General features: G+C 39.5%; 3 protein-coding genes across 4 annotated transcripts; 1 reads left to right on the top strand and 2 right to left on the bottom strand.

The window, feature by feature from the left end:
* The first annotated feature begins 21,496 nt into the window (after nucleotides 1-21,496).
* Nucleotides 21,497-33,390, top strand: LOC142089185 (cytochrome P450 3A21-like). Of its 2 annotated transcripts, none has more exons than XM_075165336.1 (13): nucleotides 21,497-21,644; nucleotides 24,328-24,421; nucleotides 24,850-24,902; nucleotides 26,035-26,134; nucleotides 26,733-26,846; nucleotides 27,128-27,216; nucleotides 28,243-28,391; nucleotides 29,418-29,545; nucleotides 30,220-30,304; nucleotides 30,714-30,874; nucleotides 31,320-31,546; nucleotides 32,379-32,541; nucleotides 32,734-32,812. In XM_075165336.1, the coding sequence occupies exons 1-13, from the start codon at nucleotides 21,574-21,576 to the stop codon at nucleotides 32,773-32,775; spliced, it is 1,476 nt and encodes a 491-aa protein (XP_075021437.1). In that variant the 5' UTR covers nucleotides 21,497-21,573; the 3' UTR covers nucleotides 32,776-32,812. The 2 variants fall into 2 exon arrangements, with proteins under 2 accessions (XP_075021437.1, XP_075021435.1); XM_075165334.1 differs by having other exon boundaries at nucleotides 21,500-21,644; nucleotides 32,760-33,390.
* Nucleotides 33,391-59,420: 26,030 nt separating this feature from the next.
* On the bottom strand, nucleotides 59,421-72,948 carry LOC142089184 (cytochrome P450 3A29-like). Its single transcript, XM_075165333.1, has 13 exons — nucleotides 72,780-72,948; nucleotides 71,673-71,766; nucleotides 70,497-70,549; nucleotides 69,059-69,158; nucleotides 68,537-68,650; nucleotides 67,872-67,960; nucleotides 67,049-67,197; nucleotides 66,413-66,540; nucleotides 65,992-66,076; nucleotides 64,837-64,997; nucleotides 64,391-64,617; nucleotides 62,756-62,918; nucleotides 59,421-60,598 (listed from the first exon to the last, which is right to left on the bottom strand). The coding sequence occupies exons 1-13, from the start codon at nucleotides 72,848-72,850 to the stop codon at nucleotides 60,503-60,505; spliced, it is 1,530 nt and encodes a 509-aa protein (XP_075021434.1). The 5' UTR covers nucleotides 72,851-72,948; the 3' UTR covers nucleotides 59,421-60,502.
* Nucleotides 72,949-81,303: 8,355 nt separating this feature from the next.
* Nucleotides 81,304-500,729, bottom strand: SDK1 (sidekick cell adhesion molecule 1). The gene is made up of 45 exons (XM_075165332.1): nucleotides 500,234-500,729; nucleotides 380,023-380,182; nucleotides 374,229-374,335; nucleotides 369,961-370,108; nucleotides 300,388-300,521; nucleotides 242,581-242,692; nucleotides 239,986-240,176; nucleotides 231,322-231,405; nucleotides 225,105-225,299; nucleotides 223,773-223,889; nucleotides 223,346-223,513; nucleotides 221,183-221,285; nucleotides 219,894-220,070; nucleotides 211,098-211,234; nucleotides 204,242-204,389; nucleotides 203,242-203,382; nucleotides 199,531-199,712; nucleotides 191,432-191,547; nucleotides 188,201-188,393; nucleotides 184,848-184,946; nucleotides 179,726-179,917; nucleotides 177,831-177,952; nucleotides 169,536-169,645; nucleotides 166,959-167,109; nucleotides 164,806-165,043; nucleotides 158,859-158,974; nucleotides 158,415-158,604; nucleotides 156,329-156,427; nucleotides 147,934-148,128; nucleotides 143,675-143,876; nucleotides 141,565-141,668; nucleotides 139,783-139,853; nucleotides 134,801-134,936; nucleotides 132,842-132,901; nucleotides 130,736-130,837; nucleotides 115,506-115,621; nucleotides 113,886-114,072; nucleotides 112,946-113,083; nucleotides 109,082-109,243; nucleotides 107,747-107,872; nucleotides 99,423-99,587; nucleotides 96,710-96,847; nucleotides 94,649-94,769; nucleotides 94,300-94,429; nucleotides 81,304-87,555 (listed from the first exon to the last, which is right to left on the bottom strand). The coding sequence occupies exons 1-45, from the start codon at nucleotides 500,703-500,705 to the stop codon at nucleotides 87,283-87,285; spliced, it is 6,828 nt and encodes a 2,275-aa protein (XP_075021433.1). The 5' UTR covers nucleotides 500,706-500,729; the 3' UTR covers nucleotides 81,304-87,282.
* Nucleotides 500,730-529,977: the final 29,248 nt, after the last annotated feature.

The following is a 529,977-nucleotide window of genomic DNA, read 5'->3' as shown; positions in this document are numbered from 1 at the left end:
ATTTAAACAAAAAACACAGGACCTGCATGTTTGCTGTCCCAAACCTTATCTCATGATTCACACCTATGATGATACATCTATCATAGAATCATAGAATCATAGAATCATTAAGGTTGGAAAAGACCTCTAAGATCATCGAGTCCAACCGTCAACCCAACACACCATGTCCACTAAACCATGTCCCTAAGCGCCTCATCCACGCGTCTTTTAAATACCCCCAGGGATGGGGACTCCACCACTTCCCTGGGCAGCCTGTTCCAAGGCCTGATCACTCTTTCAGTAATGAAATTTCTCCTAACGTCCAATCTAAACCTCCCTTGGTGCGACTTGAGGCCATTTCCTCTTGTCCTATCGCTGTTACTTGGCAGAAGAGACCAACCCCCACCTCGCTACAACCTCCTTTCAGGTAGTTGTAGAGCGCGATGAGGTCTCCCCTCAGCCTCCTCTTCTCCAGGCTGAACACCCCCAGTTCCCTCAGCTGCTCCCCATCAGACTTGTGCTCCAGACCCTTCACCAGCTTCGCTGCCCTTCTCTGGACACGCTCCAGCACCTCCATGTCCTTCTTGTCGTGAGGGGCCCAAAACTGAACACGGTGTTCGAGGTGCGGCCTCACCAGTGCCGAGTACAGGGGCACGATCACCTCCCTGCTCCTGCTGGCCACACTATTTCTGATACAGGCCAGGATGCCGTTGGCCTTCTTGGCCACCTGAGCACACTGCCGGCTCAATCATGATATACAGGCAGTGTCACGTGCTGCCAAAACCACAGCGGTCACACCTGATCCCGACTTCCTTCCTATATTTTCACAAGCAGAAACCACACAGGGAAGGTCAGGGCAATCTGGAATGAGATCCATAACCCACGGCAGGTTACGTCTGTAAACGGCCTCCTTGCTACATCACCTGTCTGTCGTGAACATCTGCTCCAGCTGCCTGGACCCCGCATTATCCCGGGAATCGGGGACAGCTGCGTTCAAGTGCGCCTTCAACAAATTCCCCCTCTAGAAATGGACAACCTCCTTTTCTCTTTTAACCAGCTATCGCCTATTACCCTGCTGGTGAAGAGCTGGAAGTTTTCTTTCCAAAGGGAAACCCCCCCGCTGGGCCAAGCCATGCCAGGAAAAAGGGAAAAGGTCTGGATTCAGTCTTTCTTGCCCTGCTCAGCCCTCCCATCTCGGAGCATCCCAGGGATGCGTGTACATGCTGGACACACTGACGGATGGGTTAGACCTAGAGGAAAGATGTGGTGGCTGGTCTTCATGTGGCTTTGTTTTTTCTCAAATAAGGGGCAGGGGACCGAGGGCAGAGGCGAAGAGTACAGTGCCCCGACACAGACCCAACCAAGGTGTCCAGGGACCCACATGGGAACAGCCCCGGACTTCAGCCGCTGCGTAGCATCCCAGTAGAGGAAATTTGAAGTCGCTGTGACCTGTTCTTGGGTTTGGCTGTCTATGGGTTATCCTTGAAGGAGGGACTAGCAAAGGCACTTGTAAACCAGATTTGCTTTCAGTGGGTCCTGAGCATCCTTTGGGATCACTGGAGCGTCTCAGCTGGGAGCAGATGCTGGGGGAGGGACTCTCCTGCAGATGTCCTGCTGTTTTGCAGACACCTCTAAATCACTGAGCAAACCTAACCTTTTATTGTATTTCCAGCACTAAACCTGCTTCCCAGTACAACGCTGGATTAAACGTGGAACTTTTTCCTTTTCCCATTCTGCACTCCCCTTTCCAGTTGGTTGCATTCGTTAGATATGTTAGTGTGATAAGGGCATTTGCTGTAAGTGCTGGAAAACCCTGGATTTACAATCATCATGCGTCACTTTAATGGCACACTGTCAATTTTAGAAAAACATCTGCTATAAACAGTTTTACTTACTTACATTACTAATAACACCATACAGTATTAAAAGTGAAATGATTTTAAAAATCCAATTTACTTGTCCTTCAGCTTGGCCAGTGAAAAATCAATGAAGTGGGTCTCACTTTTCTTTAGAGTAATTTTCACTTACCAGTTCCCTCATGGTAATGCGCTTGCTTTACAGGCAGGAAGGGACATGTTCACCTCCGTAGAAAAAATAAACTGTGCACCCTGGAAATTGAAAATAATAAAAAACCTCCAAAAACAGGGAGAGAGAAATAAGAAGGCATGAAAACATGTCTATTGATTTTTTTTATAAATACATGTTTTACAGAAACGAAACAGTTGCTGAATTCAACCAAAGGTCATTCTTCACCAACAAAATAATAATCATGTAAGAGTTTAATGGTTGAATCAAATTCAGTTTATGTTAGCAAGAGATTACTGTTATGGAGTAATCTTTGATGAAATTAAGGGTGTTATTTTTCTTTTTAAAGGTAGGATTTAAAAACCCTAACCATTAGAAGTAACTTATAGAAACTTTGGGTCTTAGACAAAGTCTGTATAAGCCCAACTAAAAGATAAAACCAGGAACTCTGTAACCTTCAGAAACATTGACTCTAACCCCAAGGGCTCATTTATTCCTGGGTTACGCGTTTGTTTAGAAAACCAAGGGAATGTGACTTGAAATAGATTTATGCATTTTGGTACCTTTATTTTCCATATGGCTCAGAGCGGACAGTAATTTGGTGGATGTCATCTCCCACCGGCCTCCTCCCACCCGCCCGCCGCTCCGCCGGCAGACCTGTCCCCATCCCGTCCCCGCTCAGCATCTGATCCTCGCCGGCGTGCAGAGGTGCGAACCAGCCACCCAGGCGGGACCCTGCGGTCGGCAGCGCCGCGGCCCAGCCGGCATGGTTTTTACCGTGGGTGTCCCATGCAGGTCGTGCCAGCTTAGTGCATCACCTCGACGAGTGCAGACCTGGGGTCTGCTGCCGCAGGACCTGAGAGCCCACAACTCTGAACCCACTGATTTTGGGGAGCTGTGCATGTGCCAAGGGCCTTGCCAGGGTGGACCAGCCCAGGCAGTGGGGGACCAGGGGTCGCGGCTCCCCCCGGGCTCTCCAAGCCGTGCTGGAGCCCACGGTCCCTTCAGCCCATTTAATTCCCAGCATCAGTCACCCTTGGGGTGCGACCCCGGGCGACGGAGGCAGGCTTCCCTGGAGCTACCCAACATCAGGATGGCAACAGCTGGTTGTGCCAAATCCTTTCTGTCGCATTCAGCCAGAAGGTGCTGTCCCTCATCCTTTCTTTCCATTAGATGTTTGCTCAGAAACCTGGCCGCCGGCAGCCGGTTCCTTTCGGAGGTGCCTGTTCGGAGCCTCGGCACATTCACAGGTACACGGTGGTGTTGCTACAGTCGGCTGATGGCACAGAGACCTCCCCTGGCAGCGCGCTGGCTCTCGGGCTATGATGCAAGACCTTCTTGCTAAATGCCCGTCATGATAATTTGGTATTTTATTTTTTTTCCCTGTATCTTGGCTGTAATAAATTGGAATGATGCTATCTCAGGCTTCCTCTGTGCTTCTCCTGGAGCTTCTAGCTAAAATTCAGCATTAGCAAAATGTGCCTCTGGAATAGGCCTCATAAAATATTGTTAGGATTGCTAGGCAACCCGGCGGCATGTTGGGAGCTGAAAGGAGCCTAAGTGGGCGTAGCAAGCCTGACTGGAGTCTCGGATGAAAAAGAGAGGGTATTCTTTGTGTCTCTGTGCTAGCAACACTTTGCTTTTGATTTTCTTTTGGAAAGAGGTTGAGATACACCGCTTCCATGCACACAAAGGTACATGGCTATGTAATTGTTGGTGCGGTGGCCTCTAACCTCAGATTAATCAGCTAGATGAGAAATGCACCTCTCCAGGGCTTTTCAATAGCAATAAAAGTAAAATGAAGTTTTTATGGTCATGAAAATACCCATATTCCAGCTGCTTGCATCTTCCAAGGGCTCCTTTTGCGAGAAAGAGGGGCCGTGTTCAATAATAACTTGTTTTATGTGGCCACCAAGGCATTGCCTCAACCCCTTCTGCACGCTGCAGCGGTACTTAATGCAAACCGACTCTGGAAGGAAGGGAAACAAATAAAAAGCATACAATTTATTGGCAGGGTCTAACACGAGTAATCGGCTATTTGCAGATACATGCACAAGAATAAAAAGAAAATGGAACTGGGCTTGCAAGAACAAGGGGACGAATTACTGTAGGTGTAAACAGGGGAGGTTTACTGCTGATTTCGTTAGCTAAGATGCTAAAGTGAGTTTCTGGTTTACCCCTTCCTGCCTCCAGCTCAAAAGCAGGAGATGCTGCCCTTTCGTGAGGGCACATGAATCCGCATCTCGTCCCTCCAGGATCATCTTGGCTTGCCCAAAGGGCTTTAGCCAAGCAAGCTCCAGCCCTTCCCTGGGCAAGTCTCCTGCTTTGCTTCCGCCCCAAGCCAAGCCTCCAGCAGGCAGCCCCATGCCGTACGCTTTCCTTAGTGGAAAACCTGAAAAAATACCCACGCTTTGGTGGCAAACACAACACCCACGTGCTGAAGCTGCCCTTGCGACTCCGGCTTTTGCTCCGGCCATCCAGCATTGCTAAAGGCAAATCCGGACGGCAGGTCCCACGGGAGGTGGATGTGCCTCCATCGAGACAAGCTGTCTGTGCCAGAGGCTGGCTTTCCAGCCAAGCTGAGTGTGCAATTTGTTTTCCAGTGCTTGATTTAGCATATAGTTTTCTGTTAAAACAGCTAATGGCCAAGCTAACGCATCCATCTCCACAGAGCCTGTCCGGCTCCTCCGCGCGAAGGGCTGCTCCCACCAAATCCTTTCCAGAGGTCACAAATGGCTCCCCCTCAATCTCCAGTGCTCTTGGGTGTCTGAAATCCCTCATTCAGACACTGGCAAAGCCCACCCCACTTTCCTCCCGTACCAACACAGGGCTTCCTCTGCTCCATATTCAGACTGGGAGTAGTTACTCACGCAAGATATTTCATCGGCGCAAATGGGGGTCACTGGTAATTAATGGTGAGAGCAAGAGCTGGTGATTTTGGCCTACCCTTTGTCAATGAAAGCATTTCCCAAGCGTCCAACACTCCTAGATATTCCTCTATGATACAGAAAGGAACTGTAATAAGCTAGATATGCATTTCCCAAGACCATTAATGAATGTTACCACGAGGCTGTTTGTTGTTGGGATCAGACATCCCGCACAACCTTCCTGTTGGAAGCTGCTCTTGAGTTTGATCTTGAAAAACAAAGAACTGGTGGGAACAAACCTCGGATTTCCGCAGTATTACAAGGTTTCTTAGGTAACTACATATGGTATGTATATGATGTAACTACAACTTTTATTTCTCATGTCCCTTTCTAGCTAGATTTAGGTCAGGAAAGCTGCCTGAGAGGAATTTATCCATTCCAAGTTGTGAACTGGCTGTGCTATTTTTCTGCTCTGTTGGCATCGCAGGTCTCATGATATGTATTTCAATGCCAAATAGCCCAGGCCAAAGCACTTGGCACTGCCGTGCCCCTCCTGCCAAAGGTGCTGGTGGGCCCCGAGGAGCACAGGGGATTTCTCCTGATTTAGGGCTCCCCAGCTCCCGCGACCTCCCTCTCCTTCCCCAATTTCACAGGTCAATTTTGGAGGCGCGTGAAATTGGGCGAAACCTGGGCTTTCTCTTAGTTTTCTCAGCAAAGCTCCCTCTTCAGACTGCGCCAGAGATGAGCTGGTCCTCAGCATTATTTTAGCAGTTATTTTAATAAAGAATGTGGCAACTGGAAGTGTAAGAGGGATGGGAGCCAGGCACCTTAAGAAATGATAATTGAAGACTTGGAGCAGTGCTAAGAGTTAACAAAGGGACGTTTAATCCAATTCTCAGCTTCTATTTTAGGATCCTTTTAACTTTCCAAATCAAAAAAAAAGGAAGAGGGGAGGGGAAAAAAAAAATCTCCATCACAGCGCAATTTCTTAAGCTTGTTTGCAGCCCAAAGGTGAATTTTTGTGCGTGTGAGGAGTTTGAAGAAAATCCATTCAGCTGTTTCGGAGGTTTCAGAGCATGAAAGCAACATCTGGTTTAAAAAATCAAAAATAAAAGAAATTCCCTTTGCTCCTCAGAGTCAAAATGGATTTTGGTTTCACGCCTCTGATTTAGTATGTCTTGAGCTGTCCCCTGAAGAAAGCTGGCCATTTCTGCATTGATTTGGAGGGGATGAAATTGTGTTGCAACCCCCCAAAAAATAGGGATGCCCAGACAGGAGGGCAGGTGGGACTCACACCCCAAGCTCTTCCACTCCCAGTCCAACACAACATGGGCCATGGTCCCTAAATTGCCAATTTAATTCATTGCACTAAGGTTTTTCACAGCCTGCTGCCTCAGTTGGGGTTGGTTTTTTTTTGGCTTCTGGTTTGATTTTTGCAATGCTGTTTTGCTATGCGCAGCGCTGCGCTATAGGTGGCAGTGCAGGATGGAAGTTGCAGACCCCTTCGCTCTTTAATAACAGCTCTGGGCTGCGAGGGCTCCTGCAGCTTGTCCGGGTGGAGGAGGCCAACCTCAGACCGCTACTTTCTGCAGATCTGCCTGCAAATCTCACTCAGATTTTTACCTGGTTATTAATAACAACACAAATGTGATCCCCAGAATTTAAAGTAGGCAAAAGTGACACGGAAGCTCTCTGTGAGTTAACTGCTCCTTCTGAGAAAACACACAAATGCTCAAAATCCGCTGGCAAATTTGGCCATGATGTTGCAACACGGGAATATTTTGCGTTTCAAAGGGAGCGGGCAGTTGATTGCTCTGTATGTTTCTCAGTGCAAGATCACATCTATGAAAAGGCTCTGCTCATGCTGGAGTTCTGCTGCTGTAAATGAAAGCGTGCACATTCTCAGTGTCCCATCGGTATTTATAAGGACACTAAAATCTACCCAAATTTAACCATTTGCAGCAAATTTTTGCTCATTTTGTTCCCCCTTTTATACAATTTCCTGGAGTTCTGGGACTAAAAGTAAGAAAAGAAGCAAAACCCCACTCAGTTCTGCAATAGGAGATGCAAAGCTGGCAGGAATAGGGATGCTACCAAAGAGATCATGACGGGAAGTGAAGAATATCATAAACAATTACAGCAAGATGCTTTTGAAAAATCCCTCCAGGTACCCAGCTGCATCTGTTGATGCTTAAACACCTTCAGAAATCTGGCCACCAGCCCACTGCTCAAGATGTTAAAAAAAAAATCAGAGAAGAGTAAAAGGCATAAGAAAGACAAATTCCTCTTGCCATTGGCAAGACGAAAGGAAAACCCCAATTTTTTTAATGAGTGGGGTGGAGAAAACTGCAAACAATGAATGCCATGACAGTTGTCCTTCTCTTCCTTCAGAAAATGGATCTGGGTCGGGATTAGGTACCTGCAGACTTTTTTGTTTCACCTTCAATGCACGGTCCGACGAAGAGCTCCCCTCCACCTGCACTGTCCCGGGGCTGGATGGATGAAGCCTCTCTGACAAGGAGATATGCAGCACTTTTCTCTTACAGGATTTTAATGTGATCTTACACATCAAGAGGATTCAAATGACAAGAATGAATGGCAGTAGCAAACCTCATGGCTTGATATTCTGATGAAATGATGCCCTGGCACATCCATCACACTGTTCTGCTGTCAAGAGAACTCCCAACTCTGGAAGATGAGTGTGTTTTTCTTTTACAGTGTTAAAAAAAAAAGCAGGGGGTGGAAAAAAAGCATCTGTCCTCAAGTCTAACTACTACATAAATATAACTTTGAGATAAGACACAGCCAGATACGCAGGATCTATGGTTCGGCTCCAAACAGGGAGGGCACACTGCGCCCAGCTCCATCTGAAGGCGTGTGCGTGGGGTGAAGCCCGCACTGCGTGCAAGCGCAGACCTGGGTCTTTGCAGAGCGCAGCAGGCGAGACAAGCAGAAAGACTGAAGGAAGATTCATTTCTTGCCAGCGGCATATGTAGACTTCTTGTGCCAATCCCTGTACATTCACCTTGGAGAAGCAGATGTGGACATGAGTGAGAGGGAGCAAGGTGTAAGTTTGAGCGTGCAGGGAAGCACCACAGTAAGGATATTTGCTAAGCACGGGGCTGGGGAGATGCGGGGATGCAGATGCTGATGTTGCCCAGGCAACACTCACTTTTGCAAGGTGCCCCTTTGTCTCTCCTGATTTTTAAGTATGGTGTCTCGCTCTAAAATGCAGATTCTCCAAGCTGTAAATAAGACTTATTATGTCTTAATGCTCTTTCCCCGTATCTTTTCAGAGCTTGTTACCGGCAGCACTGCTTGTGGCTAGGTAACGCAGGAAATTAAGGGTGGGAGAGGAGATCCCTGGGGAGAAGCACAGGTGAGATGTGGTGCCTGGGGCAGCGGGTGCAGGACACCCTGAGCTGCATTGCCCACCCTGCTGAGCAAACACACCAGCTGAGAGCAGGATTTAGGGTAAGGACGAGCCTTTACAAAAAGCCTTGAGTTTATCCTTCATAAAATCTTTATTCCAACTTCCAGAGCCCCTGATAAAGTTGCGTACTGTGTTGCTGCTATTGCTCTGCGCTAACTGCAAGGCTTCATATCGAGAGCGTAAGGTTTAGTGCTGCACTTCACGGGTTACATTTGTGTGCAATAACCAACGTTTGCCCTCTCCAGGCTGCTTTGAAACTTCAGGGTTGATGTGTCCCAGGAAGCATTGGGGACAGTCAGTGTTTTCCCACTGTGTCTCATTTCCCAGGACGTAGCACCATGGTTCGCACTAATTATGAAACACTGATCCCATTATTATGGAGCAAAATTACCAAGTGCTGGAAAGAGCACAACAAAAACCAGCGGAGTGGTAAACTCGAAATGAGGTGGAAGTAATATCTGCTGCGTACAGGAGGCCCAGATTTGCTAATTGGACATTGCTGCCATCAGTAAGGTGGAGTGAGGAAAGGAAGACATGGCGAGTGGGATGAAATTACCCTTCCTGCTGAAGGGGCAGGCAGGAGATATATGGGATAAATAGTCTCCCTCTGCACCTCCCAGCCAGAAAATGGGATTTGAATGCAGTGAGAGAGGAATCACAGCAAACGAGACCTCTGCTCCGAGCGTGGAGGTGGCACGGGAGGAGGCAGGGAAGAAGCAAGCACGGTGGAGACGTATTTGCATTTGAAGGAGTGGAGAAGGAGGAATGCAGAGCAAAGGCACGAGCTGTACTGCCTTGTGTAAAGCCCCGAAATGTCCTTTTCACCCCGGCCCAGGCTGCCATGGTCCCTATGAGTTCAACAGCCCTTGCAGGCAACGTGACCTGCCCCGAGCCTGGGGCAGAGCAGGCAGCAGCCAACTCGTTTTTGCTATTACGTACAGTTGGTCGCCCTATTTTGCTGCCTTCCCTTTGATGCAACGAGCCTGTGGGGAATAAAGCTCAGTGGGAGATTGCTTACGTGGTTTCTAACCCATTAGTTTCTTTTATTGGCTGTTGCCTCAATAAAAAAAAAAAAAAGAAAGAAGAAAAAAAGTAGTTCAAGGTGTGAAGAATTCACATGGCAGGAAAATATATAAAATGTTATTGGCTCTGTCCCCCTTGGCTCCAACCTCAATCATCTCACCACGCTGTGCATTTATCCTTCTATTATTATACATAATGACAGGGAAATTTTAGCTAGTCCTATGCAAAAAGCCAGCCTGCTCCTCTCCCCTTCCCAACGAGAACCATCCTGGCTCACATCACTTGGCATCTGATTTCAGCCTAGCAGGGTCTTTCAATACCAATAAACATCTTGTTTTCATGGGAAGAGCTGTTTCAGCTACATTCTTTCCCATCTTTTGTGAGCATCCAAGGCTCCGTGTAAAACTTTTTATTGATCACATAAATAGCAGCTCTGCTTCCCTACAGGCTCCGACTTCACAAAGTGTTTTGATATCTGGAGAATGAAACGTTCAATAGAAAACTAATTCCTTTGGCTTCCCGGGACTGTGAACCCAGGGCTGCTGGTTTCTCCTCTCTTTGGCAGAGTGTGGTCCGGGGAGGAGAGCCGGGGAGCAGGGAGATGAATTTTTGCCTTGTCCCGGCTGTGCTTGAGGCGGTTTATACATGGGCACACAGCTAGTCTGCGACAAAGGCAGAAGTGAAGCCGCTATGCAAAGAGTTGAGAGGCAATCATTAAAGATTTAATTGGTCTGAAGGCTTCCTGAAATACTAAGGAGAGACCTAAACCACACAACTTTGAGCAGGAAGCCTCCCAAGCTGAAAAACACGGGTGGCTTCGCTGCTTATGGACACCACCCATCAGTGTGGTGGGCAGTCATTTGCACTGCCATTGTGCTAAGAAATTCTCCGGGGACAGGTTGCCCCGGCCCCACCGGCGAGAAGCAGCTCCCTTCGTTCCTGGAGAAGCTGCCCCGAGCCACCACGTCTCACGAGCACGGACCAAGCCCTCTCCCTGCAGCTGTGTTTCTCCAAGGCACTGCTGAAACATGACAAAGGACCGCCGTGAATTCCCTGGCCTGAAACCTAGACGGGTTCCTTCCCATCCATGTCCTGGCTGTCAGACCTGTTGCACCGTCACCTTCTGTGCAAATCAGTGAAAGCAAACACAAAACCTCTTCAACTGCAGCCATGCAGAGCTGGCGGGGAAGAAGATTAATGGGAGCTACCGGGGAGCCTCATCAGTCCTTGTTCAGGAATCAGAAATCCCAATCGAAACCTGCCGTGACTCATAGCTATGTGCTGGCACAAATTCGACCTCGTTTGGATAACGAAGGGCAGATCCTGTTCTGAGCTGTGTTATAAAACCTTTGTGACTGTGTGTTTATCACAGCGGGCTAAAGGGGTGCTACCAACTTTGCTGACCTTGCTGCTTGCAGATGGCAGTGCGTGACAGCCCTGGAGCTGACGGGGCTGTGGCAGTGGCTTTTGGAAGAGACACGATGGCAGAGGCAACGCCTGAACCCCTCTGCAGCTGGAGGGTCCCAGCCCAGCCCGCCAGCCTGGTGCTGAGCCACCAACAGATGCCCCAAATCAGCACAGCCTTTGGGTAAAATAAAGCTGCCTTCCTCTGTCCGAAGGTCTGTCCGGCGGTGACAGCAACGGAGGGCACAAGGGGAGCCGTGGTGACTTCCCCGTGAGATGGATGGGAGAAGGCATCCTTCGCAGGTATAAAGTCTCCCCTCATCTCAAATGCTACACTCTCAATTAATGACAGCGATTTGAATAGCAGCAATTACTTGAGACCCACATGCCTTAGGAGAAGGGAAGATTTGAGGTATCTGTGTTCAGCTCTTGGGGCCAAAGAATGGACTCATCTCTATCTCTCAAGGTGCTACCAGGTCTTCTGTGGGGACCTACTGTTAAACTGTCCTTGTCTGTGGAGAAAAAGATACAGAAGAATCTGCAGGCTGGAATTTGGTGGCCCAGCCAAAATCCAACGCCTGTTTCACCTCAAGTACCTGATCCTGAGTACTCAGACAGCTGCTTTTCAAAGTCTCACCTACAGCAGGTGATGATGGTGGGTTACGGGTTTTTTGTTTTGTTTTGCATTAGTAATTTTTGAGATTTTCAATAGTTTTTTTAATAGGAAAATCCACTTGCAAACGTAAAGGCGAAGCCTGTTTCCACACCTATGTTTTCCCTTCCCTGCTTCTCATACAACTTTATTTGTAGGCTGGTGATTGTTGTGGTTTAACCCCAGCCGGCAACTCAGCCCCACCCAGCCGCTCGCTCACTCCCCCCGTGGGATGGGGGAGGAATCGGAAGGGTAAAAGTGAGAAAACTCGTGGGTTGAGATAAGACAGTTTAACAGGTAAAGCAAAAGCCGTGCACACAAGCAAAGCAAACCAAGGAATTCATTCACTCCGTCCCACCGGCAGGCAGGTGTTCAGCCATCCCCAGGAAAGCAGGGCTCCATCACGCGTAACCGTTACTTGGGAAGACAAACGCCATCACTCTGAATGTCCCCCCTTCCTTCTTCTTCCCCCAGCTTTACATACTGAGCATGACGTCATATGGTATGGAATATCCCTTTGGTCAGCTGGGGTCAGCTGTCCCAGCCGTGTCCCCTCCCAGCTCCTTGTGCACCCCCAGCCTGCTCGCTGGTGGGGTGGGGTGAGGAGCAGAAAAGGCCTTGACTGTGTGTAAGCCCTGCTCAGCAGGAACGAAACATCCCTGGGTTATCAACGCTGTTTTCAGCACAAATCCAAAACAGCCCCACACCAGCTACTGTGAAGAAAATTAACTCTATCCCAGCCAACACCAGCACAGTGATAATGAGAACTCCACTGCTATTGATTTTTTTAAAAACATATATAACTTTGAAACGCTGTAGATATTGCATGGGCTTTGGAACAAGATGAGAAGAAGAGGTAATCACATTCGCAGCCTCTGCAGCCCTTTAATTAATTTGGACAGCAAACTCTAGCTGTAGTCCTAGAACAGACTGACTACCTCTCCTGAATATTCTCATTTTCTACAGAAATGTATAGATACTCGAGGTAAATCAGCACCCCACAGGGATCTAACTCCTGACACAATATTTTTATAACAGACAGGAGAATTGATGTGGCCCTGCTTCTTTGAGACCAACTGCTGCACAGCTCTGTGGAATGGGCTGGAAAACAGAGAAATATTGGCTTAACTTCTGCTAAAATAGCGAACGGTCTCCCTTTCTCGGTACAACCTTAAGGTGGAGCAAAACAGTTAAGCTGTAAGAACATACCGCAGAGGGAGAATAATAGAAATCAGAAGACGGGAGGGTTATGGTCCAGCTTCCCAGTGACCTGATTTAGGGCAAAATCTTTTATTCTGGAAGAGCTCATCCCTGCGTGTCGGTCCTGGGGTTTGCATGAGATACTGGGGCCCCAAATCCCTGCTTCGTCTCCTGGCGATGGCGCAGGGAGGACGAGGGGGTCGAGCCAAGCCGGTGCCCTGAGCTGCAGTCTGCAACCTTCCTCCTCACCCTTAGCTCCGGTGAAATCAATGGGATTAAATGAGCACAAATGAGACAGGAGCTGGCTCCTTTGCTGCTGTGGTAAGTCAGCGTGGAAGCTGGCCTCGATACATCTATCTAAAGCTCTGTATTGAATCTCAGCTGACAGCTCCGATAATGATAACAGATATGGCCAAAGCTGCTTCGTATTTTCTTTGGAGGAGGCCAGGTTCCTCCTCTCCACTCGCAGACAGGCTAACCGCGCTGCTGGCTCTTGTCTCTCAGGCGTTTGAGGATTCGATAAGCAAACCCTGCTCCTCACGCTGCCAAAGCCCAAAGGGACGACAAAGGATGACCTAGCTACCCCGCACAGTTAACCCAAGCCCTTACTGGGATTTTTGCAGGAATCCCTCTGGATTCAGAGCCTCACTAGCACCCAGGGGCATCCCAGGCTTCACCTTTAATTTAATCTGAAACTTCCCTGGCTTGGTGTAACAAGAGAAGCGGTACCACTGGGCTGCCACAAATGCATCCCACGAACCTCTTCTCAGGAGGAGGCTGCTGCTGCAGATCCAGCCAGCTCCCAGCCCGCAGAGCCAAGGACAGGAGTGCCAAGGACACGGTGTGGGCATGGCTATATCGGAACATGCAAAGCCAGGCTAAGCTAACCCAAAGTTCAGTAACATAAAGTCAAGCCACATCAACATGAAAGGCCTCAATAAAAAAAAAAAAAAAATCATGCAGGAAAGTTAAAGTATCTAGACTTCATTACGGCATTATCCATGCACACGTGCTGAAAATCTCTTCTGACACTTGGCCCCTGCAGCCAGCCACGCCAAGTTAACTATGCCCGAGCACCGCAGCCCCGGCGGTGGGGTTTAGCAAGGCTCAGGTTTTACCCATCTGGCAGCCCCTCCTGAGCTCGGCTCCGCCGGGGATGTATCACTAAACAAGCTGGGTCAGGTAGCAATAGAGTAGCTGAGGGATGTTCATAAAATCAAGGGAGATGAACCCTAAAGGAGAGGGCATCCTATGTGTTTGGGGAGCTAAGTCAGCAGGGAATAAATTGGGCTGCCTGCAATAAGTGATGCTTCAGGGAGGCATAAAGCAGGGAAGCGGCCGGGGCACGCGCGGCCATCCCTGCGCAGGGTCTCCGGCATGTTCTGTCTTCCCTGTGTTTATGCTGGTGACTGCGAGCTCTCCAGAGCATCATCAGGTTTTATGGCGTGTATGCATTATTAGTGCTTCACAAGTAAATAATGTCATATTTCACTGTTTATTGCTGAAAATGCACAGTAAAAGGCTAAAGCCTGAAAAGTGCAGAAAATAATTTATGTGGGAGGAATGAATTTCCCATCATGTCAAACCACTGCCAGAATTTATCACAGTGCCCTTCAATTCGGGTCTCTGTCCAACATTTTAAAGGTCTGTCTTTGTCACACATATAGGCTTGGGGAAGCTGAAGGTTATTGGGAAGAGTAGGAATTGCTGGTGGTGCTGGAGTGAGAGAGAGGAAAGTGTATGGTGGGGGCTTCAAAGGGCCCTTCCCTCAGTTAACACGGAAAATTAACAGTACGGTGGCCACCAGGAACCATCCTGGCGAAGGGATGAAATGGCAGGAGGTTCAACATCAGCTCTGAGAGCTGCTGAACTTCACGTTATTTCTGCAATTCTTCTTGAAATGCATAAGTAGCACAGAGGTGGGTGAGGGCTGCCAGCTGAACTGTTTGTAATGACCAGTATCTCTTAATTAGGGTCTGATTCTCACTCTTCAGTCAGGTACTTAGCACTGGTAAATCAGTTAATGGATGTAAGGATTTCTCTGGTGTATAAGGATTAAAGGATGAGGCCGTGAAACTTCAGAAAAAGGTTTTGAAACCGCTTTCCGTACCGCTGCTTTTTCCTTGAGAACCTGCTGTGCCGCTGGGCAGGAGCTTCAACCTAAGCGAATAATTGTGGTTTAGAGCTCCTATTTCTGTCCTTGCCATTTATACGTGTCTTGTCAGACTTGCACCTGAATTCACCTCCGAGGCATCGGTACCAGCCAGCTTGGAACCGCAGCCGGAGGTGGTGAAGGCACCGCAGCTCTCCGGTGAGAGCACGCCGAGCTATTTTCCAAAATACACTTCTCTCTAAATTAAAAGAGCAGCAGGAGCAGCCTACAAAGCTGGGGGCAGTGCGAGCATCCTCGCTGTGGAGATAAGCTCTCTGCTCCTCAAAGTACCTGCAAGATTTGGGGCTGGAGATGCCCTCACCGGCCAAGCCAAGCATTTCTAAATACAGCCAAGGTGCCTCCCGCCAGGGAGGAGGGGCTGGTATTGATAGGTCAAAAGCTAGAGGGGCACAAAATTGCATAAAACCACAGAAGGCTCAAATAAAAGCCCCCTGGTTTGGAGAAACTAGACATCTAGTTTCTCGGGACTGGTGGAAATCTTTCTGGTAGGATCCATCCTCTCCCACTCCTCCATTAGGGATTTCCAGGCTCAGCCATTTGAAATATCGTCACATAGACTAGTAACTGGTTAAATATTCAACAAGGTAAACTGCAAAATGGGCAACTGAGAGATGTTTTTGCATGTGGACCTGAGATCAGAACTTGTGACATCCCAAAGGACTTATTTGCACGAGCTCCCAAGTTCAGATAAGCCAATTCCAGGGACTCTTTGACCCAGAGTTCCATGCTACTGGGTACTTAAAACTCATTTGACCTCTTAGGCTCATTTCCAACCTGCAATAGAGATGACACAACTTCTTTTTTTACTTTTTTTTTTTTACTGCATAACTACCTTACCACGAATGCATACTAAAAAGGACTTATCACAACCGCCTGTGTAGCTGAGTTGACCTAAATGCCCATGTATTTTGCTCATGTAAGATAATTTTAGGGACTGGTTCTCAAAATAATCCCATTTACTTTTAACAAAAAAAAGGTCTGACTTAAAGCTGAAACTTCAAACCCCGAGGAAATGCTACTTAGAAAACAGAAGAGAGAAAGAATATATCAGGATGTACTGACATGTGATATGAAAAATAACCTCGAGATAGTCTTTTTCTAGCATTACAGGTGGCTGGGAGCAGATCAGGTAGCTGACCAGAGGGAGTGGGGAAGAGGGAGCAGCAATTTGGAAACACTCACATTTAGGCGAAATGCATTTAAAAAAAAAAAACTTTGTTATGGTGTACAGCCCTTTCCATGAATCTCCGTGCACGACAGCCCTGACATCGGCCACTTTTGCACATCTTCATCAGAGGTGGCCTCATCTATCCCACCAAAGTCCACCAAAGACCAATGAAGAAAGCAAACCCCCCCCGGTCAGATGATGGAAAGGCAAGTGATCTGTGGTCTAAAAGCACACTGAGAAAGGATTCTGCTTTCTTTTATCACAAGTACTTAAGTCTCATGATCCTTACTAACATAACTACAACCACAGTGGAGCTGAACCTGCTGAGATACAGTCAGAGCAGGTCACCCTGTGGAAAGCTGCAGCGGTGGCAGGGACAACGACTGAAGACATTACGTTATTCCTGCTTTAAGCACAATCTCATGCAGTGCTTTGCATAACAAAATCCGTATACTCCGGATGAACAACTTCATTTGTCACCTTTTAAAGATCCATCGCTCTGAATGAGTCAAGTGCGCTGACTTCACCGGACTGTGACACACCAACGTAGAAGTCTGCTCGAGCAATGACGTGCGCAGACACTTCTTGGAATGACTTTGCCAAAATCATGGCGTAACAAAGCGGCGCTCGCCCGCAGCTGCCCCATCAAGGTATCCTCCCTATAATATCCAGGAAAGAACATGATCTTACACCTTGTATTGGAAATACATCTCTTCTAGTTTGCACTTGTCCAGGATTGTTGTTGCTGCTCCCTTGTGGGATGTAACCTCGTCATTCATTGCACCGCAGGTAAGAAGTCACGTGCAGAGCTAGCAGGATACTTCATTTTTTCTTAACTCATATTATAAGATTAAAGTGAGAGAACCTCAAACACACATTTGTATTGGATTGGGCAGAATAATGCAGTGCGCAGTTAATTAGCTATCCAGACCTCATATAGCATCTGTAACTGTTATTTATTAGAATGAAAAGAAATATAATGATATATTGTAAAGATTATGAAGGAAGATTGGTATGTATCAGGGTTATTACTTTAACTGAAAAAACCATCAGAAAAATGTCCTAGTTTCTGTCTAGTTCCAAAGCTCAGTATATGGAACAAAACATCCAGGGGAATTAATTACTTTTTTGTTGAGTTTTTTTGTGAGCTTTTTAAATCCCAAGGAGATCTATGTGCAGGAGGGTATCAGTCATCTATACACAGAACTACATTAAGTATCATTAGAGACCCCTCCAAATACATTGATTTTTTATCCAGCAGCAGTGTATCAATATTTTAACCACTGACAACAAAATGTAGCCTTCATTATGAAGTATTTTCCTCTGGGTAACTAAACCACTGTGTATCAGGGAAAATAAATAGTTGCCTCCCCACATCTTCTGCCTATGCAGAAAGTGAACTCCTCACATCGCTCTGGCAGAAGAGTGTTGGTAAGAAATTTAATGTATTGCTTCCTCCTCCCACCAGCAGCTCTCTTATCCAGCCCCATTTTGCATTATCTGAACTTTTTTTCTTTCTTCAACCCCACGATGGGAAGACTCCTGAGCTTTCCAGGCCAGGACTGTGCTCATTTCCAGCCTAGCAGTTATTTGTGGCTGGGTTATACACATTTGTCCCTGCGCCAACATCATAATTTGATTAAATAGCTCTTCTACCTGGCATTTATCTCATAGCAACCAGCTTCCAGCCCAGCTATCATTTAGCTAGACTAAACAAACGAAGTTTTTTGGGGGCATGTCTCCAAGGGGGCAAGAAGTGCCACTGATATGTTGGACCCCCCCTAATTGGACCCCAGTGAGCTGGTATGTTCAAGCACTGGGCTGCTCCAAGACGGGCACAGAAACAAGCTTCCGTCCCAGAAGCACTTATGGGCAGAACATGTAATAGTATACCTTGAACTACAAAGTCATTGGGGTTTTTTCCTCCACCTCCTACCTGGTTGGTTTATTCCGAGCATCATTTTTAATGTAGCTGTTCAGCCAGTTGGGTATAAAGTCCGTTCCCGCAAGTCTCTTGGCACACAGCTGGCTGATAGTATTAGCAGCGTTGACTTGAAAAGGAAGCTAAGCACAGCCTACCCTACAGGCCTTGAGATCTTCCACTGGTTTGTTTCATTAATTTGCCCTCTTGAAAAAGAGAGCCTTAATTATAAGCTTCTTTTTGTTTATATTTCTACTTACGTTAAACTAAAGGAATGCATTTCGTTCAGCCCAAGGTAATTTTGCTCCTAACTGTTCTTCTAGAATATCTTCAATTAATATCAACACCGAAGCTAAACCAGTTCCACCGCTTGCCAGTTTGGTGTTTCTCCTGTGCAGAAATCTGCCATCTCCCATACAGAAATTATCTGAGCTCTGCATGATTAGTAGCATTTTTTATGATCTATATCTAGAGAGTTTAAAGTACTCCATAACGATACAACTCCCCAGCAATATTTATATCCCAAGTAGCACTGCAGAGTCTCTACCGCAACCAGTCCAGCCCTGGGATCTAAAACAAATTCCCCGAAGTGTCTCAGGAGAACCTCTTTCATGATCATACTCAAAAGTGAGTTAGACCTAAAGATTCAGGCTTATCCAGCCTGGCCCTCCTTATGCCCGTGCAGTCCTTTTCATCGCGAACACAAAGTGTTACCCACTGTGGCTTTTTTTTTTTTGCCAATAGCTCTTTCTCTTCTGAACTGCTCTTTCTTCTCCACAGCCGTGCCCCAGTCATAATTGCTATTCCGCGGTGTTTTTCTTACCCTACATCATTTGGTTTCACAGCTTGTGGAAGAAATACGTGTTCTTCCATTTTACTGCCCAGCCCCCAGTCATTATTATACCAGAAATCCCCCCTGCTCGTCACACCTTGTTCACAACCTGGATTAGGAGCCCTCCTTTCATTACACTGCAAATAACAATGCGGTGTTATTTTGCTTTCCTGAAAGCCATTAATCTGAGCTACTTAGGGGCATTAGAAATGGAAAAGCAGCTCAGTTCTCTTCTGAATTTGCTGCAAACTTTGACTTTTTAAACCTGTTACCCTCAGCTTGTGGCTGTCCTGGAAGCACGGTGGCAACATGGGAGTTACCATACGGTGCAGCAGCCTAAACGACGAGGGTGAGCGCTGCATATCCACCGTGCACTGCACATCGTGTGTGACATTGTCACCCATGAATGAGACTACCTGTCTCACTAGCAGGGGGTTCCCACAGGTATAATTGCACCTCCACCTGGGCTTGCACCTTCTCACGCCCTTGAGCAGTGTGCCTCTGCTCCCGACGCCTGGGAAGGTGTGCTCACCAAAACCTGTGATGGGATGCAGTGCACAAAATGTCCAGGAGAAGCAGAGGATGGGCCTAGAAGCCCGTGGTGGTACGGAATAAGACACATCTAAAGGACGTGGATAGGATGAAGGGAAAATCATGATGGCTCGGTGCAGCTGCATCCAGGTGGGCAGAGACCTCAGGTGGGAAGGGAGAGGGTAGGCTGGGGCTTGACCATGCGGTTCTCTTCCTTTCCACCATTTCTGTGAGGTGTGGTTCAGCCTTGGCTGAAGATGATGCCAAAAAGCTGATGTTTCTCCTCCCTCCCGGAGATGGAGGGCAGGAGGAGAAGTCTTCCCTGGGCTCCCCTCTGAAGGTGCCCAAGCCACCTCTCAAAAATGACCTCCCGGCTGGCTTGCCGTACCTCCTGGCAGTTTAGGGGGCACCACAGCCTAGAGTTGGAGGTTTACAGTTTTAATATAGAGCAAGCTAGGACATAAACCCAGCTCTGGGCTGGACTTAAATGTGATGTGAAAATCGATCATTCGTTCCTGGGTCATTGACTTTCCTCTGGCATGGATTAATCACATGAGGTGGTTTTTTTTTGTTTATCTATCAGCTTTCTCAAGGGGATGGTGGGTTTTTGTTTGTTTGAAGTCAATAGGCACAGTGCATTTGGCAGAGGTCTTAAGACCACAATGCAAAACCAGCAACAAAACTTTGCACCTATCTGTTTTTTTACTAGTTTTTCCAGAGACTGTTCTTACCCTTAAAAATGACCCAAACAGGACAAGGATTGAGGCTTATTTTTACTGGGGATGGAGAGCCCTACAGCAATCCTTTTTCATGAATAAACTGTATTAACCTGTTTCCCAACACGATGAGTCAGAAACATTTGGTGTCCAGTAAATTCAGGTTTCAAGGCTGTGTCAAAATGTGCAAAGGGGAACCCTGGAAAAACAATCACTGCTGTGACAAGCTCCTGAATGGGAAAGCACCTATTTAATCACATGCTCTTTCAACATCTCTGAATCAAGCAAGGTAGGACCCGTCACGGGCTTCCATAACTATGTCATGAACTTGCCTGTTCATGTCAAACTGAAGAAGACTGTGTTTATTACAAAATAATCTGCAACTGAGTTGACTCTGAAGGTCAGAGCAAAGGCCAGGCAAAGGTGAAATGAGATACAAATGCTGCTGAGGTAAGCCAGATGATGACTCTCAGAATGTCTTGTATCACCACGCAGACTGACATCCACTTATCAGTCAACCCAGCATCAATCACAGCAACATCCTCAGAGACACGAGGCATTTGATGTGCCAAATATTTGTAACACCCAGTTATTTGCACCCAGTGCAGTCAGTAGACTCCCTTTTGAAGACGGCAGCTCTGCCAATAGGAAGGGAATTGCTCGTTTTAGAGTTCTGAATGAAGCCCTAAAGATGCTGTAGTGCAAACCATATAGCCTCCTGCTCTAACATTATGGCCACTGACAAACGCCATCCAAAGAGCCTAGCTTTCTCCACCATCGTAATCTTCTCTTAGCACGTCCATACCTCTAGGATGCTATCGCTTTTCTGCACCATCTTTACAGGAGAACCAGTACAGAATTTGTGTTTTCCCTTTGCTTGTGTCTTTTTGCCAGCTGCTGCAGAAGGGCGGGTGCTGTTTTTATTCGTGAGCCATGAGCTGCTGTTTTAGAAATGATGGTACTTTAACTGCTTCCAGTTGTGGAATGACAGTATTGCTCTTACAAAATGCCTGGCCACAAGCCAGCAAACAAGGTGGACTTCTAACGCCTTTATAGGGGGCAAATTCTCGCCTTTGTTAGAAGCTGGTTCTGAGCCACCACAGACAGAAGCAGGCAGCGCTTGCTCTTCACAACACAGAAAGAAAAATATTTTAAACAAAATCTTAAATTTTGCCAAAGTTAATTCAGCTGCCAGAAAAGGTCGTGTCATACGATATACAAACAACCTTTTCACTTCTCTTTCCGTTTTGTAAACCAACTCTGACACCTGCTTTGGGATTTACCTTTTCATTGTAACTTGGTTTTATTTATTTTGGTGTAGGAGCCCAGGAGCATTACTCAATAAGAAGTCAGTTATTACTTACTATTACAACAGAGAAACTAGCTGAAATGCCTGACAACGTATGTATTAAATAATTTGAACCTTAGACAGTTCAGCCAGGCATTTATCTATCCCATGAATCATGTTTTTCAGATCAGCGTACTTTGCTACCATTGCCTTCCACTCCTCCTCCTTCATGACAGAAGGACAACCCCTAAGTCATATGATTGGACGCAAAAGTTTGCACACTGTGAAACGCTCCTATTCCCCACAGACCTGGGACAAACACATCAAGACATAACGCAAAGCCAGCCAGAGAAGAACCAAAATGAATCTTCTTCCCACCTTCTCTATGGAGACGTGGGCCCTTTTGCTTATTTTCGTAGCCCTCCTGGTAGTGTGAGTAAAATATTCTTTGTTGGTTCTTTGCTCATGCCATTTTCCTGTTCATGCCATTGTAGATTTTCATGCAACTAGTCTGCTGAACAGCAAATAGGTAGGTGTGATTTCCAGCCTCTAACGAAGCTCTGGGAAGTAGCAGAGGAGTCTAAAGACCATACAGATGTGGAATCTTTCTCCAAGGCTTGGAGTGTTCCCGTCACTGTTACGACCTTGCTGCTAAGCATCAAAGCAATAATCAAATAATAATGGTGCCAGGCATTCGTAACCAGCAGGGTACTGGCTTCAGTGAGGACCGTGATCCGTTCGGTTATTTTCCACATACAGGGTAAGGAAGGCTGTGTCTCCTGACCGAGGTTGCCCTGTGGAGGGGAGCAGGCAGTAGATGACCCTACTGCACGACCTGCAAAGGTGGAGAGCAGCAGAAAGGCACCAAAAAAAGAGCATTCGTAGGATCAGTTCTTGCTCTTCCTGACTCCTTCTGTAGTGCTCAGGTAAGATGCTCCATGCACGGGCACCTGGACCAGGAGGGACACTTTGCAGAAGTTAGATTTGCCACACGCCTGCAGGGACAGCATCCCATGCCCGTCCCCGCAGCCCAGCCTTGCTGGGGGAAGAAATGAAGCCCAGAGCAAGGTCAGCTCTCTGCTCTTGGCTTTCCAGACAGACTCCATCAGGCAGAAGTGTACCCTGCTGCTTCAGAGGAGCCAGGCTAGTGAGAAAATGCTTTTGTCTGCTTTACTGATGCTGTTCGGCGCTGCAACGTAGCAGGGCTGGCTGAAAACCCCCTTCTGCTGGGACATACAGTGTCTCCACTGGCAGCCCCTGCCAACAAGGCTGGACTGACAAACTTTGTAGGGTTGACAAGCCCTTAGGCAGAGACAGCATGTTGCTAGCCGTAAACCTTAATGATTAATGTGGTGCACACGAGCACAATCCATTTGTCTGCCCTGGCAATGCTCCAACCATGGCAGTTCAGTAAGCTCTGAAACTTTTAGCCCTGTTTTTCAAACCCTTTCCTGTGATTCGGATCACTCAAAAGCCTGTTTGGGGCAGACTCTTCAAAAAAAAAAAAAAAACAAACCCAAAAAACCCCACCAAACAAAAACCCACCCTCATTATTGACCCAAACCCTTATATCTCAGTAACTCTGTGGCCATCTAAGATTGCTGGTTATCAGACTCCCACCTTCTGCAGCCACTTGCAATTTTGTTGTGGCAAAAGGGATGAAGCCCAGATCTTTGTGCTCTGATATCTGAGCTAAAACAGAAATTTCACTGCCCGTTAGCAGAGGGAGGTTGTTCAGATGCTTCTTGTCCCTCTGGGGCAACACTATCCAGTTCACACATGAAGGAATATCAGGCTTTTCTGGTTCACATCCATGGTAAGAAGAAGTAATGGTTATTCTTTGGCTTTACACTGAATGGTCCTTCTCAGCCTGCAGAAAACCATGTCACGTTTTAGTTGTAAGAGCGTTAGACTGCGTTTTCCTGGCCATGTTTCAAATGGATTAAGCCTAGCCTATGTTCCTATAGTGTTTCTGGGCTTTGTAACCAGCCCAGCCTGGCGTTTCCTCCCGCAGCCCCGGCTGCCCAGAAACATTTTGTACCTAGTACTGAATTAACCTTTGACAGAAAAGGTTGACAAACTGAGCTCTGTGAAACCTTTCTGCACCTGGAAAACACCCCGTTCCCTGCTTTTTGCCTGCTCTGTTCAGTCCATAAGATAAGGTCCGCTTTTGTGCTCTGGCAAAGCCCATGCTGGGGGGACTGATCTCATTTGGGGTCCCCCAGATGTAGAAAAGTATTACTAATTACAAGGGAAACCCCCCTAAGTCTCAGCCTAGACTCTGGCTTTTCAGGAAAGCATCCCCAAGATGCTGGCTGAGCGACTGCTGCCCCGTGGCCCAAAGGGGATCTCTGATAACATCCCTCTGCCAAACCTTTGCAGCTTTACATCCCTTCTGCAATGAACCGCTCGCTTGGGAAGCTGCAGCTACTAACTAAAAACAAATATTTTGAGGAGCTCTTTCAACACAGCCAAAGACAAGCTTCAAAGGGCTGCAGCCCAGGCCCTTGTTGAGAAACAGAAGGCCCCGAGGTAGAAGTAATAACTTTACAGCTGCCAAAAAGGGTGCTTCAGAGGAAAGAAATCTGCAAAGCTGTCAATAAAATCTAAAGAGAAAGCCACCGCGACAAGACTTCCTGACGCACCACTGAGCAACGCCGGGCTAAGGGGAGGGAGAACAATAAATGAAATTAAAGTGCAGCTTGACAAAAGCCCTGTTTGGGACATCACTTCTGGCACTGCTTTGATTTCTCTTCAATAAAAACATGTAGGCTTGATGTTCCTTCTTCCAGCTCCCTTTTCTGCCTTTGCTTTGGTTGACTTTTGCTAAAGGCTTTAAGGTCCTGTTTCCACCAGAGCACCTATGCCTTTAGGAGACAGCTGCTTTTACATCTAAGTGATCTCTCTGAAGCTCTGTGTGGCAGCAGTGAGCCCTACCATGTTTATTAAGTAGTTTTTACAGGACAATTTTCTTTTGGGCCACTTTTTTCCAGCTCCTGGATCAACCTCCTCTACTTAGAGCCAAAGGAACGTTGCTGCAGTCTTCAGGTTTAGGAGAGCTCGCAGCTCCGATGCCACGGTGATGTAGGACTCTCTTGTCTTTTCTGTCCTACAGATATGGGACCTGGCCATTTGGTTTGTTCAAGAAGTTGGGTATTCCCGGGCCAAGACCTCTGCCTTTCCTTGGGACGTGCCTGGAATATCGCAAAGTGAGTGACTGATGCCTTCCTTGCTCCAGAAATATCCGCCTTTGCTCGTACAGCTGTAGCTAAACAGATACAGGGCGATGATAAGTTATCTCCAAATGCCAAGCTCCGCTCTAACGCACAGGTTGTGCAAAGGCCAGCGCGGGATAAGGGCTCAGTAACACAGACCATGGGGCCCTGCCTTTACAGCATCTCCAAACAAGCACTCGTGGGTGGCTGATTTACAGCTGCCCTTTGCCGGCATCCTGGCAAACAGCTCATTCACAAGCATGATGTACATTTATGCTGTCCTTCATGATGTTTTTGGAGAGGAGGAGAACTCAGAAGGCAGCTCTGAGCATCAGTTTACAGATATTCCTCCCAACCTGTCATCTCCAACATCAACCCCGCCGCTGCATCCTCTCAGATCATTTTAAAATTGCTTTCCACAGGGTTTCTTGAAGTTTGACAATGAATGTTTCCAGAAGTATGGGAAAGTCTGGGGGTGAGTATGAAGTACTGATCTCTTCTTAAGGTAAAACTAGAATCCATACAAAGGGGAGAAAAAATTCATTAGGAAAGCTCTCTTTTCTCTACCTGCAGCCCTGACGGTCCCAGCACGATAAGTACAGCAATGACAGGGTCGGTTTGGTGGTGGCTTACATTAAAGCCTGATGACTGCAGGGCTGTGCCGCTGTCATGCTATGTGGCAATCGCTTTGACCTATACTATGAAAGCTGTTTTAAAGCTGATAACAAAAGGCCCTCACCTGCTCCGAAGAAAATCAGCAGCACAACTACTGTTTACTTAAGGGACAATCTGGAACCAGGAGGTCGAGTTCCTCTGGTTTACCAACAGCAGAGGATTGTGAGTGACTCCCAATACTGAGTGAAGATCCAAAGTCTGCCAACTGCCTCCTGCTGCTGATCCTTACCTGCTGCGGAGGGAGCTAGTGCAGCTATCGCCGCTCTGCTCTGGACACCTCCTATGGCTTTTATCGCTGCTGTTATAAATTGGGCTACAAACTTGCATATCCTCTATAATGCATCCATTGGTCCCTATAGCAACTTTAAAAAATGGAGTCTGGAAAAGATATCGTTACATAAATGGGGAGAATGCATAAATCTGCTTAATCTACATCTGTTCAAGGAAAGCATTCGGAACTGGCAGCTTAAAAAGACAAAAACAAGGATTGAGTTTCATCTCTAAGGATCTTTCAGTGCTGTCAGCCCAAGTCTCCAGACACCCAATTCAAGAGCCTGAAAGGGGTCGAACAAGTTTCCTTCTAATACTGTAATGTGTTTAAGTGCCTGGAAAAACACAGAGAGTCAGGGGAGAAAGTGAAGACACTTGCTTCATTTCGTATCTGGTCCTTTGAGGGACTGAGCCCTGCTCATTTCCCAGTGAATTTGGAAGGTGTTTAGCCCCCTTTATCGTTTACAAAACCAGATGGGAAAAGGCCTGGGAGTCCTTTTCCATCTCTACTTTCTACGTTTCTGTACTTCGGCATCTATAGAACAGCAAGGCTGGTGATGGAGGAGCATTTGTTTAACATATTTCGTTTCATAGGCATCAGTCAAGCCTTGCACTTCAACTACCTGGGGTTGTTTATTTGTCTTCTCTTCTCCCCCCGCCAGGATTTACGATGGCAGGCAGCCTGTGGTGGCTGTCATGGACCCCCAGATCATTAAATGTGTGCTGGTTAAAGAGTGTTACTCCACCTTTACCAACCGGAGGGTAAAAGCAGAAGCATTGTGATGTACCACAGAGTCCAAAAATCGAAGTACAGGAGGAGACAAGCATGTAGCAGGGTTCCCATAGGGGATGAGCGACTGCACTATAGGGATTACTGTAAATGGCCACTATATGTCACTGTTCCCCTGCCTTATAGTCTGGGGACTGCATACCCAGGCTGGCAGAGGAAGCCGTTTGCCTGCATATCAGACAAATTCTGCTCTCACACCTATGTATACATATGGATGAATTTGAGTCTGTGAGAGCACGCAGGAACCTGTAAGGGTCCAGCTAGCACGTGTGCCACAGCTGGGAGGCAGGCTCTGGGTGGCACGGCTAGGTGTGGGTACACGCATAGGGGCGTTGGGCTTGTTGGGTTACTTGTTCTGGGTATGGAAATGGCATCTCACAGCTGGTTTACTGCAGGAAAGGGGATTATTTAGGTATGCGTGTCTTGAGAGAGGCTGTTCGCAAGGCCTTCGCCTGCTGCCAGTAGTAATGCCCCTGAATAGCCTGGGCAGAGACTTGCATGCTACATCCCCATCCTTGCAAGGAAGCCCCTCTCTTTTCTGGGGTTAACCCCTTGCCTTTTCCTCTCTAGCGTTTAGATATAGTAGGGGAGCTGAAAAACGCTGTCTCGCTAGCCGAAGACGAACATTGGAAAAGGATTCGTACTGTGCTCTCTCCAACCTTCACCAGTGGGAAACTAAAGGAGGTAAAACACAGAGGACCAGGTACAAACTAAATCAGAAAGTCAGTAGACAGTGTTTTCAGGCTGAGATTGTCACAGGGGTCCGATTTCTTTAGTCAGAGCCTGGCAACTAAGCTGGCCTGTTTAATTTATGCCTAATTTAAAACAAAAAAGTCTTAAAATAAAACCTTAACAGAAAGATCTTATTTGTAAATATTCATGAAACTCCCTGTAGTCTTCATAAGCCTGTCTTAAAGGAGTAAAATGTACTATACTTAAGTGATCATCTCTGGTTTGTGTTAAAGATGTTCCCTATAATGAAGCACTATGGGGAAGTTTTGGTGAAAAATGTTCAAAAGCGAGTGGAAAAGGACAACGCTCTATCTCTAAAGGAGTAAGTAGCTGCTAGAACAGCAGGCTAAGCAGCAAACCTTGTTAGCAAGTGCTGCGGTTCATTCATTACTGGCAACACAGATCACTTGCTGGGTAAACCAGACCTCCGAAATGAGGAACAGGGCTAGCTGAAAGCCTGGCTGGAAATTTGAAAGGGAAAATTTAAGCTGGGATGTTAGTGAAACTTCCTAGAGGCAGAGACCCAGAGAGAAGTCTTCTAAAGGGAATTAAACAGGGAGAAAAATGCTCCAGCACAGCTTTGTGAGTCCACAGATCCAAGATAACCCCAAATCCACCAGGAAAACCCATTTTTCCCTGCATATACTCAGGACCTCTATGCACCATCTTCTTATACCGCAGGACACTGGAGTTGCTGGCCTCTCTGCCCCACACACAGCACTGTGGGATGCTCGTCCATCACTTGCCCCATTGCTGAGGGGAGTGGGAAGGGAGGCTATAGTGTGGCCCCGGGTGTGTCGTCCTCATCTGTGCCCTCCACATGGGCTCTGGAACAAAACCTCTGTATTTCACCCCCAATTTCAAAGCACAGATGCAGAAGGGGCAGCTGCACACCAGCAGTCACACACCAGCAAAGCTCTGCCCTACCAAAAACCCCATAAGGAGAGGGCTTGGACAGTTTGTAATATTATAGGGCTGTGCTGGGTTGAACAAGCCCATTTTCATGGCATGTTCGAAGCAAGGTCTGTTACCACCCCTCCCCAAGAAGCTAACATGCTCGAGAGCCACGTGCTGTCCTTGCACTAACCCCTTCACGTAGCTACATGCTGTTTTAAAATCCTCAGAAAAGCTGTCCGATTTCAAAACCCATGCAGGCTTGAAACCAAAGCTCTCTAAAAATCTATCCCTTTCGCTATAAGTGCTTTTCAGTTACCATATATCGAATTTCCTTTTCAAAACCAGGGCAGGAGGTCTTACGATAATTTGAATATCACATAGGCATTAGGAAAAAACATATCCACTCGGTCCAAATATTTAACCACAGTCTATCTTTTCCGTCTTTCCTCAGCATCTTTGGAAGCTACAGTATGGATGTCGTCACCAGCACTTCGTTTGGTGTGAACATCGACTCCATGAACAACCCCGAAGACCCCTTTGTCAGAGAGATGGAGAAGGCGTTGAAGATTGACTTGTTCCACCCGATCTTCTTCTTGACATGTAAATGACTTTTTTGCTGAAAACTTCATTCTGGTGTCAGAGTACTACTGAAGCGTGACTTCAGCAAGTGTGTCAGAGACTCGTGCATCCTATACATTAGCCAATCAACTATTGCTTAGATAACTTCACTAGCTAGGATGGAAGTCCTAATGGCTCTTGTCTCATCGTTTCCTCATTGTTGGCTTCATGTTAAAACTCTGGGAAGGAGATGGGTAAAAACTTCCTCTACCTTTTGCACCAACAATGCAAGAAACATGAGCATCCCAGCCAATATCCAAGTGCTGGAAAATGGCTCGGGGGTTGAAAACCAAGTTCAGCTGTGAGGCCTGAGGAGCATAGTGCTATCTGAAATGCATTGCCTGGAAGAGAGGGCTGAGTGGGGACTGTAATTAGATGCAATTTCCCAGCAGTGCAATAGCTTACAGTGATGGTGGTGGAGATGGACCTTAAATCACTTGCAACCTTAAAATCAAGATTAGGTACCTTGCTAAAACACAGGGAAAGTTGTGATCTGTGCATAGAGGACGTTCTGGTGCTGTAGATTTTAGGAATCTATACACAAGCTCAAGATCCAGTTTCTATAATCAAAGAAAAGCTCTGAAGGGGACTTGAAAATGTTTGCATGAGCATAGCGTGGCAGTGAATAGCTCAGCCTGAAAAAAGAATTCAGAATTTGCAGTATTTCTCTTCTGAGCCACATTCCTGTCATAGTGCTGTACAATGCACAGAAGTAACCTGTCCCTAGAAAAAGAAGGTGGCATATGCTTTGGTCATCTCAAAGCAAAGATTACACCCAGCTCAGTTGTGCCCAGTTGACAGGAACTTGGGAGAGGGTTACATCAAGACAAACTATCCCAAGAAAGAGAGAGGGAAAAAGGCAAAGCCCAGGCTTTGCCCAGGTAAAGAAATCAAGAGAGGAAATAATTTCTCACTAACGTCATTACTTCCTCAGTAGCATCCATAGCTATCTTATATGAGGTGGAGTTTGTTTACAGTGTGCGATTTTATTCTCCATTTGTTTTTCAGATGTATGTCCATTCATTGTTCCTCTTCTTGTCAAGATGAATGAAAGCTTCGGCCACAATGAGACTCTAGAGTTCTTCAAGAAATCCATCTCCAAAATTAAGCAGGATCGTGAAAAGGACACTCACAAGGTAAGCAAGCATGAATTTGCTAGCAATTGTGGCAGAAAAGACACTTAAGTGAAACATAATTAGGGTGATGATATCAAAGGTGAAGCCAAAGTACAATGACTCAACAAAACCCTGAATCTACTTAAGTGTAAACACTTGATTTTAATACTGCCAGAAAAGCCTCACCTCACCAGTCCTGGCAGAGAAGCAAGTGGACTTTGTACATCCATGATCTGAAGCTAAATCCAGATAAAGGCTCAGCAGAATTGCACTAAGCTTGGGTTTGCAAAACTTGTAATAAGTCAACAAAGTAAGAGACTCCCTGAAGAAGATTAGGCTGAGGATAAGAGAGAGCAGAGTAAGCAGCACAAGAGCAGCAATATCACCTTTCAGGGTTGCACCTTCCCCTCTCACTTTTCAAAAATGGAAGCTGCTTCCTGGCAAAATTCTTCCTTTTAGAGTTTGAATCCCTTTCCTGAAATTCACTCCAACACTGCTCTCCCACCCAATGGCTTCATGAAAAGGACAGATAGGTTTCCAAAATGAAATGCAGGTGGTGTGTTTCACAACAAGGAAGTCATGTGCATTTTGGGGACACTTCCAGTTTATGAATTGTGCTTAGGCTATGAAATCTACTCATCTGAGCCCCCCCGAGGGACCTGTCACCAAAGAAATTCTCCTGCTTTTCTTCTCAGGGCAGAGTAGATTTTCTGCAGCTGATGATTGAATCCCAGAACTCAACCAGTCACGGGAGCAATGAAGCAAATCACTCAAATAAAGGTAACAACATCCAAATATTCAATATTCATCACGGGAACAGAGGCTGTGGGAGCGAGGAGAATATGGGGAGCTGTTTCCCAGACAAAGGCTAAAAGGGTCACCACCATCACCACTGACCAGCTCCAGGCAGAAGTCTCTGTCCCTTGTTGCCAGCACTGGGGCTAAGGGGAATCCCTCAGGTCCTTTGCCAGGGATTAGGACTGCTGTGTCAATCATTTATACCTGGGAGATCATCTGGCTCCTCTATCAAATGACTTTTTCCAGACAGATGGCAGAGTAGCTATAAATGTGTTATCAGAAAACAACCACAACAAACCTGCCTCAACCCCACCCATTGCTACTTGTTCCTTGCTGAGACCACCAGCCAACACCAGTTTTGCTCATCTCCCCACATCCTCTCTCCTCACAGCCCTGACCGACTCAGAGATCCTGTCGCAAGCATTCATATTTATTTTTGCTGGCTATGAGTCCACCAGCAACACGCTTTGTTTCCTGGCATATGAACTGGCCACGCATCCCGACGTGCAGCAAAAACTGCTGGAGGAAATCAACACCATTTTACCCAACAAGGTAAGGGGACCTTGAGTGATGGTGAAGTCCCTCTGACCCTGCTGTCCTCCTTGTGCAGTCAAGACAATGAGAAATCTTTAGCTCCTAAACACCCTCCTCCTGGATCTTCCAACAGCTCTAAAGACACACACACACTGAGACAACTCAGCCCTGTAGCGATTTTATTTTGGCAGCTGAAACCTTACGGGCCACCCCATCACACCAACCTTTTTGCCATACTCCACACCCATACACAAGCGGATGTGGATTTCCAGGCATTTCCATCACTCAGGGATGGAAAATAAAACCAATTATACAATTTCTACCTTGCATTTTGTCCTTCAGTGAGTCTGAGTCATAAGTTGGGGCAGGAGGGGTTGGGGATGCTCTGGTCTCAGCAGTCGTTTTGGGACAATCCTGTCCTCATGCCAACATACCTGGTCACTTTTCTCCTGTCGTCCTATAGGCTCCTCTCACATATGAAGCAATGATGCAATTGGAATATCTTGACATGGTAGTGAATGAAACTCTTCGTCTCTTCCCCCTTGGAGGACGGCTTGAGAGAGCCTGCAAGAAAGACATAGAAATAAATGGAGTGACCATTCCCAAAGGAAGCGTTGTTATGATCCCATCCTATATCCTGCACCACAACCCTGAGTACTGGCCAAACCCAGAAGAGTTCAGACCAGAAAGGTACAAAAAGCACAGTGAAAGGGAAGAAATATCATGCTGCTTTTTCCTCACATAGTAATTAAGTATTAATCTCTGATTAGCTTCCTAATGGTGTTCTTCCTATCTTGTTACAAACAATACCGATGAGAAATTGCAGGCTCATGGGAATGTCATTTTAAGAAGAAAATGAGCTTTGCACTTAAAGCAGGGTTTCAAACAACGTAATCTCGTTGGGAGAATAACACTGATATCTCCAACATCTTGTACACAGCTTTTAGGCTTGCTGACAGAGTGGGTAGATGTGAGTTTTTTGTAATTGCTAGCCATCTTTCTGCATAATCTTCATTGCTGAACCTCTTGCCATCACACAGGCTTTGCTACACAATATACCAGGGTTGATCCTTCTGGAGTTGCCTTTCCTCTTTGTTTTCAAGGAAGTGATAACTTTTCCCTAGTTGGTTATTTTTATAATTGGTACCAACTTCTCATTCCCAGCAAGACTGAAGCCATAGGCTGCTCCTAACAGACAACCCCTGGTTTCTCTCTCACTAAATATAACAGATACGAAATATCAGTCATTTTGGGAGCGTGTGTAGATTTTCATATTGCTCCTATTTTCTTCTACTCTGGATGGACAGAATTAAACTAAATGCTGAAGTGGGATCCCACCCCATCCTGGATGAGGGCTCCGATGCAGCACTCGATTGCTGGGGTATGCTGAGGTACCTTAGCAAAAAACCGAACAAGTCTCTGTAGGGCACCAGCAAGAGATCTCTGGATAAGTAGTACAGATATGTAGCTTTTTGGGTTTTTGCTGCCTTCATTTTTTTTCCCCAACCATGTCATTATCCAGGTTCAGTAAGGAAAACAAAGAGGCTATAGACCCATATACGTACCTGCCCTTTGGAGCTGGTCCCAGGAACTGCATTGCGATGCGGTTTGCTCTCCTGATTCTGAAAGTTGCCATCACCATCCTGTTACAACATTTCACCTTCCAGACCTGCAAAGAAACTCAGGTGAGGAGCCCATTACGTTTTGAAACTCGCACGCGAAGAGCCAGGTGCCTGGATTCTCACCGTGGGTGCTAACACCAGATGCTTTGCACTTTCAGGGGAGGTGCACTTCGGGCACTACAGATCAAGTTATGTCCAAACCGTGGCCAAGTTTCTTTCATTTAATCTCTACTTATTTAATTTGTCTATCTCCAGGTGTGTTTTTCCTCTTATTGTTGCAGATCCCTCTCAAGCTGAGTCCACGGTCTATCTTAAGACCAGAGAAACAAATTATTCTGAAGTTCGTCCCCCGGACCAACACCGCACCTGCAGAGGCATAAAACCCAGCCGCGTCTGCAACAATTCTCCAGCGCCTAATGAGTGCTGTGCTAACAAAGGCATCACACATCGCAGGAAATCTCTCCTACACGTACAGACACAGAAGAGCAGCGCCAGTTAATTCTGGAAGCAATTACTACATATTTACTAATAAACATAGCTGTCAGAAATGTAATGTGGATCACTGGGCAGTGACAATACACGGTCCCCTTAATTTTGATTGCAGAAAACAAGAAATAAATCCAAATGAGAAGCTGATCATCCACTTACTTCTAAGGGGACTTCTCCATCTGGAGAGAAGGAATTACTATCGCATCCAAGAGAAACAAGGTGTGATGGAAATTCAAATCGCCAGACCTTGCTGGGCAGGGACGGGTGACGTTCTTCTTGGTGTATTGATGCTTGAAATTTCATGTGTTATAATTGAGACGACTGGTGTGAGACTACATCCTAGTTACCAAACCTCTCTTGTGCCATGTGTTAATTAAACTAAAGTGTGTACAAATACTGTCATTAAAAATGTTTGAGAGCTGCTCTGTGTTGTGTATAGCGGCTGATCACTTCCTATTTAAAAACCGTATTCAGCCTCAACCCTTGAAATTATCCATGTACATTGCTTTCCACTTAATTTAATGAATCTGATCCTTCATTTAATGCGATCAAACCCTTCCATTTGTACAGTATTTTACAAACACTGCAACTGCCACCTCTTAGTTTGATTAAGAGGTTGCCTTCAGTTCAGCACTGGCCAACCCTTTTCCGTGCTGGAGCGACAGAGGACAGATTGCAGAGAGCAGCTCGCAGGAGGTGGTGACAGCACTGCAGGAGGGCCACTGCTCCTGGAGAAATTACCTGGACACAGCTCATAGCCGAGCCTTGCCTCCCAGAGCCATGGACGGGGTTTACACATTGCCCATGGTGCGATGTTAGCCTGCTGCGAGCTGCTTTGCTCTTGAACTGCTCCAGAGCAGCTACAGCTTGGACCCTGTGGGCTGGTCCTGCCTTAGCGTGGCCAAAGGACTTATGCCATCCCTGACCATAGAAACAGGGAATATCAAAAAGCAGGTGGGAGGTTCTCCTGGATCTGAAACCTCACACGCCAGTTAACCCCAGTATATTGTGCTGGTCCTGACACCTACAAACCAAGAAGGATGCTAGTAAAATGGGAAAGGTTTTTAGAAGAGCTGCAAACCAGATCAAGTCACCCCTTAACTTTCTCCCGGCATCCTTCACTCCAAGGCAATATTTTCCAAATCATGGTCTATAATTTTCTCCCGTGGCCACATGCTTTTCTCTTTAGTCTAGCAGACGAAACTGCAACATGACCCAAATGCTACAATCCAACATAGTACAAATTTATTTGAGGATTCATGTCCATTCTTTAACAACAAGAGCAATGAAGGGGTTTGGGAGCGGCCAGCCAACAATGCAGTGCATTCCTGATCACTGGAAATCCCCAAATCAAAGCTGTCCATTTTTCAGGAAAATACAGCAACATCCGCCAGGCTCTAATTCAAGAGTAAGCAGCTTGTGCCGTCCCAAAAGGCAGATAAAACAATTATAGTGCTCCCTTCTGATTCATCATCTGTGAGAAATTGTTTGGGTTTTGCTATGTACACAGCAAGGCATCGTTAGGAGCGCTGCCAGTGGGGCCCTTCCTCGGTTTAAACTGTTGTCATCTTTTACCAGGGGTTAAAAACCACCAGTGGAAGAGCCGGGCCTGTCTTACTGCCGTAATGCTGAACAGCTCTGATGGGGAGAGTGCAATGCCTCTGCATGGACAGACTAGTTAAAAAATGCATTTTCCGTGTAGAAAAATAGTGCTCGGCAAAACCAACGCCAGATTCAAGGAAAGGGGAAGAAAGGGGAAGCCATCATGAAAGCAGCAAGTCACTTACATGCCAAACAGCTGCTTTGAAGTAAAGAAAAGTCATTTTGGTATCTCATGAACAAAATCAACCACCGTTGCATGGTGCTCAGAACCAGAAAGGGTTAATCCAGCCCTACCCCAAGACAGGCAGTCCCTGCCCAGCACGTGGCACCTCTGGGAATGAAGTCATTAACGTAACTGTACAGATCATTCTTCCAAATGTGAAGAATGTGACTAATTCTCTGGCTTCAGCCAATTATGACCTGCCAGGACTATCATAACAGCCCATAAATAGTGTGTAACAAAATCATGGTAATGAGTCTTCTAGAAGAAAATTGGATCCTCTGTGTCTTAACTCCATAAAATTACTTTGCTTATAAGGGCTGCCTCCATCATTCCCAGCACTTTCCACTGCTTTGTGGGCCCTCCCTCAGAAATGGATGTGACTTGGCCAGGAATCTGCTGGTCCTAGTAGCTGTGCATTCATCAGATTTGTTTTCACTGGTTTGGCTGTTTCCTCTTTAAACCAGACATATCACTGCTTAACTGGACTTTCAACTGTTTTCTCTGATAAAACATATTTACTTTATCTAGACCTTGCTGATTCCTTTAACTGTTTCAACACATCCTTGGCAGGCCTGGGACATCGTATTGTCCCAAGAGAGCTGGGTCTTTGTCACAGGAAAGAGCTTCCAAACACAGTATAAGGTAGAAGTTAATTTTGGGGACACTTCTGTTTCACTTCCTCCACTAAATCCTTCCAAACCCTCAGTAAGAAGGAAAAAAGAATGAAGAAAATCAATGTTACATCAGTATTTAAAAAAAATATGCTTTTCTCAAAGATTTTACAACCGTGTCTCATCAGAGAAGTTATTGTCGAATCACTGTACAAGCGTAACAGACCCATACCCTGGTAACACACCAGCACCACTCAGGAAGACTTCTATAAGTATGCAGAAATATATTCCCCTTAATACAGAAAGGCTTGCTGGGAACTTTCCAAAGGAGATATATACCCCCTGATACGAGAACTGTTATTGTATCAGTCCTGATGAAAGACAAAGATGGTTATAAGTGGGGAGATTTGTTTTCTGTTTCTCAGTTAACTATAGCAGAGTAACCATCGACGTTACAGTAACTTGCCCAAATGATGTAATACTTCCAGTTGATTGCAGTGATCAAATGGATTTTATGAAAAACAGGTTTCCTGCTTGCAGCACAGAAATATTTCATGTGCTTCACCAAGTCAGTTATTAGGTGTTTCAATACCAGACTGAGCCCTGACAGATAGAAGAATGGTCTGACTATTACCAAACTAAGTGTCCCTAAAGTATTGAAGTCTTTTGCAATTCCGCCTTGCCTTTAAAGTGAAAAATGAAACATTTTCAGGCATATTTCACCCAAAAGGAAGAATAGGCAGCGTTGCTCCTTTTACCTTACCCTCTGCTGAGGCACAGTTTCTCTATCGATACTCGGGCATCAGAAGGTGCACAAATGAAAAAGCCAGCGTGCAGAATTTGTTTAGTTCTCACAGTCCCTCCCTCCTCTCTCCACCTCCCTATTAGAAGTAACAAACCAAAGTGGGGAATTGCCAGGGTATGACAGATAGCTTGGAAATGTGGAAAACCTGTAGCTGCATTTATGCACTGACATCACCTTTATCTGCTGCAATGGAGAGAATTAGGCATATCGAATCGCTCACCATACAGATACGGAATTTTGAAAACACTTACTATTGCACAAATGTTGACAGGATATTTTATTTACTGCATCATTAAAGGTTAAAGAGACTCATTCTCCAGAGGATTCATTTTTCCAACCCTTAATATCAATTAAAGCTAATTTCAGCTCTACCCTAATGATTAAAATAAAATACGGAAAAAGCTTTAACTGAGCATTTCTGTTCATTACTTCAATTCTCTTGTATTGCTAGGGCACTTTACAGGTACTGATGCAGCTTTATATCACCCATGACACAGTTCATTTTCCCCTCAGAGCTTTTTTTGTTACTGAACACTTGAAAGTGTTGCAAAGATGCACAAAATACCTTGGATGATATGGATCAAAGTTTTTATTTAACCAGTTCATAGTTGATGATCAGTGATTTTCTCTATGGCCTTTCCTACATGGCTGGGTAGGATGTCTAGATACGAATTTATTTTGTTACATGGCCTACAGCTTCCATATCATATATATAATGTATAAGTGTACTTTGATATATTTGTGTAGCCAGAAGTTTGCAAATGGAGTGGGGAGGACAATATACTGTTCAAGGGAAAATAAAAAACCTTGCCTGTCACTTATGAACTGAAGCCAGTCCAGTACAGCTGGGTGCATTTACCCATCTTTGCTTGGCAAAACACTAGTTCCATCAACACACCATAGAGTGCCCAGAAAAATAAGTTATAGTCCATCCCCTGGACTATATCAAGGCTTTGCGCAGCCCAGCTGAGAAGGCACAGGTGCCACACCGCAGCTCGCCATCCTGGGGCTGTCCAGCTGGTTTTGCACTGGAATCGTAGGTAATAGGACTGGAAAATACTTTTGGAAAATAGACCACACAGACCAACTGCCAGCATGGCGAGCAGCGTCTTGCACTAACTTGCCCCGAGCTTGTCTAACCTTTTCAGAACTTGTCTACTTCTATCCTAATTTTAGGGTATTTATTGTTAACAAACACTAATCCGAGATCGATCTGTATCCAAAGGTCACAGCAAAAGCCAGAGGGAAGGTGAGGAGCAATACAGATGCTCCTAAGAAGGTCAGCTGCTGCCACTCAGGCTGCTCTCTGGTGGTAACCACACATCAGTCAGCCCACCAGCAGCCTCAGCAACATCCATGGAAGCGAGCAGATGCCTGATGCTCCCAATAATTATAACAGACTCCAGTAGAAATCAGCAGGATGTAGAAGTGGGGGACATTCATTTGCAGACTCCCCTTGCCAAGAAATGACGCGTTTCCCATGCTGGCTGTTGTACTCATGTCCTGTCACGATAGGCCCAGGACTCCACTGAGCATCTTCTCAGACAGGTCACTGAACCCACCACTCTTGTTTTTCCTCATCTTTTCAAGACTGCAGGTGGCTTTCTGCTTCCCCCTCCTGAATGTTCATGTTTAGCTTTCAATGACTGGAATTCATTTGGCTGGGAGTAAGTGAAACAGCTCTCTTAAGTGGAAGAGCTACCTAATAAAGTTTTAATGGAAGATATTATTTCTGTTCTTTATATTACATTAAAAGCCAGTCAGGAAATGAAAGCCCAGGAGGGTGAGGCGTGTTGGAAACACTCAGCAAGATAGTCTTTTCTTCAGGGAATTCAGTCTAAATGTTGCTCTAAGAAACAGAACGTGCAGCAAACACAGACAGCTTGTGCTATCACAGCCTTAGCAAGCATGTGTAGATACCTATATACACACATAGGTCTGCATAAATAGACACACACAAAGGGCAGAGGGGTATCCATTTTGTCTTTGGAGAGACTCTCCAACGCCAGGTCTGATATCCACCTGGGGAATGTCTGGAGTGAGCAGCTTAGTACCTAGATCATGGCATAGTGCATCTACCTGCCCCGCACCACCAAGGTGTACAACTGCTCTTTACCAGCAACATTTAAATACCAAAAGCACTGCCGTCTTCGGGGTTTTTTGGTGTGACTTAAATAGAATTGGTCAGTTTGGGATCTTCACTAACTCGCCACCTGAATTTAAGAAACCTTCTCACCACCAGTTCCTAGCTGTTATTTTCTTGCTGTGCTAAACTTCTGTGCAACAACAGCAAGAGCAGTTACAGAAGTCTGTTTTCAGTAGCAATAACAGAACTGAGCAGTTCTCAGCCTCCCCTTGGAGGGGCAGTGACATTCAAGCACATATCAGGAAAGACAATTAAAATGGGTCAAAAGAGTAGTATAAATTTTTGAAACATTGGCCTTTGAGTTTAAAAAGTCGACCTTTCAAGTTTTGGTTGGCTGGGAGGGATCACATTTAGTTATTGATGTTTAAGATGGTTTTGTACCAACTTAAAAATAAAAGAATACTATTTTTCTAAGATGGAAATCAGAGATTTACACTGTCAGCAACACTGAGAACTATGAAGTGCTAACAGTTCAGAATCTCCCCTCCAGGTAAAGTATCCAAGTACTTTCAGTCCTTGGATCTGGGCTATTGCAGATCTCATCCCTACACATACCTGTCCCTAACCCAGGTTAGGGTTAGCAAACCCTGAAGGGATGGCTCTCAACACATCCAGGCCGAGCTTGGGTGCCAACACTGTCCTCAGGTCCTGTCCCAGGACCTCCCGTAGACCTCAGGGCATCAGATGGATGAACACTATACAGATATTCATAAATGACTTTCACCAGTCTCAGTGTTCATCAGCACTTAGGTTTATATGGAGAATGTCATTGAGAAGTAAAATCATCCCCGTAGAAGTCCACTGTCCTCTTTAGTGTCCAGTGCAAGAGGTCTTTTGCTACTATTTCTCTTACAAAGGTTTGACCTGAAGTGGTGATGGGTGACAAAGATTCAGGCCCTGGAAGTTAGTAACTTACCCTCAGTAAGTTTGCAGATGACACCAAGTTGGGCGGGAGTGTTGATCTGCTGGAGGGTAGGAAGGCTCTGCAGAGGGACCTGGACAGGCTGGATCGATGGGCCGAGGCCAACTGTATGAGGTTCAACAAGGCCAAGTGCTGGGTCCTGCACTTGGGTCACAACAACCCCAGGCAACGCTACAGGCTTGGGGAAGAGTGGCTGGAAAGCTGCCCAGAGGAAAAGGACCTGGGGGTGTTGGTCAACAGCCGGCTGAACATGAGCCGGCAGTGTGCCCAGGTGGCCAAGAAGGCCGACGGCATCCTGGCCTGTATCAGAAATAGTGTGGCCAGCAGGAGCAGGGAGGTGATCGTGCCCCTGTACTCGGCACTGGTGAGGCCAGACCTCGAACACCGTGTTCAGTTTTGGGCCCCTCACGACAAGAAGGACATGGAGGTGCTGGAGCGTGTCCAGAGAAGGGCAACGAAGCTGGTGAAGGGCCTGGAGCACAAGTCTGATGGGGAGCGGCTGAGGGAACTGAGGTTGTTTAGCCTGGAGAAGAGGAGGCTGAGGGGAGACCTCATCGTGCTCTACAACTACCTGAAAGGAGGTTGTAGTGAGGTGGGGGTCGGTCCCATTTCCCAAGTAACAAGCGATAGGATGAGAGCAAATGGCCTCAAGTTCTGCCAGGGGATGTTTAGATTGGATGTTGGGAAAAATTTCTTCACTGAAAGGGTTGTCAAGCCTTGGAACAGGCTGCCCAGGGAAGTAGTAGAGTCACCATCCCCGGAGGTATTTAGAAGAGGTGTAGATGTGGTGCTTAGGGACATGGTTTAGTGGTGGACTTGGCAGCGCTAGGTTAACGGTTGGACTCGATGATCTTAAAGGTCTTTTCCAACCTAAATGATTCTATGGTGCTATAATCACCACACCAGGTCAAACATATTCAAAAGCTGTTTTAAACCAGCAAAAGGCAAACTTCAAAATGCCAGAACATAAATCTTCATAGGGAGCCAGCAGGCCCCGAGGTGGAAGCAGTGAAGTTACTGCAACAAGAACACAGTGCTTCAAAAGACAGAAATCTGCAATGGTGTCCAACAAGAAGCCATCCCAGGGAAGTGGTCAGACCCATGCTGTGCTAACCCAGCTCTAAGGACAGCAAGAACAATAAGAAATTAAAATGCACAGTCACAAAACTCAGTGCACAACAACTTCTGGCACCAGTTTGGTTTGTTTATTATAAAGCCACGTCAGCTTTGTGTTGGGTTTTCTGTCTTCTCTCTGCTTGCTGGCAGCAGCTCTAGAGAAGATCTTTGGCATTTTGCTAAAAGTTTCAGATATTGGTTTCCTTTGCAGCACCTGCTCCTATGCAAGATGATAGAAGCTACCTCCAGGCTCCCTCCCTGAATATATGCTGCAGCTGCCCAGCTTATTTGCCACATTTACTTAATAATCACCAAAATGCTTGGGGTTTAAACCTTGTTGCCTCTGCCCATCTCTGTATTGGCTCCCAGGTAGACTTTGAGATCCAGCAACCAGCCCTGCTGGGCTGTTTGGCCCCAGGGGAATTTTCCCATTCTCTAATTCACCACAAGCGAGGAAAATAAACCCATCGATCAGCCTCTCCTTTCTTCACTCCTCATGTTCATATCCAAAAGACCAATGCAGGAAAGAACATCAGGCCAAACGGCACTCGGCTGAACACGCGTCTGAGTGCGACCCACACGTGCCTCTGTCCCAGGGCAGTAATTGCCCAGGCAGACTAATCTCCAAAGTCCTAAGCTTTTTCTGACAAATAGCTGCTGAAATTGTTGTCCATTTGAGTATTCATCTTTCATTTGTAATTTCATTTTAAATCCATTTCTGCAGGGTTTGCTGGACTTCAACCAAAATTGCTTTCAGAAATATGGGGAATCTGAGGGTGACTATTTTTCCCAGGCAAGCCTTATCTCACCGCAGCCTCTAAAGCACAGCTGACCATCTAAGTCAGAGGGTGTGATCCCTGGGAAGGGTCCGTCAGAAGAAGCAATCTTAAAAGCACATTATGTACTCGTTAACCTGGCCTGCCAGGTGAGAACCGCAAGTAGTTCACATTTGATGGCTTCCACTGAAAATCAGTAATAAAAAAAATCTGGGTTTGAGATAAGTGAGATCCAAAAGAATTTATAACTCAGGTGGTTTCTCGGTTAACATTTTGTGGAAGAGGGTGTGCACAGCCACCGCTGTGCCGAGACGCAGGGAAGAGGGACAGCAAGGCAGGGAGCAGCAGCTAAGCCGGCTAGAAAGGATCTGCAGCTTCAAACACATCGCAAGCAGTAGGTGGGCTTTTTGACTGAGGAGAAAATTCATTAACTTGATGTCAAAGATTGCATAGAATTTAACGAAATCCTTAAGTAAAAGATGCTAAGCGTTTCTTAGGCCTCCTGGATCTTTCCTTGAAGATCTGCAAAGAAATGTGAAGGAACTGCTCCACTTTTAGTACCATGCTGTGAGATTAGATGCCATCCTGCTATACATTCTTTTTTACAGCCCACTTTCTATTTTTATTCCTGTTCTACTGTGGAAGTGTTTGCTAATAATGTATGAGAGGATGCTTTGTCATGAAAAAACCTTGTATCATTTATCTGTTTCTGAAAAGAAATTCTCAGTACAAATCTAATAAGGAAAAAAAAATCCTATGCTAGCTCCTGTTGGAGGAAAGGGATTGATTTATGGAGAGAGATGAAAAGCACTAAGTATGTATTGCTTGGCAAAATGAGGAATTGTAGAGAACTGTCTTTATGCATTTGAAGGGTGTAAACATCAAAGAGGCAGAGGAGTTATTTAGAGCATTAGGAGGAGGCACATCTAGGAGACAAGAGTTGAAATTAAATGAACATCGTTAACTTAAAAATCATACTTCTGCCTGCAAATCTATTTCCTGGTATTATTACTTGTAGCACTCTGATGAGTATAAATGAAGCTTATAGAAGAAAATATCTAATCTATTTTTCGTATCTGATCAGCAGACCTTACTGTAAAGTTTATAAAGCCCAGATCCTGCAGCTATTCCTGAAAATTTGGGAGAAGAGCATCCTTTAAGTCCCCCCCCCCTTTCTATTGCCAACAAGGGTTGATCAGTACGATGGGTTACTTCCCCCCTCCCCATGGCTGTCTGGGATCTGACTCACTGAAGCTCTGTGGGTGTAACAGCTCTTACCCCAGTGGATGGATAGGTTCCCAATCATTAATAACCCTCCAGGGAAACAATAGCAGCCTTGCTCACGCCCCGCAGGAAACCCATGCATGGTCCTTCAGGATGCCCACACTTATCTGCCTGGGATTCAGTTAATTGCCCACTGTCCCGAGCGAAAGCATCAGGGGGAGGAAAAAGCTCTGTAGGAAATAAGTATCTTTGATCTCATCGAGGCTTTGGACGACACTCCAAAAAGCTGCTGAACATCGTGCGGCCCGACGGCGTACAGAGATCTCAGGGACAAAGTTTTGCTCTCCGTTAAGTCAGGCTTAAGTCAGTGAGCTGCCTGTGCCCATCTGCGGGAGCGGGACGGCAGCAGAGCCGTGCTGGGCTCGGGCTCGGCTGGGCCCTCCGCCGCTGCGGAAGCGCAGAGCGCGCCGGCACCGCGGGGGTCTGCGCATCCATATGTATGTGCTTGGATAATTGGAAATGTCATGCAGCTGGAGGCTCGCAGCCGAAAAATATCATTTGGTTACATACCTCCCTTCTGATTCCTACCAGACAGCCCGGGATAGTAAGACCTGCCCCTCTCTATGCCTTCATTTCTCGAGAAGCGTTTTACAGCCGACCGATGCTGACGGTGACAGGGGAGGAGAGCAAGGGAGGACTCTGCGCTCTCCGCCTCCCCAGAGAAATCCTCAGATTCTTCCAGAATTACAGATTCCTTTTACGTTATTTTTTTCTCCCCAGATTTTCAGTCTAAGGGGGATACTGGACTCTGCTTTCGCATTAACCGTGAAAAAGAAGTAGAGAAGAGGCTTTCTGTGCTCCCTCGCTACCTTCGCCAGCAAGTAAACAGGTAAAACCCAGGGGAACAGAGGCAACTAAATTGCTAAATCAGAGCACAGAGGCCATGCAGGCTGCGACTTTCCAAACGGCCCGATCCCTTCAGTCAGAAACCAATTCATCATTAAACACAGTATTTCATGTGTGTAAATAAAAAAGGAGGGAAAATGATTGCAATAAGCTTCCGATAATAGCCAAGATTCACAACTAAATGTGTGATATTTTAACAGAAAGCATATATTAATGTATAATAATGTGATGCCTGTGAATGACAAGCTCTGATTTATATTCCTGCTGTTTCCAGCCCTAAAGCATCATAAGAACATTGCAATGAAAAATGTTCAGAAGTAAATAGGAAAGGACAAACCTCTGTATGGAAGAAGGGAATTACAACTGCTTCCCATGCCCCTGCCGGGGGGCACCAGGGTCCCGCACTTGTTCGCATCCAAAAAAAAATCAGATCCTAAAGGAATCAGGTTTCTGATGTAGTCACAGCTCTGTGCAAAGCCTGTGGAAAGGAGCTGTGGTGCTCAGGCACGGGGCTGTGGCTGGGAAGGGGACACAGATGGCTGGGCAGGGCTGTCCCCATCCTTCCCTGGGCACCACCACGAGCACCCCGCTCCCCCTCTGCAACCCTTGCAGCAAGCTCACTTACAGGGCACGTGTCACAAAACCACCAGTTTTAATCCCTAAGCAAAGCAAGGTCTTACCATCCTGGTGTTAGGTGGAAAGGCCCCCTTCTTCAGATGGGTGATGGGGGTCCATGGGCAGGTGGGCTCATGGCTGTGCTTGCACTGGAGATCTGCGCTCCTCTAGCTGAGCTCAGGGAGAGAGCTACTGGTGCCAGGCTGAGCTTAAATGGGCTCTGGGCCCATGGGTGGAGATGGAGAGCACAGGTGAGGCTGGTCAGGGACATTAAGACCTGTCAGTGCCTGGGCAGGTTCATGCTCTGCACAAGGCTCTGAAACTCTGCCCATGCTGAGGGTGCAGGAGATCCTCTTCCATCCTCAGCAGGAGGAAACCTCTGCCGGACAATTTAGGGCTTACCTAGTTGAGGTTTGAGTGTCTCCAAGCCTGGTGCATAGGTAGGGAGCAGAAGATTATAAAAGCCCATTTCAGGCCTTAAACGCTTAATCTTTGTTATCTTTCCTACCCTTTTTTCCCCAGTGTGTTTGGATCTGACAGCCTGGATGTGACACTAGTACTTCAGAATGGGCACCGAGAAAAGGAGCAACCCTGGCAACCCCTTTGGCAGGGTAAGGAGTAATTAACTAGTTAATTTTGAAGTTTTTTTTTCCTTTTTTGTCTTAGCAGCAAGAGGAAAAATATTTTTAAATAATACTTCAGCTATCAGGTGGCTGGGTCGGACTTTTGATGATCAAATTCTGTGATCATCCATATCCAGGCTTCTCTTGCTGCTCACATTTAGCTGGGGAAGGGATCAGCTTCAGGAGTCAGCAGAGTGGAATCAGTGCATGTAAGATCAAAATCAGGTCCATCTAATAGATAGCAGGTAGGAAAGACCATATCAGAGCAGCGGTTTGGCAGCCGCTCCTACAGCATAGGATGTGAGAGATGTAGGAAAATTCAAGATGGTCAAACAAAGGGAAGGAGACCATCCAACACACCGAGTATTTCCATGCTGGGCTTCCTCCGTCCCTTCACCTCCCCTTAACATGAATACAACATTTTCACTGCAGGCTTTCATAAACTGTGGCAATAACTGGAGCAGAACGGTAGTAACCCCGACGAGGCCCAGTGCGTAGCTGCATTGCCCGCGGGAGAGCTGAAGAAGAAACCAGCCTGCTGCGCGTTTCCTGATGCCGCAGGCTACCGCAGAAGATGTACCATGCCAGGGCATGTGGCTTTGTAAGTGAGAGATGAGTCCATTTATTTCAGGAGTGAATTTGGCCTGGGGCTGGTTCTATTTAGAATAAAGTTGGACCCAGTGACCTGTGGAAAGCACTTGTTCAGCACCTGGTTCAGTTAAAAGCCCAATTTGCAAACAGTAAAATCTACCAACCAGAGCACGTTCAAACGCTGTCAGAGTTTACTGTTGAGGTTAGGATTTTCCTGTCTCTTAATGAAATGGACTTTTGTTCTCAGGGCATCGTATCCATTTCACAACGCATTTCACTGTCTTCTAGATGTACGTCCTTTCCTTAGTCATTCCCTCAAAAAGGTGAATGTGAACGTCCTCCCCAAAATCTCTGAAGCTCTTCTTGTGGTCAGTTATTAAAGCAAAGTCACAAGAAAGATGCTCAGAGATGAGGAGATCACAGCAGAGCAAGGAAAGTCTGGGTGTGGAAGCACCCGGCAGAGAAGAAGAGCTGGAAGAAGGCGTGAAAGACTGTCTTGTGCTGCTGGTCCCTGTGCTAGCAGGTCATGGAGATCACAGCACATCACTTGCAGGGCACCCAGACCAAAAAACCCACAGTACACACTAAAACACAGCCAAAACAAAGAGCAGACTGATGAATGAAGCCATTACAGGTGAGATGGGACAGAGACACAAAGCAGAGGAGTTGAAGTGTTGCTTAATGACTCATGTGGGGGTGTAGGAGAGAATGGAGAGACAAAACATCCCAATCACTGTCAGCTCCTAATGGGTACAAAATGCTCATCTGAAACCCAGCAGAAGGTCGCTGGCCCCAGGAGAGCGCAAGGAGGACCCAGCAGCCAGCACCCCTTGTCCTCCGCATCACCACAACTAACCCTGAACCACCTACACGCACACCTTGGTGCTTGTGAGACGTGGGGCTGTCGGTGAGCGAAAGCAGGTTCATTTTACAAGTTCCCCTTCCTCCACTGCACTGTCTTGAGCTGAGGTTGCCACGTTACCTGGGCCCTGCTGCAGCATGAATTGCTACCCAGGAAACGTATGATGGGGATTTTGGAAAGTCACTCATCTCTGTTGATCTCCCCACCTCTGTTGACTGTGCAATTGTGGGTTGGGGAATGTGTGGTAGGACTGTCCAGGATGACTTTGCTCTCCAACAGCTACGCTCAGAGATCCTCGCAGGAATCAGTCTGCAGCACTGCTGTGGGTGGCTGCTGCCTTTCTCTGCCCAGGGGTAAATTTCTTGCGGTTGACAATAAACGCTACGGGCTGAAACATGAGTCAGGAAAGTAAGAAGCTGGGTTGTCATCTAAAGGCAGCATCACAAAAGTATTCATCATCACCAGGCTCCTGGAAGGAGGGCAGCAGATCTGCAATTGTTCACCCAACTTAAGTGCAGAGGGACTATACCTTTGCAATGTGTATATACTTTTGCATGAGAAATTCTTATAAGAGGAGTAATTATAGAAGAACGTGCCTCCTAACTAAAAGAAAAGAAAAGAAATAAGCACATATGACACCACCTGAGGTACATCAATCAGAGCAGACCCGTGAAGAATTACAGGCTGGATAAACACTTCATAGGAGCTGCCAGCTATTTATCTAAATTGCATTTCTCAGCACTGTTGAGAAACGCTCCCCCTTCTTTTAAAGGACAGATGAAAGCGGGACTCCTGTGATGTCTCTTCCCCTCACCCCTTCTCACACCCCCCCATCCATCTGGGAACTGATCTCTGCTTTGGGAGCCCAGCAGCTGCCTAGTCACCAACCCACCTAACACCAGTCAGCCTCTTCCCTCAGGACCGAATCTACTGGTCTGGTAATATTCTGGCCTCTGCTTTGGCAACAATGGGCTAATTTGAGATCCAAACACAACTGTTTGCCTTTTTAACCCTATTCCAGTCTTGCCCTGGATTTATATTGCTTGGGGGGTGGGAGGATATGGGGAATACGCTCTCCTCATCGTTCTCTTCATCGGGTAGCAGAGCTGTGCTGCATTCACCCATCCCTTAGACCAAGAATGTTTCACCAACTGATTTAATTACATGAAGCTTATGCAGGAGTTACAGAAGGATTATCTGGGTTTTATCATGGTTATTATAGAAAATGATTATATTGTTACTATTACAGAGTTACAAAAAGTAAAGAGGAATCACAGGAAACTTGGCAAGAGCTCATTAGCAGTGTGGTGCAGTCTGCAGGAGCTAATTAAAAATGCCTATACCTCATAATAACCATTTATCTCATCACAGCCTCCTTTCCCTACGTCTCTTTCTCTGGATAGAGTGAGAGGGAACGATCTCTTCTCGCTGGTGAATGTGTATACAGCACCACATACTGAGTACAGCGTAATACAAATGGTTTTGTTCTGGGATATGAAGCCACCAGCTCTGTTCTTGCCTGCCTGAGCTGTGGGCTGACTGTCCTTGCCTTGTACACAAGGCCACATTAGATGCTCAGAGATCTCCTAGAGTCACTGCAAGAAGTATCTCAGCCAACCATGCCAGGCTGAACGTGAGAAGATGGAGACTGGAACCCTGGAGGAGATGCTGGTTGGGAGACAGGAAAACAGTATTAAAACAATATAATAACACAAGCATTTACATTTACTGTGCTCAACGTCTTACAGAAGTCGCTGGTACCTCTGGCGTCTCTGTTTCCAGCAACACACTGGTCTGAATCTTACTAGGAGGGCAGGATTTTCTCAGACAACATCTCTATCTCTTCTGTAGGATTGCTCCTTCTGCATGTTTTCAAAGCAAACAAACAAAAAAAAGACACAGCTTCCAGTTAATCTGTATTATCTGGAAAGATGAAATCAAGGTAAAATTCAGTTGGTCGACAGGGGTGTGAACGCTGACAGGAGCTGGATCGGAACAGGCGAACACTAGCTGTAGTATTGCCCGACAGTTATTTCTCACACTCGTGACGCCTGGATGCAGATGGAGTCTTGAGATGACATTTGATGAACTTGTTTTCTTTTGGAGTTTGAATTGAAGGGGTCTGTAAGAAAAGCAGAGAAATAAATCCCAAAAGCCGTGGTGGTTATGATACCATTTTCTGTTCTGCTTTGTGATACTGGCCAGCGTGGAGGAGACCAGAGCCAAGAGGCATAGCCAGCCTGCCTCACTCTCCAGGGGATGGAGGGTACTTACATTTCTTAATCCATCCCAAAATATCAGTCTCTTGGAAACAAACTCTTTGTCATGTTTAATCTTTGCACACATTTTCGGTAAAGCAGATGGAGTGGATGCTGAATAATGAAATCCTCGAGCCCGCTCCAGCTGAAGTCAGATGTAAAATCAACCTCAGCAGCGCTGAGATTATGCTTCTTGTGACAACAAGGACCAAGTCTGAAGTCCATCGGCCTCCAATGCAACCCAGCTGATCCTCAGTCCTCCAAGACACCGCTCCTCTGTGCAAGAGTTTACAATCTCTTGGCCAACTAAAGGCTCTCCCCCTTCCCAGCCATCTCTTTGACACCAGCTGACTATGGTTTTACTGTGTTTCTTTGACCAGATAGACTTCATGTCCATAACCTCAGGCAGAACTCAGAACTATTTTGCCCCAAACCATATTTTTTTAATTGTTCCATCCTAAGGAGAACCTCTGTTAACTCTCCTATTATTACTATTACTATTACTATTACTATTACTATTACTATTACTATTACTATTACTATTACTATCACTATTACTATCACTATTACTATCACTATTACTATCACTATTACTATCACTATTACTATTACTATTATTATTAATGCATATGAACACAGAAGATCAGACAAGTAGTGCCTGCTCTTAACCAGCATATACAGCCTGGCCTCCTTGGCAACTGGGAACACTTTTTCTCAAAACCAATCGATTACACCTCACCACTATGCCTGTTGGGCAGGCCTGTCTGACACTCAGAAAAGAAAACCGTGTACTGAAAATCCTGGCACTTCCCCCACAAATGTCACCCTCCTTTTGCAAACAATGCTAGAAAAATCAGGATTTTGTTCCTGCAAGTTCTGCGCGCTTTCCCCTTTTCCGCTTTCCCTGCCAAGCTTCCTCCTGACATGCGTTCCCTGCCTGAAACTGCGCTGTATCGGCCGCTCTCCCAGCCATCCTCTGCTTTCACAGGCAGTTTCAACCGCCCACAGCAGCCCCGCTGCTGCCCCCGATGGGGAAATCTCTTTTTGCAACAGCACCCATCGGTAAAGGTCTTGGTGGATGAAGCAACCCATGACTCACTTCCATGGCTTTTCCAGGAGATGCTGGAGACAGAGGCGAGAGATTGAACTTAACTGAGATTTCCCAACACGGAGAAGAGTGGAAGAGCTGTTATATTGTTTGGGTGGCCAACCATGAGTCATTTCTAAACCTAACTCATGCCTTTCTCCCCCTGAAATCAGATAATCTATTAAACCAAAGCAAAACAAAAATTCCTGGTGAAATCAAGGCCGGTCAGCCCTCCTGAAATGAGGACAGTTATGAGGAGCAGGAACTTACCTCCCCTTTGAGTTTAACTGTCCTCGTACCTGGGACAGACTGAGAAAAGGGGCTGGAGAGCGAGTATGCCGCATCAGTCCCCATCCTCTGAGAACGGCCCTGGGAACCAAAGAGGGATGTGATGCTGCCAAATCTCTCCTGAAAAAAAACAACCCCGAAAGACTGATGAGAAATCTAAATTTTCTTGTGGTAAATGACTAAAACAGAAATTAAACGAACTACATAAATTGTTCTAGAATTAGCAGAGATTAACACAGTGGTATAAGCTGTAATACAGGCTAAGAAAGGCAACAGTGTAATCTTCAGGATTTTACGTGTATTCCGTGCATGTAGCATGAGCTATCTTGACGTACACATACAGTGGGAATCAGCTGAAAGGAAGAAAGAGCACCGAGCGGCGAGAAATTAGGAGGCAGAAAAGCGGGAGGGGGGTTAATCAGCACTAGCGCTGCGTTCAGTCACTGGGTTCCCTATAGAAATTAAATGGCTTGACTCATACCGCGTCGCCCGTTACCAATGCATGCCATTGCTTTCATTCCTCACTTTCCCGGGCAGACGGCAGCCGTGTCCTTGTGCTGCAGCGCAAAGGGGTTAATTTGCTCTCACTCCCCATCTCTTTAAATATAACTCATAAATTTGACTGTTTGCTTGTTTTTATTACAATAGCTGTCGCTCTTCTGGAGAAAATACACCTCGCACCGATACACTGCGGTTTGCCAAAATGAAGCTTAAGCCTCCTTCAGCAAATGTAACGGTCACAGGTTTTAAACCTTACGATGAGGGCAATAAGCTATTATTGGCCACAGCATAAAAGCAAAATACAACCCAGAGCCTGCAGCTCCAAAATATGGGTTTAACATCACAAACATATATATGTATGTAATCCTTTGTATATCTGCCATATATACATATGTACATACGCATGGTACTTGCATACATATAAATATGTATACATACATACATATACGTATAGTTCAAGTGGCCACAAACGATATCTAAGAAAAACAAGTCTCTGGTTTTCATTACCACCTGGGCTCATTACTTCTTTCACTGGAGTAATGAATAAAGTAACAATTCTCCCTAAAAGCTGTGCTGCGTATTTCACTGCTTGAGCACCAGCCTGGCACATCAACGGAGCGCTGGGACGGGCACTAGGAGTGGTTAGAGCCAGGTATAAGAGCTGAACTTTCCTCTCTACCCCAAATTAAGAAGAAACCCAGCAGTTTTAGGAGATTTACATTTATTTTTGTGCTGTAAGCCAGACCAAATTGGAGCTGGGGTGAGGTTGCAAGCATCTGGAGCTCTTCACGAAGCCAGCGCTCAGCACGAGTTGGAAACTTGGCCTTGTGTCCCTGAATAAGCCAAAAATAGTTTGTCCATGGGGACTAACTGACCTCCGCGCTCCCTTCCTAACTCTGTGTATTTTATCTGATGGGCTTCAAGGGATTTCCTCTGATTATTGCAAATGCCTCTGGAGATACATTCAAAAGGATCCTGAATGCTTGTAAAACCTCCCCCTGTGAAGTCAGCCCGCGGAGAAACCTCACGGAGGAGATGTAAATCTTGGGAGGTTTTATAGCAGCTCCTCCAACATCTGTAATTCCTGTATCAGCAAACACTTTACACGTTGCTCTGGGAGCGGGATGGAGAGAAGGGAGAGTTATTTCAGCAAGCAGCTACTTAATATCTACAGTTCTACATGACAGCCAAAAAAATGTAATCCCAAATAGCTTTCCTAATTCGGACTGTATTGAAAAGTGTATATATATATAAAGTAACAGCATTTCACTCACACGGTCATTTTCCACTGGCTGGTCATGGATAAACTCTCAATCACATCCAGAGCCTGCTGTGCTACCACGAGTACTGGAATAGTTAAATAGTTAAATATTTGTGCTGGGTCTATTCTGGTGGTTTTTCTTCCTAAAAAGAGGAAAATGATTGCCCCATTCTGGATGCAAAGGAGGCGTCTGGGTTCAGAGCAGAGCTGCACAAGGAGTTTTGCTGGGTGGTAACAGAGGCAGCAGAATGTGGATGAAAAATGAGGGAGCGGGAAGAGGGTTTTGGGGCACATTGGTATTTTGATAGCATATCTAATTTTGGCCAGAATAAAAACTCAGACTGCTTTGGTTGCAGCAAGATGATGGGTTTGTAGCCCATCCTACAAAACCCAAATGTGTTTTGTATAAAGCGTGCCATAGCAATGAGAGGAATCAATACAGAGATGCCTCTGTGTGTGCGTGTTTTATATTAAGACTTAGTTGATGACTTCTCGTCATTTGAAAGAAATGTTCAGCCTCAGTGCTTGAAATTATCCAGCTGCAGCGTTTTCTGCTCAATCCAATCTCCAGTTAATTTGATCCTTCATTTGTCTTGAACAAAGCCACCTAATAAAAACATTTGTATTACAAATGATACACTTGATCAATGGGATTGCTTTAGGCAAGTATTTGATAATTTGAGCACTAGCTATAAAAAGTTCTCATTTAATCAATGTAGCTGGCCAAAATCTGGAGTGAAAGCCCCAAACCTGTACATCACTAAACAAGGCAGACTATAATTAAATATCAGGTTATTTAGATGTTCTTTCCAACATTATTGTTAGAACTGGCTAGTGTAATCTCTGTGATATTAGCCCTACTTATTTTTGGTAGCACGATTAGTTATTCAGTTCACTCAGAGTGACAAGAATGGAATGAATCAAAACAAAAAGCTTGCTGGGCAGGGAACTATTAATTTTCTTTCAATCCCGTAATTCCTTTGGTCAAATCAATGAGACAGATAAATACGCAGATGGAAAAAGCCAATGAACATACAGATGAACGGTATCCAGGTCCCACGCAGGTCAGTAGATGACATTAGACCCTTTGCAGGGGCTGGGAAGTGGCCCTCGAGAGGGTTCAGGTCTGCTGCATTTCTGAGATGGCTTTTCAAACGTATGAGAGCTTCAAGGTCAGGGGCTGCTCTGCTATGGGTGGTATGTTCTGCCCCCCAGGCTTGGCTCTGAGTAGGAAACCTTATCCCTTGGCAGCCAAAGTGGATTTCTGCTTTATTGCATCTGCTGCTATCCCTGGACGCTTTGAGAAGCAATCATGGTGCTTGGAATTTTAGCCTGTGTTTATTTTCATTAAAGGTGGTATTAATCAGCATTTTCCTCTGGTCTCCACAGACAGCTCAGGGATGCTCTTGGAAAGTAAAGACAAATTCCAGGTCAGGAATCCTGCTGTCTGCTATTATTATATGTGAAAAGTGAAATCATTCCTCTCTCTGCTCAGATTTGTGCATGAACACACTGAAAAACTTCTGGTAGCTCCAGCATCCCTCCTGCACCCTGATGAAAGAGCTTTATTTTGATATGGCTACCAGCAGATGTATTATCAAAAAAATTCAGAAGGTCTAAAACATGTTCAAATGTATATCAGGCTATTTTATTTTGTTTCTCTAACCCTTTTAAATCAGCATTTTTAGGACTTTGTTTAAAATGGAAGACCAGGAAGCAGCGCGGTGAGGACTCTCTCCTGTCACATCGTGCGCCGAGTTGTACAACACAACAGCCTCAAATCTCTTTCAATCCATCACTTATTCCCCTCTAGAAACTTTTTTTTGTTTGCCGTATTGTCTTTGACTGTTATTTATTTACTTGGTTAGTTGACTTCAAGGGACATTTCTCCTGGCTGGATAAAGACATTTTACAAACAAATGCATGGAAACATTTTTGATAACGCTGCAGAAACAGCCAGCGCGCTGGGTCCCCGTGGGCAGGTAATGCTTTGTGTCGTTCAGCAGCCACCGCTCTGCTCGATTAAGGAGCAGTATTTTTCACAGCCGGCACGGCTGCTACAACAACCGGCCCCAAGCAGCGGTGAGGACCAAAGCGGGATGAATTAAAGGGCTGCTCGAGGTTCCACAGGGCTTTAAGGACTCCCCTGGGGAGGATAAAGAAGAATTAGAAAGGGCTTTTATTGACGAGGATATGTTGCTTGTGCTTTGATATGCGCACAAAGGAGCATAATTGTAAGTATGGGGAGGAAGGTTCTCCGTGGCTGAAACTATCATTTGTACCCTGTGGAGAGTTAAAAAACCCCTCAGCTAAGACCTTGGATAGACACTCTACCTCTTGTAGAGTTTTACAAGCCGCCCCAAAAGGCCCAAATATGGGTTACTAAATAGGCAGAAAATATTTATAAAGCAGCAATAGATAACAAATATTTCCCCCACCCGTTTTCAAAGAGCTCCACGTCTCCCGCAGCACCCCGAGACTCTGAGAGGGGAGGAAAGATGCACATCACCATCAGCAAAATGTGTCCTGCAAAAAAACCACCTTTGGGTGAGCCTGCAGCTGCCAAAGGGGCGGCGGACGTGGCGTAGGCATCCGCTCAGCATCTGGAGAGGAGAGCATCTGCTTCGAGACACCCCGACGTTTACTTTGACTGAGAAATTGTAGCTCTAGCTGTAATACTTCACGAGCGAGACATATCAAGTGAATGGAATCCACACAAATGAGGTTGTTAGCATAACCGAATACACTCTTTATTCCTTCAAGAATGAAAAATATGAGTAATTCCCTGGCAAGGCCCAATTACAGCCTGCCAGCACTAGCACATGGGTTATATCTATTATGAAATAATAAGAGCACATTAATAAGATTCCCAGAATGAACATTAGACAGCAAATCTCCCAACTGCATACAACTGGTCTAACTATTCAGGCTGTCTCCTGCCTGCACAGCTCAACACTCGCCAGGTCTTTCCTGTCATCTTCAGTGGGAAAAGTTCAGGTCTACCAGCTTTTAAGCAAGAGACTCCAAGTGGAAAATGGGGCAAGAGCTCTGGGAGTGCTGAGAAACACCGGGTAGCTGCTGTCTTTTAAGGAGTTTCAGTATCAGACATAAATGTGAGAGCTACGGCAATCATACTGCTCATGAAATGTTACTGTAGATACAGAGTGATACCGGCAGCTGTATATTGGGTCGTTAACCTGAGTGCACAAGCACGGCTCCGACACGTGCCTCTCGCTCCGAAAGTGGCTGAATAATCCTCTTTTTGCCCATTTCCATGCGTCCTGAGGCTCACGAACCTGCATGCACGCACAGCATCCGGACCTGTTTCATGGGGGTATCAGCACAAGCCCGTGGTCTTTCAGATGAAGATTGCCCCCCTTCCTGAGATAGCTGTGGAGGGAAGCTTAGGGGGAAAAAAGAGACAGAAAGACATACGTATAGTTAAGCGTAACATCGCAGGTTGCTCAGAAGCCTGGTGGGACAGGAGGCAGCTGTGATCTCTATCACTGTAATTTAGCAAGATGCGTTTCAGACACTGGCAAGGAGCATCCAGCTCTCCAGACCAAGGGCACGTTGATACCAGCAGTCAGATACTGCAAGTTTGGCAGGCGGCTAAATTGGCTCCACAGCCTCACCGGCCCTTCTTGGGGAAGGGAAGATGCCGAGTCTCAGCACAGAGGGCTGTAATGAGGATTAATAAGGCGTGTGAAGATGCTCTGTAATTGTCCGGCTGGCTGTTTCCTTTGCACCTTATGTTATCATTTATGCTTATGCAAAGTGGCTGTAAAATGCTCCAGGTCTGATTCAATGTAACTCCACAGACTCTTCGTGCAGGTGTAAATTGCTCTGTGACGTTCAGGGCAATGTCTAAAATGCAAACTAATCTGACCGTCTCTGTTCTCTTCTTTTTTCCTGTAAAATCTTCTGCAGCCAATTGAACATTTGAATGCCCAATAAGCTGCAAAATATCAGATATTTCATGCACAAACTTACTCCCCAGAAACAGAATTTGCAGTGCACCCAAGGAGGAGCTGCATCAAGATGCTGCGGCTGGGCTGCCAGCACTGTGGTCCTGTGGGCTGGCCGCTGCCCACAGCCGTAAGACCAAGCAGAGGAACATTCACATCATAAACCTCGGGGGCTGGTGCACAGTGACGGCCAGTCTGAACCCAGGAGAAGCCATGAAAAATGAGGTAACAACATAATTTTGGAGGGAATGGGCAAAAAACAATGCCCGACCTTGCCCAGACATAGGAAAAAAACAACTGCAAACCTATGGCAGCTGTAAAATGAGCCTGAACTAAAACTTATGAGCTGATATTACAGGGAATGACCCTTAAGAGGTGGAAGGCTTTGATAGACGCGCTCCTACAGGTAGCTTCAATCCCTGGCAGCTGCAAGGCTTCAGTAATGAATGTCAGACTGCTGGCCAGCTGCGAGGGGAATAAACATCTATTTGCCTTCAGTGGAAGTGCCATCAGTTTGACGCATGACATTCAAATGATATGAACTTTGAAAGAGTGGTTAAATGACTGCTGTTTGACTTGAAACCTTGCACCCACCGGAGCAGTATCGCAGCCGTTTACCTTAGCTCTGTGGGGGATTGAATCACTGGGCTTAAGAATGAAAGATCAAAGTGTTTCTACAAATTCAGTCCAGGGTATGTCGTGTGTCCAGCCGATAGCGTACGTGTGCCTGGGTGATCAGAACGGGTCCTCCCGTTAAGGCGATGTTGTCATGTCCTTTGACGCTGCAGATGACTGCTGCCGGCACAGGCGGGACTGAGGAGCCACAGAGGTGTCTCTGTGCGACAGGCAGGCGGGGAGAGGGTGGGGGGGACAAACTCTGGGGCCGTGGGATGGAATGGGGTGAAAAAGAGGGGGTATCTCCACCTGGTCCCATCCCGCGGTCCAGCACCCCTTCTCTTAGCATCCCCCACCTCCTCCTCGCTGGTGGGCTCCTCTTCGAGGCTCTTCTGCATTTTGCCTTGCATGACGCCAGCCCAGCCTGCGTCGTGTCCATCACCAGCTCGTTTTTGAGTTGTCCAAGAATCAAGCACTGCAAAGAATTTACCTCTCTATTTTAGGACACCTTGTTATGCACTTGTTACATTAGCCTGTCAGCTTAATACCAGTCATAACACTTATAACCTACCTGCTGAAGCGCTTTTGCTTGCAGACCTCACACTAAAACAACAGCTCAGGACCAAAGCTACTGCAGGAAAAAATCACTGCTTCCTGACCTTTGGACAGACTCTGTGGGCTGATTATTCCATCGATTTTAACCGAATCGAGCATTCAATAAGGGTGTCTGGAGGCCTGTCTCTCTTCAGCTGTGGGTCCAGTACAGCACCAGCAGCAATAATATGGACAACCTCTATGCAAGCCTGGGTCAGGGTCAGGAAATCTCCAAGCATTTTGCAAATTGTGGCAGGCATGACCACTCTACCCGGGACCGGCTCGGGGACCTCCCACTCGCCAGCTCGCACAGCGATGGGAGAGGACCGAGAGCCAGCGAAGCACTCGAGCACGTTAAGCCTGGCAGCGATACCACTTCACTGAGTGAGCACCATGTTAAGTGCAAGTGGGTGCTCTCGCTTGAAACAAGCCTGAATAATTGAAGCACGAGCGAATGGGGCCAGATTTGAATGATGCAACTTGATGGCGGACTATCCTTACAGAAGGAGCTGTTGCTAAGCTGAAGCTCTGTTTGCATTAGGAAGCGGTGCTGTGCTATAGGAGGGGGATACGTAGAGCAAAGGAGTTGATGTTGAGGGCCCTATATTCATCCTGGATGCTTTTTTAGGGGATGTAGAGGACTTGGTTCAAGCTGTCACCAGCTGGAGCACGTTAGATGAGCTCCTGAAGCACTTCTGCTTTAGTGTCATCCAAAAGCAAACCCATTTGCTTACTCTGTGACCTTGCTGTGATCTGAACCAAAGCACGCCATAAGGTGGATGCACGCCAAAGCTCACAATTGCCTAGCTGTAAATAATTAAAAAAAAAAAATTTTACGTGCGGGTAAACTGAGGCATGCAGCTGTTGAAGAGCACAGCTCTATTTCCCTCTAGCTACCGGGGAGTGGTGCATGCTCATCACCTCTGGAAATCGGACCAGAAAGCGTTCACACTCAACAACTCCCAAATAGCTGCTCAGTCTGGAGTAAAGCCAAGAAACAGCGTCCTGTGTGCTGAGCCTGCTGGAAAACTCACTGTACCCGAGTGATTCCCCACTGCAAGGTGTCCCCCAGCCGCTCCACAAAGCCAAAATCTGATGGCAAACCTCCCTCTAAGACAAGGTGTGCACTTAACGCTCTTAAGCAGGACCAAGCGCAGTGAAATGAAGATGAGATCTGGCACGCCTCAGCATCGTTTTGTCCCTTGCCGGTATCCCGCCCAGGTGCCGGGAGATAGAGCAGGGCTGTGCGCTCGCCGGTCGGTCTCTCCGCGGGTACGTCGGCGCTGCCAGTCGCAGCAGCCTGCTCGCCCGCTTCGTGGGCGCGGGGTGCCAGCAGCTGAAGATGCCTTTGAATAGAGATGAGAGAGGCTGAAATCCTTTGACACCTGCAGGTGAACTGTACATTACCAAAATGTTAAGCGGCTTTGTGAGAGAGATTATCCTGAAGGATGTTTTCTGTAGTGTTGACATTTGCGTGTGAGGTGTGGAGCGAGAAGGCAAAACCTTTCCCTCGCTGCCACCGGGCAAGCTACGGCTTCGCTCCAGTACAGTTATTAATTAATCACTGACCTGTGACACTGTGTGTGACTTTGTCACCCTCATCTTCTTGGTCACCTCTCAAGGCAGAGACCTGAGGATTTTCCATGCCCCTTTTTGTGAACCTCTGTGACGGCGCAGGCACTTTTCGGCTGTTTGTTCTCCGGGGCTCTGACGGCTTCTATATTTTGTCGTTCTCCCCTGAGATGTGCCATCACAGTCAAACACGGTGCCATGGCTTTAAAAAAGGGGACAGTAACAGCTGAAAGTGAAGACGAATTGTCGCTTTTGTACATTGGTGGCAGAAGGGAGCTGCGGTGCTGCAGGTTTCGAAGGCAGAAGGGGAAGCCGTGGCTGCCCGAGCTGCTGGGAATTTTCTGACTCTCTCACCCAGCTCATCGGTGACTCTCTAGAGAAGCAGCCTTACTCTTCCCCTTACACTTCCAGGCAAGGGTGTCTTTCACTGGGGAATTTAATCTGCTGCAGAAAGGTGGTTATGTCTCTTTTGGGGTTTTGTACTCTATTCCTCAAAAATATAGAAAGAAAATATAAAAAGGATATATAATAATATATATCCAACTATCTATCTAAGAATATAAAAGAAATATAAAACCTGCTGTCTAGTGACTAAAGTTCCTCAGCCTGATTTTGCAATGGAAAACGCCTCACACCATCAATGGCTCTGCTCAGCCATTTATTTTGGACTGGGATATCTCAAACGCCGCATCTCCAGAAGCAGTTCTTACTACTGATGATACACATGGCGTAATGCCTTGGATTCATTCAGGATGTAATGAGTTTTCATCCTCCGGGAATGCAAGCAGCATTCTACATGGTAGTGGCTGGGTTAGATATATATGCACATGCAAGTATTTCACCCAGCGCTGATATTTGACAGCTTGGAAGCAGAAGACGTCCTCCTGTGGAAGGGTAGACTGATGCAGGTGCATGAGGAGAGAGCATGGAGAGCACTTTGAACCTGCATGAGGTCAGCTGGTTGCAGCATGGAGCAGATGCTGGAATCAAACCTCTCTGCTTTCACAGGGAGACAAATGTTGGCTGAGACTGGCAAAACTGCACCCTCAGTAATTTGTGGTGCTACGAGGTGACAGTGGAAGAATGAACGGCAAAAGAGGACTTCTATCTCCACTCTGTGGCACTGATTTTTGAGGCAGAGGGATTCCTTTGAGAATCCCACCAAAGAAGTGAGGCAGCCCAGCTAGGAGAGGTGATGAGACCGCATCGTTGTTTGGCCAATGGCTTCTGAGACCTACAGGTGGATTCACTTGTGTATAGAGGAAAGAACAGAATCAGAGACTGGCATCAGTTGGTTACAGAAGAGGTAAGCGAGCTTTTTATTGCAGTTAGCCCTCCAGTAGCAGTTTTTGGAGGAATACTATGAAATGTGAGCATATAGGTCTTCTAGAAGTTACAAAAATTACAAAGTCTAGCAAGACTTTCAGCTCTCAGTAGCCAAAGGCAAAACCTTTCTTCCAGACTAGGGTTCTCCAGGACATCTGAAGGCTCTCAGTGCTGCACCCTGCATCATTATTAATTCAGTTGGTCTTACATATTAATTAAGTTGGTCTTACAATGGTCTAATATAAATCAGAGACTAAAAGACATCGTGACAGCAGTATAGATGGTGCCTGTGTTGACAATCCCTTCTACGGGAGATGGCTGCACGCCCGTGGTACAATAAGCAGTCAGGAAACACATGCGGGGCACTTCTCTCCCACTCTGCAAATCTCTGGTCCTTAGGGGTAACTGCTTGTCTCTGGGCCCTCCAGTTAACTCATCTGCAATCTGAATCACGCAAAAGCCATCTAAAATCATACGAAAATCTAAATAAATCAGCATCAGAAAATTTGCCGCAGGCGTTCTTTCCTGCAGGGATGTGACCATTTTAACACTTGTCAGGGTCATAGCACACAGCTGAGGAAATAGCCCTGGACAACTCTGAATTCCCACTAGAATAAAACCAGAAGACATACAGAGTCACCCAGCAGGCAGTAGGAACAGGAGCAATGGAAGCATTACTTAACTACGTGCAATTTGCTCTCCCAATCTTGATTTAAATTACACTGCCAGGAGAGACTGACAGTGTCTGGAATCAAATTGCTTAGAAAAGTACCCCTCCAGCGGGAGAGAAAAAAATGCCCAAATAACTTGAGTGCAAATGGTCTTGCAAAATGCCTATTGTGATGGGGGACAGCGGGATCTGGGGCTCGTGTTCATTAGGATAATGCTCATGTAATTATGCTGGGTCAAACCCCTAATGTCCTGTTGTGAAATGGGGGGTCACACCACTGACATTTCTACAGCGCACACATCAACCTGGGTCTCCTCTCAAGAGTTAGAGGAGGCACCATCAAACAATAGTCTCTGATCTGTTCCTGCTTCCTTCACTTCTCCAGATCAGCTTGGGCTCTGGGGACCATCTTCAGGACGATGGGCTTCTTCGGTTGCATGAAACCTTTTGTGTCCAGAACTAGCGGGATCTTGAGTAGGAGGAAAAAAAAACCACAATAGCCATGTAAGCCGGGAAAAAGAACAGTCATGACACCGACAGGGCCCCTACAGCCCACGTACATCTCAGCCACCCCTTGTTTTCAATCCATTTCCTAACTTACAGGTGTACTTATAGCAGGACTACCACTATTGCTCATGCAAAACAGCTTCGAGCTGGGGTTTAATAGCCCTCAGCTCTTGAATAAACTGGCTTTATTATAAAGTTGTTATAAACTGTGAATTCTGGCTTTCACATGGCGTGGTGGGAAGAGCTCGGTGCACTGATCAACAGGCTGCACGTGGAGGGAAAAGCAGCCAAAATCCATTCAGGGAGCTGCAGCTATGGAGGGGCACGTAGTGCCATTTTGTTTAATGCTGAAGTGTGTCAGTGCTAAGGGGAGCTAGAACGTAATGGGAGCTGGAGGAGCAATAAGCTCTCCGGGAAGAACGAAACTAAGATTGCTGCTCAGACTGAATACCAAAGAAAAAGCATCCTCACACAGAAAAGCGATGGGCTCCCTTGGGGTAGGCTGGAAATCATTTACAGCGGGTGTTGGAGGGAGTCATCTTGCAGGGGAGGGAAGAGTGTTTTACCAAATCTCCTCCATCAATTCAACGCTGCTTGTACCCCAGCTCTCCTTCTCCCCATCAGGACAAAGGTGATGCACCCCCAGCCCAACAAGCTACATTAAAATCCCCATATGCCAGTAAGCTTTGTTTCAGGAAATTTAAGCAATGTGGCTCGGAGCCCAGTGTGCCATCAGTGGAGGAGTGAGAGGAGGCTGCAGCTTCCATATACATATTTCAAAGGGATGTTCCGGCATGAATTTTTCCCTCCCGCTCTGATCTGATGTACATGACATCTTCTGTAGAAAAAAGGGCCGAAAGAGCCCCATAAACCTATGGGCAGCAATAATACAATACATATTTAACTTGTCTCCTTTTAATTAAAGGCAGTTATAAAAAGAATCAATTTTATGGATTGCAGAGGACTAGAAAAATGTCATTAGACTTGGGGGAGGGTGGATAGGTCACTGCATTGTTAATGGACTATTACAGTCTTTCACCTCCAGGTTACTAGTTGAGTTGCAATCTGAATCTGCAGAGATTCCAGCCAAGCACCCGTGCCAAGTAATAATTTAATAAGGATTTTTCTGTTTCTTACAACAAATGTCCTTTGAATACACTTGCTGCCCCCTCTGCTCTGATTTCCCAAGCTCGCCTCGTGAACGAAATGTATTAATGGCAGAGCCTTTTGCAGCAGGCAGTGCAGAAAGCCGGGTCGGGGCTGGAAGCTAACACCAACCATAGTGCTACCTGCCTCTGAGTCACAGGGAGTTGCCATGTTTTCAGGAGGACTTGCTTGACATATCATTCCCAACAGCCATCGCATTTACTTTATGTCAAACAGCCCCGTCTTGCAGGGCCTGTCCCATCAGTACCACATGCAGTATTCGCTGGGATCCCGGGCAAAACCAAAACCTGGTGGGATCCTGCACAGCCTCAAAGGGGGAGAGGGTCGCCAATTCAAATTTAGCTCAGATTGCGCTTGCTTGAGAATTGTTACCCTTTAGAGACTGCTTGGTGACCCGTAAGAGATGGATTTTGGTGTCTCGGGACTTCTCACAGAGAATAGCCAGGTTTGTGTTGCAAAGCGCAGCTTTGGGTGGGCTGGGGGGATATTCCCTTTCTGCCCTCTGGAGCAGGGTCTTCCTAAGCCGGGTCAAGGCAGACCGACGCTGCACCGTGGGGGAGCGAGCACCCACAACTTAGGTGCACCCAAAGAAAGGCAGAGAACTTCAGGGATTTCAGCCTGACATATTCCACCAACATTAAATTTGCTCTGTAGAGGCTTAAAAAAATGTATCAGTAACTTGTGGTGAACCATTTAAATTAACTGAGAAGATTTAAATTCCCATATGCCTCTCTAACCCACAGTGAAATCTTCCTCCCTGATCTCTGTGTGCGGTGGTAAAACCCAAGTCTGCAGGCAAGGTTCGGTGGTCTCTGAACTCCTCCGGGAAGAGAGGTATTTAACGTGCATGTGAGACAGTTCCCTGTTTGTCCTGAGATGTAGGCAAAAGAGAGTGTGCAGGACCATCTCAGTGGCCCTAAAGGCCAGATAATAAAACACATCATATCCTCACCGGAGTGTCTTTGCAGGTTCTGAATGAGAAGTTTTGCAACAGGGCGACCACAGCCACTTTCACCATGAGGAGAGCAAACCTCATTCCTATGCAGTTCCTGGGGCCAGCCCCAAATGGCAGGAAGGTGTAGGGGTCAATAGACTCTTTGCTCTCTTTACTGAACCTGATTACAACAACAAAAAAGAAGTTAGAAAAAGCTACTGTTCCAGGAAATGTCAGCTTTCAGATCGGAAGTGATAAGAGGTCTGGGAAGGCAAAAGCTTTTTGTGTTTCTGTACGTATTAGAAGAACCCAGCTAAGTCCCTTATTTCTGTCTCAATAGATACCTTATGCCTCTGCTTTTCTCCTGCTGCTTGGAGCTGGCTGTGCATCTCCAGGTGTATCAGGTGAACAGGGAACACCTGAAATACGCTGATGGATTTCATAACTACTCTTTTCTCAGAACTCCCTCTCAGCTCAAAAACTGAACCCAGATTTCAAACCCTAAACCACACAGGTCTACGGCTTCATGTCTTCCCTTTAGATCAAAGGACTGAGCAAACACAAAGACGTTCTCCCCCTGCGTGACTAAAGGGAGGGTTGCTTTTGAGACATGCCAGCCATTCCTCTCCTCATCATGAAAAACAGGGAAGAACAATCAGCTTCACACAGAAATTTACCACTGAGCATTTTCAGTCATACTTCTTAGCGATCAGTTAGTTTTCATGTCAGAAAGCTTTTCATTCCCGGTCATGAGGTCCAGGTACAAACCTCAGCCATGCTAAGTCAGCAGTGAAGTATCTCACTACTGAGACACCAGCACGTCCCTCTGATGAACTCCCAGAAAGGCAAGTGATCCCTAAAGAGCTCCTGTCCAGCTACCCGTGCCCGGTTTGTCAACTGGAGTAAAGATGCAGCTACTGGAGCCACTGGTGTAACATGCCCATTGCCAGAGTACTCCCATTTGGGTGGTTCCTTCTGCATTCAACACAAGGTGACCATAGGGGTCCATAGGTGATTTCAGCAGCACCCATCTCCATCCCTAACTTCTGCCTGACACTGCTACCATGTTTTGTCCCAAAGGTCACCACATCCCCACACTGGAGTTAGCTTCCAGGGGCATTTCAACTCCTGGTGCAAGGGCACAGAGCTGGTCCTGCTCTCTTTGGACCAGCCCTCAACACCTTCCTGGTGACCTGAATACTAGCAGGCCCAGGGTCTCCCAGGTCTGCCCTGGGCTATTGCCTCCTTTCACAGGGTCTGACAGAGACTCCTAAGCAAGGATTGTTTCATAACTTGAGTTGAAAAATTAAGTTTTATTTCCTACCCGTCTTTGCCCTTCCACTGCTGATTTGCACGGCATCGTGCCAGTCACCCAATGGCTCTTGTTTTAATATCTGGCCATAAACCCCTCAGTGTTACAGCTGCTGGGAGCTGCTCTCACTGTCGCTCCCTTCAATGCAGTTAATTAAATTCCATGCACAGTTTATGGATGTAGATCATAAAACTCCCCTCACGGTAATGCTGGGACTAGATGTCAGACAATGATAAATGCCTAATTTAAATGTTATAATCATGCATTCCCCACTTTTGCTGCCATTTCCACTCCCAGGGCTGAAGTTGAGTGTGTAGCTATTCCCCCCGCCTGGCCCTCACCTCTCAGGCCTGAACTCCTCTGGCTCCGGCCAGTACGCCGGGTCACGATGCAGCACGTAGGCTGGAATCATAACCGTCATACCCTTTGGAATAGTCACACCGTTGAGCTCCACCGTCTTCTTGCAGACCCTCTCAATCCGGCCCCCAGGGGGGAAGAGCCGGAGGGATTCGTTCACCACCATATCGAGGTACTCCATCTGTGTGATGGCTTTGTACGTGGGAGTAGCCTGGGGAGGGGAATCAGGATGGCTACAAATATGGGACTTCAACCCCCCCCCCAAAACCCCGCCAATGCTTCCCCTTTAGGCATCAGAGACGAGAGGAGGGGAAATCTCAGTGCCAGCACCTCCTCCATTCTGTTTCGTTTCCAACCTGGCTTTTGGCTCAGGGTCTTCAAGGCAGGGTCTAGGTGGGAACAACCCCAGCACCCTCCCATCCTCCTTTACCTTGTTGGGCAGGTTTACATCAATCTCTTCCTGAAGTCGCTGCTGCACGTCAGGGTGGGTGGCCAGGTTATATGATAAGTAGCTGAGAGTGGAGCTGGAGGTCTCATAGCCACCAAAGACAAAGATAAGAGCCTGAGCCAGAATCTCCTCATCACTTAATGCTGAAAGAGGCATAAAAGCACATGCAAGAAGTTGAACCCTACAGTGATTAACCCATGGGAATTCAGGATCCCACTCGTCAATCTAGGTAACGCTATTCATAACTACTTAAGAGCTGGTAAAGGAAACATCTAGCCAACATCGACTGGCAACCTCTGGTACCACAAAGGGGTGGGTCTGGCATCGTTGTGCAGCCAGAAAACTGCTGTCAAGATCAGCAGCGTTATGTTGCTGCCTTTAAGAGCACAATCAAGGTACGTGCAGCCTGAGCCTGATTTAGAAAGTCTCTGTTGTCTTCTGGGACCATGCTCCTGGGCTAAAAAAAATAGGGGCACATGCCAGGAAAAGTAAGAGATGAAGAGATGTCCAGCACCTCCTCTAAGCCATGAGGTGAGCCTTGTGCTGCTGAGGGATTAGTAGCCCTGAGCATAGTGTGGCAGTGGTAATAAGGACAATACAGGACTTAACGCTGGTACTGCCGTAGTGTCCAAGCGCTGGCAGGGTGCAGCCTGCAGCGCAGGGCACTGTACAAATGACCTCTCCTGGCACCTCAAAAGTTTACAAGCATCCCACCTTGGCTGAGGTTGATGGACTGGGACTATGCCTTGGCTCAGCCATTATTTTCTAAATCTAACACTTTACCTAGGATGAGGAACAGAGACGAGCTCACAGGTGAGCAAGGTACGTGCAGCATATGTGCTTTGTGTGCTTTATGAAATACAGCCAACATCGCTGGCCTTCAGAGAAGATAAAATATGAAATGGGAGTAAGGAGATATTCACTCTGTTTGCTCTTTGTTGCACAAACAGACCTCAGGATTTATCCCAAAAAATGGGATATAATAAAATATGGCTGATATGTGATAAGCATCATTACAGGCCCCACTACTGAGACCTTGAAGGATTAATGACTAAAATCCTCTCCTACTTCCTTCCTTTAACCACGTGAGGAACTACCATGCTTTCTGCTGAGAGGAGGACAGATCTCAAGACATACATTTGTACGAGTTGGTCTCAGCAGACTTGGAGCTGTCATGTAAGCTCTGCGAGTCAACCATGAGTTGCAGGAAATCAACCCGGTCCTGGGGAGAAACAGAGGCAGTCAGAGAAGATATGGGTGGGGAGGAGGCAAACCTTCTCCAGCACAAGCTCCTTGATGAGACATCTGCAGCCCCACCAGCAGGCTCATGGCTTCAGTGCACTTTGAGGTTCAAACTGGAAACCCTCTATGAACACAGATACATTCTCCGCGTGGAAGCCCAGGCGGGGCATGCTTCTGGCCCTCCCCAGGTTTGATGAGGTGGGAGCTGTTATGGAGAGTAGGCAATACACCACAGCTTCTGAAGAAGCCACCAGGTCCCTCCTGCACTCAGAAGGACAGCACAGTGAAGAGAAGGGGCCACCTGGGCTGGACTCACCGTGCTGCTGCCCTTTTCTCGTTCCTTCTTCATTTTTATGAAGACACCATTGAAGAAGTCCATGACCTTTGAGGGAAACAGGGTCACATTCATCTTTTTCAGCACTGGAGTAATGAAGGGGAACGCCACTAAAAAGAGAGAAAAGAACAATATATTTTAGCTCGAAGGGGCCCAAGAGACTAAAAATTGACACAAAGCATAGAAAGGAGAGGGGCAAATCTGGATCGTGACCCAAAGAATTGTTTTTCGTTGCCTTCAGCTCTTTTTTTACCTAACAGGCCTCGGCTGGCATGCAATAGCACTTGAGCACCTCCTGGCTCTACATCACTATGTGGCGACAATGCCACACTAAGCGCAGCTCTCTGATAGAGAAGCTCTCCATCGTGTCTCTGCGAACAAGGTCTCTGCCTGTAGGAGGATGCTGCAAAGACCCACATGGGCTATACATATCTTGACTGTGGTTTCCCTGTGGAAATATTTCTACAGACCTGCTAGGGTGAATCTAATCCTGCAAAGTGCTGAGCACCTCCTGTATGGCAAAGAGGACTCAGAGCTGCTAAGGAAACTATCAGGAAATGCAGGTGGTCACCACCTCTGACGTCGATTCAGGGCTGTATGGGATGAGGTGTGTCATACCTAAAGCTATGAACACGGGGTTTAGGAAACTGAATTTGAGAAATTGCTTAATGTTGGTGACAAAGGGGTCTTTGGGGTTGTTGATGGAGTCAATATTCACACTGAAAGAAGTGCTGGTCACCACATCCATGCTGTAGGCTCCAAAAATGCTAGATAGAGAAGAAGAGAGAGTAAATGGGATGAACTCAACCAGAGTAATAAATAAGAATCATAAAATCATTAAGGTTGGAAAAGACCTCTAAGATCATCGAGTCCAACCATCAACTCAACACCACCATGCCCATCTAGGAACAATCCTTGTGAGAGGAAATCTCTTTTAATCAAGGACTCAGTGCAGAGCCCTAACATGGTAGGTCCTGTCCTGATTTGGGAGTAACTGGCATTATATTTTCCCAAGTTTCCCCAGTTGCATTCACCCCCCAATTTTTCTCAGTGTCAAAAACCTAGGCTGTAGTTGGAAAGCACTGAACTGTGCTCCGGGATAACAAAGGTGGTATTCTGATTTCCATCTGTAAAAGAGCTGATTGTAAAAACGACATCCAAAAATAACACATCTTGCCGGGCTTCTGGAACGGGCCCTACTCCTTCCTCAAAATGCATCCCCACTAAAATGAAACAGGGAACAGAGCATAGCTACCCCATTTGAGCAGAGCAGAGCACAGCAGGCCCACCACTGAGGAGCATACCGTGCCCATGACCACTATGGAGTTTGCCTCCATAGTTGACAAGGGATCTATGCTGCAGCATGGAAAAGGCTCTCCAAAACAGCCCCTTCCCCACATGAATACAAACTCTTTCCTGTCAGCCCCACACAGTTACTCACTCTTTCATGGCCACGAACTCATCATTAGCCACTTTCTTCTCAATGTTTTTCACTAATTTTTCACCATAGTGATTAATGATAGGGAACATCTGAAATGCAACCAAAGCAGAAGGCACTGTTGACTCTTTCACCTCCACCAAACAAGGCTGGGCAATTCTGCATTGCCATCTGTGACTTGCCAAGGCTTGTGGAGGAAGGGCAGGCATGGGGAAGGGATCATTTCCAGGCCACAGACATTGCTTTCTCTCATCTTAATAACCAGTCCACAGAGCTCATTTGACTATGATTGAACAAAGTTCTTCTCCCAAAATCCACAGGCAGCTAAGCCTCCACTCCAGCTGGGAGTGAATATAGCTCCCGAGTGCATGGAAAATGGGAACCCATGGTCTGAGTGATGCACTTAGCAAGAAAAAAATACAGGTCATAGGGCCAACAGCCTCGGCTTGCAATACCTTCTGTGCATCTCATCCCCCATGCCCTTCTCCTGACTCCCTCCCCATGATGGTATCCACCGTGTTGCTGAACTGCACCCAACAACTCAGGTGCTAATGGACGTGGCCTTGACAAATGGGGTGACTTCCCCGTTTGAGGGGAAGGTCTGTACTCAGAAATGGCCCAGTCCTCCTCCAGCTATTGATGCAAAGTACCAGTGGCCTCTGCTTTACCTCCTTCAGCTTCCCGCTGGTGAAGGTTGGAGACAGCACAGTGCGAATCCTTTTCCACTTCTCATCTTCAGCTATGCTGACGGCCGAATCCAGAATCCCATTCAGACCGAAGTTCTGCACAGGGGGACACGGTTATACATGGAGGTGGGTGAAGGTTTCCAGCCCCCTTCCACATAACAGCAATGCCAAAAAAAACCCCCACCGTGAAGTGTTTACTCGGCCCCTGAAGTCATATCAGCTCTACCTCAACCAGCAAACAACAGAAATGGAAAGAAAAGGGTAAGAGTCATAAATGACATCAGTCCTAGGGTACATCCAGGCTGATGTCCCAATGTCCCAGCCAGAGTGGCCTCTACACCTCCCTGGTTTCATTGCTGGTACCATCAATAAACTGAGGCACAAACAGAGAGCAACTACTTGCTGAAGGGCTCAGAGACGGAGAACAGAAACTAAGAAGAAACACTTTCTTTCTTGCTCCATGCACTCTGTACTGGAGAGGAAAGCACGGGACTAGATACCTACCCGGCGATTGGTAAAAATGGTATAGCACTCTTTCACCAGGACGTTTTTGATGAGGATGGGGTCCAAAATGGCCAGCACAGGCTGCCTGCCGTCAAACAACCTAAGCCAAGAGAACCCCACAGTCAAGCCATCGCTCACGGTCGGTTGGAGCAAAAGCAGCCTGCCTTCTCTGTGGCCAGAGCCACCACACGGGCTGCGGGAGCCCAGAGCGTTCGGGCCAGCTGAGTCCCCTCTGACAAAACAGCCAAAGGGATGAGCCTGAAACTGTTTTATTAGGTAGTAAAACAGGAGAAAGGGAAGGAAAGTGCCAAGCACAGACAGCATGAGCATTTCTAGCGATCGTCTGTGGTATTAAAAAGTTACCAAAGCAGTGTGGGTTTAGATAAAAGGCAGCTTTTGCCACGACATTGATCCCCTGCACTTGAGCTGTCTGAGCTCTGTTTCTGCAACTGGAGTCAATCAATCACACCGAATAGCCTACCTGTGGGGGAAAGAGGCAATGCGTGCCCTACGAGGCAATGAGAGGGGAAAAACTTGTCTGTCTCCTCCATTTTCCAATCAACAGAGACAGAAAAACTTAAAAGCCATGGGGTGGGCTAAAGGGCAGGGAGCCTTGGGCCACGGCCGAGGGAAGCGGCCGTCTTCAAGAGGCTTAAGAACATTTAATCTTTCAAAAAAATGTGCTAGGTTTCATGAAGCCTCCTAGGATTTTTTTGTGCAACAATTTTACTTCAGTTTGAGAGGTTCCCAGGAGAAGCATGATAAGAGGCCCCTGCACAAAACCAGCGCTGTGCAGGGAGCGGGGAGGCAGGTTGAAAGGTAGCTCGTGCCCCGGCTCTGGGAGAAGCAGGGAGCAAGATGAAAAACATCTGCGGCAGCCTCCAGCTTGCTTTCTGCTCAAGACAGACAGAAGAGCAGCTTCAAAGGCATGAAGCTCTGTTTGACACCAAGCAGTGGAGTTTTCTGGGCAGGCTGCGTGGTTGGGAAATGATTGGTGCATTCCCTCACTAATGCATCTGGAGCGAAGAGATAAAGATTTATCCGGGCTGGTTTGGCGGCTGTTGGAAGATGAGGGGAGCTCTCTCTGTGGTGCAAGCTTCCCTGGCCCCGAGGTCATAACACTGCTGTTTCGTTTTTAATGCTCCCAAACAGGAAAAGAAAAAAAAAATTATTTCCAAAGCTTATGCAAACAAATGACCCCCCCAAACTGGCTGCCGTCATCCCAGCCCTGCACCGTACTGAAATCCCAGCAGGAGAGAAGCCTTGGAGAGATGGCCGGGGATTTTCCCAGTGGTGAACCTGGATTTTCCCCATGATCCAAGCTGTCACTGCTGGAATTACAGTGCTGAGACATGGTGGCAACGTACCTTTCCCCATTCTATTTTGGGGTCACGGAGCACCCCAAACAGGCAGTTTTGTTCTGCAGAAAGAAACTCACCCCCAGATTTTGCCATACTTTTCAAAGCACATCTGATCAAAATTCAGGACCCCCTGCGAGAGAAGAAAGGAGAAACAAACAGTTTGCCAGCGAAGAGGGATCAAAGCAGCTCACAGCTGGCAGTGCTGGGCATCCCCCAGACCCAGCGCAGCAGCAGAGGTCGGGGGGTGCATGGTAGCTCTTAAGAGTCACGTAGATACTTAGGGGACATTTGCACTGGAGGGAAAAAAGAAAGCAGAGAGAGGAAAAAAAAGCACTTTCAACTTCCACTAGCCAACCCGAGCTAAAAATGTAATGAAGATAACGTACGACAGGGTACACAATTTTAGCGTGAGCAGAGTTAGCAGGCAGAACTAGATCCCAGGGTGTCCTTTCATCTTCAGCTCAACGAGTTAGAGCTGCTACTGCCTTGTCCTCATGAGATCTTCCGCTGCAGTTTCTGAACTGGAGTGATGATGGCTTTTTTGTTTTGCTTTGTTTCCATTAAGGTTTTAACTGATGTTACATGTAAGGATGAAACTTATGGGCCACATAACACTCACCATGCATCACCTAAACCGTTAGTAAGAGACCACATGCACGCTGTAAGCCCAGCAAACACAAGCTAAAACACCTCTTTCGTTGAAGCTAATACATTTTGTTCTGCATTTGCAGTCAGTTACCTGGGACCAGCCACTACCTAGTTGTTTGGTAAGGTTTGGTAACTTGGTCATATTTGAGTTTTATTCAGAAATCTATTCACCCGGCTTAGTCTCAGGCTGGCCCAACAGCAAGTGGCTGGATGGGGCATTGCTGGGGCTAATTCAGCCTTTTCATGGGGATGTCAGAAAGCACAAAGAAACATGCAGTCCTTAGAAATTAGCAGTCTTAGGCATCTCCCCAATTTTTTTTTTTCTTTGTTTCCAACAGAACTTCAGCTGCTGGGGAGCAGGTAGAAATCCAGGAAAAAATTAGTAACTTAAATTACAAAGTAGTTGAAAAACACAGCGCGCTTCATTCAGGTCAACCTGACTCAAAAAGTAATTTTTGTGTTCTCTGTGTGTCCAATCTGAAAGCATCAGTTCCATCCAGCTGAATCAAGGGCAGAGGAAAGAGATGCCCAAAGGATGGGAAAACCAGCACCAGCTACAAGTGAGAGTCTAAAGCAGCCACGGAGCAGCAGCTGCCGGTACTCACGTGCCGGTACTCCAGGAAAGTTCCCAAAAATGGCAGAGGCCGTGGCCCGGGAATGCCCAGCTTCTTGAAGGCTTGGAAGGGCCATATCCCATAGCTGTCAAGCAAAGAGCATGTGAGATGCATTTATGCAACGAAAAGAGAAGGTTCTTTGTCCTGAGCATGGTGAACAGCTTAAATAGTCAGTTCCTGCCACCCAGAGAAAACTGAAATTATGGACCAGCGGCAGCAGACCTGCTGAGGACACTCTCTTCCTGCAATGAATGCAGGATCACTTGGGGTACAAGATAATTTGGGGTACATTTTGATACAAGGCAAGGGCTGAAAGGAGCTGTAGCCCAGCCTAGGCAAACATGGCATACCTGGCCACCTCAGGTCTTTATTCAGGGGCCTCATTTAGTTTTCCAGATCAGAGATCTGTGACTCAGGTGGCTGAAGAGAGGTCTCAGAGGGATTAAGTTCTCAAGCTGAGACCTGTCCTTGTGTTTGTCTTTGCAAAGACCTACTGCGATGCTCGGGAGGTAGAGCCACAGCAGCACAGCAGCTGAGCAGGGACATAAATTATAACAGCAAAATTAAGTTTTTGCCTGTATAGCTCACTACAGCTCCCCTGAGTGACATAAGCAAAAGGGCAATTTTGCCAACATAACTATTTAAACAGGGGCTTCTGCTGGAAAAAGCACATGGGCAGACACAGACATCACCCACTGCCCCGCTCCCAGAGCCCAGCCCAGCCGGGGACACCCTGTCCCCGTTGCAGCCAACCAGAGCTTGCTGCAGTTAAAAACACTGAAGTTTCTTCTCCTTTTGGATCTGCTGAGAAAAGCAAAAAAATCAAGAAGTTTCTTTTTATTTCCCTCCCCGCCCAGCCAAGCTTCCTCCTTCCCTTCCAGCTGGCACGGGGAGCGCACAGGGAGCCCCGCAGCCCCCCTTTATCAGCCCTTGCCTCTGCCTTGAAGGTAGCACAGGAAGACCGAGGATGAGGTTTTTTCAACACTAAATCACGTAGTTGGGCACTTCATACCGAGGGTGATGGCCCCAGCCCCTCCCCAGCTGCAGGCACAGGCTTCTCCTCCTCCCCCTCACCCTGGGGGACCAGCCTCTACTTACAGGACGAGGAGGCTAAGGAAAACGATGAGGAGCAGCCAAGTGACAAAAGAAAAGTTTGGCAGGAGGTCCATCGTGTCTCCCAGCCTGCCCTGAGAGCACCCGTCTCCTGCGGAGCTGAAGCCGCAGCCTTGGTTTATGAATTCTTTTTTCCTGGCCTTTAGCCGCAGCCACGCTCACATGACGGCATAGGAGGAGTTGTCTTGTTTGCTCCCTTGCTCAAACTTTAACCCTTGGGCAGGTTTCTCCCTGGACTGGGATGTCAATAAAATGCCCAGCTCCACATGTCTTGAGATTGAAAACTGCTGAAAAGACAGTTTTTACAAGGGGAAAAGGTAGCAAAGGGCATCAACTTCCTTAACCCCTTCCACCTGCCTCTCGCCCGAAAGCCGAGGTTCACGTGGGGCTGAGGGGGGGCCCCCGGCTGTTCCCACAGCAGCAGCGATGCTGAACCAGACTTGCTCCCCCTTATCCTGTCCAGTCTGGCTTTTGCTGGCTTCATCGCTTTTATTGAGGGGTATAATTGGGAGGGTCAAGGAACTGCTACTGTCCCCCCCCCTCCCCAGTTCCTGGGGGGTTTCTGGCTGGGCAGATGAACCTTGTGCCTCTTCCTCCCATCCCTATTTATCTTGTCCTCCTATCCTTATAGGGTCCAGGAGGGAAGGGACTGGAGGAGAAAGAACTGCTGGGAAACACTTGCCCAGGGCTGAAAGGGCTCCGTTATCCTCAGGCAGAGCCTTCTGGACCTCAGTAGGGAGAAGGATATGGTCCTGTGGCGGCACAACCTGTGCTCGCACCTGAGCCGATGGGAGTTCTGCTGCCTGACATCCCACTGCACGGATCGGTGGCTTTGCTGACTTGCCTGCCTGTGGCTCAAGCCCCAGGAAGCCACCGGGACATGGGCATGTGGGCAGGAGGCATTGAGGACCGAGCAATCCCCTGGCACAGTGAGCACCGCCTCTCGCGAGAAGGTCAGCCAGGGCCAACGCTCCCCAGCCGCGGCGTTCAGGGATGGGTTCCCATTTCCCTTTTGCCCCGGACTTTCCGTTTGCTCTCAGGCGCGGGGTTGCACAAGATGACTTCTGTTGTTTGGCTTTAGGCAGCTCAGTGTCCCCCCCAGACACACACACAGGACCGGCTGCTTTCTACCGGAGAAACAGGGAAAATGCATTACGCGTACGGGCAGACTGTGCAGTGGAGCCTCCGGCCAGTTTAGCTACAGCGTATGCAAACTCCCCGTGCTGGTGGGTGGCTGTGGGGATGGGTCAGGACATGGTCTCCTTTGTCCCCATCACACCGGGAAGGGCTATGAGACTCCTCCTCTGTGCAGTCCAGCGCGGTCCCCTTCCCCGTGTCCCCTGAGCCCACCTGTAGACCCGCATGGCCGAGGGGAGAGGAGACCCAGCCGAGGACCCCACGTGCTCCCCTGCACCAGGCATCGCTCTTCTGCCTTTGGCACACTCAGCCTTGAAGAAACCCAAGCGCTTCTGCAATTATCTGCTAGTCAGTGCAGGCAGATTGCGTGTGGCCGTGCCCACAGGTCAGCGGCATTTTTTGCCTCTGCCCAAACATTTATTGCAGTGGGTGCCAAGCTGCCGGTGGGTCCATGGGTCACCTCCACACCCACGTGGAAGAGCTGAGTGGCAGCGCTGCCGTTTTTGGTAGGACGACGTCTCAGACATCCCCAGCTTTGCATGGCTGTGATGTGCTCGATGATTCACATAATCAGTGGCTGACAGTAATCAATTAACTGGTTTATGGAGGTGCATGCCTGATTCCTGCTTCCCCAGGCTGCTCTGAAGAGCTGAACCCTGGCAGCATGCTGCGGCAGGAGCCTTATTCTCCATTTTATGGGGTCCCCCCCTCATCAGACACCTTGAAGCAACCATACCCTGGGAGTTATCCTTTATCGTTGCGTCCAAAGGCCGGTTCTCCCCCTCACAGGGTCCCATACCAGAAGGACATCAAGAACTGTGATGAAAGGCAGGAGGAGAAACCAGGTGCTGGGGCAGCAGCTCCCCGGCTGGGATTAGCTGCGTTTCTTCCCTCGCACAAACCCTTTGGTTTTCCAACAGCCTCTGCTAACAGCCGGTGTGATTTCTCAGCAGGAAGCGGGTTTGTGGTTCAGTATTTTCTCCTCTCTCAGACAGAAACTGAGGCAAAGCCGGACTTCAGAGGACAACGAGGATGTTAGCTACCCCCAAAAAAAGCAAATAAACTGTGCAGCAACTTCACATGCAAGGAAATTGCTCGTTTGTTCAAAATAGGTTTGAGTAGGAGCAATCTACTGCTGTAGAGGTGGCACTTTAAGGAGAAGACAAGATGCAGAGCCTCATCAAACCCATGGTGCTCTGTCACGCACCCATTTCACATCAGGAACACTTCTCTCTCCGGCAGCAACACGCTCTGCTAATCTTCCCGTGACCCTACAGGGACGAAGGCTCCGGAGGGGAAACCCGTAGGGCTGGTGGCGGGGATGTCACTGCGCAGGGCTCCCGCAGCCGGGCTCTGCAGCATCCCCGACGAGAGCCACATCCGTGGGGTACGCAGGTGGCTGGTGAACTTCTGCAAACTCCTTATTTACCTGATTTTTGTTTTGGTCTGTTTTTGCAGGTCTCTCGGAGTGCTGTTGTCTCCCTGGCTCCACAGATTTGAGAAAATCATAGTTGATAAAAATTCCACCTCCCAACCAAAATTGCCACCGCAAGTCAGAGCTGCAGGTGGGGCGATCCTGAACACTCACCATGGCGTAATTTTGTACAAAATGAAGGTATCAAAGCGATGCTTTTATACTTACACAGCCCTTTGGACCAAATGCAATGATAGAGTGTGTACTTACTGAGGCTATTTTTTTTTAACGTGAATATCACTGAAGTGGCACCCAGGAGGGATAAAGCAGAGGGGAAGGCTCTCCAGATCATTTTTCCTGGCAACATTTAAAGGGTTTTAGCTTTGTGGGCAAGCAAACCACACATCAATGCTGCAGGTGAGGCTGCCGCAGCATCCCAGCACCTTGTCTAAGAGAAAGGAAGAAAGTTGCCCAAGTTTGGGCTGGGGTCCCTCACAGCTCTCATCTGTCCAAGGCTGGTGACACAGGAAAAAAATCCTGCGGTACTGAAAGGGGGAGCGACGGGTGCTCCCCACCGCGCTCGTGCAGCAGATGTGCTAAAACGAATGGAAAATAACAGCAGCAGCAGCAGACCGTGAGTTGACATCAATGCTTCTTCTAATTTCACCTGTTTCACAAAATTGTCACTTTTTTCCCTCCCTCTCCCATTTCAGATAATAACTTATTTAATAAGAAATGTCTCTGAGAGCACTGTTAACCCCATTGCTAAGAGGCACATCAACAGCCAGAGGCCTCTTCAGTGCGCCGGGCTATGGGCACTGTTATGTGCGAGAAGACAGAGATGGTTCACAGCCCTAGAGATGTTTCCAGGCTTAATTATCTGTACCTGTGAGGACCCAGAGTGGTCCAAACGGAACCTCCTCCTCCGGGTCATGAGCAGACGTGGCCTCAGCCCCTCTGACATCGCCCGTCGTGCTGACACCAACACGGGGCTGTTGCTTTCCCCATTAATAAGAAAACCCGAGGACCCTAAGGAGGCTTGCGGGAGCCCTGGTGATGTGCACAGTGCTATAAAAAGACAATATATTCTTATACTGGAGAGGAGGAGTGGCTCAGCGTGACCCCTGCTTCCCCCACGGCAGGATCTTCCGTAGTGGTCCTGGACACCACCGAAGCCATGGCCCCACATGCCTCCCACGCTCGTCCGCTGGCCACCACGTGGTCCCTCGCACTGCGGTGGCTCCTGGCGTGTTTGCTCCTGCCACACCGCCCCAGAAACAATCCTGCTTCAATATTAACTCGCACGCTATCTACCACTCCTCGTCGCAGCAGCGGCAGGGTGCTTGGCTTTCACGCAGGGGATACTTTCCCTGTGTTTGTGCTACTGTCACCCCGGAGCACAGCACCCTTCCACCGCGGCCAGCACCCTGCACTCCTCTCCTCTACGCCGAGAGGGGACAGGTGGCCAAGCAAAGTAGATACGTGGGGACTCAAAAGCTGACGGTCACCATGGTTAATACAAATAGAAGGTGATCTGAGCTGTGATATCTGGCTGCAGTCACTGGTAGTGTCCTAGCTGTAAAAATGGGACAATACATCTTAGAGCAACCAGGGAAACGACGACTGAATTGATGGGGCATAGAAAATGCTGTTAAACCTCATGCAGAACTCCAGAGGAGCAGGGTTGACAACGAAAACCCCTTCTGTTTTAAACGCCCCCCCCCGCCCCGAGAGGTAGAGGTACAAAAACTATTAAACTACAAAGTCTTCCCTGGAGGAGAGATGATTTTACCACTGTCTGGTTGGCGGGACTGAAAGAGGCCAAGGGGAGAGAAGTCCTGCATGGACACAGACCACCAGGTAGAAGACCACCCCCAGGAGACACGTGTTCTGCAGCATCTCAAGCTTTTTCTTTAGCGGCTGTATTGTAGACCCAAAGGTTTTCCTTTCCTCCACATGCTATGGAAAAAATCACGTTGTAACACACAACAGTTTTCTAATGGACATAGCAAAATATCAGCTTTGTTAAAAAACAGACTTTTATTCACTGATTGCCCCATCTTTAACAATTCTCTTCTTATGTTCCTCTCATCCCACACATGGGATCACGAGCTGGCTCTTCCTTACAAACCTTGCTCTCCAACGAGCCTCTTGAAAGGACTAAATGGGAAAGCACCAGATGTACGACTTCCTTGCAGAGCTCCAGCAGCCGGGGAATGACCGAGGGCTGGCACCGGTTTCTGCCTTCCTTCTCACCGGGCCCGAAACCACGCAGCGCTTCATGCCTGGGTATTTCTGAGACCTCTGCAGAGCAAAACCACCACGTTGCTCCTTTCATCCAGCAACACTGCTGAATGCTCCTGAAGCGTCGACAGCTGAAACCCATCTCCCTTTCACTCCTCTATAATTTCCGAGCAAGGACGGAAAATTATAAGCCACAGCCAGCGTTACAGAATAAAACCAATTACAGAAAGCACGGAGGGGCAGCGCTGTGCGCGCTCGGACACCAGCTCCTCCAAGGACAGCCTCTCCTTTGCCTGCCTCACATTGTGCCAGAGGAGAACTTCTCTGTCTTTTCAGACCTCCCAGCTGGTAGCTCGGGCTCACTGGATGAAGCAGCCAGCGCTTTCGAGAAAGTGAAGTGGCATTGCCACATCTGCAATGACCTCAATTTCTGCCGAGCCACTTCCAAATCAGTAATCAAGCCACAGGAAAAAAAACAAAAATCATGACACCGCCCTGAAGACATCAGCTCTAAACAGGCGACATACAGCCCTTTCCACCACGATCCCCGTCCCTCCAAACCCACCCTATCTCACGAGGACACATGTTAAAAGCAGCCCAGTGGGTGGAATGCATTTTAGAGCCAAGATCTCTGCTGGGCCAGACCCGGCGCTCAGAGCGGCATCGCTGCCCAAGGGCAGAGTTTGGCCCATCGCTTCTGTCGCCGGCAGCACCGGTGCCTGGGCTGTGGTTCTTTTTTCCGGGGCCCATCCTGCACATGAACTAAGGGCAGGGGTGAAGCTGTTTGGCTTGTGATTCATTCAGATTGCGGGCTCCCTGTCCGCGGGTGCTGGATGCGAGCCACCCCGAGCACGTCCGGGCACAGTCCCCTCCAAGAAACCCAGCAGGTATGGCTGGAGGCTTCTCACTCAACCTCGCTGGGAGGATTTTCTATAGCAACTAACGCCAGGCTTTTGGCTGGTTGGATTAACCCTTACTTGCTTCATGAAACGGGCTTCATTGAAAATGAGCACCTTTTTCTCACCTCTAACTTCTTCTGTGGTGCGGAGACAGCTATGGATCAATGAAAGCGTCTTCATCGATCACCCTGGATGGTTTTTGCTGGATGGAGGGTTGAAATGGTGAATCCTTCCTCTGCCAGTCCTTTCCACGGTGGGCGGTAAAACGTTTCCTAACTTCCATCGAGTTACGTGACCTTTAATCCCAGAGGATACAGTCTCCCAGCAGATTAAGTCACAGTCTCATAAATCAGTCTGGAAATTTGCCCTGCTTCATCCCAAATTTTCCACAGTTCAGCTTCTCCGATGACTCCGATTGCCCTGCTCCTCCCCGCCCCCCACCTCCGGGGTGTTTAGACCAATCAGATGCACTTGTGCGTACATAAAAAATAACCCAAAACTGAAAAAAAAAAGTTTGTATTTACAAGTTGAGTCTTGTACTGTTGGAATTAGACTCTAATTAGGTCAGTCATGTTCCCCTGGTAGGGTATGAGCGATAGTGCTGGAAAACAGACCATTTATAGAGACCCAAAAATAACTCATCCTGCTGTTTTGAAAGACAGACGAGTTTTCTTCGCCCTGCGCTGAGGACATTTGCAGTCGAGGCCACTTGGGCACACTGATACCAGTCACATCAGCTGGGACTTGGTCCCACAGGCAAAGCTAGCCTGTGCCTCAGTTTCCCCCTACCAGAAGAGGGGTATTAATCCTTTCCAATTTGACAGGGCTGTGGTGAGGTCACCTGTGTTCGTAAGGCGTTTCATCACTCTTGGCATGAGGCCCCAGGCTATGTTACACATGCTTATTTTCAGACTTGCCTTTTAGCCTTTGTGCGCTAAACAAACAGTGCAGATAAGTGCAAGCATTTGCACGAACTCAGATTATCAAGGATCAGGGTGAAGAACAAGCCCATGGCTTCGCCTCCCCGTGCACTGTTGCCTTGTTAGGGTGCAGACCCGAACCAGATCAGCACGAACGGTGCACTAAACCCCCTGGAAGTTGCATCGTGCTGGGAAGTACCTTTGAATGACATCGTGGGCGTTGGCCACTTCCTCCTCTGACGCATTATCGTCACCGTCACGCACCGATAATTTGCAGTTTTACTCGTTTCTCCGTATCTAGGTGCAGATTCTCCGACTGCAAGTAACTTCACCGGTTTCAGCGCCGCTGAGAAATTTGCCTTGTAAAACTTCGCAGACTTCACACATCAGACTCATCTGATTTAGGATTATCCTAACTCGTTAACGAACGGTGATGAACGTGCCCATTGCCTACCTAATGAAGGTCTCTACCGGCCTGGGAAGTCAGTGGCCACGATGCCTTGGCTTAGAGGCACGTGCCCTGCATTTCCAAGGAAACAAGAGAGCAAAGCAAAAGGCCTCCTTTTCTTGGGGCACAGTGGAAATGAATGAAAACCCCACAAAAACGTGTGTTCAGATAAAGTTCCTTTTGATTTTGTGGGAAAAGCAGGTTTGAAATGAAAATAATTAGCAAGGCAAGGGGGGAGGGGAGGACCCTAAGAGGCAGGCGTAAAAAAAATGAAAATAAAAGGAGCGAGGAGAAAAATAAATAACCCTGGAGCAAAAACGCAGAGGGAAAAAGAGGAGACAAATGAGACAAATAGCAGGAAAAGGGTCAGTAATGAAAGCCCAGATTACTCGGTTCAGTCAAGCCATTGCTTGTGCCGTTCAGGGCAGGGCGGGAAGCCAATCTGTTTTCTCCGGTATTGTTTAGGCTACAAACGCCTGGCAGATTTCCCACCCACTCCCGTGTTTATGTCCATGCTCCACTCCTAACCATAAAAACACATGCGGAGGAAACGTGTCCTGAGAAGAGCGAGGGCTGGAAGCGGGAGGATGATACACTTCGGAGCCGAGTCACCTCAAAAAAAGCATTTCTGCGTCTCACGGCAATTTTGCAGAATAATGTCTCCTTCACAGAATTCTACGCTGTGAGGATTTTCATCTTCAAAATGGGTACATTGATACCTCTGGGTTATTACAAGCTACCAGCCGCAGAGGGCTGCCTGTATTTATACAACACTGCATTATTTATAATATCCCTTTCAGGAGCAGGAGAATATGAGTTCTTTCCTTAGCAGTCTGACTTTTTTCCCTACCCCTCTCCCACTTGGAAAACATTGATTTCTCACCCTCATTTCTCCCACCAGAGCTGTAGTTTACTTCTCTAGGCCAGATGCTCAGCTGAGAAAAAGCACCAACAGCCACCCTGGAATAACAGAGCTGCCCTGATTTCCACCTGGGATCTGCTCCGACCTCCCCAACGTCAGCACGTTTGTGGGAACCGATTAACAAGGCTGCAGGGGAGGACAAATATTATTTGCGGGGAGACGAAGGCGTTCAGAATGGTGGCCCCGTGGGTTTCCATTTCTGAATGGGTTTCGACTCTCCCGTATTAAGGATCTGGAGGAAGTTTATCACCACAAAATAACAAAATATTTAAGGCTGATCAAATTTTGGGTGGAAACTATTTGAGAATGTCATTTTAGCTGAAAAGCAGCGGGGGATTATAAGATTTTACAATCCAGAACTAACAGCGAGGAATTTCAGCCTCTGTTATGTTTTCACCGTCCTGAGCTGTTAACTCACGAGCATGCTGGCAAGGCACCCAGAAACTTCTTCAAGCCAAAAATAACAAAAGAGGCTGGAAAATATTTTTTCCCCTCCCCAAAATAAATGTACCAAGGACACACATGTCTCAAAAAGGGTTCTTTTAATTAGAAGCAAGTTTGCAAAAGAAGAAGTAACTTTCTCATATAAAATAGTGGAGTGGTGAAGGTGAGGCTAACAAGAGGTGTGGAACAAAAATCCAGGGCAAATCCCCAAGGAGACACTGAAGTAAAAGCAACGATCCGATAACCGTGGTACACCAAAGAGTAACTCAAACGCAGCTGTGTAAGGTGGTCCTACCCCTACGCTGACGGCAGATACCAAACCAGAGGACGGACTCCATTCCAAGCGTGGCAAAGTGACCAGCTACAAACTCACCATAACACCACGTCCTTGCAGCTTTCTGCTACCCGAAAGCTCCCACTGCACCGTTACGGATCCCAGCACTGCCCAGGAGCTTAACGACATCAAGGGGGGAGCGCTGGTGGCACTTGCCAGGTGCCCCACCTGCAGAACACCACCACGTCGCGTTAGCAGAAAGGTTTCATTCCCAGATCTAGAGAATTGGACATAAATGGGAAAACACTTCGATATAAAGCTCTGTAACCCCATTCCAGTCTCTATATCCAGCGATTCAAGCCCCAAGAAAGTGCACAGTGATCCAACAGCATCAAAATAAGGAATTTCCTGCCAAGTCTTGAGGCTCCAGGGCCATTTAAAATGGGCAGGTGGCAGCTTTGAGAAGATAAAATTCTGAGTCAGAGCCTGAATCTCAAGTCCCAATGGTATTTCAGTCCTTGTTCAAACATATCTCGCCTGTCCCACGTGTCACGTGTGTGCTTATCGGTTGTGGCTGTCTACTACCGGGGGCAGCAAACTTTACACCTTCACAAAGTGCAAGCCTTATTTGTCTAGGAGGGCTGGGGGTGGAGATGTGGAGGAGAAGAAACGGGATACAGAAATACAAAGAACTGAAGGGACTTGTCAGGTGGAGCCATTTAAGGCCCACACCCAGCCCAACATGTTCAGTCTTGGGGTGAATGTGCTCCTAATTCAAGGGTGGCTTTCCGTAAGGAGGTTTCAATGGATATTGTACAACCACATTGTCATGCATGTGGCTTTGTGTGAACACCACAGGAACATACCTCTCCCCACGTGACCTCTAGTAACGCCATGATGATGTATAGATTCCACACATGCCGGCAAAAACAACCTAAGAAATGTGATTGAACTAGCAGGAACTCCAGGTTGAATGAAGCTGGTTTGCAGTACAACCTGCCCACCTAGCAACTGTTCTGTGGTGGCTTTTCCTCTCCAAATATAACCCCTCATTGCATGTGCCCTTCTGGCGGCTATTGATAAAGGAGATCACAAAAGATAGGAGGTCTTGGGATCATATTCAGTCTTACATGTCACAGGTTTCTAGGACTTCAAGATTTCTAATGGCCCTGCCAAAGGTCATCTTTCTTGTGGGGGCTTTTTTATGGGGTTTTTTTTTGAAGTTTCCCGATAAATTCCTTTTCTAAAAGGATTTTTCTGAAACAAGTTGCCCTGCTTATCTGAAAACAGCAAGTGGGAGAAGACATCAGTGCTCTGTTGTATAAACAGCGCTCTCTCCTCCCTTTTTGGAGAGCAGATAGGATAATCTTTGGATGACCCAGTGGATTTCTTGAGGGAAGCAATGACAAGGATAATAAATGTATCCCCATGTCAAGACAGACTTGGATGTTTATTCTAAACAACTGCTACAGCAGCTTCTGGCAGAGACCTGGGTATAAGCAGGAAAAATGAGATCTTGGCCCATCTGCAAAGCGTCCCTGGCTTTAACACTCAAAATGAAGAGGAAAAAAAAAATCCTTTTGGGTAATGGATTAGTTTCTTTTTCTGTATTTTTTTTTTGTATTTTTTTTTGTATATTTTTTCTGTATTCTTTTTTTCCTTCTCTCCAGTAATGCCAACTGCTTCCAAAAGTGGGATTGCTGGCCACAGTGTGATTCCTTTAGTAAATGCTGATGAAACCCTTTGCTCTCTGTGCCCTCGCTTCTCCCTGCCCTCCCACGAAGGGGTTTCACACGGGTGACTCCCAGGGTGGGGAAAAAGAGACTGTCACCGATGAAGGTAAAACAGTGCCCTCTCCTGTCCCGTCTCACTGCTGCCGCTCGCACCCGACCTGCACTGGTCGTGCACCAGCACCAGAGCATTAAAAGATGGGAATGGAAAACACTCCAACCCACGGGTGGGGGACACACCATGTGTGATACGGACTTTTGGGGGATAAAATGCTCCACTTAGAGTGGACTGGAACAGTACAGCTCCTTCTCTCGCGTGCACTTTTGCACGTGATTTATGATAGGGACAACCCGAGGTTCGGAGCCGTTGGGAGTGCTGGGAGCATCGCTGACGGTGGTGGCTGGTGTCATCTCAGCCCTGGGAGGGGGATGGAGACCTGGGCACTTTTTTCCCTGCTGGAAATTGGATATTTCCATGGCTATTGCATGAAAAATGAGCTCCTATTAAACTGTTCCCTGAAATGTCTCCCTTGGTCATTTCATGAAGTTGTTTTTATTTTTTAGTAACAGCCACCAAGAGACCTGAGAAACATGGGAAAGTAAATAAATAAATACAAATAAAATATCCTAAGAAGGCATTTTAAATATAACCCTTCATTTTTCAAGACTGTTCTAAACAGGAAGATGGAAACAGAAATGGATTTGATGGGTGAAGTTATTGTAACATGACAACTACTGTTTAAAAGTCGTATTTCAAGGCTGTGATTCCAAAGATTACAGCTATGAAAGAGAGCTTTCTTGCCAATTGATGGAGTGTTTCCTTCCCGATAGAACAATTTACCTGATATCTGAGGTAAATAAAACCTACCCATTAATCGTATTTTACAAGTACAGCATGCTAACAAGGCGGCACAGGCATCATGCATGTAGCTACACAGGACCCTGGGCAGCAGAGCACATATCCTGTGCTCCTCTTAGGGGTGAGCAGGACAGCGCGCTTCCACGCTCTGCCATTGCCTAAGTAAAAAAAACCTACATGTAAGAAAAGCCAATTCTTAAACAAAACAAAACCGAGAGTGACAATAACGTGGACTGGAATGGAACAGAAATACCCTTGTTTGGATCAACAGGTCCTAAAGGAATCACACCTAACCTGTTATTTTGGCAGCAGTCAGAAGAAAAGGGCCATACAGCCAACTCAGCAGGCCCTCAGCAAGCTCAGGCTTTTTAGTTGCAGATGGCTCTGAGAAAAAAGGAAGAGTCTCTTCTCCTTGCTTTGTATAGATCGTGCTGCTCCCCATGTTGTCCTTCAGTGGAGCAGTGGCCACAGAGTCCATTTCCTTTATTCCCCGTGGTTTCCTTGCTTTTTTGCTCAACGTGGTATCGGGTCAGCTCCGGGGCGTAACTGCACCTTACACCAATTCAGATCTAGCAATATTCAGGAGATACGGAGCTACTCGCACTACGCTTTCCTTTGGAGCAAGTTCTTCGGTGTTGGATCTGCTTTCTACTAATCTACATCCCTAAGTCCTTAGTGGTCCTTGAAAGGCTCCTCCTGTAGCACTCCCTCTCATACCTGTTGGATAAGCGCCATTAAAATTCCAACAGCAATTGCATTGCTGTGTCACATGTATATAAAGCAAGGTGTTTAAAATACGTAATCTGATGCAGGAAGTAACAAAGGAGAAAGAAAACAAATCAGAAAGTCACGTAGATAATTTTGTCTAAGAAACAAAAAACTCAGACTGCAAACAAATTTTTGTCAGTTCAGTAATTAAAGCAAAGTCCATATGGCTTAAGAGAACAGTCAAAGTGCACAGAAGGCAGTGGGTTTTTCGTTTGCTTTGCATTCCTCTTCACAGTAAGCTCCACGTCATCCTCTTTGGAGCCCCTTCTCCATCCCACACACATCCTATCCAGGTGCAGAGAGGGGGATGGCTCACAGGGTTTTGGCTCAAGCCCGCGCCTTTGCACATCCCTTGCTATCTAATGAGCTGTGAATCATTATCCCAAACTCAAAAGCCCTTAAACACACCCACTGAAGTTTTTGGTTTTGAACTTTTTCTTTCTGGAGCCTTTGGACAGGAACAGCAATCCAGTGCCAAAGCTATCCAGAATCTGTATGCACCAAGACCAGCAGTGCTCAGAGGCAGTGCCAAAGAGTAAAGGCAGTTCTGAGATCGTTTGCCCTGTCCAAGAAGAAAGGTGACAGCAGGGCTGAGCTTGCCCTTGGACCTCACCGGTTCAGGTGCGGTGCCACCAGGCTACTTCTAAGAGGCCCCCGTGGGCAAGAACAGGCAGCCCCCAACCAGGCTGGTTTCAACAATCTGCCTTGAAGACACCACCACCCAGTGCCACAGCTGTCCCACACATCTCCAGAGAGGACAGGGAGAATTTGCAATAAGAACAGTGCCCACACGTGCCCCGACGGGACGTTAGCAAGCAGCAGGATACCAATTTTCCTGGCTCACCTACATCCACCTGGGAGGAAACGCCAGACACTGGAGTGGTAAGGATTTGCCTACTTCCAAATTCATCTTTCAAACTCTTGCAGTAAAAAGTCTGGTGATCCAGGACTGTTGCTAAGTTCAAGGGCTGGACTTAGGTTCTTTAAACCCCTGACAACATCCTTGTGAGCAAACAACTTGCTGCTAAACATGACAGACTCGGGAAAAGGATAGAAAAGAAGAAAACAAAAAGGGAGCTATACAAAAGGATGAAAAATAAACTAAAAATCCCCTCTCTTCTTTCCGAAGGCTTCAAGTGCACAAAGCAGCCTATAAAAGTGCACAAAGTAATTCGTGACCCTAATGCTTGAAAAACCTGGTTAGCTTTATTTGGAGACACTTTGTTGCTTCTCCCAGATATGAAGCTGAAGAATCAATAAAAGGCACCTGTGGAGACCAAAACTCACCCAGTCTGTGTGACATGTCTTTTTACTAAAAAAATAAAGTCAAACTCAGCTACCGTGTACTTTTTTACAGACCAGTAAGCAGCACTGCAGAGCCTGGGCGAGAGGACGCTCAACTTCTATTGACAGGGCAGGATAACTTTGATGATCAAAAACCTCATCAATTAGTAGACTCTCTAGCTTGTCACTGCAATCTTAATTGAAAGATTCCTCTGGCTTGCTGGGTTGTGTCCTTTGACTTTTAAATAAATGACCGATTCAAATGGCACATGCAGTCCAGGAGGGAGGATTAGAGCCACACCAAAAATAAACTGACCTTGCATCTGAATTCTTCCCACTTGCTTCACCCACTGCTGCCTACAGTGCTCTTTTGAGCCATCTCCTCTTCTAAAGGCTTTGGAGTTGGAATATTTAAAGAATGCAGCAGGTCCCATTTGAACAAGAAAGAAAAGCAGGTCAGTAATTCAGTATAAATACACCAGTAGTGAGCCTAGAGCGGACAGAGTGACACATCTGAGCCTAAGTTGATCAGCCAGTGCTCCTAATGTGGGGAGCAGCAATGAGGAGAGAGGAGGTGTATGCTTTTCACATAAAAATTTGTCCCTTTTCTATATTTTCCCACTTGACCTTGATGAGAGGGAAAAATTTAAAAAAAAAAAAAAAAAAAAAAGTAGAGAAACAAGAAGAAAAAGGAGCCTGGGAGGTTTTATGTTTTCTCTTCAAATCACATCACGAAGTCACTCATTGCATCTAGGGAATTCACCTCCTTGTTTGGGAACAGGGGGCAGGAGGAGGGGAGAGAAAGAAAGAGGGAAGAGAAGGGCACGGGAGCTGCTTCCTGAAGCAGCGTTACAAAAAGCGGTTAAAAAACCCCTACTATTCACAAGTGGTTAAAATCATCACTTTTCAGTATTCCTTTTTTTTTTTTTTTTTTTAACAAAGGTTCAGCTAGTTCAGCTCCATATTTTTAGAGTTGATTGTCTTCAGAAAAAAAAAACAACCCAGCCTCATTCGTGTTCCCATCCGTTTCTACCCTGATAGAGAAGTTACCCACAGTTCACCGCACCGGTCACGCACACACACAGTCACTGCGACGGGTCCCTCCGAGTGCCGCCGGCGGTTCGGCTGCGTCCTCCAGCCCCGTCTCAGACGAAGGAGGAGAACCCTGTCACTGGAGTCCGGGAGCCGGGCGCAGGCTGTCCCGTTGGGGTGTACACCCCTCCTGAGCTCTGTGTCGTGATGACAGTCTGGAAATAGGGTTCTGCCTCGCTGGCGGCACACTCCTCGTATCTGTAGGATGCCGGGTGCTTCACCCCTTTCTGCTGCCGCTTCCATGAGTTGTAGTACGTGGGGTCACTCATGTAATGGTTCACAAAGGAGTGCTTTGGCAACTCGTCTTCATAATCCGAGTCAGTGGCCTGGAGCATGAGGGGGAAAAAAAAAAAAAAATCAGCCATTAGCATCTATGATTTAGCCTGTTCCACCCTAAAAGAAATTAGAGACAAGTTTAATATCACCAGCTGACAAGAGCTGTAATTTTAGGGTAGGATGGTTTGTAGTCCAAGTGTAATATATGCTGGTCTGTAGAACAGCGCTGGGCTCTGGTTTAGCCAGGCTTTGCTGCTAGAGGGAGAGTCCCCCGACGAATGCTGGCAATAAGAGATGCAGAGAAATCCCTTCTCATTCACTGCAGAACGCTGCGGCGGGAGCTGGGAGTTCCTATTTTGACACAAGATGCAGGGAAGTGTAGAGACGTCATAGGAAAACCAACAGCTTTCAATCCCATAATCAAGAAGATTGCAATTACAATTGAGAATCCCCCTCCTGATGCAAGGACAGAAAGACGTCTCCACGCAGACACACTGAAGTTAGCCAGACGGGCTGCTCTTTGCGCTGGTCAGACCAGGCCACCTGCGTACTGCTCTGGAGTTGGCTTGCAAGCCCCGTTAAGTATTGAAAATTAGTTATATTACTGAAAGGGAATTAAGCAAAATAGCATTTTTTTTCAGGCAAACAACTCTCTCTGTATGTTCCAGCTGATTATTGGCGGTACAACAAGGCACACAACCAGCGGCGACAGAAGAAAGACAGCGCAAAATCTGGAAAAGAAGAACTGCCAGGCAGGAGGGGTTGCTTTCTTGGGATGGCTCAGGCACAGCCCTGTGCTCAGAGCAGATCTTACCCCTTGAAACATTTATGCACAGTGTCTGGATAGCTTCAAAGCTCAAATCAATATCGAGCAGGAGCTCTACTGAGATGTAACCAGCTAAGCTTTGTGCATCTGCCCCTCCTCTGAAGTACTGCTGCTGTGATACAGCTGGAGGAATCACAGAGGGCTCGTACATCTCCTCCGAGTACAGAGACCACGGCAAAGCCTTGGCCACGGTATCCAAGCGCACATTTTCCTTCTGTTTGCACTAATGTTCCCACCAATAACAGCCACATCCCATACAGCACGCAAACATTTACCCAGTCATTTCCATATCTCATGCCTTCTCTTAAAATCTCTGGTTCGAGCACGCTAAAGCTTTTATTCCTTTTTATTCCCCCTGATAATCTGCATTGCCGATTCTAAAGGCAATTAAATATCAAAGTAGTAGCTGCCTAAGACATAGGAGAGAGATGGGTAAGTGTAGCTTGTAACTGTTAGTTGCTGCAATTAGTTTCAAAAGGTTGGTATCGTTCTGATCTATGACACCACACAGCAAACACTCATCCTTCTTGATCCTGTCTGCCACACAACTAGTCTCTCCTCCTCTAAAGCTCCTTTTTAATGGTCTCTGAAGAACAATCCTCAAATGCCTTGCGAACCATCGTTTGAAAAGGGCACCGCATCCATCATCCCACTTCTCCGCTTAGATAGCTGCTTCGATGCTATTTCATGCCCATTTTCCCGCACAGAGGGTGATGGACAGGGCTGAGAAATTTTTCCCAGAGTTTTCCAAAAGTCTGAGCAAAATTACAGCTTTGCAAAATTTCCCTTCCACTGTTAACCATGCTTTGGCTCTTTCAGAACTATATACTGTTTGATTATTTTAAGAATGCAAAGCTTCAGGTGCCTTGACACGTAATTAATATTACAACAAAACCCTACTAGCATTTAATAATTATTCCAGAAGGAACTCAGCAAGTCTATCTCCCAGAAAAATGCTCCTTTGCACCAGCTGCCAACCTCGGGAAGCCAACAGCCGACTCCCTCCAAAGACCTTCCTGAAACAGGTGGGGTTTGCGGCATGCCTGGAATATCCCCATTTTGGGACCGCTTCACAGCCAGTGGGTGCAGAGAGCAGCTCCAGAGTCTTGGCACCGCTGCAGGGAACATCCTGCCAGCACTGCCCTGTCTATTTTTGTAAGGGGCTCCAACGAGAGTGCCTCTGACGACCGCAGATGCGGCAGCATGGCAGGGCACGGCAGCGGGCAGCAGTAGCTCAGGCAGGCTGGTCCTCAGCTGCAGAAGCAACCGACGTTACCTGCAGACCAAAAGATCCCCAAACAGGTTTCCTCTGTTCTTATCAAGAATTAAGGTGTTGCACTTTGCACCAGCCTACATCTCCAAACATTCTGCTGCAGCTCCGTCATCTAACGTTAAGGTAAAAAGTGCCTGGGAAGCTGGGAGATGATGTGGGCATCCAGAAGAAAAGCCTCCACATCCTGAGCAGAGGCAGGTGGTTATGGATCACTCACCAGACGCAGCACCTGAAGGTGTGAACTCCTCTAGCCATCATGGATGAGCTCCCTCCCTCAAAGGCACGATGCTACCACAGCCCTTGCTGTGCCTTCCGACTCCTTGCCCAACCACCATCACTCTTACGCACTTGGACACGCTCAGCCACCCCCCAAAGAAACAAGCCCTGCTGAAAAGATGGATCACAGCCGAGTTGAAGTGTCATAACCATAAGGAGAAAAAAACCCACAAACTTCTAGCGGCTCCTTACTGGTCTTCCTGATGTCCTCACAGACATCTATAAACATAAAGACAACTAAAAGGCTGGAAGCTCTAAGAAGAAATGCTGAGAAGAAGCTGTATCCAGAAGACAGACACATGACTTGATAGGTATAATAATACTGATGCAGCCACTTGATTTCTGTCCCTCGCTAGCAGACAAATACTCACCCACAAAACTAATATGATTTCTGTACCTAAGCCAAGTTCTTTCGAGGTTGCCAGAAGTCAACATAATAAAGAGGAGAAATACTGGGAACACTTTTAGATGGGCTGCTGCCATTTGAAATACAGTGTCACTTGGACTTGCCATGAACAGAAACAGGTAATTAAAACAGTACCACCTGCTGATAATCTGTCTATTAATTAGTCCATTATACCAACTGAAAGAGAACACTAATTTGGTGTAAATAAGGCCAGTGCCTTTCAGAAGTGACTTTCATGAAACATATATAGCTGCACTAACTTCAACCTTTCACCATCATTAGCACTGATGCTGGAAAGGATAACTTACTTGTCAGTGTCGATACAACGTGTTTGCTTTGTATTTCCTTCAGAACAGGCAGGAACTGACTATTCTGTCCATTTTCTAGAGCATCTTCTAGGGTCTGCTCTGAACAAGGTACTAATAACCACGCTCACCAGCAAGGGATTCCCTAAACTGCCGTCCCACATCCCTCTCTGCCCTGATGAAGATCAAGGAGTAGCAAGATAAACCTGTTTTGCATGACAATACAGACAGCTTATACCAGAGGATTACTTTTTAGTGGGTTTAAAACTGTTGAGTAAATAGAAATGCTGCAGGGCTTTTTACTTTGTTTTCGGTTTTCTCCCTTCCATGCGACGGTGGCTTTGTTACCTTGGAAACCTCCATAGGCTGGGGCGTGATTGGGTGTGCGGTGACATTACAGATTGTCAACCAAAGGTGCATGGATGCCTATGAACCAACAAATACAGAAAACGAGATGCTATTTAAGTATTTTATTGATAGCACAAAATGCACAGGTGCTGTTCAGAGGCAAGTCAGCGACCAGAATTGGCTAGCTTAGTCAATGGGAAATTTGAAAATAGTTCCAATTATCTTTTTTTTCTAACGTGATTGCATAAGAAACAACCTTATGAGATTATTTCTAAAAATGTAGATGGCAGCAGTTTCTTTTGGTTGACATGAAATGAATATGCTGTAGAAGAGACAAGGTAATCTAGCATGCAAAAAGATTTCTCCGGACACGGGAACCTTTCCTTATTTAATGTATCACCTGCAGCTGGTTTCCACATGGTGCCCAACTTGTCAAAATCATTGAAGAACTTTATTGGAAACAAATTAAACCATATTCCCTATTAAGTGTTAAGTGAAAATTTATAATCTCTTCCTACAGAGTTGAGAAAGCAAAAGTCAGTCAGACTGCAGCGAGCAGCTGGGAAGACCAGAGCATCGCCAGCATTCAGCACTGACTGATAACGTGCGCAATCTGTGAGAATATTCTCTCCCGAAAACAGTTTTTGGGAGACCACAAGGACATGTGAGAACAAACAAACACACACCCACCGCCCTCTCCTCCCCTCCTGTAAAACTGCTCTTCCACGGCTGGATGACATGGCAGGTATGTCATCAAACTTCTGCACGTGGGGAACACCAAATTTCTTCAGATTAGCTGTGCAGAGCCTCATCCACTTGACTCATTATCTAAAAGCCTGTTATTATTAATCATTTAGAAATTACACTCTTAGCACTCTCTTGCTCCATACCTGCCAATTAAACTACTTTAACCTCATTAATGGTACTGGTGCTTGGCTTTCATGGCATGGAGTAAGTTAACCACTTGATTTATGAATATTAAGACTACTGCTTGGTCTGCTTGATTTTCGTTGTTTCTCTCTTGCTCTCCTCATCAGGAGGCGGCTCGGAGGAAGGCTCCCAGGCCGCTGTGTTGTAAGTGCAGTCAGTCAGCCTGAGAGTTTCTCGCAGACTTCTTCATGTTCAGTAAACCCCATGAGACTTGAAGCCAGTGAGCTTCCTTCCTTTCCATATAAAATTTTGACACCTCAGGCGACAGTGGTAAGCCTAAGCAGCAACAACATGACACACAGGTTGAAAGCAAAAGCACAGTTTTTGGCCCTGCCTGCCCTTACGTGCATTGTGTGAAGTGGAATTTGAGATCCATGCAAAGATGTATTAGAGGAAAACAGCTTCAGGACCCCCTTTTGCTGCAGAGGACCAAACCTGTGTAGAGCTCTTAAATAAAAAGATATCTTTAACTCCTCATATAACAGGAAATATTTCTGCCTGCTAAGAGAGATGGAAATTCGGAGAGTCTCGGAAAACAGAGCTTGTCTGTTAAGATCTCCTTTGAGAATAGAAACAAAAAGAACAGAAAAGACAAACAGGAAGAGCTAATAGGTACAGGAATACTTGAAAAGAGAGTGGTCAAACATCTATACCCACCTCTGCCCCAACCCACCCTCACCTCCTGTCTGTAGCAGCCAATGTAAACAGCATTTTCAGGCTGATCAAAAGGCAGCATGTCCTATTGCTACCTCTACTGGGAGCGTATTAACATTTCATGCCTAAAAGCACTCCCCACTACAAAAAAACCCAAGCATCAAAGACATTATATGGAAGGGCTGCATATCTAAGCCCCAAGGAAAAATAGGACGCACGTTTTGTTCACATACTCACGTGCACACACAGATTCACAAAAACACTAGAATCTCAACTGAGACCTTCAGGCCTGACTGCAATATCCAGTAAATAAATAATACTAATAATAGCCTGAGAAAAAAAAAAAACCAAAAATCACTTTCTTCTATGTTGTACAAACAGTGCATACAGAAGGCAGTAATGACACCCTGCAAGTAGACTTTTGCGCATTACCAGGAAATACCACATGGGGCATTGAAATTAATGTCAAAAGGTGCCAGCGCTAAATTCATGATCATGCTCAGCAAACTCTTTTAATGACAGGTTTAATGCTGGGTTGTTACAGTGACGTGACCAAAGCACTACGGGTTTAATCTGGAGGGTAACGCTTGTGCATCGCACAGAGAGCAGCTTGAGCTACACCGAGGAAAGCTGCCCGCATGACGGGTCGGCCACAGGGCAGCACAAAGCAGCAGGCTGTCCGTGGTAATTAACAGGAGGTGAGAGCTAGGTAGCCAGGAAAAGCAGCTGTAGCTGCAGGTGCAGAAAAGCTACAGATGAAAACTGTCATCTTCTTTCACTACTTGCTGCTCTTGATTTATTCTTGCTAGAAGGGTCAGGTTTGCAGCGGTTTGGCCCACTGCTCGCTTCTTGAGCTGTCAGTTCAGATTTGTCAGCCGACATCACGATTTTAGAGACAGATTTACCTTTCTGGATATCCCTTGAAGTCTGTCTATTCACCCCTGGCCACTGCTGGACTTTTACAGACCACAAGCACTTTCTTTCTTCTTAAAGGGGACATAAGACACAAGATGGAGCACTGCCAGGTGGATAATGCTGGCATACACCCACCTTCCTTGGAGAACAGAATCTAAAGGCAACCCGAGCAGAAGGCTTCTCGTGAGTTAGACTAAGGCTGCAGGCGGGGGTGTTCAGAAACCTGAATGCTGGGCTCTCACAGGCATGGCCATGTGCTCCCTGGCAGGTTACTCATCCCCTCTGTAACAGAGGCAGCAGTTAGCACCACTCAAGACCACTCTTCCGAATCTTGGTGTTCGCCGTAGCTGTCTAAAAAAGGCACTCTGAAAACTTCAAACCACATCCTATACTTCAGTCAGTGCAACAGTCCAAAGTGTGTCCCACCTTCAAACCTCATCCAGAGGGTAGCTGCAGCCAGCTGGTTATTTTGCAGCATATATACATTTTCCCAAAAGCGCTCCGAGTTTGCAGCCCACAGGTGGAAGGGGATGTGCAGCCCCTTCCAGAGAGGTCAGCACACACTGGCTGACTGATCGCACTTGTCTTTCTACATAACCGTGGAAAACTGTGAATATCTGCCAAGGCCAGGTCTGGAACCTGCCCTGGCTGGATCCCGCTTGTCATTCTTTCCTTTGACATTTTAATTTTAAGATGTGATGCGAACAGCCTAGTGAATTGGACATTTTAAAGTCCCCAAGACAGACAAACCATGACAACACAGTATGGGATTGGGACTTCAAAGACTTGCCAGGACTCCGCAGGGAAATGAATGTCTGCAGTGACTGGGCAACATTTGGCAAGGCAAAGGGAAACCCTTACCTCTGACTCCGACACTTCTAAGGGCTTCTCGTTGAGGCCCAAGCCCTCGGTCAGCACAGCTCCGTTGTACTTGTTGCAGATATCCTCATCAGAGTAGTGCAGCCCCCCTGGGCTTGGGCGAGGAGGAGACCTAGGAAACGTGAAGGGTGAATGTATGGGATGTTGTCATTTCTCTGAAATGACACAATCAAATCATGCTTAGAAGCCACAATCACAGCCTGGAACAGTGACTTGGGCATTGAAGTCCTCCCTAGATCCTCCAGACAAGAGTCTCTCTTTGCCTGTTTAACAGTTGCTTGAAGCTAGATAAAAAGCCATTTCCAAGAGCATGGTGTTCCCAGCTTCTTACCTGGTTCCATTCTTCTTTGAGAAGGTGCTCTTGATGTTCAGGTGTCTGCTGTTGAGCTCCAGAGCAGTGAAGCCTCCGTTATCCAGGGTGACTGACTCTTCCACATTGGAGATGGTTTTACCTGGAGCCAGGCAATGAAAGATTCAGCTGAAACAAAGGCACTTTTCCCCCAAATACAACTGTAAGAGCTGACTTTTCCTTCTGTGTATTTTATGGTATCATTAATTATTTGAAAATCGCAAATGAGAACAAACAGAGTGAAGGAGATGAGCTTAGCAGGAGTGTGAATGGGCAGAAGGAGCCAAAAGAGGGGAAAGAAGGAGGCATGGATGGATGAATTTCATTCAGATGTAAGCATCTAAAATAGCACAGATGAACTGTGCTCCAAAAGTGCTTATTCTTGTCTTTTGACTATAAATAGAAACCAGGTGACTAATTCAGGTGGCCACTGAAGATGTCTTAAATCAGGTGCTGTGAATCCCGTTCATGCTGACTGAAGCAAAGCAAGAGAAAGTAAAACTACGAAAGGCAGAAAAAGAGCAAAAGGAGGGAAAAAAAAAAGGCAGGAAAGAAAGCAAGAGAAAGGGTAAGTGGATAGCAAATGGGAAAAAGATGTCAGAGCTGTAATGAGCATAAGATATAGATGTGAGAAATCACTGGACAATGTAAGGCAGGGAAAAGGACAGGGGAGTGAACGAAGAGGGAAAATACAGCAAAGTGTATTATTTCTTGTGATCAAATATAGCAAGAGCTTATTCTCTCCCATGCTCATTCTTTGTAATCCCCAAAGGTGTGAGCTCAGCTCGTGTCCCAGGGAGAAGGACCGGTTGCATATGGCCACTTCGCAGCAGTCAGGTGCTTTATCTTCAGCTTCAATTTCAGTGCTACGTTAAGACTCGGTGTGAACACTGATACCTGACAGTACAGGTCAGACCTGTCTTTTCGTGTCTGCCCTGCAAACACAGACCAAAACTAAGAAGATGAGAGATTTCCTATGAGCTATGCATACAAATATGTAATAGTATTAACTTGGTAAAATGCCATGGTATTCATACATCCTATATCTCATGGGACTGATTTTCTAACACTTGTTAGAAGTGAATTATAAAGAAAGAAAAGATCTTTGCTTTGGGACTGAATTACTAAATACTGCCTGGAAGACTCCTTCATTACATTAATGCCTAAGAACGGGTAGTGCAAAGACTCATCCACCTGATCCTACTCATTAATGTGCCTTTTTTGGCACCTCCTGGCATCAGAGAAATTTCTTGCTGGAGGTCGAGAAGGCTATCAGAGAAATGTACGTGTGAACAGCCCTTCCAGGACTTCATCGTGTGAGGAGAAGAAAAGGTAAAAACAATATTCAGAGCCCAAGAACTAAGTGCTTTGAAAGGGGACTATTTTAACATTCCTAGTTATAGAGCAGGTAGCTTCTGTTTCCTTTCAGAAAGGAGACTGGTAAAAATCGTAACTAAAGGAAAGTTCAAAGCTTGATGCTCATTGTGCGTTTAAGTCTAACAGGCCCAGATAACCAAGACACCTCCTAGCTGCTTGGCCCCCAGCCCAGCAACTGCAGCTTGGCTTAGAGAATGAATGTGAGATGCAGGGCACTCTATTTAATACAAAGGAGTTGTGACATAGTCCTCACACATACGGACCTAGAATATTTGCATTGGATACAGCCACGGAAAAGCAGAACCTTTCTCCTTCTCCCCATCTATCAGGGAATGATTACATTCCCTTTTTTGTGGTCTTCTGCCAAACATTTGACCCAGACTCCTTGGCTTTTGCTACAGTCCCTGGGACTTCCAGATGCTGTCCTATCCAAGCCCGTGGCTGTTTAGCATCCAAAATCTGATAAGATCAGGCACTCTTTGCCCACTATGGCTATGGGCAAAAGCCACTTCTACCAAACCAGACAGCAGAAAGACCCGAGTCTTCTGCCAAACAAAATACCTATAAAGAGAGTCCACACTGATTAAATCAGGGGTTCAAAGGGAAGACATTTCTAATTCCTACAGCTCTTGAGAGTGTGTGTACAGCATGGAGCCGAAGTCTTACCTGTGCTGCAGTTCTTGTACTTCTTGCTCTGGCCATGTAGGACCAATACAAACACCACCAGGAGGATGAGGATCAGACTTGAGAGAGCCATCACCAGCAGAAACCACCACTCCTCATAGAAAGGGGCTTCTGTTTGTGCTGAAAGAGCAAAAAAACAAATAGCAATTCTTCTTTATGCTCCTTCAAAATTTTCTCTTCTTCCCCGCAGTGAACGATGCATCTGTAATAGTGTTCAGGGGAGAGAGGCGTTCAAAGGAGATAACATCGCCTACTCTGCAGTCAGACTTTCAAGGGGCTTGCTGACACTTCCAAGATGGCAAACAGAACCGGAGCATATCACAGTTCCAATGTCTCCGCAAGCATCTTTCACACACCCAGAGCAGCACTCCAGAATTCCTTAGCTAAGAAGTTATCACCAAGTGAAGAGAGGGAGGTTTCTTCCCACAGCTCCGCACACCTTGACTACTGCGGTATGCTTAGTACTCCCCGGGTCAAAGGAACCACTAATATATCCATCATGACCCATGATTATTCCACTTTTTAAGAGGCTTGCCCTGCCAAAATGCTGCTCAGTTGGTCTTTGAAAAATACAGCTAGTGCCAGGGAACAAAGTACACTTGGTTCGGTGTCTTTCGGTACCTCCATTAACTCCAACTTCCAACATTCACTGCTACTCTATACCGTTTCCCCATCAGCTTAGCCAAGCCTGATGTGCAGCACATGGGTATCAATTCAGTTCCCTGGATTTTGTGCAATCTCAAGTAATTTCACCCCATTTGACCTCAATTGGAGACGCAAAATGGTACTAACTTCCCCTTTCTAGAGTTATCTTGGTTCAAAGTAATAAGTATTGTTATTTTCTTGCGGTGATATTCTTTTTGTCAGATTCCCTCAGCTTTATGAAAAAATGCTACTGCTGGAGCACAAGCCAGCAGTTGTATATAATTTCCCTGTAGTCCATAAGGTAAAAGAACACCTGGTAGGAACGGGCGATGCCAGGAGACCAACTTCAACCCCTCGCTATCACTGAACCCAGGTGCTCTCTTCCCAACTGTCCTGAGCCCCGGATCTAAACACAAGTCTGGTGTAAGCCTGATGAGATGAGCTCAAATTTGTTCCAGATCACTGGGTATTCTGCAGCAGTGAAAAGCAGCCACGATCTTTCTTTGGTGGGAGGCCAGTCCAGGCCAATAAAGTTCTCAAGGCAAACTGCACAAGCCATGCTGGGCTGAGCAGATTCAGTGCAATTTATATCTCCCTGCACTAGCTGAAGTGGCCAGCCTAAAAAGCTTTATACTTTTATGACTGTGAATCTCAACGGAAACCTTTTACTTTCATGCAGCGATTTAAGATGAACACTGAAGCATCAAAAGGAGGTGAATTAAATAGTTCTGTTCAAGTGGAGAACTTACAAACAAGCGGTTTATTTATAAAAAGCATCACAAGGAGCTGCATACCCAGCTTCAGAGGAGTAACGTCTTCCAGGAAAGGAAAGACTGACATGATTCCTGAGCCTTTACATTGGGTTATAGCCTCTGTGAAACCACAGATAGGAAAAACACTGACTCTTGGTGTTTGAAGTGGGTTGTCTACGCGCTTGTCCTGAAGGAGAAAAGCAAGGGTAGCACTCTCACTGAAATCCATAGGCAGCTCTCACAGGCTAAGTGGTTAATTGTGTAAGGACAAATGCAGCCGTGATAGCGATAGCAGCATTTGCTACTCTTGCCTGCTGGGTAACTGTTGAATGGTGTTTATGCTTTTCAGAAAGAGATAAAAGCCACTCCAGATACTGGAGCATTGCCAGGTTCTCAGGACTCTCCAGAATTTTGAATCACAAAGCCACTTTATCAGGTTCTTTTATTCCTCTTGTCTGTCTTTGCTGACACAGCAAAGATGAAACATGTCGCTCAAAGGCAACCTGGAGCACAGCTGCCTCTGCAAGGGCAAGAGGAGACCTGAGCACAGCTTTCACGAGGGCAAGCTCTCCCACTTCACAACAGGCCATTGCACTCGAGCTGCCCAGACGTGGCAAGCTGAATGGAATCTGCTTTTCGAGGTATTGAAGTTCCTTCAGAAAACCGGAGTGCCAGGCTGCTCAAAGGGATTTTGGAAGCACGTTTAGGCCATAGCCCTGTTTACTGGGAACAAGCACAAGAGAGCAGGGAGGGTGGGAAGAGCCCGCGAGCATCACAACGAGTGTTCTGATGAAGGGGGACTGGAGGCATCACAGCATACTGGAACTGCCAGCGCAGAGGATATCAGGAATAATTTTGTCAAACTACACTTTTATATTTTTGAGAGCTAAATACAAAATAACACAGAAAATGTTTATCAGAGAACCCTGGGAAAAAAAGAAGGAAGCAGAGTAAACAAAACACCAGACTAGGAAAGGAGAAAAAGCAAACAAATTGCAGACTGTGTAAATTAGTCTTAGGGCAAGAGATCTCTCATATAAACACTCATGAAATTCCTGAGAAGGTTCTTTGTCAAACTTAAAAATGGCACGCACACACGTTCCCTCTTGAGAGTAAAGCATACTGTAATAACAAGCCTTGATTCACCACTATATTACTTTGCTTTTATCCTAAAACAAAACTGCCCTTGATTATTTATTGCAACTAGAGAATCTGGGTTGGTTTTTTTTTCCCCCTCTTCCCCCCCAAGCCCAAGCAATTCCATTGGAAAAGATATTAACAAAAAAATCTATGATTACCTGATACCGCCACAGAGGGAACACTTGGTTCTCCATAGCCAAATTCATTGACAGCGACCACCCGAAATTCATAGGTCACACCCTGTTTGAGTTTGTCCAGGCCGACTGTGTAGGAGGTAGCACTGCGAGGGATGTCCTTCACAAACATATCCCACAGTCCTTCATCTAGGAAAGCAGCAAGGAGAGAAATGGCATGAGCTGTGTGACTTGGCACCTCCTTCTGCTCGTTGAAAAAAAATGGTCATTAATTATCATAGAATCATAGAATCATTAAGGCTGGAAAAGACCTTAAAAAAATTGCGTGCTTCAACCGCAGGCAGTGGACGTGCGTACCTGAACGCTGCTCAGTGATACACAGAAATGTCAGAATGCCCTGCAAGACCCCATCTATAAAGGCATTTATTCATGATGGGGTCTTATAACAGCTCAGATGGAAGAGGTCTCCTCTCAAATCTGCAGCAGCACCCACAGTCACCCGAGCTGCTAGAGCAGCTGCCAGCCGCCTGGGTCCCTCCTGACCAGGGAAGGTCCCCGCAGCAGCATGCCTGTTCTTTGACAGAGCAAGGAAACCCAAAGCCACCTGCTACCTCAGCGAGTCCTAATCGCACAGGTTTTGCCCGCTTTTTCCATTGCAAAACTGACTTCGCTATCGAAGAGCGTAGGCTAGGCTTTGCAAACTAGTGTAAGATTTGGGGCTCGGTGGGAAGTACTGTGGCCTTGCATGAACTGGTGCCTGGTGAACTGGTGTCACTGGAGTGCTGCTTGCTTTACAATATCAACAGCGATATGTCCTTCGCATGTGCTGGCCCACAGCGTGGCACAGAAGCGCAGAGCAAGACAGCCGGCACTGCGCTTCTGTGCCATGCGTTTTTAAACAGGAATGAGTTTTTGCGTGTATTATAAACCTCTCAAAGTTGTTAGAAACACAATGCCATTCTGACGAGAGTGTTTCAGCAGGGTAATCTCGGTTCTCAACAGCCATACTGACATTGATCCTGATGCGCATCCTGACCAGGCACCGTTCTGGTCCCCGATCTGTGCCCGTAATCTTATATTCACTTGACTACAATGGAAAGAACTTTCAACAAGATGGATGCTGTTACCAGTAAGAACAAAACCAACTATAATTAAAAATGTCAGTCAATAATTTTGAGTGCAGGAATCAAACATTAATCTAAACGGACTGCCTTTCAGTAACAACTGGTGCCCAGCGCTTTCGCTGACAAAACGGAGTTACTGTCTCCGCGTGGGGCCAAACTCTCAGCTAGCCTGAGCCAGCGTAGCTCTTATAGATCTGACCTCACAAGCATCCCATTGGGCTTTTACTTTCAGTTATCAAAGCTGTTCGAGCAACGTCTATTTTTCTCTGCATGTCCCACAGCAATGGGAGTACGATGATAACCTCTGCATAGATACGATTCCAGCACAGGAGCTGCCTGCTTTGAAAAAAGTCCTCTGCACTGTGAGATTCGAGCAGCAGCATGACTTCTGTAGCTTGAGGTGTTATCAAGGTAACAATAAAGCAGGAGCCAGCAGCACTACCCTCGGCGACTTGTTCCGCTGCTGCAATGTAAGGCAGGAATCTGTTCTCATTTGCTTTGCGTTTACCTGAGTATAAACTAATTGGAGTCACTGCAGTGATTCCAGAATTGTGCTGGTGTAACGGAGCAAAATTTGGCCCTTAGCCTACTTCTGTGCAACAGGGAATAGCAGCAAAGATGGATTGATTAACACTGCAGGTGCATTTCCATGTGAATGTTTTAGCTTTGGCATCAGTAAATATTGGCTCAGTAATTTGTACCGTGCTGCACGTCTAGCAACACACACAATGACTAACAACCCCCAAACTACATCTTTTCTGATCATTAGGATTGGCAGTCTCAGTGGATGCAAAAAGCAGGCTGAAATGTATTGTTCCAGCTACATTCGAGAAATACCAAAGAACAATAAAAATAGGTAATTTTTCTGTCATGCTTAAAATTCAGACCAATACATTATTCACCAGCATGATCAGAGTATAATGAAGTTATCATAATGTCCCATTGTTATGTATTAGCTGGATATTACAATGGCTATAAAACAAGAGATAAAATATTGACTTCCCTTTTACAGGGCAATAGAAGGCAAGATTATTTCTACCACGTAAAGTTACAATGTAATAAAAAGGGAGCTTGGGATTTAGTTTCTCTGAAGAGGGCGGAGTGAGCGATGCATTTTCAAAGTTAGATTGTTGCAACCACCAATACTAGGAAGATGCATCTCAGACTATAAAATATTGCCATAATTGCTAGAATTGCCTGAGCTTTCATAAACACATTTGTAAACAGCGATAAGAGAATTTGAGCCCATTGTGAATTGTCTGAAAAGCAATTTGTTTGCATTGAAAGCCACTTAAATGGGGGAAGAAAAGGCAACAATAAAAACGAATGCTCAACACTCATAGCAACAAACACAACTCTTCACACATGCACTTTCTTACTCATTTTCTCAAACCTATCAGGGTGCACAGTGCAGAATATCCGACGGACCAAGGAGTGTAAATTTAACCACTCTGTAAAGCTTGCAATAAGTTGGGAAAACTACCCTTGAGAAGTCAACGTTGCATTTCTACACCTCTGTCCCCTTGGCTATGGTGGCGATGGTGTGGGGCAGCAAAGGCTGCTGGTGGATGTTTCTTCAGAGGGTTTCGTGTCTCGCAGGGACTCAGAGGTGCTCCGGCTGATGGCCGTATCTTCTCTGGACCATCCCCCTTTGATTCTTTGAAACAATCTTTGCCCAAACTTTTTTCCTGGGGTAGGAAACAGGTCTTGGCCAAGATGGGACCCAGTGTGTGATCCTCGGGATCCCAGAGAGGTGCTGATGCAGCTACCGTGGTCAGAAATCTGCAGGGTGGCAGCCTGGAAAGGGGGACATCCTTATGTCTGCCCCACTGCTGACCCCAAGCAAATGCTATGCACGGTATAGTTGGTGGCTTCCCAAGCCCTGGCCCACAAGGGTTTTAATTCCAGAGCCTCAATTAATTTATCTTCTCTCCACCTGGAATATTCAGGCCCTTCTTTGCAGACAGAGATGGCAATCAGATATATCCAAACTAAAAAAGCATTTTCTCTCAGTGGTGAACTTTAAGATTAAGTATTGAACACATACTTCTGAATTCATTCACTGCATCTCTTCCTCCATCCCTCAAAACTAGGTTTGCTCTAAATGTTAGAAGTTCAGCTAAAAGGGAATTCATTAGAAGGTCACCTGTGAGAGCAAAGATTGGCCTTTAAGTTCAGTAGAAGATCATTACTACGCTGTACACAGTATTTTCCACTCAGTTTAGGCAGGAAAGATGCACATGCCGTGGTTGGGATATCAACTGGGTATTAACTCACAGAAACCACCGAGAAAAGCAACATTTACAACACCGGACTCCTGCAAAGAGGTGCAAGGCTCAGCCAGCCCCCGTCGCTGTCCTGGGAGAGGCAGCCCGGCCGGCAGCGGGGATGCACTCGCACTGCTCGCAAATGCTTTTCCTTCAGTAACATCTGCCCCTTTCTTCATTTCACATTGCCTTTCACTGGGCACTCGGCCTCTTAAAAAAGGCCTAAATGTGTGACGGAAAAGGGAGGGCTCCTCAAAAAAAAAAATTTTTTCTTTGCTTCTTGTTTCTGTCAATGCTTCACCAGACCCTGCCCCAGCCTTATTTCCTGCTGACGTGAGATTTGATCTTCATCTCCTGGCCTTGACTCCTCCATCCAATTTGGGAGCGAGGCACGTGCATGGGGAGAAGATCTGAATGGCAGGGGAAGGTGAAACCACCTCCGACCTAACACGATGCCCAGCCTGCCCCGGCCGCCCTCCCGGGCCAGGCGCCGGCCATCCTGCGTCGGCGAGGAGCAGCACCGCAGGTTGCAGCCACACACAGCACCCACAGGCCAGCCTGGCTTCACAGGCAATTAATCGGGGTCTCCACGCTGAGTAAAACTGTCAGTCAGTAACGAAGGCTCCCGGCTCTAACTCAGACCACTAACAAACAGCCGCTGTGCTGCGGCCGGGGAGATGGAAAGCTGTCAGTTATTCAGGTCTTAAACTCCTCTTGGAGTAAGAGGAGAGCCGTGCCGTAAAGCTTTCTCCTAATTACACATTAGGAGGTTTATGAGGGGAGAAGCAGCTGAGAGTTAAGGACCGGCTGAACGCGGGTAGTGTTCCTCCTACAGAGGACAAAATTAAAATGTGGATGTATTTGTCAGAGGCAAAGGCCTGGATTATCATGCAAACCAGTGGAAGGACAAGAATGGGAAGTGAAGGCTGACAAACTGTCAGCCTCGGCATGTCGTTCGCAAGCAGAAGCGAACCAAAGGCCCCATGGCAGATGCCGGCAATGCAGCTGCACCCTTCACTTTGAATTTACGGACTTCTGCTGGTTTGTGTCCATGTTTGACACTGCACTCCCTCCTTTGTTTAAAAATAAATAGAAAAGGAAGAAAACATAAAAACATTACTCAAGACACCAGCAAGGAAACTAAAGTGAGATTTGCCCTCGGGGTGTGGGAAGTGAAAACTAGCGTTTCTGGGAAGGACAATCCCCACTCCAAGTAGACGGATTCTTCCCCAAAATGCCTGCTGCCTTCACGGAACTGATCATCGGGGGGAGCAAAAGAAAACACTTTCCTGACTTACCTACGTCCTCATGATTTGTGGCTGATCTGAGGTTTAACTGGCCTGTTCATGCCAGTCAGAGTGCTAGAAATGTTATTATTGGAAGCATGTTAAGATGCAGTTCTCTCCCACTGGGCTTAAGTCATCCCCTGCTTGGGAAACGCAAACAAACAAAACCCAAAACACATCATGGGGAGAGGAAGCAGAAGAGGAAATCTATATCGGCTTGTCCTGGGTCGGAGGCCTTTCCTGAGGCGACACAAGCCCTGAAGCACATTGACCGAACACCTCCATGGCTGCCCGGCAGCTCCAGATGACTGCAGGAGGCAAATACGGGCACGGAGGTGTCAGGCTTGGCAGTTCGGATCCACTTGCACTCCCGGCAGCGTGGATCCCTAGGGCGTTATGCAAAAACACCTGATTTGTAGATAGGGGATAATTGGGAAGGCAAGTCTGCGTGCGACTGCTTGGTACTTTACCTGCCTGCCGTTAAAGCACAGTCCAGAGAGAGCAGCCTTGGATATGGCATGGGGTTGGGAAAAGAGGGGTGAAACCAGCTTCCCCACTCCCTTCAGCAGCACTGGGAACCTTAACATTGTTGTGCCATTTCTGTCTGTTCCTCTGTACGTAAAAACTGAGGACACGATCTAATACCCATTCCTTAGCCAGCCTAGTTGATGTCTAGGGAGTGCTTACGATGGCAGTGACAGAGGCTGCTTAATTGCATTTCTTCTGATGCACAAGGAGCTAAACCGGAATCCATTTCTCTGGGGACAGAGAAGTTGAAGGAAAAGAAAAACTCTTCTGTTTCTGTAATGTCTTCCTCTAGCACAGATCACTCTGGAAAAAATATTGGTTCGCCTGCTCCGTCCCCGTGTCTGAGTATATTCAAAATGCAGAGGAGGTAGTCAGCCTGGTCACCTTCCATAAATCCGGGAGAGAAACGGGGAGATCAAATGAACAATCTCAGCTGCCTGCTGCCACCGCTGCTAAAGCCAGCAGGGCAGCCGGAGCCCTGGGAGACACAGCAGGGCACTGAAAAATTCAAAGGGAAGTGACAAAAGGGGGTAGGGTTTGCCATTTCTGACAGAAAGCCACCCTCCTACTCTGATGGAAGAGTCTTGGCAGGGAGCTACAGCAGGGAAAATGAGATGATACAGCATTTAACGTTTGGGGTAATGAGGCCTGTAATAGATGACACTTGAGATGTGAAACACTAAGGTAGTGGTATTGCATTTAAATATTGGCAACAAGCTAAAGCTTTTCATCTGTCTGTTCGATACCCCTTTTTTGATCTCACAGGGATGAATGTACCTTTTCCTTCCTTGATTTTATGTGAAGGGCACGAGTCAACTGCTCTTCTCTCGGACAACTCCTTAAAAACAAAGGTTGCTCCAATCCACGCTCTACTACCCATACGAATCAATGTGCAGAAGCAAATTCTTAGAATTATATTAAAACACAAGCTGCTCTGAATGACCAGCCCTGACAGGAGGAATTAGTTCCCTGCTTTTGTTAAGCTCGTAGTTCAGATTTCAAACTCCTCCATGCAGAGATGAGGAAGAAAAGCGGAGCAGAAAGGAAGCCGACGCTTGGGTGAAATAAGCAAAGGTTCCAATTAGGCTGCCTCCTCTCTGGATCGCATTTCACGCTTCCTACAGCTGCAACCAGAACGAAGGATGAGAATCCAGCATACAAATGCCTAGTTCATTTGCTACAGCAGCATGAATAGGATTAAAATAATCTGAAGAGGAATTAAATGCCTCAACAGTCAGGTTGCAAGAGCAGGAGAATGAGACCTCTTCTGTGCGTTTCCAGGATCAGTGGAGCGGGGCCAGCAGAAGTGACCCAGGGTTAATGCAGCTCAGACCTGCCTTGGAGGGACTATTTTCTTCCTACTCAAAAAGACTGGGCCACAAATCCTACATCCTTAGCCATGAACTGTAAAATGTTCGTTCACGTCCAGCGGTGAGACAAGCCCAGGAACATCGGATGAGTTTGCAATGTCACCACTCGCACAAGTTGATTTTCCAGCTTGCAGACAATCTGTACATGGGCTGCAGGTTTCCCTCTAAAACCCTCTTACTCAAAAAACCCTCTCTGGGAGACTTAAGCTGGTAAGTCAACTTCAATGAACAGTTCCAGTTTAACTTGCTATCTAAACAATGCTGTTCAAATAAGACAGGATATTTTCTACCTATGAAGAAATAAGGGCAGAAATCAATAAGTTGATGTAAGGGAAATAAAAGCACACCTCTAATTAAAAAAACCCCTTGACTTCTCTGGGAAACCCCAGCGCTTTGAGATGGTACACATTTTCCTTCACTTTGTTTTGAAAACAATTGGCAAGTAAATGACAGAAATTAAGAAAAAAATTTAGGGTCACAGCAAAGCCTCACCTACAGAGCAAATTCTATCAGATGCAATCATGGAAATTTGCATCTTCAGTGATGACCACAGAAATGCAGGCAATGATTTTGTTACTGGTCTCATTAAAGGTAATTAAAATAATTGGTTTTAAATGCAACCTTACATCCAAGACACATACAAGAAACACAGTTAGGACCCTTTATGTAATCAAACAGATAAGCATTCATTTAATCAATATATAATCAAGCAAGGGGCAAGCACCTAGAAGTGAAAAAGGAAAGAACAAGCAGCCAACATGGATATGTCAAGTATAAATTGTGTCTAATTTCCTTCTGTGACAGGGTAGCAGACCTTGTCAATAGAGGAGAAAGAGCAGACATCATCTATCCTGACTTCAGCAAAGCTTTTGACATCGTGACATTCAAACATGGCCTACGTGAAACAAGTGTCTGGTAGATGCATCACCGGCTGCAAAACTGTACTTGGCAAATGGTTATCAACATTCACTGTCAGAGTGGAGGGAAATCATCAAGTGAGATTACACAGGGGTCTGGCAGCATTCACTGGTTTTTGTTAATGACTTCGTTACTGGAAAGTGTGCGCTTATTGAATTTGCAAGGGGTAGCAAGCTGGGAGAGGCTGTGAACAGGCTGGAGCATACGCCTACTTTTAAAATGACAGTGTCCAACTGGGGAAATATTCTGGAAAAAGCAGAGAGCAGCTTCAGTAAGATGCAAATCCCAGAAGCAAAAGAGCTCTGCGAAAGCACCAAGAAAAACTGTGGTGATGGGAGGAGGATTCCTTTCTCCCTCCCAGTGCCCTCCCTGCAGAACAAATGGGGAAAGAGATGCATACGTGGTGCTAAAGTCCTGGCCCTGTTATTAACAGTAAAATAGTAATTATCTGCTGTGTTCTGCTGCAGAGGAGAACAGATTTCTATCTGTGGTCCTCAAAATACAGTTTGCAAGTACTTATTGGTCCTTGCGCATGAAAGATGCTGTAAGCATTTAACTGAGTTTTAATTATTAACTATATTAGCTCATCAGTTGGATGATTTACCAGTGATTTAGTACAGTGAAAGCCAGAGCACTCAGGGCAATTTTCTGTGACTGCTCCTAAACAGGAGAAAATCTGCTGAACGACATAATAAACCAGCAACGGTTTAATACTGGTTGGCGATAGCGTTCTCTCACAAAATCCCATTACCTTACTGGGATGACAAACGACCTCTCCACCGCAGGATGGGTTTCAGCATGGACTGAAGGAAGGGAACTCATGACATCAAGCTTCCCATGTTTCCCATGGCTTACCTGAGGGCCGTGCCTCTATAATGTACCCAGTTGTGGGTTTTTCTCCTGAATCTCCCTCAGTCCATTGTAGCGTCAGCCCAGAAGCAGATTTTGTCACCAGAATTTCCTGAGGGGAGCCGGGAGACCCTGAAGAATGAAATGAGAATAGCAAATGGTGGTATCACAGACAGACTGCAGTATTCTTCATTTTTTCTACTGATATAGGGGAAAAAAATTACCTAGAAGTATTGATCAACATATAGGCAACATAAACCAGCTCAATGGGCTATTGACCTAAATTTTTCACTAGTTCTAGTGCCAGCAGTTACATATCAATGGCTGGGGTTCTTGGTGTTAAGAAGGAAAGAGAAAAAACGCTCTCATTTTAACCATTATTATATCTGCAGCGTTTGCACATTGTCACTGCTATTTCTGACTTCAGAGGTGAAACCAGCCTCCGAGTTTCAGGGAGCGGTTCGTGGGGACAGCCGCCTGCCCGTTCGCTTGGGAAGATGCCACGGCCATGCTAGAGAGAATTCCTGCTTTATACTGTCTGTGGTGGGGCATGAGAGTTAGATGGTGGATCCACAGTGCTGCTGTCCCAGATAACGGGTACGGAGGGTACCGTGATAAAATGAAAGCTTGCTGGCACCCAGAAGGGTGGAACTGCCAGTTGTGGCTCTGATGGAGGGAGCAAATATTTCCCTAGGCTGGGAAAAAAGCAAAAATCAGAAATGTGACCATTTCATTGATGTTCTGTGATTTACTGGACAGGCTTGTATCATTGGAGTGCATTTGCCTTGTTAGATTATCTTGTTATTTATCAAAATCACTGATCAAATAAGAAAACAAACTCTTCTGGTACACACATTGAACCAAGCTGGTGTTCAGCCTGTACCTCCTCTTGATGTATCAGGAAATTCGCAGACCTATCCCCCTGGATAAGCCAAAGTGTCAGGAGAGAATAATTGTAAATTCTTTCTGGCTTTACATCCAGGAACCTCTGCTGGTTTCGGCAGAGTTATTCCAGTTCTGACTCCACCGCAGAGCAGTACAGTCAGAATTATGCACCGCGCTGTCAGGCTGCAGCTTTGAAATCCCTGGCTGGCCCATTTGTGTTATGATTTATTCACGCTGTTTTGTTTATTCACATCAGACTTCTAGATTTCAGGAAAAAAGGAAACATGTTTTTCATGGGCAGTTACGAAACCCACTGAATCATGTCCTGAGCTCCTGTGATTCAACTTTTCCTTGGTTTAGAAATTCACGTTAAGCCCTGAGTGCACCATTCCCCGCTGTTGGACCGTGTTTGTGTAACTGATCTGACTTGCGACATGGTTTTACGGTTCCACTTACCTTCTGCCGGCCCAGCTGTGACGTTGGCTTGCAGTTCAGGTCCATAGGCGATGGTTCGGGCTTGCACTCTGAATAAGTAAGTCACGCCCTTGGTGAGATCTCGGACCTTCAACCAGCGTTGCCAGTTCCCTTTAATGTCGACGGTCACCACCTTACTCACCCCTGGAACAGCCATGCAGATAAAAAAATAAGAGAAGGTTGCAATGCAAAAAAAGAAATCAAGTGGAGCTTATTACATCTAGATGGCAAGTAAAATTATCTAACAGTTTGCTAAGAAAGTATTTCTTACAATTAGAAGGAGTTTAAGTAGTGATAATAGCCAATTTTCAGCACTGATAAGTATAATTAGAGTTTAAGCTTGATAAGTGGGTACTGACAAGAAAAAAACCTTACAACACAACTGGGAAATTACCAAGAGACTACACGCAACTTCACTAATTACTCTGGGAAGAAAGGAGGAGGTAAAGGAAGAGGACTGCATGTTGCAGATTGCTTCCTAAGCAAGCGTTTCTCCACTGCTTCTTTGCCAAGTAACCTGCAACATTGCCTGGAGGAGGGAACAAGGGCCAGGTTCTTTCCTTTCATCTTGTCCTGTCCTTTCCACCATTACCAAGCGAATGCAGAATGAAGGATGTATATCTCACAGGTAATTTGCGGGTGTAAATACCACTGCAAGAGTGGGTGCAATCAAAGCACTCTTAGCTTGGACAAGGCTGAAGTCATGACTTGTGTTTCACTCTTCTCACTCTCTAAGAATTTTTCTTACACGGAAGAATTAATAGCAGTGCTGTTTCCTTCATCAATGTTCATAGCCAGTTTCACGTTTAGGTTCTCAATGCTACACAAAGGGCAGAGCGGCAATGAGTGCTCTGAAAACAAAAAATCTCGTTTTCATTAAAATTTTCTGAAAGTAAGTCAATGGAAAGAATTTGATTTATAAAACATTTTACAGAACACAAAGTTGAGTTTACAGAGTCCTTCTGGCATTTTTCTGGTTCTGTAGAAGTACCTAACTGTGCTGGTGTTGGCTGGGATAGAGTTAATTTTCTTCACAGTAGCTGGTGTGGGGCTGTTTTGGATTTGTGCTGGAAACAGCGTTGATAACCCAGGGATGTTTCGTTCCTGCTGAGCAGGGCTTACACACAGTCAAGGCCTTTTCTGCTCCTCACCCCACCCCACCAGCGAGCAGGCTGGGGGTGCACAAGGAGCTGGGAGGGGACACGGCTGGGACAGCTGACCCCAGCTGACCAAAGGGATATTCCATACCATATTCCATACCATACGACGTCATGCTCAGTATGTAAAGCTGGGGGAGGAAGGAGGAAGGGGGGACATTCGGAGTGATGGTGTTTGTCTTCCCAAGTAACGGTTACGCGTGATGGAGCCCTGCTTTCCTGGGGATGGCTGAACACCTGCCTGCCGGTGGGAAGGATGAATGAATTCCTTGGTTTGCTTTGCTTGTGTGCACGGCTTTTGCTTTACCTGTTCTTTATCTCAGCCCACGAGTTTTCTCACTTTTACTCTTCCGATTCTCTCCCCCATCCCACGGGGGGAGTGAGCGAGCGGCTGGGTGGGGCTGGGTTGCCGGCTGGGGTTAAACCACAACAATAACACATTTCAAGCCAAGAAGATAGGAAGCAGAAAAATGTTTTTCCCATTAGAGAAGGCAGCTTGCTAGTTTGTCTTTCCATAAAAATGCAGAAGGAAGATTTTTTTCAATCCAGATGCTTATTTTATGCAAATCAAGATGCTTCTTTCAGTTTTTATCAGTTAAATAAAGAATAACGTCCAAGTGGTTTCTGTTCAAAGTTTTCTCCCTGATACAATTTATAACTCGGGGAATCTTTCCTTGGTTAACGAGCAAGCAGTAAAAGTGCTCCCTCCTTCCCTAGGTGTACTACTTCATTTCTCCAAGACGAGTCAGGAAGCATTTGTCCTGAAGTTATGTTCCAAAAAAAAGGAACTGTTAAAAAAGGCTCCAGGGCAATTTTGTTATCTATTTTTGTGTAAAACATAACACTGTAAACAAACAATAAAAGGTCAAACAGTGAGAAGACTGTGCTAAAGAATAGATCGCTGTTAGAAAGTTTTGCAAAATACACAGGTTTGAAATGGTGGCTTGTGAGTGGGAAGGCAGGAGGGGTCACAACGGCGAGGATGCTCAGCCGAAAATCGCGAATGGGTGAAAAGTCAAAAGATGCAGGAAAAAAGCTCCAGGGGGTCTGGTCCATCCATATCGTTGTGTTGTAGTGCTGGCACGGAGGAACGCGAGACCTGGGGCTGGAAGGATCCTCTGGGATTGTGGGGTCTGGCAGCTGCCAGCCCCGCAAGCCTCGCTGCCTGCATTCAGCACCGTTACGTGCTCCATCTTCAAATGAGTTTGGCTTTACCTTGTTCTCTAAATAAAGGAGCGTGGCTTTTCTATCGGAGGAAAATGATGGCATCGAGGGAGGGATTACTTACCACGGTGGGAGAATAAATATGTTTGCTGAGAGAAAAATGCTGGGACAAGAGCAAATGGGTAGGAACTGGAAAATAAATGTAGGCAAAAATTTAGAATTTGAGGAAAAGCCCTCCATAACCTCCCTGCTCACATCAGAAATCTTCTACAAGGGAAGGAGAGACAAACTGGAGTTAGAGATAGCACAGGCAGAGATGAGGAAGAGAAGAAAAGAAAACAAAGATTCTGAGGATGTTAAGTCAAATGCGCGCAGAGAAAACATGATCTGACACTTCCATATTTTCAGGGGAAAAAATGTATTCTTAAACCTTGTGTAGGAATGAATAAAAGGCAGGAAATGCCCAAACAGCCGAACCTCCTGCATACCCTGTGCACATTTCTTGGTCAGAATTAGAAATGCTTTCTGCATTAGCTCTTTGTGCTCAGACCTGCCAGCCATAAAGGCTGAAAGTGCTTTTATTCTCATGTTTTCATTCCTGAATATAACTTTCTCAGTGCATGAGACATGGATATTCAGACAATATAGATCTTTATTCCTTACAGAAGCAAATATGAGTGATTGATATCCTTATTTCTTTGGAAAAGAGTTTAAAATGGATTGGCAATGGCTGAAATTACTCTCCCTGCTGTCACACTGCCAAAGCTGGACATCCTATTGAACTATTGGCGATCTACCAGGAACATAAAAATATTAATAAGACCATCCACAAACTTTGTAGCCTTTTCTAATTCACCTTTGGAATGAATTTACATTTGTTTTCAGAGAAATTGCCAAATCCTTCTCTGTTGCTGTTCTGGCAAATTAATGAAACATTTGTGGCCACCACATTGTTGTGCTCTAGCTTAAATCTAGTGCTGGGTTAAAAATGCTGCCTGAAAACTCCGTGTAAACAGACACAACTAAACCTCCATCACAGTTATTCCGCCTTGTCAAAAGCGGCGGTGGTACCAGTGATAACTAGCGCATTTGATGCCCTGGCAATCTTTGTGATAACAGAAGTGACACATGATGTGATAAGCATCACAAATGTGTCTGATGACTATTCTGGGATGGAGTCTACTCAGCAATTTCAAAGCGCAACGCGGGGAGACAATCAGGCACTCTCAGGCTGAGTTTCCTCTTCGCCCATACTAGGTAACGACGGCCGCAAAATGACTTTTCAAATCACACAGAATATAGTTTGTGCAAGAAAATGAGAGAGGACAGACAAAAGCTATATTCCACAATATTATCATTTGCTGAACAGTTTTGGCAAAAGCGGAATTGTTTTACTTACCCTCTGCCACCTGGCTTCTCTTGGAAATCGGCAGAGAGCAACTAGGAAATTGGGCAGAGATAAAAGATACTACAGTGCTTTTCTGTCATTTCTCCATGAATATGTATGATCGGAGGTCTTTCTTACCCTGGACGGGAGCCAAAGGCTCATAGACTACTCGATAACCCTGCAGGACTCCATTTGCTGCTGTCGGCTCGCCCCACGACACATTGAGCGTAGTGCAAGTGATTTCAGAGAATGCCAAGAAGCTGGGAGCACTGGGTGCTGAAAGGATTACAAATAGATTGAATTGCAGTAGGAGTAGTCAATCTGATATACATATATATTATAAAACACTGGTTTATTTGCCCAGCCTAAATCTAAAGGAAACAAGCTGAGAATGGGATTTGCCAATTGTATCCAAATGTCCTGTAATCAGTCAGAAGCCCAGCCTGTCCTAAAAAAAAACAGCCACTCAGCTGCAAAGCTGAACCTCAAAGGCAAGCAAGGAGATAGGACGCAGAAGGGTGCTACGTGAGCATACAGCCCGCGGGCACACCTCCTCTTCATAGCCACCACCAAGGGCACTGCCTTCACCCTTCGCTGGAGGGCTCCCACCACGGTCACGTCCAGCACAGACTGACTGGGTGGCTGCTGATCCAGCTTTGGAAAAAAAAAAAAAAAAAAAAAAAAAAAAAAAAGGAGGAATTATAAAAAGCACAATAATTCTCTCTCAGGACCAACTGGGCAATTTCTAGGCACTGGAGATGAGTTCCTTCAGATTTTCAGATGTGATAGCAGAGGCCAGAAACAGACCCACAGACAGTTTCCTTCTGGACCAGCTTGTGAAGGGACTGGTCCTTCTGCCAGTCCATTCCCATTTCCACTGTATCGTTCCCTTTCCCACATGGTCCACTTATTTGATCCCTTTTTTCCCCGCCAAGACCATTACAATGTAATGACCCACCCGAAAGCTAAATCCAAACACCAGTGCCCTCCTTTATCCACCAGTTTCCCTTAGCCACTGCCCAGTTACATTCTGGTCATCACCAAGCCTGTGCTTTGAGACAAGACGACGATCCCATACCCGCCTGGTGCGTCCTGCCCTGCGAGGGGCTGCTCCTGGGGCCGTCCCCAGCTGCGTTGAAAGCGGAGATGCAGACCATGTACCGCGTGTGGCTGGTCAGGTTTTTGAGCCGGACGGTTGTCTCCGGGAGGAAAAGGACCTTCACTTTCTCCGTGTCATTTTGGATGTCGCTCTCCCAGTAATAAATCTGTTGGGACAGTAAGATGCTTTAGCATATCCTACACCTAGAAAATATCTGGGCATTGCAGCTATAAAAGATCAGGAAGATGGCGCAGTCTTGCTCTGGACTCCTCCGTTAAATGGGATACTAATGCTTTTCACCACGTGTCCAATCTTTTCTCTTCCTTTGGCAAATTCCCCCGAGTCCAGTGACCACGTAGCCGAGTACATCACTCAAAAATTGAGCACAGGCTCCATAGAGAACATGGCCTAATAACAGCAGATATGAGCTGCCAGAGTTCAGCGATGAGAGGTCAGTTTTTAAATTCTCCCTGAAATGCTAGCTGCCTGTCAGCATGGGCATCCTGATACGATGGTCCGTGATTCCCCTCTGCGTGCACACAACGGTTTCACCATTTGTGTTCACAGGACAGCCAAGCAAATGCCTCCCTGAAGAGGGTAAGTAAAGACTTTGCCTAAAGTTCCTTGAGGTACTTTTCCCCATTCTTCCCTTACATAATTTTTATCCTGATGCCATAAAATTAGGCTTTGGAGAAGTTGTTTCCAAGAGGAAAAGTGGTGCCAGCCCTACTTATTGGACGGGCCTGGCAGCGAGAGCATTACAACAGGCCAAAGCAAGCCAGAAAGTTGAGAGAACGAGCCAAGGCAAGACTCCACCTTGGCTCTACAAGCCAAGCTGTTAGAGCCATCTATATACGTACAAAAGGAAAAGAACATGAATTGATATATAAGGATGCTTGTTACTGCCAAGAAAGGATGCCAGATTATTCACATTGGCTTGGCTTTTCTTCGCTTATGTACCTAAATTCATGGAGAGAGGCAGAGCCAGACACTGAACACAAGCCAAGCTCCAGTGTTTGTAGACTTGCCCATTTCCACTCTCTGAGGGTCCATTCTCATGCTGGAGAAGCTAAACAACATGCCTCGGCAACGCGCTCATCTCCTATGAACCAAATGCAATTAATGCTATGATTTAATTTTGTTAAAGTTAAGGAAATGAAATAATTCTTCCGAAATCTGACCTGGCTCAGGCTTCTAGCTTGGACAATGTTCTGCTTTTCCTAATGGCTTGTAACATTTGACAGATAGAAAGCTCAGTTAATTTTCTTCAATACATTTCTTGCCCCTGGCTCTTGTGTGTCTGTTGCTTTTGGGAGCAGATATGTTGCCTGCATTAAGTGGAGCTGCCTCCTTATCTGCATACCCTGTTTCCCCACGCTCTCCTCCTCAAATAGCAACACACTTTTCCTTTTCTCGCCCCCGCGCCAATCTCATTCTCTTTCTTTTGGTTTTGGGACGCAGTGCCATTTCCGTACTGCAGTCTGAATGCTGTTTTAATTTGCCTTATGCAGTGAGGGCAACTGTAGTTTGCAGAGCTATCTCACAAGCAATAGCAACGCCAAGCAAGGTAAATGAAACCAGTAGAAACAGGAGGATTGCCTTGTAGCCTTGGATGTTCCCATTTTGGCTGTCGGCAGGAGGGGGGTCCCAGGTGAGCTCCATCTGGCTTGCAGAAAGGGAGTTTACTTGGATGTTCTGTGGGGCCAGCGCTGGTGCTAGAGAGGAAGGAGGACAGAAGAATTAATAGTGCCAAGCAGAACTAGTTCATATCCACATTGCAATTTTCCATTTGCGGAAGGACCCAGGACAGACTCTGTTTACGCCACACGTCAGCTAACAGAGTCAGCCCTGGAGGTATCTATATCACAGGGAGGTCTCGGCACGCGTGGACCAAGGAGCAGCCGAGCCACCAGACGTGGTTACGTTCTGTCCCACACAGACTGGGTTAGACATTGAATCAACTCAATCCTGCCAGCAGCTTTGGAAAAGAAAGGAGAATTTTGTCTTCATTCTACAGTAGCGGTCGGGGCTTGCCTTTGGCAGTGACACTGCGCTCCTGACCGACCACTCTTGAAAGTAACTGGGAGCAACGCAGCCCCCGAGCCGCCGTCAGCCTGGCCTCCCACTCAGCAGCACGTCTTTATAACAGCCTGTTCGCAAGGCTCCAAGACTTAGGGCCAAAATACTGTCTAAAATTACCTCCAAAACGAGTCAGACGCTAATCAATTCAACTAATATTTTATGTATGACAAAATGACTTTTAGTTGGCTACTTGTTAGCTCTGCTTTGATTACACCTTCACATGTACATGCTGGCCCTCTTTGGCTCCCGATGGCATTTCTTCTTTGCATTGTGCTGTGCTAGAAAACTAATCTTTGAGTGCACCTGGGTCACACCATCCTTCCCTTTGTCGGGATCCAACTTGGTGCAGGTGGATTTTCTTCCCCAGCGGCTAGCAAGGACAGTCTGTTTTCCCGACCTGCTGTCTCTGCCTCCGGCAGGTCTTAACAAACCAGCACATGTTCTGTTTACAGAAGAGGTGCCGGAGCGTGTCCTGTTCAAACTCCAGAAGTAGGAAGAGAAAGGCAGGGCGAAGGGGACACTCCTCCTTTCTCCGTGTTCACGGTGCTGTAGCCTTCACCCAGACCACCTGAGAAAGCTGCCTCTTTTCTCTCTGCCCCTTTATGGGCCATAAATAGAAGCGATAAAACATTCACTACTCGAGTTAGATAGCCGCGGTTATCTGGTTCCTCTGGAGACTCCTTTCTTTAGAGAGAATGACCTTCATAAGTCACACTTTTCAACCACTACTCCCTCCCCCCAGAGTTATAAAATAAAATAGTAATTAACACCCACTCAGCCTGACACCAACTATTTATTTTGTTCTAACTGTGTGGTTTCCATATTATCACTGCCCACCCTGCCGTTAATGGAAATGTTAATAACCAGCGCCAGGTTGTTGTGACAGATGCTTGGGCTCATTATCAGAAATTCTTATTTACCGCTCCATTAAACGACAGAATCGCACAAAAAACCAATTCAATCAAAACTAACTGGAGGAATTTTAACAGCCACATTAATAATCCAAAACATAAATAAAGTTAATGTCTTCTGCATGTTTGCCATCGGCAACTCTATTGCAAAATTATTGCTGTACAATTAAAACATGAAAGGCAAAATTGAAAATAGCCTTTACCCCAGTGCTCAGTTAAAACTGTTTGTTTATTACATTTTTTTGTTTCCTTTTCAGCTGGATGTAGCGAATGCACGAGGTGACAATGACCATCAGTAAAATACAGCTTGTTCACAGGGGTGCACTCGTCTAATTGCTGCCCTGTCTTCTGCACTTCGCCGGAGGAGCGAAGGGAGCAGCAAGCCGGCTGGCTGCCTGCCTTCAGTGCCAACGTAGCACCGTTCCGTTAGGGACCGAAAATCTCAAGATTTTGAGGCTTTCACAGCACACATCAGAGTGCGAGGCCCAACCGATCACACAGTACAAACCTGAAAATACAACTCGGAGATTTGCAGATGATGACATGCTCAGGGAAACAGGAATATGTACAATCGCAGAAGAAAATGGATCACTTTAGCAATGCATTTTCTTTCGAGGTAGTGACACTACTGCCTGTCCTGAGCTGACAGCTTCAAAGTGCTCTCAATACCCAGGTCTGAAGCAGCATCTACAATAGCATTTTTCTTTGGATCCCATGTGCCAGCCTGCAACAATTGCTGCTTCCGAGATGCGACCATTAGAAGAGCCGGCGTGCGCAGCCTGCTGCCAGAGAAACACCGCTTTTCGTCAAACCCTTTTTGGAGCACGTCTAAGAAACACAATGGTTAAAAACTGCCAGTGATCATTCTCCACTGACACGCTCGCTGCTGGAGCTGCACTTTTGCTGGCACGGCGGTGGAAAATTTGATGGGAAGAAAAAAAAGCAAAAAGACGATGTGGAAAAAGACATTTCTCTTCGCTACCCCAGAGCCTCGACGAGATGCAAATTGTTTGGTTTTGTGCCCTGTGAGTCTGGCCCTCTGTTCAACTTTCAAAGGCTGATGTGTCCCTCCTCTTCTAAGCACAGATTTCTTGTTGACAGCAAGGGACAGCAGAAAAGTGCTGTTGATGCTTGATGTGGCTCTGTGCAGACAGCACGTTACATTAAGGGTGAAATGAAATACTTCAAAAAGATGGAAACGCATCCCTAAAGGCTCTACCTGTTTGAAACCCCAAACCATTCACTGATCTATGGCCAGCCTGTGCCAATAAAAGCAAGTGCATTTTAAAGGTGAATTCAAAAGCCTTTTACCTTCTAGGAATGCAGTTCAAGATTACTGAGCTCTGAATTTTTTCACGGCTGTTGGAATCACGAATACATAAAAAGCAAGGTTAAAGCTGCATACCTCACACTGCTTTAGGTGTTAGTGACATTATCAACTATAGCAGGAGTGACACAGACCCCTGAGGGTCCAAACTCAGCTCTTGGCAGGTGGAAAGCATTTCACTTTCCCTGAAAAAGAAGTATGTATTCATGAAGTCTAATTCTGTGCACGTATCCTGCCTTGGAATTCATGCAGATATTTGTAAACTTTTCTTTTCTTATCTGATTTCAATTCACCTTTGAGATTGTCTCCTTGAAACTCTCTCTCAGCCAAAAAGTAAGGAGAAAGGCTGAGCAGGTTGTATAGTAATTAGTAAAAAACCATCACCATCTATGTGCTGGGATGATATTGGCAGGATCATGTAAAGACAACAAATCTATCTGGAAATGCAAGAGAGAGTCAAAATGAGCCCATGAATAAAGTTACACATCTAAAGCCACATTTAAACATATCACTGCCCTCATTTTCCAGTCGTACTGAACAGCCTCTGCTCACACCACAGTCAATTTGAGCTTGCAAATGCTTATAACCTTTAAAGAGAAGGTGCTTAAAGTCCCCAGTGGCCTGCCCGCACCAGAGCTCCGCGCATGGCAGAAGCTTCACGTTAGTTTTTCTCGCTGCTTGCTTGGGATATTTGCTCTCTGGGCTGTGTGGCACCGAGAGCTTTTCATCAATATGAAACTACTATTCCTTTTCTTAGTGACAGTTGCCACGATGCTCTGTAGCACAGGTAGGCTACAAATCCTTGTGATTCATTGGGTAAACTTAATAACTCTTTTTATGAAGCATTCGTTGCAGCTCTTACATCTGCTCCAATTTCTGGGTAGCAAAGGATTTCTCCTCTACTGATTTTCTAATTGTTCCTATAATGCCAGTATTATGTCAGAAAATTCACAGACAAGTCTGGGACAAGATTCCCCGATTCTCATGCCATTTAAATAAATATGCAGGCAAAAAATGAGGAGAAAAATGCAATGAAAGAGACTGAAGATTTTCTGTGCATCAGCTTGATCCCGCAGTTCCAAACAATCCCAAGCAAATTTCTGTTTTCTAAAGACCTCTGATCTTTTTCTAGCTAGCAAGCATTTTGCCCCCAGTTCATCAAAGCATGCTTTTGTGAACATGCCTGCTTTTATTCCCTAGTAATCAATATATTTGCATTTCAGTGTTAGCACCTAGAGGCCAGAATCTCATTGCACAATGTGTTGCATAAACACAGAACAAAGAGACAGCTCCAGGCCTAAAAAGCCTCTAATCTGTATGTCTACACATTATAATGGAGGGGTGGTTGCAGCATGTTCTGATGTATCAGCTGTAATCTCACCCACCTAGTGAGTAACAACAAGAGAGAAGACACAGCAATATTCAGTGTAGCGTGTGCTGACAATTAAAGCATGCACACGCAGCACCTCCAAAGTTTACACACCGGTTCCTGGCACACACAGTCATGGAAAATAGAGCTGGAAAGGATTTGGAGAGGGCTCAGACATCCATCCTCCTGCGTCACACCGGGATCAGCTCGGCTGGTCAGATGTTTGTGTAATCTCGATCCATGACCTCTTTCCAGATTCCCCCCCCATCCCCACACAAACTCTGCCAGCATATCCCTATTTTAATAACTCTTAAAATAACTCTCAGGATGCTTTTTTTTTTTTTTAAAAAAAAAAGAAGTCTAGCCTAAATCATCCTCGCTGTATTGAAGTTCTGTCCCTGCAGCGGCATGGAGAACAGATTGTTTCTTCTCCTGTTGCAGCCACTGCCCTCAAGTTATGGCGTAGATAAGCAACAGTTAAGTGGGTTATAAAAGCCAAACACAACAAAACAAACAGAAGGTCACAAGATAAAACAGCGAGATTGATCTGCAGAATGGGCAAAGCGAAATGCAAGAGGTTTTCTTGCATTACGGGCTTAGAGAAGGAACGGAAGGACGGTACCTCCCAAGAAAGAACAAAGCGGTGTATCTGCAGATGTTTGCAGTCACTCCTTCCACGAAGGAGAAGCAGCACGAGAGAAAAAAGTTCAGTGTTTATCGGCCATTTTCTCACAGGGTCTGCGAAAGAGAGGTGGGAGTGAGGAACGCCTTCCCTGTGCAGCAGTACCTCTGTGCCATCAGGAATGCTGCGTGAGCAATGCTGATGAGTTCAATAACAATTAGTTAATTGTGCTTCAAAAACAGCTACTTCGAAGCTGCTTTCCTCTGTGACAAAGCAGCACGAGCTATATTTAGAACGTAAAAGATGTTTCCCACCAATTTCTGGCTGTTTTAAGCTAGGCTACATTTTGTGATGGAAGTACGTGCTTTTTCCAAGGACTGCACTTTCTGGTGTTGCTCAGATGTATTTCAGATGCAATAAGACATACAAAAGACGTGGGTTCTTAACCCTTCCAACGCAACTCCATTTGCTAACGTTGGACCTGAGTGCTCCTACCCTCTTATTCAGGCATGACAATTTGGCACCAAAACCCAGTGCTCTGCCAGTTATTGACTTCAGCAGGCTTGTGTCACCCTGCAATTTGAAATGAGTCTCAGGAAAGGAGCAATCTGGTCTCCCCCATCTTTGAGAAGCCCAACCTCCTACTGGGGGGATGTGTGTGTGTGTAAAGCAGCTGGAAATAGCCAGGTTTTAATAGGAAACAATCCTTTTTTGGGGGATGTTGATATATGTGATATATGTGTTGATTTACATGGTTGCATAGATCAGTGTAAGAGAAATGGAAACATTTCCTAGTGTACAAGAGACCGATGGAAGTCAATACAAGAACAATTTGAACAGCATCTCTCTCACCCTCATGAACACTGATGAAAAGGGAGCACAATCTAATCGATGCAAAAATAGAAAGATAAACAGACAAACCTACCTTGGTGGAGAAGAACGGGTGGAGAGGAGAAAGAGAATAGCTGTCAGGATGGGGACTTTGGGAATCTAGCATACCCGCAATTGCTTTACTCTCTGCCGTGTTATCCAGTAGGCAAACCTTCACTTAGTAGAGTAGCTGCATTTTGCCACATCAAAATTTTAAGAGTATTAAAGACATAAAAAAGCATAAATAAAAGCAGCTGCAAAGGATACCCAAACATAACATCCCCAGCTTCTTTGCTTAGCACTGGGAAGCTTCCCAGCATTGACTAGGCATGTCTTCAGCATCTGCAGAGATATGAGGGGGAGGCGGGGGTGGAAGGAGGAAAGAGGGAGAGATGACATTCGCTGCACATATCGGAAAAACACTGAAATGAAACAAGGACTAGAAATGGAGTATCCTTTCCACGGACCCAGACTCCAGGAGGTTATCTGCCCAATGCCATTTTTTGAACTGAGGAGGCAATCATGTTCTGAGGAAACCTCCACGGATATAACTTATTCATGAAGAACCTTCATAAATTGGCAAGCGACTCAAGCAGAAGTAATTCTCATCCTTCCCTCACCATCCCTTCCAGCGGTGGTGAAAACACTGTTGCTGTGATTACTAATCTTTTAATATGGGGTTCAGATTTCCCAATGAGCCATGTGCAATCCAGGATTTTCGTGGGACAGAGTCGACCTGAGTGATGCAGAAAAAGTTACCGTGAACACATTACAATGCCCACAACCCAGGCGAATCTCATGGAGCAGTACTGTGAAATAGTTAGAGCCTGCAAACAAAAACTACACACTTTTCTTTTGCTGAAGCCCACAGTTCTACTTAGCTAATACAAACCTAAAATAGGCTATCACATTGCATACTGAGATTATCCATCAAGGGGCTGAGAACGCCCGGCCCAAAAGTAAAGCCCTTACAGAACTGTCAGACTGCCTCTGGCAAGGGCATACAGGTGGTTAAAACAGGATGGCGGAAAACAGTAAAATGAGCTTTTCCCTCTATTTCTTTTGTGTCAACAAGGATATGATCACACACGGGCAGGCAGCCCATCAGTCAGCAGAGACGGACCCATGAGCAGGAACAGCAAGAGCCTGACAAGCATTAGGTATGCGCAAACACACAGGCACGAACCTACAAGCGAAAATCCCCTCTCACTTACATCAATGCAAATTAGGGTTAGCTCCGCTAAAGCTAGCAGAGCTAACCCAGTGCGGAAGTTGTGTAACTGAGAGCGGCGTCAGCTCTGATGGGCGCAGGATTCACCCCCCAGGAGGTACTGAAGGTTGTTCAAGGGCGCAAGGGATGGTGAAGAACCGCTGAGGGTTTGATGCTCTGGCCTGATCCTCCCTCACGTGCACCGGCAGGAGTGGGAGCAGCACCGGGTGGGAAAGTACCGCTCTCAACTCTTTGCCATTAGACAGAGGCAAAATTACCTACTTCAGACTATTTCCCCAGGCTCTCCAGTTCCGAAGACTCCTCCTCCTCCATTTATATTCATGTTCCACTCATTATAATTTGTTAATCCCAAACTCTAATGTCATAATACCACAAGTTCATGGCAGCTAACAAAAGCACCCACTTAATATTCACTAACAGTAACGGCAGCACCTACTAAAGCCTAATAAGCACCGACAACTCCTTATGCTCCACTAAAGTCAAGAGAGCGTATCAAATAATTAGGGTGAATCTCTGCTGGGTTTACCGTATACCAAATGTTAAAAGCCGTACCAGAAAAAAATCAAACTGAGCAGGTGAGATCTGCCACTGCGATAACCTTTCGCTGTGGCTTTAACGCAAGTTTGGGTAGCTGACCCCCACGAGGGATTAATTTAGGATTTACAGATTGCAATGGTCAGGGAACCCCAGGGAGCCCATGGAGGACTGTGATCTTGTGCTCCTGGGGAGAGAGAGATTAAATTTATATTTTCTTGATTCTGAGTGAGAGTTTTCTCGTTCTTTGTTTATTTTGCAGTCACAGAATCCCTGAGTTCATCACTGTGGTCCTGCACCCCCATATCATCTCAGTGTCCAGATTGCTGTGGCCAAAATGTTTTAGGATATTGCTAATTCATCTTTTCATAAAAAAAAATGGCAACTTTTTTGTTTTCAGTCTACAACAGGCAACCTGAAATGCCTCCAGTTTCACGATTGACGATGGATACAGCAAACAGATGTCAGAAAAGAAAACCAACTGTGTTCTCTACAGCTGGCTTCACAGCAAAGCCATACAGAGGAGACAAAGCCACGGGAGTTGAGACCCATATGAAAATACTTACAACATTTTGCTCACATATCCCACGATGACTGAAAACAAGCAGAGCAGGACCGCACAATTAGAGGAAATAGAAATTTGGCTGCAAATATAACCCATTAGTCAAAAATGCTCAAACTCCAGCCTGTGTCTGTTTGAATATGAGTTATCAGCCAGAGGCTTCCCCACTTCTTTACCAGTGCAATTTATGGTCCGCTTTACTTTACTACTGATTGCTCATGTTTTTGAAAGGAAGGTTAATTCCTTTGCTTTTAATGGAGTAGCTTTGCTTGTTAGTTCAGTAAGGCTTTGCATACACGATCAGGCTTCTCATCCCTCCGCCCTCTGTGTTCTGTGCAGGAATGTCCCTGCACTCGGTTCTTCACAGGCCATGTAACACTGCAGCAGAACAGCTAATTTGTCCTACCACTCCCACTGCTGCTTGCACCGACTACGGAACAAAGACAGGAGTCCTGATGATGAATTTGGGTACGCAGAGTCTGTCTGTCTCAGGCTACAGTCAGTACTGAAAATCGGCATCAAATTGTTGGGTTTGTGAGGTGGAAGTTCATCATCTGAGCAAAACGTCGCGTGGCAATTGCAGCCCGACGCCACCCCCACCAGCACTAGCAGTGGCAGAGATAAGCAAGCGCCCTGGATCAAAAACTGATGATATTTTTGCTTGGACAGAAACATCTTTCCTACATTGAGGCGTGATAAAAAGAGGCAATTATACCAGAGCTAAGCAGGAGCTGCCGCACCGTATAAAGCATTGTGCTGTACCAAAGGCTGCTTATGACCAATATTAACAACTTAATGAGCTGTTAATGAGGCGCGCATTCAGCTTTTACTTGCAGCATGAAAACATTGCACATCATTTTAGGGAGCTTCTGGATTGTCAATGGAGAATTAAAGATGTCAAATAAGCCCATCAAATCTATGTCTCAATCTGGACACTGCTTTCCAGTGCATTCCCTTAAAATTCCTTTTCCTGTACGGTAGAATAACTTGCTTTGACAGCAGTACGACTCTCACTTAGACTTGGCTTCCTTCTGCCTTGACATTACATTTCAGTCTCCAGAGAGCTGCAGGGATGTCTTTTTGACATGTTGACATTAAGGACACTTCTTCCACAGGCTCACGCTGGCACGGTTACTTTCTGTCTTACCATTACAAGAGCAGCTACTGAGCTAAGCTACCAAATTCGGAAGTTTGATTATGAAACTTTTACGTTCAGCTGTAAACAGATTAAGAATGTAAAACTACCCTTAAAAAAATAGCCAGTTTAAATAGGAAAGGGAGGCAAGGTTTATATCGAAAATTAATATCCATAATTCCCCAGCATTGCAGCAATACCAGTAACACACAAGGAATGACTAATGCTCTAATGTAGGCACACTTTAGTTTGTTATTTTTTACTATCCTGTCACAGCCCTGCAGGATTACAAAATGCAGCCGAGTGCTATCTATACTGCTATTACCACCAGTGGAGCTGCATTGATGGGAACAACAAATCCAAATTGGACTTGCAGACAACCCCAAGCGGCAACCATGTAGAGAGTAAGTCTGGAGGAGTTTAAAATCCACCAAGAAATATTGATGGGATGTTCCCAGTGGCTGATCCTACTCTCAGAAAGGGAATGCTGTTGGGATACAGGTGTAACGGTTTCCAGTAACGCAAGAGAAACTGAAAAGAGGTTTCTTTCCCAGTCCAAACAGGAAATGTCTCACCACTTTTTTTCCTCTCCATTTTCCTATAGTTTCCCTTTCTTGCTCTGCTCTGACTTTATGCTCTCTTTTAGCACATTGTTGGAGAACATGGCTTGGATCTTTAACTCCGAGCTCAGAGGAGAACTTCTCCATCCTTAGGGAGAAAGACACTGGGGACAAGATGAAAACCCAGTGTCACTCCTGGAGCAGGGCATTCCCAGAACGGCTGTGTAAAGCTCATTCACAATTGAGCAAGATGCTGGAACAGCTCTGCAGATTCTTTAAATTTAAAGGGGAGGAAAAAAAGGAAAATCGATGTTTCAAACACCCTGCCATCCCCCAAAAGTAGCCTTTTGCTGATGTTCAGAAGAGTCAACAATTAAAAGGCAAATACCTTAACATTTCAAAGGCTTGATGCTTTTAAAGCGCCAGGGAAGGTCAACCCCTTTGTTTAAAGTTTGAGCAAGTGAAACCAATAATTTATTTATTATACTACTTTCCAATAGCTTCCCTCCACCCCCTTTTGTTTCTCAAGGGAAGATACTCTCCCTAGGCTGACAAGTTTTAGACTACTGCAATGCGAAATGGCCGCGATAATCCTTCCCTTCCCTCCTCCAGTGGCGTCTGGGATGGAAATGCCCACCCAGTTCTTTTAGCTGTGCCAGCAGCAACGCGCTCTGTATCTGCATAGGCACAGTCAGTCACCGAGAGCCATGGCCCACGTGTCCCAAACAGCTAGGAGAAAACAGCCAAGGGGGCACGGCAGACTGATTGAAGCTGCCAGCTCTAATGCGTTGAAACGTTGTCATTCCTCTCGTAGGCTGTTAGCAAGGAGGCACAGGGGACTTCTCTGCACAGCATCTTCTCAGCTACGTTTGGGGCAGGGAAGGAGATAAAGCTTCTGTGCTATAAGAGAAAGGGAGGCCCAAGGTAACGCTGAGGGACCCCCTTCTTGACCTACCATGGGGAGGTGACACCACATAGGGTATTTTGTATGAACACATGAAAAGAGCGAGGCCTGCAGAAACAGATGAAAACACTCAAGAACAAAGCAGCCTTGTTTTGACAACCTTCTCTGGCGTTAGCGTGACAGACAAAGGGACGTCGTCTGAACGCAATAACCAGGTAAGAAGGGACAAGAGCTCTTTGCTAGAAGCAGCTTATAAAGGAGAGCCAGGTGCCTGGAGTCAAGTCTTTGCTTCTTTACGAGGCTTCTTTCTGCTTAGCATGGCTGCTTCTCTGTATTTTGTCTCCTCTTTCCCAAACCTAAACTTTTGGTCTCTGAGCTTTCCAGATGGTTTCTACTCCTTGCCTGTAAAATGCTGGAGATGGCCAGGCAGCTCTGAGTTACTGGCAGAGCAGAGCTTCCCTCCATGTGTCAGCTACAGGTAGACAAAATAAAGTTTGGGAACTCCAGGAACACCTGTGGAGCCGCAGGCAGGAGGGCAGATGAAAATAATTGCAGATAACAGTGGGAAATTTGCTTTGGCATCTGCAAGCTTTGCACCAAGAGGTAAATTCAAGTTTTTGGAGATGGTAAGAAAAGAGAGGTAAGAAGCAGTTGTCCCCGTGTCCCACTCATGTTCCTTTCCAAGCAACAGTTTTACTTTGAAGAAAGCGAGAAGGCCAGGAAACCTGCTTTTCTGAAAGATGATGCTAGCAACCAAGGCAGCATTTCAATGGAGAACTTCTAAGAAGCCTCTGTCTTCCAGCTCTGTTAACTCCTTCCCTTTCCCATTGCAGAACCAGCTCCCAGAGATCATTATTAAAAAGAACAACAACAACAAACCAGCCTCATCAGTTCTTGTGAATTCTGAAGGTCACCAATGTCACCATCAGTTATAATGACACACATCACTCCCCTCTTCACACAAACGGATTTAGAACCTCTTTAAAGGCTAGTGTCTCTTGGTGCACTTCACCCCTTCTGCTACCTCCTCTCCGCACACACGCGCTCTCCTCCAGCAGCAGCTGCTGGAAGAAATTATGAATTCCATTATTTTTCATCCAGAACAGCTTTGCAGTATATGGGAGAAGCACTGGAGGCTGCAGGCTCGTTAGCACAGGATTTGTATTGCTGCCTTCCATTTTATTCACCTTCCCAAATTAGTTGAAGCACGCCTGCCCCAAACCTGTGATTTCTGTTTAATTAAAATGCAGGTAGTGGAGTCTCCTGAACTCCAGAGCCCACCACACAATCAGATAGTGACAGCGACCTGCTGGAATAACGCTTTTGATATAGTGGCTGCTCTAACAGAGTCTTAATTTCAGCTGAGCAGAACAGCACCTCTGGTAGCAGCTGCATTTAGGGCTGGGATGAATATCAGTACCCAGCCTCTCGCTGAAAGCTCACTGCCTTCCCAATCAAAGCCGGCATCCCTGACAGCTGAACTGTTAAATGAATTAACAAAGCGAGAAGGGGGCTTGCCGACGGGGCTGCGACTCCCTTCCTAATTTCTGCGAGTGGCAGCTTTCAATTTTTCTGTCATTTGTCAGGAGATGCACATGGTTCTCTAATGAGCAGGGCAGAGCTGCAGCCAGCTCTAAAAAGGCGACGTTAGGAGGATCTTCTGGTCCACGGAGGAGAGGGATCCGGATGCTTGAGGCAGGTGGGGGAAGGACACCGGCTCTCCTCAGACCGAACAGGCAGCGCATCCTTCCCGGCTGCACTGAGCGCAAGGACGCCCAGCCCGCTCTCCTGGCACGAGGAAGAATTGCTCCTCACATCAGTGAGTTTTGCAAACATCCAGGTAGAACTCAAAATGCAGCCTTTGCCGGCGCTTTGATCTTACGGGATACTGTAACAAGAAAAAGGTTTTGCTCCAGTTGTAGCAAAAAAATCCCCCACAAAACACTTACGTCCAGCTCCCTTGTTCACCAGGCAAGTCAGGATACAGAGGTCTGTTACTTGTGTCTGGCCCGTTGCCTACCAGCAGGTTGTTCTCTCCCAAAATTTCCCTCTGCCCATCAATCAGAGCCAAGTGAGACCTGAGCGCTCGGGCTGCCCGAGGAGGCTGTTGGCTGGGGTACAGCTCAACGGCATCCCAGAGCTCAAGAGAAACTCCCCATTCGGGTGCTTTTCACTTGTTTGATTGGCAAAACTGCCAGAGGGTTGGTTTTAATGGCATTTTTTTTCAGGTTTGTCAGGGGGCTCCATTGCCTGCTTGAGCTTTTATTGTAAAAATCCAGATACGATGATAGGAAAATCTTCAAATCTAACAGAGGAGAGCGCAAGAGGGAAGGAAGGAATTACAGACACTCCTCCTTCTGCATCGCTCGTCTGGCTGCACCAGACATAGAAGCTGAACAGCACATCAACCGTCAGTATTATTTCCAGGTGCCCCACGCTGTATGAAACCCCCACCAGGACTGCACAGAATCGGGTATTTTCACTGAACTGGCCCAAACCCAGCACATTTCCCCAAAGGCACGGTGCTGTATATTCCTTTTTACAACCGAGAGGGGAATGTTCTCACACCTACCAGAATTACTGCAACCCTTACGGCAGAACGAAGCACCATTTAACAGTACTGAGACGCAAGTTATCTGGGGCCTTCAGACCAGGGACTGGTCCCCTTCAGTCATGTTGTGTTCGGTGCTATGCCTGTGTTGCCAGCACTTCTTGTCTATTGGGGAGGTTTTCTCCGGTTTTGATATGGATGCCCCATTGCTGAAGCTAAGCAGACCCATTTTTTCCAGCTTGCTGCTTAACTGCCTTTATCACGGGTAAGAACATCAGGCAAACAATAACAACAAAAACTTGTATTTCCGCAACACGCTTTAACTCAAAGGTGTGAGAAATCAATTTAAAACTTAAATTGCAATACCAGCTCCAATCACTTTACTCACAGTATAAATCACAGCCAGTTCTGGAGGTGGAAGAGGCAGTTATATAACAAAGCGTAATAACTTCACACAACAAGAGTGAAAATCGGCAGGAAGATCCTACATTCATCATTTCTACCGCATGAACCTGGGTTGTCCCTAACCAGAGGTAAATCCAGTATCTCTAAAAAACCATCTGAGTCACGCTACAACTTCAGATGTACCAGCCCTGCCTATGAAAGAAGGTCTCCTGGATATCTCGGTTTCCTCCCAAGTTTGGCTCCTTCCGTTGCCCTGTTCCCTGAGTTACGATAAGGAAGACCTGGACCGTGGGATTAAAAGACACGATATAACAGCATTTCCTTGTTTTCCCCAGCTGATTTTCTGTGCCGTGTACATGTGTATAAATGCATGTGCTGGCTCCATTTGCAGCAGCGAGATACTTAGCTCTGAAACAAAAATGTATTTTGAAGCCAGATACTGTTGGCTCCACTTGGGGCCTTCTTTGCTGCAGTTGCAGAAGTAAGTTGGAGCAGCAGCAAACTAGAAAAAAATGTAAATATTGCCAGCTGTCTCTCCAGAACCATGCTGCTCTGATTAATTTATGATGTTTTCAGAGAAAGATAGTGAATGTTACACCATATTTGAAATGAAAAGGTTAAGTAGAGTTTAAAAAAATGTGCTTTGCTTAGTTTTGAGCAATAGAATATTTAATGAATAATAATAAAAAGCATTAGTGCTGGGTTTGATAGCTTCTACATTCTAGCCTTGAGACAGAAGAACAAAAGCGTAATCAGATTCGTTCACGGCGGCAGACTGAGCAACAGGAGGGTGCATGTCGCCTATTCTTGTTCTAAGCTTCAAAAGATGCTCCTGCAGAAATTGATACCATAACTAACAACTATTTCGGCGCCAGCCTCTCTCCAGCTGGGGTCACCATAAATACAGCACCACCGTCGTGGCTGTGAGGAAGACATCAGCTATTCCAGTCCCGCGCTTCTCAGCTAGAGTTACGGAGAAGAACAGACTCAGCTGCGGGTTATCTGGGCTCTGCAAAATCACCTGCTTCACAAAGCATTCAAAGAAGTGTCTAGTTAACTGTCTCGTCCTGATTTCTGCCTGTGGCCTTCCAATGGAGGGATTTTAAAATGATCAGCAAGTGACATTTCATAAATACAGCCTGGATTCATGCACTAGATCCATAATAAGTAAAGGCATGAATAGTGCCACTGACCCCAGCTTCCGTAGAGCCTGGATGCGCGTATAGAGTCTGCATGTTCCTGACAGTAATCATCATCTGTGCCTCCAAAGCTAGCATTAAACTGGACACAATGTCTTCTTGACACAAATTACAGCAAGGTGTGGTGCACAGGCAATGTCTCTACACAGAGAGCTATAAAATAAAAGAACCAGTTTTCCAACTCTCCCTTGTTTTGTGGTTTTGTTTCTTTTCCCTTGTGGCTTTCCTGTGCTCCACTTTTCACTTCTTTAACTTGAGACAATTTTTCCCTCAAGCTAATTTGGTATGAACAGTCATCCTCCTGCAACTCCAAAAAATATTTTCTCTTCTTTCTTTCAAATGCCCTTTCTCCCGTATTCACGTAGACCAACCGGCTTTCAAATGGCAAGAAACTGTCAGTGCCAACCTATTCCAGGAGAGAACGCTCCAAAAAACTGCTAGTGATCATGATTGGAGAATTTTTCAAATAATACCTTTCCTGGTCAAATATTAAATATTATCTGGAGAATATTAAAACATGTCAGTACTTAAAAAAAAAAAAAATCAACTCATTTTCCTTTTACCTACCTGCTTCGCCCACAAACACTTCCACTGGTGTGCTGGTAGGGCTCTCACCAATTACGTTGTATGCCGTCATTAGTACTTCATACCTCTTGTATTTCTTCAACTCTGAAAATGTAAAATATTATATTATATATAATTATTTATACTGCATTACAGGTATTTTTAGACTCCATCACCTCTTTATCACCAGACTTCTCTCTCGTGAAATACAGCATTAAACAGTACAATTAGTGCAATCTCTACTTCCATCCTTCCCTAATTCACACATCGCAGCAGGATTTGCATAATTATGAAAGATCTTTGCAATGAAATGGCAGGATTTTCCAGTGTTTCCTCACAGTGTTGCTCCAGTAAGAGGAATCATTCCTGACGGATAACTAGCTAGAGGAACATCTCCAGGTCATTCTTAATGACAGAAAAAGGCGGGACTTTGCTTTGAGTCTTCAACATACGGGCTCCTTTTGATCTCTACTGGTAGGAAAGAACATGGCTTCAAGCCTTTGCCTGATCCTAGGGACTTTCATCCGGGAGTCATTTGGCAGCTGCACTGCTCAGGAACGTCACTGCTGAAGCAGGGTGCAGAAGAAGATCTGCAGCGGGGAACCTGGAGTCCCATTCGAAGGACTGCATGGGTATCTTTCTCCTTCAAAGTGACCACAGCCTGAACATCAATCGCAAAGCGAAAGGAGAATTTGAAGTCTGGACTCCATTTGGCCACCAGGCAACCAATTTCTTTGCTGACATATAGAAACTACTCTGACAGATGAGGTAGGAAAGCGAGCAGTGTGAAAAAACCTAGAAAAACCCAATTGTATGAGGGTAATTAGTAGATGCAAATGAAGGTGGAGTAGAATCATATCAACGTCATTAGGGGAGGCAGCGCCTGAGCAGTTTCATTCCAGATTTTGCATTTTCAGGATGAAAGAATCAATCCTAACAGAAATATTTATAATCTAAAATATTTAACAGTGAAATTAGAGTAAGAGAGTGATCAATAATATAAATTGCTGTATTTAAATGAGCATTGAATTGATTAAGATGTGCATGGCCAGGGGTCCAAATTTCTCCCTTTGCCAATAATTTTCTCTGCTATCTATGAATCACCCTTAACTCTGTGGCTGACAGTACAGCATCGGTTTGGTAAGGTTCAATAAGCCTAATCGTACAGGTTCGTCTAATTCCAGTTTCGCGGAAATGTTTACAAGTGGTGTGCTCCTATGTCTGACTCAGAGTCCAGCATCATTCCCCAGTCTCAGGCGTGCTGTAAATGATATCCGATACATCACTAACTTTTTGATGCGATACCACTAAACTCAGATGGACTGCAAAACACGTAGCAAGCAAATCAGCAATAATGATGCTAAGTTTGTAAACAAATAAACAAAAAATAGTAAGATATATAGGATATAGCACCGGGCAGCTTGTACAGGGAAATTTTAATTGCTGCCATGAAAAGCCACAAGGGAGATTTTAGTGTTAACTGGATGTGGAAGAAAATGGAACACATGAGAGCTCATGCATGCTTTGTTTCAGTGGGGATAGGGCTTCATTTTTTTTTTTTTTTAGCCCATCACAATCTGTGACTCAAAAGCCTTGGGCAAAACCCATCTAGTGAACCATCATCACCACAAAGCAACTAGCCTTTTAACTCTGTCGAATGGTATTTTATTCATTTCCAATTGAAAACACCTCTGGAGATGCACATAAATTCATTGGGCCCTCTCTAAACTGGCCTCCTACTCACGGAATGCCTGAGCATCGCAATGCTTGAATCATAGGACTAACGATGTGATACAGCTAAACTCAGATGGACTGCAATATATGTAGCAAACGAATCAAAATTCATTTAGCATCAGCAATACTGGGTTGTTACAGTCAATAATGTTTTACCTTCCCAGCAGCCACATTTTTACAACAGCTACCTACTCGCACCGTCAATGTCTCTTGATGTAGGGAAAGCAAAGGCTTAAAGAAAAAGAAACTCAAGAAAGCAGAATCATTAATCTGTGTTGATTTCTGCTAGATCCACTGAGGAGAACCACAGGAGTTTGCCTATAGTGTATTTTGAACCATTACAAAGAGTCTCATCTAAAGGCAATGTGCACTTACGTGTTAATTCGTACGTCGTTAATGCAGAGCTGCTGTTCACTGTCTTGAAGCTGCTTTGGGCTATTCAGGGTAAGCAAAGCAGAAAGCTTGTTACAGTGCAAGGAAATAGTTATCGCAAATGATGTACAGCAGAGACAGAGGCAAATGATGCAGCGCACACATACACAGTTTGAGCTTTAGGACTATACCTTGAAGGGCAATAAAATCACATCGCTCTCTCATAACACATCAAAAGCACCTCACTCACACGGGGCTGTTTCATTTCCTCCTCAAACAGAGAATCTCACAAATATACAACACAGAAATGTTCTGACTCCTAGACTAAACAGAACAAATGAGTAAAAAGGAAACGATTTCTAGGGGGGAAGCTCTCGACACTGTATTACATCCTTATTTCTCAACATGCAAAATTCAAAACCTGAAGAGCTGCAGGGTAAAGACCTGAAACACAGGCCACAAAGAGCGAACACTTACAATAGGACAGGACCCGTTTCTTTAAATGTGTGTTAGATTTCCCACAGTTTCACTTATATAATTCAATATTCCTACTGTGAGTGAATTGTAATAATATGCTAAGCTGTGCAAAACCATAGATCAGTGAGGAACAGAGGTGTACTAAGGTGAGAGTTGTCATATTGTGAGAAGGAAGAGGGAAATTTCTCTTAAAATACCCTTGTCTCCACCCCTTTCTCTCTCTCTTGACTCCCTGGAGAGGTACAGCATGTTTTTTTCTACTCTACAGCTCTTGGGAACATAGCTGCAGGGCCAGCCGAGAGGAGGGAGAGAGGAAACGGGTAGGTTTCCCAGGCTGCCTGGCTTGTGAGACTAGAGAGCATCCAAAGTCATTATTTCATGATAATATCCAGAGTCAGTCATTCAGCTTTTGTCCAGAAAAAACTGCTTATGCATACCTACACTTATAGGAGCTTTAGATCTCCACCTCTGTCCTGGTGAAAACTCTGTACAGTCTGAGAAGTCTCATTCAGCACTGACCATATAAGTGAGGTCAGAGTTAGGTGCTTACGTCATATTTAAAGCATCCACTTTTTCCACACCCCCACAAAAATCACTCTTGCTTTTGTAGAAGCCACTTTTATGGGTTCAGGGAAACATGGAAGATGATGTAAGATATTAAAATAGTCTCACTCAACCCTATCTGCTGCTCTTACAGTATTATCTTATCCTGAATATTCCACTGACATAAAACAGGACAAGAGCTGGTCCCTCCGTGAGCACGTCTCGTTGCTGGACCATATCTGTCAGGGTACTGAGTGCTCACATCTTCGCCTCCCATCATCTTATTCTGCCTATTCTTCCCTCTGATTTCCTTTCTAGCCTTTGTCTAAAAATCCTTTTAAATTTTTCTATTATTCCTTTCCCTCTCCACCTTCTTTCCATGTGAGCCAAAACCCCCAGTGACTAACACGGCAAGCATACACCTTAAAATTCTTGCTTGCTTTTGCTATTTTCTTCCAAAATAGGAACAAGCACTTTGAAATTGTAAAAATTCTATTTAAAATTTCTCCTCAGCTGTTTTCCTATACTGCAAAAAGAAAAATGTCAATTATAAAAACTATTAAAAAATAGCAAGAAGGAAAAAGGTTCCCAGCTGAGGAAAATGAAGTCTCTCTCTTTTTTGTCTGATGGCAGAACAAAGTATACCAGGGTAATCGTGAAATGGAGGTAGCAGAAAGCAGGAAATCAGAGGATACGTGGGGGACAGAACATCAATTCAAGCATGCTGGCATAGATTAGCATGTACCATTACAAGTGATGCTGATCAGACAGAAGTTATTAGCATTTTTCAGCATCTTCACCCTGATTATGTAAAAGCTAAATTATCCCCAGCACTCTTAGACATAATTGTGTGTTACTTCCATGGGGCAAGAGGGCATATAGTGTCTGGTATAACGATGATTACCATTCTGGGATATTAAAGGGTCCAAAACACAGGCTTACGTGTGAGCTCTGCTCTTAAAGCTGAAGGGTTCTGGATGGTTTTGGATTCTGTTCCAGCTCCCGTGTCGTAATCCAGCTCCCGATAGTAGATCCGGTATCCCAAGAGCAAGCCATTTAGACTCTCAACTTTGGGTGGCTGAAAAACATTCACATTAAGAATGGGCTTAAGATGTGCATTGCAACAAGCATCCATCACAACGGGCAGTAGCTGACACCGGTCCTGTGCAAAGGGACACAGTGCGCTCTGGTGAAAATAGCCATTAATAACATACAGGGTCAAAGGTTGTGTAATTTGAAAAACACAAGTTAAAGGCAACTTTGATGATTTCACTCAGCTGTGGCAATTACAAAAGGCTCTTTACTTAAAAATTGACACCTGAGGCACTACACTAAGAGCTAAGCTCCTTTCCTTTCGTCCACAGAAACGTGTGTGATAAAGAATACAAATAAGCATGTCCCTGAAAATGCATGTTGCTGGCCAGCAACAGTGGAACAGCAAAACAGTATTTCACTTCTTCCAAGATGAAAAGAAATAAATTATTTGTCAAAGACAGAATTTCTTTAGTGGCTATTTTCCTTGGGGACTGCTCACAGAACATTCTTCATTTGGCATTGTTTTACTGAAAGACTAATGAGAAAATAACAAAGACTTGGTGTGTTCTGGCTTTAATTAGAAAGATGAAAATAGGTCTAATAGCCTCAGAGAGCCCTTTAGAGAGGAGTCACAGTATGATGGACTCTGGTGTGTGGCATAGGTCCAGTCCCACAGGCAAACCCAGGTCTCCTCCGTAACAGCTTGGAGCGGTACGGTACGTATGGCCATTGGGCTGGCTCAGATACGGGATTTTTTATTTCTGCAACATGCTGGAAGATGCTCAAAGACATAGTACCTCAGCGAGGATTCTTCAGCAGCCCCTCACATCTTCCTTCAGGTACAGATATACAGCCAGTACACTGAAAAGGAGATTTTTGTCTGAATGGCTTGCTTAGAGACAAGCAAAAGGATTCTTCATGTTTGGGAAAAAAATTACTTTCCTGAGTCTAATACAGGCTAAGAACTGCAGAGAAGAAAAGACGCCCTGAGCCATTTATCTTCTAAAGACTCTTGTACTGAAATTTAAGGGGCTGAAAATATAAATGCAAAGGATCTTAATGATGATCTCGCCTTTAATCCAGAAAGACTCCAAGCGGTCTTGAGAACTTTACTAAGGAAAACCTTCTGCCCATTGTGGAAAAATTAACCGCTGGTGTGAAACGCTGTCACAATAGAAGGTAATACCACATGTAATTTTAATGAAGAAAGTAAGAATATTTTTACAGGAAAGGAGGAAGATATTTGGTAATAATCTAGCATTCTGCTTCCAGAAATGACAAGAATTTTCCATTACTTCATTATGATGGCAAGAGGAGAGAGAAGGCTGTCCTGTCTTAGTGCAAAGGCCTTTGCTTTGGGTGAGGGCTGAAGGAATTAAGTAGAAAGATTGCAGCTTATGGAAACCAAAAAAGAAAATTACATGAACCAGACTATAGGAAAGCTACACAGCTACCAGGAAAAGGAGCAGAAACTGCTCCTGCCAGAAGCTGCCTTCTTTTGCAGTGGTCCTGCCCAGAGCCTGCTGAAAGCAACCCAAATAGTCCCAAGATCTTGCTGTACTTCCTCCGCATCGTTGGAGAACCTCATTCATCTTTGTTTCATGCTCATTATTGTGCTCCATCCTTTGGAGAAGCTCTGACCACCTTTCACTATTATTTAGCATCTGCATACAGAATGATCTAGGAATACAGGCTTGTGAGGGACCTCAAGAATCATCAGGACTAGGCCCTCAAGACTGCAGAAAGTCACAAACAGAGCAACCTCCACCAGAAGACAAGCTGATTTTTCTGCTTCCCAGTATTCATATTGGAAAGCTGTTCCAAGCCTCGCTACTTGGGCAGTTAGAAACTTTCATTTAATTTCTAATCTAAATAATTCATAGCTAGTTTATAACCATTTGTTCCTGTGCTAACCCATTGCCTTTTGGGTTAAACTGTTCTTCTCCCTATGGGGTGTTCACTCCCACCATGTATTTTAAAAAGGGCAATCATATTCCCTCTCAGACTCCATTTTACAAGGCAAATAAATCAACCTCTTGCACAACAGCCTTCCTGAGTCTCAGATTGAGCCCCTTGTCCAAGGGACTGAGCAAATAGACCAAACAAAGCGACAGCCTTCTCCAGGGCTGCCTGATGACATGGTCGCTCATGGACCAGCCGAAACGTTCTTCTCCACAAGGTGGAGAAGATGAGATGGGGTTTACTAGTATACCTATCATGATCTTTTTTTTTAATTTTCCGATCTTCTGACTTTCCTCTTTTGTTTTCTGTGTTATACTGAAGTTGCTTTAGCTCTGATGGTGCCCCAGCAGAGAAGGGCCCCACAGCACGGCAGTGTCCTTGCCTCCCTCAGGGAGGAGTCACAGCGCAAAGCACGAGGACTGCCTTCTCCAGAGACAGGGTAAAGGAGGCACCGTCCCACCAAGATACGTGCATCACCACAAAGGAGAGAGGCTGCAAGAAAACAAAGCCTATCCAGCATGGAAATAAACTTCACACAATGAAAAAAATACTGTGAACGTTACACAGATTTGTATTTCAGTTAATTATTACCTAGAAGGAAGGTGCTCTTGGGAAGATTCAATGTCTTTTCCTATTTTAACTATTAATCTTTTTTTTTTTTTAAATTTAAAAACAAAAGTTGAAGTGGGATATCCTACAGAATCTTAAAAGGAAAATGCTGCTGAAGCCAAGAAAGAGACTGTTACTCCCTGGTCTGCCATATAACTGCCTAAAGCTTAATTCCTCATTGTGGTACAACACTGATTTGTTGATAGCAAGCATTGTTTTCTTACGCTTTCATGTGATTCTCCGTTATTCCTTCCTTTAAATTTAGGACAGGAAAGCTCAGAAAATAAATGGCTTGAAAACTGTCTTTCTCCTTGCGATGGAAATGATGATTCTTTCCTGAAAAGGGTACTCTGCTAAAAGGTCAGGTCTTCCCCTTCCTATCTGTCTTTCGTGGACAAAACTCTGCTTTTGATGTAATGGATTATTTAGGATTTTGTAGGAAGGCCCGAGGGATCTGCTGAAATAGGTAAAATGATTATGAGTGGCAGCCCGTAATGTTGTGCAGAACGAAGAGAAACTTGTGCTATTTAAAAATAAAATTTAAAAAAAAGACTAAAATGTAAGTTTGAATAATTGTTATCTCTGAGGTAGAGGCAGAACAGTACATGATCCTGATGTTAACTGTAACATCCTCCCGAACATCGGAAATAGCCTTGCATTATTGATACAACAGACCTCAATGGAAATTACTTATTTTCATCCTACTTTAAATTTAAAAATAATGGACTGATTGGACCAAGCAGCTGAAAGCACAGATAATGCATCTAGAGTTTGTTTTATGAATTATTAACACAGTTCAAAGTTAAAAATTTAGCTTTGCTTGGAAATCTACTCTCCCATTTAGCTTGACTGTTGTTTTCAGTTTACATTATTTCTTAGACACTGCTGTGAAACTTCCTCTTAATTGGAGGCTATTGTGGGACTTGAAGATTTTTGTTTATTTGAAAAATACAGTACGGCTGAATTACCAGGACCTATTAATATACATGGAGTAATGACATATAATCGCCCACAACTCCCTTGAGATGGCTCTGGCACAACAACCCCATTTCATTTTCATGAAATAAAAAGCATCCAATTACCTAAACAACCACCTATTTCACATTAACTACACACCAATAATCAGTCAATTGGGGGAACGTTTATTTCTGTGGTACATCATGCCTCACATCCTCTTTGTCCTCTCTTTGTATACTTTTTTTTCCTTCACTGTGGGCTTTATTTGTAGGTGGGGCGGTAGATTTACCTCTCTCCATAACTCCTTTGGTAAAACTGTTCAACATCTCTTCTATTTGTTCAACATGCTGTAAGCAATGATGTTGCTTAGTATTATGCTGCGTGAACTTGGGCCAGCAACCCAGTAGTACCGCCAGGCATATTTTTAAAGCGCTGCTGCATAGCAATAAACAGACCCTCATACATACATTTTTTTCCAAAAATGCAAGGAGCCCCATCTGTACTGTAAACGCGTATGTACATTTTTCACTATAATGCAATCTGTCCAAAGTTATCCGTATTACGTGTGTGGGACATTGTCTCGGGAGCAGGGTGGGCAGAGGCTTTCCAGGATAGGTTACGGATAACGTGCAGTACCCCACTGGGTGCCCTCTATTAATGCTCACTCTGCAAAAAGAAGCCTCAGGCACTGGGTCACAAAATGTTCCAGCATCTCCCAGGAGGCCAGTATTGAAAGATAAAGGAAGGCAGAAGAAATGCCTATATAAAACGCAGACTTGGCATGAATACTTTCACATCCAACTCAGAGATATTACGGAGAGCTCAAACTTCCTTTCTTTTCTCTGAAGAAATCTCAATTTTTAGTCCTCAAAGAGCCAAAAGAGCATGTGGAGGTTCCTCAAAGGTATAAGCAGGATCTCAGGCACCGCATACGCTTCTGATTGTTTCAGCAGCTGAAGGAGGCAGCATGCGATGCGAACAAAAGCGAGCTTTTAATTACCTGATCTTTACCTGTGCCGCACCCTATTGAACGTTTTCAATGGAAAGATGCACCTCTATTGATACCAATGAAAGGACAGGGGAATCCGTACAAGTAATGATCTTGGGCATCGCCACAGAAACTCCTTTACCTCCCAAGCTTTCCCTCATGGGGCACAAAGTAAAGGCAACGGCCAGAAATTTCCATCCATCACTAAAATATATGCCTGGATCAGGAAAATAAGGAAGTAGCTGCAGTCCTTCAACTTTACAACAATACTTCCAGCTAAGGAAAAGGTCCCTTGCAACGGACCATTAAGGTCAACAAGTCAAAGCAACCAAAAAATTGTTCCAGAAACATCAAAATTTTTCATTTTACCTACCTGCCACTGCACAAGAACAGATGAAGTCGTGTGGGGAGTTACTAACACAGAACTGGGCGGTTCACCTGGAACTAAACAAGAAAAAAAGGTAACCAAAGCAGTTATAGCAACAGGGTAGAAAACAGGCAGCTTTTATTCATCAGATTCTCTTTCTTCGTTGCTGAAGAAAATCTTCCATCCCAGCTGCTACGTGGTGGGTCTCAAAAGCAATGCGGTGGATATGAATATTGCAATCCAGGCAGAAGCCAGCCACCTCTCGTACATCCCTTGCTCTGTCTGTGGCCTTGGCAACTTGGGCAGGAATAAGAGAAGAGCTGAGGGCATAAATCTGGAGGAAGCTGCAGCATTCCAGCCACTCACAAACAACTGGAACAACAAGTGTGAGCAAACTGCTCCCAGATTTTCCATGATGTTTTTGCCACAGCTGGGGCAAACCTACCTTGTTTTTAGGAGTCTGTGTCATGTATTCACATTATTTTAGTTAGGATAGCTTGATTTACCATGGGTTAACCCATTCCTGCGCCCATGGTCTATAACATATACACACACACACTTTAGCAGCTCAAATACGAAGAAGGGAAGGCTTATCAGGAGCTGACAGCCCTCCACAGTGCAATGCTCTAGTGGCAGCGCCAGGTTTGCTCAGCAGAATAAATCTTCAGTTTGTTAAGGAGGTGAGAAGCTTTCACAGTGTTTCCCTATTGTATTGTGAGGAGGCCAAGCACAACTCCGGATTCACTGTAGCTAAATTAAAAGAGAATTGAAAATAAAATTTTAAATTCCGAAACAGTGAGTCAGTGTTGCCTCATTTAGTACCGGTTACAGCCTGCACCAGTACAGCAGCTGCTGTTCAGGAAGGTGGAGAGTCAGGATGTTCTTAAAAGCTGCTAGGCACATTATTCAAGTATTACATGGGTTCTCGTTTAACTTAGGATACTCCTGAGCTTTATCCTCTGTTTTTCTGATTTCAAGATCACATTCTTTAAAAGTTCCTTTGCAAAATTGCTTCCTATTTTTATATCTCAGTGTCATATTTAACTAGTCATTCCTTGCACTGTATTAAATACTGGCTGATTCCTAGCACCACACACACACATATCCCAGTATTACCCCATTTCCCAGGCTAAGGGTAAATACGATGCTTTTTCACACTTTCCAGAGTTCCTTTCTCCATTCAAGACATCAGAGCTACTTCTGCATTCAGGCATTGACTTTATACAATCAAGAAATTAGAAGCTGATCTCTAAGGCTAAAAATAAAAGCCTTGTCAATGTCATTCACAGTTTATTAGCCCTGATCTGCAGGATTAAATGATCATGTTTCCAGGAGCTTCATATTCTTTCTTATACCTCAGCAATTTTGCCGTATTGCAGACTGATGTAGATTGTGAGTGAAAACAATTGAAGAAACTTCTTCAAATGTATGCATGGTTCTACATTTATTTTTAACGATCTCTTGTAAATTATTCAATTTCTGCAAAGATAATGGTTAGTGGAGAGTTTGGAAGCCAATCAAATGGAGTTTAATTCCATTTTGAAACTCCTGAAAGTATGATTCATTATCAAAGGGCACAGCAGGACACTTAAGGCTGCCTGTTATTAATTCAGCCACATCTCATTACTACCTGTATCAATCTCCCATGAACAAAACTGCATTGGATGTTGAATTTTCTCTCCACCGTCCCAGCGGAGAAAACATTGCAGCGGGTCCAGCAAACCTAGGAGCGCTGGGGAGCACCCATCCCACGGCGATGCCCCCCGCGTGCCTCTCCTCCTCGCTTACCATCCTGCAGAGTTGTGACCGCTTCGGTCTCTGCGCTGAAGTCACTGTCTCCGATATCGTTGGTTGCTTTCACGCGCAGTTTGTAAGAGGTGAATGGGTTCAAGCTGTGGAATGTAAAAAACAAGGCTGAGGGATGCCATCACCCCACATCATCAGAACAAGCCTCTACAGAGAACCTGCCCATTAGCAACTAAAGTCCTTGAGCAGTTTGTCTCTTCTCCACACCGCCTTTTCTTTGCGGCCTCCCCCAGCTTCCTCAGGACATGGGGGTGTTCGCACCCTTGCTGCCATCGGCATCTTCTCAGATTTCCATCGGCCCGAGTTCCTGAAAACACGTGTGGATTCATAGCTGAATCTGGCTCCAGAAAACAGCCATGAAGCTGCAGTTCATGGAGCAGCCTACGACTGGGGCTTGTTGGAAAGGACAAGATGTGCTGTTATCCCAGTTTTGCAGGGCTATGCAAAACCTGGCTTTCAAGGTGCTTTGCCTGAGATAGCCTCAAAACAGATCTGTGGGTCAGCTCATCCTCAGTGCATGGATGGGGATGACAGGTAGCGTGCCCAGGGTCAGCCAGCACGCAGCAGGCACTGGGATTCAGAGCGCCAGCCTTCTGACTAATCCAAGAGACCATACCGTTTGATCAGTGCGTTTTATTCCTCCTAAATTTCAAATTAATGCTATTACTTGGATTATTTAATAAAGACAGTAACAACAGGTTCCCTGTGGCTCTTTTATCTTTGCAGTGCTTTAAGATATGCAAAGAGTGATTTCCAGCTGACATTACCTTAGCAAAGATTCTTCTGTCTTGGCTTGGCAGGGAGAAGGTGTGGGGGAGGCTGCCTTTTGCATCACATGCAGAGGCTAGAAATGCAGAGCTGTAAGTTACGGGGGATTTAGCTAATTAATTGGTAGTGTCTAGCCATCAGCTGGCAGATGTAACACTGGCTACAAACCCAAGTAAAGTTACTTGTAAGGAATGATTAAACATCAAGGGATAATGCATTCTGATGGGCAGCACTCCCGCATCACGCATGTACTACTCTTCTGGATTTTCACAGGAAAATGCTTTTAGCAACGGGGAAAAGAAATCTTTTCAGTAGTGCCACCCTATTAGGACACTGTTACTTACCTACAGCAACTTGAATAATTTGAACCATCTTTTTTGATCTTTTGTTTTCAGTAATGTCAATGTCAAGCCTAAGTGACGTAGTTGGTTTCCTTGATTTTACAGGTTTTGACTGGAAAGAGACTGGGTATAACTCAGGGTGAGTGTAACGCCTCCAAGGTCAATGAATCAGATCTATATTTGTACCTATAATTGTCAAGTTTTCTTTTTTCTGCACAGTTAGACAAAAGGATAGCACTGTATCTGTATCTTCTGGCACCTGACCAGTGAGCTGCCATATACCATAGCCACTGATGTTTTTATAACAGACCTGAAAAATCTGTATCTGAATGCTTTGAATACTTGATTCTCCAAAAGCTCACAGCCTTTTAGAAATAATCTGATTTGTACTAGCTGGTCAATAGAGGAAATGGACAGCAAAACAAGAAGCTTCTCACAGACATTCAATTGCTTTCACAGATGTTACAAGGACTTTAATTACAACAGCATCGCTGAGGATATAATGAAGCCTGAATAACCAAGTTTAAACATTCTGATGCTATCTATAAACTTCAGTATGGAAAATACAGATAAAAATGCTTCTCATTTCATCTGGAAAAGCTTATATAGAGATAATTGCAACGCAGCATTGAGAGTGGATTTTAACATCAGTCACTACTGAAAGGATTTTTAACTAGTTGTATTTTACAGAGCATCATGTAGCTGCATATGGTTCAGCCTGAGTAGCGTTATCTACCGTGCTGAGCTTTCAGGAAGGGCTTCAAAAAGATGCATTGCAATCCACCTTTAATTAGATTTATTGCATGACCTTCAGCAAATCTCTCAAATGTTGTTCATAACACCATCTCTAAAATGGGAGCAGTGACCTCACTTAACCTCTCTCCCCCCAAAAGACTGTGAAGCTGAGTAATGCGCTTTGGCTTCCTACCTGTTGGAAGTGGAAAGTGTGGGAATTTCTATGCTAGCCTGGGATCATATGGTACCTTTCAATAATGCAGGATGTTGCCTCGTGGCTGATGGAAGAGGAGTAGGTTTGCCAGTCTCCTTTTGGCAGTTCTCGCACTTGTACTGTAAAATACCGAATTGGTGAAGATCCATCACTTCCAGGGACCCACTTCAACAGCAGACTCCGTGACGACACATCACTCTGGGGGGTCATCAACTGCCTGGGAGGTGCTGGTCGTTCTGCAATTAAACCATAATTTGGTACTTTGAGAGGAAATTCAAGCTAACATAAAAAGTGACAGCCTGAACAGATTTTCATAGTGATAATGCCACAAGAGATTGAACTTCTGGGTTTGCCCCATGAAGTGTACAAGCCATCCCATTCCTTAACCTTCTACTGCAAAGAAGAGCAGTAAAACTTATTCTTATCTCCCTGCATAAAATGTCTCCAGTTGAATATACTCTTTCCTAGCAACAGACCTCAAACTTTGGAGGGGGGTCTTAGCCTGGCAGGTTAAGGCAGAATGACTAGGACCAGCAGCCAAGCAAACCAAGGAAGCCTTTAATGAAACTCAGCTGTGCTTCCAGCAAGCAATTGCTCTTTTGACAGAATTTGCCTGTAAACTAGTTCAATTTTTAATCTGTGCTTACTACTTGGTACCGCAGGACTACGTTCTGTCTATGCTACGTAGCATCCTCTTCCACCAGTTACTCCCCAGTCGAGGCATGAAGAAGAGGAAGGGATGAGCTGGAACAGGCTGGTGTGTAGCAGAGTCCAAGCACGTGACTCACAGCCAATCCTAAACTCCTGCACCGGTTCTCTCTGGCAAGGAACCGGGAACCATCAGCAGCTCCTGCTGCTGCTTCTAAACCCCAGCTTGGAGACAGAGCAGAGCTGGGGCTTGGGTACCTGCTGCAGTTCACTTCCAGACCTCCCCAATTCTTCCCTTCATACCCACTAACCTTGAGCCTGCAAAGTCAAACCAGCAGTGCCAATGCTGAGGGAGATCTCTCCAGAGTAATTACCCGTACACCTTTTAGATGAGGCAGGGAATGGCAATGCGGGTGTAAGCATGCCAGTCCCCAACTGTTTCAATATAGATCTCCTTTCCCGTCACTGTGTCTCCGCACTCCATCGATTTCAATAGAGAAACTCTATAGAGTGAGGAATAATTGTTTAATTGTTTATCATGAAGACTATTGATTCTGATTAAAATGTGTGGCATGTAATAAAGCAGAAATTGATTGGAGACACCGCAGTGACTTGCTTTTGAGAAGCAATTCAATTCAATTCCATCAGCGCTTGTTTCCATAAACACACCTCTGCCTGCCTGGTTCTTCACAGCTCTGTATGGCGAGCACTTCATTTCCCTACCATCCCCTAAAACCATTTCCTATATGTTTTGGCATTTCTCTGCAGCGTGCTCTTGCTGACATCAGTGCCCAAAGATTTGTAAGCTATTAGCTGGAGGAAGCCCTCAGTGCCAGCAGCCTGCGAGCCGGAGTACAATGCAAAAGGTCAATGCCTTACACTGACAGGCTGAGACAGGTATTCAGGGTTACTCTATCAGAGGAAGCGAGTGTCATGCAGGGATTTAATACTCTTTGTTGATAAGCTTTAACCAGCTTGCAGTTTTGGGCAGGTCAGATCTTGCAGTCAGTCTCCCATGATTGGGTTTCCTTCCGCTGCTAATGGGAGATCTTAAAATCTCTGCATTGCAAGATATACTTCCTGACTGTTTGTACAAAACCATTAGTATAAAGAGTTTATTTATGGGAGTTTAGCCACAAGCAAATGCTAAGGTGAGCTGTTTGTGCAGGAATGTAAGGCCAGGCCATATGACTCAATGGACTCCTTTTAATTTCTTGCTGCATTTACATCTCCTGACTCAGTTCTGCCTTGATCACCAGTGTTAACTATTCTGAGGGGTATCATACCACTATGGAGATTCAAAGCACTACAGAAGAACCTCTGGAGAATACCGCTACAATTCAACTTGGGATCTGTAAATCACAGGTATCATTGTAAAATGTAAAGATTTATATTGCGATTACCCAAGGAATTTAAAAGGACAAGTGCGACCAATTTTGCTAACTTTCAAGGGAATTTTTGTTCTTCCCTACCTTAGGATCAAGGACTACAAGGATATTAAATACATTTTTATTAATGGAAATTAAACATCTCTTCACTGTAGAATATTTATTGTCCTGTATACAAGTTTCAGGTTTGTTTGATTATTTACTTGTTAGCAGAAGAGCTGCACTGTATATCATCTCCTCATATCAATCTTGCTGATGTGAGATTACACATTTTTCTCTCTACACGTTACATGTGGGATCACTTCAGTTAACTCTCAGTGCCTTGGGACTCGGTTCCACAGCACGCATAGAGACACAGCAGAGCCATCCATCAAAAAGAGAAAGGGTTCATTTTATACTAGAACTTGCCTATTCAAGATAACCGTAAAGCATTGATAGCAATGAGGGATCCGTGTTCCCGCAGCAGAGCTGGGAGTTCTGCCTTGAGCTATTGTGTATCCAGCAACAGCTTGTGCATGGTCTGGGAAATCTGAGCACATTTTATTGAAAAGGATAGGCTCCAAGCTTTGACTATTCACTTCATTGGGCATGGTGGGTTTTTTTTGAAACTTCCACAGCAATCAGACAAGGGTGGAAGAACTCTTGAGCTGATAAATCTCTTTGATGGACAGTATCTTTAGTAGAGGCACTTTAAGTTTCCTAATACAGCTCTAGAGGTTCTTTCTCCGAGGACTGCACGGTTATGCGCTGGGAAGGCTGCACATGACCTGGAGAGCTATGCCGGTGGGAATTTTAACACCAACCAGACAGGCCAGAAGTAGTTGAAATGTACCCTAGAGGTCCCTGCTGCTGGTGGTTGAATATCAGGCCAATGCCCCTTCTTCTTAGAAGTGTTATAGGAAAGCTATAAGGAAGACATTGTGGGCAAATAGCATGGGAAATCCTTAGTCTTGCACTAAATGATTCGCAAGGTGTAGAGAGGACTTAAAACAAGAGATTGCTTATAGGCACATTTTAAGAACTAAAAGTAAGTATAATTGGTTGTTTTATAGTGCAAGACTTGGGCAAAAGCCAACACCAGGCACACAAGCACATGCAAAAGTGCTAACAATAGTTGAAAGACGTCTGTGGAGGTCTGCCCTAGTTACCTGCTGAAGGGTGCTTCTCTCTGAACTGCAATTTTCAAAAATGGTTCTAATTTTTGAGGGAGAAGTTTTCTTAAAGATCAATATCCAGATAGCACAATGGGTCAGAGCGGCATGTGGCACAAAATCCAGTGATGCACAAGGGAGTGATGCTTGCAAAGTTACCCTGCTAGTTTTGACTTTGCCAGCTCAAGAGACCAGATACATGCTTTGGAGTGGAACACGGCATATGGTACAAGACCAGAGGAAAACTCACACGCCTGTTCTCTACCAATACATTCTCTTTTAGCTCTGAATTAAAAAAAAATAAAATCTCCATGTACAAGTAGAAAATATATTTTTTCTAACTGGCAGCTCTAGAGATCTGTTCTAAGACTGCAGAATCGAGCAGTTACTTAAGCCAAAGCATTAGAAACAAGCAATGATGCAGAGCAGATTCTGTAATACCTTATATGTCTTTCACATTTTGATACGTTTGTGTCTAAGCATCTGGTTTCATTTATACACATGTAACTCCTGCTTTCTTCAAGTAGGTTCCCTACAGAACAGAATTTGATTGGAGATTCAGAATGCAAATAACCATTTTATGGCTGATGCAAGAAGCAGAAAAATTCTGGGCGATCCAGATGCAAACACTCTGCTTGAGTGCGCGGCAGTGAAAGGCCAAAGTAATTACTAACACATTAGGTCAGGACTGAGGTACAATGGAGGAGCTGTGGAGAAATCCTGCAACATCACCGCCTCTCGTTTTGCGTTCCCTAATCAATATAATTCATCCATCACTTACTTTCTTAAGATTGCAATCTTTCTAGAAAACGAGAGCGCTGAAAAAAAGATCTGACTGCAGAAGGAGGCTGCATATGGCCAATATAGCAGCTGATGGAAAAATCAATCTCCAACAGCCCGGCAGGTTAGAAGAACTGTGTCTCATAAAAGTCTGTCTTGCTCACCAGTTTTCTCAAATCATGATGTTGCTATGGTTTGGGGCAGGTTTATGGGGTGAGAAGGAGGAGGTGTACAGGCTGTAGCCTGTTATTAAAATTCCCCTAAGTGCAGCACAGGCTCCAAGGCATGCAACAGAAAGTACCTCAACCTGTGGCTGCAAGCATTACCTCTTTTTTCTGTTGTGATCACTGTGGCTTCCAGAGGCTCCCCCCAGCCCTGCCTGGTCTTGGCAGATGTCCGAAAGATGTATGCTGACTCAGGGGTGAGATCTGTAGCAGTAAACTGCCTGACTGTTGAACCAACCTCCACCGTCGTGAACTTGTTAGGGCTGCTGCTGGCCAGACGGTAGGCAATCTGGTACCCTGAAATCACAGCATCAACAAGGGAGAGAAAAAAGGTTAGGGTTAGGGACAAAAGAGCACCAAAACTATTAATTCATCATAATTACTTGTTTATCTGAGACCAGAACAAAGTAATTTACTTCCTTTAGTGTTATAAAATTCTGCTATATGGCAGTCCTCCCCCAGTCAGGTGCCGTCCCCTACGAGGGAAATCACACACACTGGTCTTCTCAACTTTATCTGCCGTGAAACTGATTTCACTTTCCGTCCTTTATACCAACACGATACAAAACCAGTTTAATCTTTCCTGACCGTATCGGTACCTTTTTGGAAAGGCAAAGGTACAAACAGAGTCCGTGCAATTCATGTCACTTGGCTGAGCCAGTTCAAGACAAGGCTCTCTGTTTCAGCTTTCCACCCAAGCACACACGGACATGTGCATGCACACATGCTCACACGCTGTTCTGCCCTCTCACAGTTTCAGCATTGGCTCAAACTAAAGGTTCTTCAGCTGCAGAGCAGCTGGATTGCCCAAACCATGCAACCTTCATACTGCTCAAGTAAAGACTTGCTCCTGCTTTTTGCACTTGCTTTTTTCTCAGCTCTCCCACTCCCCTGTGACTCTACAGCGGGTGCCACAACTGCCAACAAAAGCATCCTTCTTCTGTCACTCAACATTGCTGCCTTGCCCACAGCCCAAGGAAGAAGCCTGCACGCTGTGAGGTCCTGCTTCAACCATGCGGCACTTAATAATCAATTTTGTTGATGACTGTAAGTGATAACCCCTGTTCCAACCTGCCTGACAATTAGGAGTTCACAGTTTAGCCGGTATTATTAATGATCCAACTGTGCAAAGGAGGGCTTCCAGAGTTCTCACGCACCACTAGCAACAACTGTCCCCCAAAGAGGATCTGCCAAATGTTCAAATCCATTCTGTAAACCCAGCAATTGAATCAGGCTCTCACTTCTGGAGCTCAACGGTAACTTTCAGTCCAGCTGCTGACTTCCAAAATCAATTAATACCAGAACTGGTGTGGGGCTTTATTGCCCAAGCTGAATACAGTTGTATGATTAAACGCTTCATGGAGTTACACAGGGCAGCGGGCAGCCAACAAATCCAAATCAAACCAGCTGAAAACAAAACAGTCATGACATGATCCTGCCAACCCTCTGCTCATCTTCCAAATGACAAAGGGGTCTGCAGCACCTGAGACCATCTCTTTCTCTTGGAATTAATATCCCAGCTAGGGTTTGAACTCCCACCACATTTTGGCTGTAACAAGAACAAGGGGAGCCAAACCTGGCGTGCTTCATTCGTAAAGGTCAGTGCATGAAAACTGAGGTTTTTATCTTACCTGTGGCTATTAGACAAAATCAATGACGTTTATTTCCCACTGTGAATATGCAACAATTGCCACATGCCCACTCACAGAAAAGGCACAAACAGAGTTCCTGCGCTCTCTTGAATGAATGCCATACTCGCGTGTGGTGCCCGCTGTCACGAACAGTGGAATTTAATTGGGATACAGATGGTATTAATTTTGGTGTGCTGACTCTCACAGTGCTGTTGACAATGCACCAGCATTTCCTTGTCCTTCTTTCTTCGGTAGCTGCTAGGGGATGTGGGGCAACAGCCATAGCTGCCTTACATGGAACAAATTTGATTGCCGACACCTCGAAGAGTGACTTGGCTTTTCCGAGCACCTGTGACTTCAGCCCGAGCTCCTGTTTGCGGTTACAAACAGGTTTGGGTACAGAGCCGATTCACTGAAGTGCCTTAATGTGCTCCGGGCACCCACGTTTGGAAATGGGCATCAGCAGCGAAAGGCTCCCAGCGCCCGCGCGGGCTCACCTCGCGCTGCCTGGGGTAATCTCACACAACGCGGCCGTTGGCGTGTCAGGCAGAGTCCTACAGCAACATTTCACAGCTGGGTGGATAGCATTAGACTAGTAGATAAAAAATGGCCTGATTTTTCAGAGCTCCTGAGCATGCTTAGACCCCAGCAAAGTCTTAGGGTCTTACGCTTTGAGCATTTCATTTTTCCACCTGCAAACTATCTCCTTTTATCCACAGCAACAGCTTTCCCATTACTGGTCCAATATATTTCACCAAAGTATTTCTGTATCTTTAGTACTACGGTATTTTGATCTTTTTTAAAGTCTACAGAAAGACAGCTAGCAATGGGGAGAAGGAATGGATACACTACAATCTCCTTTTGTTTATACAGATGTGAAGAACACAGGAGTGAAAACCCTGGGGCAGGATCTCAATAAGGGAGAAAAATAGTCAAAGAAAAGCACGGGGGAAATTTTTACAGCAGCTGGAAAGATGAAGGAAGCAGCAGCTAAGATGGCTAAAGAAGTTTGATAAAGGGACACAGGACTTAAAGATTAAGACCTGGAGGGAAACAGAGAATATTAAAAGAACAGAAAAGTTGATTTATCTAGTTATTAAAAAATAAGTATGATATCTGGGACACATCCTTGTTGATCTATTTCCTCTCTTTTCTAAGCCTTTGTAAAATATAAAGTGTAGTTAAAATGTGAGGAGGGAATAGAAAGATAACTATTAACTGCTAAATGCTGGTACTCATGCTGGAAAGCTAATTACAAACATGCTCAGATTAGGCAAAGGAACACATACATATCTAGGCCATTATAATAACTTACACAAGAGTGGTTCCTTGGCTACTGTAAAAACTAATTTAGCCATGAGAAAGAAGAAATCACTTGTCACAGCTTGTCTCTCTGACAGGCTCCGCAAACTCCCTTTCAATGCATCCCTGTGAAAAACAGCATCAGCTCTCACTGTCCTCTCCTACATCTGCTCTGTTGGCCGACAGTCTGGGTAAATATCTATTTTCCTGGATATCTCAGGCAGAGTTTACACAACCAGAGCCGTCACCATTACATATTTCCTCAGAAACCCAACACTTCCCTTGGTCTTATTCAAAGGTACATATCCAACCTCTGCACCTGAACTCAGCTCGCTCATACTGCTACCTACAAACCGCCTGAGAGATACCCACTGTCTTAATTTTGATCTCCTACATTACCTTCTCCTAATGGACAGTTTGGGACAGCCAGGATACATGCTGGCATAAAAAGCATCGCTTTTTTTTTTTTCCTGAGTGACACAGAAGACGCAGTATTTAAACCACAGCTTGGAGAATAATTAGGGCTAATGCAAGATCAAAAAGATAAAATTATTAAGTTGATGAATTTCAGCAACAAGGGATGGGAGAAGACAGGAAATATTAAGTGAAATCAAACGAGGCAAATCAATAGAGGTAAATGGAAAGTGTTCAAAGAGAAATTAATGTATGCTTGAGGGCTGTAAGAGGCAATAACTGCAATTGCTGCAGTAGAGGAATAAGGAAGCTTCCTTCTCTTATTAGACTATGACAATAAGATGTCGCAGATATCTTGGATTAAAAAAAAAAAAATCAAAGGTTATGAATGAAAGTAAAATCTTTAAAAGGTGATCACAGCAAACTTTTTTGGGAAAGGAATATCTTACAGAATATGAAGTATCTGGATGGTCAATAAGAATTCATATTGTTTTCTTAATTTTTCTTTTTTTCCCCCATATAGCTTAGCTCCCAAATCTCTTCTGCTGTTGGGAGTTCTGTGCTTCACCAGGCCAAAACAGCGTAAAAAAAAGCCCTGAAAGATCAACTCTTCAGGAGTTTATTTATTCATTGAAACTAGCATTAGCATCTTTTTAAGTATTTTTTGCACAACTGCAAGCAGTTTCATGAGCTACGCTTTCTGAACTCAATAAATGGCAACAGCCTGAACTGCCTGTTAAATGTTAGGTCATTGTAACACAACCAGTGGATTCCCCAAAGCAAACAGGCAGGAAGATGACAACACACCATGAATACAAAAAAGCTTTCAAGCTCATCACCATACAAAGCTCTTCAGAACTGACAGCACCCGTTCATGCAGGCCATGGTGCAGCAGAGATACAAACACTTATTAATTTGTCACAGAACTTCGGGAAAGCCAAACGAGGGTGGGAGGTTACGGGCTGCCTAGTGGAGCAGCAATCCAGTTTGTTGATTTTACTGCTTATCTGTTTAAGGGCCAGCGGGTGTGCAAATGCAGTCTAGGATCAAAATATGAATTTGCAAACATGGATTACATCCTATTTCGCTTCTAATTCTCAGTGGAGTTCTTACAGTCTTTTGCAATAAGCTTCAGGTAAATGCTAAATACAAGGATACCATGAGGAATACTAACCAGGGCCTGGAAGGATGCGGGCTGAGCTCTCGTTTTCAGAGGAAGCTCATAGCTAGAAGTGCACATATGCACATTAATGCATCGTTTTTCTTTAATAGTATTTGAAGGAACTATGCTGGGTGCTAGCTCAACTGAGTGCAGAAAAGAAGACAGAGTGAAGCTTCAGACGGTTAGCGTAACATTCCCAAAAGGAGAAACGGAAATATCTAGCAGTCTTCCACAGGAAAATATTTAAACAAACCAACAAGTGGTTTTCCCTCTTGGTGCCTGCCAGTATTTCATCCTGCTAATCTCTCTCTGAAATGCTAGAACATGTTTTGATATAGATTACAAAAACGTTAGCTGCAAAGGTGCCTGTATACTCAGGGGACAAAGCTAGCAGAGCAGGAACGTTAGTTCAAAGGCTCTGAATTTAAGTTGCTCTTGCAAAACAAGTATTTTTTCTTTCCAACCCCACTAGTGAATAGAAGGACACCGCGCAAAATTACGTTAACTTATTTTTTCCAACAAGTCTACTTAGTGCACTTGACTGTGGTGGTTACAGAGGTGTTTTGAAAGTTCATTACAGTAATGAGATTTAAAAGGTGTACAGGAAAAAAAAAAATCTTGCAACCTTTACTTAGAATGCTACACATAGTCTTTTATCTATTTTTGAAGCAGTCCTCACTTCTTAGGAAAGATCACAGAAGTACCCAGCATGAGTAATTTTTACTTTTTCTCTCTGACATTGGCAGCTAACTACTTCCTCCACAAACTTCAATGTTTCTACTATCAAAAAAAAAAAAAAAAAAAAAAGGAGTGAGAACTGTTGAATAAAGACAATGGACTTCAAAGGGGTGGACTGGGGGAATTGGCAGGTAACGTCCCCCTGGGAAGGAATTCTAAGGGAAAAAAGAATTCAGGTTAGCTGACAGTTTTAAAAGAGACAAAAAAAGGTACAACTATCCCAATGCAGACAAAAGATGTTAAGAAGCCAATATGTTTGCATTCAGAGCTCACTAATGACCTGAAAATCAAAACTGAATTGGACAAAAGTTGAAACAGGACACAGGTCTAAGGGAGTGTATAAATAGACAGCACAAGCACGTAGGGACAAAATCAGACCGGCTAAAGTGCAAAGTGAGTTAGAACTTAAAGAGCATCAAAGGCAATCAGAAAGATTTTATAAATACAGTAGAAATTCGAGAGACAGGAGGAGGACAGGTCAACTAGGAAGAAAAGATGAGCATAAGACAGGTGAGACAGAAAAGAATGGGAGGCTGATACCTCCGTTACTTCACTTTCACACAAAAAAAAGTTGATGCTGACTAGATACTTAACACAAATTAAAACTGACAACAATATAAGTAGAGATGTAGGCTAGAATAGAGAACAGGTTAACGAATATTTAGTTAAGCTAGATGTAATCAAGTCAGAAAGGCCTGATGAAATTTGCCCTGCAGTGCTTATGTAACTAGCTAGAGCCATCTCTGAATAATTAGTGATTATCTTCAAGAACTTGTGGAGGACAGGTGACATCTCAGAATATTACAGAAGGGCAAACAGAGTACCCTATCTTTTAAAATGGGGAAAGAAAAACCAGAGGAATTATGGACAAATCAAGCTAAAGTTCAATACCCAGCAAGATCCTAGAAAAAAATATGAGTCAATATATAAGCATCCAAGAGGATAATAAAGTGCCAAGTAACAGCCAATATGTATTTGTCTGGAGCAAATAATAAATATCAAATAATCTATTTTCCATTTTGACAGTGTAATTAGCCAGGTGGGAAGAGTAGATATGATCCACATTGACTTCAAGTAAGGCTTTAATACGGTTGCACACAGGCCTGTCAAAACCAAACAAGAGAAACAGAATCTAAGAAAAATACTAGACATTTTGACTTGAACAATTTAAAAAAAAAAAGTCAAAACGTTGTTTTCAGTAGTCTGCTTAGAAACTGAGAGAACCTATTAAGTAAGGTCTCATGATAAGTCATGAGTCTGGCTCTGTTCAATATTTTCATTAATGACCTGGCTGATGGAGTTGCCAGTCTACTTGCAAACTTCAAAAATAAAACCAAATTGTGAGTGGCTGTGAGCCCTTTAGAGGACAAGTGTGTAATTTAAAGTGATCTTGATAATAAGGAGAGATGGTCTGGAATCAGTAAGATGAAATTCAATAAGGGCACCTGTGAATTATTACATTTAAAAAGAAAAACCTTAATGTACATATAAAAGAGGGACTGACTGACCTGAAAGTGTGCTGCAGAAAAAGGGTAGGAATTAATAGTGGGTCATAGACCTACTTAGTTACAACATCAGTGTTGCAAAAAAGCCAAGTATCCTGGGATGTTACTGGGAACGGTCTGTGCAAGACATCAGAAACAACAGTCTACATGCTAAGCATGCCAAGCATTCTTAAGGGACAGTCTTCCCCTTTCCTTCCAACCCTGCGTTCGTATGATTTTATCATCAATGTAGCGGCAATGGGTAAGAACCAACTGAGAAGGGGATGCATTGCACAAAGCACTGTGCAAAGACAAAATAAAAGAGAGTTCCTATTCCACCGAGCTTGCAACTTCAGCAAATAAGGCTGACAAAGAGCAGCAACGTGAGACATTGGAACACAGTCGGGAGAGCAAAATCTCTTTTGTACTTTCCCATCATTTCTATCAAATGATTTTTTTTCTCCTTAACCACATCCTGTGATTCAAATCCCAATCTCTACTGAGAGCAAGCTTCTAGGACACACAGTTCCTTTAAAAAAAAACGATGAATCAAACCCACAAGACAACCTGGAAGCCAAGCATCCTTGAGCTGCAGAGAAACCCTGCGTGGATCTATCTCCGACAGCTAACCGCTGCCAAGCTTCACACAGACTCTTTCTTGTGCTCAGAAAATCCCCACAGCGTCTGCCTTTGGATCCCATCTGATGATTTCCCTGCATCTTCAGGCATCAGGATCACCCCCTGAGCACTTTGGGAAACTCCGCACCTGAGCAAACACTTTGAGTTCTTGACTCAAGATGTAAACACAGTGCGAGACCGGTCCTTTATTTAAAGGGATGCCACCAACGCAGTAGCATTTGAAGTAGGCACCTTCCACCCAACAATGAAGGCTTTAGGAAATATTGCTAAAAGACTACAGGCAAGCCTGAATGACAGCACTGAAATTAGAAGCAGAAAGACCTGGCAGACTGAGAACTAAACAAAACCCAAAAGCTTTCATTTCTCTTTTTTTCACAATTGAGAGACAAATCTTTACTCACCAGTTAGAACTACTGTAAAATGTGTTTAACATCAGCAGAGAACACAAAATTGCTGGGTAACTATTAGCTACTTTAATTTTAGAGGCAAGAATGGATTCTTACATTGAAAAAGTCTTCACATTTTAAGTACAAGTAGCTGCTGGTGTACACATTGCAAAGGCAACCCAAGAGTTATGACAGCAGCAACATAAAAAGTTTTTTCATGAAATCCTGTCGTCCCTTGCTGCCCTTATTTCCCTTGATGAAAAGCCAAATGTGAGTTAACTCCTTGTGACCTGAGACAGTATTATCCAAAGGAAGCAATAAAACAGAAGCACACATGAAACTGAAATGTTGGGCATGCCCAGAAAAGGCAAATGGGGGGGAAGGAGGGGAAAATCCAGCTGTCCCCCGCTGCAGCTCAGCAGGCAGGTTGCCCAACAGCCAGCCAAACAGGTTACGAACCCAAACGCAGATGGGGAGATGAGAATTCAAACACATTGCCATGAATGACAGGTAATTCTGACTCAGGAAAACACACACCATGGAGCCGGGCAGACTTTTCCTCCTCACCACAGGGTACCATGTCTCTCAGCTGACACCGACATCTTTTCTTTTCTTTAGCCATGGATTTGCTTATATATGGTTTCTAATCCGACACGCAAGGGGAAGGAAAACCCAACAGCCGGAGCTCGCTCTGGTCTCCAGCCCTCTCCTCCCAGCCCTGGGTTTGCTGCTCCCTCTTACCCAGAATAATTCCATTGGGCTCCTCCGGCGGCTGCCAAACAATCCGTACGGATGTCAGCCTCACCTCGGGGAACACCAGCCTCACGGGCGGCCCGGGGGCTGGAAAGAAAAACAGAGATCGTGCTAGCAAGCATTGCATGTTAGAGGAATTACAAGTTCTCTGCCACCTTACCTAGACGGCAGCTCAAGCTGTATCTCACCAATAACAAGTAGATGGTGAGGAGCACCTATGTACATACATAACATAAATTTATTCTGAGGAATCTTGTCCGTGGCCAAACGCCTCCAGCACCCACGGACACCAGACACGACACTGAACCAGCACACCCTACGGAGTTTTACTGCACCTGTGAAATGCGTTTCGCAGGATGCTCCTCTGACCTCTGCCAGAGTTATCTCCCAGCACCATAGCAGGGAGCCCCTGCGAGCCGGCCGTGTCTCCGCGAGGTAACTGATTACATACTATGAAGCAAGTCACCAAGCTGCCTTTACAGAGAGTAATGTGTCAGCCTAATCTGCTTCATACCTGTTGGAATTGAATAATATCTCTTCTCTGTGTCATCAGCCCCAGCTTTGAACTGCCTTCTGATTTTACATGTGCATTTTAAACACTCAGGTCTGAGCAGGAGAACCTGAGGCAGGTGAGATGCACATTAATACAGACGGCCGGTGGCTGCACTGACCATCCCAGGCCCACAAGGTGACGAGATGCTAATTCATAGGTTAGCATCCGCAAAATTTCCCCTTCAGCACAAATTCCACCTGCATTACCCCTGACGATACTTTTAATTAAGTTGAGCCCAGAGGAGACACAACATATTTTTGTCAGGGGTATGGAGATGGAAGAACAATTTGTATCATTTGCCAACATGCACTTAAGGAGGGAACTGCTATAATGGGGTTATCTAAAACAAACAGTTTTAAATATTTCTCATTACAGTCTGATATGTACATTTCAGTGAGTGCTTTTTCTCTCCCTGCAGAATTCTGCTAACAGTAATTTCTCTTTGTTTCCTTTCAAAGAAAAGCCAAGTCCCCACACAGGCAGTGTGCTGAGAGAATGGCTAAAAAGATGTCAGGGAGCTGCTGCCCCGGTTCCCGTCCCCGTCCCTGCATGCTCTTACTCCTTCCCTGCTCTCCACAGAAAACGTCTTGTTCAGCCAGAAGTCTGAATGTGTTTTCAGCCCAACCAAATTACCACAACGAAGCTCTTGCAGAAACCAATGTTTATTCCATTACTATCGAAAAGATTTTGATGAAAAAAGAGAGACTTGTCTTTTTGTTCATCTTCATTGGGAGTAATAAACAGAAGCTTCTCACACTGATATTAATCTTCATTTAATACGGAAAAGGTAATGAAACTAAAAGTAATTTTAGCATCTGCAAAGCCAAAAATATTTTAAGAGTTGAACTAAATTTCTGTAAAACCCCATCAGCAGGAATGCTCCCACCACCGACGTGTTCAGACAGCGCCGGGGCGAGGGGCTCGCTTGGGTTCCTTCAACCCATCATCGGGAGTCCCTGAGCTCACGGGAAGCGCTGGAGGCAGTTGCAAAAGGAAGCTGGTATGATCATCTTTCAGGGTCAATGCCGTATTCTTTTGGGAAAAAAACTGAGAATGGATTACTGAAGTTGCAAATTCCATATCTCTCCTTCGGTCCAATCAGACCCAGATTTGTTTATGGCTTTCAATCGCAGCACTCTACTCTTTTTTTTTTTAGAGCACGATTGAACTTCAATAGGAATTTATAATTGGGCTCTAAAAATTGTCTTTAATAGAAATTGTCTACACTGAGCTTCAGAGTACAATTTTAGAAGTTTTCTTCCTCTTCATCAGCTGCAGGGAAAGAGGAAACGGGGGACTCTGGTTTTCTGTGTTTTTGCCAAATCCTCAGCCCATGACCAATGGAATAGTGCTGAGTTACACTAGGTAGGGACCAAATCCTTTAGGTTCAAAGTTGGGGAAAAAAAAAAAATTCCAAATATCCTTAGTTTGGGCTGTCGTCTACACTTGCATCACTAAAAGAAAGCAGCGTTAAAAGATTGGATCAAATAAAATACTTATTTTGGTAACCTTTAAACTTACCGTCATCCTTAGTTCTTTCTGTAACTGCAGGAGAGCTGGGGACTCCATCTCCGATACGAGTGAATGCCAATACCTGGATCTCATAGAGCACGTATTTCCGCAAGCCAGACAGCAGGAAAGACTGAGTGTGGTTACCTCTTACTATTTGGCTCTTTGGTTCAGAGTCCAAATCTTTTGCTTTGAAAAGTATCTGCAGAATAAATGCATGTGAAATATAGAAAGAAAAAGATTGTTACATGAAGACTGAAAAGAGGGGTACGCATTTTAGATTCCTCCTTTTCACAAAATATAAAACGAGATTATATTCACCAGTCACCCCTTTAAAAAACAGCACACTGCCTATATCTTCTCCAGCTGATTCATGAATAATATAAATATCCAGCAGGTGAATAGTAAATAACAAATGGAAAAACATATCCAGGTAATGCATTAAAAATTGCATACCTTGTAACCCAGGACGAGACCATTCTGCTCAGTCTCTGGGACTGTGGTCCATGTCAGAAGGATCTGGGTTGAACTCACGGCTTCAGCAGAGACGTTCTCCGGAGGAGCAGAGGGAACTGGAATCACACGGCGTAGCCAAAAGCAGAAATAGGTAAGACATACTAGATAATTTTGCTCCATCTCCCTATCTGCTTGGGATTGTTCCAGGATCCCATAGAAGAGTAGTCAAATCCAAAAGGACTGGAATAGGTTCTAGACAATCCCTTCTTCTCTTCTATCCATTCTACATCTTCTTTATATTTCAGCCTGCTTCACAATTTCTTGCCAGTTCATCTCAGAAATGACAATGTTTGTAAAGAGCTAAACATTTAATACTAATCAGTGTCTACAGATAGACAGTAAATACAGACAGATAGGAATAAATTTCAGGTTCCATATATTTACAGTAATTAGAACCAAGTTTAAATTGCTGGACTTCTACAGAAGTCTATCTCCTAGTATTTCTTTCCCATATGTTTTATTTCCCTATGCCAAAAGCTAGAAATCTTTATGAATGGGAGTTTATCTTATGGCACGATCTGTTCTAACAGAAGTTTTACGCCACCCTGGCTTCCTATATTATCTGAAAGGAAATTATAGCATCTTGTCTAGAGTTAGCAATAATTTCAACCACTGGATTGCACTCCCAGTTCAGTAAGAAGTTCTTTAACGTCTAAGCCTTTTGATGATGTGATAGCGCTCAACATTTGCAATACATCAATTATAGGCGGATACATTAACGCAAGGTGTATTTTCAGGGACTGATACGGTGTAAATGAAAGATATGCCTATTTCATTTATGTTGCAAAATTGGCTCTTATGAAACCAGAAACATCATTAGAACTGATGGCACAGGAACACTGTAATTTTCTCTCACTCGAGAGAAGAGCAAACTTGCATTTTCTCATGCCATTAAAACTCTAACCGCTGCAGAACCACCACACAACTGCAAGCTTTTGTAGGCAAGCTTAATAGCATGCCGTGATACGCAAGCAGAATTTGAGGCTATTTTTAAGAGTTCACATTTTATGCTGCCCTTTTGCATTTTTTTTCCTGTGGCATTTCCAACATCTGAAGGGTACAATCTTTTCTAAAGCATGAATACACCTGTCAGGCCTCAAGAGAATATTTCACCAAGTTACGTTACACAAGCACGTATGGACAGTAAGGCTTGATTAGGTCCTGAATATATCACAAAAAGGAGCACAAATCTCTGCCAAAAGTAATGCTTTCCTGGCTGTCCGAATGAAAGAACAGATCTGCTGTTTCGAAGGCGAGCTCCTGAAGCTCCTAGCAACATGAGTGAGATAATGAGTATGAATTAATATAAATTTAAAAAAACCCGCACTGCCCCCCACCCTTGTGCACTCAAGGTTAACAGCAGAGATACTCATTTCTGAAACAATTTCCCTGTTACCAATTATTTGGGACCTGAGAAACAGAGCACCATCACACAACACTGCAGCAGACTAAAATCCAATTTTTTTTCCCCTCCAACCCTGAAGTGCTTTTTTTTTTTTCTTTTTTAAATCTTCTCCTAGATTTATCCCCCACAAGGATATAATTACGTTAAAGGAAAATAGATTGCCAGGAGCCATGAATGTCTTTGGATAGCTGCCATAACTTTATCTGTAGATCTCCACAAAGAGCTACTCCCACATGAATCACTTCTGGAGAGAAAAAGGGTGGAGGTGGGTTGCAGGAAACCAGAACACGCAGAGGAAAGAAGCCCTTTCCAGCCACATTTATTTTTATTTTATCTGGTTTGAAGCCTTTCAAGAGAAAAAAAAGGTTCTTTATTTTACAAATATTTCTTTTCCTCTTTGATCAGCAGCCACAAGATTTCCCGAATTCACAAAAGGTGGAGGCTGTGCCCGGGCTGGCCCCGTGTGCATGCTTGCTTTGAGGTGTGCGTACGATCGCACTGCTGGCAGGGGGACTCGAAAGCTAACAAGGGAGAGAATGGTCCAGCTGAAGATTTATTAGCCCAGACTCCTCTTAATTCCCGGTGACAGCCAGAGCAGCTAAATGTCCCCTCTCGCTGGAAAGGAATCTAAGCCCAATGCCTAAATGGTAAAGATACTTGTGTTCATTGAGTGCGCTTTAATTCTCCAGTTCTCATATTAGTGTTGAGAATTTTATTCTAATATGGATGTATGAATTCAGGACCTACAAGCGATATTATGGATCTTACTGTTGCCAGTCTTTTATCAAGTAACAGACTTTGATCGACCCTTTAAGAATGAATTAAAGCGTAACCTTCATTTCTCTGACCCCTCTCCTCTCTCAGGATATCCTGATTCAAAGAAATTATAGTTTGCTAAGACTAATTAGTGGCTTGAGTGAGGCATACAGATCCCTCTTCCCTCTGCAAGCTCCCTGCTCTAATGCTGGTTTCCTTAACTATTGCACTGAAGACTTTGTTATAAGCTCCAAAGCCGAGTTCTCATTAGTAACCCGCAAGAACAGAAGCCAAGCGACAGTGTCCAAAAAAATCTCAGGGCTTTAACGAAATGAACCGGAAATATTGAAACTAAATGATGAGCTAATCCAGCAAACTGCCAGCTGCACAATGTACTTTAAAAGATCAAACGTAGGAAATTATAGAGTTACTGGCACTTTGCACTGGAACTTCAATAAGAACTCGGGTTTTTAAGGTTATCTGTGTTGGCATCTAAGATCATGCATCCTCTTTCTACATCTGACATAGCCGTATTTGATATATAGCAAATGATGTTGTTTTATGTCTCTAACTGGGCCAAAAGCAGCTTTTAATAAGCTAGCTTGTATTCTGGCTTTCTAAGAAAGCTAGATAGTGGGATGCAGTGGTTCTCTCCACTTTTGCAGCTTGTTTTAGCTGCACATCCATCACTGTTTTTTGAAAGTAAAAATTGTACATCTGCCATCGATTAAGAAGTGCAAATTTAGAGCAAGGTTCATGGCAAAAGTAGCGTAGCTGCAGTACACAACCATTTTGCCTATAAAATTAGATACCGCAGGCCAAATTGTCAGCTTGTATAAACTGACAAATCCCCACAGTGACATTGGACCACATCTGAATTATCAAGCGATGCTTTATCACACCACGGTAACTGCTTCGTGAAGGTCAGCCTCTGAAACATCAAGAGATTGATCCTTGCCATAGATATGTGACCATGCCTGTATAGTAGCTGATTTTGTAAGACCAGTATAGACATTCATATAGCTGAATATTAGGAGCCCAAAAATATTAAGGCACTGGGTTAGCTGTATTTGAGATGAATTGTTTGAAAATAGGAGGGTTTATATTTAAAAGGAAGCAGCCCCGTCAAGGTTGTTCTAATACATTAGAGGTCTTCGCATTTTCTTGCTTTCGCTATATTGTACCTACTATCATTTTCAATTTATTGAGTGGAAACTGAGCTTGTTACTCTGCAGTTATTTTACACTGTAAAATTTAATGAGTTATTTAATTTCTAACATTAGTAAAACATTTTTGGATTGATAAAACCTGTCCTCTTTAAAAATCCTAATTCATCGCCCTCTATCTTCAGCTGCTTGAAACCTTATCCCAGATTTTCATTACAGGGTTTCCCAACCGTTTTCTGAGCCTGCGTTACTAAACCCCACAGTGTTATTTATTCTCTCATAGTGTCTTTGGTTTCAAAATGTTTTATATTCAAGAGCTTCAGAAACCGGAGAGTACCTGTAAAGGCATGCACATTTATTGTTAGCATGTGTGCTCAGCTATTAGTGATATGATCGCACATCCTAGAATAAACAGAAGTGTTCAAGTACAGCTTTATTTTTAATGAAGATTTTGGACTCCAGTGGCCGTACTGTCATTAGATACCACAGGCTGATTTAGTGCCCGGGCTCTAACTTCTTAGGCTCCTTGGACAGCGTAAAACACAGAACCGTGAGTTCTGCCAATGAACCAGCATGTGATCCTGGCCGAGCCACCTCTGGCCAGCTGTGAGGGGTGTTTACAGCCTGCAGCACCAGGCAAAACCAACCTCCCCAAGTCTCTGTATCTACAAAATGGAAAAAGAAATATTTAGGACATCTGCTTTTAAAGTACTTTGAAAACATAAGCGTTAAATAGAATTTTTCTCATAGTTCAGAAGACTAAAAATGCTCTGACTTCTCTCTCCAGCTTTAGATATCTTTTATTTGCATTTTAATCCCATTTGACTGTGCATACAGGTTAATTGCAGATTAGCTGAAGTTCTCTCACACAGCTTGCCGCTATGCCAGCGCTTCTTGTGTATTTTAAATCTAAGAAGATACAGCCAAAAGTCTGAGCCCTGACTTGCTCTATTCAAGAAATCAGATGTTAGTATCAAAGAAAACACATGAAAAAAAACAAATGAGTCCTTATGGCCTAGATCACAGCTTTGTGTTATTTTGATCCCGGTTTCTGTCTGCCTCCTACAATCAGTTTCAGGTCAACCTTCTTTGAATACTGCAAGAGAAAATGCCAAATACAGACATAACCTCTGATCTTTAGATGCTGAGCAAGAACACTATAATCCTAAGGTTTTATGAAATCACTTAATCTTAGTATTTACTACATTTCAAAAGAAGTGTTTGAGAGTAGCGGAAAGGAGAAAGCAGAGAATGTCGTATCTTTTTATTATGATACAGAACACTTCAGAACTATTTTGTCCGGGTCATGCTATCTCTAACTCTAGCATAAGCACGCCTTGTTTAAAATACCTCTGGCAATAGCTTTCCAGTTATTACTTCCCAAAAAGAAACACTTTAATGGAGAGGGATGACTTTGTTTAGCCTTCTCCTCGGCTAGTTCAAAGGATAGTTATCTGAACCAGCAGACCAAATCCTGCTGCGTACAGCACGTTCACACTTCACACCAAGTAACGTGGCATGGTACAGAGTGCACAGACATGCATATGTGTGTCTAGAAGTGTAGGGTATGCATAGAATTAAATTCCAAAACATTTCTAATGAAGAAAAATAGAAAAAAAAAAAGAAAAAAGAAAAAAATCAGTGTTGAACCTTGCATAAATACAGGTCACAAAGAGCTTTTATTATTAAACTTTAAACCATATATGTAATCCATTTTGTTATTCACTTGCAATATAAATTTTAATTTATCAGGTGCATGTGGGGTAGGTTTGGAAATAGGTTTTGTGAAGAAAGCAGCTTTTCAAGATCTGTCTTTACTGTTGCTACTGTGCTAATAGTAATTTACTGTTGCCTGAGATTGAGAGTTTGCTTCTGATATTTGAAGTCCCTATGCTAGTATGGACAAATCAGCTAGACACTACAGTACTCGTGCTCCAGGTCTACACGTAGGTTATGTCTATATGCAGGGTATGTCTATATAGCCTTGTACACACAATTTTAGAAGGCAGTTTTGAAAACCTGTCGTCAAAAGTTCAGATAATTATTTTATTTCTATATGGGTAATCAGCTCTCTAAAATAACTTGTGCCCTTTTAGAAATATTTGGTGCTTGAAATTAAATTTCAGATAACCACAACCGTAAGAAAATCTGCCCAAGCCTAGAAGCAGACAGGGAAAGGGGGAGAACGAGGGGCAATGGGGTACTGGGGAGGGAGAGGAAGCTTGAGAGACCTGCTCAGCCAGAGAAGGCTGTATGCAAGCTCCTTGTGTTGTCCGTACTGCTGCCAAACGGGGGCAGGAATGGGGAGAGGTTATTTTGTTTGCTTTAAATAAATAACCTGCAGGTTCATGCATGAAAGCAGGGTAGGAATAAAATAAATAAATAACTCCCTCAAATGTCTATACGTTTTTTGCCTTCAGTGCATCTAGAGATTGTGGTTTTTTCTTTCATTTTAGATTTAATGCATCAACAAGCAAAAAAATAAAAGCTGAACAAAAGGGCAGAAAATGCTGAAGTTCTCGGATGTGTCCTTCACAGCAGACATGGTGCTTTGACTCACCAGACTCCCGCGTACGACCTCTCACTACGTCGCTCCATGGTCCTGCCCCGATGGCATTGAAAGCCTGGATCTGCAGTTCATACTCTGTCCACTCCTCCAGATCTTCAATTGTGTACTCTCTTTCCAATCGGTCATTAATAACCTTCATCAAGGTGGGAGACTGCAGATCCACACGCCAGAACTTTATCCTGTACCCCACTGACTCTGGATTGCCATTATACTGTGTGTCGGGGAGGGGCTGGCAAACGACACAAAGAAAAGCACAATATTCCTACACAGAACAAATTCCCAGGGCTTTCCAAACTATATACCAAGTTCAGAACTCATATAAGGCCATAGGAAAGCGAGGAAGAGGTTGATTTTTGGTTTTATTTATGTTTCATGATCTCTAAATTTCCATGTTGCTTGAAATTTTCTTTTAAGTTTTACCTTAATTTTGAACCAAATAGATATGCTCACAGAACTATGCCATTTGCTGTGGGTGTATCATCAGAGATGATATGAATACAGTATATTTCAGAGCTTTGTGATTAATTATGGAAATGAATGATAAATTGCTGAAGCATGTGACAAATTCATTTATCGTACTTTCTTACTTTTTTTACTGACTCTCTGCCTACTCATTTATCAGCAGAGATTTATTCTAGTATTCTAACTCCCCAAGCAATTTCAAAGATTAAAATATGAAATAATTAGCCTACTTCATGAAGTTTAGAGTTTTTCCCCGTAAAACTAACTACATGATGCCACGGATGGCTGAGATTCTGTTCCGAATCACTGGGAAAGTTTGATACACATTAACATTTCACAGCTTAGAAGACTGTATCCCGCAGGCAAGCAGGGCTAGAGATGTGACCCTTATTCAGTAGGAAGGAAGGAATTCCCAGCTCCCAGGGGGACACAGATTCACCTGCAGGTCTTGAAAAAAAGAGATTAAACTCTTTCAAATACTGATGTTATTAAGCATGAAAAAGGTATGTCAGGTCCTTTTTAGCTGTGGCTGTTGCTCCTCTTGAACCCTGCACAGTTTGACTCATGAAAACCAGGCTTCCAGGTGGCACAGCAAGGAAACACAATCTTAAAAATGTTTTAAAGTCTCTTAAAACAACCTTGAGTTAATTTTGATGCAAGATATGTTGGTCTGGATATAGTACAAAAGGTTCAACATAATGGGCATGTTATTCACACGGTAAAGCCACGAGTGAGTTATATGGGTCCTATCAAATGAACTGCAATGGCTTTTCTATGGATACTGAGGCGATGCCTTCAAGTCTGATGTTTTGGGCATTCAAGATTCAGAATTAAGTGCAGCGTCCCACTGAGAAACTGGAATTATTCCTTTCTGACGGGAGAAAAACCCTCTTGTTTCTAGCCTGATTTTGACTTCCAGCCATAATGAGTTTATGCATGGAAAAGCTAACATTTGGGCAAAAGAAAACCTGTGCTTCATCAACTTCACACCACAGTAACCCCAGTGGAAAATTCTGCCTAACAGGGGAGAAGAAAAACCGTTCTGGAGCAGGTTAATTGCCAAGTAAATCCCAATGTGGCAACTCTGCAGGAAACTGAGACAGTCAAAGGGGCACAACAATGTCATCAATCACTGCATCTTCGCAATTAATCATTTCTTTCTACGTTTTATCACATAACTCCACACCCTTTCACATAAATTTAATCTTCCTACAGGAGTCTAACGTGCAAACTTTGCTGCCTTTGAACCACAGCTGCTCAGTACCTGCAGGATGATTGCCAACGGCCGGTGTGCACCTTCTGGGGACTGTTTTGTGCAAAGCAAACAACTGAGCCCTAGGAAACTGCAAATTGGCTCAATTATTATATTCCTGTCCCACACATTGACCCAGACTGTGGAACTAGAGAGTCTCAGAAGCCAAAGTTTTACACACAGGCATATATTCCCCTGATGAAGTGGCAGAAGCAGTGGCAGTAGGCAATTTAAGTGATTAATAAGGCACTTAAGGTAAGTCTCAGATTTCTGACTATTCTGAAAAAGGAAATAATTTTGCTGTTACTCCTTATACTGAAGGCAAGGAAAAAGCATTCCTGAGTGCTGGCCTGACTCCCTGGGGAAGCAGCCGCACCCCAAGCACCAGCACCCGGCTCCCCTCTGCCCCCGTTCCTCCTGGCCAGCTCACCACCCATCGCAGCCACAGGCTGGTCTCGCTGGCCGTGCGCACGGTGACGCTCCCGGGGGCAACGTCTGGCGGAGCCTGCAGCGTCTGGATGACACGGGAGGGCTGGCTGAGCGGGCTGGGGCCCACCACGTTCACCTGCCGCATCCGGAACCTGGAGCAGAGAAAAGATGCAGTGCATGCTGTAACAGCTCAGCGAATGGTACCTCTCTTTCCAGAAGAGGAAAAAGATGGAAAAACACAAATTAGGGCTTTCTACGTGTTCCACAAAGGTTGTTGCATGCAGGTCCCCTTTGTATTCACTGCTGAATGCTTTATGGTAACCGCTTTCAGATCCTCTCAGGTATTAAAAAAATGAAAATGAGATTAGCTTAGGGTCTGTTAGAAACTTAGGTATTTGTGTGAGAAATTTATGTTAATTATACCAAGCCTGATGAGCTTATGCTAGCAGTAAGTGATTTTCTCTTGCGATGCTTGTACAATACATTCAAAAAGGTATTAAAATATCAAACTTCAGATATTCTCATTCCCTGTCAATATAAAAAATATACTAGTGATAACATTTCCCCTCAATTACTGGTTGAAAGAAGCTGATTTATCCCTGTGCTACATTTTCAGCCTTCCTGCATAAGAAAGATTAAGTTATTTAATATGGATATGCATCTTTAAAAAATACCCTGTCTGCTTGAAACCACCTCTTCTACAATAGAAATCTCTATTGGGTCACAAAAGATTCAGAAAATCTTTTTTTCAGGAAGCACAAAATAATTAAGACGTGCCGTACATTTCAGATACTCTCACCCATCACAAGCAATTAGAGGTATCCAGCACTTGCACATAAATGCACGACCTCTTCATACTAAACACTTAATTTTTGGACCTTACGACTGAGCTTGGGAAAAGGGTGAGCTAGTCAACATAGCAGTGTTTATTTATCTGCTCTGATCTCCCTAGAAAATGCATTAAAGGAAACACATTAAACAAACACTGTCCTTGATTTCACTCTCAAACATTGGCACAAAATATAAAAAAGAAGCTGGCCGATAAAGATGTGGTCTGATAATTAGCTCTCATGATGTATTTCCTCAGGGGGCAATAACTAAAGCTGACCAGAGGACAACAAATCCATTTGGCAACAACTTTCTAGGTTTCAAAAAATTATATAAAATTTCTCTACACTGAAACAAAATCAAAAAACTCGTATCTGTGCATGCATGAGAGAAAAAATCCTAGGCAAAATTCAAGGAGCAGCTTTACGATGAAAAAAATCAGAGAACTGGAAGTATGAAAGATCCCAGCATAACTAGGATCGCTCCAGAATTCAATGGATACAAGAGAGAAATGAGGTGTAGCAGTAAAATAAACCAAGACGTTTAACAATAGAAAAAACCCAACCACCCCAAATTCCTCATATACTTCCTCGTTATTTTTTATCCCAAAGACATTTCTCCATACACCTGCTAGGTGTGCAAGTCTTTCTTATTTTGCATGGTCACTGAACATTGAACTCTGCTACGACCTGCACTTTACTATTCACCTCTGCCTTTTCAGCTTTAAGGATTCACCTTTATGAGGAGAGCAAAATCTTCTCAATCTGAAGATAATTTTCCTAAACCTCTGCACCAGAAATCTCTGCTCAAGTTCAAAACTTTTCAAAGAGCTTTTAGTAAAACGTTTAGCTCTTGAGGATGTAAAACACTTTCCTGTAAAACACTTCAGTGGAGAGTTTGTGAGAAATTCAGTATCGTCCTAGGCTTCCGGGGAGAGGGAGAAAAATTAGTCTACCAGCACTGAATTAATTGTAAATTTTGTGAGCTTTACTTGCTTGCACCTACTACGAGCTCACAGCAGCACATGGGCTAGGTAACAGGCCCTTCAGCCAGCGCAAAGTGGACAAGTCTCTAGTAACCTGATTTAACACTTGCCACTATACGTCCTTGCAACCAGCCTTTACATTAGCAAGCTATTTCAGGAAAGTATTTTTCATTAGGATTGAGTACCTCAAATTCTCAAATCTTGTCTATACTAAAGCAACGCATCACTTGAATTGAATTGATTTAAAAATCAATCTCGTTTAACTGGGGTGCACCCATAACGTAGATTCATTTCAATCAGTTTAAGCATTGCATATATCTATTAAGCTTAACTTGGTAAATTCTTATAAACAAAGGTTTCATCTAACTGATGTTACCAAATTAAGCTAAAATCAATAAAACGATGTTTAAACTGATGTAAATATATAATTACAAGTTTGCACCAGTTAACTACAATTGATTTGTCACTGACTGATGTTACATTGGTGCACCCTTTAGATGAGGGAAGTCACAGGATATCAGTTACTCATAAAAGCATTTCACTGTGCACTTGGATTTCCTTTTTAATGTTACGAACTGTATTGTATGTAAATTACAATTAACACTATCAGACAAGTAATTTTAAGTATAAACTATGAAAACAGCAAACCTTTTCCCTTTTGTTCAGATTATGAAACACAGCCAGCTGTTTCTGATTAGGAAAGCTGTTCCATGCTGCTATTTACTCATTTTTTTCATGCTGCAGCTAATTACCTGCTGTTCTTACCTGTAATGAGTGTAAGGAGTAAGGTTCGGTACCTCCAGCATCTGAGCATCAGGTTCATTCTCCACCTCACGAAGACTCACCCACTCTTCTTCATCACCCAGTACACCAACCTGTACATGGGAGAGGTAAGAAGGAATACAAAAGCAGACTATCTATATAAAGAATTATATATATAACCTCTTTTGCAATGTCTGTCATCACAGCAGTGGAAGGACAAGTACTTTTAAATACATATTATCCAGTTAATATTCATTTTTACATGACAAGGCACTAGTTATTTGTAAAGCGACAACACAGACAAGTTAGCCAAGTTTCCTTGTACCTGTTGGGACTTCATTGGGATCCTCTGATAAGATCTATTCCAGAAAAACACCATGAGAGCACTAATACCCTGTTCAATCTTGCTGCCACAATACAGAAGTATCAAGTAGTAATATAACAAAATGAAAAATAGCCTTGATAATAACTCGCAGGAACTGATGCATACTAAGTAAGTCTCAATGGAAGCAAAATGCCACAGAAATGAAGACAGAGAAACAAGAACAAAGTCAAAGAACAAAAGTGTTTTAACCTCATCTGCTGGTCTGCACTTACACCAGACTTTTCCATACGCAATCCTTTCTATTAATTAATCACAACATGTTGCCCAACACAGTCCCTCAGCTACAGCAGTGTTTGAAGGGACAAAACGATGATGAGAATTGAGAGCATTACTTTCCGTACAGCTTTCTGGAGATAAAATGAAGATGAATCAGGACTTAAAAGGAAGTCAACAAGGCACGATAGAAAGGCCAGAGTCTGACCTGGGACCCTGGAAGATGGCAGCATGAGTAGCATGGTTGTGTGCGTCAGAGCCACAGTAGGAGCGTGGAAGAGATAGAAGAGAGGCGGTAGGTGGCTGGATCTAAATCACTCATCCGCAACAGCTTCACTTTGGAGATTCACAAGTGCTGAAACACAGGGGATCTTGGACAAGACTCCCGGAGAGAACTCCCTAGCACTGCGCACGTTTACTCTGGTGTTTCAACCCTACCACAAAGGGCAGGACCTGCAGTCCAATTCCCTCACCCTACCCTGGTATCCACAATCACGGGCTGAAGGATATTAGAGGATACACAGGCAGCTATTCCCTTCAGTGTCTATTTACAGACTTGATATCCATGAAGATGCCTAATCCTTTTTTAACCTACTGACACTATCTGCTCCCACAGACTGCTGTGGCAACAAATTCCAGAAGCTCACAGCCCACTGTGTAAAGAGCTATTTCCTTTAATCTTTTTTAAACAGATCCCCTACGAGTTCTATATACTAGTTACAGCCATAGACACTGTCAAAGCACTCAACAGGCAATGTAGCCCGAAGTATCTAACACACCCCAAGTACTTCAAATAGAAAATTAGGTTTCATTCACTCTTTTTTTTTTTTTTCCCCTTCAGGAGAAGCAGCCTGATTTATTTATAGATGTTTTAGTTCTTCGCTCACCCAGGACTTGATGGGCTGCATATTTATGTTTGTGCATGCAGAAATGACACAAGGAAAATTAGGCCAAAGAAATAAGTTCTGCATTGCACTGTGAAAAGAAGCGTCTGTGATCTTCCTAGCAGAGGACTGCTTTCATGGAGGGATGTGGTTGCACAGGTCTTGAAGGGCCTTTCAGTCTTATTGGTTATCAAGGTCAAAGCCACACACCAAACGACACATAAAACAGATGTCAGTGAAGATTATGGGCCTTTTAAAATTCCCAGTCCCAACTGAGCTCTATAAATTTTAGTAAAGTCCATGGATGCAGAAGCTTCAGGGAAGCAAGTTGAGACAGGTCTGCACGGTAAAAGAGAACAGCCCTAAACTGAACCCAGAGAACAAAGAGATGATAAAGAGAATTTTTAAACAAAACCTACATGAACAAAGAAAGAAAGAGGGGGTTGATTTCAGCCAAGGAAACACAGAACACTCTTTATTAAAAGAGTTTTTGATTAATGCTCTAGAAAGTCTACAGTAAATGCTTATTTTTGCAAAATTCCTTGCTCTCAACAGCATCACCTCAAAGTGCTGCCGTAACTGTATAGCAACGATCCACAATGCTTTGGAGGCTGCAAATAATCTCCAGTAGTGAGTGAGTCGTCTTTTTGTATTCTAAGAACAGTAAGAGCTTTTCAAAATATTTCTTGCATAGCAAAAAAAAAAAAAAGACGACCACAGGTTTCAATCGTTATGCAGCAGCAGGCAGGTCATTAATACACATTAAGGACCACATGGTTCAGACCCAGCGGCCCACAGGGCTGTGAACAATTGACATTGACTCAAGCTTGAGAGGTGTCCAAAACCCCCCACCTGTTTTGCAGATAGACATTTACCAGCTGGCTGCAAACATTAAGGATCTTTTACTGATTGAGAAGCAGTGAAAGCTTCTATGTGCCCAGGACTACAGCAAGCCCCTCGAAAGCTATCCCAGGAGACAGCTTTCTGGTTTTGAATGCTCTCCCTGCTAGGAATGACGGGTGCAGCCTAGGAGGAAAGGGCAGATGCCAACCAAGCCCGGCATGTTGGTTGTTCCCAAGCTCGGGATCCAGCTGGTAAACAGGTGGCCACTACCTCTATTGGGAGGTGGGGGACCCTGGGCAAAGGGCAGCGCAGACGGTTCCAATTAACCACTTTCGGACTAATTTTCTGCCAAAAAGTAATGACAGAGAGGCAGCAAAAAAATCAACCACAGGTATAGTTCTGTGATTCAGCAAAAGATTTTAAGAAAAATAGATGGGGAACTTGCTTTAGTTAGAATAATACCTTGTAATGTTCCCAGGATCTGGTGCCAGCATTTGGGAAACTAACTCAAAGGGTTAGATCTTCTACTGAAAGCAGTAGCACAATTTAAGTGTGCTGCTTTTGTGGGGATTTTTTCCAAAGTAAGAGGATTGAAGGGTAAATGGGTGTGGGGTAGCTTGGTGAACAGCCTGGGGACTTCTGCATGGCCTCTGACTCGTGTGGCCAGGCAATTCTAGGTCACTGCTACTCAAAACAAGTTTCACTTATTTAGCAATAATCTCAGAAATGAGTCTTGGAAGAGAACCTTCAGTGATGGACTTCTATATTTTTAACTTCCGCAAGATCTATAGTAGATTCCAAGTTTCAGGCTCTTGAAGGAAAAGGAAATTATTTTTGCTGAAACACTCTGATGTCAGATCAGAGGAAACGTATCAGTTTCAAGAATCAGAGTACAAAGGGATTCCCACGGGGCAAAAAGAACTACGGGCAGTGGTAAGGATAAAAGAGTCCTTTGAGGGGCAAGAGAGTCCACTATGAGCCGCTCTGCATAAAATAAAGTTAATTTGGAGGCTTCTTTCTTGTAGCTGTTTTTTGGATAACAGTGTATGCAAACTTCAGAAAAGGATTGTTTGTTGACAGACGCACACATATTCATGTGTGCATTGTTTTAGGAGGCAGATGAGAACACCAACTGCTTTTCTGTTACCGTCGGCATAAAAACTCCTTAAGAAACGCACTGTGCGTCTTAACAGTTCTCCGTACAACAAGGCCACAATCCCCAGGAGGCCGCAGGACTGCCACAATAAAAACACCTATGTCCACCAAGACACTTCATACAATTCTTGATAACGATCAGCCATCACAAGTTAGCACGTATTCATTCCCATCTCTCAGCTGTTCCCAAGGCATTACATTCAATAAAAGGGTATATTCTTTTATTATTACAGAAATGAGAAGTATAAAACAATATTGGAAGTGATGTCAGAACCCTTTACTTCTCTATGCATTAGTTTCTCTAAAGGAAAAGGAAAACATTATATATTTTATAAAGTGACGTAACATTTTCTGATGGAATGCACTATATGAGCAAAGTTGCAGAATTTTGACTTAAACGAAACCAAAAATAATTAAAATTTGGAATGAAAAAATCATTTGCTGTGATATTTTGTATAAGACAGTAATACTTCCAAAATTTTGAACACTTATGAAGTACTAACTGCAGGAAAGGAAAACACAATGTTTCTGTACATTATAGAGGTACCCTGTGTTCTACCATAGTTCAAGATATGTCAAGAATTTTCATTATAGAGGTCCATAACTCACGCATTTGAAATCGCTTTGGGAGAAATTCGGTTCACAGGATGTCAGCCTGGGTGCAATTTTTTTTCTTACAAAATCCTTAAATCGATTCAGCCATTTTTGATTTAAAGATTGGCAAAGGCATAAAATTGTCAGAGTTTCAGCCACTTTATTTACCAGCTCCAAAGTAAAAACGACACCAAGAGAATCACCTCATACAATGGATGAATCCTATCTGGGTCACTGACTTAACCCACAAAACCAGATAAATTCATGGTTAAAGTTGCAACATCTTTCCCAACTCACAGCTTTACAATTGAATACAGTGATAATACTTTAAAGGTTTTACTACTTTGAAACTCTGTTACCGCTCACCATGATATTCATACAAAATCTCTCTAAAAACAGCAGAAAGGCTTTAAGCAAAAACTCTCTATATTAGCCCATATACTCATGGCTCCATGACTTGCCATACCTCTTCATAAGTGGCCTTCAGCTGTTCCACAGGTCTTCTGCTGTCTGCACAATGACGTTAATCACCAGAAAAACACACCAAACTCAGCAGAATTTAGCCCGGCTTTTCTAATCAGCCACTGGAAAGCTTGATGCTGTGGACCAAGCACGGTCCAAGGCACAGTCATGATGACGTCATTTATGTACTTCTCCTGACAAATCCCCAGGAAAAATCCAGCATGAGAAAAATAAGGTGAAACTGGACTGCAGCAGATAGAGAGTGCAAATACGAAACCACGCGAACAACAGCAGGGATTCAGTGCCATTCTTGGTTGCAAATTGCCAGAAAAAATGTCTACAATATATACTCTAACTGCATCTGAGAGTACAGGATGATTGGAAGGATTTACTGAAATTCTTTGGGGATGAACATGTTACCTGTGAGTGTCAATGCCACAAGACAGTTACTGCTGGTCCTTCAGAACAGGTATCAGCAGAACCTTTATATTACATTAGACCCTCTTCTCTTTAGATTATACTGTATGTAATGGAAAAACAATGTTAGAAGTATTTTTTAAATGGCATTGGTACTTTTTTGTAGTTCTCTGTTTGCAAATCTAATTTCCTCCAATCCTCTGAGTCCAGATGGAAAGATGGAAAAGAAACAGCCTAGTGATTTTTAAGAAATCCCTTCAGAAGTACAGAATGTAGCTTCACTAGAAACACAGAAATGGGATTTTTAACACTTGATTCTTCAGTATCTACCAACACTAAAATCTTAAAGACCTGATTCTCCTCTCATGTTCATTGACATAATTGAAAATTAGTTCCACAGTGGCTCCTGTGAATTTACACCCCAGCACAAAAAGCAGAAGTCAAGGCCAGATGTACAAAATTTCACGTCAACTGGAATTCCCAGCTGTGTTTTTAATCCAAATTGTTCATGAAGTATCAGGCTTCAAAAATGGCACTTAGCCAAAATGGAATACTTGGAACATTTTCTAGACCTGCCCTTATCAAGGAAGCTTTGTATCACATAAAGGAACAAAGAAGAAAAACATGTTGGTGGCAGCTTGTTTGTGTGTGTGAATATAAAATAGTTTGTCTGTAAGGACTCAGACATTTAGAGTAAAGGATATATTCCCAGTAGAGATGGAAGAGAAGACACAATATATAAGGGATGTCCAATGCAAAGCTATCACCCAGCTGTACAAACAGAGGGGGACATAGATGAAGTACAGGACTGCCATGTATTTGTTGGCCATGCTTTGTCATGAACCCTTGCACCTTGTTGCAAACTTTCAGAAAGGCTAATGTTCAAAAAATTTGTGGAGGGATGGAAATGTACCCTCTACCTGCTTGGACAGAATCTTTATTCTCTAATTCAACTGATTAATTGAAAAGAACATATTGATCAGTGTTTTATAGTTAAATTGAACCTATCACGCTGCAATGCCACCTGTTTTAAAATCATAGTATGCAAAACTATGCCTTAAGTGCCTTTTAATTTAATACTAAGGCATGAAACACTTAACAGGGCTATTAAAAGCTGTACATGAGCCAGCGAATTAAAGATCCAGAAGGAAAAAATCCTCCCTATATTTCTGTTTAGAAAATACTGCTGTAGGTGGGGTGTAACCACTGCCCTTCAATCTACCATAGTCCTAAGGAACAATTATGGTTCTCTATGCTAAAATACAGATGTTGCAACAGTAGTCTGCATCCCAGCAGAGACATATCACTGCTTAGAACAGACAACATGAAAGGCATAAGTGAACACTGGGGTGTCACTGGCAGCTCTTTTGTCAAAGCTTGTGTGTCTTTAAAAGGCAGGCAGAAACACCCATGAAGTCCAGAGGGCAGGTCCACGGCAGCCGAGATCCAAGTCAGGACGGAGGCATTCCTGCCCTCATCTCTGCGCCCACCAGCGTGTTCTTATCCCCTCCCCTCGCAATGGTGCTCTTCTGGTCACCCAGATGTGTGAACACATGTCACAGTCTGTGCAGGGAGTTGATCTGTCTGAAAGTCTTTGTTCTTGGCTGGATCAAGCCTTGTAGCAGCTCCGGGTGTGATCACACCAGAAACAGTGCATGTGGAAGGCAGGAGTAAGAAACTCTTGGTAGGAGTGATGGGGATGAGGAGAGGGAACGGGAGCAGAGCAATGAGAGCTCTGGTTTAATTGGCTAAAGGTGCTGTGAAATTGCACTTTAAGAGAGAAAAAGAGTTTGAGTGGAGCGCTGCCAGAAAGGGCCTGTGAACAAAGGATTATATGCAGCTGCCATCCTGGAAACAGGATATCCTTACAGAGTCACCAGTTTCTCTGCACACCTGAAAAGATCTTTGTTAATCATGTGAGCAAGAATTTTTTTTTTTTTTTTAAATTAAATCCACTTCGAACAACATTTCTTGTTGTGCCAAAGCTGAACAGTGAGGTACGGTGCAGAAGAAACTTTCAGGGTAGTTGTGATGAAAAGAACTGCCCAGACTCCACAAAGACTTTGGCTGTGCTCCTTCCCCAAATGGAGCAAATACTCCTGGATCCAGGATCTATCAGAACCACTAACCCCTTGACTTTTCTAGCAACTCATGAGATGTTGATGAGGGTTTGTGAACAAGAAAGATCCTCCCTTCCCTCCCTGCACTCCAAGAATCCTTCAACCACTATTTGTACCTGGAGCTCTTCAAGGATCCAGATGAACTTCATGGTAATTATTATTGCAGTTTTAAAGCATTCAAATTTATTTCACTTCAGTGGCGTTCTGCAATTCACAGAATCAACGAATTCCTAGCAATATCAATGTGGTGCTCCAGAACAAAAATGCTTCTCAGAATGTGCCAAGTCACCATATTATAGGATTTCAGTGTTTAATTCTGTAATATGCAATAACGTGTATGCAAACGGTACAAAATGTACCAACTTGTTCACAACAATCTCATTACCAAGTGAAGTGATTGTATCAACATGTCTAAGTGGTGACGGTGATTTAAGAAGTCCAATTTGGTCTTAAAAACAGATTATATTATTTATAAAGATCTGTGGGTGGAAAGGAAGAAGCAAAGCTCATCTGTCACAAGAACAAATGAGGAATATATAACTCCTCCAAGGCATAATGACAGTGGAGAGAGGGATATTGTTTAAAGCTGATGAAGAAGAGAATTCATCCTATTCATATCTAGAGGCCTGGATAGAAAACCTCAGTATATTCCATTACAAGATAGAAAAATACACTCAGTCTCATGAATAATGGTATCTTTACTGTTCAGTGCAATTCTTCCTATACTTCTGACTATATGAGATAATAATTCCAGGTTTGCATCTGGTTTGAAAATACACCTAACAGAACCTAAACACAGATTTCAAATCCTTTTTTAAATAAATGGATGGACTCAAGCTGTATGTGTTGCTTATGATGCATCTGGTGTTTTTCTGAACATAAGCAAAGCTGCTTTACAAAAATCCATGTGAATTATTTAAAGGATAAGCATTCTCACACATATATTATATATCATATTTTTCTTTTGTTCCTGTGAACAGAAGTTACAGCATTCATATGATGCTTTTCTCTCTGGCTACCGCACAGACATTTCTCACCTAAGCCTCCCGAGCTCCCTTGCATTCCAACCTTTCCAGGACCCCCTGAACAGCCACCACACCAGGCCATTTACTGAAGGGCTTCGATCCCAACTTAAACAAAAACTGTAATCCAAACAGCAATTCACTATTTAGACCCTCCTTAACCCCTCAGAAACTTCATTAAGAGCTTTTTGTCCGGGATGTACCTGGCCTTCGACTATCCACTTGGAGATGGAGGTTTTGCCATCGTACCCTGGCCGGAACTGAAGCGTGGCCGAGCGAGGGCTGATGTTGGAAATCACCAGGTTGGATGGAGCACCTGGAAGTTCTGAAGAAATAGAAATGTAAGTGAGAGGTGGAAACACTCTTTGTCTAGGGCCCAGTAACGCAGGTTGACATTCAGGATTTCAGCGTATAAAATACCTTGGTAACAATTATAATAGAGCAAATAGCTGAGGGGTTTTTTTTCCTGTTTGGCAGAGTATTACATACAGCATTACTATTTCTGTTGCTCTAAGCATGCACCACACTTTTACAGATCAAATGAGAAAAGAAAGAGCCCATCTACTGAATTACAGCTACTGTTTTAGAGAAGTTGCAAAACTGACAAAGCGCGGTAGCTCAGGGGGGAAGGTACTTTCCCGCTCCAGACCTGCCAGTCACTTGCCAAGCCACCTACTTCTGTTTCTCCAGAATTGAAAGACAATAATTTTTACTTACTTCTTAAAGTACATACAACTTTAACAACAGAAAAAGACTCAAACTTTTGGGTGGTGTACGGGGAAGATTTTGTGATTCTTATACTGACCTATAATAGATGGGTTTTAGAGGGCATTTCTGACGCCTGAATAAAGTAGGTGATTTTGTAAAAATTTCTGTTGCAAATAAAGAGGGTGACCTTCTAGGGGAAAAATCTGCAGCCCCAATGAGATCTTTACCTCACATCAGCCAAGCTTACAGCGGCATTTACATTTTTAATATTATCTGAACTATCAACAAAAGCAAGCCCAGGAAAGAGATTAAATATAGATTGTTTAGAATAAATTCCCAATAGTACCTGCATTCATAAGTAATGGAAATCAGTATTATAATCAGTAATAATTCATAATGTTGTACTATGTGCAAAGGCAACAGGCAAAAAATGGGCAGCTTTTTGGCAAATATTTCACGTATGCACGAACACACAATATTTCTTGATTCTTACTTCACATTTGTGGGAACTATGATCGATAAACTAACCCTGACCAAACAGGCTAACACTGTTATCTGGCTAACAGGGAGCATGGCATTGATCTAGCCTACAGCTTGTCACAATTACCTATGATTAGGGGAAAGAAAGGCAAGCATACTTCCAAGTTCAAAAATACTGGAAAAGGAGAAACTGGATTACCATCAGTGATGTACACTAACTGCTCCACTTTGGAAAATTCTACTTTTATAACCTATAAATTAACTGAAACTGCTTGTTTGAGGAAAGAATTGGCTTTTTAGTTTGCTTTCTATACTGGATGAGGGAGAATGCAGAATTTTAAAAACAAAATGCAAAAAGACTAGATTTACAGATGCCCAAACAGTAACTCAGACAGTGCAGTACCTCCTCCCAAATCTTTCTCAGGCCACAACTCCAAAATCTTGTAAATAAGATTTTAGTTTCATTAGACAAATGTCCTCTCATAGGCAACATAAGCTATACTACTTATAAATGGAAAAACCTTTCCCTTTTAAAGCATCCAGACTCTATTTTTCCCCCCAAAGCAACACTTGTTGAATTGATTCAGGCTTCATTCTTACGCTACTTTGTAAATGTCAAGAGATTCTGTATTGTATCCACTTTATTACTTTGTCCATTCCTCCTGCCATTCCTACAACGTTTTTTGTATTAAACAGCCTCAACTTTCTGGTAATTTCAAATTGCAAGTGTGTTCATGTTAATGTTTTGAACTGTTCTAAAAATTAAATTTAAATTATGTGGTAAAGAATTCCAATGTTTTATAAATAAAACCATATTTATTACTACTGAACTGAAGTAATTTGTGATCTTTGGAACACAGAAACACAAAGAATCAGCCCATTTTAACTTGTTTTATGGAGTTTTACCAACCTGGGGGCACACCAGAAGAGATGGTGGAGGACGTGACCCATCCGCTCCCTTTTGCGGTCACAGCTGCCACCTCGATTGTGTAGGTGGTGAGAGATGACAGCCCCGTGATCTTGTACTCCAGCGTTGTGTTGGGTAGCGTGTGGGCAAGACGAGATTCATTCCTGCCATACACCTCCCAGGAGATCTGGTACCCTGAAAAACAATTACACAGAAGTCAGGGGATGTAGCAGAGGTAGGGTCTAGTCTTTCTTCTAAAGCACAGCTATACAATAAGCCAGAGACTGGTAAATTCCTGCTTCTGCAAGATTTGCTTGTAGTCAATGGTGCTAGGACTTGTTTCCTACTCTACTCCAGTATGGTCACCTTTTATAAGCAGAAAAAAAATGTTGAAGTAAACACAGGCTAAAATACCCAAGTATTTTTCTAATATTATTTCCAATAAGCAATTGATGCTGCAATACGCAGATGATGGGGTATCGTCTGCCCATCAGATTACAGATGGGGGAGGACATGGAGTCTCAACAGTCTGTCTCTTTTTCTATGGCTACACAGTGCTTGCTATGAAATGGCTAGGAAACCTGGGGATAATCTCGCAGAAGGGTGGACTTTCATTTTGTGAACTCTATGAAGTGAATAGGAAGACACAGTGGAAAATATAACATCTCACTAGCTAGAATATCTAATTAAAAATCTATATGTGCTTAGTAGGGCTACTCCCTTTCCAGGCTGAAGTAACCCTCACTGCTGTATGTCTAGAAATACTTACAAATCTGACAATAACCATCAGGCAGGAACATTGTGGGAATCTTCTAGGAACTGAAAAACCTCTACTCCCCACTGCTTGTTCCTCGCACAAATCCTTTAGCGGGGTGAATCATTACCCTTTCTTTCAAAATCATAGTGTAGCCAATGTATTGTCCAGAACTGCACTCACTCTGACCTCCATATTATTCTTCTATCATAACCAGGCTTTCCTTTTTATCACTTTTATAACCATTTGCCTTCCAAGAACTTTTGAAACTTTCTACTGTCTGATTTGCTCAATTTTACCTCCAAATCTGCTTGTCCTCCTCCTGCCCAGTCCCACTTTGTTCTCCTTTGAACCCATTTGAACCTCACTGTGCCAGCCTCCAGAGAGCATGTCTGAAAAGTTTGCTTGATTGCAGCTTTCTTTGTGATTTGACTCAGGGGGGAAAGAAATACACATAGCTCTTGAATGCCTGAGAAATGGAAGTGAGTGAAAAGGGCTAACAGAAAGGAACCCCACTGAGTGAACCATGCACGAGGCAAGCTGGCTAAAGAAATTCCCTACTGGGTTCCTGTTCCCATCATCTAAGATGAGGAATTCAGACCAGTTGGGGGGCTTGAGGTTTTTTTCCCTTTTTTTTTTTTTTAAAAAAAAAAAACATGATAAGCTGATTAACATATACAAATTGACATAGCAAAATACCTTATGGTATTAATCAACAAGAAAACATCATCTCATGAACTAAAAGCATGGCGAGACAAATATTTCTGCGACAGTTTGAGAGGTGTGAGATGTTATCCTTCCTCCGGTGCTAGCTGCCATCACTGACAAAGATTCATGTTAACCTAATTTTGCATGAAAATGGGCTCAGAGTACTCACATAGTCACTAATTATGTCTCAGGTAAGGGGGCAGTTATAAAGAGAGGTGATACTTCAACAATTCCAGGTACACCACAACCGCTTGTCTAACTATGCACTACCTAGGGGAAGGGGAAAAATTCCTGAATGCTCATCTGGAAGCAGTTTTAAGTAAGTGTCTGAATGGGAATAAATTAAGTCAGTAATTTACCAATATCTCAGAGACACTGTGGCGTTTTGATGCTCTCTGAAAAGGCTTGAGAATCATTTACCATTATCATTACTACATCGTTATCATTTATGTTGTATAGGCAAGATTATAATCTGTATGAAGATTTTGACAAAATTTAAGGACTTTATTGCCTTTATTAACAGAGGGCGAACAGAAAGGTGGGGGATGACTGTCCACTCTGTTTGATGCTCAGTAAAGAGGCCAGAAGGACTTGCAAACAGAATGACCATCACAAACACCCCTTTCTTCCAAAAGCTGTGGGTGCTGTTTGTTCCAGACAGGGCAAGGTGGAAGAATGAGCAGCAGTCTGAGGAAGGTGCCGTTGTGCCTCTCCCCACTTCCCAACAGAGGACACAAGACTAGCAGCCGTGGCCCCAGCCAGCAGAATGTCCGTGTGCAGCCATGGATGGAGCAGAAGCTGGGCAAGGGCCACGCCGCGGCTCATCTGTCTGCCTGGGAGCTGGGGACGACCCCGCTATGCCTGCTTTGAACCGTACACATGGGCTGGCAGAGGGAATCAAGAAGTATCATCTCAGAATAAAACAAAACGGGTTGCTCAAAGCAATAAATAACCAGAAGATAAGCAGAGGACTTTTAATGCTCTCCCTATCCATTTGTTGCTTACGAACAATAGAAAGTTTCATCTGCCATGCACTAGGCAATCTTAAGTGATTGAAATATCTTCTCTCCCATCTAGAAAAGCTTTGGATATACATCAAATGTTGGTGATTATTCTTTGAACATTTTATGTTTTCTCCCTTGTGACTATAGGGATGAGACCCAGCTTTCCCACCCACTAGGCACATAGTCTGTGTATTTGTTTACTGAAAAAATGTTCACCAGGAAAAATATCCTGAGTTCACATGCAAATTGAAGAAAAGGCAAAGAGGCAGCATCTACTGTTGGATATTTCACTCCCGAAAGTATAGTTAAATTCTAGTCATATAAAAAAATGCAAGCAGAAAATACATACATACATACCGAGCAGACACAAAGCCAAATGTAATCATGCATAACAAAACCAGATGAAAAAACGCTGAAGGAAAGGAACAACATCCACTGTACCCCCAAGTAGCACTTAAGCCACAATGACTGACAGATGGGCAGAACTTTAGGACATGTGGTTGGTAAAAATGCGCGCTCTGTTTTACAGACGTGATCACTGCCAGAAATGTGCACGGGGGAGCCCAGCCGGCCTGGGCTGAGTGTTTCCTCTGGCTTCAGTGTAAGTGAGAATAGGAAAGGTGCCACACAGTCTTCCCGTATGCTTTGGCACTACGCCCTCTCCGCAAAACGCTGCCTAACGGAAACTAATGACCAGAGGAGTTTCAGAAATAATTTTCTGTTGATCTGGAGTAAATTCTTTACAAGAGAGCAGTACACCCAATCACAAACTGTCCGTCTACATCCAGGTCCTCATAAATCAATGTTTACGGAGAGAACGAGGAAGATACTGAAATTCACAGCAAGAGTAATGGGCAATTTCCCAGAGCAGGCTGGCTGCCAGGTGCCACCCTCCATGCCTTCCTCCTCCCAGCTCTGGTGCATGGAACAAGAAGGTCCAGTAAAGATATCAATGAGCAGAAATGATGAAGAATTGCCTCCCTAAGCACTCAGATCTCCAAGCAGCCCTCTAGAAACCTTCGAGGCACGCAGGTCATAAACAATTCTGCTATTCTTTTCTTCTAGCCCAAATGCAATGTGCATCATTAAGGACATTTCTTTTTCCTTATAAACTTTGCTGGGCATTTTTACACTGGTGTTTCTTCACGAACAATAGAGCTTCTTGAGTTAATTCTTTCTGAAACAATTTGCCCCAAATATAACATGGTCCACCATCGTGCTTTACCAGGTTTCAACCCATTCTGGGAGGCAGCAGCTTGTTTCTAGCAAAGCAATTCTGCAACACTAAGCATAGTGCTGCTAACACGTGCTTAACGAGGATGAGTATTACATCATCTTACTTAGATAGCTAGACTTGGATTTAGGTACCTAAATTTAAGCACTCGGGCTTGAAGTCTTTGGCTATCTTCACTGAATCAATACTGCTCTGCTTTCAGAAGTCATTAGTTTCTGTTCTCGAACCACTTAAATCAATGCATATTTCAGGAAGGTTACTATGGTTTAAAGGCATAAGATGATTTGCATAAGGACTCCACATATACTATAAACAGCTCAGAAGACACATGTACAAATGGTGCATGTTACAGATACACAGAGAAAACACTGACAAGTGCAAGTCCTATCAAAATAATTAGACCTGTCAAAGTTAAAATGCTTCAGGAAATTAGACTGATAGAACATTTCAATGTTCAGGGGTGAGAAAGTCTGATTTTTTTTTTTTTTAACTCCTAAAATGTGTTTTGTTTTTACAAATTAGAATACATTTTTTTAAAAAATAAAAATTAAACATTTTAATGTCAATGCTCCCAAACCAAAATATTTTGATCCATGTGAAATGATCTTCTCCTTCCCAACTATGATTTTTAGCTCCAGTAATTTAAAATTTGGGACCTTTCTTGCACTTCAAAACCTTGAAAGTCTTTGTTAAATGGAATGTCCATCCTGTGCAGCTGTAATAGTTTCCCATCTGAAAACAATATTGCCTCTGTTGATAAGAACTAGAGTTTTTCTCAACTATTTATAGCTTCCTTTATGAAAAATAATGAAGTTGCTGTTGTTGTATCTACACTGGCATACAGTAAATAGATAAATAGCTTGTCAAATGGCAAGCTCATCAAAGAGAAACAAGAGAGTTCTGAACCCTTGTGATGGTTTATACAAAATTAAGTAATGACATGCAAATTCTGTCACGCAGTCCACAGCCAGACCACTTGATCACAGATAAACGATACTGCTGATTTCAGGCTTGGTCTTGATTGCAAATCTTAGCAATGCCAACCTAGATTTTGCAGCTGTAAACTCCACGTAGGCACCCCCCACCTTTGGGGCAAAGGCCAAACACTGTCTCACAAAGTTTCAGAAATTTAGTAACGCAGGTGGAGGTCACGGAAGATTTAACAAGACCAGAAACTCCACGGGGAGCTGATTTCTAATACAGACTGCCTTTTCAGTGACCACAGTCATGAGCTGCCAGTAATTGGACCCATACTTTCTATAACGTGCCCTAGCTGACATTTCAATTACCCAAAAGAAGGACCAGGAAACCAGCGCTTGCAGTAGCCGGTTCTCCCTAAACGCTCTGTTACGCAAACATTTTTTCACTGCAATAATACACGCACTTAAAACAATTTAAAAAAAGGAGATAGCAGCTGATACTTGCCTGTAATGATGCCATTTTTCTCTACGGGTTCTTGCCAGCTGACCTTGAGAGACGTGTCCAGAATCTCAGTGAAACTCAGGTGTCCCACCGCTCCTGGCTCTGGCAATCAGAAAAGGAAATCTGTTAACAGGAGAACCCCACGTACTTTTGATCTGATTCGCGTGGCAAGGTTAGGGCTGAAGAAATAAAACACTGAGCCGGGGCCAAGGGAAGCCTGCTGGAAACATCAGTGAGAGCTGCAGGGGAGAGGGGAGAACACGAGGTGTTTAAGAAGCACTCTGGCTATCATCACATAAATTATTTTATCCAGTCATCATCCTACCTGTGCAGAGAACTAAAGAGAGTGGCAGCAGGGGACTGGCAGGCAACTTGTTCTCTGCCTTTCTTCTTGATCTAATCTAATTAGAACAATCAAGCTGGTAAGCTTGGAAACGATTACTTTTGCTGTTTTCCCTCAATGATGGTGTGCGGTGTTTACCGGTGCTGCTGTGTGTAGCTTAACTGGCCTCAGGACAGTAGCAACACCACCAGCACCCCCCTCACCTGGAAAGAGCCTTTTGCCTTTGCAAGGTCAAAGCAAGGACAGAGTCACCAAGCCACTGCTTGGACAGATTCTCTCAAAACAACTCTAAAAATGTCCAACATAATGACAAGTGTCTTCAGTAAAATGAATACAAGTGTGTGAAACTTTTAAAGGATTTTTATGATGTAGCTCAAGAGCTCTTAAAAATTTCAGCTCCCTAGTGTGCAATGAAAGAGCATGAAATGGAATGACTGTCAAGAATATGCCATCCTCCCTCAATTTTGATCTTCAAGGAAGACATCCTGACTGATTTTTGATCCAACTGCTGTTCTGTCTTCAATCGATGTACTGGAAAAAGGAGTTTTTGTTCACTTTATATTCACTGTGCTTCTGTCATTGGATCCCTGCCCGAGTATCCTCCAGCTCCACTGACATCAGTTGGCAATTTCTCGTCTGCAATTTCATATTTTGTTTCCTCTTCACTTTAGTCCAGTTTCTCATTCCCCTCCAGCTATGATAAAAAAAAAAAGCCTGCCAGTAGGTTGGCTACAACCACATTTGCAATTCTGCAATCCTAGTGAGGAAAATTTCCAAATCCATTCTGTGATATCTAGTAGTCAAAGCATTACAGAAAGAATTGCTGATCTGGTAGCGATCTCAGGAATACCCAACAAGAGCACAGCAATTATGCACTATTCGGGACCATGTATCTACAGACGTGCAAACCGCATACTCACAAAGCTTTACTCCAATTAGCTCCTGCAGTTGCAGCCCAATTTTAGCGTCATAATGAAAAACAGGTGCAGGTTACTCCAAGCCAGGACACACTGCTTCTGCCTGGATGTCAGATTATATTTGACCCACAGTTCATCAGCAAACAGATCTGTCTGCACTATTTTTTTTCCAAAAGATTGCCTAACTTTGCTACACAGACAGAAAATTATCACCTGAGAACATGAATGACAGTCCTTTCGAATCTTTTTTCCCACCACATAAATCCTGAAGCACCTTAGATCCAATGAGTTCTCTGCAAAGATGCATTATACCATCCTGCATTTAACTTCACAGCCACCATGAAAACCAAGGAAAGCAATTCTGAAGGACCAAAAAAAAAAAAAAAAAAAGTCCTGCTCACCTCTACTGGAAAGCTCCTTGCAGCATGCAGCTGCACATACCAAGAAATGTTTTAAATGTTTTACAAAATACAAGTCTGGCTTTCTCTCCTTTTATGTTTCATGATGGCATCTTCTGTTTAAAATGGCATGTGATCCCAACGTTTCCCCGAGATACTCCCAACACCTTGCCCCTTCTCCCACTTTGCACAAAGTCTTTAAGGCTCATTTCTGCAGCCTCTCCTTCAGCAGAAATATTAATAGTCTCTTTCCTCTTCCCAGCTGATTAATTTTTGCAAAATCTTAGGAGTCTCGTATCTTTGGTTTCTTACTCTTCTGTACTCACTGAAATTAGCCACAGGGTTCAAATGTCATTGGAGGGAGAAAGACAGATGGACCTAAGTCAGACGGTCGAATACATTTACAAATCATCACTGTCAAAAGCTTCATTTCCTTATGAAAACAGGCAAAAAAGTTAATACTACACACAAGAACCTAATGCATGTTTCTCTTTCCTTCATGCCTTTTGCTTTAACCCCAGATAAACATGTATGAGCTCATATTAATGGTTCACATAGATTTCTAATAGTTAAATTGCTATCTTTGTGATCTTCTAACTAGCAAAGGTTTAAGTTTACAGTCTGCTTTTGGGGCTCAGGTCTAGCATATGGAAGAGACCAACCACAAAAGGAAAATCCAGGGAAAGTATTTAATTTTCTTCATGTTCTTTCAAGAGTATCTCATGAAAAATGGGATTAGCACTTTGAGCCTCACTTCTGTGAATGTTAATGATAATCAGATTTTTCTTTACGGGAACATTGACTAACCTAAAAGATCCCTATTAAGGCAAAGTAGTATTTCTAAAAACAATACCTTAATGGATGTATTAGACATTTTTTTATTCTGATTCAGATCTGTAAATGTGCAGCAATGTTTATGATGCTTCATGACAGGAAGATACTGAAGCGCTGGCCAGAGCCAAGATCACTGTGGACACACTGTTAGCTACAAGGACCACTGCAATTTAGTAGGTATCTGCATCAGACACACACTAGACTTGTTAGTCCCAAATATGTCTTGAGCAAACACTTCCAAGGGGCCACAGAGGCCAAAACATTTTCTGATGCAGGAAATAATTTATATGCTAAACTATCCAGCTCATTTTATTTTATGCTGCCTCCAGTTTTGCAGAATAAAAGTTACCACACCGTTATGATCCTGGTTCTTTTATACAAACACTTGCAATATAATACAGATACAGACATTTTCAATATATTGAATAACAGAACAAAACAATCATAAATTAATCATTGACCTCCACAGGAAGTTCCCGTGCTCAGTTCCTAAGAAGATCAAATCATATTTATTCGGATGCCTGAACATGGATTTAAGAGCATAAGCGTTCACAGCCATAGACAACATGTTGTGTGTTAGCTGAACCAGACTGTGAAGTTTTCAGCTTCTGACCAATGTAAAAAAATTCGTGCAGGTTTAGTCCATAATGAAAAAAATACCAAAATATCTGCCACAGGCTAAAAGAACACACACAGACAACTGGCTGAGGTCATTGTCTGATGCAAAGTGACTCGACAAGAGATTGCAAACTGATTGTGAACCTGAGGTCCAATTTTAAGTGCCCAGATTTGAAAACTCTGGCTTTTATATCCAACCAAAGAAAACCCGAGCACTGAGATTCTCTGCCAGCGCTGACTACTCACTGTCTTCAAGGGTGCGCAGGAGCTGGGGTGTACTTCGTGGTCCATCGCCAGGTGTGGTGAAACACAGAACTGATGTATAGTAAGTAGTGTATTTCTTTAGGTTGGTGATGCAGCCACTGTGAACACCATGAAAATCTGGAGCAATGGCGACTATAGTCACAGCCTCTGGAGCATCCACTGGCCATGCTAGAAGCTAGAAAATTGAAACATGGATGAGCTCTCATTAGAAGTTGTGTCTATTTGGAATCAAAGTATGCTTGGCTGCCAAAACCATCTTAATCTGATTGTAAAAAACAAGCAATGCTGTTAAACTACTGTCAGCTCTGACGCTGAACAGATGGATATAACACTCTTACTATGGTAACTGAAGGGATGTGTATAATACTCACTAGTGATGGGGGATATACTGTTACCGCGGAGGTATTGCAATTCTCAATGTCTGCTACTGAACAATGCCAAAATTATTGCGAATGATTATTTGTATGACATGAGCCTTTTGCCTCTCTCTGGGCTGCTCTGCTGCTGAAAGGAAGCTGAAGGAAGAAAAGTACATTCAGTGCTACTCTGAGATGAGATAGGTGCTTCATCTTATTTTGGGGTTCCTTTAAAGATCCCAGGGGCTGGGGAGGTTAGTGGGGTAGGGGGGAGAGAGAGGAAATCCTCCTTCCCCTCCCACAGCCCCCCAGCATCCCTTTGACCAGCCTTGCCTAACAGGCTAAGAGCATGACAATCTTCGGTAGTTTGCGGATATCCAAACTGAATGATTCAAGTGGTTCTGGAACTACAGAAAGAATAGAAAATGGTTGTAAAGATGATTACTACAATTTTCAACACCTGGGTCCAACAAGTTAGACTCCTGAAGACATTTTCATGCATTTAAAGTAGCGTCCTTGTCAGATGTGCGCAGTTCTTCCAGGTTTCATTCACCTCAGTGGATCTTCTGGGTGATCAGTATTTTTTAAAGTGGAGTACCTTATGTGTAGGTACCTAAATGAGGACTTAAAAAATTCATTTCTGGCAAATGACTTTGAAATTTTAAAACAATTTTTGAAATCGCTTTAACAGCTTAGGGATCTAAAGCTTTAAAGTGCTTATGAAATTTTTATTTTGTCCAAAAATGCTTATCTTGTGGCTTATATAAGCATGTTAAAATTCTAGGCCTTACTCAATATCTGTGTAAATCGTGCTACTTGTATTGCTTTCAGGCTCATAAACATGAATAGAATTATTATCAATTTAATGAGCCGTATTTGACACATTTAGCCAATGTCTTTAGTTTCTGATAATCAGAAAGCACAGTTAGAGGACTATAAGGAGTAATTTTGTCAGGAATATTTCATATTTGAAAAGGCGCATTTTACAACTTCTTGAAATGCAAATAAATTTCAATGAAAAGATAAAAATGGAAAATGGTTGATGGAATAGTAAGTTTTATTTTCTTTTCTAAATCACCTTTGTGGATTACAATCGGCATTTATAACTTTGGAGGACTGAAATTCTCTTTTTTGAGTACATTCCATTGCACAGCCTGCAGGAAACGTGCAGAAAATAAAGGCGAACAATTCCATCAGTTAAAGGAAAAAACGTGTTTAATCCTTGAGAAAAGCAAAGGCCTAGCTTTGACTACTAGTAATTTATAAATCATACAAAAAAACTATGCAAAAGAAGTAACTGACAGAAATGTTCTCACGCAGTCTCTGTACTGCAATTCACAATCCCTATGAGAAACAGGAATGGTAAAGCTGTTGCAATCTACTGCAAACAAAGAAATCCAAGGAAAGGGAAATTTTGATCATTTCAAAAGTTTTCACTGACTGCTGACAGATACAAATTACAATTTTAGTTATTTTATACCATTGCTAAAGAAACCAAAACATAAATTAGAAGTAGCTATGTGATGAGACTAAGGATCTTCAGACTAAAACTCTGCTTGAATAAAATAAAGAATAAAAATCTGAAATACGACTTTTGCAAATCTGACTGAGCTCACCATGCTTGGACTTGCACCAGAAAATTATAGTGCATTGCAGTCCACTGAGCCCAAAAAGTGCTTTTACTCTCCAGAGTCTGAACAGAAGCCAAGTATTACGTCTGTATTGAGGTTTCAGGAGGTACTTTTGCAGCCCTGTCAGTCACCTAGTCTTGAGAGCTGATTCTTTCTCCAGAAAAAACAGACATACCCATCTACATGTATATAGTACTTCAGTGGTGGGATTCTGAAACCATCACTGTTTTTTATGAGAAATATATAGATGGGAAAAATACTAAGACTCCTATGCATAGCTCTATCTCAGTTTCTCCGTCACTTTGAGAAATTCTTAGAGAAGGAGCAAGTCTTCCAAAACTTCTAAAATCCACCTGCGATCCCTCAATTCACAGCTTGTCTTCTGAACTACACATCCTTCTCGGCTCACCCAACACCTAAATCACCTTCCTCCTCCCTGCCCATAAAAAGGTACCCATGTTCTCTTTTCTTGCTCTGTGATTCCTACAAGATTTCTCTTCGTTCTTTCCATGAATATTTTTAAACCCTTCGTTTATTATGCCCATATTGCCAAACCATTGAAGGAGTTTCTATTAAGCAGTCCTTCCTGAGAGACAGAAATAAACCACTCCAGCTACCTTCTTAGCATACACTCCACTGGTCAAAGCACCAACAAGTGCTCTGTTAAGCACCCTCTACTCTGAGTACTGTAATAGATATTGCCAGTTGCCCCATCAACAGGGACTTATCATGCTAACTCCGTGTCATCAAGCATGATTAATAAATTTTACAGTCTTATGTCTCCCAAATCATCACAGTGGGAAAGTTAAGACAAATATTTAGTGTGGTGTCTTGGTTCCTAATGAAATGCATGGGAATTTTGCATTAGCGTAAACAGAAATCTCAAGGTTGATTTTTAGTGGCACAACGACGTATCTCCTGTGCTGACTTTCCAAACTCTTTGACATTGAACTGCTTTTTGGCTTTGGAAATTCTCCACGTAAATGACAAAGATATTAGGACTTCTAGCCTATGACATATTCCCTTTTCAGAACTTACATAAATTAGCAAATGTTAGGGGCAACAACTGCTCACTTCTCTCTTCATTTTACTCGTGTAAGATACCCCTGAAAATATACAGTCGCTTTGGAGATTCAGAGATTATTAGATTCAACTTCTAAATGTTATATACCAGGAGTGTTAAGGCAAATGTTATTTGAAGGTACAGAAATCTTGTTTCTACTTACCTTGTACCCTTGGTTAATACCATTGATGAACTGTTGGGGTGGAGGGTTCCAGAGGAACTGGATGGTTGTGGAGTTCACGGCTTCGACTTGCACGTTCTGCGGCGGAGCTGTAGGTACTGGTCCCAGTCAGCAGAGAGGGAAACAGAATAAAACAGAGCGGAGGAGGGATGAGGGGACAAAAGAGAAAAGCTATTCACTGCCACTTTACTCTCACAAAGTAATAAAAACCTTGAGAAAAGGATGCACTTCTTGTGAAATGGTAACCAGCAATGATTTGGAAAGAAGGGTAATTGGGTTAATTTCTCATTCTGTATGGGAGGTTCTTTCAAGGGGAGGGGATGAAATTATTTCTGTAGCTTATTATTCCACAGATGAGTTTCTCATAAAGACTTGAGACAGAACCTAGGTAATGATAGGTGAACACATCTCCTTCAATTATCCATGAGTGCACAGAGAATGAACAGTTTCAGAAAGAAATTCCTTGAGTCTTTTAATACCGCACAATTCCCCAGCTCAGACAAGCAAACATGGAGTTCGCACAATTAAAACTCTAATTGTGAATTATAATCTGGTGACAGCATCTGTTTATTATTTACTGCTGCTTAAAGAATTAGGACCAGTCATATCACATGCAATAAAGATTTTTCTTGGGAATTGGAGATGATGTTCTTTTATCTTGATATGATATTCATTCATGTATATTGAATTGATTATATATATTCTGAGCCACTACATCCTCTAATCTACTAAAAGTTGCATAAACATTTTATGCCAAGTATTTAATTAGACAGATGTTTTCTCAATACAAAAGAAAGCGTGGAACATAAAGCCATACTGCCTTCAAACAACAAAAAATAACACCTAAATATTTTGCCATTTAATATGTCGTCTCTTTAAATACTTTCCAGGCAATTTCTTCAACTTATTGCTTTAAGATGTCATTTCTATAGTTCTCAGAGGAAAGAATACTAATAGACAGGTCTATTTTTCTGAAATTACCAAGCTTATAGTAAATTTAAGAAAACAACTGCTATTTGAGTATAAGAAATGGCCTAATACCCTTTGAATCCTAGAAAATAAGTTTAATAAAGCTTCAAAAATATTACTATTGACAGTCATGTGCATTTGTATTCTACGAAAGAGAAAATATCCACAAGTGGTGGATATTTTGAAGACTGGAAAGCTTTGTTCCTTCTGCTTCCAAGGGAAGAAATGAAGACATTAAGTTCAAAAATGTAAAAATCCCCCTTTTTCCACCAAAAGCTATGTTTGTTTGAAAGAGACATAAAGGGGCATTATTCTTAACTGGTGTACAAGCTATAGCGAGACTGCAGCCAACAGAGCTAGGACAGTGTACACTTATCAGACATCCACAACCTAGAAACATCAACACAGAGAAATGGAGAAATGCTCAAAGATGTCAGGTTTGAAATGAAAAGAACATCCACCTTCATGCCGTGTCACACTAAAACTCCCTGATGTCTACCACGGCTTGAAAATTTAGCTCTGAACATTTTTTTAACCTCAGAAACTGCATATTACTCAGAATTTTCTTGCCCTAATTTAAAACCTGATGTCACAATTTATGAACTATGCATAACTGTTGACTTCTAAACCCAGAATTTATCTGATACTGTTCTAAATTTTCATTAGAATCTGGGTCCTACTTCCTGCCATGTATCATAATTCCCTGTATGCTTTTGGAAGGTTATAATATTATCTTAATGACCTGAAGACATCATAAAGTTTTTGTAGTTAAGAGATTTACCAAATCATCCTGATATACAGTCATATGTATTAAAGTCACTCTACAGTCATAATGAGCTGCTTTGGCTACATTCCCCTACTAAATGTATTTTTTCTTATTTATGTTCTTGGATGAAACTGTTTATTATGAGAGCCACAAGATGTATTTCAATTTGCTTTTGTGTGTGCAATACTTGTATAATTAACGGTTAATGTGAATAAGATTTTTTTAAAAAATTAAAATTCTTACTTTCCTGCCTATTTGCATATTCAGATATTGTAACTGCCAGAGATTTGTTATTGCAGAAGAAAATTTTATTAGAAGCCTTCAAGTTAGTTTGTTATCAGAAAGCCACCTGTAAATCACTGATAGATTCATCTCCTTCTGTCAGGAAGGCTAAATCAGCTGAGCATCATCCTCTCCACTCATTGCTCTTCCTTCTGTTGAACTGCTACATTACTACTCTATTTATACGTGCTAGGTTGATTTTTGCAACACAATTATTGTACAGAAAATCTATACATAACCCATGTGCTGCCCACTGACAGCCACACTTGAAGAAATGCAGAACTTTGGCAGTGGTAGGAAGAGTCTGTTTTTCCCAGAGCGTAAGAAACACGTACAGGTGGCCTGAGAGTTAACAGCAGAACCACTCCCAGCAGGACACTCCCACTGCCTTTATCATTTTCCTGAAACACAGATTAGCATGCACATTGCTGCTTCATTTCTGTGGGCATTATTTTCTTTGGTGAAGGATCCCATGGATGCTGTACAATGAATAGCAAATTTTCAGTGATTTCAGTATCACAAGGATTTTATTCTAAGGGTCTGATGAGTCTTTTAGATAGAACTTAAAAAATTGCAAATTTTTTAAGAGAGGAAAAAACCTGCATCGGCAAGCTCCAAGTTTTCATTTGCAATCCTTACAGTCCTCAAAAAAGCTCAGGCAAGCACTTGAGGATAGGTTTACTACAGTTTTAGAAATGTCGATAACCAAATGTATTAGTTATTTCTTTTAAAAAGGGAAATATTTTTCTTTCATTAGGAGATAATTTCCTGGAACAGGAGTAAACCATCATAGCACAAAAAGTACTTGCTACAGGAAGAAAAACGGTAAAAATTATGAACAGAAAACATAAAACCTTCAGAATGTTGGAAATCATGATTTATATTACAATTCCTCTTTGGACACCTTTATTGAAAAATCAACATCTGCATCTCAATGCATGCATTTAAAAGATGGAAAGAACATGGTCCATCTGATATACATAAGCTTAATTATACTGCAGAAGTCATAATATAATACATTTTTATATTTTTAATCAGTAAAATATTGACATTATAATCTCAAATTTACTTCAAAGTGCCAGAATAAAGTTCTCCTTTTTTGTCCTGGTATTAAAGACCTCCTTGGGTATTTGAACAGTTTTGCATTTAAAAAAGAAAATAAGTTTGACAGAAGGTAAATCAGAATTGTCCTTCTGGTCACTTCAAAACTCAAATACTTTTCCAAAATCATGGTTAGTAACTTACTGAAACTGCGACTGTCCACATAAAGGATTTTCTAATTTAGTGATATCTACCACTAAATTCAAGTTTCTTGTTGTCAAGTGGTACCAAAGCTACCAATGTCAAATAGGTGTTTCAAGAGTATTCCCCAAGTTTTTACATGCTCAGTTTTTAAACCTGTTCTTCATCATGTTTGCAAGTATTCCTAAACCATCTCACAGTGGAGACCCATCTGGGACTCATCTCGGAATTGCAGATCAAATTGGTCAGACAAAACCAACTGTTACTTTCTTCCCGATAAAGTTCATGTGGTTGGAAATCTGTTAAGAGCTCAGCCCCTGGGACTGCAAGTTAATGAACAGCATTCCAAGTAGAAAAGGTCATGGAAGCACTCTAGATAAAAGCCATTAAAGGGGTTTCACTGACGAGATAATTGAAAGAAGAGAAGGCATTAAGGTTAAGCATGTGTACATGTAATTATTCTGTCTCTAGCTATGTGCAAATAGCATGTAAACCCCACAGAGATTCTGACAGCCAGACTGCTGGTCTTAAATATAGACCTTCGACAGAAGCTTGTAGAAAAGTCTCCTACTCCTCCGGAGCTCCTGACCTTTGAAGGTGGCAGCTTCCATGTCTCAATAAGTCAGGCTCAGGGAACTGCAGGTTTTTCTCTATGTGAAGATTTGGTTCTTCCTTTAATGCACTGGCTTGAGGTGCTAAGCTGCACATCCCCAGTGGGAGCGGTGGGAAGAGTCTGCCGCGGAATCACGCGATTCCTCCTGTGAAGCCTATTCCCCTACGTCAGCAAAGGCTGACGTCCTTTGCTGTGCTACGAACGGCAGCAGGTGCGTAGAAAAAGTGGTCTCCGCAATTCTACACATGCCGATATTTGAAATTCAGTAGTGTGAGATTTGGCACTAACTGATGAGCTTTGCTTCTTGCAGCTGGGAAATGCCTTCTTCCTTTCTTGCATGCAGGACAAGATTTTACTTCTTTATTAAGATCTAGGGACCAGGGGCCTCACCGAGACAACTGCCAATTTCACAACCTTTGTGAAATCATTTAAAAAAAAAAAAAAAAGCGGTAGACACCTAACAGTGATAAAACCAAGAGATACAAAATCCAGCCACTGCAACTCCAACCTGCTTCTGCACAGGAGCAGCTGGGCCCAAACTGGCCATGGATGCTCCCAGGCTGTTGGTAGGTTCCCCAAAGGAAGTGAACGAGGATCTTTAAGATGGTTTTGCCAAGAAAGCCTAAGGGGAAACTAAGGGAAATCTCATTTCACTGAGATAAAATTGAATGGTTGCAGAGGACACTCCTTATTCAGAGATTCCTTTTTCAAGGTTATTTCCTACATAAAGTAGGAAGCTTTCAGTTAGCCGGGTGTTCTCTAGTTCTTCTGTCTCAGTCTTATAAATTTCTCTGATTCACCTCCTACTACCTGAGGAAGAAACTACTTTGGACCTGGCAGAATAGACTCATCTTGCTTTTATCCTTCTTTCCACATCATTAAGGCTCACTAGTCTGGTGACTCACCCACTCTTTTATTCAGGCAGGGCCTTTTGCTCAGACTTTCCTGGCCTTTCAAGGTGTCCATGCACAGCACAGAAGGGAAAATAAAACAATACCGAACTACATGTTGAGACCTATGAACTTTAGGACATGAGACTGGCTTTTGGGATATGCATCAAAAGAAAGACGTAGCACTTAAAGTAGAAACAAAAGTGGGTTAATGTCAATGCAAAGAGCCTAGCGAAAGCTGTGTCTCCACTTATAAACCTTGCCTAAATCTAAGGAGCAGTGGGAGTTTTTCAAAGAGAGAAATGTTCAGAAGTATTCAGGCTAGTGAGATAAAAGGGACAGACCCAAAGTAAAGGACGGAAACTTCTGCTTTCTCAAATCAACCTGCAGGAAAAGCTAAACATGTCCAATAGTACCGAGCAGAGATAACATTGTCACCATCCAGAAACATGTTTATACATCTCACAAAGCTATTCTTATGTGAAAAGGTATTGGGAAACTTCAGTTTTTCATATGGCCATGAAAAGTCCTGCAGGACACTGTTTAAAAAAGTAAAAATTGCCCGATGCAGAAGGCTGGCACAAATCCCTGTGAAAAGTAACATCAAAGTAAGGAACAGCTGGAGAAACTCTGATGAAGAAAGACCTATATATACAGAGCATCAAAGGATTAGGCTGAATATCACTCTGAAAAGACTTTCAAGATTTAGAGACAGTCAAACTGTCTGACCCTAGTGCTAGGATATTCAGTGCTTTGCCAGTAAGTCTTTCTGACATTTTATCTAACTGACATTATGTACCAGTTTCTCTACAAGTTTAGATCTTTCAGCATCTTGTGAGTTTGGCTACATTCTAGAAGTTGGTGATTTTCGAAGAGCTTTGAGTAGCTGATTAGTTATCGGTGGCTAAAGCAATGCCAGAGGACTAATAAGGAATTAATAGACTAGGTTCTGGTATAAATCCACAGCTTATATGGCCAGTCAATATGCCGTATGACAAAGACGCCAAAGTGCTGATCTGCTCCTGCCGACGGGTTGGTCTGCTCCCAGTGTTCATTTCCTGCCAGGCTTTGCCTGCGTAGCACACTTGATTAATATGAGGTGTTTCAGGTATTTTTCATCTGCAGACAGACAGGTTCTTGCCAGCATAGCTCACATCATTTAATGCATGTCAGAATAGAGGCAGCAGTGGTGGTAGTAGGAGAGGGGGATGGATGGGAGTGTGTGTCTTTGACATTTATCTCTGCTCATATTAAAATCAGAATATGATTTACAAGGCAGTTTTACACATGGCTTTTTCTTACTCCTGCTGGTTTGGTTTAGGAAGGATAGTCCAGAGCAAGAAAGACCCACTGGCCTTTCATGTCATTTCCCAACTACATGAAAGATAAAGGAGCAGAGTTTTGGACGGTAGCGCATTACATATGGAGACTTGATATTAATCCCGTTTCAAATGATACTGATACCAACCAGCCTCTCTTTTCAACTCTAAATGTAAAAAGGCTTCAAACTCTTTTTAGAGCAGACCGTATGCCTTTGCTGATTTGCACAGAAACCCAGCAAGGCATTCATTAGGAGATGGCAGCATATGTGAAATAGTTATTTACTGCTATTATTAAATACTGATATAAAATAAATAAGAAATATCCAGTTTTTCTTCTATGGCTACCCACCATCGAGCATTTAGGAACTACATAAAGACAAACAGGCCATTGCATGTTGTCCTGCAGTCTTAAACACTTTTGCTGATTAATATGAATGCAGGACTGACCATACTTAATTTATAACCGAGGATTTATATCCTTATAAATGACAACAGACAGCCAATCGATAAAGGATGATAATAACACCACATAATATCAAGGGAAATTAGAGTCAATTGCAAGGTTTAAGAAAAAGAGCGTGAAGTCCAAACCTGAGTCTCAGTAGATGGAAGGTTAAGGTGCTATAATAGCTTAAAATGTGCAAATAAACAAACTAATGAATTACAAGCATATTCACAAAAGAGATTCAAATTCTGTGTGCAAACCAATTCTCAGCAGAGATCTGGTCTTTAGTGGAATACAAAACATTAATCCTGGCTGCAAGGAGAAAACTTTAAGGAAAACATTTCAAGGTCTGCTATAAATACTTCTAGAAAGAGGTTGAGTGTGTCTAGACTCCTCTAAACTGTGAGACTTTACATGCCTTAAGACAAAATATAGATAGCTTCCTTCTTTAATTGTTGTGGTTAATTAGTGTTGCATATGAATAATCTTTTCTTAAAGATATCTCTACACCTCAAACTGTACCTAACCATGTTATAATGTACTCCTAGTAACAATTAACAAACAACTACATATTCTTCACTGATTGTAAATTAACCGATGTACTGTAAATCTGCAAGTTTTTAAAATAGTTTAATTGTTTTATGACCAATAAAGTAGAGACCATGTACTGTCCAGTGCTCAGAATCCAGCACGACCCTGCAATTCTGTGAATATATGAAAGCTTTAAGGGCCTGGTACTTAATTATCCTACAGATTTTTATACCAATCTAGAGGTGTAAACATGCCTTACACTGGTTGTAAAAGGTAATTACATAACCTTTTGTTGATGTAATTTATACTCTTCTTAAAGCACTTACCAGAAAGATGTGGAGGAGCTGTAGCATAAAAATCAGGGCTTTAAAGATCATTTTATCTTCCTTTTTGCAAATGTCTGCACCATTCCTGAAATGCTACAAAACACTTTCTCCACAGGCTGTATTTCTCTTCCTGCAGGTTCCTTACAATTTATTCCATATTTCGAAAACAAGGTATTCTGTGATTATCAGAACTAATGCAGCTGGTTTACTCAGCTTTTGTCTCCTACATTGCATATGCGGCATATTGCATATCTTGACCACAAAAAACCCGGTTCCCTGCCATATTCTCTCTGACTCTCCTGGCAGAGTAACCTCAGCCCCTGCTTGTCACACGTTCTATAAATCCATTCCACAGGACCCCAGCTCTCTTCAGCATTTCTATTTATTATTATGCTGCGGCCGACTCTGACCTGCAAGTGTGGTAACGTCATCACGAGGGTCAACAAAAATAGATAATTTTTGAATTCACTCACAGCTTTTTCTACAACAGAGATAGTAGCAGAGTCTCGTCTTGACTCTACCTAGGCATTTGAAATTTGTAGGTGTTTCCTACCCCTAGCTGTCTATCAAATTTGGCTGAAATGACCATTAACTTTACAAGTTGTCAGGTAGGACTACCAGAGAGTGCATCTCCTCCTTAGGAAACTGTGCTATAAACTGTAACTATAAGGGATATATTGGTCCGATTTGCTCACCTCCCTGTAAAGTGTACTCTGTCACAGGTCTGCTGAACGCTCCCAGCCCCGCTCCATTGTAAGATGCCACCTGGATTTCATACTGGGTCCAAATGATCAGGTCTTTCACTAAGCAGTAGTTAATTTCTGCACTGGTGATGTTCTTATACTGGTATTCCCCGGGGAGGCCGGCCAGGCGATACCTACCATATGGGAAGAAAAATTTGCTAGTTAATTAGATGGTATCAATTATAGTAAATATCCTGACTAGCAAAATAGCTTCCTTTGTGAAGAGGCAATATGCAAACTTTTACAGCAGAATTATACAAAGAATAATGAAAAATAATCAGAAAGAACAGACTCCTGATAAGACCGTATCGTGTTTGACTGCTATAGTATTTATAATCTGATCTCACCAAGATTACATGCTCAGGGCTAAACAAAACGGGTATTTTATCCTGTTTTATGGTTGCAGAAAAATTACAGCTTTTTAAATGTGGCTTGTCTAGTAAAAGCTGTGATTTAGTAGAAAAAATAGCCCAGATGTGATTTTTATCAGGGTGCTGCTATAAATCAGCTTGAGAAATGTTTTTTTCTTTCTCCTCTGAAATGTGAAAAAGAAGAGCTCAGAGGGCTCTGACCTTCTAGACTCTCAGGCACTTTTTGTGCCATTTCTGGCTTTCGCCAGGATTTACTTCACAGAATGATTAAAATAAGGATGGAATATAGTTGAGACTGAAGGATTGGTTAAGCATTGGAATTCCAGGAGAAAGGCTGTACCAAATATGGATGAGTGGTAAACATCCTGACAAACTTTCTGCTGAGACATGGGAAGCTGAAACACTGAACATATTTTCCCATGTAAAAACCGTATTGCAGAAAACAGAGCCCCTCCGATGTGCCTCTTTAGGCCAAGAAACTATGGAGAAGAACTGAATTATAGAAAACAAACAAACCTTGCAACTCTGTGAATGTGAATAATACTATTTGTTTTCCTTCCTTTAGGAAAATGGTACACTGGATGCATACAATATGCTAATTCACAAAAAAAATCAGAAAAACAGGCCAAGTAAGGGGCACAAGGCATTACTAGTCCATGAAAAAGACAAACATGGAAACATTTGTATTTTTATTCACCACACAGCTTTTATGCCCTCTTATTCATCTTTTGCTTCACATTAATCACCAAAAGCTTATTGACACAGAACAATTTCATTGACATTTTACAGTCTGATTTTAAATTCATCTAAGTTAAATTGGTGCAATTTCTACGACTAGACAACTTAGTGTATTTCAGCCATAGATTTTGTTCTAAGGTCTTCTTATAAAGAGATCAGTTCTTAATCACTGACAACCCCTCTATTTCCTGCTGAGGAGCTGCTTGCCTGACCGTATTGTGGCATACTTAGTATTTGTAATGCTACACCGGTGTGATTCCATTTATGAAATACAAATGGAAATAAAGAAATATCTGCCCTCAGCTGAGTTTATTGAACGTCTTGATCTTTTTCTACTCTATGCAATATCTACCTTCTTCTTTCTTTTCTCTCCTGTGAAGGGTGTATGCTTCCTGGCAAAGTCAATTCTTTGTGCAGCAATGTTTTGTCTCACACCTAGCAGACAAGGTGTAGAGTGCTCCTGTGATTTAATCTATTATGCTGTTAGCGTGGCAGGCCTCTAAATGCAATACTGCCAGTGAGAAAAAGGGCAGAGGAAGGAGGCCAGTTCAGAAATGTCATGTCTTCATGATTTTTCTCACCATGGACTTTGATGTATACCCCATATGACTTGTGCAGTGCACCTTCACTTTTAAAGATCAGGTGTTCCATCAATTTAGTATCTTGAGCATTGGGTGTCTGGGCTGCATGGTGGTTTTCATTTTGTTATACCCTAATTCTACAGAAATCAGTGCAGGAAGACTTTTCTTCAGCGCACATTGCTGTGACCACACAATTTGTCTTGGAGGAACAGCCTGGTTTGTTACCTGGGACAGTTGTGCTTTTATATGATAGTCTTAAATTCCTGTCGAATAAATGGTTTCTCTGCTCTGTAGTTAAGACAAAGCATGTAGACATCAAAAATGTTCACAGATTGAGCATAATGAATATGATCACTCTCTGTTAAAATGGAAAGAGATGTTACAGCAAGGACAGGGATCAATTATGCTGATAGATGTTGTAGGAAATACTTAAGTTAAACATTATTGAAAACGCTATATGGAGAAAACAGAATGGATTGCCAGAAGTAGGAGGCTATGGGATTGCTGTCTCAAAGGACTTAATGCTGAGACCGGGTAAGACTCATTGGGAATAGTTAAAGAATTAATTCTATCATCAAGCAGACCAGTTTGAAGGGAAGAACTGTACAAGCAACACTTGCACCCTGTGCAAATAGGTACCCAAGTCTCATGACAAGATTCTAGCTATAGACAGAAGTTAAAGCACCTTTTCCCATCTGTCACTGATGACTGGCACAGCTTTCAAACTGAGTCCAGCTCTTAAAACTGCAGGCACTTGCACAAGTGGCTCACCACTGTGACACGCAGATTAACAGACTTCAACTCTGCCTGCGGAGAGAAGGAACTTTCCAGCACTATTTTGGGAGCTCACCAACACTCTTAACATCACAGAAGCATTTCCATCCATGCCAGCAAAAGGAACACAGCATGAACAGGATGTTGGCATTTAAACTGTAGCATTTAGTTATCTTCTAGCAGGTCTGGAGACAGTGTATTAAAAATGTCAGCAGCCTGGCTACAATAGGTTGTAACCATCTCTTGGAAATATGTCAGTGGTGGTGCAATGCTTGGGAGTTTCCCACAAAAACTCTAATTTAGATAATACCTCCCTTACTAAAGGTGCGGCCCTAGCTGGCTGCTAGCACTGTAGGATATATAGGATGCCAAATAAGCAAGTAAGCTGTAGCTGAATTGGGTAGGAGTGAATAACCGAGTCCCAAAAAATTACAAAAGGGAAACGCTCTGCAAAGTCTCTCAATGGGGCAACACCCTTTCCAACACAATAAATCCTGTGTAAGCAGAAAGACTGGATGTATTCAGGATTCCCAGTTACCTGCCTGAATCTGCTTCTCATTAATAAATACAGATGGGGCTGAAAGAATCTTACTCAACCGACTAATTTTCAAAACCAAATCAAGGCCTGCCATGAAGCGTCTGACCTGTCATTCCCCCTCTCCATTTTGTTTGGCACAAAACTGAAGTTTATTGATTCTATTCTTGCTCTTCCATAGTGCAGGAGCCCTGTTGTGTCTTTGATAAATTTAATTAACCTTTCTAGCTGGAAGCTGAAATTGTAATAAGCAAATATACATCTGCAATGCATAGGTTGCACTGTACCAACTTCCCATGTGAACACTTCTAGTACCTGGTGCTTCACTTCACTTTGAAAATGAAAAAAAGCTATCTGGATGTTGAGAGTCTCCACAGAGAGCTAGTCCACTTAGGCATTCGGAGTAGCTAGCAGAAACCCCAGCTCACTGACTCTCTAGTACAGACAGGCTAGAATTTAAGTGCCCGCACCCTTGTGGCCACTTGAACAGAGGTGTTTTCTCATCTGTAATAAACCAGGGCAGCCACAGCATTTGTAAATAATAACTAATATATTTAATGGAATTAAAAATAGTTTTTAATACACTCTTAAGTCACACCATCCTGAGTTCCCTCATGCACACATGGATCTACCTCCAGACTTTCCAGGTTAGGAAATTACTTACCTTAGGATGTACCCATGAAGAACTCCATTATGTTCACTCTCGGGAGGAGGTTGCCATTGGACCATGATAGACTGATTGGTGCGCCCACTGGCCACTATGTTTTTAGGTGGGGCACTGGGGGGCTCCTCAGGTAGCATCAACCTAAGTACAAAAGAATGTGATGGAGATGGGTGTTGAAATAAATGATAGATAACATTTCTATTTCATGTATCCGCTCCATGTGAACCGGTTTCTTTTATCAAAGTCTGATGACTAGAAAGAAACATAACGCTGATCAAACTGCTGAAGACACGCATGAAATAGTTACAACAAATCAACATAATAAGAAATCAGTTAAGCAAGCAACAAGACAGACAGCTGAGGTAACCTTATTCTCTCTGAATCACCCAGGCTGCTACAACTCTTTAAAAAGATTACAAGCCTGAATAAGTTAGAGCTCAGGTCCAGTGTCTGTGACTCCTTCCAAATTGTTTCTTTCAGTATTTTTCATATCAAACTCCTACATTTTGAAAAAGCCATTTAGAGTTCAGCTGTTCTGCAATTCAAGCTCACAGCAAGCTTTGGTTCACAGAAGAAGGGGGATGCGTTTGAAACTAAATTTGATGAAGCCATCCTTCTATGTCGCATCTGGGTGAATTCCAGAAGTGACATTGCAATGATTGGGTGAATGCTGTACTGCTTCTTCCCGGGCTAACCGCTGTGGCTTAGCACAAGAGCAAAAAAATATTTCCAAGATTCTGCTCAACTGATACTTTGGAAATATGAGGGCACCTCTCCCATCACGTGCTGATATCCTGCATAGCCTAATTGCCATTATCACCAATTACTGACAGCTGCAGGGCACTCTCCAGAGGCCTGGGTGATGCTAACTGCTCCGTTCCCCAAGCATTGTGCAAAAGATAACTTTATTTTATTCATTCACAAACAATCTGCAGTTTTTTCCTCCCAATAATTCTAGGTTCTTGTACCTTTAGTACACAGATATTTATTTTTACTGTACCTGCTGGTCTCAGAGCTGTACCGGCCCTTTCCCACCTGGTTAACCGCACACACCCTGAACTGGTAGGTTCGGGCTGGAGTCAGTCCGCTCACAGTGACACCGGTCATCTTTGGGTCAAGATTTGACAGGTGAACCTTCCAGGGAGAATCTGTTGGAATATTTACGTGTGAAAAAAGATGGAAGTGCTTGTTAAAAGCCCTGCAGAAGTGAGAAAACGCCTCTGACTGCTCAGGGCTCTTTGTGCTTGTTTTCCTCAGAGGAACTTTGGGAAGAAGTTTCTTTTCAGCAGAAGAAACCTTCCTGTCAGCCCACACGGTTATGCAGATTGCACATTTGTCTACTGGAAAGTGATGCTGCACATGTCACAGCATAATAAATAAAAACTATATTCATTAACATTTTAATAAAAGAGGAAACAAGCATGATAAAGACAGATGGGCTGTGTATTTCACAACCCATCTGTTTGGCAGGCCATTACAACACCACACCCATGAGCGGCTCCGGTGGAAGGACTGTAATGAAACTCAGTCAGTTTGGAATATCTTCCTACCCAGCTTGCAAGCCAGTGTAGAAGCGTGACTCTCTCTGCCAAATCAGCCCTTTGCTGTAAGACCTGAGAAAGCTTCTGCTGCGGATTCTACACGTCTGCAATTTTTTTTCTAGAGGTAGTACACGGCGTTCGGTCTAATCATTTCCTAGGAAGATTCCCTGGTATAAACAGCCCTGGCAGCACTCTAAAGCCCTCGTTGTCAGTTCACATACTTGACATAGCAAGCTCCGTTGATGCCCAAATTACATTTTCAAGTTTTCAAAGAGGTCAGAAATGAAACATGTTGAAAATTAAATATCCTGACTTCTTTTCTTCATAGCCTGGTGTCACATATTCTCCCCAAAGTCATGACTGAAATAGTCAGGGAGAGGTGACATTTGGTCTGTGTTGCAACAGTACAGCAATGGAATCAACCAATTTAAAGATTTGTGCAGTTTTTAAATAATACCAGCTGTTTTCATGCTCCCCGCTCAAAATTACTAACACTTCTGGAAATTACTGAGGAGCTAGCTGTAGATTTTGGCAACGTATCTCTGCATGTTGCTCATCAGAAGTGCATTGCAGTTCCTGGCAGGTCACCTAGACGTCTGCCTGAAAATGAAGATGAGATGTCCCAAATGTGGAAGGCTGCTAAACTTCACACCAAGACGTAAACCACTAATTTACTGCGTTTCTGGCAGATTCCTTAGCAAGTTTAAGTCCTCTAGGGTGTGATGCCAGTTGGGCTATAAACACTGCATCTTCAAATTACTCAAAACATGTTTATTCCAGTAACGCCTTTCCGAGAACAAAACCTTTTTTAACAGGAAAACTGACAAAGCAGAATACTGGGAATGTTGGAAAGGGACATTTGCACAGCAGTCAAGCTCTGTCCTCATCAGTTGTTGATGATTTATCGACAGTCACTTCAGCTGCAAGATCTCGATGGCAATTCATCTTAGCTGAACTTCTTTTAGAAAGACCTTAGAGGAAGCACACCTATGCTATCTAGAATAGCATTGGTTAGGAGCTTTTTGCACCCTAGTTCCTTCTGAATTTTATCAAGCTTCTATTGAGACTTCACAAACAACTCGTTCACCTCGTTACAGCCAGAGTGCACAATAACAAATCAAGGTAAGCGGAAGTTAAGGTATGGCTGACTTAGTACATTGCCTGAAGCAGCTTCCTGAGGAAAATGGAAGAGCAGACACCAACAAGAGAGTGAAATACCCTTGTATGAGCTACTTGAGTAGTGGTCCATTTCCTAGAGCATTTCATTTGTTTACTGCTAGTGTAAACACCACCTGAGAGTGCTTAACCCAAGCAGCTCAATATAGTGAGCAGTTTGATTCAACAACAGGGCCTATTAATCTCTTCAGCACCTTGGGACTTTGCTCTGTTTATATGCTGCATCTGTAGAATACTTTATTTATTCTTTTTCCTCTCCTGGTGGAAGATAAAAGATCTGGCAGGAAGAGAGATTAAACTGAAAACTAATATAAACGAAGCCTATTCATCTCCTGGGCACTCTGATTCGTAAAGGAAAGTGGTTTGGGGAGGATTTGCTCGCTCATGGAGCAGTGGATACAGTGAGTGTGCAGAGTATCTTTAAAATTTAAATGTCAAGTCTTTTTTTTTTTGACAATCAATAAACTAAACATTTCAAAAGGCTGTTCTCCCTCCTTAAATACACAACAAAACCCAGAATAGTACAGAAGCTTGTTTTACCGTAGAGAAGAGCAATTCTGACATCGGAAACATGCCATAAAATTTTCAACACCGTCTCTCTTCTCCAGGGATGACTGTCACTCGGCTGTCCCAGGAAGCCTGGAGAAGCTCCATGGTGACAAAAGACTTGCCAGGTCAAACTATTAAATAAGCCTCTGTTAGATTGAGCAGACTGTGCTAATCCTTCATTTAACTTAAGCTGCCCAGAATGCACTCTGGGCTTTGCTTGCTTGCTCTTCCACTGTAATTGCTACTGTCTGAAAAACTTCCACGTTTAGCTGTCTATCGTCTTAAGGATATTGGGTATTTTGAATTAACTCTGATTGCCTCTCCAAGTTAATTTATTGGAAATGAAGAACCTCACAGGCTACTCTCTAGTTTACAATGTGATTTTGGGGTTTTTAGAAACTACCTTTGTTCTGTCAAGAATTTTTGGATGCACTTGTGACATGTTTAATAACACTGGTTGCTCACCAAGAGGCATTTCTTCCGTATTTCCCTATCTACCTTAGAATTCATGCACTAATTGCAAATTCCTCAAAAATAATTTCTAATTTGATATTACAGATTAGATCTATTGCAGAAGGCTGATTTTTACAGGTTTGGAGTACATTTCCATCTCCTTCCTTCTCCAAGGGGTTTTGCATAGACGGTAGTATTGGAATTTGCCGTACTGCTAGAGTTTACCGAATTCATCTTTCAAATCTTCATGACAATATGATATTGCAAAAAGTTCAAATAAAAATTAAATGGTTCATCCTTTGTTTGGTAGGACTTCAACAAGGTCTACCAATGACCTGAGAAAAAGTATCTTTTAAGACTATCATATATAGATCAGAGTCACAATCGTAATGAACAACATAGTTTTACTTTGATTTTTGGAAAGATTTATCAATGTGTTCAATTTTTATCCTTTGAATATTCCTACCAAATTCAGTACGACAATTCATAGACTTTAAGTTAAGCATGTGTAGATGCTTTTCACAGGAGCTTTTATTATCTCCTTATTAGCACAATGTGATGAATCTGAGTTATATCATTACATCACACAGCACAGATATCCCAGAATACAATAAAACAAAAATGGGCTTTTATCTTAATTGTACTCAAAAGAATTCTTCAAGTATTAATTCACTTCTTCAGATAAAAGACTATTCAGAATAATTTTTGATTAATCCCTGAAATATAAACCTCTTTGGAATAAAATAAGCGTATCCCCTTCTAATTTCATGAAGATACTTCATTGGAATTCCTAGGTATATCGCAACAAGGGCTAAACAGGTCATGAAACATCCAAAAATTATATTAGTGCAAATGACAGCAATGCATGGTACTATTTATTTGAAAATCCTATTTCAAATGAAGGTTCACATTCCTGGCTCTGTGTGAGCAGGAATACTTAATGACTATGTTTCCCTGGAACTGTGTTTTTCAAATTAGATTATAAATTTGCCCCCAAATGTTTAAGGCCGTATGTCTCAAGTCATCCACAGACACGGTCTGCTGTGAATACTTGTAATTTGAGAATTATTGCATTGTGCCAAATACATTCATTTTAAAAATTAAGTGACTTGGTGACTAGAGTCATTGATATTTCCAGCAATTTATGTGCATGATCTGCCACTGTTTTTTCCTCTAATTAAAATAAGGTTTTTATATCTCTTTCCTGAATTGATATTAATGAAAAGGAGTTCTAATCCATACCAGGTGGAGTGACACACCTCTCCCTAATGCAGCTGGTAATTAGTCCCCTGAAATTTACACTCATTATTTCGAACCCTCTTCAGCTACTTCTCTGAAACAGACACTGTTATTATGTATGCATTTATGGTACGTGTTTCAAAACGTACAATGGATCCTAAAGCTATTAGAAAATTATTCAAAGCAAAACAGCTAAAAAAATGAACAAAACTAGGCTGCATTTTGGCACCTGTAACTGCAAAGCAAAACCCATGTATTAAAACTCCACAGAACTAAGAACAAAGTCTCCTGTGCAGCTTTGCTAACTGGAAAATAAATCATAATTTTGATGTCCCTCCCTAACCTTTACATGTATGAAAGCAAACAGGGATTAGGATGTTAAGCATATTGCACTGCTGCTGAAGTGAAAGACCTACAGACACAAGCAGATGAGCTCATGGAGGGCGTATGCTGACTCCTTGACAGTTCCTCTTTCTGCGGCACAAACAGGACCGACAGAAAACCTGAAAGGAAATTTTCTTTGAAAAGCAAAGAGAGATTCTGCACAGTCATATCAGACAAAACTATACCTACACAAGATCAAATGTCAGCTTTGTTCACAAACATCACTTGCAAAGGGGGGGGAACAAAGGAAAGATGGTGTTTTCCAAAGGAGTAGGAGGTCTGTAGAAACTAAATACTAACCACTCACTACTGAGATCAAAATAGCTCTAAAACCCAAACACTTCAAGAAAACAAAAAACCAGAACAAGACAGTGACAATACACAGACATAGTCAGCTTTCCAAACCAAAGTCACTGTTGACATTGTTCCACTACTCTCTTGGCATCCATAAAGCTAAGCAATAATACATGAAATGAGAGAGAACAGCAAGAGTGGAATATCCAAGGGCTTAGATTCCTCTCTGTCCTACTTCTATGAGTAACCATTTAGACACTGCACATAAAAGCAAAGTAGATAAAGATAAAAACTGAAAGGACAGCAAGATCTAGAATATTTCTGGGAGTTAAGACGCTCAGTTCACAACAGTCATGGTCTGTGTTTGGTTTTTCCAGCTGCAAGCTTGCTGAAGTACATATACCTATGATTTGTGATAATGAGACTCTCAGTGGCAGTTTGCAATGCCATCAGCCAAAATTATTGGATCTATCACAGAGTAAGCAAGGGTTCACAGGATCCTGTGGAGTTCTGAGGGACTGTCTGCATGATTTCTGGAGAACTATTGTTGATTTTTGCTGAGCCTTCTACAAATTTCAGTGAATGAATTACAGCATTTTCAGGATGACGGCACATTTACCCTATTCCTATACTAGAACAACTGCAAAGCATCCTTGCTAGAAAGGCACTTGAAGACCTTTCAAACTTCTCCTGGCACTGAATGAGCTGCCTCCTCTTTTAGTGACTCTTCCCAAACAATGCCGCCCAGTGCAGGACCCAAGCGCATACATTCTGCCAGCTCTGGGCTGCCTCTATGTAAATACAGCTCTAGTATCTTTGCGTCATGTTCCCAGACTGGGAGGTTATTAGCTTGTCTTTGTTAAAGCCACTGGGAAACATGAAAAACAAGGGTAACGACCTTGGGTGAAAGAACAGGTAAGGAAAAAGCAAAAAGGCAGTTACTGGCCTGTAGTCGATTGGAGGGTAAGGAAAGAAAAGTGAAAATAAAAAAGAAGGTGGTGATAAAAAGTTAGAGAAGGGGTGTGAGTGCAGAACACTGAATTTCTTGAGTCATTTGTTACAAAAAGATCAGGAGTCTTTGCTCAAAAAGAACCGTTTTAAGGACAGCAGTCCTGGGCGTGACTTGGAATTTCTGCTAGGATTAGAAAACTGCACTTTGCTTAACAGATGTCAAGCTCATCAGTTCTGGGATCTCCACATCTGAGAAGTTATGCACTCCAGCCTGCAAAGCAAAAGAGTTGTATGTGATCTGAAGCTCAAGTTTCATCTCAAGCTCTCTGTGTGGCAAAATAAAATGCTACTCTCTAGGTAATCAGAAATCAGGACTGTTTCACATTCAGTTATGCAGTGGCTAATTTCCACATGTCAGAAAAAGTGATGCTCTTAATTTTTTCATCAAGAATCAATTGTTAGGCTTGAATTTCCAGCTCCTAGAGTGATAGAGATTAGAAAGTACTGCCAAGGTGACCGATTTCCATATAACCTCATCTTTCCCTCCATTCCTAAAGAGGCATTAGCAGTGTCCCTGAATAACCTTGCAAACTGAGAGCCACAAAGGACTAGACATACAGCACGACAAAACTGTGAGAAGTGGCAATTCACAATGACCAGGTTCGTAACCCATGAAGCTAGATATCTGGATATCTTACAGTTAAGCATTCTCAATCACCTACCTAAAAGAAGGGTGTAAAATGATAACCTGGGGAAAGCGGAGAAAATATATGAACCCATATACAGATAAGATAGTAGCTCCTATTGACATCCAAGTTTGTTCCTCTGACAGACCATTGGTTCCTTAAATTATCATACTGCCTGCATTTTTCAGGTAAAACCGGGGCTCTAAATGCATCAGGATTAGGATGTCTACGAAGCCAGTGGGAAGAAATAAAATATGACTATTGCTATTTATTGCTATTAGCTATTTTGCTAATGTCAGATAGAAGCACTGACGAATGAGCTGTTGTGCCTCAAGTCTAGCTGGCAATGCTGGAGGCGGCACTAAGGCTTTCCTGTATAAAATTCCACCATCTCAGGCCTCTTTTTGTTTAACTCTTTCAGCGTGCAAATAGTTGAGCGCAAAACCCAGGGCTTCCCCTTCCTGCACGCTGTCTCTCATTTAGCAAACAACGTTTTGTTAGCAGCTCTGGTAAAAGGTGAGTCCGAAAGAAGGCTGAATAATTAAGAAGAACATGAGGTTGAAAGACATTTGACTTTACTCACTGTTCTCAGAGAGCTCGACCATGTAGTAGAGAACAGGGCTGTTTCCGTCAAAGGGACGCACCCAGGAGAGCATCACGCTGCGGCTGTATGAGGAATTTAGAGTGGCCAGAAGATTCTGAGGGGAATGAGGCAGCTCGCTGTTAAAGAAACGAGAAAGGGAGAAAACACAGCACAGAAAAGTCAATCTACATTTCATTCAGCTACAGCCTTACAGCAGTTAAAGGCACACAACATCAGACTCATATGATGATAGATATAAAACTACCAGCAGCTATTGTACAATTAAATAAACGAAAGACATCTCTGAATTCTTCACAATTTTATCCTATTTGGAAAAAAAAAAAATTATGCTGAAAGTCCCAAGGCTAATGCTTAGAACAGCTAATGGAAATGTTGCTAAATGTGGAAAAAAGCCAATTTTCACACTGTTTTTGATTAAGACAAGTTGGTCAATAAATTCCCTCTCTCACTTTTTTCCCCTTCTTACGATGATGTCCTAGCAATGTGACAGCAGTAATACATATGAACAGTAGAACACATGGGAGATATGATTTAACATGGAATTTTTCATACTCAAGGAAGCAGAAGACATTGACACTACCCATATAGAGCTACCAATCAAAATTACCACATGTATTCTTAGGCTACAGAACAGCTTGATTTACTTGCGGATTCAGGCTTATCTTGTCATGGGTAGAATCTTTCCTTCCTATAATAAGGATTTTTTTTGAAGCACCCAACTAGAAAACATAGTGAAAATGCTTGCAGAAATCCCATGGAAATACAAAATGAAACATTAAAAAAACAAACAAACAAAACAAAACAGCAGCTCAATTAAAAAGTGTAATTTCTCCACGTAAAGGCAATTTGTGGAAAAACATTTCATTTGTACTCATTGGCTGAAAGGCAGAGGCTGCATGGTGCAGTGAGAAAACTAAATTCTGCTACATCCCTTAAATGCTGATCTGTATTAAGTGATAAGAGCCCTTCAGCCATTATATTTGAGCCTGATTTCTGCTCCTTATCATCCTGGTTCCTAAGGAGGACGAGGACCTCAGACTGTGAAGGAAAAGCAAGGAGGACCAGTTTTCACCCCTTCGATCTACCGCTCCTCCCCGGGAAGGCGGAGGGTAACCCTCCCTCAGCATGCACCACCGCTAATCTGCTCTGACCAGAGCAGAAAGCCACAAGGGTACTTCACATGCTTAATTTAAAAATGTAGTAATTTCTGGTTGTAATATATCATGCTACTGAAGGCTTACAGTTATTTAAAAACCGCAACTCCTTAGCCACTCGCAAAAGTAAATACAGACTCTGGCTTTAAGCCAGAACAAGAAATATGTCTGGGATTTGGGTTTCTATTGGAAGATTGAGGAGCATATGAAGAGCCAGACAATAGTTTTATTATTTTTCTCTTAAAACTGTGTATGGTTTTGTTTACATGTTTATGATGGCTACATGCTGTGGAGTAAACATCAAAAAAATGGTTGCTGGAAGAACCAAGGAGTGGCAAGAAAACCACACAGATAATGAGACAACACAAGTGGAAGACGCTCACCTGCCCATGTCTCTGTAGGCTAGAAGGGTTGATGCTTCCCAAGGCTAAACCTGAGACTCAATGTCTCATCTCATTGGACTTTAAACGCCTAACCAAATTAGCAGCATGTCACCCCAGGCTCTTTCCATAGTAAACATGGAATGACACCTCAGGGTGTGATTCAGATCTTAACTTCACTAAAACACTTGCTCAGGATGCCTTGATTATGAGGAGTTTAGGCTGACTATGTTCTCACTTAGGTCTGGGCATGTACCAACCAAGCACCAGACTTCTGATGCACAGTCAGCTAAGAGACGGTCACTTTTAGGCTAGAAGAAACAACAGGCACAGGAAGGAATACGTATGGGTCCAACAGAAGCAGATTTTGAACACAGCACTGCAAAATTGTGGATAAACGAGTTTAGGGAAGAGGGGGACCTGGAAACAAAGCAGGAGGGCAGCCGGCCTGCAAGACAAAATGGCAGGATAAGCCTGTGATTTGGAAAGTGTGGAGTGGGAGTTTAAGATATGGCCATTTACCCAGGGATTACAGGAGCGTGCTACTTAATTTTGAATGAAACATTAAATTATAATAAACATTAAACCTCTACTACAATTTATCATTACGTCCTAAGCAAGCTGGTTGGAAAAGTGTTTTTGTGATTAAGCTGGCAAAGGAAATTACTGAAGGAAAGAGAGTGAAACGTCTTGTTGTGACATGGCTCACAGAAGTCCCAGTCCCCACTTCATTTATCACCAGGCCTGTGGGGAAGAGCTCAGAGACGGGCTGAGGCTTCAGCTTCTTCCAGAAGATGATGCTCCCGCAGGGAGCAATATAGGAGGGATGGCTCACAGCAAACTTATCCCCACGTAAACCCTTTTCTGGGAACTAAATAAACACTCCTGGAATATTAAGGATATTTCCAGGGTGTGCATTTACTAGTTAATCTTGTTTCCCTCTACATTTAGAAGGGTTGAATTAACAGCTCGTTAATGACTAAGAAAGACTTTACAGCTCAGTCTCTTTTTCTGAGGGTACAAGTCTCAGAAGACTTGGAGGAGAGGGGACATTCTCTTTTTCATGTTTTTTAAAGCACAAACTGAGTTTAAATGTGGGGTTTTTTTGTTTAGGATTTGCGTTTAGTTGATTATTCTTTTAGATTGACACAAAATGTTAATCCGTCAGCAGCGTGAAGGAAACAGGCACTTTCTGTTCAGACAGAGATTGAGTAAGCGTGAGCTGCAGCAGCCATACAGTACACCTATCTCCACTGATATCATATTCTTTAGCCATATGTGTCCACACCAAACAGCAACAGATGGTGCTTACAGATTTAAATCCCTCAAGGCAGACATAACAAGTGCCTAAGAAACACACCTGGACAGAAATAAATATTTAAAACTACAAAGACATTTCAGCATAGAAGTGTACTTCTCTCTTTGTAGTATACAAAAGCAGAGATTAATAAATAGTAATTCTTACTTTAGCAAGCACTTACACTTTGTCCCCTTCTCATTTGCTACCACATACTGTGTGGAAGGGATGATAAATGAGACCTGTACCACCACCATGATTATTCACATTCCCAAAAAGAGATCATTGCTTCTTTTTTTCCTTCAAGAGAATTACTTTTCCTTACTGCTAACATCCAAGAAATCATTGCAGGGAATGGTAGTTTCAACCCTTCTTCAGGATAAGGACCTCAGACTAGAACTGCTCAACTTCTGATACACCAAGAAAGTGGAGGAGGTTTAGTACAATAACACCCAGGGCACAGAGCAGTCCTTGATTGGACTCTGTAAGTTTAATTCCAGCATTATTATCTTTCCTTTTTTTTTATTCGCTGAAGCCCCAAACAGGAAATATATGAAGGTTTTTCAATATAGGATATCTTAAGACCTCAATCCTCTAATGCTGAAGAGTTGCATGGAGGCAAGTTTTCTATAACTTACTTTGTATGATAGCAAAAGATGTATATGGACACTTTTAAATCTTAATTGATAGACAAGCCCAGGGTTAATGGCGTAGCCACCAAGGTGACCTGAGGGGACTCTGACAAAGCAATTAAAACAGCGGATTTGCAAGAAAAGAACATGAAGTCATTGTGACAATCCAGGAGAGAAATATTAGCTAGTTGCAGACGATACATGTTCAAAACAGAAACCCTAATGTTTTGAGTCAGCTCATCACTGCCAGAGGACAGCTGAAAAATTCACTCAGCAAACACATAGAGTGTTTTATAAAATTAGCTAAAAGCAGACTATTTGCTGAGGGAAATAAACCAGACATGGTTTGGAGAGATTTTTGAGAAAAATGGTCCAACAGCAGGTAATTAGAGAGACTGTGACTGAAAAAGGGATTACTAAAAAGGCAAGGGAGATTAAACAGTCAGTTTATAAAAAGCCCCATTCCATAAATGATTTCCTAAATCAGGTCCACCATACAAGTTTTACCCAGGAGCAGGTGGTTCATCTGCTAGACCTGATAACATGGTAAGGAGTTGAGGCAGGGAGCACTCGGCCCTGATGGCTTTGCTCATGAAAGTTTATAATATTTTAAATTAAGAAACATGTCATCTGTTGCTCAGGACCTTCCAGTTTCTCTCGCAAAAGAATCCTCTCCAATTTCTAAACACAGGAAGGACTCTTGCAAGGCATCCTTGAGGCTTTTTGTTCTCGCAGGCCTACAACGAGGTGGATTTTTTTGAAATGAAAGGCTTGCCAAGTCCCAGAGCATGCAGATTTATTTCCCATTTCATTTTGGTGGTCACCACAAGCTCAAATCTACAGACACTTGGGAAAGGCTTTTGAATTTTATGCTTTCTTTTTGCTAAAAACACCTACATTTCTGATATACCTTCAATGATGAACAGACACAATTGTATTTCCGAGTGTATTTCCAGGTGGTATTTCTCTTTTGAGTATCAAGTGCATTTAAACTCAGCAGTGAACCTTACTTCTTGGATGACATCTCAATAGAGAGCTCAGAAAAATAAATAGAGCTTTCTTTCTAGTGAGGAAGGAATAATATATTTTCAAGTTTGACATCCTTCCTGTTTTCACTCCCTGCAGAAAGGAAAAGAGATGGGCTATTGGAACCGAGGGATATGAGATCCATATGAAGATAAGTTTGTAATGAGACATCATTTTGATTTGTTACTCTGCATTGGTCTTACTGATTTTATTTTCAGTAATCAAGCTATTTTTTATGGGATATATTGGGAAGAAAATGGAAGAAGTAGGAATTACAAATACTCTAGTAAAAAGGGTATCAAAATTCATGTATAAATGATTGACAAAGGCAATACTGTGCATTCTTGGCAACCCACTGGGTTTTATAAGTGGTTAGCTCCCCTCTCCTGCTTTTGAAGAAGACAGAACAATAACAGTTCTTTCTTTGGTGAAAGAGAACTGAAAGAAGATGAACTTGCTGCCAGGAATAAATTGTCTATTTTTGTATTACATTGTCCTCCCCATATTTTGCATAGAGAAAGAGCCTAAAAGATTTTACTATATGTTGTGACATAACAGAGGCTTGTACAGGGCTTTGATTTTCCAACAATGCAGCATTACCATACTTTTCAGTCACATTCATACAACAAAGAGATTCTTTAGTATGGACTGCAGATAGGCTGATACTGAGCCGCAGCTATCATCAGGCATAGATGGTGGTAATTCTGCATATTTTATGTACACTGAGAACCCTCAGGATACTTTGAGCTGGAATCAGCACAGATGCCCGTCAGGTGAGTGATACATTGTGATAACCCAGCTTATGCAGTTTTAGGAACAAGCGGTTTTTCCTCTATATGTATTTCAGTATGGTATTTACAGGACTATAAAAGTAAGCTAAATGAAGCTGGGATGTTTCATAACGTACAATTATTTTCAGGATCAAATCCTATGAGACTTGGAGGAATGCAAGAGAAGCACAAGCTCATCATCAAAAGACCTGCAAATGTTTCTGTATTTGCAGTCGAGAAGCTCTGCTAGGAGAAAAAAAAAGTAAGTAAAAAATTAAAATCTCTCTCTTGCAGAAGAGAAACATCACTCGCAAATGTTTTACCTCGTGCAAATCAAATCAAGTGATGTACATGAAGAATAAACACATTTAGAGGGAAGACAAATGAATGAATAGAGTATCTTGACTAGCAATTAGTTTCTGTGCCCAAGTACCATCAGTGAAAAATTGATGAGCAAAGTAACCTTTGGCTGCACTTTAGCAAGTTCTTCATTAGTTTTCTGGCTTTCCTTTTCAAATATTTTATTTCTTCATAGACATGCTGAGAAAAATGATCCATCCTGCTTGCACCACCAATGTATACCACACTGTGCTACCAGCATATGTTCTTCTAGCAAAAACCAATAACTTTTTCCTCAAGCCTGTCTTCCAGCAAGGGAAGACAAAGGAAGAAAAAGTTTTCTTTCCTTCTTTTCACAGGTTAGAAAACCACACCACTTAGAGATTAAATAACTGAAGGTCACCCTGAAGGTCAATGGTTTTGCATTGAATCAGTTTGAATAGAAATCAGTAATAAACTTATCTGTGCCTTTGGAAATTTCTTTTGACACGCCTAGAGGTAGAGGAGGGACATGCTGGTTCCTGGGGGAAAAAAGGTGGTGAGACAGTTGGAGTTGTCAGATAAAGCTAGGTAGGCTAGGATATTATCTGTTGGTAGACTGCTCCAGTCTGTAATTGGTTGAGAGGTCTCCTTTGAACATTTGTCTGACATTAGTGGTACTCAAGGCACTGAAGTGTAACTGCTCATCGATGGGAATGTACATGCCCTGTTTGTTAATGTTCTGCACAAGAGAATTATCTGGGAGAATAGGGAATGTTATAGATCTGTCATTCGTATACGAGCTAGAATTTAATTTAAGCTTTACTTCAGACAATTCCTTTCCACATATTTTCTTTTCATTTCACTTCTGTTGTATCTCTATTTCTCACAGATTTGTGCTACTGAGCCAAACGATAATAATGAAAGCTGCAAAGGAATGCAATGTTTTCTGGCATTATTGCACTACCTGCAGCACTATTTTGAAATAAAATGTCACAATTCAAGGTACGATTGAGTGACTTATCAGTTACTGAAGTCCTCTAAAAGAGTGGGTCTGATATATTTCTTTAATTCCTCCAGGAAAAACAGGTGATAGGTGATCAGCAACAGAACACAGGAGAAAGCAGACATAGAGGATGAAGAGCCAGTCCCAGTGCTTGGAGAGCCAGCCAACACAACTGGAACAGGCTGGGGTGCAAGAAAGGCAGCCTCAGCAAGATACACAAGACGCACCTCTCCCAGCTAACTTCTAGCCTGAGTTTTATGGAGTATAAATCTGTTCCTCACTGGTCAACAGGGAACTGCAAGTAAATATACATCTGCTGTGCTGTACTGGGTTGCATAGGGCATCTTTTGCTATTGAGGATTAAGAAATGGTCAGGCTGCTGAAGTGTTTAGCACATATTTATAGCTTTGCTTCAGAGTCCAGATTTTAACATTCCTTTCAGTCTTTACTCCATAATTTTCTGCCCTCCATTCAAAAACCGCCTCAGAGAAAACCAAGTATGATTATATAGTAGCAATATATTTTGAATTGTCTTCTGCTCTTGGATTCAAACCAGCAGTAAAATGCACTCCGGGAGGAGAGCTGAGGAGTGCTTAATTAGAGAAAGAATGTATGACCGCTCTCTGAAAATGGGCATCTGATCTAGCCTTGGCACTGTCAGAATAATGCTGTATCAAACAGCCCTCTGCATAGCAAATCTCAGAGGTGAACTCATTACACTGCCAACAGCAGAAGTTGCCATCTTCTCAGAGAGATCAGGCATGACCAGCAGAAACAGATGCAATTTTAGTTAAATTAAAGCATGCAGCCCTACCCAAATAAATAAATAAATAAATAAATAAGTCTACATAAAACATTACCTTCTTATTTGATCTGTTCCACACATGTACCAAAACCACAGTTATTGCTTTTAGTGATAAAAACAAAATGGAAGTACACTTCACCCAAGTAGAATGACAGAAATAGAAAATATGGAACCCGGTAATGATGTTTTTATAATCCTTTTTCAGAACTGAACTGCACTTTAAACATTTTGTTGTTTTTATTTTTAAAGATCCTTAGGAATAAAGAAAGGCATACATAAAAATATTTTTCCCTTAAAAAACTATATATAAAGAGAATGCAAGAGTAAGCAATGCCTGTCCAGGGACCAGCTATTCTGATATATGTTTAACAGAGAAAAAATACTAAAAGTAAGAAAACATTTTCTTATAACCTTGGCATCACAGCGCAGCACCTGGCCTTTATGGAAAAGCCCTACGGCATGGGATGACATCCTCAGGAGGTCTCTGGTTCAACCTCCTGCTCAAAGCAGGGTCAGCCATCAGATCAGACCAGTTTATCCAGACTGGTCTTCAAAACTGGAGACAGTATGCCAGATGTAGACTAATAAGTGTCAAATAAAAGGGGGTAATCACGTCCATCAATCTACTATGCCCGTGTTAATACAGCCCAGGATGCTGTCAGCCTTTTTTGTTGCCAGGGCAAACAGCTGGCTCACGTTCAACTGCTGTCTACCAAGATCCCCATTCCAGAGATTCTTTCCAGCAGAACTGCTACCGGCCAGTCAGTGCCCAAGCTGCATTACTGCAAAAGTTTATTCCTCCCCAGATGCGGACGTTGCATTTGTCCTTGCTGAATTTCATAAGGTTCCTGTTGGCCCATTTCTCAGCCTATGTGGGTCTCTCTGAACGGCAGTCCTGCCCTCGAGTGTATCTCAACTGTCCCCCACCCATTTTGTGCCACCTACAAACTTGATGAACATGCACTCCAACACCTCCTTCAGATCACGGATAACAATGCTGAACAGGACATGTCGAATTAGATCCCCCTGCAGCTGTCCACTTATTACTGGCTTCAGGCGGACTACAACCTCTTAATCGTTATCCCTTGAGCTCAATCACCCAACCAGACGGACGTGTACACATGGTGATTGAAAGAGATGCAGATACTTGGAAGTAACTTCCAAGGCTCCAGTTACTTGGAAGTCCAAGCAGCATGGCAGCATGCAAAAAGGAGGACACATGTCAAGGCAATTTAATTAGGAATGAGCCAGGCTTAACTTCCCCTAAAAAAACCTACACCAAAAATCAAACTTACAGACTCCCCGGATCTCCTAGAATGAAATGCTAGAAAAATGCCCAAGGGTATCAGAAACAAAGCATAGTGTATATTTACGATGGAGTACTCACATCACTTCTAGTCGAGCTATTCTGGAGTCGTTTCCTCCAAAAGAAATGACCTCACAGGTGTAGTCTCCGATGTCACCTGACCATGTCTGGCTGATGAGGAGGGTTCCATCTTTCTCTACTGTGATCCTGGAACTGCTGGATGGATTTATTACAACACTGTCCTTCTTCCAAACATACCTGAGTATTACAATGCTTCAGTTAATAACTACTCACAAGAACTTCAAAACAGATTTATTTGAACTGTGCAATAAGATACCAGCTCTGTAATCACACGGTAAAAATGACAGGCCCCTACTTTCAGGAACAGTGCCTTTTATAAATTTTAGTTTTAGATCAGTGATCAGAATGAGAAATGTAACTGCATCCAAGTTACTATATATTTTATAAACAATACTATATATTTTACATGGAAAAGGTGAAGTACTCATGTCCAAGTTCTAAAGTCCACCTTCGTCATCATTTTAAACTAGAACATCATACTCTGAAGTTAACAGCTGAGGTGTTGGCCCATCTCTGCCAAGACTGCCATAATCAGTAACATCTTAAACTGCTGTGACAAGGTTTACTAGAGCTCATGCATTAAAACACACACACCCCAACATGTGAGAGATGTTTATAGCCCATGGTCTTATAATTAAGTAACTGCACATGAAATTTTTACACCTGTATTTCTTTTTCCGAAGTTGTTTCTGCAGTTCACCCTCCTAGCACCCTCCAAGCTGTTCCTTGCATTTTCTTTCATTTGTGTTGCTTTCAGACTACATGAATTTTCATGATAAATTTATTTTAAAATGGCGAGCTTCCTCTAAATGCTCTAGCGCAAACTTTAATAGTTTAGACAAATTCTGTTTTCCTTTACACGGTTAAAGCAGAATATAGCCCCTAGTTATTGAGTTATTTCCAAGAACACGGGCATCTCTTGTGTTGCTTTCATGCACCCCAAAGTAAACACTTCTGAAATCCTATTCCTTCTCTTTGGCTTTTACTCTCATTAAGTATCAGCTTCTGACAAGTTGGTTTCATTGATAGGGTATTAACCTTGACAGTAAAATCATGGAAGGCTATATTGAAGTCATGAAGTGGAACATAGCTCATTGTAAATAATACATAAGGCTGAAATGGAAGATGGGATTTATATGATTAATGATACAGTGTACAACCTTATAATGCAGTAATCAGGGGTCTGGTGTTAAAATCTGGGGTCTTGAAACTTTTCACCTAATGCTATTCATATAGCTTATAAAATTAAGCTTGGATAAACCAGACAAACAAGAACTGACACCACCAACCTGATTGAAATTCTAGGATCATGAGTCGCTTCACATCGCAGCGTGGCTGTGGTTCCTTTGATCACAGTGCTGTCCTCAGGGGGGTGAACAATGAAAGTGCGATCTGAAAGGAGCACAAGCCATAGTTCAGGTGAAATTACAGCATTTTGACTGGGGTATTCACTCAGAGAGCAGGCAACTGAACATTTGTCATTCAAGGCAAGCAGGCCATTCCTCTTCAAGTCTTTGCTGTGAAGGCTCCCCTCCCTCTAATGTCATTGTGTCAAGAAGAGGTGGTACGCTGTGGGGTGCAGAGAAGCAAAAGCAGCAGAGGGCATGAGTCCGAGTCGGCAGTGATCTGAGCAGGAAGAGCGCTAAAGCTGTACTAACTCTCACTTGTCTTGTGGTAAGCATCTATGGCAACTCCCTAAAGTCATAAGGTAGCAAGTATGTTTGAAACGCATTGTGAATGAATCCAAACACACATTTAGTCAGGAAACAAGGCACACTATTTGGTGCAGGGAAAACAAAAACAAAGAAAATCTGTGCAAAGAAGAATACACTAGAAAAATATCCAGCAAGAGGAAAACTTAAATGGCACCCTACAATCTCGTCAAATCCAGGAAAGAGGTTAGAGAAGGAGGAGTTTCTGGTAGTCTGAATTTTCCATGTAAGAAAGATATGGTGTTTACTCAAATGTTTCAAAACATCTTTATTCAAGCACCTCCTGGAGACCCAGAACACAATAATTGCTGTAACTACAGCAACCAGCTCTGGTGTGAAAGATCTCTATTATGCTTCACACACAGTAGCAGCAGCAGATAGCATCAGCTGAAGCAGGTAGACAACTAGGATGAGTATAGAAGATATGTGGATAATGTTAATCAGTCCCAAATCCCTACAGAGATAATCAGTGTCTACTGAGATATCCCATACGTGCACAAGAAGGAATCATCAGCAAAATCAAGAGTTAACTCTAATACCATGGATTTTTTAGCATTATTCCTGATGTACCTGTGTATGCCTTCTAGCTTTATAATGGTGCTGTTGCTACACTAATATTAGGTTATATTCACTTTTCCTGCTCCAGTGCAGTACAATGAACAGGAACTATCTTTTATACATTTAAGAATCATGCCTTTGAGAATTAATAGGAAGGATCTCCTTTACTTGATCCATACACCTGGATATCATTCAGTTTACAACATCCTGATATGTATACCAACTCTACGTTGTCAATAAGGTAAATACGATGGTCATATAACACAGGTACATTGCGTTTACTGCCAGTATTGTTTTCAGGTATTCCCAAGTTCAAAAGGCAAAATGTTGCTGATTTAACTTGCACAGTTTTGGGATTAACAAATGTCAAATATGCACCACACATCAGCAGCACAATCAGTACTACAAGCACAGGAAAGGAGAGAGGGCCACAACACTTCTGTATTTATTATCATCGTCTTCATTGGTTTTAATTATTTTTAGTCCCAGCTCAGGGATCATAATTTCCTACCTTTAGTAGCAAAAAACACGTTACACTTAAATTTAACTCAGCTAGGAGTAACACAGGTGAACCTGTTGGATCAAGCTCTCCAACAGAGGAAATAAAAAAACCAGAGATCAAGGGCAAATGGTGAAGGACAACATCGTTTCATGGGTTGCCCTGTGCCGTGCCAATTTGTAGCATGAGAGTCGCTGAAGTCTGCTGTACTTTGGTTTGGTTTCTGACAGTGCCCAGGGCCACAAAGAAATACAAAGGTATGAGGAAAATCATATCCATTGTAACTGTGGCCACAGCCTTAGTAACAGCATGGGCTGGTCTATACTGCCTGCAGACTCCTGATGGCAGAAACCAACTGCACATAGCCAGATCTAAAAGTTAAAAGGTCTGATTTGCAATGCAAGATTCACCAAGGCAAAACCTGAGTAAAATTGTAATTGTGATGGAAGCTCTATTTGAATACACTTCCTTTCACAAAATATAAACGTTTATATGCATAATTTTACAATCAAAAAGGATATTTGTGATAGGTTTCCTAAAATAGATACATTATTCCTGTTAAGTCATACAAGTATCTCTATTAACTAGAAAAGCATAATTACTTATGAAAATTTCCTGAGCATACAACAAAAACTGATTAATACTTGATTAGAGTTAGACTTTAAACAAAGCATTATCCTTACTCCACACTGTCAGCATCACAAAAGCATTCAGAGCTCCTTCAGAGTTGACTGCACAGCAAGTATAATTGCCGGCATCCTGAAGGAAAACGGGTGTTATCTGGAGCCCTCCAGATTCAAGAAGAATGAACCGAGGAATCTGAACTGAGCCACTGGCTAAGATCTGGTTTCCTGAAACACAGAAGGGAAAAACAGCATGATTAGTGTCACGTAGACTGCACGGATTAAGCACTGCAATTCTAGTTCTTCCAAAAGACTGTTACAGCCTATCCAGGCCACTGGCTCACAACAGCCCCACAACAAACCCTCTGCTCGCAGAACCAGAGACATGAAGAAATACGCACTAAATGCATCTACAGAATCTCAATAATCAGAATGGACAAGAAAACATGGATTACAGCTTTTCCACAACAACTTAATAACTGGCTACCTTTCTTCCACGAGATGGCAGGTTTTGGAGCCCCTGAAACTTCACAGGTTAGCACTGCGGTCATTCCCTCTGTAACAGTGGTATCCTCTGGAGGCTGTATAAATGCTGGTTTAATGTCTAGAATCAAAAATTTAAAAAACCCAATGCATCAGCTATCGGAAAGATCCTTTACCTATTATCATGGACTACTTTACATCCACTTTTATAGAGCTGATCATGGAGAAGGACATGACAATAATACAGGAAAACCTTTCAGCAGTGACTGTAACCTTTCATTATTCATCTCCTAGGAATTGTCTAATTCAGTTTATTACCTACATGGAAGATAAAAATCTATCAGTGCTTGTACATGTACAAGTAAGATGGCTTACAGATGAAGGAAGATAAAGCTCAAAATGAGTGTTTGGGGGGAAGCTGAGAACTCTAGATAAACAAAACTATTTTCTTTCATCTTCATAACAGAGTTATGCAACTTGAGAAAAGCATTAACTTTGAAACTTAAATGTCAGCCAAAAGAATTTAGAACCTGAGTCTCATCCAAGATGTTTTCCAAGTTTCTTTCTCTCTTCTTTTCCCCTGGTTGCATTTTACTACATTCTTTTCTGCAGTTTCCTAGATATATATTGAACTGGGGCTGATGTATTTTCTGAGGCCAGTAGGAATTCTGGTCAGTGTGTGTAAACTGCTCCTGGGCTAAAAATCAGCTTCCTGAAGTAGAGTTAAACTATTACGGATATGCCTGTTAATAATTGCTTTTAAAAGAGACTACTAGGATTTGCAATTCTTCCATAGAGAAAAGTGTATTTCATTAACAAAACCATTTAATCAGATTTTTTGGCCAAAAGAAAAAAAAAAAAAAGACATTTAACGTGAACTTTCTTTCTTTCCTCTACTAAATGTAGTTGTAGACAAAAGGCAGATAAAACGATACCATGCTCAATCATGAAGCAGTAGCTTGAATTCAGAACTGAATTACATTAGAGTAGAACTAAATTATTTAAGTATAAAGGAAAGATAAAAGTATTACACAATTAACCTTTTTTTTTTCTTCCTTCTTCTCACTAAGTTCTCCTTTTGTAGCATGAAATAGGAGAGTTCATCTCAAGCCCCTAATGTCATGAAAGATTTTTCTACAGGCTTCAGCAGAGTGAGTTCAGGCCATAGAGGGCATTTTGGGGTACCTTACAGCTGGGGCAGCTACACTTGATGAAAATTAAGGTTCTGTGAGTTGAACTAAACAAGCACAGAGCAGTGGAGAAATCTGATGGATGTAGGGTCACCTACAGAAATGACAAGACAACTCATTGATCTCTGTCGCAGCTCCTTACTCACTAGTCACATCCAGGTAAGTGTACGTCTGTATCTCCCCAGCTTTATTACTAGCGAAACACTGGAAGATTCCAGCGTCCTGAGGACGCAGCGCGTGGATCCGCAGCCCACCACTCAGCAGTACTTTGTAGCGAGGGTTTTCCAGCTTGCTGAGGGGAACAGAGTCCTTATACCAGGCCAGGGTGGGAATGGGAACACCTGAAAAAAAAAAAAAAGAAGAATTTTGCTATTAGTCTTCGCACAACACGTTTTAGGTAGTCAAAATACGTGGCACTGTTATGGTCATATCCCTGGTTTCCCATCCTTCCACACCAATTATTTATATTTTAACAAGCTGCTTTTGATAAATGGAGGCTGCATCTTACATTATCAATGGTAAAAATACACTGCAGAACAGGTGGGGAATAAAACCAGCAAATAGTGAAAGGGAGAATGTTGAGAAAACATTCAAATTACTTTCTTCACCCAATCATATTTCATGCTACTACAAAATAAGATTTAGAGCAATTTCACGTTGAAAGGCAGAATCATGTTACTTATACAGCAGCAGGGTGGCAATGCAGCGAGTCTGTAAGACTGTTCCATCCCAAAGAAGAATCCTCTGTGCTACTGTAGCTAAGATGTCAAAATAAAAAGGAAATGGCAAATTACACATAAAAAATGAAGTGCTCACATGGCTGTTTTCGAGTCCTAATTTGGCAGCTTAGTTTGAGCTGATGTACAAACAGCATGTTGCCAACAATGGGATAGCTTTAAATTATTATTATTTTTATTCATTCTCAAGCTTCACCTGTTATTTGAAAAATGCAGACATTAGGAGAAACAAAAATCCTATCCTAGATATAACTTACAGTCCCATTTACTCCTGTTTTCTTTCATGTGCATGTTCTACAAACCCTGACACAGTTATTTCAGGTATATTTTTGCTGTAGTCATATCCCAGTCAGCTGGGATGAAGTGGCTGTAAATTTAGTATATACAAATAGTGTAGGATTCTCTTTTCTTCCAGAGATGTCAGGGGCCTACAACAGTCATACATAGATGTTCCCGTTCCGCTCCTTACATCAGACAATGTTTTATCTTTATATCCCAGAAATCCCTCACTGATCAAATACTGAGGGCCCTATGCAGGGATCCGAAGTGAAGCAGATATTTTGTTATGTGATTGGATAATCACAGGATCACAAGGGTACCAAGCTGATTTAAGTTATCTCAGCCTCAAATATGGTATTTTCATAATTGGTAGCTATTTTTGAACACACATCACTTAAAACCTCAGAGCTTCACACTCCCTTGTAATAAGGTAAGGAACTGTGGACTTAAATTCACCGGCGAATGAAATTTGCCCGAACAGAGAAAAGCAGGGTATCACAGAAGCATTAAGGATGGGTTGTCACTGATTAATTGAGCATCTGCAGACAATGAATTTCACTGCAATGTTGGCAATGACTTAAGGCTCTCGGAGCGAAAGCGCTACAGGAAGTTCCATATTATCATCATTATCATTTTAAAAATCTCTGAGTTAAATACTATTGTATTATACTTCCATTCATATCTTCTCTCAATGTACTTACTCTCTTTATACAGACAAAAGCTATATTAATTCCTGGAAAGAATGTACAAACAATGTATGGAACAATTGAAAAACAACATTCAATTGCTGCTCTTACTTTTATAAACATGTATCATTTACCACAATCACCACTGATGCATTTGTTCTGCTGATAAAATAAAATGTACTCATAATCTAGAAGGAAGAAATCCACTATGTAGAGTGCATTGTCTGATAGAGAATAGACATAGTGTGGTAGCTTGCAATAGGCATAATTTAAATTTCATACAACAGCCCATATACAGAATTAGGGTAAATTTCAATGTTCAGAATTCTCAGTGAGAGTGTTATTCATCTCTTGAAAATCCTCCTGGGCAAATACAAATTATCACTGAGTAATGAAGAAACAGATGATGCAAAATGGAATAGTTCTCCTGATGCTGAGAAGCCTGGAAATGATTTCAAGTTTAAATAATAGCAGCTCCATTTTCCCACACATTAGACTTGATAGGCACCTAGGAAATAATGAAATCCTGCATTCAGTACACTCAAACCTTTAACACTGGTGTCATCCCATAAATCCCATTCTACTAACAGTATTAGCAAACCTTCTAATCCTATAATCACTGTGAGATACACCTTCCTATCACCAACTCAGCTGACAAACTGAATATTACCATCTCTATTTTTCTACATTTCGGTTACGGATATCTTCCTCTACTCAAAGTTATGAGTTTGAATAATAGGATCTTATCTAAGCACTCTGATGCCTGTCAGCAGCATTCATTTGGGCTTCAGTGATCTTCCCGAGAGATTTGTCTTCCAAGTTGTACACATTTTCTTTTATCATTTTGCTACCTCTTTGGCTATAAAAATGGTTAAAACCAGCTTCCTTTCTTCTCCCCCTCTCCTACCCCATAGCTTTCCTCTCCCCACACCCCCAAAGGAATTTTGCTCCTTTTCCTCTCTAAACACTTCTGGTGAAAAAATTATGAACAGAAGAAAACACTATAAAGACCTTTTGGACTGTTCCTTTCCAAGCAGGATCAGTCCTACCTTACTGTTTGAGAGATTACAGAGTGGCCTAAAAGACTAGTAATAATAAATAAAATAAGCTTATTTCTCAGCATGTATCCAGCACTATTCATTTTTCACAGACAAATTAATCTAGTGCTATGGAGGAGACTATGGAGGAAAAGGGAAGGCAGGAAACAGACTCTGGTCCTGGCTTTGCCACTTTCTCTGTAACCTTGGGCAAATAATTTATGCAATCTGAGGCTCAGTTTCCCCATCTGTGAAACAGATGCTTGACTTTTTGCCAAATGTAACTTACTTAAGAACCTGGATAAAAGACTCAAAATATTCACTGGGTCATTTTTGTTTTGTTTTGTTTTTTTTTTTTTTTTTTTAGCCTTCTCTAGATCCCAGTGGGCTACTGGGGAATCCCAAAAGCATCTTTCAATCTACTTGTCTAAACAGGTAGAACTAAAGTCCAATTAACTGCACTCTCTAGACACCACCACTGCTGCCTGCAGCTCTAAACTTTCTATAAGCAAATAAGAAAAGGCATTTAAAGGAAACCCATTGAAAATGCAGGCAGCATCAGCGACTGCTGAAAGATATACAGCAGAGCACGGTTACTGCGCAGGCTGATACACTGAAACTCCATTACAGGGAAGTATAAAGCTAGTCTGTGCAAGTTGCAATTTTATTTACAGTTAATCTCTGCTTATACTGTGAAATTAATCTGTCTCTCACACGTTAGAAGCGCACCAAGACTTGGCAAATGGGCTTTGTGCACAGCACTTGATGGGGCTGGGGGAAATACAATCTGTCTTCCTATTTGTAGCAAAGGTACAGGGCAGCTTTGCAGTTCCCCTAGTGCTTTATTCTAGCTCCTAGCTCGGAGCAGGGAGACAGCAACCTTCATTTACCCTCTTTTTAAATGCTGGCAATTGCTAGATTTGTGTAATAATCGATCAAAACTCCTCTATGTTTAATACTAGCACCTGCCCCATACAAGTCTGCGTTATAGACACTCAGCAAAATAATCCACGTGAAGACAGGTTTCCATGCTCCTGCACCACATTCATCACAGCAAATCAGATGTGCACTAGAAGAATTCAGCAGAAATAAATTATTTTCTCTGGTAAGGGTTCCCATACCTCCAATAAGACCTCATGTACTGAGAATGGTTATGAGTGCCCTATTAATCCCCTTAGGAGCTAAACTGCTCAAAGGAAGAGTTAGGGTAGAAGGATGAGTTAGAAGTCAACTTCTTCTCTCCCCGATTCCTTCAGGTTTTGGGTTGGTTTTTTTTTTGTAATACATGAAAAACATTTGAGACAGCAGATAGGTTTTTTCAGTGACAGTGAGATAGTCCAGAGATTCATCAAACAGTTGTGTAGGATCGAAAAATTTTTCAAAAAAATCTCAGAATGTTTTTTTAACTCGATTTCTCTAATGATACAACACTTAGTTTTAATTCTGCTACTTGAAAAATCTTCTCCAATAAAAAAATGTCGGTAAGTTCGTCATACCACACGCTTAAACATGAAGTTGGTGGCACATGGCCAGAATAAATGTCTATCTAGTCACTTTTCCTTCCTTTGAAATTGCCTTGTCTTGGATGCTCAGGGACAAAATGCAAGAACAGTCCAAGGACGAAATGCTATTTCCACCTTCTCAGCTGCAGTAATCTGTGCTTCAGCTATTTCCTGAGCCAGAGGCTGCAAACACACAGCTGTATTTAATAGTTCTTGCTGGTTTTTTCTTCCATAAATTTTGTTTGTTTTTCTGAATAATTTTTATTTCTGATCTTAACTACTGCCTGGACCAATGACCTCCACAGTTTATGTTTTCTAAAAAAGTACTCTCTTTCCTTTATCGTACATCTCTTACCTGAAAATCTAGCTGGCTGCCTCCTCTACTTCTTGCACTAAGCAATACAGAATCATCTTCTTCTACTCACCTTCCCATATGGCACCCGCCCTTCAGTCATCTCTTTCAGAAAGTGTTCCAGTCAATTTAATTTTTCATTATTCAAAAACCATGGTAGACCTCCAATTATACCATTCCTACTTTTTTGTATCTTTTCTAGTTTTTCCACACCCCTCCCTCCAGTAGAGTGATTAGAATTGTGTGAAATATTTGAGACGGGGGTGCTGCCCCATGGATTCATACAGTGGCATTCTCTTATTTTTTCTCTATTCCTTTCTTCCCAGTACCTAACATTTTGAACTACGGCTTGGCCCTGAACTGATGCTTTTCAGAAGACATACCTTTTCTGCATAGTAATAGGTAATTTCACCTCTGTCAATAATTTCGTCTGCCAGTTTATCGTCCAGTCAGTTCAAATCATCAGAATCTTCTGCGACTCCTTTGCAGTCAGTTTTAATGTTGACTTTCTTGAATAACTTTATATAATCAGCAAATATTATCATCTTACTATTCACCCTCTTTTCCAGGGCATTTATGAGTATGTTGAACAGCACAGGTTCCAGCATAGATGCCCAGGGAACTCCACTGACAGCAGGTCCTGCTGTGTTTTGTTCAAAAAGCTATTAATTAACAACAAGACCTTGTCTCTTATAACCTGATAGCTTCATTTCTATAACAGCCTTTTGGCAAGAGACCTCATCAAGGGCTTCTGCAATTCTAAATCAACCAGAGCATCCTTACACACATGCTTGCTTATCGCACTAACATATTTGCAAAGCTTCCCTGTAGAAAAGCAGTGTTGACTCTTTCCTACATAGAGCATAAAAAAACCACTTAAATCATAGTGGAAATAATACAATCATGCAATAAAGAATATCTTTATTGGCTCTGATCTGGAGAAAGAACCCATCCAAACAAGCTGTTAGTTAGGTTGGGTGTTTTTTTTAATCAAGGTTGTGTACTTTTTACCTAAGGATCTCATGGCATTTTTATGTGTATTGTTTGTTAAACTCAGCATCAGGGAAAGTGAGACAACAAAAAGTTCCGTCGCTTGCCAAAGTCACGTAGCGATTTGTTGACATAGACAAACCTGCTCTAACCACAAGACTACGATGCCTCCTATCTTTCTAGAGTGCTAAAACAGGTGGTGCTTCTATTTCTCTGGAACTAAATCTTGAAAACCATTTTGGTTTAGGTGAAATTCTAAACATTTGAAGCCTTTTATATTATTAAAACACCTGCCAATTAAAAACTGCCTGTAATGGTCCCCCTGCAGAATTCTTAACTACACTTAAATGTCAGACTTACTGACATTTCTATTCAGTATAAAAGTTCCATAATTTTTAGAAAAAAGGACATTTGAATTGTTGAAAATATTGACTGTTTGCGTTGCAAACGATGGGTTCCATAACCATACTTTCACCTCAGCTAATTTTCTGGCTCAAGACACTATGAAGCAAAGGCAGGCTACCAGAGGGAAAGGAGCAGGAGCTGCCCTGCCCAACAGACCAACCTGAACGTGCCAGCATTGCTCACGTCTAAACTAAACTACAAGGACTGCCCAATTTTCCCAGGGCAAAGGCCATCCCTCTCCCTTGTACCTGGGATCTGTGATAATTAGCAATAATGCAGAGGCCTCAAAACATTAAAAGTTTATATAAGACGCTTTCTTCAGTACTGGAGATACATATATCATTCATCCAAGTTTGAACACTTCTGCAGACTCACCCATCGCCTGGCACAGGATGTCCACGTCTTTCTCCACTTCAGCCAAAATCACGCTCTGGGGCTCAGCCATAAAATATGGTGGTTCTTTAGAATGGGGAAAGGAAACAAAAGTAAACAAACAAAGCCACAGCAAAATGAAAAATAGGTGTTGATTTAAAGATATTGAGGTGGTGCAGATCGCGACAGATATTCATCGTATAATCTCTCCACACGTGTTGTATTTAATACAAACAGACTAGCTTGTCTGAGTTTGTCTCTATTTGGAGGCACTTTTTTTTGGTAGTAAAAGCATCCTAAAAAAGCCAACAATTTTTTGCTATGCTAAGTATGGATTCCAAAGAGTCAAGTCAATGTAAGGTAAGATTTAGGGGTTTGTGCTGCAAATTAATACTCAGAGCAGGGGCTACTTTTCATTTTATAGGTCTGAATCATGGAACATTCTAATTCTTCGTTCAGACGGGCCCTCCCGAGAGGTTTATAAAGGTTTATATTTACAACATAGCATTTTATAGGATAGTTTGCTTCAGTATCTAAACTAAATTCCACCTCGTGAAGGCACGAAGCATGTCAAATAAAGTGCCATAGCATACCAGAGAGCTGACATCAGAGGACAAGTGCAGCATAATTAAAAAAAATTCTTCTCAACTGTTTTATTTCTTGAAAGCAAACAGATTTAATACTCTAATTGAAGTTATAGTAATAATCATAAAAATCCACACTTTATCATTAGGACTAAAGAAAAGATATTAGACGTTTAATTAAACAAAGACAAGATTCCAGAAATTGTAGAGCATGCTGTCATGTAACTCTTTCTTCTATGCAGCATAAAATTGAAGAGCATCATGTCAAAGTCCCAGAGGCATTAAGGTTGCAGTAATTATCATGGTAACTAAAAACTGTCATAGTCTGTTCAATGCAATTATCATCTGAGTACTGTTTTTAGAAGCATTTTATTTGATTATAACTAGAGTGCTATTATACTATAGACAAACTCACTGGTAAGTTTTAGAAAATGCAGAAAAGACAATGTAAGTAGCTTGTGAGAACAAGTTACTTGTATTTTCATTTTAAGAAAATCAAGTATGTTTCAAAAAATGTAGTAAGCTACAACAAGATCCAAGGTCATCTGAACTGACCTTCTCTCAAATCTCTTCACCAACTATGTCTGAAAACCAGACGTGCAGTTTGTATTATTGATGGGATGTTAGTATTTTCATAAATAAAACCAAAATCACATAATTTTATCCTGCAAAATCTTATTTCTCCTGCTACCACCTGTAATATAGCAAGTGTTGCTATCATTTCACAGTGATGACATGACACCCAGCAGGTACACGAGTAAGCACCAGATTAGAATGCAAAACCCCCTTTCCCAGCACTCCTTCCCACTAACTACAATAAACCACTTGCTTGAGTGTACAGAACTGGGGTCTCATTTGAGCACCAATGGATATTACAATTCTGTATTCATTCCAAATAAAGTCAATCAATATTAGTCCTCAAAATCCTGTGCAGAAGAGGTGAGGTTGCAAAATAGCCTGGAATACTCATTTACCCAGCAAAACCAATAAAACAAGCTACCTGATTTATTACATTCTAATAATATACATGTGTTAACATTATTGATCCTCACTGCCTAAATATAAAGCTATTAATAAACATGCATAATAAGTTGTGATTTATTGCATATGATCTCATACGTTAATCTAAACAACAAATTGAAAAGCTGAACATTTAATTGAAATTCACTGATGGCACACTGTGTTTGACATGTTTGATCAACTAAGTTGCTGAGTCCTCTGCAATTTATCTAAGTCCATGTTTAATTCTGAGTACACTCTTGTTTCTCATGCCATCCTCCAAGCCTTGTCTGATGTTTCCCTTGTGTTCCACTTTCCAGAATTTTATCCTTCTAATTTCCGAACTTTTAGCCTAGTAACCTTACTCACTTATGTATCTGTCTGTGGACACACAAGTAAGCGTCTATCAGTCCATCTCTCAAACTAAAATTTGAATCTTTCATTCTATGGCAACTTAATTTGATCGTGAGGGGAGACAAAGGGGAAAGGTGGCCAAAGCAGCACAGGAGCAAGACAGCATCCAGACACGTACCCCCGCATCCAGCCACTCACTTCTAACTTCGGGCTTCTTCTATGGGTGTCTCTTCAGTCAGTGAGGTTCAAGAGTACCCTCCTCCTTTTAGGGAGCTCCTGACTGCACATCTTCCACTCTCCCCTTTGTAAGGCACTCTGACCTTAACAGGCCAATTTCTAAACTTGGCAACCTTCAGCTACCAGCTCTCCAACTTTCTCCTAGATCAGCAACTTATTCACACACCAGTGATAAATTTGCAGATTTATCTTCAACATGGGCCTGCAGTCCAGCTGCAAAGCACTTAATGTGACCTCAAAGATGCTAGTGCTTCCATGTCCACTGCTTATGTGCTGCTGTTGCACACAATTTTTGCAGTTATACTTGGCATATTTACACAGCCTGCTCTCCCAGTGCCTCTCCCAAAATCCTATCCTACAATCTGTGCTCCTTCCTTTAAATCCCATACAGGCTGTTATGCCACCCTCGAAGAAACTTATTACATTAAGAGATGCTTAGGTGAGCAGACATCAAGCAATGAATTACCTGACAAGGAACTTGAAGGCACTGACAACTGTCACTTAGCAAACGGGATGTGATGTTATAAAAGGAAGAGTCACATCAGCTTTTTTTGAAAGAAACAGGGAGAAATGGAATCAGACAAGACAGAAAGAGAGCAGGAGCCGAAGAAAGAGGCAATCTAAAGGCCACAGACAACTCCCAGAGGACTTTCAGGGTGTACGTGTGCCAACACATATGATTTCCAGTCTTTACCAAGCCCAGACCCACCTTTCCCTTACACTAAAGCCTGCTGAACTCAATTCTCACAGCCATTCCAGCAGCTGGAAGCCCTGCCAAATGCTACAATTGACATAGAGGGGTCGAGAGGCTGAGGCAACAACTGTCCACAGAGGAGTCAGATCTTATTCTTGCCTGATAAGTACGGATATAGAAAACCTTCCAGAAGCAACTCTACAATTTACTGATTGTTAACTACCTGCTTCTGCCGTGTGGCGACAGAGAGAAGCCTGGGTGGGAAGACAAGGCTAATTCATACGGGAATTCTGGAAGATCTAGAATACCACGTGGACAACGGTGCTGTGGCATCCCAAGTCTAATATACATGGAAAATTAGTCTTGGTGATTTAAGGTATGAGAGGATCACAGCAGTATCAGTGTAGGTATACTCTTTGGGCTTTGAGGGAAATGAAACAGTGATTTCCACGCGAGCTGTGCTGCTTTTCCACACACGTGTCTTACGCTAGCAACATGGATGCTCAAAAGGTGCTTTGCAGTGAGGGTCTATGGCTTCAACAGAGCTCAGGCTGCGGAAGAAATAGCTCTCGTTACAGGTGCTAGACAATGGAAATCTAGGCTCCTCACTTTTCAGATGAGTCAGATATATCATCTGCACATCAGGTGTGTGCCTGAGGGCCTGCAGACCCAGCATAAATTGCAAGTGAAAAATTCAGGGTGTCTCAATTTGGGTGCTATACTCCACCTCAGAAAGAGGCCATAAAAATGCAGTAATATTTATAGGGGTCAGATAGCATTCTGAAGGGGCATTCTGGCTGTCTGTATATATGACTCTACTGCATATTTATAAGGCTTGGTTTGAATCACACAGTATGAATTTGAACATTTATTGTTGTAGGCAATAATCACGTGTTGAAATTTAGTATGTGTGGTGAAATTACAGTGTCTTCCAAACTATATAACATGCCAGACACAAGCCCCCAGACACGGCGATGTCTAGGAATGACAGTAGTCTGTTGGTATCAGGTCAAACATTTAAATTTTTCTGGAATTATAGAATCACAATAGTTAGAATAGGAAAGGACCCATGACACCAGGTTCACCCTGCTGGCAGTGCAGCCTGCTACGCAATGAGAGGGGTCACATCTCATATTACACTGAAAGAAACAGATACTGTATTGTTCAGATACTGTATTGGTGTTTGACTGATCTTAACTAAAAGGTCAAGAACAAGCAAAGGGGAAAAGGAATATTTGAATATAAATGCATGCTTTTAATAGTTGTTGAGGGTTTCAGGGGGGTTTTGCACTACAGACATCATTGAAAAGATAGCCTCTCTGCAAAGCCCTTGGGAGCCTGCAAAATTTGATACTGTTCTAACTTCCCACACACAGAGTTACATGGTCACTGATTTTAACATTCAAAAGACAGCAGTCAGCATACATTACATACCCTTCAAGCTGCACTGGAGATGTGTGACCTAATCCTAGATACATACATGAAAGTCAGAAAGAACAGAGAAAGTCCCAGGGGCTCCTCCAAAGCTGAAATTCCTGCATCACTCAGAAATTCAGGCCTGTATATTTAAGAGGAAAATTGAGCCTTAAACATGGGAGCCTTCCTCTAGCACTACTATAAACTAATTTATTTGGTGAATATCCTGTAAAGAAAGGGGAACTGGAAACTTGAGAGCCCCTTGTAGGTACAAAGTCCGTCGCTCCAGACAGTAGATCAGACTCTCCATGCCGAGAGAAGCCTCAGTGTATATGCAGGTATAACAGGTTCCTTGAAACAGGACTTTTCTTTGCATGAACATCAGCTTAAAACAGAAAGAGATGAAAAGGTACTCTCCATTTCTTGCTACTACCCCTTCTGCAAGCTGCAGTCTGCGTGTTCTAAAACCTTGTAGCAGCAGAGGGAACACATCTCCTGTTTGCAGAACTGAAAGAAGGTGGAACTTCTCCTGAATGTCAGAGACACAACTAGACTCCCCAGAAGTCCCATTATTTCACTGTGGTATAGGTCCTGTGTGCATTTGGGGCCAAGGCGACACGTCTGTGTCCATCTCAAGAACCTCTGAGGCTCACCAAATCAAAAATTATCGACATTTCTCTGCTTTGAGCCCACACCGAAGTTCAGGCAAGTCCAAAGACATTTTATACTACAGTTTTCCTGAAAACTCTTATTCTTTTCTTATGCACAGTACACAAACACAGTCATCATGGAAAAATTCTTTCCTCTGCTTTCAAGACATCATTTGTAGTGTTTCATAGTGTCTAAGCTAGAGCCATGAAAGCTATTGTTTCCAGAGATCTGAGCACAAGGTATCGAGGTGGCTAGTTGCAGAGAAAAATAACTTCTGTTCTGGCAGTCGTATATACGTTCAACGCAAATTCATGAACAATGGCAACGCAAAAAGACAGCCCTTCTGCATCTCCACACTTGCTCCTGGAGAAGTACAGTGAAGGAGGAATAGCCCTATAGTTCATCTGAGAGCCTAGCCAGGTGCGCCCTCCATGTTAACGTTAGAATTTTTCTGATGTGTTCCTGAATCCCATGAAGCTGTATCCATACCTGATGAGAACCAGGGTAGCCTTCAAGAGAGAGACAGACCTCCCCTGTCATCCTATTTTCAGAAAGAAATCTATCCAGCTAGGATGTAAAAATACTCACTAGGAGACACCAACATGACAATAATATGTCTACTAATGCAGTCGTTCTGGGCACAAAACTGCTCAAAAAAGAAGGGAAGACTTCTACTGTGATTCTGCTTTATTCCATCCTATTCCTTTGGCCAGGCCAACAGGGCTTCCAGATCTCATCATACCAGACCATTCTTTCTAATTGTTTTTCTCCTCAGTTTGTTCAGATTTTACTTTCTGAGTGCATCTGATTTAAAGAGCAGTATGGATTTTGCATAGTGGAAGGGTTTCATCCCTCATTTTCTTAAGGTCCTAAAATTCATAATTTCCCATAGAACAATCACTTAAAAAATTACTATCGCAATTTGTCGCTAACAGAACTTGCAGAACTGGAGCAAAAGGATTTAAGATTAGCTCAGTTTTCAAATTGGTTTGCTCATGAGAAGACTCCTTAAATTACTTAATCTTCAAACTGTTAGTGATAAAACAAATGTGCTCTTATCTAATCTGCAACAAATCTTTCCCAAACTGTTACTCTGCCAACTGAGGAACATGCTACCCTTTAAAAATTTATAACAACTGCAGCTAATAAAACCAGGGTTTGGAACCACCTCAGTTTATCTTTGCTGGAACAATATGAAGATGTCAGAAAGCTCTTTGCTACATTCAGAAGAAAATTGCAGTGCAGCACAAGACTAGAGGATTTTCTTCTTGCTTATGCAGTACTACTTTATTACATTACAGATTCAGATTTTTCAAATGTTATTGTGATTTTCATTTACAAACTGAGAAACTCTCAGAAATATTCAGAGATAATACTGTAGGTCACAAATAATAATTTGAACGGAGTACTTTGTACTAAGTTCCACTGCCTTCTAATAAAGCTCTTGTCACCATCTGAGCCCACGCTCAAGTTATGTGACTTCCCGTAACTGGGAAAGGCAAGGACTGACATATTTGTAAAAAAGCTTTGATTAACTCAGTGTTTGTGATATCTTTGATGCATCTTTTTATTGCTACCCCTATTCTACCTGTTAATAGCAAAATATTTTTTTCTATTAATCCACAAAAGCTCTCATTACCATACTATTGAGGGTCTGTATTTGATTTATCCCAGTCATTTTGAAAACAAACCTCTTCTATTAACTGAGTTTCCTTTTTCTGTTAGTCAAGGCCCCTTATTAAGTCCACGCTGTGTTATTGTCCCAAGAAGTACAGCTCTTTATCAGATCACTATCAACATGTACACACTACAAATATTTTATACACGCAAATGGACAAGCATTCTTGATTCTCTCTAAGTACTACTCCAATAGACTATGAGGAATACACCGCAAAAATCCTTAGGTTTCAATCTTGTCTGCACCTTCCTCTAAGACCTGTCCCTTGACTAATTAAATGATGGCCAGATCCATCCAGAACTGTAAGGCTGAATATAAGTTATGCATTAACTACCAATCTTTTGATTTGGCTTCCTGTTTAGAATTAGAGATCCATCCTGCAGCTCAAGAAACTCATAAATAAAGAAATCTATCAGGCTTTGCTGACACATTGAGTAAACACCTGCAACTGAAGTGTCTTGTTCCATCAGAAGGAAATAAAAGTAATTGGTAACCAATTTGTTTCTGCTTTCTTTCATCTGCTTGTTCTTATCTGCAGGCCTTTTCATAACTTCATTCTCTGACAGCCCCCTAAAACTGGATAAGAAATAAATAAAACATTTAAAAATAAGAGAGCAGATCAGCTACTAAAGAAAGGCAGCACTGCTAGTTTAATACGATTCCCCAATGATTGTTTCTCAGTTTTATTGTAACTGTATTTAAGAATCTTTTACATTAACCGAGAGGCTGCTTTAAGTATTGCGTTAGGCTAGATCTGACAGCATAGCAGCAAAGTTAAACTAGTTACAATAAAACCTTATGAATAAGGAAGAGTTTAAACCAAAACCATAAATAAGTTGAAATCCGTCTCTGCTTCTTAAAGGGAAGGGAAGCTGCGAGGTAATAATTCTAAGAAAAAGAGTACAAAGAAAAAGACCGGAACCAAACTTCATCCAGTAGGTAATAAATGTAATAGAGAGGCAGTACTAGAAATGAACCTGGAACAGAGCTTTGTAGAGAGAAGAGCTGTTTTCTCATTTAGCATGAACTACTATAAATTGCTTTAGTAGAATACAGACCATACAGCAAAGTCTTTAAAATTGTATTTTCAGAAGGCTAAAAGAGTGTAGAGAATTGTGTGCTGAATTCTCTCTGCAATGCACTACAGAAATGCACGTGCATGAATTCTGATCAACGCTGAGACTTATATTATTGCCAGAGCAATAACCTCTGCAGGACACTTGCACAGTTATTGCTGGGACTATTACATAAAAGCTAGACTTTACAAAATCAGAACACCTAAACGTCTCTGTTCTAGAATGTCTCTTGTATTCTAAAAGTCCTAAAAAACTCTGCGCTGTGTGCAGTGTGCTAATTTGCGTTATTATATCAGGATATGGCATGCACAGTAACTACCATTTCCAAGTGACAACCTCCTTGCTACAGCAAAACTCCAGCACAGAGGTGATGGTGGAAACAGGCCGGTGAAAGGGCACCAACGGCCCTTTAAAAATATTAAGTCCAAAGTTTCCCTTGGAGTTGAAGGTCTAGTACGTAGCACCGATTTTAATGGTATTTCCTTCTCCCTTTTGTTACCTCAGTAATGATATCTGCCTGCCTGTGTGCTTGGCCCCCTGACTGGCACTTGCAACAGACAACGCTCAGAAGTGCTCCTAAAAGGCTTCTCTCGGAAATACAGGCACTTGACATATTAAAACTAGATGTAAGCAAGCTGGGAGTTAATCAGGATTTAATGCATCTAAAAGCCAAGATGTGGAAGCTGCCCAGTAAGGATTTTACTACTGTATTTCCCCAACTTCTGATTAAATGTATAGTTTCACAGGGGATTCAGAATCACATCAGTGTTTAAAAAAAATCTATTTGATGAATTTATATTCATAGGGAAGAACAGCTGAATTAATTTGGAAGATAACCTTCTTTTACCTCCTTTGTTCTGTTCTCTGAAGAAAGGTTCAAATGTAAGGTCAATGAAATATTAAAATATCAATTTTATTTCCTATTATGCCTCAGTCCAGAGCCCGTTTTACTAAAAAACACATTGCCTTGAGAATTACCCATTATAGAAAGGAAGGCTTTCGCTCTTGCTGGTTCCTCTGTGCTGTCTCTCAATTTTGCTTCACAGAAGTACATCCCCACATCAGCAGAGGTTGGGTTGGTGATAGTGAGTCGTCTCCCAAAACTGCTAATGCCACTGGTTATTTTTACTCCATTTCTCTTCCAGGTCATGCTTAGTCTCTCAAGAGGTCTGCCAAGGTTTAAAAAAAACCCACAAGAATACAACAATAAAACATATATATTACAGAATAGTCTTGTCTGCAGTTATATACAGATTATAAAATTTCTGTAAGTTTTCCACTACATTCGCTATTTTCCCTGACATTCGCTATTAAGAAGTAAATGCATTTATAACTTCTACACATCAAGACTACAGACTACTTAATTGGCGTTATGCAAGTACAGCTAATTGATACGGCAATAGAACTTAAGTGCTAATAATCTGATTTCTCTAAGCAAAAGGAGTAAATACTGATATGGGAATCAGCTGCATGGGAAGTGCTTTCATTATAACTCAATTACCAAAACAATATTAACCATATCAAGAACATCTCCGCCTTCAGAGGGGGAAAGTGAATCAGTTGGTCTTCTTATTATCCGAGGACCTCAACTGTTCACTGCCACTGGAATTCAATGCTATTCAAGGCCAACTGGATGGAAACATAGGAGGAATGCTGTGAACTCTATATTGTGGTGCATTATGAAAAGTTGAGCAATAACCACTGTAAAACGAGAGCATCTGTAATAAATTACTTCATAGGATATTTATTTACTAGGAAGCACAGACTGTTCAACAATATCACCTTTCACATCAATAGGCAATACAGATGAAACATTATTAACCCTTAACATAACTTTTTCCTTAAGATAATATCTGCTGATTGAACACCATGCTGCTTTTCCTTACCATGTGAGTAACAGGTGGGAAAGTAACTCTGCCTATATCCTTATTTGGCCAGAAAAATCAATATGTTTAATTCAGTAATGCTGGACAAACAAGATTATTCATAAGGTTACTTTAAAGAGCAAGCTACATGCTGCATTCTGCTTCAATCATTAAAATAATAAAAAAATGAAAATCACAGAATCATAGAATAGTTTGTGTTGGAAGGGACCTTTAAAGGTCATCTAGTCCAACCCCCCTACCATGGGCAGGGACATCTCCAACTAGATCAGGCTGCTCAGAGCCCCGTCCCACCTGACCTTGAATGTTTCCAGGAATGGGCATCTACCACCTCTCTGGGCAACCTGTGCCAGGGTTTCACCACCCTCTTTGTAAACAATTTCTTCCTTATATCTAGTCTAAATCTCCCCTCTTTTAGTTTAAAACCATTACCCCTTGTCCTGTCGCAACAGGCCCTGCTAAAAATTCTGTCCCCATCTTTCTTATAAGCCCCCTTTAAGTACTGAAAGGCCGCAATAAGGTCTCCCTGGAGCCTTCTCTTCTCCAGGCTGAACAACCCCAACTCTCTCAGCCTTTCCCCATAGCAGAGGCCTTACATCCCCCTGATCATTTTCATGGCCTCCTCTGGACCCGCTCCAACAGGTCCATGTCTGTCCCGTGCTGAGGGCTCCAGAGCTGGACGCAGCACTGCAGGGGGAGTCTCACCAGAGCAGAGCAGAGGGGCAGAATCCCCTCCCTCAACCTGCTGGCCACGCTGCTGGTGATGTAGCCCAGGATACGGTTGGCCGCCTGGGCTGCCAGTGCACATTGTTGGCTCATGTCCAGCTTTTCGTCCACCAGTACCCCCAAGTCCTTCTCGGCAGGGCTGCTCTCAATCCCTTCATCCCCCAGCCTGTATTGATGCCAGGGGTTGCCCCGACCCAGGTACAAGGGGCAAGGCCTGCACTTGGCCTTGTTGAACCTCATGAGGTTCACACAGGTCCACTTTTAAAGTTTGTCCAGGTCCCTCTGGATGGCATCCCGTCCCTCAGGCGTGTCGACCACATCACTCAGCTTGGTGTCATCTGCAAACTTGCTGAGGGTGCACTCGAACCCACTGTGTCATTGATGAAGATACTAAACGGTACCGGTCCCAATATGGACCCCTTGTCACCGATTTCCATCTGGACATTGAGCCGTTGACCACTACCCCCTGGGTGCGACCATCCAACCAATTCCTCATCTACCAGACAGTCCACCCATCAAATCCATACCTCTCCAGTTTAGAGAGAAGGATGTTGTGGGGGACCATGTCAAAGGCCTTATAGAGGTCCAGATAGATGACATCAGTAGCCCTTCCCATGTCGACTGATGTAGTCACTTCGTCATAGAAGGCCACTAGGTTGGTCAGGCAGGACTTGCCCTTGGTAAAGCCATGCTGGCTGTCTCAAATCACCTCCCTGTCCTCCACGTGCCTCAGCATAGCTTCCAGGAGGATCAGTTCCATGATCTTCCTAGGCACAGAGGTGAGACTGACTGGCCTGTAGTTCCCTGGGTCTTCCTTTTTTCCTTTTTAAAAATGGGGGTTATGTTTCCCCTTTTCCAGTCAGTGGGAACTTCACCAGACTGACAAAGTAACTTCCTATGTCCTGCTCAGTAAAGGACAGTGCATTAAAATTAGTTCCTTATAACCCCGCTGCTTTTACAATACCTTGCGCTGGCCACACACTCCAGCATGATTTCGCTGCTCCCTGCTACAACGCTGGTATTCTGTGGAGGGATTACAATGACGGGAGCCACGGTGTCAGACGGGTCTACGGCACCTGCATGGGCAGAAAGAAACCTTGTGAAGACTCTGTACATCTGCAAACGGCAAGGACTGACATGTTCCAGGCAAAGGATCTCATCAAGCGACACAGCTGCAAATTTCACTCTTCAACCTCACCATGGATTTTAATCTCCTCATTAAGGGGAGATCTTCAGCACGACCATTCTCGATGGCTTTCATTATACTGTACAAACACACTGTTTCAATACACCCAGCTTGGTATCATTCAAAACATACAACTCGCAAGAACTACTCCCAGACGGAGTACAGGGGCCATTCTCAAATAGAGAGCAAATAAATTAAGCATCCTAAAGGTTTTCTGTTGTTGAGCACTTTTATTTTTATCAAACACTTGCTGACTTATATTTTTAAGACCTTTTCATGTTTTATTTAATCTTACCCCTTCCATACCATTTCAAAAGAGTCTGCCAATACTCATGTTAGTTCTTTAAAAAGATTTTACACACTGGGGAACAAATATAAAATTAACAAAGCAGCATATCACAGCAACTTCAATCCCTTTTTCTTATCAGAAAAGTAAATAACCCAAATCTGCTACTCTTTTGTGAGGCATCATACTGTAAATAATTTAGCTTATGCAACAGTCAGCAGACACTTAAAAAATGGTAAAAAGGCTGCTTGTAAATTTTCTCTGTATACATTTAGTAAGTGAATTAAAATACCCATGTATTCATAGGTACTTTGCTTCAAGCAACTCATTTGGGAAAGAAAAATTTGCTATTATTTAGCTTGAATAACAGAGTAATAAAATTTTCTAAAGATACAGAATCCAATAAATGAATTATAGGGAAAAGTAATGAAAATAAAACTAAACTGATGAAAAAGCAAGCCAGTTCATCAAATATTTTCTGCAAAGGAGGCAAACCCATGCCCATTATGCAGAATGGGAAACCGGCAAATGCAAGGTATGAAACCTGACGTTTAAGATAATTCCCTAAACAATAGAAAATGCATAGAAGATTCCTTGCTTATCTCACACCTGGCATACCAAAAGCCATTTGACATTTGATTTCACTTGTTGGATAGACAGAGGTTTTGGTAGTGGGGCTCAGACAGTTCACAAGGTTTTACTGATTACTGAATGACAAAATTTTTACCTTTTGATGTTTTTGTAATTGATAGCAAATAGTGTACTACGTGAGATGAAAGCATGTAGTATAATTAAAATTTTACTAATACCACCCACATACCCGAATAAATTCAAGCATCCAAGAATAGTACTTAAGGACGTGGTAAGCACATATTTATTTTTTTCCCATAAATATGCTCTGTTGACCTGACACAGCATCTATATGCAACTCACATGGGATCTCAAAAAACCAAGATTTTAGTAGATTTTACTTCTGCCCAACAACATTCCTGGAAATAGAAAATCTATTTTCTAAGAAGATTTCCATGGTGGTCTTAAAGGTATTCATGGCAGGAATTTTCCAGATAGTAATTGAAAAAATAGAAAACAAGCAGCGATCAGATTAGTAGCTTGTTACTGACAAGAAGAAATAATCTCAGCATTACTGTTCACCACTACTTCTGCGCAAGATGAAGGTTTACAACAGTAAATGCTAAAAGATCAACAAACAAGTTACTAATTTGGCAGTAATCGTTTCTTATCTCCATCTGGAAAAGAGGAAAACCACTTGTTTGACTTATCAGCTCCCCTGAAGAATGGCTCAACCCCACTAAAACCAGCCGAAGAAGAGAAGCCAGCTTTGTTGTAACCTCTCAGAGTTTTCACCATGTGCGAGCAGCTCTTTGTGCAGTGAGCAGATAAGCAGGGGAAATAAAAGTGCACATTACTCCACCTGCAACCAGGAAAATGTAAGATTTTTTTTTACTTTCTTACTGACCGTAACAAGAATCTAAACAAAGTATGCGCTTATTTTCATTTTGTAGCATCCCTGAAACAAATCCATTAAAAGCAGGCTGTTGATAAAGATTTTGAGTGGGTGAACTAATACAGATGTGATACAGAGGGCTTATCAAAATGATTAGGGCTTGGGTTCTAAGTAATATACCTACAAAGGTCAGCTGCAGATATAACAAGCGTATATAGAAAACAACAACATTTCAAAGTATTATCTAAACAGTACATAGAGAGCATGCATATTCCTATTTCATATTCAAAGACAGTTTAAATTTCCCTTTGCAGCACAAAGAAACCACTTGCCATAATTCACTCTGGGCCCGATCCTGCCAACTGAAGCTCAACAGGGACGTTCCCATGGTTCCTTTTGCAGGGGTAGTTTGCAGCTTTGTTTTGTGGCTGCTCAAAATATCAAAGGAGGAATTTAGTTTTACTTTAGAGTAAAAATCTCAATAGGGCTGTAACATGGGATCTGTGTGTCCACCCCATCCTTTCAGAACCTCATCCTTTTGTAAGAAATCCACAGGTCGGAATATCAGAGTAGCCAGGCTCCTAATCTAGATAAGGAATAACACTGTGATTCTGTTTTGATGATGTGACACAGCAAATCAGACTTCAGCCTGGCTGTGGAAGGTAGAGAGCTATTCAGAGAATCAGATAATGAAAAACTACCCAGACTTTCCAAGTTTCTTATCCTACCTGTCAATAAAGCCACTCCATCCCTCTCCTACCTCCTAATGCAGTACGCTGACATGATTTTACTTGACTGGTGCTACACTAAAATGCAATGCAGAATGTCATTGTTAGTAAACAGACATTTTCTTTGAAAATCCTTTGTAGAAAACAATTGAATTTTTTTTCTCCTCTTCACTGTTCCTTTTTTGCTTCATCAGACTTTTTCTTGTCCCAGTTATCTAGGTCTCTGCTGTTTCCTCCTGGCTTTTCATCACCTCTTCCTTCCCTGCCTCCCCTCACTCAGGCAGCTTCTCTGCACTCGTCACCGGCCCTTTCCCCTCCCTGCCATCCCATGGTCCCCTATAGATGTTTCACATTATTTAAGAACTGCTCAATTTCCCATCTATCCTCTATTTTAATGATTGAGCTTCAGTTTCTCTGATTCACGCCCATTAATAGGAAATATTTATTAAAGACATTGAAATGGGAGAGCAATACAAATGCGTACAAGAACACAGTTAGAGTGAGATGAAGTGGCTAACAGGGGACCACCATTCCCACCGTATTCTATATTTTAAGACAGAAAAGATCTTTCCTTTCCACCTGCTTTCTGAACCCCTCCTCTCCGTTAAGAAAGCAAAGCAACTCCAGAACTGTAGCCAAGGGACGCCTCACTAGTAGACATAATAAGTCTGTGGGGAACTTGTAGGAAGCTGCAGAGGCAAGGCTGAACGGCACTGAAGAACACTTAAGGGATGTGCTCTTAATCTGATTGTAGTCCTTAATAGATGACTGGACAGAAGGACTGCCACAGGTAAGAGTCCTAATCCAAACAGAGAGTTTTCTCCAAAAAAGAGCACGTTCTGCTTTATTTCACATTATATCTATTTTAGCCACAGAACTCTCAGTATTTCCAATCTTCCCTCTGCTTCTAAACCTTCTCATTATAGAATCATAGAATCATACAGGTTGGAAAAGACCTCTAAGATCATCGAGTCCAACCGTCAACCCAACACCACCATGCCCACTAAACCATGTCCCTAAGCGCCTCATCTACACGTCTTTTAAATACCTCCAGGGATGGTGACTCCACCACTTCCCTGGGCAGCCTGTTCCAAGGCCTGACCGCTCTTTCAGTAAAGAAATTTTTCCTAATGTCCAATTTAAACCTCCCTTGGCGGAACAAACCTCCCTTGGTGCAACAACACTGTCTTAATTATTACCGGTATCTACTAGGGCCCAGTAACTGAAGTGCCTTCAGGATCAGCCCCAGCCAATCTTTGCAGCTTGACTATCATAACACCAAAGATTCTGCCTCACAAGTGGAGGGACCTTATCTTTGAGCTGTTTCCCATCCCCAGCTGCTCATGAAGGAGTTGGTGAACTGCTTCCACTTACCACCCAAAATATTAAGGTAAATTGGCACAAGTATTATTTTTCCATATTAGACTTTTTTTAAAAGGGGGGGGGGGGGGGAGCCAAAAAAAAAATAGAAAAATGAAGACAAAAAAAAAAAAAGAGGAAATGGAAAGGAGAAGATCTGGAGTTTTTGTCCCTCTAAACATAAACTCCTCTCCAGACAGTGGCATTCAAGAATCTGGCAATTCTGCACAAGGCAGAGATATATTGAGGGAAGAGAGAAAAAGAAAGAGGGAGCACCTCTTGCACAGTCTATTTGTTTTTATCACCAGTGGCTGTGTATGACTGCACAACGCTGATCTTGGATCACACTGCTCTTCCCCCTTCTCTCCTCCCATCTGACCAAGAATGAAACCTGTCCCAAGTGGTCTATAACACTAATTTTTTAATACCGATGAGCTATAGAATTTTTAATTTGTTATTTAAATACAATAATTATGTAGACTGCCCTATTATCTCTGAAAAGACAGTGTTTTTATCTCCCTACATATATTGCCATGTAAGGTACAGGGAATTTTAAATACTGTAATTTACAGTTTATAAAGATCACAGATTTTATCAAAACCACTTGGGTGCTTAATTTTCCCAATAGAGGTGAAATCTCACTCAGGCCATATGACGGAAGATACAAAACGTGCTTTCCCCTTCATCAATGTATAAACATTAGGTTCTTTCCCAGATTTTACATTATGGCATGCACAGTTTATCTATATCTGTGTTTGTGGTGCAGAATATGAAGAGCGTTACTTTAATGGATACTCAAATTCACCTCAGAGAGATACAGTGAAAACCAGCCTTAATAAAATGCGTGCAGAAGTGTTTATATCTTGAAAAGAAGTAATAGCTTAAGTTCAGACTCGAGAAAAACGACAAGTCTTATTTTTGAGGTTGAGCGATTAAATTGCTTATAGGTCCCAAGCCTTTCTAGACACTTAATGCAAACAAGGTGACCATGAGCAGGAGGAGGAAGGATTGCCTAAATAATCACCCAGATCACCCTCATCTACTTAGCATGGAGCAGAGCCTGGAACGTGACGTTGACTGCTAGTCATTCCTACCCTCAGTGTCAGTTACTGCTGCAATTACTTCTCAGTGTCCTGTTTTCAGCGAAGAAGGAATCCCACAGGAATCAGCATCCAAAAATGGATTCACTTCTTATTATTATGAAATTTGTCTAGGGGAGAAAAACACTTCGCAGAAAAGATCACCAGTAGACTACCCTCAAGCTAATGGAGAAATTGAATACTTTAACAGAACTTTGAAATTTATAAGTTAACCTGGGAGAAAAAGATTAGAAAACTTTCACCATAAACTTCCTACAGACTTTCAGACTTGCACAGTATGCATAAATGCCTTCACAATTACTCTGCAGGATACATGCAAAGCTTCGTGTTACCAAATTATGGTAGAAAAAAGCAGAATAGGAGATAAGAGTTCAATACAAATAGCAAAAATATTACATATAAATAGTTCAACATTATGGCATCAAGAATGTGCAATTTCTGCCTACGTAACACAGAATATGAGAAAAGAGGAGAAATACCAATCACACGGCATCTCAAGATTGCTCGAGGGAAAAAAAAAAAAAAGACTTTAGAAATACAAACTATCTAATGGACTACATTTCACTTTTTCCAGGTGCAGACTGCAGATGGTTTGGATTATCAACCCATAATGGACTAATGCTCCTTTCCCTTTCCAGTACAAGATACAAAACAGGAATTGGATCTTGATCAATAATAGATTAATTTCCCTTCCCCTTTGCAGTACAAGATGCACAACCGGAATTGGAGCCTGATCAACAGACTAGCAAACGCTGACAACCACCTGCGGGCACAAGAGAGAAGCATTATGCAAATAATGAAAAAAAGTGTATTTCTCAATCATAAAACTCCTAAAACATGGCTTGTCTATTTGTTCCCTACTTATTAGAGTGATTATTAACAGGTTCTACAATGAAAGAGTGTTAAGATAATAAAAGTCACCATTTCATTTTTTCACTTTTATTGTAGCAAGGACTGTATTCATTTTCAAGAAAAGGGAAATATGTGATGCTGCTGTGCACTACTGTGCAGGTCTCTGCTCAGATTTCTAGACATAAAGAAAAGACTTTCCTTTGAGGATTCTTGGTCACATTTGTTTAGTTTGATGAGTAACATTAAAACTCCAGATGGAGTTTGAGTCAAAAGTATGTGTTTATAAAATAATTAGCAATCTAATGGTACAGAGTTGCTGTATGAAGAATTATGACTTTTCAGTACCCGAGGATATCTTAAGACTCCTCAAACATGTACGTATTAACATAATTTCTGATCCCGAACCTTTGAGAAACTAGACTCTAGACTTAAAAAAGTAAATAAACAACAGCACAAAATCTTAGCTTTGTGGATCAAATTTATAGTGAAAATGGCCTAGTTGTTTGAATCAACCACAGCGTGTGGATTCTCATGTATATGGTCCTCATCTTGATCCAGACATCAGGACATATGAATAAAACACCAGATATGAAAAAGGTTTACAAAACACAATACAAGCAAAACAAGTGAATGATCTAGGTCAGTTATATTTATTGCCTCAATATACTCTTGTCAACGTGACTAAGCTTTGCCCACATCAGATCAAACGTGATTCATTTCCACTGCAAGTAAAGTAAACAAACAAAAAAGGTGAATAAAAGAATAAGAACCAAACAAAATACAGCAAGTAGATCACAAATTAAATAGCCAGTGTATGAGAGGGAATACGGTAAAGAGAAGCAATTACAAAAGATTTCATCCACACTTGTTGAGGAAGCCTTGCATAAATTAATCTTGACTGAATCACCCATGTTGTAAAGCAGCGCCTGAAAACCTGCACTCCTTCCTTTTCTATCCACCCCTTCTGGGCCCATGTGATACGCCGTATATGTTACAACAGTACTGACGCATTTAACTTTGAAAAATAAAGTTACCCAAAGAAATTAACCTACAAAATGTGTGATCTACCCAGTCAAGCTTGCAATTCTGCAAGCAGTTTAAAATGCACTTAATTTCAGGTACTTGCTGCTCGGTTTGAAGAGAGTGAAAATACTCACATTCCTAATTTAAGTAGATATGTGATATTACAGAAACAGAGCCTTAAAGGAAAAAGCAGGAAAAAATATATTAATTATGCAAAATGTTGGCAAGAAGATATTTTATGTGTATGGAGCTTCCTGCTAACCCGTGTTTGGAGCAGAGGACTAGAAAGCACCTCCTGGGTGAGCCTAGTTCCCTGTCTCTCTGACATCCTATCATGCAATCCTGTTTCTGAAAGTACTGGGGCCTGTGGTAAAGATATTGAGGTTTTTTAATGCCACTTTTCTGGTTGGAAAGTTTCCTATAGCTTTGTTGTTCAACCTGTTAAAAACACTCCTAATTTCCAGATTAAATGTATTTATGGCCAATGTACCCCACATTTGTTCTTCTGCCAAAGCTGTCCTTTAGCTTAAATAGCTGTTTTCTCCCTCTGTGAAGTTTATGTCCTAAAGTATTTATAGAAAACAATCATACTCCTTCATAGTCGTAATTTTACTTAGCTAAACAAGCCAAACTTTTCTTGTCTGACAAGTTTGAAAGGATTCACTGAAATATATACAAACAAAAGAATAGGAGCAAGGGTAGGGAAAAAAAAAAAGCTAGCATGACACTACAAATGTTTCCAAATGTTTAAACAAATAACAGCCACGTTTGTAACAGCTTTTTTTCCCCTTTGTAAGGACTTTCACACAGATTGCAAGAGCTGTTAGTTTTAGCCCTAGGGAAAGATTAATGGAGAACTCAACTTTATCCGTAAGATGACTTATACCCTTTTGTGTGTAGATACTACAGCAAAGAGGAGCTTTATATATTTTATTAGATAAAACAGAGTCTAAAATACAGGTTGAGAAGCTTCTAAAACCTTGTAGAGAGTATTTAGGGTCTATTCCCGGGCATAAGGAGAGACAGGGGCCTAAATACAGTTGATTTACAAACAGAAAATATATTTCTGTAAACAACAAAAATACTGGAGCGCCCAAGCAGAGGCACCATGGGCGCGATGGTTCATGGCGACACAGTCTCTCCAGCTTGTCTCTCACCAGTTCTGCTCCATAGACTGGGATAGGGATGGGAGATCTGGCTTTTTTTCCTGATTTTGCCCTTTTTCTGCAGGCCATTAAGTGCAGGTGACCCAGCGACTGCTATTTGGGGGTGAGCCCTCCACAAATCAGACTTGTTCCTCCTCTTTTCTACTACCTGAGGTCTACAAACCCACTTTGTATTTTAGGACTACTTCAGAAATAAATTTCTAGTGTTGTCCCACGTAGTTGTAAGGAAATTAAGCCACTGCTTAGTTACACAACTCCCTGTGATGATTCAGCAGCTAAATTCAAAAGCAGACCAAATTTCTGCTCCAACACTCTGAAATTCCCTTCTCACAACTCCTCATGCAAAAAGAGCAATTTGGAAGTTCAGTCTCTGTCACTGACCTGACCTTCCCCCATGCACAGTCAGGGGTTTCTTTCTGCCTAGAAACTTATCATCCAGCACATCATTAGAGCTTTTAACATGAAAAAATATATAGCCTCAAGCTATCCTAGCTAAAGAACACTCAGGTGGCTTTTCAATTCACCAGATAGCTTTAATATCGGCTATATAAGTGGATAGAGTATGTAATCTTATTCAACAGCAGTTAAAAAGGGGGGAAAAAAAAATATCCATGGTCTAGCAGTGGAATCTATTAGCCTCAGAGTCATCTTCAAAGTGATGCGAGAGGCAACAGGTAGAGCAGCCCGCTGCAGCCAGCGGCAGGGCGAGCGGCACCTCTGCAGCCAGCATCCAGCATCCAGAACCTTTGGGTTTTTAGCAGTATAATCCAAAACATGCTTATGTTTAAAAAGATTTTAAAATAACTCATCAGTGGAAATGATTTTTAAGAGGCTGTATATTTTTACGATGCACTTTAGTGCGTCATAAGAGAAGCATCCTTTTAAATATAAACAGGCATGCCTTTAGGAGGAGGAAACAGGTTTGAGGGATGTGGCAGCGGTTGCATGGATTTCTGCAGCAGACAGCAAGAGTCGCTTTCTCCTGAGGTCAAAAAGGAACTTTTAACATTTTACAGCCTTGGCGCTTCACGTATCTGGACATTTACCACTTGCTTTCTTAATAGAGGTAAATTAAGCTAATAAACCACACATCAGTAATTGGATGTTAAATAATCTAGAACCGCCAGTTAATCATAATATCCAGAAATGCAAAATTCAGTGGTGAGAGAAGAGCTGAGAGAAGAAATGAAGAAGCAAAGCTGAGCTGCGGACACGGCTGTGTTGCAGGAATCAGAGAACCACTGCTATTTCAGATGCTGCAACTCTCACCAGCAGATTCTGGTTTACTGTCAAGCAGCAGGAAAGAATGAGAAATGGGAGACAATAAAATGCTGCCCTCTATTTTCAAATGTATCTTCATACGTGGCTTCTTTTTTTTTTTTTTATAAATGCATTTCTTAACTCCTTACTTTGGCACAAATAAAATCACACAACTGACAATCTAGTTGCTGCTTCTCCTACTTGTAACAAGTTTAAACACTCTTCTACTTAGAAATAAAAGGGTGGTAACAATAAAAAAAAAAAAAGAAAAAAAAGACACTCTCATCTATCTTTCACTGGACTTATATAAAGAAAAGCAGCTGCAGCAACTTTAGGGGAAATTATTTAAGAAATGCCTTCAAGAATTTATTTTATGAAAACAATAATTGAAGCACTATTTTCACAGAGAAGATTTAAGATTAAATATGCTCTGTAGAGCATAAAACAAATACGTACAATTGATCATATGCGAGTTTCTAAAATTATTTCTTTGTAGCATCTTTTTAAATGAACCTGAAGTTGTGGTGCAGTACATTGGAAGCAGCCACTTGCAAATTTATACTGATCACCTAACAAATAGCCCTGATAAAGCTAAAATTAATACTAAACTTCTCAGGCTCCAAGTTTAAAAAACGTTGGAGCTTTCTAGCATCAACTTAGATTCAGAAGAATGCTATCAGATACCTGGCAAATACATTAAAATAATAAATATTATTGGATTATAGAAATTTCCTTAGGCCTGGACATCTACTGTACCTGGCTGCTTGTTTAAAAATCTGGGATCTTTCCGAAAGATTGAAGAATTTAAACCTACCCTCACTGAGAATAAGCAAAAGACACATCTGAAAGTGTTCCACAGTTGATTTGTCTTCCACAACGAAAGGAAGGACTTCTGTGTCATAAACATTTGGTGCCAGTAAATACGTACAGGCCACCAAATCGGCCATCATTATCCAAAAAGTGTACACAAGAGACACTCAGTTAAAGCCATGCAAGTACATTTTTGCAGTTACTGGATAAGCAAAGTGTTGATCAAAGCTTTCTCCAGAAAATCCACTCTAAGAACAGGGATTAAAATTCGCTACATGTAAACATCATTTGAACTTTAAAAGGAGAAAAAAAAAAATCAACCAAATTAAAAACCTGTCCTCAGATCCTAGACGCTACAGGCACAGAACAATTTATGAAAGCTTAAAGGAGAGCACTTCTACAGACATTCATAACATTGAACTAAATAGGCAGTTTTGTTCTTTGTTGCTGAACTACTATTCAAACCAAGATGCACTCACTGAGCAGCATTTTAAGCTCAAGGTCAACTCTTGCTGCATTCTATTTTTATATATATATATGAAAAACATGTTTTGGGATCCAGATTGCTACCTTGCTCCCAAAGGTCTCCTATTCCAAGTCTTTACATAAAGAGAGCAGATCTGAAAAACAAGAAGATACCCCACAGCCTTCTTCTAACAGCTAACTCAACCAAACATATGGAATGACTTGTCAAAATAATATTTTGAGAAATAGGTTATCAGGGGCCTCAGGTCCACTCCATATGGTCTAAAGTTCTCCATCCCCCTGACCATATCATGCTACTTTCTCCCCTTTCTGCTATAAAGGGATACAATCCTTAATAAAAGTAGAGCTGTTCAGGTCACAGAAGCAAATGAAATTTCATTTACATATTTAGAGTACTGTAAACTAAAAATCATGCACACAGCAGAGCTCAGATTCCAAAGAAATATTTTTCTGTTGAAAGAAAGAATTTTTCTTCCTCTTTATAGCACAAATGTTCTTCTAAATAAAGCGAGGCTTTCCCTTTGCAGCCTTTGTGATTATCAATCTTTGGTTATTTTATAATATAAGGTTGCCTCAGACCCTCAGCAGGGAGAAAAATACACATTGCTGTATTTCCTCTGTAGCAAGAACAAAACAACTGCAAAAGCAAAGAATGTTCCAAAAGAGCAAACAATAACCCAGCTAAAGAAAGTCTACAAACTTATTCATTCAAAAATAATTCCACAGATGGATAAGCATTTAATTTTCTGAAGTGAGAATAAACCAGCATCTCTCTTCTCTGGAAGATGGAATAGGTTTTTGTATCTGCCTATTTATACACCGTACACAAATGCATGCTCAGAGAATGCTGCAAGTACTGTAAAAAGAAATCTAAGGGGAAGTTATTACTCAAGGCTCTCTGTTAGTATTTCTGCAGCATGGGTAGCGTCAGCATTGTTAAAAATAAATTGTTAGTCGTACCTACTTGGCCAGTACAAATGCTGTTTGCATTAATGTACTTATGATTTCCTATCTGCTGCTCCCAGATAAGAGAGAAGTTTAAGGCTATGATGTCTTTTCGATCTTGCATTGACTTCTTCCCCTCTCAGAAAAGGGCTGGGTCGCTGTTTTCAGCTCTATGGATGGTAAACAGCCTCTCCTGCATATGACAAGGACTCATTGCTTTGATAGTAAAAAACAGAAGCTGATTTCCACAGGGTGCTTGTCTCCCAGCTCATCCAAAACTTTGCATTTCGTGCTGCTGCTTATTTGAAATCTCTATGCTCATAATATGACACTAGGATGTCACAACAGAATTACAGTTAATAGGGAAAATTAGGGGGAATAAATGAAAGATAAAATGAGAAAATGGTACATTAGGAAATGTGCCATTGTCTAAGACATGAATTTATATATTTTTGAGATACAAGTGACATCTATTTCATTTTGTTTTAAAAAGAAATAAATTCATCCCTAGGTTTAGAAACATGCTGTCACTTTCCAAAATGTCCTTGGGTTACCAGTTCGAAATTAATTGGCAATGTGCCAATGTGTTCCCCATGTGCCGAAAGACGAGCCGGCGGGGAAGATGACCGGCCTGGCGGAACAGAGAGCTTTGGCTGGAACTAAGAAAAAAAAAGGAGAGTTTATGACCTTTGGAAGAAGGGGCAGGCAACTCAGGAGGAGAACAAGGATGTCATGAGGTCATACAGGGAGAAAATTAGGAGGGCCAAAGTCCAACTAGAACTTAATCTGGCTACTGCCGTAAAAGACAATAAAAGATGTTTCTGTAAATATATTAGCAACAAAAGGAGGACTAAGGAGAACCTCCATCCTTTATTGGATGTGGGGGGAAATACAGTGACAAAGGATGAGGAAAAGGCTGAGGTACTTAATGGCTTCTCTGCCTCAGCCTTTAATAGCAAGGCCAGTTGTTCTTGGGGTACCCAGTCCCCTGAGATGGAAGACAGGGATGGGGAGCAGAATGAAGCCCCCATAATCCAAGGGAAAATGGTTAGCGACCTGCTACACCACTTGGACACACACAAGTCTATGGGGCCGGATGGGATCCACCCAAGGGTACTGAGGGAGCTGACAAAAGTGCTCACCAAGCCACCTTCCATCATCTACCACAGTCCTCGCTAACCAGGGAGGTCCCAGTTGACTGGAGGTTAGCAAATGTGACACCCATCTACAAGAAGGGCCGGAAGGAGGATCCGGGAACTACAGGCCTGTCAGTCTGACCTTGGGGCTGGGGAAGGTTATGGAGCAGATCATCTTGAGCGCCATCACACGGCACGTACAGGACACCCAGGTGATCAGGCCCAGGCAGCATGGGTTTATGAAAGGCAGGTCCTGCTTGACTAACCTGATCTCCTTCCATGACAAGGTGACCCGCTTAGTGGATAAGCGAAAGGCTGTGGATGTTGTCTGCCTAGACTTTAGTAAAGCCTTTGACATCATTTCCCACAGCATTCTCCTGGAGAAACCGGCTGCTCATGGCTTGGATGGGCGTATGCTTCGCTGGGTAAAAAACTGGCTGGATGGCCAGGCCCAAAGAGTTGTGGTGAACGGAGTTAAATCCAGTTGGGGCCGGTCACAAGTGGTGTTCCCCAGGGCTCAGTATTGGGGCCAGTTCTGTTTAATATCTTTATCAATGATCTGGACAAGGAGAGAGAGTGCTCCCTCAGTAAGTTTGCAGACGACACCAAGCTGGGCGGGAGTGTTGATCTGCTCGAGGGTAGGAAGGCTCTGCAGAGGGACCTGGACAGGCTGGATCGATGGGCCGAGGCCAACTGTATGAGGTTCAACAAGGCCAAGTGCCGGGTCCTGCACTTTGACCACAACAACCCCATGCAACGCTACAGGCTTGGGGAAGAGTGGCTGGAAAGCTGCCCAGAGGAAAAGGACCTGGGGGTGTTGGTCGACAGCCGGCTGAACATGAGCTGAACATGGCCCAGGTGGCCAAGAAGGCCAACGGCATCCTGGCCTGTATCAGAAATAGTGTGGCCAGCAGGAGCAGGGAGGTGATCGTGCCCCTGTACTCGGCACTGGTGAGGCCGCACCTCGAATACTGTGTTCAGTTTTGGGCCCCTCACTACAAGAAGGACATGGAGGTGCTGGAGCGTGTCCAGAGAAGGGCATTGAAGCTGGTGAAGGATCTAGAGCAGAAGTCTGATGAGGAGCGGCTGAGAGAACTGGGGTTGTTTAGCCTGGAGGAGGCTGAAGGGAGACCTCATCGCACTCTACAACTACCTGAAAGGAGGTTGTAGTGAGGTGGGGGTCGGTCCCATTTCCCAAGTAACAAGCGATAGGACGAGAGCAAATGGCCTCAAGTTGTGCCAGGAGAGGTTTAGATTGGATGTTGGGAAAAATTTCTTCACTGAAAGGGTTGTCAAGCCTTGGAACAGGCTGCCCAGGGAAGTGGTGGAGTCACCATCCCCGGAGGTATTTAGAAGAGGTGTAGATGTGGTGCTTAGGGACATGGTTTAGTGGTGGACTTGCAGTGCTAGGTTAACGGTTGGACTCGATGATCTTAAAGGTCTTTTCCAACCTGAATGAATCTATGATTCTATGATTCTATAATGTGCGATTAGGCAGAACACAGCAACGTTGTTTAGATTTAATCAACCCATTTTATTCAGATCTGCTATCCGGATGGTAATGGGCTGTGTTAGTGCAGAACTATCAAACGTCGGAGCAACTAAAACAGTAAGAACATGTCACAGGGTCCACTTGACAACAGAATTGTCGCTTGCTTTCCCTCATACACATACAAACTCCTAAAACTACTTACACAGAATGAAAAAGGATGAATCACCTCATTTATACACAGACATCAAATGCATTTAGACATGGATTAAAATTATACTAAGCAGCTAAAACAAAACTGGAAGCCAGGGTGGGAAGAGCTGGCTGTAGCTAGCACCCGGAACCTGAATTCTGTAGGGGATGCCCGTTAGCCTACAATGCTGAGCTAGTTTTGCCTTGTTCTGCTTTGTGACTTCTGTCCAGCTTTTTGATTGTGGTAATAGTTCTGCAAACTTAGTGCATGCCTACCTATCTTCAGTGAAAGAAAACACTAAATGAATAAATCGAATGTAATATCAAAAGCTAGTCTTGACCTCTATACAAGCTACTGAAAACACCCTATGGAGTGTCACATAATTGATTATCTCCTCTCCCCTCCCTTCTTTCAAGAGTAATTATAAAGAAGAGATTAAGGTGCGCCAGACCATTTGGCTATTCAGGAGCCAAAGAGTTTTACAGCACAGACCAGATTTAAGACAGTAAAATGTGTTACCTACTGAACCACAAAATCTCTGAGAAAACTCTGAAATACAAGCAGCTTTTTGAAATAAACCACAATCCCTTCCTCCTACTGCCTCCAAAGCCTGTAATGCCAAACCAAAAAAAACCCTGAAAAAAACAAAACCTGGTGATATATAAAAATAAAAGCACAACTGAACCATTTTTGACATTTCTCTATCACTCTTAAAAATAGTAATAATCTTGAGCTATTGAAGTTGCTGAAAGAAAATAAAAATCAATGCATTTTCACTTAGCACTTTTGAAAAAGAAAAGGATTACTTGGTATTTCAGCAAAATGCTCTAAAGCAGCTTTGTAACAGAGTCCACCACAACTTACAAACAAAGCTCTTCATACTCAAGCATTTACTGCACCCCAGAACTTGATACTTGGAAGGGAATACAGGCAAGACTGCACTTCCCAGTGTAAAGTTACTGGTACCAGTACCATGTCCGGGCTGCATAACCTGCAGTGTTCTGGGGCTCTATAAACAGCTGCCCTGTGCTCTCATGTGGTGTACACGTAAAGCAGGGACTTTAGATGTATCCACTGAGGATTTTATCCATTTAATAAAGCAATTTATTTCACATAACATGGAAATTGCCTTGGGTTTATGCTTTCATTGCTTACCACTTAGCTTCAATCCAGCAAGCAATGATGCACAAATGGGGCTTTGTTGTTGATTTTTTGGGGGTTTTCTGTGGGTTTGGGGTTTTTTTTGGTGGGTTTTTTTTGTGTTTTTTTTTTTTTTAATAACATAAATGGAAAAATTTACAAGCTTCAACTTCAATGTGTACCAAAAGGTCCGGAACTGTAGGCTTTTAAGTGTTTCTCTGCATTTCCCATTTTTTCGGCTGGTCACAAATTTTAGGTTTGTAACCATGGGCAGGATAAAAATGACCAGATTTCTGATAGGCATTAAGAATCTTCTGCAAATCATTTTAAAACTACTCAAAGCTGCTTTGAAAGTAGTAAATGGTTGAACCTTCCCTTAATACAGGCAGGGTGGACATAAAATTGTATATTTTATAGTGAATCACACATATCGCTCATAATAATTAATAGCAACAGCCAATGTAAAAGACAACAAGAAAAAATAGCATCTTGCAAACAATCTGTTTCTTATCTCATATAGGAGAACTAGAGTCACCAAAAATGCTTTAAAACAAATGTTTTTAAATGCTAACAATTTTTCTGTTGTTTCCGATTCCTCTCTGTGCACACAAATGCATAAAATGTAAAGCCCAGCAAAAAGGGAAAGCGGAACATTTAAAAAAGCTGATTTAATTCTGCACAAAACCTTTACTCCTACCATTAAAAAGTACAATTTATTACTACTGGAAAGCGTAAGAAGTAGAAAGTGCTCTTGAAAAATAATAACTGCTTCTACCAGCACACCAGAGACCTCTACAGAAGATGTAGGAACCATTATCTCAATTTTACGTGTGGTGAAAATGAGGCAAGGACAAACGTTACTGAAATGAGGCTACAGCAGGTAAAAGTCTGACCTGCTTATTACGACCTTTTAACATTTTAGGCTACACTCAAATACAGGATGGAATTTTTTTTTTCTTTCCAATATCCAGCTGGAAGAAGAAGATGCTATACAATATCCATGGGGATCTTGCAAGCTCTGAAGCCGTTCTCACACTCCCTTTGCAGGTCAGTTTTCAGTTGAAAGATTTGTTAATGTGATATGGCAATCTAAATTAAATTCCACTGCAAATTTTCAATGCTGGACAGTTATTCACAGCATCTCTGGTCAACAGCAGACAGGGTAGGGGAAAAAAGACAGTGTATTCTCCCAGGTTTTATCATAGGCAATGCCAGTTTGAGAATAAAACAGGCAATTTGCGTTCCTCAGAGTTATTGTTTCAAGCTGCCTGCAGACTCTGGCACATGTCATCACACCAATTTAACTGAGCTTTAGCTATTACAAGCATTACAAATGAATGTCTAAACCCTAGATCATTACGTATGTTAAGGCTATTCAAACAGCAGGTTACACTCTAGTGTTAAAAGTCTGCTTTCCTGCTCCTCAATCTCTACAGTAATTTTCTGCCATATCTTTCTTTTGTACTTTTTCAAAGAGATCAAATGTATATACTCAACATATTTAAAAATAAAAAAGCCAAATGAAAACCAGTCTGAAACGTTACAGAACATGGATTGAGTCGATGTGTAATTCTGCTGTTAGCGAGCACTTGGACTCACTCCCTGCCCTGAGATCGAGCCAACAAAGGAGCCCGCGGCAGGAGTGAGTGCTGTCCTCAAGCCTCTGAACTGAGTCCTTCCAGGATGCAAACTAGCAGCATCTCTTTGCCTTCCCAATTTTCCTATGAACAAAGACGTGGCCAGTGTCATACACTCAAAATCAACTCTTGGCTGCTATTTACTTCCACAGAGCAGTTGGAGGAGCATCATCCCCAGCTGGATCGTGGGCTGGTGCTGCCAAAAGGCCAGCGTTGGGGCCTTGGAGTCCACCAGCAGGCTCTGCAGGCTTTTCCTCCCTCCTGGGTGTCACTGCCCGTGGTCAAGGTCAGCTCTGATATGGTGCAGCTGTATAACCTTGGATCAGGCTACTGGGAAAATAGCTAACTTTCAAGAGCTGCGTGAGAAAGAGCATCCAGGGCCTCCACCCATTGACAGAGGACCTGCATTTAAACTCAGGACCTTGGTCCTTGCCTGAGCTGTGTTGTAGGTATGCTTGCGCCCAGCCTTGTATCTCGCCGACTTGACCTTCTGGCTTTAGCTTGGACCTGCCTTGTCACTATGGATTTGTCTGGTGATGACTGGACGATTGGGCATCTCTCTTCTTCAGACAGTGTAGGACTATGTCCCTGGTCAGGGAGGACCTTACTGCTGCCTTGCTGTCACTCTCAGCTCCTGCCTCTCTTGCGGACCAGCTTGCCCTTGCTGCTCCCTGACAGACAGTACTCAAACAGCAGGCTCAGGATTTGAGACTTTCACATGGTAGCAAGGCAGGTTAATGTATTTCTTAAAATCTGAAACCTCACTAACTTATTGCTCAGATGTAGCCCTATCTGTAACCACTTGGGTTAGAAGCTCAAAAAAATTAAGTACAGATAATGAAGGGAAATACAGCAGCATCAAACACACACATAAAAATAAGGACCAGCTACCTGACCCCTGAAAAAGCCTAAGACTGACCCTTGGTAGCCAACAGCAAGCGATATTCTCTTGCCTCAAAGAGCATTCTTCTGAAAACTAAAAAAGAAAATGATTGGACTCAAAATTGTTAACTTAAAATTTATTTTCCAGCCTACGTGCGTCATTATGGTCAATGATAGACCACAAACCAAAAGGGTTAAATGAGATGCTGGGTAAACTGCTGTTGCTTTGCTTATCTTTTGAGTGTATCGCTGGCCACAGCTGGATGAGCACCCTGCATATAACAGACTAGGTGGACAGGGCCACCGGCATATCTCTGGTGAACTACATATACTAGTGACACTAGTCACTAGTGTCATTCAATTTTTTTTATTTGCACATAAAAATGGTTTCTGAAGACATAACTTAGGATGAGTTTGTTTCTCCCTAATCACTTGATTACCACAACCAAAAGTTGGAACTGGGACAAGAGTACTTAGAGAGCTTAAACGACAGATGTCATCCCATTTCTGAGAGGATGTTAAAGGATATTCAAGCAGAGATACGACTTTCTCTTTAGCAAGAATGAAAAATAAATTGAATTTTCTCTCTGTAACCTTTATGAATCACAGTTTCCCATTCGTCTGTGGTGACAAATTCCTGTATTTCCCAGAGGAAAATACAATTTTCCTTGAGGAAGGGGAAGCAAAAGAGAAGGTGAATCAAAATGTTTTGATTCTTTCAGTTCTTTCAAGGACCGCTTTCTAAGGAAACAACTTGATGAATTCATGCATATGGCTGCCCTTTCCCGGGGGTCTTGTACCTACAGATGTATCTGCAGAGTGGGATTAAGTTCCCTAGGCCATCAGAAAAAAAAGGGACACATTAAATACATTACTAGTTAGTACATTACTAGTTAGTACATTACTAGTTAGTACATTACTAGTTAGTACATTACTAGTTAGTACATTACTAGTTAGTACATTACTCTCTGGCGTATCTTTGACGACTTGATCCATCAAAAAACTGTTCCTTCTAATGGAGGAATATTAACATGAATTTGATCTAGATGCTCTCCAGCCCTCTCCAGACGTTCTTCTGGCCACCAAGTTATTCCTCTGCTCGCTGACAGAGTTCACACTGAGCTGTCTCAGTAAACACATACATGTATATATCTGTGTACATTTGGACAGCTTTAGGGGGGGCGTTTCTTACTTGACCAAGGACTAAGAAAACCAGCGAGTAAGCATACCCTGAATGCTGGGGATGCACAGAATGAGCTGCCTGGTTTCATAAAAACTCCTCCCCTTCATGAATACCCCTCATTGGGGGGGGGAAATCTTTTTAAGAGACACGTTATTAACTTACTATCTTTTATAATGAAGGCTAGAATCCTCAACCCTTCTCATAACATTACAGAAAAGGCATCCAAAGATGAAAGGGCATGTTCAAAGCAGCACAAATATATGTTACCATTATTTGATGATCAGCTTCAGGTTAAACCTGTCTACCTTGAGACTGGAGATTAATAGTGATAGCTTCTTTTAATGACTGTAGAAATGCCACAGTGCCTGCCAATAACAACTTGAGCAATGAACAGGTTGCTATAGAATGTATTGTTTATGCACCACTGACTGCAATCTCTATACAGAAAATTTAATAGACCCTTTTCTCCCTCTCAGCAAGCCTATGTGGTTGGGGATTTAGAACTGCATTATTCCTTATGACCTGACTTATTCATCATGTCAATCATAGTAATGATGTGTCAAAATTATCACAATTCTGAAGCTTTCCTTTTATCATAATTTTGAGAGTGTTCTTTCTCAGCATTATAAGTACATATGACAGAAGAGACATCAGAAGCACAGATTTCATGCATGGCTCTAACAAAATCACAGGGTTAAATAGCTACTTATAGAGCCAAAGCACCATGGAATAACTTCTTCCATTTTTCTAATTCAGTTCTTGTAATAGCAGCTAGACACACAGCTGCAACCGCAATTAAGGAGAAAAGATGGGGAATAAAACCGCACAGAGTCAATTGTCAAAGGTCAAATTAAGATGCTGGAATTTGCCCGTCCTGACCCACCTAACACCATGCAGTTGGCCTTCTGATACCACCAGTCAGATTTAAAATTACAACTTTAGCAATTAGTAAGACTGAAGAATTAGACAAGCAAGTTACTTATTGGTGAGCCTATCCTTCCCTGTCTAAACAGAAAGCTTTGTCAAGGACTCCAGTTAGGGAAGGGAAAATAATGCAGATGGAGGGATTTAGCCCTTGCTGAAACAGAAGTTTCAGACAAGTGTGCATGCAAGGTCACAGCCAGGCTGATGAAGGTGACTGTCTCGGCAGCTCAGGTGCAGCGTTCCTCAGAGCAGGTTTCTGAGCAAAATACTGGACTGCATCAACACCAGGTTATTGACTCAGAGAAATTAAAGGATGAGAAATAGTTAACAACAGGAGTTCTGTCAGAGGTACAACATATATTCTTTTGGTTCAATTTTCTAGAGCCTGAGGTTTGAAAGAGATGGAAGCCTCTTTGAAAGGGTCTGGACAGCATTCTAAATTTCATGTACCATAAGTTTCTCTCAGTCACAGAAGATTAATTCACCATTTACTCCGTAGGCTAGCAAGAACTTGGGAAGCGGGTAGTGTGTGCTGTCCTGGAGGAGAAAGACAGCAAAGTCCTGTTCCCTCTGGGGCTTGTAACTGTGGCTGAAACCATTTTTAAATGTAGTTACAGTCAAAGAGATTTTTAACAAGTTTGAATGCACACCTAACATTGTTACATCCTGAAATATGGATCGTCTAACCAGCAGCCTGTGTTGCAGCATAATTTTTGCTACAATAGCTGTCTGAAATGATACTAAACCCAAGCTAACTCTAGACAGGTTGAAAAATACCTGTCAAGTACAGTTCCAGCAGCATCACCGTGAAGCCTGTTTGAAGTGTCCAACCTGTGGATCAGCAAAAATACGTAGCTTAATAAAGACTAATAAAACAGAAACAGCTTGTTCTGTGGAAACTCTGATGGAGCTGCAGAACACTTGCTGCTGAATTACAAGGGTGAGCATGTCTCAGGGGACCCTAGAATCAATAAAAGAGAAATGACATGGCCCTCCACCAGGTAGAGTTAAGACAGACAGGTCCACAAAATGAACGGACAACAGCCGGCAAGAATTGCTTACTTAGGAGAAGAAAAGCTGTAGGAGCAGTTACTCATTGGAAGGAGATTTAAGTTAAGCAACTGTTATTTCAAAAATAATTAAAAGCAAGCAACCCTAAGCAAGATCTCTCTCTCTCACAAAAAGATAACTTTATTTTTAAAGTAGTTAAGATTTAAGTCGGAATAGAATGAAGATTTCACAATTTAATATGTGTAGAGTATTTGCTGGTACTTTGGGGTGCTTCCTTCGGAAAACAAGTTACAGTGCACAAGCATTCTCATATTGCAGATTCACTGGACTTTTAAGCCTCAAAACCAATCCATCCTCGTCTCAGGGAAACCCATCTCTTTAGGACACTTCTTTGAATATTTGGGATTGGAAACCTCCAAAGATAATCAATGCAGACCTGACCACCAACTTGCCTACCACATCTGGTCACCCATGCACTAAGAAAATGTTTAATGTAGTCATTATTTTACTGTCTAGGATAAGAAAGGAAATCTTGGAACTACATTTCCAATTCCTAATTAAAAGATAATTTTTTTTCAAACCTGCACTCACAAAATGATATTCATTCTCATGTGCAGACACTCATCTTTCTACAGAAGCCAAGATTTGTTGTTTGTCTCTATACAGGTTTAGAACTGCACTACTAAATGCAGGCATAATGGGTCAGATCCTCAGCCAGAATATTTTGCTACTGATCCATTTAAATTCAGGAGACAACATAATTTATTTTATCTTACTATTTGGTATATATCTATATCTCTATATAAATCCAGTTATGATAACTCCATCTCTTAAAGAAACACTGTTGTCCAGAAGCAAGGGAATGGTTTGCTGAATGAGTAATGACTGAAAGAAATGAGATTTGTTCAGAACGTGATTTGAGAGGAAGCTGATGAGCACACTAGTGCTTGCCTGGAGTTTTCAGGCTAAAAGCCACAAACACCTGCTTCACCGGAGAAGAGTTCCCAAGGGGAAAAGCTGGTGAAGACCCACAAGACTATGCTGCAGAAAGGGTCACCTTTGGAATGTGACAGCAGAATCGTTAAAGCCAGGACATGAGACCACAGGCCTTATCTTAAGGCATAAATCCAACTTCCAACAAAAGGTTCATGGGTTACAAGAAATAAAAATGAAGTCAAAATAGAGTTCAAAGGGAGATCAGTCTAGACCTACCTACAGCAGTTATCTCTTCTCCTGTGGCCAAAAGAGTTTGATAATCACTGTTACAATTATGTTAACTATATATGTAAGCTCCATATATATTTATAAAACTACATTCCAGAGTTTATATTATTATCACAATTTTGTGGCTAAGAAAATATCAGCTGGGTGAACAACTGCAGAATTGCATTTTAACCTGCTCAGTGGAACCACACAAACCCCCTCCCTCTTTCTTTTCTTTTGGAGATGTTCACTAATTTGACAACATGCTTTAATATTCGCACGGTAGTAACTGTAACTGTGATAACATTAAGATCGATTTTCATTACTGGTGCCATGACTACCTTTCATTCATCCCCCAAGACAGCCCTTCTAAAGGGGAAGTGCTTGCAAAACAAGTTCTATTATTCTGCATTTGTGCTTTCTTGGTCAAAAAGAGCAGCTGGAGAGTTAACTTCTAACAGATCTCAATCTTTTTTAAAATTGATTTTTGTAAATGAAAACTGTAGTCTCACTGTTTCAAAACCTTAATGGAGAACTGAAAGTTGAAACATATATCTAAATCTACTTAAATAAAAGGTAAAATCAGCCAAAGTCTCTGCAAGAATAGAATCTGTAGCAAGATTTGTAGAACAAATTTCATCTAATTACTTTCCTGCCATTGGAGGGTCCTCAAATGTACTCTGGTGTCTCTCGTTCTGTTCCTAAGACACATTCCCAATCAGTCTAAGACTGAAGTATTTTGGTGTTGTGCTCAATATAGGATATCTCAGTGAAATATAATGACCTGTTATATACAGAAGGTCAGATCAGATTACTGCATACTTTCGTATAGCTTCAGATTAGAAATCTGTCATCAAAAGAAATGCTTCAATATCTATGGAAACAGCTCTACAATATCCTCACCATTTAGCGCTACAGCCCTCTACAGCTAGATTGAGCACAACAAAAGCAAGTGGCAGTGAGGGCGTCACATCTGCCTCTCCGATTCCCAGCCCAGCCCAAGCCCAAGGCATACTCTGGAACAGGGGGAACGCTCCTGAATGCCTGCGCTGTGTCTCAGGTACATCACACCAACAGAAAGTCTATTATCGTTGCTGTGCCCTGTAGTGCTAGTAATGGCCAATGGTCATATTTCTCAGGAACTTCCAGACAAAATGTCTTCTCCGTTATGAGCGCAGTGGACAACAAAAGTGTGAAAGTATTTCATGAGATGAAAATAATATATACATATAAAATTCACAGAACTAAGAAAGCTTGATGACTTCCTTAACATCAGATTGAGGCTGAATTGGGTTTCATGGTGGTTTAAACAATATAAACCCACTTTAAAAAAAAATGATAACATCATCTCGAGTGACTTAAATCTATGAAGAAATTAGCCAATCCGATTGTACGGATCATTTCTCAACGTTCCATTTAGCTTTTAATTACCCAACAGACTGTAATAGCTGCTTTGGAGCTATTACACTCCATCGTGTCAATTTAGCTGCTACAAATGCACAGCACAAAGTCCTCAAGCTAAAAATCATTATGAAATTATTGTTGAAAAAGATTGTTGGGCATGTGCAATAGCTAGCTTTTGAACTTCTATGTTTTACAATTTCTGTTTTTTATAAATTAGTAGAGCAATTAGATGCTGTTATGGAGCTATTCAAAACCTTTCAGTTTTGAGATCCAAAGCATTTCTTGAGTTATAGAACTGTAAAAATTCAGTTAAATTGGCAAAGTTCTGTTTGCAGTCTGTCATAGCTCATATTTTTTCTTGACTTCTATACAATCTATTCAAGTCATATTTTTTACATAATGTTCCATCAGATAAAACACCAGAAAATATCTTCGAAAGTAAACGTGAGAAACCTTTGAAAAAATCAGGTCTGCACTAGAAGCTACACAATACCGAGAAACAGATGCATGTATAGATGAACAAAATTCAAAGCATTAAGTAGCACACCTAACCTTTCGTGGACGCTAAATTAAAAAGGGAAAGAAAGGATTTAGGAACACAGGAATGCAAAAATAAATGAAGCTTCATGTAAATCACAAGCCTAAAATAACAAGGAAATCGTATTGGTAGGATTTGCAGAAAATGAGCAATTAAATGGTTTATGGATTTGAGAGAAAGCAAGCTGTACCTAGGTGACACATTTTCTTAGTTGGGCTCCCCAAATCACGGAAATTCCAGCTCAAAGCAGACTAGACTCGAACTGGAATGGAGTCTTGTCAAGGACACGGACCAGGATTTCACAGAGTAACAGTTCATCAGACAACATGACACAGACTGTCACTGTCTCAAAGATCTTGCAGTGCAAGTATAAGGCTGAAGTCCCCCTCCCAAAGATGATATAGCCAAGAAAGCAGAAGGAAATTATTCAACTCTATTTGACAGCGTATTAACTTGCTGGATCATGCTCAAAGTTTCTTGTAGGCATCCCAGCACAGAAACACTTCCAGAAGGTGTTTTGTAATACTAATGAGGCAGATTCACAGGATTAGTTTTTTTTTCTTGAGTATAAATCAGGAGCAGCATAGGAATTAGCAGAGGTGGGACTCTTTGAAAACAGAACAAGAAGGTAACGAGCTGGCAAACGGCTGACTGGGGCCAGGAGCTGATCTCTCCTTGCTGCCTACAGGACAGGAAAGGTCATAAGCCACCTCAAAAGTGGGGAAGACGATGACAAACTGTGGGACACAAAACATGAGTGTAAACATCAAAGCAATAGCCAAGAGCAGCTTTCTGAAATCTTTAGACAATTCAAAAAAAGAAAAAAGGCATGGCAGTAATTGAAATATGAGTTAAGAGCTTCGACAAGAGTTTTAGATTTATTGGAAAGGCTGTATCACCACAGGACTATTAAAAGTAAGAGGAATTTATAAATAATAGCTACAAAACAAATATGAGGGATCTAGAAAGATAACAGAGTAAATAATTTCTAGGCAATGACATCCTTTGGGACAAGCAGCATGTTTACATTCTCTGGGGAATCGGAAAAGAATGAGAGGAAGAGGTGTGGCAGGATCTGTAAGAACTGCTATGGCAAGATAAATCTGAGTTTTCAAAAGTGGTTGACAAATAGTTGATAAATATCAAAGAGATTAAGAGGAAGGGCAAAAAAGATACCCCAAGGAAGCTGAAATAGGGATAAGGTGGGAGTTCTCTGAAAAAGTGATTAGATTGATAAGAAATCAAGCAAGGATGGTGTCAAAGAAGCAGAAGTGGTCAAGATTTCAAGGAAGATATGTACTAAAGCATCAAAAGAGATTACCACTCCTTTTGTTATTTGAGCTGGTATTAAGGACCAATAGCAAAAAGCAAAAGATAAGGGTAAAATGAGCCTCTGTACTATCAACTTTTACATAAAACTAGTAAAATTAAGTATCTTGGATAAACTGTGTACTTAAAATACCAAGTTGTTTACAAAATTCCCCTTTATTATTTCAGTATTTGAGTATTAAGAAAACCAAGAGGAGCATAAAAGGTTTAGAGAAGAAAGGTATAGAAAGCAAGTCCTTGGAAAGGGCTGAAACACAGGACCACAATTTTGAAATGGATGCAAAACCAACTAGCAGACAAAGCATTGAAGGGGAAACATGACTGGGGAGACACAGAGAAACTTACTGAAGTACTTTCATTATACAACATAGAAATTAATGTTATGAAAAAATGAAAGCATCAAGAGTTTTCATTCCTATAGCCCTGTATTTTAATGATGCTGACTGGCTTTATAACATGCAGACATATTACTAGCAAAGTCAGTTCACCAGAAAGCAGACAACGCCTTTATAGGCAGAGAACAACTTGGGTGTCTGTAACTCTGCTTGAAAAACAATTTTTTTATAAAAGGTAGCTATGAAACTCTGTTGTTGGGGAGTGAAGTAACAACATAGTATGACAATCTATTTTTGTCTTGTCTTTAAAAATGTAAAAAAATCTAATCCCGCAGTTCTGCACATTGTTTGCTGAACACAGACACAAAGTACTGCACACTCCACAGAAACCTGCTGATGCAGCACAGTGCCAAAGAGCCAGGCACATAGCGCGCGTGGCATTTCCTCAACACAAAAAGAAAGTTCTTCCACTGCTACTTTCAGGAAAAGTTAACAACATTCTTGGACAGCTTTTCAGCTTTCATTTTTACCAGTCTCCTCTCTTACTTTGCTTTCAAAGAAATTTTACCTCCCAGCTCACGTAGGTACAATACACAACTTGGAATGTACAACGGAGAGGTATCTATAACTAAAAGAACAGGCTTAACTTCTACCTGTTATTAACAAGTAAATATGAGAGAATAAGTAAAATTACATCTCAGAATACAAGAAGAATCAGCATTTTGATCATCAAGCATGAAAAGATGCACAGCTCAATACAACGGACAAATACACACAGTGAGATAGCCAAACTCTCATTACGCTGAATAGAGATATGTTTTGTCCTATCAGCTTCCATCCTCTGCCAGGTGCACAAGAAGTTGGGAGGGAGCATAGCCAGGACAACCGACCCAACTGGCCAACGGGGTATTCCATACCATATGGCATCATGCTCAGTATATAAATAAGAGGCGTGGTCCAGGAAGTAACAATCGCTACTTGGTTATCAGTCAGCGCGGGTGGTGAGCAATTGCATTGTGCATCACTCGTTTTGCATATTCTATCATTATTGTTGTTATTATTATCACCATTTTCCCTCCCTTTTCTGTTCTATTAAACTGTCTTTACCTCAATACACAAATTTTGCTTTTTTTTTTTCCCCTCGGTTCTCTCCCCCATCCCACTGTGGGGCAGGGGAGAGGAGTGAGCAAGTGGCTGTGTGGTGTTTGGCTGCCTGCCGGGTTAAACCACAACAGTAACAACTGCAACGTGCAATGCTTTTTTAAGTCTCTACACTCTTCAGGTGAAAGTTAACTGTCAACATAGAAAAACGTGTCCTTGCTCAAAAATGGCTCTTTAATTAATCATCATTCAAAATACAGGTTGCGCAGACCATTTTTGCAATTAAACCACACTTTTTTTTTCTTTCTTTCATAGAAGTATAAAACAATATGCTTCTCTCACTGTTGTTACGGCCCAATGTCTGTCACCTGCTGCTCTCAGAGTTGCCAATATACTGACGCGTATATGAGATTTTCTCCCTGAGGTGCTCAGAAGAGTGTGTCTTACACATTTCTATTCTCAGTACCACGCTGAAGCCACAACTTTTAACTGATGCACCCCTGGAAGGAAAGAGGATCTGTTTCTCATTCTCAGGACCAACTCGGGTCACTGTTTCAACCTGTTAACTTTGGGGGTTTGGCTAGCAGTCATAAATGCCTAATATTTCTTTCCTAGATTAACACTTCCACAAATATCCTAAACATTATTTTACTTTATTTTGACTTTAACAAAAAAATAATTAAAGTTTTTATGTTCAGAGACTAGTTTGGTACATACTTCACTTTATAATATCAGTCACAAAAATAAAAAAAAAGGCCTAGTTCAACTCTTTAAAATATTGTGAGGTTATTTCAAAAGATTTGGATGATAACATAAAAGAACATCTTTCAGAAATTCTTGATTTAAATAAAACCTTTTAATACTAATGACAAAGGCATAATAAATCTTACCGGTGTCCACCTAACTGACCTGTAGAAAATCCAACAGAACTATAGCACAGGTACACTAAGAGATTCAGATTTTTTTCAGAATGAGCACTGAATCCATACACTGGATGATATTTTGGGATCCAGGAATTACAATCCAAGACTGAACAGAAAATTGCACCTCATGGTATAATTTTAACTGGATTTTCCACAAGATTACTTGCTCTAGCATTACTATTAAATCAGTACATATCATGCAGTTAGTTAAAAGTTCATGTGAAAATTCAGTGAGATGCAGAATCCTTTTTCGTTTCACCCCTTAAAGTATTATGCAATTTGTTTGAAACAGATCACTAAAAATGTAATTACAAACGTACCTGTACTGTACTGAACAGAAGGCAAAATGTTCCCTACATATAATCTCATGGCATAATTAGGGCAATTCTGGATTACAAGTGATACATAAACCACACAATAAATAATGCACATAATTTTTAGATTAGCACTGCTGACAGCATTTGACTTTAGCACTGCTGCAAGACTTTGATCTAACATCAATATAACTGACTGCAACCCTTTTGCTTAATTACCATCTACAGAAGAATCTAATTAGACCAAGAAATATTAAAATAGTTTTAATAGTTAACATAAAGCTTCATAAAAACAATCACTGCTGGTTCAAGGACACAATCAATAGCCTTTAGTTTGAAAAATATTGTGGTTACAATTATAACTAGACTGGTGTTCAATCCATCCTCTCTCCTTTTTCATAAAAATCAGTATCTTGAAGAATGTTCCTATGGCACTACACGCACTGTAATTTTTCACTCTTTCTCTCAAGCTCAGAAAATGTGCTGTAGATGGCCCCAGGAGCAAACACAGCAAAGATGAAGTAAAACTCGAAAAGGAGCTGTCTAGTTTAATCTATGAATGTTCACAGCAAGGGCTTCGTGTAGAAATTTGTAATCAGGATTTCCACAAATGATGGTGGCAAGGTTTCATTGGAACTGGTGTTCTTGTCATCTGCAGAGCCTGTCACAGCAACCTGCAAGCATTTGCTGCTTCTCTGATTTGAGAAACCCCAAGTATTATGTTTCTCCCCAGTGCCCAAACACACATACTATATCTTTCTGTTTAGAAACCACCCTGGCTTAATAGCCACACATTTGTTATGCTCTGCAGGGAGAAGCACAATATATACTCAAACAAGCTGCTGTAGTTTCAAAATGCTAAGCAAAAACCTACCAAATTAAATCTGTCCAGGATACAAGTTAGCATGTCAATTAGGAGCAAACTCTTTGCACGGGTGATGGGTAGGCGAAGGGACCAGGGGAACGCCTGGGAAGGAACACGTTATCAGAGTTTCTAACAAAGATGACTTCACTCTAGGAAACAAATAGCATAGAGGCTTCGGGTCTCGTTTCTTAAGTACATTCACGGAATAAAAATACCTCAGAAGAAAGAAAACAAAAGCTATCCTCCAGCTAACCCTTTTCTCTAATCTTTTATTTAATTTGTATACAATTACTTCAGTGTAGTTAGCTTTACAAGTAATGGGGTGGAATTTTCAAAGACATTTCAGATAGTCCAGGACGCTTCAGCACATCTACTGAATGGCAGTGACTTGTATGAAAAAAAAAGAAACGGTGACCTACACTTATCCATGGCCACCTAACAGATTCACATCATGATGATGATTCTCATCCACAGTACTAGAGAAGAAATGTACACACAGCTTCAAAGGTTACCTTTCCTTGCAATTGCCAGACCTCAAACAATGGCTAGTTCAAAAACATTCTCCATCAAATGAAAAAGTTAACTCAAACAAGGATAATAAAGTTAAACCAGTGCAAGAAAGAGGAGAATCAGTTCCTTGCTGTCCTTAGATCAACCAAACACTTCAGGCAGTTTTCGGCCTAGTTTTCAGTGATGTTTTCTCACCTTTTATTCTTTCCATTCTCATATTTGCCTGCTGTATAGGAACAACATGTTCAGAAGCATCACCTCTTAAAGCACACTCACCACAGGGGGGTATTCGCACATTTTTTTCTAGAGCATCATCTCACTGTCTAAAGTAACTCTTCTCACTGTTATGTTTATGAGAGGCATCAAAGTTTGAACTAATGATAATTAGCACCATGAGATTATCACCATCCTAAACATGAGGGATTCTCGACAACGATGGGGAACCAACACAACCAAGGCACCCGCAGCCCTCATGGTATGTGCTGCACCAGCCCACTTGGCCCCACTGGTACCAACCTTGGAGCAAGGAAGAATTGCAAGCAGCATGTCTTTCCCCTTTCCCTAACAAAGAGCTACAGCAAGGAATTGTCATTTTGTCTGGATCAGTGGATCCTAGAGAAGAATCAGAGGAGAAAAGGAATTATGCTGGAATATGAGACTTGGCTAAGATTTGGGCCGAGACCTCCACGGGGCAATCTCAGCTTCCACAGTCAGATCAGACCAGCTGGGGTCAACGCAGAAAATAGAGTGACCTCTTGCCCAAAAGTTTTAATATTAACACTGCTATCACGTGATACATTATAACTTCATTACCATGACACATTAAAATAGGCCATTTATCTGCATAATTTAGAGCTTGAACAGTAATCATTACCTTCTCAACATTTCTTAAAAGCAATAAAAAAAATTGCTTGCAAATCAAAATGCAAACACTTCAACAGCACATGGAAATTGTTCCTCCCCAATAATTTATTCATATTTTGTAATTTCAACTTAGGGTGATGTGTGTAGAGAGAACAGGAGGATGGAGGACAGAGATGGGTTTTATAATCAACAACTCCCATTAATATTGATGGGAACTGCATCCATAAAAACTCTGGTCACTGATGCTTTTCTTTACTCATTAGGTAATTTCCAGCATTTTATTCTTCTGGTTTATGTTCTCTGCCCTATAATTTCTGATGTAGTGTTTAGACTCTGCCAAAAAGCTTCACTGTGTGCTAGCTACCTCTTGCAAGTAAACAGCACTGTGATGAACTTAGAAATATTTATTTCTCCCATAATTGGTTGGTACCAGTCAATGCAGTCCAGCAACAGGAAAATACATTGCAAAAAATTAGCTGATTCAAATACTTCCAGAAAATATAGATATTCTGCTACACATTCTCACTACCAGCAACATACTAAGGAAAGAGTATGATTCTATGTCATCAAAAATAGCTGTCCCCAGATTGAAAACTAAGGGACTAAGATCTGTATGTATGCTATTGCTTTCTGGTAAGGAGAAATAAAGCAAGATCTGTCTTTTCGTCTCTCTCTAGCATGAAGGTAAGTTGTTCAGTGACCTTGTGGACAGCATTCACAGTTCACTTGACTGTCCATAAGAAAATATTTTGTCTACCACAAAATCTGTGAACACCATTCATTTTTCACTTTATTTATGTATTTACTTTTAAAGACTTTGACCCTCTGATTAACCGTTTCTATAAGAATGCCTAGCGCACTGTGTCATATGCCAGGGATTACTGGATCAGGGAGAAAGGGACTATTCCTTTCAAGATACCAGATGTTTTTCAAGATGGGAACACAAAAAATTCAAGGTAATATGTTCTATGTGCAAATTTCACTGATCTTCCAGGATCAGTACATCTGGTCTTCAAGTATCAAGTCACAATCACTTCTCATAATCATCCTTCAACAGACCAATGTGGATCAATTTTGATCTGTTAAATGCTTCTGCCTTACTTTATTATACCATTGTCCCCTGAAGATGACAGATACTGAGGTATTTTAATAGAAATTATTTGACACAGCTCTTAACAATTCTATAAAATAATCATCCTTGTGTTGTATATAGAAGTCAATTTTGTTAAGCAAGAAGAACATGGGACTGGGAATTACAAAATGTGATTTCTAACCTTGTCTCTGCCCCTGATTCTAAGTGATCTTAGGCTAATTACTTTTATCTTTCTGTGCATCAGTTTCCTCATTTTGATATTGGAATTAATGATGTGCACCTTGGTAAAGACTTTTGAGGAATACTGATGAAAAGCATTAGATATGAATCAGGCCTTATTATTAATAATAGTAGATTGCTTTGGGATCCTTGGATGGTAAGTGCTATTTAAATTCAAAGAAAATATTAGTACTTTAATTGCTTCATCTTTCAGATCTACCCCAGTTTTACTTACTCACACACTGACAGGTAAATTGAACTCAAATTACTTCATAGCAGATACACAAAGTTATTAGTGTAAAAAAGATACCAAAACCCTTACATTATTACTGTTGCAGCTTCCGAGGCTTTAGACCATCTACTTTGTACTGTTGAAGATCTCATGTGGCAAACATCCAAATTTTATGCTGCTGTTGGGATATTCAGTATTAATGGAATCTTCTCCACAAATGCTGAAATCCCCAAATTCCATCAATAGTCAAACTCCAAACCTTGCATTTATGCAACATTTTACCAAAGTCATTACAATTGTGATGAAACTGCTATTGTTTCAAAATGATAGACTGAACAAAATATCATTATCAAGTAGTTTCACTGAGTGAGTGGACAACAGAGCCATAGTCTATTAATGTATTGCCATTGATTTATTCACTAATGTGCCCTATATTTTCATCCGCAAAAGCCTTTGTAAAATCCAGTGTTTATTAGTGAAATTATCCAACATAACTACTCTGCAGGGCACAGCTCATTATGTTTCTTTTTTTGCTTTTAGTGCTGAATGCTGCCAATAACATCCGGGCTACAGGAGAGCAGACTTCTGCATGTGATGGCAATAAGAAAACAAGCGCAGCGCTGGCTTCGGTCTGCTCCAAACAGAAGCTTCACCCACTGTCCCCATAACAAACTGCAGAGAAAACAACTGTAAGCTGTATTATCTTCTCATTTCTTCTCAAGTGGTATCCAGTGATAGAGAAAGAGACAACAGGCACAAACTGAAATACAAGAAATTCTTTTTAAGCATAAAAATTTTTTTTTTTTTTTTTTTTACTGAAGCGTGATCAAACACTGGAAAAGTTGCCCAGAGAGGTTGAGGACTCTCCATCCTTGGAGATGCTCAGAACTCAACTGGACATGGTCCTGAGCGACCTGCTCTAGGCGACCTGCTTTAGCAGGGGGTTGGACTCCAGAGGAGCCTTCCAGCCTCATCCGTCCTGTGATTCTATGATTATTAATTCCTCTCAGATCACCAGGCTGTTGATGTGTGACCTATATTCACTACTGGAAATTAAAGAGAGCAGCTGCAAACACTTAGAAACCTGACTGGTTATAAGAACACATCCCATTATAAAACACTGCAGAGAAAACTTTATTTTTCCTGTTTACCCATCCTCCACCTGAGTGAAGCAAAGCATAAACATGGCTCTTTTTAGCCACCCCAATTCCGGCAAGACAGCAACGACAGACTTAATTACTAATCAGTTCGCATCAGAAATTATCAGACCAAATGCAGCATGCTACATCACTCACGCAGTTTAATACTCATACTTAATACTTTAATAAGGCCAGAACCAAATTTTTTTCGTATTTCAGCATTATCTCTTTTCCTCAAAATTATCTAGCCAGAGACCTTACTACAGCGTTCCCTTCCAGGAACATTATTTCTTCATTATAACCCAGATTCCAGGTTGAAAATGAGAAGAAGAAACCTCACCGCTTGTCTGAGTCTCTATTAATTATTGAGGAATCCCTGCCTGCCCCAGCGCCGTGTTCAGACAGCTTGTCTTCACGCTTCTCAGAAGCAATGAGAACTCCATGGGAAAACAGTAACACGTTTTTGTTTTGTTTAATAACAAAACAAATCAATTAGATTAGCAATGATGGGCTTGGCCCCTGGCACTTCTGAGGAACTCCTGGGGAATTAACAAGCGACCGGCATTTAAGGCCTAAAGCAAAATTCCTCCAGGAGGTAGGTATCTAAAGGAGTAGCCTAATTTCCAGTAGGTATTTGCTTCTCAATGGGGAAAAAAAGCGAGAATAACTAAGCAGAGAAATTTGGACAAAAGAAACTTCCCCCCCAAACAATAATATTTAAGCCCCTTTTTGTCATTGATCAAAATCGTGACACCGGACTAAGCAGCTGTCATTTCTGTTCAGAGTAACTTCTGCATTTCAATGGAAATGATTGTGGAGTTCAGGACTTGTACTTTTTTTTTTACAGTTTAAGGTGCTGCTACAACAAAACCAGCAAATCAAATAAAGTTTGGGGCTTGAACTATATGCCCTATACAAGATCTTAAGTACTGCTAACATCCATTTCATTTTCCAAAACAAATTTTAAAAAAACCATGCATATGTGGAAAAAAGAATAATGATTCCCAGTATCTAGCTTCCCATATAGAAGGATATGGACAATGAGAAATGCATTATTTAAAAAACAAAACGGCTATGTTCCAGCCATAGTCAGGCACTACAAATATTTCAGCTACTTGTATAATTGGGTTCATTTAAAATACTATCTGCTCACAAAACATCATATTCAAAATGTATCGTGCAGAGTAACTACCATTTGTTTTGGTCACATCAAAATATCACTCAAAAAAAAAACTAGTTTGTTGGTTTTTTTTTTTGGCTGTGATGCTCTAAAACACCATCTTCTCCCCGAGACAAAAAAAATGATATTGTAGAACACATAATTCATCTTGCCCCCGGATAAAATGACTGCTATGAAACAACACAAAAAAATTCCACCACGGAGATAAAGCAATGCATGTTATCACAAGAAAACCTTAGTTCCTTGATAGCACCTTATCTAAACCCAATGATTAAATCCCAAATAGTATCTTGAAAAATGATTTTTCTTCATCCTCCTAAGAAAGAGTCAAATTATGCAATATTATAAATCTAAGATTCCCAGAAAGAAAAGGTTTGTCACCTGTACCTTGAAAGCTTGTACTTTAAAGACCTGATTGAGTATCTCAGCAACTGCTAAGCTAACTGGTCTGCCCAGGTACTGCACCAGGCAGGACAATGCCACGATAGATACAACTCTCATGCAATAGTACTAAAGATAACAGAACGGTGCAATAAAAAGCCTTTCTTCGAATTCTTGGCTTTTACTGGATTAAGTGAAAATCTTAACGTGGATTTTATCCTGTTCTACTTTAGTGTGTGTTTGTATTTTTTAAGTTGCATTTAATATTTTTCTGTAAGAAGTTAGCAATGAGGGCATGCTGAGGATCTGCATGAAATGGAGTATCCAATGGTGTTTTCTTTTCGTTTGCTTTTTTTTAAACTCCCATTGACTTTAGATAGGAGGCTTCATGATTTGGATGCTGTGGATTGCAACATAACAAAAAACAAAGTAAAAAGTTCACAATTCCTAACAGATGCATCTAGAAGAAAGGGTTTGTTTTGCAGAAGGCAAAAATGTTAATATCCTCTGCACATTTCTTAACTTTTAGAAGTTATCAACCATGAATGTGAGAAGCAAGAACACAGAATAATCTCATAGGATTAACCGAAATGTTGGTTGCAGAGACAAAACTGAGAATTCCCTAACACTTTTTTCTCCAAACACAAATACAGCTGATACGTTTTCTCATGAGATGAGCCCACTACTAACATCAACTTTTGTACGAGTGTTAGCTCTGCCTTTTTAGCACTTTAGACTTCAGTCTCAGTGACAGACATATCTTTCACCATTTCTAATCTCTAAAGCATTGCAGAATTAAGTTAAATGTGACAATAAGCAGCATTATTTAGAGCGTCGGCTTTTTAAGGTGTCTAGAATGTCAGCTTTCAGAAAACAGCTAAAAAGCTTTTTCACCTTAGTTCAGAAACTTCTTAAGTATTTTTTTGAGAACTAAAGTTGTGACAGATCAAAGTCACACCAGAAAACGTATTCCAGGGTCCAGAAGCCTCTCTGCAGTTTGTGCGTCTGTCTGGCACGTCAAGACCTAATGATAACGGGCATATGTTTTCCCCATCACTTGTTTCAATCCTTCTGCCCTCCTATTCACCTCCTGATCCCCAGAAACAGCCTTTCTGCTGCTATTGTACAGGCCCTGGCTGGTTGGTGGCACTCTCTCGCCCCCAGCATTTTCCAAAATAGCCTTTGTCTGCTGTGGCCATCCTGCTGCCCTAACCAGCTGTTAGAAAATGATCAAAATGGGCCAATTATTACTCCAACCAAGAAATATTCTTCCACCAGGAACAAGAAATCACATACATATTGCCAGCCCCAAAGTATGCAAGGAAAATTACGTTCATTAAAAATCTTTTCATAATGACATCCTTACTATCAAAAGACTCAGGGATGATTGACCTTGGCGTCCCGGATTAAGGCAGCATTATTTTTCTTGATTACCAGCAGCAGAATAGTGGGGAAATTATAAAGCCATTGAGAGGATTAATACAGCCCTGATCTCTCTCCTGGCTCTTTATCTCAAGCGATTAAAGTTCTCCAGGAAAGGAAAAAAAAAAAAAAAAAAAAAAAGAAAAAAGTCATGTAGCATACGCCTGCTGCCATGGAGAGATACAGTATCAGCTCCATGCATCAGCTCCCCATGACAGCCAGGGCAAAGGGTAATTATGCATTCTGTATATAGTTTTAATCACTTTAATCAGATCACCGCTCTGCTCCATCTCAGGCTATAACTTTCTAAAAGCAAGAGAAGCACTTCAAGCATGGCAATGTTTGTTTTTAAAAAAGGGGAGGTGGAGGAAGAGGAGGAAACACACTACATCAACCACAAGCATAAAAGACAGTGCAAAACCTATCAACCAAACAAGATGACTAAGCCCGATCATGAACAGAAGCAGAATGGCACAGAGCGCTCAAACAGAGGACATAAGGTCCTTTTCCAACTTAGAGATATACCCAGGTAGCTTTCTGAGAGTCTGGAACAAAGCACGTTCTCGACACACAGTCTTCATGCTTCTCTCCACCTTTTTCTCTGCTTTCAGTGCCTTAGTCTAGCAAAGGCAAAGAAAAACAAGTGGAATAATCGCACAGTAACAGGAAAAGCCGCGTTAAAAGATATGGAACTAACTGGTTGGAAACCACAGTAGTCATAGCTCTCTACTCTGACATGGGAACAAACGACCACTCCTTTTAAAACTTCTGCGGTGATTATTATAAGCTTTATTCAGTGTTTTGTGCTTACATCTTACGCAGACAAATCTCTCATTTATGGGCATTTGGTTTGAGAAGAAAGGTTGAATAGGGCTCTGTTTTTTTAAATTAAGGAACATTGGCCCTCAGGACTAAGGGAGGAAGTGCCGTACTTGGAATGAAGTGGGAGAGAGAAGTCTGCCCTTGTTCCCTTCGGAGCATACAGAGACATTGTTATATTCTATTTAAATATTCCCACAATGGGTGGCATGAGGAGAGCGTTCAGGCTTCTCACCAGCAGCCAATATTTATTACATTGTTTAAAAAAAAAAAAAGTCAAACATTGACAGGTTCTAACTTTTAACAACATGATCTCTAAGCCAAACTTATCCTGATTACAAGGCTCTTCCACATCACCAGACAGCATTTTAATACAAGGCACATTCTGCCTGCCAGATATAGTTTTCAGGGTACTTCATTTTTGTATCAGAAAGCAGACCACCAAGAATATCATTTAGCCCCAAATAAGCTTCTTTTTACAAAACATCCAAAATATTTGAAAATTCTTGTGGACTAAAAGCTTCTGCACTGTTTCATCAAGCAAGGAGAAGCCTTAAAATTAATTTATTTCCCTTTACTTCATAGCAGCCATCAATTCTTCTCTATATAATGCTTTGGATATACCTGGCTATTAACAGGGGACTTTAAAAGTGTGTAAAGATAATTTATTAATTTTATTTTTAAATCCAGCCATCTGGAGCTATTAACACATTTAGCAAATTACATAATAACACCAATATCTAACAAAATCCTCCCACGCCTGCCCAGAGAACTCCATCATCCAATAAATCAACTCCTCCTTAACCCTAAGGCTGTCATATTCTGTTGGTCCCAGCTTTTTCCCAGGTGATTTTGCTGCATGAAAAAGCCCACATTTGAATTCCTTTTATTTCTGCTTTTTCTTCATCATCAAGGACCTATACATTTTACCTTGAAAGATACCTGATATGATCCAAACAAACAAAAATGTCACATGTTTTGGGGGTCAGGAAACAGGCAGGAGACACACCAGAGAAATTTTCCTATGCCTATTTCTAAAGATAGTTCCAGATCTCTGACCTCAAACCTTCATGGAAATACCTAGCTCTGGAAGTGGTCTCTTTGGAACTACATCTTCCAGTACACAGATGGAGAGTGAGGGTTTTTTAACAGTTACTGAGCACCCAGGTACCAAAGGTAGCATAAGACAAACCATGTCTTCTCACTGTCTTACCAAGTTTGAAAATGGATGCCCAGAGGAGTAGATAGCCTTTTAGCAGCACCTATTTTTCTATGGAAGAAGTTGTCACAATTATGAGGTAGGAAGTTCTGGTCAGTTTTTGAACGAATTTCTTCTTCACCTGTATATTTCCGAGGCCAAAAACCTCAATGAAGTGAAGTGAGAGGTTTCAAAATTATTTTTCTGACATTAGTTGATAAAACATTTGACTTTCCAAAGAAAACTGCACGATGAGAGCATTGGTCACGTCCAATGTATGGTGGAGTTGACAGAAAAATAACAGGGTAATTTCAGGGTTCTGTCAAAACTGGAGTTAATAAAGGCAGGGTCAATTCCAAACGTCTCTTTATGCAACAAGCACTATTACAGTTCCAAGATAAAAACGCTCCCAGCTCAAAGATTTTGCAAGTTGATATTATCACCATCAGAAAAATCACTTTAGAGCTTAGCAAGTAATGAAACACCTTTCAAAAGCAACTTAAGAAGAGGGGAGGTAACAGCAGGGAAAACAACTTTGTTTCTCAGGAAAGATGCTGTTTTCAATAAATAAAACAAATGGCAAAACAAAACAAACCCTATTGCAGAGAATGACCTTTAAGTGAGCCTAACCTTAGTTCAGTGTAAAGGAAATTAAAGTCTGCGGTACTGATGCGGACAGAGTCAAGAGCGTCTTGTGCTGGCAGCAAGAATTCTCATTGCTGCTTTTCTTCTGACCTTTTGCATCTAGTAGGAGAAGAGAGGAAAGAGAAGGGAGATCATCTGGATTTCCTGTAGACAAGATGTCTGTTAACGTACATCGTTACCCAGCTAGTAAATAAAGAAACCTTGTGATAGTCATGGTAGGCAAAAACCTGTACTGCTAATACTATTTCACCAGGTGAGGTAGTAACTCTGCATATACTCCCCATTCTCAATAACCTACTCTTGTCTCCAGGGGAAATAGATTTAACATTTATTTGCCCTTTGGTTACTAGAGGAGCAGACTGACTGCAGACTGCCCTTTTTCCCAAGTCATTAGAAAAACAGCCTTTCTAAGCTTGTTTCTCTAAGAAACTTGTTCTTTCATCTCTTGATATGACATTTGTCCAAAATGCTGCCTGTCCATCAGCACAGGAGCAGAAACTAGCTCTGGCAGAAGAGAAGACCCCTACCTCCCACCATTTTATTGCCTATTGCAATTTACTCTCTTCCTCAAAATACATGTGCTCTAGACATTTCATATCTCATGCAAATGTCTTCTCCCTCCACACTTCAGTCTGTGTGAAACACTACTGTGGCCAATCTGCTCAAATAGATCCTTTCCATGAATAATTTTGGAATCCTATAAGAAGTGATAGCTATGAGAAGAAAGAGGAATTTTTTGAATATTGCAAAGATGGTCATGGTCAGTAAGAATTCAAAGACAACAACCCAAAGAAACACACAATGGATGCAACACAATGGATGCATCCCTAGAGAAAGTGATTTTTTTAAAAAATAAGATTCCTCAGCCACTGTATTTCCTATATCAAGAACCTGCATGGAAGACTGCTAGAAAAACATGAACTACCTTCTTTACAGAACAATTCCACTGCAACATATTTATCTGAATGGTGCAACACCTAAGAGGGACTTTGGATGACACTAAAGTAAGAACATTACTACAGCTGACTCTCTTTGCACAGTAAGTCAATGATACCTTCATAATTGTTCATGATACCGTTGACAAACTCATGGCGATACCCATGCTGCTCAAGCGGTCCAAGATCAAAGCACATCTGTTTTGTAGATGCTAAATTGGGTTACAGCCTGAAACTTGCTCAATCCTTCAAATACATCAAGAAATCTCTGTCCAGTTAGACCTCTGGGTGCACAGTAAGTGGATACACAACTTGTCAATAGCACTTAAATCCTCAGGTGAGTTTAAAATAATTTAATTTAAACTATCTTGTACATTCTTGCAGATAAGAGTATACCTTTGGTTTGGAACTCCTATTTTACTCTGTGATTTGTTGTTCTCTCCAGTCTCCTAATCACAACAGTCATCTTTGTGGGATGTGTTTATGTAATCCTAGAGATACATCCATGACCTAATCTTCGCATTTTCAGTTCTCTACACAGCATTCCGCAAATGCAACAAATCCCCAATTTTAAATAAGTGCTGTGTTAGATTTTTGAGAAGCTGTGCAAGCAAACCTGACACTGATGATCATCTGTCCTGCTGCACTTTGTAAGCTCATATACCTAGAGTAAAGCAAGCTGTCATTTCTTCTACCTGCAGAAATATCTGACTCTTCAGAATACCGCACTCTTCAGAAGAATGAAGTCATTTTTCCCCTTCCTGCCCTGCGCTGGGCTGGCTTTGGCAACCTGAATGTCTCCAAAGACTTTTCTTTGCAAAAATTTACTTATTCATCTAGCCAGACCAGGTAACAAAGGCAAATAATGTAAGTACAGTTATTTCTTGTCTCTGAAGAGGAAGGTGGTGTTCACGAAGGATCCTGCCAGAAGCAACATAACCCAGCAACTCTAGATAGCATACAGTATTGAGTTAAGAGAGTATTAATACTAAGGGTTCTTAGGGAGCATCATTTATTACTCTCAGACATACCCATCATTATGGATTTTCTTAATTTAAAAATGAAATGCAGCAGACAACACCAGTAATAATTACCTTCATGATAATGCCTAACCCATTTTATGGCTCCAAAAGTCAAATATATTTATTAAATCTGCATAAACTACAATACTGTTAAACTCTAATTTACGTGATACTGTGGAAATGAGAGACTGGTTGGGCCTTTATACTAGTGTGTGCCAGGAGACAGGATGTAATTTATGTTTGTACAGTGACTGTACTTTTAGTTTATTTCATAATAACATAATTTAAGTTCCAAAATATACTAAGCCATTAATTGAGTATCACCAACACTATAAAGCCAGCCTTCTGTAAAGTAAACGTGGATGAGGCAGCCTTATCTCTTGCTGCTTAAATAAAGTTCAGTTTTCTTAAGGAGACAGTTTTAATCTCATTCCACTGAAAATTTTGTTCAACAGTATTTAATAAACCCAGTACTACCAAGAGACACATACGCTATGTAGAAATGATACCATTTATAGGAGTAAGTTATATGGCACATTTTTCAAAATCAGTGATTGGTGACAGGCTTGTTTACTGCTCATTAATAAAAAATAGAGGTATCACTCCTGCTAGATACTACTAAGGTTTCCTGTTTACTTTTCCTTCCAATTACTGTCATTGACCTATAACTCACCGGCGTTCTGGGCATTTATTCTGAACTTTGCACAGAATGCAGCAACAATCCTTCAGTGTGGCAGCTAAATATGTCAGGATTAACATTCTGCTAAATATTCAAACTAGCATTACACTAGCATTGTAAGCTGGGGGTTTATGAGAGGTTTTATGCAATTTGTGGATTCTGATCAGATCTGGGATGATATAAAGGGTAAGTAAAGGTCTGTCACAAATCTGTATTTATCTCCCTGCTAAGCTGAAAATAAAAATCCTACCAAACCTAAAAGTCTGGTTTGAGAAAGAATTATGTAATAAGTTTGGTATATTTCTATAGGCTATTCTCATTTTAAGTCAAGCAAAATACCAAGAACTTAAGGTCATTCCACTTGGTAGCAGGAAGATACCACCACAGGATAATTAGACTGTTAGTTTGATCATGCAGAGATGCTTTTCCCTCCCTGTTTTCTAGAAAGGTTGTCATTGTATGGGAACTCAAACATTAATTCCCAGCTTCTAGAAGTTGCAAGATTTTTTGTGATCACTAGATATATGCACCAGATATATGCTTGGACAAGTAACTGCAGATGAGACCCAGCCTTGAAAATCCAAACTCACTTTATGCACAAGGAGGAAGAATACTCTCAGTACTAGATCTTGCGTAGAACACTACAGAGCTGTCAGGCAACAGCCTCCAGAGCTCGATATACAGTACTTGTATGACAGTTGCTGATGACAAACCTCTTCCAAAACTGTCCTAGCAAACGTATACATTGCACCCTGCAAACTCCTGGCAATTTAGTAGCTGCCTCAAATTGTTTCTCAAAGCAGTTTTCTCCTTTTACATAGCAATGGAATAAACACAAACTCTTCTAATTCAGTAATCAGGACAGATAATTACATCCCCTTAATTGTTTTCTTTTTCCAGGTTCATGTTGATGGGAGATGGTAAAATTAGTCCACGAGCCATCTGAAGTTTGCCGCTTGCTGATTAAAGCCTTAATTGATTCAGAATGTTTTACAAATCAATCTCTGAATTACTTCAAGATCATGGTGGCATATTGTAAAAAAGAATTCACACACACACACTCCCCTTGTCAGTGAGAATCACATTCCCATAAATCCTTAACTGCATAAACAACTTGGTTATGTTGTTTTCAAAATTCACTGTTTGGTAAAACCAGAGCAAAATGGCAAAATGAAAGTTACTTAAAATAGTAACCTGCTGTGACTTTTTCCTAAGCTTACTTTATAATTTCTGAATGGATTGTACACAATACATTCTTGGAAAAAAAAAACCCAACCAACAAAAAAAAACCCCACACCACACACAAACAAAAAACCTGTCCCCATCTTCTGCAAAGCTCATAAAACTGCGATCTACAACCTGATGGAAGCAACGCATTCCAAGCCGTATGTGGTTCTGTAACGCAGTGCACTCCTTCCCTCAATCAGGATCTGCACTTCTTATTGAGATTTTATATTACCTATCACGCAGTTTTGGGGAGTTCTGCATGTTTCCAGAGAGTGCTACCCAGGATTCCTTTCTGAAACATGGGTTTTAAAGTTCCCGTGGTGATCAAGGATAAAAGGAGAAATATCTTACGCCGTTCTTAAGGGCTCGTCAAAAGGAACAACTCTGGCTCTAAAGGCAAGCCCCCTCCTTTCATATTGCTGTATTTGCAGAAGACAGATTAAGTATAAAACAACTTTGATGCAAGCCGCTCTTCCTTTTGAATTGATTGTTCAATTCAGCTCACCTTTACCTCATTCTAACCACAAGCCCACTACAATTAAGGATGTGGAGACCACTTAAAACACACCACTATACCCTTAAAAAAGAAAAAGGGGGGGCTTCTCTCATAAATATGTCAAAAGCTGACAGATTTCACAAAATGTCCTATTCTTTACAACACACACACACACACTGTCTATAACAACTGTATTTTCCCCCCCTTTTTCTTTTTTAATAGCTATATCTGAAAAACATAATAGGTCACTAAAATGAGCTAAATTGCAGAGCCATTTGATTATAGGCCAGTGTTTTTCCAGAGACCATTTCTTCTGGAGTCAGAAGGGCCATCAGCACAGCCAGGTTTGCTGTTTGTACTCATTCACAAAACTTTTAGAAGTCATATACTTAATGCCGCAACGTGAAGGTTAAATTTACTTTTGAAAATTCTTATTAAAAGATATGACTGACAAACTTTTACATCACAAATATTACTTAGGTAAATCATATTCACTTCTGATGAATATTTAAAAAATACCACCCGGTTAAGGATAAGCATTTATGACAAATGTAATACCTTCAGCATTAACACACAAATGAGTTTTGTACTTCCCATTCCACTGCATACTGTGTCATGAAGCATGTGTAAATACTGTATTAAGATACTAAAGAAGTCATCGAGGTTGCTTGTGGCACTATGAAGTGAAACCAAAATGAAGTACCAGATCCACACAAAACGTAAACAGGATAATTGACTCGTTAAAACCCAGCCTTTTAAAGATTGCAATAAAGTCCTGTCAGCTGACTTCATAAACCTCTACTTTAAATACACAGTATCCTTTTCCAGAAAATACCTTTATTGCTTTAAAAGTAGCAGAATACAGTTCTGAAAAGAAGTTGCCTTAAAGAAACAGCGCTTGCAAAGGCTTGCAGGAGAACAGTTTGGTCCTTATTCACAGTAAATTCATAACTTGTGTGTTTTAAGTTTCACAACTCAGAAATATTTTGACAAAATTAAAAACACCTCCTCTGGTATGTGCAGTGAAAGAATGAACCAAGAAAAACACTGTCTACCTGCATCTGCTAGCCATAAACTCCAGATGAACAGTGTTATTTCATCCCCCTCCTTTGTAGGCACATATGCTATAGCGTCTCATACTGCCACACTAATTAGAGGTCTGTCACTTCTTCCATTACAAACACCCTTTGCAAGCATTTCTAACAATCTTGCAAAAAAAGATTTATCTGTGAATTTTTAAAGTTACACTGCTTTTTCCATCTTTAAACCATGAAAAAAAGCCCTCAGCAATTAGTCCAGCTGACTATTTCTGTGGCTCTAGTAATGGCAAGGTATCATCACGATTACAAGCTGCAGCAAAAACGTGTAACCATCCCAGACTCGTTTTTTCAAAATAAATTCTGCATTATACTCAAGATAGGAATTCAGCAGTCACTATCAAGTCCAAAAAGGTCTGCCAGATTCCATAATATTTCTCCTCATTAGCCTATGAAGTGCAAATTGCCCTCTGCATCAATGAACACACCAGATCGGTCAGCCACAATTTAATCAAAGGCAGTCTTCCTCTCCTCACCACATCTAATGCAAGTCTTTCTGTTTGCTGACAACATGGCCAACAGTAATAGTTTTCAAAGTATCCCAGGCGCTCAAGGTTGCAACATGCCATATCGATCATACAAAAAAAAAGTAATCAATATCCTTTCCAAAAAGCAAAGTGGCAACTGATAATCCAAATTCTATCAGATGCTTTCAATTTTAAACAGCCTGCCACGTTTACTGTGCTTGTATTTCATACAAGACACTTCTTGAAGAGTTACAATTTACATGTCTTGAGGGCGGAAAAACATAATATTGTCATATTCTAATTCATTGCTTCTTTCAATAAAAAAGATGAGAATTTTAATCCCTCGTAACTTCTTGGACATTGCCTGTTTGCATTACAAGGTGGAACTTGTCTTTCCACAGTTAAAGGGAAGTGCTGAGCATCTGTTTAGACCACCTAAGCACTTTAGACATGCCTGCTGCATTGACTAGCAATGAATCAATAATAAATGTTTGAGTATCTTTCTAGAATAGTTTTTTAAACACACTTGCATGGTACAAATGTTTTTGTCAAGGAGGGCATAGACCAGTTCCTAAGCCAAGATGGTTAGAAATAAGTGTTATTGTAATGGAAAAAGCAGAATTCTCTATCAAATTTACCAAGGGAATATCCATAATTGAAATAATATTGATTTAGATGAAGAATCAATATGCAACAAAACTGCTAACATTACAATGACCACAAAATTCAGGTAAGCAGAAATACCGTCTGAAGGGGAAAGAGCTCCTCAAATGATTAAACAAATGATTCCTGTCACACCAAAGGTAATAATAATTGTAAAACACATTTATATAAATCTTCACAATAAATCCCATGGTGGTTTACAGTTTAAAAGCCGATTAGATAGGTCAGCATGAAGTTTGAGATCAATATAATAATAATAATAAGTTGAAGTATAAGCAACCATACAAAATTCTTCTATTTGAAAGCATGAAATTGGTCCAAAAGTGATGAGTCTATAATCACAATATGCACAAGAAAAACTCTCAGGCTCCAAGTTCACAAGCTATTTAGACATGTGTGAAAGCTCTCTGCACTTGTATTAAAATATACATGTAAGTAAGCAGGGCTCAAAATGAAGACATTTATTTTTCAGTTTTCTCTACCTTTATCTTTGTTTGCATCTGAAGTTTCCATTTTAAATTATGGAACAAAATGAACCCTAGATTTTTCAGCTAAAAAAAAAAAAAGATTCCCACATAACCTTTGCTTTGTGAGATAAAGATCCCAAAAGAAATTAAGTCACTCCACAGTATTTCTTGGCCTTGTTCCAGGATGATACGGAAAGAAACATTTGTCATAATCACTTACAATTGGAAAAGAACAGGAAAAGATCACTCTTAATGACACAGCACTGCATGGTATAGGGGACTTTGCAGACCTGTCACTGCTCAGTGATGACAGCGACGCAAGTTCTCTGCACAGAGGGATTTACAGCCTAAAAAGGCAGAAATTTAGTTCCCCCTCCTTTGACACAATAGGTCCACTTGAACTATTTTGCTTCTTGGGGTTTTTTGGTTGCTTGATTGATTGGTTGGGGGGTGGGGGGTTAGATGAGCATAGCATGCCTGCGAGATCCTCTTTTTATGCAATTATCCTCAGCATATTCACTTTTTAGTTTCATGGGCTTTTTTAGCTACCTTTCACAGACTTGATTTAATATTCATAATCACCTTGAAAAGGCCATCTGCAATTTTAATCACTCACTACCAATTACTTTCTTTAATAGCTATGACAGTATCACTCACAGTGATCTGATAAATCCACAAGGATAGGTGAAGGCAGCACCGGGTGTGCAGTTCCTTTCCCAGCACTTGCAGAAGATAACAACAGTGCTGGCTTTCTAAGCCTTCACTGTCTTTACTAAGTCAGGTTTATGAGCACATGGCTTTGCAGAGCAGATCAAAAGAAAGCCACCATGGAGTAAATAAGCAAGCTTTTCTTTTTATCCCTCCTTAGTGTGTAAGGAACAAGTGGGGAATAAAAAAACCCTCTATGCACAACTTCTCTTGTCCTTCCTCCTTCATACGATAGACTGTCCGCTGCAGTATTTTCCCTACACGCAACAGCAGTAAGCTACTTGTTCTCAGCTTGCAAACATATTTAACAGCAAATATAGCTGGACAAAATTTAATAACAATTTTGCACGAACAGGGCCTTAGGGACTAGGACATTGTGTGCACCTTCCTGGCTGCTGTATTCCTTCATTTTTATCACAGAAAGCTTACAGTCCTTTAAAGGTACACTATTTAACAATGGTGTTCTCCCAGGTTATAGGAGCTGTAACTTTGTTCCCACATTCCATACCTAAAATGATTTATCTACTATAAAAAAAAGCAGAGTTTTGGATTATGGATTATTTTTAAAGATCTTAAAAGTATAGACAATAGTCTGCACATGAAAAGAAATCAATGTTTCTATCACCTTACAGCACAGTCAGGGGGGTGGAGAATCAGACCTTGGATTACTCCGATGTCTAACCACACCCCAGATGCAAATGACTACGTCAAACAGTAGTACAAAACCGAAGGATAACGAACATCCTGGATTGGCAATGTACAACTCCCACGGTACAACCAAGTGGACAAGAAATCAATGCAGCGTTTACGCACATCAGACGAAGCAACCCAGGTTACAAATCAAGCCCAAGTTTCTCTTCCTATTACAAATGGGGTAGGAAGGTCCAATTATTCTATATTACTTTAAAATTCATAGCAAGTCCTTTCTAAAATATAAAAAGGTTACCAATACTAAACTTTTTTGTTAAAATGTGGAGCAAAAATTAGTTAGCTGATTTAAAAAAAAAACAAACCTAATCGGACCGTGTATAAGTAACTTTCATCTTGTCTACTGAACAAAAAACAGTAACAATCAAATTAAATGCCTTATCATAATGTGTCTATACAAAGAAGAATATTTAAAGTTTTACAGATGACCTTGAATCTTGCATGTCCTGACTCTCCAATTCTTATGTTGCTGTTGTAATTACTGTTTTTTCATTTTTGTTCATACGCAGGCTATTGTGCGCACTTTTGGAATTACTTAGACAAATCTCATCCATTTGGCAGAACGATGACACAGACATGTGAGGGGTTTCTATCCTTATTCAATTTTCCTGTTCTGCGATGTATATTGAGAAGAAATTAAAAACATCTTTAATAGGAAGAGTTTTAAAAATGATAACCCTCAAGCAACCATATGTTTGTCAAAGCTTGAGATGAAAATTAGTTTTTGTAAATGTGCTGGGGGGGGGGGGTCTGCCATGCAGACCTTTAGCATGTGTAATACAATCTTTAGGATATATTTAGGCTTTTGCAGTAACTGAGTAAGTGCAAAAGTTATTCTGTTAAACATCTGTTCTGAGCATATTTATTATTCCTTATCTATATTGTTTATAAGACATTTCAAGCTTGCCTAGTACAATGACATTTTAGAGAACACCATCAGATGGTTTCTAAATTACTTATTTTCTAAACTGAAGAGCAAGTGCTACTCCTATGAATAAAAGAAAATTACATGCTATAAGTTCATCCAATTCATAAGAAATAAGATGCTCCTCACTATTTTCTTAAGCAAAAGCTTTGTATCTTTTTACCTTCTTGTTCACAGACCAGCCAGGACAACCTGTCTCATTACAGAACAGTACAAAGCTGTTACAGCCATATATTACATGGATGTTTTTCGCTAAATGCGATTTATTTTTCCTTAAAATAGCATGTTTAAGCTAAAGCTCCCTTCAGTAAGTTACAGATTCTTACTTTCTTGGTAAAAAGCACTCCTCAGTAGGGTTTAGCAACTTTAAATAAATTAAGGTCATACTTTAAATACATCCAACTTTGTAAAGATGGGAAACAAAGCGAAGTATTTCAAATCAGCCACTCAGAATACGCCAGGAGTTTGGCATAGCAAAATGGGACTTGTAAGAAATCAAAAGGTAATGTTCGAAAGGGGTAAACTGATATGTGAGTCTCCAGTAGCTATTCCTGTTAAAGCTCCAGAATTATTATACTTGCATAAACTGAAACGCAAAGCCCTTTACAAACGCCTACAAATCACTGTACTTCTGTCTCCTCTGGAAGTTTTTATAAAGCACAGTTTCTCTTGGGCATACATGATAACAAAGAAGTAAACAGTTCTAGGGAAAAGACTGTTTGCCAGTCCTACAGTCCCAGGAAGCAGCCGACACTGCATGTTGCTTGACTTAGAAATCATAAAACTTGGAAAATTTATTTATTACCACTATCATATTATTTATCATATCTATTTACTAGATATTAATTTTTGTAATACATAAGTACGTATTAAACAGCTTTTCAAAGATCCCAAAGTACTACTAAAACTTACAAGTATGGAAAGGAACTACTACTCTCATGCCAACCATTAGAAATAATCATGAGTACAGAGTATTGAACCAAGAGTGAGAAAATCAGTTCACTTCTCACTGCAATGAAATACGAAAGAAACGAAAGAGAAATATTTTCATGGTAGAATGCAGTTAAGTTGGAATTGGACTATAGTATCAATTTTACCATTTTTGCCCATGAAAGATGATTCAACCTTGGGTAACCAACATAATCTTTTTACGTCTGATCAAAACAATGTTTATTTCAGCAGCCTCCTTTCATCTTATTCCACACTAGGGTATAAGTACAAGACTGACTGAAGAAAAACACTGGTCAAAAATGACACTTTCTTTGTAAATTCTGCAGTATTATTTTAAAAAATTGTAGGTCAATCAGTGAGATGGAAAAGTCTGTCTGTTGAACTAGCAATACTTTTCTGTCCAGAAAAGTTTTCTGGCATTTCTCTTATGTTGGTCTTCCAACAAATCATCACAGTTTGTTCAAGATGGCATTTTCCTGGATGGCATGTATAATTGATGTATGTCACATTTTATAAAATGATTGCAAGGTAAATTCAATTTTCTCTTTTCCTTGTTTCTGTCCTCTAAGAATCTCTTATCTCCACATATCAATTACAGAGCAGTGACAGAGATAGGTTACAAATCACCCCAATGAATGTAATAGCAAAAGTGATTAGAGATAGGGAGAGATTAATTGCACGTGTCAGATATAAATAAAGGGTTTAGGAGACAACCCAGGATTTTGAGTGTGTATGTATTCCAGATCTCTTATAGACACAAAACCTTATGAACAGACCAGTGTAACAAGAAGCTACATTGAAATAATAAGTTAGATTATAGAAACTTTAGTGCAGACCATTTTTTTCCAGAGCAGTATGCCTAATGTATGTACATATGCCAAAGGAACATGCACTCAACTCGGGTGCATTTCCCTAACTTCACCAGCTAGGATGAGTCCCCATAACAGGATTGTACTGTTGCATTTGGGAGAAAAAGAAGGAAATATTCTTTCCATAAACCATGTTTTTAAAGCTTTATTACATTTGTTGATGCAACATGATGAAAATTAAGTGCTATATATTTAAATTTGTTTTATGCTGATTTTGGCTGTTTCAAGTGCTCTTCAATAGTAAGATTGAAAAAATTTTCAAGTTTATTTTAGTATCTTTCTACTGCAAAAAGACATCAACCTCTATTAGGGTTGATATATTTAAAATATTATAATGAATCTAAGGAAAGTCAACTAGAAGTCAAGTTCTACTAGCAGAGGAGCCACTAGTTGCCTGGGACAGAAGCTGCAGCAGATGCTAAAGTGCACCGTGTGTGGCAATAAGTATTATCAAAAATAGTCCAGAGGAAGAAGAAATTGGAGACCAACCAATATTTCTGCTATTTATCAGAAAGAGCACTGATAGAATATTTGGGTAAAGCCAAAGAAAAACTCACACTGCCACAGATGTTTCTTGGCTCACCTTTATTATTCCTGCAGTTTAGCAATCTATCATTTTAACCACAAATTTCCCTCTATATCACTCAGTTAAAAGCAAGGAAAGTTTTCCTTTAAGGAGAAGAAAGGCACGGCATTATGGAAAAGATCTGGCTGAACCTTTAAAAAAAAATTAAAAAAAATTTGGAGTCCAAAACTGCTGATAAATCCTGAACGTTACCTGTTATTTCTTTGTAATGCATATAAAATGATTCTACACTGCAATACAGTATCCCTTTTCCAGTAGTAATAGGGTAAACCATTGAGAATATCAGTCTCCACTGAAATTCCTAGCTCTGGATAAAGCTTAAACTAATATTTGTTCCAATATACCAAAATCAAATCTTTAACACTAACTTACTTTAGTCCTTTTTGTTCTAGCGATAATTGTTACTAAAATGCATTTGATTTAAATATATACACACATATGTATATCTCTCTCAAAAGGTTGTACTCAATCTATTCTCAAAATAATAAGAAACAAAGATCCCCATTTAAAAATTTATGCCCTTTAGCATTAAAGCAGATTGGAGCTATAACTGAAGAAAAAGCATTAAGACAGACAGTATTTTTCCAGGGTATTAAAGATGGCATTTACACAGAATTTATCCTCAGGATTTGGTTTTAAATCCCGAACACTTCTACAGTCTCTTTCAAATTAACATTTTGGATAATAAAAGAATGTTAAGTGACCATCAAAGTGAAAGGCACACATAACCACACATGACACAACCACTAGAGTACCCTTCCCAGAAATTCTGCTTGACAAAGACAAAAAAAAAAAACTGCGTAGAAAATGGGAAAGGAAAGAAATGTCATTATTTCAAAGAGTGACTTAAAACCAGTGCACAGAGGGCTGAGCTGTGCTATGTTGGACTTCCTCAGTATTTGATCAGAGCCTCAGGCATGTAGGGTACAATCATAGCACAGACACGCAATTTAATTTCATCCCATATTCCTTCTTGTTCACCCACCAAAAAAGAAGGGGGGGGGGGGGGGTGTGGCATCATTGAAGCACTAATTTCACCTCAACAGCACTGATCCAGAGAGGCTACGCGAAGTAAATTCCCTTGGCATGAACTAAAAACAGTTTGACAAGTTTATAGAGCTTGCGTGAATTTGACCTCAGAATAGAAATACCTATTCCCTGCGGGTGCCAACCCATTCCTTTTGGTTTTTTGCCTGCCTACACCTGAAAGCTGGAACTAGCTATGAAAAATTCATGCAGCAGTATGCTTCACACATATCCATGAAGGATCCTCAACATCTACTGACTTGAACAAACCTTGGTGGTTAATATGAAAATTACGTTAGTGAAATGCTCCCTTCCAGAGAGAAAAATACCTGCTCAGAATCTTCTGAAAACTTATCTTCTTAACAAACCTAACAGAAGGATGTCAAAAGTAATATTCAACCAAATACACCAACAGGTAACGTGGCACTTCCCCCCCCCCCCCCCCTTTCTTTCCTAACAATTTAAAGAATATTTCATTTTTGTAGACACTGAAGGCAACCTAAACATCTTGAGATCACTACCATGAGAACCTTTCTTTTTAAATAGAAAAACAAACAGAAAAACTTTCAGTGCAAAATCAGTACCCTGCAAGTCTAAAGTAGGACTCTTCCCTTCTGTAAAATTTATGCTTTGATACGTTACATTGAAGAACAAAATAGGCGCCAACCAGAGACAAACAGGGTCTATTTAGCCTCATGTCAATGTCTGCCGTAACGGAATAAAATTCTTCTCGTTGCAACTGGAAGCTGGGCAGAACAACATGACACCCTCGTATTTTAAATTAATTGCAATGCAGCCAAGCCAGGAGTTTAATTTTCAGTCCCCAGCTTTTTTCTTTTTTTTTTTTTAAACTTTTTTTTTTTTAAGCATTGCTAGTGCTCAAGGGAAAAATTTATCTTCGTTAAATGATAATTGGCTTTATTATCTTTGACTCTTCAGAAATGCTGGCTGGCAAGGTTTTTAGAATTTTCATCAATCTTGTTTTCTGTTTTTACAAAGCCTGCATCAGAAAAAGACGTCAGTCTGCAGAACACTGTGTATCTCCTAGTGTTATGAATAGGTCTTGAGACTATCTAATTTACTAATAAATCTATTGAGCGACATGCATCTCAATATTTCACAGCTTAACAAGAAGGTCCAGAAGCAAGGCCCTGAATTGTAGTTCCAGATGATTAGCGCTGCAAAACCAATTGAAGCGGGAGTAGCTAAGCTGTCAGAACAGCTTACACATACCCACCTTTTGCAAACTTGCCATTTAAATCATCTACCGGGGGACACTTTCTCAAATTTTTCATAAAATACTTGAACTAAACTCAGAAATAGCAGTACATACTGTTGAAAGTTTCTAAGACTGGGCCAACGATGCTCACATCTACAGCGTTGCATTGAAGTTAATAATAGAAAGATCTCAGCAGGGCTCTTCAAACTTCTTCTAAAGTGGCAGCAGAGTCTTGCCTTGTCGTCATGTAATAAAGTAACAAAGACACGCACTGTGTACATTGTGGTGAATAACTTGGCCAGCTCCTTACAGTAATAAAAAGCTACCTATGAATCTTCTTCCCCCACCACCCAAAAAAACCACTTCTTAAACTCTTGACTTATATACTAGAAATCCTTATGGTTTCATTAAGAACCTCTTAACACCCCTGCTCTCCCTTCCCCCCCCCCCAAAACACCTTCTTTCCTAAGTGGCACAGCCTATAGCGAAGTACCATGTATCAGGGCTTTTTTGTTTGTTTTGGTGGTGTTTGGTTTGGATTTTTTTTGGTGGTGGTGTTTGGTTTTTTTTTTTTTTAGCAAAAGTTCCATACTACAACCATAAGAGGTTTGGTGCAGAATTTCAGAGAAATTTAGCTGATACACAGAGTATGGCCTTCAAGGAAATAAGAGTTTTATGATGGCCTTACTTTAATGAACACTTTGATCTTTAAGTGTCCTGCCAACATTGGTAAGATCAAAAGCCTTTAGGAAGGGATCTGACCATTTGTGCTGCAGTGTATGTCTATCTGCGGGAGAACGGGCACAAAACAAAAAGCCTAAAGAATTAAGGATCAGTTTGAGATATTATCATCAAACCTATTATCGAATAGATGGAAACAGGAAAGAACATTAAGGATTTCCCAATTGTTTTTATTGAAAAGTAATATTTACATCTAAGAAGCTTGCAACAGCTCAGTGATAGATTAATTCTCACACCTCTCTGGTCAAGCCGGGAAGTACCAGCAACGAACTTAATACTGAAATCCTCCAAAATAATGAATTTTCAAGAGGGAGTTAACTGATGTATTTGAGTCAAAAAGCAAGCTGAGTTTTGTTACTATTTCTGTTACCAAATTCTTGATTTTCAGACTTTCCGATTTTCCTAGCCAAAATTTTGTGTTATTTACATGAAAGCTAGGACATATGGTTATAAAAAAAAAAAAGGCAAGATTTTCATTAGCTTAGTATACGGTGTCTGATTTTAAGACATTTTAAATTTAGGACTAATTTATGACATCTCATACTAATTTCAGATGTGACGTTATTCCCAACATGCTGCCTGTTGGACATCATTTTCATTTCACTGGAGCTGCCTGTTACCTCAGGGATGATCTAATCCTCTTGAAGTCAGTGGAAACATGTCCACTCGAAAGAAATGACCATTGTTTTCAAGCATAGTTTAACTGGACCTTATGCTGTGAACTTAAGTATTTTGGTGATTCAGACTTTCAAATTAAGACACATGGTTTTTAGAAGGCAGGCATGCAGAATGCCAGTGTTTAACCAAGCTAGGGGCTTGGCTGTTAAGTAAAAATACTGCTCAATATTTCGATCTTCTCATGGGGTAGCCATATCTATTGGCTAATACATCTTTACCGCAAAGCGTATTTAAGGAATGAACCGCTACAGTAACGTGTACTGGGTACACATCTGAAAACACCAAGATGTCCTAAAAAACTGTTAATTTTCATTAAACCCAGGCATTCTCATGCCTACATTTTCAGTGTCTGACCAACCTCAGAATGCAGAGAAAAGCAAACCCAAACACAGCAGAAGCAACACTGACAAGCTAGAAGGCTTTCTTCTGAAGCTGTTTGCCAACTTCCATGCGTTACGTTTGTAATCGGGGGCAAGGGGTGGATGTAAGACGTCCTGCTGCTTGGGACTCAATGAGCTACAGGTTAGACTGACAAGAAACAAAATGTCTTTACCTTTAATACTCGGAGTCCTACTAGAGAATTCATCGTGATTGAGGCTTTTAGACTGTATTTTTGAAACATGTTCAACATCCTCAAATTTTTATTCAACATGTATCGAATACAGTTATTAATTGAAGGACAGTTTAGTATATTTTCCAGACGTTGTTCAAACTCCATTTACTTTCAGCCACAATTTAAGGCATTGACTTTAATCTGCAATATCAGGCCCCATAATTCATCTTCTGCTTAGCTCAGGGCTATACCTTTCTCCTACTGTCAGTCTTGTATTTCAGACCAGAACAGGACAGCTTACACCTTTCTCAGCTGTTAGACTGATTCTGCAAATGTGCTTTTCCTACAGGCTGGAGCAAGTCTGACACCGATATCCTTCAAGGAATAACAAGCTATGCATATCTAACACTGTTCTCAGTGGATGACTGCCCTGGGAATTATCTATAGTGTTTTTGTTTTTTTTTTTTTTTTTCTTTTGCCCTCAATAAAAGTGGCAATATGCATGCTGAGTCATGCAGCAAGGTTGTACTCAATAATTAATATATAACCTACCCACACAGAGATTGGATATTCCACTTTACTTGTGGTTTATTTGATTTTGATTAAACTGTTTTTAAATTTTATACATGTCCTAATGGAAAATGACAAGTGTCATCACTCTTAACATCTGATAAGATTCAGACAGTGACAATTCAATGTGGTATCTTCCATACCTGGATGTACCTTTAACAATCTGTTTCCAACCACTTGCTGGAATTCTTTATTACTCTTCCAAAATACATCATTTTTCTGCAACCATTCTCTGCATATTGCTTCAGGACTATATTTTTGCCTGATTATTTTCTGTTACTGGACCAAAAAGGTTTATTCACTTCTATCTAATGTATGACATATGTTTCTTCCTCAGATCAAAGTTCAGAATGACCACGTTAATCTCATTTTCTTTACAGACACTGTAATGCCTCTCAGCCAGGGCCTTTCTCAACACACACATAGCATTAATAATCCTTGATATCAAGACGACAATTTAAAAACCTCATTGGCTAATATTCATTTAGCAAGCAGATCTACTTTTGGCTTTCCATCTTGCCTCATTCTTCATTTTTTCTTTTATCCATTTAATCTTTCCTATTTTTCACATTCCAGATAGACTTTGGTAGCAAGACTATGCATTTTGAAGTGTTTTCTTTTCCATATGCCCGTATTGCCTTCTGCTTTGCATAGCACTTGTTATGCATGCATGATCACAGACTATTTCTAGCATTAATTAAGATATGAAACTAAAGCGGGATGTACACTATTGGTCACATAATACAAACAATACAAATTTGCTTTAAAAATGAAATTAGTACTAAAGTGTTAGCAAACCTCTTTATACTGTCAGAAATAATAATGTTTACAATCTACATGCCACAGTACAGCCAGAATTCACAAGTGGATTTGGAATATTATTTCCACTTCAGAAAGATACACATAAAAACCCAGAGAAGTTCATTTAGTTTATAAACATATCTGGAAGAAAACACAGGTTTGTCTCTTCTGCTGTCTGTTATACCATACAGCTGCTCCCCTCAGCGACCCCTGATCCCACTATAGGGCTTCCATTGTTTGTGTAAGAACAGCTTTCCTTGAAATTGGATTAGGAATTTTAGCAGAAAAATCATATTTTCTTAGAAATTAAATGTTTCATAGGAACATTATGTTTTTGATGAACTTCTGACAAACCTAAGCATATTTCCAAAAGCAATTTGCCAGACTTCCTGCCCAGAAACCCAGACTCCCAAGTTCTGCCATTGGAAGGAAACGAGCCATAGGGATTGTCTCAAATCTAATGGTACCCAAGATCAAGAGATCTTGGGCATCTCATCATGTCGACTGATTAGAGCTTAGAGTCTTGCACCTTCTAGAAGCCCCAACCATAGCCTGTCAGTAAAGCTGCCAGTGTCATCAACAATTTACCGAGTCATCTCTTCCTTCTCTCTACAATCAGAAATAGAAACCTCCACATTCAATCAGACTAACATATTTTCTTTCTTGTACTACATCAAAAACACCTTTACCAAATGCCCTCAGAAAAGGAGTCAAACCATTCTACATGTTTAGAATATTAATTTTTCATACAAACACATTTACTAAATGTTTTAAAATAGTTTACATGTACATGTTTTTGCTGAATATGCACATTAGTATATTTAGTGTGCAGTAATCTTTCCGACCCCGTTGCTCTGCTACTTTTCCCTCCCCTTTGTTGTAAAATCTACTCATGGAATGCCTGTGTAATGGTAGGTGTTAACACAATTTGCGCAATGTAAAATAATAAGTAATAACAATGAAATGCATGTACCCTGGGACTCCATGATAACTCCAGGTAAAAATAATGCCATAGACTGGGAATAGACTCATTAATAAAATTGCACTCAGAAGAGTGACTTGTTTACTTACGCACAATGGAAAACAATACATTATAAACTCCTGCATTAAAAAGAAATTATGATCACAACTTCACAACAAACAGCGAGGGATATCATTATGTACCTGCCTTGCACAAAATAAACCATCAGACAAAAGGCTTTGAGGATGATTTGTTGAAGGCATATACTCTCTTAGGTCCCTCTTATTGCACAAGGAGTTCAATGTGCTCCAAACCAAGCAGGAAAAGCTGACCTCCTTCAAAGATCCAATCCTTTGTTAGCAAGGCTCTTTTTATTAGGGCAGACTTTTGTGAATACTGTCTGCAACCTCAGTCTGACAGCATACTATCCAGAATTTGGATACTCACTTGCTACGCTGAGATGAATAAACGGACTTGTCTTGTTCTCCCCATTCTTTTCATTGACCGCCTGGACATAGTAGCCTCCTGCATCGGTCACTGATGTTGCAAGGATGACCAGCTGATTCTCCAGTGTGATGGCTCTAGTTAGGAAAGAGAAATATCTCATTGAAACCAGAAGAATGGTATCCACTAGGCAAAAACTGTACAACACATCAGACTTGACAGACTGATATGGTATTCATTGGTCATCTAAATCAAGATGTTGGGGAACTAAAACCAGCCTGATTTCAAACACATTCACAACTAATATTTAAGATCTTTGATGCCTCTAGGCCTTTTCTATGTTTAGATCATGTAAGATGTTTATGGTGACATGCAGAAAGCTACAACATATGAAACTAGAAGACTTTAAATGGCAATAAAAAGTTACACAAGAAACAGCAAATGACAACAGAGACCGAAAGCCTGCAAAGTGCATCGTTATGGGTTGACGACAGTCCTGGCAAACATCAGTATGCTGCAAAGTCAGTTTTATTAAAAACCTTCTCAACAAGTGAAAGCTAGCCTATCAAAGACTGACACTCGGGGAATAATAACACCTAGTTTAGTGAAAAAAAAAAAAAGTAAAATTCAAAGGCAGCAGAACCTCAGAAGGTAAACTTTCAGTATTTATGGCATCACTAATTATCGCAACATCACAGACAAGAACATCAGCAAGTTAGAGCCTAACTGATATACACAGATGATCTGTGTGTAGATAGGGAGGGAAGAGTTTTCATTTAATCTAAAGCAGGTAGGAAAGCACAACCCCGTAGTCAGCAGTGGCGTAGGCCTGAAGGAGTCAATAAATGTCATTGTATAACACAAGTCTATTCTTGCTTAGGGCTGCTACATAACAAATGTCTCTATAAACTCCCTTGTAGGCAGCATTACCCATTTGCACTGCAATAGGGTTGGTTACTTTGCATTTTACATGTATTAGATGGTCTTTTCTTGACCATACAAGATAAATTTTTACATGTTGTCTCTAGATTAAACCTTTAAGGGCTTAACTGAATAGAACATGGGAAGCTCAAAAAACAAATAAGAATAAAAGAACAGGTAAAGTTCCAGAGAAAGCCTGTGGAGCAAAGAGCTGACACTAATGCAGACTGGGACAGGGACAAACCTGGATATCTAAATGCAAGACCTGGAGCAAGAAAGTCCTACCTTCACCTATATTACTGGATGAGAAGCCCCACTGAGTTGGGCTGTGCTATTAGTCATATCCTTGAGCAGGAAGTTGAAACAACATATAAAATTACTATACTGGATGAAACAAGTTCATACATCAATAGGCCTCAAAAAGAGTCAGTGCTAAGTCAAAGCATTCGTACGCTAATCAATCAATAACGAACACTCCTGAATTTCTTCCTCCTGTTTTGGCATGGTATGGTTAACTTCAATAACTCACAACTATTTTGCTTTTGAAAAAGCATTTAAAGCAATAGGGGAAATCACACATTCCTACTGTAGCATACTACTTTTTATATGTAGGTGGGGGCATAGAAAATTACAGTGAGAATACAGCAGTGTTCAAAAGCTGTGTGTGTTCTGTTCATACCAGTTCAATTTTCTAATGTGGATATAAAGAACACTGAACTTCTATAAAGCCATGAGTAGATACCAATAAATAAAATCTCCTGAAAAATATATAAGGCTATATTTTCAGCTCTGTTTCCACATCAGCTAAAGATCCTGTTTACATTATCTTTATTAACAGTTTTTATTATAAAAACCATTTAAAAAAAAAAATCACAGTATGACTTTTTTCTTTATTCAATGAACCTGTAGTAGTTTAATTGACTTAGAAAATTAATCAAAGAAACTGTGATAGATTTACAGAGTGGGGATATAAAATGCAATTAATATGACATTTGATAAAGCAAATAAAGATAAAATTCCAATGAAGCGCTAATAATTGAATATTAAAAGACAATGACATTTACATTCATTTCTACTTTAGTTCTAAAGAAAGCAGCATTAGAAAGATTCTTTGAAGATACTGAAATATATTTCAGACTGCTTTGATGCCAGCTGCAACTGCACCCAAAGTTTTAAAGGTGATCCTTGAATACTGGCGAGACGCACACTGCTACTATCTGTATTAAATTGACCAGAAATTCTGACAACTGAACCATTATACTCATTACATACTAATCAAGAGCAAAGGAAATTAAGATGTATTTATTAAGAAAATTGTTCAAAATGAAGATTTTTTGTTAATTCTAATACACAAATATTTATTGGAATGTAAGAAAAAATGTAACATTTGTGAGTGAACTGTAATAAATTTCAAAGATCAAATGAACATAAGTATATTTGAACCGAAAGAGTGCGGAAGGGCTAAACATTATAAATTATATGTTCAAAATAGTGCAAAAAGTTTGATATTAATTTGCATAGAAAAAAGAATTAGAAAACAAAGCAACTACTGAAGACGACTCTTTGGGGTCATCAATTACATAGTCAAATTAATGTTAAATTAAAAACCCCAAAATGAGTTATTGATATCTTAATAGTTCTGTGGAAAATGGAATGTTTCAATTTCATTAACTAAAGACAGGTATAGAGCAAGACACAAGCCTTCACAGGCTGCAGATTCTGGGAGCTTTCTTTAGCTCAAATATGAGCCCTGTGCATCAGGAAAATCAATTAGTCATGTTTTAAGGACACATTAATTCCAATGTTTCTAAACTATCTGAAGATTCACACACCAGCCCTTACCAGAGTTGCAGCCACTTTTTGCACAACAGCTGCACAGAGTGCCCTAAAATTGGCTTAACATGTTTTCCTGGGTTTATTGTTTGTTTTAATTGTCTGATATAACTTCCAAATTATGACAACACCACTCTAACGTTCCAAGGAAAATCTGATTCCTGGCTGCTCAGTTTACCAGCATATTTGAGGACGATGACTGCAGCAGATGGAGTGGACCTGTCAGCAATTCATACCCAGCACAGAATTCATGAAAAATATAAATATTGCTTTTCCAAAGCAATCAAACTTAACTCAATCCAATATTTTCAAGACAGGAGCAACCAGCAAGTAAACTAAGCAGACCGATCCTTCGGGATTCCTTAAGCATAGGGAAAGGAGCATTTTAAATCATATGTTTTAATAGAAGAATTTTAAAAATTTCTCTGGAGCTCAGCAGGAGCCTATAGGGAAAGGCAGTCAATATACAAACAGCAACGTACATGTCTGCGAGTGGTAGGCAGCTGTAACGGTGGATTCAGTATTATGATGTCCCACAAGCATTTCAGTGATACCTTTACCACAAAAGCAGAACAGCTCGATCTGAAAGCAAAGGCGAGTTGGGCCTTTGAAACTACAAGCTATGTTTATGACATGCTGCCTAACCAAGGACTGTGGTCTGACAGGATGGGAAAAAGCAGCAACGATGGAGACAAGTCATTTTATATACCCAGTTCTTTTAAGTATCGGTACATGTAAACAGGCACCTAATGAGGTTTTCATCACTTCCATTTATTGCAGCCAGAATTTAGCACTTAGATACACTCCGGGATTTTTAATGGCAGCCTTCCGAATTGTCCAAATACTGTAAGAAAATCTGGTGCAAATAATCTCCAAGTTTGATGTAAAGCTTATGGAAATTATCCTGTTAACATCAGTGGAACATAAATCAAGCTTTTAGAAGTAAAGAGAATTTTCCAGAGGGGATACCATTATTAAGACATTTAAGACAAAGTTTTTGGAGTTAAATAAATTTTTCCTGCACTGAAAATTGCATCATTTATTAAAAAGCTGCAAATGAACTCTTCAGTATCTTAAATAGGTGGATTTCCATTTTTAATGGTTTTTATGTGAAAATACCAAAATCTAGTCTACAAGTGGATAATTCCCAAAAGTTAGATATTTGTTAGGTTACTAGTCTACCAGAATACACAATAAATAGATTATACTAGCTTATAAAAACATCATAAAATTAAAATCATAGAGTAACCTGATTAGGCTTTCTCTTAGAAGGTTGCCATCTGCTCATGAACCAGCGTGCAATATTTTAGTACAAAGGCCTTCATAAAGCCTCTTCTCCAGTATTATCTCCAGCTAATACTAATATCAATCCCTCTTTACAGATATTTTTTACTAGAAAAACCTCTGTTCCCCTTTTAAAAACTTTTGTTCATGTTACACAGCAAGCACCAATCTTTCTCATGAGCCAGACCACAGAGTAACAGTAATGTTGATAGAAAAGGGAGAGATTATGGAGTAATAACAACATAATTACTGAAAGACTTCCCCCATGGATTTCCCCTTTTGGAAAAACATACAGATACGTTGCAGTTAAACACACAGCTGTTCAAGTGAAGTCCTAACTCGGAGCAGTGCACGCATGGCTTAACAGAGTGAACATTTCACCACCCATGTGTCTTCCAATTCCGATAGGGAATTATTAATCAAAATTATTTAAATACATGTCTTCCACAAACAGTCCACGTTTTTCAGGACTCAATCACAGAGCAAAATATTAGTATATGTGCTACAGAGCAACATGTCCATAGGAACAAAGCACTAAGAGCTGTGACTGGATGCCAGTTTCACAAAACATTATTCAGGTTCCAGGTATATTGTTCCTGCAAATTAAGCATCTATTAATAAAAATTTTCTACCTACACAGCCACTGAATATTAAGTATAACGACACAAATTAATGCATTGATTTTACAATCAATACTATTTTATACTATCGCCTCTCTAGTTATGGTATGGCACAACATGTGCTTCTGGGAAGTGACTGGGATTTCGAGTCATGGAAGTGTCCCAAGATTACACAAGAATAACCAAGACAGTCCTAATTGCCAGGCAGAGGTTGAATGCTATGATGAAATGAAGGAAAACTAGTTATTGACAGGTTTAGCAGATACCTTTCCAGAAGAAAATGAGAGAAGCAGCAGAATTTCCATGTTTTAAGCTCGGCTTCCCTATTCTCTAGCACTCGTTTTGGAGCTTGCAAGGTCTTGATTTAATAAGGCTATAGACATTATTCCCCACGTTTGTTCATGAACACATTACACAAAACCTGTTCTGTGTAAAGCTGGAACAGAACTGGATGGAAAACTGTACTTGACAAATCATCAGTGATCCACTACCTGACTGGAAAGTTGTATCAGGTGGAAACCCACAGGGTCTGTCTTTGGCCTGGCATTATTTAATATTTTCATTGCTGTTTGTTGACTGAACATAGGTTTCACTTACTAAATCTGCAGATAAAGTCCCAAAGACTCTGGAAGACAGAATTAGAATTCCAAATGCAGAAGACCTGTTCAAGCCCCTCCACAAGACTGAGGTTTGCAGTTCAGTGAAAAATTTCAAAACATTGCGTTTGAGAAGGAATAACTGACTGCAAAACAGGCAAACCTCACAAGAGGGTGTGCAAACAGCAATATCATCGGAAAATTTAAGAAAGAACTCTCTTTCTCATCCAGTGTGGCCTCCACTCAGTTTTGGCTGTCGGATTTAAACACATGCGCTAGTCAAGAATTGAAAAAAAAAAAACAACGCCCAAACCACACCAGAACTATCCACTCCGCCCCAACCATCCAAGCCCAAAGAGTAATCTAGAAAATGAGAAATCCGTGACATGCAGGAGAATACTCAAAAAAACAAAAAAGTCATCACAAGCGTCTTCATATACATACAGGACTGTTACAAAAAAGCATCTCAGATTTAAGCAGAATCATCAAATATTGAGTCTTGTTATAAAAATCTTAGTAATTCACCGTCGGAAAAGCTTATTTTTAGTCTTTGGAGATCCAGGCTCCCAGAAAGGATGCTTAGATGAATTATCCCAAATACATATTTAAAAATCATGTTCATATCAAGCAATTACTGGTCTAGAGATTAAAAAAGCCCACAAAACAAAACCCAAGATTATCACTACATAACTGATCATGAAAGAGATGTTTGCAGTGAGAGACAGTGCTACCAATCCAGAAGCAAGCAATAACAGTAACAAACTAAGGAATAATATTCATAGATGTGCTACTTATGTTCAAATGTTCTCCTCCCCCCCCCCCAGGTTTTCAGCAGCTTCAATTCTTATTTAATGCAATTTAATTATTATCACAGAACTCTACTCCTTTGGTTTTAGGGGGGGTTTTTTTGTTTGTTTGTTTTGCTGTTGGGGTTTTTTTTTGTTTGGTTGGTATTTGGGTTTTTTTTAAATTATTATTACATTTTAAGCAACAAGACTTAGTACAGCTCATATAAGTACCTATGTGTGCTTAAATCACAGCTCTTGGGCATTTTCTTACTGAACCACACTGATGTGTGCTACTCCTGCAAGAGCAGTTCTCAAACTAGAAGAAAAATCCAGACTTTCAAGACAAAATATACATCTCTGTCAACAACAGAAACCAAAGACTTGGAATAAAATAAGTCAATTTTCTCCAGTCTCCTCTTCTCACAAAACTCTTACTGCATTCAAGGCATTTGTAAACAGAGTATCTATTTTCTTCTCTCTCCAGTTTATCATATAATCAACACATTGAACTCCACTTGCGACATCACTATCCGTTGCTATGGACATAGCTAGCAACCACTGGAAAGAAGGATAGTGGAAATTTTTTTAATATAAATGGGTTATTTAAACAAAACACTGCAGTTAAAAAGTATCATAGGTTGTTGATCTACACACCCGGCTGACTTCGCTGACAGCAAGCATAAAGACTATTTGTAATCATTTGGGATTTTATAGTTCAATTTTCAGATACAGACAGACATGAATATTGCTCCACTTTACGATATTTCTCCCGAATTGATTATTCAAGGTGCTATGTTTTTTTTTTTTAAACACTGATTTTTTTTCCCCTTTCCTTCACTGTGAAAGGAAAACTTCTGTTATTAGATTATATCTTCACTTCTGATAAAACATGTCAGCCTAATGGTATGTGGTATAGTGGTTTGTAGTCAAGTATTAAAGAGCTTCCTGTTGAATATTGTATCTTCATATCATTATTTCACTGAGATACGTTTGGTTTTATTCTGTAGTATATAAGGCATGACTGTGAACTGCACTAACTATAAAACAAATTAGCAGCAGCATGGCCCTGTCACAGGGCAATGCACTGAAGAGATAATTGATTATACAACAAATGACAAAGAAAACTTCAACCTCTTAACAACATATTTAACAGATATATTTAGACAAGCCACAACTGTGCCTACTTAGATGCCCCCAACCTCTGTTTACTCATGTTCCTGAATCCACCTCAGCACCATCTCTGCCATTTTATTCCTGATTCCACACATTCCTCATTCGAAACCATCTCTATTTTCACATAAGTGTAGCTGAGAATAAGATCTGGCCCAGCTGTTGCTGTATAAAGGTACCTAGTCTCCGGGACTTAAAAATCTGTATCACAGCACTGAAGTATCCACACAGTTTGGAAGTAAAATTTCAAATCTCGGACAGGTCAATGCAAATCTCTTTCAAATACATTTGGTCAGTTTTCTCAGTTGAAACAAGTCCTTCTTCAGCAGCTAAATACATGCACATGAGTATACTTGAAACTGATACACTGCGTACATGGAGCATTGACAGAAATCATCTGGCTATAATCATGAACCCTAATGACAGCTCCGTATCAGTGAAGATGAAACAGCCACACACATTGTGGAAGACCTCAAGAGGATGGCACCTGCAATGACTGTTTATTATCACAAGAGCCAAAAGCATTGTTTTTCTCCTAGTGCCAGAAAAATATATATCCCTCTCACAAACACTACATTCAAACTTACACACTAACCCTACAAGCGAGAAGAACAGTACTGAACGAGCCACTCGGGTCCTTCGGGTGACCCAGAACACAAGTATGTTGAAATAGACGGGAGAGTTTCAAGGAATAGGAAAATTTGTACAGCCATAACTTCTTACACACTTGTTTTGAGGAGTAGTAGGGAACAGTACGCTCCAGAACTAACAGTCTAGTAGTCCACTAGTTTTCAGATACATTACTTCTCCTTTTAATAGTACCAAATCTTTAAACAAAGCATGGATATGGTAAAAAGTAGCAAGTGGCCCAAGCATCAACCTCTGCAGCGGTACTGGGTAGCAATAGAGTAATTTATTTAGACAAGTTTTACTATGAAAGATAATTAAAGATTTAGTGGCCTGGATCAATACAGCAGCTAACGCTACCTATGTACAGTACCGCAGTTTGCTGAGACTAGCATTTGTGTTACTGCTGCAAATTCATTGTACAATGTTATTATACAGTATCTTAGGTTTGCTGTCAACATCAAAATAGGGATTTTGTGTAGTTATTTCTACTCACACACCATTAAGACATATGCTATTGCTATGCAGCACGAATTGAGCACAGGCCTGGGAGCCAAGAATATCTAGGTTTTACCAGTGATATGTAGCCTTGGCCAAGTTATTTAGCCTTTCGGTCTATATGTTGTGCCAAGAGAGAAAAAGGATAATATAAGTATGTACTTCTTTTTATGCTGAAAAATTTGTCTAGAGGCTTAAATAGTTAAGCACTCAAAAGATGTAGAGGATTATGTAAGTGCTAAATCTTAATACTCTTTACTTCCCCCCCTTGCGTTTCAGTTTGACTATCAGGCATTTTGATACGACTTTAGGCAAAGCAACTTCTTGCTTTCTGATTTTCCACTGCTTTAACATCTCCTGAATTATACACACCAGGCAGGTGAGCATTGCTTTCCAAACACCAGTCTTCTAGTATTGCACTTCATGGCATTGCACTGCTTCTTGCAGCAGAATCCCCTCATATGAGTACAGATGCATTTAGTAACAAACACAGCTACCACAGACTCCGTAAAATCCTGGTTATTACTGAAAATAATACAGCGGAAGAAATTTGAAGTCAGTCAATCACAGACTTCTTTTTTTTAATGCCATGAATGCAAACATTTCAATGCACTTCGTGACATGAAACAAAGAAAATGCTGGTTAAAAAAACCAAATAAGCAGAACTTCAGCAGAAATTTAAAAGGAAGCAGTGACTCCCTATTTCTATCATAAATAGGCCATGCAGTGACGTAAAAGCAAAGCCAGGCTGGATACATTCAACCATAGGTTGAACACACATATGAAGCCAAACACTGGAAACTTTGGAATAAAAAGAAAAAAACTGTGTAACTTTACAGCATTTTGTGTTACAATTTCTACCCAAACATGATTTCCTGTCAATACTGTGTGAAACAAAGCACAGTAAACAACTGGAAAATATCGCTCTATCAATAGCATTTAATCTATTCAGTTAGGTATACGTTACTAGTCAAAAATAATACAAGCTGAAAATTTTTCAGAAAGAAGAGAAGAAATATCTCTTTCCAATAAATGAGGCAAACATACACAAAGCCGTTGCGTGGCAAAGCTACAGAATTCTAAAAGGCGGAAAGTGAAGTTATGAGAGGGTTTATATAAGAGATTGAGAAGATAAATGCAATTATATCTTAACCTAATCATTTGATCATCCCTTTCCCAGGCAAAGTAATACTTTTTTTTTTTTTTTAAATCTATGAAACCTCAAAGTGAACATTAGCATCTTTTAAAATAAAGTGTCCTGGAAGATAGCCTTTAGACATTCAGAAGCACAGGTGCCTTTTGGGATCCATTTGTACATTGTATTTGAAACCAGGTTGCAGCCCTTCACTCCAAAACTCATGAAGAACACTTCAGTTGCCAACTAACACGTAAATAATGCATGATTAAAGGAGCAACAGACCATACAGATTTTTGTGCTTTCAATTTGGGTGGTGTTGGCAGAATCAGGAAGATAGGTTGCCTATCAACTCTATTTTTTTTTCTAAGTTACTTGAAATCAATACACAGGTGTGTTTGTATGACTTACTGCTTATTTGACTTCTGAGTCTAATGACACAAATTTCCTTGCGGTGGAGCAGCAACATCTATTCCGGACTCCTCCTTGTAAAGCTTAAGGAAGTCAGAAGGCCAAAGCTTGTGTAGTAAATCTTGCCAGTCCTCTGGTGGAATGACAGCAACTTCTACTTTAGAAATAGTCCCAGAAGTAACATAGAAGGCAAAGAACTTCAACTCCCTTCATTCCGATACTGAAGCTATAAGCACCACACATTCCCTCTAATGAAGAGCAATAGAGTATGCATCTGAGAGACTGCCTTGTTTACATTTGTTGGATGATCCATAAACACTCTGCCTATTGAGCAGGCAAATGAAACCCTGAAGTGTCAGTAGATGCAGTTTGGTTTCTTTGATTTTATGGCTACAATATGCTTTGCAGAGCACTTTTATTTTCAGTGTTGAAGAAACACTCAGCTATGAGCTACATGGCAAAAGAACTCACAAATCCTGGAAAACATGCATGCGTATTACCAGCCTAGCTTATATTCCCGGGGTTGTGAACAGAATGCTCAACATCTTGCCGATGCAAGTAATTCTACACAATAGTTAGACCAGAACAGAAAACCTCTGATGCCCCCAAAGTCTTTGCTGCAATCTGTCTTCACGTATTTATCTCCTTACTTGCAGACATTTCTGCTGCAGAGGTTTTAGGGATTTGCTCGGGCAACGCAGCAAAATGCTGCTCCCTGCGATTCCCCTCATCTGGAGAAGAGGTGCTATTACTGAGTTAATGGACAGTAGACACAACAGTTCCATCACCTTCAGTTACTGACTCTTTTTATCCACTTCGCCCTGTAATGAGGATCTCTACTTGCTCACATTTACGTAACAGCAGCATCAGCTATCCCCTAATCCTGCAACACATTAAAATGGAAAGATAGATGCAGGAAAACATTAAAATGCCCTTATCACTTGGCTGCAGGGGTATAAACTTAAAATAGGAGATTGTTTTTCTGTTGAAAACAAGTAAATAAATACATTTACTGAATTTTCTTCTTAAATAATGCTTATGAGTGTTGAAAAAATGCTTTGATTATTACTGTAAAGATAAACAATGAAACATTCCATTATATCTTACCTAGGTTAGATAGAAACAAATTCAATTCCTTCCTGTACATGTTTTTCCCAGGTGCATTAACACACTTCTTTACATTCAAGAACCAACTTTTATTACAAGCTGAGTGCGTAGGGAACAGGGAGATAGGGAAAGAAAACAGAATGAACAGAATGCTAATGAGAAAGAAAAATACAACCCCGACAGGCAATCCCTTTAATTAAATGGACGTCTGTTTTTAAACTTCCAAGTTCTTAATCCTGTCATTACTGAACTCAGAAGAGGGAAAACAGAAACAATGCTCAAATAAACCCTGCGGGCTACTTTGCTAAAGGAAATGTGAAAATTAACCCCTTCTCTCCTAAGATGAAAATATGGTATAAGAGAATGATGAAAAAGGGTCATACGAGAGCCAGAGCAACGAGGCCAACGATGGCGATGTACAAACTTCAGAATGAACTCTTGAAAATAGAGCTAATGAATAGGAGATACGGAACAAGACAGTTATGCAGGATGGTTCTTGTTTTCTTCCCTATATTCTTTACCCAAAAACTAATAGCTAAAACATGTATTTGGTTATCCTGCAGCCCTTTCTGAATCAAGTAGTACAATAAGAAAAATTACCATCTGCAACAAGTCTCGTTAACTTAATAATAATGGAACAGAAAGACAGTTTCTTGCAGGTTTGTAGTACTTGGTAAGGTAAATCCTCATTTGTTGATAAGAATCTTTATACAAGGGACAGAAATAAGTTCACATAGTAGCCTTTTTTTGAGGCAGCAAAAGCACATTGTACAAGTGCTTAATATTTAACCCAGAAGAGAAGCCAGGGCTTGTAAGTTTTCTTAAAGCTAAAACAATTACGCAGGAATGCAGGCTCACAGCTACTCAATATACATGAGTCTACACTTCAGCTCAATACGCTCTCTGCAAAGTTAGAGAGACCACCGGGAAAGAGAAAGTCATGGCATGGCTTGTTTCTAATTGAGTACTTGTGTATGAGAATGAGCAGAAGAGAGGGCACACATCCACACTAAGACGCACAGATATGCATCTCGGGAGATGTGTCAGAGCTGCTTCTTGATTGATGCTTCTGTCAGCTGAAGTACTGAAGTTCCTCCTTCAGCTCATTCAGCAGCCTGAGTTTTTGAAGTAGATACTTTAACTTCTGTTCGCCAGTACCTCAGATGAGCTAGTAGTGCCTACACGAAAGTAGGGATTGTTATAATCACAGAATCAAGTTTTAAGACCTAATGATATTGCTCTACAGATAATTTCAGCGTTCTCAGTTTAAATGAATTCACCTAAAAGGTCATGAATATAGCTTGTACCTTTTCCTCCCTCTTTCTTTGCTCTTCACTACAGAGCGGCAACTGAACAGGAGTATTTGAGAAGAGAATGCGAGTTACCTTGCAAGAGCAGAAGCAGCACCCACACCACTCACACCATCTCACTGGCTTCCCTCCTAAAGCAGCAGAGGGACCGTCAGTTTAAACAAACTCCTCACTCCAACAGCACTGAAAACAGAAGGAAAAACTCTCCACCAAAAATCAAACCCTTCAGTAATGGAGTTTTTTTCTACATTCCCATTGCCACTCAGACGCGGGGCCTCAAGGATGTATCAAAACAGTATTTGTTGGTAATCTCTATGGCAAGAGCAACATTAATACAAAGCATTTTCCTAAGAAACACAATTCTCTTTTTTCCATAGAAAGCAGCTGGAGGTTTACTAGAGTTGCTGAGCCACCAAAAACCCTACTTTTCCACCCCATCATCATTTTCTGCTATACACGCTTCCAGCCCGTGACCCAGTGGTGACTCCGTAAAAGCGCAGCCCACGCTGCTCAGTCTGTTACATGTCCCAACCCTGAGACAAACTGCCAGTGAACCCACTTAAGGGAGCCTGCAGCAATATGTAAAGGATAATGTTAAGATGACCTGTGAGGATGAATGAGCAAACCCTAGAGCTCTGAATTTCAATGCTTTATTGCTTTAAACCATATTTCATCCACTTAATGTAGATTTAAAACAGGTCCTTGGGACTGCTTTCAACCAAGAATGTACTTTAAGAAAAAAAGGACATAAAACATTTGCTGAAACACAATTGTAATTCTACATGCCTAACATTTCCACATTTGCATTATTTTCTGCAAACATTTACTTGTAGTACCAGCAAAATTATGCATGTTTGTTGTTCAACTGAAATTACCTGACAGGGTAAAATGGTGCAGAGGCCAACCAGTCAGCATTAAAACAACAGCTGCTCTATTGCACTATACTGCAGAAGTACAAATATAGTCTGCATTGCAAAGCAGCACCTGACACTAAGACAACAAACATGCCATTCTGAGTAGCAGAACTAACAAGGCCTTTTCTCGCACAAGTCACATCTTATGCCCCTAAATCCTCCCACTACCACCAAAAAATAATAATCGACCAGAACCCTTACCTTCTTTAACATCTGATGCTACAGCCCCACTACCTTCTTTGCTACTTCCAGCCATAAAAAGCCCTGGAAGACTTTCCTTTCGATCCTCTCTTCAAGCAGCCCTCCTTTCCCAGCAATCAGCCCAAACCCTCTGAGCTCTTGCTTCCTCCACCTCTTCTAATTGTGTGCTGAGCAAGTGGTAGCACCTGCAGCTCATTTGGAGATAACGGCAAGCTGCTGAACTCAGCTCAGCTCAGCTGAGCCCAGCTGGCAGCAGGCTTTCTAGCAATGGGTACCTCTTCGGGGCTTTTTACTCTAACCGAGCCTCCGATTCCTACAAAGATGGTAGAAACTTCTATTTGTACCCTCTGCTTAGTGGGGTTAATTTTGTCCCACAGATTCAAAAAGATTTTGCAAGAAGAAAACAAATACAAACGTGGACAAACAGAACAAAAAATACCACATAAGCTTCAGTCTTTTAGGAGAAACCTTCGTAAAGGTGTCCACACCTTTATATGCCAGATCACATTTATTTATTGGTAGCTGTACTACTTTGCACAGCATTGCATTGAGTCCTGTGGATAATAATGTATCTTTTCACGACAAATTCCAGTGCTCCCATCATCTCAGAGCAGAAAGATCCAGAACTGAAATCCATGCTTACATGACTTTTTTTCATGTCTGGATACAGGTCCACATAAACTTCTGATCCCAGAATATATAGTCGATATGTATTGAATATTCCTCTCTAGAGGTATATATAAATAGGAATAGATGCATAGAAACATATCTATATCTACAGAATATATCTATATATAATCTATATCTATAATAAGAAATCTGTGATATATTCTAAGTTTCTGTTTGGAAGTTTGAGTTATGGAATCTAAGCTACTGTTAATTTAAAAAGACAGCACTCAAATTATATTTTACTCTAGTCTTTGTATTTGTGTCCTCACACTGAGTGTGTTTCATTCTTTAAATAGACAGTTGCTTCAAGAACTCTAGGAAGAAGAAAAACGTGTTGCTGTCACGGATATGCCTGCTCTCCTATTTAAGCTTTAAGCTTTGCTTCCAGCAGCCAAATAAGTAGCAGGAAAGTGGAAGGTTAAAAACTTTGCATTTCATCTCTGCCAAAACAGTAAAAGAAAAATGAGATTGCTGAATAGCTGACAATGACTGCAGAATCAACACAGCAGTGATCTGCCTATAAGCTGCAAAGGGCAAAACCAAGGCATCTGCTTAAAAGCTTATACCAACTGTGGGATAAAAAGAGTAAGGAAGCCACAAGAAAACATAATTATCACAGGAGCTATAATTATGGCATTATTCTTTGGCATATTCAATGTTGTGCACATTAAACGTTGTACACTGTGATTATTTAATGATTATATGCTTACTCAGAACCCTTAATGTCCTTAAAATACAGGTATTTTTCATGTATTAAGAAAAAAATACGCATAATTTTTGTCCTAAGGATCTGCAGTTGAAATAGATGGACACCATTCCATGAGTCTTCTGCAAATTTAAATCTCAAAGCTTTGGAAACTGTGTATGTTTACAGCCACTGCACATCAATTTTCAGTACTTTTTGAAACAATAATCCACCATCTTGACCTCAAGAAAACAAAATGTAACCCATGAGTAGTCAATTGCAGCTATGTTCTGCATTATCATCTATAAGAATTACTGATAAATAGCTACCTCCAATTACACTGGTTGTAGTAGGTCTCTAAGAAGTCTAAAAAACTTCAGATACATGCAAACATTCTTCAGTAGTAACAAGCAAAAGATATATTTCTGCAGTAAGAAATAGCAGGAAGCATGATTCACTAAGTGTCAACATAACATAAAACATAGTAGTTTCTACTAAACTACTTTTCTATAAATGATGCAGCCAGCAACCATGTAAAGAAGACAGATTTTAGTATGCAATGTAGTATAACAGCGGCCAGACATAGTTTTCAGTGTGGTATAAAGATATAGATGAAAAATTATTAGATTTTTCTAGTATGCATTGAGGCTTTAGTATAGTAAATATTGGCAATGGATTTATGACCTTCTGCACGTTGCATTCTTACCTGAATAGAGAGCACTACAACTTGATGTATCTGCTTTTTATACTAGAAAAGACTGACATTTTAAAACAACTTATTTAAATTTTTTGTCAACAGTTTGGTCTGTTGTAGGATTGCTAATGGTTTTGCTCAAAATTTGACTTTTTCCACCAGAAACATTTAATCACCACAAACTCAAAACAGAAGAAACAGCTTCCAAGAGTGCTGGTCCCATCTTATCGGGACGGGAATCTTGCAGATCTTACAAATTATTTCCCTTTAGGAGTGAAATGCTGATAACTCTTCTCAAAGTACAATTTTCCAGTTTCCCATCCCTTTCCTAGTAACTTCTGGCAGACCGGACTTTCTTACAACTTTCGAGGCAGTATCAAAAGCCTTGCTGAAATTAAGATGCGTGACATCTGCTGCTCCACTCGTGTCTGCAGAGCCTGCTACCAAACCGCAGAAGGGTTCAACACAATCCATTTCTGACATATATATATTGGTTGTTAAATGACCTTTCTTTTTTGTTTAGGAGATTAGAATTAGTTTCTTTGGTTGCTTATTACAGTATTTTTCCAAGAATGAGAAGTAAGCTGACTGACATTTAATTTCCAGATTTCTTTTTCCCCTTCCTAAAAATAGGCATGACATTTCCTGGTATTTTGCGTCCCAAGCTCACATTCTGCATTCATTCCCCAGGATAACTGCTAACAATTCCAAAATTGTTCTGTATGTTCTCTACATAACTTAGACAAACTTCACCTGGCCAGTTGATTAAGAAATATTTAAGGTATGACATCAAGTAAGAGGGATGGTTATATATGTAATAAAGATGAAATAGTGCTTGTTTTCAAAAGCACCGTGATGTTCTCATGTTTTTTTATTATTACTTATTTCCAATTCATTATCTCAGCAACACTGAATGCTCTATCATTCTAGCTAGCTGGAGAGCACTTCTGATCCTCAGGATATGTTTTGTGGTCTTGAAAGGATATTGAGTTAAAAATAAAATTAATATGAACTAAATTAAGCCTCTCAATGCATGCCTTTCTTTTTTAAACTGAAGCTAAATCATGTCTGATAATGCTTCCCCGTGCCTCCATGGCTTTCGTGTCTCTGTGAGCAATCCAGCGATGGGTGCCCTGAGCATTTGCTGCTTGCTCTTTGCTGCATCTGCTCACAGTTCTCCATCTGGATGACTCCAGTCATTCAAGAGAAGTCCCAAGGTAAACCTCTGACTCTGGGAGCTCCTGAGAAAGTAATTTAGAAGCTTGCTAGAGTAGCTGCTAAAAATAAGAGATTTCTTCAACCCATGCTTCATGACACTCCGGATCAGGATAGAGGGAATGAAGAATACTAAAACCAGTGAGAGTTTTCTGTCTGTCTTCGGTGATGCCAGCAGATCAAAACACGCCAAGCCCCGTGTCTGGAAGCCAGGCTCTTTCCTTCTCTGCTCTAGAAAATGTGGGGAAGGAGGGAGAAATGTGAAGAGAATCTGTGATTGTTTTCTGCACTTACGGTACAACAGGAGAACATGACAAAGAATGTGCTCCATAGCATTGCCTGGGGTCTCTCGACCATCAATTTCTTGCTCTCAAACTAAAAAAATCCAGCCGATGTTCTCCTTTAGAGTTATGAAAACTATTAAAACATTGACAAACCTCCGCTGTAGCTATGTGCAGAAAAGAACATCAGCAAAGAGCAGCAGCATAGGGGCCACACAGCCCCCCCGAACACCTGGGTAAGTTATATACTTAATATTAATGCAAATTCCACACACAGATAAGTATTCAGTAGAATTACACACCTAATTAAAGTAACTAAACACATATAAAGATGCCATTTACATGAGCCTAGTTGTTTGTAGAATTTCTTCAAATGACATTCAATAAAGTTTCGAGTGCACTCGGGCCAAGAACGGGAATTCTTCTGGGTTAAGAGAAGGATGTTGAACATGGCATGGTAGAGCAATCTTATTTGTAAAGTCTCCCATTTCCCGGTGAGATCCGCTATCTGGGGTCACAAAAGTGGCATTTTTTTGGTGGATAGGTTTTTGAAACACAATGAATGATTTAACATTTTCTAACATATTTGTAGTATTTGAGGTTAGCCCAATACATGGCCTTCTACCACTTGATATTTAAAGGCTTGCAGATAATTGTGGAATATTTTGCATATTACTTGGTAATGTGTGTACTGTTCATAAAATATGTATTACCTGGTGCAGTGTGTGTACCATTCATAAAAGTTTAACAGCTCTAAGCATTACCTCAAGAAGTACAAGAATTGTACAACATATTTGTGCATTTATGAGCACATAATATATTTGTAAATATATTTGCACATAATATATTTGTAAAGGAAAAGGAAATAGAATGGAAAAGGGATTTTTCTAATCATACCTTTGACAAAATAATGGCATCATTATCCTTCCTACAATACGTAGCTGTAGAATATTACACTTTCAATTATATATCTTCACTGTTTGTTTCTGTAAAACATTTTCTTATACCCGACCAAATCACATAAATGTTATTTTAGAATTCTAAAAAATCTGCTAATTCGAGAATGTAGTGCTCTAAAAATATCTCTGTTATCAGGGTTTTCCAGGAAGTAGATGTAGAAAGGGAGAACTAATTCTTAGATTATGCAGTATACTGATATGAAATCCATTTGATTAAAAATATACAAAACCTATTTTTTTCACCAAGCCATACATTTGATTTGTCTCCTTCCCCCAATTTTGAAACTAACAGCTCCAACTTGTTGCTTCATTCCAGCCTCTTTTATGCCTCCAAGTCTAATGAAAAAAAAATCTATAGTCACCTAAAATATCCCATTTGTCACTACGCAGCATACCATTGCCACTCAGAACTTCAAAGCATCAGGACAGGCCAAATTGGGATCCTTCTTTTTCAAAAGTGCTGGCTCCGGGAGATAAGAAAATCTTCATTAGCTGCTTGCTTTATGGAGATGATGAATCAATTAAGCAACTCTAAATCCACGAAACGAAGGGCAATAATATGAATGTATACACTAGATAACTAGCAGTTGTAAAACTTGTAAAACTTTCCACGGTTTAGATACTGCTGATATTAGAATTGGTTGTATGATAACTTTTTGTTAACGCAGTCTTTGCAGTTTGACTTTTATTGAATAGCAATGGTGTATGGCCATAATCCAGACTACTTGTTTTGTCCTTCTAGATGTTTTCTAAAAGAAGGATTTGGATGAGTATTTTTTATTTTCAATGAAATATTTCACGGATGAGAAAAATTCAAATGATATATGGTAAACATTTGCATTCCATAGAAAGCATCTCATGTGATAAGACCGTTCTTAGTTTTGATAAGTAGAAGCACTCCAATTCCCTTCCTGGTGTTTGCAATTGAGCTGCTGAACAGATAGTACTCAAAGATTCTTACTGTGGGAAGTAAATGTAAATAGTTCACTTCCTGGAAGGGCTTGAATAAGTAGTTTTCTTACGCATTTATTCTTTAAAATTATTTAGCTTAACACAGTCAATGCCACTGTTCTGTTGTTCCCCTTTTAAATTAATTTTTAGCACCAATATACAAAAAAAGCGTTATGACTATAAAAACCACAGGCTGGTTTAACTTGGAATTAAGAAAATGCAATGTCAATTGGGGCAAATGTGTTTAAGTCACACGCATAAAATAGGCAGAAGAAAAACAGGTTGCATTAGAAAAGTTTAAATTTAGATATGATACTGCAGTTCTCAGTAGCATTTTGCAATACATATTAGCATTAATAAATACAATAGTATGGTGGAATTACTAGAAATCTGAAGGTAAATTAGCGGCTCCATCCAAAGCTGACTATGTGTAATACTGCAGAAGTTATTCTACTTGGTAAGAGTGAAGCTCCATCTAGAAAAAATTACGCCTCTGCAAACTTTTTCTCAAAAGAACTATTACTTCTGATTAAAGATACTGATTTCAGTTAGAAAACCCAAGGTCAAAATATCCTTTTATACCTCCTGAAACCACTATTATCACCAGTGCACAAAGGGGCTATCACTGGGAATTTTCCATGGGAAAGGAGCTAACCTATTTGCTATAAAGTGTTACAGGGAAAGCTCACCTAAGTCTCATATAAAAAGTTCTTCTGGAACAACAATAGAAGACAGAAAGTCTCTCTTTTTTTTTTTTCTAATATGGAAGAATAATTATTTTGTTTCTGAATTCTGAGCCTGAATTTAGCATCTAACAAAGTCATAATTATTCTCAAAATCAGAGTGAGCAAATATATGATTAATGTTTGGGGCTTTTTTGCCACCTTCTATTATGCATACAAGCTGACAGCAATATGTATATGTATGCAGTCTATATATGACTGTACGAATTAATCTAACCCCTTGACAAAAACAGAAATAAAAATGGAAAATTGCAATACATTTCTTGTCAAATAGGGCAAATACCAATTGCATCTTCTATGATTAAAACCAAATTTTGGTTCTCCTAACTGATATTGGCCCAGCCTCATTTGACCACTCAACATACAGGCAAAATTCAGAGATCTAAAGTGTGACACACACATGAGCAGACCATTTTGTATTCTCTTTATGAATATCAATTTTCCCAGGACAAGTCCTAATCTCTTCATTACACTTTCTTTCTTTGCTTTCTCTGCTTCAACCTTTACACTTTTTCAGAAGAAGTTCTGAGGATTTTTTTAACAGTTGAAATGATTGCTGCAAATGTTGTGGATTACAGGAGTACAGAACAATCACACTTTCTACATGGCATTAAACAGGCCTGCAGCCACACACAAACATCTGTGTGTTTCTCTATCAGCCTATAAAAACATCCAAACATTCCCAAAATATCTGCCCCATGTTTTCTTTTTAAAAATTAGTATTGCAAACATACAGCATGGCATATAGAACTTGGTTTCCAATAGCAAAAATGGAAGTTGTAGCTATATCTAAAAAACGGAGAACTAATGAATAAGGATTTAAATAGACTTTAAAATGCAAATACTACAAGTTGGAAATTCGGAGGAAGTTGGCCTGCAAAAGAAAAGTCCTAAATCTCTAAGGAAAGAGGCAAAAGACCACCCATATCCACATGCAGCCACTGTGATAGTTACTAGAGGTGCTGAGAGGAATTCAATTTCGAGACTGGAAGCAGAAATATCAGGCATGAGAGGGGATTTCTGCAGAGACTCAAGTAACTGCTTTGGCTTACAGATATTGATCAGAGCATGCAGATGAAAGGCAAACACATAGCTGGTCTTACAGACAAGCCAGAATGTTATTACTGTAACAAAATCAAGCCTTTTCCCCTTTTTAATTAGATACTTCAGAAAGTATGGAGTGTACAGATTCTCATCGTTTCACCAATAACTGGAAGTAAATTCTCTCTTCAGTTTAAATGCAGGATTAAGCTCATTGCTGAATCAGCTTACCCTGCCTCTGGAAAAGCTCAGATTGCTACAAATTTAGGAACTACTTCTTATAGATGCAGAGTTAGTCAGAATAAATCCTGTATCACAGTTCCCTTAGTTGCTAGGCCTTTTAGCTTTTGCTTTTAAGGGACACAAGCAATGAATTGCAATAAGTCAAGCTTTTCATGTTCTTCTAACATTTTTTTTTCTTTTACTGTTGTTTTGAAAGTAACTGTGCCTCAACAATCTTGCTAGGAAGCCCAAAAAGCCTATCTGTCCTCTGAACATGCCTGAAAAGCAGACATTCCTGCTTGACTCCAAGGGATAATTGGTCAGACTCGCAGTATCCTGGAAGTATAGATAAATACACTAGAATAGAAGAGGGCAGGGCTGGGAAACTAAGGATAAGGACCATCACTTCACGTATGTCCCCTCCTGCTCCATGCAGAAAGGAAAGAACACATTTTGGATTTTCTTGCATATATATTTTTGTCTTAGAAATATGGAAGTATAAGGAACTTTCTGGAGCACTGTTACTGCAGACAATTTATGTCCAAATACGCAATGCATCTGCCATAAACAGCCTCTCTCAGATTCTGAAGCTGCTTAGGTACTGCCATTTCATTAATCAGTATTTGCCTGAGGCACAGCACATGAACTTTACCTAAATTGCTGCCAGGGTTCCTAGATCATCCTTTGGCTTCCTAGTATATTTCAGAATGAGAATTACTCCACAGTCACTATCCTACTTACCGCATCCATTCATACAACACCCAAATGTATGCAGTACACACACAACAGACAGCAGGCAGTTGCCACTGTGTATGTAAATTAAGTCTCCTAAGACAAGGTGCAAGACGAGAACATGACTTGTTATAGACAATAATAGTGAAAGAGATAAGGCAAAGGAGACTGAGTAAACATTATTTTATCCAAAACTGATTATAAACGATCATTCCTTTGAGGCAGAATTTGACAAGAATTCTGAAAATGTTGTCAGATAATTAAAGACAGATGCTACAATTCCTGACTTTAAAGGAAGTCAAGAACCAAATCTGATACGAGATGATTGTATTATATATGAGAAACAAGGGGCTATGTTCCGCATCCTTACTGCAGCTCTATTAAAATCAAAAACCTTGTCTGACCTAGTAAGGAACATTCAAAGGATTCAGACCTTGCAGTTTCAAAGTATCTGCTTATTAAAGGTACTTTTCTGTGCACTGCAATGAATGAACAAATAAACTGCATAAACTTCAGATATTTCAAGCACGTCTTAGGCTCAAAGATTACATTCTTCTCGTTTTTAATTTTAATTCAAAAAATCATTGATTTTTTTTGTTTCTTAAACACATACCCACACTCTATAGACCCAGAATACTTAGACATGAGAGTGCAGTTGCTGAAGTCTTCTGGCACTGCCATTTATGCCTAGATCCGGGGGAACCTAAAGTACCATGATCTGATGTTCCCTGCTTTCTGTTAAAATCACCTCTTATTGTTTCATATCATAATCTTCAATAAGTTATATGGCCATTTAATTAAAATTCCATTTCCAAAACTAAAACAGCATCTAGAGATCTACATCCTTTAAAATAAAAAGGTGATGTTTAAATAAGCAATCCAGTAAGAGTGGAAGGCTGAGACATCTTGGGGAAGAGTATCAGAAGCCCTAATGGCCACTACACAATTTCCAATTCCAAAATTAATTAGGTTAAAAAAATAAAAGAAAAAAAACACATAAAAGAAGGAAAAAATTCCAGATGTTTAAGGGAAAACAATTTTTTCTCTACATAGCAGATGAATGTGAGATGGCTTTTGACACCAGCTCTGTCTACTTAAAAAGCTCTTTTTGTACTGAACCTGCCGAAACAGTTCTCGCTGATGAGTTATGTTACTGGAATGTGGTATTTTGATGATGTGTGATAAAAAATCATCACCCTATTTGATAGCATGGTAGGGAAAATAGTTTGAGCAACACTGAAAAGCAGCTCACTTTGAAAGCTACTATGGTAAGGAAGTTTCGTATGGAAAAAAATTTTGTGCTTTTATTTATTTTTACACATTATCTCCCACAAGTGTTAGACTGTTCACCTTCTGGCATAGACTAAAAGCTCCTACTGAGTTCACAGACATCAGACTTAGTGAATTCCGACACATGGCTTATCTCTTGCACATAACAGTATTTTATAATAATGGAGAAACACTACTAACAAGTGACCATAGTTTACGCATCTGAAAGCTACTACCGAGAAGTTTTCAAAATTGCCAGTACTGTATAATATTCTTCCAGAATATAAATTACAGTTACAGCTTCTAGAGGTTAGCTCGAATTAGAAATTTTTAATATACTGCATTGAAACTATCAAAATCACCAGCTACACACCATTTTTGATGTCTACAAAAGCAGTTGATGTTATCCCCACTTTTTGCCCCTCAGGATCATTTGTAATCCTGGAGACCATAACGCAGAAGACAGATTTGACTACAGCACTCGCCCACACAAGAGCAGGAATTTATTACAGGTTCTTTTTAAACAACTGCAGTCCTAATGCAATTCACTGTTCCAGCCCAAGACAGACAACCTGGCAGTCTTAACATCTGTACTTTTTCTATTCAAAATCTATTTCACCGATGGATGTCAAACCGCATTGCAAGACAGATTGGATGTTTATTTCATAAAAGTCAATATACAGGATAACTTTGGGCAGAAGGATAGAAAAAAAAGGGAGGAGGGAGAAAGCATTAATAACTTAGCGTTGTCTTTGTTAATTTAATATTACCCTGAGGTATTCTATTAAAGTGTCATGTACTAAAAGCACCTCTTAAAAAGGATGCCAAATTCTTCCCAGTGTCAAGGAAGTTAAGCCTACAAAACAAACAGATACCTTAGTCTAAGAGCATTTAGCTACTTTGTATTCCTGCCTGCTAATGTCTCATGTGAATTGTTTTTAGTGGTAAAATTTTGTCTATAATGTGCGAGGATTGAAGTACTTTGAAGTAATGAAACCCAATGGACCCTTCAACCTTATTCTGTTTATACTATATAATTATAAACTCATTATTTTTATATAAAATGCTATTCTAATCTAAAAAAGGATGCTACAAGATATAGCAAACGTATCTGTCAACCCTGCCAACCAAACATATATCTGTCAACTACGCTCTGATGACATCTGCTCTGTTTGGAATGGAAAATGTATTTGTTTTATGACCATGAATAGCAAAATTCAAAATTAAGCTGAAAATTAAGCTAAGCTCTTTTTCTGCCTCTTTTTCACCCTCACTAGCAATAAGCATTCTGATACCTAAACCCTGCTTACTTACACCTGTGGACTATCACTGTCTCCAAAGTATGCCCTAATGAACTCTAGCACAACCACTGAGCCACCATTTTGCCACTCCTAGTAATTCTTCACATCACAGTCCTGAGCAGAGAACTCATATTTTAAAAGCACTGGTTACTGTCCTCTCTTATACTGATATTAATATCTGATTTTAAAGCCCATTACTTTGTATGTATTCATTCATTCAGTAATGTGTGCGTTACTTTTCACTTACATTTTACTGTATGCTGCTTATAGGCATTTCCTGTGTTATTTTGGCTAAATTAGTGAACAAAACTCTAAGGACTGTGTTTAGTCCCTTTTTTCCCTCCTCATTATAGTCACTATTAGAAGAACAGGTTTATATCACTGGGATTTCTTATCAATTGTGTAATTTTGCCGGAAGAATGACTATGACAGTCACCACCACAGTCATTACTATGGCAGTTAAGCATCAGGAAGAGAATCTCAGTGTGCTCTAGGTTTGTATTGCATAACAAAACAGATAAAGAACAGAATATGCATGCATAGCAGTATATTCACTGCTTCACAGATAACTGCATCAATGGTACAAGATGTATCAGCACTAGGAAATCTATTTTCAAGGCAGCTGGAATCTTGCTGAAATCCTTACTCTTTCACACAAGGAGAAAACATTTTTGTTGTAAATGTTCAGGAAACTGAAAGCTGCTTATGAGGAAGCAAAGGTTAGTCTAGGAACAAATTATATGTGCAAGGTAACAACACAAAAGTATGGAACTTAAATTACATGTACACCATTAATACAATCAACCCTGATTTTTTTTTCTCTGACACTTAAGTTTTGTGAGACAACGCTATATCTTGCTTTAAGTATATTGTGCCTAGTACCTCGAACCAACATCATATGATCCAGCAATGCAATTGTTCTATTTAAACCTGCTGTCAAAGCACACTGATAGGCAAGCCTCAGTGAAGAAATAAGGAAAAAGACATAGTTAACCAATAAATTATTTCTCTATATTACTATTATTTTTTATCCTAAAACTTTTCTCTTGCACAAATTTTAAAGCAGTTTATTTTTATGATGTTTTATTTGTTCTGTAGACTACTGCTTCCGAGCGGTGTCTACACTTCAGTTAATAGAGAGTAATCCTGTTATACAATACAAGCCTGTACTCTCCAGAGTTTCAAAGTAACAGCTTTTCTGTTCAGATTCCAGAAGATATTATGTTTCCTCTGCTACTGTTCACGCTTCCAGCTGCTTTGACAATGATGGTATTTACAACTGGGAAAAAGTGGTTAATAAAATTACAAGTATCTGCTAAAGAGGGATTCAGGCAGTGATGTACTGTCATCTTGGTCTCACTCTGACATGGAAGAGTCGTCCTTCTTCTGAAACCAAAGTCCTGAGGGAAGTCAAACTACACATTTCCAATTCCTCCTGGCTTTCACGTTCACTCTTTATAGTGCAGATACAATTCTTTTTTAAGACAGCGTGTGAATCAAGCGCAGGAAAGGACATATATGACCAGAAAAAATTGCCTCACCTCTCACACCTTAATTAATCAAATTTCCATTTTTATATCATGTCTTCAGGTCCCTTTAATAATGACCGAGCATTTGAAGGTAAAAGCTGCACTTATTCCAAATGCATGGCAATCTTGCAGTGGGAAGATCAGTTTTCTGCTGCCAGTGTCACACAGAATTGTGTTCTGAAGATTATGGTATGAAGCAATTTACAATAAAGAATGTATATGTGTGGGACAAAGCAAAATTAGCCTTTAATGTCTTTAATCCCAGACAAAAATAATTCATGTTGTAGTAAGGATATGAGATGCACACACATACGTCACTGTGCCTGTTAAAGGTTCTATTTTAAATAGATAGCTCTGGCAGAGGGTCCAAAATCTGGAGGAAATATTAAGCTATGAAGACACAAGATAAAGCATTGCCTGCCTCATAGGCAAAACCAGCAGGTAGGAGAGATCTGAGACACAGGAAAAAATATCCTCAGTCTTTCCCAAATAGCTTCAGACAACTATATACAACTAAATCTGGACAGTCCTGTTGAACCTGGTACTCAGAAATTTCAGTTGCTTCCATCTGGACTTTGGGCCTTGAGAAGAAAATGAAAAATAGGTGAAAGAACAGAAGGACATCTTTGAATGGAATTTTAATTTTCAGTCGCTGGATGAAAAGACTGAACCATGTGGGCACACATAACTGAAACATATGTTTATGTATATGTGATATTGATATATAAAAATATGTTGGGACATACAATTGTATTTTACACATTATATGTCCCAACATATTTTTTATTAAATATAAATACCAATAAATACCCAAAATACCCATGTTTGGTACATGTAACTGGATATCTAACGCGCTATTTTGGACCACGGGTCCAAATTTCTCTTTTTCTGTAATATTTACAAAAGCAGTTTAAAAAATGTAGCATTTGAAAAACAGTGTGTCATAATGGCTTTACTGCTCCTGGATACAGTTTCTGTTCCTAAGTTCAAATAAAAAAAAGAAATATATGTTTTCCAGTCATAAACATAATTTGTCATCCAGTGTCTTGTTCACTAACCAGTCCCATTGTCTCATAAACAATGGAGTGGATCCGGTTTATATTCCAGCCATTTTTAAGGTCAGTTTATATTTTGCGTGTCTTCTCAGCACAGCTTACCACTCAAGAAGATTTCTAAACAAGCCCAGTCGGGCTCTGGAGAATGCTTACTTTAGTAGTTCCAAACCTTAAGAAAAAGTAACTTAAGTTGACTTGCCTGCCAACATTGTGGTATATACCTTCCAAAGTGTCTTTTTCTTTGAGTTTGTTTTTGCCTGTAATCAGGACCCTTGCAGTAATCTTATCACTGTCAATCAGGATGAAAATATTAACTGGGGAAAAACATGTCTATTTAGACATCCTTAGTTTCATCAACTCTCCAGAGTTTAATTACGAATAATATTAACGTATAGGCAGAGATTTATGCACTGTGTGAATAATGCATACAGATAACAAAAGAGAAGACAGAATCAATAATCAACTAAACTACAAGGGTCAGACGAACATTTTCAGGAAAGCTAAAAAAAAAAGAATTTAGTTTTACTTACTCTTCAGTGATCGCTTCTGAAAAAATTCATACTATCACTGAAAGTAGTATAATTTATTTAGAACTGGGTGGAAAGGTAAAAGACATAAACCAGCTTTTAACTGACAGCTCATCAGAACACACTACTGAAGACCACAATGTATTTTGGAAAAGGCTTTAAGGATAAGAAGAAAAGGATTTTTAAGGTTGAAATAAATATTTGTAGATATAATAGTACACCCTCAAGAGTTCCTGTTTACATATTGAGGCATATTTTGTCAGCAGAGAAAAGCAGAGCACAACACAATTTTACAGAGGGGGAATGCAGGAGCAAGTGGCCACCATTCACCACTCCTGTCCAGTATATGGATTTCAAACCAGATCTAAACATTAAATGAGCACTCACTCGCAAAACTAGAGTGGTATTTTCCTTGCAGTAAAGACCACTGTTGTGCGTGGAAGGAATCTAGCATATGGGATCAACTGGGACAAAGATCTATGAGGACAGGAGAACAGAAAAATATGGTGACTGCATTTGTAAGTCTGCTGTGCATTATTCAACTAAAAAACCAACAAAGTAACATGTATCATATGTGAAATTACATATCAGTTTTTCAAGTAAAGCTCTAGCATAAAGTTTAAGCTCTAGCTTCTATCTCCTGAGAACTCAGAAATGATTTCAGGAGATCTTCCTGAAAGTTCACAATTCTGATGGCAGTTCCTCTTCCCATCCCCAACACCTTGTCTTTCAGAGCAAGAAAAAGGTGCTTTTCTTTCTGGTCTGCATTTGATTTGTGACCATTTAACAGCAAAAATAAAATCTTTGTGAAACACCATTCTGTTCTCTGTACTGCCCAAGCTGCTTATAGTTCTTCTGCAAAAATATTTTGAACTTAAAAAATCAGACTTTAAACTGGGTTAGAAGACCCAAAAGATAGACAAATACTTTCTCTCCAATGGTTTAAAATGTAGCCAACAGGAAACAACACCTAAAGAACAGACAACTTCCAAAATTCAATGATCAGATTTAAAGACCTGATAAATTTTCTGGAGTACTTTTGTGCAAACGAGAACTAGAAGAAAGCATAGTTAACAAACTCCTGGGTCAGACATTTCTAGTCCTTTCTCACTGTGAATTAGGTGAGGCAAACAGGAAGGCAGTTTGCAGAAAGAACGGATTCTGAAAAAGCTTTCATCAGCTGCACTGGGAAAAGCTGTTTGAATTTCAAAAAAACATTTTTCTCCATCCCCGCAGCACCAGCTAACTCTCTAATCTCAAATCTTTAAAATAAAACATCCAAGGAATGGGAGGACATGCAGTTTGCAGGTAATGATATTTGGACTGTATGTCTAAGATGGATCAGATTATTGAAGCGTGAATTCACAAAGCATTCAAACGGAGATGGATGCAAAGTTAGTTTGCATATTTTATATTACCTATGTATATGAAATACTAAGGAGGCAAAGCTTATCTTATTACACATTGACAGTATTTTCTGTACATGGAAAGTTCTGGTTAGTGTGTTTGTACAATGCAAGATGCCAGTCTTCAAGTACAGAACAAAATGTGGCAATTTTTCAGTGATGTCAATCTCTGAACATATATCAACGTTAGTATCTTTTATGTAGTCATTAGAAGCTTAAGAGGTGCCAAACACCCACAAGCCCTCTTGAAGTAATGTCAATAAACTACGTATGTAGATTGTTTGAGAATTATAGTTTTAGTCTATTAATTGTCAACTAATGTGTTTGTTCTTTGGCCTAGAGAAAAGGAGTACAAAGATTTACTTCAAGGTTTTCTTCTTTGGATTTCACATTTGATTGTTACGATTTTATAAGTAAATAATGAAAAAATACTATTATCCCTGAAAATGTCGTAAAAAAAGACAAAAATGTACTTCTCCCAATCTTAAAGAGATATTCAAGTTTTATACTACTGTAAATGGAATTACGTCATAAAGTTGAGAATCCATTCCTAAGTGTAAAAGGTGAAAACTAAAAACTGTTTTAACAATCCCATGTCTAGCAAGCAAACAAATGGGCAGAAAAATCCTGAAACTCAGCAGCTGACCTATCTCTAATTGAAAATAATATAATAATTTTAATAAAGCAAAGATCCCCACATTAATGTGTCAGACTACCTTCAATATACAAAATACAGAATACACTGTATTCATCTGAAGGCACAAAATTCAGTCATCTGCCATTTGATCAATAGTGTCAGGAGACTGACCCAGTTCCAACACAGTGGAAACAGTGGATTCCTCTACAAAAAGCAGTTTGCCTTTTCTTTTTTTTTTAAAACGCAAGGAAAAAATAGTCAAGAATCTTAATGTGGTATTTCTTTTTGTTACGTCCCATAAATCCAATGATCATTCTAAAGTCTGATTTATTAATAATATTCAGCTTCTTTAGCAAGACTTCAATTTTTTAAATAGATTAAATGAATTCTCTTTTTATCACAAGACTTCTACGTTGTCAGCTCTATCTGAAAAAATTTAATGCAGATTCATAAAGCTGGCTGGATACCAAGCTACTCTTGAAGCTCGCAACACTGCAAAGAACTGTGTTCCTGTGGCTCCACTGAGTCCACTAAAGACAGAAGTGCCTGCAAACTCATCTACAAAATCCCCTCTCTTTGTTTATCCCTGAAATTGTTCAGTGTTTTTCAGCTCCAAATAGCAGACAAACATAATCCAGTCCCTCTAGGAGAAAAGTCAATCTTTACAATTTGCTTAGTTTAAGAAATCTTCAGTATCAATGAGTATAATACTGAGATTTACTATATCATGAAGTTCCAAAGCAACAATTTCATATCCATCCATTTATTCCTCCTAAAGGTTCTAGTATATTAAATGCTACATTTTTTTTCTACACTTAAATTTCAACTCCTTTAAAGTTTGGAGAAGTTTTTTACCACTAATTAACATTACATCTGTGTGGCAAATGAATTTTTAAAGCTTTCTTTAGTCATTGACAGTGCAATATGAAAAAATTGTTATAAGAGGACACACTTTTGCTAATTTGAAGAGAACTCCATTGTTATGCAACCTCACCTTTTATCCTCCAAACCCAATGATTATCATAACCTTCTACTCTAGCACTAAAATTGAAAATGGGAAATGCCAAGCAAAGTCCAGATATGTCCCCAAACACATAAACACCAAACATATACGTTAGATCCTAAATTCCCAGAAATCCTTCTGCATTCTGCACTGTCCTTTTTGTACCCTGAGACGGAAGAGTATGTGACAATATAGGTGAGTTTTATTATTATATTTCCTGTGATAATGCTGAAGCATTACATATGATACTTTGGGTTGTTGCTTTTTTTCGCGGTAGAACACGATGAGAGATCCATCATGTGGTCATAAGAAGGTATACTAATGGGTGAAAAATGACAGCACATTTTTGCAAAAAGCATCTGTTTTGTACATTTTTTACCCATTCTTATGTTTACCTCAAACTTTCAAAAACTGATAGAACCACGGACATTCATGCATATGTGTAGTTACTGGATCGTTTTGTTCCAAACTGCTTTCAGTTCCTGATGTATTGGTGTATTCCAGAGTATTTCAGCTGCTTCTGTTCACCTTCCTGAGCCTTCTGGGCTGCCAATGTCTGGTTTTTGACCACTCTAATTTCTGGTTGTCCAAAAACTGCATTTGCTTCACTGTTTGATGAAAGAAAACTTTTGTTTAGGATGTACAGAGAACAGAGAAAAACAGAAAATACGTTAAAGTAGAAAAGAATAGTCAAAGCCTAGGTAGCAGGTTAAAAGGGAATAATCAGCTCCATAAGCAGGGGAACTAATAAAGCCTTGTCTCTTCTCAGATTGTACCTTCAGGCTGAGCTCCCATGTGGATACTCTAATGTCTAAAAAGGGCTGTAGCTCTTCTCACACTAGGTGCATTATGGGTCTCTTGCTTCCACCCAGCTTCCCATTATCATCAAAACTTTTCAGAATTCAAGACATCTCTCCCTTTCGTCAACTTTCATTGAAATCAGCCAGGAGCTTCTAGAGGGATTCTGGAGGCCAAGAGCAGACAGTGTCAGAGAGACAGAAGGGTGTGGAAGTGGGTGAAACCAAATGGAGATGACAGACAAGAGGGGAAGTAAAAAGTTGGAGGGGTTTTTTTATTATTATTATTTTATTCTCAAAGTTCTTTTGATTGTAAAACCCAGTTTAACATTCGTCTTTTCCATTGCAAACACAAATCAATTTACTTAAGTTTCCAGTTTCGAGTTTTGTAGATAAAACAGTTTCTTCTTATTTCACTTTTTTGAGTAAGAGATACATTAAAGGGAGGTGAAGTGGAAAGAGATGGTAGCTTATTACCCCTCCTTTACTCTTCTGTTCAACGCATGTTTCCATCCTACATTTATTTTGCAATTCTGTACACTACCTGAGACTAATTTTTGTCATTTTGCCTGATTTTTTATTTATTTTAAAAAGTAATTAGACAGATTATAATGTCTGGATGGAATATAGTGCTTTTCACTACTGGTTTATTTCCTACGTGTCCATAGCTGCTAGTAAGCATTTAAAAAAATCTTCTTTAGCATTATCTGCTGGAGATATCTCACGTCATAAACTCATTTCTTACAGTTTACCAAACTATCAACATATGTACATGATTTTGGTCACTCAGAGCCTTGATTAGGCTTCAGTGAACGACAAGAAGCGAGATGCCCTTCAAGCCCCTCGTTCCCAAGCCAGTGAGCTTGCTTTCTTTCAGAACCTCTTTCATGGGCCGTCCAGTCTCCCTAGCTAAATTCCATTAAGGTAATACTGCTGCTGCCTGATTAATTCATTTTCATATCATTTCCCACTGTAGTGTACCACTCTTGCTTTATTCCACCATCTGAATATTTCAGTTTTACATATTTTGCTTCCCCACTGAGTTGCTTCTAAAATTTCCCCATATTCCTGTTTCTTTTGCTGTACATTGCTTTCATGTTTCCTACTGCTTCTCCAGATCTCAGTCCTTTGAATCATTTCAGTACCCTCTGTACATGTCCCACTTTTGTACTGTGAGATACTCCTCTTACTCCTTTTGCATTTCTTCAGTCCAGAAGATCATGGATTTACTGACCTCCGACATCAGTAGTAATACTCAGCAGGAGAAAAGTCAATGTACCAGCTAACGGAGATCACTGAAGTGCTGTGTGGCACACCTGAGGGAGAATCACTAACTAAAAAATCGTGGCCAACAATGTAATCACTTTCTCATTACCCACCGCAGTTTTCACATAGCTTATTATAATTCACATTGTTAGATACGTTCAATATAGAACAGACTGTTTACTTCAGGGACATAAGGCTATGCTTGTCTGCAACTAGCCGTAGCCAAGAGCAGAAGGAGGTTAGGGGCAATAGAATCATAAAAACTGCCTACCAAATAAATAGGAGACATAACAACCCATCTCTGAAGAGGAAACTGGTGACGGCTCCCTGTGCTGCAATTCCCTTTCAAAGTCACAAAAACCCTTCTGAACCTCTTGTATTCCCCTGACTAATGCCATCATTATTTCAACACTGGCTGTTCAGAGCGAAACAGGTGCTGTCTTGTCAAACGAACCTCTCCTGCTTTCATCATCCCGGAGTTATTCATTGTGTATTGTTACCGCTGACAAGGTTTTGGGTTGCCTGGATACCAGGTCATGCTGATATAACTGCTAGTGATCTCTGCATAACCAAACTTTTTTGGCAAGGAGCAAGCAAGGGGAGGAACGGCGTGGAAAAGAATTGTTTTATTCCCATATGTCTTCCGCCGAGCAAAAGAAGAGTTCCATGAGCTTGTCTCAGAGGGCTGTGGAGAGAGGGCTGGCAGAATGCTTCCAGCGCCTGATTAAAATGATTCACTCTATAATAAGCTAGCATTTCTAGACTCATTTCTAAAAACTTTTCTTCCTCACTACTTACAAGAGTCTGCTAGATTCCTAAATAGAAGGGAAAGATTAATCTGTGCTAAATTACCTGATGTGGGTTTAAAATTATTCTGACAGAAAAGTAGAACAAAGTTTGCCCAAGGAAGCAAAAAATGTAGTACCACGCCCCTCCTCCAGTTCAGAATTCAATTGTGAATACCACATGGGCCGCCAGCACCATCCAATTCCGAGAAATACTTACAGGTACCTCAAAAAAGGAGTTAAATTCAGTTGAATCATATTTTTATTCTGAATTTTCTTTGTATCTCTTACAACAGATGGCCTTCAGAAATAAATGTTTTTCAGCCACATGCTTGCCTAAACTTTCCCAGGATTTTTTTCTGTAAACATGATACATATAGAAAGATTGTTATACAAGAGGTTTTATTTTATGCAAACTGCTTTTTGTTTTTCATAGCAATGAAGTTTTATTTATAAAGCATCATTTTCCATTGAGATGCTGGAGGCTCATCTTGTTCTTATCCTGGGACAGGAAGGTTTTTGACAGTATCACTTTAGACAGAAAAAAGCCCGACCTCACCTGCAATTTCCTGCACAAAAATCTATGACTGAATTCCCTACAACAACTGTTTTTTTAAACGGTTGAGACTTTCAAGACACAAATTGTAAATCTCCAAACTTCTGAAGACATACGCAACAGGGAAATCCGTCTTACTCAAACAATGACACTCATTCTCATGTAGCCAGATAAAAAGGTTTCACCTAAATAATACGCTTTGGCAGCTTGCTCAGGCGTATCAATTGAAATATTGAAGTTGATTGAAATGCTCCTCAAGCCTTTAATGTTTTAAGCTAATGTTATATGGAAGCCATCATCTATCCTACACGAGTTCAGAACAAGGCAGGCTTAGCCAACTAACAAGTTTTTCTTAGATGGTGCCCTGATGATTTGGGGCAGGCAGTGTTTGAAGAAGTCATGAAAACCACCTGCTCGTAAATGGAGAAAAAGATGTCCAGCCATGCACTTAGTTAATCTAGTCTGTTAATTAAAACAAATCTTCTCAGTACCTTCAAGAAAGTAATTATTAAACACAGCAATTAAAAAATATGGATAAACGCTCTTGACCACAACTGGCAAAAAAAAAGATGCAAAATGGGTGAGGTAGTATGCAAGAATTAAAAACACGTTTTAATTTCCAACCAAGCAAACCAAACTTCTTTAAAGCCCTGGGTATCATAAGAAAATTAAATTTACAACAGATACAAAAAGGAGGCATGTAGAAACAGGGAAGGGAGGAAGTGAAGGGTTAGAAAGAAAGAAAGAGAGCTGGCATGTGGTGGAAAGGACAGAAACGGAGAATGAAATGATACAAAAAACTAGTAAAAATAGATGTGGTTTTAAATGCATTAATATAAAGAAATTGCAAGGAAGTTAGTGGATTATTTTACTAATCTCAATCCATATTGAATGGATAATTGTTAAGAAACAATTTTATTCTTATGTCTTCAACAAAACATTGCACCACTTTCATTCAGAAAGAGATGTCAAAATATAGAAGTTTGTGTCAGAGTTAATGTGTATATATATCATGAATCATATGGAAGGAGTTCATTTGACTTCCTCCTTCTATGGCTGCTACACAGTTGGAAAACTAAAAGCCTATGGAGAGAAAACAGCAATGATGCAACTTTAAAGTGCAGCAGCACATATTTTCAGAATTGAAATTAAATGGGAGGAAAAAATATTTAAGAAAATGTACGCATCAAGTGACTTCCTGCCCAAAGTCTTTCAGATTTTTTGAACGTGGACCCTTGACTCAAGTAGAGCCATAAAATTCCCTGAGCCCCTGATGGGCAATACTAATAGGCATGCAACTTGCAACACTTTCTGACATGTATTTTTAATTTAATCCATTAGAACCACAAAGGAATAATGTATTAAAGTGATAAGTATGTACATTCAGTAAATAAATATCAAAGTGAAAGTCATGAAAGCTTTAGGAAAAAAAAAAAAACAGAAAAGAAAAAAAAAAGAAATTTAAAGCCCTTGAAGGAATACATCACAGAAAAAAATAAATTGATCTACTAAATTAATTAAGTAAATTGATTGTAAAAATTTACTACCCTATGCAGTATAGAAGAAGTCTCACGGGAAGTAAGTTAGCAGAGTCAATTTGAGCCTTTCAGCCATGAGAAACTTGTAAAGCACCTCATAAACTCTTTCAATAATACTGTAGAAGAAAAATAAAAACTTTCTATACATGCTAAATACCTCAAGCAATAATCTACAAAGTACCTTCCTGCATTGCTTTTTGCTAAGTGTTCCTAGCTTGTCCATTTTTATTAAAACCAAAATAACAAAATATACAGTTCTTCCAATGTACATTTATTTAATTATGCTCACAGTATGTGAAAATTTCTATATAAAAAGTATCTACTTATTCTCCTTCTTCTAGTTGACTTGTTGAACCTTTTATTCATTAGATATAACTAAAATTATAACTTCAGAAACTCACCAGTTTTGGGACGCAAGCACCTTCCTAAATTTCCTATCCCAAGCTTTTGACAGAAGAACTACCTATGAATAATAACCCATTCTTCTTAGTCACAGAACCATGAATCATAGAGCCAGCTATTTCTAGAACAACCATAAGAGATCATCTAGATAAATCCTCCAGTTTAGGACAGGACAGCAATATCTAGATTATTCCAAAGAGAAATTTGTCTTATCGTACTTACAAAAATTACCTGTAAAGGATATGTCAAAAGCTCTTCTCACAGAGAAGTATCAGTATCCATTTTTTATTTTGGTTAGATAAATCTACCTAACCCAAATCTTCCTTACAATAAATTATGCTGATTTATTTTCTTGTTCTATCTCCTTTCCCCACCAGCTATACAGAAAAACTGATCATCATCCACTTAATAATCTAATATGTGTTAGAAAATGTTATCGTGTTCCTTCCTAATCTTCTAAAACAAAACAAATCCTATTCCTTCATCTTTTCATCATTTGCCAGTTCTTCCGGGAGAACTGCTTACTCCATAGTGTCAGTGTCTCACATCTTTGAGGAGATTTGATCTTTTTCCAGTTAACCCAGCAACAGACACAATGCAAGAATTTCTAAATTCATAAAGAACTGGTTGTGATCATGAAAAGCACTTCAGTCAATGCTTCTAATAGATATGCTAATTAACAGAGATAACCAGTCTTAATCAAACTAATTACATTACAGATTAAAGGTATTTGAAATTTAACACAGCTTCTTCTATGTATCTACATTACATTATGGTGACCCTTAAGCAGCAACCTGGAATAAATATGTTAATATGTTTCTTTAAAGAATTCTTAACACATAATTTAACCGTAAAATTTGAAAGACAAGAAATAAATAAGTAGACATCATAGTTTTTATGATTTCCACTCTTGTTTAGAACTGTGGGGGAAAAGAAAAACCTGTCAGCTCTGGTAAAGATCAAGATATTTCTCAGAATCACTGACTTGAATTTCAGTTTCTTGTTATTGATTCATGGACTGTGCATGTCAGGCCAGTGCAATGGCTCACAGACACAGGGGAGCTGGAGGCGATGCTAGGAATACATAACCTGTTGTACTTGGGGCATTAGCTGCCACCATGGCATCCATGTATCGTGCAGCTTCAGGATGAAAGACGACGAGATCATTTTACAGGAAGATGGAGGCCATGTATCCGAGCAGAAAGGACTGAGTTCAATTAAAGCAGTGCAATCGCTCTCCCAAAGATGCTCCATTCTTTACGTCACTCTGAAGGTTTCAGAGTGCACACTGAAACAGTGTCAACAAAGGCAGATGAACACAGAGTACAGAAGTTTTTGTTTGGTTGAGGGGTATGTAACCCTCTTCACAGCCCTCACTGTCCATCTAGAGGGTTTTCACTTGAATTCAGCACTTCCTTCTCACAAAACACCTGACATCTCTCAAACTGCCCTGCATAACTTTTTATAGGAAAGCTGGTCCGACAAGGTGATTCTTAATTGTAGAGTGCATGAAATCACCATCTGTGCTGGGAGAGGTATTTTATTTACCAACTTTGTTGCAAAAATCTCACTAATCCTCTTAGATTGCAACCTCTTTGCTCTCCCCATTTCTGATACTGAGTGGCGTCCTCCTTTTTGACCTTCTGTACCAGAGCTTTACATGAGACCATCTGACTAAGGTCTGAGGTGCGGAATGATAAAACTGTGGCCTATAAAATATTCTCCTTACCCATTTTTTTCGTTCTGCATTATGTTTTGTTTGTTTTCTCATTTCCACAATAATAAATCCCATGACAGGATCACAGTGTCATTGACGCCAACAGGTTTCCACAGGAAAGAAAAGTAGGAACATAAAACTGTTAAATGTCTGTAGAAGCTGGAAGGAAAATAATGTAGTAATTTTATTTTAATTGCTACCCGTACATTGTCTCATAAGGTCAATTTGAAATGCATATATTTAAACTAATTAACCAACTTACTTGTAAACATTGTATTTGTTCTTCTTTTACATTCAGAGAATAAGAGCTGAAAATGATAAGGCAACTACAGCTTCTCTGAACTACATAAATTAATACACACACATAGACATGCATGGAAGAACAACTACAGGAGAAAGGAATGGTGTAGGAATACCTCCTGTACATCGCAATTATACTAAAAAACAAAGCAAAACCATCTAATATTTCTCAATATTCTTGATACAACTCTGGTATCAGCACTGAAATGAGAAAATAAAGTTTATTTCAGATGCAGATGAATAATGCGCCTATTGACACTTTCACCTTAACTATGCCTCTAAGCTGACTGTTGCATGCTTCTGTGGAGTAGTATGCAGGCACTCTTATGACTAAGCTCTCTTCTCTCCAAAGACAACATCATATAAACTGAAATATTTTAAAGGCATCACAAGTAATCAGTACCAATGTGCTACCAATCACCAAAAAAAATTGTCCTCCAGCCTTTTCCACCTATAGTCATTGCCTAAAATGACATATATGAGGAAAATTATTGTTTATTTAGCTGTTACTACTTTGTATCAAGAAATCAATATTCTAGGTCCCAATTCTGAAAGAAAACCAGCAGTCAAACACTTCCATTCTATCTTTGTTGATGTTTTCCTACTCTCCCAATTCATAAGGATATCAGGTTCTTGTCTAAAACACACAAAATTCTGAAGTGAAGTCCCACCTCATGACACCTGTCAATAAATGCGAGAAGTTGGATGAAGGCTCAGTCTAGTCACATAATATATTCTATTGATTTGAATTAGAAATGAATGGTTGGTGTGGTAATAACTCCTCATCTTTTTAATGTTATTATGTCAATTCAGGCTTTCTTTGTACATTGTGAGGTCACAGAGTGTTTTAAAACATTCAATTCAGTATGAACCTTATAGTAGGATATATGCATTCGTTTCCACAAGCAAGTTTAGTATCTTTAGGCACAAGTCAAAAGTTATATGTAACATAGTGTAAATTGTACCCACTTAGATTTACTTTAAGTCTCCCCTCACCCCGTTCCTTGTGAGATGTGCAAGAGTATAAAATGGTTGTAACACAGAACACGCACATGTGAAGAGGCAAATTAAATGCCTGATTAAAGAAGTTAGTACCCTCACTGTTTGTTCTCATCCTCTTCTTTAATCAGCTTCTTAATTGCTCACTTGTTCAAGCCAGCTTGGTAACAGAATACGTCTTCACCAGCTGTAATAGGAGCTTATACTTCTATGTATACATGCAGACACTTGGATTTAGATTTCTTAATCTGTTTCAGATTTATTTCCTCCTGGGATTTGAATCACTTGCCTAAAACCAGGCATCTAGCACCATGAGAGGTGACTTGGGACATGACACTCGACATGGTAGAGTACACACAACACGACATAATGGAGACCTATTTCCTTCTGGAGCTGCAGCTGGAGGCAAGTGGGACAGTGTAGATTGTCTAAAATGGCACCAGACACTACCTTCAGGCAACTGACTCATAACTTAAGTCACTGTCAACACTCATAAAACCAGAGAAGCTGGAAATAAACGGCAAGAGACATAAAGTGCTGAAGAACTGATGGCTGCTTAGATGATATTCTTCTAGGTATCAGATAAGTTCACATAGGCTCCCTCAATCAATGCGGCAGGTCCAAGCCCAACAAAGTATAGAAGGGATTCCACTAGTAGCAGAGAATGACATTAGACTGTCATAATTTCTAAATTTTATCCTTTAATTCATTTTTTGTTGTAAATATATGCTAGATACGCTTGTTGGGTTTTACAAGTAGCAGGATTAATCCAAATCCTATTTCCATGTAAACATTCTTTTAACAGGCAAGTAAATTTGTGAAGTTTATCTCAAAGCATCAATTGAATTGTTTTGCTAGCTCAGAGAATGTTTTTATTCTACCCTTTCACTTGTTTAAAAAGGCCTCTGGCTTGAACATCCTTGTGAGCTAAGTAATCTGTTCAGAGTTACTTTCTAACAAAGCTAAGATTATACTGCCATTTTTTCTTGTTGATGTTGATATGATATCAAGATGGGAATTGAGTTTATAAGAGAATGCTGGAACATATGCAAGTAACCTGAAGTTAAAATGTAGCCAAACAGCTACAGGCAGCAATAAAAGGGTGCAAAATATCACATGCTAGAGACGCTGCTATACTCATTTTCTGTGGTTGGCAAGTACTCAGGAGTGTGATGGCCTCTCCAGAGCTAGGTTGAACACACCACTTCTTCCCTGCCTCCCAGGCAGAGGTTATTAAACCACAGGTTGGCTCTCTACTTGTACAATGTCAATTCAAACTTATTAGCTCAAATCTTTCCCTGTGGTTTAAACTGGGACAGCAGACTTTGCCCTTAGGCACTTGGGGAGTGTTCTTAAGGCCAGCTCTGCTCTAGGATGGCAGTCTCTAGCTGAGCGGGGACACTGATACCAAAAGGCATAGTAACTTCTTAAATTACATCAACCTATTGAAAGTGAACATAAGCCTAAGTCCTAAGAGACCCTGTTATATTTTTTGAAGTAGTCAGTGTTTGCTCTCTTCTGTTTAATGGAAATCTGGGCAGGGCACTGAAGCATCTGTCTTCCTCTGAGGAGTCATGTTTACCTGGAAAAATTACTCCAAAGAAAGGTCAGATGTAAACTTCAGTGTAACAAATATGTCTTAAAAGCAACAAATAAGAACATTCCTATTTTAAGAGATAACAATTATTCTGGCCAACTGTCCCTTCTGTATACAAGTCCTGAATTTTGGAGGATCGGGAAGAGTGATTTCCTATGACACTTTACTTGACTGAACACTTATCCATTACTTCAGTCAATTTAACTCCTGCTGATTATATTATTGGTGACCAGATGCAACAATAGTATACTACTGTAATATACCGACCTTTTTGTTGATACAAAGTTTCATGTGCAGAACATATTTTTCCATTATCTGACATCATTACTAATGACCTGCTCTGTTACCCTTTAGTAAGGCTAAAGCAACTCTATGAATGCTATTTTTCTTCTATTAACATGATTAATAAAGGGTTCTACATGGGAAACTGCTAAGCTGCCTCAACTTCTAGACAGAGTTGAAAGCATTCAATAGCTTGTAGGAGCGGCCTACAATAAACAGCCACCAGATAAAAACTTGTAAGTGCTCTACAGCTGCTTCAAACTAGGAAGCATTAACCTTAAAACTGGACTGGAACTGAAGTACCTGGAGCAAAAACCAAAAGATTTTTACAAGATGTAACAGCATGCAAAGGAAGCTGCTAATAAACACAGCCTCATCAACTACCACTCTACTGAAAACACCCAGTGAAAAACTAATTTTTAATTCTTTTTTCCTTATTCTGAATGACAACGAGTTTGGGATTAAAAAATTACCATCCTTTCCCATGGGTAATGAGTGCCATTAAGGGAAAACTAACACAAAGAACCTGCTTTAATTACTCCATTTGATTACAGTTAAATTAACCAATTTTAAAAGTTTACAAAAAGTCAGGAAATTTCTATGTTTTTTCACATTAACAAAAGCACTCAAGTTCTACTCCAAGCTTATCAGTAATACCTTCTAAAGAATATCTGTATCAAAGCACTCCAAAAGAAGTGGCAATTTATATATTTCTGGCCACAACATGGAAGGTGTTAACTTCTATCAAGTTGCACTATTTGCCACTGTAAGCTGTGATAGTAAGCCTAAGGACTAAAGGCATAAATGAATAACTGATATAGTTTACTATTGTGTTTTTGGAGTCCTGTTTAATGCAAGCTATATTCTGAACCATCTTCCTCTTCTCACGTTAAAAAGTACCTCGCTCACGAATAGTCCTCAAGACACCATGAAATCCATTCAAGGTTACTCCAGTCCTATGCCATAATCAGTTATTCTCCTGTTAGATGTTACTATAACTCGAGAATTATTATTTTACAGAGGTTAGCAACACAGTACCTCATTCACACACATCATAATTCTCCTTAGAATCCATATCTGGGCTCTCTCCTTAACCTGCCTCCAACCCTTCCAGCCTACTCCTCCTTCTTCTAAGCCTATTTAACAAATACTTAGAAAAACTTCTTAGTACTGGTATTTCAGCTCCACAATCTTTTATTTAGATCAGCTAAAGACACAGTGTTCAAGTGATATTTATATTCTTGTGATTTCTATCATCTTATTGTAGGACATAACAGGTTGACTGCAAGATGTGAAATTTATCCACATAAAGCCCTTTGTGAAGGTGCATAGGAAGGTGAATCTCAGTTACAAAGTAAATAAAACATACTGCATTTGAGCACAACAGAATCGTGACTGAACATGTCAGAATATGCAAAGGAAAAAGCAAACGTGTCATCATGAGAAAGTAAGCTTCAAAGGTGCTTCTTTTCATTTCATCACATTAGCCATCAGAAAATTAATATGAGGGAAGAAATCCTCCACATAGTAAGTACTTTGAGGAGCTGATAAAATTTAAATCAAGTAGATTGTGCCAAACTGACCTCTAAAATTACAGAAAATGGTTGCCTTCATTTCACTTATGTCTTATGCGCGTCCTGTAACACCTGGTAAAATCATTTACATGTTGGCCTGTTTCAGAACACAATATATTTGACTGCATTAAGGAAGGATTCTGTTTTCCAAACATCTCAAATAGCATTCATAAACATACCCATTAGAAAACCAGAAAAAACTTGTTAGCTTGGAATAGTCTTCCAGTAATGCTGATACAGCTACCAATAGTTTTTTCATTTTTATTGATATATTCATTATTTCTATATAACTTCATCAGTATACGGTGCTGATTTTTGTAATTGCTGGTTGTTGTAATTCCCCAATATTAATGTTTCTAAAATAATGTGGGGTTACTGTGTTTATTTTAAACCATCTCCACGCAGATCTCTAAAAAGTCATTTCACATGTCACCATATTTACATTGTCACCCTGAGCCTTCCATGTTTACAATTCCAGTTTCAATGGGACAGTTCACAAATCTCTCAGTATATGGGCAGATGATCAGAAGTGACAAATTACTGCAGCTTAGAGACTCTCTAGTAGTCACCTGAGCCATGACAGCTGACTGTGTATATCTTCTCAACCTGCTCAATTTACCAAGCAAAGCATATAAACTTATCTATCTCCAAGGTAGTCACCGAAGGCTTGTAATTATGTATTACAAAAATAATTTAAGCTAACACATTTTAATTTGTAACTGGAGTGAGTAAAGAACAAATGCATAGTTAATAAATTTCACAACAACCTTTAGTTTCTATTTTAGATTTCTAACAAGCACGGTCCTTCTCATACGGTTCTGGTTTTGTTCTTCCTCTTGTGTTCGCAGTTTTGACTAAGACTAGCTGATAAGATACTAAAATGAAAGCTTTTCAACAGGTTTGTCGAAAGTCAGAGAGCACTGTATCAGAAGTGCTGCTGGCTCTGGGATCTAGGCAAACCCAAGAGCAGAACACTGGGCACTGTTACTCTGTTCAGGAACTGGTGATAGATGAATGTCAAATTAGGTCACAGAACAGGGTATCCCGAAGGATGCAAAGAAGCCACTGGAAGACCAGCAGCCCTTGATTATGTCACGGTGTTAATCTGTCTGCAATGTGAAATGAGGTTAAGCAAACAGCTCTTAAGGAAAAGTTTCTTGAGGTCTGCCCTGTATCTCCGGCTGTACAAGCTATCTTGAGCAATTCCTCAACTACACAGTTTTGAGACACTTTTGTGGCTGCCTTGTCAGTGAGTTAACAAGATCAGCCATAAATTGAATGACATGACTAGTGAAGAGAAGTTTCAGGAAAGATAGAGACTGCTTTTTTTAAAAAAAAAAACCATAAAAGCTTATATTCTGGAGACCAAGTTGTTAACCACTACACAAAGCCCGCAGCTGCTTTTCTGTTGTGGACCAACTCAGTGCAAACTTTGAAGGATATAGCTCCATGGATAAAAGCACTTTTGGGGGAAACAGGGTGACTGACAGAAAAGCTGGAACATCACTACTCAGGTATCACAATAATGAGGAGTCTTATAAAGATACTCTGTTCTTCTCTTGACTTAGCTAGAAATAAGCAGCTGAGGAACGCAAAAATCTGTACAAAGGTCTGTAGCATAACAAAAATATGCCAGGGAACTCCCTGCAGAGCAGGGGCCTTTGCTACTTCTTCTGTGCTGATTACTGCTATTTGCAGTATGATCTAATACAGAGGAAGACCTTCTGAAAGGAAGGCCAATTTATGGATCATGACTAAAAAATGGGCAGGGGAAGATGAACTGAAGAAATAACAGATGGAAAGATGAAGAGAAAATATGTGGAAGATAAAGGAAAACCAAATAAAGGAAAACTGAGACTAAGAATCAATAAGGAAGTAATAAGGATTTATATAAAAAAGCTGATAAAAAAAAGGTGGAGACTATTGAAAAAAATTATCAGCGCTATAAATTAACCCTAGTATTTCTTGTTGCACTTTCCAATATTTTCCATTTCTTTAAGTCTTTCTAGCACATCATCTTTCATTCTAATTCTGCGTTTTTCTCGTTAAATGCCAACGAAGCTTTGCAAACAGATTTTTGTCTGTTTTAACTGGATGAGAAATAAATCTCTCATCTCTCTTGGTTGCTTACTTTCAGTTCTTTATTCCTGTGACACTCTGCTTCAAGCACCTTTCTGTATTACAAGAAACTGAATGACAATTAGTTTAGTGTACTTATTGCATTTGTACCGGCTAGATACTCTCCAGATTCCTGAGTAGGAATAATTTTGCTCTCAATGAAGGCAGACCCACCATTTTTGGTGCATCAGGAAGAACGTGTTATTTAATAAGTGAAAGTTCTTCCCAAGAGATCTTAAAAAAACATGAAAAATTGGTTGAGATGGCAAATTGCTAAAAAATTTTATTGGAAGTTCTGTTTTTTCTCAGCAGTATAATTCCGTGTGACAATTTGAGCATGAATCTGACTATAATGCAAACACTTACAATGATTAAAGTATTTAGATGAAGAGTCTCCCTAATTTAACAGACATTTCTGACGTGAAGAGAAGGCATAGAAATCTTCTGCACCCAGTACTTAATGAAGAAAAAAAAAAGTGAATAGATCTCAGAATTTTCATTTCCTGGTCACCAGACTGTTTAACTGTTAACATTTTCAATGTCTATTTGGATAAATTAAAGCAAATTTTATGTTATAGTTCTAAAAAAAATCTTATACTTTCTGCTACTGTAAAAGAACACAAAATGCAATTTACTGTGTTCCCTGTTTAGTGATTCTGATTATACATTAGATCTGTACACAGAAACAAACAGCAGTCAGATAAAATCAATGCAGCAACAAGATTCCCTTTTAAATGAAAAGCATCTCAACTCTCTTTTGCCATGCAAACAATCATCGAGTGGTACTTTTTCTCAATGTCTATTTATGATGCAAGCCAAAATGAAAAAATCAATGCCCTTCAACAGAGGGAGCATCAGTGTCTCTTCGTAACCACAGTAAATGACCCATTCTTGTTCCTTATCACAGCCATGCCACTCCTGTAAAGCTTAGAAAACACATTCCCAGGAATGTCAGTCACAAGAGGAAACCTCTTTAATGATCCTTCACTAGGAAAGAGGTTATAAAGCTTTTAACAAACAGTTCTTATGTTCTACTCACAGATGCAGAAAATCTCCTAGGATATTGATTGGTTTGTTTTATCAGAAAGTAAAAAGTATATAAATATGAAAAACACTGATACCACCAAAATTCACTGGAAATGTTACACCTGTTTTTTTTAATCGGTGATTTCTTTAAGTTTTATCATAAAAATAATTCTTATTTCTTATAAAAAAATAATTTTACCTAGATCAATTGAAAAGACTTGCAAGATATTCGAGACTTTGAGAAGCAGAAATAAAGTTGTTCAGGATATTTCATTCTAAATGAATTTGTCCAAAAAAATCTTGCATTTGGGGCTTAACAGAAGCTACAGAACATACACATTTGCCACTGATTGTAATTATGTTCTGTTGTACATCTTGCTGATCTTGACTACATTTATAAATGAATGGTGTAAACCAATCCATTTATCTCTAAACTCATTAACTACTTAAGACTGTTCAGAAAACTACTGACAGCGTTGCTAAGATTAAAAATAGAACAATTTTATATAATTTTCAGCATCAGTATAGAGTGTAAAAACACTGAATGAAGGGTTAATTTGCACTAGTAGAGAGCGCCAAATAAGAGATGACACTCAGGCTATGAGACCATCTTCAGGCTGTGGAAAAAACCAGAATATATTTTCTCATAGCCCTAAGAAGAGCTTAGAGCTGAAATGTCTTCTCTAATCTTATTGTTTATTTATAATCTGCATTTATTATCCTCTTTGCTTTTATTTTGCAGCTAACATCCTCCTGCAGGACCCTATTTGTCTCCAGATGTTGATCAGTATACATTCTTTTTGCTAAATATCTTCTGGATCTAAAGTCTTTTTCATACAGGGACTTGGTAATCATAACCTTTCATATCTTCGCTGTTAGTGTGAGCCTACTCCTCGCAGGAACAAGAAGTGATGACACTGACTGGAGTTAGATGTCATGCAAGCACATGCTATGGAATTTTTTTATACGAGATTTTGCAAATGTACTTTATTGTAGCATTCTGGCTGGGAAGTAAAATGGAAAATTTATGGTTCATTCCACTCCCTTTCTTAGCGTTGTGTAAGTACATTCTAAAGCAGACTCAATTTAATGTTTTATGAAATTGGATTTTGACTGCTGTAATTTCAGATACTTAATTGCAATTACAAGCTCTGTTTTTAAAGAAATTGTAATTCAGTAGAGTCACATGGTCCTAAAGGCTTCCTCCTGAAGAAAACAGTAAATATAGCATTGCCCAGAAATGTTTACCTAATAATATCTTAGATGTCTCTGCTGTTTATCACAGAAGATAACCATCATGGAAGTATTCAATAAATTCATCATAAGAAAAGTGGCATTTTGTTTAGTTTTCTGTTGTCATCTACTCTTCCATGACTGTGGAAGGAGGTTTCAATAGTCAACAGTTTTATAGCTGACATCGAAATAACCCAGGAAATTGCTAGTTTGAATCTCTTCAACAGAGGAAGAAGCTGCTGAACTGTGTTTTAACTCAAGAAAATATTCCATGCTAAACATGGCTATTCAGTGGCTTTTTTGATGATTCATGAGTTATTGCTATGGATTAATGCATAGCTAATCCCCCTCCCAAGTGGAGTGTCTTTATAACACATTAATCCTTAATCAGCTCAACGCAGTGATGATAGGGCAGATTGTGAAAATGCTTCACCTGGTGTACAGTAGAGTAAAAGAGTTCAAGAAATTTCTTCCACTTGTATTGGTAAAGGCTTAGAATTTTTGCCAACGCAGTAAATTCGGTTAGAGATTTAAAGGTATTTCTGTATCAGCAAAAGTCATGATGTATAAATTATATCAGTAATATCTGTATAGGGAGAGGTGAATCCTAATGCTGAAAAAAAGGTTGGTTTTTAGTGATTAAGGGACAATTTATTTCAGGATGCAGATATAAGCATTCCCATATTACTAATGCACAGCCGTATCTGTTAGGAAATGCTGTGAGCATAACACCCAGGAAACCTTTTCTAACTTAGCCCTTTGTGAAACAACCTAGAAGAAAAGATGAAAGAAATAAAAGAAACATATTGCACTCTTTCTGAATCAAGTTTAAAGAGTCAGATGAATATCCTGAAAGATCATAGAAAAAGTTTTTACTTTTTTTTTTTTCCTTTCAGAATTCCTGGACTCAAACACTCTTCCTCTACCACAGAAAATGCTACCTCTTGATCATTAAATTGCTGGCCAAGTTTTTTTTTTTCCTTTTTTGAAAAAACCTCCATTTTTCAACCAAATGTCATCCTGTATTTACCTTGTCTAATATCTCCAGATGTTTGCTTCAGTCCTTTAGCATTCCATCAAATTTAGTATAATCTGTGAATGTTACAACAGTGGTGTTCTGTTTAGTCTCTTTCCTAGACAATTTCTAGAAATACTCAATAGGAAAGACATTTTCATAGATCTGTGATTATCATAGATATATGATACTTATCATAGATATTTATCATAGATAATATTATAGATATTTATCATAGATACTGAAATAGTTCACTGTTTATATTACATTTTCCTCCAATTTTTTTACACAGTCTAAATTTTTAACGAAAAAAATCATAATGTTGTGAATATGCTACCCTCCTGCTTCGTAAGTGCACAAGGTACATACAATCCTTTTGTTTGTAATACATTTTATGTAATCTGTGCCAAAGAAATCACATTTACAATTACATAAAGCTGTATCATAATTTTAATAATATTTAATAATAGCAAAAAAAATGGTAAATTTATGGAGGCAGACAATATCAGCAGGTTCAAAAGAGGATTAGACAAACTCACGGACAGCAAGTCTGTAACCAGATACTAAAAGAACTGGGTGGGAATGAACCCTCCAGCATCTCTAATCCAAAAATTCTGAATGCTGGAGGAGAACAAGCGAAAACAGTTGCATGGTCTCCCAAAAGAGCATCTCATTTTCCTAGTGGCAAAACAGAATACTGGACTTGATGGATCATTAGTCTGAGCCAATAGGGCATTTCTTATGTTCTAACAGAAAGCCTAATTTATCTTTTCTAAAAGCCAATTAGACACCATAAAAGACAGATATTATTATCAAGTTAGGACAATCTGCAAATGGAGATTCAAAGTTAGTAGCAGTTAGAGAAATGTAACTCATGTTAATTGAATGCTAATTATGTGTGCAATTATTTTGGATTATACTGAGCAGTGAGACAGTATGTTAGAAGTCAGTGTTCAATGGAAGTCCATCATTTGAAAATTTGAATGATTGGATTCCCCTATATCATTTTAAATATATTTTTCTATAGTTTTTCATGTTGCATGATTCAAGCTCATGTACAAAACTTCCCTCCCATAATCTATATTTCAAGGACAGTTACAATGGACATGCAGAGGTGGAGAACTGGTCCCTTTTTACCTAGTAAGGTCCCTTTTTTACCTAGTAAGCAGAAAACACTAATGATGTGGGAAATTCCTGAGGCATATGGGAAGATGGGATAGAAGTCATCCTACTTCAGACACCATTTTACAGAACTATCTGGAATACATGGTAAAGCTCCCAGCTTTGACAAAAGGGTCAAAATTGTGTAATCTCTATGGTTGTGCAAACACAGCTTCATCAAGGGCCAGATAAAACTGCAAAGCACTAGAAGCCTTAGAATAGCAACTCAGATCCTGGAATAGCAGGGTAAACCAATTTGAATTCCATGATATGAATCTAAGCTAGCAAATTTCTGAAAATCACCTACGAAAGGTAAAACACCGATTTATGCAGTAAATAATAAAATCCTACAATCCATGCACTGCAAGTGAGAGAAAAAAAGGGAAAGAAAGGCAAAAAGAACGAAGGAAGGGAAAAAAATTACATTTGGTATTAGGAAATTCTTCATATTTCTCCTGTTCATGGCTTTGCCTTTCTAATCTGTATCATTTCATTGAAGTTGGTTTAAAGGACAGTATTTTCTCACCTTTATCTTAACTAAATTTGTATGCCTGACAATTTGAATGGGATTTCACCTGAGAAAATATTATCCTTTACACATCTTATTGCTATTTATGTTAATTTTTACTTAATTTAAAATGAAAAAATATCAGGTCAATCCGTAACACAGATATCCTGGAATTAAGGTTGCATCTGCCAATTTAGCAACTTTTTCATAAGTTTCATTGATCTGTCTTTGTGTCTATGGAAAAAAGAAAAGATGTAAAGGCTTTATTAAAAAAAAATCCTTAGATCATAGAATATGGCATTATCATAATAGAAAAAAAATAGTTATTAAAGTGTTTAATGTCACAGAGGAGGCCAGAGAATGCAAACAAGAAATAGATGTTTCAGAGGGGTATTAATGTTAAACATTTCAGACAACATTTTCAAACAGTTGCTTCCTCATTTCTGCTTCACCAATAAAGCAATGGTAGAAGCAATAAATCCAGGTACTATATTTTCAATAATCAAGTTGTCTAATTGGTCAGAGGAAAACCTACATAATAAGCAGCTAAAAATGAATGCGGTTACCGCTTTCTCTGTCAGCACCCATCATCTTAGATTTGGACCATGGGAGACTTTAAGGGAGTTAATAGCCCTGGTCCAGCAGAAAAAAAATGCAGTGACAGCAACATGTGCTCCGTTCCCAATACCAGCTGTTTAAGTAAGTGCCAACATCAGGCAAGAGGGTCAGAAAAAGAGGAGAGAAAAATTACTCTAGTATTTCCAATTATTTCCAAAGTCTATCTTATTTGCTGAATCTGCATACATAGAAACAAAGCTCTGGCAGAAACAAATCAGTAAATGACACTCTAAAGAATTAAAGTAGGGTGAATTTGCCATATTTTGTTGCTACAGTGCCAACTGAGCCATTCAGCTACTCTGCCCAGGACTGATGTCCTCTAATGAGACTGCCATTCGAGTCATTCTTTTTGGTTTTTTTTAAGGACTGGAATTATACTGGCAGTCATATAAACCTTTGGATTTTACCAGGCTCTGAAACATTTGTTAAAAACTAACATTAGCAGATAAGAACCAATCAGCTGGGTCCTTCAACACACTTAGAATAAATTACTAGGTAAGTCTTCTATTTAATCCACACTATTGTGTGGGTTCTACCTATCCATCTGTCTAATTCCATAGTATCTGTTCTAAATACAGAACACTTATGCCTATTCTAAATAAGTATTTCTAGTTTGCATCTAACAATAGATCCATACCTGATTTAGTTTAAATTTGCTCCTGCTACATTTTAAAGCTTTCGCATTGTCCAATACCTTGCAATGGAGTCAGCTATTAGTTAAGTCCGAAATCTCTCCTTCATCAGATCCACCAGTTTGCTGTTCGTACAGAGGAAACATCTTTTCATGCAATGCAGTGGCATGTCAGTGAGGACTATAACAGCTGGTGATTCTCAGTCCATTTTTATTGAGCAGGGGAAATAGAGCAAAGTAGGTCAGCATCATCCCCCCCATAAGGTTTATCAGTAGGTTCCCTAAGTGAAAGCTGAAACGCCAGATCAAAGCCACACCTAGACTGGCACGCTCAAGGATCCATCTAGGATGTGCTTCCTTACGAAAAACTCTTTATTAGGTTAAGGAGCTTAAAGCCTGCACAAATGAAACAGTAGCATTTCCTTGTTGTTGTACTTTACAGCTCCTTGAAACACACTTATTCTCTCCAAAGACTGTAATTGGAACTTATAAGTTATAAAAACTGATTTATTCTTGCTGAAGAACTATTTAAAATGATCTGAACTAACTGAAATTTAAAGTTTAAAAACCACATCAATAGTTCTATCCTCAACATTTATTTAAAAGATGTTTCGAACAGAGCAATATGATATAATTTAAAAACAAATTCAACAGTTGTTTTTACTCCCTCAGAGAGCAGTTATTGCCTGTCATATAATTAAGTGAATATGCCAGTGACAGAATACACAAAGCAGCAGGGAGCACAGGAAAATACTGAAGCTTCTTGTAGTCCATGAGCCTTTCGGCTCACCAAAGTGAGAAAACCTGTCTAATATATTAGAAAGAGAGAATTAAAAGACATGATCATAAAAACAAGAAATTGCCAAGGAAACACTCTATCAGTATATTTCATACTGGGTGTGAATCAATCCAGATGATGCTCAGCAAATTTTCTGACATGTTACAAAACATACTGTAACACTTTGTCTCACATAAACATTTATTTAAAATCAACAAAAGTCAGCTAAAAATAATAATATACCTTGAATAACTATGTTGAATGAATGACAGATGTTCATGTAGCTTCAATCCACACTGAAGACTATAGTATCAAGAATTCATCTGCTCTATTCAAATCAGCCTAATGTGTATGTACAACTGTAGACTCTTTTGACATTTTTTTGTCTTCAATTATGAGACCCTCTATGACAAATAAAAGGAAATAGGAGGTTCTTTCTCATATCTAGACAGGAACAAAGTGAATAGCAAGTTTTGGATTGTTGAATTTTGCTTCTGAAACAAATGTCCTTATAAGTTATCATTCTAAATATCCTGATTCCTCAAAACAAGAGGAGATGTTTAACATTGCAACTACAAAGCCAGGAGTCTTCCCCATGAGATACAGAACTGGTTTTAGCATGCCATATTTTGGACACGATAGCAGCCAAAGAATTCCAAGAATATTTATTATCCTGTCTCGTCTCCACTGTCACTGATCTGGTGACACAGTATTCTCTTAAGCAATGCCATCAGAGATCATTGTCTGTGTTCAGAATAAAACTGCAAATATGTTAGACTGAAACACATTAGCCAAAAATATTTTCATCTACAATTTTTTGAAAACACCTTATAAAACAAAATTCTTCTTGGAAAAAAAAGGACCTTTTCACAGATTTCGGTATTGTTTCATTAAGCTTCACAAGATATTCAATATTCAATCTACTCACATAATAATATTGTTCAGCATTTCTTTTCTCTTTTCTTCATACATGATAAAGGCATCCAAGGCCAAAATTCAGACTGCTTTTGAGGAGGGGAGTTGATCCTCAGGGAAGTATTACCTTCCTTCAAAACTTTCTACAGTCTGTGTGGCAAGAGGCTGCTTGCCTTAAACACTGAGTGTGGACATATATATCACATTACTGGCCCATACTCAGTCTATGAAAATTGTGAAGGATGTACTAAGCAGTCCAGATTTCACATTGGTAGACTCCTGGAAGAAATGCTTCTCTGAACACCAAGTGATCACTAACCAAGATTCATGAGCACTATGGAAATCAGTTCCTGAGTGGAACAAAAAGGGGGGGGGGGGGGGGAAGATTTAAAGTAACATCAAATCAATTTATCACGATAACTGACATCCAGGTTAGAATGATAGCACTGCTACATTGGCAGTGCCTGTTCCCTTCCTTTCTGGCTGTTTCATTTATTTAAATTCCTTAAGCCCAGGACAAGTTTCTTCCTATAGCTGAGGACACTATTTGAACAAGTGGTCTACCCAGTACAGTCAATAAATAAAACTTCCAGAGCTGCTGGCAGGCCCGCAACCGCAGGCTGAGTAAGACAAGGGAATGGCTGTGTCCACGTGCATCTATAGAAGCCGTGGAGGAGAACGGTACAGGTGAGAGCCAGCTGCAGGTTTTTCTCACTGTATTCCACTATTCTTCCATGGTGATTTTGCTATGACATTATTTATTCCCATATTCTGTAAATAAATTTATTGATTTTTTTTTTAATCTGTTGTTGAAAATTCTGAAGAAGTTTCATGAAAAATGCCTTTATAAGCTTAGATGAAAATGGCAGAAGCTAAAAATGAAACCCCAGCATAAAAGTTAGCATGTGAGCAAAGTTAATAACACATTAACTGCTTCTCAAGAATGGAAGAAATTCTTCATGGTCTTGCCAGGAGAGATAAGCACAGTTATAGAATACTAAACTCTGACACCAATCTACTTGGGCCACTGAAGTAATTGATACTCTCTGCATGTGGCCATGTCCTACTGTTGAGGTATCTGGAAACAAGAATATATTTTGAAGAAACATATGGTTTATGACAGAAATTAAGGTGTGTTTCCTCACAGGTGAGCTGCTGTTTTATCACCTGGTGAATTCCACCATTCAGAATCCAGAACTAATGAGCAAATTTTGGTCCTGTGACTCTTATTGCTGCAACGCTCCACACATGAGAACATTTTTCTGGAAGCTTCCAATTACCATGGAATTTTTCTCGGGGATTTTTTTGTACCATTGATTAAAGAAAACTATGGCTACTAATTGTTGAAGTTGTAAGGGAATATATTGAGATGATTATCAACTTAATGAAGCTGGCATTGAAATACATTTTCCTGATCTGCTTGCTCTGTGTACTGTGTCTTCTAACTGGATAATATGCTGTGTTTTTACTCAGCCTCAGTAAATAAGAGACTGATCTCTCTTGTTTGCAAATGACAGCAAACACAGTTCCAGGAAAAATAATAAAACAAACAAGCGCAACACGCAATGCAAGTATCAACCGTTTCAGTCTCAGTGAAAATAACCTTTATAGAAGGTTGAAACCTTGTTTCAACATACTCAAACTTGATGCCAGTTTGTAATTACAATTCTAATTCTGAACTATTTACTAATTAAAAAGAATATGGGGTGCAAATTTCACATGAATGTCTTTTTTTCAAGGGCAAATCCACACAGATTGATATACAAAGCTAAGATATGTGCACCTTCTGAGGAGGAAAAACCAAAACGATCAGTTAAAACAGTCTACCCTTCCTCTAATTTCAGTAAAGGTTACTATCCCTGAAGAAGTTCTTCACGGCGTTTTTTCTTGTTCTGTCTTTATTTACTATGTGTATTGAGAATAATCTTTTTCCATTGAATGAGCATAGATGGAAAACCGGTTAGTTTTGACTTCTTACTACCAATCTACCATAACTATTCAAAACTTTGCCTGTGAACACCCACTCTTTTACTTCATGTATATATTCCAGCTTCACTTCTCATCTTCCTAATATAAATTCTCCTTTCCAGGCTTTGGAAATTTTGCAGCACACATCTTAAACCACTTTTGATCTCTTGATGGATATAAGCACACCCTTGCAAGAAAAAACAGTGAAGGGCCAGAGCCGTAGGTCTAGACTACTATTTGAAGGTTCCTAATTTGAAGATTAAGTGTGAATATAAAGCATTTAAAGGTGCTTCCTAGAGTTCACCAGAAGGCTATGATCTTATGTGGACACAACCAGGCTGGTACTTCAAGTTGTGCCATGATGAGCAAACTAATCAGGACTAGTTGGTTTTTAAACATACTAAATGTAGGATATGTTACTCTTCTGAGACAAATGATCTGTCAGTAACAAATACAGATGATTAAAAAAACTAATGTTGTTCTTAATTTCTACCATTTCCTTTCCATTCTCTGGATTTCTTCTGTTTCTGTATCCTGTACAGATTTGACCAATTATATTTGACAATTCTATATGCAAATAGATATCTGTAATGGCATTTTTTGTCCTTATTTAAGGCACCTAATATTATCCTCTCTATTAACCACGCTACCTAATGGTCAGATTCCTACATTATAAATAAAGGAAAATAAAGTAGAGATTTCAAGTGATACAGTTCCGTCCTGCTCAGTTTTCCGCGTAGGAAAATAGTTTGCTCATTACAACATTTAGTTAGAAATGTTACCTAGAAAACACAGATACATGGTTCCAGTCTCTCAAATCTTTGACCACTCTACACAGAAGTCATTACAGAAATAAAACAACGTAATGTAGAAGCAGTGGCCTGAATTTTATGAAAGTATAAATCTAATTTCAGTTTTAAGCAGTTGATACTTGTAACACAATTCTCTTCATCTTGGAACCTTGAAGGGAAGTTGAGAGATTTGTAAAAATGTAAAAGACCCTCTAAATTTATAATGTACCATTAAGAGTACAGTCAAGTGATTGTGTCATAAATGCCTTTAAAATCCAACTGTGTTGCTTTTCTTTACTGCTTAGCAAATTTTTCAAAGAACTGTTGCATATGGGAATGAGGTTTTCTTGCAAAAACTGTTTATTCAATTAAACAATGCTTAAATAAAATATGCTTTTAAAATCTTCAAACAGAGATCAGATCCTATAAATACTTATGCAAATAAATGCAGTAAGTTCATCACATGCTTAAAGAGAAGTACACGGTTTAGCACTGTTCCATTAAAACGTTATGCAGGGACTATGCTTGTAGTACAGTAAGCAAAATGATTCAAGGACTCATTAAGTGCCCAAGTCTCCCAAGAATACCAAAAAAATTTCTCTGAGAATCTGAGTTTTCACACTAATTAAAAAATGAAATGAACTTGTACTACACCTTTATTAATTTTGCTAAGTTGTATCAACAAAGGAGTGGATGAAGGAGAACTACATGGTACCACATTAGAACTTTCAAAAACTCTAATAAACTGATACTAAGAAAATCGCATTCTCATAGAATAAGATGCAAAATAACAAAATGGTCAATTCAGAGTTTGGCAGAGTTAATTCTGGACAAGCCTGATGTTTCTATAATTGGCTGATGTTGAATGATTAAATTGGGATATGGCAAAATTGCAAAGCACAAAGCAGTATTTATCTACACATGACAATTGAACAAGGAAGGTTGAAAGGAAAAACAAGCGTTAACTGATGTAAAACACTATGGGGTTTCAGAGAGAATAATATAGGCCATTCACATACCAAAATGGCTTAGAACAATTCTGATATAAATCAGTAGGCAACTAAATCTTCTCTTCTGGTTTATTCTGTTTTGAGCTATTCTAGAAATGTTTCCATTTCTATTCTCTTTGGTTATATTGCCACTGATTGTTCTCACTACATGCACTTAAGTTAAAATGCCACTGATACCACAGAACTGAGACTGACTCAGAAGACCTGGGTTCTTCACTTACCCGGGACTCTGCAAAGGAGCACCTTGTTGCTATTGTGGGTCACGACATGGGTTGGGGAGGCAATACTTTCCTGCTCTAAAGATTGTTATTTCCCCACCTGAACATACTCCAGCCTCTGCATACGTCTGCCCTGCATACCTTCCCCCTCCACTTTGTCCCCCTTTCCACAGGGCAAAATAATCTATGATAGTCGAAGGATTAAAGTACAAAGAGCTTCTTAAGTGTGACTATATAAAGGAGTAGGCAACTGTTCAACAGAAAGTAAATGTCAAAGTGAGAGGGTACACTTTCAAAGCTCACCCAATGCACTTTAATTAAAAATGTAAATTTAAAAAAACTTATTAAAATACTAGATTTTATATTAGCATTTATAAAGCACAAGTTCAGAGTCCTTTTCACAATTCTGGTAAATCCCTTTGCAGTTTAATAAAAGAAGATATTCAACATTTGCATGTGAGTAAAGACTCAATGGACTTTTTTTTTAAGGTTCACATGTGAGTAAAAAATGCAACCCTTTGGAAAGTACTTTGATGTTATACAAAGGAAGGTTTTATTATTATGTTATTTCAGAGGCATAAATGAAGTATTAGGGAATAGAAAAATTTAAACTATTAGCAAATCATCCGGCATCTAGCTGGGTAGCTTAGATCTGTTGTCCTAATGTTTGACCATTTTACATCATGAATATGCTTTTTATATTATTCATGTTATATATAAAACAAAATGCAGCAAATACAATGTGTTATCTTTGCTTTTGGTGTAAAACAATCTGTCTGTGCTACCTAATACAAATCTAGCACTTGATGAACTTGCATATTTTACTATAGAAATGATTAAAATTCACACCTACCAGTAACAGAATGTTTTAGAACAGATTAAGTGAATATCCCATTGGGTGCAGCAGGCTTCAGAGTAGATGACAGCAATCTCAGAGACCTCATAATTCATTACTATCTCCCAGCGAGAAAAAGAGAACTCTAAAACGTGTTTCTCAATCAGAATTTTTCCTACCAATGAAATAATTTTGCTTAAATAATTAAAAACATAAGGAATGACGTTCAGATTCTTTATTCATCCATTATTACTTCTATAGGCTTCATGAGAGAAAGCAAGGTATATTTTACACACTAATTTTTCCATTTCATGCTTGGTATTTTTTCCCATTCTGGAATTGTTTCCTGAATAAAAGTGCTTCCCAAAGAGACAACAGGATGACAAATGAAATTTTATCTTTATGAATCTTGATTAGTGAATCTTCAGCATCACAAACTTTTTTATTTAGTGAAATTAACACTGACAGCTATGGATTAGACTCCATCAGGCATTAAAATATTAAACCACCACTTCTTTTTATTTCACTGAAAGAAGAAGATTTTGCTAACTCCCTGTTTTTGTTAAATTATCAGTGACATATTAGCTTATTTCTTGTACTGGAATTTTTAAATCATCGACATACAATAAAGGCCCATTTACAAGATCTCTTCAAAGTATTTTCACTTCTGCTGCTAAAAGGTTTCTTAAAAATAAATTAATTTACTCTTTGGATAATGCTGTTGAAACCATAGTTGGGTCCAGTCAATACCAGATCTAGGATGCAGCAAAGCGGTTGCACAATATTCTCTGCTCACGGTCTCTTGCTATGCACCCTTAGCCATTACTTATCAGGTATTTATCATCCCCCGCAGTGCAGCATGTTCTTGACTACATGTATGTATCTAAACAAAACCATCTCTTTGAAAATATAGTTTGATTTGTTCATAATTACACTAAATGTGAATCAATTATCGATAAACAAGCCGACACAAAGATGTGAGGGCAGATATTTAGTTTAGAAAGCGGGTTTTGTAGTAAATATTGCAACAATGAATCATGTGATCTAAGATCATGTATGAAAGCACAGACTACATACAGAAGCAAGAACTGAGAATTTTCAAGGCACTTCCACTAACCTCTGCACACTTTAGATTTGGGAAAGAAAGAGTTTGTGATGAGGGAAACAACCAAAGATCTAAAGACTAGCCAGACTTGCAGCAGCATTAGCACTGGAGTACTTTTATTTTGGGATCATCCAACAAATCAAGGAACTGTGTCATTTTACTAAAGGACAGTTAATTTATCTAAACTTGACCAAGTAAAATCCAGTGTATTAGTAGCTGACAAACAGGGCTAGGGAATGTTTTTTCTAGCTTCCACAGTAGTTTTATGAGATGCTTCATGTTAGTGGAAACTCTTTAGAGAGAATTTGAGAGCCTGGGGAAATCAGCATTTCTCCCCTTGTACCTCAGCACTAGATGGAGCATCTCACAATTTCCCCTCTCCTCCTATTTAGCAAGACAAATCATCCTCAATTTTGTTCCAGCATGTTTATTAGTACATATGATCTATTTTGCCCCAAAATACTTCCTTGTAAGCCAACTTCCAGCTGTGGTGACAAAAATAGTATTAGAAGATGGGAGAAGATGATAGGGTTGTTTGTTTGGTATAAGGTCTTGTAACAGAACAGCTTTTCAAGATTTGAGATTTGTCTTAAATGGCTGCCTCGCTTCTGAACCAACATAATGACAAGCTATAGAAATCATGGCTTTCATTCTAAAACAGTTGGAAGAAAAGAAAAAAATCTGGCTAGATATGCATATTAATACTACATTCAATTAGTTGCTCAATTATTCTCTTTGATACTCAAATACTCCATTGAAATCTACAGCAAAACAGCATATTTAAATCCAGACTACTATTACTACTTACTAATTTGGTAAATGGGGTTTATAAATGGTGGTGTTTATGACTACCATTTTTCTTGGATTTGCCTCCTTTTCTTACTCTCAGACAGCTGTCTGTGCTGATGTATGGTCAGTGCAGACTCTATCCAGATTTCTGCTTCTCTTCCAGAATCAAAGCTAATGCTTTCATTATGCAGGGAGCACCAGGGAGCAGGATGGGCACATCTGGCCACACTCACTGACAAGAGGACAGCAGATGGGACCAGCAGCAGAGGAAGGGTTCAGGGAGCAGCAGCAATCTCTGGACAGGAGAGTCCAGAGATTGTGCAGCAAGTACTGGACCCCGAGTTAGGGGGTCCTGCAGAGAAAGCGACAGAGAAGATTTGGGCAAAGAAGAGGAAAAAGTTTGGGGGACTTAAGGCAACGGCTTTGATGGGAGTACCTGGAAAGGTAACAAGGTGTCTAAGTGGAGACGTGAGGAGAAGGGGATATGTCTGAGCTGGGAACAGCCTGAGAACCTGGCTGTGGATGACAGGAATAGTTGGGAGGCAGGAATTACAGACAGAGAAGGTTCATGTAGCTCTGAAATAGCAAGAATTAGGAGAATTTGAGCTCTGGAACAGGAAAATAGGCCACACACTTGGGGAAATGGTTGTTCTGGGGCAAAAGGTATGGAGGAAATAAGACTCTGGAGAGCAGAAACTCTGAGGTAAGATTACCAAGGGACAATACTGTACCGCACACCCTTAAAGTGGGAGCCTCCACCTATCTTTTGCTCCCTCAAGGCAGGACATTTTTCCATTCTTTTTTATCACAGTCCTAGTTAAAAGAATAGTAAGGACACTTGATGGAAACATCCAATATTGACTGCATATGTTGGAGATTATTGACATTTTTTCCCTCCTTAATCATAACATTTCTGCTAAGTTGTGAAAAATATGAACAAAAATATAAATAAATTAAAATGAAATGTACATAGAATTTTGAAAGTGTGTTATGAGGTTGTTGCTGCAATATCTGTTGGGTAAACAGAAAATGCAGCTGTCTAACAACAGCCACTGAAATTTATAAGTACCCCAAATAAACTCTGCTTCTTATTGCTGCTAAGGCCGGTTTCAGTTCCCATGGAAACAGATGATGGATTGCCAAAAATGAGATTTGATGTTTTAAAATAATCAGTGATTTGAACTAGTGATTATTATGAAAGTATTGCACTCTTCTTCCCGTGAAGAGGTATTATGCTGGGAGTAGGAAAAGAACACAGGGCAGCTGGCAGACAGCAAGAGTTGTTAAAATTCTTGCAAATGGTATTGGTTGCTGAATGACAACAGCAAATGCAGTTTCTTGAAAAATCATTGAGCAAAATCTAGCAGAACTCTATTTTAAAAAGTGAATAGCCTTTGAGGTTTTGGAGAAAAATACATAAAATGTTGTTGTACAGATCTTAGCTTCAATGCTTTCAAGTGCTTTTCCTAAATAAGGTCTCCTTTATACCTCTATTTTGAGAATTCAAGTAGCCGGGAACATACAAGCTAGAAATTGCTACATATTTCTTCTCCTGCTTTTTGAGTTCTGAATTTATTTATCAGTTACACATTAGGTTCCAATCCTACAAATAAGCCACTACAAACAAAGACAAAATGTTGGCAATGTTCAGTTTTCCAGTGACCAGAGGGTAGGTCCAGAGGGGACATATGTGTGGGAGGGATCAGTGGCAATATGGGCGGTTGTGGTGGGAGTTTGGATTGAGAGAGTCAGTAAGATTTTGGGGGAAGAAATTACAGAAGAGTGAGGCAGCTCATGGAACAGGCATGAGGGCTTCTCTGATCTTTTGAGGAGGCTGGCTTTTGTTTCTATGGGGCTTCACAATAAGATGGTGACACGAGCATGGGCCACGCTCTCAGGACACTGGCACTCCTTCTGCCATGTGAGTGAACGCTGAAGACCACCACTGCCAGCACACAGTCTTCCCAAATCCTCCTCATCCACCCTCTCCTTCTCCTAGGACTTTCGACCATTTCCCTGGGCCATGCCATCTTCTAAGTTCCTCTCTCTGTCTTTTCTTTCCTCCATCAGAGTTGAACAACACAATCCATCTCTCTCCCAGTATCCACAGACTCCACACATGCACCTGTCTTGACTCAGCTATGGTTTTCTTCTTTTCTGTGCTGACAGCATGTATCAGTCAGGTGGAAGGGGAGGAGAGACATAGACTTTCTCCAGCATTTCTCTTTCTTATCCTTTCCCCTTGCCAGTGCTATGATGAAAAGTAGGCTGATCTATTTTACTCTTTCCCCACTCTAGTGACAGGAGTTTAGAGGGAAAAGCAAAGACAATAAAGCTGAGCAAGCAAGTGAAGACTGTGCTCACCCCAATAAACAGATGCCTTGTTTGTCTATGTCCAATATTGGACCTGACATGTAAAACAACAAATTTGTGTAATATATAAAAATAGCCACAGGCATATATTAAGAAATAAAAGGTAGTGCTAACATGCAGCAGACAAATAGATTTCATATGAATATTGGCAGAGTTTGACTGTTTGTTCTCACTTTTAATTGCAAGATGCCTTTACAAAGTTTCACCAAAGCCAAAAATTACCTCTCTCATACAGATCAGATAGACCCATGAAACCTCAGACAGGGCATTTATGATTTATTTAAATTCATTTGGAATCTTTTAGATGAAGGCCAAACACAAAACAGCTAAAGATTCCGCTCACAACTAAGGATCAGAGATAAGCCATAGGCAGGCTGCCAGCTTCTTCCTTTCTCTGCAGCATTAATTACTGTAAGGTCTGCTTCACATTTGCTTCCATGTACCAAATTCTTTAAATTCAAGTTGAATACTGTTAACAAAGTAGACTTGATGCAAATCAACCACAAAAGCCACAATACATCCCCAGAATGCAAAGTTCTGTGTTTTTTTTTCTTCCTGAATCACACAACAGTTTTCAATATGTAATAGGCCAAAACGATAGGCTTTTAAAATTATTCTACAAAAATCCATATTACAAAATTACAAACTTATATGTCTTAACACCTTTGTACATCATATAAAAATCCGCTAGAATCATGTGGAAAGACAGCATTTGTTCATTTCTGCATAGAAAGAAAATTAATAATCCTTTGTAGTATACAGCCAGAAGTACTGACAGATACATTTTACTTCAGTCAGTTTTGATTAATAAAAGTTAATTGGTAAACATAAGACATTGCCTTCTGCTATATTTGATAAGTCACAAGCATTTTGCATCTATTTCCATGAAAATAGAGATATGTGAGGGATCACAGGAGATAAATTGTTCCCAGGGATTTGTGAACAATTCCCACTTTTTAAGCACAAAGCAATAGGTTTCTTTTGCATATTTGCTCTTAAGAATGACTGCAACACTTTTAAATAGTCTTATCTTGGCTACATATTAAAATATTTCTGTTTGTGGACAGAATAGTGCAAAGATGGACAGAAAAATGTTTTTCCGTAAAAGCACATCAGTTGTTAAAGGATTGTATTAATGATTGTCCCTAATATCATAATTCTAATTAGGAAATGCAGCAGATGCAAGAACTGAGCCCCAAAGTACAATGAAAATGAGTTTTCATATTTACCCACTTCTAAATTTGATATAATTTTTAAAAAATAGTGTAAGTTCACTTTCAAAGAGTAATGCCATTAACACTTTTTTCATAGTCCATATTTTCTCTCTCAAAGTACCTTTGTCCCAAGAAAGCAACAAACTCATAAATCAATTTCTACTGCAAGCTGTGATAACTAAATCATACTTAAAACAAAACCGTATCCTTCTAGTGACACTACCATTCCCTTTGTTTTTACAAATTCCAAATCCATGATTAATAAACGTAGTGGCACATAAAATGATTCTGTTCTTTAAATGTGATCATCTTAGGAAAAACAATATCCAACAGTCAGATTTTCCTTTTAGACAGTGATCTTTAAAGTTTTATTGAAATTTACAGCTGTTGAAAATTGTGCTGAAAGATACTCTGAGCAGCTGAGGCCCATTAAAATACAATATTAGTTCCAAGCAGCCATTCTTTTTCTATCAAAAAATACAGATTTTACAGTGCTAGCATAATGGCAGCCACTTCCCCTGGCTTATAAAAAAAATACATATTAAAAAACCCTCTGTGGTTTGTGGTCCAAATTTGTAATGAAACATATTGGTCAAATCCCAAAATGTGCCTCGCATCTCATCAGTCAGAGTGTCTCTCTTGGGAGGAATCCACTTCCAAATGAGCCTTGCTAAAAGGCATGTTCTTTGGCAGCAATTTTTTTCTGCTATCCTTCTTCCACCCTATGATGGGCTGTGTTGCTCCTACACACCCTGCATTCAGCACATACATGGTCCCCAAATATGACTTAGTCTTCCTCTCTCTTCATCTAACCAACACACAAGATTTCACTCTAAATTTGAGACGTCTGAATAAATTAATTTTTGAAACATATGTTTAAAACCTGTGGCAAACAAATTATGAGCAGAAAGAAAAACAGTGAGGTTGAATCTAGACAAGTCAAACAGCTTTAGAAAATAATCCTGGGATTTGCTTACCCTGAGGTGTTAACGTTTTCCTCTACTGAACACAGTAGACAATAATACTCAAAACAGTCCACTGACAGCATTCCAGGACTACTCAAACTGAGTACTTGAAGAGATGATGGGAGATTTCCCTACAGTCTTTCATGTGCATATGGGCCTTGGGGATAACAGTAAAATTTTATGTAACATGAATCCTAGTGCTGGCTGTTCCTTCAAAATTGAAATTACTCCATGCAGAAATTTGGTTAAATAAATGAATAACAGGGTACTAATGAATTTTAGTTTAAGGAAATAATTTAATTCTACAAAGTGTTCTTCTTTTTCAGGTACTGACTTTAAAATTAATGTAGAGCCTGTAAAAGAGATAAAAACAGCTTATAGGTTATTTGTCACATCTCTTACTGCTGAGAGGTGTCACTCCATTCCATAACGTTAGCAGACCTAAGAGATCTGCAAACTTTTTTTTTTTTTTTTAAGTATGGTTCAGCTAATACACTGCAGAGTTGGCAGTCTCTGAATTTATTGTTCACTAATGCTAATCACCACAATTTTAATTAAAGTATTATCTGGTGTATGTGAAAAGTAATTATGTGCAACTAACATAAGTTGTATGACAGGCTAGTATTTGTAGAGAAATGCATTGCTGTCACTAGAACTGCTCATATAAAATGAAGTAGTGTTTGTTTTAAAGTGAAAAATGTATACATGGCACATTAAGTGAGCTGCTATCATCAAGGCAAAATCTAATCTAATGCTAATATCAGCCCAAAATCTGATGTATTATTCCTAGATACTTTAATTTTTCTCATCTTTTAAAGCCTATTTAGCTACACCTACTTTTTTTTGACACTGTCATTAATATACTTAAAATTTTACCTTAACAAATGGCTAGTAAATCTGCACCAGCTTTGGTTATTTGCAAGGTATTATGAGTGTTCAAAACCACAGCAAGTCATATTCGACAGTTGCTTGTGCCTAACATATTTTCATTCCACAATCTGCCAGCACATTTAGTTTCTATAAGAGTTAGTAATGACCACACACATTCAAACGCATAATGAATTGTTCTTACTGCAAAAAATAGATATTAAACTCATGTATACCTAAAGGCAATGCAATTCATCTTCCCTATCTCTAGTGGGATGTAGTGCATTTGTAAAATGTTTTGGTTCGTTAACAGTTAACTAAGTGACAAAATGTCCACCCAGCTGAAAAGGACACGCCAGAAGTGCCTTTATACACAAAAAATGAACTTTCCTGTTTTGTGTCAGACATAATTCCACTAACAAAAGACACGAATTAATATTCATCTAACTGCAGCTTACTAGGGGACAAAAATTGTTTCACTGTGAGAAAGTTAATGAAGACAGTAATAATGTCTTCATAGTAGAAGTTTTCTTCTTAAAGAAGAAATGAACAATAAATTAATTGATGGCTAGAGTGAAACTTTTCAGTGAAAAAGTCCTTCACTTAGAGGATTTTTTTACCTTTTCCTAAGAGTGCTAAGACTTTAATTCCTCAATACCACAACTGAAAAGCAATTGTAGACCTTGAGGTGCTACTGTCCTTCGTGCCTCTCCAAGGTACTGCACATGCCTCATGTAAGGAAAGTTATATGTGCTCTGCTTTTAAGGCTGATGAAGTACATCCAGGCAAGGCAAGCTGAAGACTTGACATCTCAGAGTAGCAATTTCTTTTTATGCAGTTACCTTTAGAGAGGCTATTGTTTTCTGTAAGATGTGAGGGGAAACAGGCGAAATCATCCCATCAGTCAAGATCCTGGATAATAGTGTAGTTGTAAATCCACATTAGTCTACTGGTGTGCTTGGAAAACATTAATCTGTCTAGGTGTAATGTGAAGTCTCTTCTAAAACTTCTTGGGAAATTGTCATGTAAGATAATAATAAAAAAGATCCCAAACCCTAATTCCTCTCCTTGCTTATTTTCTCTTGCTGTTGATCTTTTGGTCTTCTCTGATTCTCCACTTCATACCTTTCTAGCATGTACACAACTTCCTTCTGATGATCTAGAAACACCCCTTTAAAATATCAAGCTGAGGCTTTGGTGACAGATAATGCACAAAAGCCAAAATGAATATACATGCACACTTACTAAGTGGGGGGGAGAAAATTTTAGGACTTAAATTTTTAAATACACACCATCATGCTGCACTAGCTCTGCTGCAGATTTGTTAGTTGCCTTAAGTCATAAACTATAACAACAATCCCATGAGTATATGCAGGCCATTTGCTTCACATTCATATATTATACAGGGATTTGTTGACTTTACATGCCCACTCATTTATGAGGAATTTGTTATGCTATTCTTGTTTTTATCCGGGGACTTTAACAAAATATTATGGCACCAACACCACTAAAATGGGAATTAATACATAGTTATTTGCTGCAAAATTCCACCGTGAGTTACACTACCAATTAAATTAAATGGAATATGCAGTTCGAAAAAAAACTACTTATGTCTCAAATGAAACCTTCTCTCAGAAAATATCACAGCCATGCACGCTCACAGAGTAGAATTACCTTTCTGACTAAAAGCTGTCCACTGAATCTTTTTTTTTCCCCCCAGCCTAAACAATTGACACATTTCAGCCTAATGATCAGTAAGAGAAACAGGAAATTACAGGTTTGTTACACCTGGTCATCAGAATTCAGGAATATCCACTCTGGTGAGACCCCCCTCGCAGTACTGCGTCCAGCTCTGGAGCCCTCAGCACAAGACAGACATGGACCTGTTGGAGCGGGTCCAGAGGAGGCCATGAAAATGATCAGGGGGATGTAAGGCCTCTGCTATGAGGACAGGCTGAGAGAGTTGGGGTTGTTCAGCCTGGAGAAGAGAAGGCTCCAGGGAGACCTTATTGCGGCCTTTCAGTACTTAAAGGGGGCTTATAAGAAAGATGGGGACAGAATTTTTAGCAGGGCCTGTTGCAATAGGACAAGGGGTAATGGTTTTAAACTAAAAGAGGGGAGATTTAGACTAGATGTAAGGAAGAAATTGTTTACAAAGAGGGTGGTGAAACACTGGCACAGGTTGCCCAGAGAGGTGGTAGATGCCCCATGGAAACATTCAAGGTCAGGTTGGACGGGGCTCTGAGCAACCTGATCTAGTTGGAGATGTCCCTGCCCATGGTAGGGGAGTTGGAATAGACGACCTTTAAAGGTCCCTTCCAACCTAAACTATTCTATGATTCTATGATCTGTTAGAACTGGCAACTGTGTTAACGTGTCTAAATAATTATTAGAAAACACAAAGAACAAATAAGAGTCTTATTTGACATATTGTAAAGTATCTTTAAAATAAAACATAGGGTGATACCAGAATTTTTTGACTATTCAGAAATTCTGTTATCTTGGCTCCCTAGAAATACACTACCTTTGGAATGCTGAATAGCTAGCAGAACATCTCCCCATAAATGTCCTAAATACCAGTAAACAGTGAAAGAGAAAGACATCAGCATTTACTACCTTAAACTTGCTAAGTAAACCCTACTGCAGAGCCAATTAAATGATACTCCTTGAAACATCTTTAAAATTCTTTTTTTCTCAGAACTACTCCTTATTTTTGATCTTTCGTATTTCTCACATAAGGACAATTCAGCGCACTCTCTGTTTCCACATCAGTGAAATGAATTAATTCTAGTGGTGACAGTAGCGCTGTGTAAATAAGCATCAGGATCATTATTTTAGCATAAAAATGGTGCAGTGTTAAGTATGTGTACATTAAGGCTTTTGCATGAGTAAGAGTTAACTTGACCAACTATTTAAATGAATTTTTTTCTTAAAAGTTGCTACAGATAAAATATTGGGCAATTCCAACTTCATCTGTATTCAATGGGCACTGATGACAAATTATTGGGTGCCATAACCATCACTACTGTCCTCATTTTTAGCACTGCTTATTTCCTCAGTCTACATACACTGCAGCGATGTCACTCTTAGAAATTATTATGATAGCTGACAGACTAGCTGATTGATTTGGCTTACTTGTTTAAGAGGATTAAAAAAGCTTTATATTGATTTAGCAATATAAGGTACTTCTAATCAGTTTAAAGAGCATCCATACAAGGTGGTTGTATCAATTTAACATATCAGTTTAGCAGGTGATCCGGTTAGATTGATGCATAAACTGCTAAACTGATCCGTTAAATTGATATACCTCTTTGTGTACAGAAAACATGATGTTAAATCCACAATTTGCTCCACAGATAAGAAACAGAGTTCCTCTAAGATATTTTTACATTTCCCACATTCCTATATGCATCCTCTCCGTGTGTCAGGTTTCCTGTATTTTAGGGCTCCCATATTTACTTCCAGAATTTCACAGACAGCAATATGTGAGTGGATGCTATATGGTTTTTCCAATACTTTGAGGGAGCAGCAGACTTACTGCACATAGAGTGCACTGATGATTGGTATGTGTACCATAAATCTGTCACTTCCTGAATTCATCAGACTTACTATATGACATATGTCAAACTTCCAAGGAGGTTCACACTTCCAGCACATGTACTTCTACTGCAAAAGTATTCAGAAATTCCTACTCAGGCCAGAAAATGTCCTCAAATTCCTTTCACACAAAATTTCTGACCAGGGAAATAAAATACATGTGGAAACCGTTAGGTATATTTGACCCCTACTATAGAACAGAGTTTTACAGTTTTTCCATTTGTAAGCATTACCACAGTGCTATGAATTACAACTGATTTTACCCTAACAATCCCAACAGGGTAGGAATAAGAGTAAAGCATACCATACGAAAAGTAGGATTTTATATTAACAAATACATGACACACATATCTCTACTTGCAATTTTCCCAAACTTTAAGAGAACTCACACAAACCTCATTTTCAGACATTGCATGCTTGCCTAGGTCACTCTGTTCTGTTCCCCAGTAATAGTTCCAAAGAAACTGTCTGATACCTGGATAAGAAGGCTTTTTCACCATCTGCAATTTTTTGATTTCTGTATTCTCAGCACTGACAAAAGAAAATTTGTAATGTGGCAGGAGTGGAGGAAGTAGATTCTTAATGGTTAATAACTCAGGATTTGTCACTTAGCTCTCTTCAAGAGATTGCCCAGAAACCCATTGTTTAATCTTCCAGCTTGTTTCCCATCAAATTACTATTAAATTATTCATAAATTATTACATAGTTGCCTCACATCCCTGCAATACTAATTTTAACAGTTTCAAAGAGCCTGTAATACTAGCTTTCAGGTTTAAAAAATCCACATAAACAGCAGTAAAATATACAGTACGGATTAATAAAATTAAAATCCAAGAAGAGTTTCCCTTTCTAATATAAACTCTAAAGACTCATCACCCCTTCTGGAATTTAGCAATATCCCATTACCATCAGTTGCTAGCACATCTATCCCTTTCAACACATGAAAATATAATACACAGATAAAAATAACCACCAGCATTCCTGGCATTTCAACAGTTTCTTAATAAATTAGGCAAATAAAAAAAGATTTTATCTACATTTTTTTAATGTTAAAGCTAACCCCTTCAGTCTCTAAATAAAACTGTGCAGGTAAAAACACAGGATGGCTTCATAATTGTTTCAGGAAAGGATAAATGAACACACCTTGAGATAATAACTAATCAAACTGCAAGTACTGTGCAGTGGGTGAACTGCTAATTAGTCAAAAAGAAATAAAACTGTCATTGTAGGCTAAAGAGATAAGGAAAAAATAAGCAGTATTTAGAATTTTACTGTGAGGAAAATAGTATTAAGCATAACTCCATGTAAAAAAAAAAAATCAGACTCATATATTAAAAAAGAAAAATCTTAGAATTCATTAAGTTAGTCCACTCAAGTAAACGTAATTGAGAGATGAGCATTTACTTTTCCAAAATGTATCACGAAAATGAATAGCGTGAAGGAAGTGCAGACATTCTGCGTATCTACTCCCTTATGCTGCACCAGGACCATTAAAATCACATGAATTATTTTGTCAAACTGCTTAGGAAGTTCAGAGATGGTCTTAAAATAGTCATTTATCTCAAACTTAGTATGAACAAGGCTACTTTACTCTCTTTAAACCTTAATTAGTGTACTTAAAATGTAAGTTGCGTTATCAAATGTAATTAATCATATTTCAGGGTGGAGGTATTTTGAGCTTTAAATTGACTTACATTCTGCTGCTTGGTATAATCTTGTGCCCGTCTCTAAACCATGTCACTTGTGGTCTTGGATAGCTGAGTATGTGTAGGAAGTTTAGAACTGCAGCTTGTCCTTGAGTCACTGTTTTTCTCTGGTTTGTGTCCATGAAATTCCCCATATCTGCAAAGAAAAAAATTACAGTAAGAGTCCTGGAAGTTCTTGTCTCTCTCCCCATTTCTTTTCAGCAGACAGAGAAATAACAGTAGTGTTTTACAATAGTCATTGGCATTGCTATAATTAGTCAATATGACACTACACATCATGAGACAGTTTTGATTAACACAGATTTGGATGAGCATAAGGCATAAGGCATATCCAAGCACTGCTAGTGCACACAAGAAGTGCATCAGTCAGCAGTACTGCATGGCCTCAGTGTTCTTTTGCAATAACTGAGTGTTTTTAACTGAAAGCAACATTTTAATGGTCGTTTGTTTTGGTTTTTTAAAATAAATCACAATATGGAATTCCTGTGCAATGCAAAGCAATGCAAATGGTGTATATAATTTTATCAATTTTTTGGTCAGCAATTTTTTTTTTATCCTTTTATCCATAGCTACTCAAATAGACAAGCAGCTGTATCACTTGTAGTCAAACCAATGTATAGTCAGATCTATGCAAGTAAGCCATTATACCCAAATGGATATCAAAATAACAAGGCTATGGTCATGTTGGTAGCTGTTAGTTCTTCTGGCACTGTACTACAATTTAAGGAGTGCATCTAGATCTCTGACATTTACAAAGGCATCAGCAGTATTAAAGAGCAGCTTTTAACAAAAATTTTAATGGAAGAAAGAAAACTACAATTGCAGAACCTCTGTCTCCGAAGGTTTTATTTCATAGACAGGTTCATGTATCTATGGATCTATGGATCCTTGTAAAAATTCAGTGAACGTTTTCTTCTTGTTTTTCTTTTGCCTTTTGTATCACATTCCTATCCATTAAAATAAAAAGGGCTGTAGGCTCCTACTTATTCACCCTCCAAAGAAATTCCATGCATTTTAATTTGCTTTAAACTAAGAAACTGACACATACAGAGAACTATTCTGGTTTTTGCCACTGAATTCCGTTTTGTTTTTTGGTTTGTTTTTTTGTTTTGGTTTTTTTTTTTAAAGGACCACACAGTTCTTTACAAGTTCTCTGGTGCAGAGAGGGATGCAAAGGACATTGAAAAATAGACAACTACTACCAGATCTTCTATGGCAGGAGATGAGAAGAGACACAACAAGAGCAGAAATTAAAAACACATGGTATTTTAAAGAAGCTTTAATCATCTTTGTGATTTTCAAGTTATTTATTCAGACATAATCAGCATTGTAATTCCTCTGTGGCTCCATATTTCTTACAACTGTAATCAGATCATCTACTTGAAAAGAAGTTTCAAACCGCATAGGTGGATCTAATTAACTTCACTGTCATATGATTATTTTAGTCTTCACAATCCAGAAGTTTTTAAGCCCATTCTGTAATTAAGATTTACTCAGCAGTTTTCTCACAAATATCTGTTCCCATTCAGTTAAGCAATATGTTAGAATGTGTTGAGAACATTTTTTAAATTATTTAACAACTTCCCTGCTACTTCAGAGATCTAGGACATGGAGAATACCTCAGATCTTTCTCAATGCACGTTATACTTGTACCTTTCAATTTTTCACTAGAGATCTTGAGTTTAAGTGTATTGGGAAACATCCTCTATGCAGTAGCAAAAATAGTTCATTTCCTGTGAACCCTTCCGAGTTAAACGTCTAACATACAGTTCCCTGTAACTCTTGCTGATGGGATGACTTTAGTAACCCCTTGGAACGTTGCTTTCTGATATGTTTTCAAAAATAACCAAAAAGTAAAGTATCAGGTACTTCATTATGTTCAAAAAGCTTAAGTCAATTAATTTAGATCGAAAATGTTAAAATACAGAAAACAATCACATGGTATTAGTAGCTACCCTGGGTAGAGGAGAAAGAAGATATTTAAAACTTGTAGAACACTTTAATCTGTGGGAATAAAGTGCAAGTTTGACTGACAAGTTTCACTATAGAAGCCATATAGGTCACTATAGGTTCAAGACCAAAGGTCTCCCAAGTCATGTAAGATCTGCTTTGCTTTGTCTCAATATCTTTATCAGTGAAAATAAAGAAATAAATAGACTGCTTAATTCAGATAGAGAAGTCTTAAGAGATAGCTTTTCAGCCTTGTTCAGCAATGCAGAACTACAAATTAAATGGGGGAAAAAAATTAAAACTGAAGAAAATTAAACAATTATACTTCTTTCTCTCTCAGGAGCAACCAAATGCACACACAAAAAATCCTGGAGAAACAAAACACTTCACTGCAAATCTTCCCCTCATTCAGAGGGGAATAAAGCTGTCTTTTCAGGAGACAAAATTCTTTAGCAGCAGTACCAAGGTAAAGTATTTCTGTGCCTCCTTCTCACTATCGTTCCCACAAGTACTTCCTCAAGAATTGCTCCTTCCACTATGCCAGTACAACTGCCTGTACAGCTGCATAGGGAATCGGACAGGGGGGAAAGAATTATTTTAACAAACCCTACACAATAATTGTTGCTTTTTTTTAAATTTTGGAGAAGTTTCCCAGTCCACAGCTGCACAAACAAGTTTTCCTGCTGAGCCTAAAGGGATACTGTGCTACATTGCAGTACAAGAGCTGGAACGATCAGCGGGATGGAGAAGAAAATGGGTACGTTTCTCTGGTATTGCTACCAAAGCCTTTGTCCCCTGAAACCACACCTGTAGATGCAACTCCAGAGAATCTAGGCTAATCTAATGGCTCACTGCTGCAGAATGAGAAGCATCTCACCCTCATCTTCCCCTGCTCCATCTTCTCCTTCTAACCTTGTTGGAGGTCCCCCACCCCACTCAGTTACACTCACTTGCACCAGCTTTCACTGGATCCTCTGTGACCTGATATAATTCACAAAGCAGAAGAAAAATATTCAGAAAAGTACTTGCAAGGGTCTGACGCACATCAGAGTGAGCACAAGATCACTAGGAGGAGTATACAGCAGGGGCATAAGGGCTGGTAGAAGGCAGGGAAGGAAACCCCCATTTTAGCAGCAGTTTATTTTTACATTAGCTCCCAGCATCTCTGAAACAATATCACTGAGAGATCAAACATCAAATTACTGATATTACTGATCTTACAGATACGGTAACACAATTTACTGTAATACAGTAAAGTGGTGAACACGATACCAAAACTTACATAGTATCATTTGCAACTGTTTTTATTTTAAAACACAGAAATTCCATGTAATTTCCCTCCTGACATAGCGATTAACTTGAATCAGTTCCTTGGAATTGGGTTTCTAATAAATAATTCAATTTATCTAAATTCCGCTTATCAAGTGACATTTACTACTACTGAATTTCCAGTTATTGACCCTGAGGAAGAGAAATCTGATCCACATATCAGATTGCTTACACGCAGTATAGAAATCTGTCTTTTTTAATATTTTTTTAAACATTTTTACTTTGAAAAAAGAATAAAGCCTAATTTTATAATTATTTCCAAACAAGTTACTTGGATTATATTTTCTGAATGTTAACTGAAAAAAAAATTAGAGTATGCGATCATTTCTTAATTAACTAGCACTAACTCCTGAGAAAATCAATTTAACATTTCCAAATGGAAGTTAGATATGAAATTAGAGGTCAACTCTGAAAAATTCTGCATAGTACAAACTAAAGAGGTACAAACATTGGAGGGTTTGGTTCAGAAAGGTGTTGAGAAGAGACTTTTAGTTTGGTTAGCAAGGTTTTTGCTGTGAAACAACTGCTTATTTTATATCGCAAGAATTACGATCTGAAATCTTCATGGAGCTCTCTCCCCCATATGGTTTTCTTTCAGATATCCCCAGTCCTCTCGGCTTGTTTTGGTTTGTTTTTATTGTTTATTTTGTGCTATATGGCCTTTCTTAATCCCTGAGTATTCAGGGAAAGGTATAAAAGTTTTCTCATGCTACAGCTATCTCAAAAGGATCTCAGTTTGATGGCTTTGAACGGCTCAATGCTTGCTCTAAAGACTTAATGTTGCATTGCTTTGAACTGTTTCCCAGAAGATAACTAGAGTAAGTGTGAAAGTTCTTGTGTGCAATAATTTTAAAATTTATTAAATATGAAATCTAATAACTTTTCAGACTAGCAAATGTTATTGGTATGTTGGTTTTTTACTCACAAAAAGAATCGGTTAGCTAATGAATCACAGAATAACTTCCATTCAAACATACATGCCACTTGAACTTCAGATCTTCTTTGCAGCAATGCCCCCATCCTGTTTCGTACGACACATTGATAAAAGCCAGCATCAGACCTCTGCAAAGCTGGGATGATGTACCTATAAGACAAAACGCAGAATTACATTGCACTTCTTCCTAAAAGCAGATCAATGCTACTTTATGTGGCATTTCTTGTATCTCCTCTAATATTTTACACGTTGACTCAAATGCTTATTGTATTATTTCCTTACAAACAGCATACTCATATGATCTCTGGTCTTTGGTTAAAATATTGTCTGTACTGTACAGAAGAAAAAAAATACTTGAAACACATAAAAGATCATTCAGTCTTAAGATCTATATTTGATAAATACTAATTAGTTCTTCACAAATTCTCTTGAAATACAGACTTAAATGTTTTCCTTAGTTTTATCTACCCTCATTCATAAGGCAAAGACGCCTGGTATTTTGTTCAGAGGTGGCAAAGATGACTACAATCTAAATGTAGGCATTAGAAAGACTTGCAAGAAATATCAAAGCTCTCCAGCGAAAAAAAGGTGTTTATTACACTGTGTGACTACTGTAACTCAGAATACTGGAAAAGACACAGCATACTGTACGTTGTATTTGTTCTGTCCTCCACTATACTTAAAACGTCATTCAGTCCACTAATGCTCACCTTCCTCATTCAACTATATCTGACTACTCAACATGAAAATGAGCTGATAGGCACAGTTTTAATGTGAATAAAACACATGAATAATATAGATAATCCTGCATTAAACAAACATTAATCAAAGCGCATACTCCCCCGGTCACCTTCTGGAGATATTATGGTAGGATTAATGAAGTCTTTATGAAAAGATAAGGAAAAATAAAACTGCTGAATTTTAATCTTCAAAATTTAATTCCACTAAAGGAAAGCATCTCTTCTCATACTCACACACACCATACACATTCACGTAGAGAGCTTAATATCTGAACAACATCAGACAGAACAAAGACAAAGGAGGTAGAAGAAATCTAGTTTAAGTGATAAATTAAGAGTATAATCACTGCATTATAATTATAATCAAATACACTATAGCAAATAGGTCAGACAACCAAATACAGTGAATTAAAACAGAGCCCAACACCATGGACAAATTTTAGCAATCTACTGTGATTCCTAGGAGACCCTTCCCAAGTATACAAGTTGTAGGCAATTCTGTTGTCTGTCTGCTTGTGTGTCTAAGCTGACTCCTGACCTCCTTTGGAGCAACCGGCAAATTTTCTCCAGAGATTATGACAATTTGTACTGGGAAGATAAGGAAGACTCAAAACAGTGCTCTGTTTGGGAGTTACAGTAAACCCAACAATCAGCACACAAATACTTGCTGGCCAGTGAGTATATAACTCTGAATTAACCATGTTGCCTCTTGCCTGATGAGTACGCCATAGGAAACAGAGTGAGAAAATAGATGAAAATACAAGGCATAAGATAGAAATCAATAGGACATAAGTTCCTTACAGAATACTTTCCTTCTCTGCCAGGCAGATGATTGTTGCAAAACATCATTACCAAAAAAAAATTTAAAGATTCTGACAAATAAATATTGACAATTCATTTTTACAGTTCATTTTACCAAATAATTTATAGCTCAACAAGCTTTTCTTCCTCCCATAAAGATTTAGTATTGTACGTGGCCAACATTTATTCCTCTGCTTGTCTATTAAATAGAGCCAAAATTAAAGGCTTCTTTCTTTGGTATTCATCTGTCCTAAGACAGTAATGCAGAGTTAGTTTTTCTGCCACTACAACAAAACAAACCAATTAGATCAGAAGTGTCCTACTTTGGTTTTCTTTTCTGACTTACTAATGTTTCAGCAGGAAACATTCTTAATATGTTGCCTGAAGAAAAGAAAATTTCTTAAAAGTTCACAATGAAAATCCCATCTACCTTGGAAATTCCAAGACAGCCCAAACCTACTGAGCAGTTGGCTTCTCAGTGGACATACTGGGTAACAATGTGCAGGTAAGGCAAGAAAAATTAGAAAAATTAAATAACAAAAGTAAAAAAAAGAGATACAACATATGTTTACATTATTTGAGACTAACTTGAAAATTACAAACCTGGGCAAGAGATAAACAGATAAACAGATATTAATGGAATTTCTAATTCTGTGTTTACAATTTTAAACAGTCTTTATGCACCTCATATGTCTGATTATTTTTTTTAAATATACTTTTCTATTGACCTAACAGTCAAAATACTACTTTTTGTGCTATGCTTTCACCATTCTACTTATTTTCCGGTATGCAAGAAGGGATACAAACAGTGCTTTCTAAATTCAAAATAAGACTTTCTTCCACAGAATGAATTTATATCAAAGGTTAATATAATTTTTTACAGTGACAAGACATAATTTTGCTTTAATTTTGTTTACAGTCAAGATAGAAGATCTTCCCATTGTATAGATGCCAGGAGGCTACTTAAGGTTTCCAGGGATCTGTGCAAGTACTTTAGCAAGTCAGACCAGACAGCTTCTCTGTTTTGAATGGTACAGCCAACCAGAAACTGGCTGTTTAGAAAGTTTCCACAGAAAGATGTAAAGCAGCAAGCATAAAAGAAAGCTTCAAGGGAAGTCTTCCAGAGCATAACATGCTCCATCACCAGGACTGCAATGAGTTAAGCATGAAGTAGTGTCAAACACCTAAGGAGAAATGCTAGCTAATGCTTACGTTTCATTCCTAATTTCAAATTTACTCCCTCATTTTAATTTTAAATGCTCTAAGAGTTAAAAGTGAACCTATAGGCTACAGGTTTTTAATAGCCATAATTGTGAAGACAGAATTAAAACTAAACATATTTTATTAGATTAGATATTTATTATCTAGTCAAACTTTTTAACAAGGGACTTACGCATCAACTGATCTAACTTTTTTTCTACAGAATAAAATGAGAACATGTCCAATGTTAAAAACACAAATATAATAATCAGATACTTTTAAGTAGTTTGGAAGGAAAGTGTACTGCTGCTTAGACATAATCTTAGTTTCTTAAATTCAAATAAATTAATATCTTCAGGCCCCAAAAGCAAACATGGAAGACACACCTGGTCCAGAACTTAATTCAAAAGAAAACAAAGAAAAAAGAAAGAAAGAAAGAAGTCATTGCCTGAACTTTAAAGACTCTGAACTCACAGACATAACCAAAATTGCTACTGCAGTCAGCAATACGGATTTGTTTTCATTACAAATATCTCAGATCACAAAGAATTTATAAGGTTGTTTTATAAATTCTTAATACAAACTAGTGTATGCAGAGTCACTACAAAAGCCAGGCTGTGCACATAATCAGCACCCTTATACAAAGAAAAGCTGTTCATTCAGGGTCACCAATGTCAAAATGCAAAGACTCCAATTAGTTCTTTACTTACTTGGTGTGTTATAATAAGCTTTGAATATTTTCAGCCTGTTACAATATAGACATTACTTTAACTGAGACACACTAAGTAATATCAATTACCAAAAATCTTTGATTGATGATTCAAATTGCAGCAGAAGTCACTTATGCAGGAAAGATTCATGCATTTAAACAGAGTATTTACCCAAGAGAACTGCAGAGGAAACTATTATGGGGTCAAAGTTTAAATTTTGCAACTGGAATTTTTATATATAAGCATATATTTTCCTTACTTTCATTCATCCTAATGCACCTATGCCATATAATCCTTTTTAGAAGCTTAAAGCTTTGCATTTCTATAGAATCAAAATCCTGTTTGGCTTATCTCTGACTGTGGTATAGTAGTAGTAGTAGTAAGGCTGTAACTTCTAAATTAACATTTTCTAGCAATGTTATTTTATTATTATAAACCAGTAGCTTCCTATCTTCTTAATCACCTCTGCAGCAGATGTTTTACTTAGAAATAAAACAAGAACAATATAAAAAAATGCAGAATTAATAAATATAGCTCATATCATGACCTGACATTCACTAGACTAAATTAAGTCCAATGATAAGAAACAAGGTACTGTATACAGGTATGTATACATACAGCTCAGGAAAGGTGTTCCAATACACTGATTCTAACTTATACTGCAATACACAGTAAAATTACAATTTTGTATTAGGATGTGCACTTATTTAAGAATACCACACCATTCTGATCTTAGTTTCAAAATGTCACACGTTCTTATTCAGGTTTCTCCTAGTATCATGAAATGTAAGGCTCTCAGTGACTAGCACATCTACAAAGCTTGAGCGCTAACCTTTGCTTTTGATGATTCCATGTTCACGTGTTTTGTCCTCCCACACCATTTCTTTGTCTTACTTTCTCAGCAGCTTACATGGTTAAGAGCTGTTGTCAGCTCCTTCTACCAAGAAACTACAACAGACTCTGCTGTTGTTGATCAAAACAAGTGGCATTTACACAAAGCGATACTCAAACCTTCTGTGATTAATTCTGCTATTTAGAGATTTTTTTATTTTCTAGAAAGTATTCACAAATCTCTTCTATATGTGCTTATGGCTCATTTTGAGGTATCAGCATATCTCAAGGCTTGAAAACAGAAAGAATTAATAGATGCAATTACTCAGGACTAAGTGGTCTCATCTAAATCAAGTCTTTAATTTCTAGGAAAGTTCACATAGAACTATATGTTTGGTTGGAAACATAGTTGTTAAATACTTTATGTGCTAAATGACCCAAAAAAGTTTTAAAACGTTATTTAAGGGACTTTTTTCCCTTCTGCTCTGTAAATGTAAATAATATTGAAAATAGAACTAATGTTAGGTTAAAATTTTGAAAATCTTCAAGAAAAGTAATTATGAACTACCTTGTGTAACAATATAGAACTATATATCATTATCTGCATTTTTATACTAATCTATACTGTAATTTCTGTCTACAGTGATGGAGCACAACTCTTCCCTACCTTAAGCAATGCAATTACCAAAGTGCAGCATTTAGCTTGGTTTGCTAAAGATACAAGTGTTATACAAGGGCTCTGTCACATATCCACCCCTTATAACTTCTGAATTCACTAGATAATTTCAACAGAATTTTAAAGCAACAAATAAGGAGCATAAATATTAAATTTTTATAAGGTTATAGAAATTGCCAGTTGCATAGGGGAGACCCAGTTAATGTTCCCTTTAAAGAAAAGCAGACAAAACTTGGCTGTTTTACACTTTGATACTTGGCCAGCCATCTGCTGCCTATGAGCAAAAATGTAGCTCTGATTAGCCACAGTACAGTTTTTCTCTTGCTTGATGGGATGTCTTGCAGAATGAAGAGGGAGTCTTTGCGGTCCTGGGAGCAAAGTGCATAATCATAGAAGAACAGTTTGTTAAACTGTAAGATTAATTTTCACATTCTCAGAAGTGAAACCGAAAGTTTCATATGCAATTTAAGATAGACCACATTCTTCTAGACCTTATTGAAAAGAATAGTCCTATTGAGCTTAGCTTTGTTCCAGGATAAGTAGCACATCATATGTCACATTTAGCAAGGAATATGCTTGCTATTTATTACGAAGACATGTAAGGTTACTTCTCCAACAAAAAGTATTTTTGGGACTTAAAAATTCTATGTTAGGACCCTTGTTTTGAAGTGTGTACCATTTTTAGCAAAGGAGATTATCTCATAGAGATCTTATTTGTTTACAAAAACCAGTCATCTTTCATGATAAAAAACATTGTCAATGTATCAGTATCTACAAAGCTGTTTTGAGGTATTGGCAATTTTGGGGGGGGCGGGTGTTTGTTTTGGGTTTTTTTTTGCAATTACACTTAGAGAAGGCTATGATATAGCTTTTATTTACTTATATTCACTGGAGTAGGCGGTTATTTCACTGTCATTGCGTAACCACTTAAATTCCAAGGGCCAGCTGCCTTCGGCAAGGCACGTAAGTACGAGTCGATTTCCTTCCAAGTGTATCTGGGGCAAGCCTGGTTCAGTCTTGAAGTATGGTGCAACATCATCTGAAATACAGAGAGAAAATGGTTTTGTAAGCTATTTAAGCGAGTATAGTATAAGCCACTGATATTTAGCTCATTTCTTCTCAAAATGGCCATTGTAACATGAGAGACAACATGATTCAGTAGTTAAGGCTTACGCTGTTATATTCATAACTAAGCTTTATCTTTAGAGGCAGAATTCACAAGATCTTGATAACCTTAGTCCTTGGTACTTATTTAGAAGAGAAGCACCCACTCAGACAAGCTTTTGTCCATGTTTACTGTTTATACATATGAGAATTTCAGCATTGTCTACTGTGGCAGGGAGTGAACAGCCCTACTGGCATTTTTTTTTCCCTTTCCTCTGTGAGAATTAAATCCATTCAAAGCTTTTTTTTTATTTCCTGAATAGAAACCAGAAGAGTAATCTTGGATAGAAATGATTATCACAGCAGGAGAAGTCTCAGGGTAAATGAAGAATTTTGATAGAAAAAAGGGTTTAGAAAAAAACACCTCACAAAATCGCAAGATTAATGTGTTTTTCAACGTTATTGCCAACCAAAATGTGTTAAATTATATTACCTGAAACCACTAACAGATTTGGAATTAGGGTACTTCAATAATGTTCAAGGGTCACATGTAGTCTCAAACTGTTGTTCTCCCGTGGATCACAAATGCTCAAAATACTCCAAGCAGCAAAATTCTCAACTGGCAAATTGCCAAAGCTCCCCTCAAACACAGATTTATTACAAGTCTACACCTGTTGGAGACCCACCCCTTGTCACCTCTGGAAGATGAAAGTTTTCACACTTTACGTGTCAAATTTCTACTTGTAACTATGTAGGAACTACAGACTTGGTCTTAGAAGTTTACAAATACCTTCTCTAATCAAAATTAACATCCTTATATGTATATTAAAAATACACAAGTTACATTCAAGGTCAGATTTAATACAAAATATGGAATAATATTTAATAGGTAGATGTTACTGCACTCTGCTTTTTAGGAGTGCAGTATGTGTGTGTGTGTATTTAATACAAAAAAAAAAAAAGATACACAAATGTTGCCCCAGTGCAACTAACCGTTCAGTTAAATTGCTAATCTTTCTTTTAAAACTTATTTTAGATTAAGCTCAGGTATTATTATACTTGCTATTTAAAGAGTTTAAGCTATCTTTTACAGTTTATGGGGAAGTAACCTCACACACTATTCAAGGCTGTCTGAAATTTTTGAATCCACAGGTCACATACTATAATCTTTAATAGTTGATAGCCGTAAGACAGCAACCACACACTTAGGGAAGAGGAGGTGTCAGTGGCTTTCAAGGTGCCCTACTGTTCCACTGAAGATTGGGACGGCAGTTGGGTATGCAGCTCGGCCTGGTGATGTCAACCTCTCTAAGCCCTTATCTTTTGCCTTGCCTCTTATCAGGGAATTTTTATTACTTAGCAGACCACATGGCAACACAGACTCATTATCGGCCTAATCGTACAGTCCCAGGGTAGCAGCTGCGCTTCAGCTGGCTGTGGTCAAGGAGTCACAGGTTGCCTGTTGCCAAACTATTTGCTACAATTGGCTATAAAGTTGAACATCAGCTGCATACACACTTGGTGATTTGTATTGACAAATTGTCTCCCTAGTCTTTAGAATTTAACTTCAGAAAGATACAGTTATTTCTGCAGGAAAAAAGCACATCATCTTAAGGCAATTCTTATAGACACAAAACCTGACCTAACAAACTGAATTAAAAAAAATGTATTTTGAGGTAAGGCCTGTTCTGATTTGTAGCATTTTAAAAAAATTGTTTTTCAAACAAATTAATTAATGGCTAGTGCAGATCAGTAATATTTTCTTTAAATTGGATATACAGGAAGCTATGACAATTCAACATGTGAGAAAACAGGAACAGTTCAAAACTTAGGCAAACCAAAGATGTTTTTTGCACTTCTCCACTCTATTACATGACTGAGATTATATTCTGCGAAGCTTCTTTTTTTGTTGTTTCAACGACTGTGAAGAAGTCTTATCTCAATTCCCATTTTCTCCTAACTAGTAAAAATCAACCAATATTTTAAAACTTTATAAAGAAAAATTTAAGAATTAGACAGTATTAGTGTGAAACACAGTTATTTTACCCAGAGCAAAAAGCAACTTTTAACAAAGATATTTCTAAACAAGTGAAGAAATGTTAAATCCTGTCAGAGGCTTCACATGTATTTTGGGGAGTCTCCCAAAAGAGTTATGAGACAGACATTCTACCCTTGCAAGATGAAAGGTGTCAGGCTTCCTCTGGAGATGAAAAGGCAGTGGCGGGGAGTTGTGCTTGTATTTAAGGGAAGGGGTTGTAACAGAGTCCAATTGGTAAATTGAAATTATTAGTGCTGAGTCCCCTGAAAACAATAACATTTACCTGCTAGTATATAGAGGCTCACGGAATGAGCTTGTTAAACTATTCCTTCCTGAAGAAAGTTGGGCCATTCAGGGAGATTACAATCAAACTGTTATCTGCAGTGTAAACCTCTACCCAAGTAATTTGTTGATCCTGTTTTTCAGTGATTTAAAGACTCAGGCAGCATAACTTACTTCATTATTTCACTCCGAATTATCCACTTACTCCTTCTAACTTATGCCTTTCTAAGAACAAATGATTTCTTTGAAAAACAAAGACTGCTGCCCACAAGCCTGTCATTCAGCCCTACATTTCCTACTCAAATATTCCAAACGCAGTGATGCTACAACCCACTCAGAGCTATCTCCCATTTAAAATATCACAATCAAGCTGGTATTACATGAAAATGATTCTCAAAATTCAATCCAATTCTGGTAGAAGCTAAAATTTAATAGACCTATGGGAATATTTTTATAAAGAATACAGCGTGCTTTATAAATTACCCCAGCTCTCTGGAAGATTTACTTAAACCCTTGAAGTAATTTTATCTTCTAATCTGTTATTCCTGACTTTCTCATCAATCACATACCATTAGTTTATCAAATTCAATTATATAATCAGAGCTCACTAAATATTCACTGAAAGCAGAAGTGAAAATAAAATACTGAGCAAAGATTCCATGAAGACAGGTAGCGGTAAAGCTTTGATGACTTTGGCATTTTTGCGGCACAGTGCTGCTCACACCTCAGACACGTGATCAAAACAGTGCTGCACCCTAAGCTTTACATCTTTAAGCTGTAATGGAAAGCAGAATTTTAAACCAGACCTACAAGGACAAGTTTGGTTGTTATAGAGCATCCCAGGGAAACAGGAAAATTGGCAGGAAAAATGCAAGCCATCTCAGAAAGGAAATTGTAGGAAAGGAGGAACTGGCTAAGGGATGGGAGATACAAGGGGGCCATTTAATAGGTATGAGATACTTGCACTTTATTAATTAAATACAGGAAGGACTCACCATAAGGCTAACCTTGGCCAATCAAGGGTTTAGAAGCCATGAGAGCATCTCAGTTTTTATTCATTTGAAGGATGGAGCAAAAAGCTAATAAAAAGCCTATCTGAGTCCTAGAAACAGGAATAATAAAATATTGGAATTAATATTTTTAGCTAAAATAGTTTTCTGCCTACAAAAAAAAAATAACAACAATAAAAAAACACCCCCAAAAAAACCCAAGCAAGCATTCATGCTATACACTGTCGCTTTCTTCTAAATACTAAATGTGTTAATACTTCCAGCCTCTCTGGCTCTTCAGCTACACTGATTTAAAAATAAAAATAATAATACTAATAAAATTGTCTGAGTTGCAAGGAGGAGGGAAAGGATAAGGTGCCAATCTGTTGGCACAGATACACAGCTTCTACAAATTTTCATTAAGTCTGCTTACCAAACTCGCTAACATCCCGACTAGTATCCTTAAAAGGATAGTGCAGATTTATTTTTATGTAAAACTCAAGAAAAAATAGGATTGAATATGCCAAAATTATCTGGAAATTTGCTCCAAAACATGCCTGCCTTGCTTTTGTGCATCATTAAACTGCAAGAGTTCCATTACGCTGCCAGGTTAGCCTGTCTATTTTCTTTCTTTGATACATGCAAAGGTTAGACTGATTTTATCTCAAAATATAGTTTCAGGACCTAATTCAACAATGCCCATATGCTTTTGTTTGGATTAATGCTGACATTTAAATACAAAAATGGTGCTGTATGCAATTGTTATCTACTTTGGGCTTCTCCCCAGCCCTAGCAGATGAGATGCATCACAGAAAAGCTAAGAGCTCGCTCATACTCTATTCTCCCTGAAAATCATGTTCAGGCATGAACTTACAAATACACAATCTGTAAGAGGAGAAGGCAGTCTGACTGTACAGCTTTGTACTGAATGGAATGAAAACAAAAATTCCAAGAGTTGCTATTCATTAGCTAACCAAGGGAACCTAATCTCATCAGGATAACGTGAGTGAACATGACTTCAGAAACTGAGGAGAGTACCATCTCAGGGACCTCAAACATACGCTCTAATAAACACATTAACAAAGTTTGGCTAATGATTCTTAGCCCTCTAATAGCTTACATTTGTAAAATACATAAACCAAAGTCAGATTAAATGGATCTTTCAGTTACTACAGGGTGCTACAAGATCTTGAAAGCAGTCTTGCAGTCCTATCCCCCAGGAGTTCATATATTTAAATTAAACTTGCAATTTGATCTTGAACACCTTTATCCTACTGAGAAAAAGTAAGTTACCATACTCCAGAGAAGTACATCACCTTCATCAGTGAAAAACACTGCAACTACCCTGCTAAAATCTCAGCATTTTTTTCCTTCAGAAATGACGGATACCAAGAGTTACAGGTAAAATCATGTACTCACATCTTAAGAAAATCAGTTACTGTAGTCCTGAACACACTCAGAGGAAGAATAATGTAGTGAGCAAAGAGAACAGGTTAAGAGATCCCCACTGCCATTGCTATTTGTCTTTGTTATGTATCTCTATTTTTAAATCATTTTTAGGTGAGCCAATATTGAATATTAAAAGTAGTTTTACCTGTTCATAAATCAGCAAGTCAGAGCAAATACAGCCCAATCACTAACAAATATCATTTGAGCAGCTGTCTTTCCATCGCTCAGTTCATTCAACAGATATGATATTGAAAATAAATTTTTGACTGAGATACATTTTTCAATAAACCGAAACAAAAATACAATTGGTTTATTAAAAACCACACCTATATTGATTTTAGTTTATTAGTCCCTAGTCAAAGCATGACGCACATCACCCTTTCTTCATGTACATGTCTAAAGCTACAATCAACTGACATAGAAAAATAAAGAACAGAATATATCTGAGGAATTTTCTAGGAAAATCAGATTAGATAAATAAATTACATACAGAGGCTGAACGGTCAGTGCAGGAGAAAAGCAACAATATAGAAATGCTTTTGCTCTCATTGTTTGCAAGGAAAAGGGATGTGAGCCATCTTTAGGTAGGTTAATGATAACTGCCATAAAAAGAGTATTTTAAAAGATCCGTCTAGGGGATTGAATACATAATACAAAAGTACAGTTAAATTTAAAAGGAAGCTAGAGTCAGGAAACCCAAACTAAACACAAGAAGAATCTTTTCAGTTACCCAAACAAAGTAGGTACAACTATGGACAGCAGAATCCCATCAAGAACAGATTAAAGTTCAGCTGTGACATTCACAAGCTGATGCTTCAGAGCGCATACAGTACGAGCTGCTCCGTACTGATTGACAGCTGATAACTGCATCCTTCTGGGGAATCAGGACCATTTTCTTCTTATTCCCAACTTGGATACGGAAAAGATTTTTCTTTTTTTCCTTTTCAAAAGGACCTTTTAATCTTATTATCTTAGTTCCTAATATGCATGCATACATGTGCTAGCTGTGGATGCAAGTTGTATTCTCTTGTGGAAATGAACTTCAACAGCTTATATGGCATAAGAATTTGGAATTATTACATAGTAAATCTTGGGAAATATACCAGGAATTCAGACTGAACTCAGATATATTTGAATCAATCTTCTTTTGAATTCAAACCTTCTAAAATGCATTGGTGAGATGCTGTGAAAGTTAGTATATGATCTATTCATAAACTGTCAACAATGTCAAACATACATTAGAGCGTTCAGTCACTTTAACTGTATTGATTTGCAGGAAGGCTATTCTACCCAAAATATTGGATATTTGAGATTCAAATTTTCTTGGTTGGAAGTGTGACATAAATCACCAGGTATAACAATTAAATTTAAATTGCATTTTACTACCTCATTCTAAGTCTGGATTTGAAAGGACTGATGCATCATAGTGAGTATTTCATTAAAATATCAGGTTATTTGTCAAATATACTGCCGTAGTTAAGAATTTTCACACAATGGTATAAAGCATTCCCTTAAAGTGGATTTCCTGAACTTTTATCAAAGACGATATACGATTTTATATTGGAATAATACTGAAGCAAGTGTATTTAAATCAGTCTTTCCTCCTCAGTTTTATAAGTCAAGTGAATGAGCCCATACTACCCATTTTTGTCCTCCTATAGATAAGAAAGATAACCTGCTGGTTGGATATCTCTACTATAATCTCTAAATGCAAATACAGTATCAGCTGAGGTTGATGGATAATGCTTTTAAAGGTTTAATTGGGGATGGAATTAAATTGTTTTAGGACTGTCGTGGTTTAACCTGGCAGGCAGCCAAATACCACGCAGCCGCTCACTCACTCCCCCCGCCCCCCAATGGGACGGGGAGAGAATCGGAAGGGTAAGAGTGAGAAAAACTCGTGGGTTGAGATAAAGACAGTTTAATAGAACAGAAAAGGGAGAATAATGATAATAAATAATGATAGAATATACAAAATGAGTGATGCACAATGCAATTGCTCACCACCCGCGCTGACCGATAACCAAGTAGCGATCGGTACTTCCTGGATCACGCCTACCCTTCATATACTGAGCATGACGTCACATGGTATGGAATACCCCATTGGCCAGCTGGGCTGGCTGTCCTGATTATGTTCCCTCCCATCTTGTGTACCTAGCTCAGTCAGTAGGCACGGGAGCTGTCCTTGGACTAGGAGGGCACTTAGCAACAACTGAAAACATCAGTGTGTTATCAACATTCTCCTCATACTAAATCCAAAACACAGCACTAGGAAGAAATTTAACCCTATCCCAGCCGAAACCAGGACAAGGACTCAGCAAGTTCTGTGAGGAAACGTATGTATTTCTAGAATAAGTGACATTTATTTCTTTTAAATGCACAGTCACTGGGAGACAAGATTTCAATGGGTAACTTTTTTCGCCTTGAATAGGTCAAATACCTAATTGACAAGTTAGTTATTGGGTAATTGCCAATTATATATTTCATTTGGATGGAAGAAATATTGAACTTAAGATTGCATACCTGTTGCACGCTATCCCAAGAGGAAAACTAAACATTCTGTAAAGTATAGTTATGAGTAAAGTATCGTTTATATAGCTTTCAACAATTCAGTAGGAGTCCCAAGTAGCAAGAATGAGTGCTTCACACTGATAGATAAGTAGATTTAATTAAAAATTCTTTCTTTTTTCTTTTTTTTTAATTGAAGCATTACTTCTCTATTTCAGAATTACCTAAATGGCACTGCAGATTCCGTTTTGCTTCTAAGCTCCTCATTTCTTGATGCAAACAGATCAAATGTTTTTCCCAAATCTTGACTAATACATAGTATTGTTTAAAAGAACAAACATCACAATTCATTCCCTTAGAAACTCCAACAATTCTAAGATACACACCACAAAATGACTTGCTATAGGAAAACCTGTTTTAACATTTCCAAGCTTTCTACCTCATTTTAAGGCACAAACATTTCCTCTTATATCTCTTACCCTTCTTCCATTTTTCCCTACAAACAGCTTTAGACGAACCACAAAAATATATTTGCATGTTATGCTGAGACAAGACAACAGAAAAAAGCTAGAGCAATTTTTTTATGATAAAAAAGAAAATCTTACTATCATTGGTTGCTTAAAAGTCCTTAAACATAACCTATTGTTTGCATTCGTAAAATCTACTCCCTAACACACTGTCATCTATTTAAAGACTATCCTTTCAATGACTACAGGATCACTTCTTGAAGAAGAATTCCCTTTTGACAAAAGATTTCTTGAGTTTTATTAGAAACACTCAAAACAGAACTGAAAGAAGGAGGGCCTACAGAAGCACAAAAGAGTTTTTACAGGACCTGGATTCTGACAGAAAAAAAGACAGTGGTCGGTAACATCACTCCGTTTAAAATTCCACATAAAGATCTCTTGGTTATCCCCAAATACACTGAGAAAGATTTTCCCACATGCAATTGTATCATTCTTTTCTTAAAATTTATTTCTTTAGCAGACCAGCCAAGGAGGAAAAAAAAATGAGCTGATATAATTTTAACTGAGCCTCAAGGAGCTCCTGATGTATTAACCTAAAGTCCCACTAAGGTTTCCTTTTCCCATTTAATTTCTACACCTCATGTTTTAGTTTCACTTTCTGACCTCCTATAATACTTCAGTTGAGTCAGGGTAGAAAAAAAGTGGTTTGTTGTATATCAGAAGGTAATCACAATTCATAGTTTCATAAATTCGTGGACTATCTGCTGTAAGATTAAAAATCAAGAAGCTACAGATGATGTTCTTCAGCTATGTTTAATGTAGTTCATCCTCGAAAAAGGCTGCAGAATTATTTTTTGAAATATTCATGAGGATATCTTAAAGAATGTTACAAATACACTGAGAGAAAAACGCACAATAGTGTACAAAGCAGGCAAATAAAAGAGAACCCATTAACTATCGAAACGAAAACAAAACCTCCAAAGAAACCTACAACCTCTCTAGGTTGAATTTAGTATCAAAGCATAACGTCCATGCTTTTTATGTTCTTTTCATATCTAGTGATGTTTACAGAGACTTGCAGAGCTCTCAAGGAAATAAGTTGTTACTGTTTAAATCTCGGCACATAGCAGGTGGAAGGCAAAACTGCCTTACAGAAAGAGAATCCAAATATAGCAGGATTTCTTTCATTATCTTAACTGCAAAGGAAGCTACTGTTGCCACTACATAATCTACAACCTCCAACCACTGTAGGGCCAGTCTGATCACGCTGATACCTATCCATTGAGATATATATCCACTAAATATTCCAACTGACACCAGGATGAAGGCAGGATGAAACCTTACAGAACATTTAACAGAACAGAAAAGAAAAACATAAATGTGCTTTCCACAAGTTTGTCCTTGGTATAAGAGCATTCTCTGTTGGTTATTTTGTAGAAGATAAATTAAATCAAAAAGGTAAACAGCTGATGAGTGCCTGGAAGTACCAGAACAGAAACACGAGAGCAGCAGGAGGAAACAATGGCACAGCAAAGGCACCGCCAGGCTTGAAAGCCATGTAAGGCCACCTATTTATTATTTCAAGGAGAGAATTATTTCTAAATAGCAAAGCAGCTATGAATATCCACAGAAGTTATAAACACACATCTCTTTTGATGAAGGGGACCAAAGGGGAAATGATTCATGCAGAGACCTTTGTTAAAAAACAATGCTCTCTCCTTACTGCTATTGTTATTTTGTTTACATGTAACTTGTAATATTCTTTTTTTGCCCTTTAAACTTGAAAAATGTAAATAGGTTTATAAATTGGATAAGGCCTCCAGAAAGTCAATTCAAAGGATCTCAATGGTGTTATTGAATTCAAGGATGGTAAGCACACGATCATACGCTATACTGAACAGAGACAGGATTGTTCATATCCTTATCTGATGATGAGTTAGGACAAAAATACAACCAAAGCACAGTCCAAAGTTCACAGAACTCAACTGAAATATTCCCATCATCTTAAGCAAGCTCTGGAACAGGCACCTGCTTAGTGCTTGAGTCAGTAACAGAAGCGCAAAATGATCCTTGCAGACCTCTCAGAGTATCTCACTGCATAATTTGTGTAGACAACGGGATAATACACTGTGCATGCAAACAGAGAGATACACTGTTGGATACTTTCATGCAGAAGAGCAGGCGCTAATTAAGGGCCAGATGAAAGGCACTTTGAAAATTGGCTACCTTAATTTTCCCTAATATTGTCACTTATTTCTGCATCTTTTACACTAAACCCTTTCAGAACTATCCAAGTGGAATTCTTTCACTACCTCAGGGGTAATACACATATCTAGAGACTATAGAATTATTTTCAACAATACTGACGAAACACATAATTTCTTCTTGTCAGAATTGGAAGAAACATATCACTGTTCTTGAAAGCATAACTTAGCTTGACATATCTGAAGGCAAAAAAAGGAGTTAGTTTATTAATCTGGATATGTTATTTAATTTTCTTTGGGTTATAAATAAGCAGCAAGTTACTACTGTTTTCAACTTTTGACAGTTCTAATGTTAATTACATGTACTGGATTTTATAAATCAATACTTCTTACATAGAGTGTTATTTAACTTGCCAAGTGTAGCAATAGATCAATGCATTTACTGTTCTTGCTAACATTGATGGATGACATACATCGAAAGGACATGTAAAGGAAAAATAAAAGATTTATTTGTAAGTCAGACAGGGTTAAACCCCAGTTAGGCAGAGAGGGAATTTAAACAGTCTTTTGAAAATAATGTCATAACTTTATTAAGGTTTGAGAGGTTTTCTTCTTGTTTTGGTTTTTTGGGGGTTGTTTTTTTGTGGGTTTTTGTTGTTGTTGTTTTTTGGTTTTGCTTTTAATGCCAAGGCCTGAAGCTGTCATAAGCAGATTGCTCTGTATACAGAACTATTATATTAACTCTGTGTATCCTATAGGATGTAGCACCAATGAATTGCACCTCCCAAACTTTAAGTATATTTTTACTAAAGTACCATATTCCTATGTTCAGCACACAGTACCCCTATCTAAACACGCTAATAGGTGATAAAAGAAATAAAGCATAGTTGATAATTACTTTACTATTTGCAAACATGCTACAGTTAATGTGCTTAAAATTTTAAAGCTTGTACAAGTAAAATTTTGATCATAAATCAACTTCAAAGATTGTATTCACTGCACTATGAACTGTAATAAAAGAAATACTCAGTTAAAAATAGAAGACGTTAAGTATGTTAAAATTAGGAAATTCCAAAGAACTGAAAGCTATTTACTCTGTACATAACAACAGCAAATCAATAAAATATTGCTTAAAACCCATTATCAGAGGTGTGTATACATACAGAATGTATACTTATGTACTGAAATAGAAGGGAAAATTGTTTTCCTTCTAGTATGGATAGACTTCTCAAGACAGAAGTAATAATTACACCATATATTATGTCTAAATCACAGAACAGACAAAGAAGTCCTTTTACATAAAAAATTATCATCAGGAGAAGCTTTTTAAAGTTACAAAAGGTTAAGGAATGTAAACTTGAAGAATTGTTATCCTTTGGAAGTAATTCATGTAATCATTATATTTTAGTGCAATTTATCTGACTAGAAAATAAAAAGACACCTCTGTGTTTTATCACCACAGCATTAAATTAAGCACAAGTAGGCTTTACTTCGTTAGCTCTATTACTCTGGACAATAGTCATGAGAAGCAACAAGTAATGACTACCATCTACTAGTCACGTCAGCATGTCTATGAAACAATTAACAAAAAGGAATAACTGAAAAAGAGTGGTGAGTCTAAGACAAAGAAAAAAGACCATTTATAAACTTTCCCTCAAACGTGGTTGGAAAAAGATGAAATTCTATTTAACCAAAATTTTTAAAGCAAAAAAAAATGAAACCACTTAGACTACTAGCTACGGCATGTCTTGGAAGACGGTGTAATACCTTTAATGAGACTGCCAATTAATGCAAGAAAAGTCAGGAGATTGTCTTCAGAGTTTGAGTATTTTGTCTCAAAAACTCAGACAAAAGACTTCCCTTCACAAAAATCATTCTTCTAAATTGTTAAAAGGAGTATGGCTATAAAAGAGAAAGCGGATTAACTGCTTTAGGTAAAGCTCGGTTTTGTAAGTTTGGTAGAATTTTGTGCAAGCCCTCAGTCACCTTAAAAAGATGAGAAAATATTATCCAAGTGAAATGTGGGAACTCTGCACATGTAACCTTTCTGTCCAACTTTAAACTGTGAGTCAGAAGACAGGAAGAGTCCACGAGTGATTGGCCAAGAGATACAACACAGAACACTTACTTGCAGAAATACAACATAAAGCTTAATCCCATCTCACTGGTGCATAATACAAGATGTCAAAGAAGAAAACCACCACCACACTCCTACTTGTTACACTTTTTATAATGTATCATAATCCTACTCTCATGCAATCCAACTCAGAAGCACCTGATCATTTCTGCTGGAGCCTAATCAAATAAATACAGATAGTCTTGCTAAATCCTGCTTAGCAGCGTTAAACAAATGAAGAGCAAACTTCTACTCTTCGCTTTGAACCTAGACAACGTGACAATAATGATGATGTATATTCAAAAGGAAAATGGAATAAGCCTGAACCTCGATCCATGACAACTCCTGTGTCCTATAAGAGGTAAGCCCTGGGCGGGCTTACAAATTCTATAAAATTTCTCACTGGGGGAAACAATCTGCCCACTTGATTCTCTGCAGGATTTCACAAGTCCCTCCAGTCATCTGTTTCTGCTGTATACATTCACATACATCATCAAGCTGACAATTTAGAAACAGGACCAGATGGATGTATAACCCAAAACAGTCTTGTTTGTTAAATCTAAAAGCTATTAATCAAAATAATTTCCTTTATTAAACTCCGTGGGAGAAAGGGACAAATATAGTTGACATATTACACATATTTACCAGGAGTGCATCACAGGACAATACAGACTAGGTTATTTTCACTAGGCTTCACCGGAGAAAAATGTTGATAGCAGAAATGTTCTTCCTAAAAAAAGCAGATTATTGCAGGACAAAGAAAGCAGGAAAGGGCATCCTAAATGCTTTCGTTGAGTAGATAAAGCATGTTATTCTTTTTTCCCCAGAGGAAATAATTACATTCTCTGAAAGGACCGGCAACTTCAAGTTATTTTTAAACAGAGAGTAGTTCCTTGTCTAACATGAGCGCTAACTCGTTTTAGGAAAGCAATGGGTGAGACTACATCAACAAAGTTAGCTTCACCTTTCACCAGACACTTAATGCCAACCCAGCTGGAAAACAGCCTGGGCTATTTGAGGTTTAAGATACACAAACAATACTTACTGCTCTCCCTTTTCTGACTCTGCAATTCCTCACATGTTTAGATACAGGAATAAAAAATATCAATGTATACTTCCTGTTTTTCCAACCTAAAGCTTTACAATAAAATCATTTATCTGAAGCACATACAAAAACATTCCAATTCTAACAACAGAAAAAACTTGTACAAACAAATTACAGAAATAGAGTCCTCTAGAAATACGTGGAAAATGGTTTCTTAAATATCAAAAGGGGATTTACAAAAGAAAGGAAAGCCTGTAGCTATTTGTTTAACAGACAAAACCACAGATTTTTATAGATTAACTATTTTGGAGGAGGTCACTGAACCAAAACACAGTTGTAATCCTTTAGTGATACTCTAATACATTATTGCAAAGACACCTCATTTTGCAAGTTCTAATTGCGAGGCAGAACGCACAAACATGGCACAGCAAAATTAAAGTGATCCCAGTAAGTGAAATTAGTGGGCAGCCTCCTGGGCACTTCCCGTCATGGTGTGAATAAGAGAAAAAGAAGGAAAAAGTGCATGTAATGTACCTGTTCTTATTCTTAAAGGAATTAGCATCTGAATTGCAAAAAAGAAGAGAACAGTTTGGCCCAAATATCATTTAACTTCCCGTGGTATATTCCCAATACCCTACAGTTTTTATTTTAAGGGGTTATCACATAAATACTCCCATTCATACATTTCTCACAATCAGAGCTTTCATTCATGTAGTTTATGAAAATGTCTTTTACTAGCATAGATTTTAAAAGGCTTGTTTATGGAGTAGATCTTCTGAAATACATGCTCAACCAGCAACCCCGTCTGACTTAAAAGTAAATAGACTGAAATGCTAGCACATTATTACTGGCTCATTAAGAAGCAAATTAGTTGTTTTTCTCTTTGTTTAGCAATACTCAACAGGTACTTATTTTGACACCGTTTTAATGTGAAAACACATTAAATTAACATGTTCCATGATTACAGGAAACATTTATTGGACAAAGGCCAATCCAGCAGCCTCACCACAAAAATTATAATTTCTAAATTGAAGTAACATACGTTAAATTACATAAGACACTTCTCTACATGTGCTTGTTGCCAACCCGTTGTATCTGACAAAAGCTGGTGATTTATATCCTTCTACTTCATATTTACAATGTACTCCAAATACAATTTATTATAAAAATAAATAAATAAAATTAATAAAAATTGTATACATGACAAAAAAGCATGACCAAAGTTGACCTTCTCCTCTGTGTGCAACCAAATCATGAAAATTGTGTATGCAAAGTTCAACAACAACCTCTGTTATTTCTCTTCACTATGTATAGGAAAAAAATTCTATTAATAAACAGTCAGCCTAAATTAGCATTAACATAATATTTATTTAGTTTAGACTTTTGGCCTTTAGTTTACATCAGCTTAGAAGTAAACAGAAGTAGTGCAATAATGACAAATAAAACAATGAAGCAGTAAAAATAACATGATGATGGATTAAAATATATTGTTCTAGTTGGGAGTCAATAGGGCAAGTGCTTTATAAAAATTATGTTTTTCTTTGACAAAATCAGTACAATACTTGCTGGTACAAGCAATAAAAAAAACCCCTCCCATAAAACACTTCCGACTTCGCTTTCCATTTTAATGGCTGCAGGCAAAATTCAGAATACATTTGTCAAGTTGATATTATCAACACAACAGAGGCATGCCTGACTTGTTCTACATTTGTTCTGAAAGTTCACTTTTAGAGGCCATCAGCCAAGAAAGGAGAAGACAGGAAACCAAAATAATTCATACCAAGCAGACACAGAAATATACCTTCAAATATTTAAGAGAAGTTTCAGTAAATATTATCACATATTACTCTGCAAGGCATCAGTCACAATCAGTTTCACATTAAAGACCAACCAATCTGAAAATTAAAGGTGATTCACACTCTCTCTTTGCTCAGTTTAATGAGACATCCTAGTCTGATCTGTGACAACCAGTGCCAACATCTTTAACTTTTTTCCTGACATCTGAAATTGATTTCAAAGACAGATACTTGAGAAGGCAAGAATACTACAGAAAAGGACATAAGAAAAGCATTGTAAAAGGGAAAATCAAATATATAGTCTTAGCTTCTCCTTCCCGCCCCCCTCCACCCCCCCTCTCCTCTTGGTACTTAAAACTCATCTGCATCATTAAGCAACTGAAAGAAAATTCCATGAAAAATTCCTAAGTGTATCTGAACCTTATTCTTGTGCCTTTGAAATGAATACCAGCCAGCTATATTAAAAACAATTCTTTGCTGTTATACGTTGTTCATGTTCTATTTTTGTTCTCTTTGATAATACCGGGACAAGATTTTTTCACATACTTAGAGAAAGCCTATTCTTTCATGAAAATACATGCCCTTATGCATGTATTTTTTTCTATTTTAATTTCTTAGATTTCTTCTTTTCCAGACTAAAATTTATATAGAGAGAACAAATATATTACAGAGATCAAAAAACCAACCACCTGAATTGTGTAATTCTATGATCTGCCCATAGATTGAATGAATGCATGGTTAGTTGACCTAACTGATAAAAACAATACTCACAAAATCATTTAAATGTCAAAAAAAAGCCCAACTCCTTATTAAACATACACTAGCTGAAAATGCAATGAACGCTATGCATCGAGGCTCTACATTAAGAACCGCTACAGAAGACTATTGTTGTAACAGGGAGTACTGTATCGTTTAATGGATTTCAAGGATAACATAGAATGGGGTTGGGCTACTTATTTTTAATGAGGGCACAATGATGTTAGGGTAAGAAGCTTCACTTTGGCACCAATACAATGCTTGTCAGAGAGGATTTCAACAGCTGTCCTGTACAGATGGTTGCTTTTACTTACAAAGCTTTGAACTGAAGAAATCTATGGATGAGGCACCTTTACCTTGCTGCTTTGCTTGCATAGTTGGCAGAGAAAAAAAGGCTAAGATAGATTATAATAAATGTCTTGTTTATATTATGCACACAGTACAAAACACAGTGTTTATTTGATTTTAGTGCAGTTTCCACTGAGCACCCTGGAATTCTTCTGAAAAAAATAAGAAATTTCAGCTTTCCTGAATTCCCATCAGAATGTCCAGTATTAAAAAAATGGAAAAACCAAACAAATACAAATTACACACAGGAAAAGAATCTGAGTCAAAGTCAGAAGTAACCAGTATAAAAGCAGAATGCCACACAGCATGACTAATGGTATATGCCTTTGCTCCAAGGTAATTAATCCTATTTTTCATTGCAAGTTGAAAGTCTTGAAAGAGTCATTCCTGAGAAAAATGCTGGTTTTCTTTAAAACAAGGCATAATAGTAAAGGATTCAATTTGCTGTGTTGACATAACTTTAGCAAGCAGCAATAAACACTATTCAGTGAAAATGTATTTGTATCAAGTTCACAAAACTCAGAAACTACTGTACAATTCTGACCTGAGGTTTCATTATTGAAAGCCAGTCTCCACGTTGACTTTTTAAAGATCTTGGTGCATTCCTTGGTTTACTGCAACTGTTTACTGCAAATCGTTGTCTGAAAACAGCTCTTCACATGTCACAAGAATATCTGCATCAGTAATAGAGGTTTTTTTGAGCCTTAAAATTGGATATCAATACACTAGATAAGAAACTACAAAATCTGTGACAGCTATCACACAACTTCCAGCCTTTTACTTCTAATGAGTGCTTCTAGTGCACACCAAGGTTCAAAGGAAATATTAATTAATCTGGCAGCTATTTGGAAGCCAAAAGGGATGGAATCTGTGGACTTCTAAGGTGAAAATTTATTTTAAATTGTACAAGTGAATTTGAGAGCTTTAAATTCTCTCAAGAGATTTAAAACTGAAACTGATCTTTTGATTTTATCAACCGCATTTATAAGAGAAATAACCTTTTTATAAGGAGAAGTGAAACAATAAAACACTACTGAAGCACAAAAACCAAAATTCTGGAAGTCAAGGAAGTTGAGCTATTTGTATATTCTTTGGAATTATAAACTTTGCTGGAAACTCAAAACCGTATGTTCTTCTTCTTCTTACAGTAAACAAATACAAAATGTACCCAACAAGCAGAAAGGGAGAGAAGAGCAAAAGTTTTGAAATAGGGTGTATTTCTCAGTCTCAGTGGGTCAAGATATTGGCACAACTGATCTTTAACTCTAAAACAAGAGAGGCACACTAGTAATTTCTTTTAATTTATGATTACATTTCACATGAGTAGATTCTAGACCAACCACTTTCATGGTAACTATTGCAGAAGGCCACATACTAGCTCCTTCCTTTTATAAAACCCACTTGGAGGACTCTGTGGCATCAGCCTATTGACAAATCATTTTTGCAAATGTGACAAGTTATGGTTACATCTTCATGTGCATCCTGTAGGATACAAACCTCAACGGATCACATTTCTCCTCCCCTTCGTCCCTCAGGGGAATGCAACTCATTTCAAGATGGCTGGATTGTAAAGCTTGTTTCTAAAGTCCTCATATTCATATCATTTGAAAATCTGAATTAAGAAACCATTCAAAACTCCTTTTTTCTCCTCATTGTTCGGTGAAAGAACACCGCATCAGTGGTTCCACATTTTCCTTCTGATCTATTTAACTCAAACATGCTTTTTGTAATGCCACTGTGCCTTCAGACACCAACTATCATCAATACAGCTATAGGATGTATCAAATAACTGCGCCTGCTTCACCCACTGAGCATCGACCACCTGAGAACGGATGTCCACTTTGCATTTCAGTGCTTACTGAACACTTCCGAAAGTGAACTAAGAGACACGGAAGGTACCAGACATCTTACAGGCCTAAACAAAAATACCCCCAGCAACTATGCAAATAAAAAGAGCAATCTCCTCTTTTATTCTGAAGGTGTCAACAGGGAAAAGAATTGTAAAGTATTTATATCGCACACTTCTAATAAACAGTGTTAGATCATGAATGAAAATCAGCTTCATGAGTTAAAAATAAATCTTTGTATACACATTATTTTGAACTGTCATACTTTATCTAAATCGACGCAGTTTTTCATTTTTAATGGCAATAGTGTTTTCGCCATATATTTCTCTATGCAAAAAGACTTGAACTGTTCATTCTTGTTCAAGCTTTCAAAAAAAATTTACCCTCAAGCAGAGCTCAACATAAAATATTTCAGCTCAAAATTCGAGCAATTAAGAAAAAGTTTTCCGCAGCCAAATATGCCCTATAAAAAGTAAACATACATAGGCAAAATAAATTGGAGTCGCTATACCATCATAATAATATAGGTTTATGTAACAACATACACATTTAATGCTTTCATTCATCTTAACACTTGCTCTCTGTTGCTTACCGAACACTGAAAAAAGACTTTTTTTTCTCTCTGAAAATTAGACATTCCAGTCACTAAATTATAAATTTCATAAAAATTAATCATTTCTTTCATGGGAACCTTTGTTGGTCCAAATAAGCTATTTAAGGAAAAATGTAATAACAGTGTATCAGTTCATCCTTCTCTCTATTGATACAATGATTAGAAGTTACATACATCTATATCATATCTATATATATCTCAATGGACACATTATGAATCTATTTATTACCAAGGGTTGAAATTAACATGAATTCATAAAGAAATAAATCAGCATGGATCAACAGGGTCCACAGTACATAGTACTGCCACTGCTTGAAAGAAATCAGTAGTAGAACAAAAGATGCTTAAAAGATACCCATGCTTTGAAGAACATGTGGGTAAGCTGTAAGAAAACCAGCTCCATCAATTTAAACTGCAAAGAAAGAGAAGATCAGCAGAGACACTGCGTACATTTCACACAACAAAGGCACGGTAAGGGGGCTGACTGTGAAATATGCTGAGTGAAATCAGGTTAGCTCAAGATCAGTGCAGAGATGGAAAACAGAACAAGAATGATCAGAAGCAGACTGTGTCCCGAAGGAGGCACTCATGTCTGAGATGAAAAAAGATCAAGAAATGAAACTTGAATTCTTAAAGGAACATTGGCTCAAATACTGAAAATTCTCCAAAGTAGTGAGGAGCGTCATGGTAAATTTTCCCAAGAATTTGATTCTCTGTCTTTTCTTCTCCTAAAATACACGATATACAACACAATTTCTCTTTGCTTTAACCTGAGACACAGAACTTTGCATGGAAAGTCCAACATCCAAATAGGGTCTACTAACTCAACCACAGTATGTTCATGGTGTCTCTGGGTAAAAAATGGTGAAAACTAGTATGTCTTTAAAATCAGAGAAAAATAAGCATGCATGAAATAGAAAATATGGATTTACAAAACTGTTATTTTTTTTGCTACTTATTCCTTCAAACTTTACAGACTGTCAGATGATATATACAGACATCCGTAACTACTTTAATTATGGTGACAACTAAAGGCAGACTAGTGGAGGTTTTTTGTTTGGTTTCTTCCCCCCTTTTTTAACTTGTTTTCCCCTTTCCCCACAGCTACCATAGCCACTGGAAGCTACTATAAGCATTCCTTTCTCCGTAGTACGCACCTTCAAATCCACCCTTGAAGACAGAATTTCCCAAGTGACTCTAAATTATTTCCAAATTAGAGCCACAAACTGCACTGATATAAAAAGTTCACTACTTTAACCCTGCTTGAAAAGCAAACTTTCCTCCCTCTTATCTCTCCTTGCCACCCAAATAATAGATGACAGTCATCTGTTTTACGTTAGACTATCATTCCCAGATCTCTCATACTGATTCATTCTCAGCTTTCACAGCACAGGCACAAGTTGTCAGGAAGAGCTATGCTGGCTTCATTTCCTCTATGGAATCCAACAGCTGGAGTTCATTCATTAGAGCAAGCAAAAAATCCTGATATAAATTAAAGAGAGCAAAACAACACAGTGACAAACACATTTTCCAGTATCTCAAGTACAACACTGAAAAGTACTGTAAAGCAAGCAGATTGTTCTGTCAGCCAGGGAATTAATAAAGTCCAATTAACTATGGACGTGCTTGTGTCTACAAAATTCCCCCCATTTTCAAATTCCAATAACCCCAACGTCTTCCCCTTTATTCATGACTCCCTAAGTACCATTAGTCCAGTGCCACACATAACACCAGGTCCCCTCCACAGCCCTATACCTTCATTCTTCATCAAATCTACAGTTTGCCTTGTTCTCAACCCTCAATCCCTCCCATTGACACTTTATCAGGCTACAGAAATCATGAGATGCAGCAGGAGGTTCCTACTTGCTGTTGGGCCAACCAGTATCAATACCCTGTCTGGCAAGCCACTAAGTCAACCATAAAAGATAACTGCTGAGATTGTATTTAATGAAAGCCGTAACTTGGTCCTCTATACCACCCAGCTACCAATTTTTCAGGAACTTATGGAAAATTAAAATTGAAACTTCTACCTTAGACAAATGATAATCAAATTATTTTCCTGTCTCTAGGTTATTCTTAAATAAATCCAATTATTTAACTAAATTTTATTAACTGAACTATCAACTTTAACAGCTCTTTCAAATTAGCTACTATGAAAACTTTTGTCCTCAAAATAATCAACTTTCTGCTAGTAGCATTTAAACATAGTCTGTAATACTTCACAAGTGATATTGATGATTTAATGGTTTAATATAGTAGCATGGAATTCTTTTCATAGTTTGGACTTTGTTGCTTCCTTAAAAACAACTTTAACACAAGATTTCTGAAGTTTAACTATTATCAAAATAATAAGAAAAACTAATACAGTATTATTTAGTTTCAGAAGGGGAAACTGCCTAGAATAAGAAAGCTTATTAAAAGGGCAAGAAAGGTTAAACAGCAAGATAGAGAAGGCTAGTAAGAAAAGGTCCTTTGAAACATTAAAGTTCAAATGATAGAAAGAAAAAAAGAACAGAAAGCCTTGTGTGGTAAATGTAAAAAAATACAGTGAGGGTATCCCACCCACCCACCCAAAAAAAAAGTTTCGAGAAAAACTTCATAAGGAGAAAAAAAAATCACATAAGCAAAAAACACATGTAGTTTTTCACATCCATTTGGAAGTGATATATAGTACCATTTAACCACTGGTTAATGCTTCTTTTATAATGAAAAGGGACTTTAGCACAAATAATAATCATGACCATTGACTAAATCTTTGATGTTAAACAGCACATTGCAAGACTAATCGAACATTTTAAGAGAATTATTTCAATATAGATATTTGAAAATTGTTGAGTTACCTGCAGATTTAAACTCTTGTGTCTGTGAACAAGAAAAAGGCTCTCCCATTCTGGGTTTAATATGATGTTTCAAGAATTTTATACACCTGGAAACTGAAGTAGATTTTATCGTCTGCCATGATACTGCAAAATTTAAACAGAAGGTGGCTGTTTGGCTTGTGCAAGAAGCATAGCGAATACTCTTTGATCCAGTGAACATAGAGAATCAACAAAACAACTTTTTGTATTAATTGGGAATGGTTTTAGTGTTAAATGGCCAAAAGAACTAAAAGATAATTTGAAGATTGTCTGATAAGCCCAGAAGCCAGGGAGCAGATAGTACCACTTCCATTTTTCACTCTGTCCTTCAACAGAAAAGACATGTCTGTGTTTTAGCATAAAGAAGTTCTACTGTAGTTCTATAGTTACTATTATTTCTGCTGTAATAATTAATATATTCATATGAAAAATTTTAGTATTGCATTGACAGTTACCATGGAGAAAACTAAGTTTGGCAATATTACTCAATTTTTGACTCCTTTCTTTCATTTTTAACCTTTTTTATGAAATTGATCATAAAGTTTATTCTAGAAAAATCTATCAGTATCTGATGTAATTTTTGTGTATGCCGCTTCTTTTTGTTCCAAGAACCAGAATCTGAATATTAAAATTCAATGTACTTATAGTTTCTTTAGGTGGAATAATTTGAAGTGGGAGATATCATCAGGAAGACAGCTCTTAGATGAGTCATAATTTTTACCTTAGCTGAGCAAAAACTAACATTGCTGTATTGCCAAACAGATTAAATAAGCAGGATGGAAAACCATGAAAAAGTAGCACATCAATACAGAAATAAACAGAACTGTCCTTTAAATATGAGGCAAAGTGCACTATATTTCAGAGGGATATTGATCTTACGAACACTGGCGGCAAAGTGCCCTAGTGCCTTTATTTAAAGGAAGGCTTCCATGAAATTGCTGGTCTATTTTTTAAAAATTATAAAAAGAAGCTATAAGACCATGCGTGATGAATTGGAAAAACTTCTGATGGATGTAGCATATACTTGTGGATCAAAAGATTTAATGTAAGAAATGTAAAACAGTAACTCAAATAAAAGTCAGACTCACAAACACCAGATACAACAGTTCAGATTTATCGCCAGCCTTGACCCTCACAATACATCTCCTTTGTGAAGTTTTAGAAATGACTACTATTAGTGGAGCCTTGGCCTTGAAATTGTATTAGTAATCAGACATAATGCTGTGAGTGACAGTCAAAGTTGACTGATTAGAAAGGAAACACACAGAGAATGACATGCCCAAACCAAGTGGTTTACCACTTCTAGCAAGAGAGTTGAAAATAGTTTGCTTAAGGGTAAATCAAAAGAGCTGGCAAAGAAAGATTATGGTGTAAGAAAGATCTGGACCCGTAAATTTTTTTTATGCTTTCTGGTTCTTGCTGTGTGCACTTTGTACCTTTAGAAAAATGAGTAATTAATGCTCTGCTTTGGTGATGCTGGTTTTGAGCCATTTTCATCATGTTGGTAATCACAGACCTAAAAGTGAACAGCTCGCAGATGCCCAATACAATTGGGCATGTGGTAGTAAAAGAGCTAGGAAAAAACATCCAAAACATCATGGCTAGGAAAATGGATACAGAAGTTTCAGGTGAAAGTGGGAAGAGTGAAAAGAAGTAGCACTCATGGTATGCAATGAGGGGAATCTGAAAATGTAAGAAAGTTTCAGCCATCACCATAATACACCTAATAAGGAAAGACCTAGAACTAATGAAGCAATCCTTTCTGCACTACAGGCAGAGAACACTTTGAAATAGAATTATTTTATGAAAATACTAGATTTAAAGCCCATCTTCCCCATCCAAGCTTCCAAGGGGGGTAAGAAATGCTTAAAAAGGCCTGGGGGCTTCCTAGACCAATTTAATTCAGTTTTGTAGCACAATCTTTTCAAGGAACATATGCTGCCATTACAATTAAGCAAGTTACTTTTCCTAGTTTATTATTTATGCTTTTAATATAAGGCTTACATTTGTACTATATCATTGCAATCCACATCCTTGTATCATTCTGTCCTATGGAGCAAAACTGTTGAAGTGTTTAGCAATTTACCACTTTGAATTATATTACAAATTCACCTGGAAGTTGGTTTTTATACTTTGATCTAAAACTATTACCCAAGTCTTGTACAATGTAATTAAATAAATTAAACCAGCCCCTGGGGACCTTTTGCTCTAAAATGAAATTTCAGATCCAAAGAGTGCCTGTAACCTTTACTGTAACCATGTCTAAAATGCTACTTGTAATTTCACAACTAATCAGATCCTGATAGAAAGGCAGACACTTGTTGATGGAACTCCTCCTCCCCAATATCCCCAAGGATAAATTTACCACATCATGATTGAAACAAATTGTATTCTATCAGAGGTATTACGAGTTTTGAAGCAAGGCTTCTGGAATACTGATGTTCAGTTATAACACATGGATATCACTCACCCACCACTGGACTGGTCAGCTCATTAAAAAAACTTCATATTTCATGACATACAACATTTTGCTTCCAATTCAGACAGCCTAAAAACCAGGATGATTGCAATACCCAAGTTAGTAGTGACTAGCCATAAGAAGTTAGTACCAAAAAAGTTGAACCACTAGTGTAAAAGGCCTGCTTTAAACATGAATCACTGACCTTGTGAATGAAGGCAAATATTTTTCAATCCTACCTCTTAAAAAATATCAATAATCACTAATTGAAAAGCAAGAATTAACTGAACAGACAGTAGCTTATGTGTCATTATGAAAATACGCAACCAAAATATATGCAAAAAGCTATACTCGAATGTAAGCACACAATAAAATATTGGCTCAAGACAAACACAAAAACCAGTCACAACAAATTTTTACATGACAGCTGAAAATTTCACCACCTTCTCCCCTCGGTTCACTAATCAGGGTGTTTAACAGAGTAGTGCTACCATGTGCAGGGTATGTGATTTCATCAGTTTGTATACAAAACCAATAGGTGCATGATAACACACCAGCTGAGTGTAAGCTTCATGCCTCGATTCCTCCCTGTAGAAGTACTTCTGGGAAGCTCCAGCTGAACTTGGGTATAGCACTGGAGCTGGGGTAATACACATGTCTGAATGTCAGTTCAGAAACGGCAATCTCCGGAAGCAAGAAATGGCTACTATCCACTGTTAGTGTACCCTCTGATGTTATTTGCTACTACTGACACATTAGAGTTTAACGGCTGTCAGTGGCTATTGATCAAATACATGGTTTTGTAAACCTGGGTATCATCAGCCAGAAAACTGCAAGAGTCAGTAATCACTGCTCAAGACTTTGCATACTTCACTTAACTTGTTTTTCTTCTCATTAGAATGCCTTTTATATGAATTACATTGAGCAAGAGAATGTTCTGCCATCTGAAAAATTTGTAATTTTGTCCACTGAAATAGGATCATCATCTCTCAAGGGTAGCCTACCACCTTTCTGCCTCCGCCTGACAATCACCATGTTCATGTACTCTGACATTAGCAAAACATTTGCCGTCAAGGTGTTCCTATTCAAGGTGGCACCATAATTACATAAGCATCAGTTGTACTCCTTGAAGGTCCGTAAGAGTAAGAGCTGATTTCTCACCCAACATCATACCTTCTTTTTTTGGCAATTAGGCAATAGTTTGAAAAGCACAATAAATGATTCTTTTACAGTCAGTTGGACAGCTCATATGTTTTAACTTAAACAAGTACTAAGTACTTTGCTAAACTGAATCTTCAGTGACCACTTCATTGTAACTAAAGACAGAATTATCAATAAAAAGATACTGTACAAAAAGAATCCTTATGGAGATTCAAGGAAAGTGTTCTAACGCAGGTATTTTTGTTCTTTCCAGCTACAAGAATAACATACTATCCATCCTGAAACACAAAGGTAACCAAGGAAGTACTATGTCATTTGCAAAAGGTTCCCTTCGCTAGAGCAAAGTGGTTTTTTATTATTATTATTTAATTTCAGCTACTTCTGTATATTTCACCTTTGAAAGCAATACTACACAGCATCAAAACATTTCTGATGAATAATGAGCCTGTAACAAGAATTACAAATAAGGAGATATTAAGAAAACATTAATTCCTCCATATGAGTACTTTCAAAGGTCATCTCTGGTTTTTTTTCATTTCTCCAAAGATGATCCTACCTTGTCCAAAATACCTCAGGCTTCTATCCCATTTATTTGGTTTTGCTACAGACTAGGAAAAACTATAATGCTACAGTGATTTGATCTCCCTAGCAGATGAATCAATATGTCTGAAGAGCATCACTAATTATAATAAAAGTATGTTCATTAATAATATTATGCATTTGCATGCATAACTGAATTGTAATTTTTCGAACACACACTGCGAAGAATATAGTTACAGTGTACCTATATGAATACCACAGTACGATATCAATACATAATCTCAAAGTGCCCGCATTCGGAGAAGGCATATATAAACAAATAGATTTGTTGCACTACAGCCAGAAAACTACATACTCAGCATGCAGCAAGCTGAAACGTTCAGGAAAATAGGTAATTTATGTCAAGCAGATAAACAACACCAGCCACTCAAAACCCTCTTGCCAAACTCTACAGTTTGATTATGCCAGCCACTGTATTTAGCAGTTGGGGGTACAGACAATTTTACTTATTTTGCATCTTATAACAAAGAGACAGAAATCATCCTAGCTTCTCCATTGTCTTAGTCTTTTTGCCCCATAGTGAACTAAAATTTTGAGATATACCAAGTGTAATGGGAAGAGTTAGAAAGGGTCTTTTTGATCTCCTAGCTCACTGCTCCTTACAGAGCAAAGCGCCAGAAGAAATGGCATTTCACCTGAGTGCCAATGAGCCAGGATACTCCAATATTTGCAGTCTTATCTTTGTAGATAGGATTCAATAATATGAGCAAGCTGCCACATAGAAAACAACTTTACTGAAGGTCAGACATGACATAACTCACCAGGAATTAAAGACCTGCATGAAATAACTGCTGCTTCTTACTTACAAATCCATTAAATGGGTTAAAAGTGACTTAAACTATGGAGTCTCAGAGGGGTTTTTTGTATCTGCCAGGTGATCTTTTACTCACATGGTAACAGCAGGTAACAAGATGCAAAAATTTCTGTGTCTGTTCACTCATTCTCCAGAGGCCTAGTGCCTCTGTGTGACTTTGTACAGGTTATAACCTTTTTGGATTTCATTTACCCATCTTTAAAATGTGAATAATGCTTAACTTCCTCCTGGGAATTGTGTGGAGGCTTAGAATATTAATCCCGGTAAAGTGCTTTGAAATCAGTGAACTGAAAACAGCACAAAGCGTCAAGTTTTATCTTGAGAATCCATTTCTTATTGTCTTTACCTTGTCAAGCTCATACAGAATTAACTATGATCATTTAAATCAGTATAGCTTCTGCAACAACAACCTTGCCTACTTCAATAATTAAAAAAAAAAAGATGATAAAAGTAAAATAACTTAAACCAAAACTTCAAGTTTTTCTACTTACAGATGTAATATTTACTATGATATTAAACACAGCACTGGCACAAGAGAAACGCAGTATGTAACACTTGCAATGCCTTCTCCTCCCTGGCCTTCTCTATCTAGATGAATAGTGTTTAAGGAGCCTTCTAAAAGCGATAATCTGTTTCATTATGAAAACCTTCTTTAAAATGGTTATGAAGTGGCCCTAGTGGATGATTTTCTGTGTTGATATCAAAAAGCTTTTCCTTATATCTTTTATGCATAAAATACATTAAGTACTTCAATTCTATGGAAGATAAAACATTTTGTTAAAAAACTTAGTAGGCATCACTACAAAATGTAAAATATTTTTCTAGTTTCTATATAAATTAATGACCTCATATTCAGAGCTAAAGAACAATAACAATCAATGTTTTACTAAAACCCTGTTGATGTCCATTATACATAAATACAGTGGGAATCTGTTAGATTTTAAAAAAAAAGTAAAAAAAAAATCTTAGTATTCACAAGTGTTTACGTTCTGAAGTGAGTTCAAAGGACCAGAAAAACCTGAAGTTACTTTCACAAGAACTACTTGTATTATATTTGTTTTAAACCAACCCAATAGAATATGAAATCCAATAAAACCCAATAAAATATGAGGGGAAAAAATCCACAATTAACCCCAACATTTTCAATATATATAGACAACTAGCTAGAGAGAAAATTCATGGGCTAAGCAAGCACCCAAATGAGCAGATGACTTTTCCAAAGCTTATTTAAACATTTCAGTACTTCTGTTTCACTTATATCACACCACCTGCCTGCATCTCTCCCAAAATTCTTGTGATTTCTGCATCATCAGGTCATGAACAAGTGATTTTTTCTGCACTCACATTAACTAAGCCTTGATCATCAGTATCTTGACATCAGTAAAACCCTTATAAATGGTCATGAAATATATCAACTCTTTGCTGTACCCTAACTCCACCTTGATCTCATGGAATTTCCATTCCTGTTTTTTTTTTTGCTACAAGTTAGCCTAGATAGTCCTCTTCAAATGTTCTCCAGAATATAAACATAAGCAAATATGATTAAATCCACTTTGTACTACAGCATGAAAGGAGTTTATCGGTTATGACACCGCATTAGAATTTGGCTGGCTGACAAGAACAACCCCCAAAGTACACAAGCCAGTGCAGTAATGTATTTATAGCAGAGATTGGGGCAGTAAGTCGGTTGAAATCAGAGACAATTCCCTGTGCAAAGGTAGTGGACTGAAGGGTTCGGTAACAGATCTTTCTCAATAATCATATATTTTGATCTAGCAATAAACAGTAACTAAACTACATTTTTAGGTATGGCATCATTCATTGTGTTAAAAAATAGTTCTAAAATCCAAATCTTCCTTTATAGGGAATGTTAAGAAAGAAATTGGGAGAATTTTAGAAATACACTGAGAAGAAACATGGATGAATTTTTGCTACAAAGTCAGAAGTTTTGGCATTAGATTTAATAATAATAATTTGTTAAACAGATTCCTTCAACAATGAAAGAAAACAATCTAAACATATTCATTCTCTGTAAACTACACAGGAAGGCATTCATCTAAGTTTGCTGTAATATACTTTAAAAGCACGCTCAACGTAATGGCAGTTAAATCTCTGAAAACCTACTCCACATTGCTCTATATTGTTTTACTGAACCCATGGGAGTATGTCTTTCTGTATGTTTTAGTGATGCACACAGCTTTGACGACACTTCAATTATCTCTGGCTGAAATTGAATGTTAAGAACACTGTAAACCGAATAATCCAATTCCTCTAATACACTAGACTGGATCCCTAAGCCCTAATGAACAGTTTTCCTTTTTCATTCCCTCTCCCCAGAGCTAACTAAATTGTTGAGTCAAGAACCTAGCAATTACATATCATTTAAATATTTTTAGTTTATATGCATTCATTATTTGCAAGTGAGGACATGATTGCAATGAGGACAAGCTTCCCAACAATGCTATGTAATTTTAATTACCAGAAAGCCAACACGGTAGGTGAAACAATGCCATCAATATCTAAAGCAATGCACTCAACAAGTCTAGCAACATTGGAATTATAGGAAAACATAGTACAGGCTATGTGTGGGTTTTTTTAAACAATGTATCTTTATGCACTCGGTATTTCATACATAAAAGTTTATATTAAAAAGAACAAACAAAGAAAACAAAAAATCCATGCCTAAAACTTTAAATTCCTGGTCAGCATATATTTTCCAACAAACCTGAGTGTCTTAAATACAACACAGTGTCAAGAACTTACTAGTTTTGAAGAGAATTCATATTACTTGTTACTCAAAAATTTCATAAAACTCAGCTAGACAAGATAATGAGCAACTGAAAAATAATAAGACTAAAAAAAAAACCAATGACCTGTGATGAGATCCTTTCTTGTGCAGTTAAAGAACCTGTTTTAAAATAGGGTGAGTTAGTGATCCCAAAATAGTCATTCATGATACATAGTGATCTCAATGTTTCTGAAGAAAGTCAGACATGCCTCTGGTTGCCAAAAATACTTACCAACCGTTATCAAAGTAAATGCACATTTAGTGAGTCAGTGTAATCTTCATTAAACGTTATCAATACTTATTTATCTCTAAAAATAAACTGTAAACCCCAGTAAGTGCCTTTTCAAAAACAAAATGCATAGCATTTAGAATAGTACACATTTGAAGTTACTAAAAGCCATTTTAAAAGAATGCGATCTCAAAAAACATTAGCTTTTAGCTAATAATTTTCACTCTTACCAGTTTTAAAGTACTTCATAGTGCATTCAGTCTGAGAAGTAAAAGCCAATAATTTTTAAGATAAGTAGCAATATTGTATCTGGGAGAAAAAGTTGGTTACAAAACTCAAAATCCAATTTGGGAACCAAAATTGAAGAGTGGGAAGGCTGACAGGAATGGGTTCTCTTTACTGTTAATTTTCTACTTCAAAACAATTATGCAGTAGCTTTCCACAAATAATCAGATCAGCAGGATGACAAAACCCACCTGTTACATCAAGCCTGCAACACACATACAGAGTCAGCTTCTGTTTGAAATTCAGCCAGAGTCAGGCAATTAAATAGAATTGCTCTTGAAACGTCTGCTATAGCGCCATTTTGGAGAATCCTACAAACTGTAGTGGGATTTCAGGTTATTGCTTAGAATCAAGGTGATTCAGTGATACAAATTACTGTAGTTTCTCTGAGGACATTACAGATTTAAGCAAAAGCAAGAGCAAACTGCAATACACAACTGTTTGTTGTGTTTTCAAACACACAAAGCTTGTTTTGATCAATATGATTATATTGATCCAAATTTGATGATGGTTTAAATACCTAATACAAACTTCTCCAGGAACTAATTCCAATCACTATGAAAACATTTGATTTACAAGGCAAACGTTAGTTGGATCAACAGTAATTGAAAAATACCGTCTCCCCAGAGCTATATTTTCCAAACTTTGATTCTGTAAGATCTTTAAGATACTTTGAAGCCTTTATCCTTGCACATTACAAGTGAGTAAGCATCTCACTTCAGAGAAGAGTAAAACTCTTAACCTTTACTTTTGGTGACTGTATGGCCTATTTCAGCGACAGATGCATCCTTCCCTGAACTTTTCATTCTATATCATCTGTACATTAAAAACCTGCATAACACAAACACTTTAACCACTCTAGAGAAATATCTACCCTCTTCTTCCTAGACAAATTGGAATACTTTGATTTTTTTTTTCACTTAATGCTACTATTGCATAACCCATGCGAATTTCATATTCATTTAAATTATCCAATTGTTGTGACTAAGAATTCTGCAAAAGAATTTCGAGAAAAAATTTTTCTACTCTTTTTTCAATAGCCAATTTAATGGTTAATCTGATGATACAGCACAATCAAAACAAAGTGTCACAGCATGGGGGTATTAGTTCCAAGCTTTACAGAAGTAGAGAACCTTGAGTACTGGCAATTATCAGACACTGAAGACAGTAAGAGTGCCTTCCTACATGCTCATTAACTCTATTTAGACAAATGAGTAATGTCAGTAATTTCCACAAGGAGGCATATATAACCTTCTTCAGAAAGCGGACATCTTAACTTACTCTCATTTCTCTTTACCCAGAGCTACATTTTCCTCAGGTCTTGCTTCTTCATTTCCCCCAAAAAAAGAAAGAAGAAAATCTAAACAATGAACAGACTTTCAGAGGAGTCTGGTATCTGGTCTACTTTTATATCCTCATTAATTCTGTGCTCCTCATGCTTTAAATAATCTCCTTTCTTCTTAAAACCTTTCTCACTGAAGTTACATAAACGTTTTTCTTCTAGCCACCCAAGCCATCTCAGAAAATAATACCAGTTCATTCTGTTTTGCAGATTTTTTATGTTTTACTTGCAAGTTTCACTCTGCATTTGAACTGATATCATTCCCTTTGATACCATCCCTATTGACACTACGGTATACAAATTTCAGTTATCTCCTTTTAAAAATTTCAGATGTCTACACGTTTTCTTGTGAAAATACATCGATACTACCAAGACCCTTGCAGCTTTTTTTTTTTTTTTTTTTTTGGCAAAACTATAATATAGTACAACAGAATTATGATTAGAAGTGACTTTTGGCCCAGGCAAAACAGGTAACTGACATTTAGCAACTGACTGCTTGGAGGAAAGTAAAATATTTTCAGTATGTGATACCCTGACCACTTGCCTGTGAAAGAGGCAGCAGTCAGCTGTGCAGCAATACATACTTTCCTGAACACTAATAAACATCTGCAGCACAATATTCTGTTCCCACTGTTTCCATAACCTGACTCTTCATTTCCCATGTTTCTTCTTTCTTTTGACAGTGTCTTAACATCCCACCTGACTCCTCACACCCACTCTAAAACTCCATTGAGATCACCTACCTCCTATTACCCACCTTACTCTTGCAAAGAACTTTTCTTTTTGCCTACATATTTTGCCTACACTTCTGAGAAGCCTTGAGACAGCTCTCAAACTTACGTCCTTTAGGACTATCCACTCTGTTTTCATACTGGTTAAGATAAACAATGTTTCCAGAGACTTCCCAGGTAACTCTGTTTCCCAAGGAACATACTAAGCAGCAATAAAAGGACTGTGTTGTCATTTTTTGGATGAGACTGAAAAATTAAACACTAGAAATTGATACCCATTAAACAACCCATGGGATGGGGAGGTCTTTGTAAGAGGGTGGTATCCTAGTGAATTAATATTTGGTGTGTCTAACACTTCAGGGTTTATCTGAAGCTCAGGACACAAGTCTCTCAGAGTTGTCTGCAAGCATTGCTATACTCAGATTCATCACCTTCAGATCAGAGGGTGCTTTGTAATTGTCACCTTCATCCTGATTCATCCACAGCCTAATGACATACAATTAATATTTGCTTAATTACTTTCACTACAAATTCCTAATATGTGCCTTAGTCATTTGACCCGGATAGTCAAATGTTCAGAGTAACTCTATAATGGCTTTACCTGAAGCTAGGCATCCAGGATATTTAATTGTGATACTCCCCAAACTCCCTCCCTTCCAAATCAGATTTGATCTGCAAAGGATCATACAAATTCTAAGTTATATCAGTGGACCCTATGACTCTAGATTATTCTTGAATCTAGGGGCCATCAATACTTATTTCATTTCTGTTTGCATTCATCCTGGAGCCATCCATTTGTTATCCAACCTGAACTGTTCCCCCTACATAGTTCACTAATGACTCCTTTAAAATATATAATTTATTCCATATATACTTACATTATGCAATATTTTATGTGCTGCCTTCTTTTCATTGAGACCACACATAAAACACTACTAAGACAAATGACACATAGTATTAAATTATTCTGCTTTAAAATGTTTGAGACAAAAATCCTCCCTTTCAACAGTTCTATCACACGTCACAGTATGACATACCTCAAGTCCCTCTCCAGTTCTCACAGATTTTCAAAAGATAAGAAGGAGAGTTGGATATTCCCTATGTGATTCTGAAAATCTTCCCTCTGGAATTTCTGAAAAGTGCTGAATTGACACCCCTGGGTGTTAAACCGCTTCAACCTCCGAAGAGGTACAAGGAGCAAAAAATGCAAGTTTCCTTAGAACTGTCCTCTTGGTGAACTTGAAGAAATCATCCTTAGGAATGGAAACGGAGTTCAGCTCCCATGCCCATTCAGTTCTTGAACTATGCTGGCTGCTTGGCTACTTCAACAAGAGACCACATTCTTCGGTTTCTTTGGCAAACCTCTTGTATAGCATCGCTGTACAAGAGCAGCAGCCCCTGGAGACAGCAGATTTTTAGTTCTCAGTGAAGTGATTCTTATTTACTGCTTAGGCGTATTTCAGAACAGAGAGAATTTATATATTCAGCATTACATGGCCTCTCCATGACTGTCTCTCTACTACATATGCTGCAGAATTTCTAGTGTAGGATTTATGCTTTACTAAAAGCAATACTTTTTTAATGACATGTTAAGTAACATATTTCAATTACAAATGTAAAAGATTAAATAAATTATCAAATTTTAATGTCAAACGTAAATATAAAGAACATTACAACTAAAAAAACATTGACTTACTTCTGGTTTGAAAAATAAATAAGAAAAATATACAGGAATATACAGCCAATTTGTGCCTGTTAGTTACAGCTATTGAAATATTGCAAGATATTGTTACATTGTAGACAGGAGTATCTACACACATATAATATTTACATAAAAATAGTGACAATTCGAGAACCGGTTAAAATAGTTATCTTTTATTTGGAAAATTGTTCAAAAGATCTTGTCACTCTTCTGGACCAGTGAACAGTTATTTGCTATCTCAACCACGGTGAACTCCAGTTCTGTTCTTATCTTTCTGGAATTTGAGTTGCCTCAGATATTTAAGGCTATGTTTTGGAAAGACAAGAGCATTTTACCACCAGAAGACACATTTTCAGATTATGTTTTACAAATCAGATTGAAATGAGAGAAAAAACACCCTAAAGGTTAAAGTCTCCAAATAAAATGTTTATGTAGCTGTGGGGTTTAACGGCACCAAGCTTTGGAGGATCACTTTCTTTAAATCAATTATGATCAATACAAGCCAGATGGCTAGCCTGTCACACTGGATAGAGCTGTCTGTATGATAAGGTCATTGCATCTGTCAGTGGGAAACTGCTGCAAAGGCGTCACATCTAAAACTCCCCATACTCACAACCCATCTATTTGAGGAGAGTGCATCAGGGATTAAGATGTGCAGTGAAGGAATTAGATGAGGTTACCACATTTGACAGCGTTTATCAAATTATCTTTTACCACCTTTGCGGAAAGATACAAGAAATAAAACTGCTCTATTACCCCTTTAGTCAAAAGAAATTTCTAACAATTTTCTCCCGTGGGGAGGTATTTTCTTTCCTTGTATTTTCAAGCAACATTTTGATGTAATTTCTCACAGACAGTATAATTTTAATGCACACCATACTGTGTATCAGCTATCAGTAAAGTTATTACCATAAATAAATGTCATCTCTTTGAAGGGGACAGAAATTGCAAGTTCCTGCTATATCATAACAGGTATTGTACAGCCACTTGTAAAATAATCTCTCCTGCTGCTCCAGAAACTCACTCTAGAATAGCAACGATTACCAAGCCACATTACTTTTACCATCAGTGCTACTGTATAGATGGTGATACACACTCTGTATCACTATGAGGAAAAAAAATCAAGAGAAAGTTAAACAATTCTAAAACCAAGTACTAAAACAGTCTTCAAGTAAGGTTTGAAGATACCCAGATGTTTTCTTTGGTATTTAAATGTAAGTTTTGGTTATATATGCCAAATTATAGCAGATTAAAATCTGCTGCTTTTTTTTTTCCTATGGCCTCACTTAGACTCTTACTTTGCTTCCCTAATACTATAATTAAAAATAACAGAAGTGATATGACTCAACTGAAAAGAAACTGATGTATCTGGGTTTTTTCCCTAAGATATGGTTTAGAATAAGTAGCGCTCTGTTGTTTAATAGCCTGAGTACTAATAAATAATTTATTACAGAAACACTTTAAAATATTCAAAGATTGCTTGAGTGGGACACTTAGCCCATAATTTACATGCAGTAAATTACTCAGTAAAACTGTTTTCCATTCATGTTCTTTTTTAAATTGTTTCAAAGAAACAATGAAAACAAAAAATTAGAACTATACATCCTCTGATATTAATAAATGTTCTCACCACATGTGAAGAAAATTAGAGCTCCACTTCACAAGTATATGGGTGTAATATTACTGTTAAAAAAATACACAAGTATTTCTCTGCTTTGCTAATAGAGAATGTTTTATGTGTGTTACCAATTGCCATATATTTATTGAACTATATGGTTTTAATAGCAAAGCAGGCACCTTCAATATTGGATGTGTTTGCAATATAAAATTTCTCAGATTTTTGGATACTGCAAATTTATTAGATTCATAATAAAAAATAAAACATGACTGTTAAACTTTAAGACATGAAAACCATTCCATTTTAGAGGAAATGTGTGAGCTAGGAAAGGCTATTCATTGTATGTCATAATCTCAAAGCCTAAATTATTGTTTAAATCTTACCCTATCTTCAGCTGGTTTCTTCCTTGATAATGAAAATAGCGCGTTCTTCAGGAAATCATGTTGAGGGCCTACTTTTGAGCTCCCAGTAGAAGAACACTGACAAGACAATTTGTGATTTCCTGGACAAGTAAAACTCCATTAATTAGTTAGAACATATCATCTACATTTTACCTACTAAAATGAAAAGAGACTTATGCATCTTCTTTGACATTGTCTGGAAGAATTATAGAAACACTTTGGTTAAACTTCAGAGAGTTGTTCTTTTTTTTATTAAATAATCTGCTACTGAATTAGACCAGTGTTTTTTTCATTCCACTGACTTCAAACAAAGCTTAAAATATCTGGGTGAAATGAAGATAAGTCGTCCAAGTAAACCAGAAAGTGTTCAAGCTCTCTGGCAGTCAACAAAATGCCTTCTAATGCATTAATATGTCTATACGATTTTATTCATACTGCATTAAAAGAGGTATGAGGTGTCAGAATTTCTTAATGAATAGGTAAAAAATCAGCCCCTTTTATCACTGAACTTCTATAGAATTCCAGAGCCCTGGGGTTTTATAATAGAACATCTGAAGTTCTTGCCCTAATGTCTCTCCCAGTCCCTTAGTCTGACATCAGACTATTTAAAGAAAATCCTAGATTGACTGCTTATTGCTGAATGTTTGTTTTGTGTATAGAATTAGCAGAGATATATCTGCTCATAATTAAAAGCAGAAGGCATAAAATTGCTTAGAGTAAGCATTGTCATAATACATACACACATACTTCAAAATTTCTCAAGTCGCGTGCTCTGTATTTCTATTCAAAAATTTTAAATTACCATTTTTAAATAAACAAAAGGCTTTCCACTGATACATCCTTCTAAATTTACACCTTTCTGAAGAGCTTCCATGCACCCATTAAATTAACAGATCATTAAGTCTAAGGATCTTCATGGAAGCAGGGTAGAGGGAGAAAAGAAGATTAACAAATTAAGTACTGAGGATACGAAACAGAGAATGCGTTACTAACATCTCCCTTTAAGCAAAGGCAGGAAAGCACTGAAAATATGTAGAGCATAAAAGTCATTCGGAGGAATTTATGAAAACTATAGCCTAATATACAACTCTCTTGCTGAATTCAGTAGAAAAGTTTTCCTTTGATTTCATAGCTTTGAAATGTAAACTCAAAGTCTAAACAAAGCAGATAATGTGCTGAGGGCTCCACACAGTACAGGTCTTCTGCAGAAAGCACAAGAGACATGCTTGCTACTTATATGCACTAAATGTGGTTAAGATCTGAAAACATGAAAAACAGATTTCATGCTGATATTTATTACAAATGAAGCTTCTGGTTCATATAATTATGGCCACTGATTTTAGTTGATTTAGTTTCAATTTAACCTTCTCTCCTATTATTTTAGAAATAACTTAAAATAGCTACTTCATAATTTGGTAAGCGTACATATAAATTTATTATTTCACTTCATATTTCCATTAATCATCAATGCAATATAAAGCAGGGATAAAGACAAAATTTTTCTATTTCTATATAGTTACCACTGACTAGTTCCATTGACCCTGAACAAAACACATTGCTTTCTTTGTTCTCCCATTTCTGCAAGGAAAAAAAGAAATAAAAGCAATAATAATATGAGTGTTAATTTTTTTCCTTCAAGAGAGAGTTTTAAGTAACAGTCTAGGGCTATATAATAGTCAGAGGATATTAAGTACCAGACAAATTGTCAGTATTAAGATACAACATCTAACTAAAAGGTAGAAATATTTTTCACTTGTACTCCAGTTTATTCTCGGAAAAAAAATCTTAAAAGTATTTCAGCTCCTCAGTAGATATTCAACACCAAAAGCTTTTCAGAGGGGAACCACTATTCTTTTCAGAGTTGCTTTCCTAATATCTTTCTCTCCACAGGATTGAGAAATGAAGCAGGAATTTAAGAAAAAAAATTATTTTCTGTGATATATGAACAAAGAAAAATGCTTTAGTACTCATTCACAGGTGGAGAGATGAGGTTCATGCACAAAAGATAGTTTTATTAAATGGAGAGGTTGGGAATACATAAGATATGCAGGGGAGACAGAAATGAAAAAGAAAAGAGTATTTTCTAGAGTCAATAACCTTATTCCCTTACATTCAGCCACGTATAATCCTGAAACACTGCTTGATAAATCAGCAACTTAATCATATTAAAAGACTGATGGGATCTTGAAATTTCAGAAAGGTTATGGGACAAAGCAAGCAGCTTGATCTCAGTCAGACAATCTGAAGGTGGGCAAAGCACAGCACTGTGTGTCAAAGCAGAACACATCTGGGTAGGAGAGTCTGCTTCCAACATTATTGAAGGGACATCTCCATATTCTGTCTCTCAATTTTGCAATGTAAGAGGTGATTTACAAGCTGTAACTGAAATGCTAAAGGACACTGGCAATACAGGGTATATTAGCATTACAGTGCTGGACGTGACCACAGCTTTAAACTTGTAAGCTTAGGTACCAATAACAGCATATCCATAGGAGCACAAAACTGCTGTCGTTTGGAAAATCTGCCAAAGAACTTGGTGAAATACTCTGGTGGCTATCTTATGCAGAATATTGGGCTGCTATAGCTACTTATGGCTAAACTACTGCTGTTTTAAGTTAGCTACTTTAAAATCGGACCCAAAAAGTCTTTACAGGCTGTGATGCTGGTCAGGTCCTATTTGTAGCATAGGCATATCCTTACCTTACCTGCCATTTGTATTTGATAAACTAAACATAAAGGATGTCTTTGATACTCACCTTATGGTATTTATTCATCAATCAGCTCTGTAGCTTCAACAGAGGATTATTGGAAGATATACTGCCCAGCCTTGCTTTAAATACTGCTTTGTTTTGGCTCAATCTGCAGAGAACAACACTGTGATACTTCTTGAATGGCTGGCAGTTAAAAATTTGGGTCTAGCTGCTTTGGAAGACCGTCCTATCCCTATGGGGTTTTTTATAGGATGGGTTTTTAAGAGCAGCAGCTCTTCTGAGTGGTTTACTTTCTGGGAGAAAGGGATGTCAGCCTGTAATTGTGTATGGAGCTTGACAAATACAATAGGGACCCTTAATAGCACAGAGACATTTATTTTCTCTAGGGATAAGAACTTTGTTGGTGTTTAGGAGCAAACGAATTAGGACTTAAAAATAGGATCTACAAGAGGTCCTTCCCAGATGGCAAAGAAAACAGGACAACCTAGAACAATTTCTTTAGATCCAACTAAGCAAGCAAACAGACTATAAAAATAGTAATACAATACCTATTTTCACATTGGGATGTGATAACACAAGAAAGTAGCAAACACCTATAAACACCTCATCAAGACAGACAGCTGTCCTCTGAAAGATCAGGGAGAATGGGGGGAAGTAAACAGAATCATTATTCTTTCCTCCAATTGCCATTTGATTATGAGGAATATTAACCTAAATTATTCCTAGTCCCTTTAAGAGACATTTAGTATCTCAGTTACTCAGCCTAACTAAGGCAGCCTAGTAGCTATAGAATTAAGCAGCTACTGACAAGCCCACACTATGCTTGAGGTAACTTCACTGAAGGCAGATTTCACAGCTAGTTGGAGCTTAAACCCAAATATTAGAAGAAAAAATACAAAAAAGAAGGAAATGCCTAATATATCATTCTTGATCATTCCTTCAATACAATAAAAAAAAAAAACAGCATTTACAGAAAACTGTCCAGGTCTTTAAGTATCTTAACCTTTTGTTGCTTCATACCAATGGATATAATTGGCTTTAACGGAAGAATGTTTTTCAAGTTTCCTGCTAAGCACATTCATGTAAGAAAACATTTTATGTAACTTTTTACTTTTGCAAAAGATTCTGTTGTGCATCTCTGTCTAAAAGACAGATCAGTGTCTAATGTTAAGTACTCATGGCTTAATACTCCTTTTTCATCTTCATCAGCTTCTACTTACCAGGTAAATAATTGATATGGCTTTATTAAAAAAGAAGTTGCTTTTCTAGAATTTTCCCTACCTTTTATTTCAACAAAAAGTTCTTGTTTAATAACCAAAATCCTCAAGCTATGGAATGCTTAGGGAAATACTATTAGATATTTAGACACTAGCTTTTAGAATTTGTTTCTTCAAACTCAGGACAATGTCAAAGCGCAACGATTTTTTTGAACAGAAAGCAGATCTACTAGTTCTTTGACCAAAATAACCCCCAAATCAACCAACTTCTGTCATGGGTTCCACCTAGCAGACACAAAATGTACAGTACTATTTGGAAAGAGATTTTTTGAAGTGAAGGACTGATGCCTAAGACATTTTCTCAAGGACACCACTGACATTCTATGACAGCTCTGGGCATTCACCTCAGAACAAGCTGTCTCGTTCTCACCTGAGCTATTTAGTGTGAAATCCTGCTCTGAAAAATTACTGTTCAATGATAAGAACATCCTCCTCCCTTGTGTCTTAATCAGTTAATAACAAAACTAAGGTTAATAATTACACTACAGTACAGTGTTGTCATGCTGTATAAATCCCTTCCAGATGTTAGTAGTAATATCAGTGTGTCATGACCGCAAAATATTTTTTTATTTATATATATATACATATATATATCTCTCTCTCTCTACCTACACCCTCACTGCAAACCTTTTAAGCACCCAAATTAGGGGAGAAAGAACTTATTAGAAAAATTATTAATATGCATTTGAGACTGTATACCTAGATATCCACAAATTTCTGAGCATGGGAAAAAGTTACAATTCTTCTTAGCATTCCTGAGTGTACTCACATCATAGTCACACTTATTTGTAATGTGATACAAAAGCTATTCTTTTTTATCTCCAAGATAAATTGAAAAAGTACAATTACAATTCATCCAACTTAATATCAAGAAATATATTCACAGCAACCTTCTCTCATATCACGTTTATTCATCAGAAAGGCTGTTTTAATTTGAGGAGACTGGCATTATTATTTTGGCATAACAGTGGCCTGAATCCGATTGCTAGACAGCACACAAAAAGTATATGGATAGAAATACTGTACTGTGCAACCTATTCTAGCTACAAATCCTTATTCTACTTTTTCCTTCAAACATCTCCTGCAGCTGATACCATAAGCCGCCTTGCCAAACACCCTACAACAACCAGCATCTTAAAAGCCATTTCATAGCTGCTCCTACATCCAAAAAGCTTCACTGTATTCTGAACATGGTCCTACCCATGGACAATCTTCCTCCTACTTTGTATTAAATATTAGCAGTTGTATGCTTCACTAGTTAACAGTGACTTTAGCGGAAGTGAAGTACACCATGAATAAACACCGCTACAGTCCTATGTAGGAGAAATAATGGAGCATTATTTGCACAGAAAGGTACGTTTCAGCCGAGTTGCCACTGCACAGCTAATAGAGCTCAGAAGAATTGATCACAATTCCATTTCTTGGAATGGTAACTTTTATTATTATTATTTTTTAACATGAGGAAATTTAAAGAAATGTAAATAAGAGGCAACCGGCATGAAACCTTATTTTACCATAGAGACCTAGAGAGAAAAGGAGCAAGAAAACACAAGACGTGCCATTCTTATGTATAAGAACAATACATTCAAATTTGAAGGGGGGGGGGAATGGGTGAGGAAATGCTTGACTTTGTTTACATAGTACTGTTTTAACTTGTAAATCCGTATAATAAAAAAAAAGACACAAGTTATTTCTCATAAACCTCGCTATATAAATTATGCGGATAGAACGAACCAGAACAGGAAATGTGAAGTTCTTGTTTACAGAAAAAAGTGGATTTTAACAAGCAATTAATCTATCATGGCATATCACAAGTCAAGCAATTTGCAACTGAACATGAGAAAAACTTGTATAGGTCACACCTGCTACTTACAAAGTGTTGACATTCTTGCCATGTTTCACAAATATACTGTCAAAACTTGAAAGTACAAGACAAATTTATGCAATTAAGTTTTTGTTTGGATTACTAAAACAAGCCATAATTGATTGCTCATATTCTTTACTTCATTAATGACACACTAATTAGCAAAAACTTATCAGTATCTCTGGCTGGAGGGTTAGCAGTCAGTGATAGAAATACAGGTGTGAAATAACCCAATTTATGATATCAGATTATGTTAATGATTTCACACAACGAAGTAAGGTCCCATGAAATATACTCTCGTTTCCTATTACTACCTACTGACAATCACAGTTTTATATAATGAAAATATTACTATACTTATCTTCTCATTAGTAGCTAATTTCACTCATTTCTCTTGCCAAATTATAAGAAAATTTTTCAGGCTGAAATGAATTAATAGGGCACTTGGACCCCACTCATTTTTCTCATGATAAAATAATTAATAAGCACTTATACAGAAAAATCAAAATAGTTGTGTTAACTAATTAGTAACACTAAGGACAATAAAACCTGTAATACATTAGAAGTAATAAAACTCCTTTTAGTGAGTAATAATCATCAGATTTCCCTAACTTGCAGCTGTATTATAACAAAAACAGAGAAATGAAAGCAAAATACAGCTATTGTTATAAAAATTATTTCCTTTTCAAAGGAAGTAGCTGTTCCTCAAAATGGAAAATGTTAGTAACAGTGCACCCCTGAAGTTATACTGAAACCAGTGTTTGGTTTGAATTATTAATGATTTAGAAGGACTGATTACTGAGTTGATGAATTTCACTGATTAAATTACATTGTTTTTATCAGAAAAACAAATGGAGAATATTTTAAAACTCCATAGCTATAGTGTAAAAGCAGGAAGACAAAACCTAGTATCTTTGACTAAGTGATATATATTTCCTTCTATAGGTCTACCAAAACTGTTCCTGTTATATTGCATCCACATTTAGTATACATGCCACTGGGCAGAGAAGACTGGTAAATGCATGGTGATCAGGAAAGCGGGTCTTACAAAAAAATAGCCTTTGGAATGTGAGACTGGTTTGCCACCAACCCAAGCAGCCTATAGCTAGTTGACTAAGGCATTCTGTTGGAAGATGAGGAAACTCGAATTAGGACTCAGAAAAGAATGGGATCAAATGTTATGGTCTATAAGTACCCAAACTGATTTTGTATACTGTCTTAACCTGTCCCTTTTGGTAAACCTTAAACAAAGTTCTTGTGCCTCTCTTTCCACACGAGAAGAAGTTGGATTCATTTATGTTTCTGAGACAGAGTAGCAACTGATATTGTGATCTCATCAGTAATTAAAGTAAAAAGCAATAATGAATAAAGTGTGATAAATAAGGCATCTACAGAATCTGAACAGATATTCACAACTACTGAATGCAAAGGGACTGATTTCAGGGGTCTACAACAGGAACACAGATTATTTGAAATTTCAATACAAATATGTGGTCTCAAAGAAAGAAAAAATATTAACACACATTTTCAAGTTAAAGGATTAAAGGCACTGGAGGCACACAGCTGCAAATTAATGTATCATTTTAAATTTTTGGTTTATAATATAGTCTGTAAGCACAGCAGACTCTGGTTTTAACCTGCAAGAGCAAATTTTGATTTAACTGAACATCAGCACCTCAATATAAAGTTAAGCTCAGATTACTTAGAGACATATTCTGTTTTAATTACTTTATTGGAATCAAGCCCCTTGTAAGTCTTTTTAAACATAATTTTGTCCAGCGGGTACTAGATTCATCATCCCTCTGGATTTTAACTAACATAAAATGTTCCACAGAGGGCTGGTTTGTTTTTTTGGTTTTTCTTTCCAAAGGGCACTATACACATTCATGTATTTTCAGGTTTTGTTCAAAAAAAAAAAAAAAAAAGAAAAAAGCGCTATGATCACTACTCAATTCCCTAAAAACAAACAAACAAAATCTCCCAAAACACTACCTGACTTGATATCATAGACAGTATTTTCATTGGGAAAAAATGCCTGATAGCTTTCTTTTTAATCTATCTTTACAAAGCTCTCTGAAGATCAAAGAGGTCTCACTCGGACAGATGCATTTTCATGCCAATGGCTAGCAGAAAGAATAGCTTTCAAGGAAACTGCTCAGTGAATCCCTAAGTAATCATGCAGCAGAACAGAGTATAAAAACCTTCAAAAAGGTCAATGGATATGGAAAAAAAATCTTGACTATTAACTTAAGGGTTTTTTGGTTTGGGTTTCTTTTGTTTAACTCCACTATCCTGGAGCTAACTGCTAACTGTAGAATTTAGCCATATTCGGCAGTTATTTCTCTAAAATAAGGAAATGTGTTAATGAAAGTAAGAACTGCTGAGAAAGAGCAAGAAACATGCAAAATTCAAATCACTGCACTGTTTCTGTTCAAGATAAAATGCCTTTTGTTTCTTATTTCTAGCACTACCGCTTAAGCAAATATTTAAAGAACAACAGCAAAAATCCCTCAGGATATTAAGAAATCAACTGAGCAGATGATTAACCTCACTATGCTTTTAATATAAACAATTAACAAAAAAATATACAGTGCTTCATAAGAATCAATTAAAATTGTCTTTTTGTAGTATAATGGGAATCTAACAAACTAATTCTAATCACATATCCACTATTACAATCTGAACGGATCTTATTCTTCACTATCTCATACATATTGCACTATCATTTATCCTTCGGAGGCTCACACATGTTGTTTACCTACTTTTCCAAGCAGGATTTCCGTGTAAGCATTTACACAACACTTGTGTCATGATTTTCTATGTATCTCAAACTTATCAAGCCAATGGCAATTGTACTGCGTTAATGGCCTGGTCACACACAGTAATTCTGAAGCAATTTTGCATGTGCCATGAAGTTGAACTGAGCACGGACAACTGCCAAAATCTTTTTCTACAAAATCATAATTTCCAAATGGAACAAGAGAACCGGTGCAGTACAACCAAGCATGTAGAATGCTAGAATGAGTCCATGCCCTTCATATGGGGCCAACAAAACAAATGACATTGAGATTATCCTTAAGAAGCTTATTAGTCTTCCCTGCATTGCATATATTATATGTTTATTCCTTAACTGAAATAATTTGCAAGTTTACTTTTTTTTACATAATTCTTTTTCCCAAAGTGAGTTCACACAACATACATGCCTGTGATTTATTCTAAAGCTCTGTCGTGATGAAACATGACCTTAAACCTTCAAGATCAGCACAACAAGCACTGCAGTTGTATTAGCACTAGTCATATGAGCACTTCCAGCTTCCTCCCGCTGCTGCGCTTTTCCTGTTTGGATGTTGTGAAGAGTCCTGCAGCAAGTTTTTCACTGACACACCAGAATTACTTTTAAAACATTGAAGTAATACCTGAATTATGAGCAGGAGTACTTTTTCTAGCACCATTTAAACTGATAAATGGGAGGAGACAACTCTACAGGATGCCTGACAGATCTCTTTGAAAATCTGTACTACGGATTTCAAATGAAGACAAAGCAAAGTGCTTACTAAAAATACCAGGGAGTTTTAGACTATTTTGTATATAGGCCAAATTGTACCTCATGAGGTTGCAGTTCTTTACATCAATCCTAAATTTAAAAAATACTCTATTACAACAGGTTTAAATAAAACTTCCTAAGCTTACCTCAAGAATTTTAAAACAGTGGTTCCTCCCTTCATTCCACTGCCCATACAAGCTTTAGAGATGAACAAAGCATTAAGGTAACGCTCTTGATGAATCTCAACCTTGTAAACAGCTTACACAGCTTCTGTAAACTCTGGTCTTCAGATAAAACAGAAAACTTGACTGTCACAGTAGAATCCAGCCAGACTTATGTCTGGGAGCTTAACCAGAGGGCCAGGTCTCCTTTCTGGCTATATTATTAAATGAGAATGGTCCAGGGACCACAGCCCTGAAGGAAGGTGACACAGGCTGGCTCATATCCTCACTGCATCGACAACACATTTCTAGAGCAGAAGCGTTATGTTACATAGTACTGGGCTCTGAATCTCCCTGGGCTTGCTGTAGATGCTTTAAAATATAATTTTCTGTGTAGTTTTCCGGTCAAAGTGTGTGAAACCCTTTCAGAATATTGCTTTTAGGACCTGGAACACAATTCTTTTTTGCTTGCCTGAAGTTTGAAATAAGGACATGATATGAGGGGGTTTTGACTGTTGTAACACATTTTCTCTGTTGTGTTAGTGGTTCACAACAAACCAAGTCTGGCACAATGTGGGGAGGACATGAGGAGGAAAAGATTTAAACAAAAACCCTACTTGTAAGTATTACTAGGGAAATCCTAAAAACTGTGTATGACGATTCAGAATTAATTGCAGAACTACTATTTATAAACACATCACTTTCATCATAGATGCACTCCTACATTTCAGAATAGACCTGAAGTAAACATCATGCTTCATAGTTAATTTTAATGGCAAGATTAACCTCATTACTGCAATAGCATTCAATCTCAAGTATGATCCACAAAGCACAAACTCTATAGCTGCTAGGAAGACTGAAAAATCTCAGTACTATTCAGTCAGTTTTGAAAGAAAATCTCTTAATGTATCTAGCATTCAGTGCTTCTCCTCTAAAGTATTCCTTATATCCAAGATAAAAAACAAGATAATGTTCATTGTCTTCAGTAGTATTTCACAGAATTTTCACTGGCTACGCACTACAGCACTGGGAATCCAGCAGGGGCCTCCCCATTTGAAAGGTTCTTATCAAGACTAACCAATGTTTTGAGCAAAAAGAACCCATACCATATGCATGGTTGACTTTGTTGTTCACTTTTTAATACTGCACGTTAACACCAGCTCTGCAAGACAGTTTTTGCATCCTTGTTCGTATGCCAGCGAAGTAAAAGAGAAAATAAAGCAGATGCTTAATGAATGTTCTCAAGTTCAGCAAGGACATAATTGATATTTATTTTACCTTCCAAATACTGTTCCCTAGCTGTAACTGCCTCAGGGCACTACAAGTAGCACTTGTTCTTTGACAGACTGGATGCTGTGAGCTTCAGAGTTGTGACAGACAAGAAAGTCGCCTTGTACTATCCTGAAGTTTGAAGAAACTAACATGGCATCCAGCAGAATCTTTGAGATTCTACCTTTCATCTGGTTCTGGAGACTGCTAGTTTAAGATAGTAAAATGTATACATGTACGTGTGCCTTTCTGCTTTCTCCAGCTGCTGGGTTCTCGTGTTTGCTGTAGGCAATCCCCCTTCCAAGTCACAGTGCTTTCTACTAATTGCGTGCCTCAAACCCTGTGTCATCTGTCCTCCTGTGCTCCACAAACCAGTCATTAATCCACAAAACAAGTTTTTCATAGCCCAGTATGAACCAGTCACACAGCTCCTTCTCCCCCAAAACTGATGGCATTTACCCCACTACATCACATCTCAACTAAGAACTCAACTTGCAAGTTGTGAAAGAACAAGAGCACATTAGAGAATGAGCATGAAAGAGTGGATGAAAGTGCACGAGAAATCTCAGGGAAAAAAAGAATTCTGTGGCTAGATTAGGAAACAATTGGATGCAAAAATTATCTCATTAAATAACTGATACAGGACAGCTGATCTTTTAGGGGTTTCAGACCTTCTTAACCAGGATCAGTCAAATGAGTACAGAAGAAGAAAAAAAAAAATCAGCAACAGCTCACTTACAGAATTCCCAAAACAAGCAAACAACAATCAAGACAGCAAGGAAAAGCATAGGAGGTAAGTTCCTTGTCTTTTCCAGCTTGATGTGTTCCTTCTGCATTCTAATACTGGACTAGGTCTTGAAGGAAAGGATGTCACAGACTTCAGCTAGGACAGCAATCCTTCCTGGGCTGGGGGAATGGAGAGGAAACGCCAGGAGCTTTCAGTATCTTATTTCAACATACGAATTCATAATCTCCTTCTGATAACATATCCCATCGCTCATCCTCCTTATAATAATACAAGGACTTGGATTACTATCTCCCAGGAGACTCAGCTTGATTTAACTTCTAGTACTCCGTACTTGTAGCAGGTGCTAAGGCCACTGTCAACTGAATGAAAATTAGCTGTTGCCCTGACCACCAGTACAACAGCGAAAGAAAAAGATTTAAAAAAGAAGCACAGAAAAATATTTTTAAGAAAGTGGGATGACAGGTTGCTAGTGACTGAACTCCAAGTTGATGATTCATACTTTTTCCCCTTAGATTGACTTGTTTTATTTATGTTGAAAAACAAAAAATGTGTTTTGCTAAATTACTCTGATTATTGCTATCCCATTACTGCTGAGTCAGTTGTCAGCTCACAGCCCTTCTCAGATAAGCACAAGTAAATAAATCAGGAATACATAAAGTAAATCAAAGAAAGGAAGCATAATACAGCATGGGAACGGAATTTACAGTTCCCCCCTCGGAAAATTCTCTGCCGTAATTTTAGGCAGGCTACAAAATAAAGGAACTCAAGAGTTTTTCCATAATGTTCTGTTTTAAAATCGCTCTAACGATGTGAAATATGATAATCTCAGTTTTTGAAAACTCGAAGCAACATTGGTAGGTTTGTTTGTATACACTATAACAAATTTGACAGTAGTTTGACTTTCCAGCTACTTCCTTTTAAGTTTTAATCAAACCATCTTAATATTTTAAGAGTTCAACTGTAATGTCATCTTGTCACTTCAACATGTATTTCAAAATGTAGATAAGTAAAAATTATTCAGCCCTTGGATCATACACATCTCAGCTTGCTTGATTAAAACTCTTTTTGAAAGTTATCAATCTTTTGCTCCAGTGAGCATTCCTCTAGTATGCTAGGTAAGAGGACACAGCAAGCGATTAGGGAGTCTAAGGAAAACAAAACAAAAGAAAATCCCAACACACAAAATAATGAAATACTACAGGAAAAAAGAAAAAAAAACCAAACCCACAAGCAACTGCAAACCCTTACCCCTCCACATTCTTAAAATATCACTAAACTACTGAAACCCCGAAGAGTATATAGCAATTTTCAGTCCTTGTGTAGGGAATACTTCATGGGGTCCAGAAAAAGGCAAGAGAAAAGCACGTGCTTAAGCAGCAGTTCATGTCATTTCTGAAAGGAACAAGAATAGCTAAGAACCACTGGTCTAGTAAACATATCAGAGATTTATTTCAGGAAAACACCAAGTTTAAAAACTAGAATTTCAATTGCACATTTTAATCTGTCATTGTGTGTTTGTCAATAGGTATGCTCAAACATTAATATATGCTTTATATAAATAAATACTAATAATATATAAATAAATACTTTACTAATACAAAAGAAATTATCAAGGCTTAATATTTCACAACGAAAAAAGCAGAAAAACAACACAAGACAGTTCAATGAAATTAAGCTCCATAAATACATTTTGATGAGTTTCTAATGACAGGCCATAAGTCTAAGGGGTTATAACAGCTCCATGAAATTGTCAAATAATTCATTTGCACCAACTTGGATCCCTCCAGCTCATTTAAAGTTAACATTTGTTAACTTTAAAACCTATAAAAAGCAAAACCTGTGGAGAACATACCACCGCCATAACAGTTTACACCAAAGGTCAGGCTGCTTTCAGACCATGTCTGTCTGTGACACTTTTTGTGAGCAGGGACTACAGCTCGCAGGTCCCATAAATGTCTGCTTGCCTGGCTGCCATTACCAGCACTATTATTTTATTTTGAACAGCTTATTCACTCTTTATACCAACCACTGCTACAAGTGCAAGATGAATAACAGTAAGACTAAAGGATGAAGCAATTCCTTTTTCACTTCACTGTCACTTACAGCCTAGAACTCTGCAAGCCACAGCTGCCTCCAATGTCACCACATTTCTTCCTCATAATTCATAAAGATATTAAATAATGCCTTGAGTCTGCTAGATAAATTGTGTATTTCTAGAATGCATACACGTTCATAAAAGGTGAGGGTGTTTTTGTTCTTTTTAGTATCATAACAAATATTCTCATGAATCACTGCTAAACCTTACACAAGATCAATTGTAGTAATGATAGTCTTATACCCATATATAAAATACAGGTTAAACCAAGCCTATATTCCTATTTTACATTACCTTATGATCAAAAGAAGTGAGCGCCACTTGAGTTTAACTATGCATTCTTATGTGTAGCCTAATTAAGTCATCATGCGAGGCCAATAGTCTGAAAGTCAGTGAGACTCAACAAGAAACAGTGAGTAACCTATATGTGCATAAAATACTTAAACCTAGAATTTCTCATACTTCCAATATTGTGCATTAATTGTGGGTTTTTTTAATTGAACAGAAATGGAAAGAAAATACATATTTTTTCTTCAAAAACCATTTCGGTTAAAAAATTAAATTTAATTCTCAATGGTATACTACCTTGTCTGAGCTGCATGATGAGACACACACACTTCAAATTCACTTCAAACATCTTGTAGCTAGAAAGATTCCTTTGTCAGGAATCAAAGGCTACCCAAAGATCAATGAACTCAGCACCAAGCTTTTGATTTGGAGATATTTACCTACTTATTAACAAAGGGAAACAATACAAAGCACTGATCAACAGCAGAATACAAAATACACAAAGCCAGCTTATTCATCATAGAAATAATGCAAGTTTCTTAATGCAAAGGTTTTGTCAGAAAAAAAGCCTCACACACAATTTGTTTCAACATCAACAAAGCTAATAATATCTAATGTGCATAACATCTAGGATCAGTTTTTTCACGCTCCTTGTAAACTGGAATTATGATATTTAGATCCCTCTTTCTAGGGAAAGAGCAAGTTCTTATACCTATCAAAAAAAGTCTAAGACACACGTTTCTGCTTTGAACAAAACCAAATCCTGCCAGCTCTAAGACCTGTGCATCTCCACTGAGGTAATTCCAGTGAACTAGATAGTGGACTAAATATATTACATGTGGTCTTTCTGATGCTTATTTTGTTCATAAAAATCAGAGAGTACTTTTTGTTTTTTCCTGTTCGTACTGTAAGTTATGCAGTGACTCTCTGTGTTGGGTTGACCCCAGCCAGCAGCTAAGCACCCACACAGCCACTTGCTCACTCCCCCCATAACAAGATGAGGGAGAGAATAAAGCAAAAGTGAAAAACCTCATAGATTAAGATAAAGACAGTTTAATAAGTGAAAGAAATGGGGCAGAGGAACAAACAAGACAACCACTTGATGCAAAGACAACCACTCACCACCTCCCACAAGCAGACTGATGCCCCCCCAGTCTCTAAGCAACAACTAACTTTGAAGACTGAAGCTCCCCATATTGTGGGGGTTTTTAGGTTTGGGGGGGATTGTATTGCTGAGCATGACATTTTATGGGATGGAGTATCCCTTTGGCCAGTTTGGGTCAGCTGTCCCGGCTGCATCCCCAGCCTACAGAGTAAGAGAAAGCCTTGACACTGGGCAAGCATTGCTCAGCAACAGCCAAAACATTGGTGGGTTATCAACACTTTTAGTCACAAATTCAAAACACAGCACCATATGGGCCTCTATGAAGAAAGTTAACTCCATCCCACTACCCAAAATGATGGGGCATAAGTTATTAATATATAATACCAAAGATAAGAATAGATCTGTTTAAAATCCTCCTTCCATCTGCCTTCTCTATACAAATGTCAGTATTTGCTGTGAATTCCACTTGTCATGGCCAAATTCTATGAGAATTTCTTACATCTGCAAAGAAAAATTCTTAGTTTTAAGTAAAATCTTCTATGATTTTAGTAAAAATCTTCAAGGCTAAAAATGCTTTAAAAACATCAGGAATTCTTTCTGTTATCCCTCTAGTTTTACTCTTCCTAGCAATGTAGATTACAATATTAACTTATTTCTGTATCCCAAATATTTATAAATATTCTGTATCCCAAATAAATATTCTGTATCCCAAATAAACCAATAAAATTCTCTCTCATCTCCAGAGTAACCACAAATTTAACATTCATGCAAAAGAAATGTGGCCACTACAGTATTGAGTGAGGTACATCATATTTATGTTAAGCCATTAAAAAGCATTTACAGTATTTATTTCTGCAAGTACCCTGCCTGCCTACACATTTCAAAACTTTATGTTCCTATATGCACGAAATATATGTAAATGGAGTATCCACTGTAAAATACTCATTTTCTGCACTTCTCATCTTTTTCCTGGTTGGTGGAAGAGAGAGGAACTGAGGATTCTATCACCAGTTTGAGATAGAAATATTATATACACTGGGTTATCCTGAGGAATTAAAATGTCCCTTGGTTATCATATTCTAAAGCAAAACTTATTACACTTATTCTGCATATATTATGAAAGTTTTAAATCCCATCTGACATAAATTCAATCAAGCACATCCTTAGAAGATGGTGGTACAGGTAATGGAACGACTCATAAGGATGTTTAAAACTTCATTAAGGGATATAGGCAAATTGTATTAAGATTTATTCAACTAACTCAGCATTAAAACAATTCAAATACACTCCTTAACAGGAATCATGTTAGCTGACTAAATCAGTCCTTTCTGAAAAGCAAAGGAAACGTTGGAAGCACCCAGTTTTTCCAATTCCTTTAGGATTTCCTTGCACACAGTCTAAATGGCCTTATTGTGGAGCCATCTCACTGTGAGGACACAGAGGCCACCATCAAACAGGTGTTACACAGACACAGATGCATATAACATCAGCTGTACTTTCATACACTCATGTCCTCACACGCCCAGTGCCCCTGTGTTATGAACAAACATAGCACAGTTCTTTCAAAAAAACATCCACAGCACTTTTATTTATAATTTTATATGCTGGGTGGGCTAGCAGTTGAGAACCTGGCTCTTGGGAAGTAGCTTGAATGCCTTGGAGCCAGGAATTCTTCTCCATACGAACAGGAACATGAAGAACATGTTTTTGGAAAGGCCATGAGAAAACTTAGATATATACAGGTTCCTCAACAGATGGGTCACCTGGTTTATATGAAGACTGACAGACAACGCTGTATCCAAGTTATAAAACTGCAGCAATCTAACGCCATGCCACAGATAGGAACAATCAGCACAGGCAATGAATGTTATGAGGGATGTGAGGGACTGGCAGTCAGACAGCAGGATCCCAAAATCAGGATGAAAATCTGAATAATTTTAGTGAGATTACACACACGCAAGTGAGAGAGATGGGGTTACTAAACTGAATTTAGGGATGTATTACTAAGTGAATGAAAATAAAATGGGAGTACATCACATTACCTATAGAAATTCCAGAAACGGTGACAGAAGTGCTTAGGTCACAACTACACTCCATGCGTTTACTGTCCAAAGCACAAAGTCAAGCAGATAAACCAAAAAAACAACCAAGCAAAAGCATCTTAGCTTTGAGAAAAGCATGTTTTACAACATAATCCTTTCAAGTAAAGAGTTGTATACAAGTTCCTTCAAAACATAACCGGTGATTTCCCACTAATACTGAAGAAAAATCATGCTCTTGATTCTTCTATGCCTGTTTAAAAAAAGCCATAATTACATATTACTGAACAATATAATCTAAATAATTTCATATATACAGTGTTTTTGGAAATACTTTGAAAACAGTTATATTAAATTTATTTCCACAATTGCAACCAAAAATTATCTTTAAGCTGTATATAAAAGCCATCAACCAAACTACCTTAATCCATAAAGCCAATCATTTACAGAACACACTTTTATCAAAGGCTGGCTAGTTTGACAATACTGTTGAGGTTTATAATTAAGTACTCTATTACTTTAAACATGGTCACTGGTATATATTAAAACATTTATGAATACACTTCACTGGCATCCAGTTTAGGATACTTTACCATTTTTAAAGAAATTTCATTTTAAATTGGAAGTACTGTCCAGGTAATATGGTTTCTTTCTTTTCCTCTACCCACTCATTATGGAAGAATATCTTTTATCAGTATACAATGCATCAATAATTCTTTTTACCAGCTCTCAGAAGTACCATATATTTAGTTTGTGGTTAAATGGGACTGAATGAATATACTAGAAAAGACCGACAAAAAAATTAATTGAAGGATTAAGGTAAATTTGTAACCATTTTTATTTTCTGCAAAATATATATATATAAAATATTAGTAACAAAACACACTGAAACATGTTACTAAGCTAATTTAGCAGTCAATCAGAGCAAAAAAACATATTCTTTATAAAGTACTATAGTTAGTTTTCATATTCCGAATTCAAATCTCAGGAACAATTTCAGTATATACATTCACAATGTCTCAAAATATATCTTTTCTTTATGAACTGTATAATTTCAACCACCCTGCCAAGTAATAGAACATCCTTTTCAAATTAGAAAAGTGCATTTGGAAGAGAAAAGCGCTACTACTTAACTTAAACTTCTGTATCTTCTCTCAGCAGAGCAGCTTCATTGCCTTACACAAAATCTGTAAAATGATTTTTACTCTATATAATGTATTGATTACAGAAACTGTGCACTGGCAGCTGCATCTGCCAGGAAAGTTCTGCCAGAAAGTAGCTTGGTCTTTATGTAAAGAATGTTTTTTTGTCGCAAAGGTAGTTATTGCAATTCCTGAAATTCACATTTGTTCCTATAGGTTATTAAAAGTACATGAACACTTGTGAGGATATATGCTCAATCTGAGTTTTCATTCAAATTGGTTTCACTCACTGTTAAAAAAAAACCAGAGTTCTAATGAGTTCTAATGGCTTTGTCTTTAAAAGTTGTTAATACATGACTTTCTAAAGATTTTTTTTTCTGTTTTAGCTATTTATTTTGCCATTCCTGGAAGTAAAGTGAGTTTATTCTGAGAAATAACAATTTTCTTCCAGGTTCAAAGACAATATATGGATTATCTGTAACTTATTATACAGGAAATATAATTTTTGTTGAATATAAGTGTACCATAGATCTTTTCATCTTTCAAAACAATAATTTCACACTTGTTCACTCTAAAAAAATTCCGATTAAAACAAAAATAATCAGAACAATGGCAACATTCACTGATATAAAGTTCAAAGCAAGAAATTACTTTCAGTTGTCTTATATCAGAATATTTACAAATATTGTTTTTAAACAAAACCAAAATAATATCTCCAGCACTGATACATCCTTTTCTTAGAAGCTGAAAAGAAGTCAAGTTTTTAATTTAATTCTTAAACAATCACATCAATAATGATAACAGATGCACCCTTTATCAAGGCAGAAAAGACATCCTGCTGTGCCTATTCATCAAGAATATGAGGCTATTACAACATAGATAGTTTAAACCTGTTAAGTTTAGTCTTGATTCTGCTAGGGGGAAGTGAAAAATGTCTCACCCTTCCATACAGCTGGAGCCATTTTTGCTGTCTTTCTTTCCTTTTAGGGAGAAGTAACAAGTAAAAAGTAAGACTACTAGTTAGAACATAGCCAGAAGTCAAGGGATGTGATTATTGCTCTCTATTCAGCACCTGGGAGACACATCTGGAGCACTATATCCAGCTTCACATTCTCTCATGTATGAAAGACATTGACAGAGTTGAACTAATCAAATGGAGGACCATCAAGGCAGTGGGAAATTGGAGAAAACACTGTAGGGGAAGAGGCTGAGAAAGCTGGATTTGTTGTACAGACTGAAGAGAACGTTCAGACAGGATGTGATTGCTTTCCTCAACTACCCAACAGCAACTACCTTAAAAAAGGTTTTAGGCTGTGCTAGAAGGACTAGCTGCAACACTTGTAAAATTCCTGAAATAGTCAGGTCTGCTGACACAGTGAAATTAAAAGCAGTATATATTGTTAACTTCAATATCATAAAGTAGCTATGCCTTAACCTTTTGAACAGTCACTTCCAGAACACCAGCTAAATTAATGCTTAGGAGTGTATATTACCTAATATGTATGAAATGCATACGCAAACATTTTGTGTGTGCTTTCAGCAGCCACAAAGGTTAATAAACTTGATCTTTAGTGGGATCATTAATAAACAGGGCTTTCTCTCAAAGTACAGGAGAAGGTTTTCCAGTTCCTGTCCAAAAATTCATTTGATATTTATCTTTTTGAAAAGAAAAACTAACAATTCCATTTCAGCAGTGATAGACGTATTTGCCACCAAAGGACATAAGAGACCAGTAGTGGAAGACTAAATGTATTCAAAACCCGAACATAATTTTGTCCAGGCTTTCTTGGCTCAATTTAGTAAGTATGATGGGAAGAAGTAGAACTCTTATTAATAGCACAGAATGCAGAAGGTACCTTGAAAAACTACTGGATAGAGTTAATTACTGAAAATGGAAAATGTCCGGTTGTTTATTGATTATACTATTGTATTTAAGAATACCCTTACATATAAAGTACCAGTCTGGAAAAGTGATATTGATTTTAGCTTGATAATTACAACCCGAATAGTCCCTTTGTAATACAAAGCTTTATTCAATAAAATAGTTACCACGAAGTTCTTTGGGCCATACAGTACAATTGATTACCACCCATGATCTCTTATAGCAGCAAAACATTAACATGGACATTTGAACAAATTTGGTGGGGTTTTTTTTTTTCTTTATTTGGGCTTGCTTTTGTTTTGGGGTTTGATTTTTTTGGGGAGAGGTAGTATTAATTCCTGGGGAGAATTCTTTTTCTTTGCTTTAATAACTGAAAGCACGAATGCTGCAAAAAATTATAGAAACTGCCAAAATACTAGTAATTTTCTTCACCATGGCAGAGGACAATTACATATTCCAAGCTTCCTACTTGCATTCAGTAAATAATCAGCCTCAAATGTGAAAGAGACTTCCAAATTCTTTTGAGATTAAAAGGTAGAATTAACATATTAAATATTTAGTATTTTTTAATTTCCCAGTAGCCTACACTACATTGCCTTTAAATAATATTGCAGTCAGTATAGTGATCTAGGTATATAAAAACAAGAGAAAGACAGATACAAACACAGGTAAACAAACATGTAATTTTATTGATATTTATTCCTATTACAAAGTACTTTTTCTGAAAGAACAGTTGGTAATCTAATTAGAATGCATTAAAAAAGAATGATTGATAATTCAACTAAATGCTACCTTTTCCTTATCATCATTTGCTTTATGATTACCTGTAATTAGAGATTACTTTCAATCAATTTAAATAAATCTGCAGCCACTTAATGAAAAATAGTCTGAGAACATTTCTCAGTCTCCGTTTCTCAGCAAGGAGGGTCAGCAGGCCATTAGAATACTAAATCTGAATGCCTATAAAACAGGATAAGAAAAAATAATTTATTTTTATCTAGCATACCGACAATGAAATGAAAATATACTCAGTATATTCTCATACAAAATTGAAAATAAGTTTGAAATAATGTATTCCAAGATAAGCTTTTCTGGCATAGGATGCATGCACAGGTCCAAATAGTCATTTCTTAGATACTATTTGTCAGAGTTCAGACAAGGTCAGTTACCATGAATCTTTCTGGCAATAACATATAACAAGTTTTTTCACTCAAGAATAAATGTCTATATTAAATATTAATACTCTTTATACAATGTAATTAATGTACAATGCCTTGTAAAAACATAAAATGCTGACATATTTGCTCCAAAAATATATACATTGTCTTAAGAAGCTAAAACTTTTTTCCCCCTCCTCCTTAAATCACTTTACTCCTCTAATAGGGAAATGTAATGCTGCAAAAATAAAGAAAGCAGATAGCCACAAGAGCATTTGTACCATGCTGGTCTGTTCCACTCTACTAGAGAAAAATCTAGCTGCATCTTTCAAACGACACATTGTAGTCAAACATTCTCCTGAAAATTACATCAAGCAAAGAACTGGAGTTTTGACACTCCTCAAAAGCCTATTCTATACATTGTTAAAATTGATACTTTAAATCTTTAAAAAAGGCAATATTATGAAGTCTGTCACTTGCTGTCACCATAGAAGTAATTTTAACTTTTACCAGAACATTGTTGGCACCCTGAGTTCTACCCACAGGAAAAATAAATACAATTTGTGACAGAAACTAATATTTCTAAGTCAAAACCATTTTTCCAAGGTAGTTGCATGAAGTAATATCAGTATGTTTTATTTTATAATATATAACATTTGGTAGAGATCAAATTAGAATGGCATATGAAGTTTCTCACATATTTTAGATTTGTTCAGTATATTGACTATTTCCCTGATTTATGTACTAAGATGAAATACTGGTGATGGCTACGAAGAGATCTTTATCTGTGGTACAAGAAAATCTCTCAGCTTTAATGGTTCTATTCAATATTCTCTGCAAACAAGCATTTACAGGTAGAAATGGGAAACTGAATCTACAAATTAGAAATGCTCACCAAATATTTTGTAGAAAAGTGGCACAACAGTATTCACCTCTGTTTTTTTTCATAAATGTTAATGAGAGTCCTTCAAGAGGAGATCTGAACACCATTTTTATGCTACCAACAGAATCAAAAGCTACTTGGAGAAGCATTTACCTTTCCAAGATCTTTATAAGTTCTAATATATTATATTATTTTTAAAATTACTAGGAATCTTGCATTTAACAAACTTTGGAACTTGAATTAGTACTTTTTAAAATCACATAGCAAAGTTCAGAAAAAAACTATAGTACAATAGTACTCCAGTGTTGTAGTGGTACTCGTTAAATGCCTAGTTAACTAGAAACAAACCAGAATTTGTCACCTGTACTTAGGTTATTTCACTGTTGACAAGAACCCAGCCAGGATTTTCAAACATTTGTGCACAAGCTCAAGAAACCATATCAAAATATACCTCCAGTCCTCCAAATACTTATGTAAGTATTTTGATTATCTGAGAGTGATCATCTTGAAGTGAAGTATGTACATAAGATGAAGAAATGCAAAAGTGGTGATGCCTGTGATTTCAGTTCAGCACTTCAGTCAAGGTGAATTCTCAGTGCGCAGCATCTTAAAAAATCCAGTCACTTACTCAGACAACTGTATCTTTATTTCAGTGTTAAATTTAGACAGGCATATATTTATATGAACATTATAATTTATCTCCACAATGTTTGCTTCTAAGATGCTGCACAGACAAAATTTTAAAAGTGCTACTCCTGTTATATCTAACAGCCCTGCGTTTTATAGAAAAAAAAAACTGCTGTATTTTGTGTTTCCATGTTTTCATAATTTATTCCAGAAAAGATGAGAGACAGTACCCCTCTAAGATGTTACATCAACCAAGTTCTCATTTCTTAAAATGATTATTCTTTATCAAAAAAAAAAAAAAAGGCGCTGTAGAATATCCTGTTGGATCAGCAATTAAAAACAAAAACTGAAGACATACAGACTCTTACCACATCTTCAAGTAGAAGCCAAAAGGCAGAACATCTCTATCTTTCTTTTCAGCTTTCAATGGAGGATTTTTTACCATTTAATACATATTCTCAGAACAGCTGCTAGGTTTTTGAAAGACACAGAAGCAAGCTCACTCGATGTGAAGTTACAGAAAGTCCAGTACCAGGTCCCCTGGGATGACAAAACCTGTAAAGGCATCAGTTTATGGCAAGGAAGAAGTGCATAGGCTACCAGCCTCCCTATTGCTGCAAAAGCAGTTCAGATAAGTCTCATTTTATCAGCTATTTTAAACAGGAGGTTTCAGGTACTACAGCAGTATATGATAAAGAAAAGCTCAGTACCTATGGAGCAGTTTCACCACACCCTTTATGGTGCTGGGCCAAGAGATACAAAAAGACACGATTAGCATCTGAAATCACCCTTTCAATATAACAGCGAAACATACAAAGCAATCTTTCAACTCTCTTAGTAGCAGTTTTCTATCACCTTTGCAACAGCAGTGCAGTTTTGAAACAGCACTTACAACTTGACTGCCTTAAAGGTGCAGGTTCAGACAGAGAACGGAAAATTCTCTTTGTGAGGAACGCAAGCAAACAACTGCTACCACAGCTTCTTTTTGTCTGAAAGTCTTTCGAAAAGTCTAAAAACTCCTGCCACGGGTATTAGTGCTTTTGGGGGCTCGAATGACTCTTCTTTAACGGGTTCTTATGCCACTAGCAGGAATCTTCACAAGATCATTATATGTTCTTGTATTAGACAAAAACATCCAAATCAAAGTTCAGAGGTTATTACTTCCAACAGACTTCTATTCTTCCAGATCAATGGATCCAGTTTAGAACAGGACAAGACCAGTGAGCTTATCAATTACTTTTATTTATCTTTTTATTTTTATAGTCTGGACTGACCTTGTCGAGGTACATCTAGTATTCTACTACACAACACATTTTAACATGGATCTTTATTTTGCCTCATGTCCAGTAAAAAAGATAGAATATGAAAATCACTACAGAGGATATCTCTGTATGGACAGTCATTCCACCTGTGTTCTGAGCTAAACATAAACCAGTTTCAGTTTGGAACTACACAGGCAGATTAAAGCAGTGCAGACTTTCAGCAGGTCTTGTTAGCTCAGGTACAGCGATATACTAACACAGTACTTCCATGTTATACTAACACATTCCACACAAATTCTGGACCCAGAATATAAGGACAAATGACTGCACGAGAACCTGCACTTGTTCTCTTAGACGTATCAATTGTCACACAGCTAATATTAAACAAAACAGCTGGGTTTGCTTCCACTGTTTGAATGATGGTAATTATTTTAGCATTGTGTATCCTTGCTTTTGGAGATTGCTGCTTTCTTTTCCCTCCACCTGTTAGTTCCACGTGAAACCTTCTTTTGTAGTCAGGGGTATATATATGTAAGTTAAAACACATTTTATTATGTATTAGAAACTACAAAACTCTTAAAGAAAAGTCATTTCCAAACCTATATTCAGTTAATAACATGTAAGAATAATTCCAGAGAACCCAATAACTTGATTGAATGAGTTCATTTTCATTGTTCCTTATCTTGGCTTTAACCATAAAAGAACATGTCTTATTATGACAAGAACAGCTCTCGCACCTTGAAGCTTCTATAATTCTTCTTTGAATCGCCATCATTTTTTAGTATGTCCTATCATATATGCCTGAGGCAATACAATATTAAACTACCATTTTAAAAGTTTGAGTTTGCCATGTGTATTGTACTCAGTGTCTGCACTAATGTGAACCTTTTACTGAAGAAATCACATGCTGTATAGGATACAAATGATCAGTTTATACAACTATATCAAGCATCAGTATTCTGGGTGTAGTAAGGATAGACAATATTTATTCTGGAAACTTGAAACGAAAAAGAAAGTGACACAGAAGCCTGACTGAGAGCAGAGATAACAGAGGCACTATATGTTGACCTTCTTTCAACTCCCCACAATCCAATAAAAAAAAAAAATTAATTTTCTATATTAATAATGTTAGTTGAGCTGTTGCTTACTCTACCAATGTTTGCATCAGGTATCAAGAGTCTATGAGATACAGTTTACCAGCTGCTGCTATGGTCTTCACAGTAAGTTTGTGGAGTTTTATGAAACGGACTCAGCGGGTGCATAGAACTTGGTCTTGTTATTTGAATGCATTGCAGTACACTGTAATCTGTCTGTTTTCCAATGTATTAGATTAACATTTATCTCTTTAAGCACACAGCTTATCTGTCAAAAAAATCCTCTACAGTGTCTGGAGCTATGTCTCCAAACAGTGTCCTAGTTCTGCACAGACTGTTATTTAGTGTCCCAATTTTCTTCACTTTGATAAAGAAGAAAACTATTCAGTTCTGACAAGTTGATTAACAACAATCAGCATTATTTTCAGAAAAACAGATCAGCTATTCTCAGAAAAACTGCAAAACTATTCTCATCTATTTTTGACATCGCAGAAACGTACATCAATTCCAAATATGAATGGCAGTGATAAAGTCAAAGCAGAATTAAAGTAGGGTTACTTATGTAAGAATTACACCTGCTAGCAAGTATTTTCACGCTCCAAATGCGTGACTTGACCCCAAAATTGTAGTTTGAAAGATGAAGTATTTTCTACCGCCTCTAAAGCTTTCTTTTCAAAATAAATCTTTCTAACCTTATAACCGCAAAAATAATCTCCAAAAACTAGGTTGAAGGTGTTTTGCTATATTAGCAAGAACAAAAAACATACATTTGTCTTTGCCTTTCCTATTTCCATTCTCTTCTACCATAATAATGTGTAACACAAGTCAACCAATCTCAGGAACTGCGCCTGTTCTCATCTACTTATCTATGTTTGTTTTTATTGCTGTATCGTGAATTATTAGCTCGATTTTGACTTCTACATTCCCATACAACTCCACTGCTTTTTCAATTAATCCTAGAACAGGATTCAAAAGATGTGCTGCTTCACAATAAATCTGTTTCAAAAGGGTATAGTTCTGTACTCTCATGTGTTTTTTTATCTAGCTGATAACTATGGAATTTCTCCATCCAAAATTGGATATTAAATATCAAAAGGAATCGTATCTAAACCCCTGAACTTGTTATAAATGTAATCATCTGCCCACAGAGGTATGGTTACAGTATCAGAATACATATTTTTGAATACTTAAGTTATACAATATTTTATTATTAATATTAGATTGTTATATATTAGATTGTTATATCTTATATATTATTATTAGATTAGGGCTGCTGTTGTTGAAAAAGTAGAATACTATTAAAAATAAATGAGGCATATGCAGTATATAATTTTTGTTTATCAAATTATATATTTGGATTGAAATTTGGGCTGTTGCTATCAACTTATATTATGCCATAAACTGTGTGAAGGCTAATGAATTCTTATTTACCATGACACTCCTGGCTCTTGGTTGAAAAAACAAAGGATTCTATGACAGGAAAAGAAAAACAATCTGCAGGTAGCTTCAGATAGGAGGAGCAGATTGAAATAGGCCCTATGCCTTATGGTTTAATAGTATTATTCTGCTGTACCATGAACAACTGGGTAAGTCTTGACTGTCATGATTACATCCATAGTGTTTTTCTATGAACAGCATTCCAAGAAATTTTGTATTAATTACAGTAATTTATTGTTCAGTAATTTGTAAGCAAATTTCAGAAACATTATACCTCTGTGACTTACATCTCAAATAGATGTACCGCATCTTAAGCGGAAACAAAGAGTGATCATACAGAGATATTTTTTCTTTTAAGATGGGGAATTTATCGAGGGATTAAGTACACTAATAGCAACAAAGAGTATTTGATTTCAAAATTTTGTCCCTGTTACTCAGCGGGAGATAACTTTCTTCTTCAGAAAACATTCTTTTCTACCACTTGCATACATTTCTAGTGGATTAAGAGACTACATGGTACACATTCAAAAACTTCTGCAAAGTGATAGAGAGAGCTTAGATCTGATAGCCATTGTAATAAACAAAAAGTGTTCAAACTGGGAGGCCTTAAATTTTGAGAACAAGCAACAAAAGCTTATTAATAAAGCTAAAAAGTTTATTTTAATACACAAAGGTCTATTTCTGTATCCAAGCCCAAAGAACAAAACTAATGGCAGTACCAGTATATTTACTTTTTTTTTTTTCCTCCAGTGATGGATTTTTTTCCTTGGGAGTTGCTTGCATAGAATACTTCTATTGCAAGAAAGATATGTGTCCTGGTTTCGGCTGGGATAGAGTTAATTTTCTTCCTAGTAGCTGGTATAGTGCTGTGTGTTGGAGAATAACGTTGATAACACACTGATGTTTTAGTTGTTGCTAAGTAGTGTTTACATAGTCAAGGACTTTTCAGCTTCTGATGCCCTGCCAGCGAGAAGCTGGGAGGGGGCACAGCCAGGACAGCTGACCCAAACTGGCCAAAGGGATATTCCATACCACATGACGTCATGCTCAGTATATAAACTGGGGGGAGTTGGCCGGGGGGCAGCAACCACTGCTCAGGAACTGGCTGGGCATCAGTTGGCGAGCAGTGAGCAATTGCATTGTGCATCACTTATTTTGTATATATATTTCCCCGCCTTCCCTTCCTTTTCTCTTCTATTAAACTGTCTTTATCTCGATCCATGAATTTTACTTTTTTTCAATTCTCTCCCCCACTCCACTAGGTGGGGAGTGAGCGACCGCCTGTGTGATGTTTAGCTGCCTGTCAGGTTAAACCACAACAAAATTATTTGAGGACATTACAAAAAAGATGACCAAAGGACTCCAGAAAGTACTTAGTAATTAACAATGATGCTGTCCACAGATATCATTGAGAAGTTGAAACCCACCCATTCCAGATCAGCATGCTGTAGATACAAAAAGTTTTCTTAAAAGTATGCTATATTCTGAATGTCCCTCATATCCCTGTTTGTATTCAGAACACTCAACACATACCACTACAGTAATTTAAAGCAATATTATTCAGGTTATCTTTTAGATTATTATGATTACATATAAATAGGTCAGTTCTACTCTGCTTCCTCTCTGATAGAAATTTTGGAAGCCAATTTTTATTTGATTATATATAGAAGTCACATCTTCAAACAACAAGACACTCTTTGAATATCAGTGTCATAAACAGGACTCAAAAGTTCGAAGATAAAAATGAAAAGCTAGTATGTGAATTTGTGCTGAAAAGCTGGAATCATATGCAATCCTAAACCACAACAGAAAGAAGACGGCTTATCATATTCCTTTGTCCACATTAAAAAGTCACCAAATAATAAAACCTTGTGGGTAAGCCATGATCTTAAATATAATTCTAAAATATCCCAGTTGAGTATAAATTGAAATGATACAGCATTGGTACTGTAACATTTTAAGAAAGTTATGACACCAAACTTGAATACAAAGTGCACTATACCTGTCATTAGTGCTACACATTCTCCATGTGAGTGATCACCATAATTCAGTGATGGCTTAAATGTCATAATCAATGCCTTATTCTATAAATTAAAGTTATGATATGATCAATTTGACTAAGAGTTCCTATTAACTTTCTTAATTTCACGTCCTCCAAAACACTTGCGAAGAATACTTTTATTTTTTTGGATCACCGCATTTCAAAGGACTAGTCACAATACGTGTGACAAGATTTACCTTTCAGACCTTCTATGAAAGCAACTGTGAAAGGACAACAGAACACAATATAGCTAATCCTGCATTAAAAAAAAAAGAAAACAAATTCATTTCTAAATGAAATCACACTGCTCTATAAAACCAGATATAAAACTTGTACAGTATTCATAGCATACTTCCACTAGGGTTTTTACTAAATGAGTGAGAAATTTTGTCTTAAAAACAAATCCAAAAATACTTGATTAATTTCTTAACATGAAAGTAAAAGTACACTGATATAAACCATCTCAGGTTCAATGATGCCAAAACCCGCTCATAGCCTTGAGGCACAAAAATTGTAATTACTACTTCAAACATAAATATAGACTATCTGGTTTTACCAATAACAAATTGAACAATCTTGAAACACAAGTAGTTGATGTAAAATAAAAGTAGTTACATTAACTGTAAAAGAATTACTAAATAAAGTTGAGGAAGCCCACCTCTCTTCTTACAACTGCCTTTCTTTCTGTATTAACAACATTAAAAAACCTTGTGGTTGTGTTTTTTTTTTTAATAAATGCAAGTTCTACAAAGGATAAAAATAATTTTTTGCCAGTAATAATAATTTCTCTTATCTAAATCCAATACAAATGAGAAAACTAATATCACATTACTGACTTATTAAACGGAAAGATTTTAATTGAACTACCCCCCCCCCATTTGCTTGCAAAACTGGAGCTGAAATCTCTTGCCAGTTGAACCACTTTTTTTTTCATATGAATACTTTCAATATTGAGAATGCACAGAAATATGATAAATATAATTTAAACTGACAAAAAACCCAAATAAATAGGATTTTGCATTATTAGCATGATGCATTTAATCTTTTGGTGCCATTGGAGTTTTCCTCTTACTCTCCTTTGGCCAAAAAAAAAAAAAAAAAAAAAAAAAGGCAGCAAAGGAAAAATCCATTCTTTTCTATCTAAAATTACAAATGGGTAAGTTAGCTTTATTACCTCCCTCAGTCACCTTATACTCCAGAATTCATTGCTATTTACAAGCAACCAGTTGCAAAACCAATTTCCATAAACAAAAGGGAAATTAGAAGCATCACGTAAAACGAACTAAAATGGAAAAATAAGTTACAGGTCAGGTATCTCCATCCTTTAGATTTGAAGTGTTAAAGGACATTGCGTGGAATTAGTAATGAGCCAAGGATTGTAAACTGCCAATAGCATTTGTGGAAGAAGCAAACCAAGACACAAAATGGGATTTTCTCCAAAAGAAAAGAAAACTCCATCAGAGAAGAAATGGGCATTGCACACTGCCTGGAAGGCTGGCAGATATTAGACACAACTTCCTTTTTTTAATTATTTTTATTGTTTTCACCATAAAGACTCTCAAACAAGCATTTTTTTTGGAAAATGAAATGACAGTGAGTTATAGCACAGCCAGACACATGCAGGAATTCCTTTTGTCTGACTTCAGCCATCTCCATTCCCATGTTTTTCCTCAAATACCAATTTCCTGAAGTCTCCTGTGTTTCAGAAAGAAAGAGGATATGAAGAGAGGACAATATGAAAGAGGTTTTGAAAAAAAATCTCTTACCATGAAACAGAAAGAAGAGACGCAAAAAAAAAAAATTTAGTGTTTTACAGTATGTATTGTTTTTATTTTAAGAAGTGGGCAGCATTATCTGTGGAAGATGAGCAGAAAAATCAAGTAGCAATGGAATGCAGAACACCTGGCTCTGCAAAAAGAGAAGCATATGCTTTAGCAGAACATCTTGTAGTGGTTAGAGAAAGGATCAAAGGTCATGTATCAGCACTGTCAGTTTCCTCAGGGTGATGTTTTTCTACTCAATACATTGCAGTACTGAGTACCCCAAGCACTAAACTTCCAGAGGAGGCTGTAGAGAGCTGCTGCATTTGCTTGGAAAAGGGGAGTATCTGATCCACGTGACAGCAGAGAGCTTAAGAGGTAATTGCATTTTTTCATGAGATTATTAAAGACCATGAAAAATACATCAGTCTTCTTCCACAAGAAGAACTGTCCGCAACTGTAACTGTCAGTTTGTAAAATTGTTTTTTAAATGTCATGGCACGTTAAACATAACTGGTCAGATTCCCCAGTCTCAGGGGAGCACAGCAAACTGAAAAGTTGGTGTGGGAAATAGTTATAGTTTTCTGACCTCTGCGTAGTCTCACTCACAAGTTATAGCATTTTAGAGACAACATTGAGCTGTCAGATGGAGTGCAACAGACTTCAAAAACATTCTTTTTCACTTTATTCGTGATCTTCCTTAACTGCTCAATACAGCCTGCATGAAAGCTGCCAGGATGCAGGCGGTATTTACACCGGCAAGTTTATACACCAGTTCTGATATTTTAGGCAGTCTTTTCTCCCTTCACAGCTCCGGAGCAATCCAGTAAGAGTTCTCCCATCACTATTTCAAGCTTTCTTTATTTTAAAGAGAAGTGAACTGTTTCAGGTTCTTGCTATTTGTTCTCATTTAGGCTCTAATACAATGCTTTAAGAAGAGAATCATGTAACCATAATGAAATTCAGTGGAAAGTTACATACAAACAAAAACAAATATGCAAGGTTAACTTCCATGACCAAGTTATAACACCCCTCACTATTAAAAATGAGAAGGCAGAATCACTTTAAAGATTTCTCTTAATGAATATTAGAAGTGTATGGAGCATTTTTGAGACTAATTCATAACTATAAAGCAAGCAGATTTTCTAGATATTTATATAGTATTCCTGTTAATCTGTACTTAATAGACTATCATCTTAATTTATCTCATGATAAGTCAGCTATCATTAACCTTCTGACAATTTTATAGTAGAAGAAATTCAGTCATCTCCTGTCTTAAATTTTCATCTAAATAATGTGGTTTCTGTTCCTAACGAGGTATGTTCAGTTGAGCAATATTTCAGTTTAACAGTTTGGGGGAAGCAAGGTTGGTAGGCACTGCAGTGAGATGCCCGCACCCGAGTAAAACGACATATAGCATAAGTCTACATTATTTATATATGCTTGAGAATTCTGTGTGGAATCTACTGACTTGCGAGAATGCAATAGTGTTATACATTAATTCTTTGAAATGCCCCTATTTTTTAGTCTACCTTAGTCATAATGATACCCTCTGAAGTGATTTATGAAACATATTATATGACATTTTAATCGTCACTGGCAATGCCTTTCCAATCTGGCAAGCAAACCACCCACTCCACCAACAACTTGCATAAAATAGTCGTGCAACACAAAGTACACTGGTTCTTTCATAGCTTCCTGTCTAAGAGCAAGACTTGCTAGCACGTAGTCTACCAAAATCAAAAGTTTTCATACCTTTCTCTATTAAACCTGTTAGTAACATATATCAAATATTATGTATCAAATATTAATTTTAAAAACACAGAAGAATAGTATACAAGACCAGAGATTCTCAGTCTTACTAGAGACGTAAGACTAAGAATTCCGAGTTAATTGTCAGTTCTGACTGTCATTAATCTCTAGTTTCGGTTGAATTGCCTTTTTTTTTTTTGCCTCGGTTTATTTCCACAGACCATTGAAGGATTAGCTCAAGCTTATAAACCATTGTAAACAAAAAGGGATTTCCCTGTAGTTGCTAAGTAATACAGTGATGGCTTCCTTCTGAACTGAAAGAAAGGAATTCTTTTGAACAGGAGTTTGCTTTTACAACATGCTTGTTCTGATTATAGTTTTTTATGGCCCAGTAACAATGAGGAAAGCATTTAAACTGGCTTTACCATTTATATTAATATTAAGTATCTTTTATTATATGTAATGTGTAACCCCTTGGGGTCCAATCTAGTTTTCTTTCTCACTCCAAGAAAAATACAGAATATTTTGAAAAAAATTTTTAAAAGGTTTATGGTAGGCAAAAACCAAACAAAAAAATCCAAACCAATCAACCAATCTTTGCTATCACATACAGCAATCAAGATTCTTAAATGAAGAGTTTTCCTAAGATATTTTCACAGGCAGATTGTTTTTTTAACTTGCTTAAATAGGCTGACATGTTTGTCTGAAACTCAACCTGTGGCCTTAGAAACATTAGCAGTAGACTACTACTAACATTAAGGTACAGTTCACTGTGTAATGATGGCAAAAGAGTAGCTCTCCATCTACTTCATCAGTAATATTGGCAGCCACAACCCTAAATCTGTGCCAAACATAATCTGCATAGAGAATCTTCTGCTAGTTTCAGGTAAAAATGAGATGAAGCTGCATTGCAAAGAAGAGTCAGCCAGAATTGCAGTTCTTCCTCATTTTTGAAAAAGCAGATTCTACCCGATGACACAGAACAATGTATTTACTAATTTAGCATAGATCAAAAAAAAAGAAAAAAAAGAAAATAAAGAGGAAAGGGGGGATGAAAGGATTTCCAGGCTTTAGGATCTTACCAATTCACTATCTTACCAGTTAGTGAATATAAAACAGAGTGGAAAAGGACAAAGAAAACCAGTGCTTGTATCAAATGGCCTTGGTCTATTCTCTCCAACAAGGATTATAAAACAACGGTACATGAGTAAAAACAAGAGTACTTGGAAAAATGAATCCTGGCAAGCTCTTCCAGACACTCACCTTTTTCATTGCAATTGCTTTTAAGCCACAGAAATGGTATGAACTCCCTTCATATGAAATGAAGAAGAAAAGATATTGCAACAACATGAATTGTAAAGGTACTCCAACCTTCCACATTCTCATCCCACACAGTAAGTAGTGTGAAAAACAAAATCAAATCAAATAGACCTATCGTTTTAAACAGAATTTGAAGCCTAAACAAACACAAGATAAATAACAGGTTGTCAAGACTTGTAATAAAACTAAAATACAATAAAATAAAGAGGCAGAAAAACCACAGAAGGGGTTCACTAAGAACTAAGAATTTCAGCTGCATCCAAAAAAAGTTTACTGCTTTAACAGGAACTAATGAGTTCCAAATAAAAACACAGAAAGAACACAAAGGTATTGAAGCCACCTGCACTGTGATGCCCTTTAGCACCCCAGTCCTGGCAATTCATCAAACAAAAAAGTAAATACTACTTCTAGCTAGTTGCCGTTAGCTCTGTTTGTTTAAAATTCGTTAAGTTCAAAAAGTCAATTTAATGTATACCCTCAGAGTTCAAAAATTATAGACTCAATACAGAAGTAATTGATAAGACAAATACTAAAATATTCACTGAGAGTATCATCTAAAACTTAAAATTTAATAAAGACATACATAATTTTTATATTACTGATACTTTTTTCTGCTACTAATGTGCAAGGTCTCCTTTGTTCACTAAATCAGTGCAGAGCTGTTGCTCACTTGACCTCAGTCAAGAACAAATCCTCTACTTTAAGCAGATCAACTGCATGTAATGTCACTAAGTTCCTACCTTTTACGAATTTAAAGATCTTGAATTACTTTTAAGCGCCAATTCATGACTTCCAAAGCTACAAACATCCTCTTCGAAAATCTGAAAACTAAGAACTAAGGGTTAAAATTTTTATAGAGCCTTCATGCACTGTTGAAAAACAAGAGATTTCAGCTGGAGGTTGCTTTATGCTCTTCTGCACTTGTCATTTCCTTCCTGCAACATCAGCTCATTGCGTGCACATGCTTGCCTTACAAAATTATTGCTATGTTAACTTCTAATTAGATATAAGCTAACTTCCTTCTAACACAAGCATGAAGACACATTAAGGCATGCAATGCATTTTTTACTTTTTTTCACACTTTATTTCTTTCACCTGTTGATGGATATCTCCTTTTTGCCCCTGTCATGGACTATCAGCATCCTAACCTTGTAAAATGTCTGGATACCTTAACAATTAGAGAAAAAAAAAAATTTCTATTAATTTCACCGCCTGTGCACAGCTGGAATTCCAGGCTTCTATATCCAAAAGAATAGAAAATGTATCTGGAACAGCACCTATTTTTCCCACTGTCTCGTTGCAGGACGGTGGGAAGGGGGAAATGTGTTAGCTCTGTGCCTCACACAGTGTGTACACTGTAAGACCTGGGATCTATGCCCACATATTTTTTTTCAAGAGGACTCAGGACTGTGCAACTCGAAGTTCTTGTCTTTAGCAGTTGCTTCTCTTTCTGGCTCTTCAGATTCAGAAAAGAATCTGCATCCTGACCATAGATTTACCCATCTTGGGACATTTTTCAAACCAACCCATGTGATCTGTCAACTAAAATGCAGCATATTAGTGTTCTTCCAGAATGGAAAACTGGACTGCACACATGTATTAGCAGTATTGCTCTCCCCCACACACTGTCCTAGATTTCATTTCTTTCATTGTACTGGAAGGGCAAGTATTTAACAGGATTTCCTGACATATCAGTTCTTTTTTTCAAATTGAATCACAGTGAATTCATGTGAATTCCCTCTGCTGGCTGACAATAGCTAAAAGTTAACTGTCTTCGCTAGACAATCCCATTCAAATGTTAATAGTACTTTGTAATGCACTCAATTTATTTGGGCTTGGCTATCTTATCTGACCAGCACCTCTTCTGTGTTCTCCTTCCTTTTCTTCCCCCACAAAACTGCCTGAGTCCTACTCGGTTGCTACTGAATATGTAAAAAACATACATATTTTTCATTACATAGGAACCTCGCATTATCCATACAGGTATATGTTTTTTCTTTCCAGGTTACTGAGCAGAATATTTCTCCAAGTCTGCAATTTGGAAAACCACAAGCTTCCTGATAAAATCCTCGACATCCAGCAATAGTGCACTTTTTTGGTTTTGTTTTTGTTTTTTTTAAACCAACTGTTGTAAACTTTTCTACAAAATTCAACCTAAAAAACTGAATTGATTTTTTTTTTTTCTGAAGTGACATCCCACTCTAAAGGCAAAACAGAAGACAAAGGAAGTGAAAAAATTAGTTTGCTTCCACAGAGAGCAATAGATTTACTATAAAACAGTAGGAGCAATGTGGTGGCAGTAGAACCAAGCAGTCTTGCTCCATAAAAAGGCATGTCTAATTGACATTGATCCATCATAGTACACCAAGAACCCAGGGAGTATTAGGTATCTCTTTCTCAGAGCTGGCTGTACATATTCAGCAGAATTCTATACCAATAAGGCACATTTGAAAAAAGAAATTGTGATTATCCATGGATTGTCTTCTTCTCTTTACAGTTGTTTGTGGAAGTTGCAGTGGCGTGTAGACATGTTTCAGGGAACTGGTGTGACTAAAACTAACAACAAAGTTTCTACTTACTGAAGTTACATGTTAGCTTATTGTAACTGCAATTTTCAAATTGTGTTTTCCTCCCTCAGCTGTCTGCTCTACTCATTTGTGCTGCTAGCAGAGAGGGGCCTTGACAGATACACAGAATCTAATTCCCACTTAAGAGGATCTTACTACATCACTCATTACTTATTTATTTTTAAAACAAGTACCATATCTTATCGACAACTCTCCCAGATAATTCCCCATCCAGTTTTTGACTATACAATATCCCAGGATCAATAACAGAAACCTCTTGTATGGTAGGAAAGTGAACTTATTAAGAAGCAGAAAAAAAGAATTGGAATGAGATGACTAACCTGCTCTCCTCTAATGCTAGCAGATGTTTTGCAGACTGCACTTGAAGTATTAGGTTTTTATTTTTTGCCATTAAAAAAAAAAAAGCTAAAAAGCAGGTAGTATATGAACGAGGAGCAGTAGTGAAATGAGCTTTGGTACAAGTGGCATTACATCCAAATGGATTCCACATCCATTCCAAATCAGCTTGGCTACATCAGCAGCCAGAACATTAACGGGATTAAGAAATAGCAGAACTAGTCAGCTAGTTAGTAGTTACCCTCATGAGCTGGGCTCTCTACCTAAAACTGGCACCCACTTTTCTTTACTACAGAAATTGTCCAGCACTGGATAACAGAATGAATATGTGCTCCATGAACTCCATAAAGAGCTCAGGCTATAGGCTCACTCCATGAAGTGATCAGGGAGAAGAACACCTGGGCTTCCAGCAGAAGATAAAACTTATGATGACTTCATAGATGCAGGTATACATTTTGTAAGTATAAATAAAGTTTAATATCTTTAAAATAACTTCATGTTTCCATATGCATGTCATGTTTCCTTGTGCATCAGAGCCATTTTGGGGAGTTTTTGGTTGTTTTTTCCACTCCATCCCCAAAGACACATTTCTTTTTAGGAATTCTGAAGAGCTTTATATAAATAACTACTTTGGTAGAATTATATTCAGAACACAAACACAAAAAGAAACCATGATGTTCTGCAAACTCCTGACCTCATTATTCCTGAGAAAGGTACAGTACAATAAATCTATTGATTTGTCTGTACATTCTTAAACAGTCAAGCTGAAAGCTCACTTGGAAGAAAGACTAGCAAGTTAGCCATGCTAAACCTTTTCTTTCAAAATTCTAGCATAGCTTTTACATTTGCTTCTGATTAAAAAAAAAAGTGATAATTATCTCAACACTTAAAGGACTCAGACACTGTGTGATTGGTCAAATTCAGACCATTTACTGGGTGTGCAGTTGTTTATATTGCAGTTATTGATCCCAGTCATGTAATAACACTGACAAGAACGAGCTATTTTTCAGCCTGCAAAACCACTTCCCAGTCTCTTACCATTTCAGTACCTTTCTTCCAGTTGCGCACACATTACTTTAGTTACACAGAACAAAAAAAAAGCACAACCATAAAACTCCATTTTGTGTTAAATTTTAGTAGAGGTCATTATGAATCTTATGGATACAAGTTACTACATTTGTTTTCCTTTTCCTCTGTTTGAGCAATATAACATATGTTCAAAACATCATGATTCAAAATGGTTTTTGGCAATACCCTAAATTGTAACTGAAATAGTATCTTGTACTGAGACATGAATACAAGTAATGACCTGCTAACAATCTTAAATCTACATTTAAAAATTAAGAAACATGTAATTGTAGCTGTTAGCTTTTTTGTTTATAGAATCTGTCTAAACGACTACGTGCTCACTATCTAATGAGTAACAATTTAGGAAGTTTACAAAAACAGGTTATAGGTAAAATTGTTTTCTTCCTCCTCACTTCTCCCTTTTTTCTTTTTTTTTTTTTTTTTTTTTTTTTTTTAAATCAGAATCCACCTCACGCTATAATTTGAAGAGCCCTTTCTTATCCTTCCAGCATCAACATAAACCTTCACTTGTGAAAATTACATTTGGGAAACCTTTGTTTTACAATTTCATCATGATTTATTTCTGTAGAAAATCAACCAGTGAAGCAAGTATAAACCAGTGTTGACTTCCTTATATCTGCATCACCTTGACACAACATCTCAGATCAGTATGAAATTAATTGAAATCTGTTATTGACTCTGAAACCTAAAGATGGCAATTTAGATGTCAACGTTAGCTAACTTGATTTTAATGTTAACATACAACAACTATGACAAATGAATTGATGACATGTACAAATTTCTGACATCTGTAACTTCAGACAGCAAATGGAGTTGACAAATGGATCTGATGGCAAATATTATGTGACTCCATAATTAAGTATGTACTGAAGTTTGCACTGAAACTGCACTGGGATAATAGAATGAATTTTCCACTGACTTGCATACTAGGTAGGTATTTTCAGTTATGTGAAGTACATACCAGTTCAATTATTAAAAAACTCTACAATCTGATTTAGTATTGTTCTTCACCTATTTCATATAGGTGTAAAGAAGAATCGGACACTGTGAATCAGACACTAATTCTCCATCTTTGACAAATAAGCAAAGAATAATTGAATATTTACCTCAATTATACTAAGTAGTGACCAATATCAGTTTCATGAATGTTCTACAAAAATTATGAGAACTTATAAAAACTGTTCATCAGTATATTAATTAAAAATAATTGTTAGTTTTAATGATTCAAAAGAAATAAATGAGAACAAGTATTTAAGTAATTCAATTCCTCATTGACTAAGATACAAATACAAACAGAAAGTGCTTTCTATACCTGAGGAGATCCGTTTTCCTCATTGTTTCTGCAACTTATGTTATCATTGCCCATACAATTCACCATCACAGACAAGGGACTTGGCCCCACTGTGTAAAAACATAGAACAAAAGATAACAGGCAAACAGCATACTAAAAAATTCCAAGGAGTTCATTTTAGACCCATTTTTAAAGATGCAAATTCAATAACACTTAAGCATATACTTTGATTAAGTCCATCCATTAAACAAAGCTTTTCATAAAATGTTTAAATCCAGTTGATTTCCCTGGGATACAGGCATCATTAAATACAGTCCCAGTGTGAGTTCAGCTTCGTGTACATTGTCATGGGTGATACTGAAGCACATGACAGGAACAGACCTTCAGCACAGGACTCTAATGTGGGGTATGATACCCACTCCAGAAGCTCTTGTACAGCAGTTTGCTTCCTCAAACAGGTAGGGTTGTGAAGCTGGAAAGTAGCCACAATGCTACAGTAGGAACAGTGCTGAAGGGCAAGGAAAAGGGAAGCAGGGACTAATTTGGAAGGTTTATGTGCCTTTAGCTCCTCTATAATTCCAAAGCTGGTCTTAAGTACAAATTTAAATAATACCGTGAACTGGGCAATAGTGCTTCTGAGTCTATAAAAAACCCCAAATGTCCTATCAACAGTCACTTTTCTGTTCCATTTTTGGATTTTACCATTCAATTTGCCATTCCTAAACTGTAACCACAGATTATCTAGTTATAAACGCATCTTCAGTGAGTACTATTTACATACAGGAGGAACCTTCAGCTACAGAATCCTGATCTCTCTCTGTCTGTACTACCTCTAATAACTCTGCTTGAGTTGGGTCATCACAATTTAGCAAACTAAGAATACAATCACAAAGCTACTCTACATTATGCTTTGTGCAAACACAATAACCAAATACTACAAGTCAAAATTCTGCTATATTATAATTAGGACCCTAAATATGTTTTTCTAAAATAAAAACTTCCCAGAACGTGCATTCTTAATTTCCTCTGGGCATTTAGGGGGAAAAAAAAAGTGCACTTCTCTTAAGAGTACAGCTGATAAGGGGAAAATTAGGATTCCAATGTATCGGTCAAATTTATTTCACAATTCTTGGAATGTCCAGCATAATCCACTGAACAGATTGTTGTAGATCTAAGTTTTGAACATTCTAACTTTTATATTTAAAGACCAGACCACAGGGGAAAGAAATGGCTTAAGAATAAAAATAATCCATTTGATTCCTATAGATATCAGAATCGTCGTCATGAACTATCCCCATATTAAAAAATACACTTCAAACTACTCTGCCTTCACAGGGCATATTCTTATTTCATTTGAGGAAATATAATCATATTTTTATGTATGACCTTCACAGCATCTTTGTCACAACTCAGTAACAACTTCCTGGTAATTTCTTTCCACACAACATTCAACCTTACTTCAGGAAAACCATAATAGAAAACTTAAAAAATTCATATAAACAATGGCAATTCTACCAAATGTTTAATTTAGGCTTTTCCACCTCTCAAATTAATATTAGATTTGACTTTTAGGCAGTTGAACATACAGAAAGCATAGGCAGACTAAGATACTGAAAACATTCTAATTTTAAAGGCATTAACAATATAGCCACTGTGTTATGTCAAATTCATTTAAGTTACAGCTAACTGATATTTAATTATTACAAAAGATTTTGCTCTTGTGTGTGTGAACTTATCAGAGTGACAGTTTTAAGGGCTTTCACAATGTTCAAACCATTTTTTAAAATGAAAAATAAATCTGTGAATCTCCATAAACATCATGAGGAAAAACTAGTTTAAGCTATCATAAGTTTTTCAATCACTGCTGTAATCAAAAAATGATCTTTCTTTTTTGATAAATACTGCCCTACACTTAAGGTTTTCACATTTGACCAGAATGACAGTGTGAAAAAGCCATTGTTAATCTTACTCATTGATAATTCCTGTTTTACATGATAGGTACTGCAGTCTTGTGAATTAGCTTACAGAACATGTAATTACTGAAAGAACCTGTGGTATTTAAAATAAGGTTCCACAGATCTTTTCCTCAGCAGCAATGCTGAATAAACGGTTTTCCATTCCTCCTACTCTACAACTCATCCTTGTCCCCATCCTGCCCTTCACTTGTACTGCACAACTGTTTGTAGGGCTGCATTGTGAATATGACTGGGGAACTAATCCAGGTTGGGAAAGGAAGGGGGGGGGGGAGGGGGGGAAGAAATGAGGGAATGATTAAATCAAATTAGCTTCCTGATTCAGTTCAGAGCGTACTCCCAGAAATAGCTATAGGAACACATCTAAAGGGACAAGGTGAGTAAGGGTAGGCATAAGCAGAATGGATAGTAATATCATAAGCAAATGTTACTGCTGAATCCATGTTACTGCTGCATCCTTATAGTAAAATTACCGATTAAAACACTGACAAACATTCCAGAAATTCTACATTTCAAACTTCCAGTATTTTAATTAGATTTTTCTTTTCTCCCCAGATTATAATTTAAAAAAAAAAAAAATCAATATTTTTGCCATTTATTCTTTCTACTAAAAAAAAAAATACATTCTCATCCATCTCAAACAAAATACCTGGATGTGTGCATGATGTGAACAACAAAGGGGTACTAGAAGGGGAGATTTCTTAAAGACATCTCATCTTTTAGTATTTATTTCTTATTCTTCTTCCTTCCATAGCCATACACATCTTAAGACCACTTCCCACCCCTCCCAAATTATTAAAACCATATAGAATTGATTACAATGTATGGAAAGCTTTCACCAAGTTTCTGTCCTTGACCAAAATCACTGTTTTCACACTAGTGTTTACCTATTTTACTTTCTAGAGTGGATTGACATTTCAGCAAATGCTAATATTTAAGTAATAAAAAATAATTACAGAATATGATTAGAAATTGCTATGAAAGCAGGAACATGAAACATAATATTTTAATATCTAGAAGGCCAAAACTGTGCCAAACTCTACAAAGGTACTCACATATTTTATCATGGTTTTATTGTATATTTCTATGCATTAATTATAAAAACCTTGTGCAGCTCTGTGGCTTCTGTAATTATTACATTTCAGTAATGCAAACACCATCCTTTAAAAAAAACATACTTAATGGAATAATTATAAACAAATGTTCAAAACAAAAGGCAAAGTTATAACAACACAGAACACCCTGTGCTTCACCCTTTGAATTCTGAAAACACGATGTTGCCAAGACTGCTGTAATATGTACCATAGAAAAACTTTAGATTATGGTTAATTAGGACCATTAAAAATTAATACTGACAAAAACGGGCTTCATAGAAGAGCAATAAATCAGAGGTCACTGCAGAAATATAAGAAACAAGCCATAAAATCTTTAAGTATGTTTCTTTTCCCAGACCTGACTTTAGTGTTCATGCAGTATGTGCTTACCTATCTGTCCAGTTGAAGGCTCAGACCCAACATTTCCATAGAAGTACTGGTTCATAGCTTATACAATTATATTGTATCTCTGCAGAAGTCTTCCATGACTCACAGTAATCTTTCACCTCAATTAACAATTTAAGATGTAAAGTACATAGGCCATATACTTAGATTATAGAGCATAGCTGTCTCAGTTAAGCCACACACTTTCTTCCAGACAGAAAGATGCAGGCATCCACTGCACAAAATAAATGCAATAATTTCTAAAGCTTCCTAGAAATTCTGAACTTGCTCAGTATGATTCAAATATAGACAGAAGTCCATAAAATAGTTTTCTAAAATATTAGACTTTCTGCATAGCAAATACTGAAGCTGCACAAAATGTCCAGTGGTGTCCAAAAGTAAATTTAGCTTTTCCAATGAGCACAGTTAACATGTCTGGGACTGTCTAGTATGCAGCAGTCCAGCTCTTATTATCAAGCAGTAGCTGTGTCCAGAAATATTGGGCAAATGCAAGAGACATACACACACACACACAAATATGTGTGCATATGTGTGTACTTTTCCATATATAGGTAGATACTTCTCCGGGGGAAGGGGGGGGGGGCGGGAATCCAGGAAGAGGAGAACAAGCTGAGGAATCCTGATCATGAATAGCATTATATTTACACCAGCAAGACTTTTACCCTCTACAGTTAATATGGTAAATTAAATTTATGCTTACCTGCCAATTTGTTTTCTGAGAATTAGTACCTGCTCAAGAGCTGAATTAAGTTCCTTCAAGGCCCTAGAGCAGTCAGTATGTCTAAACAAGGGTAAAGGAACCCAGAGAGAGTATTCATCTAAATTTAATATCTCTATGAATATATAATTTAATACACCATATAGTAAAACTGAAGAACTAAATCTTGTAGTTAACATGGTTTCCAAAAAGAATTTAGAAGCTGCATACCTAATTATGTGAAGATAACATCTGGTTCTACAGCAGAAGATACTAATTTGAGAGAAATCAATGAGATCACATTGAAAGACTGGAAACAGCCATAAAACTAAACATGAAATTTTGCACTGTCCTTCTATTAAGTTTGGGTTGTGGTTTTTTTTCCATTTATTTATGCATATAGTAACTTCAGTGAAATTCCACCTTTGGGATCTATTAAAAATGTAGCTACATTCCAGCACAAAATTTGCTATTGTACAAAGAGCATTATACAAAAGACGTAATGGAACTCCCTGGTGGAAACGATGAGTGTTAGGTGATAGGTGATCAACAAACACAAAGTTTAAACAGCACACTAAATGTAGCTTCAATGATAGACATGATCAGCTCGGATAAAACTCAGCCACTCACATTTTTAAAGGTACTTCTGCAAATAAATACTCATAAGTGTTAAAATCACACTTTTAGAAAGCTAGTCTTAAAGCACATTAAATTATGGTGTGGCTACTTCTTTTCATAAATAATGTGTCCCAAAGAGGATTAGGAATAACTACACAGGAAAATAAAGCATGACTGTGGAACACACAGGAACACTATGTTAGTTTTAATCTCACTAACAAAGGAAAACAATCAGCAGCAATATGGTGGCACAGGCTACTTGGATTCCATTAAATGACTTGACAATGAAAATAACAGGAACAACACACATTTTTTCTGGAAAATTAAATGGTTTCTGTGTTAGAAGTAGATTAGTCTAGAAACAGGAAAGAAAAAAACAGAGTTACCTATTCCGAAAGAGAGATTATGAAATCAGTACACTCCATACTGTGTGGCAGAAAATATGAGTGCGGAAAAGTTTTGCTCAGGATGACTGTCCTCTGATATGAGTGAGGGCACTGTACCACTCCCTGCTCCAAGACTCCAAGCACCAGGCTCACTGGTATAAACAGAGAATTAAAACTACAACAGTGGCTTCCAGCTCAACTTCTTTGGTGAGGAACAGTGGCAACTACTTTATTAAACAGCCCTTCCTCCCTTCTCTTGATGACTGTCTCCCTTCCTCTTGCTCCCTTACCATTACCCTAGACGTCCTGCTAGTACTATACACTAGCATCACTGTAGTATCTAACCCCTTGAAATAATAGAGACAATAGAAATTTAAATCTAAATTGTTGGAAGAATTCTAAAATTAAACTAGAAGCTTATTCCACAGAAGAAATATTGGCTGAAATTACCTCTGATGTAACATGCAAATTTTGGAAAAATGTTTCAAAACATTGGCAAGATTTTTCCAAGTATCAAGAACAACTGTGATGTTTTCTATAACTCTGCAATTGAACTGAAACAAGTATTGAAACACAGGAGACCAGTAGTTCTGTCAAGAGCTACACTTGAAAGAAAGCAAAATTCCCTAGTCAAAAAACTGCAGAGTAGATTAATGTGTCAATATGTAATACTGAAACATGCAACAAACTACTTCTGTTTTCACATATCCATTGCAGCCCAAAAGGCCAGAATTATTCAGTATAGCAAATACTCGGTGAAAGACATCACTGTCTGTTAGTAAGGGTTAAATAGCATAAAAAACATGAGCTAAACTTTCCAGGAGTGCACACTGATGCATACACACATTTGTCCAAAACACAAGGAATTATTTATACAACCTGAATTAACTGCTAACAGTTAAAAACTGACCATTTCACACCCTCGAGGTCAGAAACATTGTGTAAATATTTTCAGTCAGCTGAAGGGCAACAGGAGGGCAGACACATCACCTTACAACTTAATTTAAAAGCTTCATATTACAAGCTCAAGAGATTATTACAAGTGGTGGGGAGCTGGGGGGGGGCTTTTTTGTTTTATTTTAAAGATTTGAAAGGGAAGATCTGATACTATAAAATTGGAAAAAATCCTACAAGAAAAGAAATCGAGATCTTGCCTTTGCATATTTAAAGTGCCTTTTTTTCCAAGATTCTCTACAAAACTTAAATTCACTGAGGAGAGAAACAAGCTTTGCTTAGACTTCATTAGAAAAGTATTTCAAGAAAGCAAGCTATCTTTTGTTTTTGTAAATAACACAGCAGAAATTGAAATTATAGATTGTAACAGTCTTTTTTAACCTTACAGGAATAAGAAAAGGATTAGTGTACTACTAAAATAACAGTAAGAAAAAAAAATATTTAAGTGTTACTATAATTAAAATTGAAGCATCAACTATATAGACATTTGCCTGAGAAAATAACGGGTCAATGATTTACGATAGGTATTTTATTCTACGGAATATAAAAGTATTGTTTGTAGTATGTTTTTATTATTAAAAAGGACTAAATTGCATTTTACAGCTTTCTGGCTACCAGTTTTTAGTTGATCAGACGAACCAATATAATACAATTAATTTTCATACAGTTGTATGTTGATTTTTAAGCTCCAAAATAAGACTAACAGAATACAGAAAGGTCGAAGATTGTCATCTTATGTTTCATTGGTTATATTGTTGATTTAAAGGTTAAGATGATAAGATTAAAACATGATAGGTATATTGGCCTCAGGCTTTTTCAAACTTAAAAATACATACTCCTTCCATATTTTTTAAGTAATTAAAAACCAACACTGCAATCTGATGTACCTCTAAGGATCATTCCTTAAGTAGGTAGTGCAAACAGTTGGACTGACTTACAGAATCATTTTACAAAGTCAGGAGTTATACATTGGCATGATACAGTTAATATCTAATAGCTACTATATTTCAAATTGAACAATGAAAATTTTCTTCCAGTAAACACTCTATGAAATGTTTTGCTGAAAGGCAATATATTCTGAACTTAAGTTTATCCCGTGACCTTTTATAGTTTGCCTACATCTGCTCATTTCATTACCTCCATTTTCTTTGTGCTACAAATATAACCAGATCTGATCCTCACCGTATCTTCTGCCTTTTGCCCTTGTCCACTTAACAATGAAATGCATATTCATATATTACTGACATCCACAATACCATGATTTTTACTTATGTTTTCAGCATACTATCAGGTAGAATACTTGCTAAGCAGCAATGGCTCTTTGTGCAAGAGGCAAAAAGAATTTAATTTTCCATCTTTTAAGATTGAAAACAATTACTTAAAAATATGCAAAATATTTATATACAAAATATATAAAACAGGAATTTCTTATAAAGTAGTACTGGAGTCTTCCTTTGAAGACTGACAGATGGTGTTTTGAGTGTCAGTAAATCATAAGCAGCAATAATTCAATGTTATGTTTAACATTTTTTCCATCACATTATTATTGAATTAGGACTATAAGTGAGGAAAAATGAGTGCTAAATTCAGGAAAAACACTCACTGTAGACTTTAAAGTAAGCTCTTATACCTTCAAAACATTATTCCCGCCCCCCTACCCCCGACTCCAGCCCTAAGATCCACTTTTAATCACATATTGCCAGCTAATGTTTATGTAAACCTCTGAGGTCCCTGGATCAGTGCTATCATAGCCTCTTCACTGTCCTTGTAGAAGTTGATGAAATTTATTAATTTATATATATTCATAAATGTGATGAATGCTAAGACAGAAAGCCTATTTCACTATTATCTTAAAAGACAAAGTACAATGCCAGCAGGTAGTAATCAGCAACTTCATACTCCTATGAATCCTTAACTACTTCACTCTAGAACAGACACTTTTAACAATTTTACTGCAATTGTACTAAACTTAAATATTGGTCCCCTTTCTTGCATCTTTAAACCACTTCAGGACACAGATTTTCATTTAATTTACACCAACATGAAACTGAATTACTTACTCAAGTGTAGAAAAATGTTTATCATTTATTCAGTACCACCTTAAAATAATCAGAGGACTTCAATCAAGTATTATAGCCCCTGCCAATCCCAAGACATCTTCATGACACTATTCCTGTTGGCTACGCAGATTCATTTTACTTTATGTTTACAGGCTAGCAGAATTCACAACTCCTAAATCAGATGAGATACTACAATTTATAAAGTCAGGATATTCCATTACATCTGGAATTCCTTGTTGACCAATGATGTTTTCATGTGTTCTACTGAGGTTCTGAACTTCTACTTAGCAAAAACAAGTTCAATGAAATTCTGCATTTGAGAATGTATTCTTGTCTTCTATCGAACTAATAGAAGAGAATGAAAAGTGAATAGACTTTTCACAGGAATAGACTTTTCAGACAGCTTTCCTGTGTTTCTATTGATCAAAAATATATTTCTTGGACTATTCTCTCCCTGATTGTAACTCAAACACTTCAGAAAGGAAAATGACTTTGCCTAGCAAGATTGTTCCCTACTTGGCAAATTTCTCCTTTCTACTTTGCTTCTTCTAAGGATTGCTCTGATTGCAAGAACAAAAGCACCCAGCTTAGGTGAACAGATTCACTGTCTGCAAATGAAGTGTCTTCAAGATCTCCTTTTTTAAGACAGTTCGCTGCCAAAGTCTCATGATTCCTTCTCAGGGATGAATTAATTTTCTTGTCAGATTGCGCTCTTCAGAGGAAATCTTTCACTCCACAAATATCATTGTATCTTTTGCTAAGATTTAAGTTTCATCTAATTTTGTTACTTGAATAAAACAAGTGTTTTCATTTTGAAACTTGTGGTATTTTAAATATTAACTAATAAAAGTAACTTTTTGCCACAAACTACTCATTCAAAACTCAATTTTGCAATACTGCACTCAAATAAATAAAAGGCTTTTCAAAGAAAGAGGGATGAACTCTCTATAATTACACATTTTGAACCTTGCCTAGGCTTCTGATTTGCCTTATCTCATTTTAGCTTTTCTTGTTTTTTCCCCAGACTGCTTGCACACTTCATAAAAATATTGGGTTTTTTAAAGCAGAAGGGAAGTCTGATGAAACACCCAAAAAAGCACAACATCCAGTATTCGGATTCATTATTTAGGGACAAATCAGAACAGTGTGTAGATAACTGAGAAATTTGTGTCCTCAAAGAACACTACCACAAGCTGTTCATCCAAGGAATATCTCAGAGCAACATTCACTTCCTCATCCAGTGCCCCCAGCATTCAGCATAAAACTTTAGAAGCAAGTATAGGCACCTAGAGCCAGTAAAGCCAAAGCACTATTATAACTGACATTTTCACTTACTCTAGTGGTATTTTCTGATGTGTCTAGCTTCTCCACAAGATGTTTTCACTGTTTTTTTTTTTCCAAGCAGCTGTATTTTTAAGAGGTCAACTGTTGCTCAGAAACAGCCTTACTTTTACCATTAACGTTTCAGAAGACAGGCAGAAGTAGGAAAATTTTCTCCCCAAAAGCGTTTCTCTCTCTGTAATGTCAAAACTCTAGAGATTTAGCACAAGATGACATTTGCACATGATAGTAAGGTTTACCTCACTTACCAAAGTGAACCCTCATTAATGGGGAAACTATATGGATTTCCGTACTTTCTTATCCCTCACTGGAAGTTAAGGGGGGGGCGGGGGGGAGAGAGATCACACCTATGGCAAAACTGAAAAAGCCAACATTCCCAAGTAAAAAAACTCTTGAAGTTTGAATTTTTATTTTTATTTTTTAAGACCCAGGTTTTAGATGAAAAATTTGGTCTATCTGCTGTTTAACATATCTGATGTTTAACTTTGTGGATCCTCTTGAAAGCAATCCATACCTGGCCAATTTGATAAATCGAATAATTTTGAATGTACGCATTGCAGATTACAACTTCCATAAACTTATGCTAACAGCAAATGAAAAAAGTATTTTTCTTAAAATGTAATTGAGTCTTGAGCTGATACTATTCTTTTTCAAGATCCCTATTTTTAGATGTACTCAATGAAAACAACCCTAGGACAAGAACTCTCCTTTCCCTTGCCCAGGAGGTTGCTATTTGTACACAGTGAGAATGTGGTGTATTTTCACTTTTCAGTTCCATTTTTTTAATTTAAAAAAAAATTTAACTCCCTTTACATTTATAAGACTTGGCCTACTTACAACAAGGAAGTTAGTTCATCATCTCTAGAAGCTCCAAGTGTCAGCAGTACAATAAAGCAGCACAAAAAAAGGAGATATAATATTAAATTATACAAATAAAGGAAAAACATCTATCTGACAACCTGATTTCAGGAAAATAAAGGTTCTGGAGAAATCTTTCATTACTGCATTGCCAGTTATAAAGTTAGCTGAAAGACATCACACTGGCTTGGTTGAAGGTCAAGCCTTCTTCCTGGAGAGCATGGATTTTTAGCTTTTCTGGTAACTGACTTGCCAGTACAGTCATCAAGTAAACTACATTTTCTCTCATTCAGAAGTACACTAAAAGCTTTTCTAAGCAACAGTCCTAATTCCATATTGTGTTCAGATGTGAAAAAAATAGATTTAATTCTATTTCACAATACAATCAACCATCAATTTCTGCCACAATACTTGACCTTTATAAAAAAACCAAAAAAAGGTATATATGTATCAAACTAATGTGATTTCAAATTTTATCATATATACTATTGATTATTTTTAACTAATGGTCTGAAAGAAAAACTGTTCTCATTTCTAATTGGTTGCTAATTGGATTAGGAACTGCATCAAACCAAAGTAACTCAAGAAGAGCATTCTATTTCTTTGGATTAAGCAAAGGGTAAGCCCTGAGAATGGGGTCTCAGAAACTTAAGAAACAGGTGTTTGCTGAAAAGTTACCCAATCAGATATAGGCATTCACAACATCAAGGAATGATTTTCCCAGCACTGAAGAAAAAACACAAATCTCCTTTTTCCTGATCTTAAGAAAAACAAACAATCCCACCCCATCACCTCTCTCCTGATTCAACCAAAGTTTTGTAGGTAACCAAACAGCAAAACTTAGGACCAATTCTCCACTTTCTCTATTTAAGGACATACAAGAGGTCTTTTCCAACCTTAATGATTCTATGATTCCAAGTGTTTCTTCTTAATATTTTAGGATAGATCAAAAAAATTGAGAGACTCTTGGTAACAATCACACAGCAAAATAAGGTAAAACCATGGCCTGTAGTAAGGAACACTTGAAAACAAGTAGAAGTCTAGAGAGCAAAGAGTCTACAAAGATAATCTAGAAAGACGATGCTTGCTCTTTCTTTCAAATACAATATACTTAGTAATTGCTAAAGGTGCCAAAATTATTCTTCCAGGGACAGGAAGCTATGCCAATGTAAATTTCTATACACTGCCCTGCCCCAACTTATTGCACCAGAAAATTGGTCTAAACTTTACTCCAACAGCAATGAAATTATTCCTATCTTTGCAGCATCGGAGCATAAAAACCTCAGTGTAAGTCTGAAATGAAAAAACATACGTAAATTAATAATACTATCTGGTGTCATTCCATCTGATTTTTTATTTTACCGTAGACCAAGGCCAGGAGAGAAAAGCTCAAGTGTAAGCGAGGTGACACAACTTGATCATAAAAAAGTACTTTCACAGCTAACAGGTCTACTAGTTATAAAAACAAAAGCTGATTGAAAACAAGAGAGGAATAGAGAAGGCTGGCTACTGGTTACTACTATCATGACTTAAATCAAATTCAGGTTATGCTAACATAACATGCTGACAAGCAGTTTGCAGAAATAATTTGGGCAACAAAAAACGAGTGGGTAGGCCAAAAATAATGTCAAGTTGGCTGTTTAAATCAATAAATAAAAATAGTCAAGCAGCAATGTCCAGAATAAGAAAAGTGTCGTGGATTGTTGCAGTCATTTAAGACTAAGGCTACCTGAAAATAAAATAATGTTCTATACTGTTTGATGTTACATTAAATTCTATTTATCCATTCTCACAAGTTTCTCCAGTATTTTGAATAGGATAATGTATATTTGTTCCTATATATTCAAGAAAAAATATAATCACATCCAAAATGCAAACATTTTGACTTGAAATATTTGCTAGCAGAACAAATCTATTAGTTTTTATAATGTGTCTCACATTAAATATAAACACACAGTTATAACTAACATAACCAAATAAAATTGGAAATGAGCTGATGGAACTCTTAGGATTCATTTTCTACTAAAGTAAATTAAAAATATGCAAATTAAAAAGGTACAGTAACTGCTGTGGTTACAGTGTAAGAAACAATCACTTACATTTACCTCAATATAAGATACATCTCATATTTTCTGGGGCAATTTTTTACTGTATTAAAGAAAAGAATCTGAGTAGGTGATTCACCCTCCCTAAGTGTCCTTTTCTCCTCCTTTTCTTTGTACTCTAATGGGAATATTAGACACTGCAGCAAGAACTGGAAGAATTGGAAAGACTATAGAGCATTTGCACAGCCTCAGAGCTATGCTTGGCTTCTCCCACTCCTCTGAACCATTCTGATTCTGTGTAAGTAAATCTTCAAGTTCGTTTTGGAGCAGAATACCCTCCACTTTAAAAAAAAAAATCAAAGATATAAATAAAAAAAAGCTAATTTATCAAGGTGAAATAACCAAAAGGATATTAAGGATGCAGCTGTTGCAGGTATAACTGCATAGGTACACCGTTCATGCTTGGCAAAGGAGGGAAATTTTAGAAAGATTTTACTGAAGGTTATAAAGTTCTGGTGGGGATTGGTGCCACTCAGAGTAAGAGATGCCCTGGTAAGAAAAAAAAAATATTGAAAAATATTATAGGGTGTGTAAACACAAAGATGAAATGTGGGCAGGTTCCAAGTGAACCCAAGCCTCAGGAGTCTGTGCTTGTTCACTTTCTTCAAAATTCAGGAATTCAGATTATCCAAGGATGACATTTAAACTAATGAACAGAATGCTAAAACTAGAAAATTCTCTTCTATGTCCTGTACTGTTCATATTTTCTGTAAATAAGGTTTTAATAACTAGATTTTTTTAATTTGTCCTTCAAGAAAACTTTAGTGCATACATATATAATGTAATTTAAGCTTGCATCCAAATCATTATTTAATTAGACAATAAACCCTCCTCCCTCATACTAACAGTAAATAACATTTATGTAAGATTATTTTGCAATGTTTCCACACCATATTAATTTTTTTTTAGCATTTCAAATTTAGCTTTTTATTCTGAAATAACCTTGGAGAGCTAGCTGCAGCTGTTTTTTTAAGCTTCACAACAGCTACAGTTTTCCTTAGCTATTTGGCTCAAAAAAATTTTCCAAACTGACTTAAGCAGTGTAAGTCAAAGATTTACACTTTCAATTAATTGAACACTGAAACCAAATAAAGAATCAACTTTCTTCTTCATCAACAAAATTTTTTGTTTTAAAAGTCCAGGAGTTAAGTTCAGATTAGAAATATTTGAAAAGGTAAATAAATTTAAAAAAGGCATGACATGAGTGTCTGAATACAAAAATAACTTATCCATCCGGTGAAGTCTATCTTTCAAAAATCTGAATTAATATGCAATTGCTTTAGGAGATATATAAAGAACAGAAATTGAATAGGTTAACATATGGAATTCTTATTACCATGCTAGTTGTCTGGTGGTAAGACTGATACCCACTCAAATGAAATGAAAACCAAGGAAGCATGACTGCAACACCATCCAACTCTAACCGCTCTCACATTTTATTCTGAATTTTGAAGTTTTGTCTCATTGGGGAAAAAACAGATTCCTAGTATTTTCCAAGCTGTTATTCATTGACCAATATTAATAGATAAGTGGTTACAGAGACAAAATTAACATATGCATAGAGAAGAGCTACAAGTATGAAGTTACTACTTGTGATGCAGCAAGTTATCCCATGATCTCAAAAACGTACAGATATAGTTGCATCAGACTCACGAATTATTACTGCAGATTTATAAATGTTCTGAAATATCCCAGATAGTAACTCTCTGTTCTCAATATCGTTCTAATTTTTTCCTACTACTCTATCCACACACCTCATTAACATTTTCCCATATAAATATATAGGTGCTGTAGATACATATGTGGGGAGAGTTTAAGACTATCTGTCCTGCTGAAATAAACAACAAAATTCACAGGAACTCAGTGGGGTAGAGGAATTTAAGCAAAATTTTTCACATTTAACTAAAAAAATTTATTTAGATTCTTCAGAGAATCTTCTAAGCTCTACCATTTTCAACATATATTGAAAGGCAATAAATCTCAGTTTTCTCCAAACTGCTATGTGGCAAAACCTTCACTATGACACATAATCGATACCAACAGATCCAACTGTCACAGTGTTTCAATTTGGAATATTAATAATTACATTTTAATTAAAACTGGTGTTTTTAGGAGTGTGTATACCTGCTATTCTAGAAACGTTTCATAAAAAATACGATTTTATAAAAGAAGCATGAGAACAAGGGAAAAAAATGACTGAATAGTTTTGACGTTGTTTGTTAATACTACTTTACAATATAAAGAAAAACTTAACTTTCAAGTAGATAAACTTTCGATATCACGATCACCTCACTTAAATATAAATATTTTAAATTTCACTCTGACCACAGGAATCCCATTTCCACTCACAAGAACTGACATTACTTTTTACAAAGTGATAATTTCTTGAATATGCTTTTAAACATACAACTCATTCTCCTTTCTCTAACTGGCTGCTACTTCACCAATACACAATGTGATGGAAACAAATGGATTGTCTCTTCATCAAAGTAAAAAACCTAGCATGTTTTGAGACTCTCATTTATTTCTGTGGACAGGAGGAGGGGAAAAATATAACAAAGATGCAAAAAAAAAAAAAAGAAAATTAAACTAATAATTTAGGAAACCCTTGGCAACAAAAATCTGGAAGCATGTGACAAAGTATCAAGGTTACTCTGTCAAAACAGAGAAATCAGAAATTAGGACATGATATTGATATATCTCCTTATGACAGCAGGCAGAATGTTTTTATTATTATTATTATTTTTAAAAGTCCAGCCGTGTGCAGAAAAACAGAACCACAGTGGCTTGTTCCTCACTTACTCCTTAATTTTTTCTAGATATATCGGAAGCAATGGGAAAAAGTACCTGAAAAGGGCACTAAAATGCGCATTTATGAAACATAAATTCATTCAAGAGTTATTCTCCTAAACAATAAACTAAGTATTGTTGTTTTTAAAGCAAATCATTCTACGTACAAAGGATACATTTCTTTATGTAAGGTGGGGAACTCAGAATCAGTAGAACACTCAGAGTGCACTGCAGCTAGCTTATTTCCAACCAAAATGAGTGCATGTTAAAAAACAGAAACGAGTGTTATCTATTTATTTTTCAGCTGCTGTCTATAAAACCCTGTTCTGAACCACTAAACTTTGCATCAACCTCTGTCTGAATCATTTTCCTCTCTTATTCTATTTCACAAATAAAGGCCAACCATAACTGCTTATTCTGTCTGCAGTATCTCAGACTTCCTCTTTCTCAACAAAAAATTAAATTTCCCTTCTACACCTGTTAGTCAAGCCTCTATTATCTAAATAAAAGCCCACCTAAAAATCCAGATAAAAAGAAAACTGCTTTCTTATTTTCAAAACTAGAAAAAAAGATAACATTCATTTGAATGGGCACAGAATAGTATCTGAAATCTATTTTAAAGGTTAAAGAATTTCAAAAAATGAAATTTTTGTTTTAAATTACTACCTTACAAAGAAAAGTAAATCCTGATACTCAGAGGTAACTTCTGCAATTCTTAAAATTCTTTTTCCAAGATCACAAGTTTTTAGGTCTATTTCCTAAAGTAGTTATTTTTAGGCAACAGACTTCAAACTTTCAGTCTTGGTAAAGTATATAAACCAAATTAATTAAAACATCAGAAAATAAATCTATTTACAGCCCATGCACAAATCAGTTGTGCAGTTACTAACCACTTCTCTTAAATATATATTAGCATCTTCATGATGCTGCAATTGATACGTACTTGACCTGAGGCAAATTTGGTTTTTTCATGCTTCATTATCTACACAACCACATGTTAAACACCAGCTAATCAACTGCCTTCTATTTCTAAACATGGGTATTTTTGAAAAGACAAAGTTTGGAAACCTACGTTTAAAGAACGGAATATCTTTCAGTGATTAGATCAAAATTGCTATTTTGCTTTTCCTTTTCAAAGAGGCAATTGGGAGGGTGTGGAGGTGGAAGATTGACAGAGATTTCTCTATCCCTTAGGGGTTAACATTTGTATAGCTGTCTCTCTTTGTTGGCACAACCCAATTTGAAAAGAAAGAACCATCTGCCCAGCTGTCTGGAATCCAGCCCTGTCTGATAATTCCCATGTTGAAAAATAAACATTTCACAAAACCCATGCACTAAGGAAACTGATTTACTTTTCTTACAGCTAACAAATAGGTTATCAAGCAACACCTTTGGAAGCCATACAAAACACTGAAACCTTAATTTCAGTTTGAAGCTCTGATGTTTTTCTTTACTTTTCTATTGCATACTATTTTTTAGGAGTTGCAAGTTTTGCAATTTGACTCATGAAATAGATCAATTACATTAAAAAGACTCGATTAATGCAGTTGTTCCAGTTTGCTTGACTACTACCAGCACTACTATGAATGCTCCCAAGAAACAAGTGATACAAGTATGATATTTTACTAACAATTCTGGTGTGTACAAATTAATTCAATATAAAGCATATAAAGTAGTAGTAATAACATGTTATGGAGTAATTATCAGAAAACTCTGTTCTTGGGTAAATAACTTAAAACAATTGGTATCATTAGTTTTTTTCCAAACATTACAATTACTGTTCAGTTCAGACCAATTCAAGAGAGGGCAGAGAATACTAAATTACATACATGTTCCTAAACATCTTTAAAGAAATGGCTTTATTTTTGTTATTTTATACTCTTCATATCTCAGCTCGGGCTTTAGGTTTTTTTGAGAGAGGGCATGGGTTTCTTATGTAGCAGAGAATATTTGGACATAGTAGATCCAGTCAACTTCCTTGTCTTCTGAAGATTTCAAACATTAGTAGAATAAAGCCTAGCTATTCTCAGCTTTTCCACTTACGTTTAAGATTGAACTAAGCCTACTTTTTGGCCTTTCTTTTTAAAACTCAATAGCGAGCAATGTTTTCCAGACTCCAGGAAAAAAAAAAAAAAAAATATCCATGGAGACATACAGCTTAGCTCTCAAACTAACCCTGTGACATAGGCCTGTACTTCAGGCAGTGTTTTCTATTGTTTCAATTATCATTAAACAGGGTACTAATAGCTCACTCAGTCTGAATGACCAAATGATACCTCATGACTGCAAAGGTTATGAAACTAGGAAAAGGGCTTGCAACTGTGTTGTACTAAAACAATCTCTATATTAGTGCTTTAGGATATCTCATGTATTCTCAGGTAGATTAAGTTTAGAATGAAATAATACTTAAAGTTAATCTGTTTAAGTATCAGAAATCAAAACTTCCATAAATGGGCTATTATGTTTGTATACCAGTTCAGAAACCTGTAGATAATCTAGTTAAAAGGCAATTGCAAGATTTTTTTTTGCTTTTCTGCTTGTTCGAGTGAATGGAGTTAGACATGTCTTTTCCTACTGTTTTTTAAATCTTTATATTAGGATTGGACACATTACATATTCTTAGATTTCAGAAGCTATGTCATCATATGCAATGTCAGTCAGAGGGAACTAAGATATTTATTAAACCACAACAAATTTATTTTCTTTTGAAGTGGATGTTTGTTCAAATCAAAGAGAGTATATTGCTGCCCCCTTTGCCCATACGGCTGGGCAACTCTCCTTGCCTACATGGTTGGGCAACTCTCCTTACCTGTTTGTTTCTGGCAGGGGGAAGTAACTGTTGAGATGAGTCAGATACGTTTCTGAGGCAATTTTCTTTATTTCTAAGAAAGGTATATATACCAAATACCTTTTCCTTGAGCAGAACAGAAGGAAATTGGAAGCAATTTCCTTACATAGCATCTCCATCTCTAATGGAAATTAGCTTCTTTAACTTCTGCCAGGGATATAGCCATATTGCTTCTATGACTATTTCCCTCTTGTACCCATGATTTCTGTTTTCTTTTACACACGCAACTGCAATGAGTCAAGAACTTTTGCAACGACCATTTAAAGAAATCTTTTCAGATACACATAGTTTAGGTAGCATATGCACATAAACCTCCTCGTACAAATGGGCTAAGGAAAGAGATTACTGCTCACAGCTGAGAGAGGCTCAGCTTCTATTCCAGCACTACTAAACCACTGTGTCTTCAATATACCCATTAACTCCATGAGATAATTGAGATCTACCGATATCATATAAACATATGTGTAACCATTTCTATGATCTAATAGCACAATTAACCCACTGTTCCACTTTTCTTCAGGACTGTCTTGAAATTTGAAAGTTACAAACTCCTTCATCTTTCTTCAGTGATTAGTCAAATGGGAATGAAAAACATCACATCATTTAGCTGTGCAAGATTTTTCCACTCATCAAAATTAATTCTTAAATTGAAATAAACTAAAAGAGCAGTCATAATTTAACAACAAAAATAATAATAATTAAAAAAAAAATCACCTAAACTGTTTGCCTATAGACCAGGAATAAATAGCGGTGTGACAACCACAGGGGAAAAAAAAAGCAAAAAGCAGCAGTAAAACTATTTTTCCCTTTTATTTCTTTGCCATCCAAACAATGGTCATTTCAAGCAGGATTCATCAGAATAAATAAGTCAATAAAAGAAACAGAGACACAGCATAGCATTACTTGGTTTTTGAAGAGCCTCAATACAGTTTAGCTAATTCTCCATCTGAACCCTGGAACAAAGTGTTGGGAGGCATTAGTTTAAGAAAAAAAGCTAGCCTGATTGCATTCCTTAAATTGGAGATTACTTTTTCCCCCAAAATGGCAACAGCTTGTACACATAAAAACATCATCCTTACAACTACTAATTGTAGACAAATAAACAGACATTAGGTATGAAAAGCAGGTTTTCGCCAATAATTTTCTACCATGGATGTTTTGACTAGTGTTTATTCCAACATACTGTCCACCCGGTTTGAGAGGGTACTCACTGTTAACATAAACTTAACGTGCAGCATGAAAAATATCCCAAAATTATGAACCAAATCTCTTTCCTTATCTTTCCCTCCCCTTTTAATTACAAGCTATTATGCTATTCTAGACTATTTCTTCTCATCTTCACCTCTGCATCCTTCCTATTGCAACACACTTTTATCTGCTCCTCTCCATCTTCATACAGCAAGTGGAAATTTTAGTACTGAAATATTTAATTTTCTTGCTCCAACACTGTGTGTGCTCTGTCCTCTGATTTCTTAATCCTGCAGCAGCAATATGCTCAGATTTGTATGCATGAAAAATTCAAGATATAACCTTACCACACCATACGAAAAGGGAGAGCACTCTCCTCTCTTTGACATGATAATTAAATAAGAGAAATGTAACTGCACTGCTCCCAAGTGCAACACTATTATATATCATCATATATCCAAGATTAATTCTTCACTTCAGAGGATACTAGGCTAAATTCAGACAAAATATAGTAAATTAGCTTTTGCACTTCATTAATATGTCAGCTTCACTCTCAATGTCCAGTACATAAAAGATAGGAAGCTTATGAGTTTAAAAAAACAAACAAAAAAACCCAAATCCCCACCACACCTCAAAAAAACCCCACTAGATGACAAAACAAAGAAAACAGAAAGTGTGTATTGGATTTAAAATATATACTTTTTAGACAAAAAAAAAAGTGTGTGTGATGTTGAATTGCTAAATCTTAATTCTTCACTAAATAATGCTTTGCTATCTGTCACAGTTCAAAATTCAAAAGCATACTATTTTACAGTCTTTTAATTGGTATAGCACTCTTTCTTAGATTTCAAGAAAAAAAAATTATTGTGTTGACTCATGACAAATTATTCAGTGGTCTCACACCAATACAATACTCAAAGAAGATGTGATAAAAAAGGCAGACCATGATATGCATCTGAGATGCTGAATTCTATGGAACACTGTCAGCAGAGGCAAGACATTTAAAGGGGGGTAAACAAGGCAGATAAAAATCTTATCCAGAACTTCCATGGGTGTGACTGTCAGTTTCAGGATTGTGAAGTAAAAATTCAGAATGCCAATACATAAATCATCTTTGCACTATGAGTACCAGATATCTATTAATAATCCTCTCTTTATTCAGGAAGGTAAAAGAATTCAGTAACATTTCAAAAACATTGAAGTCTTGCTGCCGTAAGTTGCTTTCCTGAAAACAGCTAGGAAGCTGGTTTACGCTTTCTACTTCAGAAGTAAAAGACAAGAATATGGAGGCTGGGAAACTGTAGACTCAAGATAACTTTTTGGAATTCTCATAAGCAGCAATGAAAGTCATGATACCGCTGACAAGTCAAGTTAAACTTTGAAAAATCTGACCCAAATAGAAACCATACAAAGTGTGATGGCTGTCACAAGGTTTATATATTATGAGCAGAATTTTTTGAGTTGTCAACTGAAACACGAACCAAAACCAGCTTGCCCACACTGCAGTAGCAATTTGTCTACAAAGGAGGCAAAATCTCCATAGGTATGGCTCTAATATCACCAGTCCTTTTAATAACATTTACAGCTGGATATAAAATACGTGCCTAAGCTCTAAAAATAAATAAATCACTTGACTTGCGCTAAATGACAGACACACTGAAAATATGCCTGACCATTTTGTATATCGCTATGGGAAGAGTGGCCTTAACACATCAGTTTTCTGTACAGAAAATTTTTCTTCTTTCTCTTATTCAGGGACTAGCCAAGATTCACAAAAAAGAAACTATGCTATATACTATATCCTAAGTTCTCAAAGACAGAGACAGAGATGTATGGAATGAATTTTGTTATATATGACTAAAATGGCCTTTTGCTGCACAGGTATACTGGAGAAACAATTAGATTAAACATAGCAAAATACAGCAATCTCATTAAACAATTAAATGCTTTTTTATTTAAGTTTCATCTAAGGTTCCAACTGCTATTACATAAAAAAAAAAAAAACACCTTATGCTGCTTTTCAAAGACATTCTGGTTGATTGGAGAGTATAGAAGATCTCTATCTTAGATATGTCAAGGAGGTATAATGCAAAAAGAGGCATGATTAAAAACTTGACTGCAAAACCAGGCTTTTTTCTTCTTTTCTCCCTTGGTAGAGAGGAAAAATCCTCAGGTTAGATATCAACAAAATTCCTATTGAAAGCAAGAGCCTTCAGTATATATAAATAATCACTGTGATGTTGTTAGTTAAAAAGTTTAAGAAAAACATTGTCTTTTACAGAAGGCTTTTGAGGCTTCTAAATTTAATTTTCTTCGTAAAGGTGAAAAGTAAGTTCACTTAGGCATTCTATATATTATAGTTCAAAATATACATTTCCAAATATTTTTATTAAAATGAAAATCTTATTAAAACTACCCACTGTCATTATGTTGATTAAAATGTTTCTGTACAAGTGAAGGAAAGCCGTTTGATGCTGGTTGGTTATCCTGACAAGTCCTTTAACTCCCTATATGTAAGTTAAGTGTGTGCATGTGTGCACGCTTGCACACATGTTGACTGCTGATTAGTTATATATCTAACAATGCTTCCTTAAGTTCCTCACCAAAGGGAGGAAGCTACAACCCTGCAAAGGTCATAAAAGAAACAGGAGTACATTCTCAAATACCTGTTTAAAGGCACATATACCAAGAATTATATGAAAAAAAGAGTAAGGGAGTATTTCAAGAAAGCGAGAGCTTTGTGTGTTGAAAAGAAGGGAACTGGAATTACTAAACACCGAAACATTATTTTAATTAAATACTAATAAAATTAGAAGGATACCATAAAAAAAGAGAAAAACTCTTAAAATCCAGACTTTGAGGACCTCGAGAAAAATTCCCCCTACCAAGATAAAGGCAAACTAAACTGTCTATTATATATAAAACAGGACAAGTCTTGCTGTAGGGATGGGTCCTGCCAACAGGCTAAATTACTCAGCCTTCTTATCCACAAAAGCTATGTGACTGATCTATTACTGTTGTTAACAAAACAAACCAACCACACACAAAGTATTGCTTCATCCTCCAGTAGCCAGAATGCTAAGGTCTATCACCTACTAGAAGTACCTAGAATTGAGTGCTTCAGATTCTATTTACCAGAAAGGAAAAACTCTCATAATTTGTATGGGCATAGGAGAAATGCAAAGGCAGGGGGGTGGGGAAGATTTGAGATTTCTATTCAACCGTTTCATTCAACATCAAAAAATTGATAAATTTTAGTACAAGTCAGGAGGTAGGTAATCAGATTGGCTACTTGGCGAATACTTAAGAAACACAGGATATTTAGAAAAACAGACACACTTTGGATAAATGCACAGTTTCTCATGGTTGGTTCTCTTAAAATTACAGCTTTGATGTCCATCTATAACAAAATCTTTTCTAAAATAATTGACCTGAACTTCCAAGTACAACAGCAGCTTTGCTCATTTTGACACCACTAGGCAGGTAAATAAACTGCACTGTATATCCTTCATTGCTTCTTCCAGACAGTTAGAGATCTATGAAGGATAATACAAAAGACAAGTTCCAATAAAATCCTGACCCTGTTAAAGTTACTGGGACTTTAGCTGTGTACTGAATGTGGTAGAGGAACTTGCATGAAATATTGCCTTCCTTGAAATGTAAAGACCATTTTCTGTGATCATTTTCTCTCAAGAAGATAACTGGATAGCCAACAAGTTACTAGTTATCCAAAAAAGCTTTCTATAATTCTTAGCTCATCAAATCCTTCAACAGGTTAAGCATCTCTCCTCACAAATCAAACACATGTTTTTATGACAAAAATCAAATGGATTATGATAATCTTCCATTATTTGTTGGATTAGTCTATACTGCTCTTGGACTGAAGGGAGAAGAAAAGTCCATTTCCCAACTGGAAAAAGAACTTTAAAACATTGTCTCAGGAGATCTCTTTCAAATTTTAAGTCCTTATCATACATTAGACTACATAAAATCGTTCATCTTCCTAACTTTAAACACACATCGCCTCATAAATGTGCTGAAAGTATTTTTACTGTACACTGTATAGTTATTAATCAAAAACATTCTTCTGTAAGTACATGAAAGGATTCTGTGGTCATTTGGGCTGGACCAAACTAGCCTCCACTACATATCCCTTCAAGTGCGCTAACAGAGGTGACGAACTAGATCAAACAAGCCTATTTAAATAACATCTAAACTGCCTGGGAACTACGTCTAAGGCGGCTGATCTTTGAAGCCATTCCCAGGGGAGGGCGGCCGAGCCCCGCAGGCGCCGCGCGGGTCAGGCTCCCGCCCCGCAGCGGGGCCGCGGCTCCCGGGCCGGGCCGGGCCGGCGCAGCCACCGCCCGCCTTGCCCTCTGGCGCCCTCTGCTGGCCCTCCCGAGGCTGTGAGGCGGCGATTTCACGCCGCCCACGCCTCCTGCATCCCACGCGTGCTCTGGATCAGGGGCTACGTGGGCTTTCCCCTTTGGGCACTCATCATGTTACTGCCTCACCACATTCGACTTCTACATCCTTCAGGTTTCCTTTCACTGGTTAAGCTCCAGCACTGGCAATTTCAGAACTTTCTGATACCGTCAGCAGAACTCCGCGGCTGACAGAGCCCGATCACCCCTCAGACGGTGCAGACCTCCCACAAGCAGCAGGTACTTTAACACCATTCTTTTCCAGAGCTCCAAACCTGTAGCCGTTCTGATATACAGCTTACTAACTCTAGAAGAGTTGAGAATTGAAGCACAAAACAACTTCACAGTTTAAAAGAAGTTACTCTGAAAAGAGCATATAAATATGAATATGTAAGCAAACAATTATCTTCCATTTTCCAGTTCCCTTGTGCTTTCCTCCTACTCTTGAGTGTTCTCGAGAATTTAGGATTCCAAACTTCTTACCTTGGGCCTCTGACCTTCTCCTGAAATGCAGACTCCAGTCCTTCTACAAACAGCTTTCTTTGGCAAAAGTATGACCTCCTATCTAACAAGAAAAAAAAATTCCCGTTCCATTCTAAAAAACTACACTTCTACTCTTTTCCTCCATTTCATTTTTTTAAACCCCACTCTGATACCTTTTCTCCTCCTCCAATACAAATTACTCCTCCTCCGTGCAGATAAGCACATCCAGTCTTCTTCCAAATTAAGTATCTTTAGCATTTCCTTGGGGAAAAAAAACAAGCCCTACAAATCAAAGTAACAAAGTAACAAAACAATTTTACTTGAGCCACATGTAATATTTCATTAAACACTGAAATCTCCTACATTCTCTACACTTAAATATATTTACTTTATAGCTGGCCTGCAAGCATTCAGTCTTGCAGAAGGCAATGCTTAATGCAACTACTATGAAGCAAGGATACGGAAGCCAGATTTCAGGCTCTGAAAACTGAAATTTTACATCTCAATTTTACCTTAGGGAATAAGTTAATGGTGTTTCCTCTGCAGCTGAACAGCCCTAAGGTATACTGGGGGGGATGCTTAGGAAACGAATTCAGAACTAAAGGATTCTGATTAGACATCCCTGAAAGATGACTGACCTAAGACACGAGAATATACTGAGAAGATATTAGACTAAAAAGAATCAAGTCTGAAAGGAGCATAAAACTTCACCACCATCTCTGACTGAAGGCTGCAAAAGTGCAATTGCCTACAGAAAGTTGTTTTCTTGTGGGTTTTTTTTTTAATGTGTTTTTTTTTTTTTAAATGAAGGTCCTAATGGCTAACTCTTAACCAGCACTCTTATGACTTTCCAAGTGGTTTCCCAAAACTTGTCTGAGTAATCTGTTGAGGACACAGTTTGGATATTTTTTTACTTCACTAACAAAGGATAGCTCAGTTCAGTTCTTTTCAAATTTCAATGCAAGAAGCATAGGCTCATCAAAACTGTGAAACAGGAAAGGATTATGTATAGCAGGTGTCTGAAATACCATCTACTTTAGAAATCTGGAGTACTCGTAGCAGCAAAAGCAATTAGACTCTGAACTCAAGAAAATTCTGCCTTTACAGCTCAGATAGTTAAATAGTGAACAGATTGACAATGGAATCTCTGGAATCTCCCTTACTGAAATGCTTACAAAACAGATTAAATAAATATCTGTGAGGAATTGTGTTGGTATGATTGATCCTGCCATAGCCCAGGAGAATATACTGTTGAACATTTGAACCCTTTCAGCCCCCCTGCTTTTTTCTTTTGAGTCAGTGAATTGCAGCATCTGCATCATTTTATTTTAGTTAATTTATCTTTTAAAAACACACTCAACATTAAGCATATTTAATTCAATCATGAAGCAGCAGATGATCATAAAAAGCTCATAGCCTTATGGTGATGGTGGGAAAGAGTTAGACTGGAAGATTGCAATTTCAACAAGGCAAGGTAGGCGAGATGGGCTGACGGGCAAGGGGCTCAGAAGCAGGTGTGAGGAGATGTAAAGGTGTACTGGTGCCAGGAAACTGTATCTGAGCTGGAGAGCTGTGTTTGCAGTTCCTGCCACTGATGAAAAAGGGCAAGAATAAGAGCTGCCAATGCTAAGAAAGTCTATTTACCATAGTGCTCATCCCAGAACAGGACACTGAATGCATAGCAGTGTCAGGCAGCAGCCAGGGCTGGCTGTTCCCAAAGGGAGAGCAAAGCAGGAGCCAAGCATGACCCCAGCACAGGGGGTTCCCTCCGCACCCGGGGTGCAGTCCCACAGCACTTAAAGACAGCAGGCAGAGGGAGGTGCTGGTAATGTAATCCATTGACAGTCCCAGACAAGACACAAGAAGTGATACCCAGGTAGACCAGCCAGAGGCAAAAACAAACAGGGACAAAGATAGCACTAGACACAAGTTATAAGGCACATCTGAGGGGCCCATCTAGGGGACAAGCCACCTACCACACAGGCCTGAGGTCTATCCAGGAGACAGGGCAGGATGCAGGCACGCCTATAACAGAGCTCAGGCAGGGACTAAACACCCAGCCCTGAGCTTAAATGGAGCTCCTGGGCCCAGGGGCAGAGGGTGGAGGGCCCTGGTGAGGCTGGTCAGGGAAATTAAGACCTAATGTCCTCAAGGTCCTGACAGGTAGCACACCTGATCTTCATGTACATTGAGAGAGGCAAAGTTGACAGGTGAACCACAGCCACACCTTAACATTACTCTAGATAGCCACTAATTCTGATTAGCTGAAGCTTATATCTTACTAAGTGCAGATCACTGTGTTAAGGTAAAATGAGGCTAGAGATGTTAGTACACAAAAGAAAAGACTCCCTGACTATGGAGCCAAAACATGTGATAAAACTTCAGTGATGCTCCTGCCAGTTTTTGCATAAATAATATTAAACTAATTGCCCAAAAGTACAAGAAATTATACACACTCAAAATCTCAAGACAAATTCTAGAGCAAACAAAGCCAAGCAAGACTAATAGGATGTTTTCCATTTACTAAGAATAATTTACAGAAACTTTTCATTATGAAAGACCTCAAATGAGTGGGAGGTTTTTTTATACAAATGATGATCCAACTTCAGTACGATAAAGCATGCTTGACTTATCAATAATATCACTTCTCATGTAGTTGAAATTAAGCTTTTGCTGAAGTACCATACTGAATTTGCCCTATAAACAGAGTATTCGTTTCATTAGTTTTAATAAAATTGTATGGAATCATCATTCAATGATTTGGGGATGGAATTTAGCTAAATGAAAATCATAATCAAACCAACCTTCCAAATCCAAGAATAATGAATTAATTCTTGGAAGTGTTCTTCAATATCAGTTTCTAGCAAAGAACCCTTCAACTCCAAGTGTCAAGTCAAACAGCCTATAGTTGTCTTTCCCTGGCTTATCAAGTATCTCTCTTGTTGCTAAGATGGAGAAAATGTTTGTAAGAAAAGGCAGAAGTATCCATATAACAATACTTAATTGCTTCTAATTTGAACAGAAAGCACGTAATAATGAAAGCAACTATTTTTAACATGTTCTAACATTTAAAATGTAACAAATGGGTATATGCTATACCTAACTTTTTGACATCTGCTTTGGGCAGTTCAATTCATAAATCCAGCTTCAGTGTCAGTTGAGAAGACCTCAGCACTTGAGATTCTCAGTAGCTACTATCAATGAGGAGTAGTAAATGTGAGGTGTAAGGTTAGCTGGAACTAAAAGTTAACAAAGGGTAGGTTCAAAATCCTACTTCTCCAAGATTCAGATTCCTGTCTACAATGCTGAATCATTTGCTTATACATAAACGCCTGAAAATCCTTCTTGCATCAAAGCTACATGTATACTAATAAATACACAGACATTGTCCTGTGATCATCCATATTGACATGCTGTTAGCACAGTCCTTAGCATGGTTTTGATGCTATACCAGTTATTAGTCTCCCAAACCACGCCTGGACATGCTTTCGGTTTAGTGTGTCTACTAGGGGCTATTTCCAACATACAGATTGGATGTACCCACCTTGTTCTGACAGATAGAAGACTTTAACATATGGATTTTATTGTATTATATATATCATATCATGTTCTACACAACGTACAGTTCTATCATGTTAACCAGTTTCAGTGCAGAGAACAGGCCCGGTCCATTTCGTTTACAAGCACAGATGTGCTATTAGATCCTGCAATTGTCTCTCAGCACAGAAAACTAGTCACACTGCTGTTTCCAAAGACTCGGTACCTTTCTCTCCAGGATATGAAATGTGGGTTCATAAAATCATAGAATCATTTAGGTTGGAAAAGACCCTTATCAGTCATGTCCCTCAGCACAAGGAGTTCAAATCTGAAATTCTTGTATCCCATTCCCTGGAAAGGGCCAATAACGTGAGACCACAGGACAAGGCTGGAAGTATTTTTCATTATCCAGTTGAAGCTGTCCCTTGTACATACTTGTAAGAGAAGGGTCACTGGTCAAAAAGGAAATGGCAAATGCATAAACATACAAACAAGAGGGATCCTGACTCTAGCATACTGAGCAGGAAATTCTTGAGAGGGAGGAGCCTTGGGTTCCTATGCCTGCCCCTAATATTGTTTAGAATTTTTTTCCTCTATTTTAAATTGTACACATGATCCTGAGGGTAGGGACAAGATCATGGAACTTCCCACGTTAACCGAGTGTACCTGCATTAAACTCTGCACTATTACTGCTAGATTATTCCAAGTTACCTGAGATAGCTTTTCCATTTAGAAATAAGTTATCTTTGCACAACCCTGTAAAATGGGGAACAGAGGTAGATCAATAGACAGTTAGAATACACTAAATTTAAAAAAAGAGAAAAAAAAGACAAATCTCCTTCCATGTAAACAGCAGCATGGTGGCAAAATTCATTTTTTTTTCCCTGAAGGTTTTTTAGTTCATTTAGTTCAAGTTTTTTATTCATTGGCTCTATACTAGTAAAAACCTACAAAATTTGAATGTATCATTTGATTTTGCTTCATTTCCTAAGACAATATTGTGCTTACATATGGCTAAGCCTTGATTGATAGATTAGGGAGCAAATTCAATCGATCTTTTAAACTTGTGATTTTTTTCTTTCTTGACACTGCTCCATCCCTGTAAGAAAATAATCTTAATTACTTCTAAGTTAAATATCCTTTTTTATATATAAAACTATTGAAAATGTAAACATATGTTTAACTGAGCTTTGCTCTTTTATTTGCAAGTATTTATCTGTAGTTTTTCCATCAGACCAAAAGGGCCCAAAAGAAGTGCTGTCTGAAAAGGAACGAATATATCATTAACAGAATCTACAAGTCTTCTACAAATAGCTGTCTACTTGTAATACAGATGAATACCCCGGATACTTCTCAAAAGTCTTATAAGTATCATGCCACTGAACATACTAATTTTCCCTGCCAATTGTACATTTTTATGTAACAGTAACTAGGTTAATGACAAAGAACTGAAACAAAGTTATATACCATATGTCACACCAGAAGCAGCTTATAAAGATTAGCATATTTATAAGACAAAAAATGCATTGTAAGTAATGCAAATATGAAAAAAACTTTGTATTTGTAAAAGCATTTTTTTCCTAATCAATTTAAAGTACGCTCTTCTACTTTACTTTTACAAGATCAAAGAAACTAAATTCCATCTTGTAGGAAACATCTTAGAGAAACATCTGATATTGTGCAAAATGTCAACAAACAATAATTTATCCTTTCAAATTGTAATGCTAGGTTCTAAACAATAACCCATTTCATCCAAGATAAGATGGAGAAGTCAGTCAATTTGGTAACGGTCATGATGGCCTAAAACATTCCAAGTTGAAAACCATGTAGGACAAGAACTGAGTATATAACTCTAAGATTCTAACTAAAATCCAGTATTTTTGAAATGAGCCTACTTTTGCACATTTTTAATCGGGTATCTCAATTCATTTAGACAAACTTTTTAAACCAGCACTTTTAAAACTTTTTAAAACCCCATTTAAAAATCTGAAAAGTAATGGTAATTGAAGATGAACAATTAAAAGCATGTGTTTTCAGCAGAAGACCAATATGCAAATTAAAATGTTATTAAAGACAAAACTAATGGATAATTAGCAAGCTATACTTACCTTTATTATGGTCATTAACTCTCAAAGCAGCAATAAAGTCAGAATAATATTTGTCTACCTTCCAGAGACATGGTTCTCTACAAAGTTGATGGACTAACATGTACTTCAATGTATTCCACATGTATTTTGTTATATTGCCTTTGGTGATAATACATAATTTAGCTAATCTTGTTTAACGTCAATATCAAAATAGCTTGCCAGAAGAAACTGTATGCTAGTTAAATATATATTTTGCCTAGTAGGAACATAATTTGCTATACAAGAATCCTCACAAAAAATAGTTACAATTCTCTGACAAAGCTTTCAAAATGTGAAAACTGACTAAAAATAACTTTCAATTAATAATTAAAGGTACCAAAAAAAATTATAAAACTTCTTTTAATGATGAGGCTGATTTTTCCCATTACTGTGGCATTCATTTTAAGAGTCCAAAGCTGTGAGTAGCAGATTTTTATATTATAAACATTGCCATATGAACTAATCAATATAATAAAGTCTCTAGTAAACTCTGATCAAACCATCTTCAAAAGTTTGGTTCTTCTGTCTTTATAATTTTCTTCAGTTAGACTGAGAGTAATCTTGTCTTCACACACACTTTATGATGCAATACTAATAATCTATAATAATTAATAGAGTAGTTACCAGGAAGTAAGCAGTACAGCTACAAGAGAATTTTTGTTGCACAGTTCTTTCAACCTACTTTCATAGCTAAGAAAGTACTTTAATTTCCCTAAATAGCTGTTCAGTAATACAGAAATATGCTTATTAAAATCCATGTTTCTTCCCTTAAATTATGGCATATTGTCAAATCGATACAAAAAATGAATGAATGAATGATATTTGCAATATCAATGCAATATTGATATTGTGCAAGTGCTTCACTAGCACTTGCTCAGATTATTTTGCCTTGAAAGAGTCTGCATAGGTTAATTGTTCAGAACTTAATAAACAATTCTGTGGATGATGCGTGAAGAGAAATAGGATCCAAGATGGTCAAATAGCCATCAAGACACTAAAGAAGATAAATGACAAAGGATTCCTCTGCACTCTAATCACAGTAACCAAATAAAACTCTTTTACCTATCTCCAGCCTTATAAACAATACAGATCAGAGGGGATCCAGGAGACGATATTTGCTAAGTAAGTACCCTTTTCAAAAAAGTGATGGAATATGCCATGCTTAAGCATCACAACACTAATCCTTGTTTGATGTACAGAAACTTGTGGCTTACATGCAAACGCAAAGGTTCAATGTTCATTTTGATGAACAGGTGAGACTAACCAGAATCTGAGATGCTGAAGGGTGAGAGAGTGTATAGCCTGCATAGCCTTCAGGATTACAGCAGAGCTCTATCCCTCTGGAGTCCCCAGAGATTGTTCCTCTAAGAAAACGCTCTGCAAGAGCCAGCAGCTTTTAGCTGGTTTTCCCTGTAACTTATGGTTTGTGAGATATGTATTCTATTCTCTGCCCAGATGGACAGTATCAGGAATTTATAGATAAGAACTCAAGAAAGATCCTTCATCTTCCGGTGTGGAAAAAGCCATTTATGCAGCATCTATGTTGTCTCCCACACAGGACATCCTTTCTGCTAATAAAAGTCCCTGCACTAGCTACAAAAGAAAAGAAAAAGAAAAAAAAAACCACCACCACCACAACAACAACAACAAAAACCCAACCAAAGGCAGGCGAAAAAAGGAGCAGGGGTAAGGGAAAGGTCTGGGAATACAGATGCTGGTTTTTATAGGAAGGAGTTTCTACAGAAAGGAGAAAGATACATAAGGAAATAAGGTATCTTGAATTCTACCAGTGATTTTTAAAATCATGGCAATTAGAGGAAATCCTTTTGCTTAACTTACTTGCATTTGTTTGGACTGTGAAACACCTAAAAGCAGGATAAATCTAAATATTTGAGTTACTGAGAACACGTATATTTCCTTTGGATCTAGTGAAAGGAAAGGGCAGAGTTTAGAATAAATACTGCCTTCTTATGATTGGGGATTTACACATCTGGAATAGCCAAGTACAGTAAAATGCAACTCACAATTCAGTATTGCTGTTTCTGTCTAGAATACCTTCATAAGCAACTACATTTAAGACTTAAGTCTTGGAAAAAATATCTGATTTTATTAAATAGCTCACACATGCTCCAGTAAAAGACTGAAGAATATGGCTGTCTTTTACTAACTTGGTGAGCCATCAAACTGCTCTGTGCACCTTGCTAAGCAACATTAGTCAAAATGTACTAAATTTTTTTTGCTTACTATACACATAAAGATACAGTCTCATGTCTTGTCTTTTCCTGGTTCAGACAAAATTTCTGTTTAAAAAACCTTTCATGGTTTAAAAAACCTTTCATGGTTTTGATCTTCTCAACAACCTGATTCTGTTTATTTTCTTAAGCCTCTTATATAGAGCCAAAATATAACATTAAAAAACAAAACAAACAAACAAACAAACAAACCCCAACCCACAAAACGAAAACCAAAACATGGGACTCCTTGGCTTTATTATGAGCTGTTATGAAAACTATATAGCCTAAAAGACAAGTATTTGCATCATAAAATCCTTACATTTAAACAGACTTTTTACCTGGAAAGGATATTACTTCCATTACCAATCTGAGTGAGTGGATAGACTAAGTTTTCAGTCCCTGAAACCTGCTGAAGCACATCCTTTTTCACACACAAAATCACCCACATTTACTTATGTGCAAAAAAATTAGATCAGAGTGACAGTAAGAAGAGGAGAGCAATTTACACACTGACATTAAAGAGCTTCATTGGAATTAATCTGTATAACTTCAGTAACACTTATTTGTAACCCCTACTGTATACATTAATTCCTCTGCCAAAAAAGTTTTAAAACCGTCCCAACACAACTGAAGCTTTTAAATGCCTAAAGAAAAATTATTAAGAATTTTATAATAGCAATACAAATGTTTAAAGCATATAACCCTTCAAAATACTTTAAAGTAAAAATAGCCATGTCAGAGAACGTTTTTAACATGTAAGCTTTACTGAATATAGGCTAAAATTACAATCGCCTAATTTTATACATCACGTTATTATATTAGTAGAATTACATTAGTTAGCATGTTCATCCAACCCATACAAATCTTAATCTTCCTTTTTATTGTATTAGTTTAAATGGTCATTAGTTTCCTCCTACCAAAAGGATTCATTGTAATTAGCCTAACAACTTTTGCAAGTTCTAAAATATAGATGTGTACTATGTAAGGAAAAAAAAGTAAGACCTTTCTGTACTACATGAATATGTAATAATGCACTTCATTTTTTTTCCCCACAAATTTAAAAGCAGACTTAATAAATGACCAGTGATGACAGACCATCCTTTACCAAGAGCTCAAAGAGCCAAGGTTTCAAAGAGCTTGAAACCTGTTGCCTTTAGCTCTTTCTTCAAAGATGGTACGTCTGAAAGATCCAAACTCTTTGTTTCTGACAGAACTGCTGCACACACAGTGATATGAAGAAGCACGACTAAGTAATTGAATAACCACAAGTGGTTTGACTCTAACATTATTACATTTCACAATGCACATTTATGAGATTTGAGAGCTCCATTTAAGATCATGAAATTTCATACAGTTTCTTTCAGTCAATATACAAGGTACAAAATGAAACTACATTTACATGCAGTCATAAACACAAATTATGTTTAGAAATCTGAAATTCAGCAATATATGCATTTAAATCACAAAAATTAATTTTATACCCCCCTCCAGTAAATTACAGCGTAACATAACAAAAGATACCAACATTAATGTCTCTATCTGAAACAAAAAAAGAAATAGTCCACCCTGTTGTATGTCATTTGGCTTAAGAACAGCATCTTGATGTGTATTAAGGTCACAACGTTTTAGATAATTACTTCTATATCATTGTTTTCACATAGTTTTAGACAACTAAGAAAGATTATAAAGGAATATTATGTGTATAAAAGCAACAACTATCATCTAAATGTGAAGCTAAAATTCTTAAAATATATTCAATTTTTTCTCTAATATAAAGAAAATGAATAGCCAGATAATTTTGTGGGGAAAAAACTTTGAAAAGTCTATATAATTAAATATGGATTGACTGCACATAGCAGAATTGAGTTTTTTAAAACTCAAACGCTATACAAAGTTAAAAGTTTTGACTTAAAAGATCAAAAGCATTTAAAAATGAATTTTGATAAATTTATGTGAAATGGGAACAAATAAACCTTACAAAAGGAAGGAGGAGGCCTCCAAAATGAGTGTTTTAAAAGCTGAGATGTTGTTAGATGGCCTTAGTTAAGGCTGGGCACTATTCATACTATTTCTGCAGCTTACCTCCATTTTTTTTCTTTGCTTTATCACCCCATTGCTTCTGCCAGCAGAATTTAGAGGAGCAGGTGAAAGCAACTGAGTAGGGGAGAAGGATCTAAGAATGGAAATTATTGCTAGAACAATATTTTCCTCCTTACACCGCACCCTGAGGGTCACAGTTCTGAACACTATAAGGGTACAATTATTTAACTCAATGCCAAATGACACAAAACATTATTTCAGATATATTAAAATAACCTGTTAAAAAAGAACTATTAAAAACAGGACAGAGGCATTGAAATGTAATTTTGGAAAATATAATTATGCAAAGCACTAATATGCCTAATAATAATATGTTAATTTAAACCGTCTTTCTATGTAGATGTAATACTTTTGTCTACAAAAATCAGAAAAGTAGAAGAACTTCTGACCTGCATCAGTAGTAGGACTTCAGAGGGCTTGAACACACTGAAGGCTTCAAAATTCCCCAATATATCAATCAGTATGGACAGTTCTTCATATGTACAGTACATTCTACTTGTCAGCTTACTACGTGAGCTCTGACTAGCTATGTCTTGTGTTTTATTTGCCTTGATGCAGCATCTTTATTTGCCTTGATGCAGCATCTGACCAAGCATGCATACACAGAGTTTATTCAGCATGTGGCCACTTTTCCAGAATTTCAAGGCAGCTGAGTCTGTTAGTTGTCTGGAAAAGTGACTGAGAGCTGCAAATATGTATAAAATCGACATTTGCCTTTCATACAGAATATAAGATTTGACTCAATTCTGAGCAACCCATATCTGGCAACTCTAGTACTGGTTTTGGGAGCTCTTTCAGTCAAGCCAGTCATATCCTCAGATAATCACTATATCTGGTCTTGTAATAAAACAAACAGTAGCAAACATTTTCTTTCTTTCCTGAGTTAGATAACATCCACTGCCTTTGTCACATGTTAGTAGTTCCAACAGAACTCTTCTGGTAAATACACAGATATGGATGTTAATTAAATTCAACTCAAGTGTGAGTGACAACTAGATGCACTGCACTTGCCCAACACCAACACTCTCTAATTGGTTATAAAAAATGTGCAATATGCCATAATTTACCAAAGCACCAATGCCTAATCACTTCATGCTGCAATGAATTTCAAGTAAGCGTGAGTAGTTATGCCATTAATTCTAATAAAATGACAGCTAACACTTACTCCACTACAGTGAACATTTGCACAAAAGCTGGCTTATCAGTACTTATAACGTCCAGCAGCTCTAAGAATACTTTTAAGAATTGTTCTTATATGTAAGAACATTTGTTCACATGTAAGTGTGGAAATCCAAAAATACTCAGCACTTTATTTTTTATATACAATATGAAAAATTTGACCTCATTGGTATTAAACCATCAGGACGGATATTAAATAATATCACTGATCATTTATTAACCTAATAACTCTTTTTGACCAGACTGCACAAGCACAAACTGACAGTTACTCTTTTCTTTTGTTTGCCAAATCAGCAGAGTGATCAAGAGTAGCTAAGCTTTTTGTTATTACCCAAATGCACGAGCACATGATGATTGAAAACTTCTGGGGATGTACCTTTAGCTGAGATCAGAATATACCCTAGCGGAGAGGTTCTTCCCAAGCTGAAGAGTTTACACTGGCACTGATGTCACTGAGCCACAGAATAAAATTAGAAGATTAAAAATACTGTCTCCTAATTCACCTGCCACCATTCATACTGATAAATCACTTCCCTTTATTACTATACTTGCCAATGGGTGAAAGCTTTTTGTATTTTGTCATTTGTAAGTATAGAAAAATAACTCCGACTTATCGATCTTTGATTTTATCTTTGATTTATTAACTATCACAATGAAACTAACAATTTAAAGGGCAACGAAAACACAATCCTACTTAGTGAGAGTAGAACCTAGACCAAAGAATATCCTTCCTTTGTTGAGCCCATTTGGACTCAGCCATTTAGGGGAAGCCACCACTGTTTCTGAGTTAAAAGCTCTATCTGCCTACAGCTTCCTCTGCTAACCGTTTTGTTTCATTTGCCTGTGTTTTAGTTGTGGTTTACTTGTGTTTAAGTCCCTCCACACTGACTGCCAACTTATAGAGGAAATTGCCTATAGAAAGGAAATATTAAAACAGATGTATTCAGCATAATGTCAAATGTATAAGATAAATTGAAAAAGGGTTTATATCTCTATTCAGTCAAAGAGCATTTAGGGTGAAAGTGATACCACATTTGATGGTGAAAGCTATTTTGCAGGCATCAAGCTCCCATTCTGCGTTGTTATAGATGAAAAGTATCCATCTCTGCCCATGAGATTAGGATGGTCCAATTGCAGAGCCATCTTAGATTTTCTCACTGGCTGTTCCACTAATTTTTTTTTATAGTGGAGCTCAACAATTTGAAAATGTCAAAAATTTAAGTTTTAGATTTTACCTGGATTTCTGTAACAGAATTAATAAGATTTGCACTCTTCAAATTTTAACAGGCACAACAGTTAACATTGCAAATTTTTATTGACATCGGTATGCCATAAATACGTCTGTTCAGGTTTTGGGTAGCAGAAGACATAGCTATATCTAGTATACAAAAGCTGAAAATTATACTCATGAGAAACCTGAATGGGATTGACAAGGCATCATTTTAATTATGATACATTTACATAGTGAATGTAACACTGAATTACCAGCACTGAAAACTTTTGAGTTTGACATGACTCTCATTAACTTAGAATTCTCAACTGAAGAGTCAGAAAAATATGCATAAATATTTGACCCATTAAATGCCAATAATAAATCATATATAATGGAAATAATTAAATTATTGAGGAAGATTGCTGAGGAAGATTGCTATCAACACTGCTATAGAGGAACTTGAAATAAAGATGTTAGGTACTATATAAATGACTTCAAGGTAAGTTTTCAAAATGCACTGGTATGAAATCTACCTTGCTCTGTTACTCATTGCTACTTCAAACTTGTGGATAAATAGGAGATTTATCATCAGAGTCACCTGAAATTTTTCTGCTGATGACTTCATTAAACAATAGCATCACCAGCCTATTTTGTTAATTGAATTAAGGTAGAATCAATTAACCTATTCTCCCATTTCCATGAACAAAAACACTTTAAAGTGAAATTTTAGCCTTGCTGTATGGATAACAAACACTAGCATGATTAGGCTCTGTGAATAAGAAGCATCTTCTCTCAGTCTGTAAATTTCAAGAAATTACTATATAACACATGTATTCTTTTCAAGAGAAAAAAAAAACCACAGACCTCTTAGTTCTTAAAAGCTAAGAATTTTGCATACTAGTTCCAAGAGAGAAGATAGCACAGAACTTAAAAAAAAAATAATAAAAATGTTTGAGACAATCAGAAAGAATATTATTTTCTTTTTAAAATGTTATTTTAAAAGTGATGGTTGCACATGCCGATGCAGGAAATGAATTTAACAGTAATCCACATATTTTTCTCCATTTAAGACATGTCCGATGTTGCTCATGATAAAGAAGTAACTAGTTATATTTGTAAAAAAAAATTCTGAAGGGAAATGGGAAATTGGTTGATAGCATTTACATTAAAATCTGGTGTTTGAAGTGGCATGTATTAAAATGGTTTTAAAAAGTAACTTTAGTCACTCCCTCTTCAAAAACAACTCAAACTTCTTCATAGCAATAAAAATAGCAAAAGGTGAAACACAGGGGTTGCTATTCTTGATCTCTGAGCTCTTAGTCTTATCTAACGTTTTTGAAAAACAATGCCTGGGATAATCCACCATGCAACAATCTTTCTGATTATCTGTTGTGAACAAGGTCTTCCAGCACAATAAAAGCCCTGCTTCAGATAATACAAGTGTCCTAGAAAAGCTATTCTGTGTCCAGTTAGAGGATAACTAAGGAATCTGTTCTACATTTTGCATATAGAATCAGGGGTTTTAAACGATCACTCAGTCTTTTACTAGCAGTAGGCATTACTGTGTTACCATAGCATGTAGAAGCAATAATCAGAGACCAGAACCACATTGTGGTAGAGGCTCTTATCAACCTGGGACAAAAAGATAAAGCGAATAGAGGACAACAGTGAGATACACAGATGGGCATGCATGTGAACAATGAGACAGTCTTCATCATGGGACAGCAGTATTTCCAGTGCATTATCAACTGAGCTACTATACAAGCATTTTTATGCATCATAGAAAAAAAAAAAAAGTGCTTGAAGACTTTAAAGGACTATTTGTTCATGGACAAAGAGTTTCTCCTAAGCAAGGTGGACAGCAGGGAAGAAAGCACAAGGGTGCTATTTTGCAAATCTTATGTTAGCGTGATAGGTTAGAATGCACAGATTCAAGAGGACTTAAAATTACACTGATCAGGCACATTTAGAAATATTGACAGAGAATTCCCCTTACCTCCTCCCACCCACTTCAATATTACAGCAGTGTGTCACTTGCTATGTGTTCCATGTTATGATAAATGGCATAGCACCATACATTTCTTTTCCAATCACCGCATACCGTTTAGTTATTTCAGAAGTATTTAGTCATGAATGTCCTTCGCACTTCTTGACAGATAAGAAATAAGAAACAAGGGACATTCCCCAGTGCGCAAGGAAGATGGCAATGACTGTGTTGTACTGAGTCTGTATTCAACACAAGTGTTAGGTGAGCAAACAGTACCAGTATAACGAAATGCATTGTTTCTGAATGTCTAAACATTTTAAATATTTGCATTACAGTTCCATTATTTTCTTCGTACCTTCCCTAGAAAGGTAGCAATGCTACTGAGTAGATTTCCTATGAATTCAATGCCAAAAACTCTTATCAAAGCCACAACATTCTCAGCTGATAAATATACAAAGTTAGACAAACATGAACCTGAGGATGGAAGTCTACCAGATCTTCTGATTCTTTGTGTAATAATGAGCTACAAACTTTTCAATTTCAGCCTGGAATCAATGTGGGGCCATTTTGGCAACATGTACTGGAGCTACATATCATTATTCTCTACTTTCTGGTCCAAGAGGGCTATACCCAACAAATTATTTTTTAGATAACTTGTTAGACCTAGGAGTTTATTAGAAAAATATACGGCTTATGGCTTGAAAGACCATAAAGTGGTTTAAAGAGACCTAAGGGACAATGATTTATCGACCACAATCAACTTTCTCTTCAGGCTGCTGCAACAGAGCATGGAAATGTGAAAAACAGGATTAAGGATTCAAGTTATCTGCTTAAAAAACGCAAATGCTTTATCGTTTATCAAGAATGACACTTCAAAAGTTATCTGGATGGTGTGACATAAGAGTGTACAACCCACTTCCACATTTTGCATAAAGTGGTGCTAAAGGCTTCCTTTTATCAGAGTTGTTAGAGCTCATACCACTATTTTTACCTGCTGAATCTGCATATTAGATACAAATGTTAAAAAGTAATACCTGTGGAAGTTCCAAAGGTTCTTTTTTTTAAGAAAAAATATTACACCCATTATAGGTCTCAAGAACTGAGATATAAGGGGATTAAGGGAAATATTCGTATTACCTAACTTTAGTACTTACCTTACAAGCTTAGGTTAGGAAGACTTTCTTTAGGAAGACTCCATCTAACAGAGGGAAAAACTCACTGAAAGGGTCTTTCAGAGCAGAAATCCAAAGTTAAGTTTTCTAAATCACCCCTTTAAAGGCACTAACCTTTCTATTTTCTACCCAGGAACAGCGGCCTCCACATGTTTGTAAGAAGTTAGGCAGTGTACATTCCCTTGTGTTTTGTCTGAGTCTGAAAACTCTCTAACAATTTAAGCTGATCTTAGTGATGGCTGCCAGGGTCATGCCCCCAGCCATGCATTCCCATCACCTCTTTTGCATTGTCCCTGCTGCTTGTGTGATCCCAGTTTGAGCTAGTTCAGGGAGCTAAACAGCTGAAAATTAACTTTAAAAACACTTCCCTTAAAAAGCCTAGACCTACATTTTTAATATTTGTGAGGGTGCCATTTGTATTACACCTCAGGGGCATTTCACAGATAAAACATATGATTAGCAATAGACTAGTATATATTCTAGTATTATATTTATTGTTTTTCATAGCAAGGGCAGAACAAAAATAACTCTTAGTAAACCAAAAATACTAATGCTCAAGATACATTATACACATACCATGTACGTGTAGAAGCCAAGAATTTGTATAATGAATAGATCTTACGAAAACAGTCATATAAATTTAAAAGTAATTAAGTTAGTATGCACATTAAAATTCTCAGCCATGTAACCCCTTGAACTCAGACCTGCAAGTGCTACATGAACTAATTCCTATAGAACCTATTGGAAGTTCCAGGGCTGTGACATTTCAAAGACCATGCCCATAAAGGAACTTGAAAGTTTTACTTAGATGAAAAAAAATTTCATCGCATCTATTTAACACCTATTTATAACCAATAAACAGAGAAAACAATACACTTCCCATAAGAAAACCTGCCAACTGCTACAATTGATATAATTTAATAAATTTAACTAGGCTACACATGAGGCCACTTATCAGAAGAGTCCTAGGGAATGAAAATTATGAAATTGTCTGAAATAGTCTGTAATAAGACCAACATCAGCACAGGCAGAAATAACTCCAGAAATCCCAACATCTTCAGGAATAGACCTTTCATGGAGTTATATTTTTGTTCTGCATGAGCTATATGGGTAGTGAAGGGTCATCTTTGAGACACATGGAGAGGAGAGTCTTTATTCACTAGAAAATACTCACTCGATAGGTATGTGCTGGTAAGAACAAGGAAACAAGAACAACAAAAATCCCTCTGAGATATACAAAAGCCCAAGATCTTCACTTAACAGCTTCCTATTAATACACTTTAAGATTGTTTATTAAAATTTCTATGGTTTGTTTAATCAGTCAGACAATCTTTAAAGTATTAGCCAATATTTGCCTTTGTTACTCAAAATATATGACTATGCACAGAAATGACAGAACCTTCCAGAACAACCTTTCAAGGACTATGAGCCATGGGCACAGATTCCCTTCAGTTCTTCCAAAGGGATGTGAAAGCCATGCAGCATAACTCTGAGACTGAACTGCCACAACCTCTCTCTCTGTTCCTAGGTCATTCCTGATGTAAGCATCTCCCGGTAACGCATGAAAACGACATTGATAAACAGCTATTAGATACGGTCTTCCTTCACCTCTAATAGTACTGCTACACTGCACTCTCAAGAAACTATCTGAAACACTGTACTTAAAATGTTAATAGGTATGTATACTTATCTCTTCGAACCTGCTTTAAGAAGTCTTGAGAATAAGTCATTTTTCAGCTAAAAGTAAGCATATAAACCAAACACAGATTTACCACACTAGAAAGAGTTAGAAGTCACATGATATGGCCACAGAAAAAGCCCACTCTTTCCACCCCATTTCTATTTAGGCCAGGCTTGTATCTACTGCTCCAAATCAATTTTTTAATTATTATAATTATATACACAAAGAATTCACCTGTTTAAAAACTAGCACATACTTAAAATGTTCATCTAAAGAAAGGGAACACAAGAGGTAAATCCAATAAAAATTAATGAGTTTCCAATAAACAGAACCTTTCGGAATTAGAAATGCATCATTCTACATTTAATCCAGAATGCTTTTCACTCTCCAATAAGTATTGCCCTCACGTTTAACCATCTCTCTGTCTTCCAGCAACTAAATACTCTATGCAAGTTGCTTATCATCGCTGCATCTAGTGCAGTTTGAAATTTGCTTGAAAACACTTCCTACACTTAGCATATTTATAAGTTACACCAGATCAAATATTTGAATTTAAAAAGTTGGGCCCCAGAAACATTTTCTTCTATCTTCCATGTCACAGCTTCTGTCAAAGCGTAATAGATATCAATATCACCTTAAATGCACATTCAGGTACGTGTAGAATTCTGAATTACAGATTTGATCAAGTAGCATAAAAAGATTACACCTCCATTGCTGTAAAACTAAGAAAAATCAGACAAGCTTCTCTTTCTTAATATTTAAAGATACCCATCTCCTGCTGGAGAAGCTTAAAGCTTTGCACCGCTTTTATCTATTTTAAAATCATTCTGAACAACAGCCATCAATCCGAAGAAGTGTATTTTCTAAGTATTCTTTCACTCTTCGACAAAAGAAAGACATTGGGAAGGTACTTAAATCCATTAAGATGCATGTAGAGTAGCCTCCAGCAATTTCCAAACTCTTTAAATAAGCAGAATTTTTCTATTTCCATACAAATATTCTAGTATTTTAGTAAATATTTTGCACCTCAGTAGGCATCAGTGTTTGTTAATCTAATACATAACTAATAAATTCCAATCTTGCAATGCGCTCTAAGTATTCAACAGGACTATGCCCAGGCATGATAGACCACTGAGCTAGAGGTCACTGCAGGATAATGTTCTCTAAGTATAGTAGTTAGTTACTGTGTCGAAGTGATTAGCTTCTACCATCACCTTGCAAATTCTAATTTGATAATTATAGTGATTATCAATTAGCATCTCATCACTATTTGATGACACACAATGACTTGAGGCTAACTAGCACCTAATACTCAAATTTAACAAAAATGCCATGAAAGAAGGCATCATGGCAGAGGCTAGCAGGCATAAAGAACTGAATAAACAAAGAATGTGCAACAGCTTTCAGACTCTTCCAGGTTAATTTTTCTCACAAGATTCCCATTCACAGATGGGCCAATGTAGTAAGCCGGGTGAGACACACACAGCCTGAATGGGCGTCTATGCAGATCTGCAGCCATTACAGAAGTGGGAGTACCACTCTAGGCTACGTTCATGGGACAGGCCACAACTTCTGTCAGTTGTACATTTCTTCCACCCAGAAAATCACTCCCATAATTAGAAGGTCTGCACTAACAATACTAAAGTTCCAAGAGAATGCTTTATTATTCAGTACAATAAACCACTGTATGTTTTGTAATAATTAAATTCACTTTGAAAAGGAAAAAGAAATCAAATAAATCGTTGTATCTAATTATGTAACACAACTACCAGAAGACAGAAAAGCTGAAGAGCTAAGTACAAAATGAATTTACAAGTGGTTTTATCTACAGTTCGCCTCTAGATCTGCTTTTACATGGATGATCATTCAAGTCTAGAGAATACTCAACAACCTGTTGCAGTTGAAAACCTTTTCTTCCATTCACCTTACAGTATAAGGTACTTAATCTCAGTAACTTTATCTAATCTGTTTCCTATGAACTAAGAACCTGCATTTCAATATGCCTGAAATATTTCTTATTTCTTTAATGCTGAAATAGTTATTATAGAAACATTAGCTGGTTATAGCATAGCATTATGATTCATTCAAAATAGCAATGGCCCATATATTTAGAATGTTCATTTTTTTATCACATAAAAAGATTGGAGTCATGTAATTCTCTCATGCATATGACCACATCATTCCATTAAAAGCTTTCTGTGGCTGTAGCAGAATTTCCATTTTCATGAAGGACTTTTATAAAAATTGTCATCTTCTCTCTAAAGTAAATTTTTGCAAAAAAATGATGAATGTATTAGAATCCATTAGAATTCAGAGTGCAAAAAATCCCGTAAGTTATAAATGAATACAAAATTTGTGGAAACCTAATAGAAGTACTCTGCATTAAGACCTCCATGCTGGTTTGTGTCAAAGAATTTTTAGAGGACTAACCGTAATTTGTGTTTTCTGCATTATAGAAAAATAAAAATGTATTTTGTTTCTGCATTATATAATTCTTTTATCTTTCATTGTTTAATGTCTTCTAAATTCCATACCTTTATCTGCACCAATATTTCTCAGAAATAATGTATCTCATTCTCTTCGCTTCCCCTCCTCCTCTTAAATACTGATAGGTAAAACTAACTTGGTGTTAGGACTTTTCTTTAGAATAGTTTGTAAACACTACATAACTCCCTGAGATATATATTACCTAAAACTGATACTACTGCAAATGCTTAGTAATCTGAAATATGCTATCAAAAATTTCTTCTATACTATGCGCTGAACAAAAGTTTCAATTCACTTTTTAATCCAATAAGATGGCTAGTTTACTACTAAACCACAGAAAACTGTTTTACATGGCATCTAAATTGATTCCTGAATCACTGGCAATTAAAACTGCCTTATACGAAAAATTTTTGCATTTTTAACATAAACAACAAGAATCATCAGCATTTGTCTTCCAAAATGAAGCATCATGTTGGCATCTATCAACAACAACTACCAAAAGATAAAAAAAGTGACGTGAATTTTAATTTGCAGAGAGAATTATTTCAGGTATGTCTTGTTTCAGAATAACAATACCCTGTCAGGGCTTGCAGGCCTCAGCAGAAGTAGTTTGGGAATAGCAATGACAGCATAAACAAAGCACTGAAAAAGGTTTATGAGGGTGGAGTCCATTATTAAACACTCGATTAAAACTCTACTGTATCCTGAGGCTCCAAACTTTCTGAGGATGCAGTAGTAAACCCTGAGCTGACAAACTACAGCAGACTTGGCTTATAACAGCTCTTCCTCAACACACAAGCCCATCCAGTTATTAAAACTGAATGCACCGTTGTTCCCTATGAAATACTTGAAAACAAAGAACTAAAACACAAACACCATTCCCCTTTATAGAGTATTAACTTCCGCTTTTAATAACTAACCCATCGTCCCACACGATACAGTTCTGCATTGTCCAACACATACCACTTCAGTCAGACAATGCACACAGCAATAAAACTCAACCCAGCAAAGAAAGTGAAAGCTGCATTTGTTCAGCATGTTATTTGGCGCAGCCAACTGTAATGCTTCTGCCTGCCATTTATTGTTTACTCTGTCAAAGGATTATTAAGAATTAAGCTACATTTGGCAATTTTTTAAGCAGGGAATTTACATGCAAAGTGACTGACACTTGATATTTAAAGTCTATTGGTCGACTCTGACCCTTCGTTTACAAGTGACTCATTTGACTTGCAAGGATCTCTGATGTGGAAATGCTCAGATACGAATCAATTGCAGTTTTTGTCTCGGGTAAATGTTACTTGGCAATCCAAAAGAAATGAACAATGCTCGAACGAGATTCACATAGAACAGTACTCATATGTTTAAAGAATTCCTTTTACATGCCTGATTTAGTTCTAGTCGGCGGATTTATGAGTCCCCTTCTCCCAATAACTTATCTCAGTGCACAGTATTTTTAAACACACACACACACACACACAACCAGCAGTTAACTCTTTTGCTGCCTAAAAGAACAGAAATGTACGGACGTATTCAAGTAAATAAAAAAAGCACGTTTGGTTCCGATAGAGCTACTGATTCTCTCCAGGAGGTGGGGATAGGGGAAGGACAGGACGAGAAAGGGAAAGAAACATGTAGGTACAGTTTGCAAATCCCTGTTCCATAAAGAAACGATTGTGTACAAGAAACGACCATTCCTACATGAAATCAGCTCAGTGCGAATTCTGCAGTTTACCTCTGATAAGGATAAAGTAAAAGGGTTTCTCTGTACCCGAGCGAGATTCCCTTCCTCTTAGAAGGCAGATGCAGCATTTCTATAAACAAAAATGTCTCTAGCCCTACCTTGTGCCAGTGCTTGCAACATGTGGAGCTGAAGGAACAGAAACGCCCACCATCCCCGACAGAAGATAAAACAGAAGTTTAACTTTATCATCATTCCGCCTCGCCTGCTATTCCTTCGGGCAATAATTTCGCGATCCACCTTTCTTTCAACCGTGGTTGCCTCACTGATCCCCATCCGATCCGACTGCCTGCCACTCCTGACAGTGCTTTGGTCATTGCTCATTCCGCACCCCAAGCCCGGGCTCTCTTTGGTGGGCTGGGAACATCGCCCGCTGCCTTCGCCCCAGAGTTTGGGGGGAACTGAAGCCCCCACTTCACAGGAACGGCGGACTCCGTGATTTGTGCTCACTTTGCATGCAACCCGAAAGCAGCACTCCATGTGCCTCCTGGTATGATAATCGCCACGTAAGTCAATGTTTCTTGTGAAGGTATTGATTGCACCAAAACAACCAGTCAGAAATGTGAAACACATGTTTCTCTGCACTGTCACATCCAATGCCTTCAACAGAGAGGGAGTAAGTTTATGGGCGTCAGTATTTCAGTAAATCCGGATCCTTCAGCACATCGCTAACAGAAACAGAAAGACTGATCCATCTTAGCCACCAGCAGACAATCCAAAGAGTACCTTTCATACCGCAACGATGATGGAAACTGTTACCCCTGTGATTTTTATGAAGCGTGGAGAGTTTTCCAGCATGTGTCCCATTCTCCTGTAAAAACCTTGCGATGGAAGTGTTAAATTCTCGGGGGGGGGGAGGGGGAAGCGTCAAGGAAAAAAAAAACCTAATTGAAAGTGTCTCGCTATTCCTTGCGCTAAGGATTTATTTCAGACAATTTCAAGATTAGCCATGCAGACAGGGTAGTCTCCAGATATCCCCGCAAAGCTCTGCATAGTTTATATTAATCCGATTTTCCTTTGGATACAAATCTCTACCGTCAATAGAAGGGTTTGAAGGGTCCTCGAGCAGGTAAATTGAGCAGCTCAGGCTGTGATTCCAGCTCGCTGTGCAGTCAGCCAGGCACAGGCCAGCGGCGGTGTCACTTGAACTCTCACGTTCAGCCGGAGGTAGGGAAAATCTCAGTTGATCGTATCTCCCCCCTCCTCGAAGACTGGTGCTGGTCTCTTTCTTGCAGGGAGACCACGACAAAAATCACCTCTAACATGTAAAGCGCTTTTCTTCTGGCCGGCTATGGACGCAGCAACGAAACAAACCCTCAGCTGGATAGTGTCCGGGGCGGGGGGAGGGAAAATCTCCCGAAACAAACAGCAACAAGGTGAAATCCTCCCAGCCTTGCTTAGATGGACTCCTGCTTTCCGTGTTTATGCAGCCCAGGGATCCTGGTTCTTCCTCTGAGCGTCTCTCCCTTATAGAAGCTGTAAACACAAGAGGGAAAGCACTATCACAACAGCAGCAGCGGTGGCAATAAAACCGTACTAGGGAAAGAAAAAAAAAAGGCGCTGGAGGTTTTACATTTAAACAATGCATCGGGTATTGTTTCAGTCCCGCCTTCCGTAAAGGGAAAAGTTTCGTAGGAGATTCCCTCCCCGCCGTATTAAAAAGAACGAACACGAGTAGTTATAAAAGAAGTACACCCAGGATAAACGCAAGTTAAAAACAAAGCACCTAAGCGCGAACTTGATCAAACAAAAATCTCGTTAGCTCTCGCCCCCGCCCCCGAAAGACAGCCTGAACTTTTCTCGCCTCCTTCAGCACAAGCGCGGTTTTAACCCTCCCCTGGCAGCAGGCTCGCACTTCACCCGCCATCCCTCCCGGGCTCCTACCTCGCCGTCTCCACCCCGCGTCCTCGCTCCCCTCTCCCCTCTCCCCTCTCCCCTCCCTCCAAGCCGGCAGACACGCTCCCCGCCCTGGCCGCCGCGCCTGCTGGCTCACCTCCCGTCTCCCTTCACGTCTCTCCCGCACACATCCCCCGTCTCTCCACAGCACACGGCCCCCCCGCCGCGCCTCATCCCACCTTCCCCTGACCTACACCTCAACGGGGCTGCGTCTGTGTGGGGGAACAGCCTCCGCGGAGCTGAGAGAGCTACTGGATAAGGGGTACGTGTGTGGAACTGTCAGGACTGGGCGGGGGGGGTATTTCAATACACGTTTGCCCGCCGGCTCTCCACAGACGCCGGAGGAGGAGCCTCCCCGCACACAAGGCACACTTCCCCGCCGCCAGCGCGGGACCTGCCCGCAGCCGCCTCGATCGCTCTTCGCCCTAACGCGCCGCTCCTCCCCCACCCCCCCGGTAGCACCGCCTCCAGCCAGGCCACTGATTGGGCGGCAGGCGCGCGCGGGGACGGGGGGGGAGCGTAGGAGCCGCGCCCGCGCAAGGCGGGAGGGACGTTGTCCCGCGTCCCTGCGCTGGCTAACGGTCGCGCGCGTGCAAGCCTGAGGGGGCCGCGTCAGCCTCTCGTCCCCGCGCGCGCTAACGGCCGCGCGCGTGCTCCCCTGAGGGGAGTTCGTCCCGCGTCCCCGCGCTGGCTAACGGCCGTGCGCGTGCGCGCCTGGCGGGACGTTCTCCCGCGTCCCCGCGCTCGCTGCGCCCCCTAGGCCTGTGAGGCGCCGCCGCTGCTGCTTTGGCGGCGGCGGCGGCTGCTGCCAGGGGGCACGCCAGGCACGCCCAGGAAGGCTGGGGTGCGGCTGCTTCAGCTTGTGCATTCCCAGCAGCTATTCTTTTTTACAGCGAACAAGGGAAATAGCAGGTATGTGACGAAGCCAGGGAGCCTGGAGGTGCAAGTTAACCCCCCTTCCTGCTCTTTGTATTGTGTTTAATTGAGCCTGCGAGGTTGGCAGTGCAGCAAAGTTTCTGAGCTTGGTTTGGCTTTATTCAATGAGTTTCGCGAATGTTTGAGCTGAAGATTGGCAGCCAGGTTCTGCTCTTTTTTCCATTTTGACAAGCTGTCTCTTATGATAGAGTCATGCAGGCAAACACAGTAAATTATCACGTCAAATTCAAGGTCATTTTTTGGTATTATTAACAGCTGGCATTATGGGTTTCTGACTAAGGTACATTATTCAAGAAAGCACCTTTTTCTCATGCCTTTGGTATTTTATAGCATAAAACAGGTAAAGTGCCTTCACTGTTTCCACGCCACCCCAGTACAAGTGAACAGCATTTACTAGTTCCGTGGCAGTATCTGCCTTGTGTGTGTAACAGGTGCTCCGCAGTTGCACCCTCTCCTATCCAAGCCATCAAATCCACGCAAACTACTGGTCAGTTTTTCCTCTTGACCCTCCTTTTGTATCTCACAGACAAATCTTGTCTGCCAGATTCTCACCTACACTGATGCCTGCTTCTTGTAGTATCCAACAGGTTATTAAGGTTTATGACATCCATTTTCTGCCCTTCCTTCTTCCCTGTGTGTGAAAGCCTGTTGCGCCTATGCTCAAGAAGTTGCTGTACTGCAATTCTTCTCTTGTTCTGTCACCTTTTCCTGGTAACTAAAAGATTGAGCTGTACTTCAACAGCCATCTCTTCCTTGTGGTCAATAGAGTGTAAATAGCAAATCTGTTGTATCTCTCACGTCACGCTTTCCTTTTTTTTGTGTGTAGACCACATGAATAATTATCTACGCATATCAGGACCCAGTGCTTATGATTTTCCCTTCAATATGTCCGTTTTGAGAACAATGCAAAGTGAACCTAGATTGTTTTCAGCTGTGTTGAGAACTGACCTCAAGGAAGTAACAATCTGTTTGTAACTCCCATTGCGCCATTAATAGTAGTTAATTTACTGCAGCATGAAGAAACTTTTTATTTAACTAGTAATTTTGGGTGGGACTGATTTACCTTAACTGGAAATGGAAAGTATATTTAATTGTGTGTTTGGTGGTTGTTTTTTTTAAGTACTGTTAGCAAAGGTGGTTAGGGCTGCTGATGGAAATTTTAGTTTAAGATTTCAAATTCAGTTTGATCTCTAAGTAAGTACTCGGTGCTTCCTTATAAGTTCTAAGGGAGGCGATTTGTGGTGGTTATGTTATTATTGTCTAAAGTCTGCTGAAAGAGTCAGTGTCAAACTGTTAACTTTTAAAACCAAGATGCTACAGAAGAGAAATACTAATTTCTGTTACCTTGTTTAATTTTAGTGAAAGCTTGTTTCCTCTTAGAATTAATACATTTTCCTTGTAGCACTTTAAATCTGTTCAATGTGCAGACATGAGACTAGGAAGCTAACCTATTTTCATCATTCAGGCCTTGCTTTTTAAAAGTTATTTAAAAGTTATTTAAAAGTTACTTAAAATATTTTTAAAAGTTATTTAAATATCTTTATTTAAATAAGTATCTTTTATAGTTGCCAACTCCACATTTTGGGTGAAAAGTTTTCAGTTTGTTATTTCTTTATTTTTAACAATAACGATGTCACTTTGCTGTGTCACAGAGGACAACGTTTGTGGGGTTTTTATCCTATTTGCTTTGTTTCTAATAATTGTACTTAATAGTGTTCAAACCAGAAAAAAATTATCTGAAGTCTTGTTTTCTGGATTAGTAAAATCATTTCACCATTTTACTACCTCTGTTCTGTGCCTGCTTCTTCACTCTCCTGCATGCATGTAACAAGTGCGGAACTAAACTGTTAAACACGCAGCAGGAAGACGAGTAGGAGAACAGCTCTCCCACCTGAAAAAGCATAAACAATGAATCTGATGCTCATAAAGACAGAAAAAAGGAGAGGGTAGGTTTTCAGGAATTTTGAAAGTAAGTAAAAGAAAAGAAGCAGCAATGTAGTTAGTTTCATTTAAAGGTGGAGAAAACGAGGTAAAAAAGTTTTTTTCCAATGACTGCTGTGTTCTGCAATCAGGTGTAAATGTAAGTCTTCTAAAGGCTGCAGACTTTTGTATAATTAGTACAGAATGGTGGGGCATTTTATTTACGTAAGTGGTGAGACAATGAGACAAAAGAGAAAGAATAGAAGGGTCCACTACTCAAGACAGGCCACTTAATGAAAGGCAGCTTTCTAGCCAAGAAAATAGAATCTTGGAACTACTTCCAGAGGAAAATCTCGCCAATGTTGTACAACCTTAATTTTTAGTTTCCTTTTACAAGACTTTACATCTTCTAGGGTATAGCTTATTGACTCTTTCTAGCATTTGGAGTTTAGCTAAACTCCTTTAGACTGAGCACTCTCATGTACAAATAATTGTATATACTTTTTTGAGAGATGCAGCAGGTTGTTTTGATGTAGTGTATCTCCTGATGCAGTCTCTGGTTCTTGCAGTCATTGATGGGTAGTACCCAACCAGGGTGTAGATTATACCAAATGTGAAGTTTTTTCAACCAGGTAATTGGTATGGTTCACTTGCCTATTTTAGTCCTGTAAGCCAAGTAATTATCTTGCATTCATTCTTCAACTAAAAAGAAAAAAATAAAATAAAAATCACTGATTAATGTTGTATTATGTGGTATTTTCCACCAGTGCACTTTCTTGGATGATGACTTACTCTACCTGAAAAAATTAACTAGTAAAGAAAAAACCCTTACCAAAAACTTTGAAAATTAAACGGAGAGAGATATGAACACTTTACGAGGCAAAATTGTAATACCCTATTGCAACTCAGAAGTTAATATTCTACTAAGATCTTCATCATAAGTAATGTAGAACAATTAATATTTCTAATTCCTTGGATAGAAGGGTTTCTTATAGAAGGTATAGATCATGTGGGTACCCTGAGAACACTGTTTTGTTGTTTGATTCTACACTTTCATTTTCCTTCACTCAAAAACTTACAGTGCAAAACTCAGGGCAAGCGATTGCCTTGACTACCACATGGTTGTCCCAGAAGATTTTTATATTGCCTTTCCTTTTCTCCCAAGAGGGACAGAGCTTTAGAAAACAATGAGTATGTGAGTAGAAAGTAACTTGCTCTTAAATGCAATTGTTTTTCAGCACACTAAATCAACCTGAATGCAGTAAACTATTGGGAGGGGGCTAAAATCTTCCTTAACAAGAGTATATTCCCAAGGGTCACTAGCCAGCTGCTTTGCTTTTATGGTGTAAATATGCTTCTACATCAATAATAAACATTGGAAGAGAAGAAAAAAAAATCACATTACATAGCTGGATGTCTCAGGGGAGACATTAAACAATGACTTCACCACACTTCTGGAAGTATCTTCTGCAGTGAACACTGTTGCAAGAACAAGAATAACTCCCATTAAATTTTACTGGGCTTAAATAACTTAATATGGTGTCAGTTATAAAGCCCCAAAACAACAGAATTACAGATTTTTGTTTTCTCCATGTGGTTTGAATTTACATAAAAGAAATTAGAATTAGATTTATATACCTCTTAGGTCTGATTTTAAATTCAGAAATGCTAGCAAATTCAGAGTTAAATTCCTTCACTTGCTACTTAATATGATTGTGCTTAGGAGTCCAGGAACAGACAAGGCACAGTTCTAAGGCACAGCGGTAAAAGTTGAGGGCAGAGTGAATAGATGGAAACGTATGTTTCACGGCTTTTATGAGTCTAAGAGCTAGCCTGATAGAGCTGTAGCACAGCTGTGTTTATATTCAAAAACAATTAAGCTGATATGGACAATGTCTGTACAGTCAGGAGAAGGAGCTAGTGTAGTTTCTGAATTATCCCATCTTCTGTATTATCCCAATGTAACAATAGGCTTTCCTATTTAGCTATCAGAAGAAATTCACAATGACCTAGCCACGTTGCCCTGCTGTGTTTTATGGAGTAGAGAGTTAGCGAAGTAACATAAAGGATCAAGACAACAGGTTCTGCGTTTTTGAAATGTAGACGTTTGAAAACATTCTTAGAGCCTCCCAGAGGAAGAATACAGGGGCTGTAATGATTCTGCTCCAGACAAGTTTGGCTAGAATGTAGAGAGAGATCTTATTTTAAGAAGTCTGTGAATTCAAACACCAGCCAGTCTGGCTATCCAGCCATGGGTTACAGGGATTGCTCTTTCATGGTTCAGATAACGCCCCAGGCATAAGTGACCTGAGCACTTTGAGGAATGTCTGAAATTACCCATAAATACTAGGGAGGACTTTGGACAAAGACTAAATCTTTCGGTTGTACCTAACCTTTATACTTATGAGTGCCATCTTGGTAACTTTCTCAACTTTCTAGTTGATCAGGAAGAAAAAATAAATAAAGCAGAGCCTGAAACTATAAGTACAAAAGAAATCTAGTAAATTGGAACTGAACCTGTGGTAATATTACTACTGAAATGCATTAATGCATCAACTTACACTTGATCACACTAGGTAGAAGACTTTCAGAGAATACCGTCATACTATAGGGAGTGTGGTGTTAGCTGCTTTTTTTCTTGTCCCCCCTCCTTTTTTTTTTCTCCAGAACTGAACCAAAACCCATCCACAACATTAAAAGGTACTGCTTCTGCAGGATGTGTTTCAGGTAGAACTTAAAACGTTAAGCACTTTGAAATGAGATTAGATTTCATGGTGTTTTCCATTTTTCAAAGCAGTAACTTTGATATTTAAAAAAAAACAAACCAAACCAAACACAAAAAACTGAAGTCCTTGTATACCATGCAAGATCCAGTGTGATTTCTGTTGGTTACAGTTTTCTTAATTTCCTCATCTTCTTGTACTAAGATGCTATAATACGGCCATGGTTTCACCCAGAGAGGATGCTAGTTCAATGGTTAGTGAACTGATTATTGTCTCCCATATGCTTACTCACAAATATATTATGAAGACTTAAACAACATTCTTGCAGTCCCTGAGCAGTGTTGTAGAAGATTGTGGTTTTTATCGAGTGCAGTATAAACACCTTGTCTTAAGTAAGTAAAGACATCTGTTGAACATTTTGTGATGGGATTACATTATTACTGTGAAGAACAGTGTTAAATATATACGTGGAGATCGTATTCAAAAACCAGCATATTCTTGAGATACTGTAATTAATTGAGAAATGCAAGTAATAGATGTGACGAGTTAGTTCATTATTACAATCGTGCATTTTTCTGAATTGATCGACATGATTCTAATGGAATAACCTTAAAAGAAAAATCCCATTTATTGCAATGTGATAAACAGATAACAAGAAGGAGCATGAGAACAATTACCACAAGGGCTTGAGCAATCACATTTACTGAAGGGGATATAACTGAACATCTCAGCCATATTACTGCTGTCGTAGTCTACAATTTGCCCATCATATAAAATAAACGGGTCATGAAATGAGAAAGTAAGCTTTAAAGAATACATATAAGGTATTTACAGTGACTGCAGCATTGGCCACTGTAGTTATAAATTATTTTTTTCTGCATAGGATATGAAAAGGTATTGATTAGTAGTGTTTTAAATTAAGATTCAAATCCAGAGGAATCTGCCACTATGGGGACTTCAGCAGAGAGTTTTCTGCCATAATGAGGCCACTGCTTGTCTTTTAATGGCATTTTGGTTTTATTAATCTTTTGGGCCTGCACACTTGTGTATCCAAGAATTTTCCAGATTTATCGATGAGTGAAGTTGAGACATCAGGCTTAGATCCCATAACTCCAGTTTGCAAAAATAACAAATGGACCAGACTGTGTCAGTTCAGGGAGATGAAGTAGGAGGATTAACGTGAGTGAGCCAGTGTGCCAGCTGGTTTTTACAAGTACTGCTATTTTGGCATAAAATTGAAGTTGTCGCAAAACATTTTTCCCCAGTTATTTGGTACAGAGGATACAGAGGATCTTCACCAGCAGGTTCTTATCTTTAGCAGTTAAAATAATTTATTTGTCACCACCATTCTCCTTGGCTGCATCCTTGTGTACGTCAACTCACCCCTTCTCTTGACTGACTGTCTATAATTCAACTGGCATCTAATCAGTGCTTCACTGCTTTTCAAGACTGGGTCTTCTCAGTGCTGTGATTCTTCCTTTACTTATGAGCTTTTTTTTTTTTTTTTTTAAGATGATCAAAAGCAATTATATTATATCTTTGAATCTGTTCAAGATAGGGCAAGGGTCCAGATTAACACTGAAGAGCTTTCTTTTCCACAGGTCTCTTATCATGATTCTACTAACAGAAATTAATTTTGTAGAAATCCAGGCTGTGGACATGGACAGTACATTTTACCATTCTCATAGCTTCTGCTCAAGGTTATTATTGCTGTTCTGTGCTCAGAAAGGAAGAATGCATCCTAACTACAGAAATTTTATCTTAATTTCCATAGCAATTAAATGTTATTTTGAAAGGCTAATCTGAAATATTTTGTAAGTGATCCACTTGGGTGGATTTTTAGGAAAGCTGTGAAAATATATTTAAGTGTGTACTAAGGTCTTTTTACTTGATTCAGATTCAAAGTCTCACTTTTCAGTAGTAAACACAATATGAAATATATATTCCTCGAAAAAAAACAACCACAACAAAGGAATTCACAGCAGTGAATTTAAACAGAAATTTAAACAGCAGCAGAATATTTTGATAGCTTTGACTGCAGTAGCTGAAGTAAAGGAGAAATATTGGAGTAAAAATAAAACAATCTTTATTAAAGAAATTTATGTTTTAAAGAAAGTAGCAAAGTCTTGTGGTTATTTACATAGAAACCACTGATTTTTCTTAACTACTCTGTAGTGCATCTATGCAGTAATTTGGAATGCTTATACTTAAAACAGATGCCAGCATTATTCTTCAGAGAGTACTCAGAACAGAGTGAGTGCAAGACAGATGGGCGCAGAAAAATCAATAGTTCAGAGAACTACATCAGATGCATGCATTTCACATTGGTCAAGTTTGATGAAACCTAAGTTTTATGAATCAACACTTCTGATGTAAATAATTCACAGTAATGGAAAAAAACCACTACGCTTATATGGGATGAATGTAAATACACTTTAAAAATAATAGTTAGTGAGTTATAATATGATCTAACTCTTGTAGTTGGTTTATACATACATATGATTCTACTAATACAGGGTTTTGGGACAGCAAAAGATTGGAAATTTTTCTTTTAGTAATGGGTTTAGCAAGATATGGGAAACTTCATGAAATTTAAACTGAGTGGCAGTTGCAGTACAATCATGCTACAGTTTTTTGGCTTTTTTAATGAATATATTGTTAAAAAACTCTGTAAATCTTCACATTAATATTTAAGTCTGATCTCATTCCTGACTTTGTATGCATATCATCAGTTTTTAAGTATTTCAAGATGACTATAATATGACCTTCCTTTGGGAGCAGCTCCACAGCGTGCTCATAGGTACAAGAGGAAAATGTAAGTACAAACTACAAGGTGAGATGACATGCTATATAAAGCACTCAGTAATCAGGACAGGACTCCTGTTGCCTTAACAGTGAAATAAAGTAAGGCTCGGTCTGGACTGCTACAAAGAAATAGAACTTAATTCTGATCTAACATGTTAGCTGAACTGATGCAACTCTGCAGATTTTGCTGTTGTTACTTCTGGTTTATACTGGTAAGGTGAAAAAAACATGGAAATTATGTCATTTTTTTTCCCAGAACTATAGTGGATTCCAGATCAGACACTATGTAAGATTAGAATAAGGGCTGCTTTGTTTTGCTCAGAATGTATATCATTGCTTTTCAGGACAGTCTTCTAAAGGAGCTTTTAAAGTCCCCTCACAAGGACAAAAATTAAGCAGATAAGGGTGAAACTTCAATATTGAGTTGTAACTTGGGTTCATTCACTCACAAATGAACTAAATTATGAAGTTTATAACCTTAAAAACCTATAAAAGCCTAAATATTAATAACTAGGGCTAAACAAATTGAAGGAAGGCGGTGCATACATTACCCCTTATGAGCACAACTCTGGTGTGTTTTTCTTCTGTGTTTGGAAAGAAATAGTGATGCATTTCTTCGTTAGTTAAAATTAATACTTTATAAGAGTCACAAGGAATAATGCAAAATACCTTCAAGTTTATAATGCTTGGATAATAGAATCGAATATAATACAATGCCTGGATATACCAGGGATTCTTAAAAGAATTGCCTAAGAATTTCTGTGAACTATCAGTGTTCTTTTTAACTATTCTTGAACTGCCATTAAAAGTTCCAGAAGAGTGGAAAGAAAACCCAATGTTGTGTAAATATTTTAAGGTTAAACATGATGCCACAAGTAATCCCAGACATGTTAATTGAAGATCAGTTCTCATGCACTGGAGGGCTGGTTAAGATGGAAACAGTAGAAACAAAATTAACAACGAGTGCTGATTGATATGATTTTTATGGAAAACAGATATTCAACAAGCATCCTGGTGCTTTTGATGAGATTGCAAGGTTGACTGATAATCTCCTATTGTTTGATTTAATGTACTTTGACTTCAGCACTGTCATTTGGCCATAATGTCTTGTATGATTATGGTTTTAAAAAAAAAGTGTGTTATCTGATGTTCAACCTTTTAGATTAGAATGATAAACTGAAACAAACTTCAGAAAATCATCATCTGGTTGAAAGGTATGTGGAAGAAGTGTGTGTATGGGGGAACTTTGTCAGATCTATTTTTTGTCCTGATGTTATTCAGGATCCTTCCTGGAGAATGCTATGCAGATAGATCTTTAGTCTGTCAGGAGGAGCATGCTTTGGGGAGGAAAAAAGAAAAAAAAAAAAGCCCACAGTTGAAAAGTGATGCTAAATTATTTCAGACTACAAATAAGAGTAGGGGTTGTCAACAGTGAATTTGCATCTGTATGATGACACTTAGAAAAGCTCAGCTGAGGCAACTGGAAGTGTGAAATTAGAGAACATGAATTGAAGAATGATAAATCCCTTTGTGGATGCCATCATTCCCAAGTAATGTGAACTCTAGTATGCTGGAGTTCAGAATTTAAGGGATTTTAACATCTGAAATGAAATAATCTACATTGAGTTTAACCCGTTTAATTTATTGCCGGTGTTCACCAGCTTAGCTTTCCTGATCTATCCACTTAGACCATTCCAGTTGGTAACTGGTCTTCGAATACTTTCCTAGAAATGCAAGGGCTTCCCTGTGTGTAGAAGACATTGTTGCTTATTTAGAAAATAATCTGTAAATAGAATCTTTGCTATTCCTAATTAGATGTTTCATAATGTTCAGTACTGTTTCCCAATAAAAATAATAGTTGTGTTAATATTTTAACTCAAAAAAAAGAAATCTTGTGTATATTTTTTAGCTTGAAAAGTTAGTGAGAGTTTGCAATATATACCAACATTGCTTTATCAAACCTTAAAGAAACCGTTACCTCACAAGCTGGAGTAAAATTCTGACTTTATCAATGGGACCTTAGCCATCAGTTTCAGGGAGAAGAGAGGAAAGGAAGTTGCTACTGCACAGTGGTTGATTGTTCTCAGTTTCGCCTAAATCCAGTGATCTTTGTTGGTCACAGTAGCACCCAAAAAATTACTCAAATGTGCAACACAGAAAGAAAACAAAGACATTAAAAGTTCCAAATACTGAGAGAATTGTCAAGAGAAAAACAAGATGGTTGCTTTGGGAAAGCCAGCAAGGAAGGACATTTACAATTAAATCTTAAAAAAATAAATTTCCAATTAAATTTATCTGTAAAATGCATGGCAAAAAAAGTTACTTTGGAGTCTCCATATTTCTCTTATTTGACAAGGGAAACTTTGCTTTGTGGCATTCTTTGAACAATCCTGCATCTTGCTTTTTCTTTCTCAGCTCTCGATTTCAGCCTTTCAAGAGGAGATTTACACAATGTCTCAGACATCTTACAAACATAGATTAATAAAAAATAAATTGGCCTTGGATGTTGGCAAATCTCAAAACCATATGTTCAGAGAATTCTTTCATTCGGTCATAATTAATTTTTTACAAAATGAGTAGCTTTAATCATTTGGATACCTGGATGGAGTCTGAATTCTGCTATGGGTGTTTGAAGTCTCAGGGAGTTGCAATAGATCAAGAACAGCTTTCGTAGATGTGGTCTTTCTAGTTTCACTGTATACATCTGTTCTGCCCTTTGTCATAATATATAAATCCAAAATAAAGCCTTAATACTGCAAGAACTTAGTACATATACTCAACTTCAGGCAAGGGACAAACCCGATGTATTACAGCAGTAATATATACATGCTTAACTTCCAGCAGATGAATATCTCTGCAGGATTTAATTTAAGAAGACACTCCTAATTTCAATGAATGTCACCTAGAGCAGAACTTGGTGCTATGGTTGGAGGCATTGTGCCTTGCTTACTGTTATTGGTTGATCTCTCTAACAAGTTGCAGGGACTTACAGTCACTTAGTGTTCATTATTTTGGCAAGAACTCATTAAAAGGGATTCTAAAAAATGCTGTAACATAGGTGATTATAAAAACTCTAAAAAAAGAAAGAACAATACATCTTAAATTGCTGCTTAAAATACTACAGATATAGACTTTTTCAATTACAAAGCATTTTAAATTATTCTATTTTTAGTTACTCTAATATATTTTTTAAGTAATATACATAAATGTGTCCCTAGAAGAACATCAAAAGGGTAAAAAAGAACCCTTGTTTTAGTCATATTCCTATGCTGACTAGTTATACATTGCATTGGCTGCCTGATAAACATTTAAGTGGAGAGTAATTTTGAAAAAGAAAAATGTAAGAGAAACTTCCCTTCTAGCACATTGCAGTATATTGTCTTATGACACAGCTAAGTATAGCTAATTTATTTGGAGCAAAGGAGTTATTAAGATGAAGATTAATGCACAAATAACTTTTATTCCTGGAAGCTTACTGTGATACATAAACTTACAAAATCTGTTGCTTAGAAGGGTTTACAACTGTGCCCAGTGTAGCTGTGATCTTTTTAGCAGTGCAATAATACTCAAAGTACTCTTCTAAAGGCTGTTGCAGAATAAAGGGGGAGGGCCTGGAGTTTGTTTTATCACCACAAATGTGTAAGTGTGTATAGTGGAAGAAGAATAATTGTATCTAGGTTTCAAGATCATTTATGATTGCAAGAGGGGTTAGTACCATGATTCCATGCTGATAGGGACAGCATAGAGAAGCCACTAAGCAACAAATGGGAATTATTTTTTCTTCTGTTAAGTGTGTTTTATAAATGGCTAGATCATTATGGAGTGTGTTTGTTTTGTTTTGCCTTTGGAGAACTGGGTATTAAGTAGAAACAATATTGTGATTTTTAGTAGATCCAGGATCTTGGATAACCTGAATAACCCCCCTGTAACTTTCTACATGCATCTTATGTGTATCTTATGTCTAGTATAATAATTTGCAGTATATCAGAATGTCCCTCTAGTAAGGTTAGGGGTAATAAACTGTTGTTAGTAGTTCCAAGGTCAAACATAGTTCTTTCTATGAAAATAAAAGAGAGCGCTGCATTACCTTGTCAAGTTAATACAGTGTGATAGAGCATCTCAGGCAGCACATCCTGAAAGACTGTAAATGTCTAATAGATTTAGGAAAACTGTACCTCAGGGAATATATTAGGAAGAATTCATCAATGGATCAAAACTGTCTTGGAGCCTTACTTACTGGGGACCAGCACAATTTTAAATTATTACTTTCTTAAGAAAAGCCTCAAGACAAATTGTATTTCTTAGATTAGCTTTACAAGAATGGGTCAATAATTTCTATTGGAGAGTTTTGAGGTTTTTGTGTTGTGGGGTTTTTTTTAACACTGGCATGAACAATTTCAATAATTCAAACTCTGTAATTAAGTTTTGAGTTTTTTCCCAAATGATTTTCAAATTGCTTAATGTGCTGTTTATAGTCTGTCATTCTTTACAGATGAAATTGGACATATTTGTGAAGTGTCTTAGTAGCGTGCCTCTAATGACAAAGAACTTTAATTATAAAATTTGCAAGTTTTGCTTTAATTAGACACGATGCTCCTTTTTGCCCTCTTTTTCTCTCTGACATAGTCGATTCTTTCTTATAAAGTTGTGCAGCTTCAACAGCAAAGAAGAATGCCACCCCTAAAAACTCCTGGAACCTTAAAAGCTTTGGATTTCTTCAGACTAACCCTTCTGTAGATACTTCACCTATTAGTTTGTGGTGTCATCAGTATCTATGTCCAGTAGCATTTTAACTTGAATCAGGAGTGGGCTTTTTAAATGAATCTACCAGCTGTCCATATTTAGCATGTTTTGGTTTGCATTATGGAGTAGTCTTAGTCCATGTGAAGTGGATTTATTTCAGATAAAACTAAACAGAAAGAGATGCTCAAGTGTTCAATTCGTTGGATTGGACAAGAACAAGTCTGAAGTAAATCCTTATGAAACATGCATAGATGTTGAGTCCTCAGCACCAGCTGTTTCATTTTGTTGATCTACTCCTGTTGCATTGCATTGACAAATTTTTACAAGACTTCATTCTTCTAAAAGAAAAGCAGAGGCATTTGTTCCCTTTTTTAAAAGGAATAGCAGTTAAGCTTGGGAAATATTGTAGGCTATCAATCCTAAACCAAGATAAGCATATTCTGGAATCTGCAATTAGAAGTGTAAAACCTGGAAAGAAATGAAATTTAAGACACCCATCTCTCTTTAGTATTTTCAACTGGCTAGCTTTGGTGGTTACCTTTTCAACTTGTTGGCTCTTCAAAATTCCGGGTTGAGGTGCTTGATTTTCTTCTGTGCATTGTATAAATAGTCAAAGCGCCTTGCATGTAGTTATGGATTCTACTGGTTTCTGAAAATTAAAGCTTGAGATGAGCACTGTAATGACTATGACTTTTTTGTGAATATAGTCTTTAGTTTAGATTTTGTGTTTAATAAGAACCCCTTAACGGCTGTCCATAAGGTAATAATTTTTTATTCTTCAGGTGCACTCTTCCTTCAATATAAATGTCACAGTTAAAACCTTATTATGTATTGACACTCAGCTATATTAACCCTACTATGTTTATGCTGTTTAAAATAATGATGGACTATAACGCATAACTTAAACAGGAGAGCTTTGTACAGAGGAGCAGATAAATAGGATTAAGTTAATAATTCTGCAGTTCTGGAGTAATTGCTATTTACAAAGCACAAACTGTGGTCTACTGATATCATCATTAGAGACTCGCTTTAATTAAACTCTATATTGCCTGTGTTTTACTATGCCTCTTACTGTAATTTGATTTGTATAGGGCACTCATTTGTAAACTGGATATTGCTGCAGAATAAGACTTGCTTATATTTTTGGTGGCCTATGTGCCACACAGTAATTAAGAACAAGTTTAAAGTTAAGTATGTATTCAGCAGTTTTGTTGAACTGTTGCTTCTTTCATTCCCCTTCATTCAAATTCATGCCTCAAATAGACATACTAAGGATCTGATTCTTGCAATCTTATTGATGTTGAGTAATGACTTAATTGCTAGACTGTCATTTTGACATAGACTATTCTAATCTCAGAACAAGAAAAAACAAATGCAGGTTATTTAGCAAGCTGTGTGCAAGCCTAGAATGCAAATATTTTGACAGTATTACACAGAAGAGGAAATCAGGTTTTATACTAGTCTTTCTTATCAAATATGGTTTGCATGTGCGTGCAAAGGAATGGATGTGATTTCTATATCAAGTACCTGTTGGTTTTTAGTGTTGAGAAGAGTGACCAACCAAAATGAATTTGGAGAAAAAAAGCATATATAGCATTTTTTTACTGATACCTGCAATTGTCAGACCTCTAATTTTGTAGTTCCCATAACAACATCCAAATGACTGAAAACTCTGTACCATTGCTGTCCCTTGAACCAACAGGATGTGGCAGGCTATTGCTCCGATTTCCTTGTTTCTCTGAGAAAGGCAAGTGCTTTGGGAAGCTGACTTCATGTTTTGCTCTAGAAAAAAAACTTTACTGCTGTTCACTGTCTGTATTTTCCCACCTATAAAAACAATAAAACCAAAATACCTAGTTTTGGGAAAGTCTTACATACCGTTTACATTTCAGGTCTTTGTTCTCCTTTGAATGCCCAGTGAAATACAGTACAGCTCTATATTTATTGCTTAAAAATTATAGCAACCAAGAAATAAAAATATTCTTTTTGTTGATAACATTTTATTTCCAAGTAAGTTGTATCAGCTTAGGCAGAACAACAGCAGAATCCAGCACATTAAGAGGCTGAAGGACTATTTCTTTAAAATAATTTTAATCCTTTGGGATGCAAATGAATTAAGAGCATGTAAATGCTTTAAAATAAGGAAATAATATCTTTGTGGCCTGCAACTTATGCTTTGCTAAGTTAGATATTCATTTCCCAAAACCTTTTTTTTTATTCTCCCAATAATAAAGCAGACAGGTGCATGAAGTAAACCTGAAGCTGTATTCTGAGGGCAGTTTGAACAGAGTGGTTTAGTCCAACAAATCAACAGGACTCGTACTCCATCTAATATGCTGACAGTACAACTAGTTCATTCTGCCTTGGATTCGTTAAGACATAGACAGGAAAGGGATTTAAAGGTTGGGGAACATTGTTTTGTTTATCCTGCTGGTGATGAAACTAACCCTCTGAATATCTGATGGCAACCTGCTATTTTAGAGATAAAAAACGCCTGAACTGCCTGTAGAATAGTGAATAGCCTACTTCGCAAGTAGCCATGATCTTTAATTTATTTATTAAAGTTATTTTCATAGAATGTCTATGTTAAAGCTGACAGCTTGATTGCACTGGGGTCTTGCCCCAGGGCAGCTATTTGGATGCATCACGGACACAAAATATCAACACAAAATAGTTTTTCTGGAATAAAAAGTCTATCTATCATGCTGTCCATATTTACTGTCTCAAGTGCACAATTCAACGGTTTTGTAAAATTGAATAGTATATGCTCCAATTCTCTCGGAATGTTGTGATGTTAGGAAACTCTTGTATTTCTGTGCAGAAGGAGATGGATCTTTATTCCGTAGCAAAGCCTTGCCTAGAGCATTATGATTTTTCCCTACCCATATGTTTAATGTATGTTCCTATATACAAATTACTGTTAGGTCAAATCTCTTCACAACTAGCTTATAGCTACCCCTTCCAAACTGTCTCTATGTTAATCAAGCAATTTTTGTTACACCCCATACAAAACACTAAGCCAGGAAGGAAATAAGTTTGAGAATACATATTAGCATCCTTAAAATATACACAAACAGAGGTACATATTTATGTCAGGAAAATGTAATAGTTATTCCAAAAACAAGAATTACAAACCTAGAAAATTACATGAGTGCATTTAGACTTAAATTGATCTATGAGGCATGGAAGCAGAGTTAGAGGACTGAATAGTCTGTCCGCAACGCCATTCAGTGAAACTTAAGAATGCCAACAAAGAGGAAAATATATCTAGAGTTTTGCAGCCTACTTCAGAGTGGTATGCAGCAAGGAAACATAGCATTGTCACCCTACCAAAAAATAAAGAGGTCAAGGACCTCTGCATTAAGAACGTAATTACAATGAAAATATGTTTGTAGCACTAATTTAGATAAACCTGAATTGTAAGCATACTCTTTTTCTTTTTTTCTTTTTCGAATATACTTTCTTTCACTTCAGGGCATGCCTACACCATGAAATTGAATGAGGAACAGAGACCCCCAGTATAGCTTGAAAGGCCAGGAAAGCTCTGGAACCAGAAGTAGCTGAGGGCTTGAAATGGTCTCTCCCAGTGCTACATGGCTCCATGTGGTTGTTTTACCTTAGATTGGCACCAGCTCAGGTACTTATGTGTGGTTCTCAACTGTCTCCTGCAGCATTCCATCACTGCCACAGCAACAGGAAAAAAAAACAACAGTTGAGACTGTTTTGATGCCCTAACAATACATATCCAGGTCTTAACATGTTTGGATTTCATTTGGGTCTGATCTGTACCGTTATTAATGCTGAGATTTATAACACTGGACATTATATTTGAAATACGTCTCTAAAGTTTGGAGCTTTACCTGCAATTTAGCAATAGGTGTGTACAGTCTAAGTTACATTTTAATGTGGAACTCAATTTTTAATTGGTTTTAATCAGTTTTACCTCAGAAAATAACAAATGGGTTTGCTTGCAAATTTTAGAATTCACCTTTTTTTTAGATGTAGCAAGCAGTTGAAATCCTTTTTACAAGTGCAAAATACAACTCCATCTTAACTATGAAACTGTGATCTGCTTCTCTATAATTAATAGTTATCCATATGTTTGCTCCATGCTTTACAAAATACAGACTTCAGCTACATGCCTGCTGTTTTTTTCCCATGGGCTTCATGCTCCATTCAGTGCATACTTGTTTATAGTATGTCTGCATAGCACAGTAAATTGGTATGCAAATATTCCCATGCAAGCTCTGAATAAGCATTTATGCCTGAACTTAGAAGCAGACAGTTCATAGCAGCCAAGAGCTGCAACTGCATTGGGAAGTCCAATTAGGTTTGACGGTAGTGTGTTTAATGTGGCGGCTGGACTAGATGATCGTTGTAGGTCCCTTTCAAGGGAACTATTCTATTCTCAATGTGGATTGAATCTTGCAGGCATTGGCAGCTAAAATCGAAGTCTCCAGTGAGCTATACAAGTTCATTTTTCAAAGATTTACAGCAACTAAATTTGGGCAAATTTTCAGAAGAGTGGCAAAAGCCAAATCCCTGTAGTGAGTAATAGGTGCTGGCCAGTATCTCAGTTCCATGTTCTAGTGCACAAGGCTCAATGTTGTTCATTCTGTCATTGAGTTTCCTCTTATATTTTTATAGCAAATTGTGCTATATATAAATTGCTCAGTAATCCTTTATTTTTCCTTGCTAGATCCTTTAGTTTACTAAAAAAAAAACAACCAAACTCACAGCCTAGGAAGAGCAACAAAAGAAAATCTTCAAATATAGATCTATTCTTAAGGTTTTCTAATTGCAGCCTATTTGAGAAGTTCATTGAAAAGTCTAGGTGAAGGAATAGTGAGAGTGCACCTGTCTCTTTTAGCTGACATTGGAATAATTAATTTTATGAAAATGACTTCTATTGGAGGTTAATTTATTTTGGCTGACAGTCACATACATTAGTAGACATATCTAATGCTGCAGTCAGTCTGAACTTTATTTAGAATAGTTTATTTATATCTTTGGGTGATTTCATTGCAAAGAGATGGAAGACATTTAGGATCATCAAGCGTGAACATTTTTTCCCAGTTTAAAAAAACACAAACAAACAAAAAAACCCAGAATTTTGACTGCTTGAATGTTTTGACCTTCTGATGTAAAATTATTTCATTTCTTTCACCAGTGAAGCTTAAGCAGTTAGTTCAGATGACACAGTTAAGTTCTTTGTACAGTAAGCAAACACCAGGTATCTCTCCTCTAACCCTCCAGTGTGTGGTTATAGGGACAAGGAGACATGTTGCATAAACTCAGTATATAAAGTAGTGTTTGTATGCAACTCAGATGACTGACTTGTTCTTCTGGCCATAATTTGGTGTTTACAATCATCTTATGTGTAAATAATTTACTGACACAAAAATGGCCAAGCACAATAATATAGTGTGTATATTTTAAATGGTTCCGATGTGGTAGAATAGAATGACTCCATACTTCAGAAAGAGAATATTTAGTGGGTTTATATACTATTCAAGTCTGAAAAATCCAGCTATAGAAAATAATCTACATGCCCATTTCAACTGTATTTTTTGGAAGTGTATATTATGATAATAATGTCCCAAGAGATAGTTACTCCTTATGGTTTTTTTATGCATAAGGATGGAATCTAATGTAATTTTTAAAGCTTAGTTTTAACCTAGTTTATCCTTGTTTTCCCACTGACCTCAGCTAATCAAGGAAACAAAACCAGTGGATTCTGTATTTGTATAATTAAGGCAATGCTTGGCTTCCTAAGTTTGTGTGAAAAGCAGGTTGATGGTATTTATGGAGAGAGAGAGTATGCTTATAAACGTACTTCTTATAAACTTACAGATATGGATAAGTTGCCTGTTTTGACCACATTGTCCAGTGTTTTCATGCAGTGAAAATCTCCTGATAGTCTGATGTCCTTCCCAGAATAGGAAGTCTCATGTTATGATTAGACTGGGGCATTCTATAGAGTGGAAAACAATGATTTTTCCTCTCCTGATACATGAATGACATATGCTATATCATTCATTTTCATAACACTTTCCTGTGGCTAGGGTCCAACTGTTGGATAGAATTTATTCATTTTAGTGACATCAACCTGTTAAAGTGTCAGTGGTACAAAGTCAAATAATCTTTGTATGCAAGCTGGATTGAATGATGTTTCCATTGTTCATTCTGCATCCTTCAGAAAGACATTTTGGGGCAAAAAGATTAAATCAGAAAAGAAGCAAGCAAGCAAAAGAGCATTATTAAAAAATGTAATCATCAGAGACTTAAAGAATCTTTTCCATATACTTAAAGAGAGTAATGGAGGGATTTTAGTTCAGAATAGATCCCTAAATTGAGGAAAACCTAAACCTAGGCTAGTCCAGTTAGAACCTCAGAATGAGGCCAACTTACCTTTATGGTCTTGGAGGAACATTCAAAGAGAAATGCTTGCTTAATTATCTTGGAGCTATATTATTAAGCATATATTGAAGTATGTTGTTGTGTTCCCCAGGACTTCAGTTTGTGACCTCTGTTCATACAAACCACAGAAGAATCCATCAGGAGGCTGGCTGACAGCCAGTCTACATGAAAACAGCTGGCATTAGATTAGAATGTAAGCAGTGCGTTTTGACTTGTTTCTGCATTGGCCTGGAAGAAAATAAAAATATTAATTCACACAAAACCAAAAATATGGCTGTGAAGCAAAGAGAGGAGAGATGTCAGAGTTCAAGGAGCATCTGGATGACACTCTTAGTCATATGGTTTAGTTTTAGGTAGTCCTGCGAGGAGCAGGGAGTTGAACTCGATGATCCTTATGGGCCCCTTCCAACTTGAGATATTCTATGATTCTATGATTGCTCTAGATATAAAGCTGAAAGACCTTTACTGTATGTTGATGATCCTGTGAAACACAGCAAGTTGTGTCATTGATATGTGCTAGAAGTAGAACTTCTACCTTACGATTCTTCAAAATAAGATTCATTTCAATAAATAAACCTTTTCTCTCCTATGTTTCTATCAGCTATGTATGTATAAGCGTATATACAGAGTAATTTCTGAAGAATACAAGAATTGCAGCAGGAATAATATTTGCAGATGATAATAACTAAACTAATTCTTCAGAGCCATTGTTGCCTTTTGTTTTTGTAGTCATTCATGCCTGTGTGGAGTAGATATATATATTGAGAGAGAAAGGTTCAGTAGAATCTAGTGGAATCCTGGTAGTAGCATTTTATAATCCTTTTTGCACCCATGTGGCAGGTAGTGAAAGTGAGATCTAAGCTATTTAGAATCAGATTTATCTTAATTTAAGTACAAATTTATTCTACTTGTGTGGAATACCTGAGATATTTAAATGCAGAATGTGTATCCTGACTGTCTTCAGATTTAGGACCCAATATCAGACCCTTGAACAGATATCCCTACAGAAAATTAAGCAGATATATGTATTTCCAATTACAATTCAGTAGGTCAAATGGTGGGTCAGCTGTTCAGTCCCCTCAAAGACAGCCAAGATGAATGGGGCTGAGTGTAAAGTTTGACTAATGCTTTTCCCTTCAGAGATACTTTACCTAGGATGAGGCTGTGGTTCCCGTTGCTCCTGCCACAATACTAGCCACATGGAATTAATCTGATTTATTTTTTTTAGTTGTGCTTCAGTTTCTCAATTGCAAGAGTCGTCATATCCATTCATCATGCATTCTCCTTGGTTATTAATCTGAAGTAAGAATCAGTTCATATTCAGGGAAACTTTCTTTAAAGCTCCGATGATCACAGTTCTTCTGTGACACAGTGTAGTCCCCTTTTCTATAGTTTTCACAGATTCTATCGTAAGTGTCCAAGGTCACTGAGAAAGTGAGGGTGAGAGACAGACAATGCTAATTCTGCTGCTGTTGAAGCGTTATGTTGGAATTGACCTGGAAAAAAATTCCCTGAAGAGCAATAGGGTGTCAGTGCTAACTCCTAAATAAAGAAAACAGTGAAACTATCGAACTGTGCCAAGTGTCATCTTTTTCATCTCCTCTAACTGTTAAAAGACTAAGTAGTGTTGTTCACGTAGCGAGAACCTATAAATCCTCTCACTAGAGGTTCCTCATTAGAAGAATTATTATTGTGGTAGTAGTCTAGCAAACCTAGTGTTTATAAAAAAAAAAATCATAAAATGTATAGAAACTGTAATAAGTGTATCACACTCTTTCTGAAAGACTTTTGAAATCCCCGCCCTCCATATTAGTCCTATGGTGTCAGTTGGCAATACCATGATATATTTGCAAGGAGGCTGATGTTATACACATAATACAGCACATCACACTTTCTGAACTTTGACTGTTTGAGGACTTCTTATGGAAAAAAAATCCACAGCAGTGGAAATAAATTTTCTTTTTCGTCTTCCCCCCTACCCTGCTTTTTTCACTCTTTTTCTTCTTTTCCGTGTTGACCTAATTATTTTCCACTGGTTTCCTTTAGGCTTTCCCTGAACTTGTGGGCATATGGGTTTCCAACTGTAATTTTATGCTGGATATGAAAATTACATATGTCACATGAAAACACTGCTTCATGGGAAAGGTACTGGCTTACATTACAAGGCTAGCTGGAATTCAGACACCCTTTTTTCCCAGTACAAAATACAAGATCTTGCAAGAGCAATAAGAGAAAGGTGACCTTTGATCTAAGATGTTTTTTGTCTGGTTTCTGTTAGGTCTTAGCCTTTAAGTATAAGGTAAGTCTACCTGCCTTTCTGCCTTCAGGAAACATGTCTCAACCTGGTGAACTGCATCATCAACTCTGACCAGAAAGAATGTATTCCCTTTGCATTAATGTTTATGTGGATATTGCCTTACAGTCCTTGTACATTTAGAATAATACAAGTTTTATGTCTGAATACCGTTCTGTGTTTCCAAAGAAGGTGCGATGCTGACATCATAAAAGCTGGAGCAATTTATAAATAGCAGCAGGACCCCATCATTAAATTACAGGCTTACTATTTAGCCGTGAAACTATATATTGTTATTGGCCATGTGCGTTAAGAGAATATCAGTAGTTAGCCTCCAGGGGCTATAACTTATAATTTACTTAGCAGGTGGAAAAAGTTTATAGTTCGAGAAACTGTGTATTTGTGAAATCATGTTTGTGCCATTATGTATGAAAGAGGGGAGGAGGGAGAAAGACATCAAGGACTTTTTTCAGTTTAATGGAAAAGTCTGGGGAGTATGTGAACATAAGGTAGAATGCTCCTCTTTTTTCTTCTGTGTTTGTACAGTACGCTGTTATCTGCATAATTCTGGAGCCATCATAGTATTATGCACTTTTGCAGAGTAGTCCTTCATCTGTAGTAAGGCGGTTTCATGCTTGAAAAGATGCAAAAAGGCTTCCTATAAATTTTTCACTTAGCTTTATTAAAATATACATGTAGCTCAAAAAATATACAGTACACCAAAGAACACTTAATGATTGTCATATAAAAAGTTTTGTGTGGTAGCATGATTATTACATTTTAGGTACCAATTAAGTGAAAGTGAATTGTGTTGCACACAATTGTCATGTTTAATAATAAAAAATCGGATTGCAAATTCAATTAAATTATTAACGCTATTGATAGTATTGCGCATTCATTTAAAACAAAAATAATTTCTGTGTTACTATTTGATTCTAGTTGATTTGGACTTTTACAGTGAGTATTGCAAAATCTCTTCTACATTTTTAAGAAGCTAAGAACTGCCATGACAGATCAAACTGGTTGTTCATTTAAGGCTGTATCCTATCTGACATTTGCAAGTATAAAACATATTGGTGACAGGTAGGAAAAAAAACCCACACAAGGTGTTTGTGTTAACAGAGACAAAGTTGGCTTAAGGTCTGAAGCATGGGGTTTTGTATCCCTGATATTAGTTTTATTCTATTTGATGCAATTATGGGTGTTTCTGTGTAAATGTCTGATCCTGTATTTGAATTCTACTTAAACCGAGGCCTGTGATTTCTTGTAGCAATGAGTTCTTGTAGCAAATGATTGATTGTAGCAATGATTTCCATGTGTTGTCATGAAAAGTCACTGATGAGACTAATGAGAGGTTCACAACATTTTACTGGGGAAGTGCTTTTTTTAAAATTAAAGGATTTTGTGCATTTTATATGCATACTTATCTGGATACAATGCACATGCAAAGCATATTTAAGGCAGTTAGATAAGCATTTAACTTATTTATGTGAGCAGTACAATTCATCATGGGGAGCAATCAACAAGTAGTTTGTGATAAGATAAGCAGCTTCCACTAAATTGTAGTGGACTATTCCACAAGTGAAATTCTATGAAATTATTAAAACATGCTTATGTCTATGCCTTGCAGAATCCACAGTTTAAAAATAAGGCAGAAGATTCAGTGATACACTGAAAGGGCAAGGATTATAGTGTCCTTTCCAACAGTAAATTATTCATGCAGATCAATTAGGCAATGTTTGTACTGTTCTTTGGAAATGTGAAGCTTCATGGAAGTACCAAGTCACAGTATTAAGCCATGAATTTTAGTTTTCTGAGATCTATAAACCAATTCCTACCTCTAATATTCTTTCCTTTGTATGATGTGATTTTTCATCATGTACCACAATTTTTAGTCTGTTTTCAAGAATAAATAACCAGTATTTGCTGTAACCTCCACAAGACGACAACGTTGACAAGAAATAATAATACTTAAGTAGCTTCTTGCTATATGTAATAAACGAACTCAGCCTCCATTTTCTGTATGTCCCTGAGCTGCTTTTCTTCCTCAGGACCCTAGGTTTCCTGTATGTGAGTTGGTAGTGAATAGTCAGCTCAAGATAACTCTGTATTTGTTGTCGGAATTGCAACATTGTGTTATGTGCTGTAAGACCATGGCGTGCTTTTTATACGGTATAGTTTGACACGACATATAATGCAAGCCAGTGCCAGCAAAGCAGAAAAACCCCAAAAGAGTGGATGAATTTTAGATGGGATACTGTTGTGGATTAGGCTGCAAAAATATGCTATTTGTTCTTTTTTCATGTGCATTGTCTTTTTATAGTGGTTGTTGTGGAGGTGGTCAGCGTCTACCACAAAGTCATGTTTGAGCACATCATCCCCTAAGATCCGCAAGTTGCAGTCATTGTCCTGAGGGCTTAAATATTATGGCCATAAAAACCATTGATATAACACCTACATGCAGCAACTAAGTTGGGAATGTCTCAAGAGTATGACCCTAGCCCACAGATTTGTTGACAGAAATGTTAGAAACTAAGCCAACTTCACTTACTTAGGAGGATCATGTTTTTAGCCCATTGTTGTTCCAGATCACCCATGCACTTATAAAACGACAGCAGATGGTTCCTTGTGTTTGCACAGCTGCCAGTACCAGTGGTAATAACAATACTACTTTTCACTTTTATAATACCTTCCATATGACAGTCTCATAAAGGTGCATAGGTTGCTCTGTGTTTTTTGTGTTGTCTTGGGGAACATCCCTTGGGGACATAATTTACCAAAGGCTCCCAACAGGTTTTCTCCATTTTGTGGCCCTGTGCCTAGACACCAAGGCAGCCCCCGGCTGCAGTCTGCTTGGTATTTTTGGCTTGTTGTTGCCTAGTTGCTTTTTGTTCATACACAATCTTCTAATTGCTTTTTTGCAATGTGTTTTGATTGTACCCTTTTTAAAGATCTCAGGATATATTAGATGCTGCTGAAATTGTTAGAAGGGTCGACAACAGTGAACAGGCTTATTATTGAAATTGGTGTTTTAACTGTGTCACCGTACTACATGTAATATGTAGGCCTATTTTATGATTTGCCACTGCAAAACAGAAAATACATGTTGGTAGATCCTTATAGGTTTTGTTTTTTAATGTTGTATGTGAGAACAGTTTCATTTTAAAAGACTGTACGAACTCTTGCATTCCCCCCTATATAAATAATGTATTAATGCATATTTGTAGATATACATACATGTATATCTATAAAGACACCCTATATATGGCATATATAATGCATGCATATTTGTAGATGTATGACTCTGTACTTAACTTGTCCTCTATATAGAAATGTATGCATCTGAAATCAGATTACTTTTCTGCCCTATTTTCCCTTCCATTAGAGAAAGGACAACTCTGTCCAACACTGCTATCAGTAAGCAGTGCCCCGTTCAAAATGAGACAGAAAAGATAAAAGCAGAATAAAACACAGCATGTCTGAGACCTGTTGCCGAATTATCACCTGCCTTCACCAGGAAAAGGAGGAGAATTTGGCACCAGGTAGAGACATCATGCAATGAATGGAATTAATGTGTCTTTGATTTATTCCTACACAGCTGCAGTGTGGAGTAGGAGGCTACTGGGAACACCTGACCAGTGAGGAGTCCAGCCTTATCTCCGGTGGAATGGAGTCTGTACTTTGCCCATCCCACACTGTGCAGCTGGGAGGGGTTTTGATGTTGGAAGGCACTCTTCTGTGCCTGAGTGCTTGCTTTTTTCTTTGGTCCTTATTGATTGATATGGTAAAAAGACATCCCATAAACTTTGCCTTCATAGTAGGAAGAACATTAATATGAAAGTGGAGATTAATAGATATATTAATATTGATTAATAGACATAGATCTGAGGATCTGTGGCTGTACTTCAACTGAAAACTTTGGCATGAGTATGACTTGGGTTTACCTAGTATAACTTTATGGAATTTGCTAGAATTTTCTTTCATTTGTAGTACTGGAGTTTAATTGTGATGTGATTTCCTTTCTTTTCTTTGGCACTGATTGGACTGTTTTCATGTACTTATCAGTCTTGCATGTTTTGCTCTTCTCCCTCTCCTTTGCATGAAAACAAAGTAATTCTATGTGCTCTGAGATCCTGACTACTCATCAACCTATGCATTTTTCCCAATACTTAAAAAATTAGAATTTCACAAAAATCAAAAAGAAATTTTTCTGTCTATGTATGAAAATAGTAATACTATTTCTAGTGAGGGATGTTGAATGTTCAGGGAAAACTCCAGTGTCGCTTAAGGGTAAATAAAAGCCTCTAAGTACGTTTTCATGACACACTATAAATGAAAACATGTGGGGAAAATGGGTTTTATCATGCACTCTTTTTTTTCTTTTTGTTCCTCTTATTTCCTGCTTCTCAGTTGACTACATTTTCTATCCAGTGAGTATAGTGGAGATTTGTTTTGCAGAAGTCCAGCTCCAATTTCACTCAGCACTGTAAACTGAGCGTCCTGAGACTTGCTAATTGGACCCTTTCAAAACAGACATGCTTTTTTTTCCACTAAAAAGCAGTCCTGCTAGTCTCGGTGTACAAAAAGCCTCTAAAAAAAGCTAAACCCTTTGCAGTCACAAGAGCATTTTTGTTTTGTTTATTTAATAGGGTTAAGATGAATGCACCATTATTCAAAAAATTGTGCACTATAGCTGTAAATCAGCTGTTCTGGTAAACGAAAAAGCTCTGGACAGATAAAATACGCAACAAAAGCCAGAGCCTACCTTTTACTGTGACATTGCTGGAAGGTTGCCTAGCTGTTATTTCACCCTTTTTCACTGGCTTCAGGCTCATACATCTACTTGTATTTTATTTTTCAACATTTACTATCTTTTTTAAAAGTTTTATATAATTAATAAGAAACAGCCTATGTACAGAAACTAATAAAGTAAAGATAATAATAGCTAGCAAGCTAAAAGTGAGCTTATTTTCATTAAAAGTACACATCATTTAGTATAGCTACAGCATCCATCAATAAGAGGAAAGTGTGACATACAAACAAAAATAGAACGAAGAGTAGGTTAAGGCAAAAGAACTCTGGTTGACAGAATTCCAATTGCCAGAATATGAAAGCAAATGGCATATACAGTCTTTTGAGAGCGCATGCTAAAGTCCTGTTAAAGAAGGAAGGGGTTTACAGAGCTTTTAAATATTCCCAGAGTTCTGGAAAAGATCCTGGAAATAGATCTGTAATACTTTTCATCCAAAGATCTCAAAGCGCTATGCAGAGTGATGAATTAGGACTCAGAGTAGTATTAATATTTACTCTCTCAGCTGAGAAGAATTCTGTGATGCTTTTGTGATCAAGAACATCCTACATCTATATTTAGACAGGTAAGGGCATGATTTTCAAAATTGCTGAATACCCGGTATTTTTCAGGCAGGAGTGATTTAGGAGTGTAAATACTTAATTTTAAAATTCTTGGACAATGCTTTATAAAGTCACATATTACAGAGCTATCAGCAGTAAACTGGCAGTTAAGGTGCACTGAGATTTTTATATGAAGTAGGACTTGCACTTTAATGAATGAATTTACTCTCCAGAATTGTTCTGTTCATAGGACAATTGAATTTCCTAGGAAGTTTTTATTTAACAAAACTTTTGCAGAATAAACATTTTAAAACATTCAATATCTGAAATATTGTCCTGCTTTATCACATTCTTCGTTTTCTTTTTCCTGAGTTTTAAAGACAGCAGTCCCCACTGCAGTTATCCATGTCTTTGCCGTTTCTAGAATTGGTTGTTGATGTGTATTCTGTATTGCAGCAATACTAAAAGATCATTCTGAAAACTCAGCTAATGTAGAATTCTGCTGCCTTGCTTCTTAGTGGAGCAAATTATCTTTGTTCTTTTTAGATCTAATTGGCTGCCAATTTGTTTCTGGGTACAATTTAAGCTATACAATGTTTGTAGTGGTGTTAATCCAACATAACCTAGAGACCATCTTTCTTTAAGTCATATCTACTCATTTGAAATAACCTGAGAAGCAAAAATGTATTTATTAGGAATCAGAGACTAGAGCATTTTCCATTGAGGAGCAATTAATTTACTTCCTTGGTTCATCAGA

The sequence above is a fragment of the Calonectris borealis genome, chromosome 16 (assembly GCF_964195595.1).
Source record: "Calonectris borealis chromosome 16, bCalBor7.hap1.2, whole genome shotgun sequence".
NCBI lineage: Eukaryota > Metazoa > Chordata > Aves > Procellariiformes > Procellariidae > Calonectris > Calonectris borealis.
This window is presented reverse-complemented; position numbering and strand designations above follow the sequence as displayed.

Bases quoted from the DNA above. Each gene is read 5' to 3' on its own strand.
- LOC142089185 (XM_075165334.1), top strand. From the start codon at position 21,574: ATGAATCTTCTTCCCACCTTCTCTATGGAGACGTGGGCCCTTTTGCTT. The intron at 26,135-26,732 runs GTAAAAGCAGAA...TTTCCTCTCTAG, and splicing joins CCACCTTTACCAACCGGAGG to CGTTTAGATATAGTAGGGGA. The intron at 27,217-28,242 runs GTAAGTAGCTGC...GTCTTTCCTCAG, and splicing joins AACGCTCTATCTCTAAAGGA to CATCTTTGGAAGCTACAGTA.
- LOC142089184 (XM_075165333.1), bottom strand. From the start codon at position 72,850: ATGGACCTCCTGCCAAACTTTTCTTTTGTCACTTGGCTGCTCCTCATC. The intron at 71,767-72,779 runs GTAAGTAGAGGC...TTTGCTTGACAG, and splicing joins TTCCTTAGCCTCCTCGTCCT to CTATGGGATATGGCCCTTCC. The intron at 68,651-69,058 runs GTAGGTATCTAG...CCCCCTGTGCAG, and splicing joins CCATTTTTACCAATCGCCGG to AACTTCGGTCTGAATGGGAT.
- SDK1 (XM_075165332.1), bottom strand. From the start codon at position 500,705: ATGTGTTTCACATTTCTGACTGGTTGTTTTGGTGCAATCAATACCTTC. The intron at 380,183-500,233 runs GTAGGGCTAGAG...TCTGTATTTCAG, and splicing joins GTTGCAAGCACTGGCACAAG to ATGATGTTGCACCATACTTC. The intron at 242,693-300,387 runs GTGAGTATCCAA...CTGCCCATGCAG, and splicing joins TATTCATCTCAGCGTAGCAA to GTGCCGTAGACCCGTCTGAC.